This window comes from Globicephala melas, chromosome 4 (assembly GCF_963455315.2).
Source record: "Globicephala melas chromosome 4, mGloMel1.2, whole genome shotgun sequence".
In the NCBI taxonomy this organism is placed as follows: Eukaryota; Metazoa; Chordata; class Mammalia; order Artiodactyla; family Delphinidae; genus Globicephala; species Globicephala melas.
The window spans coordinates 135,145,810-135,664,704 of record NC_083317.1 but is presented as its reverse complement, the minus strand read 5'-3'; the positions used below and the strand labels follow the sequence as shown (position 1 = coordinate 135,664,704).

Genomic DNA, 518,895 nt, shown 5'->3' with positions numbered 1-518,895 from the left:
GCCAGTCCTATGGGATTAGGGTCCCACTCTTATGATCTCTTTTAGCCTTAATTACCTCCTTACAGGCCCTACCTTCAAATACAGTCACATTGGAGGTTAGGGCTTCAGTATATGATGGTGGGGGCAGGGAAACCAGGGGAGGAGTGGACTCAATTCAGTCCATAACACCTACCATCTGGATTTTGTTAATTGCATCCCATGGTGTCCTTTAACATATTCTTCTGTCCTTTGTATTTTTGGTAGCTTTGTAGTTGGATCTAGAGACTTGATCAGATGAAGATTTAATTTTTTGATAAGATAATTTCATAGTAGAACTGTATACCTCCATCTCTAATACGACTTTATATAATTAATCTCACGTTTATTGAAAGTCTTATAGTTTAATTATCCAAACACGGAATTCAATTCCTCAAAGTAGTCAAAATACAGAGTATATTTTCTTGTACAACCCTGTCAAGTTTTTCAAAGGTAAAATCATGAAACATGACACAGAGCTTGTGTTTAAGGAGCACCATGCACCAGACACTTTGTTCTTTAGAACAAGCTTGTCATGCAGGAATGTTGTTTCCTAATTTTGACAATGGAGAAAATAAGATTTTAGGAAATCTTCTTAAACTGGCTTTTTAAAACATCTTCTCAAATATTTAGTCAAATGCCAAGTGAATTCAATTCTCTTTGGGAAGAGCTTTAGATGGGAATTGGGTGGGACATTACATAATGAGAGAGTCTCCCTAGGAGAGCTAGAAAGGGTCGTCAATAAATACTCGCCAACTTAGTCATATCAAGTCCCAACACAGCAGTTTGATTCCTGGTGAGACTGAAATGCAAAATACAGGCAGATAGATACACTGCCGCTGAACCTGATTCAGTATATTCCCTTTTTATTTTTTTGAGTTCCCACTACCTGCTTACACCTCCTTTTACTTTGACACATTTTCACCAATTTTTGGTAAAAATCCTTATTTGATTGGACACTAGCCCTGCAGGTTTTTAAATTTAGCTTTTAGATGGTGATTACTATATACGGGATTCTAAAACCCACTTTGTGGATTAACTCTATTAATTCTCGCAAAAACCCACTCAGGTAGGCACTGTTATTATCCGCATTTTAAAAATTTATTTATTTTTTGTTTGCGGTACGCGGGCCTCTCACTGCTGTGGCCTCTCTCGTCGCGGAGCACAGGATCCGGACGCGCAGGCCCAGAGGCCATGGCCCACGGGCCCAGCCGCTCCGTGGCATGTGGGATCTTCCCGGACCGGGGTACAAATCCGTGTCCCCTGCATCGGCAGGCAGACTCTCAACCACTGCGCCACCAGGGAAGCCCCTATCCGCATTTTTTAGATGAGAAAAACGAGGGCAGAGAAGAGGAATAACTTGCCCAAGGTCACCCAGCCAGTGAGTGATGGTGTCTAGATCTGAATCCAAGCAATCTGGCTCCAGAGTCTGTTCTCACAATGTCCAAGGTTTCACATGCTTAGAGCGTCCTTTGACATTCAGGTGCCCAAGGTGTGGACCCCACAGACCACCGTTCCTCAGGGGGCCCTGGTGCCATGACATAACATCTGGCTTCCACTGCCTTGTTCAGCCTGTAACTTCTCATCCCCCATCAGCCAGCATGCTTCACACCCAGTTCCACACCAGAGCAACACAAATTCCAGAAACCCAGTTCACACATCCAGATGGTTGACTCTTAAACACACAGGACCCACCTGCTGGCCAGTCTTCCATATTCCTCGTAGCAGGGAAGCCTCTTTGGAAAAGAGAACTTTGGGTGAATGATGCAGAATTGGAGATTGCTGCCCGGCACGTGGAGTGGAAGTGGAGGAGGGGGGAGAGAAGAGACTGCCTAGTAATGCTGCGCTCGTTCTTCAGTGCCTGACCCTGCCCTCCTGCACGCACTCTCCACCTTTCTCTGCCCTGCTCTGTGCTCAAGGAGGCTGATCCCAGGGGACTGCGTCAGCCATGTTCCCTGGCTGGCTGGCTTCTGAGCAGCCAGCAATGAGAGGCACTGGCAGGAAACTGGAAGGTGGGAGGAGAGAGAAAACAGAACATCTCTTCCCCTCTCTATTCCTCTGCTCCTTCACAGCTACAACTCCATGCCTGCAGCTCATCAGCCTCTGCTAATACTCTCTTCCCCTGCCCCTTCCAAGCCTGAAAAGGTGGTGACAGCTTCCCGCTGCTGCTGGTCCCTTGGTACCTCAAGCCCCCGTTTGTTCCCTTGACCCGGATCACCCCTCTATAAGCAATTCCTTTATTAAAGTCTTTTCATTGCACCTTCTGGGTGAACTTGGTTTCAGGCTGGAACTCTGAATCAGGTGCCAAAGTGATGCACATGGGCTGAGCAAGGGGAAGTCAGAAGACCTAGTGAGGAGCAGACTGGGGTAGGTTGGTTTGGAGCTGGCCCTGCGCCGAAGTGTAAGTGTCAGATACCCTCCGTAGGTGGTGCTGGCTGGGTCCCACACATGATTTTAAGAGGCTTTATTTACCATCTACCCGTTTTGGTAGCCTGGCAAAACCCCTCCTCCTATATGACAGTGACATTTCCAAGCCTCCAAAGGTCTTCCCTGTGGCGGGCCAGGACGCCATTTATGCTAGGACAGGGCTAGAGAAATCCTCACAAATGCTTTTTCTTCTGCTATGGCCCCAAACATTGCAACAGGCCCTTTCTAGTGTAGAAGTTAGATGCACCAATGCCTCAGTTCTGACCCTGGCTCTTCCTCTTGCTAGCCATGTAACCTTGAATAAATAGGTAATCCTTCTAGGCCTCAGCATTCTCATCTGCAAAATGGGGATAATAATGGGGTTGGGACAAGAACTAAGTGACCTACTACATATAAAGCTTAGCACAGTGGCTGACACCAACAGATACTCAAAAAATGTTAATATCTCCACCCTTATGTAGCCACAGGGCCTTAACGTTTTACTTCACCTTTCTGTACCTCCATTTCCTTCTCTATATACTGAGAAAATAACACTGACCTCCTGGGTCAGTGATCTCCTGTGTGAAGATCAAAGGAAGAAAATGTCAATGAAAGCGTTCTAGAAACTGTAGAGCATCTTATGAATGCAAGGTCTTTTAAAACATACATAATAATAAATATCACAATTTAAAAGCTAGCAGGGGGCCCTAATAAATATTTCAATAAGCTTTCATACCAATATTTATAATGAGATAGAGGAGAAAATTTAATAATAAGGCCCATGAGAAGGTCTTAGATAAAGAACAAACCATTTTTTAAAGAAAGATCAAGAGAACTTCTGAGAGGTGGATTCCATTTCATTCTGAGGCTGACAATCTGACAGTCGCTGCTGAAAAGTAATTTCTACCATAATATCTTATCCAAATGAACTGATCATTAAACCAACTATGAGCAGTGACTAAACTACACTGGGTCAGATGCTTCGAAATGAATAAGTCACCCCAGAGAACTGTCAGAGGCCCCCTGCCATCTCCCAAGCATCCAGAGTGGGCCACTCCCCTCTTCAGGGCAGCACACCTCCATGCCCACACCTACCCATACCTGCCCACACCCAGGGGGGCAGACAGCCACGGTCCAGAGTCCATGGCCATGACTCTGTCTGGAAGAGTAGACTCTCAAACTAGACTGTTGTTTTTTTTTTTCTTGCCATTCATTCCCTACCTTTCCTTCATAATAATAATAAAGACATTGACTTTGTGGTGAGGGTTTTAACCTCTTGAAACTCAGAGGTTTTTAACCCCTTGAAACTTCCGTCTGTGGAACAGCAGTGTAGCATTACCCGGAGCTGGTTAGAAATGCACCATCTTGGGCCCACCCCAGATCCACTGAATGAGAGTCTGCATTGTAACACAATCCCAGGTGATTCATATGCTCATTAAAGTTTGAGAAGCACTGTTTTCATCTTTCTGAATCTCATATTTATCCTGCAAGGTTATTGTGAGGATTAAATGTATTCAAAGTGCCTGGCAAGTAGTAGGTGCTAAGTAAGTTATTCTCATCTTCCTTCACCCAGCACCTGGCCCTGCCACGCCTCTATGCCGTCTCCTTCTGCCTGAGCCCTGCTCCCTGGCCTGGGCTTCTGAACACTGACCTTAACTTACTTCCTCAGATACTGCCACTTGGCTGACCTCAGCTCTTTCCTTGGAGTCCCTGGCAGGCTCGCTGGGAGCTGTTGCTATACTTCTCAGCACTCCCCGCTGACCTAGACTCTCCCCAAGCCCCACCTCTCTTGGCCTGTCCCTTCTTGTGGACACCAAATAGCCTACAGCAGTATTTATTTTAGTCATGGTGCCATTGCTCAATATGGCCTTGGAACTGCTCCTTGGAATTTGCTTTCACCTCCTCACATGGTGCTGGGCCCAGTGTAAGCGCTCAACTAAATCTGCCTTAAGATAGTGCATGAAGAACAAGGGTTTGCTTCATACTAAGCCACAGTATTAAGGTTTATATCTCCATTTGGAGATTTGGTCTCTTTGCTTTTCCTTTTTCTCACTTTTCTTAGCCATCCAAAAGTGTGATGCAGAAGGCTGAGACTGAATGTCGACCCAGGAAGAAAGGGCCAGTGAGAATGCCTGACCTATTAGGATTCTAGACCTCAAGCCCCTCTGAACGGGAGCTCCTGTGGCTCCTCAGGGTCCAGCCCTACTCACTGTGATTCCACACTGATGCTTGAGGCCAAAATGCCAGATGGTAATGAAGTGTTCTGGTCCTGGCCTGGTCTTCTCCGCTTAGGTCATCGGAGGCTGATGGTGTCCTGTTCAATCTCCCTCACTAGGCAGTACTTCCCAGCTGCTGCAAGTCCTATGGCTAAAAGTGTCTGCCTGTGACCTTCTCTGCACACATCCTTCCTTGGATGAGCTGTCCCACCCAGAAAATTTTGAGATGTGTCACCCCAAGCAGCCAATGACTGATGGATACAGGGGCACAAATCCTGGTCCCCTAGTCTCAAAGTGGAACAACTCTGTAGTGCAACTTACAATCTAGAGTGACCATGGATCAGGCCAAGGCTAGAATTTACCTGAGATCACATCCTGCTTCCTTTACTCTCTTACAGGCTCCTTTCCAGGGCATCCCTCAATAAACTGTGTGTACCTAAAACCGCTTCAGATCTGCTTCCGGGGAACCTGACCTAAGACAGTGTTCTTGGGAAGCCCAGTATATAACACAAATAAAAGAACTGCTTCATTTGTAGCTGGGTAGAGAGCATGGAACCCTTACTGGCTGGTTCTCATGAATTTATGGTGACCTGAGAGGAAACTCTCCAGAGGACAGTCTGGAAATCGTAAAATAAATTGAGGAGAGAACATAAGATTGCTGGTCCAGATACACTCCTCCAGGGAAGATTTGTGTCATATTTTAGATTCCACGTATAAGTGATATCATATGCTATTTGTCTTTCTCTGTCTAACTTATTTCACTTAGTGTGATAATCTCTAGGTCCATCCATGTTCCTGCAGATGGCATTACTTCATTTTTTTTATGGCTGATTAGTATTCCACTGTGTGTATATACACACATCTTCTTTATCCATTCATCTGTCGTTGGACATTTAGGTTGCTTCCATGTCTTGGCTACTGTAAATAGTGCTGCTATTGGCACACTGGGTTGCATGTATCTTTTTGAATTATAATTTTCTCAAAATATATGCCCAGGAGTGGGATTGCTGGATCACATGGCAACTCTATTTTTAGTTTTTAAAGGAAGCTCCATATCGTTTTCCATAATGGCTGCACAAATTTACATTTCTACCAACAGTATAGGAGGGTTCCCTTTTCTCCACACCCTCTCCAGCATTTGTTATTTGTAGACTTTTTAATGATGGCTGTTCTGACTGGGGTGAGGTGATACTTCTTTGTGGTTTTGATTTGCATTTCTCTAATAATTAGCAATGAGGAGCGTCTTTTCATGTGTTTGTTGGTCATCTGTATGTCTTCTTTGGAGAAAAGTCTATTTAGATCTTCCCCCCATTTTTTGATTGGGTTATTTGGTGTTTTTTTTTTTTTTTTTTTTTTTTTTGTGGTACGCGGGCCTCTCACTGCCGTGGCCTCTCCCGTTGCGGAGCACAGGCTCCGGGCGCGCAGGCTCAGCGGCCATGGCTCACGGGCCCAGCAGCTCCGCGGCATGTGGGATCTTCCCAGACCGGGGCACGAACCCGTGTCCCCTGCATCGGCAGGCGGACTCTCAACCACTGCGCCACCAGGGAAGCCCGGGTTATTTGTTTTTTGATATTGACCTGCATGTATATTTTGGAGATTAATCCTTTGTCAGTTTCTTCATTTGCAAATATTTTCTCCCATTCTGAGGGTTATCATTTTGCTTTGTTTATGGTTTCCTTTGTTGTGCAAAAGCTTTTAAGTTTAATTAGAGCCCATTTTTTAATTTTTGTTTTTATTTTCATTACTCTAGGAGGTGGATCAAAAAAGATCTTGCTGCAATTTACGTCAAAGAGTGTTCTGCCTATATTTTCCTCTAAGAGTTTTACAGGGTCTGGCCTTACATTTAGGTCTTTAATCCGTTTTGAGTTTATTTTTGTGTATGGTGTTAGGGAGTGTTCTAATTTCATTCTTTTACACATAGTTGTCCAGTTTTCCCAGCACCACTTATTGAAGACACTGTCTTTTCTCCACTGTATTGATATATTCTTGCCTCCTTTGTCATATATTAGGTGACCATAGGTGTGTGGATTTATCTCTGGGCTTTCCATCCTGTTCCATTGATCTATATTTTTGTTTTTGTGCCAGGACCATACTGTCTTGAATACTGTAGCTTTGTAGCATAGTCTGAAGTCAGAGAGCCTGATTCCTCCAGCTCCGTTTTTATTTCTCAAGATTGATTTGGCTATTCAGGTTCTTTTGTATTTCCACACAAATTGTAAAATTTTTTGTTCTAATTCTGTGAAAAATACCATTGGTAATTTGATAGGGATTGCATTGAATCTGTAGATTGCTTTGGGTAGTATAGTCATTTTCATAATATTGATTCTTTTGATCCAAGAACATGGTATGTCTCTCCATCTGTTTGTGTTGTCTTTGATTTCTTTTATGAGTATCTTATAGTTTTCTGAGCACAGGTCTTTTGCCTCCTTAGGTAGGTTTATTCCTAGGTACTTTAGTCTTTTTGTTGCCATGGTAAATGGGATTGTTTCCTTAATTTCTCTTTCTGATCTTTCATTGCTAGTGTATAGGAATGCAACAGATTTCTGTGTATTAATTTTGTATCCTGCAACTTTACCAAATTCATTGATTAGCCCTAGTAGTTTTCTGATAGCATCTTTAAGATTTTCTATGTATAGTATCATGTCATTTGCAAACAGTGACAGTTTTAGAAACTATTCTTGATTTAGATAGTAGATTCTTCAGTTACAAGTAATAGAAACCAATTTGAGACAACTTGAGCCAAATAGGGAGAAATATCATACAACCATGCAAAGGTGTCTCCCAAAATTCAAGTGCAAGAATGCAGCTAGGCCTCAGCAACTAGGAACTGGAAAGCCATCAGGATTCTGTCCCTCATCTCTGCATGTTTCTGCCTGCTTGTCTCACTGTTTCTGTCTGCAGTTAGGCTTTCTCTGCATCTCCAATCTTCTTGAGATCATGTGGCCACTCAAAGCACCCATGTTTAGAGACTATATCTGAATCTCAGCACCAAATTCCCAAGAAAGAGAGTCTGAGTGAATGTGCTTGGGTCAGGTAACCACTGCTGGCCCAATCAGCCATCGTCTAAAAGGAAGTGACTGCTCTTAAAGTAGCTATGCAGTGCCCATTTCTGTGGACCAGGGAGCAGTTCTCAGGGAGGACAGGGGTGGCTCACAGGCTGAGCAGACAGCCTGGGACATTTTCCATTACCATTATCCATCAGTAGGCAGTGGCACAGAGATGAAACATACTTTATCCTCAGGATCTAGAACAGGGCAGCCCAATAGAACTTTGGGTGATAATGGAAATGTTCCAATCTGCACTCTCCGATATGACAGCCACTCACCTCTTGTAAGCTACTGAGCACTTGAAATGTGTCTGGAGAACTGAATTTTTAAATCTTACTTATTTTTAATTAATTTAAATTTAAGTAGTTGTATGTAGCACCATACTAGACAGTGTAAATCTAGGCCTTTCCAGTTTAAGGTATGAAAGCTGAGCTCCCAGACCACATAGCTAGTTAATAACATGACTGGAACTAAAAGCTTGGTCTCTTCCCTTTTTAATTTTCTATCCTATTCACTGGAATTGGGGAATCTGCATAAGTGACTTTCCCAGATAATTCAAATTTGCCATCTTAAATGTCCAGACCTAACCGTTCTTTGATGTAAAGCTTTCTGAAATGCATTACGCACTTCCCTGCCTTGGGGAAAAAAAAGCCATGTGGCCATAACTGTAGACTTTTCTTAATGACACAGAATTGTAATTGTGAACCGCATTTGTCATTCTGGGTAATAATAGTGGGAACCTCAGAAGAGGGCCTGGTGAGGCTTACAAGGCTGTCTTCTCCACCCTGCATGGCTCTGCAGCTGGGAGTGATTTGCTGCTTCCTCTCTCCTTGTCACATCTTGATATGGTGGCTTCTGACAGCATCCCACCTCCCTTCACTAGCTCAGCAAGGAACCAGGTATAGGAACTTAATCCATAAATGGGCTTAATTTCACCCACAATTCTAAACTATTAGGCCTGGGGGAGTTTCACAACTGAGTCAGGTACAGAGGGTTTTGTACAAAATTTTCCACAACACAGTTTTTTTTTCTTAAAGGTCTATGATGATGCAAGTCTCATAAAAGCTGATTGTGGGATAAATGGTATAATGTTTTATTTTACTTAAATTGTGCCACTCAATACGTCAATATTGCCATGGCTAGGGTCCCAAGGCAGACTAGGACTGTGCACAAAATAGTTTCAGAAATGAGACTGAAATTGGGTATGGATTATTTTAGATTACTTTCCTGAGCTGTTTCTCCATAGTGTATTCTCAAGTCATGGAACAGGAAGTTTTATGAGTCTTTTTGAAGATGTTCAAAAGACCAAAGTAAATTTTAAGAACACTAAAGGAAATAATAATGCATTCATTTTAGTACTCTCTACTTATACAGAGGCCAGACTTGCTGTGATTGTATCTATTCAAAACATATCTGAGCATATGGCAGCCAGAAAGGGCTCAAAGCAAGGGGAATAGTTGTCACGAAGCCTGTGCACTAGAGGCCCTGGCCCGTTACCAGGGGAGACAAGCCACTCTGATGGCCTTCAGCCTGGGTCCCATGCTCCACTCCTGGGGCCCGGCCGGAGGCTGTAAGAGAAGAGTGATTCAAGGGAAATCTAGGTTCTGCTTCCTGGACCCCCAAAAGCCAATAAATGACTATGCACTCTGTTCACCTCCTCTGGGGAGAAGATAACCCGTTTGAGAAAAAGTTCCCTTACGCAATTAAGAGGTGGGGTTTCTTGTCATCAGTGAGGGTGTCTTTCAGTTATCTGGATAAATTGTTTATGCAAAGGCACCACCACCAGATAGGTGTTCTGTATTTTTCCTTGGCCTCCTGGAACAGCTTGAGGATTTGCTCAAGGGAAGCACTCGTTTTGCCTGTACGCTGCTTTGGAAAATAACTTCAACAACATGTTCGTTGTTCCATTAGTTATTTATAGGCCAGTTTTGATTATCCACCAGGCAGGTTCCTGGCACAGTTTTCAGCCCTGTTTGCCTTTCTCACCTCCCACTGACACACACTTGCTGCAGCTTGTAGCGACTTAGAGTTTCACCAGACACTGCTCAGCCGCCCCCCACCCCAAAGATGTCTACAAACCAAAACAACCGAGACCCACCTTCCCCCAACCTTCCCCAAGAGTACTAGGAGGTCGCTGAAGAGACCTGGGGGAAGGCCGTGGACTGCGGCTGCCAGGCAGTGGGCAGAGAGACCCAGGTGGACATGTGCCAGTGGACAGGAGGCTGGAGAGGGTCACTAGCCTGGGCAGGACGGAGATGCAATGGCTCCATAGCGTGGCATCATTTTGTTGTTTCAGGTGCTGTATGTTCCCGAGACATGGGACACGCCCTCCCCTGCCCAGAGTCCAGAGGAGTACAAATTCCTAAGTCCTATCAGAAGTACTTCCTTTCTATCTGCACCTTGGGCCCCAATAAAGGTGGCATTGCAAAAAATTCACATTAAAGGAACTCTCAGGGATATTTGACTGAAAGCTCAAAGGATAAAATATTGGAAGCTGATCTAAACTTGGAAAGGTTTTGGACTGAGGGATGTCTCCTGGGTCCTCCAGTCCCTAAGCCAGAGCAGCCTTCATGCTCGCTTGGAGCTGTGGTTTTAAGTGGCAGGGTTCTGATCCCTAGGCCTCGGCTCTGGAGATTCTGATTTCAGCTGGTCTGAGGTTAAGGCGTGAGCACTGGAGTTTCCAAACATCCCCAAGTGATGCTAATGTGCAGCCTAGATTGAGAGCCTCACTTGGCCACAGTGTTTGCGAGTGGGTCTCTTCAAGTGCACAGCTGTGGCTCCGCTGATTTAGAATAAGTGTTTGAATAGGAAGGGGAGGAGTACACACAGAGAACAATTCAGGAGCCACTGCACATCCTAGGGTCAACACTTCATTCACTCATTCACTCAACAAACATTTATTGAGGGCTGCTACTAGGATGCGTGGATGCAAAAATGCATGATGCAGTCACTGACCTCAAGGAAAAACCAACTCCCTGGAAGAAGGATTTGGACACATTCTGCAGGCCCCTAGGGTCCCCCACAGGGGCAGTCAAGTCTTGTCCTTCCTCTTCCTTGTTTGTGCCCAGTTGGTGACTCCTAATTTGCCTGTACTTGCACACGATTTGACAGAACATATATTATCCTGCTGCCTATAGTCTCTGGTTGCTATACAGAGTGCAGTTGCTTGTATTATGACAGTTATCTCTGCTAATAAAGTTCACTTTTTTACTGCAGAGTTATAAATACATATGCAGCTTGCATACTCAAGGAGGCCTGTGGGAGGAAACGCTGAGGCCCTTCTAGAACAGAAGCCGCTCCCTGGCACCTGCACATACATAACTTTCCTGATTCCCCCCCAGAGAGGCTCGTCTTCAGGGCTTTCTTATAGAAATAATTTACTGTAAACAGCCCTGGTAAGAAAATCAGCAATTAGTATCCTTGACATTTGCATTCTTTCCTTGGGCCTCCAAATGGATTCCCAGCCATCCGCTTTCCTTTTCCCAAAGGAAAACTGGTCCCACAGTCTGAAGAACCTGGAAAGGCATTGAATGGGATGTAAAATAACAGCCAAATGGCAATCAGGAAGATGAGCGGCTGGAAGGGGGATGGCCGATCTTGTAAATCTGAGCCGTACAAGTAAGTTCATTAAATCCAGGATGTGCTCAGGATGCTGGTAAGGCATATAAAGAAGCAGCAGACAAATAAATCTGGCTGGTTATCTGGAGGAGAAGAGCTCATGGAGGAATTTTCTAAAAGGAGCTTTAACTTTTTACTGAATGCAGTGACACTATAAATTACCAATCAGCTGACTGGAATTTTACAATTTAGCATGGGATTTGAGCCTCTTGCAGGAGATTGTACCGTGTGCGTAATAACGGGTATGCGTGGTGACTGTTATAGAGCACAGTTCTTTGAAATATATAGCTAGCTACGTTGGTAACAAATATGTTTATTTGCAAAGAAAATTACGATTATGGTGTGAACAGCATGTAGCAGGAGCTGCTGCTTGTCTCACCAACAGCTTTTCCCCGGTTTCCTTGCTAGTCAAGCACTGATTTGGGAGGGGGGATGGGTGTCAATCCTCCCCCATGTGACAGTTGAGACTGACTTTACCCTACTCCCAGGATCAAAGGGAAATCCTGACGACCGGGGTGGGTGTGTGGGTGTGGTCTGTGGCCAGCTGTGTGGTTCTACCACATTCCCTTCTGAGTCTAGGAAGCAGGCTTCCCAGAGTCACTGTCTCAGCCTGTTCCAGATGACTGCTTCCAAGAGGAATTCAGGGCAAGATTTACAAAGAGGATGGTGTTATTCCTCTAGGGATGGCTGGAGCTGTATAGGTGGGCAGGTGAGAGATTGTCAGCAGCTTCCTGGCACAAACTTGAGGAATTACACACTTAGGTGTTTCAGGCTAAGATCTATCAGGGTCAACTCCTCTGATCTTCTAGGATAGTTTCTGAACTCTGCTCCCCCAGCTCTCCCCGAAGTCATGTATGCCCCTAATTCTGTATTAAGTCCTTTATATCGAGAATGCATAGAATGGCTTTAGTTGTCCGTCCTGAACCCTGACTGATACAGTGGGCATGTGGTCCAGTTCTGGCCAATAGGCTGGAGGGCTTCTCCTTACTCCTGAGGAGACTCTGGAAGAAACATCCTCTATCTGCCTCTGGATGACATGGCATTTGGATGCAATGCCTGGGACAGCTGTCCTGATTTGCTTCCAGCCTGAAATAGAGCCAATGTGCAAGCAGGAGGCAGAAATGTCCAGCAAGAGGAGCTGGAGTCCTGATGAACTTGCAGCCAGTGGCCTTTTTTTTTTTTTTTTCCGGTACACGGGCCTCTCACTGCTGTGGCCTCTCCCGCTGCGGAGCACAGGCTCCAGACGCGCAGGCTCAGCGGCCATGGCTCACGGGCCCAGCCGCTCCGCGGCACGTGGGATCTTCCCGGACCGGGACACGGACCCGTGTCCCCTGCATCGGCAGGCGGACTCTCAACCACTGCGCCACCAGGGAAGCCCCGCCAGTGGCCTTTTAATTGGTGCATACTCAGCCCTCAGGAAGCAAATGTGAAGATGGCTTGACGTTGACCGTCATGTTTTCCGGGGATGTGACGTTATACAGTAATTCACACCTGTTCTCCATCCTTAACTTTTCATATTCCCATCCTTCAGTCAAAGGAATACCCAGATCACCTGTGTCTCAGATGCATCACACACCTTTGAAATAGCTATGTGAGTTATAGGTTTGCATTGGCAGATGTGTCTATAATATTATTGCATCTTTTATCTTTTTTCTAATCCCAATGACACTTTAAAATACACTTACATTGCCAAAGCATTAGTACAATTCTATCATTTTGAATTTCTTCTTGTTTTACCAACATACAGGCGGTCCTCACGTTGCATGGTAATTCAGGAGCATAAAAATGACCATGTAAGCTGAAAGGGAGCAAAGCAATCTTAATAATCAATAGGACAAATTGTTCCATTAAAAAAACAGTTTCATTAAAAATTTTGCCGAAATATTAAAACCTTTTACTTCGATTGGTAAATGTACAGGGATAGTTTAAAAATAGCAAAACTGGAAATTAGTGAAGTTAGAACACACCTTCACACCATACACAATAATAAATTCAAAATGGCTTAAAGACTTAAATATAAGACATGACACTATAAAACTTCTAGAATAGAACATAGGCAAAATATTCTCTGACAAAAATCATACCAAGGTTTTCTTAGGTCAGTCTCCCAAGGCAATAGAAATAAAAGCAACAATAAGCAAATGGGACCTAATCAAACTTATAAGCTTTTGCACAGCAAAGGAAACCATAAACGAAATAAAGACAACCTATGGACTGGGAGAAAATATTTGCAGATGATGCAACTGACAAGGGCTTAATTTCCAAAATATACAAACAGCTCATACAACCAGTAACAAAAAAACAAACAACCCAATCGAAAAATGGGCAGAAGATGTACACAGACATTTCTCCAAAGAAGACATATAGATGGCCAACAAAAACATGAAAAGATGCTCAACATCACTAATTATTAGAGGAATGCAAATCAGGACTACAGTGAAGTAGGACCTCACACTGATCAGAATGGCCATCATTAAAAAGTCTACAAATAACAAGTGCTGGAGAGGGTGTGGAGAAAAGGGAACCCTCTCATACTGCTGGTGGGAATGTAAATTGGTGCAGCCACTATGCAAAACAGTATGGAGGTTCCTTAAAAAAATTAAAAACAGAGTTGCCACATGATCCAGCAATTCCACTCCTGGGCATATATCCAGACAAAACTACATTTCGAAAAGACACATGCACCCCTATGTTCATAGCAGCACTATTTACAATAGCCAAAACATGGAAACAACCTAAATGTCCATCGACAGATGAGTGGATAAAGAAGATGTGTGTACATGTACACAATGGAATACTACTCAGTCATAAAAGAGGATGAAATAATGCCATCTGCAGCAACATGGATGGACCTAGAGATTATCATACTAAGTGAAGTAACTCAGAAAGAGAAAGACAAATACCATATGATATCACTTATATGTAGACACAAATGAACATATCTACGAAACAGAAACAGACTCACAGATATAGAGAACAGATTTGTGGTTGCCAAGGGGGTGGGGTGGGGAAGGGATGGACTGGGAGTTTGGGATTAGCAGATGCAAACTATTATATATAGAATGGATAAACAACAAAGTCCTACTGTACAGCACAGAGAAATATATTCAATATCCTGGGATAAACCATAATGGAGAAGAATATGAAAAAGAATATATATAAAACTGAATCACTTCGCTGTACAGCAGAAATTAACACAACATTGTAAATCAACTGTACTTCAATAAAATAAATTTTTAAAAAACAGCAAAACTAATATTTAATAGATTATTATTTAAAACAGAAACATTGACAAAATGTTTTTTCTGTTTGTAAAAATTTTATCAAGAGTAGTTTAATAGTGCACCCCTTCAGAGCATCTTTTCTATGCCTTTGCAAATGTCACACCCTTTCTAAGTTTAGATCAGCTTCCAATATTTTATCCTTTGCATTTTCAGTCAAATATCCTTGAGAGTTCCTTTAATGTGACATTTTTGCTGTGTACTTCCTCTGGGACATCACCCTTTTGGCCACACCCCTCATTTATGTTGATAAATTTGCTTACTGGCTGCATAAACTTTTTTTTTTTTTTATTGGCCGCACCATGCAGCATGTGCAATCTTAGTCCTTGACCAGGGATCGAACCTGTGCCCCCTGCAGTGGAAGTGCGGAGTCTTAACCACTGGACTACCAGGGACATCCAGCATAAACTTTCCTGAATAACAGCAATGTCAACATTCTCAATATAGAAATATATATATTACTTGCAGCCAAAATAATCCTGATACAGGAACAACTGTTACTCTCACTGTTGTAAATTCCATCCAAAAACTACCTGGTGAGTTCTAAATCAGACACAGTAGTAGAATTTGAAGAGAACTGTATGGAAACCTCTGGCGCTTGCCTCTGGAAAAATAGAAAATCGTGTTGTATGAATGCACCCATTCTATTGAATATATTGAATACTGAAGACAGTTTTATGGAATATCGACTACCTAAAATGCCAGTGTTTTTCTCCCGGTTCCCCTATGCACCACAAACCTTCTAGATTGGCACTAGAACCTATCTACCCTTCTAGGAAAAAGAAAAGAGGGGCACAAGGTCAGAGTTTCGGGAAAAGCCAGCTGGACATGGAACAGTTTTGTTAGGTCACTATCATCCAGGCCAGCAAATCAATAGAGTCTCACCGGGCAGGTAGCAGTGGCTTCCTGGAGCACCGTGTTGAATAGGACTTTGAGGCTATGTCTAGGTTCGACAAAAAAGAGCACTGAGATTGATTGGCAATGTCTGTCAGAGTTAAAGGAGAAGGGAGTGAGCACACTTGCTTTGTACGGGTCATTTCTGGCCTGGAGCCTGGTTCTCAGTTGGAAGATCAGATATTCACGTTTGCCAGCACATCAAAAGATATTTGATCAGGGTGTGGGGGTGGGGCGGGGGACTGGCGCAACCAAATTCATAAGACACTGATTTATAAATCAGGAGGACAGTTTATTGACTTAAACTAGAAATATAAGTGTGCACCTGTTTTGAAGTTGGACTCTGTGTGGCATAATGAAGAAACTCGGTCTTTGGAGTCAGGCCCACCCAGCTTTGCACCATGGCTGCATTTCTCACCAGCTACATAGCTTCTCAGACCACTCTGTTGATAAGGACATCGATGCTGTGTCTGAGACCAGAGGAAAAAAATGTCCTGATTAATTAACTATTTCTGAAGCAGTCAAGGTGGGGGGAGTGGGGGTGGCTATTTTTGGTATATATTGCTGTATGTTCTAGTTTTCACTAATCCATGTATTCTCTTCCGATAGGAAAGCCTAGTTTCTAGAATTAAAAATTGATTTTTGAGGGGCTTACCTGGTGGCGCAGTGGTTGAGAGTCCGCCTGCCGATACAAGGGACACGGGTTTGTGCCCCGGTGCGGGAGGATCCCACATGCCCCGGAACGGCTGGGCCCGTGAGCCATGGCCGTTGAGCCTGCGCGTCCGGAGCCTGTGCTCCGCAACGGGAGAGGCCACAACAGTGAGAGGCCCACGTACCGCAAAAAAAAAAAAAATTGCTTTTTGAATATGGATATGAAAGATGTTTGCTGCAGGATTTTTATGGCTAGTATCATCAATCTATCTTCACCATACAAACACAAATGACACATGAATAAGAAATGACGATTTGTGCCTCTGGATACCCACTGTCCTGCTCAGAGCTGGAGGAAAAAATGGTCAAATTTTGTCTCCTGCCTACCCTCCATTTTATATACATCTTACATACCACCTGTGCTAACAGAAATATAACGCAAGCCAGAAAGGTGAGTCACATAGGCTATTTAACATTTTCTAGTAGGCACAGGGAAAAAATAAAAAGTTTTTATATGTTTTCACAAAAATTTTATCATATAGTTTTATTACCCATTATACCTTGTCCTACATACTCTCACTTAGAGGTTAATCTTTTTATTTAGCTATTGGCCTCAGGTGACTTTGGCTAAGGATTGCTATCTCAGAGAAGGAGACCAGGGCCCTGGTCCCCTCCAGGCTTAATCTCCCTAGTCTGCACTTGCCCCTGGGCGGCTGACAGGAGCTGCCCAGCCTGGCATTTGTGGCTCTCTTTGTGGAGCACTGATCTCTCCACAAGCACTGCTCTGGCAGGCTCTCAGTCAACCTAAACTGTTTTTCTACTTTGGAGTCTCCCAAAATGTCCACTATAATCGTGTATTTTTTAAAAGTTGGACAAAAAGACAGGTTTCTTTCTTCTTCATAAAGCTGCATTTATGGAAGCGAACCTATAGTTTTCAGATTCAGTACGTCTGGGCTGGGGCTGGTGCATTTGCACTGCTAAGCGTTCCCGAGGGACCGCAATTTGCTGGTCCAGGGACCACACTTTGAGAACCACTGATATATATCATTCGTTTCGTTGGAGGAAGGAGATGAGACACTTTGGTATTTGAAAGTAAAAGAATTTTGTAAAGTGGAAAGCATCAGGTTACACCTTTCCTCCAAAATAAGCCAATCCCAATTCTTTGTTATTCCTTCCCCAGAACCAGCATCTTAGCATGCTCCAACAGCCCCTCTTCTAAAATTTCTCCCCCAGCCTCCTGCTAGAGGCAGAGCACCCAGGTCCCTCCTCTGTCCTGGCACAGACCTCGACCACAGCCCTCTACTGTTCCATGGTGCGGTAAGCATCTGGGCATGCATGTTGACAGTCTTTCGGCTGGCAGCACCATCTCCCTAATGCTAGAAGCTCTCATGGCAGTCACTGGAACAAAGAGTGCTGAATGATTGAGTGAATGAATGGCATGTGTTTGGAAGAGAAGAAGGGGACTATTTACATGTTTGTTAAAACTTCTCCTAAGTGTAAGAGATAACAATGACAGAGGAAATTCTTTTTTTAACTAAATTAAATTAAAATTTTTATTGAAGTATAGTTGATCTACAATGTTGTGTTAGTTTCAGGTGTACAGGAAATGATTCAGTTATATATATCCTTTTCCAGATTCTTTTCCCTTATGGTTATTATAAAATGTTGAGTATAGCTCCCTGTGTTATACAGTAGGTCTTTGTTGCACAGGAAATTCTTAAAAAACAAAACAACGAAAACACCTGGACCTCCTGAGAACTCATTGTAACTTTAAAATCACTTACATGGTGTCAATCACCCAGAGTTCAAAATACCCATCATCGTTCACAGACACGATTTCCATTTGACATAGATGCCGTGACTTGGGAGTGATGGACCTAAGCTGTGATATTCTGAAGAGAATGGATTCAGTGCCCTTAAAACACAGGGTCTCAGGGGTCCTTATTTTTTATTTTAACTTTATTTTGGAAAATTTCAAATATATACAAAAGTAAAGAGGACAACATAATGAACCTTCATGAATCAACTGTCCAGAATCAATAATTTTCAACTCATGACCAACTTGGTTTAATCTATAACTTCATCCACCTCACCAATCCATGTAATTCTTTTGAAGCAACTCCCACTGTCATATCATTTCAACCATAAAAAATGTCAGTGTGTACCTCAAATATATGACGATTCTTTTAAGAAGATAACACTATCATTATCACACTTAAATAACAAATCCTTAATATCATTGAATATTCAACCCATGTTTACATTTTCCCATTGTCTCATAAACTTTTTCAGTTTATTTGTTCAAATCAGAATACAAACAGGTTCAAAAATTGCAATAGGTTCATATGCTCTTAAGTCCCTCTTTTTAATCACTAGGTTCCCATTCTATCCCCTTTTAAAAAAAATTTTTTTATTTGTTGAAGAAACTGGATTGGTTATTTTATAATGTTTCCCACAGTCTGGAGTTTGTGGATTATATTCCTGTGGTATCATTTACCCTATCCCCTCCCTCCCCCTACAGGAAATAAATTTCTTTTGAAAGTATTGTATTTTATCCTTTCATTAAAAAAAGTAAATTAAGGGACTTCCCTAGCGGTCCAGTGGTTAAGACTCCATGCTTCCACTGCAGGGGGTGCAGGTTCAATCCCTGGTTGGGGAACTAAGATCCCACATGCCATGCAGCGAGGCCAAAAAAATAAAAATTAAAAAAAGTTAAATAGTAACATACCATACTACATGCACTTTTCTCTGCCTTGCTTTTTTCACTCAACCTTATATCCTGGTGATCCCTCCACAGCAGTTCACAGAGGTGGTCCACAGTCCTTTTTTACAGCTGCATAGTACTCCACCACATGGATGCTACATAGCTTATTCATCCAGTCCCCTACTGATAGACATTTGGGATGTTTGAAGTTTGTTGCTATTACAAATAGTGCTGCAGTGAACAGCCAATATATCTCTTTGTATTTTTGCCAGGATATCTTTGGAATAGATTCCTAGAAGGGACACAGCTGAGACAAGGGATAATTGCATCTGTAGTTTAGCTAGAAATTGCAGGCACTCTGCTTTTAAACGTAATGTGTTTCTAGAAGTTTTGTCATAAAAGGAATTCTGGAACAGATCCTATTTTAGTTATCTATTGCTAAATAACAACTAACTCACAAAAGTAGTGGCTTAAAACAGCCCCATTTATTATTTTCTCATGACTGCAGTTTGGGTGGGGTTCCTCTGGGATGGTTTGTCTCTGCTGCATCTGGTTGGCTGGGACAGCTTGGCTGGGCTGGAGAATCCAAGATGGCTTTATTCATGTTTCACACCTCAGCTGCAGTGGCTGGGATGGCTGGACGCTGGCTGCGCTTCTCTCTCTCCATGTGGTTTCATATTGTCCAGAATTCCAAGCTTCTTAAACATGGTGTCTAGATCCCAAGGCAGTAAAACTGGAAGTTGCAAGGACTCTTAAGGCCCAGGCCCCAAAGTCATATGACGTTACTTTGACTTCTACTGAGCACATCTCAAGGCCACCAGATTCAAGGGGGAGGGGAACAAACTCCATCTCTTATTGGGAGGATGATGTACATGTAGATGATATACGTAGAGAGATGAAAGAAATTGTTGATGGCCACCTTTGCAGACAATTTACCACAGACCCCAACTGCATATATGTGTTACACAAACCACAAACGCATGCCCTGTTCTTATCTACTTCAGCGTCAGCAGACTGTGGAAAGGGTCCATAAAGGTGGTGAGAAGTGAAACACCTCTTTATACTGAAGGGTTCAGTGTGTGTAGTGGTAAAGCTCTACAGGGGGCCCAAAGTGGAGATAACATCTGCCACGCAAAAGGGAGAAAGTCCTCATTTGAGGCAGGGCACTTGATCACCTATCTAGAATGTAAACCTATCAACAGCTATTGTATTCATTCACTCTGTCTGTGTTTATTCAAGAACACTGTTCCATGCTCCAAGAGCACAGCGGTGAACACAACGGACAAGGTCCCAGCTCTTATGGTACTTACTTACATTCTAAATGGGGAAACACAGAACACGATCAGGAATAGAAAGATAAATAAGAGAATATCCTGCCCTTGAGGAAGATACAATGTAGCTGAAAGTAGGGGTAAGCAATGATGACCTAGCTAGAACCAAGTAGAGATAATGGAAAGACAAACAAACACAACTTTGTATGAGCAGAGGGAAACCCAGATTAGGGCACCTGCTCTGCATAAGTAGCTACAACACCAGCCAGAATGTCTGCAGAGGTATGGACAGTAATGAGAAAGACAGCAGTTCGGAGGAAAAGAGAGGAAGGGAGGGAGCACTGTGGCTGGGGGAGTTGGGGAATTCTGCAGATGGGAGAGATGCACGGCGGGGACCAGCCTCTGCCTGGGTACCTGACGCCATATTGGTGGGTCCCAGGGGGACCTGTGTGATTAAAGGTTCTCACCAAGAAGGCTTCCCCCCAAGGTGGGCTCCCACTACTTGTTGAGAGAGGGAGAAAGACAAAATGGGGACTTAAGACTGACAGATTGACCTGGGAGGTAGTGCTGTTCCATGTAAAATATCACAGTCAAAGGTCAAGGTCAAAGGTTCGAAGGTCAAAACTGGAGTCCCCTGACAGGTGTTCAAGGCTTGGTCTCTGGCTCTCACCTCCCCATGCTCTCCCTTGGTGATCTCACTCAGTCTGCGGCTTTCCAGAGCATGTAAATGCCAGTGACACACAAAAGATCTTCAATGCTGACATCTTGCCATACTTACATATCAACCGTTAATCGTACAGCACAGGGAACTATAGCCAATCTCCTGGGATAAGCCATAATGGAAAATAATATAAAAAAAGAATGTATATATGTGTATAACTGAGTCACTTTGCTGTATAGCAGAAATTAACACAACATTGTAAATCAACTACACTTCAAAAAACAAAAAAAACCCTACATACCACTCAGAAGCCTAATAGGCAATGTAAGCGTCACATGGCCAAATTGGAATCCTTGATTTTTCCTGCAAAAAAATCTATTCCTCCCCCAGCTTCCCTGTCAGTGAGTGGCACCTCCAGCACCAAGGTACTGGAGCCAAAACACTGGAGGCTTTCTTGACTCCTCTCTTTTTCTAACACCCCACATGCAGCCGATCAGCTTGCCCTGTTGTTCTACCTTCAGAAGAGATCTCAGATTCAACCACTTCTCAACACTTCTTCCCCTGCACCAAGCCTCCATCACCTCTCACCTTCTAACAGATCTCCTGCTTCCTCTCATGCTCCCCTTGGTCTATTCCCTACCCAACTGCCAGAGGAAACTTTTAAAACTAAAAATAAGGTCACAGAATATCCCTCATTAAAACCCTCCAATGGCTTACCACAGCAATTAAATGAAAATTCAAACTCCTAACCTCTCATTTGGCTTACAAGGCCCAGATTATTCTAGTCCCTGACCTGGGCTTCAACCTCACCTTATGTTACACTTTCCTGTCCTTGCAACGCTCCAGCCACAGTGGCCTTCTTTATGTGTCTTAAACATGCTTAACTTACTGCCTCCTTGGAACATTGCTCTTTCCCCTCCATCTCTGTGTGGCTGAAAACTCTTTTTTTAGGTCTCACTTTCTGGACAACTGTATCTAAAGGAGCCCATAGTTCAAATTCACTAAGCAGGGCAAAAGGGTACAGTGATGACAAGCTCTTGTGGTACTTACATTCTAAATCAAGGGAATCAGAACCTGGTAAGGTATATCCTGTTACCCTGCTTTACAGCCTTCATAGCATTGATTGTATTCTGAAAAATATCTTACTTACTCATTTTTTTATTATGTCCATCTCCCTGGTTCAGTATACATTGGCAAAGGGAGATAGGACAGGGCTCTCAGCTATCTTGCTCTGTACGGTACTTCTAGCCCTTACAATAGGGCCTAGCATACAGCTGGATCTCAGTGAACTATATGAGTGAATATAGTTAACTATATGAGTGAATGTGCTTGCATATATTAAAATATATAGGAGTAAATTACAGTTACAAAGGAAGAATCTGTTATAGATGAAAAGCTGTTTATATCCTCTTCACCTCAATTATATTCTTCTAAACCTTGACCTCCAATCCCACCTCAACATTATGTTGATGTCAAGGGTTATTGGACGCATTCATTACATTTGCCATCAGGGGAATAGACATCAGCCTAATTACCCTAAGGTGACATACACTTCCTAGAGGGCAACATACCTCTTTGCTTCCCGTAAAAATATATTCTTTCAGGGTGGTGTTAAATGTAGATGTTCCAGTGATGGGTTCTAATGGCATTTTCTTTGGTCTTTGACACGAGCAGTCATGACCTAGCCAGAACCAAAGAGACATAATGGAAAGACAGACACAACTTTGTGTAAGTGGAGGAAAACAAACACAGATTAGGGCACCTTCTCTGCACCCTATATGGACTAATACAAATAACAATGAACTTGATTTAACAGTCTGATGCTGAACAAACTATTTTGTCCTTCATTACAGAAAGAATTTCCTCTTTCTGTAACATCTAGATAATCATGCTTATTCTTCCTGACTTCCTTATGATAGGTGTATTATTTTGTATCGCAATATTAGGTGCTGAGGTCTCTTGGGAATCAGTTAATCCATATCCAAATGTGGCAACTGAGGCCAGGTGAGGTTAAGTGATTGACCCAGGCTCACAGATAATTATTGGCAGGGCTGGAAACAGAGCTCAGATCTCAGGAACCTCAGGCTGGTGTTCTTTCTGCCTCACCATACTGAAACGTTTGCCCTGTGGTTTAGCTTCTTACAGGTGAATGCATTACCTTCAAGTTAGCTCATACAACTCTTGATGATTATTATCATCATTATTTTATTATTATCTTGATAATTCCTCTCTCCCACAGTGCTTAGTTGGTCACATATAAATAAATACTTATTGGGACTTCCCTGGTGGTCCAGCGGGGAAGACTCCATGCTCCCAATGCAGGGGGCCTGGGTTCGATCCTTGGTCAGGGAACTAGATCCTGCATGCCGCAACTACAAGATCCTGCAAGCGGCAATGAAGATCCTGATTGCTGCAACTAAGATCCGGTGCAGCCAAATAAATAAATAAATAGATAATAAAAAAAGACTTATTAAATGAAGGAATAGTCTGCCATCAGTCCACAATACCCGCCACCCCTCCCTGTTGTAATCATCAGCAACTTTCCAGTTATCTCCCCACATTCATTTGCACCTGCCTGTCTCTCCATGTGACCAGCTTTTCTTGGTAACTTTGACAAGCTCATAAATGTCCACCTGACAACTCTGGCCACTCAATTTCCTAAACTCCTCACCTCCAATGATCTTTTCCTCCACCCCATATTAGGTACCCATTCCCATGCTCGTATAACTCGAAACCTTGATTTTAAGCACTCCATTATTTGACCGTTGCCTCCTGTCTCCTAGTTCACTTATTTTAATACCTGCACTCCAGCCACTCTCCAACCCCAGCAGGAACTCTGGTCCTTTGGCCCCATCCGTTTTTCACTGTCCTTCCTCTCCTCACTCTCTTCTTCATCCAGCTAGACTCCCTGGTCCACCACTGTCATCACTTCTTCGTGTACATCCACAACACCCTTGCCATTTTCTTTCTCTATCATGCTTGCCCAGAAAAACTCCAGTCCTGGTTAAAGCCAACTCTATACTTTGTCCTTACACCCAAGCATTGGAACAAACCTGGTTAAAACAGTCATAACTTGCTGTTTAAACTTATGATCATAAATTATAGGAGGGCCCTCGGCAGTGCCTAGTAACTCTTCATGTCCTTAGTCTACCCTCTCTCACTCTTCCAGAGGCCCAGTCCTCAGTCTTACCTGATACTCTCACCTACTGATACTCTGGGAAGAAAATAAAACAAAACAAAAGAGAGCTAATAGCATCTTGTCCAATAATCTTATCTTCTCTACTCTCCCAGCCTCCACGCCTTAAGATGGTTGAAGTGTCTGTGCTCTTAATTTAGGCTAAATTTTCTGTTGAGACAATTCTCCACGTGTCTCACATTTCTTTTGTTTCAGGCTATCTTATCAAGGATGTTTGTAGAGTGAACAGCTTTGGAGATAGAGATAGTGTCTCCCTTTGGAACCAACACCAGGGATGCTTACTGTCCAGTGTAATAAAAATAATGTCTCTCTCTGGAGCAAAGGACAGGTATGTCTACTGCCCCATATAAAAGACTGGGGTTTGCTGAGTTCAGATTTCCTTACTTGTAATGCAACCCACTGAGTGTGCAGGTGTCACCTGGCTCTCTTCACACTGCTCTGTGGGAACTGAGGTTCAGGAAACTGATGCAAGAAAATTCTGATACTCTGGTTACCACTCTCGCTGTGAGAAATGAAGTCCTTTGTCTCTGACCCAGGAGTCTCACATTTTCTGCCAGCATCCATGAAATTGTGACAGGCTAACTTGTTAGCATGCAAGTAGGGTAAAGTCTCAGACACTTCAGAGTTCTTGACATGTTCTGATGCATCCTCTGAACCGCATCTCATCCCCCCCTGCCTTCTCAAGGACTTTGCTCCTGCAGGTATCTGCTCTCTCCTTCGCCTGGTCAATTTTCCCCTTTCGACTGTGTCACTCCTCAGCCTATACACAGGTAATAACTCCCACCTTAAAAGACAAAAACAACTTCCCTTTGGCTTCTCATTCCTCTCTATTTACTGCCCCACTTCTCTGCTGCCTTTTAAAACAAGACTACTTGAAAAAAATTGTCTGTACTCTTTTCCCGCACTTCTTTACTTCTCATTCCCTTCAGATTTTCAATGACACAAGTTTCCTGAAACCCTTCCTAAGGCTGTCAGCCACCTCCAGAGAGTCTAATCCAATGGTCAATTCTCATTTCTCTTTTTATTGGACTTAGCAGCACTCACCAGGTGACTACTCTCTTACCTGAAATACATTGTCTTGATGTGTGTTTTCTTATCCCACTCAATCTCTTTTGCTGGCTCTTCCTACTGTACTGAGGTTATGTGATCTTTGTTCTTCATTCCATTAATACAGTATATTACATTAATTGATTTTCAGATGTTAAACTAACCTTGCATTCCTGAAGTAAATCCAACTTGGTCATGGTATATAATTTTTTTTTGAATGTTGAACTTGATTTGATATTTTGTTAAGGATTTTTGAATCTTTGTCCATGAAGGATTCGTCTGTAGTTTTTTTTTTTTTTTTTTCTTGTGACAGCTTTGTCTGCTATGGTATCAGGGTAACACTGGCCTCATAAAATAAGTTGGGAAGTGCTCTTTTTGGTCTTCTGAAAGAGTTTATGAAAGACTGGTATTATTTATTCTTTAATTTATTTTATTTATTTTTATTTTTGGCTGTGCTGGGTCTTTGTTGCTGTGTGCAGGCTTTCTCTAGTTGTGGTGAGGAGGGGCTACCCTTTGTTGCAGTGCGTGGGCTTCTCATTGCAGTGGCTTCTTTTGTTGCGGAGCAGGGGCTCTAGGTGCTCGGGCTTCAGTAGTTGTGGCATGCAGATTCAGTAGTTGTGGCTCTTGGGCTCTAGAGCGCAGGCTCAGTATTTGTGGCACAAGGGCTTAGTTGCTCCACGGCATGTGGGATCTTTCCGGACCAGGGCTCTAACCCGTGTCCCCTGCATTGGCAGGCGGATTCTTAACCACTGCGCCACCAGGGAAGCCCTATTTCTTCTTTAAACAGTTGATAGAATTCATCAGTAAAGCCATCTGGGCCAGGGATTTTGTTTGTGAGATTTTAAATTACTAATTCAGTATCTTTACTTGTAGGTTTAGTCAAATACTTTATATCTTCTTGAGTTGGTTTTGTTTGTGTACTTCTAGAAATTTGTCCATTTCATCCAAGTCTTTTAATTTGTTGGCATTAAGCTGTCAATAATATTCCCTTATAATCCTTTTAATTTCTATAGGGTAGGTAGCAGTATCCTATTTTCTTTCCTGATTTTGATAATTAGTGCCTTCTCTTTTTTTCTTAGTCAGTCTAGTTAAGGGTTTGTCAATTTTGTTGATCCCTTCAAAGAAGCAAATTAAAAAATTTTTCTCTATTGTTTTTCTGTTATAACCTTTATTATTTACATTTATTATTTCATTTATTATTTCATTAATAACACTTATTATTTCATTCTTTCTGCTTGCTTTGGGTTTAGTTTGCTCTTTGTTTCCTAGTTTCTTCAGATGAAGCTTAGATTTTTGATTTGAGACCTTTTTCCTTTTCTGATATAGGCATCTAAAGTTATACATTTCTAACCACTGCTTTAGATACATCCCATAACTTTTGATATGTTGTATATTTTTCATTAAGCCCAACTTATTTAATTTCCCTTGCGATTTCTTCTTTGACTTTTGGGTTATCTAGAAGTGTGTTGCTTAATTTCCAAATATGTCGTGTTTTCTCAGATTTATTTGTTATGGATCTCTAATTTAATTTCATTGTGATCAGAGGACATACTTTGTACAATTTTAATATTCTTTATTTTATTGGGACTTATTTTGGTCTTCAGCATATGGTTTATCCTAGAAACTGTTTCATGAGCACTTGAAAAGAAAGTATGTTGCAGTTATTGAGTGGAGTGTTCTATAAATAGTAGTTAAGACAAGTTGGTTGATAGTGTTGTTAAAGTCTTCTCTAGTTGTTCTATCAATTATTTAATGTAGGGTGTTAAAATCTGTATTATTGATTGTCTACTTCTCCTTTCATTTCTGCTGGATTTTGTTTCATACATTTTGGGGTTTGGTTCCTAGCTGTATGTATGTATGTATGTATATATATATGTATATATATATATACACATATATATACACACACACATATATATATACACATATATATTTATTTATTAAAAAATATTATTTATTTATTTATTTAATTTTTTATTTTTGGCTGCATCGGGTCTTAGTTGTTGCATGCGGAATATTTCTCTGTGGTGCGCGGGCTCTTCATTGCGGTGTGTGGGCTTCTCTCTAGTTGTGGCGTGCGGGTTTTTTTCTCTTCTCTAGTTGTGGTGCGCGGGCTCCAGAGCGCATGGGCTGTGTAGTTTGCGGCACGCAGGCTCTAGCTGAGGTGCATGATCTCAGTAGTTGTGGAGCGTGGGCTTAGTTGCCCCGCGGCATGTGGGATCTTAGTTCCCTGACGAGGGATTGAAACCACATCCCTTGCATTGTAAGGTGGATTTTTTACCACTGGACCACCAGGGAAGTCCCTATATATTTATAATTGTTATATCTTCTAGATGTTTTGACCTTTTATCAAAAATGTCTCCAGTAATATTTCTTGTCTTAAAGTTTATTTTGTCTGATATTAATATAGCCACTCTAGGTCTCTTGTGGTTACTTTTTTTTTCTTATTTTTTAAAAATTGAAGTATAGTTGATTTACAACATTGTGTTAACTTCTGCAGTACAGCAAAGTGATTCAGTTATACATATATATACATTCTGTTTATTTAATATTCTTTTCCATTATGGTTTATCACAGGATAATGAATATAGTTCTCTGTGGTATAAAGTAGGACCTTGCTGTTTATCCATTCCATATGTAATAGCTTACATCTGCTAACTCCAACCTCCTACTCCATCCTTCCCCCAACCCCCTCCCCCTTGGCAAACACAATTTTGTCCTCTATGTCCGTGAGTCTGTTTCTGTCTTGTAGATAGTTTCATTTGTGTCATATTTTAGATTCCATATATAAGTGATATCACATGGTATTTGTCTTCCTCTTTCCGACTTACTTCACTTAGTATAATAATCTCTAGGTCCATCCATGTTGCTGCAAATGGCATTATTTCATTCTCTTTTATGGCTGAGTAGTATTCCATTGTATATATGTACCACATCTTCTTTATCCATTCATCTGTTGATGGACATTTAGGTTGCTTCTATGTCTTGGCTATTGTGAATAGTGCTGCTATGAACATAGGGGTGCATGTATCTTTTTGAATTATAATTTTATCTGGATATATGCCCAGGAGTGGGATTGTTGGATCATATGGTAATTTTATTTTTAGTTTTCTGAGGAACCTCCATACTGTTTCCTATAGCAGCTATAACAACTTATTTTTTTTTACATCTTTATTGGAGTATAATTGCTTTACAATGGTGTGCTAGTTTCTGCTTTATAACGAAGTGAATCAGTTATACATATACATATGTTCCCATATCTCTTCCCTCTTGTGTCTCCCTCCCTCCCACCCTCCCTATCATCCTTCACTTTCAATCTACTTATATCTCTGAATCCCAGGTGTGTCTCTTGCTGACCTGTAACACAGAGTTGGAGCTTGCTGTTTTATTCAGTCTGATAAAATCTGCCTTTTGAGTAGGGTGTTTAGTCCAATCACATTTAATGTACTTATTGTTATAGTTAGAATTTCTTTTGCTATTTTGATAGTTGTTTTCTATATGTCTCATGTCTTTTTTATTCCAAGGAAGTAATGAAATCATGAAGTGCCAGTGTATTTGTAAACTACTTAATTTCTTGCTAAATAAAATATGCGAAATACAGAAAAATAGAAGGACTCATACATCTGTCACTCAGACATAACTTTATTTAATGTTGAAGGATATTTTCTTCCAGAGTTAATTTTTTTTTTCTATTCAGGTATTTGCTTGCTTGATTTTTAACAAAGCTTATATCATACCATTCATACAATTGTATATTTTTATCTCAGGCAGTCTATTATATGCATTTTCCATGTGTTTCAACTACAGAGGAGCAGTCATCAGCAGAGAGATAATTGAAGCAGTTAAGCAGAGACCCCCTTAGAAGAGCTTTTGACTCAATGAAATGGTTCTGAGGGCCCTGTTGTTGAAATAAGTCCCCTTGTCAAAGAACTGGACAGGTCCAAGGGTTGGTTTGGAAGACAAGATGTCTGAGCAGCACCTGTTGCATCATGAGTCTCAGTTATACTTGGTTCTTAGTTTCTTACTTTGTGAAATATAACAAAGGAAAGGCATTGTCTCCTGTATGTTTGGTAAAAATCACCTGTAAAATGGCTGGATTTAGTGTCTTGGAGAAGCGGTATGAACTATTTTTTTTTTACTGTTGATTATGTGTGTGTACGTGTGTGTTCATGTATAAATCTCACATGGTATCAAGCTTATTGATTTTATGGTATTCTAACGTTTTGTCTGCTTGTCTATTAGTTTCTGATGGTGCAATTGCCAACTTCTCTACTTAGTTCCATCAAATTTTGCTTTATGTGGTTAAGTACACACAAATTCATGAATGTATTGTGACTGTGTATCTTCATGGGGGATAGTTTCTTTTGTGATTCCTACAAATCACCTCTTTATCTCTATCAGTCCTTCTTGCCTTAAATTCTTATGCCTGATATTAATGTTATTAGGCAAACAATTTTGGGGTTAGTATTTTCTTGGTATATGGTTTTCTTTAATTGCCTTCCCCCAAACTTTTTGGTAATATTTTCTAACCATATATCTTGCAAACAGCACATGGTTGGATTTCTTTTTTTAAAAATCCAGTCAGAATGTATTTGTTGTGTTGTTGTTGCTTTTTAATAGGCCTAAACCATGTATATTTATTGTGATTAATAATATACTTGGACTTCTTTATACAATCTTATCTGAGTTTCCTATTTATCATAATTTTAGTTTGCTTTTCCTTTTCTTCTTTCTTGCCCGCTAATCTGGTAACTAACTCTTCTCTAGGTCATTTTTTTTTTCTCTCTCTCCATAGGTTTGGAAGCCACACATTCTATTTCTCTTATTTTGGTGAGTCTCCTATGTTTAATATATATACCACTAAGGGGCTCTGTCATATTCAAGGCTGCCATAATCTTTTAAATAGCCTTTCTATATTTGGGATAATTCCCTAGTCACAGATCCCTCTTCCCCTGTGTAAAACTGAGAACTCAAATTTCCTGCCTCCCTTGCAGCTATGATGCAGGCCTACAATACTGGCTCTGCTAACCAGAAGCACCAGTGGAAATATGAGGATGTGAGGATACAAGCTCTGCACATGGCTCCCACTGTCCTGGTGCAGGTAGAGGCCGATATCCAGTTTGTGGAGGTGGCAGTGGCCGCAAGACTAATTTTCTGACACAGAATTGGCATTGATGCTGATGGCAGGAGCAGATGAAGAGAAGTTGAGCTCCTGGCATTTGGTGTTTGATGGGAGCAGCAGCAGTTTCTTTATCACACCAGCTCTATTACATGGTTTAGGGCACTTTTTCTAGAAGCTCAGCCCACACTTGTTTTTTCAGCTCTCCCAGTGACTCTGGGAGCTGTTGAAGATCGATTTAACGAATTCTTGCTTGGATTTTGTTGTTTGCAACAAAAAACTTTAACCAATGTAATAGTTTGTCAAAGTCTAAAATTTAAGACTGCCTCACTCCTTCTGAATAAAAAAAGTTGTCTTTAACTCAGAACTCCTTTCTGCCATTATCTACCACATTTTTATGGGCTAATAACGTAATTTCACCTGGTTTTAAAATTCCAAAATACGGGTACTTAAAAAAATACTACTGATTTAGATTAACCAAGATATTCACTGATTTATCTGTTTATCCTTCCTTCTCCCACTCACTTATTCCTTTTGGTTTCAGCTTTTTGCTTGTTGGAGTATATGCTTTCGTATCTTTTTCAACGACCATCTGTGAGTCCTAAATTTTAAAAATGTGTTTATTTGGGCTTCCCTGGTGGCGCAGTGGTTGAGAGTCCGCCTGCCGAGGCAGGAGACGCGGGTTCGTGCCCCGGTCTGGGAAGATCCCACATGCCGCAGATTGGCTGGGCCCCTGAGTCATGGCCGCTGAGCCTGCGCATCTGGAGCCTGTGCTCTGCAACAGGAGAGGCCACAACAGTGAGAGGCCTGCGTACCACAAAAAAAAAAAAAAAAAAAAAAAAGTGTTTATTTTATTCTTCTTCTTGAAAGATGGTTTAGTCAGGAATAGAATTCTGGTTTCTCAGGATGGACTCTCAATACATTGAAGATATTTCCCATTGTTTTCCATAGCCTATTGTTGCTAATAAATCTACTAACAGGTTGACTGTCATTTCTTTTAAGATAACTTGACTTTCCTCAGCGGTAACTCTGAACATTTTCTTATTGTGTTTGGTATTCTCTAATTTCACTACTATGTATGGGTCTCAATTTAAAAAACTTTGCTTGAGCCTTAGCATCTTCCTTTGATCCGATAACTCATTTTTCTTCCAGTCTGACAAATTCTCACGCATCATCTCTATAGAGATTGCTTCTCCTTCATACTCTATTTCCTCCAGAAACTCTTTTATATGTATATGAGGTTTTCCAATTCTATGCTCTAGGTCTCTGAACATATCTTTGCTGCTTTGGCAGTTTATGATATGCATTTTCCATGTATTTCAGGCTCATGATAAAATCCATTTTATAATATAAGGATTATCTGGCTCAAAAGCCATCAATAGTTGTCTACTTCCTATCACATAAGCTATTCTTTTGGCTTTCCAGGTCCTCATGCATCCAGGCCCTGTCATTGATTAGCTGGGTAACAATGGGCACACCCCTTCTTTGGACCGCAGTTTCCTAACCTAAAAAGGTTACTGAAAAACTTAAATGATGTAAAGCATGTAAGGCGCTGGCAAATGCCCACTGTGGTTGTAGTACAGTAAGTAAACTTGGGTGTGGCTGCCTAGCTCACAGCAATTACCCTGGTGGTCACATCTACATGACATCTTTCCTCCCACTGTTTTAAACATGAATTCTCAATGGAAGCTGTCATCAATTCTCAGACCTTGCTTCTTTGGTTGTAGTGATTGGCTGAGGCATGGGCACATGAGTCTAGCCTGATTAGTCATTCCTTGAGACTTTTAAAATTTGAGATTTCCTTCATGACTGCACAGTACTTAAGATGTGAGTTGAGCTGCTGACTGCAGTAAGGGAGAATAAAAGTGACCTTTAGAAAAGGGTGGGGTGATAAGGGTGGGACAGAGAGATTACTAATACCATTCAAGTTCCTGACATCATCAGCTTTGATGACATGGGACTTTTCAATACTACAGATTCCTTTAATATTTAAATATTATATATATATATATGCCAGAATAACCTTATAATAAAGATTTAAAAAATAGTATCAGAATTTGGATATGAATCTTATTTCATTTTATTGCTCAATGACATAGATTTCTTATTCCTATTTTTCAGAATGATTGTCACCCTCTCTCCAGCTATGGAAATGTAGTTGCTGTAATAATAACATTAAATTTGAATGGTTCTGCAGAGTTCCCACAGCCTTTCATACCATTATCTTATTTGATTGCGTGAGATGAGTAGGCCAGATAATGTTATGCTTAGATTTTACAGATAGTGAAATTAAGATGCAAATTGGGCTTCCCTGGTGGCGCAGTGGTTGAGAGTCCGCCTGCCGATGCAGGTGACGCGGGTTCGTGCCCAGGTCCGGGAAGATCCCACATACTGCGGAGCGGCTGGGCCCGTGAGCCATGGCCACTGAGCCTGCGCGTCTGATGCAAATTAAATGGTGTTCAGGGTGGAGGAGGGTGAGAACCAAGCTGGATATTAAGCATTATCTATTGGGAGCTTGGAACCTTCTATGTGCAAGTTGTCAGGGATGGTGCCTTGTAAAATACTTTCATTAATTAATGTGAATTAGAAAATCTCAGAAGAGCCCTGAAAACTTTCATTAGCTCAATCCTAAAACCTATTAAAATGCATACTTGGTCCACAATTTACGCATACTCTCAAATGCACTTGTTTTCCCCAAAGTGAATCTTCCTCTTCTTCCTAATCAAGTTTCTGTTATGCTTTTAAATTCTAGAACTTTTAACTCAGAGGAGAGGTTTTTGGGGGTGGGCTGGGGGAAGAGGGGGATGTATTAATTCCTGGCTAGACATCCACAGTGCTTAATAGGCTTGTGCATGAATGAGGGTAAATTCTTACACTCCTGGACTAAGAACTCTGTATTGGACATAGCACATGGGTAATTGTTTACAAAGGTGACTTGTGATCAAAAAGTACTCTAGCAATATTATCACAACATCTCTGTTGCGGAAAACTCAAGTGTTTTCACAGTATTAACTCCTTCACCCTCACTGAACTGATAGGAGAGGCAGGGTGGGAAACAGTATTCCTATTTTATGTGCAGGAGTTGATGAAGTAAAGGGGAGAGAGGTACTGAGGATGCAAAGCAAGAACAGTCTGGCTTCATCATGAGTGTTCCCTCACAGTTGTGAGGATCCCTCCATTTTAATTTGAAAATATAATTTATGATGAGGAATGTCATTTTAGATAATTGTTTCTATAGAATCAAGTCTTTGGTATGCCGAAGAATATTGGAAGGATCATGCTATTAGTCAGCAGTGTTTTTCATGTTGCATTCTGATATTTTCATTTTTTATGGGGCTAAAAGAAGTTTTTTGTTATAAGTGCAGCACTATAAGACACTGACAGCCCTGGCATAGGTCCCCTTTTCTCCCGACTGCCATTAGACCCAAATCGATCCTCTAAATAAAGTCTGTCCCAAGAGACACAATTGATGTAGGGAACAGGGAACTTTTTAAAACCAAGCCTGACGTCACACATTCGTGTTCTAACCATCTGTACCTTTTATTAACCAAGGGCTGGAGTCGCCCGGGCGGACAGACACAGGCGCACAGCAGTCTTCTCCCACACAAGCCTGGAATGGCAACAGTGTGTTGTTGCCTAAGAAAGAAAAGCCGTTTCAGAGCTGTGGGGTGGCGTGGGGGCGTGTGTAGCAGGGGAGTCATTCCTCTCCTCCTCCATCCAAGGATTCTATTTATTGGCAATCCAACACATCTTTTTTTTTTTTAAATTGATTTCTCTCGAGTGGGAGGCAAAACCCTTCAGATGCAAATGAAGAAAGGGGGAAAATGCAAGCCAGGCAGGAGGATTTGGGGAGAGAACCACAGCCTTGCTTCGGTTTGGAACCGCGGGTAGAGAAAGGCTTAGGCGTCCACACCAGTTTGGCTGCGAAGGTGCTGCCTTTCTGCTCAGAATGCCAGCATCGGCCCCCTCCCCCACGGTTGCTGCCCGCGGGAGGGCGGCCCCCCCAGACGTCCCCTCTAACCTCCCCAGGTCCGGAGGGGCGCGTGCCAGAGAGAAAAGGGGCGCTCTTTCTCCTTAGACAACGTGCCAGACTCCGCCAGTTCACGCTCCCCTCCCCCTCCCTCCGGCCCTGCCCTCCTGCCCGCCCCCCAACCCCCGGGAGGACAGCCGCTTCCCGGTGACCATCTCTCACCCCACTCCCTTGGCTCTTGCATCCTGCGGAAGCCCAGGGGCGAATCCTCACTCCCCCTCCACGTGCAAGTCCTGTTCGCCACCCTCCCCTCGCCGCTCCCAGGACGGCAGCAGCCCCCAGGTGCCCACCTCTCACCCCCTTTCCGGCCCCTCACCCCTCACCCAGCCCCTGCAGTCTCCTCCGGCTTTGGGGAGCGTTCTGCACGCTCCCTCCACGTGCGAGCCCCAGGCAGTTACCCCCCACTTCCCGGGACCCGCACCTCAAGCCCGGGCTCCTCCCACCTAGCCCAGGGCGCGCGCCCTGGGCACCTGGCTGCCCCTCCCCCGGCTCCGCTCCCTCGCTCGCCCCCGCCCAGTGCGCCCGGCTCCGCGCCCACCCTCACCGCTTCCTCCCCCGCCCTTGCCCATCCGGGAGGCGGGGCCCGAGCGAGAGAGGCGGCGTGGCCAATGGGCGCTCGTCTTACTCTGGCCTCTCCCCCGCGCGGCCGCCAATCGCGGCGGGCGGTGGTGGTAATATTGTGGAGTGGAGTTTGGATGCCGCGGCTGCCGCGGGCTGGAGCGGGGCGGCCGCGGGGGCTGCCCGGCTGTCTCGAGAAGGGGGCGTGAGGCGGCAGCGGCTGCGGAGACAGCGGAGGGAAAAAGGAAGAAAGGAAGGAGGAGGGCGGGGAGTCCTCGAAGAGGAGGTGGGATCCTCCGGTTCCTCACCTCTCGGCTGCGGAGGGCGGCGGGGAGGCGGTGCCGCCCCCTGCCCGCGGACTCCTTAGCTCACTGCCGCCGACCCGCCGCCTCCGGGCGCAGGCGAAGCTTCTGGGGCGGGAGCGGTGGCCGGGCGGCGCCGACCGCCATGGCGTTCCTCAAACTCCGCGACCAGGTAGGCGAGGGGCGGCAGGCCCGGGGGTGGGAGGGAAGGCGGGAGGAAGGGGGGGCCGGCGGTGTGGGCCGCTGGGCGCTCGCTCGGCGGGGCGGTGCGAGGGAGGCGGGGACACCTCGGGGGTCGCGGCGGCCCGCCTGTCAGCGCAGCCCGGCCGGGGGAGCCCACGTGCCGCCTCCGGCCGCCGCCGGCGGAGGGGCGGGTCCGCGCTAGTGCCGGGCGCCCGCGTCCGGGTCCGCGCCTCCTCTCCAGGTGAGGCCGGGGCCTAACAGGTGGCTTCCCGCAGCCAGGCGGGGCGCTGCCGGCGGCCGTGACCGAGGGTCACGACCTTGCTGGCTTGTTGGAGTCGCCGGGTAGTTCGAGGCCGACTCTCTGGGTCAAAGGAGATTTTGCTCAGGGAGTAGTTATTCAACGTGCAAGTTCCCACACTTGTTTTCTTCTGACATCTTGTGCACCATCTTGGTTACTTTTCTTGACTCAGGAAGAGCTGATACAAGAATACCTGAAGTGCGGTAAACTGTCATGACTCTTGGATTGAGGAAATATTTCGTGTCTAGGAACGAAATCGCAACTGTATCAGAATTACTTGTACACCTGAAAACGTGGAACGATGTAACAAGGCTTTCAGGCGATGCAGAGGTTTCCAAACATCTGAATCTCTCCTTGAAGGAAAACGGAAATTAACGTGTGAAATATACCGAATCGCAGTAGACTCCTTAGTGCTGAGAATTTATCTTTGCCATTTGTTTTTCTGAACAGAAGATAGTGAACAGATTTGAAGGGAAGGTAATTGCATGTATTGGGAAACTATTCCGAAAGTGAGTTCCCCTTTTGAAAAACAGTGAGGGAAAAACTTGAGAGATATTTTTCAATGTTGTCTTAGTGAATATTGTACCTTAAATTCTGAATCTAAGTAGTGTCATTTAATAAGTGACTTTTCTGTTTAGGCTGATGGCTGAACTTGTGTATCATTTGGTATCAGAAAGTTTTTAGTTGGTGTTAACATCATCAGGACATGATACTTTGAAAAACCCTAGTGTTTAGTCAAGCTTATACTTTGTATTTCAAATTGTGGAACTGCATTGTCCAGTATGATAGCCACTAGCCACATGTGGCAACTTAAATTAACTTTAATTTTATTATTTATTTATTTATTTATTTTTGGCTGCGTTGAGTCTTTGTTGCTGTGTGCCGGCTTTCTCTAGTTGCAGCGAGCGGGGGCAGCTCTTCATTGCAGTGCACGAGCTTCTCATTGCAGTGGCTTTTTTTTGTTGTGGAGCACGGGCTCTAGGTGCGCGGGCTTCAGTAGTTGTGGCTCTCGGGCTCTAGAGCGCAGGCTCAGTAGTTGTGCACGGGCTGAGTTGCTCCTTGGCATGTGGGATCTTCCCGGACCAGGGCTCGAACCCGTGTCCCCTGCATTGGCAGGCGGATTCTTAACCACTGCACCACCAGGGAAGTCCCTAAATTAACTTTAATTTTAAATAAAATAAATTCAGTTCTTCATTCCTGCTAGCCACGTTTCAGGTGCTCCATAGCCCCACGTGGCTCTTGATTATGGTATTGGACAATACAGGTGTGGAGCATCTGTATCATCAGAAAGTTCTGTGGGGCAACACTATTAAAGAATAAGAGGTAAAGCATAAACCAATTCCTGTACAGTTAACTCACGTTGTACTCTTAATGGTGTGTAACTCAAGATCCAGGGTCTCCACTAATCTTTACCAATCTAATGGCACCTTGTGGTTCCATAACTTATAGTTGAGGTAACAATTTTTGTTTTGTTTCTCGTCTTACGCTTTTGAAGAAAGTTGTTTGGATTATGTGTGTTAGAAATTTGGTGAACTTTTGGGAGAGCATCTCATTTTATTCACCATCAGATTTAAACAGAAACAGGATTGTATTTTCAGTTGGACATAAAATCCAATTGCACCTTTGCATTTGTGTATTTAGGAATTGCAGTTGTGAAACAATTGTGATGCTACTCCAGTTTTATATAATATCTATTAATACTTGGTGGTAAAGATGATATGTAAAATGTCACCTGTAAACTTGAAGGTATTTGGGCAAGTTAATGAAGTGGCATGGCTGGGGCCGGGGGGCGGGGGGAAGAACCTTGGGGTTTACCTCTAATAAACTACTAAGTAATTGGCTCAGGAAGGGAATAGCTGCTTTTAGAAGTCATCTTATGTGTTGATATTTTATTAGCTGTTAAAAGCGATGGTACAAATGAAATGGAATGCAAATACTATTTTAACCTTTCCCATCTACAGGACAGGCGGTTCAGCTAGACGAATTATTTTATTTGGAGGAAAGGAGGAGATCTGTTTAAGTACACAGAATTTTAAAGCTGAAAGGTAGTTGACATAGCATTTAGCTCAGTCCTCATTTACACTTGAACTAGGAGGTAGTAGAATCTGCTTTTCTATGTTATTTCCATGTACACCCTGTATTTTGCTTTTTTCCATCTTTGTAAATACAGTCTATTACATAGAAGCTAAACGTGGGTAGGGGTTGTTTTTCTTTGTGCATATAAGCATCAGGGGGTTCTAGGTGGTTTAAACATAAAATCAGTGAGTAAATAAAGCAGTTCGTTTTCATATCCAATCAATGACAATGAGTAAGACAGCTTTCCCTCATTTTGTGCCAACACCAATATGGGGGTAAGAAGTTACTACTGTGCTATTTTCTATTACTAGGTGAAAATAACTTTCAATTGTAAATGAAATGAAAAGAATTTGTTTCCTGTTTTTAGGAAACATCCCTGGATTTTTTCCCCCACAAAAAAGTGTTTATAACAGCACGAATCTGTAACAGTTGCAGGGTTTTATTCAACAGGTGTCACTGTCAGGTTTTTTCTCTTTGCAGTTACTAAAAATGTAATCATACATGGTTACATTTAAAATTTATTTTCCGGCTTTATTGAGATATTATTGATATATAACATATGTAAGTTTAAGGTGTACAGCTTTGATTTTATACATGTATATATTGTGAAATGCTTACCACAGTAAGTTAGTTAACACTTCCATCCCTTCATGTAATTACCATTCGTGTGTGTGTGTATGTGTGTGGAGATAACATTTAAGATCTACTTCTCTTAGCAGCTTTCAATTATGTATATATAATAGAGCATTGTTAATTATAGTTACCATGCTGTACATTAGATCCCCAGATCTACTCATTTTATAGCTGGAAATTTGTACCCTCAGACCAATTACAGGCTTACATTTTATCAGCAGTGATTCATAGTATACCCTAAAAAGAAAGGTAGATGGTCTTTGTTTGGTTCAGGGGTAACAAACTCACAACTGGGGAGTTAAATGGCGGCTGATACATGGCTTCAGTATCTAGGACACAATAGGGAGTGATGGGGATCATGGCAAATAGCAGGTATGTTAGCTGCTGTTCGCTCCAGGCCATTGTTTCTGTGCAGGTGTGCCTAGTATTTTTAGAACTCCAGTTTTTTGTAGGAAGCCAGAAATACAGATTCTTATGAAAAATTTCTATTTATAAGTGTTGGCAAGTTGGTAGATAACATTGAGAAAAATTCAAAGCCGTGGTTTTAAAAAAGGGGACCAGTTTATAACCACTAGTTTAGATCAGCTTGAGGAAACAAACTGTTATAAAATTAGATTCCTATTAAAAAACAGTTTTCTCTGAGATAAAATAGCCAAAATGGTCATAAACTTAAAAAAAATTGAGATATAATTTGCATACCATGAAATTCACCCTTTTAAAATGTTCAGTAGTTTTTAGTATATTCACAAAATTGTACAACCATTACCACTGTCTAATTCCAGAACATTTTCATCACTCCAAAAAGCCATTAGCCGGACTTCCCTGGTGGCGCAGTGGTTAAGAATCCACCTGTCAATGCAGGGGACCTGGGTTCAAGCCCTGGTCTGGGAAGATCCCACATGCCCTAGAGGAATTAAGCCCGTGTGCCACAACTACTGAGCCTGTGCTCTAGAGCCCACGCTCCGCAACAAGAGAAGCCACCGCAATGAGAAGCCCGCGTGCAGCAATGAAGACCCGATGCAGCCAAGAATAAATTAAAAAAGAAAAAGAAAAAGTCTTTAAAAAAGCCATTAGCAGTCACTCCTTGTTCTCCCCTCCTCCTACCTCCTGGCAGTCACTAATCTACTTTCTATTTCTATGAATTTGCCTGTTATATTTCATATAAATGAAATCATACAATATGACCTTTTATGTCTGACTTGTTTCACTTGGCATAATACTTTTAGCGTGAATCAATTAGAAACTTTTATATCATGTTTAAGACTTTCTAAAAAAAGTTTCTATACTTTTGTGCTGTTTTATTGCCTCTGGTAGTGTGCATATGTAAAGTCTGGATGTTGTTTTTTTCTGTTTTCCGAGTTGGTTTTATAACTCAAGTTAAACTTTGTTTGCAGTAGTACTAAAAAGGATAATAGTTTTCACATTTGGATTATTTTTGTGTAGGAGCCATCTTTGTGTTCCCTCCTGGGTTAATGGTCATTAGGTAAGAATTCTTGCGATACGCGGGCCTCTCACTGCTGTGGCCTTTCCTGTTGCGGAGCACAGGCTCCGGATGCACAGGCTCAGCGGCCATGGCTCACGGGCCCAGCTGCTCTGCAGCATGTGGGATCTTCCCAGACCGGGGCACGAACCTGTGTCCCTTGCATCGGCAGGCGGACTCTCAACCACTGCGCCACCAGGGAAGCCCATGTTTTTTTGTTTTTTTTTTTTTTTTGAGCAAAGTTGGCATATCAATGAGTAGATATTGTATGGATGAGAATAAATCACTGTTTCAGATAGTAAGTTCTCACTTGTCAAGCATTCACTAAGGGTAGAGCATTATTTGACTTTTCAGTAGGAGAAAAAACTAGATGATCCTTGAAAAATCTTATAATTGGGGATACAGAATGTATGAAATGCCCCCAAAACACTGATGCCCATATGTTCAAGTATTCCATATCGAGTGTCTCCTTGCTTTGTGTTGGAGATTGTGGGGGACACAGGGTAGAGTAGCTACCATCTCTGCTCCTAAGAATCTTACTGGCTAGAAAATGAGCGAAGACATGCATAAATAAATGCACAGCGTCTGAGATACTTCACATGAAAAGGTTTATAGAAGTTGAGGAAAAACATGGAGCATATTCTTTGGAAATGTAACTACTATATAATTCAGAAATAAGTGTGTTCTATGTTTCTTGACTTTTTTTTTTGAATGCTTTGTATAATACAGTGAAGAACATGGAGTGCTCCGTAAGAGATGGAGATAACATGATTCTGAATTCAGAAAGGATCAGATGATCTGATTGTAGGCAGAGGGAAACCCTCATGGCAAGGGAGGTATTTTAGGTCCACAGAAAGGCTTTGTTGAGAGCAAACATTTGGGCAGGAAAGCAACAAGAGGGAACCCAGAAGGCAAGCCAGAAAAAGAGGATGGTATATTTCTGTTGGGATAGTTAGGAGATAGACCCGATTGGTGGGTGTAGTTGGAAAGGACTGGAGGTAGATTAGTTGAATTAACAGTGACTACATTATGAAGTACTTGGAATACAAGGTTAAGAAGTTTGGACGGATCGGTAGGTGATGGGAAGTCTAAGCTAGGCTATGAAGAGCTTCAGGGGGAATGTGCATAAATGTACTTTTCTCAAGAGGGTTCATAGTTTTATTAGATCTTCTGAGGGGCCCATGACACCCCAAAGTTAAATAACCGCTACATTACAGGTTTTAGAAGAGTAGATTATAAAAGACAAATAGGGACACCCAAGACTGGTTAGGTGGCTACTGCTGTAATTCAGAACATATGTAAAACCTTTTAATTTAGTATAAACTGAGTATATTAATTACTAAGCCAAAGTTTGAATGGAAATGAGTACATCTTTAAAGGATCGTTATAGCTGTAATAATGACTCACTTATGTGTACAATTATGTCTTATATTCATATAACAATTGATAATCTTTTTTGTTGCATAGTCCCACTAGGGTCAATCACACATTAAAATGCAATTGAACATTGATTATGGTAGTGAAAAAAAAGCAGATAATCCAAGTAGTTAGGTATGGGTTGTATTAGGTTTTTCGGCATTTTATTTCCTTTTCGTTTTTCTAGTCTAATGTAAAATTCATATACCTGGGCTAGACTGAGATGCCCCTGGGAAATGTTCTGTGCCTGGCGGAAATAGTTTAGGATTAAGCCTTTTTGTTCTGGATTATGTATCCTGTGGACAGTTCACATCAAGCCAATCACTGAGTAATACTTATAATTTAAAACGAAAATTAAATGAAATCTCCAGTTATTTAAACCAATAATGTTTTAAAGTGTTACAGTGTATTGTACACGATGATTAAAGTTCCCAAGTACTTTAGGTTTGATTTCTACTCCGGTCCCTAGCCCCAGTTCTTCGTTATACTATTGAGGGATTCATCTACCTTCCTTATGTGATACTGATTTTAAGAAAAGTTGCCAGGATTCTTCGTGTATACTGGTTGTCATACAAAACAAAGTCTAGATAGAATTACTACTCCCACAGCTAAAGTTCACTTATGCGCAGTAAATTTAAGTTCAGATTCTTAATTGGTGATGGTTTCATCTTTGATTTATTATAAGGTTAAAGGTTATGTCTTTTCTACTCTTGCGGATTTAAGGTCACAGGTAATATTAAACCATGCAGCACAGGACAAGATATTTAAAAAGGGAAATTAGGAAGCAGTTGCTTCTGACACAAATGCTTGTTCTGGAAGCCTAGAATGCAAGTTATTACAGTTGAACACTACATTTTTTTAAAAAATAAATTATTTATTTTTGGCTGCATTGGGTCTTTGTGGCTTATGTGCTGGCTTTCTCTAGTTGTGGTGAGCGGGGGCTACTCTTTGTTGCAGTGTGCGGACTTCTCATTGCAGTGGCTTCTCTTGTTGCGGAGCACAGGCTCTAGGTGCACGGGCTTCAGTAGTTGCGGCACGTGGGCTCCAGTAGTTGTGGCTTAAGGGCTCTAGAGCGCAGGCTCAGTAGTTAGGGCGCACGGGCTTAGCTGCTCCACGGCATGTGGGATCTTCCTGGACCAGGGCTCGAACCCGTGTCCCCTGCATTGGCAGGCGGATTCTTAACCCCTGAGCCACCAGGGAAGTCCCCTCTTTTCCTTTTGAGGGAGCTCCCGGATTAAAAATGATGAAAGTCAGAAAGGACCTACTTAGCTATCTTTAGTATTGTATTTTTATTGGTGTAAATTAATTAGGATAAAATCAGATAATTCAAACAGGACTTTGAAAGATTTTATGTATGTGTTTGGTGTGGATGTGTATGTAGATGGGTAAACAAAAGGCATCTATGTTGGATAGTTCTCTGAACGGTGAGAGGTTTCCCCCACTTTTTGAAAGCTTATATGCTAGGCGGTGTATAGTTCCAAGAGTGCCAGATTGGGTTATGCCAAGAGTGAAAATGGTGTCCCTGGGAGAACTTTATAAACAGCAAGGCAAGTGACATTCACATCCTGGAGAAATGGAGTTAGTTGGACTTCAGAGTTAACAACAGCTGGCTTTTAAGGGATGTAAAAGCAAACTGCAGCATGAAGGGTGGGCAGTGCAGTTGAAGCCAGCTGAACAGATCGGAAGAGCAGGTGTAGTATTAGTCACACAGAGCCAGTAAGTAGCCTAATCCAAGGTATAGGCAGGTAGTTAGAAACCAGCATGTCTGTTAGTTGAATGATTCACATAGAGAGTTCTGGAATCGAGAGACTTCAGTAGAGGAGGGCTGGGGGCTGTAACCTTGCAGACATTCTCATTTGATACTGTAGCGGGGACAACAGAGGGAACGTGGTGGGAGTATTTCCCAACTTAGAAACTAGTCTGGAGTTCTAAATGAAAAGACGATGCAGGTGTATTATAGAAATGTTTTGGAAGATTGTGTATATGTTAAATAATGGTTAATCCACCTTGCTATTTTAAAGAAACTGTGAATTATTTTAAATAGCCTCTTAATAAAACAACTTATTTTTAATCTTTTATCATAAAGCTGAATTTCTATATATCATTTTCACATAAATTTAGATGTACTGACTTGATTGCATAACTATTACAAATGATCAGCAATACATGGATTATTTTGTATGTTCTGACGTATTACTGGTTTAGAACCTTCAGTGTTTTGGCTATTGAATTATTGCTTTTAAAATGTTGCTAATCAACCTGTGTGTGTTTTCTTTCCTTACTAACAATGTTCTACCTACCTATGACTCCAGATTCTATTATAGTCAAAAGAACTCCTTACCTGTTCACTTTCTAGTTTCCTCAAAGTCTTGGAGCCACAGTTTTGAACTTGGAATTCCTTTTGTCTGACCATAACTTTTTTCATCATTGGTTGTCCCGTCTTTTCACCCACAATGAAGCTGAGCTTTGCTGTGTTGGAACCTACTTCACCTAGTTGGTTAAATTCAATTTGGCCACAGACTGACCTCTTGAGAAGTCTTGAGCTCCTGATTGGAGCAGTATTGGCTAGGGTAGTGTTTTCTGAAGTGTGGGACAGCTTTTCCTACTGGTGTGTTTCTTGAGATTTTACGGGGTGACCTGTCTACTTGGACTTCCAGGTGTTGACCCACATTTCCTTGCTTCTAGTCTACTCAAGACCGTAGCCTGGTGTCCTGCTTCAGTCTCACTTTCCTCTGGCCTGTTTGGGGGTTTCCCAGCTCACTTCATTGTACCCTTTCGTATTAACCATTCCTACTCATCTTGCAGCTTTCATCTGTTTTTCCACCTCAGCCTCCTTTCTTAAACCCTTTGCCACCCTCAGTTCCTAACTTAAACACACCTCAGTCTCTTCCCCTTCACCTTGGTCTGCTGCCTCTTGGAATTTTTCATTCCTTTCCATTCCCACCCCTTCTCAGGCTGTGCCGTCTTCTCAGCAAGCCTTGACTCTCAGTGGACACTTTACCCACAGTTCCCCCCATTGGCGCTGTTAATGTCAGTCTTACATTCTTATCCTCTACCTTTTCCACTCTTGTCTGTAGCCCCAGTATTACCCTCTCAGGTTATGCCTTCATTCTTTCCTGTGGCTTTGCTGGGCAAAAGAAGCAAATGACTTAAAGAAAAGGTTAAGTAAATATTAGTAGATGTCATTCATGGATATGGAAAACAATTATGATAGTCTTAATTGAATGTCTGGAATGCTGGAACATATACTTTTAATTCTGGCTCATTTATTTATTCCCTTTGTGACCTTGGGCAAGTTATTTCACTTAAGTTTGTGTTTCCTCGCCTAGAAAAGGGAGGTAGTTGTGTCTAGCTCGCTGAATTGTTGAATTAAATGAGAGTGTGTAAAACCCCTGGCACATAATTGGCACTTGATAAATGGCAGCCACTACTGTATTGAAATACTTTGGCTTGGGACTTAGCTCTTCCACTTTCTTACTGTATGACCTTGGGCAAAGAAACTAAATCTGAGCTGGAATTTGTTTTTAACATCTTTTTTGAGATATAATTCACAAAACCTGTACATTAAAATAATTCAATAATGTATAAATTAAATAATGTATAATTCAATGTTTTTTTTGTTTTGTTTTTAGTAAACTCAGGGTTGTGCAACTATCAACCACAATCTAATTTTGGAATATTTATCACCTCAAAAAGAAGCCCTGGGCCAATGAGCAGTTACTCCCATTACTCCTAACCTCCCCTCCTTTCTCTTAACCTTAGGCAACCACTAATTTATAGGTATACCTCAGAGATATTGCAGGTTTGGTTCCAGACCACCGCAATAAAGCAAATATTGCAATAAGACAAGTCATGTGAATTGTTTGGTTTCCCAGTGCATGTAAAAGTTTTGTTTACACTGTACTGTAGTGTATTAAGTGTGCAGCAGCATTATGTCTTAAAAAAAAACCAATGTACATACCTTAATTAAAAATACTCTATTGCTTAAAAACGTGAACCATTTGACAATGCAGGGTTGCCACAAATCTTCAATTTGTGTAGATGTGTGTTTTAATTTCTCTTGGGAAGATTCGTATGAGTTGCTGAATTGTATGGTAAACTTCTGTTTAATGTTTTAAGAAGAGCCAAGCTATGTAATCCCTTTTGTGTGTTGCTGGATTTGCCTTGCTGATATATATGTATATTTTTCGGTACGCAGGCCTCTCACTGTTGTGGCCTTTCCCATTGCGGAGTACAGGCTCCGGACGCGCAGGCGCAGCGGCCATGGCTCACGGGCCCAGCCGCTTCGCGGCATGTGGGATCTTCCGGGACCAGGGCACGAACCCGTGTCCCCTGCATCGGCAGGCGGACTCTCAACCACTGCGCCACCAGGGAAGCCCTGGCTTGCTAATATTTTATCTCTCTCTTCTTGTGATGTCTATTTCTTTGGTATGAGGGTAATGTTGGTCTCATAGAATGAACTGGGAAGTGTTCTCTGCTCTCTTCTAGAAGAGTTTGTGAAGGATTTGTAGTATTTCTTCTTTAAATGTTTGGTAGAATTCACCAGTGAAGCTGTGTGGGCCAGGCCTTTTCTTCGTGATAAACTTTTAAATTAGTAGTTCTGTTTCTTCACTTGTTATAGATCTCTTCAGATTTTCTGTTTCCTCTTGAGTCAGTTTTGGTAATTTGTGTCTTTCAGGGAATTTTTTCATTTTATCTAAGATATCTAATTTGTTGGCATAAACTTGTTAAAATATTCCCTCATAATCCTTTTAATTTCTCTAAGGTTGGTGGTGATGTACCCCTTTTTATTCCTGATTTTAGTAATTTGTCTTCATTATTTTTTTCCTCAGTCTAGCTAAAGGTTTGTCAGTTTTATTGGTCTTTTCAAAGAACCAACTTTTGGTTTTATTGATTTTTTCCCCCATTTTTATCTTTTCTATGGTATTGATTTTTTCCTCTAACATAATTTCTTTCCTTCTGCTTACTTTGGATTTAGTTTGCTTTTTTCTGATCGCTTAAGCTGGAAGCTTACTTGAGGTCTTGATATCTGTGTGTACAGCTATAAATTTCCTTTTCTGTAAATTTTGATATGTTTTGGTTTTGTTTTCAGTCAGTTCAAAATACATTCTAACTAAAAAGTTCCCTTGTGATTTTGTGCTTGACCCAAGTGTTCTTTAGAAGTGTCTTGTTTAATATCCAAACATTTGTGGATTTCCTAAATTTTTTGGGTTTTTTCTAATTTAATTCCATTGTGATTGGGGATTATTTAAATTCTTTGTCTTTTCAGTTCTTTTAAATTTGAGACTTTTAGTAGCTACTAAAAGTAGCTGCTTCCTTGCAGGCGTAAAATATTTACAAATTTGTGACAGAGTTACAGTTTGTGGAGTGGGAACCATGGGAGCAGTCTGTGAAGTTCGTGAAGCATCCATCTGAGAACCACTGTTACAGAATGAATAGGTTGCTGCTGTGTGTGTGTGTGTGTGGAATGGAGTGTGTATTGAAACATTAGATAAACATCTTTTGGCATCTGACCATTTTTTCTGATTCTTAAAGGCTGGGTATATGTAAGTGGTACCTTTTAGTAGTTTTGATATGACAGAAGTGTTTGATCTTTTATATGATACTCAAAACTTTATTTTTGGAGTATAGTTGATTTACAATGTGTTAGTTTCTGGTATACAGCAAAGATATATATATATATATTCTTTTCCATTATGGTTTATCACAGGATATTGAGTATAGTTCCCTGTGCTATACAGTAGGACCTTGTGGTTTATCTATTTTATATATAGTAGTGTGTATCTGTTAATCCCAAACTCTTAATTTGTCCCTCCCCCACCTCCTTTCCTCTTTGGTAACCATAAGTTTGTTTTCTTGTTTGTTTTTTTTTTATTTTATTGAAGTACAGTTGATTTACAATGTGTTAATATCAGAGAGTGATTCAGTTACACCTATATATACATTTTTTTCATATTCTTTTTCATTGTGGTTTATCACAGGATATTGAATATAGTTCCCTGTGCTATACAGTAGGTCCTTGTTGTTTATCTATTCTATATATGTAATAGTTCTCATCCATAAGTTTGTTTTCTATGTCTGAGTCTGTTTCGTAAATAAGTGCATTTGTGTCATATTTTAGATTCTACATATAAGTGATGTCATATGGCATTTGTCTTTCTCTTTCTGACTTACTTCACTTAGTATGTTAATCTCTTGGTCCATCCATGTTGATGCAAATGGCATTATTTCATTCTTTTTTATGGCTAATATTCCACACCTTCTTTACCCATTCATCTGTCAATGGAAATAGTGCTGCTATGAACATAGGGGTGCATGTAACTTTTTGAATTATAGTTTTCTCCAGATATATGCCCAGGAGTAGGATTGCTGGATCATATGGCAACACTAGTTTTAGTTTTTTGTTTTTTGTTTTTTTTTCGGTACGCGGGCCTCTCACTGTTGTGGCCTCTCCCGTTGCGGAGCACAGGCTCCGGACGCACAGGCTCAGCGGCCATGGCTCACGGGCCCAGCCGCTCCGCGGCATGTGGGATCTTCCCGGACCAGGGCACGAACCCATGTCACCTGCATCGGCAGGCGGACTCTCAACCACTGCGCCACCAGGGAAGCCCCTAGTTTTAGTTTTGTAAGGACTCTCCATACTGTTCTCCATAGTGGCTGTACCAGTTTACATTCCCACCAACAGTGTAAGTGGGTTCCCTTTTCTTCATACTCACGACTTTTTTTTAACCATAGAAAGGATATATAAGAGGTTTTTGATTGTTGTTTTTTGGGGTTTTTTTGTTCTTTTTGTTTGTTTGTTTTTGCTTCTTAGGAAAAATTGAAGAGCAGAAAACTTACTTATTCCAGGTTTTTGGTACCAGTTTTTCACAGAAGTATAAAATGAGAGGAAGAGAAGTCCCCTCCCTCACTCAGTCTTGCCAGATTTTGTTGTGAACAGTCCTTGTGACTGTCAGCTTGTCAGTGGATTTTTTTTTTCTTTGAATAACTTCTGCAGGAGGCAACCTTTTTTTTGGACTATTCTCTGTTATTGTCTGCATTTGCGTTTAGGAGTGCAGGATCTTTCCCCCCCATTTATAAAATCATTAAACTGAACCATTTTCAAAAGTTTGATGTAGTGTTTTCATTGAACTCACAGAAGTTAGAATTGAAGCTGTGAGAGAATTTACCTATTTAGTCTTGAGCTTATAATTTCCCAAAGAGTAAGGGCCACAGTTTTGCCCCGTACTAAACACGTAACAAGAAATTTAGGCCTGTAGTTTATATCATAGGCTTCCTGAATACTGAAATGCAAAAGAAACATTTTCACCTACCGCATTCTGTACTTTGATACTATCTACTGATATTGGTGAGAATGCAGGAAATTGGTTCCATTACACTGTTTTATATCCCTGTGGTTCTATCTGAAATAATTCTCTTTATATGACTATATTTATGGTCTGTCTCCCTCTACTGGAATGTGAACTCTAAGAGGGCAGGGACCATGTCTGTTGTTTACTGCTGTATCCCCATCACCTACAGTAATGCTTTGCATATAGTGGACATTCAGATAATTGCTGGATGAGTAAAGAATTCTGATTAGGTGTATCTGAGATGGGACCCTGATACCTATCTTTTTTTTTAAAAAAGCATCTCAGGTTATTTTGATATGCACTTCCAAGGCTGAGAACCACTGGGCTATTTTCCTTCTCAGACATGCAGTAATGTGCATAAGGTACAGAAGATATATCCTTACTGAAAGATCATTATTAGAGGCTTTCTCCACTCTTGAAATTGGGAAAACCTGATTGAGTTCCCTAGAAAGAAGAGTTTAATTCAGTATTGTTTTCCAAGTATTGCTTGCAGGTAAGACTCAGAATGGACAGTTGCTTTCCACCATCAGATAATTAAATTTAGGAGTGGTGAGAAGAAAGAGCTAGAATGGAATTTATTACCCCCCCACCCCCCATTTTTAACATCAACAAAAGGCAAGGTCAGGCTTCCTAGATGACTTCTCCAAAACAGTGATTTTCAGTGGTGGGGGATGGGATTTCTCTAATGACTGGGGACTTTTTTTTTTTTTTTTTTTTTTGCGGTACGCGGGCCTCTCACTGTTGCGGCCTCTCCCGTTGCAGAACACAGGCTCCGGACGCGCAGGCTCAGCGGCCATGGCTCACGGGCCCAGCCGCTCTGCGGCATGTGGGATCTTCCCGGACCGGGGCATGAACCCGTGTCCCCTGCATCGGCAGGCGGACTCTCAACCACTGCGCCACCAGGGAAGCCCATGGAGACATTTTTGATTGTCATAACTGGCGAGGAGGGAAAGGATACTACTGGCATCCATTGGATAGAGGCCAAGGGTGGTGCTAAACATTGTACAGTGAACAAGAGGACATCCACCCCCAACAAAGAACCACCTGCTCTACAGTGTCAGTATTGCAGAGGTTGAGAAACCCTGCTTTAAACAAGCCGCTTGGAGAAAGCATTAGTAGTTAATGTTGAGTTTGGCAACTATGAATACATGGAGCCTGTGTGTGTGTCTGTGTGTGCGTGCGCATGCACACATACCCGTTTTTGGCCCTGGGCAAAACTGAATGTCTGTGTAGAGAAACCTGTATGTATGTACAGGAAGACCTTGTTTTATTGTGCTTTTCTTTGCTTTACTGTGCTTCGCATATATTCCGTTTCCTGCACCTTGAAGGTTTGTGGCAACCCTGTGTCAGGCAAGTCTGTTGGCGCTATTTTTCCAACAGCATTTGTTCACTTTGTGTCTCTGAGTCACATTTTGGTAATTCTTGCAATATTTCAAGCTTTTTCATTATTTTATTTGTGATGGTTATCTGTCATCGGTGATCTTTGATGTTATTGTAACTGTTTTGGGGTGCCATGAACCGTGTCTGTATCAGACGGTGAACTTAATCCATAAATGTGTGTGTTCTGACTGCTCTCTCTCCCTCTCCTCTGGCCTCCTTATTCTCTGAGCCACAACAATACTGAAATTAGACCAATTAATAAATAGCACTACTAATGGTCTCTAAGTACTTCTTGAAATGAAGAGTCACACAACTCTCACTTTAAGTCAAAAGCTAGAAATGATTAAGCTTAGTGAGGAAGGCATGTCAACAGCCCAGATAGGCCGAAAGCTAGGCCCTTTGAAGCAATTAGCCAAGTTGTGAATGGATGCAAAGGAAAAGTTCTTGAGGGAAATTAAAAGTGCTACTCCATTGAACATGCGAATGATAAGAAAGCAAAGCAGTCTTATTGCTCATATGGAGAAAGTTTTTTTTTTTAAATTGAGGTATAGTTGATATACAGTATAAGTTTCAATCAACATAGTGATGTACAACTTTTAAAGGTTATACTCTATGTTACAGTAATTATAAAAAATTATAGTCCCTGTGTTGTACAGTATATCCTTGTAGCTTATTTATTTTATTTATAGTAGTTTGTACTTCTTGACATAGAGAAAGTTTTAGTGGTCTGGATGGAAGATCAAACCAGCCACCACATTCCCTTAAACCATAGTCTAATCCAGAGCAAGGCCCTAACTCTCTTCAGTTCTGTGAAGGCTGAGAGAGGTGAGGAAGCTGCAAAAGAAAAGTTTGAAGCTTAGCAGAGGTTGGTTCATGAGGTTTAAGGCAAGAAGCCATCTCCATAACATGAAAGTGCAAGGAGAAGCAGTGAGTGCTCACATAGAAGCTGCCACAAATTATCTAGAAGATTTAGCTAAGGTAATGAAGGAAGCTACACTAAACAATAGATTTTTGATGTAGGTGAGCAGCATTCAGTTGAAGAAGATGCCATCTAGGACTTCATAGCTGGAGATGAGACGTCAGTGCCTGGCTTCAGAGCCTCAAAGGATGGGCTGACTCTTGTTAGGGGCTAATGCAGCTGGTGACTAAGTTGAAGCCAGTGCTTGGATTCTGAAAATCCTGGGGCCCTTAAGAATTATGCTCTCTACTCTGCCTGTCCTCCATAAACGGAACAGCAAAGCCTGGATGACAGCACATCTGTTTAAAACATGGCTTACTGAATATTTTAAGCCCACTGTTGAGACCTGTTCCTCAGAAGAAAAGATTCAAGATGACTGCTCATTGACAGTGCACCTAGTCACCCAAGCACTCTGAGGGAAATGTATCAATGCAGTGAGATTCATGTTGTTTCCATACTTGCTAACACAACATCCATCTGCAGCTCAAGGAATAATTTTGACTTTCAAGTGTTATTATTTAAGAAATACATTTTGTAAGGCTATAGGTGCCATAGATAGTGATTCCTCTGATGCCTGTGAGCAAAGTCAATTGAAAACCTTCTGAAAAGGATTCACCATTCTAGATGACGTTAAGAACATTCATGATTCAGGGGAAGAGGTCAAAATATCAACATAGAGGTTTGGAAGAAGTTGGTTCTAGCCCTCATGGATGACTTTGAGGGGTTCAAGACTTCAGTAGAAGAAACAACTGCAGATGTGGTGGAAACAGTAAGAGAAAGAGAATTAGATGTGGAGCCTGAAGATGTGGCTGAATTGCTGTAACCTCATGATAAAACTTTTTTAACAGATGAGTTACTATTTATGGGTGAGCAGAGAAAGTGGTTTTTTGAGATGAAATCTCCTGGTGAAGAAGCTGTGAAGCTTGAAATATTGAAAGTATATAAACAATTTTTCACTTTTAATTTTGAATAATGCACCAACATAAATAACCCCCATAAACAAAACTCTTTGAGGTCCTCAATAATTTAAAGGTGTAAAGGGGTCCTGAGGCCAAAATATTTTTGAACAGATGGTGTCCTGAGATTGGTTCCTCAGACACTGTTGAACCTATGTTTGTGTCTCTTGTTGGTTTAGGCTTCCATAGACTAGAAGATTTAAATTCCTTGGGCTTTGATAGAAAGTTCTGGCTTTTTATTTTGACCTGAGTATGTCTTTAATGTATAAAATATATAGCAGAATTTTCAAAGGTTAAATTTTGAGTTCATAGGGCTACGAAAGCATTACTTATAGATTAGATGAGTGGAGAATTATATCTGGAAGAATGACAGAAACAATCACAGGAAATGGTAAATTATTTTGGAAAGGTTACAATAGACAAATGATTGTGGAAAAAGTGTCATTTTATGAGAGTCTTAGAGAAAAATTATGAATAGGTTTAGCAAACACCAAACACGTTAAGTATAAGAGACTGCATCCCCATAAAAAAGGGGATGTGATAGGAGCATTTTAATTATTAACACACACACTAGAGCTTTATCTAACCATAAAGAAATAATAGGCTTTCTGTTTCCTTAAACACTGAAAATAAGCTCTGTAGGTTTGAGTGAATTGTTGGTAGGTTACTATGCTTTAGGCAACATTTAGGAGAACCATACTGAAAGTGATTTAGAGGAAAAGAGACTTTCCATAGATATTTTCTTATCTATATAAAATAATTAGCATTACCCTGATTTATTAGAGGCCTGGTCTTAGTTAAGCCTTTGTAAAGGGTAAGTTTGGCTTGTGACCTAAATAGTATCTTTGGGGTCAATGAATAAGTGTTGCGTGGTGTGCAAAGGTGTGGAAGATCCAGAAGAAATCAGAGAGAAAAACTTCTCAAGAGTTGAGTTAACAACTTAAAGACAGTGATCTTTTCCCCCTAGATATTAATACTTTGGTTAACCCGATTTTTTAAATGTTATTTTTCTGTATTGCATTTTAATCCCTAAGAGGCTTGTAATCCTTTGAAGTGACCCATAGTCATTTCATGGTGGGGATTAGGAACTAGATTGTTAGGAAAGACCACAATTTGTTTTTTCTCAAATTCTAATACAAATAATACTTTAGCATTAATACTTGTATACTTAATTTTCACTAGGTAAATGTGAGGAAGTTCTATCTTTAAAAACTTGCCTTGAAAAAGAGTTTTTTCCTCATCACCAAGGTACTTTTTTTGAAACGTTTAAGTAGATATAGTTACCTTTTAAAATTCCGTGTTAAATTTTTTTTTAGATCAAATGATTTAAACTTATATTCCTATTTTATCTGAACAATAACATGATATATTTAGGGGCATAGGTCTTCATAAATTTTTTGTGTGTGTGATAGAATTCATCAGAATACTATTTTACCACTGGTGTTAAAAAAAAATTCTCATTCCAAAATTAATCAAACAAAAAAATATATTACTCTAAACTATTCATTTATATAAAAGCAAAAAATTATTTTTCTATTTATTTTTCATTATGGTAAAATCAACATACATAAAATTTGTCATTTTAATCATTTTAAGATGTGCAGTTCAGTGACACTAAATACATTCACATTGTTGTGCAACTGTCACCACCACCCATCTCCAGAACTTTTATCTTCACACATTGAAACTCTGTATGTATTAAACATTAACTCCCTATACCGTTTATCCCCCATCCTCTTACAAACACCAGATATCATTCTGCTTCCTGTAAGTGGATCATACAATACTTGTCCTTTTGTGATTGACGTTTTTTACTTAGCATAATGTCTTCAAGTTTCATCCATGTTGTAGCATGTGGCAAAAATATCTTTTTTAAGGCTGAATAACATTTCATTGTATGTGTATGCCACATTTTAAAAATTCATTAATCCATCCACAGACAGTTGGATTGCTTTCTAAGTGTCCATTAGGCTCTTGTGAGTAATGGTGCTGTGAACATGGGTATGTACGTACCTGTTTGAGACCCTGCTTTCAGTTTGTTTGGATATATCCCCAGACGTGGAATTGCTGGATCATATGGTAATTCTGTGTTTAATTTTTTGAGGAAATGCCATATTGTACTTGTGCATTGATGGCTGTACCATTTTACATTCTCACCAACAACACATAAGAGTTTCAATTTCTCTGCACCTCACCAACATTTGTTATTTTCTGCCTGTTTTTCTGTTTTCTTTATAATAGCCATTCTGATATGTGTTAAGTGTTATTTTACAGTTTTGATTTGTATTTTCTCAATGATTAATGATGTTAAGCATCTTTTCATGTGCTTATTGCCATTTGTATATCTTTGGGGAAATGTCCATTTTTTAATTGGGTTGTTTTCATTTGTTACTGGTTTGTAGTTCTTCATCTATTCTGCATATTAATCCTTCATCAGACACATGATTTCCAAATATTTTCTCCCGTTCTGTAGGTTACCTTTTCACTGCATTTATAGTGTCCTTTCATGCACAAAAGCTTTTAGTTTTTACTAAGTTCAGTTCATCTGCTTTTTCTTTTGTTGCCTGTGCTTTTGGTGTCATGTCCAAGAAATCATTGGTAAATTCAGTGTCATGAAGCTTTTCCCATTTTCTTCTAATAGTTTTATAATATTAGCTCTTGCGTTTAGATCTTTCATCCATTTTGAGCTGATATTTGTATATGGTGTAAGGTAAGGGTCCAACTTCATTTTTTTGCACGTGGATACCCAGTTTTTCCAAAACCATTTGTTGAAAAGACTGTCCTTTCTCCTGTTGAATGGTCTTGGGACCCTTGTTGAAATCTGTGGACCATATATATGTGAGGGTTTATTTCTGGGCTTTGTTCTGTTTCATTGGTCTATATGTTTGTCTTTATGGCAGCTCCACACTGTTTTGATTACTGTAGCTTTGTAGTAAGTTTTGTTTTTGTTTTTTTCTTTTTTTTTTTAAATTTAATTTATTTTATTTTTGGCTGTGTTGTGTCTTCATTGCTGCATGCGGGCTTTTCTCTGGATGCGGCGAGCAGGGGCTACTCTTCATTGTGGTGCACAGGCTTCTCATTGTGGTGGCTTCTCTTGTTGCGGAGCACAGGCTCTAGCCGCTTGGGCTTCAGTAGTTGTGGCACACAGGCTCAGTAGTTGTGGCACACGGGCTTAGTTGCTCCGCGGCATGTGGGATCTTCCCGGACCAGGGCTTGACCCTCTGGCTCCTGCATTGGCGGGTGGATTCTTAACCACTGCGCCACCAGGGAAACCCTGTTTTTTTCTTAATTTATTTGTTTTTCGCTGCATGGGGTCTTCATTGTTGCATGCGGGCTTTCTCTAGTTGTGGTGAGCGGGGGCTGCTCTTCATTTTGGTACGTGGGTTTCTCATTGTGGTGGCTTCTCTTGTTGTGGAGCACAGACTCTAGGCTGCAGGCTTCGGTAGTTGCGGCATGTGGGCTCAGTAATTGTGGCACACAGGCTCTAGAGCTCAGGCTCAGTAGTTGTGGCGCATGGGTTTAGTTGCTCCACGGCATGTGGGATCTTCCTGGACCAGGGCTTGAACCCATGTCCCCTGTGTTGGCAGGTGGATTCTTAACCATTGCACCACCAGGGAAGTCCCTGGAGTAAGTTTTAAAGTAAGGAAATGTGAAACCTCCAAGTTTGTTCTTTTTTTTTCCAAGATTGCCAAAACAGAGTTCCTTGAGATTCCATATGAATTTTAGGATGGATTTTTAATCTGTAAAAAGACATTGTTGGGATTTTGATAGGGATTATATTGAATCTGTAGATTACTGTGTGTAGTATGGACGTTTTAACAATATTAAGTCTTCCAATCCATATCTTTCCATTTCTTTGTTTCTTCTTTAATTTCTTTCAGCAGTGTTTTATAGTTTTCAGCATACAAGTCTTTTGCCTCCTTGGTTAAGTTTGTTCCCAGGTATTTCATTCTTAATGCTGTTGTAAATGGAATTGTCTTCTTAATTCCCTTTTCAGTTTGTTAGTATATTAAAAAACCCTGATTTTTTTGTGTTGATTCTGTATTCTACAACTTTGCTGAATTCATTTATTAGTTCTAATATTCTTTTTGTTTGTGGACTCTTTAGGGTTTTCTATGTATAAGATTATGTTGTCTGTGAACAAAGGTTATTTTACTTCTTCCTTTCCAGTTTGGATATGTTTTCTTTTTCTTGCCTATTAGTTTTAATAGATGGAGAGATAAAATAGGAAATGGTATTAGATGATTTAGAAATCTGTTTATCTGAGGCTTTACTATGGAAAATATATCTTGAAAGTTTTTCATGCTATTCCATGGAAACTGGGGAACTTAAGTGATAAAGATAGTCTGCATTGCAAAGAAAATTTAACTCACAGCTTCTAGATTTATAATACGTTTTTGTTTGTTTGTTTTTGTTTTTTGCTATCTCAGAAAGCCTAATTCCAGTTGCAGTTTTCTTCTAGTCCTTGACATTGTGCATGCTTTTTGTTTTTTTCTGCTTGCTTTTGAAGGTAGTTGTTAGCATTTAATTATTCTTTGGAGTTTTTGTTTTTGTTATTATAGATATTTGTATAAGAGATGCCTGTAACCGACATTATAGATACATAAAATGTAAAGTCGTTAAAAACAGGTGGTACTCTGGAAATAAACTTTAATCATTTAGGTCAGATCTTAAGATGAGAGAACTGAGGCCTGGAGAGGATGTTAACTTGTACAAGGTTATACAGTTATTATCAATCAGGACTAAACCTCTTTGGTGATTTTTTTTCTCATTCTTTCTGTCTACTTGAATCATTGATTACTGCAACAGCCTTTTAATTGTCTTTATGGACTTTAGACGCATCCTTCAGTCTGTTCTTGCTACTGGATCCGAAGCATAGTACTTCTAAAATATGAACAGTTACATCAGTGTGTTAGTTTTTTCAGTTATTAACCATTGTCTTCAGGGTAATATTAGCATTAAATATAGCTAAGTCCATTACTTGGGTTGTCTGATTTAATACTTTGAACGGTTCTTTACTGTTAATTATCCCAGTTTTATAGATGAGGAAATTGAGACCAGGACTGTCTAATTTCAAAGTTTATGTTCCTAGGCATTATATTATTACTACTTAAGTAAGACATTCAAGACTCTTTGTGTTGTTGCTCCTATCCACTTCTCTTGTGTTCAGTTGACATTTTTAACTGTAAATTCCTTGAAGGCCGATATCATGTCCCAGACCAAGCAGTTGCCTGATACATAGCAAATATTTGGTAAACGTTGAATAAATTTTAAGTAGTGAGTGAATGGCACAGGATAGTGAGCCTAGCCCAGTGTGAGAAGACATGAATATTACATCTGAAAGAAAAGATTCCTCTGACTGGCCATGGTCAGTAAAGGTCAGTCTTTGGGTTAAAGAACAGAATGAAGGAAATGAAATCCAGAGACATGATTAGAGATAGCAACTATTTGTTCTTGACTTAAATTAATTATATCTTTGGGTTGTAAGAACTTGAAAATGAATTCTCTAAGTAACTTTTTATGTTTTCAGGCCTGGTGGCGTTAAGGAGAGAGGCACCTGAAGACTTGAGACACGGAAAGTTTACTTCATTTTTTAGAAAGGGAAAGAAGGAAGATTGCAGAGCTTGATGTGGTTCTCAGGTGAAATTCTAGAGTAGATTATTTAAAGAATTACTTGTTTCCAGGAGAGATGAAGTACTAAACATTAAGAATTAGCCTGAATTCATTAAGAACAAACCAAAACAGCCTAACTTTTCTTTTTGTGCATGAAATCTCCTATCTTCAATGAATTGCACGAGATTTACAGATTACTCATCACATTTGCAGATGGCACAGATATAGGAGGGATAGTGTGTTAGCTGGGATGGGCTAGATTTTGCTGTAGTGATAACCTCTAAATCTCAGTGACTGAAAAAGTAAAAGAGATTTATTTATTGCTTCTATCACATGTCTGTTCTCAGGTCAGCACGGTTCTCTGCTTTGTGTTGTTCTCATGCAGGAACCCAATCTGGAGTTTCTGCCTCCTGGAATGTTGCTTGTACTTGTGGTACCAGAGAGGGAACATGATGAATGTCATATCAGGCTTCAAAGCCTCCGTCACACATCACTTCAGCTCACTTTTAACTGATCAAAGCGGGGTGGCCACACCCAACCTGGGTGCTTGTGGGGTAGGGAAGTATAATCCTACCATAATTTGGAAGGAAGGGACCCAGAAATATCACTGAACATCAGTGTTGACTCGCTGAGATAGTGAGCACTTTGGATGACAGGTTAAGGAACTAAGAGGATTGAGCTTGGTAGGCTGATGTGATCAGCTGAATCAGACAAAGGGAAAGTGAAGAGGGAGAATTGTAAGAGCCTGTCCTTCCTTCCCAAAACTAATCCCAGTAGAATACTGTTGATGGAAGGGGCTGAGGGTTGCAGCTTGCTAGCTTTATCAGCACATGTGGCACAAAGAAGTGTAGTGGTTGGTGCAAGGGAAATGACAAAGAGGCTTCGATTCTGACTTACTCCATATGCCCAACTTACCACATTTCTGGATATAGGTGCTTGTTCAGATGGGAGATACACTTGAAATCATGTGATGTGGGTGACTGAGGCAAATAAAAATGTGCAGCTGGGAAAATTCACCTGGGTAGGGGAGTGGGAGGCATCATGGCCGCCTCAAATATTTGGAGGCCTGCCATGGGAAAGCAGGAATGGACTTTTATCATATGTCACAACTAAGAAACTAGTGGATGAAAACTATAGGAAGTGATTTAAGCTCAGTGAAAGCAAGCTGCTAGTTTATTTTCTTTTTAATTATTTTTATTTTTTTAATGTTTAGACAGGCTTCCACTCTATTTATTTATTTATTTATGGCTGTGTTGGGTCTTCGCTTCTGTGCGAGGGCTTTCTCTAGTTGCAGCAAGCGGGAGCCACTCTTCATCGCGGTGCGTGGGCCTCTCACTATCACGGCCTCTCTTATTGCGGAGCACGGGCTCCAGACAAGCTGCTAGTTTAGAGGTGGTGTAGAATACTTCTTCCTGGAAATAATCAGGCATCAGGTTGATTCCCCTGAAATTCTATGACTTTGAATGACAGAAGAATGCCTGTTTTATGCTAAGAACTTTCATAAACACTTAATACGAGTATGTAAACATTTATGTGATTATTTCTAACTTCACTGGTGAAAAAAGTGAGATATAATGAATTAGTGATCTAATAAAACATTTTTATCTTTATGCCTATTAAGTACTAGAACTCTGCTAGGAACTTGATGAATTTTTTTTTTTCCCCTAAATCTTACGTTAGTCTCATTTTATACACGAGGAAGCTAATTCAGAGATAATAGCTTGCCCAAGGTTTATTCTGGTTAACTGGTCAAGTAAGGATTTTAACCAAGATCTCTTCAATTCCCAAACCTGCTTTTTCTACTCTCTCACTCTAATAGTTACCTTGTGTTGCTTGCCTACCATGTTTGTGTCTCCTGGGAACAGTACCCCCTTATTTTGGGGTTCTGTCTGTCCATCTCTGTCCCTTACCACATAGTTCTAATGGGACTTCCCAGAGTCCTCACTACTTGGTCACTTGCCTGCCTCCCTTCACATGGGCCAGTCAGAATTCCCTGGGTGTTTTTAAGTGAAACCAAGGAGGAGACTCATCCCTCTGTGGTGATGTGTGTAGTAAGATGTAATGTGTAAGACCTGTCTTTGTCATGTTCCTTGAAGAAAGCCAGTCTGCTTTGACAGGAGTGATACCCACTGTAAGTCCCTGGTTCCAGTGGTTCCTGATGCTCAGCTGCTTTCCTGCCCTTGCTATGATTCAGTTATTCTACCCTTCTCCTATGTGAGACATCTCCAGTATCTGACACAATTCCTATTTTGCTCAAAGGGTTGGACCTTGAACAGTACTGGTCACTTTTGAGAGATGCAGTATGGCTGTGGGACTGTGTGCTGGGCAAACTCCCTGATAGGGAAGAAAAGAACCATTGAGGAAGGTGGTCACCTCAGTGGCTCTTGAAGGTGCAATTTTTGTGTATATTTATTTGTACTGAGGAAAGGTGGGATTGTCAACACTGGTGATTTTGCAGAATTCTTTTTTTTTTTTTTTTTTTTTCAGTACGTGGGCCTCTCACTGTTGTGGCCTGTCCCGTCGCGGAGCACAGGCTCTGGACGCGCAGGCTCAGCGGCCATGGCTCATGGGCCCAGCCACTCCGCGGCATGTGGGATCTTCCTGGACCGGGGCACGAACCCGTGTCCCCTGCATCGGCAGGTGGACTCTCAACCACTGCGCCACCAGGGAAGCCCCTAGAATTCATTTTTTAAAAGCCATTGGATCCATTTTACCAAATGTGGCCTGTGGTGTGTACCAGTATCTTATGACAAAGTCAGAGCCCTTCTGGTTGAGTAGTGTTTGGAGCCCTGGCCTCTTCATCCCCTTTTCTTTCCCTTCTTGGTTACTACCTGAGGTACCCTGATGTGATCTAGAAAGATTTTTTTTAACTTCCTCTCCTGTTTTTGTCATTAAACACAAGAGACAGAGCAGCTACTCTGGGGACGGATGGAGGAAAGGAGGAGAAAGATGGGCAAGAGATTTATGTTTATTGAGTCCTTAAAGTGTACTGAATACTTTATATGAATTTGGGGTAAGTGGCATTGTTCTTATTAAAGTTAAGGAGATTCAGTCTCGGAGAAGTTAACTTTGTTCAAGGTCACAGGTCTAATCCTAGATCTGTTCGAACTCTAAAACATGACCATTTCATGTAACTACTAGAGAGTAGTAACTACTAGAGATTATCTGTGCAGTAGGTCATGTATGTAAGTCAGAGATCAGAGTTAGTTGCATCTGACTTCATCTAATAAAAGATAAAGTCAGGGCAAAAATTCAGAGAAGGAACAAAAGAGGAAAAATTATTCTATAAAGGACTAAAAAGAGAAGAAACACAAAAATGATGGTAGGTCAATATTAATAACTAATTGAACTATATTGTGATACCAGTGCCCAGAAAAAGTATATCTGTCACAACACTGAACAGAGTGCTGTGTCAGTCAAACAGCCCAAGTTATAATACTTCTATCTTTGCCTCTAAAAATGATTCTCAAAAGACTAGAGAATTTTTTGTCTACTTCTGAGTTAACAGAAACAAATTATTTTTCCTTTTTGCAAGTGTAATAAAAAGGCGTGTGGAGGGCTTCCCTGGTGGCGCAGTGGTTGGGAGTCTGCCTGCCGATGCGGGGGGAGCGGGTTCGTGCCCCGGTCCGGGAGGGTCCCACATGCCGCAGAGCGGCTGGGCCCGTGAGCCGTGGCCGCTGGGCTTGCGCGTCCGGAGCCTGTGCTCCGCATCGAGAGAGGCCACGGCAGTGAGAGGCCCGTACCGCAAAAAACAAAAACAAAAACAAAAAGACGTGTGGAGTTTCTGAAGGGTGATGTGACCTTCGCGTTACAAGCTGAAAAGCAGCTGTGTGTAAGCACAAGTAGAGCAGAAGGTGGAGCTAATACATCTCCTTTCCTGTCCTGTTCTGTCTCTCTTAGGTGGTTTATGCTGATAAGAAGACAACTGTGAAAGAAACTAGTGTTCAGTTCTAAAAGTTGCATTACCTCAATATTTAAGCAAGGAAAACTACACGTGATGGCTTCCGGGGCTTAACATATTTTTGGTAGTTGTCTGATAGCAGTACTTTTCATAAGGATCCTACTGTCTTACTGCAGTGCTTTGTGATAGGAATGGTGACCTGCTGGACCTTTGGGCCTACATTCTTCTTAAGCAGAGCTGGGTCCATTTGGACCACCGTGTCATTCTCATGCATGTGTGTGAATGCACATGCATGCACACTTATATGAGATAGAATCATCTGAAATATTAGTGTTGATGAAAGCATGCTCTTAGGTTCAAATTGTACCTGTATATCAGGACGTTGTTCAGTGGGGCTGACTCATTATCTAAGTGTTTTTACATGTCTTTCCGGAATTTGCAATGTTTTTGCCTATAATTCTGTTTGGATCTGATGTTAATGACTCTTGAGACCTATGTCTGTAGAATTATTTTCAGATGATGATTAGAGATGATGAGTTTTAGACTTTGTTTATAAGCTGCCATCTTTCATGTGATACACAAATAGTGAAAGCGACAAGTTTTGGTGCAGATTGACAAGGATGTGTCTTTGTTACGTTGTGTTAGTAATACAGACATGATGATAATACCGTGAATCAGATTTAATAATAGTAGTGCAGAGTTTCTGGACAGAGGCTCCTCAAGCTTTGATTTTTACTAAGTAGTTCTGTAGAAAGGCAGCATAAGTTCTGTATCTAGAAGCTGATGTAATTGAACTTGAATTTTGTAAGACAAATCCCAAATCAAGCTGACGTTGGAGAACCTTTCTTTTGAGTTATCATATATGCACAAATATTTCAACAATACAGGAGATCCTGAAAGAATGGCTCCCAGGCATCCAAGGATTGCATGAGTGTATAAAAAACTCTCTAGTCCTAATCCGTGTGTGTAAGGGACAGGTCTCTCTCTCCTCCCACTTCCTTGCTCTCGCTTCATGCTGCTCTGCCTCCCGCTGGGATCGACAGAGCCTCTCACCAGCCTGCCCTTCCACAGGCTTGCGCATTTCAGTTTATCTTCTATGCTGAAGCCAAGCAGAATGATCTTTCTTGAAAAATATTTTAAAATCAGATTGAGATTTTCAGACACACAGGATAAAGTAAAATTCAGTAGAAACCTACATACCTAGTACCAGGAATAAACAGATGTTAATACTTTGCCCTATTTGCGTTGTCTCTTAAAAGAGTAAAATAGTTACATATACAACTAGAGCCCCGTTTCCATCCTTCCCTAGATAACCACCTTGAAATTTGACTTACATCATTCCGTTTTTTGCACTTACACTGTATTTATATATCCATAAACAATATCGTAAAAATATCATAAACAATATGAACTGTTATTTTTGTGTTTTCTAAACTTTTAAATGGTATACTGTATGTGTCTTTTGCAACATTGTTTTAAAAATTTATTCATGGTGGTACATTTGTTGTAATTGCTATGTATCTCATACAAATAAATGCAGTTTATTCCCGTAACATACTGTAGTTTGGTAGTTTCCAGTTTTGAGCTGTTACAAAGAGTGCTGCAGTAGATATCCTGGTGTGTCTCCTTGTGTACATGCCCAAGTTTCTCTGAGGTTGACATGTGCAAGTAGGCTTTCTGGGTCGTGGCAGTTATACATGTTCACCTTTACTGTGTAATTTTAATTTTCTCCAAAGTGGTTGTACCAATTTATATTGCCTCTTTACTCTTAAACTTGTTGGTAATTGTTTTAGTTTGATTTCAGTTTTTACAGTCTGATGGGTATGATGTAGTATCTCATTTTAATTTGTATTTCTCAGATTATATTGAGATTGAATATATTTTCATATGTTTTGACCAATTGGAATTTTTTGTGTGAGTTGCCTGTTGTTCATTTTTTTCCCCTCCTTACAGTGCAGTCGTGTGTGTGTGTGTGTGTGTGTGTGTGTGTGTGTGTGCATACTATGATTTCTTTGTTGGTGGTGATTTTGTTATATACATCTCAATATGTTGCTAGTCTTTTCACTTTACTTATGGAGTCTTGTTCAGAAACTTTAAATTATAGTGTAATCATACTTACCAATCTTTTATGTTTTTTCCTTCCTTGTGAAAGAAACCATCAAGTTCCTAAAAATACAGTTTCTTCTAAAAATTTGCAGTTTCTTTACCCACTTAATTGTTTGACCCACCTGGAATTTTATTTTTGTATATGCTGAGAAGTTCACATTTTTCTTCAAAATTGACTCTTCCTTACTCTTTGATCTTTTATGCACATTGAAAAAAATTTCAAATTGCCATGGAAACTTGAGTTTAATGGTTATTCCATTGAAATTACGGATTTAATTTGGAAAATTGACATTGTACAATATTGAGTCTGGAAAAAGCAGATGATTCTCATGCAGCAGCCAGTTCAAACCTCATGCCTGTTGCCTGCCCATGTGTTTACTCACAGTTGCCATCAGACAATAATAGCGTTCCCTTCTCTTCTGTAAATCTTGCAGTAACCCTCACTGGCAGAGAAACGCTATCCTTGAGTCATTTGAGAAAAGGGATTCTGGAAAATGTAGTTGCAGACTTCAGCCCACAAGGGGTTTACTTGATTGTTGTGTACGTTTTCCTCCCAATTGATATATTTCAGAGATCTTTGTCAGCAGGACATACATTTGTAATATACAGAGACTATATTAATTTATATTTCTATCTGTAGTGTGTTGCTTTCTTTTGTTTTACACCCTGCCCTCCTTATTATAAATGCCTTTTTACCTTTGTTTGGCCAGCTTGTTTCAAGACCAAGTCATCCTAGCAGAAGTGATACCTGACACATGCACACGCACACATACTCAGTTCTTCTACTTCTTGAGATTGGATTAGTTTTGCTTTCTTTATGACTGCAAAATTTAGTACTTATAAGCATTTTCATCAATTTAGTACTTATAAGCATTAATTAATTCATTTCATTAACACTTACAGGCATTTTCTTTCTGCCCCTTTTTAGGCCTGGGCTTTCTTAATTATCAGTGTGTATCCTTCTGTCATAAGCACATTGTGTGTGTGCTTGTCTCCTCTACTAAACTATAGCTCCTTCAGAACAATGCTGTGCTCTTTGTTACCAGCCCAGAGCACATAGTAACAACTCAGTAACTCTTGGAATGAGTGAGTGATACATAATTCTAAACAGAGGGTATATGCAGTTTTATAACCTTTTCATTTAGCAAAATATATTGCACTAGATGCTTTTTATATATTAATGTGATTCCTCACAACAACCATGCAAGGCACCTCTGTTTCATAAAAAATGTTTTGTCAAGAACACATTATTAATTATGGGGCTCCTATATATAATTTGGGTTGAAACCCAGCTTCATCTCATTTTAGTGTCACGCTTCACCTAGTTGCTACGTAATCTCCCAAATTATGATTTTTAATGGTTGCATCATATAACATCACGTTGATTTATCATTTTGCCCTTTAGATATTTAAATAATTGAATTATTCTTCAAAGGAGTAGATTACATTTCCAGTATTGAGTGAACCATTGTTCTAAATAATTATTACCATTGGTATGCATTTGATTCATCTATGTAGCTTTTAAAATTTAATTTTAACAGGCAGTCGTACGGTTCACCATTTAAAAGGAATGAAAGGATATAATGTAAAAATATGTCCTTATACTTCGATCCACTCACACCCAGGTTGTTTGGTTTCCCTTACTGTAGCCAACCAGTAGTATTTTTTTTTTATGCCTAGAGATTTTATCATTATATAAACAAATATTGGTTACTACTGCCTTTTACACAATGGAGAGTATATCACACACTGTTGTGCGTCTTATTTCCTCTCTCTACCTCCAGGATCATTCCCTATCAATACTTAAAGAGTTTTTTTTTTTTTTTATTACTTACGGCTGCTTAGTATTTTCTTGTTTATATATACCCAGTTCCCTATTGATATCTAGGTTGTTTTTATGCTAATGCAAACAAGGCTGCAATGAATAACCACCTACTACAGGGCAGTTCTGTAGACATCACAGGTTAAGGGTTTGGTCCTCAGAAAGACTGCCCTCACTTCAGACACCAACTGCGGCTCCGGGGCTCCCACGCCACCCTCGCTTTCGACCTACTGGCTATAAATTTGGGGCTTCCCACTACCCCCTCAGGCTTGATAATTTGCTAGAATGACTTCCAGAACTCAGGAAAATGCTATACTTATGATTACAGTTTTATTAAGAGCAAAAGGATAGAGAGCTGAACCAGCAAAAGGGGGAGACACATAGACCTGAGAGGGTCCCACACTCAATTTCTGAGTCTTCAGGATGTGTTATCTGGGTCCTTGGACTCAAATCAGTAGAAATTGATAAGAGGCCAGATGAGAAATTCAGGCAAGGCTTTACTGGGGCTCGAGCTGTAGCAGGAGGGAGCGAGAACAAGCAAGAGGTGCCTTTGCTTGCTCCCCGAGGTGGGCGGGGGGTGTGGGTGTGGGTGTGTGTGAACTGGTCCCTTAAATGGGGTTTACAGTAGGGGCGGCTCGGTGGATACGGACGGAGGCGTGGCTTAGGTGGTCTGCCCACCCCCTTGGTGGTGTTGAGTGCAGGGATCATGCATGTTACCCTGCTTTTTTTCCTAACACCTTAGAAGTGGCAGTTGGGCTTTTGGTCTTGTTGTATTTTGTTGTTTGTAATTTGCCCCAGCTGCACATGCATGCAGTTATTTTTAGTCCCTTATAGTTTCTTTGTATTCTGTTGCTTGAAGAGACGTTTGTCCAGGTGTAAGCACTGTGACAGAGGGTCCCAGGTCACAGGTCCCAGCCTGTCTCAGACAGATCACCCTCCTAGCTTGCTGGTACTTCAGTGTAAAGATTATTTATTTGGGGGGATTCAATTCATAGGTATGATGGGTTGAAACATTGGCCACATGATTGAACTCAATCTCTAGCCTCCTCCTCTCCCAGGAGTTCAGGAGGTAAGGCTAATATCACATGGCTCACAGCCCCAGTCCTTTTATCACACGATGGTTCTTTCAGCATGGTCAACCCTAATCTGGAACAATCTAGAGGCCTGCCTTGAGTCACCTCATTAGTATAAACCAGTGTATGGTCCTTGGAGCTCACCATGAATAACAAAGACACTTCTATCACTTGGGAAATTCCAAGGGTTCAGATGCTCTCAGGTACCCAGGACAAAGACCAGACAAATTCTTCATTATATAACACCTACATATATCACTTTGCTCATGTGCAAATGTACCAACTACAGGCTAAATTCCTCTTTCTCCTCCCTCTTTCTTTTCCCCCCTTCACATAATTTAATAATCAAAACCAGATAAAGCTATACTTGAGAAGTCTTTCCCCCATTTTGTGTCTCATGAGTAAAATTTGTACAGCTCATTCCAAATGAATAAACCATGTTTGTTTCCCCTGTAGCCTTAGTGTTTCTATATGCAGATAAAAGCAAATACAAATATGTCTTTCTCTTGTTAACTTAAAAACATACAACGTAAAACCATGAGTCAAGCTTGTTCAGCCTGGGAACCAGGCTTCCAGATTGCTCTGAGAAACTGTTCTAAGGACGTAAGGGAGGAGGTCAACATTTGCGATTTTGGCGAATCTGGTACATGCAACCAAGCGCACATCTCGGTAGAAGGTTGCTGCTAGTCACAAGGAGCAGGCGTCTTAGTTAATGGTTTTAGTGCTTTTCTAAGTATGGGAAGATGCAAGAGTTTGGGGTTCATAAAATTTTCTCCTGAAAGTATCTAACTATCTGAAGGCCTGTTCTGCCAGTTTTCCCAGAACACAGAGTGTCTCCTTCCTAATCTCTACCCTGAACTCCTTTCAGGGTGTGTTAAAGGTCAGAGACTGCAGTGACTCAGTCCTTGTAGACATTCTTCAGTTGGTGCGCTCTTTCTTACACAAAAGACATCAGACTTTATAGACCCAATGTAACTTGCTCTTTTCACTTAAAAATGTATCCTGGAAATGTATTTCCATATCAGTAGAATATGCGTTCATAGTTTGCCGGATATTGACAAGTCGCTTTCCCACAGAGATTATGTTAATGACTCATTAGATTATGTTAATAACTCATTCATTCTAGGACCTAAACAGTTTTAGACTTGATTTTTGCCAGTTTGCGAGGTGATCAATGATACATCCATGTAGTTTAATTTGATTTTCTTTTACGAGGTTGAGCATCTCTTTATATGTTTGAGACATTTATGTTTCCTTTCCTGTGAATTGTTTGTTTCTATTCTTTGCCTTTTTTAATAGTGGATTCTACCCCCCCACCAATATTTGTCATTTGTTTCACTTTTTGGTTACATTTTTTAATGCAGAAATTTAATGTTTTTAGATGTTTAAATTTATGAATTTCTATTATGTCTTCTAAATTTTTGTGTCTTCCCTATTAAATTTTTTTTTAAATTGTGAGGTGGATTCTTCTAGTATTTTTATAGTTTTTTTCTATTTTTATTAAGGTATAATTTAGATATAGTAAAATTTACGCTTTTTAGTATACAGTTTTGTGAGTTTGTACAAATGCATACAGTCATGTAATGACCACTGCAATCAAGATAGAGAACAATTCCATCACCCCTAAAAATTCCTTTCTACCCCTTTGTATTCATCCCTTCCCCAGGTCCCTAGCTCCTAACAACTACGTATCTTTTTTCTGTCCTTAAGGTTTTGGCTTTTCCAGAATGTCATAAGAAATAGAATCATTCAGTATACAGCCTTTCACTTAGCATAATGCATTTGGTATTGTCAATTTTTTTAAAAAAAGGACGTTCTAGTAGGTGTGTAATAGTATCTCACTGTATTTTATTTTGTGTTTTTCTAATGATTAACGTCTATATATTTTTCATGTCTGTATATCTTCTTTGGTGAAGTGTCAAATTGTTTACATCTTTTGCCCATTTAAAAAATTGGACTATCTTATTACTGAGTTATAGGAGTTCTTCATTTATTTTGGATATAATTCCTTTGTCATATATCTAATTTGCAGGCACTTTCAGTCTGTGGCCTGTGTTTCCATTCTTTTAATGATGTCTTTCAAAGAGCAGAAGTTCTTTGTTTTGATGAATTTTAAGGAATCAGTTTTTTTTTTTTTTTTTTTTTTTTGCGGTACGCGGGCCTCTCACTGTTGTGGCCTCTCCCGTTGCGGAGCACAGGCTCCAGACGCGCAGGCTCAGCGGCCATGGCTCACGGGCCTAGCCGCTGCTCGGCATGTGGGATCTTCCTGGACCGGGCACGAACCCGTGTTCCCTGCATCAGCAGGCGGGGACCACTGTGGCACCAGGGAAGCCCTGGGTTGTACTTTTGAAATCATCTCTAAGAAATCTTTGCCTTCACTGTCGTCACAAATATTTCCTCCTATATTTTCTTTTAGAAATTTTATAGTTTCAGGTTGAACATTTAGGCTTGTGATCCATTGTAAATTAATTGTATGTAGTATCAGGTAGAGGTCTAAGGTTTTGCTGCTGTTGTTGTTTTGGCAAATGAATTATCTAATTGTTCCAGACTATTTGTTGGAAAGATTATTTTTTCTCTGTTGAACTGCCTTTTGCACCTTTGTCAAAAGTCAGTTGACGACGCGTGTGTGGATATATTTCCAGACACTTCCATTCCAGCCCATCAGCTGTCTGTCCTTTGTCCAGTGTCACACTGTCTTGATTACTGTAGCCTTCTAGTAGTGTGAATCCTGCAACTTCATTCTTCATAAAATTTGTTTTGGATCTTGTAGTTCCATTGCCTTTCCATATAAATTTTTGAATCTGCTTATTAATTTCTACAAATACCACTGGGACTTTGATTGGGATTGCATTGAGTCTATAGATTAAATGAGGAAAAATTGACATCTTAACAATAATGAGTCTTCCAAGTACATGAATGTGGTATCTTTCTTCATTTATTTAGGTCTTTGATTTCCTTTATCAATATTTTATAGTTTTAGCATACAGATTCTGCATATATTTTGTTAAATTATACCTTAGTATTTCTAATTTGAGGTGCTATTATAAATGGTACTGCTTAAAATTTTTTTTATTTTTAGTTCATTGGTAGTATGTAGAAATACAATTGTATTCTATGACTTTGCTAAACGTATTAGTTCTGGAAACTTTTTTTTTTTTAATTTATTTATTTATTTATGCTTGCATTGGGTCTTCGTTGCTGCGTGCGGGCTTTTTTCTAGGCTTCATGGCATGTGGGATCTTCCCAGACCAGGCATCGAACCCGTGACCCCTGCATTAGCAGGCGGATTCCCAACCACTGCGCCACCAGGGGAGCCCTCTGGAAACTTTTTACCCATGTTCATGAGATTTTCTACATAGACAATCATGTTATCTGCTAATACAGGTAGTTTTCTTTCTTTCCAAATTGCATGCCCTTTATTTCTTCTTATAGTGCTATCGCAGTGGCTAGGAGTTCCAATATGATAAATTGGAGTGGTGAGGGCAGGCATCCCTGACTTGCTTCCCATCTCAGAGAGAAATCAGTCAGTAGTTTCCCAGTACTTTTATATTTCTTTAAACACATACAGCTCGAAATAGTGATCACTTAATCTTTTTGAGTCCTAGTTAATTTTATTTTCTAATTTTATTTTCCAGGTGGCTTCCACTTTTCCTGGTATCATTCACTGACTTGTGTACCTTGTGATTGCTAATGCATTATATGTACGTACATCTCTCTCTCTTTCTCTCTCTCTCTCTCTCTCTCTCACACACACACACACACACACACACACACACACACACACACAAACAGAAGTTTGAACTTCTGTCAAAGCACTTATTGTACTGCTTTGCAGTTTACTTTTTACTTATCTCTTTCCCTTACTAGAAGACAAACATTTTGAGGGGGATAGGAAATGGTTCCTACCCTCAAGGAACTTATGTCGTGAATAATTGGTATTAGGTTGGCCCATGTGAAATTGCCGATGTTAATTTTTAACCTGTAGAGTCTTGTATCTATATGGGAAAAAACAGAAAAAAGAAAATGAAATTTCTCTTCTGCTAACAAGATCCAGTCATCAGTATGAGAAATAAATATCCATGCATAGCAAATTGTTCATGACTGTTGTGTGAAGAATCATAGGGGTATACTGATGTGAGTGGCATATGGCCTCGCCCTGGAGGAGCTGCTGTGCTGTGAGGACGGGGTGTGTAACTCAATGGTTCACCTGTTCTTATGTGCACCGTATAGCCTTATTGTGAATCCACTCATGATTCTAGACCCATGCCTCTCAGTGTCTTGGATTAGAAGACATTTTGGCAGTGATTTCTCCAAATAAGTTACTGCAAAGTTTGACAGACTTTGCTGTGTGATTATTTTGTGTGAAAAGATACTCTGTGTACATTTTTTTCAGTTTGATACAGCTTAATATTTCAGTCACTTAGCATCTTGTGGGTTGAGTAAACAAGAGTAGTAAACTAAGGGCACCAAACATTTTCCCTTTCGAAATAACTTGATATTTCAAAAGAAGAGGAAGCCATTAAGGGAATCGTAATACAAAAGTAAAACTCTGTTGCATTTCCTTACTCTAATTTTTTTGTGTAGTTTTTTTATTGTAAATTGTATGTAGAGCAAAACAATATTTTTGTATTTTATGTATATTCGTATACTATTTAGACTGTCAAGCTGGCCTTTTACTACACCATTTTACAAGTCTGGGAAAAGGATGTGTAAGCTTCATGAAGCCAGAAACAATTTCTCTTGTTTACTGCTGTATTCCTTGTACTTAGCACATATGAAGTTATTAACAAATGATTATTGAATAAGTATTGTGGCTTCTGAGGCTAGGTTAGCTGGATTTGGTTTAGAGTAAAAAAATGTAATTTTTATGTGAGATATATAAATATTAGTTAGCACAAATGAAAGTTATTGCAGTTACTTATTGCTTGATAAGCATCAAAAGATTTCCATAGTTTTTGAGGCTATTAAATTGTATTGGTAAATGCTATAGTAACAGAAGGCTATTAATATTAATCACAAATTCTCTTGTAACACTGTTTTGAGCTTGACTGTTAACAGGATTAAAACATAACTATTAAAACCTGTAAAACACCATCTTTCATTTGAAACTCTTGTTTAAAAATTCAAGATTCAGGAAAGACTACCTTTGAATTGGTAATAATACGATAGGTGTACTCAGGAAATTACTTCCTTTTGTGTTTGCTGCCACCAAATGGCAAGTTAATATTACTACTATGTCTGTTGCATTAATATGGTAGAAGACATAGTAAAAGTAATGCCCCTTGAATAGTTTTTTGACAAGGTTAATTTTTTTCATTAAGAGTTTTGACAAGAGGAGAAATAACAATTTTTAATATGTTTAGAACTGTAGTTAACCTTCTTCTGCCAGCTGGATAGGATGGTTTCTGTCTTCTTTTAACATACTGGAAAGGCATATTAGAACATAGCAATAATCACTGTGACAGCAGTGATAAAACTGATGATTCTTTCAGACTAATAATATCGTTGACAGAATACTTCTATACAGAGAACTTAATTCTGACATTTGATCTAAGTCAGTGCACCTGAGAATTAAGGCTCCAGAATATTTTAGGCCTAGTTTTATTTATTTGAAGACAAGCCATTTCACTAAAAATAACTGTTGTGATATGAGCCTGAAAAAATTATTATATATGAATAAAAAAAGAGGAGTAACTCCAATGTTCAATCTTAGGAAATTGGTTAAATATAATACAGATGATAGTACTTTTGAATGTTATGTTACATAGTCATTGAAGGTGTTATAGAGGAATATTCAAGAACACGAGTAAGGTCCACATTGTCAAGTGGAAGAAAATGGAGAGAAGCAAGTTACTAAACAGTATATTATCACAAATTTTTAGTACATATATAGAAAATAATTAACAGTGTTTATCTTTGGGAGATATTATTTCTTAAATTTATATATTTCTAAAATGAACATGTTTTTAATATTCAGAAATTATGTAGATTGAATATTTTATACTTTATAGACAGTTTCTTAGATTAAGATAGCCCCGTGAAATTATTTGATAAATGTTATAGTAAATATATTTGGATAGTTTTTTGTTTTTTGAATTAATGAGAATGTCTTGTTGCTAGCAGTTCTGAGAATCTAACTGCACTTTTTGAGTCTCTTCAGAGAATCCAGCAAGAAATGGTTCGTATATAAAGAAAACCTTTTAAAAACTCTGTCTCATTACACAGATTAATAACTTTCTTTCTCTTTTTAAAAATAATTTTCTTTCTTGATAGAAGGGTAAAACTAAGTTCTGAATTAGGAAGATTTTTGAATATGATCTAGTAATTCAAAGTACTAGTTTTTTTTTATATTGCAGCCCTTCATTTCTAGGGTCAGCATATTCTTGCTTTTGATATTTGTTTTCTGCTACAGGCCTGATACTGGAATTGAAACAATACCACTACTGCTTCCACCAGAGGAAATAGTGTGGGAATTCCTATTATGCCTAGGTGGTTTTCCCAAAGTCTCTCTGCAGTAATAGAGGCAGCTCTTGTAATTTGTTAGTTTGTTGCTCTTTACGCCTCCTGGTAACTTAAACTTCGCTTTTATATATAAGTATGTGAATAAATACTTAGTGTCAATGCAAATCCTGTGTTGTAGACATTCTGTTTATAAGTGTGGTGGGCCCTGTATTCCTGTGAAACTTAGTATAGCAACTTACTTAATAATTCAAATAGATTTTCAGTGGAGGGGGCGTAAGAATCTAATAAGCTCTCTCTCTGTTGGAGCTTGGAGAAGAGAATATTAAATAGCTGATGATGGCACTGCAGTTAGTTTTATTTTACGCTGAAACACTGACGTAGTACTGGACGTGTTCTTCCTTCTCTTGTCTGACTGGTGTCTCCCTGCTCCTAGCTCGTTTTCCTGTGTGTTCCATGTTTGTTATGTACACTGTAGACATGTCAGCCGTTCACTGTAGACATGTCAGCCTGTCATCCCCAGGGAGCCACACTATGAGAGTGATGCCTGTGTTGTTAGTGAAAGTAGTTTAAAAATCTGCAGGTGTCAAACTGAAGGCACTAGTGAAGACAATATAAGCTAGTTTGATATCATTGGTATGGTTTGTTAGGCTTCTTATTTGAAATTCATACATACTGAAAGATTGTGTAGAAAGGAAGAAACTATAGCCCAGTCATTGGCTTCTTTGCCATTACCAAGTGGCAGCCTGCCTCACTTTGTGATAAATAGTTTATGATGATTATCAAATGGTAATACCATTTGATATTAAGTAGACTTAATGCAACGTTGTTTCAAAACAAAAAAATCACCCTTATTAGCTTTTTGATTTTTTGTTAGTAATTTATTCCTGGTTAAACTTTTTTTTTTTTTTTTTTTTTAGAAGAGGGTGATCAGAGAGGTGTTACTGGAAGCTGAAAATTTTTATCCATCTGTATTCCGGTAGATGGGGAGCTGATTATTGGGAAAGCATTATTAGGTTGTATTCTTCAACTTGGAATAATTTTGATGATGTCAAATATTCATATTCTCTTTAGGAATTCTGAATGCATTAACGAATTGTAAATCTTTACCTGGCTTTTCAGGATTATCTACCAACTTATCATTTAAATAAAAATGAAACATAGGATGCCTCTCATTTGTTGTTACCTGGAATGGCCCTTGCCGAGTGGAATTCCATTGGAAATTCATCCCTCACACACCTTATTTCTGTTCTTTAGAAACTGTTTTCTAACCTCTAGCTCAATAAAGGCTCTGGGTGAGTCTTGAATTTAGTCAAGCATTTGGGTAATGGGTGGGCAAGTCAGAAAAGGGAAAAATGTCAAACTTAAGATAGTAAGAATAAGATTGGATTGGGAAAATGGTAACAAATAGCAGACACCATCAACATCATTTAGCCCATTTATTTTTTCTTTCCTGGTAATGTGTATTGGAGACCATGTAGAGTCACAAATTTATAAGTTGTAATTTTCATCTTTTACCACTGGATGGTGCTTTTGCATTGGTTTCTGCAAATTTTCGAAATTTACATAGGAAATCATTTTTAAATTCTTCGTAAAGAACCAGTGAAATTAAGATAGCAGTATAATTGCTCTTATAGGTAGGTAAATTAAAACTAGTGAAACATAGTTTTAATCATTTGTGATCTAACACTCAGTTTAATTTTTAAAAAAAGATAGTAAGTCCTTGTGTATGAAATGGTTAAGAGCTATACCTGACTAGATTTTTTAATATAATCTTCAGTCTGCTACCTTAGAACCGTCTTAGATGTTTTGATTTTTTAAGTGGTACTGTAATTTAAATGGCATCTAAATAAAACACAGTTTCTTAATTTGTAATGTTAGAAAAAATTCAGATAGCTCAGGCTTTAAAAATTGTCCTTGATCATTTTGTCTTTTTCTCCTATCCAGTAGCCACCCAAACTTCTTCATTGAAGCCTTTTATTTCACAAATATTATATTCAAATTCTCTTTTGTTAGTTATCAAAGGACTTTTTGATCGTTATCCTGCTTGACTAAATTGAATGCTTGGGTCTGTAGAGTTTATTTGGAATTGTAACAAGGTTGTGGAAATCTCACTTCAAGGAAATAATAGTCTCACGTTAAAAGCATTCATGTATTTTAAAAAGCAAAGTAGGTACAGACAATAGAACATCAGTGTCTCCAAACACCTTTCTCTGAGGCCTTCTTTCTTCTGTCTAGTCTGTCATTACTATTTCCTTTTCTGTTCCTTGAAAGATTTTTTTGTATAAAAATAAAGTTATAAAAATAAGCATTTAGGGCTACCCTGGTGGCGCAGTGGTTGAGAGTCCGCCTGCCGATGCCGATGCTGAGGACACGGGTTCGTGCCCCGGTCCGGGAAGATCCCACATGCCGCGGAGCGGCCCGTGAGCCATGGCTGCTGAGCCTGCGCGTCTGGAGCCTGTGCTCCGCAACGGGAGAGGCCACAACAGTGAGAGGCCCGCGTACCGCAAAAAAAAAAAAAAAAAAAGGATTTAAATTACGCCTTCTTATAGTCTCCTCTTCACTAGCGATTTGATGCCTTTGAGGTGCGGATTTAGAGGCCAGCTTCAAGCCTCAACAGCCTTGGTCTGTGCTCAGTGCCCCGCTGTTGCAGGTTCTCCGTAGCTGCGGGTGATGGCTCTGCCTTCATGGGTCTGCTTCTTAACAGCAAGCCTTCCACCCAGGCAGTGTTCAGGTTTTGGTCCCAACAATTATTAATGTGAATTTTTGTCATTTAACCCCTTTAGGACTTACTTTTCTTTACCGTTAAATAGTGGTTGAGTTTAGCAAATCTAAGTAACACTATTACTCAGAAAAAACGAAATTACTCAGAAAAAACCAAATATGTGAACATATGAAGGAAGGAACAAATTATCCATAATCCTACCACTCATCTAACTAATCTCTTGATACTGTTGTTGCTTTTTTTAAAATAAATCCTTCTGATCATCATTATTTAACATAATTTAGAATCATATTGTGTGCAGTGGTGTGTTCCACTTAACATTTATGGGTATTGTCTCATGCTTTAAAAAATTCGGTTTCTAACTATCATTCAGTTTCACTGTATGATATATTCTAAATTTTAATTATTGTTTAACACTTAGGTTGTTAATGTTTTCTTATCAATGCTTCTTCAGTAAAATCTTGATATGTAAATTTCATAGGCTTCACATTACTTCCTTATGTCTACTTTCTTGCAAGTAGAAATGATAGTTTAAAAACTTTCAGAGATTTATCAATGCTATTTGACAGCAATTGGCAAAATTTATTTCCCCAGAAATGTCCTAATTTATTCCTCTTACCATCCTTTGTAGCCTCTGGTTTAGACTATTTCAGTAGCCTACTATTGTTTTCTCTGTCTTTAGTATCACCTCATTTTTAGGTCATCCTTCATACTACGTCCACATTGAGGCCTCTAAGTTACAAATCTGATTACGTCACTTTTTGACTTACAATTTTTTTTAACATCTTTATTGGGGTATAATTGCTTTACAATGGTGTGTTAGTTTCTGCTTTATAACAAAGTGAATCAGTTATACATATACGTATGTTCCCATATCTCTTCCCTCTTGCATCTCTCTCCCTCCCACCCTCCCTATAACTTACAATTTTTTAGTGGTCTCCCCACCATTCTGCAGTTAAAATGTGTATATGTCAGTGTGGCATTTAAGGCCCTTCATGGTTTGGCCCCTGCCTAATTTTCCAGCCTTATTTTATGCAACCCTACTATATATTTTGTGGATAAGCAGGTAGAAAGGGAGCATTCTAGGCAGAGGGAACAGTGTAGACAGTGGCACAGCTGCATGAAATGATATGGTATATTACAATTGTAACAAGTATATTTGCATTTGTGAAACTTAAAGACAGGGTAGTGGTGGGTGCCTTCCGTGTTATGTTTTAGTAAAATTTAGTTGACTAAATAAAAGCAGGCAAATAACATTTTATCTGTGATTTAGAGAAGTGACTTGTGGTATAGAAAATTGTTAATCAGGACTCTTGGTTACAAATCGCAGAAATCCCAACTCAAAGTGGCTTAAATGCAAAAGAAAACTGATTAGCCAGGCAGTTCAGCTTAAATTTCCTTACAATCCCAAAAGAAAAAGAGAGTATTTTTCCCTGATATCCTCAGCAGGAAACTAAAACCTTGAGGAAAATCCTGCCTGGATTTGATTGTATGTTCATCCCTGACCTAAACATGTGACTAGGAGTAGGGGGTGCTTTGGCCAGTCCTCGGTCTCTTGTATATCTTTGGACCAGATGTAATCCCTAAAGCAAGCGATTCTTGTGAAAGAACCCATGTCTGCTACAAGGATGGATAGAACTGGAAAAAGGAGAGACAAGAGTTGAGAGACCAGCTAAGAGGTGGTTTTGATAATTCAGATGAGGACTGAAGTGGGTCTGAACTAGGCCCCTGTGCGTGAAGAGAGTTTAGGAAGATTTTAGGTAGAATGCTTCGAACTTGGCAACTAGAATTGGGAGATAAAGTAAAGGAAGTCTTCCAGATAAAAGAACCATTTGGGGGAGTGGACTAGAGATGGTATGTTGAATTTTGATATGCCGAATCTGAGATAATACAGAGCATGCAGGTAAAAGGGCCCATTGAGCATTTGGAAGTTGTGTCTGGAGGTTAGGACTGGAAATAAAGTCTTGGAAATATTACATAAGTGATGACTCATATTATAGAAATAGATGAGATTGTCCAGGAAGAGATTGTAGACCAGGAGGAAGAAAAGTGGACTGAAAGGAAAGCCAATATTTAGGTATAGGGGGTGGAAGAAAAGCCAAATGAAAGGGACTACAATAAAAAATAGATGAAAACTTTATGGAAGTAGCAAGAAGAGAGTTTAATAAAGATCACTGGTGTCCAGTATTGTAGACTAGTTGAGAAAAATGAAGATTTTGCAGTTGGTTCTCATTGGTGACCTTAGAGCAGTATCAGCTGAGTGGTGGTTGAGAATGGAGTCTGGCTGCAGTAGGGAGAAACGAGTAAAAAATGGAGTAGTATAGGGGGGCAAAGTTTTCTGTAGGCTAAGAGAAAGGAACAGGGATAGCAGTGAGGAATAAATCAAAGTGATACAAGAAAGGAGTTGAAATTGATAGAGTAAGATCTGTTAAGGAGATGGCAATTTTTTTTTTTTTTTTTTTTGCGGTACGCGGGCCTCCCACTGTTGCGGCCTCTCCCGTTGCGGAGCACAGGCTCCGGACGCGCCGGCTCAGCGGCCATGGCTCACGGGCCCAGCCGCTCCGCGGCATGTGGGATCCTCCCGGACCGGGGCACGAACCCGTGTCCCCTGCATCGGCAGGCGGCCTCTCAACCACTGCGCCACCAGGGAAGCCCCGCAATTTTTTTTTTAAATGTACTTTTTTGCCCTCTGTGCCTACAGGTTCTTCCCATCAGACTGCAGAGTCATTGAGGTTTGGTATCTGGCATGTAAGAAGTGTTTAGTAAATGAGTACTGAATGAATGAAAGATCAGAGGGAAAAAATGGAAAATAGATATTTTGGGGGTAAACCAGAAGAAAGTTGAAGGAATCTATCTTTGCTGTCCTCTTATTCTCTGAGGTAGAATGCCAACAGAATGAATGCTTCCCTAGCTTACTTACCTTACTTCACTGCTGTGAGGAACTAATGTGAGAACAATTGTGAAGTGCTGGTATAAGTGAAAGGGAGTATTACTTTTCATTTCTGGCATCTTAGTTTTGAAAGGGACTTCGAGTCAGATGACAGTTCTCACCAACTCAGAAATCCCATTTGCTTCTTTAACAACTGATTTAACTTCTTTTAGGTGTGTGATGTGTGGGAAGAGCCAGGCTTTGGAGACAGATGGGCCAGGGTAAGAATCCAGTTTTCCCCACTTCTTAGCTGTGTGATTTCCAGTTTTAACTTGTCTAGCTCAGAATTTATCTGTGAAATGGAGTGTATTTTGCAGACTTGTTGTTACAAGTTAAGTACACATTAAGCGCCTAGAATCTAGGTATTCAGGTGACCTGGGATATTCGTCCCTGCCCCATATGAGCAGCCAACCTGTTCCATCTTCAGATAAAATGCTAGGTAAAAGAGTACTATCTTATATTGAACCAGATTTTATCTTCCTGCTTGTTACTATTCATTGATCCTAGTTCTTATTTCCAGACCTATGCAGTTTGGTATCTCTTTGCAACGACAGCACTTCAGATATTTTAAAGCTGGCATATTCTCCCTGTCTCCAAACCCCTCAGCTTCACTGAGCCACGATCATTCCTGGCTGTCTTCTTTGAATGTGTTCTGGTCTCATTACTCTAGGTGCAGTTTGACCTATGTCTAGTAGTGTTAACCTTACTTTTCCTAGAAGAGAAAAGTGAGATTAACAGGAAACATTTTTGACATAAAACTTTAATTTTAATTGGTCAGAATTAAAGTGTAATTTTACAATTTTATATTCTAAAGTATATTATTCTCTTTTGTCAGTAGTATTCATAAAATGATCGCCTTTCATCTGTCTTAAGATAAATTATTGGTGACTGATTTTTTTTCCCTTTTAAAAATAAATCTCCAAAGTTCTCAGAGTGTCTCATAATGGGGGGGAAACTAAACTATTGAAATATAATGCCAAGATTTAATTTTTCTATATAGTAAATAGTATACTGTTAGTTGCCTACCCACTGGCCATTACCCACTTCCTTCCTTGCAAGCCCCCAGTTTTGTTTGGTTGCCCACCTCTATCTCACATGACTTGAAGAAGTCCCTGATAGTGTAAGCTAATCATGGTAATCCTGCTCTGCTTAGTAGTGAGCAAAGTCTGGTCACATATCAGGGAAAGTCAGTTTAGGTATTGGGTTCACCAAAAAGTTAGTTCGTGTTTTTCTATAACATCTTACAGGAAAACCCGAACGAACTTTTTGGCCAACCCAACAGCTTCTGGGGAAGTCTTCTTTGTACCTAAAAAAGGAGACACAGAAGAAAACTCCCCCTTCTGCTGGACAGCAGTGTGTGTCTGATATGATGCCTTGAAGTATGGCAGGTATTATTTTGTGACTGTGAAGGTAATTATCCTAAGGTCCATGCTGAGTCTGACAGAAAAGCTGGAAGGAGCCCAGGTGTCTTAGGTGATAGTGTTGAGTAATCAGATCAGTCACCTTGGAGCCCCTTTATTTCACTTCTTTTTGTTTATGATGATAAGACTCTATTGTTTAAACTAGTTTGGTGTAACATGCTATTTTATTTTAGTTAAGGATAGCCCTGATATTAACAAACGTGTTTGATAATCTGTTGTGCAGAAAATTAGATACTTTGTGGAAGGCCCATTAAGATGTAATGGGTCTCAATTTTATGATCACGTTAGAACTATATTGGGGTCAAAGTTTCATAGGTATTCTTGCATTACTGAGTGTTAAATTGTGAACAAAGTAGACAAAAAAAGTTCTGTAATACAGTAACTGATAGCAGGTTTAACTACCAGTTTTTCAAGAATGAGCTTATCATCAATTCTGACAGGGACCCTCTTCTTCCCACTCAGGAGGTTAAAAATTGACTACATCTAAAGGAATCGGCACTGTTTTATTCTGAAGTACTGAGGTAATATTAAGTTATAAGCATGACGTTTTACAAATTTATCAAGAGCATGAACATCTATTTATGCAAAAAGATTCCATGACTGAAATACGTTAGAAACACCCTTTCCTTCTTTCAACAATAGAAGCTGCTTTGTAAAATTTTAGATAGCACTCTTTAATAAAGGAAACTAAAGAATATGAAAAATGTTGAAAACTATCTGAGTCATCACTTGGATTTTAAAATAGTTGCTTTTAGTGTTTTAGTCTCCACCCACCCTTCTGTGGTTTAGAAAGATGTGAATCATCTTCCTTAGTATTTCCCAACGATAGCTACTTTGAAATGGAAGTGGCGTATGCAGCCCCAATTTGTGTGTGAAACAACTAGTGTGCACTTCAGCTACTGATCCTACTGCACTTGTGGGAAATCCCTGGATGGCTCACATAGTTATTGCTCATAAAGGTAAACATTGGGTAACCATAGCAATTTATTTTTAAATTGAAAATTTTCTCCCTTCAGCTTGTAAAGTACAGTAACTTAATGCTACATTTACCCCAGTGTCACCACATTGTAGAAACCAGAATGAATTGCAGCTACCCTTTCTTCAATCTTTTTTAAAGAAAGGCAGAAATTCAGCCTATTTAAAATAAAAATTTTATACTCTAAAACTTTGAAATATTGGGCCTAAGTTGTCTTCAAAACAGTTGCTGAAAGATTATTAATTATGCAAACAATGTTAATTATATTTCAGAAAATGTTTTTATCATGGGTCTGGTAAACATAAGTCATATGCCAGACATGCTGCTAGTTAACATAAATTCCAGACAAAAATTATAAGAGATCAAATAGGGTATTTTCCCAAATAACACGATTTAAAAAACTTTAATTCAGTCTGGCCTTCAATCCAGTCTGAATGATGAAACTTTTGCTTAACTTTAAACTACTTGCTGAGGTAATCAAAATTATGCAGAAAATAATCTAACTTTAAAAAATACTGCTTAAATACAGTACTACATACTTCTCCTTTCTTCCTTAGTTTTGGCATATTGGGTATGTTCTAGAAAACTACCTGTATTGTTATATTTGGCTTGTTAAAATATTTTGCTTGCATACTTTTCAAAGGAAGTAGTTATTTTTCTCAAGACTGAAGTCTGAAAATAGTCATCTAAATATTGATTTAGACCTTAAGTTCTTATGTATAACTCATGAATCTACACTCTTCCCAGAAAACCCATGGACATTCCATGTCCTGTCTTCGCTGAAACTCAGTGTTTTCATAAGTACGTCCTTCTCCAGAGGTTTTCTTTAAGTGTAACTGTTCCTTTACTCACAGCCAGTTTATCTTGGGAAAATGTTACTAGTCTACCTACCTATAAAAACCTTCCTTATTTTGAGGTGCATGCCATCTGGTAGGTAATTCTTCTATTTTTAGAACATTGCTGTTAAATCTCACTCTCCAGCACCTCTGGACTGTAGCTGTTTTCCCATCATCTAGGTGATTTCATTTCTTCGTAGATGACATTTTGAACATTCTACTTCACAGTTCAACATCAGTGATCCTCTACCCTTAGCTCTAACCATGTACTCCAGTGAACACACCCCACAACGTGTCTCGTGTACTGAAACTACTTTTATTTCTGTATTTTTGTCATTATCCAGCTTAGAACCCATGACCCATTTCAACTGCTAAACACTTACTGCTACTCCTTTTCAACATTATCTTTTCTCTGCCACTTACTAACTTACCTACATTGATCCTTTCCTCCTGTTTGAGAAGATAAAGATGCCTTCTTCATGACTCAGATAATTTTTCTACTTCCATTCTAGATCTTCCCTTCTTTTTCTGCGTCTGTACGATCTTCTTTCATTACTATTCCTTTTTTTTTATTAAGTTCTTTTTGTTTTTTTTTGTTTTGGCTGCGTTGAGTCTTTGTTGCTGCGTGCAGGCTTTCTCTAGCTTCAGTGAGTGGTGGCTACTCTTTGTTGTGGTGTGTGGGCTTCTCATTGAGGTGGCTTCTCTTGTTGCAGAGCACAGGCTCTAGGCATGTGGGCTCAGTAGTTGTGGCACGTGGGCTCAGTAGTTGTGGCACATGGGCTCAGTAGTTATGCCTCATGGGCTCTAGAGTGCAGGCTCAGTAGTTGTGGCGCACGCCTTAGTTGCTCTGTGGCATGTGGGATCTTCCCGGACCAGGAATTGAACCCCTGTCCCCTACATTGGCAGGTGGATTCTTAACCACTGTGCCACCAGGGAAGTCCCTTAATCACTATTCTTTTTCAGTTATTCCCTATCTTTTTTTTCTCTTTTTTTACAATATTGTCTTCCAAACCATGAACATAGGATATATTTTCATTTATTATGTCTTTTTTTTTTAAGATTATTTATTTATTTGGCTGCGTTGGATCTTCATTGCTGCACAGGCTTTCTCTAGTTGTGACGAGTGGGGGCTACTCTGAGTTGCGGTGTGTGGGCTTCTCACTGCAGTGGCTTCTCTTGTTGCGGAGCTCGGGCTGTAGGCATGTGAGCTCAGTAGTTGTGTTGCGTGGGCTTTGTTGCTCTGCAGCATGTGGGATCTTCCCGGACCAGGGCTTGAATCTGTGTCCCCTGGGTTGGCAGGCAGATTCTTAACCACTGCGCCACCAGGGAAGTCCCCTATTATGTCATTTTTAATTTCTTTTATCTCTGTTTTGTGATTTTCAGTTTGCAGGTCTTTTACCTCCTTAGTTTATTTCTAAGTATTTTATTGTTTATGAAGTTTCCTTTTCAGATGGTTAATTCTTCATGTACAGAAATGCCACTGACTTTTGTTCAGTTTGTATCCTGCACTTTTACTGAATTCATTAGTTAGTTCTAACAGTTTTTTTGTGGAGTCTTAAGGGTTTTCTGCATAAGATCATGCAACATAAGATCTGCAAACAGGAATAGTTTTACTTCTTCCTTTCTGATTTGGATGCTATTTATTTCTTTTTCTTGCCTAAATGATCTGGCTAGGAATTCCAGTACTGTGTTAAATAGAAGTAGTAAGAGCGAGTGTTCTTGCCATATTCCTGATCTTAGAGGAAAAGCATTGAATCTTTTCACCATTGAGTTTGTGGGCTTTTCATATATGGCCTGTATTATGTTAAGGTAATTTCCTTCTATTCCTAGTTGGTTGCAAGTTTTTATCATGAACGGGTGTTGAATTTTGTCAAATGTTTTTTCAACATGATTGTGGTTTTTTAAAAATCCTTCATTGAGTTAATGTTGTGCATCACATTAATTGAATTTGAATTTTGTGTGATGAACCATGATTGCATGCCAGAGTTAAGTCCCACTTGGTTATGGTGCATGATCCTATTAATGTGCTGTTGAATTTGGTTTGCTAATATTTTCTTGAGGGCTTTTGCATCTGTGTTCATCAGGAATATTGACACGTAATTTTCTTTTCTTGTAGTGTCTTTATCTGGCTTTGGTATCAGAGTAATTCTGGCTCATAAAGTGAGTTTGGAAATTATTCTTCCTCTGATTTTTTTGGGAAGAGTTTGAGAAGGACTGGCATTAATTCTTTAAATGTTTGGTAGAATTCATGAGTAGAGCCCTCTGGTCCTGGGTTTTTTTGTTGGGAGGTTTTGATTACTGATTCAGTCTCTTCACTAGTTATAGGTCTGCTCAGATTTCCTATTCATGATTCAGTCTTGGTTGGTAGTGTGTTTCTTTGGTTGGTAGTGTGTTTCTTAGTATTCATCCATTTATTCTAAGTTGCCCAATTTGTTGGCATATAATTGTTTATAGTAGTCTTATATTCTTTTTTTCTCCTGTGGCATCAGTTGTAATATTTCCTCTTCCATTTCTGATTTTACTTATTTGAGTTCTCTTTTTTTCTTAGTCTTGCTGAAGATATGTCAGTTTTATCTTTTCAAAAAACCGAGTCTTAGTTTTGTTGATTTTATTTCTATTGTTTTTAAAATAGAGATTTTATTTCTGCTCTAATCCTACATTACTTCCTTCCTTTTGCTACCTTTGACTTTTCTCTGTTCTTTTTCTAGTTCTTTAGATGCAAATTTAGGTCGTTTTGAGATCTTTCCTTTTTAATGTAGGTTCATTGCTAGAAACTTCCTTCTTTGTGCTTTTGCTACATCTCATGAATTCTGGTATGTTTTGTTTTCGTTTTTGTCTCAAGATATTTTCTGATTTCCCTTTCGATACCTTCTTTGACCCACTGGTTGTTCAGGAATGTGTTTAACTTCCGCATTTTCACGACTTCCCTGGTGGTGCAGTGGTTAAGAATTCACCTGCCAGTGCAGGGGACAGGGGTTTGATCCCTGGTCCGGGAAGATCCCACATGCCGCAGAGCAACTAAGCCCGTGCACTGCAACTACTGAGCCTTTGCTCTAGAGCCTGTGTGCCACAACTACTGAAGCCCGCGCCCCTAGAGCCTGTGCTCCGCAACGAGAGAAGCCACTACAATGAGAAGCCCACACACTGCAATGAAGAGTAGGCCCCATTCGCCACAACTAGAGAAAGCCCACACTCAGCAATGAAGACCCAATGCAGCCATAAATAAACAAACAAATGCAAACAAATAAAGTAAAAAAAAAAATTTTCCCCCCACATTTTCCAGCATTCCCTTCTGCTGTGGATTATTAGTTTCTTCTTAAATATGTTAAATTTCACTTTGTGGACTAAGATGTCATCTGTCCTGGAGAATGTTCTGTGTTTGTTTGAGAAGAAAGTATTTTATGCTGCTGTTGGGTGGAATGTTCTGTATATGTCTGTTAGGTCAGCGGTCCCCAACCTTTTTGGCACCAGGGACTGGTTTCGTGGAAGACAGTTTTTCCATGGATCCAGGGCGGGCAGGATGGTTCAGGTGGTAATGCGAGCCAGGGGGAGCGGCAGATGAGCTTCATTTGCTCGCCCACCACTCACCTCCTGCTGTGCTGCCTGGTTCCTAACAGGCCATAGACCAATACCGGGCCGCGGACCGATACCGGGCTGCAGCCCAGGGGTTGGGGGCCCCGGGTTAGGTTTATAACAGTCTATTTTAAGCCGATAACTTTAATCTTGTACAAAAACTGTACACTTCTTTGCACCTACGCTTTGTTATTGATGTCACAATTTATATCTTTTTATATTGTGAATCATTAACATTTTATAGTTAGTTGTTTTTAATAATTTTGTCTTCTGTACTAGAATTAAAACTTATTTACATACTGCCATTACAGTATGACAGTATTCTGTATTTGTTTATATATTTACCTTTACCAGCACATTTTATACTTTCATCTGTGTTCATGTTGCTTTTTAGCATCCATTCATTCCAACTTGAAGAAAAGCCTGTAGCATTTCTTGTGAAGCAGGTCTAGTGCTGATGAATTCCTTCAGCTTTTGTTTATCTGGGAAAGGCCTTATCTCTCCTTCATTTTTGAAGGACAGTTTTGCCACCTGTATTATTCTTGGTTGGCAGTTTTTGTCTTTCACCACTTTGAATATACCATCCCACTCGCTTCAGGCCTGCAAAGTTTCTGCTGAGCTGTCCCATGCTCTTATGGGGATTCCCTTGTATATGACAAGTCACTTTTCTCTTGCTGCTCTGTTGACAGTTTGATTTTAATGTGTCTTGGTGTGAATTTCTTTGAGCTCATTTTTTGGGGACCCTGTTGGGCTTCCTGGATCTGGATGTCTTATTTCCTTCCCTAGATTGGGGAGTTTTTGGCTATTTCTTTGAGTAAGCTTTCTGGCCCTTTTCTCTGTCTTTTCCTGGGACTCCCATAGTGCGTATTTTGGTCTGTTTGATGGTGTCCCATCAGTTCCGTAAGCTTTCTTCATACTTTTCATTCATTTTTCTTTTTGTTCCACTGGATAATTTCAAATAATCTGTTTTTGAGTTCACTGATTCTTTCTTCTATGTGACCTACTCTGATGTTGAATCCCTCTTTTGAATTTTTCAGTTCACTTATTGTATTCTTCACTTTCAAGATTTCCGTTGGATTCTTTTTAAATTTTTCTATTTGTTGAAATTTTTACTTTGTCCACATATTGTTCTCTTGATCTCAGTGAGCATTTTTATTACCATTATTTTGGATTCCTTGTCAGGTAATTCATGTACCTCCCTTTCATTTGGGTCACTTACTGGAGCTTTATCTTGTTCTTTTGTTTGGATCATGTTTCCCAATTTCTTCGACTCCTTGTGTTGGTATCTCTACTTATAGAAAAAACAGACACCTCACCCAGTCTTCATGGACTGGTTTCATACAGGGGAAGATCCCAACCACTCAGCCTGGCCAGAGATTCTGGGGCTGTCTCAAACCTTTATACTAGTCCAAAACTGCCATCTTTATTCTTAGCAACCCCCAGGCAACTACAGTGTGCAGGATCTTGTCAGCACTCTGAGACAGTTGAGACAGAAGCCAGTCCCTTTGATGGCACCTGGAAAAGTTGGGACATTGGGCACACAGTCCAGTTATTTCCCTCTCCAGGGAGAAGCTGGGATCTGGGTTTTCCCTCACTTATTCTGTGCTGAGCCGGCATGGAGGGTGGTAGGAGGTAATGGTGAGTCCTTGCATGCTAATCCAAACTACTGTCTTTGTTCTCAGTGGCCCCCAAGCAGCTGGAGTATGTCAGGTCCCCTCAATGCTCTAAGAGACAGAAGCCATGTCCTTGGTCAGCCCCCAGAAAAGTTGGAACATCAGCCACATGGTCCAGCTCTTACCCTCCCCAGGGGAAAACTGGGACCTGGGTTTTTTGCATCTGCTTACACTGGACTGAGCTGGGGGGAGGGGCTCTGGTGAATGCTTCCAAACTGCCTTCTTTGTTCTTAGCTGCCACCAGGTATCTAGAGTATGTCAGAACCCATCAGCACTCTGAGACAGGCAAGACAAGACGCCAGTTCCTCCCGCAGCAACCCCAAGATTGGATGTTAAACGTACAGTTTAGTCCTTTACTCCCCTCCCCAAGCAGAAGTTTGTTGCTGTGGGTTTATTGCCAATTGTATGGCACTGCACCAGGGGTAGGAATTACAGCGAAAGGGTGTCTCAGATTTTACTACAGGCTTCAGTGTGGTTAGTTTTGCACAGTCCTGGGTGTGGAAGTCCCTCAGCTGGTTTCTGGATTTCACAAAGGGAACAAGTCCATGTATTTTTGGTGAATTAGCCTGTCCATGGCTTCTTGTTCACCAGCTTGCTGACATCACTTTCCCTATGTCTTTCCTTTTTGAAAATCAAGTTCTTTAACCTTCACCATGTTTATCTTGATCTTTACCTTTTTCCTTTAACCCTTTTTGGGTTAAATATTGCCTAATTTATTTATTTTTTCTCTCAAACTTATTGAAAAAAATGTAATCAGTGGTTGCTACCACCACTTTTGGTACTTCTCTTTCAGCAATCAGCCTACTGTTATCAGAAAAGGGACACAAACTCGTAAAATGTTAGAACTGAAAACAACTATAAAAAATATTTGATCAGTTCCCTTTCCTTTGATAGTAAAATAAAGGTACCTAAAGAAAGAAAGTAATAATGCTGACAGCCAATGTTTGTTAACTTAAACTTATGAACTCTGTGTGGAACCCTAATGTATGTGAAGAGGCCTCTGCATAATGAAGAAAATGGCACCTATAAAGTTCATGTACTTTGTTCACAAGAAAATATGTTACTGCCTTCAAGCCAGGGTTAATACTGTGATAAAATTAGGGAGGTGTTTATATATTTTGAGAGAAGAGACAAAGAAAAAAGAAAGAACTAGTGAGCCATTCAAGTTAAGACAGAAATATTTAGAAAACATCAACTAAGGCCATTATCTCCTAATGTGGTTATTTTACTATAAAACAGTCTAACAACCTATATTCATATTAGTGACTCTGAACCACCATAAAAATCTAAACTATGTTCTTTTCCTTTAGACAGTAATGTAGATAGCATATTTAAGTCGGTCGTTACAAATTTAAGCCAGTGTTGTACAACATGATAGTCACTAGCTGAATGTGGCTGGCTACTGTAACTGAGGAACTTAATTCTTAATTTTGTCTAATTGTCTTAGTTATTGGAAAACTTTTAAGTATGTTTGGAACAACTTGAGCACATGTATTGTAAACTTTATGAAACCTGAATAGAAATCAGTTATTTCCAGTGAAAATTTAATGTTTGCATTGAGATATGCTGTAGCTATAAAATACACAACAAATTTTGAAGACTTAATTTTAAAAGTAAAATATCTGATAACTACGTTGATTCCAAGCTGATACAATATTTTGGATATATTTGATAACACAAAGTATTATTATAATTAATTTTACCGGTTTCACCATTTTAAAATGTGTTTACTAGAAAATTTAAGTTACCTATGTGGCTCACTTTATATCTCTTATTAGATGGCACTTATTTACACTTTGGGTAGCTAAACTTATTCTTGTGTTATAAATAGTTTTAGCATTTCAACATTTTTCTCACAAATATGATCAAGAATAAGTTTTGATGTTAAATGTTCTAGCTAGTAGACCATTGGTTTCTTTGAGAAAGCATCCTTCCAGTAAATTAAAGGTGGAAAAATTATCAACAATGAGGTTTATAGATAGCTTTATAAAGGACATCATTTTTTTATGGAGTGGACAATTAGATGGTATCTTTACATACCAGTTAAAATTAATAAATTCATATGCTGCACTCTTACCAGCGACTGATTAGTGGCAGGTATAGTCTATATCTCTTATTTAAGTCTTCTATATATACTGCCTTTTATTGTCTTTTGTATTCTTACCTTGTACTTGTTAGTTTTTTTTGTGTATGATGTAGTACCTCATTTAAGCCACAGAAGGCCTTTTTTCCTCCAACTTTATTTAGGTATAATTCAGGTAATTCAAGTAAAGATTGTGTATATTTAAGGTGTACAGCATGACAATTTGATATACATATACCTATGAAATGGTTACTACAATCAAACTAAACACGTTAATTAGCAAATCCATCACTTCACATAGTCATCATTTTTTCCATTTGTGATAGGAACACAAGATCTACTCTCGGCAAATTCAAAATATACATACAGTGTTGTTAACTATAGTCACCATGCTATATGTTAGATCCCCAGAATTTATTCATCTTAAAACTGAAAGTTTGTACCCTTTGACTAACATCTCCCCTTTTCCCCCACCCTCAAGCCCCTGGCAACCTCCATTCTACCCTCTGCGTCTATGAGTTCAACTTTTAAAGATTTCACATATAAATGGAATCATAAAATATTTTTCTATGTCTGGTTTATTTCACTTACAGTAATATCCTTCAGGTTCATCCATGTTGTTGGAAATGGCACAGTTTCCTTCATTTTTGTAACTGAATAATATTCCATTGTATGTATGTGTGTGTGTGTGTATATATATACACACACACACACATATATATATACATATATATATATACACACACACACCACATTTTCTTTATCCGTTCATCTGTCAATAGACACTTAGGTTGTTTCCATATCTTGGCTTTGTGAATAATGATGCAATGAACACAGGAGTACAGACATCTCTTTGAGATACTGGCTTAATTTCCTTTGGATCCATACCTAGAAGTGAGATTGTGGGATCTTGTGGTAGTTTTATATTTAATTTTTTGAGGAACCTCCATACTGGTTTTCATAGTAGCTGTATCAATCTCCATTCCCACCAGCAGTGTACAAGGTTTTCCTTTTCTCCATGTACTCACCAACACTTGTTGTCCCATCTTTTTGATGCTAGCTGTCCTAAAAGGTATGAAGTGAAATCTCATTTTGATTTTGCTTTGCATTACCCTAAAGATTAGTGATGTTGAGTACCTTTTGTTGTTGTCATGTACCTATTGGTCATTCATATGTCTTCTTTAGAAAAATACCTACTTAGGTTTTTGCCCGTTTTAAAAATCAGGTTATTTGGTTTTTGGTTTTTTTTGTGGGTGTTTTTGTTTATTTGTGTTTGTTTTTGCTGTTGAGTTGTATGAGTCCTTATATATCTTGGATATTAACCCCTTATCAGATATATGGATTGCAAATATTTTCTCCCATTCCGTAGGTTGTCTTTTCAGTTTGCTGATGGTTTGCTTTGCTGTACAGAAGCGTCTTAGTTTGATGTAGTCCCACTTGTTTTTCTTTGCTTTTGTTGCCTGTGTTTTTGGTGTCATATCCAAAAACTCACTAGGTTGCATAAGGTCTTTGAAGGTGAAGGTGGTATATGACATTTTGTGATCTCTTGGTGTGGTGTGCATAGTGGAGTGGAAATAGTAATATTAAGTATTTGTTGAATCAGTTGCTATTGTAATTTTGGTGCACGCTTTAAGAATAAGGTATTCTTGCCAAAAGGTTTTTAGATTATTTCAATGTACTGGAGAAGGATTGAACCAAATCTTTCCATTCTTTAGGAACTTTTTTATACTCACCTAGAATTAGGCAGCTTTGGGATTGTTAACACTTCATTTTCAAATCATGAGGGTATATGCTAAGATACAGACTTTGGATTAAGATTTGAAACCAACTTTGAGCTTGAAGGGACCTTAGATAAGATACAACAAATCATATTCCCCATTTTATAAATTTGGAAACTGAAGGAGGCCCAAATTGCTTGAACTCTAGTAAGCACTAGTTTCCTAACTCAGAAACCTGGTAGTTGTTGTGATTACCACCTTCTCCCTCACTCCTACATCCAGTTTGTTAGCATGTCCTATAAATCCTGTTTCTAAAATAGATCTGTCTCTCCATTTACATGCCCAGCATCCTAGCTCAGATTACTCATTCTTTTGGTTTACTGCAGTGGTCCCCTAACTAGTCCTTTGGCTTTCATTCTTCTACTTCATTCCATTCTCTACACCGAAGCCACATAATCTTTTTAAAGCAAATCATGATGACTACCTTGTTTTAAAAGTTTTAATGACTTTTCCATCACTTAGTCAAAAATACAAACTTTATAACTTGGTTGACAAAGCTCTGTGTCATCTGAGTTTGCTGTTCCTCTAGCTGCATCTGCCATTGTCCTTCATGATTGCTTGCTCCAGCCACGTGGACCTTCCTTTAGTTCTTTACCCTCCAAAATTTCTTTTCCTTCTACAGTTTCTCACAGTTTGCAGTTATGAAATATTTATTTGTGTGTAAGCTTCATTGGTGTGTAAGCTTCATTAGAACAAGGATTGACTGTTCATAATTTTGTTTCCTTGACCTAGCAGAAAGCCTGGCACATAGTAGATGATGAATAAATACAGATGAATGGATGAGTCATTGACTGACTGGATGTTACCGAGCCTCCGTTTCCCATGTATAAATTGTAGAGTAGCACCCACCAGTAGTGATTGAGGATTCAGTGAGAATATGTGTGATAAATATTTGTTTCCTTTTCCCTCTGTTGATTTTCCTTTGCTTACCCGGGGTAATAGTGGATTGTTCTTCAAGCTGTTTTCTGGTCAGTTATTGTTTCTATTAAATTTGTTGTGGCTAGCATTTATAATTCATTTCATTTATTGAAAATGTAAGTGGCTGTATTGTACTAGAGTATGAATAGTAGGAGAACAGGGCTGGAAGGGTATATGCCCACTGATTGATGATTAAAGGAAGAGCAACATTCTCACTTAGAGTTAGGTTCAGCTCCATGTGAAAAGAGACTGAAAATCACAGTAACTTAAATGAGGCAGAACTTATTTCTCTCTAACATAAAAGTCAGGAAGTAGGCAGTCCAGGACTTTTATGGCAGTTCTGTTCCACAAAGTCCTCAGGGACCCAGATCCCCTCTAGCCTAGACTCTGGTCCTTATTTGGTTTAAGATGGTGGCCAGTCATCCATGTTCCAGGATGCAGAATGGATATGCCATTTGTCCTTCTAGGAAGTTTTCTGGAAGCCACATAACACCTCTACTTAAAAAGCTGGTTAGAACTTTGTCCTGTGGCTTCTCGCTGCAAGGGAGGCTGGGAAGTATCATCTTTGTCCTGTGGGACTCTGTACTTACCTAAAAACTTGAATGTTCTAGTTGAATGGAAAATGGCAAGAATGGATGCAGAATATAGGTCTTTGCAAAGAACACATCACAATAATATGTTAATGTGTTAACACTGGTATATAGTAATATTATAATAATGAAAGGGTTAACAATTTATCGTTATGCTGGTAGGGTGAAACCAGTTGAGATCTTAAGGTAACATTGATGGTCATTTTGGAAGTATGATCGGTAAACATTAAAAAAATCTAGTTGATAAATACATTACACATAGAGAATTAAATCTGATCTCTTATAAGGATTTTGAATTCATCATTTTAAAAACATACAGTGACATTTTTGCGGTGGCTGTACTGATCACAAGGAAATCTGACCAGTAGCCTAGAGAGCAGCTGTTTCTTGATCCCCCCCTTTCCTTGCACCCCCATTTGCTTTTAAATCTGTTCATAAGACTTTTTCTAAAGTATATGGACTGCTGAGGCATGTAACTCAAGAGGATTGTTCAAGATCCTTGAACTATGAGAAATGTTTCTGAAACATGATTTGAATTCACTTATCCCATAAGCTTTTTATTTTTTAATACTCAGAGACTAGTTTGGCACAGAGTAACCACTTAGCATACCCTAAATAAGATATTTTATTCTATAGTAATCAATCTGGAGTTCACAGATTTGTAAGAGATAAGACGAGCTTTGGGTTGACTCTCTATGCAGAAAGGAAAAATCATGTGTGTCAAAAAAAGGAATTCTGTTGTAACAAAATTGGGAACCTAAAAATAATCTTTCAGGATGTTTTTTATCAGTAAAATGAAGGTTTTAAACCAGCTTTTCCATTAAGAGACTCTGTGTGAAGAGTAGGAGTAAGCTTTTGATAGGGTACATTTTAGTATAAAGAATGGAAGGATTATCAAGTTGTCAGGGTTGAAATTGTTAGCCTATTAAAAAATTAATCTAATTTGGCCTAAAAAGTAAATGCCTCAAGAAAAAACCACATCCCCTTGCCATTGTTCAGCTGAAAAAAGAAGCAACAACAAAAACTTAAGTTGTGTGAATTTAAATTTGCACAATTATTGTCAATAATTTTTCATCACGAGTACTTTTCTCCACTTTCTCCATTCCTAATTTCTTAAATACTTATTTACCTGTGTCCTTTTCCTTTAAGATGTGAGTTCCTTGAAACTAGGGGGCCTGTCTTTTTCAGGAGGAGATATAAAACAGTGTTATATGGTGCTGTTAACTTATATATGTCAGTATTGTTTGTAATTTAATATATTATGGGCCAGTCCTTTTTACCCTTTCTTTTTCCCTAGACTGTAAAATACAATGAATGTGGAGGAATGCAGAACCCTGTAGTCTTACTTCTTGCCTAAGTTTACTGCACCCTCCCCCAGTAACACTTAATAAACACACTGGAGTGTAAGGACTAGCTTCTGAAGTCTCTCTAGAGGCCTGAAAATGGTGGGGACTTAGTAACTGAATGGGCTCTCCAGACACCAGTCTGAATCACCTCACCAGTAGGGGGAGGTTGTCAGTAGCCCTTTTTTTTTTACTCTGTGTCTTCACAAAAGATATCTTTTCAACTCTCCTAAATATCTGTAATAATAATATTATCTTTATTTTAAACTTCACTATTAATAACACTATAAAGTAGATTCTGTTCAGTTCTTTAATAGATGTTGAAATGATTCACGGGAAGGTTAAATGACTTGCTCAAGGTCACACAGTTAGATTTGTTAGGGAAGCTCGATTAGATTAGTTTGGCTACAAAGCCTATCTTCTCAAACACTGTGCTGTTACAGTATGTCTCCTAGGTAAAAATCTCTGGAGATTATTATTCTTGGAAGTCTAAGAAATTTAGACTCAGGGAATTGAAGTAGTTTGCCCAAGGACACAGCTAATATATAATGGAATCAGAATTTGAACTCCAGGTAGGCTGACTCCTGAGCCCGTAGTGTTAGCTGACATTCAGCATAATTGTTTTATATGCTGTCAACTTACATTGAATACATTTAAGTTGCTCTCCCACTAGAGGGCACGGAACTCATTCTGTTGCACTTTAAAGCCTCCCATGTTTACAGGTTAAAGCATATGAATCCTCCCCCCATTGTCTTTTGTAATTTTGCTACTCTATTCCAGAGTTCTTGTAACATAATATAATTTATTTCAATGAAATCATTTACAGATGGAAAAAATTGGAAGGAAAAAATATGTGTATAACACAGCCCCTGCCTTCAAAGAGCTTGCTTTCTGGTTGGGAAAAACCTAAGTATGGAAGTTGACCTAAACAGGAAAATAGGATGTACCTGCTTAAGTCTAAGTAGGTGAACTTATACACTGGATACTTTAGAACAAGTTAAAATTGTCCGTATAAAAAGAGGTTTTGTTTGGGGGTGGGTGGGGCAGAACCCTGACAGAGACAGTAGAATATAGGATATTGTTACTATAGTGGTTTCGTTTTCAGATACTTCAGACATCAAGGTGATATTTTTTATTTAGCCCTGTGGTGACAGTTAACATCATTTTTGTATGTCAAAATATTTGCATGTCTTTAACTTGGCTTAAAACCATTTATATATTTTAAAGTAACCGAATTTTAAGCATAGTATCTTGGTACAGTTATGTTAGGCTTACAGGTTTTTTCATAAACTGATACTTAATGGCTTTTGTTGTTAAATTCTGGCACTCTTATTTATCTATATCATGCTGGTCTTTTTTTTTTTTTTTTTGGTAAGTCAGCTGGCTTAAACGTGTGAGGTAACACTAGCCCTGAAGTACCTATTTAAAAATAACTTGTTTGGGAATATTATCACAGTAAATAGTATGTTCCTTTGTTACCTAAACTTTTTGCAATCATTATACATTGTTTATCTTTTAAAATCACTTTTACAGTCTATTTTGCAATTATAGGTTGCAAAGCTCTCAGGAGAGTGTGTACGTACAATCAGTGGAAGCAGAGTAGATTAGAAAGAGCATGTGTTTGTAATTAGGTACAACTTTATTAATTTGCCTAACTTTGGATATAATATTTAATCTGTTTTTTCTTCTATACTATGGCAGTGTAGCAAGGTCACTGTGAGTATTAAATGAGAATGTATAGCACCTAGCACATCACAAATGTTCAAGAATATTATGTTTATTAATAAGAATGCTGGTTGATAGAAGAAAGAACAAAGGTTGAGGAGGTCATGGTATTTTCTTTGTAGTTTTCCTGTGGGGAAATATCCCCATCCTTGAGTAAGCAGAGAAGCAGGGAGGAAACAGAGAAAGCCAACAATAAATTTTTTTTTTTGCGGTACGCGGGCCTCTCACTGTTGTGGCCTCTCCTGCTGCAGAGCACAGGCTCCGGACGCGCAGGCTCAGCGGCCATGGCTCATGGGCCTAGCCGCTCCGCGGCATGTGGGATCTTCCTGGACCGGGGCACGAACCCATGTCCCCTGCATCGGCAGGCGGACTCTCAACCACTGTGCCACCAGAGAAGCCCAAATTGGTTGTTTTGACACTTATTTGTAGCTTGGGATAATTAATTTTTTAGGAAGGGAGAAGATTCTTTGCTTTGGTTACCCTGTGCCTTTTCACTACCAAGGACTTGAAACAATAGTTTTACATAGCTATTTAACAGATTTAAGGCTTTATTCCACATCCAGATGGGAAGATAGAATTATTTATTTTGTGAAATTCAAGTGATCAATAGAATTTTACAATTATAATTTCTAAAATATGAAATTTTTATTTTTCCCTTTCAAAATATGACTTGGTTGTTTAAATTCGACAACTTAGAAATTGTTAGTAAATCTTAAATTTCTTTTGTTTAAACTTTGTGCATTCTTGAAAATAACATCTAGTAGATTGAAGATGGTCTTGGTAAAATAAGAAAAAGAAAACGTTAGGTTCATGGTATTTATATTCTCGTAAAATGCTTCTTTATCTCTAGTTCTCTTTTATGGATTCACTGCAGACATTATCACTGCAGCTGTCACTATAGGGTTAAACATTTGCTATTTTGTAACATATGAAAGCAGTTAAGCTGTTTGGAATTGTTTACTTGCTAAAACCAGTGTTAGTCAGCAGAGGCAGTACACCAGATTTCCTTGTGGCTTTTCGTGGAAAATGTTAAAAGCGCACTCATTTTTCAGTTACAGAGTTTTTTAGTTTGATCTGGATTAGTCACAGAACTGGCATGAACCTTCTCATTGTGAAGGCTGTCCAAATGCACTATTTTTTTTCTCCTGCTAGAGGAAGTTGCATCCTGAGCAGTAGCTCAGCTCTCTGGTAAGTGTAACATGTGAGCATTACTAGGCATTTCATTCTGCGGTTCTGCAGTCTTTGCTCTTCAGACTGTTGCTCAGTTGAAATGCTACTGTGGCGCCGATCCTGAGGTTCTCTTATTTTTTAAGGACCTACTCATTTGAAGGTGTCAGTGGCATTTTGCAAGATCATCTGAGGAACAGGAAAGCATCTGAAATCGACTGAAAAGGGTAACTGTAGCGGTTTTCACAGTGGAAGGAAACTATACTGGCACAGAGGCAGATGATTGAATAAAGTAGTTGGCTCAAAGAAGATGCACAGTCTGCTGTTTCTTCCTCTGAATGAAGAGTCTTTAATGGAAGCTGTATTCATGTGGAGATCAAAGAAAACACTGGAATGATAAACTACTGGGTTTTTTTTCCCCTTCTCTTTTTTAAAAATGAAAAGCCTGAAGCAGTAATTTGAGCTCAGATGCCTTCTAATTCCTTCGCAGCCTGCCTGTTCCATTCGGATTCTCCGCTAACACCATTTCTGCCTGGTGCCTGTGTCCTTTTGCTGGAGCAGCTACAGACCACTGCCTGATGGAGGAAGAATGAACGCTCTGCCTTGCCTATGCTGTCGATGGGAATAAAGCTAACTGTTTCTTATATGGAATATCTGGATTATTCAAGCCATATTCTAGTACCAAGAGTCCTATTGTCTCTTGTGGTCTGACTCATCGCATGTAAATGTACTGCAGCTTTGCTATTAATGCAGAGTGTTGTTTGTTTTTTTTTCTTTCTCAAACACAGAAAGAATTGTCAACCTCTGAGCAACATTTTGAGAATTTGTATTGAGCTCTCGATGTATTTTTTTTCTGGATAGTATCAGCATTAAACCAGTGAAGCTGAAGAAATGAAGACAAATTAGAAGTGGAAACAGAACAATGAGATTTTATTTTTTGTTTTCAATTATAAGCAAGCCAGCTACTGGTAACTATATGACCTTGCAGGCAAGAGCGGGTACAGCTGCGATCTTCTCTGTCACAGCAGTTGTTTCTCATCTTATTCTGCAGCGTGTGTTGATGTCACCCAGACAGTGATCTTTTTATGCAAGTAAATTTCTGTGAAACAGAGGGATGTGATGACTGTTTTGGTAGGGGAAAAATATTTTTAAATGAGCTTGTCCTGGACTCAGTTTTAGTTATTGACATGTTGATGTCAAATTTCTTTTGAGTTTTACAGTAACCCAACAGAAAATAACAGAATTGTTTTCTTAGTAAGTTACAAGTATGTAGTTATAATTTTAAACTTCACTTTTTCCGATAGTATTTATTAACTTTAAAAAACCAGCTGCGCTGTTCAGAGAATGATTCTAAGTGTTGTACAGAAGAGGAGGAAAAACTACTTGTGCTCTTCCAACTGTGACTTTTAGCACATAGCTTAGAATTCAGTTTTTTAAAAGAGCGAATGAGTCGAGTGTGTATTGTTGTTTTGGAGGAGGTAGAAGATGAGTCTCCTGCATTCATTTCTAAGTTGCCACAGGAAAATAAGTCCCTACATTCTCCACCTTCGGGAAGTGTATTGGTAAGATATGAGAGTTTATGTTTACTGTATACTACTGAACTAGTAGGGTAAATTTTATTTTTTAAGAATAAATGTAATTTGCACTAGTTTCATTAAAAACCCAAATTAAAGCAGTATAGGTGTGTGAATATGATGCAATATTACTTGTAAATGAATGCACACATTTCTGATTTTCACTTATTCAGATGTTTAAATAACATTTCAGACTTTATCTCTTAATCTCTTAAAAAGACTTTTAAAAATAATTTGAGGATAGTAGTTATAGCAACCACATTTCTGTTTTCACTTAGTGGTTTTAAAAACCGATGTAACAGGAACGAGGGACTGTATGTTTTAGGAAAGGTTGACTACTGCCAGCAACACCAAGGCACAGCCTTTTCTGTAATGAATTGTATGTATTTACATGCAAGGCTGTTACATGAAAAAGAGTCAGACTTCATCTTTAATCTTATTTTTAATGCTGTTGTCAATTGACTTCTTGTTTGACTAGTATAATATGATACCTTATCAGGGAGGCTGTGTCGTTGATTAAGAACTTGTTATATTTAGATGTTCATGTGTCTGCCTCTTCATGTTATTCAGGTTTACAGTAATTTTTGGTTTTTGAATAGTAGTGATTTTCATCAACTGCCAGATTTTCTTTCTTTGGGTTTTTATCTTTATACATGTAATACTAACCCACGCAAGTTGTTTTGGTGCCCCAAACAGAACTTTTCAAGGAGGCCTTCGTGGGCCTCCACATGGGCTAGGAACTACTTGTTTGACAAGTTATATCCCACAAATAGATGTTGAGATGTGACACTTGTATTTGGAAGAGACTTTCTTTTTACCGTATGTATATTCAAAAGGCCTCCACTCATATAAAATAAAATCTGATTATGCTTATGCTACCTAATTTTGGTCATACGGTATTGATTTTTTTTTTTTAATTAGGCCTTTTTTCCAAGGAGGAATCCTGTACTTTCATATGATTTGACTTCATGAAACTTGGTTCATGTCAAAAGCCAAGTGATTATCATGATAGGGAAGAAAATTTTTAGATTTAAAAGTTATGTGGAAATAGCTTTAGAATCATCCATGTGGTGTGATTAATGTTTTTATTACTCTCTTGTATTTTAGCCATCACTGGTGCAAGCTATATTTAATGGAGATCCTGATGAAGTTCGAGCACTAATATTTAAGAAAGAAGATGTTAACTTTCAGGTAAAACAGTTTCACTGATACCAGCCTTGAAACCTATTTTTCTAGAGTTATGATTTTTGTTAAAAGGCATAACACAATTCTGTAACAGCTGTTTTAAACGAGGGTAGAAGGGTCTTGAAGCAAACAGGAAGGGACTGGACATATATTCAGGGTAATGACTAAAACACAGGAGAACTAGGAGCCAATGCGGGTTTTTTGTTCCCCCAACTTTGTACTTCGAAAATTTTCACAGAATAGTTGAAAAAAGACTTTGAATACCCATATAACCTCCACTTATATCCAGCATTGATAACATTTACCACATTAGCTTTCTCTCCCATATTTACACAGATTATATTTATACTACACATATATTTTTTTCTTTCTTTTGCTGAATCCCATTTGAAAGTAAGTTATAGACATCATGACACTTCACTGTTAAATACTTGTGTGCATTTCAGATGAGGGTTCTTTCTTTTTTTGTGAACTTGAAAGAAGAGACATGTCTATAAAATTTATAATATATCTAACTTGATTGTGAGATCAAATTTGCTTTCTGTGAATAACATTATACACAAAGACTCATCTGTTTGGGGTCTCGCAGCAAATAAAGACATACTGTTTGAAAATTCCTCAGACTTTTAAAGATACAGTGGATTTAACATTCAGGACTGACATGACGGACAGTTTTAGAAAGAGTGGGCGTATGGATAATTTCCTTCCATATATGTTTCTCCAGTGGCCAGACGTTTTTTAATTTACTAAACTGAGGCTGAAAATATATAATTAACTATAATAAGATCAAATTTATTAATGTATATGTTTTTACTGGAAGTGACTGTTTTCAGTATCTTTTTCATACATAATTCAGTTCTCTGAATGATGGAGAGTAGGGAGAGGTCATGATTCCTAAGGTCCCTATAGCAACAGCAAAACAGATTACCTGGAATTGATTGGCCAGTTCTAAGAAAGCTGTGCTCTGCCAGCTCATCTCCAACTCTCATCTTTTCCCTCATTCTTCTGGACAGTACTATTGTGACCACTTGATGTTAAGTAGATAAAAGAGGTATTTATCTTATTTTTAAAGGTTGAATTAACTGAATAGATTTGAATCTTTAACTAAAATTGTTCATCATTACATTTTTTTTTCCTTAAACATTCCTAAGTGAATTGCATTTAAGTTTACATTTATTGGAAACATGCACCTAGTTCAGGATTTATTTTAAACGGAGCGCTGGTCACTTTACGTAACTGGGGTGTTCTAGAGAGTCTGCTTTCTGTAAGACAGAAAATAACTATAGGGGTATAGACTAAGGAAAAGGAGAAAAAGGCTTTCTGTTCTGTTTAACTCTAGTATTTTTTGTTTGTTTTAAATAGAACTAACAAATCTCATCTTGGTGAGAAAGTTTGGACTATAATCCTACTTACCATGGTTAATTTCTCCATCATTACAAAGTCTCATTATAGCCAACTGCTTTTCTGCCATAGTAATCAAATTATCTTAAGTTTTTAAAATTTTATGCTCAAAAAATCATGTTTGAGCATCAGTTTATTCTCCTGTGATGTCCTTGGGAGGTATTGTGTTATCTGTAACTAGTGTGTGACCCCCTAACTTTTATGACTTTTAGCTTCTGCTTTTCTCCTTATAGATTCCTTTCCTTGCTTACTTTTAAAACATCGTTTCTTAACATCTCCTAGCTTGTTCTCTTGCTCTGAAACTTAGAACCAAGCTTAGAACTAAAAGTCTGGTTAGTGCTTCAAATCAGTATGAGAGTGACTTTGTCTTCAGTGATTCATGGGTTTTTGACAAATTTTTTTACAGTTGCTTTTCTCGTGTGACTCTTCACAGTTGAGAGTATAGTCATAATTATCAGATGTGTTAAGTCTTTGGCCATTGTTCTAATTTAGGATGGTAGTTTTTGTTTTTCTATTTTTGTCCTCTATGATAAGGAATCGCATAGAGTTCTAAGAGGCAGGTATGTATGTTTGTGTATGTGCAGGTGTGTGTAATAAAACTTAACTGTTTTGTAATATAAAACCCACTCACTCTTGATAGGTAATAAAATATTTTTAAGCTTTATGTCAGTGCGACAGTGGTGTTTTTCTAAAATAGATTTATTTAAATGAGTATTTGAGAATAACAGCTGACTTTTTGAAATTTACATTTTTTGCAGTTATTTTTGTAAAATTTTAGAGTGGGTAAAAGAGCTCACATTTGGTTCTATACTCTATACTGTTAAGTAAACATTGTTAATTATTTTAGGTTAGCTTCTTGAGTCATATCCTGAAGTTCTGAATACTGTGGACCACTAAATAGCATCTTTCTTAGTAACACACCTAATTGATTTTTAAAAAACTAATATAAAATATTACACATTCATATTATTTGGTCTGAGAAGGAAGTCTTTTATTGTAGAAGCTAGCTGAGATGATTTCACCAGAAAATACTGGAGTTTTATATTTGGAGGCTTTGGGCCACAAGTAGTTGACTGAGTAAATATAGGTTTATTGCTTATATAGTAATTTAATCCAGAACAAGGTAATTGATGGGGGATTGGTTAAGACAGTAATGTCATATCTCTGAGTGAGCTTCTCTGTGAGACTCTTGGCTTTCTCCTCCTGGTAAAGAAATGATTGCTGTATCCTGCACTCAAGACAAACAGCCAGAGAAAGTGGAAAGGAAATTCTCCCTGTACATTTCCTTTTTTTCTTTTTTAATCAAGCAAAAAGATCTTTTCCAGAATCCCCACAAAACTCCTGCTGAGTTTCCTCGGTTACAAGCCCACTGTAAACCAGTCCACCAGCAGAGGTAGAAGGGGATTAACTTTTTGCTTAGATCAGTCATTGTTCATCACCTGGTTCATCCCCTAGGGTGAGAGGCTTATCATCAGTAATTATATTGCACTCCGTATCTGGAGAAAATCAGCATTTTCATGAAGGAATAAAAGGGAAATAGTTGTTTGGGTAGGTAACCTAGTAGAAGAAGATTTTTTATTGCCTAAAAATAGTTGAAATAGCAAACTTTTAGAAGAATAAGTCACTTGGATATGGAAGAAGCACTGTAAAACAAACAGGTGAAACGGTCAAAAAAATTTAAAGGCAGATTGGTATACATAATGTAAAGAACAGTTGGAGCATAAGTTGTAAGACCTAAGTGCTTCTATCTTCTTACCTTTATGCTACATGAACAAATCCATTTCACTTATTAGGACTCACTTTTCTTTTGTAAAATGTGTGGGATTACATTAATGGCCTTCATGTTTTTTTCACACCCCAAATTTGGGATGCTCTAAAAATTCCAAGTGACCTTGAATGACCTCCTGCTTTTGCCCAGAAGGTTTCATTTGTATTTTCAGGTTTATGTGGCCAAAATAATAATAATAAATGACTTTCCCTAGGATTTACCAGAACTTAATGCCATGCCATGTTGTGGAGCCCAAATAATTAAATTTGAAATATTAATAACATATTTCAGAGGAAAGGTATGACTTTATAAGAAAATTTTCTACAAGCAGAAATTGTTTTTCTTAATCCACAGTGATAGAAATTGGTGTTAATTATAGCCTTTATTTCAGAGACAGTGATGTACCTAAACATTTTTATGGTACCTGCCTTTAACTCACACAGCAATCTTGTAAAGTTGGTAGGCTAACATTTCCATCCCACCAATAGGTGACAGAACTAAAACTTAGAAAGTATGTAGCAGAACAGACATTTGAACCTATGTAGATTTGACAGAAGCCGGGAAATAAAAAAGTAAATTGGAGAGAAATATTTTTTCTTTTGCCAAATAGTGCCATAAAGCAATAATTGTTAAAAAATGGATTTTTCCCCCTAAAAGTTATGTCCACATTCTGTGTGGACTCCTACCTTTTAAACTGTAATGCAAATGTGATCCTGATTTTCATAGTCAAGTGCTATTAAAATTTTAGCATTGCAAATGAGTGAATAAACAAGCCTCCCTTAGTGCCATGTTCTTTGGCTGGTTAAAAACGTCATTCGAAGTAGTGTCAGACTGGGGGTAATTATAATCTAGCCAACACCGTTTTTAGTGTTTAAAACAGGAAGTCTTAGATTATGACTTCTGTGACTGTGACCCTTTTTAAACTCAAAAGAATTGATTAAGAGCTAGTCAGTAGATCTTGCCTGTATCATATAAACTTGATAATTTTGAAAATGCTACCTTGTATATTTTACATATTGGTTTCTGAATTTAGATGTACTTTTTTATTCAGAATATTTTGGTATTGATTTTGCCAAAGTAGTCTTCAAAATTATTAACATCTTCTAAGCTTTCAAAAATACTTTCTGGGATCATTGAAATGATGTTGCTTTTACTTTGTCAGATAAAGTGTTTGGTAAATACATACATGTACGTGTATGTACATCACACAAGGAGATCATTTGTTTTCATTATTATTGTAATAAGATAGTTGGCAGTTTACACAAAGTAGTAAACCATAAGTTTACACAGGTTGCCTGAATTCCACCCACCCTCATTCTTCACAGTGTTCTCTAGTCTTTTCTATAAATTAGCAAGAAGTGCTCTAATCTTTAATAAATCTTTCTTGTGACCACAAGTCGCTTCTGCTGGCTGTCAGTACACCAAGCTGTTGATGTTTCTGGAGAGGTTCTTAAAAACCTCCTCACTCAGTTACTTGAGGTTATATGAACTCTCTGTCCCAAAACTGTATGTGTGTACATGGTCTTCTGTAGTTACAGTAATTAGTATTGTGGCCCGCAAACCTCCAGCCCCATCTCAAGTGTACCCACCCAGTTCCCAGCTGGCTTCCACGGAGCATGGAGTGAAACCGGGGAGGTAGTGAAGAGAGAAGAACCAGGTCGGCTTCCACCCCGGAGAGGGTTGCCCTGTAGTTTCTCCATCCCCAGAAACTGCACCTCTCCTCTGTTCTTGCCAGTGCTTCTAGATTTCAGCCTCAGATTTTTAAATTTTCTTCACCAATGTTCTTGTTCCCTCCAAGATCCATAAATGAGCGTATGTTCCATGTCATTGTGACTAAATGGCTGTTAATGCTGGTCCTGAAACAAAGGAGGTTTTGTCTAATGAAACCAGCTGTTTTTTCAGCTAGAAACTGGTGGTGATTTATCTTTGTATTCCATTCATTGTTTTTTATTTGGCATATATGTTTCTTCATTTTCCTTTTTTTCATCCTGTATATTTGGGGAATCAGTCCATACCAGTCTAGAGAGAGCTTCCTTATTCTTTATAATCACATAGTTCTACGCTTAGGTGTTTATAACAATTTATTTAACCAGTCCCCCTTTTGGAGGGCATTTGGATTATTATTAGTCTTTATTGCTAATTGGTAATAAATGAGATAAATTCACCAAGTAAACAGACATTCTGGTGGGCAAGCAAAACTTTAATTAATTTATTTTTTAAGTAAAAGGTTTATTTAGAGGGATACATACTCCATAAACAGAGTGTAGGCTGACTCAGAAGGCGAATGCATGGAAGCAAAACTTAGAATGTTGGGATTTATTATGGATTATTTAAATATGTTATCAACTTCCCAAATAGACTAAATGTCCTCTAAGTTCTTTATTTGAAGCAATTTTAGTGGACATGTTTGTATAAATTGGTGGTGGGTAAATAATGATAGTTATATAGAATAGTAAAAATGTCATAGATTGTGTCCTAAATTTCAGCCTGAGCTGAAATTACTGATTGGCCTGGTAAGTCTCATCTAGCACCTCTGCCTATTTTTATTTAAGTTTTATTGAAGTATAATTGACATGCAATAAATTGCATATATTTAAAGTGTATAATTTCATAAGTTTTGACATGGGTGGGTATGTGCCTGTGAAACCATCACCACAATCAAGATAGTTAACGTTCCCATCATTCCCAAAGGATTCCATTTGCCCCTGACCTCTGATCTGCTTTGTGTCATTATAGATTAATTTGAATTTTCCAAAGCTTTATACGATATGTCCTCCTTTTATCTAGCTCTTTTCTCTCAGAATAATTATTTTGAGATTCATCCATGTTGAGGCATGTGTTAACAGTTCATTACTTTCTGTTGCTGAATAGTATTCAGTTGTCTCAATATACACAATTTGTTTATCCACTCACCTGTTGATAGAGTTTGAGTTGTTTTTCTTTTTCATCTATTACAAATAAAGCTACTGTGAAGGCATGTCTACAGGTCTTTGTATGAACATATGCTTTCCTTTCTCTTGGGTAAATATATGTTGGTGGAACGGTCAAACCATATGGTAGGTGTATGTTTAACTTTTTAAGAAACTGCCAGCTGTTTCCGAACTGGTTATACCATTATACAGTCCCACCAACGGGATATGAGAACTACAGTTTTTTCCACATCTTGCCAATATTTGGTATGATTAGTCTTTTCTAATCTTAAACATTCTAATAGATGAGTATCTCACTGTGGCTTTAATTTGCATTTCTGAGATAACTGATGATGTTGAGCATCTTTTCATTGCTTCTTGGCAATCTTTGTATCCTTGGTGAAATGTCTTTTCAAATGTTTTTGCTTGTTTTTTCCCTTATTGGATAGTTTTCTTACTTTTGAGTTTTATATGTTCTGGACACAAGTCCTCAATCTGTGGCTTTATTTTCACTCTCTTCTGAGTGTTTTTGGAGAGCAGAAGTTTAAAAATTTGATGATGTCCAATTTATCAATTTTATTCTTTCATGGATTTTTGTTTTGGTGATGTGTCTAAAAAAGTCTCTCTTGGTGTCACATAGATTTTCTCATATCTTCTAGAAGTTTATAGTTTTAAATTTTACATTTAGATCTACAGCCTATTTCAAGTTAATAATTGCATGTGGTACAAGGTGTATGTCAAAGTTCACTTTTTTACATATGGATATATCCAGTTGTTAAAATATTTGTTGCAAAGGGGGGTTCCCTGGTGGCCTAGTGGTTAGGATTCTGGGCTTTCACTGCCATGGCCTGGATTCAGTCCCTTGTCGAGGAACTGAGAATTCCACAAGCCACAAGGCGTGGTCAGAAAACAATTTTTTTGTTGAAAAGACTATACTTTCTTTACTGAATTGCCTTTGCATTTTTATCAAAAGTCAATTGTCGATATATGTGTAGCTCTATTTATGGACTCTGTTATGTTCCATTGATGTATTTGTGTAGCTCAACATCAATACCACACCATTATGATACTATAGTTTTATAATAAGTCTTGAAACCAACTTTTTTCTTGTTCAAAATTGTTTTGCCTTGTGCTTCCCTGGTGGCGCAGTGGTTGAGAGTCCGCCTGCCAATGCAGGGGACACGGGTTCATGCCCCGGTCTGGGAGGATCCCACATGCCGCGGAGCGGCTGGGCCCGTGGGCCATGGCCACTGGGCCTGCGCGTCCGGAGCCTGTGCTCCGCGGCGGGAGAGGCCACAGCAGTGAGAGGCCCGCGTACAGCAAAAAAAAAAAAAAAAAAATTGTTTTGCCTATTCTAGGTCCTTTGCATTTCTGTGTGAATTTTTAGAATCAGTTTGTCAGTCTTTTGGGGAAAAAGGAAATTGGAATTGTGTTGATCTATAGATGAAATTGGCAAAAATCAACATTTTAACAATATTGGTTCTCCTTACCTATGAACAAGTTATATTTCTCCATTTATTTAGGTCATTTTTAATTTCCCTCAGCAAATTTTGTAATTCCACATTTACATCTTTTGCAGATTTATCCATATTTTATAAATTTCGTTCCTACTATAAATGTTATTTAATTTCAAAATAGGCTAATTATTCTCCACTCCTGAGATAATTTTTCCTGAGTACTTTATCCAGGGTTCTGGGAGTGATGAGTTTTTCTGGTTTGACTGGTAGGAACAGGACACTGTTTCCTGTGTGCGAAGCAGGCACTGTTCCGTCTAATGCGTGCGTTCTCATTGATGATGATATCACTTCCAACTTGGCAAAAATTGTGTTTTTTGTTGGGATGCATGTGTGTGTGCGTATATATGAAAAATCTTACATAGTACCATGATTTGTGGCCCTCTAAAGGGCCGAAGTGTATAAATTAGGTATACAGTGGTATTAAAATTTCATGGGGGCAATTAGGGAGAAAAAAATCTAAAAAGGCTCTTGGGTCAGGGTGATAAGGAAAAAAAGGTTGAGAAACACTGCTTTAATTATTTTGGATGCTTCTTTTCATGAGTCTCCAGTGGTATTCTTACACACGTCATGTGCTGCTCAGTACTCAGTGGAGTACACGAAGGGATATTCTGCAGGTCTCTGAGATTCTCTCCTTGTACCATCCTCTCCTCTCTGTTACTCTGTCCTGAGAATTCTAATCCTGGTTTTCTCCCCAGACTGTCAGCTCTGTCTCTTCAACTCAGGGAAATATGCCTATTAAAAATATACATAGCTCTGGAAAAGCCATTGAGAAGCATTTTATTGATTGAAACAGCTGACTGACATTCCACTGAATGTTTTCACACTTATACCTTACATATTTTGTGAAATGGCAATTCTTTATTGTAGTCCAGCAGTATTTTTTAAAAAGAAATTCTGTACATTAGTTTTCAAAACACTGGTGTTGCATTTGATAATTAAAATTGCCCAATCAGGGACTTCCCTGGCAGTCTAGTGGTTAAGAATCTGCGCTTCCACTGCAGGGGGCATGGGTTCGATCCATGGTCAGGGAACTAAGATACAACATGCTGCAAGGTGTGGCCAAAAAAATAAAAAAGAAACCAAAAACAAAATTGCCCAATCATAGATGGCATCACCTCTGCTCCCTCTTACTCTTATAAGACCTGGTATTGATATGTAATTTTGGTGTTTTATTTTTTTATGAAAAGCAAGTAAGTCTTAGCCTAGGAGTATCTGATTACTGCTAAATTTGTAGAAGAGAGTAAATTCAGTATTTAGAATAGGATGCTCTGTGGACTTGTCTTTTTAATATTACTACTGATAGAGCAATATCTAGATTACAACATGAATTAATACTAGATTCAAAACTTCTTAAATAGAATTTGCGCCAGGGCAAGAATCATGCCTTCCACTGTGTAAGACAGATAGCACTGGAAACGGATTTTGGAGGTCTAGTAGTTACATCATCTGTTATAGATGAGGCAAAAATAAGACCCCTGGAGTTTATTTGGTCACTTCCATTTAGCAGAAATAGCTTAAGAGCCTGGATTTGTTAATGTCCAGTTCAGTTTTCTGCCCATGTTGTCTCCCCTGGCTTGACACCCCTCATTTCTGCCCAGTGGGTTACTATTACAGCAAAGTTCTTAGCTTTTCTCTTGTAGCTGTAAGTATATAAGCCCTTAGTAAATACTTGATAGCCTAATTTGATATAATTTGGTATGTTGGTTCATTCCCTTGATGAATATGTGCCATTTACCATGCTGGGTATTGGGGAGACCAGTCATATATACTTTTTTCCCCTGTTGTTCATGCTCTTTTCCGACTCAGGATATCAGTTGTGCCCACATTGTCTCCAACTCCCTTTACCTTGTCTCAATTTCTGTTCATTCTGCAGATTGCAGTTTATGTCAGGCAGAACTCTACGATGGCCTACAAAGTTCTCATTCCCTGGTGTACATCTCCTGTATATCTCCTGTACTGTAAATATGATAGGATGGCACTTCTGTGATGAGTTTATGACATCTGGCACAGTTGGCTTTAGGAAAGTGAGATTAGCTGGATGGACCAGACCTAATGACATGAACTCTTTAAATCTGGATCTAGAGTCAGAAACAAAGGGAGTAAGGAATGTGATATGAGGCAGATTCTCTGCTGCTGACTTTGAAGATGGAGGGGGCCACATGCCAAAGACTGTGGGACTGTGGGAGCAGAGGGATCCTTCTGGCTGACAGTCAGGAAGGAAAATTGGAACTTCAGTCTCTCAACTACAAGGAACCAAATTTTGCCTGAATGAGCATAGAAGTGACCTTTTCCCTTAGTCAGGCCTCCTTTTGAGAACACAGCCCGTTGACACCTTGGTTTCCACTTTAAGAGCTACCCTGAGCAGAGAACCCAGCCAGTACCATACTTGGACTTCTGCCCTACAGACTGGTGAACTAATAAATGAGTGTTGCTTTAAGCTGCTGTACTTATGGTAATTTGTTATGCAGCAATAGAAAACTAATACAAGACTTAAGTATCTCTTTTTCTGGAACACCTTTCCTGGTCCCCCAGGTAGTATTATGTTAGCCTAATAGATGGCTGTAGCACTCTGAACTTCTCCTTTGTAACACTCAATTTATTTGTGTCATGTTCAGTAACTCTCTGGAGATACAGACCTTGTTTGTGTTCTGTATTTATACCCAGTATAGTCATCCCTCAGCATCCATGGAGGATTGATTCCAGGACACCCTCCCCCATCTCCACCAGACAACCAAAATCTGTGGATGCTCAACAAGACCCTTGTATAAAACGGTGTAGTATTTGCCATTTGTATAACGTACGCACATCCTCCCATCTTCATGTATACTTTAAATCATCTCTAGATGACTTACAATATCTAATACAATGTAAATAGTATGTAAATAGCTGTAAATACAATGTAAATGCTATATAAATAGTTGCTGGCCTGGGACAAATTCAAGTTTTGATTTTTGGAACTTTCTGGAATTTTTTTTTCCAAGTAGTTTTGATCCATGGATACAGAAGGCCGACTGTAAGTAGTAGCCATTTAAAAAGTGTTAGAAATGAGTAAATAAAAAGTAAGGCATAGTCTCTGACTTTAGCAAGTTTATAATCCAGAGTGTTTGGCTGTATTGTTTGTAGGTGTTTTCTTGTTTGTGTCAGGGGTGTGTGGGTTTTGGGTTTGGTGGGTGGGGGCAGTCTACTGTCAGTTGCCCAAGTGCAATTAAGCTAAACAGGCTTCTTTCCACAGTCTTTTTGCCTTGCATTCCCATCAGTACTTGTTTAGACAATTCAAATCACTTTGACATAGGAAGGGTGAATTCTTTAAAAAAGCAAAACCAAAAAAACATATGTGCTTGAAATGCAGGCAGGCAAAGGCTTTCGTGAAAAATAAATCTATCATTTGCACCATTCTGCTGATGGTCTATCAGAGCATTGACTTTAAAGAGACAGCTGGAGGTAGACCTGTTCCACCCTATTCTCTGCCGAGGGGACTAAATCCCATCTTCCCTCAATGCTCAGGAACAGAAGTTGGTTCTTAGGGAAGGTATTTAATAAAGTTTTTAGCATTTGCATTTCCCTGACAACCTCGAAAGCAGCTTTACTGTTGTACTACAAGTCTAAATCATACTCAGTAAATAGAAGTAAAGTTTGCAGGATTGCTGAGCATGACACATAAGCAACACAGGAAATAATAGAAACGTTGCAGGTGAAGAGGGGATTCAGAGATGTCATTCAGTGTTAAGAACTGCCTAATAAAGCCAAATGTATAGTTTTTTGATAACATGGGGTTCAGTTTTCATTCAGATCATGTTGCCAAAACAGTGACACATATAAACAAGTCTAAATAGCTAATACATTGGTAATTTTATGTAAACCAAAGTACCTGTAATAGCCAGAGTCAGATTTGGGAAAGGAAACTTCTTGTCCCATTCTATCCCAAATCATGTATTGACAAATAAAATATAAAATATTTTAGATGATGATTTTAGATTATCTACTGTGAAAGTGAGTGATTTGAGTCGATTAATTACTAAATATACATTTTTCATAAAACAACAATGATAAAACCTTGAGATATTTTTTTGTATCTTAGCATAATTACTTGTTGAGGAAAATGTAAATTACATAAATATTTTAAACTAATAATGTATCATTTTTTTCCCTCAGTAGTTTTTCTAGAGAATCAATGATTTGAATATGACTTACCCAAGTGATTTGAAGCATGTTTTCTTGTACAAGTGCAAAAAATAATAATTTATTCATTTTAGAATATATTTGTCTTCGTATGAGAAAACAGTTACAAAATGCTATATGTCAAGTTTTTATCATTAGTTTGGAAAATAGATATGTACAGTGAGGGTTTTGGTGTTTTGTTTACATAGAAACTAGATTATTTTGTTTGAGTGTTTTCAGATTGCATTGCACAAACGCAATTTCTGGTAATAAAATTTCTATTTTTATTCTTAATTCCCTTGTAGATCCAAATGGTAGTTGGGGGAAGGGCACGGGTGTAAGGGTGAGTAGTTTTCTTTTCCAATATTGAGGAGACTTCCATTTTCATTTTGAACATTAGTTCAGGAGAATGAATCTTGACAAACCAACAAAGGAAGCTACTTTTCTTAAGCTGAAATATTGTTTCAGAGCCTGTCTTTTCTGCCAATTTTTTTTTTAAGGATTTCCTTTTTTAAAAAAAGTGGTATGTATGTATGTATGTGTGTATGTATGCATTTATTTATTTTTGGCTGCGTTGGGTCTTCGTTGCTGTGCTCAGGCTTTCTCTAGTTGCAGCGAGTGGGGGCTACTCTTCATTGCGGTGTGGTGGGCTTCTCATTGCAGTGGCTTCTCTTGTTGCAGAGCACAGGCTCTAGGCGCGCAGGCTTCAGTAGTTGCAGCATGTGGGCTCGATAGTTGTGGCACGCAGGCTTCAGTAGTTGTGGTGCATGGGCTTAGTTGCCTCGCAGCATGTGGGATCTTCCCGGATCAGGAATTGAATCCGTGTCCCCTGCATTGGCAGGTGGATTCTTAACCACTGCGCCACCAGGGAAGTCCATCCTCCAATTTTTTGATGCACGTTTCCTCTTAGTTCAAATGTGTTTTAATAGATATTTTGAAAGAATGTTGAAGCACTCATGTCTGATCTTTTTCTCCTTTCTTGTAACCTTTTAAAAGTTATGAAATATAACTCATTTAAAATATGTAGAACAAATATAGAATGTGATGAATTATTTAAATGTAACCACTACCCAGATCAAGAAACAGAACACTCTAGCATCTCACAAGCGCCCTTTGTGCTCACTTTGTGATTAGAACTGTTTCCTCCCACCCCACAATGTAACCAGTAATCTGACTTTTTTTTTTGCGGTATGCGGGCCTCTCACTATTGTGGCCTCTCCCATTGCGGAGCACAGGCTCCAGATGTGCAGGCTCAGCAGCCATAGCTCACAGGCCTAGCCACTCCGCAGCATGTGGGATCTTCCTGGACCGGGGCACGAACCCGTGTCCCCCACATCGGCAGGTGGACTCTCAACCACTGCGCCACCAGGGAAGCCCTGACTTTTATTATAGTCTCTTTCTTAATTTTCTTTTATAATTTTGCCACCTAATTATTCCTCCCTAAAGCAGTATAATTTTGCATGTTTAATTAAATGAGTCATACAACATATATTCCTTTGGGTCTGGGTTCTTGTGCACAAACTATCTCATTTTAAAAATTTACCTGTGTTATGTATTGCTAAAGATTATTCATAGTGTTCCACTGAATGCATATACCACAGTTTATCCATATTCTGTTGATGGACAGTTGGGTTGTTTCCAGGTTTTGCCTGTTGTAAACAATGCAACTATTCATAAGCATGTCTTCTGTTGCACATTACCGTGCATTTCTATAAGACATATACCTAGGCATAGAATTTCTGGCATATAAGGCTATGTGTATATTCAACTTAGAGAATGCTATATTCTTAAACAATATACACTCCCATTAGCACTATATGAGAATTTTTGGTGGCCCACATCCTTGGACCATATTCTTGCTTTTTGTCTTATTTATTTAGCCATTCTGTGGTATGTGGTAGTATCTCATTATTTGTAAAATTTGAGGGTTTTTTTTTTTTGATGACAGTGTCACGTGCCTTTTTATATGTTTATTAGACATTCATATAACCTCTTTTATGAAGTGCCTGTTAAATCTCTTGCCCATTTTTCTTTTGATTTCTCTCTTTCCTTATTAATTTGCAGTAGTCCTTTATATATTCTGGATATGAACCCTTTGTGAGTTTTGCAGATATCTTCTCCCATTCCAATTTGCCTTTTCATTCTTTACTGTGTCATTGAACATGGGGTCTTAATTTTAATGTAGTCAGGTATTTCAGTATTTTCCTTTATTGTTAATGCTTTTGAGTTTTTGCTACCTTAAGAAGTCCTTCCTTAACCTGAGTCATAAAGGTAATGTATTTGTTTCTCAGAGCTTTATCGTTATGCTCTTTAAATTTAGCTTTATGATATACTTGCAGTTAAATTAGGCATATAATGTGAGATAGTGGGGAGCTTTTCCCCCCTTTCCAAGTGGGTACTGAATTGTCCCAGCACAATTTAATTGCCCATATTTTGTTGGACTGTTTTCTAACTGTTGAATTTTGAAAGTCCTTTGTATATTATGAATGCAAGTTCTCTGTCAGATATGTGATTTACAAATGTTTTCTCCCAGTGTATGTCTTTTCTTTTTATCTTCTTAACTGTATCTTCCTGAGAGCAAAAGTTTTTCATTTTGATGAAGTTGAATGTATCAGTTTCATGGATTTAATCTATCAGTTTCATGGATTGTGCTTTTGGTTTCACATCCAAGAGCTCTTTGCTTAACCTACTTGTTTTCTCCTATCTTTTCTTCTAGAAGTTTTAAAATTTTAGATGTGGCAGTTAGGTCTATGATTCTTTTTGAGTTAACATTTGTGTTAGGTGTTAAGTGTAGATTGATGTTAATTTTTTGACATGTGGATATCCAGGACCATTTGTTGAAAAGATTATATATCCATTCAGTTGCTTTTTTACTTTTGCCCAAAATCAGTTGATCATATTTGTGTGGGTTGATATCTGGATTCTTTATTCTGGTTATCTCTTTCCCTTTTAATACCACACTGCCGTGATTACTGCAGCTTTATAGTAATTCTTGAAATCACATAGTGTAAGACCCCCAACCATGTTCTTTTCTATCAAAATTGCTTTGACTATTTTAATATCTTTGCCTTTCCACATAAATTTTAGGTTGTTATATCTACTATGAGTCCTGCTGGGATTTTGATTAGGATTGTATTGAATCTATATAGATCAAATTGACATCTTAACAATAATGAGTCTTCCAATCCATGACCATGGTATTTTTCTCTATTTAGGTTTTCTTTATTTCTTTCATGAATGTTTTGTAGTTTTCAGCATATAAATCTTGCAGATTTTTGTCAGATTCATACCTAAGCATTTCTCTTTTTTCTTTCTTTCATTCTTTCATATTGTAAATGTACAGTTTTTAAAATTTTGATTTCCAGTTGTTAATTGCTAGTATATAGAAATACAGTTGCTTTTTGTATGTTTACCTTGCATTCTGTACTTTTTCTAAACTCATTCTAGGATTTTTTTTTAATAGATTCCTTGGGATTTTCTCTATATACAGTACCTCATCTATGAACAGAGACAGTTTCTTTTCTTCTTTCCCAATCTATATGCGTTTTATGTTACCAACTAGAACTTCAAGTATGAGAATGAATAGAAGTGATGAAAATAGGCAAACTTGCCTTTTTCCTTATCTTAGAAGGAAAGCATTCAGTCTTTTGCCATTAAATAGGATATTAGCTGTAATTTTTGTAAATTACCTTTATCAAGTTAAGGAAGTTCCTTTTTATTCCTAGTCTGCTGAGAGTTTTTTTAAAATCATGAAAAGGTGTTGTTTTTTAAATGTGATGATCATGATTTTTAAAAAAATATTACTTCTACAGTTTTCGGTTTTTTAAATTTTATTTATTCTTTGGCTGCATTAGGTCTTCGTTGTGCGCGGACTTTGTCTGGTTGCAGCGAGTGGGGGCTACTCTTCGTTGTGTTGCGCGGGCTTCTCATTGCAGTGGCTTCTCTTGTGGAGCATGGGCTCTAGGGCGCGTGGGCTCAGTAGTTGTGGCTCGCGGGCTCTAGGGCACAGGCTCACTAGTTATGGCGTACAGGCTTTGTTGCTCTGCGGCATGTGGGATTTTCCCGGACCAGCGCTCGAACCCCTGTCATCTGCTTTGGCAGGCAGATTCTTAACCACTGTGCCACCAGGGAAGTCCAGGAACATTTACTATTTAAATTGCCCTCTGAATACTGCTTTAACTTCATATCACAGATTTTGATATATTTTCATTTTCATTCAGTTCAAAATGTTTTCTAATGTCCTTTGAGATTTCCTCTTTCCTGGGTTATTTAGAATTAGTTTTCTTCTTTTATTCTACTTTACTATTAAAGTATATACTTTGATTTTCAAATACTTGGGGATTTTCCAAGTGTCTGTCTCTTATTGGTTTCTGGTTTAATTCTGTTATGGCCAGAGTACATCCTTTGTGTAATTTCAGTTTATTTTAATGTATTAAGGTATGTTTTTTGGCCCAGAACATGGTCTACCTTGATGAATGTTTCAAGTGCAGTTAAAAATAATGTTTATTCTTTTGTTCTTAGGTAGCGTGTTCTGTAAATATAAGTTAGGTTCAGATGATTACTAGTGTTTTTTAGCTCATCTGTATCTTTGCTAATTTTTCTGTTTACTTGTTTTCTTTGGTACTGGGTGAGGCATGCTGAAGTTTCTTGTAATTGTGGATTATCTGTCTCTCCCTTCCTTTTTATCAGTTTTGCTTCCATGACTTTGAAGCTGTTATTAGGTACATATACACTAGTATTGTCATACTAATGAGGTTTTGTCTGCTTCTTATTTATTTTGGGGGTTTTGTTGGGGTTTTGTTGTTATTTATTTATTTTTGATGAATTGACCCTTTAACATTATGTAATGTGCCTCTTCATCCCTGGTAACTTTCCTTGTTCTGATTTTTCATCTGATGTTACTAATAGAGATACTTTAGCTGTCTTTTCATTACTGTTTGCATGATACATCTTTTAACAACTTATAAACTTTCAGCATAAATATATCATTATATTTTAAATGGTTTTTTGTAGGTAGTATTGTTTTTATATCCAAAATGACAATCTGTGTTTTTTAATTATTGTGTTCAGATCATTACATTTAATGTGTTTATTGATGTGGCTGGATTTAAGTCTGCTGTTCTTTTTGTCCCTTTTAACTTTGGCTCCTCTATTCCCTCTTTCCTTCCTTCTTTTGGATTATTTGGATATACTGTTTTTGCGAACTTAATGACATTTTGACCATATCTTTATTATTTTCTTAGTAGTTGCTCTAGGGATTATAATATAAATACGTATCTTTTCACAGTCTACATAGAGTTAAAGTTTTACCACTTAAAGTTTAAAAAAAAACAAAAGACCTTACTTTCCCCTCTTTGTGTTAGAGTTGCCGTGTAATATATGTAATACACTGAATTCCTTCCCAGATAACATTAAAGTTTTTTGCTTTCAGTAAATTGTGCATCCTTCATATTTGAAGATCTGTTTCCCTCTGGTAGCATTTCCTTTCAGCCTGAAAAAACTTCCTTTAGCATTTCTTGTAGACCAAGTCAGCTGGGAATTAATTTCCTTTAGCTCTCTTTTATCTGAGAAATGTTTTTATTCTGGCTTCATTACTAAAGGATGCTTTCATGTCATACAGAATTCTTGTTTGACAGGTTTTTATGTTTTTATTTTTCTTTAGTTTTCTGGCCTCCCTGGTTTCTGATGAGAAATCCACAGTCATTTGAGTATTTCTTTTATGTGTAACTTGCCTTTAAAGCAGGCTGAGGAAAACAATTTTTGTCTTTCTGTTTGGGTTTTAACAGTTTGATTATGGTGTGTCTCAGTATGGTTTTCTTTGCATTTATCGTATTTGTAGTTCACTTAACTTATTCAATGTATAAATTTATGTCTTTTACCAAAAATTGGGAAATTTCCAACCATATTTCTTCAGATTTCTTTTTTTCCTGTGTCAGTTTCTTTCTCCTCTCTTTCTGGGACTCAGTGACACAAATGTTAACCTTTGATATTGTCTCAGATTGGTATTGTATTCAATACAGATATTTATACTGAAAATCTTCCTGGATACAAGGATAATTTCTTTAAAGGTATTAACAAGTCTTGGTTATATAACTAAGGGGGAAAGTCCTCCTTTTGATTCAGCTGGTAAATGAAAATATAAATTATATAAATCACTTAAAGAATAACATAAAATCACTTAAAAGTAACATACTGCCACATAGACTTGACTTTAAAACATTTCATAGTTTAAAATTTTATTTCATAATTTATAACTTAAAATGGATCATTTTGGTTCCCACCCCCAAAAGAGGTTTCTGTGTGTGGTATATTTACAGAACCATGTTGATTCTTACTCACCACAAATAGCCATGTTTATATTTATCCACTGTGTTCAAGCATAGAACTTTTGAGATAAGATCAGATCTTTCTAGTGTATCTAGTGATTTAACTGGTATATTTCAAGTTCAGGATGAAGTTTTCCCCCCCTCTGATTGTAGCTGTGTAATCTGATTCTTGATTTTTTAGCTCTACTCTAAATTAATGTTCAAGGTTATAATACCTGTAATTTGCTAGTGCTGAATATTCCAATTATCTTTATTAATTGAGAATATGTGTTTAATTGAACAGTTAAATATCATGGCCGTAGTAGTATATACGCATATATTTGGGATTAGATTTCTTTTTCTCAGGCGGCTGTTATTATATAAAATGTTATCTTGTGCTGAAGGTTAATATTTATAGTTGAGTGAGGGCATGTTTGAGTAGCCTTGTTTAAAGTATTTGTTTATAAATGGAGACTGTTCTCCTCTGTGACTCCAAGGTACTAATAGTTAGTCCCCAAAATAAGCTTCATCAAGAAGTATGACTAGTTGTTAAGTGTATCTTCCTTGTTTACTAGTCATAAACTGAAACTGTTAATAATTGGTTTAAATGTAACTTTCAGTTACATGTATTGTCTAGTAGGCAGTGTGATATTTTTTGTTTAAATTATTTATCTTATGAGTCTCCTGTTTTATTTGATTCTTTTCTAAGAAATGAAAATCTCTCTTCTTCCTAGACTTTGTACTATAAGTTTCATTTAATAATTGTAATTGTCACAAATTGAGGGCTGTAAAAAAGAACATTAAGGTTGTCATACTGTGGAAAATTTTTCTGAAGTGGGACCATACTTCTACAGTTATAGGACAGTGATGAGTCTTTTGTTACTGCTATGATTTTTTAAAATAGATTATTTTCTAAAATCCAACACATGTGCAGATATTTACAGATAAACACATGAACGTAAAGCACGACAGCTACCGCATTGTTGCTGTTAACTATTAAACTGTAAGGAGGTGAAGCGGTCCAAAGTGTAACAGTAAGAGGAACCTTGGCCTCTAAGCAGACAGACTAGACTCTAGCCTGTGTGTCCTTCCCTGGTTCAGCCTCTTTGAGCCCTACTTTTCTCACTTGTAAAACGAAGCGATTGAATTAGATGATCTCTGAGGCTATTTCTGTTCCCAGTATGTTACTTTGACAAGTCTGTAAACTATTCTGTTTGCTTTGTGAATTATATCCCTTAAGCCTAGGTCATTTCACAGCGGTTTTGGGGGGTAAGAGGGATGCTTCATCACATTTTAGCTTAGACTCCAGTTAATGATTCCTTTTTCTTTTGTTACATTTTTCTTTTCAGTCGGTAGTAACAAAATTGATTTGAATTTCTACTCTAATAGGTGTCTTGCTTGTTCTGATATTTCCCTCATACCATGTTGTCTAGAACACTCAAGTATCTGGGAAGAAAAATAATATCAAAGGCCATATAAAATCACAAAGTGACAGAAACTTTGGCTACTGATTTAATGTTCATTCATTTTCCACCTTCTAATGGGCAGAGCTCTGATTTTGTTCAGGCATCTTATCCCCCACCTCATTCACTGGAAGGCGACCACTGAGAAACACTTGTGAGGTTCACAGACCAGAGGCACAGGCTCACTAAAAGACAGACTTACTCATAGGACTGTAGAACACTGGCCTTGCCCTTACACCTCACCAACACGTTACAAAAGGCGTAGTTATCCAGTACATCATGTCTGGTCATGAAGAAAAAATTATAAGACTTACAAAAAGGCAAAAACCACAATTTGAAGAGACATGAAAATTCTAAGAAACAACCAAAAGAAATGCTAGAAATCAAAAACACTGTAACAGAAAAATGAAGAATGCCTTAGCTGAGGAAAGAATCTCTGAGCTAGAGGATGTCTCAGTAGAATCCTCAATACCTTAGAAGCAAAGAGAATGAAGACTGGAAAAACAGAAGAGAACATCCAAAGACTGTGGGGCAACTACAGAAGGTGTAACATACTTATAATGGGAATGTCAAAAGGAGAAGACAGAGAAAGGAACAGAAGAAGTATTTGAAACGATAATGACTGATTATTTCCCCAACTTAATGTCAAGATACCAAACCATAGATCTAGGAAGCTCAGAGAATGCCAGGCATGATAAATGTGAAAAACAAACAAATAAACAAACTGTACCTAGGCATATCATTTTGCAAACTGCAGAAGATCAAAGGTAAATAAGTCCTGAAAGAAGCCAGAGTGGGGGAAAACACCTTATAGAGAAGCAAAGTTAAGAATTACATCCAACTTTTCAGACACCATGCAAGAAGAAGAGAATGGAGTGGAATATTTAAAGTGTTGGGAGAAAGAAAAAAAACACCAACCTAGAATTCTGCACCTTTATCCTTAGAAGATAAAGGAGAATAAAGACTTTATCAAACAGAAAAGTTTGTTACCAGTAGACCTGCCTTGCAAGAAATGTTAAAAGAAATTCTTTATACAGAGGAGAATAAGTCAGGAACTCAGATCTACATAAAGAAAGGAAGAACATTCCTACATAAAGAAGGAATAAGTCGAAGTAAAATAAAAACATTTTTCTTATTCTTCATTGGTCTTACATATAAGTTCGTTCAAAACAATACTAAATATTCAATTATGTGTGCTTATATATATGTATATATGTCATATATTATGCTTAATTATAAGTGAAATGAATGACAGTGATGATAAGGAACAGGATGGAAGAATAAGCGTTATTTTGTTATTATAAGAACTGACAGTACCCATGAAGTGGTATTTGAAAGTAGATGGATTGGCTATAAACGTATACTGTAAACTCTAGGGCGACCATTAAAAAAAATTTTTTTTAAGTAGAACTGATAGGCTAAATAAGAATGGAGAGAAAATGGATTCATATTAAATTCATGCTCAAGTAAAGCCACAAACGGCAGGAAAAGAGTGGAAGACAAAAATAGGAATAAAGAGTGAGGGAAACAGGACTTCTCTGGTGGTGCAGTGGTTAAGAACTCGCCTGCCAATGCAGGGGACACAGGTTTGATCCCTGGTCTGGGAAGATCCCACATGCCGCGGAGCAACTAAGCCCGTGCGCCACAACTATTGAGCCCGCATGCTGCGACTACTGAAGGCTGCGTGCCTAGAGGCTGTGCTCTGCAACAAGAGAAGCCACCACAGAAGCCCGTGCACCGCAATGAAGAGTAGCCCCCGCTCTCTGCAGCTAGAAAAAGCCCATGCACGGCAACGAACACCCAACGCAGCCAAAAATAATAAATAAATAAAATAAATAAATTTTTTTAAAAAAGAGGGAAACAAATAGAAAAGTGTAATGAATATAGTAATATTAATCCAAGTATTGGGTTGGCCAAAAAGTTTGTTTGGTTTTTTCCATAAGATGGCTCTAGTAGCACTTAGTTGTCTTTAATTTCATTCAAAACAATTTCGTTAGATTGTATGTGACGGCTGTCATATCAGTGTGCATTTAAAAAAAGACATCAAAATTGGTGAATTTTTGTGTAGCAATTTTCATATTGAAGATGGAAGAAAAAAGCAACATTTTCAGGATATTGTGCTTTATTATTTCAAGCACGGTGAAAGCACAACTGAAACGCACAAAAAGATTTGTACGGTGTACGGAGAAAGTGCTGTGACTGATCGAATGTGTCAAAAGTGGTTTGCAAAGTTTCGTGCTGGAGATTTCTCGCTGGACGATGCTCCACGGTCGGGTAGACCAGTTGAAGTTGATAGTGATCAAATCGAGACATTAATTGAGAACAATCAACGTTATACCATGCGGGAGATAGCCAACATACTCAAAATAACCAAATCAAGCGTTGAAAATCATTTGTGCCAGCTTGGTTACGTGAATTGCTTTGATGTTTGGGTTCCACGTAAGTTAAGTGCAAAGAATCTTCTTGACCGTATTTCTACATGTGATTCTCTACTGAAATTTAACGAAAACATTCCGTTTTTAAAACATTGTGACAGGTGATGAAAAGTGGATACTATATAATAATGTGGAACAGAAGAGGTCATGGGGGAAGTGAAATGAACCACCACCAACCACACCAAAGGCTGGTCTTCATCCAAAGAAGGTGATGTGTATATGGAGGGATTGGAAGGGAGCCCTCTATTATGATCTCCTTCTGGAAAACCAAACGATTAATTCCAACAAGTACTGCTCCCAATTAGGCCGACTGAAAGCAACCCTTGACGAAAAGCATACAGAATTAGTCAATGGAAAACGCATAATCTCCCATCAGCATACCGCAAGACCGCATGTTTCTTTGATGACCAGGCAAAAACTGTTACAGCTTGGCTGGGAAGTTCTGATTCATCCGCCGTATTCACCAGACATTGCACCTTCCGATTTCCATTTATTTTGGTCTTTACCAAATTCTCTTAATGAAAATATTTCAATTCCCTGGAAGACCGTAAAAGGCATCTGGAACAGTTCTTTAGTCAAAGAGATAAAAAGTTTTGGGAAGATGGATTTACGAAGTTGCCTGAAAAATGGCAGAAGGTAGTGGAAGAGAAGGGTGAATCATTGTTCAATAAATTTCTTGGTGAAAATGAAAAATGTGTCTTTTATTTTTACTTAAAAACCGAAGGCACAGGACTCTCTTGGTGGTGCAGTGGTTGAGAGTCCACATGGCAATGCAGGGGACAGGGGTTCGGTCCCTGGTCCAGGAAGATTCCCACATGCTGTGGAGCAACTAAGCCCATGCGCCACAGCTATTGAGCCTGTGCTCTAGAGGCCGTGAGCCACAACTACTGAGCCCACGTGCCACAACTACTGAGGCCCACACGCCTAGAGCCTGTGCTTTGCAACAAGAGAAGCTACCACAATGAGTGGCCCCCGCTCACCGCAACTAGAGAAAGCCCACGCATAGCAACGAAGACCCAGCACAGCGAAAAATAAATAACTAAAATTAAAAAAAAAAAAGAAAAACCGAAGGCACTTTTTGGCCAGCCCAATATATCAGTAGTCAGTGCTCAAATGAACCAGTTAAAAGAAATTGTCAGAGATCCAAAAACAAGACAACTATATGTTGTTTACAGGAAACCTGCTTTAAACAGAAAGACACATATAGATACAAGTAAATGGATGAAGAAAAAAATACCATGCTAACACTAATCAAAAGAAAGCAGGAGTATATACTATTGGTGGGAATGTAAGTTGGTGCAGCCACTACGGAAAACAGTATGGAGGTTCCTCAAAAAACTAAAATTAGAATTACCATATGATCCAGCAATCCCACTCCTGGGCATATATCCAGACAAAACTATAATTAAAAAAGATACGTGCACCCCTATGTTCATAGCAGCAGTATTCACAGTAGCCAAGACACAGACACAACCTAATGTCCATTGGCAGAAGAATGGTTAAAGAAGATGTGGTACATATATACAATGGAATGTTACTCCGCCATAAAAAAGAATGAAATAATGCCATTTGCAGCAACATGGCTAGAACTGGAGATTATCATACTAAGTGATGTAAGTGAGAAAGAGACAAATACTGTATGGTATCATTTATATGTGCAATCTAAAATGTGACATAAATGAACATATCTGTGAAACAGAAACAGACGCACAGACATGGAGAACAGACTTGTGGTTGCCAAGGGGGAAGGGAGGGTGGAGGAAGGATGGAGTGGGAGTTTGGGATTAACAGATGCAAACTATTACGTGTGGAATGGATAAACAACAAGGTGCCACTTTATAGCACAGGGAACTATATTCAGTACCCTGAGATAAACCATAATGGAAAAGAAATAAAAAGGAATGGGGGTGTGTGTGTGTGTCTGTGTAAGTAACTGAATCACTTTGCTATACAGCGGAAATCAACACAACATTGTAAATCAACTATACTTCAATTAAAAAAGAAGAAGGAAGCAGGAGTAGCGATGTAAATTTCAGACAGAGCATACCTCAGAGCAAGGAAAGTTATTGGGGTAAACAGGGGCATTATATAATAATAGAAAGGTCAGTTCTTCGGGAAGACATAATGATCCGTTTATATACCTAACAACAGAGTATCAAACTATGTGAAGGAAAAACTGATAGAACTGCAGGGGAAAATAGATGAAACCACTGTTATAGTTGGAGACTCCAACACTCCTCTATCAAAAATGGACAGATCAAGTAGGTGAAAAATCTGTAAGGACATAATCAATAGCTCCATCAAACAGCTGGATATAGTTGACATCTGTAGACTACTTCATCCAACAACTCCAGAATATACATTCTTCTCAAGTTCACATGAAATATTTACCATGATAGAATACCTTCTGGGTCAGAAAACACACTTTCTTCAACAAATTTAAAAGAAGAGAAATTATGCAATGTCTGCTCTTAGACCAAAATGGAATTAAACTAGAAATCAATAACAGAGAGCTAACTGGAAAACCCCCAAGTACGTGCAGATTAAAACAACAAACTTCTAAATAATTATGGGCCACAGAGGAAATCTCAAGTGAAATTTAAAATATTTTGTACTAAGTGAAAATGAAAGCACAACTTATCAAGGATAAGGATACAATGAAAGCATTGCTTTAAGCTGGAAATTTATATCATTGAATGTATATATTAGAAAAGAAGATTAATAATCTAAGTTTCACCTTAGGAAACTATATAGAAAAAGAAGAGCAAGTTAAATCCAACATAAGCAGAAGAAAAGAAACAGAGCAGAAATCAATTAAATTGATTTTTCTCTATTGATTTCCTGTTTTCAATGAAACCAAAAGCTGGTTCTTTGAGAAGATTGATAAAATTGATAAGCCTCTACGAGCTAAGAAAAAAGGAGAGGAGGCACAAATTACTAATATGAGAAATGAAAGAGGGGATATCACTATGGGTCCTATAGACATTAAAAGTATAATAAAGGAATAGTGTGAATAACTCTATGCCCACAAATTTGACAACCTACATGAAATAGACCAGTTCCTTAAAAAATGTTTTTGGGCCAAGACTCACAAAAGAAATAGACAATCCAAATAAGCGTATATCTATTAAGAAATTGAATCATAATTAATAACCTTCTGAAATAGCACCAGGCCCAGATGGATTCACTGCTGAATTCTACCAAACACTTAAGGAAGAACTTATACCAAACACTTAAGGAAGAAATTATACCAATTCTCTAAAGTCTGTTTCAAAGGATAGAATCAGAGGGAATACTTCCTAACTCATTCTTTGAGGCCAGCATTACCCTAATAGGAAAACCAGACAAAGACATTACAAGAAAAGAAAACTACAGACCAATATCTCTCATGAACACAGATGCAAAAATTTCTAACAAAGTATTAGCATATCGAATCCAACAATGTGTAAGAAGAGTTCTATATACCACGGCCGGCTGGGATTTATGCCAGACATGCAAGGCTGCTACAGCCTTTGAAAATCAGTTCATGTAATATATCAAATCAACAAGCTAAAAATGAAACCACAAGATCATATCAATAGATGCAGGAAAAGCATTTGGCAAAATCCAACACCCTTCATGCATGATAAATTCTCTCCATAAACTAGGAATAAAGGAGGAACTACCTCAACTTGATAAAGAATATCTACAAAAAACCTACAGCTTTATATATATATTTTTTTTTTCTTTCTTTTTTTTTTTGCGGTATGCAGGCCTCTCACTGTTGTGGCCTCTCCCGTTGTGGAGCACAGGCTCCGGACGCACAGGCTCAGCGGCCATGGCTCACGGGCGCAGCTGCTCCACGGCATGTGGGATCTTCCTGGACTGGGGCATGAACCCGTGTCCCCCGCATCGGCAGGTGGACTCCTAACCAGTGCGCCACCAGAGCAGCCCTAACATTATATATATATATATATATATATTTTTTTTTCTAACGTTATATTTTAATGGTGAGAAACTCAAAGCTTTTCCACTAAGACTGGGTATAAGACAAGAGTGTTCTTTTTTACAACTCCTTTTCAGCATCATTCTGGAAGTTCTAGCTAATGCAAAAATACAGGGAAAGGAAATAAATGGTATACAGGTTGAGAAGGAAGATATAAAACTGTCTGTGTTCATAGATGTCATCATCATCTAGGTAGAAAATCTAAAAGAATTGACCAAAGAAGGATGTGGAGCAGTGGGAACTCTTAGTCATTGCTGGTTGGAATGCAGCGTGGTACAGCCACTTCAGAAAACAGTTTGGCAGTTTCATAAAAAACTAAGCATACTCTTAGCGTATGATCCAGTCATCATATTTACCCAAATGAGTTGAAAACTTATGTCCACACAAATACCTGCACGTGGATGTTTATAGCTGCCTCATTCATAAGTTCTAAAACTTGGAAGCAACCAAGAAGTCCTTCAGTAGGTGAATGGATAAATAAACTGTGGTGCATCCAGATAATCGAATATTATACAGCACTAAAAAGAAATGAGCTATCAAGCCATGAAAAGACATGGAGCGGGACTTCCCTGGTGGTCCAGTGGTTAAGACTCCGTGCTCCCAGTGCAGGGGGCCCGGTTTCGATCCCTGGTCAGGGAACTAGATCCTGTGTGCTGCAACTAAAGCTCCCGTATGCTGCAACTAAAAAAAAAAATCCCATGTGCCGCAACTAAAGATTCCACATGATGCAACTAAAGATCCCGCATGGTGCAGTGAAGATCTTGCCTACCACAACTAAGACCTGGTACAGCCAAATGAATGAATGAATGAATGAATAAATAAATAAATAAATAAATTCTGATCTTAAAAAAAAAAGACACAGAGAAACCTTAAATGCATACTACGTAGTGGAAGAAGCCAATCTGAAAAGACTACATACTGTATGATTCCAACTATATGACATTCTGGAAAAAAAAAACTTCGGAGACAGTATAAATATGAGGGGTTGGGACTTCCCTGGTGGTCCAGTGGTTTAGACTCCACGCTTCCACTGCAGGGGGCGAGGGTTCGATCCCTGGTCAGGGAATTAAGATCTCACGTGCCGCAGCTAAATGAATGCATGAATGAATGAATATGCAAATAAATAAATATGAGGGGTTGGTGTGGGATGGGAATGAATAGGCAGAGCACATAGGATGTTTAGGGCAGTGAAAATACTCTGATACCATAATGATGTATACACGTCATTAAACATTTGTCCAAACCCATAGAATTTACACCACCAAGAGTGAACCCTAAGGTTCTGGACTTTGAGTGATTATGATGCGTTGATGTAGGTTCATTAGTGTAGCAAATGTATCGCTCTGTTGGGAAGTGTTGGTAATGCTGGGGGCTGTGCATGTGTGGGGGTAGAAGGTATATGGGAAGTCTCTATACCCTCAGTTTTGCTGTGAACCTAAAGCTGCTCTTTTAAAATTTCATTAATTAACTAATTAATTAAAATAGATACAGAGGAAAAGATGTCTTCTCTCCTGTTGCCGGATTTGTTTGGGGTGAACTAGCTTGAGGTGAGCCTTTACACTGGTTATAACGTATAGTTGTAGTTGGAGGCACAGTGGAAAGGTAGAGTTTCTGAGAGACATCTGGATGATGTCATTGAGCTTCTGGATCAACCAACTTTGTCCCTACCCTTTATGAGAGTAGACCTTCTTTATTTTAAAGCCATTTTTAATTGGTGTTTTTCTGTACTTGAAAAATAACATAGGATACAATTAAAGAACTAACTGTAAACATTGTTTGTCCTAAAAGATGGTGCTGCTTTTAACATCTCATTAATACCATATTGAACTAAGAGAATAAAATTTCTCCCTCTTCTCTACCTTCCTTTCCCCCTTCCCCAACTTCCCTACAACATATTCATGACTGTGTCCTTTTACAAGGATGATTGAGAGGTCATGTAAAATCTTCTTGTCTACTGTCGTCCAGAGTGTTTGTTACTGTCAAAAGCTAAACATGTCAAGTTCCTTTAGGTTTTGATTTGTGCTACTCTTTAATTTTTATCTGTCTTACAAGTTTTGCCTATGAGTTTGATAAATTCAAACCAGCAAATATTTATTGAGCATCCATTTTATTGCTCTGAACTTTTTAAAGTTTGGATTGCATTTGTTGTACTGAAGATTAGGATTTGCAAAGCATCCATTGCCATGTGTAAGGTATATTATTTAGGATGAAGTGTTTTTGTTTTGGCTTTTTAGTTTAACCAGCACAATTAGGTCATTATATTATTTTGAATATAGCTGACTATTGTTGTATATTAATTAGTGAATTGTTGGATATACATTTTCTTAAGTGTTTTTAGAAGTTTTTGGAGTGTAGACATTCATACCTGTGCACTGTCCCTGGTACTTAAATACAGTTGACCCTTGAACAATGTGGGGATAAGGGGCACCAACACCCCACCCAACCTATGCAGCTGAAAATCCATGTATAATTTTTGACCCACCTAAAACTTAATACTGATAGCCTACTGTTGACCAGAACCCTTACCGATAACATGAAGAGTCGATTAACACAGATAATATATGTTATTTTTATTATATACTGTATTATAGTAAACTAGAAAAAAAGAATGCTATTAAGAAAATCATAGGGGGACTTCCCTGGTGGCACAGTGGTTAAGAATCTGCCTGCCAGTGCAGGGGCCATGGGTTCGATCCCTGGTCCAGGATGATCCCACATGCTGTAGAGCAACTAAGCCCGTGTGCCACAACTACTGAGCCTGTGCTCTAGAGCCCGCGAGCCACAACTACTGATCCTGCGTGCCACAACTACTGAAGTCCACGGGCCTAGAGCCCGTGCTCCACAACAAAAGACGCCAGTGCAGTGAGAAGCCCGCGCACTGCAACGAAGAGTAGCCCCCGCTCACTGCAACTAGAGAAAGCCCGTGTGCAGCAACGAAGACCCAACACAGCCAAAAATAAATAAATTTATTTAAAAAAAAAAAGAAAATCATAGGAAGAGAAAATACATTTACAGTACTTTACTGTATTTATCAGTACTGTAAGTTTACATCGTCTGTTTATAGGATGAATCATCTCTTACTACCTACATCAGTATTGTCTTATAATGATACAAAACACTAGATGTTATATGTATTACTAATACTAGACAACAAAAAAGAAAAGATAATATGAAAAAGAAATTCATACTTATTTACAGGTATAACAATTCATGCATTGATACTGAAGCAGCAACGTATGATTGCTTTATGGTAGCCTGGTGTAATCAGTTTCCCGGCAGCCTAGCTTGTACACTAATGAATGAATCATTATAAAAATGATTTATCTGTGTTGACAGGCTGATAACACATTTTCTCCAATTATAAGGGGGGTGGGAGGGGGAGAGGGAGGGGATACTGTATGGTAATTTAATTCTTTGAAAGCAAAGTTATAAAACTAAAAAACTAACATCATTTATATTAAATATCACTCACCTTATGTGCCTGAGTAAGGATAGACTAGTATGTACATATCTTTTATGCATTCATGACATACCTAACTTTTTCTTAGTTTTTTCAGTATATGTAGACTACATGGTTCATCTGCTAGTTTTTCAAATTGTCACAGATTTCCAAAATTTTTCCCAATATATTTATTGAAAAAAATCGGCATGTACATGGACCACGCAGTTCAAACCTATGTTGTTCAGGGCTCAACTGTATATACAATCCTGGATCTCTGGCTAGTGCGGCTTTTCTAAAGCAGTGGAAGGAGAGATAGCATGCTTATTACCCAATTATTTCTCAGCCGTTCCTTTTGCTTCCTGTGGAATACAGAAAGGGAATATAGAGGGACATCGTTCATAGGCTAATGATAGTTCTGTGCGTAGAAGGAATAAGCTAGATTTCAGTATCCTTAAGTGTGGGGAGGCTCAGCCTGTAGCTCAAATAACTAAGCAGTGTACTTGCTGCAGTTTTGCTTTTTTTTTCAAGATTCCCAGGAGAAGCCACAACTGGCCAAGCTTTGATAAATACTTTTATTTGGTCAGTTGTCAGTATAGCGTTTTGGTGAAGAACCTGAGTTTGAAAGCAATTTCCTCATCTATTAAGAATAATGCAGGGGCTTCCCTGGTGGTGCAGTGGTTGAGAGTCCGCCTGCCGAGGCAGGGGACATGCCCCAGTCCGGGAAGATCCCATATGCCATGGAGCGGCTGGGCCCGTGAGCCATGGCCACTGAGCCTGCGTGTCCGGAGCCTGTGCTCCGCAGCGGGAGAGGCCACAACAGTGAGAGAGAGGCCCGTGTACCGCAAAAAAAAAAAAAAAAAAAAAAAAGAATAATGCATGCTCAACGGTACAGTAATTTTGCAAAGTAAAACAGATGTGTCAAGTGCTTTATGCAGTGCCTACCGCAAAATAAAGATCTGTGGGTTGCACTCCTTTTCTGAGAAACTCCTCATTCCACATGGTTACTGTAGGAACTGCTGTGTTAATAAAACCTGACTTCTTCAGCTGTTCTCACTTGATTTGTACACATGTGAGCAACTAACCAAAGTCTGGTTGGTCAGAATACTGTTCTGAGGTTTAGAATTAAAAGACTTCCCTTTGGTCTGCTGAAGTTTTAAAAGTAAATCCCGGGATCTCTAATGCTTTGTTTCCTAATGTGAGGAAAATTGTTGTTGGTGAAGGCAAAGAAAAGCAGCTGATGCTGAAGAAACTGAGAAGTAGACAGAGTTCTGAATGTTTCACGTGCTCTTGTGGCCTTGCCACATGCCTTCCTGACCTAAGTTGTAGTTGTTGGTGCTCAATTCCATTAGGTATTCCGGTGTCCTTCTGATAAGTCCGTTTTACCTAAATTGGTTCAATTTAGATTTCTTTTGCTTACACCCAGTAATGCCATCTAAGGTATGTGTTCAATAAATAGTAACTCTTAAGGACAGTGAGAGAAACAGAGACTGTTTACTAGTCAAAATACTTTTTTAAAATGTATTTATTTATTTAATTTTTGGCTGTGTGGGGTCTTAGTTGCGGCATGTGGGATCCTTCATTGGGGACAGACTCTTTGTTGTGGCACAGGTTTCTCTCTAGTTGTGGCGTGTGGGTTTTCCCTTCTGTAGTTGTGGCGCATGGGCTCTGTAGTTTGTGGCACGCCGGCTCTCTGGTTGAGGCGCGCGAGCTCAGTAGTTGTGGAGCACGGGCTTAGTTGCCCCATGTGGGATCTTAGTTCCCCGACCAGGGATTGAACCCGCGTCCCCTGCATTGGAAGGTGGATTCTTTACCACTGGACCACCAGGGAAGTCCCCGAAATACTTTTTACTTACAGTTACATTCCTCTGCTAAATGCAGATGATTTTTCATGTTATAATCTAGAACTTCAAGGTTCCACAGAGGTTCTCAAAGTATTCCTTGGAAAAGAATCATAAACATTTAAGAACTGGTTTTTAATTCATTTATGTATAGTTGTTTGTACCCAGAGATTTGGGTAGTTGTCTGTCAGAGGCTATTCTAGAATGTCCTGTGTTCTGGGACCCCAAAATCAATATAGGAATCTTCTACAAGCTATACAGTACATTAGAATATTATTGATTCATGGCAGGTTTTCTTCATTAACATTTAAATTTGTTTAAACCTCTGTAGTGCCTGTGTGGTATGTAACTTTAAGCCAGGTGCTATGTGGGTATAAAATTGACTCTTTGCTTCCTCCAGATACTTATTACCTAATTATGAAACCATGACATAAGCCCAAAGTTGAGCAATAACAAGAATGCCATCTGTATGGTACAAATGATAATGTTGTAATAGAAGCACAGGATAGAGAGACCCCAGTATACTGACATGCTCCTGAAGACTTTGTGACAGAGATGAAATTTGAGCTGGACCATGAAGAGTAGAAGGGATTGGGGCAGGGGAAAGGCATTCTGGGTGAAGGGAAGAAAGGTGAAAGATGAAAATGTGCTATTATTCATTCTATTAGTAGAGATTAACTGGTTTCAGCTATAGGTTAGTACTTTTGAACATCAGGTTAACGAGGGAGAGTGGACTTGATTGGTGATGATGTCAGCACTAAAAGTGATGGAGCTTTTGATTTAATGAATGTGAAATTGCCTTCAAGTTTGATCTGCTAGCACGTAAACCCGTTGGATCTCTGTGATTTGAGGATGAGAGGATAAGTTTGGAGGATGGTAGTGAATTTAAAAATAAAAACTAAAAGCACAATCTAAGGATTTTTCCAGATAGCTGTAAGTGTACAGAGTGTCACTTCCATGCCAAAGTAAGCTAGGGTTCTCTTATTTGAAGCATCTCAGACATCCGCCAATACCCTACAGAACTATATCCCCAAAGCCAAGGTTCACCGTGGGGTTTCTCTGAGTGCAGGCTGTTGAGGACAACCAGCCATCATAACTTACTTTATGAAGGGATCAAGACAAGAATGGATCTGATAAACCCTAGCTAAGTTCAGCTGAGTTCTATGGACCAGAAGCTGAGCATTGAAAGATGATACCCAGATGCTCAACAGGGAAGTTTCAGTCTGATAGCAGTAGAAATAAAAGAAAAAGTAAAAATGATGGGGCAGAAAAGAGAGTGACCCTCATGGGAAAGTAAATTTGGAAAATAGAGAAAAGAAAAAAAAGCTACTTAGAAAATTATAAGAAATTGATAAGAAAAAGTGAGGTCAGACCACAGAATGTTTTGAGGGAGAATGATTAGTTTTAAGCAGACAGCGGTTAAATAGATAGTGGAGCCTTGTAGATAGAGTCTGTATAATAAGTTAACATCACACACCTGGAGCTCAGCTGCCAGTGCTTCAATCCTGATTCTGCCAATTCCACATGATCTTGAGTGAATTCCTTAAACTTTTCTGTGATTTGATTTCCTTATATGTATTCACTTCCTTAACCTTGTGAGGTAAAGTTCTTAGAGCAGTCGTAGCATAAAGCAAGCTCTGTGATATTGGTGTTACTCTTCTTCCTGGTTACAGCTGATATACACGAATGCTTCAGTACCTGGAGTAGGGCAGAATTGCGGAATTGAGTCATTGTTGTGAAGGTTGTAGTTGAATCCGTATACATAGATGAATTCTTACTCTAAGTATTTCTTCTTGTACAGATGTTCTGTCTCTCTTTCAATTTATCATTTCTAACTTTTCACTTCTCTGTTTTCCTACCTTATAGGCTTCCTCTTATTCCAACCTGATCCTAGAATCTGCTTTAAGTTAAAGCTTCCACAGAAAATGTTGAGAATGTATAAGTGCAGTTTGAGTTTGCAGGTTTGACGCAAGGCACATCCTGTTAGATCTAATAGCTCTTTTCCTGGGCTGTGCTTGGGATATACCATAGATTCCCTTCTTTCTCACAGACTCATTCCCTAGGTTGTCTAACCTTGCTTGACTCTGTTTCGCTGTTTCTGGAGTTTGCCATAGTACAACATAAAAACTAAAGGATGTTTCTGAACACTTTTTAAAAACTTTATTTTGAAGACATTATAGATACTCCAGAATTACAGAAATGGTACAGAGAGGATCTTGTGTTTCTATCAACCAGATTCCTCCTATGATGACATCTTACAGTGCATTATCAAAAACAGGAAGTTGATACTGGCATAGTACAACTAATTAGACCACGTACCTTTCTTGGGTTTCACCAGTTTTTGCATGCACTCATATGGGGGAGGAGGAGAGGAGTGATGGTAACATCTCTGTGTATAATTCTTTGACATTTTGTCACATGTGTAGATTTGTATAACCGCCAACATGTTCAAGATGCAGAGCTATTGCATCACCACAAACGAACTCCCTCATGTTCCAATCACTTGTGTGTAATGCACCAGTCTACCATTAGCCTGTGGCCCAACCTCAGAGTGGTTAGCAATCACTGGTCTCCTTTAATATGTGTCCTTTTCCCATCTTTCAGAATAATCACTTATAAGCACTAAAGCTATTTTTCAGTTTGCTTTTATTTGGGGAGGGTGAATAATTTTTTGTAGTCCTAATCATATGCACAAATATCTTTTCAGGGCACCACATGAGAACTGTAAGAAAAATATTTATTTCAGTGGATATAATCAAAAGCTGTGTGATCAAATGAGTTAAATTTTTTGTTTGAGTCTGTTGTGTGTATTTCATAATTCTAGTTGGGATTGTTCTAGAATACAACATGGAGGTATGGTTTCTTTAAAAACCGACTTAATATCTAAGAAACATTTTCTTTTTTTAATGGGCACCTGGACTTGTGAAATGTCTGGTATGGGAAATTACTGAAATGCTTTTCAGCTGATTGAAATGTTATTTTTAATTTTTTAATTTTACTTTTTGAAACATGGTAATAACTCCATATGGTACCAAAGGCCACAAATGGTGAAGAATAACTCTCACACTTCAAACTCTAGTGTCAGAGTTCTTTACCCAGAGGCAATCACTGTATCTTGCGTATACAAGATATCCTTGAGTATCCTTCCGAAGATGTTTTATGCATGTTCAATCCTAGGAGTGTGTAGAACTTTTAGCATATAATTGTTTCGAGGCTGCGTTTTTCATTTAACGCTGTGCTTTAGAGATGTTCCATTGATAAGGAACATGAGGGTCTGCTTGTTATTTTAAATTGAAAACATAGTGCGATATTGGGTTGGCCAAAAGGTTCATTTGGTTTTTTCCGTAAGATGGCTCTAGCAGCACTTAGTTGTCTTTAACTTCATTCAAAACAGTTTCGTTAGATTGTATGTGACAGCTGTCATATCAGCGTGCATTCAAAAAAAGGCTTAGCAAAATTGATGAATTTTTGTGTAGCCATTTTAATACTGAAGATGGAAGAAAGAAAGCAACATTTTACATATTACACTTTATTATTTCAAGAAATGTAAAACCGCAACTGAAATGCACAAAAAGATTTGTGCAGGGTGTGGAGAAGGTGCTATGACGGATTGAATGTGTCAAAAGTGGTTTGCAAAGTTTCGTGCTGGAGATTTCTCACTGGATGATGCTCCACGGTCGGGTAGACCAGTTGAAGTTGATAGTGATCAAATCGAAACAATAATGGAGAACAATCAACGTTATACCACGTGGGAGAGAGCCAACATACTCAGAATATCCAAACCAGGCATTGCAGTCATCATTTGCACCAGCTTGGTTGTGTGAATCGCTTTAATGCTTGGGTTCCACATAAGTTAAGTGAAAAAAACCTTCTGGACCATATTTCCCTATGCGATTCTCTACTGAAACGTAATGAAAACATTCCATTTTTAAAACAAACTGTGATGGGCGATGAAAAGCGGGTACCATACAACAATGTGGAATGGAAGAGATTGTGGGGCAAGTGAAATGAACCACCACCAACCACACCAAAGGCCGGGCTTCATCCAAAGAAGGTGATGTGTATATGGTGGGATTGGAAGGGAGTTCTCTATTATGAGCTCCTTCCGGAAAACCAAATGATTAATTCCAAAAAGTACTGCTCCCAATTAGACCAGCTGAAAGCAGCACTTGACAAAAAGCGTCCAGAATTAGTCAACAGAAAATGCATAATCTTCCATCAGGATATTGCAAGACCGCACATTTCTTTGATGACCAGGCAAAAACTGTTACAGCTTGGCTGGGAAGTTCTGATTCATCCGCCGTATTCACCAGACATTGCACGGTCCGATTTCCATTTATTTCGGTGTCTACCAAATTCGCTTAATGGAAAAAATTTCAGTTCTCTGGAAGACTGTAAAAGGCATCTGGAACAGTTCTTTGGTCAAAAAGATAAAAAGTTTTGGGAAGATGGATTTACAAAGTTGCCTGAAAAATGGCAGAAGGTAGTGGAAGAGAACGGTGAATCATTGTTCAATAAAGTTCTTGGTGAAAATGAAAAACCGTCTTTTATTTTTACTTAAAAAAACACTTAAAAAAGGCACTTTTTGGCCCACCCAATATTATGATTTATAATAGGAAATATATATTTGGTCTTTGTTTCTAGCATAGAAAAACCTTTGGCATTTCCTATGAGAGCAACAGTGCCTTTTTTTATGTTAATGAGATGACTTTTGGAAAGCCCCTAAGGGTAGGAGCCCTTGCCTTTGGAGTCAACCATGTGATTAGAGGGTTAGAACTTTTAGTCCCACCCCCGATCTCTGATCTCTGTGGGGGGTGGGGGCGCGAGGGTGGGGGCTGGAGATTGAGTTCAGTTGCCAGAGGCCAGTGATTTAATCAAACATACCTGTGTAGTAGGACCTCCTAAAAACCCAAAAGGAGGGAGTTCAGGGAGCTTCCAGGTTGGTGACCCAGAAATGCTTACACGTTCCACCGTGTCAGGTCCCACACTCTGTGAGGATGGAAGCTCCTTTGTTTGGGATCCCGCCCTGTGTTTCTCTTCATCTGACTGTTGATTCGTCTCTTCCAGTATCCTCTGTAATAAACTGGTAATCTAGTGAGTAAACTGCTTTCCTGGGTCCTGTGAGCCACTCTAGCAAATTGATCAAACCCAAGGAGGCGGTCCGGGGAACCTCGATTTGTAGCCAGTCAGTCAGAGGACCAGTAACAACCTGGACTTGCTCTTGACCTCTGAGGTGGGGTGGGGCCCCCTTCTTGTAGGACTGAACCCTTAACTTGTGGCACCTGATGCTGTCCCCTGGTAGGTGGTGTCAGAATTGTGTTGAGTTGTAGGACGACCAGCTGGTGTTGGAACTTTGCTTGGATGTGTGGGGAAAACCACCCCCCACACACACTTTGGAATTGGATTCAGAGCCCTTACATATTATTTCACAATGTGGATGTGCAGCTCAAAGACCTCTCATCTGAAAAATGTTCATAACTGGTAGTGATAAGCTGATCAAAGTCTGACAGAAGGAAGCATTTTAAATGATCTTTAAGCATTTTGCTGCAACAGTGTGTATTTTCCAGCCGTTAAAAAAAATACTGGTCCAAGGCTTTTTGGAGTCCACTGACAGTTCAATGTTACCTTCCTTGCATAGACCATACCCACAGTGCGTTATCTTTAATTCCCATTTTGGGTTTCTTTAAGTGATGTGAGAATTTAGATACCTAAGAATCAAACTGAGGGCAAAACTTCTCCATATCTTAACTGTTTGCCTTAGTGTTTCAGTTGTCTTGGCCACACCCAATTCAACAGTACTTTTTTTCATAGCTTGCCTTTATTGAGTCTTTATATAGTATTCAACCTACTGATCATAGAAACAATTTGCATTTTTCATTCCTATTTCATCAGTTTAAGTAATATTTTTAAAATTTACATAAATGATTGCAGGTGCAGTTGGCACAAGCAGTTGTGGTAACAAACACGTCTTACCCTGGTAAACATATACCCAGTGGTAGGAGCGAGCATGCAGTGTCTTGGTTGTGGTGGTCTATTAGTCAAAACACATGGTGTGGGCTTCCCTGGTGACGCAGTGGTTGAGAGTCTGCCTGCCCGTGCAGGGGACACGGGTTCGTGCCCCAGTCCGGGAGGATGCCATGTGCTGCAGAGCGGCTGGGCCCGTGAGCCATGGCTGCTGAGCCTGGGTGTCCGGAGCATGTGCTCCGCAGCAGGAGAGGCCACAGCAGTGAGAGGCCTGCGTAACACACACACACACACACACACACACACACACACACACACACACACACACACACACACACACACACACACACACACACACACACACACACACACACACACACACACACACACACACACACACAACACATGGTGTGCCAAATTCACCATTAGTTTTACTCAGGAAACAGAAAATATGATTAATCATGTGATTCAGTTAAATGAAGGTTGGTTAAGAGCTGCTTGTGTTTCATAATTTTAAATAACCACTTCCTTATTGATGGGCATTGAAATTGTTTTCGGCATTTTGCTTCCTATATGATCAGTAAATATACTTAAGTTTTGTTTGCACACACATAGCAATACCTTTATCTTAAAAAAAAAATGCCTTGAAGGGGAATTCAGTGTGTATAAGGGAATAGTTATTTTTTCATTCTAATAAATTTTGTTAAAGGGAATCTTAAATGTTTTATTGCATGATTTTCAATATTTAATTGTAGTAAAGTAAAATATGATAGGTAAAGTTTTTTCTTTTAAAATTAACCAATTTATTCCTTAGTTTTTCCTTTCTCCAAATCAAATTAAAGAAAAAAGAAAGTTCATGAGTCATAAAATAATAGATAAATAGTATTTAAGGCATTGAGTCATAGAATTCCAGACATCTCTCACACATAAATGACTCACTTTCTGTGTGTGCTGTGTATGTGGTTTATACTGTGGAATAGATGTGTTCCTCAATTTGAGTGGGTCTGTTCATATTTAAACAGTAGGGAAGTTTGATGTGTTAGTGATTAACAGTGAAAAGCCTTAAGCCAAGGATCTTTTTATTAAATTGACTAAGTTAGGACTCAGCTTTGAATAAAGCCTGATATTTAGTGGTTCTGTGTTAGCTGTTTCAATGACAGTTTGTTCAGTAATTTCTATGCAAACCATTTGTTTGATGGGGTATGTATTAGAATAAAAAACATGGTCTTGTGGAAATTAGTTGGGGTTCGAGAGACAGGAACTCTTCGCTTATTAAAAACATTAATAACGACTATACCAACTATTTTAAGAACAAAAACAGTATCACAAATATATTAAAATTATATGAAGAAATGTATGTAGAGCCAGTTATAATTGTGTTACACATATCTTTCTAATTCCTTTATATACTACAGCTAAACCTTTTTGGAATTGCCTGTGAATATTTTTAACCCTCTTTTTTTTTTTTTTTTTTTTTTTGTGGTATGCGGGCCTCTCACTGTTGTGGCCTCTCCCTTTGCGGAGCACAGGCTCCGGACGCGCAGACTCAGCGGCCATGGCTCACGGGCCCAGCCGCTCCGTGGCATGTGGGATCTTCCTGGACCAGGGCACGAACCGGTGTCCCTTGCATCGGCAGGCGGACTCTCAACCACTGCACCACCAGGGAAGCCCTAACCCCTCTTTTGACTAGCAGTTTTTTTCCTAATTTATTCTCATTGGCCTAACTATCTTTTCTTTGCATAATTGGGGTTTTGATTGCCAAACTGGAAAATTATTATGACGTGAAAATTTTCATTTTTTTAAATCTTGAAAGTTATAATGTTATCTTAATACAAGAGACCCCAAAACACAATACCTATTTAAATAAGAATTTTATTTCTCTTAATAGTCTAGAAGTTAGTGGTCCAGCTCTTTGTTGGTGGGGCAGCTGTGCTCTACAAGATGATTCAGTACGTTTTGCTTAACAGACTTGTAGGATATTGGCCTGCCTCTGCATGGTCAAAGCCGATACAGTTGCACATGTGCCTTCTAGCCTGAGGGAAGTGGGAAAGTTTTAGTCTAGCTCTGGATTGGTGTCTTTTAGGTTGAAGATGACCTGAAAGTTGTGCCTTTACTTCCACTCACGTACCATTGGTCCACACTAAGTAACAAAACTTCAAGGCATGCTAGGAGTCTATCCTCTTGCTGGTGGGTAAATAACCAGGTAAAACTTTATTCCTATGGACAAAGGGGAAAACGGATAATGGAAAACAACTAATAATCTGGCTCAAAAGCCAGTATCTAAAAAATTGGATGTAAATTTCAAACTGAATATTTCTAAATGAATAGCTTTCTCAGATACAGCCAAGTCAGCAACACTGTTGTAACTTTAGATGAAGTGTAATGTGAATTGAATCCCTGAATGTGACATTACTGTAAGATCTTGCTTCTCAAACTGGAGGACATTGTTGTTTGAGGGGGGAAGTACACACAGCCATGCACTTAGATGTAGCTTCTCTTCCTGGAGGAAGATTTAGAAGACTATGCATAGGATAGGAATATATTTTAGAGCTAAAAACGAAATTGGCAGGACCTTTAAGAAAAAGCTTAGGATTATTTTAAGGGATAATTTCAGATCCCCAGAGATATTTTCTATTTTTGCCACTATAGTCCTGTGGAAACATTTTGATAAGCAAACTTTTTTGTTTGTTAGGGTTTGTTTTAGTTAGTTAGATCAACAATTCTAAACTATGTAAAATTGTGGAAATATATTGGGGGGGGTGGGCAAGTAGTATGAAGTAAAGGAAATTTTCTTGTGTATACAAGCAGCATAGGCATCTTTATTCAAAGAAAGTCTTAAGTTATTTCTTTGTCATCTTAGATTTTTCTTTTATTCTTTGCTGCATTTTATACAATTCTTTTAAGGCCAAAATATATTTTTTAGGCTCTTCTTCTCCTTGCAGAGAAATAATGGGACTTGCAGACTACACTAGAGTTGTGGGAGTAGTAAGCTGTAGTTAATAATGGCTTTTCTTCATTTAAAGTATATTAAAATTAACTTTATATTAAAACTTATGTTCCATCTTTCCTTCTTATCACAGGACAATGAAAAGAGAACTCCACTGCATGCTGCTGCCTATCTTGGAGATGCAGAAATCATTGAATTGCTTATTTTATCTGGTATGGTAAGCTCTGTGTAAGAGCACAATCATGCACATTTTGGTCATATTTAATATTTATTAAACCTCATTGACTATTTCTTCATATTTGTTAAACAACCTGAAACTTATTTGTTCATTCTAGAAGTAATGATCTCATATCATGTCCCAGGTACTGTTTTAGTGCTTAGAGTACATTGGAAAACAAGTCACTGCCTTGCGGAGCATATACTCTAAAGAAAAACAGGCTACAAATACAAGTAAATTTTACAGTATGTTAGAAGGAGATAAGTGCTATGGAAAAATGAAAAAGTAGATCAGAATACAGTCAGCCCTCTGTTTTCATGGGTTCTGAATCCATGGATTCAAACAGCCACAGATCAAAAATATTTGGAAAAAATTCCAGAATGTTCCAGAAGGCAGAATTTGAATTTACCATGCACTGGCAACTATTTACATAGCATTTAAATTGTATTAGGTATTATAAGTAATCTAGAGATAATTTAAAGTATACAGAAGAATATGCATAGGTTATATGCAAATACTATGCCATTTTATATAAGAGCTTTGAGCATCTGTAGATTCTGATATCCACAGTGGGTCCTGGAACCAATCCCTTGCAAATGCTGAGGGACAGCTGTAATGGAGTGGGATGAGAATTATATAAGTTGGGTATTATATGGAGTAGTCATACAAGGCCTCATTGACCTCAGAGTTGCTGGGAGATGATAATAGTTCTCCAACGAGGAGGTGATAGTAGCTTGGAGATAGTACAGCATTGGAGGGGATTAGGAAAGATGTGATTGTAGATATATTTTGAAAATGATGCCAGCAAGATTTATGTCTTTAAATAGCTTGTGTCTAATTCTTTTTGAGGGCCTGTAAAATATATTTTAGGAAATTGTACTTTATTTTTAAATTTCTTCTAACCTGTTCAAGACCTTACAATATGAAATAATGGTAAAACTGTGTCCTATAGAATAGCACCTATGGTGGTCAGACTTCTTGCAGTCCTAAAACAGGCAATCAAAGGGAGTTTAGAAATATTTTTGTTGTATCCAGATGATCGTAAGTGATATTTATTGAAAAAGGATGCCTATGTTTGAATTGTGCTTATGTTGCCAGATTGCACAGATATATGCATAATGCAATTGGAGAGATAGTATCATTCCTTTGATATTTGGGAGAAGGAGCACTGAGAGAAATTTTGAGTGAAAATCCTCTTAAATAGTAGCCTGAATAGAATTTTGCCATTATAAATTAATAAAGTTTTTTAAATGTGGTTTTTATAACAAATTGCATGATCTTATAGAATTACAGTCACTTATGGACCAAGCTAATATTCTTGTATTAGTTTCTTTATGAATAACTTTATCAGTGACATACTTCCTTGAAGATGTCTGTTCCTCTATGGATGCTAGCTCACTAGTTTTCAGCTGAAATTTACTAGAGGTAAGAACTGAGGAGGTTCAAGAGAAAAATAATGCTTCCTCTTAATTGAGGCATATTCTGCTTTAATAATATATCCAGGACCAGATGGCTTCACAGGTGAATTCTACCAAACATTTAAAGAAGAGTTAATACCTATCTTTCTCAAACTGTTCCAAAATTTGAAGAGGAAGGAATGCTTCCAACCTCATTTGAGGTCAGCATTACCCTGATACCAAAATCAGAAAAAGACACTACAATAAAAGGAAGTTACACCCCAATTTCCCAGATGAACATAGATGCAAAAATCTTTAATAAAATATTAATAAACTAAATTCAACAATACGTTAAAAGGATCATACCTCATGATCAAGTGGAATTTATTACAGGGATGCAAGGATGGTTCAGCTTCCACAAATCAATCAATGTGATACACGCCTTAACAAAATGAGGCTAAAAATCATCTGATCATCTCAATAGATGTAGAAAGAGCATTTGACAAAATTCAACACCTACTCATGGTAAAAACTCTGAACAAAGTAAGTATAGAGGGACTATACCTCAACATAATAAAGTCCATATATGGCAAGCCCACAGCAAACATACTTAAAGCTGAAAAGCTGAAACCTTTTCCTCTGAAATCAGGGGCATGGTGAGAATACCCAGTCTGATCACTTTTTCAGCAGTCCTAGAAGTCCTAGCCATAGCAGTTAGGCAAGAAAAATAAATTAAAAGTGTTCAGATTGGAAAGGAAGAAGTAAACTGTCTCTTTTTGCAGGTGACTTATTACATATAGAAAACTATAAAGACTCCATCAAAAAACTATTAGAAATGATAAACAATTTTAGTAAAGTTGCAGGATCCAAAATCAATATACAAAAATCTGTGTGCTTGTATATACTAATAACTATCAGAAAGAGAAATTAATAAAATAGTTCCATTTATGATTGCATCAAAAAGAGTAAAATACCTAGGAATAAATTTAACCAAGGAAGTGAAAGAGCTGTACACTGAAAACTATAAGACATTGATGAAAGAAATTGAGGAAGGCACAAAGAAATGGAAAGATATTCCATGCTTGTGGATTGGAAGAATTAATATTGTTAAAATGTCCATACTACCCAAAGCAACCTACAGGTTCAGTGCAATCCCTGTCAAAATTCCAGTGGCATTTTTCACAGAAGTAGAATAAAACAATCCTAAAATATGTATGGAACCACAAAGACCCAAGTAGCCAAAGCATTCTTGAGAAAGAACATTAAAACTGGAGCTTCCTGATTTTTAAACTGTATTACAGAGCTGTAATAATCAAAACAGTATAGTATTGGCATAAAAACAGACACAGAGATCAGTGGAACAAAACAGAGCCCCAAAATAAACTTGTGCATGTTGTGATCGATTAAGGCAAAGGAGCTAAGAATAGACAATGGGGAAAGGACCATCTCTTCAATAAATGGTGGTGGGAAAACTGGGCAACTATCTTACACCATACACAAAAATCAACTCAAAATGGGTTAAAGACTTGAACATAAGACCCCAAATCATAAAACTCATAGAAGAAAACATACAAGGTAAGCTCCTTGGACTCAGTCTTGGCGATGATATTTTAGATTGGACACTAAAAACAAAGAAAACAAAATCAGATATAACAAGTGGGACTATATCAAACAACAAAGCTTCTTTCTGCATAGCAAAGGAAACCAACAAAATGAAAAGGCAACCTACAGAATAGAAGAAAGTAATGTGCAAATTATATCTCTAATAAGGGATTGATATCCAAAATATATAAAGAACTCATATAACTCAGTAGCAAAAAACAGACAAACCAATCTGGTTAAAAGTCAGCCAGAGGGACTGAATACACATTTTTCCAAAGAAGACAGAGATATGGCCAAAGGTACATGAAAAAGTGCTCAACATCACTAATCATCAGGGAAGTGCAAAGCAAAACCACAATGAGATACCACCTCATACTTGTTAGAATGGCTATCATTAAAAAAAAGAAACAAGCATTAACAAGTATTAGTAGGGATGTAGAGAAAAGGAAAACCCCTGTTGGTGGGAATATAAATTGGTATAGCCACCGCGGAAAACAGTATGGAGGTTCCTCAAAAAATTAAAAATAGAACTGCCATATATGATCCAGCAAACCCACTTCTGTGTGTATATCCAAAGGAAACAAAATTACCATCTCAAAGAGATACAGGCATGTTCATTGCAGCATTATTCACAATAGCCAAGACATGGAAACAACCTAAATGTATGTCAATGGATGAATAAAGATGATGTGGTAAATGCATACATTGAAATATTATTTGGCTGTAAAAAAAGAAGCAAATCCTGCCATTTGCAGCAATATGGATGGACCTTGAGGGCATTATGCTAAATGAAATAAGTCAGAGAAAGACAAATAATTCGTAATCTCACTTACATGTGGAATCTACAAAAACCAAATTGATAGAAACAGAGAATAGATTGGTTGTTGCCAGAGGTAGACAAGTGGGGGGTGGAGGAAATGAGTAAAGGTGGTCAAATGGTACAAACTTCTAGTTATAAGATAGTTCTGGGGATGCAAGCTTAAAAGTCTCATCACAAGAAAAAAATTTTAACTATGTGAGGTGATGGATGTTAACTTATTGTAGTAATCATTTCTATATTATATGTCATATCATTTTGTTCTACATCTTAAACTAATATAATGTTATATGTTAATTATATAATAAAACTGGGGGGAAAATAATGATCACCCAGAACAGTAGTCTTCAAACAGTATATGTACACTCTTGAGGTTCTGTAGTGGTGTTTCACGGGTTCTGCTTAAATTTGGTTTGAATGCCATGGTTGTTGAGGCCCAAGTTATACACTAATTTACATACCCCGATTTCAAAATAGCCTTATAATTGTATTGAATGAATTTTTAGTAAGTTATAAATTAGAATTGAAACTAAGTGTTTTACCTGATAATTCCCTAAAGAAGAGAATTAAATACATGAACGGGAAAGTAGACAACAACATTAGGCTAATTTGTTTGTAATTAGTAATGAAAATTGTTACTGAAAAGTTTAGGGTAGACTGTTCTTACCCTTCATGTTAGTTACCAATGACATGTTACAATAGTAATTAGGTTAACTTTAGTGTAATCTTAAGAAAATTAAGCAATGTGAAATAATAATCTCCATTTAGCTCTTGCATTATACAAAAGTCATGGTATGCTCCAATAAGAACACACAATAAAGTAAATTACTATAATTTCATATTATAAAAACTACTTTGGTATCCATGGCAAGGAATAAATAGTTCCTAAAATATTTCTCTAAAACGAAAAGTGAAGAATATAAAGAAATTGATCGTTCCTTAGAGCCGTGTACTTCGATGTTCATGGATGTTTATGTTTCAGGTTTTGGTGGTTTTCTGATTTACTGTGGTGAGAAGTTAGGAAGTAACGTTTTGTAATTTGTTTCACTCTTGTGTTTCCATTGTCAAGAATTACGACGTTACAGTTTAATTTGTAATCATAATTCCCGCTGTTTTATCACACACACTCTGTCCTTATTCATAGCTTCTCTATTCCCAGGTTTTAAAATTTTGATGTCTCTTGGTTAAATAGACCTCATCATCAAGTAGTTTTTGTTTTTATATTTTCTGTAAGAGCTCATGGATATTGTATTCTGTGGTATCTTATTTATTTTGGACCATTTCTTTTTTTTTATTTAGTTGAAGGGTAGATAAGCTAGTTATAAAATTCTCAATTTATGCTTTTTCCTTTCAATATTGTAGATGTTACTCCACTGTCTTCTAGCGAGTGAAAGTCTTGAATTGAGCTCCTCTCTGCTTACATTCCATCCCCCCATTACACTTTCCACCACCATAGTCCATTCTCTTCTGCCTGGATGCCTGTAGGATTCAATTCTTTATCCCTGAAATTCATGCTAACTTTCCTAGGCTAAATCTCTTGATTCTTTTTGCTAGGGCATTATGTGAATGTACACTTTTAGTTTTGAAATTCGGATTTTTATTTCATTTATATCTTTCATTGCATCTTTACATGTTTTATTTCCGTGTGTTTTTCTGTCAGTAAATTTTTGTGCAGTGTGTTTTGCTACTAAAATGGATATCCTTCATCTGTCTTTATCAGCTATTTTCTGATTGTAATTTTGTCTTTAAATTTAGTTTTAAGTTATTTCCTTTTACCTATCCTTCATTCATTCAACAAATACTTAATGAGCCTGGCTGCATAGCAGGTACCATTCTAGGTGCTGTGGTAGAGCAGTGAATAAGATAAATGAAGTCCCAGCCTTTATGGAGTTTATGTTTTAATGGGGGAGATAGTAGCAAGTTAATATATAGTTTGTCATGTGTTGATAATTGCTATGGAAAAATTAAAGGAATGGTATGTTGGGTGGGGATCAGTTGCTATTTTGTGTTGGGTTATCAGGAAAGGATTCAGTGACATTCGAGGAGATAAGCAAATATGGAAGCGAGCCTTGCATATGGTGCAGATGTTTACTGGAAATTAAGAGATTAGCAAGAACAAACACCGTGAGGTGTAGCATGTTTGGAGGCAAGTGAAAAAAGCAGTAGGAGGTAAAGCAGAGGTTGGGGGTGTTCCAGGTAAATACCTGCTTTGGCCCTTAAAGTGATGTGGAAAACCAATGGGGAGTTTTAGGTGGAGGGACAGAGGCTGACCTAGTTTTTTAAAGATTCACTCTGGCTGTGGCTTCAGATTCTTGACTGTGTTGTAAGACATGTCTGCTCTGCTTTTTGTTGTTTCTAGGCTTTTATCTTTGATTGCTTTATTTTCCTTTTCTCTTTCCTGATCTGCCAGCTCTCATCTCTTTGCATTGTTTTACCTCTTTCTTGGAGCTTTTCTTTGAGGTCTCTGTTCAGAACTTAATTTCTCTGAAGTTGTGTATAAAGAGTAGTTCACAAATTCTTCCTCTCCTTTCCTGGGATAATTTCTTTCAAATATATTTACCTATTAACTGTATTCTGCTCAGTTTACTCTGCTTTTGTATATTTTTGCTCTAGTCCTGTGCTGAATCCTTTAAGGTTTTTTTTTTTTTTTTTTTTTTTGGCCACACCATGCAGCTTGTGGGATCTTAGTTCCCTTACCAGGGATTGAACCCGGGCTGTTAGCAGTGAAAGCGTGGAGTCCTAACCACTGGACTGCCATTATATATCATTGAGGAATATGCTTTTTCCAGAACATCTGTTTGGAGTAGGGAGGGGCAAAAAACGCCTCATAGATTAACTGTGTGGTTTCCTTTACTCATAGAACTACCTGTTAGATCTGTGGGAAAGAACTACAAGACAGAGCTGCCAAGTAAACTATGAAAAACCTGACAAACTTTTCATCTTAAGTATTGGCATATCCCAATGATCTGTACTGTTCTAAGGTGCGATGGCTTAGGAGTGAATATGATTTGAACCTAATACATTTTTAGAGGGTGTCAAATTCAGAACCAGGCAGATCCATCGCCTGACCCTAAACACGGTCCTAAAGTAAATCGCTTGAGGAAATTGGATCCCAAAGATTACAGGTGGGGAATTTTGAAGTGTGTCCATATTTCATTGGAGATCAAAGAAGCCTAACTAAAAGAATTGTGGGCTGACTCACATGATAGCTTCTTTTTGAAAAGGCTGTTTTATCTTGAAGATTATGAGTTTGGAGGAACTAAGGTGATTGGCAGTGGAAAGAATCAGAATATTCGAAATTCCTTAAAAATTTATTGATTTAAATAACTTTGTGTTACACATAATTAAAAAAAAAACCTTTAAAAAATAAATAATGAAGATTCTTGCTTGATCTCTCCTGTAGCACAGCCTTACCTTGTTCTTCTGTGTTATAAAGGGAGAGTCTCCTGTGGATGACCTCTAGATCATCTAAAAGGGTGTTAGATAGGGATTCTAGGACACAAACAGTGGAGAGAAGGGGGCAAAAGGACATTCACACAAACACGCTCTTTTAATCGAATTGGTAGCCTTCCTGAAGAAACTTCACTTGATGTCCATGATGCATTTTTAAGATTCATGGATGAGGGGTATAACTTTTGACATGTTATATGTAATCAAACAAGTGAATCCTTCCGTAGAATCTATATAGTAACACTAGAGTCTAGTAGAATTACTCTTACAATTATTATTGAATGGAGCAAAGTAATTGGAAGCAGTGAGTGCTTACTATATCTCAAGTGCTGTGTTAAATTTAGCTTTTTCATTTATGACCTCATTTTATCCTCAACTCTGAAGGTATTATTATAGATAAAGGAAGCGAAAGCATTTAGAGATGTGATAACTGGCTGAAAGTTATACTGCTAATAAAAGCTAGAGCCAGCATAGTAAGTCAGACCCAGGCTATCTGACTGTGGAGTTCAGGCTATCTGACTCTTAACTCTGCTGCAGTCTGAACTGTGCTCCCCTCTACACTCTACCCACCCCCATCTACTTAGCATTTAGTAAAATTTTTATAGAAAATAACTTTTGTTGAAGAACTTCTGTTTTAAGGACTAAATTTACTGGCTGCCTAAATATAGATATTTTTAATGGGAGCTATTCGTGTAATGCTTATATTTTTCAAACATAGGTTTACCAGTACCTCAGGCTGTTTATAGCATGTGTTAGGTGGTTAACTAATGTGTTGTATTAATCATTTAATTGGCCTTTTATAGAAAATAAAGTTCTTAATAAGGAAATATGTATACTGTGTTTCTGGTAATAAGAATTAGACCTAAAGTGTGTGACGTTTGAAAGACTGCAGTGTTGGTATATAAGTTTACTAGGGCTGCCATCACAAATTACTACAAGATGAGTGGCTTAAACAACAAAATTTATTTTCTCACAGTTCTGGAAGCTGGAAGTACAAGATCAAGGTGTTGGCAGAGTCAGTTTCTTCTGAAAGCTGTGAGAGAAGGATCTGTTCTAGGACTTTCTCCTTGGCTTGTAGATGACCGCCTTCTTGTGTCTTCCATCGGTACATGTCTATGTCCAAATTTCTAATGCTTATAAGGATCCAGTCATATTGCATTAGGGCCCATGCTAAAAAAAAAAACACCTCATTTTAACTTAATTACCTCTGTGAAGACCCTGAGGTGCTGGGGTTAGGACTTCAGCATATGAATTTGGTGGTGGGGACACAGTTCAACCGACAATATCTATATATCCATAACACCCTCTTAAATGATACAGTGCACTAGCTTGGTGGTAGGGGGGGTGGTCTAGCATCACAGGTGGAAAAGTGGAAATGTACTTGCTTTTTGCTCATTCTTCTCCCAACCTGAAAACGGAATCTGAAGCTTTTGCCACTGATTTTGGTAGACAGCCAAAGGAAAGCATTATTTCCAGTTTGGGAAGAGTGCTAAAAGTACTTGGCTCCTGGCCCAGCTCACTGTATAGGGACTATCTCCTCTGTGGCTTAGGAGCAGAGAAAAAAACTATGCTCTGCAAACAGAAGTTTTAGAAAATTATTAGTGGGACTATAATTATTACAAACAAATAGGAAAATAGAAATAATTTTAATAGCATTAAATCTCAGGTACTTCGCCTAGATCAGAGGCTGATAGACTTTTTATGTGAAGGGTCATACAGACACACTGGCAACTACTCATCTCTACTCCTGTGATGCGAAAGCTACTTATTTAACACGTAAGTGAATAGGTGTAGCTATGTTGCAGTAAAACTTTATTTAAAAATAGGTAGCTGGCAGTCTGTGGGCTGTAATTTGAAGATCCCTGGCATTGATTATAAAGATATTATCTTACCTATTTAATGTTAAAGTAAGGCAAGGTATTTAATAAGCATGAAATAACTTATTCTGAGTATTTCAAAATAGGGTAGAATATTATCACTGGAAATGGATCGTAGAGATCATTTACCACAGCTCTTATTTTACTGATAACTGAGGTTCAAAAATCAAAGAATTGGCAGATCTTGGTGAGTGATCAGATTAGGGAGAAAGTAGGTGAATTAGTCTTCTTGCGGAATGAGACCTAAAGTCACATGGGACACTTGTGATTTGGTGCCTGACTTTGTAGAGCTCAGAAACAGGTGCTCCCTGTGTTCTTTTAACCTGGGGCCTAGCCTCCCTTGAGAGAGAGACAGACAGAGACGCGCATGGGCATGCACACACAAGGATTATTATTACCAAAATGAAGGCGTAGGCATATGAGGAGCAGTCCCAGGTCACACAGCCTGCTGGTTACAGAGCCATTATTAGATCACAGGTCTTACTCCTGGGCTCCATCCGCTGACCCCTGACTGCCTCCTCATATGTCCAGACCTCTCTTCAGCTACATTGCTGGCAAGAGCCCAGGCTAGACTGATAAAAGTGAACCAGATTTTTTTATTTTTTAAAATTACTTTCGTTTTATCTCTAAATGTAGTAGACATGTATCTAATTTTGGAAGAAATTTTACCTTAAATATGTTTTTTCTTTTAAAAAGCTATTGTTTCAGAATATATTTTATATGTGTGAATTAGTAAATGAAAAGATTGGGTGAAAGGAAGAAGGTTATCTGGATTTTTCTGTATAATCTAACTGTGGTATCAAATGGATACAACCAAGCTGTTTGGATGACCCTGCAGTTGATTTTTGCTTGCTTGTTTTCTTTTTGCTTTTAACGTATTGGAAATCTGATCACATCTCTGTTCTGGAAAGGTGAATCCAAATTCAGATATTTGATGAGACGTAGGTTCTGGCTGCTTGTTCTTCTTCAGGGAAAGCTCAGTTGATGTACATTTGATAGATTTGTGGGTGAAAGGGAGTCTAGTAAAGACAGTCTTTGATTTATACAGTGGGGCATAACAACCTTGGGTTTTTCTAGATACGCTGCTAGCACTCAGGAGGCTTTCTTTGGGTGTCAGTTTGCAGTGGTCATCAGTGACATCATCCGCAAATTGCTGTCTTGTCTGCAGCTTCCACAGCAGTGCTTCTCCTACCACAGGGTCTCCCGGTAGCCTGACTGCAGCAATTGAGATGGCACTGCTATTTTATGTTCTTTCCTGTTTTAATGATTAGGAAATAGTAAAGAAATTAATCTTTTCTTGAGAGAAACTTAAGTCTTGTGACTTAAGATCATCCTTTGGAATCACAAATATTATACTCTGCCAGGTAGAGAGCCTGTGATGATGCTACTGGAGCTGTTACATTTGGTTTTATTTCTCTCTAGGAAGACTATTTTGTGTTTTCAGTGGATAGGATTTCTTTCTTTCCTGCCCTCCCTCCCTCCCTCTTCGTTCTCTCCCTCCCCATCTTCCCCTTTCCCACTCTCTCCCCTTCCCCCAGGTCTGTTCCCCTCCCCCTCTTCCTCCTCTCTGTCTCCCTCCATCCCCCGCCTCTCTCTCCCTCTCCCCTCCCCATCTCCTTCTCTCTCTCCCTCCCCTCTCCTTCTCTTTTTCCTGTCTTCATCTTCTTTGTGGCTAGTTTTCAGCTGTTGGATTAGTTACTTTACTCTGGAAATGTCTTTTCCATTACTGGAATTACTTTGTAGTGTGTATATGAATATGTAGCTAATTTTGGAGCTCTGTGTGGAACAGAAGTCTGGTTACCTTCAGAGAGCTCACATGAGATGAGCTCTGGTAGCCTGGACGTCTGATGTGCACTGCCATGTTTATTGTTCTTAAGCCATTTTTCATTGTGCAGCCAACTGCTGCGCTTATAATGGACCTTGCTATGCCATGTTCGTCTGTTAATATATAAGGCACATACTAATTTACCCATGTGGGCAGGGGAGATATTTGTTGTATTGTGTCCTTAGAGATAGCTCAACCATTACTCACATACTTGACCTTTAATTTCCAAGGAATTAAAATATCTGATTAGTGTTACTAGAAGATGACTTAACACAAGTGTCTTCTGAGATGGGATATGATTAGATGTCTAAAATTCCATTGTGCTGATCTTCCTGCAGTTAAGTATCTTTAGAATCTTTAAAAAAGAGCAAGCCAAATTTTTTATCAAGTTGTCTACTAGTTGCAAGTGGCAGCATGATGTGTCCTCGTTAAGCCACTAGTGGATTATTTGTTATAGTCACTCATGTTTTTGATAAAATTAACTTTGAATTTTTTATTAAAAGAGAAAGAAAGACGATTTAATTAATTAGTTAATTATTGTAACTTAAAATGGAAGAATGAAGCAAGCAGGTTTTTTACTTTGGGCTGCCAAATGCACCATAAATATTAGATTTTCTTCCTTCAGTTGTATATCTGATAACCCATTTCCAAAAGAAAGACAGACTATCTTCACCCTCTTCCTGCTTTCCAATTTTTTCTTTGCACTTGAAGCCAAATTCTTGGAGTGATTTTTCATGACCACTCCTTTCATTTCATTTCCTCTTCAGTACATTTCACTTTTTGAACATGTAGTATTTCAGTTTCATTTCCGAATTAAAATATACACACCTTTAAAGGTATACAGCTTACAGCGCAGTTGCCTTTCTACCCTAGTTCCCCATCACATCATCCAATTCTTATTGCCCCCCACCACCAATGCAAACACATAGGCAACCGCTGTTCTTAATGTCTTAGCTTTCCTCCAGGGTTTCCTTTTGCAAATGTAAATACAGATACTTAACTCTTCCTTTTTCTATGTAAAAGTAAAGAATATTATTCATACAGCTCTCACTTATTGCTGTTTTTACATTTTTTTTTTTTTTTTGTGGCACGCGGGCCTCTCACTGTTGTGGCCTCTCCTGTTGCGGGGCACAGGCTCCCGCCGCGCAGGCTCAGTGGCCATGGCTCACAGGCCTAGCCGCTCCACGGCATGTGGGATCTTTCCTGGACCAGGGACACAAACCCGTGTCCCCTGCATCTGCAGGCGGACTCTAAACCACTGCGCCACCAAGGAAGCCCTATTTTTACTTTTTATTTCTCAGATCTTTATCAGCACGTAGAGATCATCCTCATTTTTTGTGACAGCCACATTCTATTTCCTTGTCGATTAATGCCTTGAATCGGACTTCTGACCCTTCCCATTTGTTGGAGGCCCATTTTCAGGCCTCATTCTTCTCTACTTCTGTCTTTCCGGGGTACTTGTGTCTTTTGAGTGTCTGTGTCACTACCCTTCTGGCCTTAATGCCAGGACCTGCCCTCCTACTGTGCACATAAATACAAAATCATAGAAAGAGGTACAGGAATTATAGAGAACCATTGAAGTTCCAAGTGATAAATGGGGAGAAGGAAGGAGCCTCTTCACTGTCTCTAGGGCTCCAACTTTCTGACCCGTGAACATTTCAAGTGTTTGTGCTCTTACCCAAAACAAATGCTGACTTTATTGTGGTCAGAAAAGCTTCTTTTCACCATTTCGGTCTCCACAGAACCTGGCCAGTAGTTGTTCATATGTTTATTACATTAATATACCACTGTCTCTGGCTGGGTTGTTGTTTTTTTTTAATTGGCTGTGTTGGGTCTTCATTGCTGCACGTGGGCTTTCGCTAGTTGTGACGAGTGGGGCTACTCTTTGTTGTGGTGTGCAGGCTTCCCATTGTGGTGGCTTCTCTTGTTGCGGAGCATGGGCTCTAGGCACGCGGGCTCAGTAGTTGTGGCTTGTGGGCTCCAGAGCGCAGGCTCAGTAGTTGTGGCGCATGGGCTTAGTTGCTCTGCGGCATGTGGCATCTTCCCAGACCAGGGCTCGAACCCGTGTCCCCTGCATTGGCAGGCGGATTCTTAACCACTCTGCCACCAGGGAAGTCCCTCTGGCTGGTTCTTTATTTTGCTGACTCCCTTTCTTTCTCCCACAGCTTTAAGCAATCTTGAAAGCTCTCCTGCTGGTTCATGATTCACTGGCCCTGCCCACACAGAGTTCAGCTTCAACTGCTGCACTTGTGGATGATTTCCTACACCTGCCTTTCATTCATTTTCTCTCACATTCAGACTTATAAAATCTACCTCTAATGTATCCGTGCTACATGTACTAGGTACATTGGTTTGTATGTTAATCTTTTTTGTTGGTTTTTTATTGTTTGTTTGTATTTTGACTGTGCCGTGCTGCATGTGAGATTTCAGTTCCCTGACCAGGGATTGAACCCATGCCCCCTGCGTTGGAAGCTCGGAGTGCTAACCACTGGACCACCAGGGAACTCCCCTGTTAATTTTTGTAACAAGGTATTAGGGGATCTGGTTTATAGATGAAGAAATGTAGGTTCAGAGGGATCATATAGCTAGTTAGGGACCTATAGCTAGAGGTTATTCGGGCTGTAACTTGGAGTCACTGCACTTGATTATTACGTAGAACCTCACACTCAAAACAATGTAAACATTAGGATGTCTGAGTTCTATCCTTGGTTCTGCTGTAGTTGACTCTGGCGGTGAGCTGCTTGCTTGTACCAGCATTTCATCATCTAGAAAGTATGGAGGTTGGACTAGGTTCCTACAGCCTCTTCTCACTTAGCTAGTTATTATTCTAGATGTAAATCTAGGATTGCTCATAGTACAGGACCTGTTGCAAGTTCCTCTAGTCCTGAGAGTCAAGGTGGTTTCTCTCTACGTAGAGGGATCCCACGGTGTGCTGCTTCTGTTTGGTGGGGATTGAAGCACCAAATCAGTGGATTTTACATAGGTGATAGATTTTTTCCCCCTCAAATTACATAATACACTTATTGTCTTACTAAATTGTATTTCCATTCTATTAAGGAAAATTTGTGTCCATTGACTTAATGATTTTTAAACAAAAAATACATAGTTGATTTGTTTTAATTATTACTACTTTAGAACTTTAGGTATAACATGGAAAGACATGTGGATTGGTTCATTTCCTTTCTCAGTATTTTCCCCTAAGTTTATAGCCATTGTATCCATTTATAAAATAACTTTATAGTACTAAAGCATTTTTAATCAATACTGGAGAACTATTTTGATATTACTGTATTGCATTATAACATGATACATTCATTAGTAAAGAATTATAATGAAGACTTTGTAATGGTCTACGTTTTATGTCTTAGTATTCTTATTCATGTATTTAAGTATTTGAGGTTTTTAACACAAATTCTACATTGGGGTCTGATTTTCATTTTGGATGTGCTCTGTATAAAGGTGGCTTTTCTAGACTATATATAAAATGATGTTTCTTTGATTTTTAATAAAAAGAGCTAGTACCTTACTGGATAATTATATCAATTAAAAAGGATAGTTTTGTAATTTAAGGGTGATTTATTAGCAGAAAGTATAAAAATGAAGTACTACATTTTCAGTTGTTATTTATCCAATTTGGACTATATATAACTAGTATTTCAGGATATTTACTTAAAATATTTTATGTAAAATATTTCAATTTATTTTTTTCTTCTTGTTACAGGAGCTAGAGTTAATGCCAAAGACAACAAATGGTTGACACCTTTACACAGAGCAGTTGCATCTTGTAGTGAGGTATGAAATTTCTCTTAGTAAATATTTTGTATATAAAATCATTAAGTAGGCCTGCCTATGAGTCCATATTCAAATTCTGTATTTTCAAAAAAGGAAAAAGCAACTGAAAATACCTAGACTGGTCACTTTACTTTGGAATTTGTTCAAACCAAGTTAATTGTTCCATTTTCCTTTTGTGACTGAGGCCTCTTGGAGAGTCTGAAGTGGCAGAGAATAGAAAACCCTGCTTCTGTACTTCTTACAAGAGAGCAGTTGTTTTTCTATCTTACAAATTCCTCCTCAAGGCTTTTCTCTGCTGACTGGTTCACAGTAGCCTAATAGACATGTATGTTGCAGAGGTTCTGCTGGTTGTGGTCAAGAAATAATCTCAGCAGTGTGTAATGACTAAATGAAATATTGTTTAGGTAAACACTGAAATTAGTTTCAGAAACATTACTTGATCTCACATGTTGCCAGTTCTAAATACAATCTTAAAATATGTTAGGTGTCTTATGAGGAAGAACAATTCCTTTTTATTTATAATCCTGTGTATTGTTTGACCTTCAAGATAACTGACATTTTGGGAGAAAGTTCATTTTTATATTTGTCATATCTTCTAGTGCTCATAACATCCTTGTAGGATAGATATTTTAAGGAACTGTGTAGTTAATAATTTGCCAGAACCACTCAGCTGTTGAGTAGCAGAGATGACACAAATACCTGGACCCTCTTTTTTTCTGTCATTTTACTGCCTTTCTAAAATGGATTGGGTACTTTTTACAGATGCATTGTGCCCAAAGCACCCCTTTTACCTATCTTACGATAGTTGAAAACATTTTTTAAATAAAAGGTGAGACTGTATAAATTAATGTTTTCTTCAGTTATTCAAATTGTGGGAGACGAGGGAGGGTGGCTACTGCTGCTTCTCCCCATCATGGGGCCAGATAGTTGTGGAGAGAGAAGGGGAACACATGCCTTGGGAGGATGTTTCCCCAGGAGAAACTGGGGGCGCTCCTTTCTGTTCATTCTTCTTTGTAGTCCTCATTTCGAAGTACACCTTGAACCCCAAATGAGAGTTGGGTGAGTGAAGAAGAGTGGAGGAGAAGGTGGCTGGAAGGGAGGGACTGTAAATGCTGCGGTGTGACAGAGGCGGTCTGTTGACCATAAGCCTCTGGATCGGGAGAGGACGGTGGTCCTTGGTGGCTACAGCTAGTGAACTGTGGGACTTGGATCAGGAGACACTGGCTTCAGATATCACCTGCCACTTTCTAGCTGTGTGATCTTGGGCAAATCTGGGAATTCTGAAAACTAAGACCTATTAACCAAAATACTTTGAACTCTGAAATTCATGGTAATGTTTTTAAGTTAGTGGTTAGCCCTCTTGCAGTGAAGTTTCTTTAAATAAAGGCGGTTAAGGAAGATAAACATTGCCATCATGGCAACCTATTGATAAATTAGTCATACTTACCTATTTTTTGGTATGACTCTTGGAAATATGACTATTAAATTTAGTGGAGTTTTGTCAAATTAAATCATCAGAAAGAACACTTTGTATATTTGTAGAGATTATAAAACAGGCCAAAGATTCTTTAAAAAAATAATTAATGTTAAAGGCAGATTACAGGTTCTACCCAGAGGCCTAACTGCTGATTTTTTAAAACTCTGTACGTGGCTTGAACTTAAGGGCAAGCTGTAGGTTAGAAAGCAACAGATCCTAATAAGTTTAAGTTTAAGCTTTTCAACCTAAAAAAGGTTTAGGCTTTTCATCCTAAAAACTACTAGGCTATGTAGTATTACTACTCTTCTGCAGGATTATGGGAAACAGCTATAAAATGTAACCATTCCATAAAAATATAACTTCTGTAAACCCTGAGCCCTAAGGATTATTTTTCTTTTAAAAGGAAAATGCCATGATTAGGAAAACTGCTAGGAAACCTAGTCAAGATTATCAGTTTCACTGGTGTTCTTTTAATTATTCTTGTCATATCCTAAGAGCAAAAGAAAGCTATACTTACATTACTTACTTCATTTAATAGAAAACATAACCGCAAAGGGGTATATAAAAAGGCAAAATTTTAGGTAGCTTTTGGTTTATGTTTTTGAGATACCATGAGAGAAGTAAGCTCTACAGAAGATGATTAGAGTGACTATTTTCTCGCTTCTCCCAAGGACAGAGATGACTAGCATCGCTGAAGATGCATAGTAAGGAAGTTAACTCCTCACAGACAGTGGATGTCTTAAGGCTTAATTCCCTCACTGAACTTGGGTTTAGAAAGACTGCTTCGGGTTAACTATACCAATTTCCCCAGCTCTCCTTCCGTGACATGGTTTCCATGCACCTGGTCATATTGTCTGGCTGCCGCATCTTTTCTCCACCACTGGTTTGTGACTGTCAATCTTGAAGTGTAGCATACAATCTAGCTCTCCATAAATGCTGAGTATTCTTCTGAATAAATCAGTTTCTGAATATTAGGGCTTTGTGAGTGTGTGTGTGTTATTTATTTATTTATCTATCTGTCTATCCATCCACATAACACTGGATCCTCTGAAGGATATGCATTTATTTCTTTAACCTAACTCCAGGAATTAACATTTTAGTTCTATCAAGATAACTGAGTTTAAAATATATTATCATGTGAGGTATTAGTGGTTCACCCAAACATTGTGTTTATTTGGAATGCGTTAGCGCTTCTTTTCCCTGTGCCTGACCCTAAGCTATGAATAAATAAATACTCTTTGGATATAATTAGTTAACCTTTTGTTATCACCCCACCCCCATGTTTCTTAATCTTATTTAAATCAGTGTCATAGGGTATTACTTGTTTGTTTGAAGTCAAGGCACACCTGCAGCATTTCTTACACATGCATACCCTCTAATAATGGAAAAATCGGGATCAAGGTTACTATGGTAATTCTGTCATTAGTAAAACTATATCCTTGGTTATCTCTACATTTTTTTTCTAAATGCTTGTAATGTGTTGCTAATAAAATCTAGAATTTTACTAGGGTAAGACATCAGGCTCATTGGTTTGTAATTTCCAGAAATTTACCTTTTAAAATTTTGTTTTTGTTTTTGAATCTCCTGTCTTTAGAGAGTTCTTTAGTTTTCTCTAAATTTTCAAAGATCACTGCTATTGTGATATGGCACTGACGTATATTATTCTGAGTAGTAAATGATGGATGTATTAGTCAGCTCAGCTGCCATAACAAAATACCATAGACTGGGTGGCTTAAACAACAGAAATGTTTTTTCTCACAGACTGGAGGCTAGAAGTCTCAGATGAAGGTCCAGCAGGGTCAGTTTCTGATGAGGACTCTCTTCCTGGCTTGCAGATGGCTGCCTTCTCACTGTGTCCTCACATTTGGTCAGGGAGGGGGGAATCTCTCTCTCCCTCTTCCTTGTCTTAGAATGCCATCAGTCTGATCAGGTTAGGGTCTCTCCCTTATCATCTCATTTAACTTTACCGCTTTGTGGTGGGGGGTGGTTAGGACTTTGACACGAATTGTGGGGTACACAATTAAGCGTCCCCAGCAGTGGACCCAGGGTCCAAACAGTCTTAGTCGTTGTGTTTACAGCCTTCTTTAGGTGCCATCTTACCCACCCTCAACCATAAACTGGATTTATTCTTGTTTTTCTGTGAAACGAAAGTATAGCTTTGATTTTTCTGTTCTTGCTGATGGAACATAAGTATTCCATACACTTTTCAGAAACTTAAAGGTATGCGTTGTGAATTCCAGTTGGAAATAATTAAGGCAAGCCTGGCATCTATAGTATGCTGTATTTGCCTAGTTTATCCAATTATAAATTCTTCATTTTGTTTTTAATTATTTTCTAGTACATCTATTTCCCAGGATGGTATTAGTGTTACTCCCTAAGTCACAAAATACCCTTCTTGAGGATGAAGATTGAGAATCCTGACAGTGTTTGTACTTTGTTCTCCACGATTCTGAGTATATATTCCTCTGTGTATCTTTTTCCCTATATTCCTTTTTCTTAATTGAAATATAATTTACAGTAAAATGCACAGACTTTAAGTGTGTAGTGTTGAGTTTTGGCAAATGTATACACCCATGTAACATTTTTCCCAATCTAGATTTAGAAGATTCCATCACTCCAGCACGTTCCCTCATGTCCCTTTTCAGTCAGTCCCTCCTGTCCCCAGAGGCACCTCTCAATTGCCTGTTCTAGAATTGCCTGTTCTAGAATTTTATAAAAATGGAATCATACAGTATGTACTCTTAATGTCTTGACTTCTTTTGAGATTAGTCATATTGTTGTGTACATTAGTGGTTCATTTCTTTTTATTGCCGAGTAGTGTTTCCTGTATGGATGTACAACAGTTTATCTATTTACCTATAGGTGGACATTTACATTTCTTGTTTTTGGCTCTTATGAATAAATAAAATAAAAAATAAAATAAATAAAAACATTCTTAGATGGGTCTTGTTAAAATTTCTCTTGGGTAAATAGCTGGATTGGAATTGTGGGGTCACAGGGCAGGCCTCCATATGTCTTTACTTAGCTACTCAGCAGGTTGATAGATTGATGGGCGTCTCTCCAGTCTTTTGCCAGCCTTGCGCTGGTTCCCATATTTCAGCAGTTCTGATTACTTTTTATTTCAAAGGCTATGTGCAAATCATGAATAATACTATTTTGCTTAGTCTTCCTTGCTACTTTGCATAGTTAGTTATTTTAATCTTTTGAACAATCTTATGTACGTTAGGTTTTTTTGCTTCATAGCAGACTTGAGATGAGTGATGGACAGGTGCTCTTTCCCCTCTTTACTGATAAGAAAACCAAGGGTCAGTTTTACTAGACTTGAATAGTTATACCTTGTAAATGACAGAACTGAGGTGATTTGGTTCTGGTCCTTTTCATTTCATATGTAGTTTGTTGTTCATCTGCCAAAAATAGGATGATCACTGTAAGGAGAAAAATTTTGCTACGTTTAGTTCTGATTATATTGCTTAATATTGATGGCATACTGGATTCCTTTCGATTTTGCCATGAGTCCAGTTTATGGATGTTTTGTGACATTTTTCTTGTGCTTCTGGGAGACCAATCCCTTTGAATGATAAATTCTTAATTTGCCTTGTTAACACCAACTTTCCCACCAGGTAGCATCACAACAAAGACTTCTTCCCTCCCTCCCTCCCTCCCTCCCTCCCTCCTTCCCTCCCTCCCTCCCTCCCTCCTTCCCTCCCTCCCTCCCTCCCTCCCTCCCTCCTTCCCTCCCTCCCTCCCTCCTTCCCTCCCTCCTTCCCTCCCTCCCTCCCTCCTTCCCTCCCTCCCTCCCTCCTTCCCTCCCTCCCTCCCTCCCTCCCTCCCCTCCCCTCCCTCCCTCTCTTTCACTCTCTCTCTAATGAATTAGATCCTAGTGATTTTTCATTTTGTAAAATATAGCATGTGGAATACTTTGGGAAGTAGTATGTTTAAATTTTTTTATATTTAATGGCAAAGTGATAAATCTACTTTTTAAAGCTTTGAAAGTATAAATTAATTGTATCTCACCATCTAGAAAAGCAATATTAGTAATGAATGTTTTTGAAGGATATTTGTCAGTATTTCTTGTACATTTTGGTAGAGACTGATTGTTGTGCCTTTAATTGGAGGATAGAGAAAGGGAATGTTTTATTTTGATGTATCTTGCATGGCTCTGAGTACTGCCTTTAGTTCAAGCTACTTTGTTTTCTGGCTTGTTTATAGCAGGTTCTGCCAGAACTATTTTTATTTTCTCAAGAAATTTTATTTCCTTCATGTGTGTACAATTTCTAAAGCTGTTAACTCATTTGTCTTGTATATCTTCATATGTTTTAGGAAGCAGTTCAGGTACTTTTGAAGCATTCTGCAGATGTTAACGCTCGAGACAAAAACTGGCAAACACCTTTACACATAGCGGCTGCTAATAAAGCTGTAAAGTGTGCGGAAGCTTTGGTCCCTCTGCTGAGTAATGTAAATGTGTCTGATCGAGCAGGGAGAACTGCACTGCATCATGCAGCTTTCAGTGGACACGGGGAGGTAAGTGGTATTCAGTTAGACAGTGATTCTCTCTCTCTGCGTGTGTGCCTGCCCCCCCATTATTAATGAACTTGCCTATTTTGCTCATTTTTATTTAATTTTGCCTTTTTCAAACCCTCAGACTTCTTTTCATGATAATTCATGATATATAGCTTTCTCAAATTTAGAAATTTATTTATCAGATACAGCCCCTGCACTTGAATTTCATGGTCAACCTGGGGAGATAAAGGACAACACTGCCAACTGTAACACAATGTGAAAAGTATGTTCTGTCATTGCAGGAAAAAATGTCTAGGAAGGTGGAACAGTTTCATTGTTCTCCCAGAAAGATGGTGACAAAGGAAGGTGGAGTGTAGAAAACCTTTTTTTTTTTTGCGGTACACGGGCCTCTCACTGTTGTGGCCTCTCCCGTTGCAGAGCACAGGCTCCGGACACGCAGGCTTAGCGGCCATGGCTCATGGGCCCAGCTGCTTCGTGGCATGTGGGATCTTCCCGGACCGGGGCATGAACCCATGTCCCCTGCATCTGCAGGCGGACTCTCAACAACTGCGCCACCAGGGAAGCCCAAAAACATTTTCTTATAGTTTATTTTTTTTTTTTTTTTTTTTTTTTTTTTTTTTTTTTTTTTTTTTTTTTTGCGATACGCGGGCCTCTCACTGCTGTGGCCTCTCCCGTTGCGGAGCACAGGCTCCGGACGCGCAGGCTCAGCGGCCATGGCTCCCGGGCCCAGCCGCTCCGCGGCATGTGGGATCTTCCCAGACCGGGGCATGAACCCGTGTCCCCTGCATCGGCAGGCGGACTCTCAACCACTGCGCCACCAGGGAAGCCCTTATAGTTTATTTTGAACATTTAGTCAAGAATTCTTTGATGACAGACCATCAAAAGAAAACAATTTAAGAAAATTAATATTTAGTTATCTTATGCAAGGAGTATTGGTTAATGTTAAGTGTGCCATAGCAAAGAGTGGGGTTTATGTATGTACATGGAAGACTTAGGAAAGAATGAGACTCAGAGTTAGAAGAACCTTTGAGGGCAGCTTGTCCAGTCCTCCATTTTTGTTGCAGACACAGAAACTCAAAGAAGTAAAAATGGTGGTCCTACTGTATAGCAGAGGGAACTATATTCAATATCAATTCTTTTCCTGTAGTAGAAAAGAATCTGGAAGAAACATATGTATATATAAAACTGAATCACTTTGCTATGTACCTGAAACATTGTAAATCAACTATACTTCAATTTTTTTTAAAAAAAGAGGTAAAGTGACATTCCCAAGATTCCATGGCTGAGGGTTAGTCACTGCAGTGCTGTTTTCACTGTTCTCGGCTTTTGCAACATAAAGAATTCTTGTCTCTGCTGCAGTTCAGGTCACTAGATGAGTCCCTTTTTGACATCTGGAATGCCCTTTCTAATGGGGAAACTATTGTAAATATGCTTGAACCTAATGGAAATGACTTTTTTGGTACATTATGAGGTAAGTAGACTGTGCAGTGACCTTCAGGTCTAATCATATTACGGACACTGCATCTGTGTTTGAATTAAATTTAAGAGGTTTCTGGGATCAGAATGTACTTTGAATTTTAATAACACTTTGGGCTATAAAAAGGAATAAAACCTGTTGTTAAATACTCTCCCTTTAGACTTTCCAGATTTGTGCTTAGTTGTTCATAAAATACCAGGACACAAAGTGGCATCTTTAAAAAGATGCTGATGCCTGACTTCAGTAACCACCATAGTGAAACCTTTTTTCGTATATTGTCCTGTTGTTTATTAAATTATGTTAAAGCATCTTCAGTATATAGTCTCATCTTTCCTTTCTACAGATGCAGAAATTCAGTGCCAGAGAGCTTGAGATGAGTAGTTTTCACGATGGATATTCATGAACAGTTCTGCTTCTGAATGTTGATGAAACTGTGTTTATTTTTATTCCAGATGGTGAAACTACTCTTGTCTAGAGGTGCCAATATTAATGCTTTTGACAAGAAAGATAGACGTGCTATCCACTGGGCAGCATATATGGGTATGTGTATTTTAAATTTATTTTTTGACATTAAGTATTAAGGAAAAGTTGGACATTTCGTTCTTGCATTTGGTATAACATGTCTTTTGGGGTAGTGAGAAGTTGCACCATATCTGAGTTTGCTGCCCAAGTGGAACCAGCCTGGGAGTCAGGGGAGGTTTGCCAGGACAGGAGTACATTAGGTCCAGTTCTCCTGAAAGCTGTTTAAAATTAATTATTTACTTTTAAAGGGAGAGATGTCCTAGACACAAGTTTGGGATACAGAGTTTAGATTGGTGTTTACTAAAAGCCCATTCTCATACCCATCCTGAACCCATCCTTGTTTGTATGGGAATATTAAGGTAGAAGTTGTGAAGATGTATTAAGAAGCCTGTTATCTTGTGCCAAGCACTGTGTTAAATAGGCATATCACGTTTGATTTCTACCACAGTAAGAAACTGAGGTTTAGATATCAGCTTTTCTGCTTTTAACATTCTTGAGGGAATTCCCTGGCAGTCCAGTGGTTAGGACTTCTCGCCTTCACTGCCGAGGGTGTGGGTTCCATCCCTGGTCGGGGAACTAAGATCCCACAAGCTGTTCAGTGTGACCAAACAAAGAAAAAAAAGGATTCTTGAAAAGTCTTAGGATCTGCACAGTTGCAGTTTGAAACTAACAGAGCTCATGGGAAAATGGTCCTGGGGCAGACTGCTTAAAACCTACGCAACTCCACGAGCAGAGCACTAACGAAAGCATTAATGGGTTTTTGAGGTAACTGGGACAGCCAGGGAGGAGAAAAGTCAGGCTTCCACAGGATACTTTAAAACGCACAGAAAGAACAGAGCAGAGATGCTGGCCTGCGGGCGCTAAGACCACGCAGGTTGAAGTGTATCTCAAACCTGCTGCAAACCTTGCAAGTCCCGTTGGGCTAGGCTGTGCCTCTGGAAGGAAGCCGTGGGTGGGACATCTTACAATAGAGCTGAAGAACTCCTTTCTTTGCAGCCATGGAGCTCAGGGCTTTTTCTTTTCCTCCCAACAGTCTATTCTGCTTCTGCTCTTCTTGCTCCTCTGACTTAGGAAAAATTACATGGACTGACGGACCACATAGTGCTGGTCTCATTCCCATGTGCCTCTCATACTGACTACAGAGACAGTCTAGACCCTCTTCTCACAGGCATAGCTTATCCTCACTACTCCCTGCCTTTGCTTTTGTCTTTTCCTAGCTCTCACTTAAAATTCGAAGGTTGATAGAAGATTATTAATTTTAAAAACTATATAAAATTGTAAAATACAAAAATGTAAGAAACCAAATGAACTCAAACCAGTTGACGGTAACCCCAAGGTCCAGGAAAATCCTTTGCCCATCATGGAAATAACTCTTGGACTCTTGGTGTTTCTCTCACACCAAAGGTTTGTGCCTCCAGTTATGTCATGGGCACTTTTCTTCTGTTAACTGAAGGTAAAACATCCAGAAGCAAGTCTCCTGTGGTGTCCTAAAGTGCCCTCCTCACAGCCTGTAGGTTTTCTGTATTTTAAGTCTTGGGGATTTTTCTGAATATTCTGGAATAGCTTATTCTTGACAGCTCAGGAACAGATAGTCTGTGATTTTAAACTATATACCTTATATTAAAAGGTTCACACATTAAGCAGAGGGTGTCAGGCCTTTTATCTCCAAAGAATTAAACTTGGCTAAACAGCTGTTTTCATAAAATTGAAGGCCAAGGAATTTTGTGGGTTGCCTCTAATTGAGCTCCCAGAGTAGCTGGGTGTGTATATCTCAGAGGCCCTTGGATGGCTTTGTTTTCCTTGATCTACTAAATGTCATTTTTCAGGCCAATTGTGGATTGTAAAAGATATTCTGTATTTCTTGGACCTCATAGTCCATTTAATTTTTGAGCATAAACATTCAGAGATTCATAATTTTCCTTTCCCTGTCTCTTCCTTCCTTTAAGCTTGGAAAAAGAGGAGTATTGACACACAGTTTCTAAAACCATTCAGTTGTTTTAGGTGTTCAGGATTAAAAAGGAGCTAAATATATGAAAGTAGGGAGTTACTGCCTGGTCTCTTAAGATAGGCCTTAAGTCCAGGTCATTGACACCTCTAGAGAATCTGCCAATATTAGCCTAAGAGACATTACATTATTGCATTACATGTCTTCTTGTAATTTATTTCTCACAGGCTTCTGTATTTGCCCTGGCCTTCTGTCCCCTGGTTGAGGCTACCCTTACTTTTCTGTTAGGTTCTACCTCTTATACTTCTGCTACGATTGAATCCTCTGTTTATGTTCCCCAGCCCCACCTCTGTCCCCAAATGAACTGATCATTTTTCCCTCCCTACGCTGTGTTTGCTCCTACCATGAACCTTCATTAAGAATCCATTTACTGTTACTGATGAACCTAGTTACAGGGCAGGAATAAAGAGGTAGACATAGAAAATGGACTTGAGGACATGGGGTGGGAGGGCGAAGCTGGGGCGAAGTGAGAGTAGCATCGACATATATACACTACCGAATGCAGAATAGTTGGCTGGTGGGAAGCAGCAGCATAGCACAGGGAGATCAGCTCGGTGCTTTGAGATGACCTAGAAGGGTAGGATAGGGAGGGTGGGAGGGAGGCTCAAGAGGGAGGGGATATGGGGGCATGTGTATGCATGTGGCTGATTCACTTTGGTGTACAACAGAAACTAACAGTATTGTGAAGCAATTATACTCCAATAAAGATCTGTTTAAAAAAAAATCCATTTACTCATTCATCTTTTCTGTTGCCTTCAGTGCTTTTAGCAATATCCAGTCACTTTTTGCCTCAAAGTACCTTACTGTGGTGACTTTGACATAGAGGGTACTAAATAAATATTAATTACCTTGATAAGCAACTCATTACATTAATTCTTCTTAAAGCAATGCATAATTTGAGTTGATGTGAAATGGTGTTTTTCTTCTTACTTTCCTTTCCATAAAAACTTGTGAGCATAGCTCATTTTACTTTTATTAATACATTCATGAACAAAAGAAAAATGTAGGGAATTTTCCAAATTCCTGACAGATAATGATTACATTTATCAAATTCACGTTGCATGGATATAATTTTTTTAAAGGAGTTATTGACTACAGAATTATGTATGGCATGCATGTCTGCTGGATGCTGTCTTCTAAAAATACACCCATATGAATTGAATGAAATCTAGTCTCCTTGGTAGCATCGTTCTATAAATTGATAAGGAAAACACATATGTATTCTGGCTAGGTTCCACCTTGCTAGAACAATATCATTTATTTCACTCTAGAACTTTCTTCCCTTTTTTCTTTTAAATAGGTCACCCCAAACTGGCTATGGAAAGACCCCTTCTTCATGTTTTCAGTGGTCCGTTAAAGGAATTTTTACATATTTCAGAAATGTGATTAAATAAATATTTGTCAATTTTAAGATTGTAAATTTCCCTATGCATGGCACCTTTTAAAAATAGGGCTTTATCGGTCTCAGGAAAAGTTCACACTTCCTGGAATCTACATAATTAATATGATCTAAGTCATTTACTTAGAATGATGTGTTGGTTTTGGATAGTTTTTCCATTATGTTTGTATAAATGGGCCTTCTAGTCTTAAAAATCAGGAGAATTTGTTTCTTTTTGGCATATTTAGTGAATAATATGTATTTGCCCGGTTTAAAAAAGCTATATTTATGCGTGAGCCTCCTGGGCATTATAAGTCCTGGTTTTTAATACATTACAGTAAACCCAAGTAGTTGTCTTTCTAGAGCCATAGATCAGAGAGTAATGTGTAGTGAGAGATCTTTTGTACCAGTTAGTGCTCTTATATGATAGTCACATTTAATTTGGCATCTAATGATTTGACAGATATTCTTTTGATTTTTTCCTAAAAATATAGTAGATATTTTTCATATTGAAATGGGGAAAAAATAGCTGAATGTATCCACTTTAATTGATAATTTATATATATGAACAACTATATCTACTTGATTCTTTATGCATCTTGTAGACTCCTTTTTTCAAGGGGGCAAGGCACTATGTTTGAAAGTCTCATTTTTATAGTTATTTACTTTATATACTCCTTCCCTATGAGGGGTATTAAAAATGGCATCATTAGCAACTCGTTTAATGTAACATATTTATTAGGTACCTATTTTGTTTGAAATACACCAAGAAGTAGAACATAAGAGCCTATGATATTTGCCTTTAAAGATATATATATTTGGGAACTTAATACATAAAAGTAATTAAAGAGTTTGTTAAATAATGATTCAAGTTTAAGATACATCACAAAGTATTATTATGTATGCTTATTAGATAGTATTTACAGGTACACTGTGCTTTTGGCCACGTAATTCTAGGCAACTAGAAGCCTTAAAAAGACTTCTAGGGAAGATAGGAACTGACATGACCTTCTTCGAGGATTAGTAACAACGATTAGAAAGAAACGTCCAAGCAGAACATTCTGTACAACGTAGGAATCAGTCCCATGAACAAAGGCACAGAGGTGGAAAGGCTTTTGGGAGGAGGAGAAAGTACTGTATAATCTAATGTGACAAGAAGTGAGGAGATAAGAAAGGAGAACAGCGGTTCTCCCTCCTTCCACCTGGCCTCCTTATGTGGTTGGGTAGGGCCTGAGACTAGTTCTGCCTAATGAAAGTAGCATCCCCTGTGGACCAGAGCATTTAATTGCTGGTGTGAGACTGTAGTCTGTTCCCCTTTCTGGCACAGTGACCAAGCTGCCTTCAAATCGTGTGTCAGCTCCATGAATCTGGATCCTTGCGTGACTGAGCAGAGCCCTCTGGCCAAGCTATCATAATGCTAAAGAGAAATAAAACACTAATTGTTTAAGCCACTGAGATTTGGGAGTTGGTTGTTAACCACAGCATGTATAACCTAGCCCAGGGGTCCTCATCCCCCAGAACCGGGCCACACAGCAAAAGATGAGCCGCAGGCAAGCCAGCCAAGTTTCATCTGCCGCTCAGCATCCCCCGCATAGGGCTGAACCATCCCCCCCATCACTCACATTACCGCCTGAACCATTCCCGCCCGAACCATTCCCGCCCCACCCCCGCCACGTGGAAAAATTGTCTCCCATGAACCCGGTCCCTGTTGCCAAAAAGTTTGGGGACTGCTGACCTAGCCTATCCTGATTGTTAAGGCATCTGGTGGAAATAATAAAGGAAAAGAAGTTTTTAGCTGCATGTTCTAAAGACCTGACATTTTTTAAGAAATAAGCCCAAGTCACTCCCAGATTTCCACATAGAAGAAGATTCTACAACATAAACTAATGTCTTACATTAGACATGAAAAGCTAACTTAAGAATTGGAGAATGTATTGAAACAACCTTGGAAACAACAAGATCTAGGTAAAAGGATTGCAGGGTTATCATTGGATAAAATAATTAAATGTATTATTTTCAATTATTAGTTACCTCTATCAGCATTTATCAAAATTATCCTGAATTCTTATTTTTTTCTTCTATCATCTCTCTGGTTATAATGTGATTAATTGGTGACTTGTCATGAATTATCTAGTTAATTTGTATTGTATTTTTACCTGTCTTTAAAGATATTCAGGATTGTATTTCATGTTTTCCATACACTCATCTTCTTGTTTTTTTCTTCATAAACACATTTTCAGGTCACATTGAAGTAGTGAAATTACTTGTGGCACACGGAGCTGAAGTGACATGCAAGGACAAGAAGTCTTACACACCTCTCCACGCAGCAGCCTCTAGTGGGATGATCAGCGTGGTCAAGTACCTTCTTGATCTTGGGGTTGATGTAAGCAGTACAGAAGAATGGAGCATTTTGTGTGTTTGTGATTTTGTTGTTGGCAGAAGTTATTTCAAATTTAAAAGATGATTTCTTACAATAAGATTTTTGTCTTTTAATAGTTTTATGTTTATAGTCCTTCACATAATATACAGTGCACTGATGTCTGACCAAGCCATGAAGTTAGTCAAATGTATTAAGAGGTAAAATATATTCCAAAGGTGAACGGTTGATTGACAGAAGTTTTTCTTTTCCATCACATTCTAGGCCCTGTAGCTTCATTTCAGCTATGGAAACCAGCAGATCAGACATATTTGGATTATTTTCCTAAGTGGCTGGGTTATTGTTAGTATTATTTGCCCAGTTTGTCTAATATTTCCTTTAAATGACCGTAGCTGTTCACATTACAGGATATTGGCCAGAGGCAGGCAGGAAAACTAGAGGCTTCTGGCCCATTAGCTGCAAGTGTTCCTTACTGTATGATCTCTTTGGTTCAGAGGGGTTGCTCCTTCATCTGAATATATTTGATTACGGAACTGGGATAGCTAAGAATACCTGGAACTCCCACAGTCCATCCTTTAGGCACAGTTCTGACAAACTCATCTGGTCTTTAAAACACAGATGAAAAAGCAGCCAGGTAGAAGGAGAGAGGGAGGTAGTTTAGATCAGCTGCAAAGACAGAAAGATAGGTGGTAATCTGGTTGGACAAAGAATACGTGGCAGAACTGTGGAGCTGGATAGCCTATTAATTTAATTTAAGAACTTTGTGAAGCACTTAGTTATTGAAAATGTAGGGATCAAAAATTCAAACACATTGTTAGGTAGAAGCTTGTAGAGTGCAAACAGATGAAAGTTTTATTTCAACTCAGCAGTTCCTAGCTCTGTTTCAACAGAGTGACATAATGCCTTAAGAGACCCTTGATCTAGATAAATGAGATAGCCTTGTTTCTGATCACTGTTTCAAGTCCATTCTGGTGCAATTTTTAAAGCTTATGTTATTGACAGCAAAATTATAAACTCTGGTGAGAGTGTTCTTCAGAAAAAGTGGTCAGACTTAGAGCCATTTAGTGACATGTGGCCTCCAATTGCATGACTTAGTTTCCTAGAGCTGAAGTGAGTGACTTAAAACAATAAATTTAATCTCTCAAAGTTTTGGAAGCTCCGAGGGAGAATCTTTTCTGTGTCCGCCAGCTTTTGGTGATGAAATCTAGATAACCTGACTAAAGTTAAGTGTTGCTTTTTCACTTCCTCTAATTTCTGTTACCAGAGATGTGAGAAAAGAAAATGTTAAATAAAGTTGTGATAAGTTGGGGCCAACCACAAGGTTAGAGGGCACAGTCTCCACACAGGACTGACTTCAGTTTTGATGATTCACTAGAAGGACTCCAGAAACTCACTGCAAGCTATTATACTCACAGTTATGGTTTATTATGCAGAAAAGATACAAATTAACATCAGCCAAAGGAAGAGACACACAAGGCAGAGTCTAAGAGTATTCTAAACACAAAGCTTCCATTGGCCTCTCCTTACAGAGTTAGGACTCCTTACTCTCCCAGCATCAGAACGTGACATATGCACATAGTATTGCTAACCAGAGAAGCACTCCTGAGCTTTGTTTTCAGAGTTTTATTGGGCCTCCACTACATAGGCATGATTGATTGATCAAAATTGCTCATATGGTTGATTTCAGTCTCCAAGTCCACTGATACCAGCGGACCCAAAGCCCCTCCCCTCCATCACATGGTTGGTTTATGTGGTGTGGTTGGCCCTGCCCTAAAGACCCGCTGTGCCTGCTCCTGCTCTCAGGTCCAGGGTAGCCAGCTCCCACCCTGGACAAGGACACAGCTGTCAGGTGTGCCATAGATGACCTCCCAGAAGACAGGAGCGAAAGTACAATTCTTTACCACAGAAAAGTTATGTAAACTTTAAAATATTCATCCAATATATTTTTTAAGAAATAGAAAGGAAACTTCAGTTACATGAATTATTTCTCAATGTTGACTATATTTTTTGAGCATATTCATTTTGGTAAAATGTCAGTATGTAGGCTGGAAAATATCTAAAGCCCAAGTTTGTTGCAAAAATGAATTAAATAGAAAAGGATGTCAGTCATTTTTAAAAAAATCTTTCTCTCTACTAATCACCAACTTTATTAATCTTTTGTCACTGTAAATAGCAGAAAATATGCGTGTTTTTCAATATGTGTCAGAATTTTCAGTTTGTGTTCATTTTTCATGATTCTTAGAATTAATTCTGTGGTTGTCCCTTCCCTAGAATGCTTTTAAAAATATATTATTTGTTTTCATTTTCCTAAAATATCTCTTGGAATCATTCAGTTTTGTCATGAAGTAGACATCGTATATATGAGTTATGTTCCCTGAAGCTACAAAATCGTTTGACACCAAAATGTTGTTATGTTCATTTTTTTATTGAAGTTTAAGATTATAAGCCATATCTGTGTATTTATCCCTGTTTGTTTCTCACTTTAATAATTAGATTTCAACCACAGTGTTGCTAAAATAGCTCACAGCGATAATTAGGAAGACTGCTTTAAGATTGACAATTTTTTTCTTCCAATAGATGAATGAACCAAATGCCTATGGAAATACACCTCTTCATGTAGCCTGCTACAATGGACAAGATGTTGTCGTGAATGAACTTATAGACTGTGGTGCTAATGTAAATCAAAAGAATGAAAAAGGGTTTACTCCTTTGCACTTTGCTGCTGCATCAACACATGGAGCATTGTGTTTAGAGCTTCTAGTAGGCAATGGGGCCGATGTCAATATGAAGGTATGAAGTAATATCAGAATCCCTATCTAGTATTTAGGAGTTCACTGTAGTATCAGTAGCTACTAAAAAGGAGTGAATTACTGATAACACACAGATGAATCTTAAAAATACTATGCTGAGTGAAAGCGTTACACAAGAATATATTAACTATTTCCATTTATATAAGGTTTTAGAACAGACAAAATTCCAGTTATATGGGGTTCCATACGCTATAGTTGGGGAAATAAAAAAAAGAGAGAACAATTGTTGCCTCTGGGAGGAGAGACTGATGAAAAGGGGGCGTGGGGGAACTTTCTCTGTGGTGGTAATGTCCTGTATTTTGACAACTTTGTTATATAAATAAGTGTTAGTCAAAACTCATCAGGTGGTACATTTTTTGTATGTCTCATTGCATGTAAATGTTCCCGTAGAAGGTTACAAATCAAACAAATACTGAACCCTAGTTAATGATATGCATACCAAAGTGTTTAGAGGTAATAGGTAATGATATCAGCAGCTGACTTTAAAAAGCATCACTTAGGGACTTTCCTGGCGGTCCAGTGGTTAAGACTGCACGCTTCCACTGCAGGGGGCACAGGTTTGATCCCTAGTCTTGCATGCCACGCGGTGTGGCCTACCCCCCCCCCGCGCCCAAAAAAAAGCATCACTTAATTGCACGGGTGGGTAGAGAGATGGATGTATGATAATGCTCACATAGTAAAATGTTAGTGGTAGACTCTAGGTGGTAGGTATATGGGTGTTCACTGTAATAGTCTTTCAACTTTTCTGTTTTGAAATTTTTCACAGTGTTAGAAAAATTAGAAGACTGATACGGTGTTTTACATATAAGAATAGTTGCTTTTTGGTTTTTTGGTCATTCACTTCCAAGAGTGAACATTTAAATTTAAAAATATGTGAAAATTCTGGAGCCAAAATATACGTACTTTACTGCATAATTCTTTGGAAATGCACCTGCAACCACAGTTTTGAACATAACTACTTCATAATGTGTAATCATCATTTTATATTTTCCAAGATGCTTTCACTGATTGCTTCTGTATTAATTTATTAATTCATTCTTTGAGCACTTGCCAAACCATGTCTTGTGGTGTAAAGAAAAGAAAACCACAAACAAAATTGAACCGTTTAGGATTAGTAAAAACATTTAAGCTTCAAATGTTTTCAGAGCTTTCATTGCATAAAATTTCAGCTTCTTTTGTAGGTGTGATGAGCCAGTGTCTTTCAGACTGGTAGAGAAAGGAGTCCATTTTCTTACCTGTCTAACTTTAGAAAATCCTTTAACGATGCCACTGACCCACTCTGACAGCTGTAGCAGCAGCAAGCCCATCTATAATTAGGTCGTTGCTCTAAATTGCCCCTTGCCAGCTAAAGGACAAAATTTATACATATCAACTTATGGAAGGAAAGGGCATGAGATATCATAAAGAACTCCTTTCTGGTTAAAATGTCTCTTTTACGAATATACATTTAAAGCTTTCAGTTCTCAATCAAATCACCAACTAAACTAAAGTTTTATTTTTAATAATTTAAATAACTTCTAAATATTTACTGATAAGTTCAAACTGCTTATTTTGATTTGAAGAATTCCTGCTGTTTGGATAATCAGTGCCTAGAAAAAATATCAGAATTCTTGTGGGGGTGGGAAGTTAGTTACTTGTTTCCTCAAAAGCCTAGTAATATTTTTTAATGAAGAGTTTTTCAAAATAAAAACTTTGAAATTATCTTCATATTCTTCAAACGAAAAGATCTCATCAAGTAGTTTTAGTCTCTGTGAGACCCCTTTATGATAAAGGGGCTGTAGTTAAAATTATCTTTGTTAAATATTAAGTATCATGAAATAAGAGGCTTACCTATATCATTAACTGTTATGCATTTTTTAGTTTATATGGGGCTGGGTAAAAATTAGGCTTTCTATTGTATACAGTGCCATTTAGACATGACTGTTTACTATAATTTGAAGATAATTAATCACTTGCTTCATGTCATTGCCTACATAGCTGACTCTAGTACCTATGATTATTTTTAAGTCTGTATTTTCTTTTGAAATGTTGAGATGAGAATCAGTTCTACAAGAGGGTCACTTGTAGTATAATGCTTAGCAGTGGTTTTATTTGAAGTTACCTCCCTAATGATTTAGAAAATTCAGTGGTAGATTTTACACATGACAAGGGAATGTTTTAGCAAAACAGTTAAGATGTGGTGGTTAAGTAGATTTGAAGACAACAGACCATGATGCTGGTTTAAAAATAGATTTCATAAAAGTTGCTTTAATTTTGTCTAAGGACATATGACATCCTGCTGATGTGCAGTTGCCCAGTTATCTTACTGCCGAGTTCCATTGAAACACACTGCCTAAGTTGTTGATGACTTCTGAGGTACCGTCCAACTGACATTATGTAAAAATTGTTGATAGCAGTGAGTTTTCAACGCATAAGAATTTGCATTCATTCAAGAATATATCTTCGTTCCTGACACTATGTTTCCTGTATTTGTCAAATCGATGCTTATCGAATTATTGTTTGACTAACAAGTTAAGGCTTTGACATTTGCCTTGGAGGAAAAATATTATATTTGTTGACCCTAAAGTTCTCCTTATCAAGGCACCTTTCTCCTTCATCTTTTCCTCCCATTCCATTCTCTATTTTGATTTTTCTGTCCTTGATCAGGTTGTGGATGACTAGAATTGGAATGTGAACTTAGATTTGTAATTATTCAGTTTATAAGTTTTTTAATTGGTTGTCCTACAGAATACTACATAGAAGTAAAATGAATGGGTTTTTTACATATTTATTAGAGTATAATTGCTTTACAATGGTGTTTTAGTTTCTGCTTTATAACAGAATGAATCAGTTATACATATACATATGTTCCCATATCTCTTCCTTCTTGCATCTCCCTCCCTCCCACCCTCCCTACCCCACCCCTCCAGGCGGTCACAAAGCACCGAGCTGATCTCCCTGTGCTATGCGGCTGCTTCCCACTAGCTATCTACCTTACATTTGGTAATGTATATATGTCCATGCCTTTCTGTCGCTTTGACACAGCTTACCCTTCCCCCTCCCCATATCCTCAAGTCCGTTCTCTAGTAGGTCTGTGTCTTTATTCCTGTCTTACCCCTAGGTTCTTCATGACATTTTTCTTTTCTTAAATTCCATATATATGTGTTAGCATACGGTATTTGTCTTTCTCTTTTCTGACTTACGTCACTCTGTATGACAGACTCTAGGTCCATCCACCTCATTACAAATAGCTCAATTTTGTTTCTTTTTATGACTGAGTAATATTCCATTGTGTATATGTGCCACATCTTCTTTATCCATTCATCCGCTGATGGACACTTAGGTTGTTTCCATCTCTGGGCTATTGTAAATAGAGCTGCAATGAACATTTTGGTATATGACTCTTCTTGAATTATGGTTTTCTCAGGGTATATGCCCAGTAGTGGGATTGTTGGGTCATATGGTAGTTCTATTTGTAGTTTTTTAAGGAACCTCCATACTGTTCTCCATAGTGGCTGTACCAATTCACATTCCCACCAGCAGTGCAAGAGTGTTCCCTTTTCTCCACACCCTCTCCAGCATTTATTGTTTCTAGATTTTTTGATGATGGCCATTCTGACTGGTGTGAGATGGTATCTCATTGTAGTTTTGATTTCCATTTCTGTAATGATTAATGATGTTGAGCATTCTTTTATGTGTTTGTTGGCAGTCTGTATATCTTCTTTGGAGAAACGTCTATTTAGGTCTCCTGCCTATTTTTGGATTGGATTGTTTGTTTTTTTGTTATTGAGCTGCATGAGCTGCTTAAAATTTTTGGAGATTAATCCTTTGTCAGTTGCTTCATTTGCAGAGATTTTCTCCCATTCTGAGGGTTGTCTTTTGGTCTTGTTTATGGTTTCCTTTGCTGTGCAAAAGCTTTGAAGTTTCATTAGGTCCCATTTGTTTATTTTTATTTCCATTTCTCTAGGAGGTGGGTCAAAAAGGATCTTGCTGTGATTTATGTCATAGAGTGTTCTGCCTATGTTTTCCTCTAAGAGTTTGATAGTTTCTGGCCTTACATTTCGGTCTTTAATCCATTTTGAGCTTATTTTTGTGTATGGTGTTAGGGAGTGATCTAATCTCATACTTTTACATGTACCTGTCCAGTTTTCCCAGCACCACTTACTGAAGAGGCTGTCCTTTCTCCACTGTACATTCCTGCCTCCTTTATCAAAGACAAGGTGACCATATGTGCATGGGTTTATCTCTGGGCTTTCTATCCTGTTCCATGGATCTATCTTTCTGTTTTTGTGCCAGTACCATACTGTCTTGATTACTGTAGCTTTGTAGTCTAGTCTGAAGTCAGGGAGCGTGATTCCTCAAGCTCCGTTTTTCTTTCTCAAGATTGCTTTGGCTGTTCGGGGTCTTTTGTGTTTCCATACAAATTGTGAAATTTTTTGTTCTAGTTCTGTGAAAAATGCCAGTGGTAGTTTGGTAGGGATTGCATTGAATCTGTAGATTGCTTTGGGTAGTATAGTCATTTTCACAATGTTGATTCTTCCAATCCAAGAACATGGTATATCTCTCCATCTATTTGTATCATCTTTAATTTCTTTCATCAGTGTCTTATAATTTTCTGCATACAGGTCTTTTGTCTCCTTATGTAGGTTTATTCCTAGGTATTTTATTCTTTTTGTTGCAGTGGTAAATGGGAGTGTTTTCTTGATTTCACTTTCAGATTTTTCATCATTAGTGTATAGGAATGCCAGAGATTTCTGTGCATTAATTTTGTATCCTGCTACTTTACCAAATTCATTGATTAGCTGTAGTAGTTTTCTGGTAGCATCTGTAGGATTCTCTATGTATAGTATCATGTCATCTGCAAACAGTGACAGCCTTACCTCTTCTTTTCCAATTTGGATTCCTTTTATTTCCTTCTCTTCTCTGATTGCTATGGCTAAAACTTCCAAAACTATGTTGAATAAGAGTGGTGAGAGTGGGCAACCTTGTCTTGTTCCTAATCTTAGTGGAAATGCTTTCAGTTTTTCACCATTGAGGATGATGTTGGCTGTGGGTTTGTCATATATGGCCTTTATTATGTTGAGGAAAGTTCCCTCTGTGCCAACTTTCTGCAGGGTTTTTATCATAAATGGTGTTGAATTTTGTCAAAAGCTTTCTCTGCATCTATTGAGATGATCATATGGTTTTTCTCCTTCAATTTGTTAATATGGTGTATCACATTGATTGATTTGCATATATTGAAGAATCCTTGCATTCCTGGAATAAACCCCACTTGATCATGGTGTATGATCCTTTTAATGTGCTGTTGGATTCTGTTTGCTAGTATTTTGTTGAGGATTTTTGCATCTATGTTCATCAGTGATATTGGCCCGTAGTTTTCTTTCTTTGTGACATCCTTGTCTGGTTTTGTTATCAACGTGATGGTGGCCTCGTAGAATGAGTTTGGGAGTGTTCCTCCGTCTGCTATATTTTAGAAGAGTTTGAGAAGGATAGGTGTTAGCTCTTCTCTAAATGTTTGATAGAATTCGTCTGTGAAGCCATCTGGTCCTGGGCTTTTGTTTGTTGGAAGATTTTTAATCACAGTTTCAATTTCAGTGCTTGTGATTGGTCTGTTCATATTTTCTGTTTCTTCCTGATTCAGTCTTGGCACGTTGTGCATTTCTAAGAATTTGTCCATTTCTTCCAGGTTGTCCGTTTTATTGGCATAGAGTTGCTTGTAGTAATCTCTCATGATCTTTTGTATTTGTGCAGTGTCAGTTGTTACTTCTCCTTTTTCATTTCTAATTCTGTTGATTTGAGTCTTCTCCCTTTTTTTCTTGATGAGTCTGGCTAATGGTTTATCAATTTTGTTTATCTTCTCAAAGAACCAGCTTTTAATTTTATTGATCTTTGCTGTCGTTTCCTTCATTTCTTTTTCATTTATTTCTGATCTGATTTTTATGATTTCTTTCCTTCTGCTAACTTTGTGGGTTTTTTGTTCTTTCTCTAATTGCTTTAGGTGCAAGGTTAGGTTGTTTATTTGAGATGTTTCCTGTTTCTTAAGGTAGAATTGTATTGCTATAAACTTCCCTCTTAGAACTGCTTTTGCTGCATCCCAGAGGTTTTGGATCATCATGGCTCCATTGTCATTTGTTTCTAGGTATTTTTTTTATTTCCTCTTTGATTTCTTCAGTGGTCACTTCGTTATTAGTAGTGTATTGTTTAGCCTCCATGTGTTGTATTTTTTACAGATCTTTTCCTGTAATTGATATCTAGTCTCATAGCGTTGTGGTCGGAAAAGATACTTGGTACCATTTCAGTTTTCTTAAGTTTACCAAGGCTTGATTTGTGACCCAAGATATGATCTATCCTGGAGAATGTTCCATGAGCACTTGAGAAAAATGTGTATTCTGTTGTTTTTGGATGGAATGTCCTATAAATATCAATTAAGTCCATCTTGTTTAATGTATCATTTAAAGCTTGTGTTTCCTTATTTATTTTCATTTTGGATGATCTGTCCATTGGTGAAAGTGGGGTGTTAAAGTCCCCTACTATGTGTTACTGTCGATCTCCCCTTTATGGCTGTTAGTATTTGCCTTATGTATTGAGGTGCTCCTATGTTGGGTATATAAATATTTACAATTGTTATATCTTCTTCTTGGATCGATCCCTTGATCATTATGTAGTGTCCTTCTTTGTCTCTTGTAATAGTCTTTATTTTAAAGTCTATTTCATCTGATATGAGAATTGCTACTCCAGCTTTCTTTTGGTTTCCATTTGCATAGAATATCTTTTTCCATCCCCTTACTTTCAGGCTGTATGTGTCTCTAGGTCTGAAGTGGGTCTCTTGTAGACAGCATATATATATGGGTCTCGTTTTTGTATCCGTTCAGCCAATCTGTGTCTTTTGGTGGGAGCATTTAGTCCATTTACATTTAAGATAATTATCGATATGTATTTTCCTATTCCCATTTTCTTAATTGTTTGGGGTTCGTTATTGTAGGTCTTTTCCTTCTCTTGTGTTTCTTGCCTAGAGAAGTTCCTTTAGCATTTGTTGTAAAGCTGGTTTGGTGGTGCTGAACTCTCTCAGCTTTTGCTTGTCAGTAAAGGTTTCAATTTCTCCATCAAATCTGAATGAGATCCTTGCTGGGTAGAGTAATCTTGGTTGCAGGTTTTTCTCCTTCATCCCTTTAAATATGTCCTGCCAGTTCCTTTTGGCTTGCAGAGTTTCTGCTGAACGATTGGCTGTTAACCTTATGGGGATTCCCTTGTGTGTTATTTGTTGTTTTTCCCTTGCTCCTTTTAATATGTTTTTTTTTGTATTTAATTTTTGACAGTTTGATTAATATGTGTCTTGGTGTATCTCTTTTTGGATTTATGCTGTATGGGACTCTCTGTGCTTCCTGGACTTGCTTAACTATTTCCTTTCCCATATTAGGGAAGTTTTCAACTATAATCTCTTCAGATATTTTCTCAGTCCCTTTCTTTTTCTCTTCTTCTTCTGGAACTCCTATAATTCGAATGTTGGTGTGTTTAATGTCCCAGAGGTCTCTGAGACTGTCCTCAGTTCTTTTCATTCTTTTTTCTTTATTCTGCTCTGCAGTAGTTATTTCCACTATTTTATCTTCCAGGTCACTTATCCGTTCTTCTGCCTCAGTTATTCTGCTATTGATCCCATCTAGAGTATTTTTAATTTCTTTTATTGTGTTGTTCTTCGTTGCTTGTTTCATCTTTAGTTCTTCTAGGTCCTTGTTAAATGTTTCTTGCATTTTGTCTCTTCTATTTCCAAGATTTTGGATCATCTTTGCTATCATTATTCTGAATTCTTTTTCAGGTAGACTGCCTATTTCCTCTTCATTTGTTAGGTCTGGTGGGTTTTTATCTTGCTCCTTCTTCTGCTGTGTGTTTTTCTGTTTTCTCATTTTGCTTATCTTACTGTGTTTGGGGTCTCCTTTTTGCAGGCTGCAGGTTCATAGTTCCCGTTGTTTTTGGTGTCTGTCCCCAATGGCTAAGGTTGGTTCAGTGTGTTGTGTAGGCTTCCTGGTGGAGGGGACTGGTTCCTATGTTCTTGTGGATGAGGCTGGATCTTGTCTTTCTGGTGGGCAGGTCCACCTCTGGTGGTGTGTTTCGGGGTGTCTGTGGACTTATGATTTTAGGCAGCCTCTCTGGTAATGGGTGGGGTTGTGTTCCTGTCTTGCTAGTTGTTTGGCATAGGGTGTCCAGCACTGTAGCTTGCTGGTTGTTGAGTGAAGCTGGGTGCTGGTGTTGAGATGGAGATCTCTGGGAGATTTTTGCTGTTTGATATTATGTGGAGCTGGGAAGTCTCTTGTGGACCAGTGTCCTGAAGTTGGCTCTCCCACCTCAGAGGCACAGCACTGACTCCTGGCTGCAGCACCAAGAGCCTTTCATCCACATGGCTCAGAATAAAAGGGAGAAAAATAGAAAGAATTAGAAGAAAGAAAGAAAGAAAAAAGGAAGGAAGGAAGGAAGAAAAGAAAAAGAAGGAAAGAAAGAAAAGGAAGGAAGGAGGGATGGAAGGAAAAAAAGAAAGAAAGAAGATAAAGTAAAATAAAGTACGATAAAATATAATAAAGTTATTACAATAAAAAATAATTATTAAGAAAAAATTTTAAAAAAACAGACGGATAGAACTCTAGGACAAATGGTGGAAGCAAAGCTATACAGACAAAATCTCACACAGAAGCATACACTCACAAAAAGAGGAAAAGGGGAAAAAATCATAAATCTTGCTCTGAAAGTCCACATCCTCAATTTGGGATGATTCGTTGTCTATTCATGTATTCCACAGATGCAGGTACATCAAGTTGATTGCGGAGCGTTAATCCTTTGCTTCTGAGGCTGCTGGGAGAGATTTCCCTTTCTTTTCTTTGTTTGCACAGCTTCCAGTGTTCAGCTTTCGATTTGGCCCAGCCTTTGCATGTAGTTCACCGGAGGGTGTCTGTTCTTCACTCGGACAGGACGGGGTTAAAGAAGCAGCTGCTTCGGGGACTCTGGCTCACTCAGGCCAGGGGTGCGGGAGGGGCACGGCGTGCGGGGCGGCCTGCTGCGGCAGAGGCTGGCATGAAGTTGCACCAGCCTGAGGCTGTGCGTTCTCCCAGGAAAGTTGTCCCTGGATCCTGGGACCCTGGCAGTGGCGGGCTGCACAGGCTCCCCGGAAGCAGGGTGTGGATAGTGACTTGTGCTCGCACACAGGCTTCTTGGTGGCAGCAGCAGCAGCCTTAGCGTTTCATGCTCATCTCTGGGGTGTGCGCTGTTAGACGCCCGTCTCTGGAGCTCCTTTAAGCAGCGCTCTTAATCCCCTCTCTTCGCGCACCAGGAAACAAAGAGGGAAGAAAAAGTCTCTTGCCTCTTCGGCAGGTCCAGACTTTTCCCCGGACTCCCTCCCGGCTAGCCGTGGCGCACTTAGCCCCCTTCAGGCTGTGTTCACGCAGCCAACCCCAGTGCTCTCCCTGCGCTCTGACCAAAGCCCGAGCCTCAGCTCCCAGCCCCGCCTGCCCCGGCGGTGAGCAGACAAGCCTCTCGGGCTGGTGAGTGCTGGTCGGCACCGATCCTCTGTGCAAGAATCTCGCCACTTTGTCCTCCGCACCCCTGTTGCTGCATTCTCCTCCGCGGCTCTGAAGCTTCCCCCCTCCGCCACCTGCAGTCTCCGCCCACGAAGGGGCTTCCTAGTGTGTGGAAACCTTTCCTCCTTCACAGCTCCCTCCCACTGGTGCAGGTCCCGTTCCTATCCTTTTGTCTCTGTTTATTCTTTTTTCTTTTGCCCTACCCAGATACGTGGGGAGTTTCTTGCCTTTTGGGAGGTCTGAGGTCTTCTACCAGCATTCAGTAGGTGTTCTGTAGGAGTTGTTCCACGTGTAGATGTATTTCTGGTGCATCTGTGGGGAGGAAGGTGATCTCCACGTCTTACTCTTCCGCCATCTTCCCCTCGTCCCCAAAATGAATGGTTTTTATAAAGCAGTATAGCCCTGGTTTTTCATAACCTTGCTTATCATGAACACTGCCTCATTGATTTTGTCACTTACCGATTTTTTTTCCCCACTCTTCAAGTGTTTATTCCATAATCAATTACTGTAGAGAACAGAACCCCAATTGTATATAGGTTGAAAGCAAGAAATATACAGTTTCTCACAATATATCCAGTTGTCAACCCAGATAGCTGTCACACCTTTTCCCACCCCACCGTGTACTTTAAATTTTGGTCAGATAAACAAAATATCCCAAATACTTCTTTCCTTTGTGATGGTCACATGTATGTTTTGATTAACAAAATAATTTTCAGGAAGAAAAGACTTTACCTAACTCGCAATAAAAGATATCACCTAACTCAGGCGTTGTTTTTCTTCATATGTGGAATTCCTCTAGAATTTCAGAATTTCTACATCAAACACACATACAAGGCCAGTCTGGTTTATTATTTTAAGTAATTTGAGAAAATAGCTAACATTATTTGTTACAAATAATTATAAACAAAATAATGTGTAAAGTTTTTTAAGTGAATTATAGTTTCTGAAGTTAATTCTAACATTCACTTTTCCTTGGTCAAGGAGGGATTCAGCATTTCTTAGAACAAAAAATTGTAGGAGTGTGAAATTTTTGAACTGTGGGCAGCACATCCTGGCAGTACCACTTCCAGTGATGTGACCTTGGTCGAATCATTAATATCCTTTGTGCATCAGTTCCCCTACCTGAAATAGGAGTGATGCTAAGATTACACCACACCCACCACTCCAGGCCTTTTTAAAACTATGGGCATTGAGGTTTCTGTATATTTGTGCTTTATGATATACATACTAAAAAATTAGTTCATAATTTCAAACAGCTGTTTTACTGCCACAGGCTTCAGTTAAACTTAACGCTCGAGTGTAATAGTTCTACAGAGTAAAGTTGCAAGAGGATAGTCAAAATAAAACTAACAATTGCATGGTACAGATATAACAAGAATTTTAAATCTCTTGTGTGTTTATTTCAGAGCAAAGATGGAAAAACCCCACTGCACATGACTGCCCTCCACGGTAGATTCTCCAGATCACAAACCATTATCCAGAGTGGTAAAAAGTATTTCTGTTTGTTTTTTTTCTTAAGTGTAGTAAAAGCATCCACATAATGGTATTGAGGAATTGTCATAGCAGTATACACATTTTTGACACTTGATATCAGAGCTCATGAAAATCAGATAATGAATTTTAAATGCCATGTACATGTATCTTTTGTAATTTTGTTTTTCATTTATTTTTGTATTGTTTCCCTTAGATTATAAATATAATTTCTCTAGCAGTTAGTGTTGGCTTTTTTAAAACATGCTAGATAGAAAACTCTGCCTTTCTACTGCGAACTGTATTATATATTAAGAAAACTTTGTTTCATTTCTCTCTTCCCTTCTGACTATCTTGACCTGTTTTTAGCGTTTTCATTTATTTTCTGAACTTGTCTTCTTTTGCATTTGAATTAGTACTAGGCAGGCTAAACTTTTAAATAAAAAGAACCTTTGGGTACTTTAAAGTAGTATTTTCACAAGCCATGTTCCAAGGAACTGTTTATTAGTAGTCCTGAAGACAATAGCTGTTCTGATTTTGCAGGGAAAGGGTAGGAATAAGCTCATGATCAAATAATTCATAAAATATTGCATGCTGTCTTCTTGGTGACACAGAGTGTGCACATTAAAGCTTTGGAAAGTCTCACTCTAAAGAAATGTGTTTAATTTCGTTTAAATACAGTGGTTTCCAAACTTATTGGATGCCCAGAACCCTTTTGTAATTTTTAAATCTGTTAAAATCTTATGCTTGTTCACAAAATTGCTTTAAGTGTGAAATATAACCCCAGTGCCTGGCCCAGTAAATGTGCTGTGGATGAAATCTATGGTTAAATTGCTATACCCATTAGTTTGTGCTTTTTATAATTGCATTTTATATCACTTTCCATGTAATAGATTTGACTTGATCGTTATATTAGTCCAGTGTCTGATAGTATGTCCTTTATTGCAGGAGCAGTAATCGACTGTGAGGACAAGAATGGCAACACCCCTTTGCACATAGCAGCAAGGTACGGCCATGAGCTGCTAATCAACACTCTAATTACAAGTGGTGCTGACACTGCAAAGTAAGTACTTCCCAAGGTAGTGTTGATGCCTTGTCAGGGAAACATGTGGATTTTGTCCTCAATGTAGTACTAATTGCTTGAGCTTTATCCTCTTTTTATTGGCGATGTAATAGAATAGAATGTTTAATGTGATTTCATTGGTAAACCAGCATAGGGTATTTTTATATTTTTTTACCCCAGTTCTTTCTAGATTATGAATAACATACTAAAGTTTCCTTGTAAGATTTTGTTTGAAAGATGGATTCTCTTGCATGCTCTGCAGAAAGAAACACCCTACTTTTAAATTGATGTTTATCATTCTTATGTATGTTTTTAAATTTTTATTACCTTTTTTATATGTTTATTAACATGTTTTAAATCTTCTGTTAAACTTTCTGTAAATGGTATGCTACTGTACACTTTTTAACTTTTTTTTTTTTTTTTTTACATGAAGTTGTTGGTTTAGCCATGTAGATATAAATTTGGGCTTTTTTTCCTCATCTCTATACGTAACTAGTTCATTCATTTTATAAAATTTAATTCTTGTGTAAAGATTTCACAATTTTTATTCATTCTCATTTACAAACACAAGTTGCTTCCAAGTTTTTACTATGACAAAAATTACTGCAGTGAACATTCTTAAACATTTTGCCTTGTGGTAATGATTCTCAACATCGGGGCAGGGGGAATGGGTTTTGCTCCTGAGGCAAATGTCTAGAGACATTTTTGGTTGTCATAATTTGGGGAGGAGAGTGTTACTGTCATCCAGTGTAGGTAGAACCTGGGGGCACTGATGACATCCTACAGGCACAGGATAACCCAGCCCCCCAGCCCCCAGCCCCCAGCCCCCCAGAAAATCCATAGTGATGGTAGTGCTGAGGTTGAAAAGTCCTGCTCCTGCTCTAAGAGGAAAGTTGCTGGATAAGTTAAGTATTGAATAGTTTCTTTTTAATTTATTTAAGTGATTGCATTGTGATGAGGACACTGTCCTGTTCACTTTAGGCGTGGCATACATGGAATGTTCCCCCTCCATTTGGCAGCCTTAAGTGGTTTTTCAGATTGCTGTAGGAAACTTCTTTCTTCTGGTAAGTGGAACCTTCACAGACAGATTATCCCCTTTTACCTCCCCAAACCACCCCCCGCCATCTCCCATTTTAATACAGTCTCTTTATCCTGCTTTTCCAGAATCACATATAGATATGTCCATGTGTGGATCATTTATTAACCCCTCTTAGAAGATGTTGGACCCTTTAATTTTAAGATTTGATTTTCTCTTCAGCTCTGGGAAAGGTTTTATTTTTCCAGTGATTTCCTCCTCTCTCTCTTAGTTGGGGAATGGGGTGTGGAATATTTCTAGAGCAGTCCCTTTGTGTCTAGAAGTAAAATATCTTCATTTGCATGCTTCCTTTTTAAGAGCCAGTGGCCAGTTTACAATATCTTGTAGGTTTGTGAAATTATTTATGCCATATCTAATTACTGTCTTAAAACACCACATAATCAGTTTGAAGCAAAACAGGATCAATAGCTTTCTATAACTATTACTACAAAATTATCCTTATTAAATGCATAGAATTACTAAATATATAAGATTTAATTTTTAATGATATTCTATTTCTTAGCGTGTTAGGAAAGTTGAACAGATTTTGTATATTAATACTCTTGATTGCTAAAAGAATTATGGGAAAATTTCAGTGAAAATTAACATATTGTGAGACAGACAGTGAGTTTTTCTTAATGATATCTTTTAAGTGAGGTAATTGTGTTTTGAATGTTTTAAGTGTATGTGTGTCCACAAGTCATCACATACCCATTTATCTATGAAGGAGAATTCTAAAAACCTCTTCTCAGTGTTAGTATTAACGTGCAAGTATCAAAGCACCTATGGGTTTAAAAAAAAAGTTTTATTAAGAAATAATTCATGTATCATACAATTCACCTGTTTAAAATTTACAATACAGTGTTTTTTTTAATTCATATTATTTTATTTATTTTTTATTTTTTTCATTTTAACATCTTTATTGGAGTATAATTGCTTTACAATGGTATGTTAGTTTCAGCTTCACAACAAAATGAATCAGTTATATATATACATATGTTCCCATATCTCTTCCCGCTTGCGTCTCCCTCCCTCCCTATCCCACCTCTCCAGGCGGTCACAAAGCACGGAGCTGATCTCCCTATGCTATGCGGCTGCTTCCCACTAGCTGTCTACCTTACGTTTGGTAGTGTATATATGTCCATGCCTCTCTCTCGCTTTGTCACCGTTTACCCTTCCCCCTCCCCATAGCCTCAAGTCCATTCTCTAGTAAGTCTGTGTCTTTATTCCTGTTTCACCCCTAGGTTTTTCATGACATTTTTTTTTCTTAAATTCCATATATATGTGTTAGCATACAGTATTTGTCTCTCTCTTTCTGACTTACTTCACTCTGTATGACAGACTCTAGGTCTATCCACCTCATTACAAATAGCTCAATTTCGTTTCTTTTTATGGCTGAGTAATATTCCATTGTATATATGTGCCACATCTTCTTTATCCATTCATCCGATGATGGACACTTAGGTTGTTTCCATCTCTGGGCTATTGTAAATAGAGCTGCAATGAACATTTTGGTACATGACTCTTTTTGAATTATAGTTTTCTCAGGGTGTATGCCAAGTAGTGGGATTGCTGCGTCATACGGTAGTTCTATTTGTAGTTTTTTAAGGAACCTCCATACTGTTCTCCACAGTGGCTGTATCAATTTACATTCCCACCAACAGTGTAAGAGGGTTCCCTTTTCTCCACACCCTCTCCAGCATTTATTGTTTCTAGATTTTTTGATGATGGCCTTTCTGACTGGTGTGAGATGATATCTCATTGTAGTTTTGACTTGCATTTCTCTAATGATTAGTGATGTTGAGCATTCTTTCATGTGTTTGTTGGCAGTCTGTATATCTTCTTTGGAGAAATGTCTATTTAGGTCTTCTGCCCATTTTTGGATTGGGTTGTTTGTTTTTTTGTTATTAAGCTGCATGAGCTGCTTATAAATTTTGGAGATTAATCCTTTGTCAGTTGCTTCATTGGCAAATATTTTCTCCCATTCTGAGGGTTGTCTTTTGGTCTTCTTTATGGTTTCCGTTGCTGCGCAAAAGCTTTGAAGTTTCATTAGGTCCCATTTGTTTACTTTTGTTTTTATTTCCATTTCTCTAGGAGGTGGGTCAAAAAGGACCTTGCTGTGATTTATGTCATAGAGTGTCCTGCCTATGTTTTCCTCTAAGAGTTTGATAGTTTCTGGCCTTACATTTCGGTCTTTAATCCATTTTGAGCTTATTTTTGTGTATGGTGTTAGGGAGTGATCTAATCTCATACTTTTACATGTAGCTGTCCAGTTTTCCCAGCACCACTTACTGAAGAGGCTGTCCTTTCTCCACTGTACATTCCTGCCTCCTTTATCAAAGATAAGGTGACCATATGTGCATGGGTTTATCTCTGGGCTTTCTATCCTGTTCCATGGATCTATCTTTCTGTTTTTGTGCCAGTACCATACTGTCTTGATTACTGTAGCTTTGTAGTCTAGTCTGAAGTCAGGAAGCCTGATTCCTCCAGCTCCGTTTTTTGTTCTCAAGATTGCTTTGGCTGTTCGGGGTCTTTTGTGTTTCCATACAAATTGTGAAATTTTTTGTTCTAGTTCTGTGAAAAATGCCAGTGGTAGTTTGGTAGGGATTGCATTGAATCTGTAGATTGCTTTGGGTATTAGAGTCATTTTCACAATGTTGATTCTTCCAATCCAAGAACATGGTATATCTCTCCATCTATTTGTATCATCTTTAATTTCTTTCATCAGTGTCTTATTTTTTAAGTATATTCACAGAGGTATGTAACCATGACTACAATGGGTTTTAGAACATTTTCATACCCCCCCCCAAAAAAAACCCCTCATTTTCAGTCAGTTCCCCATTTCCTCCCTCCCCCCAGCCCTAAGCAGTCATTAATCTACTTTCCACCTCTATAAATTAACCTATTCTGGACAGTTCATAGAAATGGAATCACCCAAGATGTGGTTTTGTGACTGATTTTTCTCGCTTAGAAATGTTCTGAAAGGTCATCCAGTGTTATAAACATGTATCAGTACTTTATTTCTTTTTATTGCTGAATAATATTCCATTGTATCCTATGACTTTTAAACAAGTACTCTAGCATTTGTTCTAAAACCCCCAATCCTTTAGTGGTAATTTTTTTTTAAATACTGTACATTATTAATCTATTTTCAATTAATTTTTACCTACTTGTAATTCATAGTTTTGTTTAAGATTGGGGGTGTGTGATTTTTTTTTTACATATTTTTAATGTAATACTCTAATATAAAGTAACATACCTATACTATTACATAAGATATATTCATTCTTGTAGGATTTGATATAGATACCCCAGATGATTTTGGCAGGACCTGTCTACATGCAGCTGCAGCTGGAGGGTATGTTAACAAAATTTTTACTTTTTTTAAGAAGAGGATAGTTGATCGTGGCAGTTTTTTTTTTGTTTCATAAAATATAAAACACAATGTTTTATTCACTCTGCCTCATTTGAAAACACGCTTTTATACTTATTTAAACCTACCAATTTCATTATAATTACAATTTCATTACAATTACATCTTCTCAATGTATTTTTCCTGGGTAGGAATTTGGAGTGCCTAAACCTTCTGCTGAACACTGGTGCAGACTTCAACAAAAAGGATAAATTTGGAAGGTAGGGTGTGATACAGTTCCTCTGTAAAGCCTACTTAATGTTATTTACTTAATGACTTTCTTGACCTCCTAATGTGGCTTCTGAGAGTTAACTGAATAAATCTATGACTTTTGCATTGTGATCATGATTTGTTGAGAGGCCCCAATAAGTAGATAACTTCTGAATATTCATTCTCACCCACAGCCTTCTTCCAGCTGGGCCCCTGCCATAGCCCCAGGCTACCAGCCACAGCTTTACTTTATAAGCACTTCTATACCTCTTATGATGTCATTCCTCTTCCTCCTCCCATAATCATAGCCATGAAAATATAAAACCGCATGGTACCTATGCTCCCTCAAAAAACCCACAAGAGCTGGAGCTCAGTGGTAGTTCTCCATTCCTTCAAGTCATTCTTTTGTTAGAGACTCTGCTGCCTATATTTGGTTCCAGAGCACTAGAAAGAGGGAGGAAACAGGTTACAAATCGATGTGTAATTTTTCTTTCTCCTCTTCTCTGACTCTCCGCACACACCCTGAGCGTGACCCACAGGAAAGCACCTGTGAATGCAGAGTCCCTTTGTAGTCACCCAGCCAATCTGCAGTCTCACTGTTCAGCCCCAGGCCTCATTGCTACTTGCATCTGTGATTGCAGTACTTAAAGCCACCATGATCTACTAAGTTACTTAGAATAGGAATTGACCCAGAGTCTGTTAGAACCACATAGGAAAGGACAGAAGGCAATTTGAAAAATAGAGGTGAGCATGCTGTAGTGTGTACAGAAATCTAAATATAATGTACACATGAGACTTATAATGTTATAATCTAGTGTTACCTCAATTTAAAAAAAATAGAGGTGGCAATATGAGCAAAATTGTGTATCAGGAGTTTGAGAATTTTATCAGAGTATGTGACAAGAGAGGGTGTGTGTGAATCTGTGTCAGTGCATGGGATTGGGCCAGTGCACAGTAGAATTACGTGTGGTAGGGAATCAGAAGTACATATAAGAAAAGAAAAGGAAAAATGACTATCTGACCCCATAATTATTTTGAAGAACAGACTGTTCTTATAAGCCTGCTAATTGAAGGAACTAATGACCCACAAAATCAAAAATCACTTTGTTTGACTTTGGAGTGCAATTTATAGCTAATTTATTTTTATAAGTGTACTTTAATCCAGCTTATATTAGTTAATTTGTAGCACTTGACGCATTCTGTACTACAATTAGGGCACATTCTGAGTTTAGAAGCTTGAAAGTAATTCAGGGTTAATTGCATTTTCAAAAATACTATTACTGTATTATACTATTATCCAATAAAGTAAAATAATGCTTAACTGTCATTTCACCAGGTAAATATTTTAGAAAAAATTATACCATGAAGACTCTGGACTAAATTTACCTTCACTTTTCTGTTTTCTTCTTCTTCTTCTGTTTTGTTTTTTTTTAATGAAAGGTCATGGATAATCATAGCTTATTAATCTAAAGACAGAAACTCCTAAATTTAGTAATATTCTTTTTCATTTCAGTAACTGAGAAGAAGTAAGCTACAAATATTCCATCTCTAGAAATTAACAGTACTCTAAACTCTTCAAAATGATGAACAGCCTTCAAAACTACATTTTCTGCTTGAGGAATCTGATATTACTGTGCAGCTCTACCATATAGTTGATATATCAGCATCCTTTTTAATGCTTCTGTATTTTTCTTACTCTTTATTCCTCTACTGAAACAGGAACAGAAGCTGCTACCTATGAAACATCTCTATTAGTATAGGGGAAGCTTTGTTAAATGAAAGTTTTCTCAGATTGCTGATGGCATTAGGGAGGGAAAAAAATAAGTTTTCAAGTTTTGGAGCAGAATATGAAGGATATCTGTAATTCACTCAAAAGACTGGAATTGTTACTGTCTGGGGACCATGAAATGATTTAATTGTGTTCCTGTCTTATTTTGTATTCTTAGAGGCTCTTTGCCATCTTAGTTTCTCCTCCAAGCTTTCTGTCTGGCCCTCCAAAAGACTTAGGTATATGGCAGAAATCAATCTCAGGCTTTCTATAAATATTTATAACTGGGTGGATCAACTGTGCTCTTGTTTACTGGTTTGTGTCCCTGACTTTTTTTTTTTTTTTTTTAATTAACTTGGGCAAAAAGATCTCCACTGCACTATGCTGCTGCCAACTGCAACTACCAGTGCCTGTTTGCTCTTGTGGGCTCAGGAGCAAGTGTGAATGACCTTGATGAAAGAGGATGCACACCCTTGCACTATGCAGCTACGTCAGACACAGATGGCAAGTAAGTATCATGTGGTGAGAATGAAGGATTGTTTCTATCTGGCAGTTTTTATAGCAAATTTGTATTTCCTTTTTTGTACTTTTTATTATTGATTATCTTTCCCTGATGCTCTAGTAGAGAAAATAAGTTGTTTTCATAATTATTCCTAGTCATAGTTATTACCCACCTACTTCTACTCAGCAGCCTGCGTTATGAACTAATCGGGTAGAAGAAAGATCAAGGTCCCTTTTCATCCTCCCTTCCAAAAACACATCTTAATATCTATCACCTCCATGTTTTTTCCACCTGGCTTCTTAGAGGCAACAGTCTTGAGTATATCATAGGGAAAGGGAAAGAGGCAAGAGGTACACAGACAATGCCATTGGAAGATTGAGCAGAGATTGGAATGCCAGTATTCTTCAGAGGTAGAAAGTTCATATTTCTAAGGGATCCCTGTAAATTGGTATTCAAATAGGGAATAATTGAACTGGCAGAATCTGGCACATAGTTGGTACTGAATAGTGCTTAAATAAGTAAATTATATAGATAATGGAGTAGTGAGTAAATGTTGTCCAAGAATGACTTAATAAAATCAAAAGAATGAGAGATTTATAAATTCTTTCATAATTAATATTCACCCAAAGTTGATCAGACCCATTTATAGTACCTTAATGTATATTGCCTTCTTGGAAGAAAATGAACTCATTAGAGACAGAGAAGAAATCTTCAATGTCTGTGGTATTCCTCATGAGTCTGGGTCAGTGAAGGGTAGGAAAAACAAATAATGGTTTCTGGGGAAAGATTTTATAAAATATACTTCAAGGAAGTTGCATTTAACACAGAACTATTTCCTTGGTTTTTAATGTTTACTTTTTTACCTTCAAAATAAAAAGCATAATTTGATGGTATTACTCACAAATATTAATTTATTATAAATTCTGTAACTAATTTCAAATCCATTTCTATAAGTAACACTTCGTTATGTTGGATTTGTGTCTAAAATCCTAATCTTGAAAGCATTAGTAAAATATACTATCAGCCCTTTGTATCTACTGGTTTTGCATCTGCAGATTCAGAGGGTCGACTATATTCATTGTAGGGTTGTGTTCATTTATTATAAGGGACTTGAGGGTCCAAGTCTATGGTCTTTGGTATCCTCGAGTACTCTTGGAATCAGTCCCCCTTAGATACCGAAGGATGACCGTATTTTCTGTTTGGAGGAATATATCACTTTATACAATTTCATGTATACCAGAATAGTTAGATATAGATAGGTTTTGGGAGAAGCTAAGTTATTTGAAGTATGTTTTTGGATAGTAGAGCTTTAAAGAAAATCTCTGATAGAGACTTTGTAAATCAGAAAATATTTTGGTAAACTTGGGTAAGTAGATTATCCTCTGATTTATAAATTTTGTAATTTCAGGATTTGATTTATAGATTTTCCTAAAATAGATTATACCCCAAATGACTGTCACCATCAGAAGTCCTTTACCACTGTTCCCATAAACTGTTTATTGGGTACTGCCCAGCATGATCTAAGTAAACTCCACTGAGTTCATGTACACACAGACAGAGGTTACCCAATGGTCCTCCTGCCCTTATACAATTACATTAAACCTGAATTCTTATGCAGGAACAAAAGAATAACAGTGTTCAACCTATACTGTTTGAGATTTGTGGTTTTATTTTAAGCCTGTCTACTTTTTCTTTAGAAGTATACTTAGTACTAAAGTGAATTAAATCGTTAGTTTTCTCACCTAATATAAACTGTTTTGAGCAATAGTCTAGAGCAGGGGTCCCTAAACCCTGGGCTGTGAACTGGTACTGTCCGCGGCCTGTTAGGTGAGTGGCGAGCGAGTGAAGCTCATCTGCCGCTCCCCATCGCTCGCATTACCGCCTGGACCGTCCCCGCCACCCACTCGCCCCCCGATCCGTGGAAAAATTGTCTTTCGCAAAACCGGTCCCTGGTGCCAAAAAGGTTGGGGACCGCTGGTCTAGAGATACTTATTACTTAAACACTTAATTCTCAGTATGTCCACAAGCAACCTGGTGTACCAGAAAGAACATGAGCTTTATCCAAAAGACCCAGCTGAAATCATGGGGGCTTCATATTATACCTCTCTGAGCCTGAGCAAATAATTGTTAGGCAAAATCTTCTTTATCTGTAAAATTAGAATGAAGCGTACTTAGAATTGTGGGGAAAACTGAGGGCATGTGTATAAAAGAATCTAGCACTGTTTTTTGGAGCCTCTTTCTTATCTTTGAAGTATCAAAGTCCCAGAGGTCTTGTCTGATGCCATCATTTATTGCCTCAGTGATTTGTTCCCTGGGAACCTTCTGGAAACTATTCACTACAGTAACCATTTTAGGATACCAGAGGCATCCTTTCAGTAAGTGATTGTTTCGGAGGCTTAAATAGTAGAATTAAAGAGTTGGTTTATTTTTCTAAACTCCAAGGATTTAATTCCCAGGAATAGGTTGGATAATAAGAGAATCTGGAATAATTCTTTCTGCTGCCAAAGCCAGAGTGAAATATTTTCTAAAAGAAGAAACAAATTCCCCATGACTTCAAATACTGTTATTCAGTAATGTGTGTTTGTTGGTTTGTTTCTTTAATGATTGTTTAATAATGTCCTGTCAGCATCCCCAGGGAAAGTTGTATATACTTTGGGATTTTTGACACTCTGCCACCGGTTTTCTGCTGTTCAGAAGTGACATAAGTAATTGCAGTTCTACTCTGCCTTGTGTGCCTGTCTTTACTTGCAGTAAATGGAAAAATACATGAAATCGTTCCTACTCATTCTACTCATCCTGCTAGTCACCCCCATCATCCTGATGCTGACGTTCACTCTAGGCAGTCATGACTCAGCAAACAAATTTATAGTTATTTTCACGGGAAAAACATACTAAATATATTAATTATTAACAAATAAAATCCTCTTTGCCATTTGAAGAAAAATAGGACTGGCTATGAGCATGATGGTGAGGACCTACCCCACGCCTGTGTGGTGTGTATAAGAGAAGGGGAAGGCTGGGGTTATTTATTGTGATTACATATAAGGAAGAAATCCTCCTCATGCCTTTTCTTCTGTGATAACTACCATTAACAGAAGTATTTCTATATGTTTATGTAGATCATTTCACATCCCTCACAGTGTTATCAGAGTTAATGAACCTGGTACATGTCTGTCCATAGGCTTTTCTGTGTTCATATGGTTATATATACATGTGTTTATGAATGCATAGATATATTTCACCAAGATACACTTTTATGGAGATAGATGTTCACAAAAATGGGATCATAGTTTGACTTCTAATAGCATTGTTTATTTTTGTCTGTTTTGAACTTTATATAAATGGAATCATACAGTCTTTTGTTTGGAACTTTTATAATCCTTAGGTTTATTCCTAAGTATTTGATATTTTTATTGCCAAAATAAATCTATCTTTAAATTTCCTTTGTTGTGAAATAGAGAAATATATTTGACTTTTGTATACAACTTTGCATTCAGTAGCCTTGTTAAACCTGTTTTATGTATGCATGTAAGACAGAACTGGGTTTGATTCTGGCTCTGCCACTTGCTGTGAGACCTTGGGCAGGTTACTTAACCTCTCTGCACATTTCATCTGTCAAGTGGGAATAATAGTCTGACCTTAACTCATGGCCATATGAGGTACAGAATATCTGAATTGCTTAGAACAATACCTGACACATTGTAATCTTCCTGTAAGGATTAGTTGTATTTTTTTAAGCTATGCTTAATATCTTTTTTTGTCAATCAGACACTTGTATACCATGATTGGGGAGAGTAGAGTTAGGAGGGCCTCTGGTGACAATGCCACATCCTCTGCCCTGGGCCGAGTGGTCCTCTCCCAGGGCTCTGACCAGCCGTGGGACACATGGATTTGACTTAGTCTGAACCTGCACCAGAAAAAGTGGTAGGAGCCCATGGACGGTAGGGGAAGAGTAGGAGAAGTTTAAATAGTTTGAAAATCACTCTGATTTGAATTACATGCTTAATTAGGATGAGGATATTTGTCTAACAAATGAAGAAAACAAAATATTTAACAGTAAGTTTGGTTTATTACTTAGCCATTTAGCCATAAATATTCCTCCAGATTTTGCATACATGGTTTATTTTAGGGAAATAAGAGAAATTATAGAAAATCTTCGTTTCTTAATTTTCTGAGTTTTATAAAATGAGCGTGTGTTAATTTACAATGAGAAAAAAAAATTTAAGATTGACTCTCTCCCCTCCACCTCATTTGCAAATCAAAAGTGAGGTTCAGATTTTCAAGATCAAGCAATTTTGTGGTTCAGAATTTTATAAACACACAGGTTAAAGTGTCACTAACTCATTAACCCCTGTGCTGAAGCATTTGTAGCATAGAAAGAACACTTGAAGAAAAGACCCAAGGCCTAGTCCTTGCTTTGCCATATTCTAGCCAGAAGATTAGGAGCAAGTCATTTAATTTTCCTGAATGTCAGTAATTTTTTTCATTTGTTAAAGGTAATACTTACAAAGTAGTCATGAAAATTCATATTGCTTAGCAAAATTTGAAAGGCGTGGCAATAGAAGTAATTTTATAATTATAAATCAACTCTTAGTCTTTGTTTTGTTATAGGAGACCAATCATCTAGTAATATGAAGGTAGACAAAGAAATAATGATTTGATAACTACTGCATGTATTATGGTTGAATTATTTCAAACCATTTAATGTTGTATACTTGCAACTAGTAAATATAAGTAGTGCTTTGAGACTTGCTCTCCTACTTCCGAAAGTAAACATGAACTTACCTACTTGTTTTGCTTTCCTTAAATAAGTCAGTTTTTTTTTCCCCCAGTACTCATGTATCAGCAAGTTATCTTAAAATAGTTTGTTCCACTGATAGAATCTGCCTTGTGTTCAGGTCCCAGTAGGGAGAACTATTTCTGTTTTACCATTCACATCTAGAGAACTTGATTAAAGGTAAAAAGATGTGCCCTTGGGTGAAATGTTTCTGCCTTAAAGCAGTGAGACTGTCCTTCCAGGCCAGCAGGTCTTTCCTTCATCCCAGTGAGGATTGACCTGTGAGCTGGTACCTAAGCAGACTGTACAGAGTCTACACACTGCCTGAGATACTTCCTGGAGTGCCCTCAGAGCTAGTTTAGGAATACCGAGAAACACCAGGCTTGTTCCTTAGAGTCAGATTCGGGTGATGTCGTTCTATCATAGTGATATGCATTTCATCATCATTTTCACTGCATATAAATATCAAAATCCCACTTAAAAGGATGAACGTTTGCTACCATTAAGGATATTATAATAAATGTAGATTCTGTAAGTAATTCCTAAGAGATCTAAAGTACTTTAAGTAATTAGCATTAAAGAAATAAGGGTTGGCATTGCAAAGAATGGTCCTCATACATATATGATAGAGTTACTGGGTGATCAGTTACATCGCTCCATTGTTCCTTTCCACTTGTTCTTATAACTTCATTATGCTTTTGGAAACTTAACAAGTAGTATCTGATTATAGATTTCCCCCCTAGTGGTAGAGTTAGTAGTTATTTAGACATACTGCAATATTAGACAAATTATCACTGAATAATTATGGACTTGGAATTTGAACATGAATGGTTTTAGATTATTTAGTTGAATTCCTACTCCCATCTATCAAATGAATAAACAGAAGCCATTTCACCATAAAGGTGAAACGATTTGCCCAAGATCGTTGGTATCAAACTAACTCTCACAATAAATCTTTTAATTTCTAATTCAGTACTCTTTTTTTTTTTGCTACAGTAACATTTATCAGAATTATAACAAATTGTGAACCTTATAATCCTTTTATTTTAAAAAAATTTTTTTAACATCTTTATTGGAGTATAATTGCTTTACAATGGTTAGTTTCTGCTGTATAACAAAGTGAATCAGCTATACGTATACATATATCCCCATATCTCTTCCCTCTTGCGTCTCCCTCCCACCCTCCCTATCCACCCCTCTAGGTGGTCACAAAGCACGGAGCTGATCTCCCTGTGCTGCGTGACTGCTTCCCACTAGCTATCTCTTTTACGTTTGGTGGTGTATGTATGTCCATGCCACTCTCTCACTTTGTCCCAGCTTACCCTTCCCCCTCCCCGTGTCCTCAAGTCCATTCTCTACATCTGCGTCTTTATTCCTGTCCTGCCCCTAGATTCATCAGAACCATTTTTTTTTTTGATTCCATATATATGTGTTAGCATACGGTATTCGTTTTTCTCTTTCTACAATGAGGTATCACCTCACACCAGTCAGAATGGCCATCATCAAAAAATCTTACAGTCCTTTTAACATTACTTTCCTCATATTTTAATAGCACAGGAATAAAGTATTTCCCATGGGAAGGTCTTTCGTGTTACCTACATACCACTTTTACATCGTTCCCACACTTTTCATGTCTCTAATGCAAGATCCTTGAATTCTGACCTTGGTTTTGGGAGATATTTTTACATCCTTTCTTGAGCTTCCTAATGAGATACCATACTAACTGTGTATTCCAGAAAGATTGGATGCTCCCCACCACTAAGAGTTTAATCCTGTCAAACGTTATGTGAGTCGACTAGCTGGTGCCATAAATATAGACTGTATACGAAACAGTCTTCAGGTATACTGAACTTGCTGCCAGACTGTGGATAAAGAAGATTCTCTTACGAACGTTTTGTTTGTACTTTTACGATACTTACAGTCAATATCATTTAAATGACAAATGTATGTAGTGTAGATGTGTTTATGATTTTTACATTACTCAAATGTAAGAAAAATTTCCAGTTTTGAGTTTGTCTCTGTTTTTATCATTGGTTAAAATGCAGGATTTAGAATTTTGAATATATCTTACTCTAATAGGTGCCTGGAATACTTATTAAGAAATGATGCAAATCCAGGGATCCGGGACAAGCAAGGATACAATGCAGTTCATTATTCAGCTGCATATGGTCACCGTCTGTGTCTTCAGCTGGTAAGATTCCTGATTTCTTGTGGAAGGACCAATGTAAGTGTATATTCTAATAATGTAATGACAGTGAGAATAAATGAACCAAGAAACAAATGCCTTTTAACATTTTTAGAATCCCTATCCTTCCTAAATTCATACTTGCCTCACTAAGCTTTCTCTCATTCCCTTTTCCCTTTCACAGAGAAAGGAGGAAATTAGATCTCTGGAGAGGGCTCCCTTAGAGCCCCCCATCCAAGTAGCATTCACTGCCCCTGCCCCTTTAAATGTTTTCCGGAACGTTTTAAAGAACTGTAACTGTGTCATATGTCAGAAATACGTGTTTCTGTGAGAGGAAGCTTCCCCCTGTGTATTCAGGAATTCCGAAAGACCCAGTCTTCTGTCAGTCTCTCCTGACAAGGGAGACTCATCTCACCATTCACCCCACTTTGCCAAACCAAAGGGAGAGTAAAAGACAAGTTAAATGATTCTGAAGTGTGTAGCACATGCTTCACGTTAGAGGTTTCTTCATTTAGACCTACTTATAAATTATATTAACATTGGTTCCCTTAAAGGGGAAATAAAATTCAAGGAGGATGGGTATAAAAGATAGAAAAAAGAGGTTGACATACTTAATATAGCATTTAGAACCCTGCTACAGAAGTAGTATTTCCTTAGTTTATTATGGTAGCTTTAGACTAAAATCTGAGACCCATGTGTATAGATTTGTGGTCTATTATATTGTACAATTGTTTATTTAAAAGACTTCATTTTTGGAGGCAAAGGAAGCACAAGTTCAGAATAGAATTTAACAAAGCCCTATGTAAATAGAGACATGTAGTTAACATTTATCTCTTTACTGTATATGACTGCTTCCTCAACTAAGTATTTTTATTTTAAATTTTATTTCAGATTGCAAGTGAAACTCCTTTAGATGTTGTAAGTATTAATTAGTCAGTTTTCCCCCTAATACTGAGTATTTAAATATTTGCTCTCACTAGAGCTGGAGCCTGTCTTACACATTCCTGGGAACAAAGATAGTGACAGAAATCATGTTTGCAGGGGGAGGGAAGGTTCTTACTTGGTGGTAATTAAATGGCATTTCTCTCAAACTCTAAGTTTATAGCCCTCTCTCAAAGCTCTTAGCATGTGGTCCTTACCACATTTTCAGGATAATCCATTCCATCAGGTTGCTGAATTTAGTTTTCATAATAATAATGGTCTGGGATTTTTAAATCCATATTCAAGTATCAGTTTATACTCTAAAATGAATTTGAACTTGGGGGAGGGGGACCAGGAATAACTGCTGTGGTATGTCTAAAAGTACCATTTCTGACACTTAAAATTCTTTTCTTTCTCAGTTAATGGAAACCTCGGGAACAGACATGCTGAGTGATTCAGACAATAGAGCAACAATAAGCCCTTTACACTTGGCTGTGAGTATTGCCTTCACAGCCAGCTTGATGGCTGATTTACTGAAAATGTCTCATATCTGTTTGTGTTGACTCAAACTAGTACCCAGAACTTTTGGTCCATATAATGATGATCATGGAGTTAAAACTGTAAGAACTTTCTTAACTCAGAGAATTCTTGAATGTACTTCTGTTTCGTTTGTTTGTTTGTCTTAAAAAAAAAGGTCGAGGCGGGGGTGGTTGGGGGGAGGGGGTTTGAGCTTCCCCCAAGGCCTGCCCTAAGGAGAGAATATGCCTGAGATGTGAATTTTAAAATGACCCACCCTAGTGGAATGGCTTCTGACTTCTTAAGCAGACGATATAAGAACTGTAATTTCTGTGGTATTTCTAAAACTTTTTGCTTACTTTGTGATTTTGGGGTGCTAAGTTTGTGTTCACTGGTCCTTCACTTGCTCATGCTATAGGATTTAACTACATGGTCTGTAATGTTCCTTCTAGCTTCAGATGCCACTGAATTTTTCCTCTTAATGTTCATCACTAAGAGGAGGAGATTAAAAGAGAGTGTGACAGTTCTTTTAAGTCAAATATGGAAATGAATTACCTTAGGAAATTTCAAGCAGAGCCCAATCTAGTTCTTCCTGCGCTGAAAGAAGAATTTATCTTTGAAATAAAGCATGTTGTGGGGAGCTGGGGGACTTTGAGAATCAGGAGAATTGGGTACTGTCACTATTTGTGAGACCTCTGATTTTAAGTATAGTAAAATGCTTATAAGGGTCTCTACTTACGTTAATGTGTATCACAAGTCCAGTGATCCATTTAATTGTTTATTCTCACATATACTATTATTTTTTATTTTAATATTCTCCTGGCATATTTTCTAACACTGACACATGTACACTGAATTTTCTGCTTTGTCTTTCTCCCCCTTTCTCCCCAGCAGTACTTCCTACCATGGTCTAAATAACTAAGAAGACATGCTGAAGCTTCCTTTTTCCTTGCCCTTTGGGTCTTTGGAAATACTGTCTACTCTCCCAGACTTGCATAATAAATAAGTCATCTGGAAGTGCAAAGCTAGCATGGAGAAAATAGCTATTTTACTATGGGTGGCAAGAAATGACGTCTGAGCAGATGACTAGGCAGTTCTTCCTGCATCATTATCATCATTCTTATAATAATAGCGCCTCATCTCTTGAACACTTACTAGGTGCCAGACTAAGGACTTTGCCAAGTTTTTGAATGCATTATCTCAAAAACTTCAGTTTTTTAACTAGTTATTTTACTTCATGGCTATTGAGAATAGTGCTGTTATTAACATGGGTGTGCTAAATAGTGTTTTTAAGCTGAAATGGAAACAATTTTGTGATTTCATAATTAGGCTCAATGAAATGTGGTTATACCACCACTCTTGCATTTTGTACCCATCCCTAGGAGGTTTTTCAGAAATTACTGAAGTGATTTTTCTCCTTCCAAACTCTCCCAATCCAGGACGACTTGATGCAGTAAAAACACGCTGGCTTGAGGACTCAGGAAACTGGCCTTGGTCCTGCCTTCGCACATACTAGGCTTCTAAGCCTCTTGTCCCAGTCCAGTCAGAGCCATCGTGAGGGGAAGACTCCTGTGGCAGATTACCCTGGCTCTAGCCGTCCTTATTTTCCCTCTGCTTCTTTTTATACCACCTTCTGCATATACTGTGCCTCTCACAGTTCATTTTTAATAGCATAATTTTGTTGACCTGGTATTGAGGAACAAGGTTAGATGTGATCCTCAGACAGTAGAGCTCAGAGATCTCCAGTCACTTTAACCTTTGAGGGAGTCAGAAACATCAAGAGGTCAGTAAGGCCCAGAGCAGCTTCACCTCCTGCTGGTGCTTTCTGACATTTCCCACAAGAAGTGGTTTTATAGCCCTTTGGTACATTGCGGGGCCCTCTTTTTTTTTTTTTTGCGGTACGCTGGCCTCTCACTGTTGTGGCCTCTCCCGTTGCGTAGCACAGGCTCAGTGGCCATGGCTCACGGGCCCAGCCGCTCCGCGGCATGTGAGATCTTCCCGGACCGGGACACGAACCCGTGTCCCCTGCATCGGCAGGCAGACTCTCAACCACTGCGCCACGAGGGAGGCCTTGCAGGGCCCTCTTTCTAGCTGAGTATCTCTTTTTAGAAGCAGGTGACATTTAGCACAAATATGGTAGAATTTTATATTTTTCAATTCCCTAATGAAAAGTTCACATGTGATCATTTACAGTTTGCCTGTATGTGCTAAGCTGCAGGGCTGAAAGGTATCAGAAAATGACTTGTCCCTTAGCTAAAAGGGGTGGCATGAGTGAACCAGAGGAGACATTCCTTCCCCATCAGAACTGTGTCGTTATTGCCTTATGTCCTGCTCAGCATCTAGTCCAATAAGAGTAATAGATGTTCAGTTGACATGTTGGTTTTTGAAATGAATTCTCTGGAAAGCAGACTGTGTAAAGAAGGGGATTTCAGTCAGTCGGGTTTCAAACAAATCTCTCAATCTTCTTGCTCTGCTGTACTGCTAGGACAGTGTGTAGCACATGGCAGTTTTTCAAGCAGGGCTCAGCCTAAATATTTTTGAAAAGAAATGTTTATTTTTGAGATGGCACGTTATGGGATGGAGTAGTCATGTTAATTTGAGAAATCAGAAGGCTCAAGTACTAGCTGAACTTCAGTTGCAACTATATCTATGATTTAAGTGTAGTGACACTTTATCGGGGAGTGAAGGGGGGGCACTGAACTGTGATGAAGAACACGGGCTCTGGAATCATAGACTTAGAGTGAAAGCTTTCATTGAACCCATGTCACACATCATTGAATGTCTGCCATGAACCAGACATTGTATACTCGTGAAAAGATCACCTGTCATTTGAACTTTTATTATTTGTGGAATACCCATTCCCTAACACTGTAGCCTACTAATTGATTATTAGAAAAATTTGTAGGTAACTTTCTGAATTATCAATACAGAAGTTTTAGATTATCTCAAATATAATGATGTAAGACAAGTTTGCTTACTACTCCCTTTATGTTTTCTAGGGTTTCTAAGAAGTCAGTCTAAATATGTATTTTTTAATTTATATTTTTATTTATTCCCAGGCCTATCATGGTCACCATCAAGCACTAGAAGTGTTAGTACAGTCTTTGTTAGATCTTGATGTGAGAAACAGTAGTGGAAGAACACCCTTGGACCTTGCAGCATTTAAGGGCCATGTAGAATGTGTGGATGTTCTCATTAATCAGGGAGCCTCAATCTTAGTCAAAGATTACATTTTGAAGAGAACACCTATACATGCAGCAGGTATGTCAAAGACTATGAATGATTTTATTTACCACTTTCCATCTAATGCTCTTCTTTTTCAATTTCTTGTATATTATACTCCTGGTAATTGTTTTAACAATTTTGACTTTAACAGTTCTAATGATTCTACTCTCGGGGGAAAACCAACAGCAAGATTATAATCACTTTAAAAAAATATCTACCTTAGAAATCGGATTTATATAATAGTCTAACTTCTGAAGTACTTTATCAACAAAAAAAATACAATTTTTTTTTACTGCTTTTTGATGGAAATTCTTTTGGGTTGGTATGTGCTTTCATTTAATAACTGATAAACATTTTACTTACTGTACCAGGGTACTGCATTAAACATTTAATCAGACAGGAATACAGAGTGCCTGCTATGCAAGAACTACTCCATGGAGTGTTTTGTGATGTTGTAGATGTGTGAAAATGCAAAACTACATAACAGTGCCACTGTGATGACTCAGTACCCGCTGTGTCACTAGCAGATGCAGATTCACAACTCTCTACGGGAATTACTACAAGGCAGTATTAATTTTAAATAATGAATTCAAGACTGGTATATGTGAAGAAATTCTAGCCAAGTATTTGTCTCATCCCCCGTAGGCCATCTTCGTATGGTTAGATTCATTTCACTTAGTCTGTTTTTATAGGGTGATCCTTAAAATGGATCCATTTGAATGTAGGTCTGGGACTTTGCTTCTGGTCATTTGGAAAACTTACATTTTAGAAGACTATAGGTAACACCCACTGTTGCTCCAGAGCAGCCTTTCAGAAACTATCAGATAATCAAGCAGGGCTCAAAGAAAAAAATTTTAATAATGGATTAAAAGTTCTAATAAGGATATGTATATAAACTGCTATATGGTAAAAACAAGAAGTCAAAATGCTATCATTTTCTGTTACCTTATTCTGAAAAAGAGTGACGTTGTATATTATTCTGCAACTTGAAACATTATATTGTAAGCACATTATTTGCAGAGCTAATTTAAAGCTTTCATGGAGTGTTTGCACTCTTAATAGATAAATATTGAACCAAGACACTAGTAAGTCCCTCAGAAGTGGCTGACCAATGCCATATAATTCATAAGTCCTACCCACTGAAAGAGTTACAGGTTACTGTTAGCACCCACCTCTTCAATAAATGCAAGCCTTGGTTAGAACCAGGATGCCTTTCAAATTTGGAGACCTGCTGGGGAGCATCTTACTCTTAAATCATAGAAAGGACATTGGTTCTGGATGTGAGCCAGTCCTTTCCCACAGGGATCTTATGCCTGATGCTTTGGGTGTTGAGCTTAGACGATACGAATACTCATCAGTAGCTGCTGTGTACTGAGTATCCGTGAATCCAGTTTAAAAAAAAAATGATGGGCCAAACAGAATTTCCTTGAAGTATCCCCAAGGATCACATCTAAAATCAAGAAAGAAGGAGGACTTTCACTATCAGGAATAAAAATATTTCCCAGACGTCCTCCAGACTTCTTAACATTTCAGTGGGCAGAACTTGAAACCAGTCATTGGCAAAGGAGAATGGGGTTGATGTGATTGACTTGTCTGATCATGATTTCATCCCTTGGCTGGAGGCAGGCTGCCCTTCCTGACCACATTGGCACCACCAGAGAGCTAAATAAAATGAGCATTTTCTTTCTTGCCTGTTAAGTTCAATGAATATTCCAAAATTATATCTAGCAAATGTGGTTTAAGATGGACATTTTCTATTTTATCATTTTATAGATATATAATTGCTGAAATTTTTGAATATCACTTTACAGCAACAAATGGTCATTCGGAATGCTTACGGCTACTAATAGGAAATGCAGAACCACAGAATGCAGTAGATATTCAAGATGGAAATGGACAGTAAGTTTTACTAATTTTTAAATTAGTTTTAGGATGTTTGTTAATCTTCATACCTTTGCCCCCCTATTTTAGTAAGTCTGTCATAGTGTGTAACTGAGTAACATCAAATACAGTTTTTTAAGTATACTTTAAAGTTGCATCACAGAAAGACATGTTTAGAAGGCAGGCCAACACAGTGTATTTTCATGGATGAAGTCTCGGTGGTGACGGAGCTGCTCCTGTTGTTACCTAGGACTCCTCTGATGCTCTCTGTGCTCAACGGGCACACGGACTGTGTCTACTCACTGCTGAACAAAGGAGCAAACGTAGATGCCAAAGATAAATGGGGAAGGACGGCACTGCACAGAGGGGTAAGCAGAAGTGTTCTCGCTTCCTTGCTGAAAGTTTTTATGACCTCATTTTACCTAAAACTGAACTAGGCTGTGTTTATATTTTTCTTCATTTAATTTTTACCAAATAATCTTTACTGTTTCTTTCACTATCTTAGTTTTTGAACTCTAATTTTTTTTTTTTTTTTTTTTGCGGCACGCGGGCTTCTCACTGTTGCGGCCTCTCCCATTGCGGAGCACAGGCTCCGGATGCGCAGGCTCAGCGGCCATGGCCCACGGTCCCAGCCGCTCCTCGGCATGTGGGATCTTCCCAGACCGGGGCACGAACCCGTGTCCCCTGCATCGGCAGGCGGACTCTGAACCACTGCGCCACCAGGGAAGCCCCAACTCTAATTTTTAACACCACAAAACACAACTTAATCCAGAGAAGAATAATGTTGGAACAGAATTTTTAAATCTTAGGGGCCTTCCCTGGTGGCGTAGTGGTTGGGAATCGCCTGCCAGTGCGGGGGTCACGGGTTTGACCCCTGGTCCGGGAGGATCCCACGTGCCTCAGATCAGCTAAGCCCATGCACCACAACTGCTGAGCCTGCACTCTAGAGCTCACGAGCCACAAATACTGAGCCTGTGTGCCATGGCTGCTGGGGCCTGGGTGCCTGGGGCCTGTTTTCCACAATGAGAAGCCTGCGCACCGCAGCAAGGAATGGCCCCTGCTCACCGTGGCTGGAGGGAGCCTGCGCGCAGCGACGAGGACCCAGCACAGCCAAAAATTAATTAATTAATTAATTTAAAAAAAATTTTATAACCCTAAAGCCTTGAGTAGAATTGATGTCAGTTTTACTTTTTCCCATTATCACAACTATTTTCTTATACATTTTTGTCTTAATTTTTTCACCTTTGAAATATTTTTTTGTTGAACTAGAAGTCCCATTATTCCTGGTTTTCATATTTACTTTTATTTTGACAAGGTCACTGCTTTAAATTTTTAAGCCACTTTGAGTAAAAATACTGGGTTACTCAAAATATGATAAATGCCTTGATTGGTGGGAGGACATGGGGAATATGGACTTTAAAATTCGTAATTAGCTATAATTGTCATGGAGTGCCCAACATAGTGTATTCAGCTACATGCAAATAATTTTTCTTTCAGGCAGTCACAGGCCATGAAGAGTGTGTAGATGCATTGCTTCAACATGGTGCTAAGTGCTTATTACGAGATAGCAGGGGCCGGACACCAATACACTTGTCAGCTGCCTGTGGACACATTGGTGTTCTCGGAGCTCTTCTGCAGTCAGCAGCATCTATGGATGCAAATCCAGCCATGGCGGACAATCATGGATACACGGCGCTTCACTGGGCTTGCTACAACGGTTAAGTACACAGACACAGACCCACGTTACCTGCCCGTTATGTACCACAGAGAGACAACTAACTGACACATTCTGACTTCCATGAGAATGATATATTAAGAATAACCTACCATGTAGTTATAGCTTACTCCAGTGCCTTGTCGTGCTAAAGCCAAGATGCTGGTTGTCACAGATGTTTTGAGATAAGCAGTCACTAAGTTTAAAAGGTTTTTAGACTTTTGCTTCAATAAGTATTTTGCATTTTTAAGATACTTTTATAATATTAATTACTTTTATAACATTATTAATATTAATATTATTTGTTACTAATATACTTTTATTATTTCCAATGTCTTTTATATAGTTATGCTTGTATTTTTATTATATTTTTCTTTCTAAATGTACTTGTTATTAGGGGAAAAATGACAAAGGTAAGAGAAACAGTGAAAATGTATCATATTCTAGACTGAAATCTGTGTATGTTTTCTGAGCACGTTGCAAGTTAAGATCCTTATATCAACAGTAACATGTATGTTCAACATTTTAAGGGAATAAAATCCTGGTAGAATAAATCACGGAAGTAGAAACTAGAAACTTGGACACTTTTGTGGTTAAGTGAACTTGGCTGCATGATTATAACAGACTTACTTTTAGCTTCCTGGAGACTAACCGTCACAGTTAGTCCTTTTACAGGTAGACTCATTAAAGGTCAATCAGAGAAGTATAAAGCTATTTTTAAATGATAGATGTGAAAAATGGGATTTGGCTTTTGAAATGTCACTAAAATAATGTAAGTAACAGAGCATATTGAAGATTTGATCATCTTAGAAAACATTTGGGTACGTTATATGCAGTGTTAAAACATCAGTCCTGCCTAAGTGTATGCTTAGGGCTTTATCAGGGATGTGAGGGGTTTTTTATTTGTTTTGAATATCAGTGTAGCATTCAGGTTATTGTTAGTTGTAATAGCATATCTACAAAACTAGTTGACAGTTCTAACAACTTTCCCTCAAAATGTACAGAAAATAGAAATTGCCTCTTTATATAATATCCACTTGCTTAAAAAAATAAGCATAGTGGCTCTTATAAAATTCAGCTGACTGCCTTGCCAGAGAGGAGGTTTCTATCTTTCTGTAATACACTTTTTGATGTGGTTCTTTTACTGGGAGCCATTTTGACAAATAATTGTTGAGTTGTGGTAAAAGAGGAGAAATCTGAATCTTGCAAAATTATAGTTTAAACATTTTCGTAAGCATTTTCTAGATAACAGTATTTTGATTTTCATATTAATTCTTGTATCAGAATTGAGAGCTCTATTCTTTTGCTCTGAGAAAGCTTTGATGTCTTCTTGAGGATTGACCTGTGGCTACATTTGGTCATTTTGCAACTCTGAGTACTGATGGTGCCATAGAAAACTTGAATAGTGAAATATATTGCTAATTCAGAAGCTTGGTTTAGTCAGTTTCATATGTTACTACCTCAGATCCTTAGCCAGAACAGTTTTGAAAACTATAAAACCTTTGGATTTCAACTCTTCTTCCTTTTTCAACTCACTAAAGTTGGTATTTAATGAATATAGCAAAGTTGTCCAAGATAAATCCTAAGTCAAAGAAGATACTGTATTTTGCCATTGAAATTGGTTTGTCTTTATAATGTAACTTGACATCTTACAAGTATAAGGAGAACCAAGCAGTAGGAAAACATCCACAGATAAAACTATTTTGAAACAGACTTTTATTGGTGCTTTTTTTTTTTTTTTAAGTCAGTGAGAATTAACCATTGGAAAAATCACACAGTAAGGTAGTTTTCCTCAGGTAGAGCATTTAGTTGTAAAAATACTGCTGTAACTGTCCTTTGGAGAGTTGCTATTTATTATAACATTCCTACCACGTCTTTCCGGAGAACACGGTTTTCCTAAAGTGAGTTTCTTACTCCATCACTGCTGAATTTAGACTCTCTGAGCACGTTGTGTACAAGACACAAAATTTTGCACAAACTTCGTGCCTGGTTGCCATTTAAAGATCATAGCAGATGTGTCTAATTTCCAGACTGTAGCAAAATTGGTGATGATTCTGAATTGAGCTGGAAGGAATTAAATGTGTGTTGGCTATATGTACAGACTGTACAGGCAGTGTAAAATTAATACCATATTTACAGCCAAAAGCCTATTTTATAATTTGGCATTCTGAGAGTAGAATATGTAAAATAGTTTTACTTTGACTAGTAATTATTGTACGGCTAAAAAAAAAATTGGAAGCACTCCAACAGGATAGAAAACAACCTTTCTCTCAAAATTAAAATGGAATGATGGCAAAGCTTTAGAAGAGAACTGGTTATACATACCCAACTTTAAAGTTCAGATTTCCAGTTTATGGAGTCATTCAATCACAGAACTAAGAATACTTCCATGATCTCATATGTTCCTTTTAAAAATGTATCAATTTTTACGAAGCTATAAGCATCTTCAGAATATCCCTCTAAAACATGAAGAGACCAGTTTTATCCTATATACTTTTATAAACCAGGACACAAAGTGAAGAAATTTTCAGCTTGACATGACCCCCGTAATGACTGCTGAATCCAGAGCCCCGGGACTCCCTTTTGCCATCCACAGTCTACGCAGACAGTGATTCTCACATCTTTCAGTCTCAGGACCTGTGGCTTATAGCTGTTAGTATTTACTGTATTGGAAATTAGGACTGAGAAATTTAAGGATATTTATTAATTTATTTTAAAATAATAATAAATCCATTACATGTTAATATAAATAGCATTTTTATGAAAAAAAACTATTTTTCAAAAAAATATTAATAGAGTGGCACATTGCTTTGATGGCTTGTTAAAGAAAAGAATAATTTGCAGTATCACCCAGCAGCTCCCTAGCCCACACCTTGAGAACTGCTATCTCAGGAAAATAGGAGGCTCTCAAATCAATACTGGACAACTTTCCTTGGTTACTTCTTGGCCATGAGTTAACATTTGGAGAGGGAGAATTGAAGCAGGGTTTCCCACCCTCAGCACTGTTGACCTTTGAGGCCAGATAATCCTTCGTTGTGAGTGACTCGTGTGCATGCAAGAGGTTTAACAGCAGCCCCGGCTTCTACCCACTAGATGCCATAGCCCTTCCCTACCCCATCCCCAGCTGTGATAAGCAAAAATGTCTCTAGACATGGCCAAATGTCCCCTGAGGGCTAAAATTGCCCCTGTTGAGAATCAGGATGAAAGAACTGACAGATGATGGAACATAACCATAGGTTTCCTAAAACATACTTTCTTTTCCTGCTAAAAACAATTATAGGATAAAAATTAAGATGAACTATTGTTTGAGAATGTTAGAGTAATTAAAAAAAAGAGCATCACTTTGTTAGCCAGATGTTAAGCCATGGAAGTAAAGAGGCTGTTTAAGAATCTAATTTATTCCTAATGCACATCCCAAATGACTAACGAAATAAAAGAAGCAACATTTCATTTTCTGCCATTAATACAGTAGTGGGGGTACTTTTACTAAAATTCTGGCTTTGAAAATTGGATTAAGAAAATCTGAGGTTTGAAAATCTCAGGTTTGAAAATCTGAGGTTTTCCCCTGTTTTCAAAGTTGCTATTAAAAACTGTGGGCCTGATACCTATTAGTAATCAATATACTTGACCTTTAACCCAGCAAGATCATTTCCAGAAAATTGTTCCTAGAAATAAATACTTTTTAAGTACTGGAACATTTACAACATTGTTGATAATATCACAAAGAAAAACTAGCAGTCACCTCAAAACCAATAATTAGAGATTAAATCCTTTATGATACATTCTGATACTGTGAAGTTTTTCCAAACATTCAACAATAGGATGTCTGTACATGCTAGTGTGGGAAGATACATAGTTTTTAAAGTAAAAAACAAGTTGCAGAACAGAACATCCCAATTGTGTAAAAATTTTTTAAAAAGGAAGTGTGTGTTTATGTGCATGTAGTTGTATATGCCTAAAAATTTTTTGGAACTCTAAGGTAATAATGGTCACTAGTAGTCACTAGAGAGTGGAACTGGGGAATGGGGTGGGGACAGGGACATGTACTTTTTTCCTTCTGAACGCTTCGATAGAATTTGAGATTTTACCATTAATTCCTTAGTAGAGCCAGAAAATATTCAAATTTTGAAGTTAATTATGCTGCATAAACATATATTATTTTGAAAGTTATACTATGCTATATAGATAGGACATTTTAAAAAATAATGCCCAAATAGCTCTAACTGGTCACCATAGAAAAGAATAATGAGACTAATTTTTTTCCCCCACAAAGTAAATATTTGTCATGTCCATAATAAACTGATATTGGACTTCCCTGGTGGTGCAGTGGTTAAGAATCCACCAATGCAGGGGACACGGGTTCGAGCCCTGGTCCGGGAAGACCCCACATACCATGGAGCAGCTAAGCCCATGTGCCACAACTACTGAGCCCATGCACCGTAACTACTGAAGCCTGTGAGCCTAGAGCCCGTGCTCTGCAACAAGAGAAGGCACCGCAATGAGAAGCCCATGCACCAGCCACAATGAAGAGTAGCCATCGCTCGCCACAACTAGAGAAAGCCCATGCACAGCAACAAAGACCCAACACAGCCAAAACACACACACACAAATAATAGTAAACTGATATTAAATTATCGTAAGAAGCTGCTGTACTTTAGGTCCTGAGGTTGTACATTGAATTCCAAAGTGCCTAAAAATGTGATGTTTAATGGGTTCAGGGAACTGATTACTTATAGTCCATGTAAAGCCTTATCTGTAGGGATATGTTGGTGTGTATGGGCACCTCAGTATCTTTTTTGGATTTTAATATCTGATCCTCATTTACTTATTTAGGTCACGAGACATGTGTAGAACTCCTTTTAGAACAGGACGTTTTCCAGAAAACGGAAGGAAATGCTTTCAGTCCATTGCATTGTGCTGTGTAAGTAAAGGCAGAATGAATCGGATTTGGTTTGAGTGGTTGAGAAATACACCATGGCTGTGGGAGTGATCACCTTGTTACCTTCACAGGATAAATGACAACGAAGGTGCTGCTGAGATGTTAATTGACACGTTAGGCGCCAGCAGTGTGAACGCCACAGATTCAAAAGGAAGGTAGGAAGTCAACCATGTAGGAAATTTTAACTACTAGATTAGTGTGGAAGAATTTAAAGAGACCCCATTATTAACTAAAAGTTGATTTTATATTTACAAGTATAAATTGTTACAAAATCCTAATTACATTCTCATTATAAAAGGCTTTTCTACCATGACTTTTAGCCAGTCTTCCTGGCTAAAAGATTTCCCTTTTTAAAGAAGATGTGTGTTGGGGCTTCCCTGGTGGCGCAGTGGTTGAGAGTCCACCTGCCAATGCAGGGGACACGGGTTCGTGCCCTGGTCCGGGAGGATCCCACATGCCGCGGAGCGGCTGGGACCGTGAGCCATGGCCGCTGAGCCTGCGCATCCGGAGCCTGTGCTCCACAACGGGAGAGGCCACAACAGTGAGAGGCCTGCGTACCGCAAAAAAAAAAAAAAAGATGTGTTTGTTACCCAATGACTCTTTTTAGTAAAGTTAACAGATTTCTAAATAGGAAGAGTCCAGCTTTTGTAATAGATGGCAGTATTTGGGTCAGGATTTATTTCTTTCAGAATTTCCTTTAATGTAATTTTTTTGGCAATTTCATAATTTATACTAGTTTAATTAAGGGACTTCTATATTATCAGAAACACAAATTTTTGTGGCAGGAGTTAGTAAGCTCCCCCCTTTAAGCCTGTTTGTATCCAAGCAATGCCTAGTATGTAAACCCTTGAAAATTGCTTTCATAAATTAAAGAGTATACAGTGCACGGATTTAGTCCAGTCTTCCCATTTCTCTGTGTGCAGAACTCCTCTCCACGCGGCCGCCTTCACAGACCATGTAGAGTGTTTGCAGCTGCTACTCAGCCATAATGCTCATGTCAACTCTGTGGACTTCTCTGGGAAAACACCTCTCATGATGGCTGCAGAAAACGGACAGACAAATACAGTCGGTAAAAAAACTGCTTAAGGCTTTTACTATTCTAAGTGTGGATATTGCTTATGTATAATGTAGCTCCCATCTGACTCTAGTTCACTGAATTTTGCATTAGTTATCTCACCGCTTCTGAGATTTAAAACCTTTTACTTGCTTATACCCACGTTTTCATTTAGGCCCACAGTATTTCCATTTGCCCTTACTGATTGAATAGTGACGTTAGCAGGCAGTGTTAGGATAGTGGTTAAGAACCCTGGCTCTGGAGTCAGATCGAATGTGGTTCTAGATCTGCCAACTAAGCAACCTCATGCCTCAATTTTTTCATCTATAAAGTGAAAAAAATAACAGTATCTACTTTGTTAGGGTTGTTTTGAGGGGTAAATAAGTTACTATAAATCCAGAACACTTAAAACAGTCTTTGAAATTTAGTAAGACCTCACAAAAGGAATGTTAGTTGCTGTTGTTCTTGTCTGTTACTTATACAACAGTATAAAAATATGGTATAGACCTTTATATTACAGTGTGTTTTTTGCACTTAAGATTTTGCTAGAGGGATATTTTTCCTTTCTGTCTTCATTTCTCTACAGTGAGTTATTAGTAATCTGAGGTGTATGTTCATAAGCAAAAGAGTTGATACAATTTTTCCTCCCAGAGATGCTGGTCAGCAGTGCTAGTGCAGATCTGACTTTACAAGATAACAGTAAAAACACCGCCCTCCATTTGGCTTGCAGCAAGGTAGGTACACATCTTAAGGATATATTTTCATTGTTAATATCAACAGTGGCATTTAAAGTTTTTCCACTTAACTAAAATGCACAGAGCTAGGGACCAAACCTCTCTAATAATCACTGACATCAGATTTCTTGGGAAAAAATACTGATGTGTTAAGCACCGTGGTATATGAAAGTTTCCAGTAAGCCAAGTAAGTTTTGGACCACAAGCCTAAACGTAATGATTGTCTTTCTCTAATCTCTCTGATCTTCAATATTCCTGTCCTCTTCTGTAACCCCATTACACCAACACATGTTTGGGCAAATATTTAAGGCATTAGCCAAGAAAATGCATGGCATATGTATGGTGATGTATATGTTACATGGACTAGGGTTGGGGTGTATTGAGTGTATAAATTTATCTTTAATGGTGCTGAAGTTTTTAAGAGTTATTTGCCATAATTTTAGGGTCATGAAACTAGTGCCTTGTTAATACTGGAAAAGATAACAGATAGAAACCTCATCAATGCAACCAATGCAGCTTTGCAAACGTGAGTACTTTCAGTGTCTAGTGTAAACCTTGTGACCTATAATTATAAAAATGATTAATGGGGTTCTTTTTTAACATGGGACCATTGGAATCAGTCTATCACAGAAGCAGTTAAAAAATAAGGAACAGTTCTTATAAGTGACAAAACTCATTTCTAAAATCATCATAATTAAAAGGCATATTACTAAAAAAGCTTTTGAATTGAAATGTGTTGTTTCTCAGTCCAGTTTTATGGAGGAAAGTAATACTGTTCTGTGTATTTTATGGCAACCAACTGGAATAATACATTATTTGACACTAGCAGTAAATGAGGCAAAAAGTTTTATACGTGTCTGTGAGCTAGAGAGATTTCAGAAATAATCAAGTTCTAATTGTGAACCGCCAGCCTCCAGGTGACTCATTAAATCCTGGATCAGTGTCTCCCATTGTCCTCTCTCCATTTTCATTTGCTATTCTACTTTGAGACTTAGTAAAGAGAAAAACCTTATAATACTGGTTTCCATTTATGTATCAGTCAGATCCCTTAAGGGTCCAAAAATGAGTCATGGAACCTGTAAACTGTTTTCAGAGCCTGTTGGAATTTGTGCTGTTGCAATTTACAGTTTTTATTGTATATTCTATTATATGTGTTTGCCAACCACATTTCTTAAAACAACTTAAGAAGGCAGTTTATCAGTATCCATTCAACAATATCTGCTCCACTGCCCTTACCCCCACCCAGTCCCAGAGAATTTCTAGTTTACTTTCTTCTTCTATGGATTTGCCTTTTTAGGTGCTTCATATAAGTGGAATCATACAACAGTTGTCTTTTTGTATCTGGCTATTGTATATAATGCTAAATAAACATTGGTATACAGAAAAAAAAAAAAACAAGGCAGTTTAGTTAGTAAAATCTCTTCAAACATTGAGTCTTGAAGGAAACTCACAAAAGGGTTTGGTGAAGGTGGAAACCTGTTGATGGGCCCAGTGCTGAGCTCAGGTGCATGACGAGGCCTGACAGTGCACTGCACACTGGCTCTGCCGTGGCCTGCTCCCATCTTCATTGCTGTCAGGACCACGGGCCTCCAGTTTGCATCTCTAGATCTGCACAGCCAAGCAAAAATGGTCTTCAACAACCAGGATAGAGAGAGTGAACGAGCACACACACATGGGCGTGCACACATGTACATGTACACATATTTTTTTCCCTCCAGACCTCTGCATGTTGCTGCCCGAAATGGGCTAACAATGGTGGTTCAAGAACTTTTGGGGAAAGGAGCAAGTGTGCTTGCAGTAGATGAAAATGGTAAGTAGCTTCTGTGATCTCTTTCCTTAACTTGTTAGAAGCTTTCATCTTTCGATGATCCATATTTGAAGTAAAGTAGACTTGGATATTTTTTATTGGTCAAAGAGAAGAGCTGAAGTTAATACTGACTAGAACTTATACTTTGTGGCAAAGGGAATAAGGGCAAGAGAAGCAGGAAAAGTCCATCTAACAGGTGAACTTCTGAGTTTCATGTATTTATTAAATCAGAGTTAGGGTTTACTAACTTTGGTTTAGTTATCTTAGTATTCAAAGAATTTGTTCTGTCAACAAATATTTATCAAGGCCCTTACTTAAATGCCAGGTTTTGTCTAAAGCTAATCTTCCCACTTATGCACTAGGTCCTATCCTCTTTTGCATACTTGAGACTGTCACTTTAGCAATTCTTTGCTTTCGTGTCCTGTAATAATGACTTTTTTGTAGGAATCTTTCTAGATTACTCCCATCAGCATAAAAACATTATTTCTCTCATCTTAAAAAATCTCTCATTACTCCCACTGCTCCTACCAGCTGTTGCCATATTTCTCTGTTCCCCTTTGCAACACAGTTACTCAAAAGTTGGCTCTCCCTCTGTCTCCACTTCCCCTTTTTCTTGCTCTTGTGAATCCCCCCTGGTCAGGCTGTTACTCCCACCGCACTAACAGAACGGTTCTCAGCAAGGTCACCAGTGACGACTGCAATGCTAAGAGTCACCTCTCCTTTCACTTGACACATCAGAATTTCACACAACTGATTATTCCTTCTTTAAAAATAAGAAAAGGCTTTTAATGTGGAATTGAAAACATATGTGAATAAGGGATGTGAAGGTTGCGATTTACCATAGCTAGTGTCCGCTGTTCCCCCTCAAAATCTCCATACTTTCCATTGTGCTGCACACTGTTCCTGGGATCAGTAGGTACAGATCTTTCAGGGCAGGATAAGAGGGAGAGTCGGAGAGAATACATATGATTTGATTATAATATCCTTCTTTAGGATATTCTTCTTTTTGTTGTTTATTTTATTTTATTCATTTTATTTTTGGCTATGTTGGGTCTTTGTTGCTGTGAGCAGGCTTTCTCTAGTTGCGGCGAGCGGGGGCTACTCTTTGTTGTGGTGTGTGGGCTTCTCATTTCGGTGGCGTCTCTTGCGGGGCACGGGGGCTTCAGTAGTTGTGGCTTGCGGGCTCTAGAGCGCTGGCTCCGTAGTTGTGGTGCACAGGCTTAGTTGCTCCGCAGCATGTGGGATCTTCCCAGACCACGGCTTGAACCCATGTCCCCTGCATTGGCAGGCGGATTGTTACCACTGCACCACCAGGGAGGTCCCTAGGACATTCTTCATTCACAAATGCCTGGTTCCTTGAATTGATAACCAGGTGAGGATTTGTAACTCACTACTTTGTTGGTTAGATTAAATAACCAGATTTACTGGAACTGAAAATTTTTTGTTTATTTTTTATTTTACTCATTTCTTATTGAGGTATAACTGACATACAGTATTATATTAGTTTCAGGTGTATCCCTTTTTCTGGATAAACTTTCTTTACTTGGCTTTCAGGACTCCACATTTTCTTAGTTTTCCTCCTACAGTACTAGTTATAATTTCTTGCGCTATCCCCAGCTTGTTAATATTGGAGGGCTCTCGGACTTAGTACTCAGTTCTTTTTGCTTTCCCTACCTACATTCACTCCCTGGGTGACCTCATCCAGTCCTTTGGTTCTAAACACTACCTCTGTGCTGAGAATTCCTAAATTTCTGTCTCCAGCTGCCTAATAGACAGTGGATGTCTAGTGCACATGTCCAGAACTGAACTGATGGGCCTTTCTCTCCCCCTCTGCCAAGCCTGCTGTGCCCACAGCCACCCTTGGCTCAGCTGGTGGCCGTTTCCATCCTTACAGTTGCTCCTCGACCCCTCTCACACCCAGGGCACAGTCCACCAGCATGTACTACTGACCCACCTCCAAAGTATGTTCAAAATATGCCCACTTTTTTCCCTCATCTACCACCCTGGCCACGATCCTTTCAGAATACATGGGAAGATGCTTCCCTCTGAATCTCAGTTTACTGAGAACCCTTAAATGATCTCCAAGGCCCTACTGGGTCATCCCGCTCGCCATTACCTCTCCCACCTCATTTCCTACTCTTCCTCCATCGTCGCATTCTGCTGTGGCGGCACCTCACACCAGGGATGTGCATGCATTGTCATGTTTGTTCTGGCTGCTTCCTCTGCTTGGAGCACTCTGCCCCCAACAATCTCTGACTAAACCCTTCACCTGTTTCCAGTCTTAACTCAAATATCATCTCTTCAATGAATCCCATTCTGACTACCCTTTTTATACTGCAGCCTGCTGCACACCCCCCATAGCATTTTCAGCTCTTGCTTAACCTGCTCTACTCCTTCCTCATTCTTTTTTCCATAGAGTTTATCTTCTAACATATGAGGGCAGGAGTCTTTGTCAGCTGCACTCACAGATCTACTCTAAGCAGTTAGAAGAGCGCCTGGCCATGTGGGGCTCAGTGAGTATGTGTTAGGTGATGATGTGCCGAGAACTGTGCTAAATCCTGCAGGTACAGTGTAGAGTAAGACAGCCTACTTCCTTGAATGGCAGTGCATATAAACAGGCTGTCACAAGGCCCTTGAAGTAGTTCAGTTAGAATAACCCTAGAATGCCATGAGAGCTATCGGGGAAGGCATCCCCCAAAAGTGCGTTCTGAGCCAAAATCCAAAGGACAAGTAAAAAGTGGGGAGAAAACTTCTTAAGCAGAGAGTGTGACGTATTTAGAGATACAATGCAGGGCAGCTTGAGTAGTGAGTTGCGCCAGAGTCTCTTAGGTCAAGTGGCAAAGGATCTGTGTATCAGGGAGACAGCAGCTAGTCTGAAGGGGAGCAAGCCTAGACTAGGAAACAAGTTCACAGTTAGGGGTGGAAGGAGGGGGTGGGCAGAATTAAGGCAGAGACATTGGAGATGAAAGGACGTTGATGTTTCTAGAGCCCCCTTTTTTTTTTTTTTTTTGCGGTACGCGGGCCTCTCACTGTTGTGGCCTCTCCCGTTGCGGAGCACAGGCTCCGGATGCGCAGACTCAGCGGCCATGGCTCACGGGCCCAGCCGCTCCGCGGCATGTGGGATCCTCCCGGACCGGGGCACGAACCCGTGTCCCCTGCATCGGCAGGCGGACTCTCAACCACTGCACCACCAGGGAAGCCCTCTGGAGCCCTTTTGTTGGAACCCGGGGAGGGAAGAAGTCGCCTGCAGCCTGGCATGGGGTGATGTGGCCGGGGAAGTGCCATTGTTTAAGATGAGAATGTAGGAGGAAGAGCTGGGTTCAGTTAGGGACATGAGAAAAGTTCACTGGAAACTCCAAGTGGGTAACTGGATGTAGATATATGGATCTGGAGCCCAAAGTCAGCAAGATCTAGGTTGGACATAGAGATTTGGGAATCATTAGTAAAATGTAGTCATGAAATCCATAGAAGTGAGTGGTATCACCCACTAAGATAAGTGCAGACTCTCCTAGCTATAAAAGAAACTTTCATTATCAGTAAATTACATTTCTGGAAATACAGCAACTATATAGATTAAAATCAGGAGCCTAAATCGCTAACTTGTATAAGATATTTGGTCACATTGTGAGGCTCTAAATCAATAGCCAATAGGCAATCTTTGTTGATCATTTTCAAGGTTTTATATAGCTTTTCCTTATAAAGAGATGGAAGGGATAGTATAACAGATGATAATGAAGGTCGCCTGTGACCTGATGTCTTCTGACATACTTTGCAATGTGAAATAGTAATCACGGTCCAAAGTTGGCAAGTCATAGTAAGTACCCATCTTATTTTACAGTCAGTTCTAACCTTCACATTAATGATCCAGTTATAAATTGCTCCAGTAACAACAGAGGTTGATGATTAAATTAGGCTCTATGTTCTTACCATCTTCTCTCCCTACCCAACCAAGTGTTTCCTTACTTTGTTGTATTGATACTCTGTGGTGCCTTAGGGCTAAAGTCAGTCTTCTGCTAAAGAAGGGAACATATACAAAGGAAACATTTGTTTTGACTTAGGAGCTTTAAACCTGTTTAGTTTATCTGTTTTTCTTCAGTGGACTGTGACCCTAAAAGAAAAGTTAATTGATGGCCATGTGTCTTTCATTGAACAAGCATCTTTTGAGCACCTGCTCAGAGCCTCATTCATGAATCTGTGCACATTTAGGCTTCTCAGCATGTAAGCACTTACAGAATGACAAATTAACAGTAAGACTCTCCCACCATTCTGAACAAAGATTGGTCAGTCTGTTTTTTTCCCCTTATTCTAGTCTGATATTGTCTATGAATCTGGATGGATAGAGATAAGTTGTGAGATAGTGGAGGAATCATCCATCCTGGGCCTCAGTTTCCTCTGCTATAATGTAGTCTGTTAGGTCTCCTCCCACCCTAGATTTCTATGACGTTCCTCTTTCTCTACTTATTGGAAAGTTCTGAGTCATTCCAGTAAAACCAATTTACTATATAAGCTAGGTAATTTAAAGTATGTGTAAAGTTGAAGGCCTTTAGGCTTATTTCCTTATGTTAGTGAAAAGAGTCTTAGGATGAGTAATTTTTAAATTTTATCTTTAATTCTAGGCTATACCCCAGCTTTGGCCTGTGCTCCCAACAAGGACGTGGCTGATTGCCTCGCTCTCATTTTGGCCACCATGATGCCTGTCTCATCAAGTAGCCCTTTATCATCTCTGACATTCAATGCCATTAACCGTTATACAAACACCTCAAAAACAGTGAGCTTCGAAGCCTTGCCCATCATGAGGAATGAACCCAGCTCCTACTGCAGCTTCAACAACGTCAGCGGGGAGCAAGAGTACTTATACACCGATGTGGACGAGCTCAATGACTCCGATTCGGAGACCTACTGACCGGCTGAGCCAGAGGTCCAGGGGGGAGTTCTGGCACTGACGCTTCAAACTGTGCTTTTCAGGAAAAAGGCACTTTCTCATTCACGTACAAATTCAGCCTAAGAGGAAAGATGACAGAGTGGGCGAATAGAAGAAATGTGGTAACATTAGGAAGAAGAGTTTTAAAGGCAAGTTTTGCAAAAGGAACTTCTAGAATCTTGAAATAGACTTGACCAGAGGAAAACACTTTGATGGCACATTGCTTTGTGGAATTATGTAATTTGGTTTTGCAGTGCCAGGAATTACTTGGGACACTGTGTACCCTAATCTGCTCACACAAGCAACACTATGGTGAAAGAAGAGATAAAGACACTAGATTTCAGTTTTATCAGTAAAACTACAACTAAATTTAAGGGCAATAAAAGTTTGGTACAGTAGGCATGATGTGCACAGCAAATTGCCAAAGGACCAAATAACTCAAAGGGTTGTAATAGAATGCCACTTTGCGGAAGCTGGAGCGGGTGAAATGAGACATTATCTAAACCAAACTTTAATATTTCTGAAAATGAAGCTGAGATTTGGTTTTAAATGTTGATTTTTTTTTAAGAAAACATCTGAAAGCCTTCTAATACTGTATTAAACCATGAGAGAAAGCAGATGTATTTTTACATTTTTTTTTCTTTTACATAAAAATTTTAAAATTCCAACTTTTATAATATTAGAATTGAAAACCAGCTGATTGGGTGCAGTCAGGGTGAAAATATTTGTGATGTAGACATGATGTAGATTGGGGTCAGGCTATTGTTGCCCAGTTATGAATGGTTTAGGTTTAAAATTGAACTATTTTTGTTTGAAAATGTAAAGAGTTTCCTAGAAGAAGGAAATTTCATGAAATCAGAAAGTATATGATTTTCACCCTATTGCAGCCAAGTGGTCCTGGGGAGTGGAGTTTTCAATCTCACTACTTTGGATGGTACACCTTCATCGCCTGTGTCACCCTTGTGCCTCCACAGTGGATTGGGGGATTTTTGTTGTCATTGTTTAGTGAAGAATCAAAAAGAGAAACTCCCTTGTTATTCATAAGTTAACGCCATCAGGTTTGGAAGGCATTTCTATATTGGGCAAGGTTTAAAATACTAAAGCCTTTAGGTCTTATTGACATTTAAAGTAGGGTGTTTATAACATGCTACTGTTTAGGGAAGGAAGCAATTGCCTGCCGAATTGGAAGACTGCCTTTTAAGTAACAAAAAGAGGGGGGAGAGGCTGATGTTGAGGCTTTTAAATAACAATTTATATGGGTCTGCTTTTACTGTAACTGTCACTTTCCCAGTGAAAATGATTTCGCATATGTAGGGGGTCTTCCAGGTCTGGGTAGAGTTCCATAAATTTTCACAAAATGATACCCAATTTCATTTTATTCTTTTTGTATTGTGAAACTGGAAACTTTATGACATTGTAAATTATCAGCTGGTTTTTCTGAATATAAAGTGTGAAAACACAGAACAGTATTTTGATCTATTTGATAATTTTGTGGGTTTTTGAAGAATTAATGAGCATGTAAATAGAAATAGTGACTGCTTGAATACTGTATTTACTTGCACTCTTTCAGTACATCAAGATTCCTGTATATTTTAGAGTATAATAAAACACAGATGTGAGTTGTATTTAATAATGTATTTGTATCTGTGCATATTACCTAAAAATCTATAAAGTTTCTAGGGCATTGACTACTAGATTTTAAGCATTTTTTTCTAAAGTATTTACAGAAATTATAAATGTAATCATCCATCTTTTCTTTATAATATAAAGAAGTCATAATGGACCCTTCCTAATTATTAGTGGTAGGAAGGTGAATATGCATTTTAAAGACAGCAGACTACATTTTCTATTGTACCTTTTGAAAAAAAGAAAAAAACTCAAGAGGATTCTAAAAGTATACATATGTGTGCTTTCTCTTTCCTTTTAGGAATTCTCTTCTGAATTCCCTGAGGGAATTTTCTAGAATCTCAGAATTGAAAGAGACCTGAGGTTCATCCAGTCTAACCTCTTAACAAATACAGGAGTCTCTTCTACAAGGGTGATCTTTCCACCTTGAATACTTCCAGTGACTCTACCTCACCAAGCAGTCCATTCAGTTGTTGAGCAGCTCTGTTAGAAAGGTCTTCCTTAGGTGGAGCTGAAGCCTCCTTCCCTCCTGGGAACTTCTGTCCTTGGGCCCTGGTCTGTCCTCCAAGAGAAGGCTGAGAACCTCGGCAGGATGTCTTACGCCCTCTGCCGTGTCTTCTCTTTTGCAGGCTATTTGACTTGTCTGCTGAAGTGATTTCCAGAAGGACTCATTAGACACACTGTTAGATTTACCGCCTCTAATGAAACCCAAGGTGTAGCTATAAAGTAACAAGCTGTTTTTAATTTATCCTCACACATACCGGAATTTAGATCTTGCATCATTTTATGTAAATGATGCCATGACTGGAAATACTGGTGAGGTGGGTCTTCCGAATCACTTGCCCACTAGGAAAGCTATTCCATTGCTCTGTGATCCCATTTTGTGATAGTCTATCCCCCAGCTTGATCTACCACTTCCTTTGGTCGGCACCTGATGAGGGGAAATCCCAAAGTACTGTCCCGAACAGTATTTTAATGGCACTAGTATTGTTGGGGGAAGCACGCGGACTGCTTGAATGAAGGGACACAGCGCCAGTGAGTTCCTTTATAGTTACACCTTGTATGTCAGAGGCATTCAGGCCCTGTTCTGTAGTAGTTTTTATACCTGCACAGAATAGAAAAGCCTGTTTGCTTTTTTAACTTCTGCATGAAAGATGACATCTGAAGTATCTGCTATGTATTATAATACCAGCTTCTGTTGTAGAACTACTTTTAGGGCAGTGGTGGTAATAGCAAATGATCTCCTTTAATAAGACACACAACTCAAAACAGTGCCATTTAGTTCAGGATATCTCTAAGTGTAGCTGTCGGTTTGGGGTTTAATTTGGCTTATATTGGACCTTTTAAATGAAATAAAGTTTTTTAATGCAATAAACCAAGTGTCTTTCATGTACAAACTTCTTTTCCCTTAAAATATCTGATTAGTGTTCAGTTGTAACTGGTTTTTACCTTTCCTTAGAAACTTACTGAATTTTCGATAAAGCTGTTTTACAATTTAGATGAACCTTTCTAAATGGGCTTTTCAAATACAGTTATTCAACAAATACTTACTGCTTGCCCGCTATATACTTGGGGATGGGAATGGGCAGAAAGTGAGCCTAGAAATTGGGATCTTGTCCTCTCGGAGCTCACAATTTCATCATGGAAAGGTACGTACCTAAAAGTGGAAAGTGTGAAAGTGTAATTGAGGTAGAGATGAACTGCTAACTATGGAAGGTCAGTGAACAACAAGTTCACTCTGGGAAGGGTGATCAGAACAGGCTTCTTGGAAGAGGTGGCGTTTAGGTTGGACATCGAGGAACAAATATGATTTGAGCAGGTGGAAAAGGGGCAAATGATATCTTGGATGAAAAGAACAAAATCAGCAGTTCTTAAAATGGTTGGTGGAGGGGAGGTGGATGGAATAGACATCAGCACTTAGCATTCCCGAGGTAAAAAATAGCTTATTATAAACATGTACAGAGATTAGCTAGAAGTGAGAACAAGGAGATATAAATAGGTAATTGGAGGAGCAGGTCAAGAAGATGTTAATAACTTTTCCAAATCATCTTATGTTGGTGATAACAACAGAAGGTGCATTTACGGTGTTTGTCATGTACCAGGCAAGGTTGTAAGTACTTGAAATCCATATCTTAATCCACACAACTGTCCTATGAGGTGGGTCCTATTCGTAGCACCATTTAACAGGTGAGGAATAAGGCAAAGAGGTGAAGTGACTTTTGCCCAAGCTTGTTTGGCCAGTAAATCATGAAGCCTAGATTCACCTCCAGGCAGTCATTTCCACCACTGGTGCTCAATCACCTGATGACCTCTAATATGCTTTCCGGTCCTTGTTGAAATTGGCCATTTTGAAGTTGGACCATATGCTTGACTACTAAATTATGTAAGTTCCTTTCAGTTTTATTATCCTAGGTCACTAGTTTTAAAAGAAACAGAAATGTACCGCAGCAGATGTTTATTGAACACCTGCTGTGTCCCAAGAACTGTGCTAGGCTCTGGGCATAGAGCAGTGAAGGAAGAGTTAACGGAATGTGTCCTCGTGATGGAGCCTAAGAGAATGACATCTGCTTACATTTCTGTTGCTGTTGCTGCCTCAGGTCTCGTCAAGCTAAAATACTCATCCTCGCTTATGCCTTTGCAGGTTGGCTGACGGGCTCAGCTGGGTGACGCCTCAGTCTGGAGTCTGGCTGGGCTTGACCACTCATCGTGAGTTGGGCTCGATCTGCTCCGTCTGTGTTCTCTGTGAACGAAGCACAAGAAGGCAAGCCTGACCCACACAGTTCACGCCTCTGCATGCATCACTGCTGCTAATACTCCACTGGCCAAGCCCAACCTCAGTGAGATCGGGCAGTTGGCTGTGCTCGTTGGGGAAGGATAATTTGAGTTCAGTTCACAATTCATTTAACCCTGAAATGATGAGCCAGGCCAGCGTGTCATTGTTCTCAGTTTATCCACGGGCATGCTTAGCAGTCTTTGCTCTCTGCCTGTTCCTTCCCTTCTTGTGGTTCCTTCTGGTGTAAGGGATTCAGATGTAAAACTGGGTAGCAAAAATGAATTTGGAATTGGAAAGCTCTTCCCTGGCAGTGTCGAGCCGATTGGGTAGGTGTTTGATTTCAGTGTAGCACCATTCCCCTCTCGTGTCTGACTGTGACCGTCCCTTCCAAATCGGAGCCTCATCTAACGGAAGACAGTAAAAGTACACGGGCGTAGAACACTCTCCACTGTCTAGGTCATTTCCGCACCTCACCGTCTCCAGCACTCGTGAGTCTCCGTTTCTCTGCCTTCCTCTTTCTGTGTAATTTCTCATTTTCTCGAGGGTGGTTTACTCCTCTTGCCTTCCTATGATTCTTGTCTGTCTTCTTTCTTGATTAGGACTGAAATGCAGGCTTAATTTGAAAAGCCAGTGATGTGATCTTAAAATATTTCTTCCTCTTCCCCCTTCTCTAAACTTGAAGAAAAATTGCATTTTCGCTTTTAAGCCCTTCAGCAAACAGTTTTTGAGTACACACTCTGCAGCAGGCACTGTCTTAAATCCTGGAGCTACGCCAGGGATGAAGTCCCTACCCTCAGGAGGCTTCCATTTTAGTTGGGGAGAAAGACAAAAAGGATGTCAATGGCGATTATTCTGCAGAGAAAGATTTGTGAGATTTGGTATTTGGGGGAGATCCTTGATTTAAAAAATGCCTTGCCCTTTTATGCACTAGGGGATTACACAATTTTTTTTTAATGGGATAACCTTTTTTAAAAATATATTTATTTATTTATTTTGGTTGCACTGGGTCTTAGTTGCAGCAGGTGGGCTCCTTAGTTGCGGCACATGGGCTCCTTAGTTGCGGCAGGCGGGCTTTTTGGTTGTGGCATGCAAACTCTTAATTGTGGCATGCACATGGGATCTAGTTCCCTGACCAGGGATCGAACCCCGGCCCCCTGCATTGGGAGCGCAGAGTCTTAATCACTGCACCACCAGGGAAGTCCCTACACAAACAATTTCTGATGTGAGACACCATAAGGTTTTGCTGAGAAAGTGGAAGAATGTTGAAGCAACAAACTAATAAAAGCAGGAAAAGGATAGAGAAAGATGGTGAGCTAATCCCCAAAAGCAAACCTGAGGTTAAACTAACCCAAAGCATGTCATAGGTTAACCCAGGCATCAATTGTCGTTTAAATAGAGGGGATCTGGGTTGATTGAAAGTGTTTCTCAGATGTCTCCTAGCTCTGCCATCCCTAGTCCATGACATGTAACTTGCTTAAACCTTCAGTTAGAAATGAACATGGCACAGTGCTTGGGGTTAGGTTACCACTAAGCTCTAAAACAGACTTTTCGGTCATGTTGGCCACCCCAAAAAAATGGGAAGTTGGTTCATGTCTGGTACCCAAAGTAACAGCAGGCACTGTTATATTGCCTCAGACCTAGTAGAAACAATCAAAATGCATTTTTTGTGTTGACAGTAAATTTTTCACTTAACATCTTACTTCTTGTGTAACCTGGTTTGAACTCTTATCGTGCCTGCCACAAAGATGGTAGGACCCAGTATACATGAGAGGAAAGTTTCTCATGGTTCTGATACTCACTCATGGTAAGAAATGGCAAAGTCAAAGAGAATGTGAATGAAAAGAATTCAAGGTAAAGGGGCGCTTGAGAAGAGCTTTGTCTCTCCTCACATCTAGGTGGCCATAAGTGTTTAGGGGCATGGGAAGAAAGGCCATTTGTTGCCTGCAGTTAGGTGACTAGTAGAAATAGGACCTAAGACATTGCAAATGGTCCAAAAGCTTTTTCCAAGTGATGTCAGTGAAAATGGCAGAGCAAGGACCACTGAGTCTTGATAAGATCATTGACCTTTGTGGCGTTTCAATTTGCTCAATTTGCATTCCTCATTCCAGCTCTGCAGGAGCCTTAACAACTAAGCCCACATTTTTTTTGTTTTTTGTTTTTGTTTTTGTTTTTTTGCAGTACGTGGGCCTCTCACTGTTATGGCCTCTCCCGTTGTGGAGTACAGGCTCCGGACGGGCAGGCTCAGCAGCCATGGCTCACGGGCCTAGCCGCTCCGTGGCACGTGGGATCTTCCCGGACCGGGGCACGAACCCATCACCCCTGCATCGGCAGGCAGACTCTCAACCACTGCGCCACCAGGGAAGCCCACTAAGCCCACGTTCTTGGTGCAGACAAGCACCCACCAAAAGAAGCAAAACAAAACTAGAGCTCTTTCAAAGCTTCATTCCCAAGAATTCTCATTATTTTGCCTGTCTGATGGTTCCCTGGAAGATCCCACTTACCACACTGCGTGTAGTTGAGCTAACTCAAAGTGGACCCAGTGTGAAAGTTACTCTCCCTGGAGAGGTATTTGTTGAAAACAATTACAGGAAAGAGTTTTGGGTTTTTCTTTTTAATTGAAATGTAGTTGATTTACAATGTCATGTTAGTTTCAGGTATACAGCAAGGCGATCAGTTACATACATATATATATATATATATATATATATTTCAGATTCTTTTCCCTTATAGGTTATTACAAAATACTGAGTATAGTTCCCTGTGCTATGTAGTAGGTCCTCATTGGTTATATATTTTATATATAGTAGTGCATATATGTTAATCCCAAACTCCTGATTTATCCTTCCCCTCCCCTTTCCCCTTTGGTAACCATAAGTTTGTTTTCTGTGTCTGTGGGTCTATTTCTGTTTTGTAGATAAGTTCATTTGTGTTATATTTTAGATTCCACATATAAGTGATATGATATTTGTCTTTCTCTGTCTGGCTTACTTCACTTACTGTGATAATCTGTTGCTGCAAATAGCATTATTTCATTCTTTTTTATGACTGAATAATATTCCTGTGTGTGTGTGTGTGTGTGTGTGTGTGTGTGTGTGTGTGTATACACCATATCTTCTTTATTCATTCATCTGTCGATGGACATTTACATTGCTTCCATGTCTTGGCTATTGTGAATAGTGCTGCTATGAACATTGGGGTGTATGTATCTTTTCAAATTATGGTTTTCTCCGGATATATGCCCAGGAGTGGGATTGCAGGATCATGTGGTATCTCTATTTTTAGTTTTTTAAGGAACCTCCATACTGTTCTCCATAGTGGCTGCACCAATTTACATTCCCAACAGTGCAAGAGGGTTCCCTTTTCTCCACACCCTCTCCAGCATTTATTGTTTGTAGACTTTTTAATGATGGCCACTCTGTGTGTGAGTTTTGATTTGCATTTCTCTAATAATTAGTGATGTTGAATATCTTTTCATGTGCCTGTTGGCCATCTGAATGTCTTCTTTAGAGAAATGTCTGTTTAGATCTTCTGCACATTTTTTTATTGGGTTGTTTGTTTTTTTGATATTGAGCTATATGAGCTGTTTGTATATTTTGGAGATTAATCCCTTGTTGGTCACATTGTTCGCAAATATTTTCTCCCAGTCCATAGATTGTCTTTTCATTTTGTTTGTGATTTCCTTTGCTGTGCAAAAGCTTTTAAGTTTAATTAGGTCCCATTTTATTTTTGTTTTTATTTCCATTACTCCAGGTGACGGATCCAAAAAGATACTGCTGTGATTTATGTCAAAGGGTGCTCTGCCTATGGTTTCCTCTAGGAGTTTTATAGTATCCGGTCTTACATTTAGGTATTTAATCCATTTTGAATTTATTTTTGTGTATGGTGTTAGAGAATGTTCTAATTTCATTCTTTTACATGTAGCTCTCCAGTTTTCCCAGCACCAGGCAAGAGTTTTAATGTTGCACTTGCCTTAGCAGGTGGATAAGAGCTGAGGCAAGCAACAGACAACCAAAAAGCTTAAAAAGAAAAGCTAGGGGACTAGATATCCATAAGACATGGTTCTAGGAATTCTAGAATGCCACACATACGTGGAGTTGTGTGCATGCTTGTGGAAGACCCGAGGCTACCTGAAATTCTTGCCTGTGCCTAATTTTGAGGCTCTGCACAAACAGGAAGTGAAAGCCAATTTTCAACTGCCAGGCTGTGTTCTAAAGATGTGCCCTTACGTACACAGCCCCTTGGCAAAGACCAGGGAATTCTTTTGGTCCCAGGTGTTTAAGGAAATCTCTGTCCAATCCTTAGCTGACAGCTAAGCTAAATGAGTAGAGACTTCATCGGCCACAAATGGCAAAAGATACAGACTTTACAGAACATGTTCAGAAAAGTCACTGAACCAGTATAACAAGCAGCAATAACAACAAACCCTGGGGAGGGAGATGAATCTGATTTCCAGAATTGCCATGTTATATTATTTTAAAAGTCCAGTTTTCAACAAAAGATTGAGATATGCAGAGAAACAATGTATGGCCCATACACAGGAAAAACAATCAATAGGAACTATCCTTAAAGAAGCTGAGACATTGGGTTTACTACACAAAGAATGTAAATCATTTATTGTATTTTTTAAATTTTATTTATTTTATTTTATTCACTTTATTTTTGGCCGCATTGGGTCTTCGTTGCTGCATGCGGGCTTTCTCTAGTTGTGGCGAGCAGGGGCTACTCTTCGTTGTGGTGCGAGGGCTTCTCATTGCGGTGGCTTCTCTTGTTGCAGAGCACGAGCTCTAGGCATGCAGGCTTCAGTAGTTGTGGCACACAGGCTCAGTAGTTGTGGCTCACGGGCTTTAGAGCGCAGCCTCAGTAGTTGTGGCGTACGGGCCTAGTTGCTCCACAGCATGTGGGATCTTCCCGGACCAGGGATCAAACCTGTGTCCCCTGCATTGGCAGGCGGATTGTTAACCACTGCACCACCAGGGAAGCCCATAAATCATTTATTTTAAACATGTTCAAGGGGCTAACAGAAACCATGTCTAAAGAATTAAGAGAAAGTTTTTTTTAAATGCTTCATCAAATAGAGAATATCGATAAATATACAGAGATAGTATTTTTAAAAGCAAATGGAAATTCTGTATTTGGAAATTATAGTAACTGGAATAGAGGGCCTCAGTGTTAGATTTGAGAAGGCAGAAGAATCAGTGAGCTTGAAAATAGGTCAGTTCCTAGTCTTAAGGAACAGGGGGAAAAATGAAAAGTAATCGTAGCCTCAGAGACCTGTGAGATCCCAATAAACATAGCAACATACACACCAGGCAAGTCCCAGAAGGAGAAGAGAAAGAAAAGGAGGCAGAAAGAATATTTGAAGAAATAATGGCTGAAAACTTAAACAATTTCAAAAACGTTAATCTACAAACTCAAAAAGCTCAAAGAACTCCACATAGAATATAAACTCAAAGAGATCCAGCCTACACACATTATAATCAAACTATCAAAAGACAAAACAAGACTCTTGAAAGCAGAAAGAGAGAAGCAGTTCATCATGTAAAAGAAATCTTACTAATAAGAGTAACAGCTGGTTTCTCATCAGAGTCAAGGGAGTCAGAAGGCAGGGGCATGGCACTCAAGGCGCTGAAAGAAAAATGCTGTCAGTCAAGAACTCTATATCCAGCACAACTGTCTTTCAAAAATGACAGACAAATTAAGATATCCTATTTATTTTACCTATTTGTTACTAAAATAAACAAAAACAGAAATAAAGAGCAACAGTAAATATAACAGCTAAGTAAATTTAAAGACAGTACAAATCTATTTTTTGTAAATCTTTATTTCTCTTATCTGATTTAAAAGTCAACTACGTACAGCTATAATTATAAATCTGTGTTGATGGGCACACAATGTATGAAAATGTAGTTTGTGACAATAACAACACAAAGGAACAGGGGAAATGGAGCCAACTCCTGTAGAAAAAGGTTTTGTATAGTACAGGCATACCTTGTTTTATTGGGCTTCACTTTATTGCACTTCACAGATAATGCATTTTTTACAAATTAAAGGTTTGTGGCAATGCTGAACTTTCCCAGCAACGTATGCTCACTTCATATCTGTCACGTTTTGGTAATTGTTGCAATATTTGGAATTTTATTCTTACTATATTTGTTACGGTAATGTGTGATCCGTGATCTGTGATGTTCCTATTGTGATTATTTGGGGGTGTCACGAACCACACTCATATAAGATGGCGAATTTAGTAAATGTGTGTGTTCTGACTGCTCCACCAATCAGCCATTTATTTCCTCATCTCTCTCCCTCTCCTCAGACCTCCCTCTTCCCTGCGACACAACAATATTGAAATTAGGCCTATTAATAACCCTATAATGGCCTCTAAGTACTTTAAGTGAAGAGTCTCACGTCTCTCACTTTAAATCAAAAGCTAGATATGGTTAAGCTTAGTGAGGAAAGCATGTCAAAAGCCCAGATAGGCCAACAGCTAGGCCCAGTGCACCAAACAGCCACATTGTGAATGAATGCAAAGGAAAAGTTCGTGAAGTAAATTGAAAGTGCTACTCCAGGGAACACGTGAATGATAAGAAAGCAAAACAGCCTTATTGCTGATCTGGAGAAAGTTCTAGTAGTCTGGATAGAAGATCAAACCAGCCACCACATTCCCTTAAACCAAAGCCTAATCCAGAGCAAGACCTTAACTCTCTTCAATTCTGTGAAGGCTGAGAGAGGGGAGGAAGCTGCAGAAGAAAAGTGCGAAGCTTAGCAGAGGTTGGTTCATGAGGTTTAAGGCAAGAAGCCATCTCTGTGACATCAGAGTGCGAGGCAAAGCAGTGAGTGCTGACGTAGAAGCTACAGCAAGTTATCCAGAAGATGCAGCTAAGATCATTAATGAAGGGAGCCACACTAAACAACAGATTTTCAATGTACATGGACTGCCTTCTGTGGAAAGAAGATGCCATCTAGGACTTTCATAGCTAGAGAAGAGAAGTCAATGCCTGGCTTCAAAGCTTCAAAGGACAGGCTGACTCTGTTGTTAGGGGCTAACATTGCAGTTAACAATGCAGCTGACATTGAAGCCAATACTCGGATTCTGAAAATCCTGGGACCCTTAAGAATTATGCTATCTATTCTGCCTGTCCTCCGTAACAACAAAGCCTGGATGACAGCACATCTGTTGATAACATGGCTTACTGAATATTTTAAGCCCGCTATTGGGACCTGTTGCTCAGAAAATAAGATTCCTTTCAAGACGACTGCTCATTGAGAATGCACCTGGTCACCCAAGAGCTCTGAGGGAGATGCACAATGAGATGCATGTTTCCATACTTGCCAACACAACATCCATTCTGCGGTCTATGGATGAAGGAGTAATTCTGACTTTCAAGCCTTATTATTTAAGAACTACATTTCCTAAGGGTATGGCTGCCATAGAGAGTGATCCCTCTGATGGATCTGGGCAAAGTCAACTGAAAACCTTCTGGAAAGGATTCACCATTCTAGATGCCATGACACATTCGTGATTCATGGGAAGAGGTCAAAATATCAACATAAACAGGAGTTTGGAAGAAGTTGATTCCAACCGTCACGGATGACTGTGAGGGTAGAGGAAACAACTGTAGATGTGGTGGAAACAGCAAGAGAACTAGAATTAGACGTGGAGCCTGAAGATGTGAATTGCTACAATCTCATGATAAAAGTTTAACAGATGAGGAGTTGCTGCTTATGGATGAACAAAGAAAGTGGTTTCTTGAGATGGAATCTACTCCTGGTGAACATGCTGTGAAGACGGTTGAAATGACAAAGGTTTAGAATATTACATAAACTTAATTGATAAAGCAGTGGTAGGCTTTGAGAGGATTGACTCCAATTTTGAAAGGTCTACTGGGGGTAAGATGCTGTCAAACAGCACTGCATGCTACAGAGAAATTGTTCATGAATGAAGAGTCAATTGATGGGGCAGACTGCATTGTTGTCTTATTTTAAGAAGCTGCCAGTCACCCCGGCCTTCAGCACCACCACCCTGATCAGTCAGCAGCCGTCAGCACTGAGCCGAGGCCCTCCACCAACAAAAAGATTACAACTCACTGAAAGCTCAGATGATGGTTAGCAGTTTTCAGCAATAAAGTGTTTTTTAATTAGGGCATATACAGTTTTTTAGAGATAATGCTATTGCACACCTAGTAGACTACAGTATATTGTAAACATAACTTTTATATTCAGTGGGAAACCAGAAATTAATATGAACTAAATTGTTATAAGTTAACATGTTAGTTGGAATACCCAGGACAAACACTAAGAAGATAACTATAAATTATAAAAGAAATGACAAGAGAATTAAAATGGTACACTAGAAAATATCTAACACAAAAGAAGGCAGTGATGGAGGCCTAGAGAAACAAAAAAGAACAGATACAAAACAAGTCGCAAAATGGCAGGTGTAAAATCTACATTATCGGTAATACATTGAATGTAAATAGATTAAACTAATTATAAGGCAGAGAGTAACAGAATGAATATAAAACATCCAATTATATGCTGTCTATAAAACATGTGCTTTAGATTCAAAGACACAAATAAGTTGAAAGTCAGAGGATGAAGAGAAATACCATGGCAACAGCATCCAAAAGAGAGCTGTAATGGCTGTACTACTAAATAAATGAGAAATATTTTGAGATTAATGAAAGCAAAAATATAACATTCCATTTCACTGCAGTGAAAGCAGTGCTTAGAAGGAAATTAAGCTGTAAACACAGTAACAAGGAAGAAAGGTCTCAAGTCTATAATCTTCCAGTTTAAGAAACTAGACAAAAGAAGTGCAGACTAAAATCTAAAGCAGGCAGAAGAAAACAATAGAAATTAGAGCAGAAATAAATGAAGTAGGGATTCAAAAAAAATAGAGAAAAATCAACAAAACAAAGTTCATTTACAAAAGTCAACAAAATTGACAAACTTGTAGCTAGAATGACCAAGAAAAGAAGACGATTGAAAATCAGGAATGGGGCTTCCCTCGTGGCGCAGTGGTTGAGAGTCCACCTGCCGATTCGGGGGATGTGGGTTCGTGCCCCGGTCCGGGAGGATTCCACGTGCCGCGGAGCGGCTGGGCCCGTGAGCCATGGACACTGAGCCTGCGCGTCCGGAGCCTGTGCTCCGCAACGGGAGAGGCCACAGCAGTGAGAGGCCCGCGTACCACAAAAAAAAAACAAAAAAATAAACAACAAAAAAAAAGAAAATCAGGAATGAAGAGGGGGGAATTCTAACCTCACAGAAATAAAAAATTTATTCGAGTACTATGAATAATTACATACCAACAGATCTGCTAACCCAGATGAAATGAACAAATTCCTAGAAAGATAAACTATCAAAACTGTTTCAAGAAGAAATAGAAAATATGAGTAGGCCTATAACACGTAAAGACATTGAATTTGTAATAAAAAAAACTCCCCAGAAAGCAAAGCTCAGGACCAGGTGACTTCACTGGTGGATTCTACAAAACATTTGAAGAATTAACACCAGTCTTTCACAAACTCTTAAAAAACTGAAGAGGGGGAAAACACTTCCCAACTCACTCTGTGAAGTATTAACCTCATACCAAAACCAGACAAAGTCATCTCAAGAAAAGAACACTACAGACCCAATATCCTTTATGAATGTAGATGCAAAAATTATCAACAAAATAATATTGAACCAAATCTGTCACCATCTAGAAAGTCATATACACCATGAATATCCCTTATGAATACAGATGCAAAAGTCATCAAAAAAATACTATCAACCCAAATCTATCAATGCTTAAAAAGTAGTATATATCATGACCAAGTGGGATTTATCCCAGGAATGCAAGATATTTTCAACAAATAAAAATAAGCCAATGTTAAAAAAAATAAGCCAGTGTAATACACTGTATAATAAAGGGGGTAAACACTTGATTATCACTATTAATGGAGAAAAAGAATTTGAAACCCTTTCATGATAAAATCACTAAACACTAGGAGTAGAAGGAAACTTCTTCATCTATGAAAAGCCCACAGCTAACATCATACTTAATGATGAACGACCGAAAGCTTTTCCCCTAAGATCAGAAATGAGGCAAGAATGTCCACTCTCACCACATCTACTCAACACTGTACTAGAGGTTCTAGCCAGAACAATTAGGAAGGGGGCAAAAAAAAAGGCATTCATATAAAAAGAAGTTAATCTATTTGTAGATGACATGATCTGGTATATAGAAAATCCTAAAAACTCCACCAGTACATTATTAGTGCTGATAAGTTCAGCAAGTTTACCGGACACAAGATCAATATAAAAAACCAACTCTATTTTTATACACTTGCAATTAACAATCCAAAAATGAAATTAAGAAAACAATTCCATTTATAATAGCATCCAAAAAATACCTGGGAATAAAAATAAAAGGAATATAAAAATTTGTACACTAAAAATGACAAAACTAAATGGGAAGACATCCTGTGTTCATGAACTGGAAGATTTAATATTATTAAAATGGCATTCCCCAAATTAATCTCCAGATTTAATGCAATACCTATCAAAATTCCACTGATTTTTTTGACAGAAATTGACCAAGTGACCCTAAAAAGTTCATATGGAACTGCAAAGGACCCAAAATAGCCAAAACAATTTTGATAAAGAACAAAGAGGACTCAACGCTTCCCAATTTAAAAACTTACTACAATGCTACTGTAATAAGGACAAGTGTGGTACTTGCTTTAGGACATACATACAGGTCAATGGAATAAAATTTAGTCTAGAGATAAACCTGTATATCTATGGTCAATAGATTTCAGTAAGGTCACCAAGACAATACCATGGGGAAAGAATAATGTCTTTCAACAGATGGCGCTGGGACAGCTAGATGCTCACTTGCAAAAGAATGAATTTGCACGCCTATCTCACAACACAGAAAAATTAACTTCAGTGGACCGTAGATCTAAGCGTAAGAGCTCAAACAATAAAACTCTTAGAGGAAAACATAGCTGTAAGCCTATGACCTTTAATTAGGTATGACACCTAAAGCACAAGCAACCAAAGAAAGAAGATAAATTCAACTTCATCTTAAAATTAAAAATTTCATCACAAAATTAAAAACTTTTGTGTACCAAAAAACGGTATCAAAAAGTGAAAAGACAACCAACAAATGGAGAAAATATTTGCAGATCACTTATCTGATAAGGGTCTAATATCCAAAATAGACAAAGAACTCTTACAACTAAATAATAAAAAGACAATCCAATTTTTTAAATGGGTGTAAGAGTTTAATAATTTCTTCAAAGAAGATATATGGGTGGCCAATAAGCACTTGGAAAGATGTTCAGCATTATTAGCAACTAGGGCAATGAAATCACAACCACGATGAGAAACCACAACCACTGAGATGGCTGTGATTTTAACAAACAGACAATAACAAGCATTAGCAAGGATGTGGAGAAACTTATACATTGCTAATAGGGATGCAAAATGATGCAGCCCCTTTGGAAAACAGTCTGTCTGACAGTTCCTCAAATAATTAAACATTGACTGGTATGACCCAGCAATTACACTCCTAGATATATACCCAAGGAATTGGAAAATGTATATTCACATATAAACTTGTACATGAATATTCATGGCAGCATTATTCCTAATAGCCAAAAAGTGGAAACAACGCAAAGTCCACTAACTTAATGGATAAACAAATGTGGTATATCTATACAATGAAATACTATTCAACCATAAGAAGGGAGAACTTATACATACTACACAAGGATAAACCTTGAGAACATTACACTAAGTGGAAGAAGGCAGGAACGAAAGGCCACATAGTGTATGATTCCATTTATATAAAATGTTCAGAATGGGCAAATCCGCAGAGATAGTGTATTAGTAGTTGCCATGGGATGTGGGGGAGGGAGAATGGACATGACTGCTCGTGGGTACAGGGTTTCTTTTGGGGGTGAGGGCACTGAGCCGGCCGCCTGTGGGTCAGCACTGGCCCAGGTGGGTTTCCCTCAGCAGGGCTGTGGGCAGGCCCTCCTCTCGAGAGCCCATGGTGGGCACTGGGGCGGACAGGCTGCCAGCAGGCCGTGGCTTTACCTTCTCTAAGAACAGGACTTTTTAAGCCCATCGTTGTCTCCCTCCCTCTGCGCAGAAGACCACAGAGAGGCGCAGCTGCACCCCCAGGAGAAACCACATGGACAGTCGCTTCCCCCAGGCCTCATTCCACCAAAAATACACTGGGTGTCTGCCCCTGTGTTATGGTCAAGATCGCCATCTGCTTCCTGAGTTTCAGGATCACAGCTGACAGAAGCGTATCACAACCGTGAGTCATATGTGCCTTTTTTTTCCCTGAAAATGATTTATTTTATTCATTTCCCCCCTACCCTCCACTTTGTTCTGCCATCTGGCAACTACTTTTTATCGTAAAAAATCATAATTTCTTGTCCCCCTCATTTCTACTTCATGAGCAGTTAGTTAGTTCTAAATTGTCAGTAGATAGTAACTTGGGGAAAGCTTTCAGTACTCTGCTCAGAAGAGCAAAATGTGCATCCAGCAGGTGCTTCAGAAATGTGTGCTGGGTGAAGCAGCTCCACCAAGCCTGTATTTGGGCCTGGCCTCTGCCTCTCTCTGGATGATTTGAATCATCTTGGCAGGAAGCAACAATATGCATTTCTGAGATGATTTCTGTTTCCCTGGAGCAGGGGCGGCCACATCCGGAGCTGTGTGCCCCCTCCAGCTCGCCCCTCCCGGGTCTGCGCCAGCATCTGGTGGGAGAGGTCCCCGTCCCGTTCCGGGGGGACCTCCTGGGTTTCCTCAGGAATCCTGAGCTGTTCCTGCAAATTCCCTGAAGGCCTGCCTGACTCATTCTAGGCCTTTGCAAGCGGGCAGTGAGTCAGCGGGTCTTTGCTTCTTTCCCACATGGATGATTCAATACACATCCCACAAATGAGAAAACTGGGGCACAGCCAAGGTTCAAATAAACAGTCGAGGTCTACATAGTGAAGAGCAAACAGGGAGGCCAAGAAAGTAAAGCTGGTCAGTCTGACCCTAGGATCTATGCTCTTTAGTATCCTGCCTAAAAGCCAGGAAGGGGTCTGGAAAGCCACACTGTGGGGGGAATGGGGAAAGAATTTCATTTTTTACTTCATGTAATTATGTATAGATATATGCAAATACTGTTTTTAAAAACCTGATTTATAAAGGAGATGAAACTAAATATAGCCACACATTGAAGAGGCAAATCATGGAAAGCTAACTCTCCATTTTCTTTAAAAGCTGCAGATTTTCACCTTAAAAATGATCTGAAACAGTTACTAGGCATAGAGTCAAAGTGACTTTGAAATGTTGGATACAAATAATACAGACCAGTGGCCTAAAGAATGTCTTCACACACTGAATATGATTTTGCACGTGCAGTTCATATTTTGGGAGGTCCTCGCTTTGTCCCTGGTGGGCTTTCCAAAGACACCTGTTGAGTGACTGAATAAAGACTAAGCGGGCCAAACCCCACACCGTTCCTGCAACCCGTCTGCAAAGAGAAGGCCCTGCCAGCGGACTGGGAATGAATTCCCAGCATTGTTCCACCCTGCACAGTTGGGCAGCCGGAAGGCTCTTGCCCAGAGCTAGCGTGATTTATTAAGGTGCCTGGAATCCCTGGATGAGACAAGCTGTGCACAAGAACCCTATGACTCATCTGTTCCCATCGCTGCCCTCTCTTCAGCACTTTTTTCCAGCCTCTCTCTCCGGCGCACTGCACTCTTTCTTTCCAGTTATTCTGAGTCCTGCCTGACACATTCCAATCACTGACAGAAAGGCATGTGTGAGAAAAGCTTCCCTTCTATTTTTAAAAGCTGCCTCAGGATCCACATTGCTGATGCTGCTGGCGGCTCTGGCATGATCAGTCCTGGGGGATGAATTCTGGCCAACCAGAATGGAAAAGTCCCCATGGCAGCCATTTCTAACACGGCTTTTGCTTTGAGAGTTTGTTTCTTACCCTAGAAAATGTTTGAGGCTTCTGAAATACCTGTATATCCTGGGTGTCACTTGATCAACAGCAAGAACACACACAAAACCTGCTGTTTTGTGGACATGTAAAATATAAACTGACATTTATTTTTGTGCTCTTAAAACAACTGTGTAATGGAAGATCTGCTGGAAGAAGACGTGGCTTGAATAATAGAAATGTGAGTAGAAAATACCAGAAAATGTCTCACGAATTTGTGCTTAAGAGGAAAAGACACTGGCGAAATCTGTCTCCCTACCTCTTCCCATGGCTCCCAGGATGGGCTCTGGAGCGAAGAAGTGGTCCCGGTGCTGTGAGTTTTGGCCTCTGCCAGTGCAGGAGGAGCCCACCCCACACCCCCTAGTCCTTCTCATACAACCGCCCGTAGAGAGCTGCCGTCACCAGGCCGGAGGACAGTTCGCTCTTCCTCAGGAAATAGTGATCATTCTCCCAGCCCAGCTGGTCAGGGGTTTCCAGGGTCATCCCTGAGGTCAGAAGCATTGGAAAGATATAGGAGGTACTGAAGTTCCCCCACAGGTGAAACTCAAATATCCCCGCAGCCTCTGTAACCTCCTGCCCACAGGTTTCAAAGCCAAGACCACCACACTTGACCAGGGCACAGACTTGAACGTAGTAAGTGCCGTGCACAGTGTGAAGGCCGTCAAAGACCCCCAGGGCATACAGCTCCTTGGACAGAGTGGGCCTCTGGTAAAGCAAATGACAGCAAAGGCTATTTGCACAGACTTGGAGGTAGCCTTCCTTGCCCCACACGGGAACCAGGGTGAAATTGTCATACATCATCTCAGAGTGAAACGTGGGAGGGGCATCCGTGTTCCATTTGGGGGCTCCATCACAGTGGACATCCTGAGCATCCTTCTCAGAGTACGGATCCCCTGCCAAGATTTTTAAAAACTTACTGTGGGATGGGTCCATTTTCCCTGTGGCATTCCCTGTGCCAACGAGACCCTGTGGATTTTTGGCTACCTGGGCAATTATAAGGTGATCTTCAGGGCTTTCCATGTCATGGTGCCAAAAGGACTTCAGAGGGGCGTGTATGCCACTTCCCGTCATCCCCAGAGATGGATGGTGGATGTTCGCAGCCAGAAAGTTGACGCCGAAGGCGATGGAGAAACCCCTCTGAATCTGAATGGCTGCCAAGAGGGGGAGCTGGTTCATCCAGGCGGTCGGATACACGACATGCTTCACCTCCGAGTCTCTGAGGAGCCTGACAGCAGGGTCGAAGAACAATATGTCAAAGCAAGTGAAGATGCCAAACTTGCCAGCAAAGGGGGTATCAAAGGTGATGCGATCCACTTCCAGGGGGGTATTGAACGCTGCTTCAAAGTAGAGGTTTTGTTTGCGGTAGCTGTCAACCAGGGTTCCATTACTGCTGAACACCACGTTCGTGTTATACTGGTATCTGCCATCATTTGGGCACCCTGGGTCACTGCTATGACAAGGCTGCTTTGTCCCAAGATTGGCCACCAGGAACATCTCTCCCTTGACAGCCATACAACTCAGGCGCTGGAGGACCTAGAGGGAAAAAATAAAAGTGTAAATAAAGGAAATTTTTAAACCCTGCCTTTTTCTTACAATTTTAAAATAGTACCTGTATTGTATTGATAATATATAAATAGCTATCATAAATCAATAAGAAAAAAGTAACCACTACTGAAAGCGTGCAAAGGATATGAACAGGTGGTTCACAGATGAACAAATACAAATGGCCAACAAACATTGACAAGATGCTCAGTCTCATTAGTAGTAAGGAGATACAAATTAAAATGATAATGAGATATCATTTTTCACCTCTATAAGATTGGCAAAAATTAAAAAGACTATTCTATCTTGCATTGACCAAAGGATGGGCAAACAGGCACTCATGCACTATTACTGGGGATGCAAAGTGCAATCAAAATCTTTTAAAGGGAAAACTTGGGGCTCTTTAAAAAATAATTTTTAAAAGTGCTTATCTTGGGGGGCTCCAATCAATATGGTGGAGCAGAAGAACATGGAGCTTACCTCCTCCCACAAATACATCAAAAATACATCTACATCTGGAACAATTCTCACAAAATACCTACTGAACCCTGGCAGAATATCTCCAACACCCAAAATCGCAAGAAGGATCTCCACACAACTGGGTAGAGCAGAAAAAAAAAAAAAGGTAATTGGGACAGGACTTGTGCCCCCGGGAGGTAATTGTGAAAGAGAAAAGGTTCCCACACTCTGGGAAGCCCCTTCACTGGAGAGGAGAATCAGCCAGGCCACTGCCCTGCACTCCTCAGCCTGGGACGTGCATCCACTGGTATGTGCTGGGGCTGGGTGCTGAAACTCAGGCTTCAGAGGACAGACCTGGGGAGAGCACTGCGGTTGGCTGCAGAGACAGCCTGAAGGGGCTGGAGTGTGGTACGGGCTGCAACCAGCGGTATACATGGAGGAAGCCCGGGCCCTCCATAGAAGCAAAGGGCCTTTGTTAAGGAGCGCGGAAGGGAGGGGCGAGCCTGCCACAGTAGCCTCACTTTCGGCATGCTCATGGCAGGTGTGCGCCGCCACTGAAACCCCATTGTCAACACGCATGTCAGCAAAGCGAGGGATGGGGCCCACCACAGCAGCCTCTTTCTCCATGTGCTCCTCTACGAGCTCTGGGAGCGTGCTAGTGGGTTGCCCACATGCAGAGGTAGGGCTGAAATCTGAGCCCTCTCCCTGTGGCTGTGCAGATTTACCCTACTGGGGCCTGCTTTGTAAACTCAGCGCCTGAGGGACACCCAAGTGGACAATGGGTGTTCCCGTGGCTGGGACAGGACTGGCCTTAGCATCTGTGGGCTTTGTGGGTGCATGTACATAGAGGCTGGGCCAGGGTCTGGGCTGCTTCCATAGCTCCCACAGCAGGTCCAGGTGTGTGACTACTGCAGTCTTGGTACCTGACTTCAATGGATTTGCACTGGTAGCCTTGTGAAAACAATGCCTGAGGGACATCAGGGCTGACTGCCAGCATTCCCAAGGTTGAGATGGGGCTGAAGGCAGTGCCAACAACAGTGTACTTTGTAAGCATACAATAGGTGACACCACAGAGCACCCTTACGGGTGAACAGCTCTGGCAGAGGAATATTCAGTGGGTCCTCTCCCAGTGGGAGCGCTCCAATCCTGCCTACTTCATACTCCAGCTCAGAAATGGATCCTAGGGGCTTCTACTCCAACAACTAGGGAGAAGACCCTGCTCAATACCCAGTGCAGGCTCTGGTCACCACAACACCACCACACCTCCTATCAAGGGCATAACGGCCAGCACACACTGAAGAAAAGAGGTCGCAGGCATTCATAGTGAAAACAGCCCTCATACCAAAAAATATTAAACCCACACAGGCTACACAGGGACACTCCCACATAAAAATAGCCTTCCAGGACCACAGTAGATAATTGTTTCTCCCAAACTCACAGAGTAAGAGAAACATAAGTAAAATAAAGAAGCAGAGGAGCCACTCCCAATTAAAAGATCAAGAGAATTCCCCTGAAAGAACAAACAATGAAACAGATCTCTTTAACAGACACCAAGTTCAAAAAGGAGATAATGAAAATACTAAAGGAATTAAGAAGGACTATTGATAGAAATGCAGATTACTGTAAAAAGGAACTAGAAACAATAAAGAGGAGCTAAGAAAAATTAGAAAACTCATTTGCCCAGACAAAAGCTGAGCTAAAGGCAATGAACAGCAGATTGAATAATGCAGAAGAACAAATAAATGATCCAGAAGGTGGAATAATGGAAATCACCCAATCAGAACAGCAGACAGAAAGCCAGATTAGAAAAAATGAAAGCAATATAAAAGACCTATGGGATAATGTAAAACATGCCAATCTACACATAATAGGGAGTCTAGAGGAAAAGAAAGAGGAAAGGGGATCGAAAATGTATTTGAAGAAATTACGGCTGAAAACTTCCCAAACCTAAAGAAAGAAACAGATATCCAGGCACAGGAAGCACAGAGGGTCCCAAACAAGGTGAACCAAAACAGATCTACACCAAGACATACTATAAGTAAAAAGGCAAAAGTTAAAGATAGAGGATTCTAAAGGCAGCAAGAGAAAAACAGAGTTCCTTACAAGGGAACCCCTTAAAAGGCTACCAGCTGATTTCTCTACAGAAAAGCTGCAGGCCAGAAGGGAGTAGCAAGCTGCAACCTAGGATACTCTACCTAACAAGATTATCATTTAGAATAGAAGGAGAGAGAAAGACTTTCCCAGACAAGCAAAAGCTAAAAGAATACAGCAGTAGTAAACCTATCCAAAGGGAAATATTGAAAGGTCTTCTCTAAATAGAAAAGAAAAAGGAATCTATAGGAAAGAGGAAAATCACAATTGGAAAATAAATCACTTAAATAAGCCAGTACACAGATTAAAATAAAAATGATAACCACAATGAACAGCAAACAGATGAATATGAAGGTGTAAAATCATAAAATAATTAAAATCATAAAATGTGAAAGAGGAGAGTATGAAAACGTAGATTATTTTTCTAGAACGTGTTTCAGTCTATATGACTACCAGTCTAAAGCAATTAGATATAGGAAGGGGTTAATGTGCTTGAAATACAGGGTAACCACAAATCAAAAACATACAATATATTCGAAAAAACCAAAAAGAAGAGAACATAAGCATAACACACACAAAAAAATCATCAAACTGCAAAAGGGAAAAGAAAAAGGAACAAAGAAGAAATTAAAAAATCAAGTAGAAAACAAGTTCTAAAGTGGCAATAAATACATATCTATCAATAATTACCTTAAATGTCAGTGGACTAAATGCTCCAATCAAAAGACACAGAGTGGAAGATTGGGTTAAAAAACAAGAGCCTACAATATGCTGCTTACAAGAGACTCACTTTAGGGCAAAGGACACACAGGTTGAAAGTGAGGGGGTGGAAAAATATTTCATGCAGACAGAAATGACAGGAAAACAAGGGTCACAATACTCATATCAGACAAAACAGATTTTAAAACAAGGGCCATAAAGAAAGATAAAGAAGGACTCTATATAATGACAAAAGGATCAATACAAGAAGAAGATACTACACTCATCAACATATATGCACCCAATACAGGAGCAGCCAAATACATAAAACAAATACAGGCATAAAGGGAGAAACTGACAGGAGCACAATAATAGGAGACTTTAACACCCCACTCACATCAATGGACAGATCTTCTAGACAGAAAATCAATATGGCAACAGAGATCCTAAATGATAACAATCGAAAAGTTGGACTTAATTGATATTTTCAGGACATTAAATTTTTAAAAAATGCATTCTTTTCAAGTGCACATGGAACACTCTCTAGGATTGACACCATACTAGGGCACAAAATAAGCCTCAGCAAATTTAAGAGGATAGAAATTATTTCAAGCATCTTTTCTGACCACAATGGCATGAAACTAGAAATCAATCCCAGAAAAAAAAAATGAGAAAAGACAATTACATGGAGACTAAACAACATGCTACTAAAAAGCCAATGGGTCAACAATGAAATCAAAGAAGAAATTAAAAAATACCTTGAGGCAAATGACAATGAAAACACAACCATACAAAATCTATGGGATGGGCTTCCCTGGTGGCGCAGCAGTTGAGAGTCCGCCTGCCGATGCAGGGGACACAGGTTCGTGCCCCAGTCGGGGAAGATCCCACATGCCGTGGAGCGGCTGGGCCCGTGAGCCACGGCTGCTGAGCCTGTGCATCCGGAGCCTGTGCTCCGCAACGGGAGAGGCCACAACAGTGAGAGGCCTGCGTACCGCAAAAAAAAAAAAAAAAAAAAAATCTATGGGATGCAGCAAAAGCAGTTCTTAGAGGGAAGTTCAAAGTGATACAGGCCTTCCTCAAAAAACAAGAAAAATCTCAAACAAACAACCTAACCTACCACCTAAAAGAATTAGGAAAAGAAGGGCAAACAAAACCTAAAGTCAGCAGAAGGAAGGAAATAGTAAAGATCAGAGAGGAAAATGAATAAAATGGAGATTAAAAAACAATAGAAAAAATCAATAAAACAAAGAGCTGGTTCTTTGAAAGGGTAAACAAAATCAACAAACCTCTGCTCAGGCTCACCAAGAAGAAAAGAGAGGGGACCCAAATAAACAAAATATGAAATGAAAAAGGAGAAATAACAATCAATACTGCTGAAATACAGAAAACCATAAGAGAATACTATGAACAATTATACGCCAACAAATTGGACAACTTAGAAGAAATGGACAAGTTTCTAGAATCATACAGGCCACCAAAACTGAATCAAGAAGAAATACATAATTTGAACAGACTGATCACTACAAGTGAAATAGAATCTGTAATAAAAAAAAAAAGAAAACTTCCTACAAACAAAAGTCCAGGACCAGATGGCTTCACTAGGGAATTCTGCCAAACATACAAAAAATAACCTATACTGATCCTTCTCAAACTCTTCCAAAAGATTGAAGAGGAGGGGCCACTCACAAAGACATTCTATGAAGCCACCATCACCCTGATACCAAAACCAGACGAAGCCACTACCAAGTAAGAAAATTACAGGCCATTATCCTTGAGGAATATGATGCAAAAATTCTCAACAAAATATTAGCAAACTGAATCCAACAACACATAAAAAAGATCATGCACCACCACCAAGTTGGCTTCATCCCAGGGTCACAAGGATGGTTCAGTATACACAAATCAATGTGATACATCACATCAACAAAAGACAAAAAACACATGATCATCTCAATAGATGCAGAAAAAGCATTTGATAAAATTCAACATCCATTCATGAAAAAAACTCTCACTAAGTTGGTATAGAGGGAATATATCTCAACATAATAAAAGCTTTTTATGACAAACCCACAGCCAATATAATACTCAAAGGTGAAAAGCTGAAAGCCTTCCCGCTAAAATCTGGAACAAGACAGGTTCCACTCTCACCACCTGTAGTCAACATAGTACTGGAAGTCCTAGCCACAGCAATCAGACAGGAAAAAGAAATAAAAAGTATCCAAATTGGAAGGTAAGAGGTAAAACTGTCATTATGTGCAGATGACATACTATATATATATAGTCTATAGTAACACTAAAGACTCCACACAAAAACTACTAGAACTGATAAATGAATTCAGCCAGGTAGCAGGATACAAGATTAACATACAGAAATCAGTTGCATTTCTGTATACTAAAAATAAATTATTAGAAAGGGAATGTAAAAAAAAAATCCCTTATAAAAGTGCATCAAAAAAAAAAAAAAAAAAACTTAGGAATAAACCTGACCAAGGAGGTGAAAGACTTATATGCTGAGAACTATAAAATATTAATAAAGGAAATTGAAGGTGATTTAAAGAAATGGAGGGACTTCCCAGGTGGTGCAGTAGTTAAGAATCCACCTGCCAATGCAGGGGACATGGGTTCGAGCCCTGGTCCGGGAAGATCCCACATGCTGCGGAGCAACTAAGCCCGTGAGTCATAACTACTGAGCCTGCGCTCTAGAGCCTGCAAGCCACAGCTACTGAGCCCATGAGCTGCAACTACTGAAGCCTGCACGCCTAGAGCCCTTGCTCTGCAACAAGAGAAGCCACTACAATGAGAAGCCCGTGCACAACGAAGAGTAGCCCCCGCTCGCCATAACTAGAGAAAGCCCATGTGCAGCAACGAAGACCAAACACAGCCAAAAATAAATAATTTTTAAAAAATAATTTTAAAAAATAAAGAAATGGAAAGATATCCCATGCTCTTGGATTGGAAAAATTAACATTGTTAAGATGGCCATACCACCCAAAGCAATCTACAGATTTAATGCAATCCCTATCAAATTGCCCATGACATTTTTTCACAGAACTAGAACAGATAAGCCTAAAATTTATATAGAACCATAAAAGACCCAGAATTGCCAAAGCAATCCTGAGGAAAAAGAACAAAGCTGGAGGCATAACCCTCCCAGACTTCAGACAATACTACAAAGCCACAGTAATCAAAACAGTGTGGTCTTGGCACAAAAACAAACATATGGATCAATGGGACAGAACAGGGAGCCCAGTAATAAACCCACACATCTACAGGGAGTTAATCTTCAACAAAGGAGGCAAGAATATACAATGGAGAAAAGACAGTCTCTTCAGCAAGTGGTGTTAGGAAAGCTGGACAGCCACATGTAAATCAATGAAGTTAGAACACATCCTCACACCATACACAAAAATAAACTCAAAATGGCTTAAGGACTTAAATATAAGACATGACACCATAAAACTCCTAAAAGAGAACATAGGCAAAACATTCTCTGATAGAAATTGTACCACTGTTTTCTTAGGTCAATCTCTCAAGGCAACAGAAATAAAAGCAAAAATAAACAAATGGGACCTATTCAAACTTTATAAGCTTTTCTACAGCAAAGGAAACCATAAACAAAACGAGAAGACAACCTACAGATGAGGATAAAATATTTGCAAATGATGCGACTGAAAGGGCTCAATTTCCAACATATACAAACAGTTCACACAACTCAACAACAAAAAAACAACCCAATCGAAAAATGGGCAGAAGACCTAAACAGACATTTCTCCAAAGAAGACATACAGATGGCCAACAGGCACATCAAAAGATGCTCAACATTTCTAGTTATTAGAGAAATGCAAATCAAGACTACAATGAGGTAGCACCTCACAGCGGTCAGAATGGCCATCATTAAAAAGTCTACAAATAACAAATGCGGGAGAGAGTGTGGAGGAAAAGGAACCCTCTTACACTGTTAGTGGGAATGTAAATGGGTGCATCCACTGTGGAAAACAGTGTGGAGGTTCCTCAAAAAACTAAAAACAGAACTACCACATGATCTAGCAACCCCATTCCTGGGAATATAACCAGACAAAACTATAATTCAAAAAGAAACATGCATCCCTGTGTTCACAGCAGACTATTCACAGTAGCCAAGACATGGAAGCAATCTAAATGTCCATCGACAGATGAATGGATAAAGAAAATGTGGTATGTGTGTATAGATATATACACATATACATATATACATACACACAATGGAATACTACTCAACCATAAAAAGAATGAAATAATGCCATTTGCAGCAACATGGATGGACTTAGAGATTATCATACTAAGTGACGTTAAGTCAGAAAGAGAAAGACAAATACCTTTGATATCATTTATATGGGGAATATACACAAATGAACTTATCTATGAAACAGAAAGAGACTCACAGATATAAAGAACAGACTTCTGGTTGCCAAGTGGGGCTGGGGAGGGATGAATTGAGAGTTTGGGATTAGCAGCTGCCAACTACTATATATAAAATAGATAAACAAGGTCCTACAGTACAGCACAGGGAACCAAATTCAATATCCTGTGATAAACCATAATGGAAAAGAATATAAAAAATAGTGAATATATGTAAGTATAACAATCACTTTGCTGTACAGCAGAAATTAACACAACATTGTAAATCAACTGTACTTCAGTAAAAATAATAAAATTAAAAAATAAAGATGTCAGTATCTATGAGATGCATAGAAAAGAATATAGGTGGATGCACTGACGGCAGTTTGTCTAGAAAGGGAGGTGGCTGAGGGATGGGGTGTGGAAGGTGGGCTTTCATTTTATTAACTTTGATTTGTTGTAGAAGCGTATATTCATGCATTTCTTGTGTGATCAACAAATAGAGAACGATCCGCAGATGAGTAAATGCCTCATAATAGCAGACATTTTTAAGTGAATGACTGGCACAGGGAGCTTGGGTTTGGTTCTCAGGCCCCTAAGGGCTCCTGTCACTCTCATTCAACACGTCCTGGCTCTTGGCCCTTGGCTTGGTTCATCTCCGTGAGCCTCCCACCTCCTGAGGAGGAAGGCTGGTCCCCTTACATACTTCCGTGTCATGGAATCGGTGGGGCTCCAGGCATGGGTTCCACCTGACCAAGTAGGGAGGAGGCAGAAAGTCCAAAAACGGGTAAATGGATGTTCTTGTGAAGTTGAATCCATGGATGCCATCTTCTGGAAACACTATAATCTGTACACCCTGCAAGTCAAAACATAGAAATAGTCCGTTAACAGATAACGGGAAGCACCCCTTCATTCCTCTGACAGCCGTCCTGCAGCTGCTCTGAACCAGGAACCACAGAGGTCCAGACGTGGTAGCTGGGCTCGGCAGGGATCTGAGCCTTGGGGGAGCCGTCTCACTTGGCCTAACTCTGAGGGAAGAAAGACCAAGTCTTCTAGGGACCAGCACTGTACCGAGGGCTGGCCAGGGAAGAAGGTTACAAGTGAGTTTGGATGGGTTTGGAGTTGGTGGTGGTGCCATGGGAGATGGAGCGGCGACTATAACAGGCCTGAGTATCAGGCTTAGCAGATGTGCTACCTCTAGTCCGGTGGGGGGTTTTCAACCTTCATTGTGCTTCTAAATCAGACAGGGGACTTCTGAAAACAAAAGCTTTGCTCAGCAGTGATGCTTGGGCCCATCCCTAAAAAGTCTGCTTCAATCAACTGTGGGTGCGGTCCCGGCAACAGGTCCCCACATGATTCTAATGGGCCCCAGTGGGCTGGTGGGTGAAAGTCAAGTGCATTGATTTTAGCATAGGGACCAGGACTTGCTCTAACTTGCATTTCTCCCACTGGGAGTTAGGAGACTCCCGTCAGAGCCCTGGCCGCCCTACAGGCCTTCTCCCACACCTGGAGACGCTGGGGGTCCTTGCCTGTGACAGCCCGAGGCTCCCTGTGACAGTGGCAGCGACCTGAGGAAACCCAAACAGGGCAGCCCTCAGCTCCCAGCGCCAGGGCCCCTTCGGCTGCCGCTCTGCACTTGCTCGGCTGAAAATGTTAAGCCTGGAGCAGCATCACCCCACAGTGAAAGGTGGAGGAGGATGGCGGAGCAGGCATGAATAATCTAAAGTCACAGGCAATTTGAGTCACTATTTCTGGAATGCACTGCAAACTCCTTATAATTTTTTTCCTGGTTATAAAAAATTTTTCAAAAGTTTACGTGTAGAAAATTTGGAAAACACAACATAAAGGAAGAATTCATAATCCTATATCATGAAGATACTTATTGTTAACATCTTGCCTCTTTTCATTTTTCCCCCTCTGTATAGGTGTGTGCGTGTATAATTGAGACAATAATAAACATACGGTTTTCCACCTTGACTCTCTCGCTACAGAGCATCAAGACTACAAAGATACCTTCAGAAATATCGCTTGTATTATATGCTGGATTATATTTAAGAGGACACCGCAGTTTATCCTCTGTTATTGGGCATTTGAATTGTTCCCAACTTTTTGTAATGAAAAAAACTGTGGTGACCATCTGTGTACAGGGTGCTCAAAACACTTCCTGAATGAGCGTTGTACACAAATCTTTGATTGGAGCTCTGATTATTTCTTTAGAATAAAGGCTTATAAGTGAAAATACTGAGTCAAGTGTATGAAAAATTTTAAATTCTTAATATACGTTGCCAAGTAGCTTTCCAGAAAGCTTACAGCAATGTACACTCCCTCCAGCAGAATACGAGGCTGGTCATCTTATTGCACATTAGAAAGAAAAATGATCACAAACTTGGAAATAAAGCAAGACGAAGAATTTATGTATACATTCTTTGTATACGTATATCTTTCTACAATATACCAGGGTACTGACAAGCGCACTCGAGGATTATCCATCTAGTGAATGTATCACTGTTTGACTTTGCTATTTAATAAGACACCCTAAACATGACAGTTTTATTGCCCTGTACGACATTAGCCTGTTTTGTATCTATTAGCAGATTCATCTCAACATTCATTTGACTGATGGATACACTCACGTCTGTTCCTCAAGTTATCTTTTGAACCAGCTTTACCATCTTGCTGGTTCCTGAGTTAATTAATGAGTTAAATAAGAGCTTTGACACATGTCCATTCTTCTCTATGTGTAAGAGTCATGTTTCTAACTTTCTGAAAATTATACTTGGACACATGTTTTCCTTTATTAAAAACACAACTTTGAAAGCACAGAATGGTTTCCTATGGACATTAACAGCTATGGATACATATTAGATTAATATTCAAATTAAATTGCGTTTCCTGAATATACATCTGCCCAGAATGAGGACTCAGACTTGAGCCGGGACAGAACTTTGGGTCTGATGTGATTACTCATCCATTCTAGGAAGGAATTTGCATTCCTGATAAAGGACTTGAGCAATTTTCTGACAGACCAGTGAGCTCAAGAACTCCTGGGGAATTCCGGGTGCCAACCCAGCTGACCACCCAGCCTAATATCTTTAAGCGCAACTCCTTTTCTTCCCTGTAAATGAAAGAACTCAAGCGAGAACTCATTTAATTGGCCTGCAGGAACCTCTGCCCTTATAGCAAGTTTGATATAAAACTTTGATACATGCATGGCATCAACCTGTGTTAGAGGTTACTTTAACACATATAACCACGTAGGGGAGCCGAGATGTCTGTAAGCCCTAAAAAATGACTGGATCAGCAGCTTTGTACCTGCTCCTGGACCACAAAGAGAGAAGGAATGATGCCTGCTGGCAGCATGGGTTCAAGAAAAACATATGTTTCATTTGGGGGCAGGTGATTAAAATGCAGGGGAAACCAGCAGGCACAGTCTCTAGGTTTCAGTACGGCATCTGCCAAGTGTCTTAGCGTGGTCTTGTGGACAGGATGGAGAAGAAGGGGGTGACATTTCAGCTGCCTGCAAGCCAACACCTCCGTGCAGAGAACGGACCTGTGTCAGGAGGAGGCCTGCCGGCACAGGCTGGTATGTTTTTACACCGGCTTCGGTGCAGACACAAATGAGGTATGTCCCAGAAGTGTGAATGACGTGAAGGTAACTGATATGCAGGATGTCTGTCAGTGAAGATCCCCAAATAGCCCACCAGGATGAAATTTAATGGCACAAATGTGAGGCTTTGCTCTCGGGTTAAATAAATTAACCTTACAAGTACAGGACAGCCATGGCAGCGTGTGTGTGTGTGTGAAAAGGGCTCAGGGGCTTTGGCTGACAGCAAGCGCCTGATGAATCCACAGCAAGGTGTGGCTGCCAAAAGCTTTCCTTCTGGGGACAACATGTAGAATGAGAACGGTGGCAGGTTTCCTCCGCCCTGCCCTCGACAAAACCACGTGCAGCTCAGGGCACAGACGTAACCCGGAAAGTCTTGGGGGACAGGGCTGGAACCGCAACCCTCGGGGAACTGTGGATAGGACTGGAGAGACAGCCTGGGAGAGATGCTGGGGCCGTCCTCAGATCTGGGAAAGATGGCGTGTGTGGGATGGGATTCAGTCTGTTCTGTTTGGCTAGGAGGACAGGACGATGGGTGGCAGTTACAGGGAGGCTGACTGTTGTTCATGGAAAGGAAGCCCTTTCCAGAAGTTCCCACTGTCCTCAAGTGGACAGTGAGTCCTGGGCCACTGGAGGCGTCCAGGGGAAGCTGGACGTCGGGCTGGGAAAAAAAGAGCAGTGTCACCCATCAGAACAGCTGGACAGGGCCTTTAAGCGCCCTTCCAGCATTTGTGTGTTACATATATAGGTACTACAGGCTACATTTTAAAAGGTAGCGACGGCCAGTGGTTGTCCAGGCAGTGCTGACCACCCTGAACAGAGACAGGGGCTGTTTGGGCAGGACCTGCAGGCACCACAGGTCTGCCCGCTTAACTCACAGACACGGCCGTTCTGCTCGCAGGGAGCCCGCCTGCTGCCCGGGCAGGGCGGAGCGGGGCTTCCTCAAGCAGCCGGGCAGGTCCCCCCCCACCCCTGCCGGGGCTCAAGGCCAGACTGCCCTCCCAGCAGGCCATTTTCCTACAGAGACTTCTGGCTCCCACACCTCCCCGTCTGCCCCACCCTTCCCGGCAGGAGCGGAAAAGGGGCCACGCAGGAAGCCTTCACAAAGGCGGCACCGGCGTCCTTTGTCCGCTGGGCTGGGTTCTGTCTGGACTGAGCTCTCAGGCTTCGGGGTCTGGCGCGGGGACCAGAAAGGAGCCCCACGTCATCGGGAGGCAGCAAACACAGCTCTGGGGCCGCTTACTACTTTAGTTATCCTTGAAAGCCTCCGAGAGCATGAGAGGCCGTCGTGCCTGCTGGCTTTCAGATGTTTATGCACATCTGAATCCACCGGGGAACCTCAAAAAATCCCAGTGCCCCGACGTGCTCCCCAGCTGACTCTGCAGGCGTGGGGGCCGGGCACACACATTTGTTTACAAGCACCCGAGCGATTCTTCTGGCGCTGCCACGTGCCTGGCCCTGGGCTTCCCAGGCCGGAGGGGAAGCATCACCTGGGGAATCTTGCTAAATGTACATTCTGACTCAGCAAGTCTAGGGCAGGCCCCAAATTCTGCACTCCTCCCAGCCCTGGAGGGTCTGCTGATGCAGACCACCCTCTCATAGCAGGACTCCAGCCAACGGACTCATTCAGCTCATCTTTCCCGGCCGGGCTGATTTCCCAGAGGGAAACGCAACACCAAGGGCTAATCTGCCCTGCTCTGCAAACAAGCTGACCCGGGAGCGCTTCTTGCCTTTTGGGCTGCGATCGTCACTTGCTGTTCATAGATGTCGAGGTTCTGGTTCATGAGCTCCAAGGCCTGCTTGCGGCTGGTGAGGGCCAGCGGGTTCGGGCTCAGGATGGACCGGTGCTCGTACACGGCAGCCACGTACTGGGCAGCCTGGTTACGCTCAGCCGGGCAGCGCTCCTCGGCCTGGGCCCCCAGGGCAGCCACGCAGCAGCCGCAGAGGAGAAGAGCGAGCTGACGGCCGGCTCCAGACATAATGCAGACCATCAATCTAGAACGCAATGGGGCAAGGAGAAAACAGCTGAATCCAGAATCCCACCAAGATTGGGGCTTGCGCAGCTGTGATTGATTAATCCCGGCAATCAGACTCACCGGCTGTGATGCTGCAGCTCAGAGAGTTTCACGTTCCTAATAAGAGGGTATGTGTTTCTCTCCAAACACGTAGTGAGTTATGTTTAAAATGGCTCACTGTGTTAACAGTCTGGTTTTAGAACATTTCCACAACAGACCCAATGTTTGCCACGATTTGCTTCCCCAGCAGGACTCTTCTAGTTGCACACTTCAGATTTAGGCAATAATAACTATTCTAATTATTTTAGAAAACTCTGTGACATACTCCACACCCCACCGCCTGCCCTCAGTACACACAAACATACTACAGGTCAGCCATCTATACCAGCTGGGACTGTCGTGGTCCTGATAATACAGCTCGGCTATCTTAGCCATAAAAACCTGATGGATCACAATTCTCCCTGCCTTTCTCTGGTTAGTGATGAATATGAAGCGTAAGCCTCCCTTTACCCAGCCCCACATTCTTTAACTTGGTGCAGAGAAACTGCTGACTTCTACTTAAATGCCAGTTTATGGACCGTCAAAAAGAAGTCTCCCCATCAAAGCATGACTTTTTCCCCCTCCTTGAACTTGAGAATTGCCATTGCACACCATCACCTTCTCAACCTCTGTCTCTGGGACTCCAAAACTCCTGCTCAAAAAAAGCATACTCACTGGAAATAAAATCCCTTTGCAGTAATAAAATGCAACTTTCTAGAAAAGAAACTAGAATTTTCCAGAAAGTAAACTCAGCTTTGTAGCTCCTACTGTAAGAGATTAGAAGTAAACTTTCAATGACACTTCTGTGTGCCGTTTTTTCCCAAGAATAGGCATTTTAATTTCTAAAAGTTATGTGTCACTGGGTGTTTTTACACACAGTTCTGCCTTGAAAATCGGCTTGGCCTCCCAGCCACAGTCCCTCCCCAAGCACACAGACTTGCCAGGCAGTGCCAAGGCCAGGCCCCACGCTCCGTGGAGATGCGCCCAGGCCAACCAATTGCCCAGGAATCCAACTAAATGTCAAGACAGCAGAGACAAATCGAGGAACCACACTGCTGCTCTTTAAAGACAAAATGCCACCCTGCCCAAGTCTGACTCAGAACCCCCGTGTTTGCATTTCAAAACCAGACCCCCCAGGCCGCCACAAATTTCTTTTTCTCTCAAAGTTCCAGAAACAAAAGCAACCATAAGTATTTTCAGCAGCAGACCACGGACTCGGGGTGCTCAGTCAGAATCCCCGCAAACTCAGGTACTTCTCAGGGTGGGCAGCGCTCTCCATCCCAACCCCGCCCTGTCTCAAACTGTCACTTCTCTCCTCAGGGAAGAAATGTTCCATCCAAATGCCAGGCGTGCTGCCGTCAGTCTGGGGCACTGTAAGCGGTGTTGGAAGATCAGATCAAGAGGCCTTTGAGTGAGCGGCCATGAGCTTTTGAGTAGAAACGGAAGTATAACTGATAAGCTCTCTTATCTGAATTTTGCCTCTGAAGACCAGCAATGAATAATTTTTTTGAATTGTATTTTATTTTTTTTATACAGCAGGTTCTTATTAGGTATCTATTTTATACCTATTAATGTGTATATGTCAATCCCAATCTCCCAATTCATCCCCCCAGCCCCGCTTTCCCCCCTTGGTGTCCATACGTTTGTTCTCTACATCTGTGTCTCTATTTCTGCCCTGCAAACCGGTTCATCTGTACCATTTTTCTAGCTTCCACATATATGCGTTAATATACGGTATTTGTTTCTCTCTTTCTGACTTCCTTCACTCTGTATGACAGTCTCTACGTCCCAGCAGGGAATAATTTTTAAAGTCTCAAAATCGGTTTCCCATTCCAGCTCTGGTTTCAGAATGATGATAAATGGGGAGTGGTTTGAGGGGAAAACTTTCATCTTCAAAGTCAAATTCGCAATATTTCTAAAGTATAAGGCCATGGCCTCACTAAGAGGGGGGAAACAAGGCTGGGTGGTGGGGGGAGCACATGAACCAGGACCCGGTGGGGGCAGGTCAGGAGGTCCTGGAGCTGAGAGCGGCGTTTGCGGGGTCCTCCTTCCTCAGCTAAGAGCTGCATGCCGCTGATGTGGGGACAAAGAACATTCGTTTAAATCTCAGGGACTGGGCTTCCCTGGCGGCGCAGTGGTTGAGAGTCCGCCTGCCAATGCAGGGGACACGAGTTCGAGCCCTGGTCTGGGAAGATCCCACATGCCGTGGAGCAACTAAGCCCGTGCGCCACAGCTACTGAGCCCGCGTGCCATAACTACTGAAGCCCACGCACAGCAATGAAGACCCAAGGCAGCCATAAATAAATAAATAAATAAATAAAATCTCAGGGCCTTGCAGTCCAGCAAAACAAGGAAATTGCGGAACCAGCAAGATACCCCCTTTCTTTCTATTTTGAGAAAATAAATTTAGATTATTTACAAAAAGAGCCTGGTAGGAGAGCCGTGAGTGGCAATCATTTCTGCGTGAACAGAGGTAGGTCAATAATAAGGGGTTATGCAGATTCAGCCAGGTATTCCCCCTTGAAAGAAGCAAGCCTAATGAGGTAGGAGAGAATGAGTCATTAAAATAAAAATAGGCACCACAGTGCACCCTTGCTGAAGAGTGGTGTTCTGGTTTTCCCTCTCTTCGTGGCAAGGGCTTTGAAAGGCCTGGATGGCAGCAGGGGGTGCTGGCAGGCGACAGGATGCAAGGGTACAGGTGGCCCGGTGATGGCTCAGGACGGCGCGCTCACCGAGTGGCTGAGGGGCCGGGGTCTCCCTGGGAGTCATGAGGTTCTTGGCGATCCAGCAACAGATCCACCTGCAGAGCAGGGCAGGGCCTGGACCATAAACAGAATGGTGGCTGGAGATGTGTGCTCAGTCTGAAAAGCTAGCTACGAACCTCCTTCCATCGTAGGCATTTGACGGGAGTCTAAACTCCAGGAAGAGCCCAGCGTGAAGGCACCACCGAGGTGACAGTGTGCTCCCACATCCTGCTTCCTGAGCTCCACTGAGGCGGGGGCGGGAGACGGCAGGGCCGGGAGCGCGCTCACTTCGACATCCACGTGATACCTGCGGAGGTGCAGGCATCGGGGACCCAGCAGTGAAGGCGCCTAGCCCTTCCAAGTGGACCCTCCCCATGTATGCGGAAACTGCCACAATCAACACAGATCGTCCCCCTACTCATGATGGTTCGACTTTACGATGGTGCGAAAGCCATATGCGTTCAGTGGAAACCGTGCTCAGAATTCAGAATGTGGACTTTCCCGGGGGGTCCGGCATGTAGTACGACCCTCTCTCTGATCCTGGGCAGGGCAGCTGCAGCCCCCAGTCACGGGGGTGAGCAACTGATACACTGACAACCATCCCGACCCGCACTCCATTCTGTTCTTCCCTTTCAGTGCAGTATTCCATAAACTCCGTGAAACAGTCAACACTTTATTATAAACTACGCCTTGCGTTAGAGGGTTCTGCCCACGTGCAGGCTAATGTGAGTGTTCTGAGCACGTGTGAGGTGGGCGGGGCTGAGCTGGGATGTCCGGGAGGCTGCGTGTATCAAATGAATTTTTGACCCATGATATTTTCAACTTACGATGGGTTTATTGGGACGTTAACCCCATTGTCATTGCCAACTGACTGCACCTAACGTGTCATTTGGCAATAAGTACGAAGGAGCCATAAAGACGGGGAGGGGGCAGGGAGGGCCTGGCGTGGGTGGGGGTAGGTTTTAGACCAGGACGGGCTCCAGGAGAAGCCGGCGTCCGAAGAAGGTGCGAGAGGAGGCCCGTGGGTGCCGGGGGAAGAGGGTTCCAGGCAGCAGGCTGCTCGCTCTAAAGGCCCGAGTGGGAGCTTTCGGGTGGTTCAAGAAACAGCAAGGAGAGCGGTGGGCTGGGACCAGGGACCAGGGACCAGGGACCAAGGACCAAGGACCAGGGACCATGGAAGGCGGCAGAAAATGAAGTCAGAGGGAGATAACCGGCAGCTCCCACAGTGCCCCACTCTCTTCCAGCCTCATCTCCGTGGAGATCCGGTTAAACCCTGGGTCAATCAAGACGCTCCTCTGCTCAGAATTCCCCGCTGCCTCCAGAGTGAGAGCTGAGCCAGGAAATGATTGCTGGGGTGGGGACAGCACTGCTGGAGTGACATCTTCATGCAAAAGCATCCTGGTCTTCTCACCGCCCTACAGAAGCCTCTGCTTCTCAGTTCGTAAAGAAACATGTTCCCCTGACACTAATCCTGGTCAGGAGGGTTCTTATGATCTATGAGGGAAAAAAATCAAAGTCTTAAATTACATGGAAATCTATTTTGTGGAAATTTGGTTAACATGTCAATCACTAGATATTTTTACACACAAGGAACTTTTGTTTTCCATCTTGCTAAATGAGTCACCTTGAAAGTAAGCTGTGTTTCCTTCCTAGCCATGCTATTACAATAGTGTATTTTGCAATAAAATGAAAGGATTATTATGAAGGTATTCTTAATAAGATAATTTCAGAGGCAGGTATATACACTTAAAATTTTATATATAGACATACTGATCGTTTTAATAAAAGATCTTGTCACTCTTGTGAAGGAGAATGACAGCCCCATGATTGGGAAGTTGGCAGAGGAAATGTCATATCCTGTGGAACAAAGCTGAGGGACCAGCTAAGTCGTTAGGAGCGAGCACAGTATACGCTTCTATGTGTATCTGACAGGATGCCATGAAAAATACTGTTAAGTTCCAAATAGTTCTAAACCCATTCTCATGAATTTTGTGATTTCCTTGTTTAAATCCTTTTACATAAGCAGGAGAAATGCCCATCTCCATCTAACTTACATAATCTGAATTTAAAGAAACCCCAAAGAGACCTTTATTTCCCAGAAAGCCTCTTGTTCCCTGCCTCTGTGCCTAGTGACCTGGTCCATGACCGGCCCTGGAACAATGTAAAGCCCCCCAGTGTTGTAGCTTGAACAGCTTCGTGCAAACCATCCACCACCAAGACTCTGATGCCTCAGGGGTGTGTGTCAGGTGGCAACTGAGTGAGGGTGATGCTGAGGTTCAAGGCTGAACGTACATGGAACAGTGAGTAAATTACCAGAAACTCCTGGCTGAACTGCTAAATTGTCATTTTTCTTTTACAAACATTCCAGGGGCTTCCCTGGTGGCCCAGTGGTTGAGAGTCTGCCTGCCAATGCAGGGGACACGGGTTCGAGCCCTGGTCTGGGAAGAGTCCACATGCCATGGAGCAACTGGGCCCGTGAGCCACAATTACTGAGCCTGCACATCCGGAGCCTGTGCTCCGCAACAAGAGAGGCCGCGATAGTGCTAGGCCCCGCGCACCGCGATGAAGAGTGGCCCCCGCTTGCCACAACTAGAGAAAGCCCTCGCACAAAAACGAAGACCCAACACAGCCATAAATAAATAAATAAAGCAAACTGTCAACAAGTAAAAATAAACACTATTATAAAACATTCCAGCTGTTACCTCCAAGAAGCGAGTGACATACAAAAGTGTAACCGTGGACCAGGCCTTGGACTGGGGCCCCTTTCTGGTGACGGGAGTAATTTCTCTTAGAACACCGAATGAGCAATCGTGGCATTTGAACCTAAATATGTCACCTTTCTTTTCCTCAAATGGGAAATTACCTTCATTATTTAAGACAAAACTTCCCCCTGAAATGCACAGGTGTTTAATGGAAGAAGTCTCTTTTCTTCACTTGGTTGTGCAGACAGAAAAGAGCGCCCAGGAGACTCTGCTTCAAAGAAGAGACCCCTCCAGGTCCGCTACTGCCACCCTGTGGGCCAACTGAGTACCACTTACCCACGTGGGGATTTGCGCTGAAGTGCCGCAAGAGTGGGTCATTCTTAAGAAGTAAATGGATGTTTTTTCCTCCTTTCCGTTCCTAACACCTCATCTATCTCTTTTTTCCCCACCTAACTCTTTTACAGTGAAAAAACTAGACAACATTTGATTTTCCAAGATTTGGGTCTCATGAAAGCTATTTTTTTGTTTGCCATGTTCCTAGGACCTGTTTCATCTTCTGTATTCACAGGTTCTAAATTTGCTGTGATTTCTTACAGCAGTATACCCCATAGATGTGAGTGGGTGTGCAAAGCAATGCAACCCATCCGTAGATGCACAGCACTCTTCACAGGGAAATCTAGTTGAGGTAAAGGATCCAAAGGGACAAAGTGTTACATGGCTGCCACGTTGCATTTTATGTTACATGTTAATGTTTTCAAACCACTTTAACATCCACTGCTTGATTTTATCTTCCTGTCACATAAAGCAATGAAAGCAGATGGTAAAATTCCATTTTCATGAAGAGGGAATCCTCCAGGACTAGTTAGTGGTGAGAACAGAATGGAAAGCAACTCTCCTGTCTCCTGGTCCAACCCTCCCAGTACATGTTCAAGATGGGGGTAATTTATCAGTCAGACCTTCAAAGACCACTGTGGTGTCTTCATTGCAGCTGCAGCAGAATTCAACAGAAATTCAAAGTACCCTCACAAGGGAGAGACTGGTTGGTCAGACCAGAGCAGTGGTTCTCAAATGGGGACGCTGACGCTGAGGCACCTGAAGGGCTTGAACGTGCAGTTCCCTGGACCCCTTGCCCAGAAGTTTTCACTCAGCAGACCTGGGGTAGGGCCCTAGAATATGCATTTTCTAATGAGTTCCCAGGTGATGGTGGTGCTGATACTACTGGCCTGGGGTCACCTGCAGAGCCACTGGGCTGGAGGGTAAAGGCAGGTACATTCTGACACTATCTTCCCCTCGTGTCAAAGAAAGACATGAGTCAGAACCATCACCTTTATTTCCCAGGTGATTCTCCAACAAAAGGGCTGAGAGAATGTGGGCAGATTTCAAAGTGCTCCCACCACATTAGTGGAAATGATCAGCAAAGTATTTAAATACTCAAACTGGGGGGAAAAAAGTCCCCAAAACAATCTGGTCCAGGTCGGTTAAAGGATTCAGTGCTTGTCTTTGCCTTGACAGGAACATCACTGTAGAACCAGGTTGTTACTGGTTTTCATTTGTTTAAATAAGGTTCCTGATTTTAAAAGACTAGAACAGGGGTAAGAGATAGATATTCCATTAGGTAATTACATAAGATGAATAAAGAAATATGTAGGAATTAAATGAATAAGTAAATAGTGTATAATATATTTATAAATTTAAATAAATTTTCATTTAAAAATTTTAACATAATTATTTATAAATATAATTATACATTTATAGGTAATCTGAAAAATCTTCCAATTATATTCTGCAAAAGTGTATCAGATTTCTTCTCAAAAGCTTATCTGGTGCTTCCCTGGTGGCGCAGTGGTTGGGAGTCTGCCTGCCTATGCAGGGGACGCGGGTTCGTGCCCCGGTTGGGGAGGATCCCGCGTGCCTCGGAGCAGCTGGGCCCGTGAGCCATGGCCGCTGAGCCTGCGCGTCCTGAGCCTGTGCTCCGCAATGGGAGAGGCCACAACAGTGAGAGTCCCGCGTACCGCAAAAAAAAAAAAAAAAAAAAAAAAAGCTTATCTGAAATCTTTGGGAGCCAAAAATGAATTGCTGAGGAAGTAAGTCTTAAACTGTGGTTCGTAGACCTTGGCCAAGGGAGCAAGGAAAGCACTCAGAGAAGGCTTCCTCGCTGTCCGTCAGTCTTGGGAGAGAAGAACGGTGGGAGCATTTGTAGCTACCCTGCTCTTCTCAGTCCCCTAGAACTATCATCAGGGTCTCTGAAATAAGACTCCATGGGTGTCAGCAAAGAATTGTCTTTCAAAGCCCTTGGGAAGGGCTTCCCTGGTGGCGCAGTGGTTGAGAGTCTGCCTGCCGATGCAGGGGACACGGGTTCGTGCCCCGGTCCGGGAAGATCCCACATGCCGCGGAGCGGCTGGGCCCGTGAGCCATGGCCGCTGAGCCTGCGCGTCTGGAGCTGGTGCTCCGCAACGGGAGAGGCCACAACAGTGAGAGGCCCGCGTACCACAAAAAAAAAAAAAAAAAAAAAAAAAAAGCCCTTGGGAAATTTCATCCCCATTTCTTTGTTGGACTACCTTCAATTAGAGTCATCAGAAGAAGCACCTTCTAGGGAATGAGGACCTGAAGACTGGACATGGAGAAACACAATTAGCACATGGAAAATATGATGCCCTAGAACCACAGGTCAAATTTTTCAGGGAAGATGTGCTCAGAAGTGAGGGCAATGCAAAGGTTCTTTGTGAATTAAATGTATGGTGGATACAACATCTCTAAGGGCATGGTGGGCCAAACATCATGACACCACGTCCCATCACCTCCGTGCTCTTGTCTGCCAGTGCTCGGGACTAAAACACCCAGATCACAGGACCAGCAAGATGGTGAGGATGCCCTGCATGCAGAGCGTGGAGGACAATGGAATGGGTATTAGAGCCAGGAAACCGTGGTCCCCAAGTCAAAAGAACAATCCCTAACAGGATAGTCTGGAAACACTGAGAATGAATGATAGTAGGAAGAGTGAAAGAAACAACAAAAAAATCTAAGGTAAAATACAGCACTAGAGAAAACATGCCAAAGGCCACCTTCTCCTATGGAGGGTCCAGGAAGTATCTGCTGGGGAGAGGCACAGTCAAGCTCACCAAGAGAGAAACAGCAAAAGGCAGGCAAATGGGTCCAGATGCTGTCCCTCTGAGTACCTGTGGAGGATGCTCTCGACACAAGCATGGTGGCAAGCTGTAGGTGACCCACAGTGCAGTTAGAGGGCAGCACATGATCAAGAATGAGAGTGACCTTAGCCCTACTCACAAACGTGGCCGACTCCATGCAGGGCATGGTAAACGGCAGAGAAATGGTCAGTATCTCTGCTTTCGCCTCTCTTCCTAGAGGCACTGAGCATTTTTGTTTTCTTCTGCTTTGGACAGACTGGTAATTATTTGTGTGCCTTACTGGTAGTTCTCTGTATGCCACCACACTCAGAACAGCAAGAGGAAAAGTTTGATTGAATAAGTGATATTGGGATGACTGAACAACAATTTGGAAATAAGATTAAACACCTTACACCATATACAAAAACAAACTCAAAATCAGGAGGTACATGTTGAATGTTAGGAAAACTAGAATAAATTATAATTGGCTAGCAAAGGTTTGATGAAACAACTTTCTAAAATTTGAAGCAGTTAAAATAATAGAAGAAACAGATTGATAAATTAAAATTTACATGCAAAATATAAACATCAAGACAACACTTATAAATAGGCAATAAACAAGAACAGATTTAAAGAAGAAAACAAATCATAAACAAACACTGAAAAACTTTGAACTTATATACAAAATAAACATTAACTTGCACTATTTTAAAAGATTAAATTTGGAAAAAAAATAAACTAGTAAAGTGATTATAACAGTACTTTCTTATTGGTAAAAAAGTTTAATAATTCATATTATAAATCACAAACAGTATTCTTCTGGGACTTTATCTTAGGAAGTCATTTAAATAAGAAAAAGGTCAGTTGAAATGACAGCATACTATGGAAGTAAAGAATACGGGCTTTTGAGTTTTAAAATGTCTGATTTGAAATCCTGGATCTGGGAATTCCCTGGTGGTCCAGTGGTTAGGACTCCATACTTCCACTGCAGGGGGTACAGGTTTGATCCCTGGTTGGGGAAGTAAGATTCCTCATGCTGCGTGGCACAGCCAAAAAAAAAAAAAGTAAATCCTGCCTCTGATACTTACTCATTATATAAGCTTGGATAAGTTATTTAACACAACGAAGCTTCAACTTCTTCATCTACAAGCTGGAAGTGAAAATACCTGATGTAAAGCACTTAATGTTTAATAAGTGGATGCTAGCTAAAACTGAAGAATAAGTCCCAGTAGATGAAAGCTGGAAACAAACAATATCTAACATCCAATATGAAGAAAGCTATGAAAATATATACAAACCAGGTGGGATATTAAGCAAAAATTTTAAAGATAGCTATGCTCAACAAACATAGTGAAAACTTTTCTCTGTTTACAGTGGTAATAGCGAAGTAAAACATGCATGCATGTGAACAAAGACTGGAAAAGAATGCGGATAACTGAAAACATGACAGGTCATCTTATGGAGATTTAAAATGTTTTCTTAATGTCACACTGTTTTTCTACTAAATGAAAAACATAAGGAAAAAAATAAACAGTTGAGACTTCTGGTTTCCAGTCTGGCATATAAGGAGCTTGGAAGCAGCCATTCTATGTTAACAAGTAAAAATGTGAACAAACTGAAAACCAACAGCTCTTCTTAGATACATCTGAGAACTGAGACCACAGGGCAAACTGCTGCCTCCAAAATTTAGAGAGACAGACAGGTGAATACAAAATATCACAACCTAACTGAGTAGAAACCTGTGAGCAGAAACCTCAGTGGAGCCAGTACCAGTACAGGAAAAGCTAAACTGTAACTGACCAGTTGCTGGAGGCTCAGGGTGGACAGGTCCAAGAGTGAAGAACTTCAGGGGAGCCCGGCTTTGGCAGGGTGTGCCCACAGTTCTGAGTTCTTCCTCTAGGAGCTGTATCCAGTCCTCGCAGTACAGCTGGAGAAAATCTCTGCGGCTAGAGAGAGCGGAAAAGCAGCCAGAGTGCACTGTTCCTCAGGAGGCCTGCCCTCAAAAGAAACTGTTTTAGCACAGCGAACCTACTGCGGTTTTATAGAACCTAAACGACCTAGGGAGAGGGAGACACCCAACTCCAGCCCCCTCTAGCCATCCTGTCCCACCAGAGAGGTGGGCTAGACTGGGCAGTGTGAACTTGTCAAGTTCACTAAAAGACAGACCACAGGACAAAAGACAACTTCTCACTTTCCACACCTGGCCAGCAATACTAAATGCCTATTTACTACAGCTCCTCTACCCAGTACCTCATGTCTCATATCCAGCTTTCAAAAAAGAATTACTAGGCATACTAGAAGGAAAAAAAAAAAATTTGAAGAGACACATCAAGCAACAGAACCAGAGTCAGATGTGGCAGACATGTTGGAATGATCAGACCAGCAATTAAAAATAACTATGATTTGGACTTCCCTGGTGGCACAGTGGTTAAGAGTCCATCTGCCAATGGAGGGGACGTGGGTTTGAGCCCTGGCCTGGGAAGATACCACATGCCACAGAGCAACTAAGCCCGTGCGCCACAACTACTGAGCCTGCACTCTACAGCCCATGAGCCGTAACTACTGACCCCGTGTGCCACAACAACAGAAGCCCATGCACCTAGAGCCTGTGATCCACAGCAAGAGAAGCCACCGCTATCAGAAGCCCACACACTGCAATGAAGAGCAGCCCTCGCTTGCCGCAACTAGAGGAAGCCCGCACGCAGCAATGAAGACCCAATGCAGCCAAAAATAAATAATTAAGAATATATATATATATATATATCATAAATTACCATTTTAAAAAAATAGTGAAGATTGGTTCAAGATGATGGAGTAGAAGGATGTGCGCTCACTCCCTCTTGCGAGAGCACCGGAATCACAACTAACTGCTGAACAATCATTGACAGGAAAACACTGGAACTCACCAAAAAAGATACCCCACAACCAAAGACAAAGGAGAGCCACAGTGAGACGGTAGGAGGGGCACAATCACAATGAAATCAAACCCCATAACCACAGGGTGGTTGACTCACAAACTGGAGAACACTTATACCACAGAAGTCCACCCGCTGGAGTGAAGGTTCTGAGCCCCACGTCAGGCTTCCCAACCTGGGGGTCTGGCAACAGGAGGAGGAATTCCTAGAGAATCAGACTTTGAAGGCTAGTGGGATTTGATTGCAGGACTTCGACAGGACTGGGGGAACCAGAGACTCCACCCTTGCAGGGCATACACAAAGTAGTGTGTGCATTGGGATCCACGGGAAGGAGCAGTGACCCCACAGGAGACTGAACCAGACCTACCTGCTAGTGTTGGATGGTCTCCTGCAGAGGTGGGGGGTGGCTGTGTCTCAATGTGGGGACAAGGACACTGGCAGCAGAAGTTCTGGGAAGTACTCCTTGGTGTGAGCCCTCCCGGAGTCCACCATTAGCCCCACCAAAGAGCCAGGTAGGCTCCAGTGTTGGGTCGCCTCAGGACAAACAACCAACAGGGAGGGAACCCAGCCTCACCCATCAGCAGATAAGCAGATTAAAGTTTTACTGAGCTCTGCCCACCAGAGCAACAGCCAGCTCTACCCACCACCAGTCCCTCCCATCAGGAAACTTGCACAAGCCTCTTAGATAGCCTCATCCACCAAAGGGCAGAGAGCGGAAGCAAGAAGAACTATAATCCTGGAGCCTGTGGAACAAAAACTACATTCACAGAAAGATAGACAAGATGAAAAGGCAGAGGGCTAAGTACCAGATGAAGGAAAAAGATAAAACCCCAGAAAAACAACTAAATGAAATGGAGATAGGAAACCTTCCAGAAAAAGAATTCAGAATAATGATAGTGAAGATGATCCAGGATCTCGGAAAAAGAATGGAGGCAAAGATCGAGAAGATGCAAGAAATGTTTAACAAAGACCTAGAAAAATTAAAGAAAAAACACCTAGAAGAATTAAAGAACAAACAAACAGAGATGAACAATACAATAACTGAAATCAAAAATACACTAGAAGGAATCAATAGCAGAATAACTGAGGCAGAAGAACGGATAAGTGACCTGGAAGACACAATGGTGGAATTCACTGCCATGGAACAGAATAAAGAAAAAAGAATGAAAAGAAATGAAGACAGCCTAACAGACCTCTGGGACAACATTAAATGCAACAACATTCGCATTACAGGGGTCCTAGAAGGAGAAGAGAGAGAGAAAAGACCCAAAAATATTTAAAGAGATTATAGTCAAAAACTTCCATAACATGGAAAAGGAAATAGCCACCCAAGTCCAGGAAGCACAGAGAGTCCTAGGCAGGATAAACTCAAGGAGAAACATGCCGAGACACACAGTAATCAAATTGACAAAAATTAAAGACAAAGAAAAATTTTTGAAAGCAACAAGGGAAAAACGACAAATAACATAAAAGGCAACTCCCATAAGGTTAACAGCTGATTTCTCAGCAGAAACTCTGTAAGCCAGAAGGGAGTGGCATGATATGTTTAAAGTGATGAAAGGGAGGAACCTACAACCAAGATTACTCTACCCAGCAAGGATCTCATTCAGATTCAACAGAGAAATCAAAAGCTTTACAGACAAACAAAAGCTAAGAGAATTCAGCACCCCAAAACCAGCTCTACAACAAATGCTAAAGGAACTTCTCTAAGTGGGAAACACAAGACAAGAAAAGGACCTACAAAAACAAACCCATAACAATTAAGAAAATGGTAATAGGAACATACATATCGATAATTACATTAAAAGTGAATGGATTAAACGTGCCAACCAAAAGACACAGGCTCACTGAATGGATACAAAAACAAGACCCATATATATGCTGTCTACAAGAGACCCACTTCAGACCTAGGGACACATACAGACTGAAAGTGAGGGGGTGCAAAAAGATATTCCATGCAAATGGAAATCAAAAGAAAGCTGGAGTAGCAATACTCATATCAGATAAAACAGACTTTAAAATAAAGAATGTTAAATAAAGAGACAAGGAAGGACACTACATAATGATCAAGGGATCAATCCAAGAAGAAGATATAACAATTATAAATATATATGCATCCAACATAGGAGCACCTCAATATCTAAGGCAACTGCTAACAGCTATAAAAGAGGAAATCAACAGTAACACAATAATAGTGGGGGACTTTAACACTTCACTTACACCAGTGGACAGATTATCCAAACAGAAAATTAATAAGGAAACACAAGCTTTAAATGACACAATAGACCAGAAAGATTTAATTGGTATTTATAGGACACTCCATCCAAAAACAGATTACACTTTCTTCTCAAGTGTGCAAGGAACATTCTCCAGGATAGATCACATCTTGGGTCACAAATTAAGCCTCAGTAAATTTAAGAAAATTGAAATCATATCAAGCATCTTTTCTGACCACAATGCTATGAGATTAGAAATCAATTATAGGGAAAAAAACCTAAAAAACACAGACACATGGAGGTTAAACAATACGTTACTAAATAACCAAGAGATCACTGAAGAAATCAAAGAGGAAATAAAAAAATACCTAGAGACAAATGACAATGAAAACACGATGATCCAAAACCTATGGGATGCAGCAAAAGCATTTCTAAGAGGGAAGTTTATAGCAATACAAGCCTACCTCAAGAAACAAGAAAAATGTCAAATAAACAATCTAACCTTACACCTAAAGGAACTAGAGAAAGAAGAACAAACAAAACCCAAAGTTAGTAGAAGAAGAGAAATCATAAAGATCAGAGCAGAAATAAATGAAATAGAAACAAAGAAAACAATAGTAAAGAGATCAATAAAACTAAAAGCTGGTTCTTTGAGAAGATAAACAACAAAATTGATAAACCATTAGCCAGACTCATCAAGAAAAAGAGGGAGAGGACTCAAATCAATAAAATTAGAAATGAAAAAGGAGAAGTTACAACAGACGCCACAGAAATACAAAGCATCCTAAGAGACTACTACAAGCAACTGTATGCCAATAAAATGGACAACCTGGAAGAAATGGACAAAGTCTTAGAAAGGTATAAGCTTCCAAGACTGAACCAGAAAGAAACAGAAAATATGAACAGACAAATCACAAGTGATGAAATTGAAACCGTGATTAAAAATCTTCCAACAAACAAAAGTCCAGGACCAGATGGCTTCACAGGTGAATTCTACCAAACATTTAGAGAAGAGCTAACACCCATCCTTCTCAACCTCTTCCAAAAAATTGCAGAGGAAGGAACACTCCCAAACTCATTCTATGAGGCCACCATCACCCTGATACCAAAACCAGACAAAGATACTACAAAAAAAGAAAATTACAGACCGATATCACTGATGAATATAGATGCAAAATTCCTCAACAAAATACTAGCAAACAGAATCCAACAACACATTAAAAGGATCATACACCATAATCAAGTGGGATTTATCCCAGGGATGCAAAATATTTATATTGCGTATCAATATACACAAATCAATCAGTGTGATACACCATATTAACAAATTGGGAGCAGGGAGAAGTTCACTCGCATCAGCTGATCCTAACTGACAACAGGAGAGGAGGAACCCCAGGAGGCAGTGACGGAGGAGGGGGATGGAAATGGAGATGAGGATGGATCCACTGGTGCCCTGAGGAACAGCCCACACCTCCACCGGGGCCCCGGGATCCCCTGACGCTTCCTCGCCACAGCAGAGCTGCTTCTTGGTAGGGTTCCCGGGACACTGCGGTCGGGGAGGGAAGGGCATGGCCCTGCACCGGACGAGTGATAGCCCTGGAGCTCCCTCTGCCCCCGGAAGGAAGGGGGGTGGTGGTGGGGGTGGTATAAACAATGGATGCGGCTCTGGCCTCTGCCAGCGTTGGGGGGATTTGGGGTGCCCTTCTTTGTTCTTAGACCTTGCTGCTGCCCCTCGGGTTGTGGTGGTGTTGTCCGGAAAGAAGGAAGGGTGAGGAATCCCCGGCTGGAGAGAGGCGTCGAGGTATCCTCTGAAATACTGACTTAAGCTGGATAATATTGAAAAGTTCCTGACCACTCTCTTTCATTACCAAAACCTTGTGTCTGAGGCCCCATGCATGTGCCCACCTCAGTGAACCCATCAGATCTCTTTCAGATAGCCATAACAGACCCTCTCAAGTTAATTTTAACCATATATTTGCCTGCACTTTATGGAGGATGAAACTATCAAGCCAAGTCAACATTGCTGCTGATCCAGGAGGCTTGGCAGCAGAAAATTAAACATCCGAACGTTTGTAAATGTGTGAAGAATTCTGATAGGACATCGAATGTTTTTTTAAAAACATTTTTTTAAGGGTGTTCAGAACCCTGTGGAGGCTGTGCTCAGTCTTCAGACTCAACGCCTTTGTCTTCACTTCTGGGGAAAGCCCAGGTACTGTTATATTGTAGATGCTTTCCTTCCCAGTCTGAATATTGAGTGCGCAGACTTCCCCAGCAGAGAAGGGCCTGAACCCTGGGCTGTTGTGCCAGGAGAGTTACACCTGCAGCGGGACTGATGAAGCCGTCTCCGAGTGTGATGAGTGCTGCAGCCTGCAGTGTCTCCGCTGCTAGGAGAAGCTCCAGCGGCAGGAGCGCCTGAGAAACCATGAGCGGATCAGACTCAAAGCTGGCCACGTCCCTTACTGTGACCCCTGCAAGGACCCCAGTGGGCGTTCTCCAGGTATGAAGCAGACGGCAGACGTGAGGTGCCAGACCTGTAAAATCAACTTGTGCCTGGAGTGCCAGAGAGGACTCATTCTGGGGGTAACAAAAGGAGGCACCCTGTTACTGTGTACCATGTGGCTAAGGTCCAGGCATTGCTGGAGGAAGAAGGGATGGATGAGGACACCAAGACAAAGAAGATGACTGAGAAGGTTGTGAGTTTCTTCCTAGTAGATGAGGATGAAGAAATTCAGGTAACGAATGAAGAGGACTTTATTAGGAAATTGGATGCAAATCCTATCAGCATCTGAAAGTGGTTTCCATTTTTGGAAATACTGGGGATGAGAAGGCTCATACCCTCAACCACACTTTCTTTTGTGGCCGGGAAGTCTTCAAAGCCTCCCCTGCCCAGGAGTCCTGCACTGTTGGAGTGTGGGCGGCATATGATCCAGTCCACAAAGTAGCAGTGATAGACACAGAAGGGCTCTTGTGGGCTACAGAGAATCTAAGCCAGAGAACACGGCTGCTGCTTAAGGTCCTGGCCATTTCAGACCTCGTCATCTATCGAACTCATGCAGACCGACTGCAGACCTCTTCAAGTTCCTTGGGGACGCCTCAGAAGCTTATCTGAAGCACTTCACCAAGGAGCTCAAGGCTACCACTGCCCGCTGTGGCCTGGATGTCCCCCTGTCCACCCTGGGCCCTGCTGTTATCGTTTTCCATGAGACTGTGCACACTCAGCTGCTAGACTCTAATCACCCCTCCGAGGTGCCCGAGAAGCTCATCCAGGACCGGTTCCGGAAGCTGGGCCGCTTCCCTGAAGCCTTCAGTTCTATTCGTTACAAGGGAACGAGGACATACAATCCTCCCACGGACTTTTCTGGTCTTCGGCGTGCTTTGGAGCAACAACTAGAGAATAACAACACCCGTTCTCCCCGGCACCCGGGGATCATGTTCAAAGCTCTGAAGGCCCTCAGCGACCGCTTCAGCAGTGAGCTCCCCGATGACGAGATGGCACACAGCTCCCTTTTTCCAGATGAGTACTTCACCTGCTCCGTCCTGTGCCTCAGCTGTGGGGCTGGATGTAAGAACAGCATGAATCACGGGAAAGAAGGAGTACCTCGTGAAGCCAAAAGCCGCTGCAGATACTCTCACCAGTATGACAACCGGGTTTTTACCTGCAAGGCCTGCTACGAGAGAGGCAATGAAGTCAGCGTGGTGCCCAAGACGGCTGCTTCAACCGACTCCCCCTGGATGGGTCTCGCAAAATATGGCTGGTCTGGGTACGTAATCGAATGTCCCAACTGCGGCGTGGTCTATCGTAGCCGGCAGTACTGGTTTGGGAACCAATATCCTGTGGACACAGTGGTGCAGACAGAGATTGTGCATGTGTGGCCTGGAACTGATGGATTTCTGAAGGACAACAACAATGCTGCCCAGCGCCTCTTGGATGGGATGAACTTCATGGCTCAGTCAGTGTCCGAGCTTAGCCTTGGGCCCAGCAAGGCTGTGACGTCCTGGCTGACAGACCAGATCGCCCCTGCCTACTGGAGGCCCAACTCCCAGATCCTGAGCTGCAACAAGTGTGCTACACCCTTTAAAGATAATGACACCAAGCATCACTGCCGGGCCTGGGGGGAGGGCTTCTGTGACAGCTGTTCACCCACGACCCGGCCAGTGCTGGAGCGGGGCTGGGGCCCTGTGCCCGTGTGGGTGTGTGACAACTGCTATGAAGCCAGGAATTCTCAGTTAGAAGTTACTGAGGCACAGGTGGATGATGAGGGCGGGACGCTGATTGTTCGGAAGGTGGGCAAGGCCGTGCAGAACACTTTGGGAGCTGTGGTGACGGCCAATGACATACCACTAGGTTTGGTGAAGGATGCAGCCAGGCCGGTGTACTGGGTACCAGACCATGAGATCCTGCACTACCACAACTGCCAGAAGGGGTTCAGCGTCAAGCTTTCCAAGTACCACTGCTGGGCCTGCAGACAGGGCTTCTGTGATGAGTGTTCCCATGACCACTGGGCTGTCCCCTCTTGAGGCTGGGACCATCCTGTCCGAGTCTGCTTTAACTGCAATAAAACGCCTGGTGACCTTTAATGCCCCCCGCAAAAGTGAAGAATAAAACCCATATGATCGTCTCAATAGATGCAGAAAAAGCTTCTGACAAAATTCAACACCCATTTATGATAAAAAAAACTCTCCAGAATGTGGGCATAGAGGGAACCTACCTCAACATAATAAAGGCCATATACAACAAACCCACAGCAAATATCATTCTCAGTGGTGAAAAACTGAAAGCATTTCCTCTAAGATCAGGAACAAGACAAGGATGTCCACTCTCACCACTATTATTCAACATAGTTTTGGAAGTCCTAGCCATGGCATTCAGAGAAGAAAAAGAAATAAAAGGAATACAAATTGGAAAAGAAGTAAAACTGTCACTGTTTGCAGATGACATGATACTATACATAGAGAATCCTAAAGACGCCACCAGAAAACTACTAGAGCTAATCAATGAATTTGGTAAAGTTGCAGGATACAAAATTAATGCACAGAAATCTCTTGCATTCCTACACACTAACAACAAAAGATCAGAAAGAGAAATTAAGGAAACAATTCCATTCATCATCGCAACAAAAAGAACAAAATACCTAGGAATAAATCTACCTAAGAAGGTAAAAGACCCGCACTCAGAAAATTATAAGACACTGATGAAAGAAATCAAAGATGACACGAACAGATGGAGAGATATACCATGTTCTTGGATTGGAAGAATCAATATTGTGAAAATGACTATAGTACCCAAAGCAATCTACAGAGTCAACGCAATCCCTATCAAATTACCAATGGCATTTTTTACAGAACTGGAACAAAAAATCTTAAAATTTGTATGGAGACACAAAAGACCCTGAATAGCCAATGCAATCTTGAGGGGAAAAAAATGGAGCTGGAGGAATCAGACTCCCTGACTTCAGACTATACTACAAAGCTACAGTAATCAAGACAATATGGTACTGGCACAAAAACAGAAATATAGATCAATGGAACAGGATAGAAAGCCCAGAGATAAACCCACACACATATAGTCAACTAATCTATGACAAAAATGCAAGGATATACAATGGAGAAAAGACAGTCTCTTCAATAAGTGGTGCTGGGAAAACTGGACAGCTACATGTAAAAGAATGAAATTAGAACACTCCCTAACACCATACACAAAAATAAACTCAAAATGGATTAGAGACCTAAATGTAAGACCAGACACTATAAAACTCTTAGAGGAAAACATAGGAAGAACACTCTTTGACATAAATCACAGCAAGATCTTTTTTGATCCACCTCCTAGAGTAATGGAAATAAAAACAAAATTAAATGGGACCTTATGAAACTTAAAAGCTTTTGCAAAGCAAAGGAAACTAAAAACAAGACAAAAAGACAACCCTCAGAGTGGGAGAAAGGATATGCAAATGAGTCAGCGGACAAAGGATTAATCTCCAAAATATATAAACAGCTCGTGCAGCTCAATTTTTATAAAAACAAACAACCCAATCCAAAAATGGGCAGAAGACCTAAATAGACATTTCTCCAAAGAGGACATACAGATGACCAAGAAGCACAAGAAAAGCTGCTCAACATCACTAATTATTAGAGAAATGCAAATCAAAATGACAATGAGGTATCACCTCACACCAGTTAGAATGAGCATCATCAGAAAATCCACAAACAACAAATGCTGGAGAGGGTGTGGAGAAAAGGGAAACCTCTTGCACTGTTGGTGGGAATGTAAATTAATACTGCTACTATGGAGAACAGTATGGAGGTTCCTTAAAAAACTAAAAATAGAACTACCATATGACCCAGCAGTCCCACTACTGTGCATATACCCTGAGAAAACCATAATTCAAAAAGACACATGCACCCCAATGTTCACTGCAGCACTATTTACAATAGCCAGGTCATGGAAGCAACCTAAATGCCCATGAACAGACGAATGGATAAAGAAGATGTGATACATATATACAATGGAATATTACTCAGCCACAAAAATGAAGGAAATCGAGTCATTTGTAGAGACGTGGATGGATCTAGAGACTGTCATACAGAGTGAAGTAAGTCAGAAAGAGAAAAACAAATATCGTATATTAACGCATATATGTGGAACCTAGAAAAATGGTACAGATGAACTGGTTTGCAAGGCAGAAATAGACACACAGATGTAGAGAACAAACGTATGGACAACAAGGGGGGAAAGTGGCCGGGGGGGTGGTTGTGGTGTGATGCATTGGGAGATTGGGATTGACATGTATACACTAATATGTATAAAATGGATAACTAATAAGAACCTGCTGTATAAAAAAATTAATTAAATAAATTTCAAAAATTCAAAAAAAATAGTATCACCAATTAATTGGATATAATTATAGACTACTTCATCCAATAACACCAGAATACACATTCTTCTCAAGCTTGCATGAAATATCCTGTATTCATCAAGATAGAAAACATTATGGGCCATAAAACATACCTTAACAAATTCTAAAGAACAGAAATCATGCAATGTCTGCATTCAGACCGCAATGGAATTAAACTAGAAATCAATAACAGAAAGATAACTGGGAAATCCTCAAATACTTGGAGATTGAACAACTTGCTTCTATGATAACACATGGGTCAAAGGAGAAATTTTAAAATATTTTGAACTAAATGAAAATACAACTTATGAAAACTTGTGAGATGCAGCGATAGGAGTGTAGAGAGGGATATTTGGAACAGTATTGAATACATATATTAGGAAAGAAAAGAGATCTAAGATCAATAATCTAAGCTTTGGTGTGACCAAGGTGGTAGAATAGGAAGGCTCTGAGCTCACCTCCTCCCATTTTGGGTACACCAAAATTACACCTATTTACAAAACAACTATATGAGAACAACCTGAAGGCTAGCAGAAAAGATTTTCTACAACTAAAGATATAAAGAAGGAGCCACAGGAGACTGGTAGGAGGGGCAAAGATGCAGTTTAGTCAACACCCACAAACTGGAGGGTAATTACAATTGTGGAGGTTCTCCCCAAGGAGTGAAGGGTCTGAGTCCTACACTGGGCTCCAGCCCAGAGGTCCTGCATAGAGAAGATGAGTCCACAGAAGGTCTCGCTTTGAAAGTCAGTGGGGATTGCATAGGGGAGAGCCAGAGGGCTGAAGGAAATACAGACTCTGCTCTTAAAGGGCACAAGCAAAATCTCACAGGCTCCTAGACCCAGGGCAGAGGCAGTAATTTGAAAGGACCCTGGGTCAGACCTACTTGCTGATCTTAGAGAGTCCTAGAGAGGCAAGAGGCAAATGGGGTCCCCCAGGGCACATAGATACTGATGGCGGCCATTTTGAGGTACTTGTTCTACCACGAGGACACTAGTGCTAGCAAGCACCATTCCGGAGTCCTCCCTCTAGCCTATTAGTGCTGGGGGCTTAGCTACCCATCAGCAGATGGGCACCAGCCCTATATCCCCCAGGGCCACACAGCCAGCCACCCTGGGACCCAGCCCTGTCCAACAGCAGGCCTTCCAAAACATATAAAACAGGTCCAGATAGGTTCACTGGTAAATTCTACCAAACACTTAAGGAAGAAATTATACTAATTCTTTACAATCTCTTCTAGAAGACAGAATCAGAGAGCATGCAGTCATCCCTTGGTATCCATGGTTCCAGGATCTGCTGCAGATACTAAATCCACGGATGCTCCAGTCCCAGAGCCGGCCCTCAGTACACAAGGTTCCACATCTGTGGATTCAACCAACTGCAGATTGTGTGGTACTGTAGTATTTATTGAAAAAAAAATCCACGTATAAGTGGACTCATGCAATTTAAACCCGTGTTGTTCAAGGATCAACTGTACTTCCAAACTCATTCTATGAGGCTGGTATTACCCTAATGCAAAAACGAGACAAAGACATTACAAGAAAATAAAACTGCAAAAATCCTCAACAAAATATTAGCAAATCCAATCCAATAATTTATAAAAAGGATTATACACCATGACCAAATGAGATTTATTCCAGGCATGCTAGGCTGATTCAACATTTGAAAATCAGTTCGTGTAATCCATCACAACAATGGACTAAAAAAGAAAAATTGGATGCAGAAAAAGCATTTGAATACACTAATATGTATAAAATAGATAACTAATAAGAATCTGCTGTATAAAAAATAAATAAAATTAAATTTAAAATAAAGAAAAAGCATTTGATAAAATCCAAAACACTTCATGATAAAAACTCTCAGTAAACTAGGAATAGAGGGGGGACTTTCCTCAACATGATCAAGAGCATCTACCAAAAAACCTACAGTTAGCATCATACTTAATGGTGAGAAAAACTAAGTTTTCCTACTAAGATCAGGTATAAAACAAGGATGCTCCCTCTTGCCATTCTTTTTCAACATTGTACTAGAAGTTCTAGCTAATGCAATAAGACAATTAAAGGAAATAAAAGACATACAGATTGAGAAAGAAGATATAAACCTGTCTTTCTTTGCAGATGACCTGATTATCTACGTAGAAAATCTGAAAGAACTGATAAAAATAAACCTCCTGGAACTAATAAGTGATTATAGCAAGGTTACAGGATAAAATGTTAATATACAAAAGTTTATTGCTTTCCTAGGGACTTCCCTGGTGGTCCAGTGGTTAAGAGGATGCAGGGATCCAAGGCAGGGGATGTGGGTTCGATCCCTGGTCGGGGAACTGGGATCCCACATGCCACGGGGCAACTAAGCCCACACGCCGCAACCACTGAGTCCACACGCCACAACTAGTGAGCCCACGTGCTGCAACTACAGAACCCATGTGCTCTGGAGCCCGTGTACCACAACGACAGAGCCCACGTGCTCTGCAGCCCATGTGCCACAACTAGAGAGAAGCCCATGAACCGCAACAAAAGATCCCACATGCTGCAACTAAGACCCGATGCAGCCAAAAATAAAATAAATAAATATTTTTTTTTAAAAAGTCGATTGCTTTTCTATATACCAGCAATTAACAAGTGGAATTTGAAATGAAAAACACAATACCATTTACATCAGCACCCCAAAAATGAAATACTTAGGTATAAATCTAATGAAATATGTAAGAGATCTATAAGAGAAATCACCAAACTCTGATGAATGAAATGAAAGGATTCCATGTTCATGGAGAGGAAGAATCAATATCGTCAAGATGTCAGTTCTTCCCTACTTGATCTACAGATTGAATCCAATCCCAAATAAAATCCCAGCAAGTTATTTTGTGGATATCGATAAACTGATTCAAAAGTTTATATGGAGAAACGAAAGACCCAGAATAGCCAATACACTATTGAAGGAGAAGAACAAAGTCTGAGAACTGACACTATCCAACTTCAAGACTTACTATAAAACTACAGTAATCAAGTCAGGGTGGTACTGGCAAAAGAATAAACAAATACATCAATAAAAAAATAAAACAGAGAGCACAGAAACAGATCTACATAAATACAGTCAACTGATCTCTGACAGGAGCAAAGGCAATACACTGAAGCAAAGACAGTCTTTTCAACAAATAGTGCTGGAACAAGTAGACATTACATGCAAGAAAATCAGTCTAGACACAGATCTTACCCCCTATGTGTTTTGTCCAATACCACCAAACAATTAACTCAGTTCTGACACTATCTACTTAAAGGTAGTGTCAGATCCCACAGCCTAAGGGCTCACTCCTTCCCCACTTTAGATGATAATTGCAAACCCAGGTTATCTGTGCTTCTGACTGACTACATAGAGATTCCCACAACCCTCTCCTCCTGTTTGGTAATTTGCTAGAGCAACTTACAGAACTCAGAAACATTTATTTACATTAACAGTTAATTTAAAAAGACATGATAAAAGATAAAGATAAAAAAGCCAGATGAAGAGGCATATAGGAGCAAGGTATATGGGAAGGGGTGCCCTCTCCCTGTATCTCCAAATGGTCACCAACCCAGAAGCTCTCTGAACCCCGTCTTTTTGGGTATGCTTGATTAAATCACTGGCCATTGGTGACTGAACTCAAACTCCATCCCCTCCCCTCTCCCAGGAGGTCAGGGGCTAAATTACAACCCTTCAATCACATGGTTGATTACCCTGGCAATCAGACCCCATACTTAGGGGCTTTCCAAAATTTAACACATTAACATAAACTCAGGTGTGGTTGAAAAGGGCTTGTTATGAATATCAGAAGACACATATTGCCCTTATCACTTCGGAAATTCCAAGGGTTTTAGGAGCCCTGTGATAGAAATGGGGATGAATACTAAACATATATTTGTTATTATAAATTTCATCACATACACCCTTCACAAAAATTAACTCAAAATGGATCACAGATCTAAATGTAAAGTGTAAAACTACAAAACTCCTAGAAGATAACATGGGAGAGAACCTAGATAACCTTGAGTATGGTGATGACTTCTTAGATACAACGCCAAAGGCATGATCCATGAAAGAAATAACTGATAAGCTGGACTTCATTAAAATTAAAAACTTCTGTCCTGTGCCCAGAAATAAACTCACACACCTGAAACAGGAGGGCAGGGGGCAGGATACAACCTGTAAAAGAATGACATAGCTATTGGATAAAAAATAAACCGGCTAGAACCAACTAGGTCCAAGATGGAGGAAGATTCCACTTCCAGGAGACCTTGAGCCTAATTATATGTTCACTGTATACATTAGCATAAGCTACATGACACACCCACCAGCGCCATGACAGTTCCAAGGTTAACCATATAAGGTCAAAAAGTGGGCAGTTGCTCAATTCCTGGAAATCCCCATTCCTTCTCCAAAATAGTTGGAGTAATCCTTCCACTTGCTAGCCTATGAAATTACCCATCCCATAAAAACTAACCACCCCATATTTTGGGGCCTCTCGCCTTCTGAGATGGCCCACATATTGTGTAGTGTGTTTCTCCCAGGGCCATTCTCGCCTTTTGAGATGGACCGTATTCTGTCTATGGAATGTGTATCTCTTTAAATAAATCCATTTTCTTACCTATCACTTTCACTGAAAGTCTCTCACTGAATTCTTTCTGCGATGAGACATAAAGAAACTGAGCTTAAGTCCTGGGACCAGGTGTGTGATCGCAATTAAAAGAGAGTGGGTTCAATCCTAAAGATGCTACCAGAAAACTACTAGAGCTAATCAATAAATTTGGTAAAGTAGCAGGATACAAAATTAATGCACAGAAATCTCTGGCATTCCTATACACTAATAATAAATAATAAAGTGAAATCAAGAAAACACTCCCATTTACCATTGCAACAAAAAGAATAAAATATCTAGGAATAAACCTACCTAAGCAGACAAAAGACCTGTATGCAGAAAATTATAAGCCACTGATGAAAGAAATTAAAGATGATACAAATAGATGGAGAGATATACCATGTTCTTGGATTGGAAGAATCAACATTGTGAAAATGACTCTACTACCCAAAGCAATCTACAGATTCAATGCAATCCCTATCAAACTACCACTGGCATTTTTCACAGAACTAGAACAAAAAATTTCACAATTTGTATGGAAACACAAAAGATCCCGAATAGCCAAAGCAATCTTGAGAACAAAAAACGGAGCTGGAGGAATCAGGCTCCCTGACTTCAGACTATACTACAAAGCTACAGTAATCAAGACAGTATGGTACTGGCACAAAAACAGAAAGATAGATCAATGGAACAGGATAGAAAGCCCAGAGATAAACCCACACACATATGGTCACCTTATCTTTGATAAAGGAGGCAGGAATGTACAGTGGAGAAAGGATAGCCTCTTCAATAAGTGGTGCTGGGAAAACTGGACAGGTACATGTAAAAGTATGACATTAGGTCATTCCCTAACACCATACACAAAAATAAGCTCAAAATGGATTAAAGACCTAAATGTAAGGCCAGAAACTATCAAACTCTTAGAGGAAAACATAGGCAGAACACTCTATGACATCAATCACAGCAAGATCCTTTTTGACCCACCTCCCAGAGAAATGGAAATAAAAACAAAAATAAACAAATGGGACCTAATGAAACTTCAAAGCTTTTGCACAGCAAAGGAAACCATAAACAAGACCAAAAGACAACCCTCAGAATGGGAGAAAATATTTGCAAATGAAGCAACTGACAAAGGATTAATCTCCCAAATTTATAAGCAGCTTATGCAGCTCAATAACAAAAAAAACAAACAACCCAATCCAAAAATGGGCAGAAGACCTAAATAGACATTTCTCCAAAGAAGATATACAGACTGCCAACAAACATATGAAAGAATGCTCAACATCATTAATCATTAGAGAAATGCAAATCAAAACTACAATGAGATATCATCTCACACTGGTCAGAATGGCTATCATCAAAAAACCTACAAACAACAAATGCTGGAGAGGGTGTGGAGAAAAGGGAACACTCTTGCACTGCTGGTGTGAATATGAATTGGTACAGCCACTATGGAGAACAGTATGGAGGTTCCTTAAAAAACTACAAATAGAACTACCATATGACCCAGCAATCCCACTACTGGGATTATATATATATATATATATATATATATATATATATATATATATATATACACCTGAGAAAACCATAATTCAAAAAGAGTCATGTACCAAAATGTTCATTGCAGCCCTATTTACAATAGCCCGGAGATGGAAACAACCTAAGTGTCCATCAGATGAATCCATCCATCCAACCTAAGTGTCCATCCATCAGATGAATGGATAAAGAAGATGTGGCACATATATACAATGGAATATTACTCAGCCATAAAAAGAAATGAAATTGAGCTATTTGTAATGAGGTGGATGGACCTAGAGTCTGTTATACGAGAGAAGTAAGTCAGAAAGAGAAAGACAAATACCGTATGCTAACACATATATATGGAATCTAAGGAAAAAAATGTCATGAAGAACCTAGGGGTAAGACAGGAATAAATACACAGACCTACTAGAGAATGGACTTGAGGATATGGGGAGGGGGAAGGGTAAGCTGTGACAAAGCGAGAGAGTGGCATGGACATATACACACTACCAAACGTAAAATAGATAGCTAGTGGGAAGCAGCCACATAGCACAGGGAGATCAGCTCGGTGCCCTGTGACCACCTAGAGGGGTGGGAGGGAGGGAGACGCAAGAGGGAAGAGATATGGGAACATATGTATATGTATAACTGATTCACTTTGTTATAAAGCAGAAAATAACACACCATTGTAAAGCAATTATACTCCAATAAAGATGTAAAAAAAAAAAAAAAGAGAGAGAGAGTGGGTTCAAGTCCCGATCTGGGTTTTGGCTGTGTTCGAGTCCCAATCTGAGGTGTGCAGTTTCACACCTATGGTCAATTAACCTGCGATAAAGGAGGCAAGAATTTACAATGAAGAAAAGTCAGTCTCTTCAGCAAGTGGTGTTAAGAAAGCTGGACAGCCGCATGTAAATCAATGAAGTCACAACATACCCTCACACCATACACAAAAATAAACTCAAAATTGTTTAAGACTAAAATATAAGACATGACACCACAAAACTCCTAGAAGAGAACATAGGAGTTCTCTCGCAAAACATTCTCTGATGTGGATCACACCAATGTTTCTTTCGGTCAGTCTTCCAAGGCAATAGAAATAAAAGCAAAAATAAACAGGACCTAATCAAACTCATAAGCTTTTGTACAGCAAAGGAAACCATAAACAAAATGAAAAGACAACCTACGGACGGGGAGAAAGTATTTGCAAATGATGCGACTGACAGGGGATTAATTTCCAAAATATACAAACAGCTTATACAACTCAATAACAATAAAACCCAAATAACTCAATCAAAAAGTGGGCAGAAGATCTAAATAGACATTTCTCCAAAGAAGACATATAGATGGCCAACAGGCACATGAAAAGATGCTCAACATTGCTAATTATTAGAGAAATGCAAATCAAAACTACAGTGAGGTATCACCTCACACTGGCCAGAATGCCCATCATTAAAAAGTCTAAAAATAAATGCCGGAGAGGGTGTGGAGAAAAGGGAACCCTCCTACACTGTGGGTGGGAATGTAAATAGGTGCAGCCACTGTGGAGAACAGTAGGGAGGTTCCACAAAAAACTAAAAACAGAGTTGCCATATGATCCAGCAATCCCTTCTTGGGTATAGAGCCAAAGAAAACACTAATTCAAAAAGATACATGCACTCCTATGTACATAGCAGCACTTTTTACAACAGCCAAACATGGAAGCAACCTAAATGTCCAACAACAGATGAATGGATAAAGAAGATGTCATATATATACATACATACAAACATACACACACACACACACACACACACACACACACACACACACTGGAATACTACTCAGCCATAAAAAAGAATGAAATAATGTCGTTTGCAGCAACATGGATGGACCTAGAGATTATCATACTAAGTGAAGTAAGTCAGACAGAGAAAGACGAATAGTATATGATATCACTTGTATGTGGAATCTAAAATATGACACAAAAGAACTTATTTATGAAACAGACTCAGACATAGAAAACAAACTTATGAATACCAAAGGGAAAAGGGGGTAGGGGAGGGATAAATTAGGAGTTTGGGATTAGCAGATACAAACTACTCTATATGAAATAGATAAACAACAAGGTCCTTCTGTATAGCACAGGAAACTATACTCAATATCCTGTAATAAACCATATTGAAAAAGAATTTATACATATGTATAACTGAATCACTTTGCTGTATATCAGAAATTAACACAACATTGTAAATCAACTATATCTCAAATTAAAAACAAAACAAAACAAAAGAAACAACAACAACTTCTGCTCTGTGTAAGACAATATCAAGAGAATAAGACAAGCCACAGACTAGGAGAAAATATCTGCAAAAGATAAAAGATGGTTACCCAAAATATAAAAAGATCTCTTAAATTCAACAATAAGAAAACAAACAAATCAATTTAAAATAGGCAAAAGAGGGCTTCCCTGGTGGCGCAGTGGTTGAGAGCCCGCCTGCCGATGCAGGGGACAAGAGTTCGTGCCCCGGTCCGGGAAGATCCCACATGCCGCGGAGCGGCTGGGCCCGTGAGCCATGGCCGCTGAGTCTGCGCGTCTGGAGCCTGTGCTCCGCAACGGGAGAGGCCGCAACAGTGAGAGGCCCGCGTACCACAAAAATAAATAAATAAATAAATAAAATAGGCAAAAGATCTGAACAATCACCTCACCAAAGAAGATATATAGATGACAAATAAGCATAAGAAAAGATGCTTCACATCATGTATCATTAGGAAACTGCAAGTTAAAACAATGATAGATACCACTAAACACCTAATAAATGGCCAAAACTGAGAATTGAGAACCCTGACAACACCAAATGCTGGCAAGGATGTGGAGCAACATGAACTCTCATTCACAACTCGTGGGAATACAAAGGTACAGCCACTTTGGGAAAAAAACTGGTAGTTCCTTAAAACCTAAACATACAGTTCTCTTACCATGTGATCCAGCAGCCATACACCTGTATTTCCCCAAATGAGTTGAAAACTTACGTCCATGCAAAAACCTGCACATAAGTGTTTACAGCCACTTTATTCATAAGTGCCAATACTTGGAAGCAACTGAGAGTAAGTGAATGGATAAACCGTGGTCCATCCAAACAATGGAATATTGTTCAGCATTAAGAAGAAAGGAAGTATTAAGCCATGAAAAGACATGGAGGAAACTTAGATGCATTTTACTAAGTGAAAGAAGCCAATCTGAAAAGGGTATGTATGTGTGACTTCAACTATATGACATTCTGGAAAAGGCAAAACTGTGGAGACAGTAAAAAGTTCAGAAGGGAGGGCTAAACAGGTGGAGCACAGAGGATTTTTAGGGCAGTGAAGCCATTCTGTATGATACTATAGTGGGGGATACATTTCATTATACATCTGTCAAACCCCACAAAATGTACATATAACACTAAGTGAATCCTAATGTAAATTACAAACTTTGGGTAATAATGATATTATCCAAACAATAATGCAATACCCAGTGCAATAATGCAATAATGATGTCAGACAAACATATAAACACCTGCCTGCCAGCGAAAGTAACTATCTGACATAGAAACTGGTACATCTCATCTTGGGTTTTGAAGGGGGGAAAAAGTATCCCCTGAGAAGTTATAACAAAGGTTTCCTTATGTGGGTTTAGGATTCAAATTCACAGATGTGGGATTCCCTGGTGGCGCAGTGGTTGAGAGTCTGCCTGCCGATGCAGGGGACACGGGTTCGTGCCCTGGTCCGGGAAGATCCCACATGCCGCAGAGCAGCTGAGCCCGTGAGCCATGGCCACTAAGCCTGCGTGTCTGGAGCCTGTGCTCCGCAACAGGAGAGGCCACAACAGTGAGAGGCCTGCGTACCGCAAAAAAAACAAAAACAAAAACAAAATTTTACTCCAGTTAAAAGAGAAAACTGAATCAAGCCAACAATCACAGAAGAAATAACAAAGTTATCATACAACTATTCCCTTTCCATCCTCCACCCTCAAAGCAGGCCCAGACAGTTTCCAGAGGAATTCTTCCTAATTATAAAGGAGCAGATAATCCCAATGCTACTCAGTGTACCAGAACATAGTAAAAGAAGAAAAGTTTTTCTAATGAAGTGAGGAAATTCTGGTAACAAAATATAACAAAGTTCCACGATGTTATCTAGAATCCCGGATCTTCCTCTCTGTGCTTCTCTGTCCTCAGCATGCAGCAGCTACCATCTTCAGGGTCACCTCGTGGTCACAAGAAGACTGCTACAAGTCCAATGCCATGCTGCGTGGAAGAGTAGGAGGGTATCTGTTCAATCAGCTTTCCCCAAAGCCCTGCCCACTGACTTCATTTAAATTGCTCTGGCCAGGGAATTCCCTGGCAGTCCAGTGGTAAGGACTCGGCACTTTCACTGCGGTGGCCCAGGTTCCATGCCTGGTCAGGGAAATAAGATCCTGCAAGCCACGCAGCGTGGCCCAAAAAACAAAAATTCCTCTGGCCAACAAGGGAACTCACGACCACTCCGAGCTATAAGGAAGGCTGGGGAGTAAGCTGCATTACCATCTTGAATAAAATCAAGAGTTTGCCAGATAAAATACAGGAGGCACAGTTAAGTTTGAGTTTGGATGTTGGAACATACGCTGAAAAATTATTCATTATTTACCTGAAATTCAAATTTAGCTGAGAGTCCTGGGTGTCCTGTTTTGTTCATTTTGTTTTTCTAAATCTGGTAATTCTATCCATAATTGGCCAAGTAACCATTACCCTGATTTTTATAGTTATCACTTCCTTTAAAAAATAAATAAAACTTTATCACCTAATGTATATCCTTAGGCAGTATACTTTAGTCTTCCCAATGAAAAAGAATTGATATATCCTTTAAGTCTCTTTTAATCTATAGGTTCCTTTTCCATTCCTTTTATTTCCTTAAAATCAGCCTGTTGGAGAAGCCTGGTCATTTTACCTGTAGATTTTCCAATAGAATGCATTTTGCTTGCACATACATGGTAAGATTCAAACTTTTCCCCTTTCCTTGGTACTTCTTGCAAATCGACAGTTGAATCCAGAGATTGTACTGGACTCAGGTTCCATCCCTTTAGGAAGACTATGGGTGGTAGTATGTTCTTTCAACATGAGGCTTATGTCTGACTTTCTTTTTATGATCTTAGCACAAAACATTAACCCTTAATACTATTTTCTATTTGTTGGGGATTGCAAAATGCTGGTATTCTAATTCTATCATTTCATTTTTATTCATTAATTGGAATACTTTTCAAAAAGAGGTATTTTATTTTATCTACTATTTGGTTATCTAATGGTACAGTTCATAAAGGAAAGGCAGGATAAATGCTAGATTCTCTCTCCCATTCTTTTTTTTTTTAATTTTTATTGGAGTATAGTTGATTTACAATGTTGTATTAGTTTCAGGTATACAGCAAAGTGAATCAGTTATACATACACATATATCCATTCTTTTTTTAGATTCTTTTCCCATACAGGACATCACAGAGTACTGAGTAGAGTTACCTGTCCTATACAGTAGGTTCTTATTAGTTATCTATTTTATATATAGTAGTGTGTATATGTCAATCCCAACCTCCTAATTCATCCCTGCCCCCTTATCCCCTGGTAACCATAAGTTTGTTTTCTACATCTGTGACTCTATTTCTGTTTTGTAAATAAGTTCATCTGTACCCTTTTTTTAGATTCCACATATAAGTAATATCTTATGATATTTGTGTTTCTGTATCTGACTTACTTCACTCAGTATGACAATCTCTAGGTCGATCCATGTGGCTGCAAATGGCACTATTTTGTTCTTTTTTATGGCTGAGTAACATTCCATTGCATATATGTCCTACATCTTCTTTATCCATTCCTCTGTTGATGGATATTTAGGTTACTTCCATGTCCTGGCTATTGTAAATAGTGCTGCAATGAACTTTGGGGTGCATGTATCTTTTCGAATTACGGTTTTCTCCGGGTATATGCCTAGGAGTGGGATTGCTTCTCTCCCATTCTTTTTATTTTTATTTATTTACTTATTTTAATTTTATTTTTTATTTATTTGTTTTTGGCTGTCTTGGGTCTTCGTTGCTGCGCGCGGGCTTTCTCTAGTTGCGGTGAGTGGGGGCTACTCTTTCTTGTGGTGCACAGGCTTTTCATTGTGGTGGCTTCTCTTGTTGCAGAGCACAGGCTCTAGGCATGTGGGCTTCAGTAGTTGTGGCACGTGGGCTCAGTAGTTGTGGCCCCCAGGCTCTAGAGCGCAGGCTCACTAGTTGTGGCACACGGGCTTAGTTGCTCCGCAGCATGTGGGATCTTGCCAGACCAGGGTTCAAACCTGTGTCCCCTGCATTGGCAGGTGGATTCCCAACCACTGCGCCACCAAGGAAGTCCCTCTCCTTCTTTTAAAAATCAGTTTTCAAGATAAGAAACTGGTATCTCTATTATTTTCTGAAGGTGACCAATTTTTTAAAAGTATTATGAACTCATGGATTTAAACATATTTCATGGATTTCTTTCCATTGCAATTATTATCATTATTGAAACTCATCCTACATTACCCTAATAGTTTCTGATACCTTTTTTGTAATCTAACATTAAAAGATGTCCCAACCTGGCTCAGCTCTGAAGTGGCCATTTTGCCAAGAAGCCTTGCATACAAAACGATTCTTTGAAAAGACTAATGAAATAAACAAGACTCCATCAAGACTGATCAAGGAGAAAAGTAAACAAATACACACATGAACATGAAAAAATTAAAAGGGAACATAACTGTGATTACAACAAAAATTTTAGAACTGATTATTGGATGCCCTAGAACAAATCTATGTTAAAGGGATATGTGGATGAAATACACAATTTTCTAGGAAAATAAAACTACCAAAACTAAGTCCAAAAAAGATAGAAAAATGAAGCTGACCAATTACCCAAGAAAAATTAAATTATCAGGACTGCCCTGGTGGTCCAGTGGTTAGGACTTTGCCTTCCAATGCAGGGGGTGCGGGTTCGATCCCTGGTTGGGGAGCTAAGTTCCCACATGCCTTGGGGCCAAAAAACCAAAACAGAAGCACTATTGTAACAAACTCAATAAAGACTTAAAAAAAAATGGTCCACATCAAAAAAATATATCTTAAAAAAAAAAAAGAAAAATTAAATTATCAAAGACTCTCTAAAGGCACCAATACTGGTATATTTTTCAGTGGAATTCTCCCAAACATTCAAGGGAAAGATACATACTGTATCTTTATTATACAAACATATTTATACATACATATTTTATACAAACTATTCTGAAAAATTTTAAAAGACAGTATAACCTTGAAACCCAAGCTAGATAAGGATAGTTTAAGAAAGGAAAATAGGGGGCTTCCCTGGTGGCGCAGTGGTTGAGAGTCCACCTGCTGATGCAGGGGACATGGGTTCGTGCCCCGGTCCGGGAGGATCCCACATGCCGTGGAGCGGCTGGGCCCGTGAGCCATGGCCGCTGAGCCTGCACGTCCAGAGCCTGTGCTCCGCAGCGGGAGAGGCCACAACAGTGAGAGGCCCACATACAGCAAAAAAAAAAAAAAAAAGCAAACTAACTAAGCAATGTCTAAGAAGAAAATCATCATGACCAAGTTGGGTTTATCACAAGAATGATGGATCATTTAATATGAGAAAGTGTATCAACTTAATTCACCACATTAATAAATTAAAGGAAATTAAAATGTGACTTATCAGCGCTTCTTATCTATATTGTACTGGAGGTCTTAGCCAGTGCAATAAGATAAGAAAAAGAAGTATATCCAAAGAAGAAATGCAGATGGCCAACAAACACATGAAAGGATGCTCAACATCACTAATCATCAGGAAAATGCAAATCAAAACCACAATAAGATATCACTTTACACCTGTCAGAATGGCTCTCATCAAAAAGAACACAAATAACAAATGTGGTGAGGATGTGGAGAAAGGAAATCCTTGTACACTGTTGGCGGGAATGTTAATTGGTATAGTCACTGTGGAAAACAGTAGGGAGGTTCCTCAAAAAAATAAAAATAAAACGACCATATGACCCAGCAATTCTACTCCTGGGTATATATCTTAAAAAACCCCAAAACGCTAATTTCAAAAAGATACAAGCACCCCAGTGTTCACAGCAGCACTATTTACAGTTGCTAAGATATGAAAGCAACCTAAGCGTCCAACAGATGAACAGGTAGAGAAGATGTGGTGTCTGTGTGTATATGCCTACACACATACATACACACACATAATGGAATACTACTCAGCCATATAAAAGAATGCGGTTTTGCCATTTGCAACAACATGGATGGACTTGGAGAGTATTATGTCAAGTGAAATAAGTCAGAGAAAGACAAATACTGTGTGATATAACTTATATATGGAATCTAAAAAATACAACAAACTAGTGAATATAACAAAAAAGAAGTAAAACTCAGAGACGTAGAAGACAAACTAGTGGTTACCAGTGGGGAAAGGGAAGAGGGAAGGGGCATTAAGAGGTGCAAACTATTATGTATATAGTAAGCTACAAGGATATATTGTATAACATAGGGAATATAGCCAATATTTTATAATAACTATAAATGGAGTATAACCTTTAAAAAATAAAAATAAAATAAATTTAGGAATGTTAAAAAAAGAAAAAGAAGTATAAAAGATATAAGAATAGGAAAAGAAGAAACAAAACTTTCATTAATGATATGATTATCTACAAAGAAACCCAAGAGCATCTATAAGCAAATTAAAATTAATAAGAAAATACAGTAGTTAAATTTAAGACCAGCATAAGAAAATTAATTGCATTCTAATACATTGGCCCCCCTAAAACTAGAAAATGCAAATAACTAAACAGTAAGATACTTAGAAATAAACATAAGAAAAGATTTTAATTAAAAGATTAAGGAAGAGTAAAATAAATGGAGAGATATATAATGCTCATGGCAAGAGAGACTCAATATAAAGATATTGTTCTATCCAAATTAATTTATGAACAATGTAATTCCAATGAGTATTTCATGGAATTTGAGAAACTGATTCTATAATATGTACGAAAGAGAAAAAGGCTATGAATAAACCTAGAGGCAGAATAATGGCCCCGCAAAGATGTTCACATCCTAATCCCCAGAATCTGTGAGTATGTTAGGTTACATGGTAAAGGGGAATTAAGGTTGCTAATTAGCTGACTCTGAGATAGGGAGATTATCCCGGTAAACTTAATGTAATCACCAGCATCCTTGGGAGTGAAAGAGGGAGGCAGAAGAAGGGATGGCAGCATTAGAAGGACTTGGCCTGATACTGCTCACTTTGAAGATGGAGTCAAGAACTTGAGAGGCCGCTAGAAGCTAGAAGGAGAAAGGCATGGATTCTCTCCTAGAGCCTCCAGAAAGGAACGTGCTCCTGCCAACACCTTGCTGTTATCCCAGTGAACCCCATTTCAGATTTCTGAACTACAGAACTGTTAAAATAATAAATTTATGTTGTTTTAAGCCATTAATTTTGTGGTAATTTTTTACAGCAGTGATAGGAAACTAATTACAATAGATAAGATGGTTTCAAAAGAACAAAGTAGGACTTGTCCTAAAAAAAAGACTTATTTTAAAAATATAGAAATTAAGATACTGTAGGACTGGTATTGGGATAGGAAAAGAACAGAGAGTCCAGAGACAGACCACACATATATGGCAACTTGATAGATAACATGGATCAGTGGGATAAGAATGAACTATACCATCAAAGGTGCTTGGACAACAGGTAGTTTAGTAAATTGACTACAAAAATGGCTAGCAATTATTCCTCTCTCTGTGTTCATTTTCCTTTATCATGTAACATTAATGCCATCCCACTCAGAGACTGAGCTCTACCTATAACTTACTTTGGCTAATGCGATGTTAGCAAACATTGGCACACAAAGGCTTCTGCCATGGGATTTGTCCCCTTTTGCAACCTGCTGCCAATAAAAGAAGCCCAGGGAAGCCTGCTGAATGATGAAAGATATATGGCACAGTGGGGATAAGCCTGCCACCGCTGGGGACCGGGGGTCAACTTCCAGTGGCAGAGTGACCTAGCTGACTAGCAACTGATCACAGACACATGAAGAAGGCCAGCTGAGCCCAGCCTCACAGGATTATAAATTAAATAAATGGTGGTTGTTTTAGGTCACTGAGTTTTAGAGTGGTTAATTACACATCAAAATCTAATTGATACATATATTATATGGAAAAAAACCCTGGATTGCTACTTCTCATCATATATATAAATCAATTTCAGGTAGACCAAGAGGCTTAAATATTAAAAAAAACTAAACTTTTTAATGAAAATATAGAAAAAAAACTCCATATAACCTCAGTTTAGGGAAAGTTTTTTCAAGCAAGATACAAAGAGTATAAAATAAAGGAAAAGAATTGTCAGTTGTGGGAATTCCCTGGTGGTCCAGTGGTTAGGACTCCACACTTCCACTGCACGGGACGTGGGTTCAATTCCTGGTTGGGGAACTAAGATCCCACAAGCCGCACGCCACAGCCGAAAAACAAAATTGTCAGTTGTGACCACACACCGAAAAAACACAAAATTTTGTACCTCAAAAGTAACAAAGTTAAAAGACGAAGAATAAGTATCCAGAATATATAAAGAACATGTACAGATAAATAAGAAAAAGATAAACAATCCAATAAAGGACAAAAGATATAAACAGGTAATTCACAGCAGAAATCCCAATGGGAAATCCAGATATATAACTATATAATCTATACCTAGATATCTTCATTAGTAGTCAGAGAAATGGAAATGAAAATCCATTTCGCAACCATCAAATTGGCAAAAAATTTTAAATTCCACAATTGAGGGTGCAGAGAAAGGGGAGTTCTTATGTACAGAAGCTAGGGGTATAAATTGGTACAATAACTTTTGAGACCAATTTGGTAATATCTAGTAAAATTGATGACCCACCCCTGTTAAAGCAGGCAGTTAGCTAGATACGAGCAGAGAAGGAGGGGCAGGGGCCAAATGGCAGGAAACCACACATCTTGTAAACAATGGGGGTCCTTGGGCAGACAAAGAAAAGCAGGAACCTCCAGACTGACAGGAAACTACACATTTGGGGGGTGATAAGTGTCCTGGAGACAAAGAAAGGTGGGGAAAGGTGGGAATCTCCAGTGTCTGAATGTAACATTTCACTCACTATGCCCTCATTACAATAAAATTAGCCTCACAGATAAGAAGTACTCATCATACACCAATGTCATGACACTTCTGATCAAGGCTAAATAAGGACAGAAATCCCTCCTCCCCTTGGGAAGGTGGAGCTGGGAGGAAAATCAGGGAATATGAACCCACCCCTTCCCTCCCCAGTGAATATTCCACCCCTTCATTTCTATGCCCCACAAACCAGCTTGCTGAAGAAACTCAGTGCAGCTACTCACCTGAGACTGCCTGCTCTCCCCTTGAGAGCATACTTTCTCTTAAATAAATCCTCATTTTGCTTTCTTGACCTCCCTGTCTCATCTCTGAATTCTTTCTGCTATGAGATAAGAACCTACCCTCTGATAACACTGCTAGATACATATACATAAAAACTCACACAAGTGCACAAGGAGACATGCAAGAATATTCAAAGAAAACTGTTTATAACACTAAAAAGCTTAAAACAACCTAAATGTCAATCACCTAAAGAATGCACAGGTGGGAATTACAAACACCGAATTCAAGATAGTGGTTACCTCTATGGCACAGGGCAGGAGATGTGATGGGGGAAGGAAACATAGGGGTTTCGTTCTATCTGTTAAGTGTTTCTTAAGCTAGCGCTGGACACATGGGTGTGTGTTAATCTCTGTTCTTATTCATGTGTCTGAAAGATGTCATAAATGACATCTTTAAGTATATATAAATATATAAAAAATATATTTAAAAAAATATCAGGACTTCCCTGGTGGTGCAGTGGTTAAGAAACTACCTGCCAATGGAGGGGACATGGGTTCGAGCCCTGGTCTGGGAAGATCCCACATGCCACGGAGCAACTAAGCCCGTGCGCCACAACTACTGAGTCTGTGCTCTAGAGCCCATGAGCCACAACTACTGAGCCCGCGTGCCACAACTACTGAAGCCCGTGTGCCTAGAGCCCATGCTCCGCAACAAGAGAAGCCACCGCAATGAGAAGCCCGCGCACCACAATGAAAAGTAGCCCCCACTTGCCATAACTAGAGAAAGCTCTCAGGCAGCAACAAAGACCCAACACAGCCAAAAAATAAATAAATAGATTAAAAAAAAAAAAAGCTAAAGGAAGGGGCTGTAATGAAAGCTGATGGCAAAACAGAAGAAACAAATGAAAACAGAAAACATGTAAAAACTGATACCATGTTTCATATGTGATGGTTGACCAACCCCTGGGCCACAGGCCACCTCCGAGTGTGGAGTACTTGCATATGGAGAAATACTATGTTATGACTTCTAAGCCATTTGACATAAATCATTTATGTCCTCATAGCAGTTAGTTTACCCATTAAAACATAATTCTGGGGCCTAAGAAGTTACTATAGAAGCTGCCTATTTTAAATCTTTAGCAAGTATATTTTCTCCAGGTATTATTTTGCAACTCTAAGGAAATGACCTGGTTGCCTGGATGTTCTCTTCGCCCAGATGTAAGAAAGCCACCAAATATCTCCCTCATAATCTCAGGTCCAGAGCCCACAAATACAGTAACCAGTATGCTCTCTGGAGAGCACGTAATCATTACTTTAGCCTTTTCTGTTAAAAAGAAACCTAGACTTACTCCTCCTTTGACCTCTTTCCACGAATAAACAAACAAGGCAAAACAAATAAAATTCCATGCCTACCACCAATGAAAGTAATAAAGAATGTGGTTAACGCTTACAATGTCTGCACAAAAGGCCTTGGGTAAGTTACAAAAGAATCCTGGAATCCTGTCATTGCCGTTGGATTGAAAGCAATTGCTCCAAGTGCCTGCAAATCTTGGGGTGAGACTCTCAGCACTTTTGCTGAATCATCAGACCCAAGTGAACCATGGAATGTTGGGCCCTGGACTCAAAGCTGTAAGGTGAAGCAAATTTCAACAGTCTCACTGACTCCCTCTGCTAAAGGGCAGAGTCCAGTCAGTTGAGAATTTGTCCCTTTGCACAACTGGTTATTCTGAATTCAGGGAATTTGTTCCAATTCATAGTTTAGTTTTCTCACTTTATACTGAGTGATTCTGTCAGTGATTCTTTTGGGACAGAAGAACACAGTTCTTTGAACACAAGTCCACATGAACTAACTGCCATCTACATGGTCTGTGCTACTGATGTCAAAACAGCCTTGAACCCATAAATCAAAATTAAGCAACAGTTTTTGGTAACAGGCAATCACACATTTAATTATTAACTCATGCCCCTAGCATGAGTACAGAGCTAGTGGTTCTCAAGTCAGGCTGCAAATCAAATTTAGGTAGCAGCTTTAAAAAAAATACAGGTGCCTAATTTGTCTTAAGATGCTGATTCAGAAGATGTGGGGTAGTGCCCAAGCAACTGTTTGTTTAAAAAGCTTTCCTAGTGATTCTGATGCTTGGGGATAGAAACTGTCATACAGGTACTGATATAAACAATCCCACATGGTAGAGAGGTATAGGGTCTATGCTTCTCAAACAGGGACAGGAGACACTGTACCAAGGACTATTCAAAGCCACACAAAGAGCACTGTGCATCTTTCTGGAATGTCAATTTTATTTGACAGGTAAATATTTTAAAATGTCATTTGTATTTTGGGTGGTGGTTACATAGGTATATACAATTGTCAAAACTCATTTAAGATCTGTACATTTACATGTATGTTTACCTCAATAAAAAGATCACTTTTATATTAAAATATGGATAGATTCTGGAATACAATGCAAGATCTGCATTTATTTTCTAGATGAACTCTGAAACTTCAAAGAAATCTCCCTCTTAGATGGACTACCTTAGGCTAGGTCCCCATATCCAAGGGGGCCAGGGTGGGCATTAGGGCTTGAAATTCGAGGGGAAACCTTTTTGGAAGGTCCCACTGGCTTTAGAAATCCTTTCACTTCTAATGCTTTTCATTCATTTTACTACCCATGACCCACTCCTCTCTCTTCTTGTTTTTTTACTTTCCACATATTACTGGTCTTTTTGCTTTAAAACACTCCAGATCGTCAAAAATTTAAAGTTCCACTCTTCCTTACATTGGCGATTTTGTTTGCTACTGAGCAGATGGTCTAATGACCCTGAGGCCATAGCCTCATAAATCACACATTGTAAGACCATTTTCCCACTCAAAAATGTGTTTTAAAAGGTTCTCGTCCTGTGATAAACCACAATGGAAAAGAATATGGAAAAGAAAACGAATTCATATATATGTATAACTGAATCACTTTGCTGTACAGAAGAAATTAACACATTGTAAATCAACTACTGATTTTCTTTTTTTAATCAGTAAACTTTTTTTAAAAAAAAAGGTTCTCAGCTGCAGGAGCTGGTTGTGGTGAGGGACTGACTCTTAAGAATCACAACCCACCCCCCATTTCCTGACTTTGTAAAGACAAGAGTGGAGGGTTATTGGCAAGGGTTAGAGAAAATAATGGTCAAAAGTAACTAGGCTCAAGGGGCTCCTCTTATCTCCTGTGGCCAAAGGGCTTAACAGTGAATAGAGCCCAAGACTGTTAGTCTGAAGCACGGTCTGGTCCAATGGCTCTGGGTAAGTTACTTTATCTCTTGCTTGGGAGATTCCGTGTCCTCCTCTAAGACACGACGCAGAGTACACATCCGCTTACGGATTTAACTGACGGGTATTAATCTTCACGGACTGCAAAGCCACAAAGATATGAGCGTACAAATCAAAAAGCGTGTAAGTCAAATCCTCGAACTTAATGAACGCGGAAGAATGACCACGCAACCCAAAAACCACCTCGCCGTACAACCGGCACCAATCAGCCATCCGCATCCCAGCAGCCTTTGCGAAACCAGCCCGCAGCCCCCAGAGCCCCGAGGCCAGGGGCGGGGCCGGGAACGCGCGCCACGGCCCCTTCTGCCCAAGCCCCTAGCCCCCTTCCGCCCGGACTCTGCGTAAGTACCACCCGCCTTACGCAGTCTCGAAATGGCTCCGGGTGGTGGACTAAGGCGACAAGCCTCCGCGGTTCGACCTCTCACCTGCTCGGCACAGGCCTCCGCCTCCAGCTAGTCCCGCCTCCTCCTGACACTCTGCCGGCCGCGAATGGAGGGCCCGGGGAAAGGGCCAGGTTGTGGCAGGAGAGTGAGTGTGTTTACATCTCACCTCACCCCGAGCGGGCTGGTTTCAGCCCCGCCTCCTCCTCTCCGCCGTTTAAAGCGGTGGGTCGCCCTCCTCCTCACTCAGAGAAGCGGCCCCACGGTTGGTGTCTCCGGCGTTGGTTTGGCTGGGTGACTTCGCGTCAGCCTGCTGTCCACTGCGAGAGGGCCTCGAACTTCAGGTGGAAGATGTCGGAAAGTAACTTGGCAGAAAGCAGCGACGGACGCGAGACGCTGGTGTCTGGTGCTAAAGTCGTCGCCCAGGCCCTGAAAACACAGGTGTGCTGGACCTTCCTGATTGAAAGGCTCCTACGGCAGCCGACGGGGCCGAGGCGTTGTCTTGGAAACGGGAGAGCGGCGGGGGAGGGCAGGGGGGAGCTTTGCTGGAGGTTTTCCTTTTAGCGGCCTCATTTCTCTGTTCTTGGCCCCCAGGATGTGAATTACATGTTTGGCATCGTAGGCATCCCGGTGACCGAAATCGCCCTTGCTGCCCAGGAGGTGGGCATCAGATACATCGGGATGAGGAACGAGCAGGCGGTAAGTATGGACTTGGAGAGCCGAATGCAAGATTGGGGATGAGTAATAATAATGGCAAATTTTCACTGCGGACAGTCGCCGCTTATCTCGCCTCTAATACTTTACACGTATCAATCACAACAATCCTAGGAGGCAAGAACCATTGTTAATCCTAGTTACAAATGAGAAAAGTGAGACCCAGAGGGGTTAAGAAACTTGCTCAAGGAGGCAGCTGGTATTGGCAGAGCCAGGATTTGAACTTAGGTATTCTGGGTCTGGAGTCCATGCTCTTACAGTATACAGTATTGTACTCTGCCCAGTCTAGAGTGTCAGAATTGGAAGGGACATTTACCTGGTCTGAATCCTGTCCCCTGACCTTCACTCTGTAACTAACTATTATTATGTGTCTGCGTATTATTTGTCCGGTCTGACTTCCCTAGTAGGCTCTGAGCTTCAGGGGGTCACGGATATTATTTTTTCTTGACACATCTGTATCCCCAGTGCGTAGGTAGAGCCTGCACTTGATAGGAGGTCCGGTAGTACCTGCAAGGTGAATGGGTGAAGGCCAAGTCTCATGTTGTATAGTAGGTGGCTCTGCAAAGTGACAGGTATCACAAATGGTAAAGCCGTGATTGGACTCCAGAGGTGTCCTAAGCCCCAGTCCAGTGCTCATTCCACCTCATTACCTTGCCACCCTTCTCGGAGGCTTATTTGGAAGCACAAGAAAGGAAGTTAGGACATTTTGCCAACCCAGTCTCATTTCTTCCTAAAGGGCATTTAGCATTTTTCCAGATTATCTTGTATTTAATTTAGCACCTTCCTTGTCTTCCTATAGTGAGCTGAAGTGCAGTTTAAAAATAAAAACTAACCATATGAAGGCCATGAAGGAAATTTCAACAAATCTCCAAGGATTGGAAACAAACAGTATATGTGACCTGACCATATGGAAATAAACTGGAATTCAATTACAGAAAGATAGAAAATCCCCAAACATTTGGAAATTCAGTACATTTGAATCCTTTATAAATATTTGAAAAGATTAATAAAATCAATAACCTTCACGGCAGACTGATTAAGAATAAAAGAGAAAAAATACAAATTACCAGTGTCAGGGGTGAAAAAGGGGATGTCACCATGGACCCTAAATAACCAGTGGGGTGAAGAAGAAATCACAATGGAAAATGGAAAACATTTTGAATTGAATGATGATGAGAAGATGAGATCTCAAACATGTAAGCTATAGCTAAAGCAGTTCTTAGAGGAAATAGTTTTAAATGAATCTATACTTAGTAAAGAAGATCAAAAAAAATCAATGCTCTAAGCGTACATATTAAGAAACTAGAAAAAGACAACCAAGGTAAACCCAAACTGAAAATAATAAGTACAAACAAGTAAAATAATAAGTACAAAAGCAAGAATTGGGCTTCCCTGGTGGCACAGTGGTTAAGAATCTGCCTGCCAATGCAAGGGACACGGGTTTGAGCCCTGGCCCAGGAAGATCCCACATGCCGCAGAGCAAGTAAGCCCATGTGCCACAACTACTGAGCCTGAGCTCTAGAGCCCGCAAGCCACAGCTACTGAGCCCACGTGACACAACTACTGAAGCCTGTGTGCCTACAGCCCGTGCTCCGCAACAAGAGAAGCCACGACAATGAGAAGCCCACGCACTGCAAGGAAGAGTAGCCCCCGCTCACCGCAACTAGAGAAAGCCCACGCATGGCAATGAAGACCCAACACAGCCAAAAATAAATAAATTTATTTTTTTTAAAAAAGCAGAAATCAGTGGAAGAGAAAACAAAGAAACAATAGAGAAAAATCAACAAATCCAAATATTGGTTCTTTGAAAAGATTAATAAATTTGGTAAATCCCTAGCAAGACTGATGAAGAATAAAAGAGAAAAAATACAAATTATCAATGTTAGGAATAAAAAAGAGGACATTCCTATTGATCCTGCAGACGTTTAAGCAATTATAAGATGATATTATGAATAACTAGATGATATGGACAAATTTCTTGAAAAACTAAAAATTAGATGCTTAAACCATTATTTAAAATTTACAGGTAGAACATTACTCGTTAGAATGAAAAATGTTCCAATTCCCCCTTACTTGAGAATGAATTATTATATACATACTTTATACATGTATAATACTTAATAATACTTATTACTTAATACAATTTAATACTATAAGAGTCCCAAAATGCTTAAGTCCCAGTGTTTTTTCTTTGTAGGCTTGTTATGCTGCCTCTGCGGTTGGATATCTGACCGGCAGGTAAACTCAAGTCTATGTTTTATCTCAACTTCTTTTTTTAAACTGAGTTATAATTAACATACAGTATTATATTAGTTTTAGGTGTACAGCATAGTGATTCAGTATTTTTATACATTATGAAATGGTCACCACCATAAGACCAGTTCCCATCTATCACCATATAAAGTTGTTAAAATATTATTAACTGTGTTCCTATGCTGTACATTTCATCCCGATGACTTACGTATTTTATAGCTGGCAGTCTGTACCTCTTAATCCCCTTCACCTATTTTATCCATTCCTCCACACACCTCCCATCTGGCAACCACCAGTTTTTTCTCTGTCTCTGAGTTTATTTTCTGTTCATTGTTTTGTTTTTAAGAGTCCACATATAAGTGAAATCATATGGTATTTGGTTTTCTCTATCTAATTTATTTCACTAAGCATAATATCCTCCGAGTCCATCCATGTTGACACAGATGGCAAGATTTCATTCATTTTTATGACTGAGTAATATTTCAGTGTGTGTGTGTATCAATCACATCTTCTCTATCCATTCATCCATGGATGGGCACTGAGGTTGCTTCCATATCTTGGCTGTTGTAAATAGTGCTGCATGAACATAGGGGTACATATATCTTTCGGAATTAGTGTTTTTGTTTTCTTCTGATAAATACCCAGAGTGGAATTGCTGGATTGTATGGTAGTTCTATTTTTAGTTTTTTGAGGAACCTCCATATTGTTTTTCACAGTGGCTGCACCAATTTAAAGGCTGTCTTAAATAGAGGTTCTTAAGAAATTACTGTATAAATTGAAAATGGCAAGTTGAATTATATGGAGATACCTTTTTTTCGGTGCTTTAAGCTTAGAAAGTCATCTAGGGTAAAGCTTTCAAGTTCAATTTAAAAAATTGGGGCAGAGCACTACATTTCAGAATTACTTCCTGGCAAAGACCAATTTACATTATATATTTGTTAAGAAAATTTTTAAAAACACTTTTTTTCCATATAGAAATGTACTCAGTAGTCAAAAATTTGCTTCTGTATGCAGTCAACTTGATTTAGCCCAAATATAATAGGAGCAAAGTATAAAGAGGTTAGTGAAATAACAGTGTGAGGATGGTAGGTACCTTATTTCTTACAGGAAGACTGATATAACCTTTTTTATTCTAATTAAAAAAATATTCTAATAATAGTTTTACAATTGTAGTAAAGATCTATATATCCTGCCTTTGAAGTTCAAGAAGGTGACATTTCACCCTAAAGTGATATGAATCAAGTGTTGCATTTGACCTGCTTTTAATAAAATTAATTCTGTTTTGCTTTTAGGCCGGGAGTTTGCCTTGTTGTTTCTGGCCCAGGTCTCATCCATGCTTTGGGTGGTATGGCAAATGCAAACATGAACTGTTGGTAATTACTTAAAACATTTTCTTAAAAATCTCAATGCATGATTTTACCTAGTGGAGCAACCACTGATCTGTGGTGGGAAGACCAGGGGTCAGGTGCTTAAGGAAATGGCTTAGTGAAAAATTAAGAGAGTTAGGAAGAAAATAAGAAAAAAAAATCAACAGCTCTTTTACCTAGAAAAAAAGACTATTAATATTTTGGAATAAATATGTGTATATTCCATATCTATCTATCTATATATATATGTGTGTGAATGTGTGTATAAGTCTCTTTAAGTGAAGAACTGTTTATCAAAGATCCCAGTTCAGTATGCAAGAATGTATTTAATTTTTCACCTTGTCTTGCATAACTAGCAGGACAATTGAAATCTTATATTTATTGAGTTGGCTTTATAAGCAGATTAGTTGCTCTTGCCCTTAATCCCATCTCTGGTTCTTTACTCATAAGATCATGTTAAAGGGGGATATGTTTTGATCAGTTCATAAAATGTTTAAATTTCCTGTGGGAAGGACATTGTTTTCTTTCTTGCCATGTGTTTCCTACTTTTTAGGGTTTGACTTCTTTTCTTTCGTCCTTCCTACACTTTCTCTTTCTTAGCTACTTTAGTATCTGATAATTTTTGAGTAACTTTAACTTTGCTGTATCTTTTTTTTTTTCTCCCCAAAGCATAAGAATTTTATTGCTGAGGAATTTTTTTCATTCTGCCATTTCCAAATAGACTCATTTAGGAAAGTGTGACAAAAGTTTTTTTCTTCTCTTAATTTCAAGAATAATAGGAAGGGCATAACAATTCATTTTACATCATCACACCCAGAGGTTTAGAATCAGTATCCAAAAGAGGCAGGGGAGAGAGGGGCATGGAGGAAAAATATTTACCGCAAATTACAGATTTTTCCAAAATTGAGGAAGTGTTCTCTCACACCAAGTTGTTTCCTAAATCTTTCTAAATTGGCAGTTTTTAAGGGAAAATGTAATTCTCTCTCTTTCTCTCTTTTTTAACATTCATTGAGTGTTTATTATTTATTGGGTACTTGCTGAGTACTTTACATGTTGATCTCATTTGTAATTCTCTTTTAAAAAAAATTAATATTTCAGGCCCTTGATTGTGATTGGTGGTTCCTCTGAAAGAAGTCAGGAAACAATGGGGGCCTTCCAGGAGTTTCCTCAGGTACCCAACTCTAAGATCTTCCCTCTATCATTTTAGTAACGTAAGTATACTCCATTAAGATTTATGGAGAAGAAATTAAAACTCCTGTCTGCAAAATAAACAATTAAAATAAAAGTACCTGAGATATTTTAAAGGTAATTTTCCTCAACTACAAGAAACTCTCAGTGTGGTTATTAAGAAAGCTTAGGCTCTGTTTAGGAGCAATCTTCCAAGAAATACACCTTTTTGACAGAAATTTAAACTCTGAAAATAATCTCTTCAAAGAGTCAAGAAAATGCAGGAATAAAAATGGCTTGGGACTATCAGATTTTGAGGAAGAGAAAAGTTGAGAGGAAAACTCCTACTCATACCTGTGGGACTAAGACTACCAACTGTTAAGTAGATTTTATATCAAAAAGTATTAAGAGAAACAGTTTCTATTGAATATACAATGCTTCAAAGTACATTAAACAGTGAAAAGTTAACACTACTGAATTTATGTCAAACAGCATAACAACAAAATATATAACAGGAAAACTGGCAGAAATGTAAAAATAGATTATTATTGTAATGAGATATAATAGATGAAGTTGTGTATTCCTGGCTTTAGAATTTCTGGGTCCAAGGATATACTTACTTACATTTTTAGGAGACATTGTCAGCTTCCCTTCCTATTTATATTCTCACCAGAGTTTATGAGAGTGCCTGTTTTCTTGTATTATGATAGATGCTGGGTATTATCTAACTTTTTTATTTTTGCCAATCTAAGAAATGAAAATTGTGTCTTGTTTTGATTTTCTTCCTGAATCACACCAAGGCAGAGATTTGGTTGTACTTTGAATAGGCTTTTTTTTTTTTTAAGAAGATGTTGGGGGTAGGAGTTTATTAATTTATTTATTTATTTTTGGCTGTGTTGGGTCTTCGTTTCTGTGCGAGGGCTTTCTCTAGTTGTGGTGAGCGGGGGCCACTTTTCATCGCGGTGCGTGGGCCTCTCACTATCGCGGCCTCTCTTGTTGCGGAGCACAGGCTCCAGACGCGCAGGCTCAGTAGTTGTGGCTCACAGGCCTAGTTGCTCTGCGGCATGTGGGATCCTCCCAGATTAGGATTCAAACCCGTGTCCCCTGCATTAGCAGGCAGATTCTCAACCACTGCACCACCAGGGAAGCCGCTGAATAGGCTTTTAAGAAGCAATCTAGGTAATGCATTTTTCTCCATCTTGCCTCTAAACATAATAGAAAGTAATGGCTTAACATTTTGTCATCTTTCAGAAGAGTAATATGATACATGAGCTGAATTTTAAGTGATTTTCTTTTCGCATATAGGTTGAAGCTTGTAGATTATATAGCAAGTTCTCTGCCCGGCCAAGTAGCATAGAAGCTATTCCCTCTATTATCGAAAAGGTACAGTATTTAATTACAAGCTCTCCAAGTCAGCTGGTTTTTCTCAATTGCTTATTACCTGTGTTACTTTTATTCTCCATAGAATGAGTAGCAATTTGGAATATATTCAGGCAATTAGCAATGATATTGATAAATAGCTATGTACATTTTAATATTCACTGTCATTAACTTAATTAAAGAAACCGATAAAATAAATTATTTTGGAAAAAATTTCCCCTCTACTTTAGTTTTTAAAATTTTTTTAAATTATGGAAAAATAAAAAGAAGGATATAATGAAACCCTGGGTACCCTTTCTCATACTTTTGCAAGATTATTTTTGAAAATAATACTTATATTATTAAGTATTATTACTTAAATTTTTGAAAATTAGTACTTATTACTTAAATTATTTAAGTATTATTACTTAAATTTACTTTAAGTTTTTGAAAATTAGTACTTCTATTAGTATTAATGTAAGACCATCTCTTAGTTGATTAAACAACGTATTATAAGTTAGTTTTATATGTGAAGTTATATTTAAGCTGTTTCAAAAACCATGTGTTACAGAAACCATTTGATACATGTTACAACATCACAGTTTCTGAAACCTTTGCTAAATCATTAGCATTAGGAAGCAGGTGAAAGTAATGTTATAAAGTAAAGACTTGGAAGGCAGAACCTAGTAGATAATTTCTAGGACTAAAGTGTAATAGAAAATGAATTTTAAAGCCCTAAGTGTGTATTTTTTTCTTATCTCTCCCCTTTTAAACAAAAATATCTTTTAAAATATATAGAATCAATAGAGGGCATTTCAATGTAATTAAAATTGGTTACTTCTAAGGATGTTGCATCAACTAAGGATGTTGAGAAAAATCAAAATAGTGTTCATTTCACAATTTTAAATTATCTTTGAGTGGAATGTGATAATAAGGATTGAGATTTTTAAAATATTTTCTTCCATTTGTAATGAACTTAGGCAGTGAGAAGCAGTATTTATGGTCGTCCAGGTGCTTGCTATGTTGACATACCTGCAGATTTTGTGAACCTCCAGGTGAATGCGAACTCTATAAGGTGAGTAATAGTTAACTGGAGTTCTTTCTTAATTGTGTTACCATAATGCTTACCTTTTAAAAAGAATTTACCTAGCAGTTTATAAGTTAATCTTCAATTTGTCTTAACTTTTGAAGATTTAGTAATTAAACTGAATCCTGGCCAAAGGGCTTAATTCTCTTAATTAAAATGGCATTATTTAGGAATTATTTTGGGGTTTAATTACTAAATCAAATACGTGGAGCTTCACAAACTCCTCATTTGAAATTATTCTTTCAGTAACCATAAAAAACTAATCCTCATGTAGTATGGTTACTTAGAGTCTTCATGGTATAAACCAAGAGATGAAGTGACTATTGAAAAATAGTAATTTTCAAATAGTTCTAGTAAGAACTCAGCATAAAAAATTTCAGTCTGTCTCTGTGATTTAAAAATATTTCAACACCAGATGTTACTATGATTTGCCAAGTTCCCCTATTCCATAAATAAACACTGAGTGAACAATAAGTACAACAAACTGGTATCTAAGACACTCCTGGTAAGGATGGGTACTTGGGTTACTGCATCACCCTGAGTACCATTTAGCGCATTCCTGCTGTCATGGACCTAGTGACTACAGAGAGACAGTGGGCATTTCTGTTCACTCAGGATACCAAGTAGAGGTTTCCATTTGGGAGAGTCAGACAAAAAGGACATCTATTCTTCATAATACCTGAACATGACAATCAAAATAATATTATTGGGGTTGGGGGGAGATGTGCCTTAGGTAAGTTAACTCTGTAAGCCTTCTTTAAAATTTTTGTAAAGATTTGGATGTCCTTTTTTGGTATTATATGCCCAAGTTTTGTACAGTATGATGTTTATTAATTAGGATAAATGAACTAAAACACTGAGGAGTTGGTGTCTAGAAATACTTAACTATGACAGTTTTAATATTTAATATTTCTTTCACTAATGCATATTGTGATACTAAAATATTGACTTACTCAATGAGTGGAAATATAGTGAGGTAGTTAAAAGCATGGACTTTGGAGACAGAAAAACCGATTTCAATCCAGTCTTTGCCACATGCCATCTGGGGACCCCAGGCAAGTTACCTACTTTTTGAGGTTTTTTTTTTCACAGTAGTGAAACAGAGATAATGGTAATACCTAATCTCATTATTTTGAAAATTAAATAAGGATAAATGGTACATAGTAGGTATGAAATATTAACTTTTAGTATTTTTTTTATTATTACTACAACAACAACTACTACCACAGTGTGAAGCCATTAATTCAGATTTCCTGTCAGTGAATTGCTCCTTTGGTTGTTAAATGATCTTAGGGAATAAATATTAATTTACCAGGTATGATAAGGATATTATGGTTATATGGGAGAAAGTCCTTATCTTTTAATTTTTAAGTCTTGCTGTGGTAATCTACTGTCAAATGGTTTAGAAAGAAATGTGTATGTATATTTATGTGTGTATGTGTGAGGCAAATGTGGTAAAATATTAGTAGTTGAATTTACAGGGTGGGCATATGGAGTTTATTATACTATTTTTTCTACCTTTTTCTGTATTTGATATTTTCACAATAAAAAAGTTAAAAAGTTGGCCTCCTAATTAACAGAGCTCTTTATTTCCAGGTACATGGAGTGCTGCATGCCACCTCCTGTTAGTATGGCAGAAAGCTCTGCTGTATGTATGGCAGCATCTGTTATTAGGAATGCCAAACAGCCCCTTCTTATCATCGGGAAAGGTAGCATTGAATGGAACTCTAAATCTTGCTAGGCTTTCAAAAGAATGCTGATTCTGTTTAGAAATTGTCTTCATTATTTATTAGCATTGGCTCTAATGTTTGAAATTGGAATAAAAATTCTCACTATTCATTTAGCATTATTTATTAGTTTTGAAATCAGAATTATTCTAGAATGCCTGGAATATCACCTATTACATTTCTTTCTTTTTTTGTAAATTTATTTAGTTTATTTATTTTTGGCTGCGTTGGGTCTTCGTTGCTGAATGTGGGCTTTCTCTAGTTGTGTCGAGCGGGGGCTACTCTTCGTTGTGGTGTACAGGCTTCTCATTGTGGTGGCTTCTCTAGTTGCAGATCATGGGCTCTTGGTGCATGGGCTTCAGTAGTTCTGGCACGTGGGCTCAGTAGTTGTGGCTCGTGGGCTCTAGGCACACAGGCTTAAGTGGTTGTGGCACACGGGCTTAGTTGCTCCTTGGCATGTGGGATCTTCCCAGACCAGGGATCGAACCCGTGTCCCCTGCATTGGCAGGCGGATTCTTAACCACTGCACCACCAGGGAAGTCCCTATTACATTTCTTATGAATAAAATGTGTTTCTTTCCATTATGAAGATTACACATGAATATTATTAAAAATTTGGAAAATCCAGTAGATTAGAAAGAAGAAATCCCTTCATCCAAAGAAGATCATTTTAACATGTAGTACTTTTGTATTCCTTTTTGCATGTATATTTTATACCTTGTGATCATACTGTATAGACAGTTTTTTATTTATTTTTTTTTTGTGGTATACGGGACTCTCACTGTTGTGGGCTCTCCCGTTGTGGAGCACAGGCTCCGGACGCGCAGGCTCAGCGGCCATGGCTCACAGGCCTAGCCGCTCCGCGGCATGTGGGATCTTCCTGGACCGGGACACGAACCCGTGTCCCCTGCATCGGCAGATGGACTCTCAACCACTGTGCCACCAGGGAAGCCCTAGACAGTTTTTTTTAAGTATACAATCTAATATCTTTTGGTATATTTACAAAGTTGTGCATCCATCACCACAATCAATTTTAGAATATCGTTATTACCCTCTCCCAAATCCCACATCCCTTAGCTGTCACCCCAAACCTCCTTAGCCCTCTGCCCCAGGCGACCATGAATCTATTTTCTGTCTCTATAGATTTGCCTATTTGGACACTTCTTTTAAATAGAATCATATAATGTATGGTCCTTTGTGACTGACGTTTTTGATTTAGCGTAATGTTTTCAAGGTTCATCCACGTTGTAGCATGTATCAGTACATCATTTCTTTTTATTGCTGAATAATAATGATAATATATTTACTATAATTATATATAATATAATAAATATAATTCATAGTTACTATTGTTATTATTCCATTGTATGGACATGCCACATTTAATTTAATCCATTCATAGTTGATGGACATTCGGGATGTTTCCACTTTTGAACTACTGTGAAAAATGTTGCTATGAACATTCATGTACAAATGTTTGTGTGGATGTATGTTTTCAGTTCTCTTCAGTACGTACCTAGGAGTGGGATTGCTGGGTCAAATGGCCACTCTATTAGACAGTTTCGTATTATAGTTAATTCATTTAATGTTAGAATAACATGTTCTCATGGTGTTAAATTTTCTTCCCAAATATAATTTTTAATGTCCATTCATGTATATACTAATACTTTGCTGGCAAATATTTAAATCTTTGCCAGTTTTTGTTTGTGTTTAGAATAGCTGCAACAGACTCGTTTGTACTTAAAGCTTTTTCCATATTTAGGATATAAGATAGATTCCCAGAAAGAAAATTAATTAAATTAAAATGTATTCATATTTTAAGGCCTTTGGAACATATTGTCCAATTGCTTTCTCCCAAGGTATTGTACCAGTTTATACACATGTCAGCAATTTATTATAGTATCCATTATATGTTCTAGACCTAAAGGGGCTATGAATCATCTATGACCATGCTAGTCATTTATCAACTACAGGAGGTAACTACATAGAAATTAAAAACAGTTTTAGTAAAAATGGTGGACAACAGAAAAAAATTGAAGTCAGAGCTGAGTTTTGTACAGCTATGTGATATATTAGCTCTGTGACCTTGGCAAAAACTGCTTTGAGTCTCAGTTACCTCACTTGTAAAATAGAGATTAGCTACCTCAACAGTACTGTTAAAATTAAACAACAAAATAATAGAAAGAGCTCAGTGGATGCTAGTTTTTGTACTTCCTTCAACCACCATTTAATGAGTCCTTATGATAAGGCAGGGATTATAGAAAACATTTGTGGGATATATAGAGAAATAATGGTTCCTACTTATAAGTAGACAGACCTGGTCACAAATAAGTGGGGTGTGTGTAGAGAGCTGAGGTGGATTCCCAGGGGAAGCAGCAACAATGTTCTTGTGTAGGTGGTGTGGAAAGACCGTTCAGAAGAGATGATGCTGTAGCCACCCCTTGAAATAATGGGTGACCGGTCACTGAGTGGACACAGAGAACCCACGCATTCCAGGAAGAGGGAACTGAATGGACAAATATTGAGGCAAGAAGGAGAATATAAGGAAACTTTCTGGATTAAAAAAAAGCGATTATTTTTCATCCTACATGGATGACAAAAGATTCTAAGGTAGTTTTATAGTGGGGAGCATTAAATTGAATCTGAACATACTATACTATTTACTGAGACTCAGTAGAGAATTATAACTTCTGGATATGGAGTAATATTCTACTAACCCTGAGAAAGAGGATAAAGTTAAATAGCTAAAACGATGGCCTTGATGACATTAGAAATGAAATCATTTCTTTTTTTTAAAACATATTTATTGGAGTATAATTGCTTTACAATGGTGTGTTAGTTTCTGCTTTATAACAAAGTGAATCAGTTATACATATACATATGTTCCCATATCTCTTCCCTCTTGCATCTCCCTCGAAATCATTTCTATATTCAAACAGTAAGTTGTTTTCAGTGCCATTGAGGGCATAAAGCATGTGGTTATTCTGCAGGCACACAACTGTAAAAACAAATGATGTGACCCATTCGAGTTAGTCCAGTTGTGATCACAGGATTATAGAGCCTATGAAGCGATCTACAGAGCTTTAGAAACGTAGACCCCCTTGTTAGAATTTCCATACACAGACTAGATGACGGTGCAGTCCTGGTTAGCTGGTGGTGGGGAGAAAAGTGTGAGGTTGCTCTTCCCTGTCAGGGCAGAGTCCTTCCTCTCCTACCTGCACCTACCAGTAGATGTGTGTCCAGGGAATTGTGAGTAATAATCCAGTAGGAAGGTAGCATAGAACTGACAATTAAGAGCAGCAAGAGAAGTGAAGTGCAACTTTTGTTTAGGGGTAGACATCTTTCAGAATAATTGATAATATCACTTGGGGGGGAAATTAGAACTATTGCCTTCTTAAACGTTTTAAAATACCAAAGATAAAAACCATAGTCACAGGACTTCCCTGGTGGTCCAGTGGTTAAGACTCTGTGCTTCCACTGCAGGGGCACAGGTTTGATCCCTGGTCGGGGAACTAAGATCCCACATGCCGCGTGGCATGGCCAAAAAACAAACAAAAACCATAGTCACGATTTGTTTTGAGTTTAAGCCCTGAGCAGGAGAATGTTTGAGAAGTTCTAAAAGCAATTTCACATGAACTATTTTAAGGGTCACAGTGTCTGGAGCTTAACTGACTTGTCCAATACATTTCAATTTCTTGTAGGTGCTGCTTATGCCCGTGCAGAGGAGAGTATCAGGAAGTTGGTGGAGCAATGTAAATTGCCATTTCTGCCCACTCCCATGGGAAAGGGTGTTATCCCTGACAACCATCCAAACTGTGTAGGTGCTGCCAGATCCAGGTACGTGGCGCTCGAGATTTTAAATACAATGGCTTGGCAGATTCCAGGCTAATTTAAATTGTTTTGTGACTTTAATGAATCTAGGAGAAGTTCTGAAAGAATCACGTAATTTTAAGCACATCTGTTTCTTTTCAGACTTTTCAACACTTTAAAGATGTTGTCCTCTATCTCCTGACTCTCATGGTTTCAGATGAGAAATCTGTAGTCATGAGAATCTCTGTCCACCGATGTAGTTGTCTTTCTGTGGCTCCTTCCAGAATTTTTTTTTATCTTTGTTTCTCAGCAGTTTGATTATGATGTGTCTGGACACGGTTTACTTTTAGTTTATCCTGTTTGGGGTTCTCTAATCTTCTTGAATCTGTACATTGATACCTTTCACCAAATTTGGAAAGTTTCTGGCCATTATTTCTTCAAATATTTTTTTCTACACCAATCTCTTTCTCCTTTCTGGAGTAACACAAATATTAGGCATGTTGATATTCTCCCATAGGTCCTTGAATAACTGTTTAATTCTTTTTACTCCTTTTGTCTACTTTATATGTTCTATTTCTCTGCTGAGAACGTTTATCTTCCCATTTATTTCAAGAGTATTTTTGTTTACCTTATGGAACATAGTTATAATAGCTGATTTAAAGTATGTGTTTACTGATTCTAACATCTGGGTCATCAGTACAATTGGCATCTATTCATTATATTCTCTTTTGAAATTAGAATTTTTCTGGTTCTTTGTGTTTTGAGTAGTTTTGGATTGTATCCTAGAATTTTGAATACTGTGTTGTGAGATTCTAGGTCATACCAAAATCCTCTGTAGAATGCTGATTTTGTTTGTTTGTTTTAAGCAAGCAGTTAGCTTGGTTAGATTCAGAGTGCAGGTTCTGACTCACTCACTGTGAGCATGGTTCCAGGGTCAGTTGATTTCCAAAGCCTTTGCTATGCTCCTTTGGGTCTGTCCACACATGCCCAGCCCAGGGGTGAGCCCCAGCCCCAGTTCTGGATACAAACATGCTGGTTCATATCCAGAACTAGGGATTCCTTTTCTCTCTTAAGACATAGCCCACCCATTTCCCAGAGTCCCTTTTCCTGGCCCTTGCTGCTACCTTATCGTACCACACAACAGGTGCTGCCTTTGACGCAAAGTGGCAGGAAAAAAAAGAAAGATGAAAGATAAGGGGGATGCCCCCATACTCTCCAGACCACAGGGGCCCCTTTTCCCAGTTCCTCTTGCCTGAAAAATGAAGTTTCTCTTGGGATTTTAGCTGCTTAGGACTTACCACAATGCCGCTGTGCTGCCCTCAGAGCACAGCTGTGAGAGAGAAATAGAGAAAAAGAAAATTTTGGAGCTTTCCCCCCATGCTCTCAGGCGTGTGATCTTCTGGCCAAAAAGACACGGTTTCTCTCCAAGTTTTTGCTTTCCTTTAGTTCTGCAACTAGGACTGCTCTGAATCAAAGCGAAGAGATAAAAGAGGGGAAAACCTTAAAAACTCACCACCTACATGGGTCACTTCTTTGATCTCTTCCCAGTCCACCTACTGTTGTTTACTTTTCAGAAGCCTCAGGTAGTTGCTTTTTATACTTGGTTCAGAGTTTCCACTGTATCAGTGGGAGAGCTCGGCTGGAGTGGGATTACCCAGCCTTGGCTGGCACTGGAAGTCTCTTCTTAGATTTTTTTTTTTCTAATTGACTTCACCTCATTCTTTTTACTGTTTTTTTTTTTTTTTTTTGCCCTGCCACATGCGGCATCTTAGTCCCCAGGCAGGGATCAAACCCACACCCCCTGCAGTGGGAGCTTGGAGTCTTATCCACTGGACTGCCAGGGAAGCCCCTCTTCTTTTTAAATTTTTAAAACACACTTTCTGATAAACCATGTATTTTTTTCTTTTAATTTCTTTATTATGAAATATTATAAATATACAAACGAGAGAGTAATTCAATGAGCACTATGTAACCACCACTCAACTTTCTCAAATATAATATTAAGTAGTATGTTGTTGCTTTAAGGTTTTTTTTTTAAGAAACAAAAAATTACAGATTTGTTTTTAGTCCCTGCATACCTTACCTGATCCCACTTCCTCCCTCCCTCTCCACAGTTTACCACTGTTCTACATTTGGTAATTTTCATGTTGTCATGCACACACTAAATTAATTTTGAGGGGTTTTTAAATGTCATGTTTGCTGTTCAATCTTTAATGTTGCTCATTTAATGCTATTTTAATAAGATTATATGTTTACTTTTTTCATATTAGTATATATTGTACAGTAGCTAAATTAATTATTACACTGTTTTTTTCTTTTAATATACTTTAACTTGGGTTGAGCTGAAGTTTATCTTCATTCCTATTGAATTTTAAGAAGATAATATTGATGACATTAATAATATAAAAAAGGTTGTAAGGGGCTGTAAATAATTGTATCAACAATTTCAAGGGTTTTGGAATATCTATAAGCAAATCTGTCCTTCCATTTTCAGGGTTTTTTTGTTTTTTTGGTTTTTTTTTTGTGGTACGCGGGCCTCTCACTGTTGTGGCCTCTCCCGTTGCGGAGCACAGGCTCCAGATGCACAGGCTCAGTGGCCATGGCTCACGGGCCCAGCCGCTCCGCAGCATGTAGGATCTTCCCAGACCAGGGCACGAACCCATGTCCCCTGCATTGGCAGGCGGACTCTCAACCACTGCCACCAGGGAAGCCCCCATTTTCAGTTTTTATCTGTTAGTTAAATTGGGTCCCACAGGACCAAAACAGTATATGAGGATAGCTTTTTTGACTATATAGTTGAAATAATAACTGAATTTCTCTGAAAAATAGCATAAACCACTGCAGAAGATAAAAGCAAAAAAAAAAAAAAACCAAAACAGATCCTCTTTGGGCAAAAGATAAGAAAAATGGGAAATAGCCAAGAAGTAGAAAAAAGAAAACCCACGGCAGTTATTATAATAAAAATTATCCTGGAAAAAGGCATGACATTTCAGTTGGATCAATAATAATGACAGTTGTATGCATCATTAGAGCCACATCTGAAACAAAATGATACAGTGTAAAAGCAAGCAAAGATGTATGAGGTAAACAAAAGGAAAGCAAGGGTTATTAATATCAGAGTAGATATCAAAGTAAATATCAAAAAATTGAAATTATATTGACAAAAATACTAAGATATATAAAACTGTTAGAAATATACTTGGTGTAATATTTTTTTAAAGCAGTTGGGGAAAGTGAATCAATCATCATAAAAATACCTGCTTCAAGGAATCAATATGAAGTATATATTAAGATTCAAATAAAGATGTGCAACCCAGTACTGTTAATAACAAAGAAAAATATCCAGCATTTGAGAAGAGGTGAAATAAATTTGTGTTCAACAAAATGTGTAGCCTTTAAAATTTGTATTTAAGAAGAACTTAATGATAAAGGAGAACATTTATGATAAGCAAAAGCGCATGAGACATTTAGTGTATAAGCTCAACTATATAAAAATACACATGCATAGAAAAAAAGACTAGATGAAATTATGCCAGGATATTAATAATAGTTTATAAGTTGATAGTATTATTGGGAAATTTTGGCTTTTTCTTTATACTTTTCTGCTTTTTCCAGATTATCTACAGTATACTTATATTAATTTTTCTAATGATAAAAAAGTAATAAATGCTATAGAGTATAGATAAAGTCTTATGGTAGTATTTTCTACTTATTTCATCTTTTGGATTACCATTTAAATAGAATGGCTTCATAAATTATTTCAGTTTGAAAGATCAAATTTACCGTATAAGCTGATTCTCAAGAACAGTGCAAGATCCAAATTATTTAGACTTTTCCAAATACTTTAGAATAATTCAAATAAGAATGTAGATATCCCTTTTGTTATATCAGATTTTTCTTTTTAATAGGGCTTTGCAATTTGCTGATGTAATTGTGTTACTTGGTGCCAGATTAAATTGGATTTTACATTTTGGACTGCCTCCAAGATATCAGCCAGATGTGAAGTTTATCCAGGTACTCAGAGGAGAGATTAATTGATTGATTGATTGATTTTTGGCTGCGTTGGGTCTTCATTGCTGCACTTGGGCTTTCTCTAGTTGCGGTGAGCGGGGGCTACTCTTCATTGCGGTGCGCGGGCTTCTCATTGCAGTGGCTTCTCTTGTGGAGCACAGGTTCTAGGCGCACAGGCTTCAGGAGTTGTTGTACACAGCCTCAGTAGTTGTGGCTCGCAGGCTCTAGAGCTCAGGCTCATTAGTTGTGGCACATGGGCTTAGTTGCTCCTTGGCATGTGGGATCTTCCCGGACCAGGGCTCAAACCCACGTCCCCTGTATTGGCAGGCGGATTCTTAACCACTGTGCCACCAGGGAAGTCCTAAGAGGAGAGATTTAAAATCAGAGCTATGTGTAGTTTATTGTTCTCTCAGCCATTATCAGCTCCACTTTCTTCTCGGCTTTTGTAAAGAACTGTTTCTCTTTTTACAAAAGTAGAATTTTATAAATTGTCTGGCATAATTACAGGTACCAAAGTAAGCTGCCTTTTCAGGCCTATGAAACATAATGTACCACTTTACTGCTAACCAGAAAACCTTTCAAAATCAAGTTTTCAATAGTTTGAAAAGCATAATTTGGCTCTTCTTCATAGTTCAAGTATATTTAAAGGTAGACAAAAGAGGTTCAAGTAGGAGGTAGATTAGAACAAAACATTCAGCATTGTTAGGGATCAAGTTATTCTTTTAGATTCCAAAACCGTCAAACACCCTTTGGATGGAAATATCTAACCAATGGTGCTAAAACTATGTGTTTGGAATAAGCTCTTGTATCTTTATGACCCCTCTTTATAAACCAGTTTCCTTACTGATGTGAAAGGTACTTCCCAGAAACCTGTTTGCCCTACACAGATTGTGTAAAGGTATTTTAATGGCCTCACTGCAATTGCTGTCTTCTCCCTGCTTACCTTTTACTTCCTAAGTCAACTTCTAATAGGGGCCATTGAAAACTAAAACCACAAACAAGCAAGACCTGGATTGTACTGGAAGATGCTGCCTCTTGATTACAGAATGAAGTTCATCCCCTTTGGGGTGCCTAAATTACTTTTCCTCAAGAAGCTGTTTTCACTTGCCCATGGCCATCCAGAAATGGAGCTTCTGAGTAAATAGGATGAAATCATGCCGTTCCCTGGGAGTGGGTCTCAAAATGTGGTTCCTGGACCAGCAGCATCAGCACCTCCTGGGAAACCTGTTAGAAATGTATATTTTTGGGCCCCACCCCAGACCTCTTGAGGTCAGAAACTCTGAGGTGGATTCTTGCAGTCTGTGGCTTAACAGGCCTACCGGGAGGTTCTGATATGTGCTGAAATTTGAGAACTCCTGCTCTGAATAAGAATTCCAGGGTAATTAAGTAGAACCTTATTATTCATTACATTCAAAACTGTAATTGATCAAGTCAAATGCATTCCTGTGAGTATAGTGGAACAATAGTAAAGTTCTACAGAGTAGATTTTTTTTTTAATTTTTATTTATTTATTTTTGGCTGTGTTGGGTCTTCGTTGCTGCACACGGGCTTTCTCTAGTTGCGGCAAGCGGGGGCTACTCTTTGTTGCGGTGTGCGGGCTTCTCACTGCAGTGGCTTCTCATTGCAGAGCACGGGCTCTAGGCGCGCGGGCTTCAGTAGGTGTGGCACACAGGTTCAGTAGTTGTGGCACATGGGCTCAGTAGTTGTGCCCCACGGGCTTAGTTGCTCCTTGGCATGTGGGATCTTCCCAGACCAGGGCTCGAACCCACATCCCCCTGCATTGGCAGGTGGATTCTTAACCACTGCGCCACCAGGAAAGTCCCCGGAGTAGATTTTAAAATGAAGGAAGATAGTGAGGTTTCTTTTTTTTTAATGAACAATTACACGAGGTTTAATAAAATTTTAAATGTTCAAGCCTAACTGACACAGCAATTTTACTTCTTGAAGTGATGATAGTGAGGTTTCTATACTAGCTATGATACTCATATAGTTCCACGGATTTATACTTTTATCAAGGAACTTCTTGAATATCAAATCTTAATCATATGCTTATGTGTAACATGCACAGTCCATTTACTGTCTTAATTCTTAAAGATTTTTAAGAATAAACAGTTTGTTCTTTAGCCTTGCCTCTTTTTTAGGTTGATATCTGTGCAGAAGAGTTGGGGAATAATGTAAGACCTGCTGTGACCTTGCTAGGAGACATAAATGCTGTCACTAAACAGGTGAGAGCTTTTGCCTGGGTTTTAGTTTATGTGGCTTGGTCTTTAGGGAAGTCAGTTCTTGAAAATGTTTAAATCTTGATTCACTTGGTGACAGGTCTATTAATATCTATTTTAAATAAAATTTATGATGTAAAGCTATTCTTAAATATAACTATGGAACTTGGTAAATCCAATTCCTTATGTATAGATAATTTGTATGTGGGTAAGTTAAGCATTTTTGAAAGGTGATCGAAAATTTAAAGGCATTCAGTCGGCAAACTGATTTCAGCTATCTGAAAGATTATAATACAGCTCCCAGAGGAACTGAACTTACAGCCAAGAAATGGCTTTATGTACTGGAAAAAATCTAACTTAGTATTTCTTAAGGCAATAAAGAGATTTTTTACTCTTCAAACTGTAATCAATGACTTATCCAGATTCTTATTATTTGTATATAATTTATACATTTCACTGTGACAGATAAAATATAGGCACATTTGTTACATGACTTTGGATACAAATTGGTATGATTGTCATGATTATACAAAATTAGGATGTAATCCCCAATATTAAAACACTCTGGAGCATTTGGTCTGTATCATGGGAATCCCTAGGTATTGGGGCTATGAGTCTTCTTGCAGGGGTTCTTTGGCAGGGTGATTTTCCTTCTGTTGTCAGAGGCAGAGGAAGGCTTACAAGCCCCCTTGCCTGTGAAGTATGGAGGGGGTTACAGTTCTGCTTTGTCTTGTGGGATCCCAATTTCTGGTAGAAGTCGTCACTGAACCAAGCAGAAGCTTTCCGTGGTACCTATTTATCTTCTATCAGTTGTTTACTGCCCAGAGGAAAAACAGAGTATGAGTGATGTGAAAGGTAGGATACTGTAGCTGTGTGTCTTTTTTAGAAGAGATTTTTATGCTAATATGATTTATTTTCAAAAAGGAAAGAAAAAGTTTCTGCTTTTTAGCTTTTAGAACAATTTGATAAAACACCATGGCAGTATCCTCCTGAGAGCAAGTGGTGGAAAATTCTGAGAGAAAAAATGAAGAGCAATGAAGCTTTATCCAAGGTAATATGGGACCCACTGAAACTCAAGAATACTTCAGGGCCATGGTTCAGTTAGTTCTGTCATAGCATGACATTTGCATTCCTAAAATCATAACGTGTAAGATACACACACACACATTCATATATGTATTACAATAAATATGGCACCTGAAGTTTCTTGTGGAAGTGGGCATTGGAAAGGTTATAGCTCGTGAGTTACCGTGAAGCAGTGGAAAGAGGGGATCTGACATTGGACAGAGAGTCGTAAGAGCCAATGTGGATGGGTGTGGCTCCTTGTCCTCAGTTTGACCTTGGCACCAAATCACAAGAGATCTTTTGGAACTTTAAATCCTGGGGCATGTTGGGGCATGTTTGTCCTGTAAGATATAAGTCCACCAAGGCATGCATTTATAATAGATGTTTCATCAAAACTGAAAATTTGATCTAATGGATACCACCTTTTTCATTTTTTTTTAATTTCCACTTTATTGAGGTATAATTTTTTTAATTTATTTATTTATTTATTTTTGGCCACGTTGGGTCTTTGTTGCTGTGCGTGGGGTTTCTCTAGTTGCGGTGAGTGGGGGCTACTCTTCGTTGTGGTGCACGGGCTTCTCATTGTGGTGGCTTCTCTTTGTTGCGGAGCAAGGGCTCTAGGTGCTTGGGCTTCAGTAGTTGTGGCACGTGGGCTCAGTAGTTGTGGCTCACGGACTCTAGAGCGCAGGCTCAGTAGTTGTGATGCATGGTCTTAGTTGCTCTGCGACATGTGGGATCTTCCTGGACCAGGGCTCAGAGCCGTGTTACCTGCATTGGCAGGCAGATTCTTAAGCACTGAGCCACCAGGGAAGTCCCTGTGGAGGTGTAATTGATGTATAAAATTGTAAGATATTTAAAGGTACATCATGGTGCATTGATAAACACACTGTGAAAGAGTTCTCCCCATCTAGTTAATTAACACATCCATCCCCTCACATTTATTTCATTTCATTTAATTTCATTTTATGTTAGTGAGACCATTTGTAGCTTTCTTTTTCAATTAACTTTTGTATCACTGCTGGAAATTCTTTTGCAACTTCCTTATCTGCACTCATGGCTCTGCCTGATAGCTGAAGGCTTTGAAATTTATAGTAATGTATGAAACTACCAAACCATCCACTGTTAGCACTAAAATGAGCCACTTCTGCAGGATTTGGCAATTTTTGTTTAAAGTCTTTGTATATGGATAGTGTTTTCTCTTTGATTGTGAGAAAGTTGTTCCTGATTTTTTTTTTAACATCTTTATTGGAGTATAATTGCTTTACAGTGGTGTGTTAGTTTCTTCTTTATAACAAAGTGAATCAATTATACATATACATATATCTCTGTATCTCTTCCCTCTTGTGTCTCCCTCCCTCCCACCCTCCCTATCTCACCCCTCTAGGTGGTCACAAAGCACCGAGCTGATCTCCCCGTGCTATGCGGCTGCTTCCCACTAGCAATCTATTTTACGTTTGGTAGTATATATATGTCCATGCCACTCTCTCACTTTGTCCCAGCTTAACCTTCCCCCTCCTGTATCCTCAAGTCTATTCTTTAGTAGGTTTGTGTCTTTATTCCCGTCTTGCCCCTAGGTTCTTCATGACCATTTTTTTTTTTCTTTTTTAGATTCCATGTCTATGTGTTAGCATACGGTATTTGTCTTTCTCTTTCTGACTTACTTCACTCTCTATGACAGACTCTAGGTCCAACCACCTCACTACAAATAACTCAATTTCGTTTCTTTTTATGGCTGAGTAATATTCCATTGTATATATGTGCCACATCTTCTTTATCCCTTCATCTGTTGATGGACGCTTAGGTTACTTCCATGTCATGGCTATTGTAAATAGAGCTGCAATGAACATTGTGGTACATGACTCTTTTTGAATTATGGTTTTCTCAGGGTATATGCCCAGTAGTGGATTGCTGGGTTGTATGGTAGTTCTATTTTTAGTTTTTTAAGGAACCTCCATACTGTTCTCCATAGTGGCTGCACCAATTTACATTCCCACCAACAGTGCAAGAGGGTTCCCTTTTCTCCACACCCTCTCCAGCATTTATTGTTTCTAGATTTTTGGATGGTGGCTATTCTGACCGGTGTGAGATGATATCTCACTGTAGTTTTGATTTGCATTTCTCTAATAATTCATGATGTAGAGCATTCTTTCATGTGTTTGTTGGCAATCTGTGTATCTTCTTTGGAGAAATGTCTGTTTAGGTCTTCTGCCCATTTTTGGATTGGGTTGTTTGTCTTTTTCATATTGAGCTGCATGAGCTGCTTGTAAATTTTGGAGATTAATCCTTTGTCAGTTGCTTCATATGCAAATATTTTCTCCCATTCTGAAGGTTGTCTTTTCATTCTTGTTTATGGTTTCCTTTGCTGTGCAAAAGCTTTTAAGTTTCATTAGGTCCCATTTGTTTATTTTTGCTTTTATTTCCGTTTCTTTAGGAGGTGGGTCAAAAAGGATCGTGCTGTGATTGATGTCATAGAGTGTTCTGCCTATGTTTTCCTCTAAGAGTTTGATAGTGTCTGGCATTACATTTCGGTCTTTAATCCATTTTGAGCTTATTTTTGTGTATGGTGTTAGGGAGTGTTCTAATTTCATTCTTTTACATGTAGCTGTCCAATTTTCCCAGCACCACTTATTGAAGAGGCTGTCTTTTCTCCACTGTACATTCCTGCCTCCTTTATCAAAGATAAGGTGACCATATGTGTGTGGGTTTATCTTTGGGCTTTCTATCCTGTTCCATTGATCTATATTTCTGTTATTGTGCCAGTACCATACTGTCTTGATTACTGTAGCTTTGTAGTATAGTCTGAAGTCAGGGAGCCTGATTCCTCCATCTCCGTTTTTCATTCTCAAGATTGCTTTGGCTATTCGGGGTCTTTTGTGTTTCCATACAAATTGTGAAATTTTTTGTTCTAGTTCTGTGAAAAATGCCAGTGGTAGTTTGATAGGGATTGCACTGAATCTGTAGTTTGCTTTGGGTAATATAGTCATTTTCACAATGTTGATTCTTCCAATCCAAGAACGTGGTATATCTCTCCATCTCTTTGTATCATATTTAATTTATTTAATCAGTGTCTTATGATTTTCTGCATACAGATCTTTTGTCTCCTTAGGTAGGTTTATTCCTAGATATTTTATTCTTTTTGTTGCAGTGGTAAATGGGAGTGTTTTCTTAATTTCACTTTCAGATTTTTCATCATTAGTGTATAGGAATGCCAGAGATTTCTGTGCATTAATTTTGTATCCTGCTACTTTACCAAATTCATTGATTAGCTGTAGTAGTTTTCTGGTAGCATCTGTAGGATTCTCTATGTATAGTATCATTTCATCTGCAAACAGTGACAGCTTTACTTCTTCTTTTCCAATTTGGATTCCTTTTGTTTCTTTTTCTTCTCTGATTGCTGTGGCTAAAACTTCCAAAACTATGTTGAATAATAGTGGTGAGAGTGGGCAACCTTGTCTTGTTCCTGATCTTAGTGGAAATGCTTTCAGTTTTTCACCATTGAGGATGATGTTGGCTGTGGGTTTGTCATATATGGCCTTTATTATGTTGAGGAAAGTTCCCTCTATGCCTGCTTTCTGAAGGGTTTTTATCATAAATGGGCGTTGAATTTTGTCACAAGCTTTTTCTGCATCTATTGAGATGATCATATGTTTTTTCTCCTTCAATTTGTTAATATGGTGTATCACATTGATTGATTTGCATATATTGAAGATTCCTGGGATAAACCCCACTTGATCATGGTGTATGATCCTTTTAATGTGCTGTTGGATTCTGTTTGCTAGTATTTTGTTGAGGATTTTGCATCTATGTTCATCAGTGATATTGGCCTGTAGTTTTCTTTGTTTGTGAAATCTTTGTCTGGTTTTGATATCAAGGTGATGGTGGCCTCGTAGAATGAGTTTGGGAGTGTTCCTCCCTCTGCTATATTTGGAAGAGTTTGAGAAGAATAGGTGTTAGCTCTTCTCTAAATGTTTGATAGAATTCGCCTGTGAAGCCATCTGGTCCTGGGCTTTTGTTTGTTGGAAGATTTTTAATCACAGTTTCAATTTCAGTGCTTGTGACTGGTCTGCTCATATTTTCTATTTCTTCCTGGTTCAGTCTCCACAGGTTGTGCATTTCTAAGAATTTGTCCATTTCTTGCAGTTTGTGCATTTTATTGGCATAGAGTTGCTTGTAGTAATCTCTCATGATCCTTTGTATTTCTGCAGTGTCCGTTGTTTCTTCTCCTTTTTCATTTCTAATTCTGTCGATTTGAGTCTTCTCCCTTTTTTTCTTCATGAGTCTGGCTAATGGCTTATCAATTTTGTTTATCTTCTCAAAGAACCAGCTTTTATTTTTATTGATCTTTGCTGTCATTTCCTTTATTTCTTTTTTCTTTGATTTCTGATCTGATCTTTATGATTTCTTTCCTTCTTCTAACTTTGGGGTTATTTGTTCTTCTGTCTCTAATTGCTTTAGGTGTAAGGTTAGGTTGTTTATTTGAGATGTTTCTTGTTTCTTGAGGTAAGATTGTATTGCTATAAACTTCCCTCTTAAAACTGCTTTTGCTGCATCCCGTAGGTTTTGGGTGGTTGTGTTTTCATTGTCATTTGTCCCTAGGTATTTTTTTAATTTTCTCTCTGATTTTTTCAATGACCTCTTGGGTATTTAGTAGTGTATTGTTTACCCTCCATGTGTTTGTATTTTTTACAGATTTTTTCCTGGAATTGATAACGTTGTGGTCAAAAAAGATACTTGATACGATTTCAATTTTCTTAAATTTACCAAGCTTGATTTGTGACCCAAGATATGATCTATCCTGGAGAATATTCCATGAGCACTTGAGAAGAAAGTGTATTCTGTTGTTTTTGGATGGAATGTCCTATAAATATCAATTAAGTCCATCATGTTTAATGTATCATTTAAAGCTTGTGTTTCCTTATTTATTTTCATTTTGGATGATCTGTCCATTAGTGAAAGTGGGGTGTTTATGTCCGCTACTATTATTGTGTTACTGTCGATTTCCCCTATTATGGCTGTTAACATTTGCCTTGTGTATTGAGGTGCTCCTATGTTGGTTGCATAAATATTTACAATTGTTATATCTTCTTCTTGGATAGATCCCTTCATCATTATGTAGTGTCCTTCTTTGTCTCTTGTAATAGTCTTTATTTTAAAGTCTATTTTGTCTGATATGAGAATTGCTCCTCCAGCTTTCTTTTGATTTCCATTTTCATGGAATATCTTTTTCCATCCCCTCACTTTCAGTCTGTATGTGTCCCTACGTCTGAAGTGGGTCTCTTGTAGACAGCGTATATACAGGTCTTGTTTTTGTATCCATTCAGCCAGTCTGTTTCTTTTGGTTGGATCATTTAATCCATTTACACTTAAGGTAATTATCGATATGTATGTTCCTATTACCATTTTCTTAATTGTTTTGGGTTTGTTGTTGTAGGTCATTTCCTTCTCTTGTGTTTCCTGCTGAGAGAAGTTCCTTTAGCATTTGTTGTAAGGCTGGTTTGGTGGTGCTGAATTCTCTTAGCTTTTGCTTGTCTGTAAAGGTTTTAATTTTTCCATCAAATCTGAATGAGATCCTTGCTGGGTAATCTTGGTTGCAGGTTTTTCTCCTTCATCACTTTAAATATGTCCTGCCACTCCCTTCTGGCTTGCAGAGGTTCTGCTGAAAGATGAGCTGTTAACCTTATGGGGATTCCCTTGTGTGTTATTTGTTGTTTTTCCCTTGCTGCTTTTAATATTTTTTCTTTGTATTTAGTTTTTGATAGTTTGATTAATATGTGTCCTGGCATGTTTCTCCTTGGATTTATGGGACTCTCTGTGCTTCCTGGACTTGATTAACTATTTCCTTTCCCATATTAGGGAAGTCTTCAATTATAATCTCTTCAAATATTTTCTCAGTCCTTTTCTTTTTCTCTTCTTCTTCTGGAACCCCTATAATTCGAATGTTGGTACGTTTAATGTTGTCCCAGAGGTCTCTGAGACTGTCCTCAATTCTTTTCATTCTTTTTTCTTTATTCTGCTCTGCAGTAGTTATTTCCACTATTTTATCTTCCAGGTCACTTATCCGTTCTTCTGCCTCAGTTATTCTGCTATTGATCCCTTCTAGATAATTTTTAATTTCATTTATTGTGTTCATCACTGTTGTTTGCTCTTTAGTTCTTCTAGGTCCTTGTTAAACGTTTCTTGTATCTTCTTCATTCTATTTCCAAGATTTTGGATTATCATTGCTCTGAATTCTTTTTCAGGTAGACTGCCTATTTCCTCTTCATTTGTTAGGTCGAGTGGGTTTTTATCTTGCTCCTTCATCAGCTGTGAGTTTCTCTGTCTTCTCATTTTGCTTAACTTACTGTGTTTGGGGGTCTCCTTTTCACAGGCTGTATGTTCATAGTTCCTGTTGTTTTTGGTGTCTGTCCCCAGTGGCTAAGGTTGGTTCAGTGGGTTGTGTAGGCTTCCTGGTGGAGGGGACTAGTGCCTGTGTTCTGGTGGATGAGGCTGGATCTTGTCTTTCTGGTGGGCAGGTCCACATCTGGTGGTGTGTTTTGGGGTGTCTGTGGCCTTATGATTTTAAGCAGCCTCTCTGCTAATGGATGGGGTTGTGTTCCTGTCTTGCAGTTGTTTGGCATAGAGTGTCCAGTAGTGTAGCTTGCTAGTCATTAAGTGGAACTGGGTCTTGTTGTTGAGATGGACGTCTCTGGGAGATTTTTGCCATTTGATATTACATGCAGCTGGGAGGTCTCTTGTGGACCAGTGTCCTGAACTTGGCTCTCCTACCTCAGAGGCACAGCCTTGATGCCTGGCTGGAGCACCAAGAGCCTGTCATCCACACAGCTCAGAATAAAAGGGAGGAAAAAAAAGAAAGAAGAAGATAAAATAAAGTAAAATTATTAAAATAAAAAATAATTATTAAAAAAATTTTTTTAAGTAATAAAAAAAAAGAGAGAAAGAAGAGAGCAACGAAACCAAAAAACAAATGCACCAATGATAACAAGTGCTAAAAACGATGCTAAAAAAAAAAAAAAGAAAACAGACAGACAGAACTCTAGGACAAATGGTAAAAGCAAAGGTATACAGACAAAATCACACACAGAAGCATACACATACACACTCACGAAAAGAGAAAAAGGGAAAAAAGTATGTATATCATTGCTCCCAAAGTCCACCTCCTCAATTTGGGATGATTCATTATCTCTTCAGGTATTCCACAGATGCAGGGTACATCAAGTTGCTTGTAGAGATTTGATCTGCGGCTCCTGAGGCTGCCTGTAGAGATTTCCCTTTCTCTTCTTTGTTCGCACAGCTCCTGGGGTTCAGCTTTGGATTTGGACCCACCTCTGCGTGCAGGTCGCCTGAGGGCATCTGTTCTTCACTCAGGCAGGACGGGGTTAAAGGAGCCGCTGATTCGGGGGCTCTGGCTCACTCAGGCCGGGGGGAGGGAGGGGCACGGAGTGCGGGGCGAGCCTGCGGCAGCAGAGACCGGCGTGACGTTGCACCAGCCTGAGGCGCGCCGTGCATTCTCCCAGGGAAGTTGTCCCTGGATCCCGGGACCCTTGCAGTGGCTGGCTGCACAGGCTCCCCGGAAGGAGGGTGTGGATAGTGACCTGTGCTCGCACAGTTTTCTTGGTGGTGGCAGCGGCAGCCTTAGCGTCTCATGCCCAGCTCTGGGGTCCGCGCTTTTAGCCGCGGCTCGCGCCCGTCTCTGGCGCTCTTAATTTAATTTAATTTAAGCAGCACTCTTAATCCCCTCTCCTTACGCACCAGGAAACAAAGAGGCAAGAAAAAGTCTCTTGCCTCTTTGGCAGCTCCAGACATTTTCCTGGACTCCCTCCCAGCTAGCTGTGGCGCACTAGCCCCCTTCAGGCTGTGTTCATGCAGCCAACCCCAGTCCTCTCCCTGTGATCCAACCGAAGCCCAAGCTTCAGCTCCCAGCCCCGCCCATCCCAGCGGGTGAGCAGACAAGCCTCTCAGGCTGGTGAGTGCTGGTCGGCACCGATCCTCTGTGCGGGAATTGCCCTCCGCACCCCTGTTGCTGTGCTTTCCTCCGTGGCTCCGAAGCTTCCCCCTCTGCCACTCGCAGTCTCCGCCCGCGAAGGGGCTTCCTAGTATGTGGAAACCTTTCCTCCTTCACAGCTCCCTCCCCAAGGTTCAGGTTCCATCCCCATTCTTTTGTCTGTTTTTTCTTTTTTCTTTTGTCCTGCCCAGGTATGTGGGGAGTTTCTTGCCTTTTGGGAGGTCTGAGGTCTTCTGCCAGCATTCAGTAGGTGTTCTGTAGGGGTTGATCCACATGTAGATGTATTTCTGATGTATTTGTGGGGAGGAAGGTGATCTCCACGTCTTACTCTTCTGCCATCTTGAAGTTCCTCTCCAGCTGTTCTGATTTTTTTTTTTTTTTGGCTGTTTTGTGTATTCCTCTGCATCTTGGTTCAGCTGGGTGTAGTTTTCTCTGTTCATGTAGTGTTTCTAACTGATGGAATCATGCATAAGCAAATACAAAATTCCAGCTATATTCATATTGTTCCCTAATATATCAGTCGTCTTGGAATAAATTTGCATTTGCCAAACAAGTAGAGTTGTCTCTATATGATTCTTTCTTTTTTGGAAGTTTAATCAATGACTTTCTCCTATCAGGAGCCAGTCTCAGTTTTCTTTCCTGAATGGTATAGTGATTAATTCCTTCTTTTCCATAGGAATCACCTTAGTTTAAGATGGAAGGATCTTGCCTCTCTTCTCTGGTGCATGAGTATAGGAGGGTCCCTCATCCATCTTGGGTATAATCTCTAGCAGACCAAAGTAGTACAGGTGAAGAGGCAGTGGGGCTTTGCTGCTGAAGCTCTAAAAGGCATTTGGCTAGACAAGGACAATAACCTTTCTGTTTCCCCTCCATTTAGAGACCCTCCAGAGTAGTGGGTAAAGCATATCCCCTTTCCAGTACATGTGGGGAAAGATTAGATTTTCTAAAACCCCAACTTCACTTTTAATTTTAAATATAGAGTCATATTTTAGATGAAAATACTCTAGAATAAAATTTTCACTTTTTCTAAGGCAGTGTTTCCCTGAAAGTGCTCAAATAAGACTGTTTAGTTTTGCTTAACCCAGTGTCTTCAGCTATCTTTACTATAGGACGTCTTAGTCTTTAATATGCTAGTGTGTGTCGTGGATCTCCAGGAAGAGGGATATTTCCTGCCTTATTTGATTGTGTCCCAAATTGGGACTGGGACCCGTTTTTCTTAGCCTGTCCCCTAGGACGGTTGACAGATCAATTAGCTTCTCAGAGTCGTCATCTAGTGGCCATTTGGGAATTTCATAGCCTTTGGCTATTGCAAGTAAGTTTGAAAGTAGCTTATTGATGCTGTTTATTTTCACTGTATATTAATTTAATTTGATTCTATTTCCCTCTGATACTTTAGGAATTAGCTTTCAAAAAATCCCTGCCTATGAATTATTACACAGTATTCTACCACATTCAAGAACAACTGCCCAGAGACTGTTTTGTGGTGAGCGAAGGAGCAAATACTATGGATATTGGGCGCACTGTGCTTCAAAACTACCTTCCTCGTCACAGGTAAAGGCAATTATAATGAATTGGAATGTGTTAAATTAGAAACTACAAAAAGCAGATTGAGAAAACATTTGAAAATTATACGCAGCCAGTGTAAGGACATACTTCATAAAAGTATTCGTAGGTGACGTTTTGTAGTGTTTCTATGCTTGGTATGTCCTGAGATCATGTGGTAATTTGTATACTCAGTGTTCGGAGGATATATTCACAGTCTTCCAAGAAATCATGAGTGATTTCTCCCGTTCATTTGCTTATCCTTAACAAATTAGTTCCTCACAGTCTAAAAACTTAATATTAAGGAGAATGTTTTATTGTTCTTTATTTTTCCATGAGCCATGTAAAAATGACTAGATTTTTTGCCAACTCCACCATCTGTGATATGCCCCAGAGGGTTTCATTTTAGCTCTGTTCCCCAACAGGCTTGATGCTGGTACTTTTGGAACAATGGGAGTCGGTTTGGGTTTTGCCATTGCATCTGCTCTAGTGGCTAAAGATAGAAACCCAGGGCAGCAGGTCATCTGTGTGGAAGGAGACAGTGCATTTGGATTTTCTGGCATGGAAGTGGAAACCATCTGCAGGTAAGACAGCATCTTGAGTCAGCATTTCTTTCTCCAAAATATGAAAAATTATACCCAAGACCCACTTGCCTAACAAATAGTTACCAAGCGTTCACCATGTGCCAGGTGCCCCATGCATGGCACTGTGCTGTGTCCTGAGAATACTAGTATAAATACCCTGGGGTCTGTCTCATCCAGGACAGCATGTTCATGATCTCTCTACCATATGCCCAAAACCTGCAAAACTGGGGAGTAGTTTTTAGGTCACTGAAAAAAAAGTTCTGGTCTGATAAAAGCTTGTTTTCTGCAGGGAGATAGCAGAGCTTGGTGGTTAAAAGAACGGCCTCTGGGTCAGTTGGCCTGGATTTAAATACTGGCTTGACCACATCAGACCCAGGTGACTAGGGTTAAGTCTCTTAACCAAACTTAAGTCTCCTCTAAGGTAGGAATAGGAGTCGTACTAATTCCTACCTTATAGGACAGTTGTGAGGAACAAGTGCTTCAGAGGGAATTAAGTATGGAAGGTGTCATTCTTATTGACTCCCAGATCTGTGAAAACCAAGGGTCAGAAAAGCTCAGTCATTTGCCTGAGGTCCGTAGCTGCATAGTGGTGGGACCAGGTCTGCCAACCACTAACCTTGCATTCTTTCTACTGCTCCATGATGTTTCTGTTAATAATTTGATAGTGTTTATTAGGATAGCAAATGCTTAATTTTTGGTCTTACCGTAATATTACAAAAAAGCTTATAGAAAACTATCCATTTTCAAGTTAAAATTTCAATCCAATGAAAAGAAATTGCTTCAGAATGAAAAATGATTTCCTTTATATTTTGCTCTCAATTTTAGGTACAACTTGCCAATCATACTTTTGGTGGTGAATAATAATGGAATTTACCAAGGTTTTGATACAGATACTTGGAAGGAAATGTTAAAATTTGGAGATGCTACTACAGTGTAAGTAACCCAGAACAGTGTATATTTATGTTTTATCAACTATTTTAATCTCTCTTTAAAAAGTCTGCTATACCGGAAACCTGCTTCTGTGGTGTCAGTATTGCTTGTTTTCATGGTCAGCTGCTCTAAAGGACAGGAACCCTGTCTGCATGGTTCCTTTTTGCACAACCATCCTTGACTGGCACTTCAATGAATAGTTTATGATCAGGGAGCCACTGAAGGCTCAGGTGAATGAGTTTCATGTCTAAGCCTTGTTAATGAAAAGGCTTATTGCAAATGCTACCAGTCCTACTATTCCTACTACACCATGTAGGAATATAGATGCTTACATATTGTTTATTATATAGAGGTCTTCCTTCCTTTTACCACTTAGCTAAATCTTGGTCATTTGATGACAGAGCCAAACTGAGACAGTATTGTGGCTGGCTGTGGGATGAGGAGGTTGTGAATCTGTTAGTCAGCCCCAGGGGAGCAGGCTGTGGGTATGTTTGCTATGCCTCGCTGACTGTTGTTTTGTTGTTATTTGCTGTTTTGTAGTAACCATTCCTTTTCTCCTCTTTTTTTTGGAGGGGGGATTCATAATAGTTGATGGTGTAGCCTTCACTGCCCAGTATAGTAGCCACTAGCCACATGTGGCTGTTTAAGTTAAAAATTCACTTCCTCTTTTTAACTAGTCACATTTCAAGTGCTCACTGCAACAGGTCACTAGTAACTACTATACTGGGCAGCACAGATATAAAAATTTCCATCATCACAGAAAGTTCTGTTGCACATTGCTATACATACAATAAAAAATGTATGGAAAGTTTAATATACTGGCATCTCAGTTTATGTAAAAGCATGCCTTTCATTTTAGATGAAATTTTTCCACAAATTATTTTAGAGAATTTTTTCTATTGACTTGTGACCTTCTTTTTCAGGGCCCCTCCAATGTGTCTTCTGCCACACTCACATTACGAGCATGTCATGATTGCATTTGGAGGCAAAGGGTATTTTGTACAAACACCAGAAGAACTCCAGAAATCCCTGAGGCAGAGCCTGGCAGACACAACTAAACCCTCTCTTATCAACATCATGATTGAGCCGCAAGCCATGCGGAAAGCCCAGGTAAAGATGATTGCTAAGCAGAAAGCAGAAATGCATCTCCCCTCCCACCCCCAAAAGTATCTACCAAATAGAACACCCTGTCATTTACTGAGTTCTGTCTAAACTGTTTCTGAGCTTGTCACTTTCATTTGTTTGTTCAATGAATATTTGTTGAGGTATGTGTTAGTTGTGCTGTATCAGGTGCTAAGAATAGCATAGTGAGCAAACCAGGCTCAGACCTCACTTCATGGAGTTTACTGTCCAGTAGGAGAGTGCAGTCCAGTTACCTCTCAACTGAATGTATCACAATAGAGTGAGGAAATTCCTCTGAAGAAAAGAAACCCAGTTCTGAATGAACATAAAACAAAGGAACCCAAGAGGTGTGTGGAGAAAGGGAACCCTCCTACACTGTTGATGGGAAAGTAAATTTCCGTACTGTGGAAAACAGTATGGAGGTTCCTCAAAAAACTAAAGACAGATTTGCCACATGATCTAGCAATCCTGCTGCTGGGCATATATCTGGAGAAAACCATAATTTGAAAAGATACACACACCTCAGTGTTCACTGCAGCACTATTTACAGCAGCCAAGACATGGAATCAACCTAAATGTCCAATGACAGATGAAGATGTAGTGTGTGTGTGTATGTATATATATATATATATATACACACACACACATACATACATACATACAATGGAATACTACTCAGCCATAAAAAAGGATGAAATAATGCCATTTGCAGCAACATGGATGGACCTAGATGGTATACTAAGTGAAGTAAGAAAGTAAAAGACAAATACCATATGATATCACTTGTATGTGGAATCTAAAATATGACAAATGAACTTATCTACGAAACAGAAACAGACAGATATAGAGAACAGACTTATGGTTGCCAAGGTGGAGAGGGAGTTGGGAAGGGATGGATTGGAAGTTTAAGATTAGCAGGTGCAAACTATTATATATAAAATGGGTAAACAACAAGGTCCTACTGTATAACACAGGAAACTATATTCAAAATTCTATTATAAACCATAATGGAAAAGAATATGAAAAAGAATGTGTTTGCGTATACACACACACACACATATATAATTGAATCACTTTGCTGTATAGTAGAAATTAACACAACATTGTAAATCAACTATACTTCAATAAAATAAATTTAAACAAACAAACGAAAAACCCCACAAAGGAATTCAATTTATATTGGAGTCACAAGGAAGACTTCTCAGAAGTGATGCTTAAACCGAGAGCTGAAGGATAAGTAGGGACAAATTCAGCAAAGAAGTGAGGGAAAAGATGTGCAAAGGCTCTTTGGCAGGAGGGAGCATGACAAGTCCAAGGAATTGAAAGAAAGCCAAAGTGGCTGGAAGACAGAGAGTGGAGGAGGAAGCACAATGGGATATGAGACTATAATAGGGTAACTTATGCAATTATATTCAGAGTTAGTTACTTTGGCCTCTAAAGCAAAACTACGGTGTAGACTATAGCAGTAAAATAAATGACAAAGTGTGTAGTATGTTCCTCTCCCATCCCAGATTAAGTTACTTTTCATACTTTGTACTCTGATTCTGATCCAGCTACTTTTGCTTTCTCTTATATACCTGGCCTCCATGCCTGCACCTTACATATCAGCTGTTGTTTTCAGTGCTTTACTTTTTTTCAAGTATTTTCTGTCCTGGTTCTTTATACATGTATCTGCTGTTAGATTTTTTTTTTCTTTTTTGAACAAGGCAGTGGACAAATGGGCAGAACAGATACCTGGACAATCAATGAAATATAAATTAATTTGGAAACTATGAAATATATAGAATTCTACTGAAATTCTGTTTCTATAAGACAGATATCAAGGACGTTGGTGAAAGGGTAACTACAGAACAGCCAGAAAACAGCAAAATGGCAATAAGTACATACCTATCAATAATAACGTTAAGTATTAATGGATTAGATTCTTGAATCAAAATAAATAGAGTGGCTGAATGCATAAAAATAAGGCATATCTATATACTGCCTATAAGAGACTCACTTCAGATATAAGGACACAAAGAGACTGAAAGTGAAGAGATGGAAAAAGATAATTCATACAAATAGAAACCAAAAGAAAGCTGGGGTAGCTATACTTATATCAGATAAAATAGACTTTAAAACAAAGACTGTAATAAGGGACAAAGAAGGGCATTGCACAATGATAAAGGGGTCAGTCCAACAATAGGACATAACATTTGTAAATATTTATGCACACAACATAGGAGTGCATATATATGCAAATATTAACAGATCTAAAAGGAGAAATAGACAGCAATACAATAATAGTAGGAGACTTTAATACCCACTTACATCAATGGATAGCTCATCCAGACAGAAAATCAGTTAGGAAACATTTGCCTTAAATGACACATTAGAACAGATGGCCTTAACAGATATACTCAGAACATTCCATCCCAAAGCAGCAGAATACACATTCTTCAAGTGCACATGGAATGTTCTGCAAGATAGATCATATGTTAGGCCACAAAACAAATCTTTATATATTTAAGAAGATTAAAAGCATCTTTTCCAACCACAGTGGTGTGAAACTAGAAATGTGTTACAAGAAGAAAACTAGAAAATTCACAAATATGTGGAGATAAAACAGCATGCCACTGAACAACTGAGGGGTCGAAGAAGAAATCAAAAGAAAAAATTTTAAATGTCTTTGAGACAAATGAAAATGGAAATACAACATATCAAAATTTATGGGACACAGCAGAAGCAATTCTAAGAAGGAGGTTCATAGCAGTAAAAGCCTACCTCAAAAAACAACAACAAAAATCAAACAACCTAACTTTACACCTGAGGGAACTAGGGAAAAAACAAAGCCCAAAGTTAGTAGAAGGAAGGAAATAACAAAGATCAGAGCACAAATAAATGACATAGAGCCTAAAAAGACAATAGAAAAGACCACTGGACCTAAGAGCTGATTCTTTAAAAAGATAAAATTGACAAAGCTTTAGCTAGACTCACCAAGAAAAAAAGAGAGAGGACTCAAATAAATAAAATCAGAAATGAAAGATGAGCTATTACAACTGATACCATGGAAATACAAAATTTCATACAGACTACTATGAATAATTATATACCAATAAATTTGACAGCCTAGAATAAATGGATAAATTCCCGGAAACATATAACCTACCAAGACTGAGTCATGAAGAAATAGAAAATATGAACAGACCGATTACAAGTTAGGAGATTGAATCAGTAATCAGAACCTCTCAAACAAAAGTTCAGGACCAGATGGCTTCATTGGTGAATTCTACCAAACATTAAAAGCAGAATTAATATCAATTCCTCTCAAATTCTTCCAAAAATTAAAGGAGGAAGGGACACTTCCAAACTCATTTTTACAAGGCCAGCCTTACCCTGATAACCAAGACCAGACAAAGATACCACAAGAAAAGAAAATTACAGGCCAGTATCCCTGATGAATGTAGATGTAAAAATCCTTAATAAAACATTAGCGAACCAAATTCAACAATACATTAAAAGGATTATATACTGTGATCAAGTGAGATTTATTCCAGGTATGCAAAGATGGTTCGATAACTACAAATCAATCAAAGTGGTACACTTCGTTAACAAAATGAAGGATAAAAATCATATGATCATCTCAACAGATACAGAAAAAAGCATTTGACAAAATTCAACATTTGTGATAAAAAAATCTCAACAAAGTGGTTATAGAGGGAACATACCTCAACATAATCAAGGTCATGTGTCACAAGCCCACAGCTAAGATCATATTTAACAGTGAAAAGCTAGCGCTTCCTCTAAGATCAGGACCAAGACAAGGATGCTCAGTCTTACCACTTTTATTCAACATGGTATTGGAGGTCCTATCCAGAGCAATTAGGCAAGAAAAGATATGAAAGGCATCCAAATTGGAAGCAAAGAAGTAGAAGTGTTACTATTTGCAGATGGTGTGACATTATATATAGAAAACCCTAAAAACTCCACTGAAAAACTATTATAATAAATTCAGTAAAGTTGTAGGATACAAAATTAACACACAGAGTTCTGTTGTGTTTCTATACAGTAACAACAAACTATCAGAGAAATTAAGAAAACGACTTCATTTACAACTGCATCACAAAGAATAGAGCTTCCCTGGTGGCACAGTGGTTGAGAGTCCCCTGCCGATGCAGGGGACACGGATTCGTGCCCCAGTCCGGGAAGATCCCACATGCCGCGGAGCGGCTGGGCCCGTGAGTGATGGCCGCTGAGCCTGTGCGTCCGGAGCCTGTGCTCCGCAACGGGAGAGGCCACAACAGTGAGAGGCCCACGTACCGCAAAAAAAAAAAAAAGAATAAAATACCTAGGAATAAATTTAACCAAGGAGATGAAAGATCTGTACACTGAAAACTATAAGACATTAATGAAAAAAACTGAAGAAGGCACAAAGAAATGGAAACTATTCCATGCTCTCGGATTGGAAGAATTCATATTGTTAAGCTGTCCATACTACCCAAAACAATATGCAGATTCAGTGCAATCTCTTATCAGAATTTTAATGGCATTTTTCACAGAAATAGAACAAACAATCCTAAAATTTGTGTGGAACCACAAAAGACCTCAAATAGAGCAATCTTAGAAAGAACAAAGCTGGAGGCATTAAATTACTTGATTTCAAAATATATAATACAAAATTTTATTAATCAAAACAATATGGTATTGGCATTAAAACAGATATATAGATCAATAGAACAGAATAGAGACCCCAAAAATAAAGCCATGCATATATGATCAGTTAATTTATGACAAAAGAGAAAAGAATATACAGTGGGGTAAGGACAATCTCTTCATTAAATGGTGTTGAGAAAACTAGGTAGCCACATGCAAAAGAATGAAACTGGACCACGATCTTACACTATACACAATAATTAACTTAAAATGGATGAAAGATTTGAATATAAGACCTGAAACAATAAAATTCCTAGAGGAAAACTGACAGTAAGCTCCTTGATGCTGATCTTGGAGATAATTTTTTGAATTTGACATAAAAGGTAAGGCAACAAAAGCAAAAATAAAGCGGGACTACCTCAAACTAAAAAGCTTCTGCATAGTAAAGGGAATCATCAACAAAACAAAAAGGCAACCTATTGAATGGGAGAAAATATTTGAAATCATATTGTCTGATAAGGGGTTAATATCCAAAAAATATAAAGAACTCATTTAGCTCAATAGCAAAGAACAATCCAATTAAAAACTGGGCAGAAAATATGAATTGACATTTTTCCAAAGAAGACATACAGATAGTCAACAGGTACATGAAAAGATGCTCAGCATCACTAATCATCAGGGAAATGCAAATCAAAACTACAATGAGGTATCACCTCATACATGTTAGAATGGCTGTTATCAAAAGACAAGAAATAAGTGTTGGCAAGGATGTAGAGAAAAAGGGAATCCTTGTGCCCTCTTGGTGGCAATATAAATACATGCAGCCACTATGGAAAGCAATATGGAGTTTCCTCAAAAAATTAAATGCAAAACTACCATGTTATCCAGCAATTCCACTTCTGTGTATTTATGGGAAGAAAATTAAAACACTAACTCTAAAAGATACATGCACTTCCTTGTTTATTGCAGCATTATTTACAGTAGCCAAGATATGAAACAGTCTACAGTGGATGACTGGATAAAGAAAATGTGGTGTATATATATGCAATGGATTATTATTTAGCCATAAAAAATAATGAAATCTTAGCATTACAACAACGTGGATGGGCCTTGAGGGCGTTATGCTGTATGACTTAAGTCAGACAGAGAAAGACAAATATCATATAATCTCTCTTATGGAACCTAGAACAAACAAAAAAACCAAGCTCATAGATACAGAAAACAGATTGGTGGTTGCCAGAGTTGGGGGGTGGGGAGTGGGCAAAATGGGTGATGGGGGTCAAAATGTATAAGCTTCCAGTTATAAAGTCATTGGAGATGTAATGCACAGCATAGTGACTTTAGTTAATAATACCGTGTTGCATATTTGAAAGTTACTAAGACAATAGATACTAAAAGTTCTCATTACAAGAAAAATTTCTGTGACTATATATGGTGATGGATGTTAACTAGGTTTATTGTAATGATCATTTCTCGATGTGTACAAATATCAAATCATTATGTTGTATACCTGAAACTAATATAAGGTTGTATGTCTATTATACTTCAATTAAAATTTAGAAAGAGAGAAAGAGAGAGGCTCTGGCATAGCCTCTCAGGCTCTTTTCATAGCAGAGAGAAGAGCTACTTAAGAAGAAGCATGGTGATGGGGATGGTGAGCACAGAAAGGCTAGGCCAGAAAGGTGATGGCGTAGGTGGCATTAGCAGGGATTTATGTGGAGCAAGCAGGCAGGCTGTTTTCAGGTAGGATTAACAACTTTCAGAACCTACTCAGTACCTTTGTGGGTTTACTGATTGCCTTGAAAAAAAAAAAAACTATTTGTTGAAATGATTTCTGCAAGCTAGACACCCAATAGGTAGGTTTTAAAATCGCATGTCATTTTATCTGTAGCTGAGTATATGCTTTTCAGTAGCTGGGATGTCAGTTTTGCAACCAGAATGCCCTCCTTCTGGCATCAGGGCATCAGAGCACTAAGGAAACTAAAGCCACAAGGGGCTTGGTAAGCACATTCAGAACACACAGACAAAATAGACTTGAGACCTGTGTTAGTCACGGAAGGGCCCTAATTGATTGTCCCTTCTCTGCTAATGCCTGTCTAAATGATCTGCTTCTAATGGTCTATTCTCTGAATTCTCTATGAATTTGGGGGCTATTGCTGGAGAATACAAGTTCTTATTTCCTCTTGTATAATTCCATGAGGATTATCCTTGTATTTTTTGCATCTACCACTTCAACATTATTTATCTTCATTCCAGTAGAATTCCCCATATATTATAGTTTCTAAACTGTTTATTTTTCATTGATTGATTGTGTGTCCATTACCATTTGTCATTTTTTTAAAAATGAAGTATAGTTGATTTTGCAATATCATGTTTTAGGTGTACAGCATAGTGATTCAATATTTTTATAGATTATACTTTTGTAAAATTATTCATAAAGTTATTATAAAATATTGGCTATATGCTCTGTGCTGTGCAATATATCCTTGTAGCTTATTTATTTTATACATAGTAATTTGCGTCTCTTAATCTCATACCCGTATCTTGTCCCTCTCCCCACTGGTGACCACTAATTTGTTGTCTGTATCTGTGAGTCTGAAAAGATACATGCACCCTAGTGTTCATAGCAACGTTATTTACGATAGCCAAGATATGGAAGCAACGTAAGTGTCCATCGACAGAGGAATGGATAAAGAAGATGTGGTATAGATATACAATGGAATACTACTCAGTCATAAAAAGAAGGAAATTCCATGATCTGCAACAACACGGATGGACCTAAAGGATATTATGCTTAGTGAAATAAGTCAGACAGAGAAAGAAAAACACTGTATATTATCACTTATATGTGGAATCTAAAATAAAACAAATGAATATAACAGAAGAGAAACAGACTCACAGATAATAGAGAACAAACTATAAATGGTTACCATTTGTCATCAATTCATGGTGTAGCTGGCTGCTTCCTGCTATAAATACAGGGAAGACCTAATCTCTGCAGTTGCCTGTGTCCAGGCCACGTGGGTAGGATGGTTTTAGTCCTGGGCAAGGCTTCCATGCACTGCTTTTTCTCCTCAAGCTCTTCTTAGACATGGGAGCTCGTGGTCCTCTTTGGGCCTCCTTCATTCCCTCTCTCTCTTTTTTTTTTTTTATTAATTTTTTTTGGAGTATAGTTGATTTACAATGTTGTGTTAGTTTCTACTGTACAGCAAAGTGAATCAGTTATACATTTACATATATCCACTCTTTTTTAAGATTCTATTCCCATATAGGACATTACAGAGTATTGAGTAGCGTTCCCTGTGCTATACAGTAGGTTCTTATTAGTTATCTATTTTATATATAATGGTGTGTATATATGTCAATTCCAGTCTCCCAGTTTATCCCTCTCCCCCTTTTCCCCTTTGGTAACCATAAGTTTTTTTTCTACATCTGTGACTCTAATTTCTGTTTTGTAAATTCCTCTCTTCTTTTGCATGTACTTCTGGTTCTTTCAGACTCTAGTTTTTTTGTGCCCTGATTATTGTTAATGGGGGAAGATCCAGAAAGTGATGTTAGGTTGTTTTGTAGGACAAGACAGCAAGATTCATTAATGGATTTTTAGCTCCTTTTTGGGAAAAGCTCTAGACCAAAGACAAACTTCACTTTACCACCACTGTGGCTAGTGTGGTTATAATGGGACTTTTAGATTTTAGAGCAAGCAAAACAGGATATAGTTTGACACAGTTATTTCTTTTGACTGAATGTTTGTTGTCTTTTCTTTTTCTAGGATTTTCACTGGCTGACCCGCTCTAATATGTAAATAAAGATGCCAATGAGTGACTTGGCATCTCTTTCCTGTAAGATGGAATTTTATTTTCCACAGCAAAATTACCATAATGTTAAAATTGTTCTGCAAAGAAAAATAAAAAACATTTCTAAATGACATTTTATAGTGCAGGAATTGATTAAAACCATAAAAAGATACCAGTATTCTACGACAGAAATAACCATTTACAGTTGAAAGAGGGGTTTATTAAATAGCACCATAACTGGTTTATTGAATGACACATCAGTATTCTTTTAAGGAAATCCATTCTTAAAGTCACATATCTTTTAATAACATCTTCGAAGAAAAAAGCTTCAGAACTATGCAATGTAGAGGCATGTTCAGTAAGTTGGAGTACCTAGACTATCTCTCCTTCATAGTTTATCCATTGACCACTTCATACTTTAGTCTACCCAACCTTAGTCTACCCAGTATTTAATGGGGCTTGTTCTACATCTTATGAGTTGGGTTTTTGTTCTGTTTAGTTTTTCAGGAAAGAACTTACTAAGCCAAAGGAGAAGTCACACCACACCCAAACTAATAATTTCAGGGTACATTTGGATAATCAACCTTAGTTTATGTGTACCACATTGAGACCAACAGAATCAACAGCCTTAATATGTAAAGAACTCTTATAAATAAGAAAAATATTAATGCACTAGCAGAAAAATGGGTAAAGGGCATGAATGCATAATTAACAGAAAAACACAAATGATCAATAAAAGTATGAGTATGAATACAAATGAGTAGGTAAGTTAAATAGAAAAACCTTTTTTTTTACCCCAGCCACTTAGCAAAGCACTTTTTAAATTATAATTTTCAGTGTTTGGTGAGGGTGAAGTGAGGAGAGGAGTGCTATGCTGGGGCGGAAGATGAAATTGGTACAAATTCCATAGAGGAATTCTAGCGTTGCTTGTATTTGCAATCATAAAATGTTCATACCCCATAACTTTTGACCCAGTGGGCCTATTTCAAGAATGTATTTTAAAGAAATAATAAAACATTTGGTCAAATATTTATATATAAGGACATTCAGCATAGTTTTATTTAGGAACAACCACAATGTTTAATAATAAGACATTGGTTATGTAAATTATGATCTGTCAACATCATAAAATAAAAATTGTGTTAAAGAATGAATATTTATTAATGGAAAAATAATCACAGCTACAAAAATGGATGGGTCCAGGTCAGGATATACATCTTTACTCATACACACATACATAGAGAAAAAAGGTGGGCACAAAATAAACCAAAATTTTAATATAACTTGGTGATGGGATTTAAGTAATTTTTATTTCCCTCATGTTTTTCCTACTTTTATAAGATTTTAAAGTAAAAATAATTATGTAATTGTATTACCAGAAACAGACATTGTTTTAAGAAAATACTAGAAATGGAAAAGTATCACCTGTTTTCAGGGTCATTCTTGTTTATTATCTGCAGTTTTATAGATGAGTTGGAGTATAGGACTTTATATCCAAGTTCAGCTAGTTTGACTGTACCGTACATATCAGACTTATATCCGTTGGCTAGTTAGGGGCCTGAGTGACCTCCACAATGTTGTGGACTCCAGCTTCGAGGTGGGAACCCAGGAGATACTTGCAGGGAGCTGTGGCTTTGCCTGACAGGCCCTTGAGATCAGGCCTCCTGGCAGGTCCTCTTATGTATTCTGAGATACAGACTAGAGAGCCTGGGCTGCGGAAGAGCATAGGGAATATCCAAGGAGGGCAGAGAGTGGGCGGCTTATGTAATCTCATCAGTGTCCTACTCTGCCTGTGGACACTGGCCTCTGGCAGCCAAGTGCTACATAAGATTTTGCTGAAAGGTTGAGGGCTTGGTGAACATTTGTGAGTTGAACTATATAAATCTGGATACTAGATGTAATTTGGGGAAAAGGCTCCTTCTCTAGTCATATTATCTCAAGAGAGAAAAAAAGTTGGCAGGTTAATAGACTGACCAGCAGAGGTCAGTCTGAACAAAGATCAGATTAGTCCAGGAGCACTGCCCACTGACTGCCTGCTTTATAAATGGGATCTTTCCTTAGAAGGATAAGATATTGAATAAGCCCCTCTAAAATGAATCTGTTGGTTGATAGTCAAAGTTTACTGGTAAATGTTTTGTATCCCCTAGTTTAATAAGGAACATTCTTACGGGATCCTAGTATGTTGAATACTCAAGTGCCTCATAAAAACTGAACTTTGAAAGATTATGGTTGTTTTCTTAATTTAGGAACGCTGAGAATTCAGACTTGGAAATGACTTATCAGGTTAGTTCCTCTACTGATATTCTTTCCCAAACCTTTCATACTTCATGGGGTTGTCTAGGGGTTCAAAAAGTTATCCAGAAGCCCAGTGCCTGGTATATAGAAGGCACTCCATAAATGCCATTGTGTTTTAGGAAGATGCAACTTTAGAGAAGAGGAGAATGTTGGCTGGAATTGTGTCCTGTTTAGCAGTGTGGTTTCACTTTGCAAGTAAATGGGTCTTATTTCCCAAATAGAATGAGTCATTTCCTGGAAGACAGGGGCTGTGTGTTTTTATTTCCTTAAACAGCCACCTGCTCACTGGATAATAGCTGAATGAGAATTCATGATGTTTGGAAATAGCTCAGTGGATATTTTCTATGGTTATTTCACATATGCACTTCTGAAGTAGCTCAGCTTATTATGTCACTTGAGTATGTTTTCCTTAGGGAAAAGTTCTCAGATCTGTTACAAAGAAATAATAGGATTTCGAACACCAAAGGAAAATGAAAATAATATTGCTTCCAAAAATGTATTTATTCTTTTACTACTTTTAACTGAATTATAAGAAACATACAATATTGTGTTAGTTTCAGGTGTACAACATGGTGATTTGCTATTTTTATACATTATGAAATGGTCACCACAATAAGACCGGTTACCATCTGTCACCATACAAAGTTGTTACAATATTAGTGATTATGTTCCCTATGTGTACATTACATCCTCATGACTTATTTATTTTATAGCTGGAAGTTTTTACCTCTTAAACCTTGTCCCCTATTTCATCTATCCTTCCACCCTCCTTCCTTCTGGCAACCACCAGTTTATTCTCTGTATCTATGAGTCTGTTTTATTTTGTTTGTTCATTTGTTTTGTTTTTTAGATTCCACATGTAAGTGAAATCATACAGTATTTGTTTTTCTCTGTTTGACTTACTTAGCATACCACCCTCCAGATCTATCCATGTTGCTGCAAATGGCAAAATTTCATTCTTTGTATGGCTGAGTAGTAGTATATTGTATATATTAACACCATATCTTCTTTATCTAGTCATCTATGAATGGACATTGAGGTTGTTTCCATACCTTGGCTATTGTAAATAATTCTGCAATGAACATAGGGGTGCATATATCTTTTTGAATTAATGTTTTTATTTTCTTTGGATAAATACTCAGAAGTGGAATTGCTGGATTGTATGGTAGTTCTATTTTTAGTTTTTTGAGGAACCGCCATACTGTTTCCCATAGTGGCTGCACCAACTTCCTTTACTGTTTTTAAGACACTTTTCTAGGCAGTGGGGAAGCAATGCACTGCCATGAAGAAGTGGCACATGATTATTAAAGTATTGATACATGCAAACTTAGAGTGACTAGGATGGAATTTCATATGAGTGTATTAAGAAAGTTGGAAACCAGTTAAATTCCAGATGGGAATTATGATTGAGAAACTCTGGTAAAACTGACTCTGCTGACTGCTGTGGAGAGTGAAATGTATACAGATGAAGTTTGAATCATCTGGTGTTTTCTGGTTGCATTTGCTGCTGCTCATCTGAATAATGGAGTAATGTGGATAAAGGAAATTGAAGATCCTGTGAAATCCTCCCAAAGATAAGGTGCAGATTAAAGTACACCTTGGGTTCAGATCTGACAGGCAAGGCTGCCTAAGCCTCTGGTTTTCACTGGATCATCTTGGATCGTCCCTCCCCTCCAAGGCCTTTTCTTCTAGGAGAGAGGCTAGCTGGTTAGTGAACCCATGGTGAATCCAGGTTGTGTGGTTAACCCTGCAGTTAGGGAGCAGAGAGAAAAGGCACAGCTAGAAACCCCTGGATCTCCAGTTTCAAAGTTTGAAGGGAACACTTTAAATTTTGACTCAGGCCTGGAAATATCCAGAGATGGCGTCACCCATGATCTTCTTCCCAGGGGTCACTGGAGCCAGCTCTGTGGAGTGCTTCATCTACGGCTACCTGGATCGTCCTGAGGCTCATTCCCTGGTCCCAGCGTGTTCCCAGGTACTGCCTCCTCACCCCAGTGATCAGGGAGGGCTCAGGAAATCAGACCTGCTTTCCCCCTAGCCTGAGCTCTGTGTGCTCCCCGCCGTTTGCCATGTGGTATCAGCCATGTTGTCACCTCTTCCGTGAAGCTATCCTCTCTCCCAGCCCTCCTACAGCACCCTGCGTGTACCTTCGTCACTACGCACGATATTCATGATGCATCGAATTCCCATCTCCCTTCCCGCCTTGACCTAGTGCCTGTGTACCCAGATGTCACCCACCCCTCATCTTCCAGGGCCTGCATCCTCCTGCTGTTTGGCAAGCTCCTCTGTGGGCTCCCCCTTGAAGAATCGTGATATATACATCACGGACATTTTCTTGCAGGGGTGGCGGCCCCGGGGGGGTTATATCACAAAAGCCGCAGCAAACAATTCTGAGGGTGCAGCGTGGAGAGGTGAGCCACGGAGGATCAAAGCCCAGCCCTGGTGCCTGGGTTAGACAAGCCCCACCGTCCTTAGAGCCGTGTAGGGGTGGGGTCTGGGCCTCGAGGCCCTGATGGAACTGGGCTAAGTTCCTCCTCCAAATGGAGGTCAAAAGTAAAGTTGAGTTACTGGAGATAAATACTTCTTTCACACTTTAGTGCTGTGCACTGATATTTACATCCACTATACTCCTAACTCCATTTCATAACTCACAGTGCCATTCTCGCCCCCTGCCCTTCGCCCACCGTCCAGCTGTGCCCTCTCCCCACCACTCTGCCTACGTCATTCTTCTTCAGAGCTTTCATGCTTATCTTCATTTGATTATTTTTCTGTATTAACTCTAGTAGCACAAAAAATCTAGTATTTTCATTGGAGTACATTTTAAAATTTAGTGTATTAATAGAAGGACTTCACATTCAGTAAGGCCAACAGATCAGGAGACGATTGCCAAGAAAAGGTAGTTTCTTACTCACAGTTCTGGAGAGGAGAGGGTCCCACACCGTGCAGGGCTGCATGGGGAAAGGGTGAGGGTGGTCTCCGGGCACAGAGAAAGAGGCAACTTACAGCTGAAGTCTTTACCGTGCTTTCCTTGGAAAGAAACAGGTGAGGCAGATTAAGCTGGTTTAGGATTGGCTAGTTTGAACAACATCCATGGACTCCAGGGTGCAGGGGCTGCCCCAGGCATCTGGTACCTGACCCTGTGGTGATTAGGGCAGGGAGATAAGAGGCCTGGAACGTGAGAGCCCAATACAGAGCACTATAAAGAGGGAGGTTGGGATCATGGGCTCAGGGTTGATTTGCATATAAAAAGAGTTGTTTGCCAGCAGGGAACTAGCTAACCTGGGAGGGGCAGTCCCTGGGGTCAGCAAGGCCCAGGTGTCAAAGCATCAGCATTACAGAAAATAAGATGTGGTTAATACAGAGTGACGTTAAATGGATATGTATTAAATATTGTATTAAATATGAATATTTGGATGATTGGATCTTAAACTTTTATTTCCATTCAAGAATAAGGTATCTTTGAATTTATTAAAGGTGGAGTTTTAAAATTCTCATCCTATTGGCACTACACAACTTTTGTTAAACTTGTTCGTAGACATTATTCTGTTTTGCCACTATTGTAAATAAGTTCTTATCTTCCACTATATTTATATTTGGCTATTGTTTGCATATTTTGTATACTAATTCCGTACCTTAATGAATTCTCTCTAACCTCTTCTTCCTTTTTCTCATCTGGTGGCATTGGTTAGTACTTCCAGAACAATGCTAAATGATACTGATGACCGTGGACCACTTCCTTCTAGGTGTTTTAGAATCAGGATATCGTTTACGTGCTCTCTTCCTTCACGGGGAGAAAAGATGGCAAGAAAATCTCCCCACAAGGAGTTACTGAGGGTGCAGGGCTTGAATATCTTCCCCAAGGGACATAACAAGATGGGGAAAAAATCCAAACTGTTGTTTGTGCTTGTGGTCACCTGCAACAAAAAGTGACTTCTTGGCAGTTGAATTAGGGCAAATGGGAGTGCTAGTCAATTACTTGCCACTTCGACTTCCTTCCTTCATTGGCACTGAGACCAGTGACGAAGGCAAACATATTGCCTCTGTCACCTGCACCTTCAGAATCTCAGGCCAGGGTCCCCAGGTGAATCAGCAGAAGGTGACCTCCTTTGCTCCCTCTTCCACCCACGGTGATGTGTGCATGGCTGGGGCACCAGTGGGGAGAGGCATTACTTCAGTCCAGGTCCTTTGAGAAGCAGATGCGAAGATGGGATTAAACGTGAGAATTTTATTAAGGGAAACATCTGTGTGAGAGGAAATGGGAGGGGCTGGGAAGGCTGGGAGGGCCATCAGACGCGATGAAGACGGGACCCCAGGAAAGGAGGACGGGGGGAAGGTTGGGTGGGAGCACCCTGGTTGCCACGCAGTCCAAGGAACTTTGGCAAGGCTTCTATCCGAGATCCATGTCTCCCGGGAAAGGGCCCCCCCGTTCACGCAGACATGGGAGGGGAGCCACATGGTGCCTGGGTGATGCAGGTTCAGCACAGGTGCCAGAGACAGGTTTCAGGGAGCCTCCACTGGGGCTCTCTGTCAGTTCTGCTGCCGCAGGGCACTTCTGGAGGTCTCTCTACTGCTGCCGTAAGACTGTTAGAGCTGAAAAATAAGGGGGCCAAAGTGCATTCACCAAGACTTAAAATCTAAGGATCTGACCCAGGTCCATCAACAGCTCATTTTTCAGCTTTGGGCCGGGACTCTTGGGCAGAGGATGATAAGCCTGAATTTCCACCCTGCTCTTCTTTGGTGGTTATACCACTCCGAGCCTCAGTTTCCTCATCTCTGTAATGGGGGGAGGAAATAGAACACCTAACTCAGAGTTGCCTGGAGCATGTCTGTTTACAGAAATGCTTAGCAGGAAACCTTGTACAAAAGAGTGCTTTGATCACCATTAACCCCTCTCCCTTCACACCCTCTTCTGCCTCTGGCCCCCAACCCTCATGGAGTCACAGCTAGCTTTGTCCCACTGTGATAAGAGAAGTCCCCATGTCCCTGTAGTGACTGTGTACCTTTGACAGCTTGTCTGTTCCCATTGGGAAACTGGCCACAGCCAGCTTTTAATTTGGCCACCTTCCTTCCACAGCTCAGCACAGGCCTGGGCTGTCAGTGTAAAATCAGGAAAAGGCGCATTCATTTGAGCCAAACTGAATTAGCCAGGCCAGTCTGCGGCCGGGAAGTCACGTGCTGCTTTCCCAAACCAAACAAATTATTTTTAGATTATTCACTCTTTGGCATTATCCATGCCACAGCTCTCTCCTGTTAGGGCACATCAGAGAAAATTGGCTACGGCCAAATAATGCATATTTCACAGCCATTTGTCTGCACTGGACCTCCGTGTGCAAAGTGAAAAGTGGTTGAAATTGTGAAAAGTGGTTGAAATTGACCCCTAAGTTCTCAACCCTAGTGGTGAGTGCACTGCCATCACCGGGGGAGCTTCTATTTTATTTTTTTTAAGTTTTTTTTAAATTGAAGTAATTACAATGTTGTGTTACTTTCTGGTGTACAGCAAAGTGATTCAGCTATGTACATATATATATTCTTTTTCATATTCTTTTCCATTATGGTTTATTACAGGATATTGAATATAGTTCCCTGTGCTATACAGTAGGACCTTGGTTCATCTACTTTATATATAGTAGTTTGTATCTGCTAATCCCAAACTCCTAATTTATTCCTCCCCCACCTTCCCTTTTGGTAACCACAAGTTTGTTTTCTATGTCTGTGAGTCTGTTTCTGTTTTGTAAATAAATTCATTTGTATCATATTTTAGATTCCACATATAAGTGATATCATCTGATATTTGTCTTTCTCTTTCTGACTTACTTCACTTAGTATGATAATCTCTAGGTCCATCCATGTTACTGCAGATGGCATTATTCATTCTTTTTTATAGCTGAATAGTATTCCATTGTGTATGTGTGTGTGTGTGTATACGTCTTCTTTATCTATTCATCTGTCGATGGACATTTAGGTTGCTTCCATGTCTTGGCTATTGTAAATAGTGCTGCTATGAACATAGGGGTGCATGTATCTTTTGGAATTAGAGTTTTCTCTAGATATATGCCCAGGAGTAGGATTGCTGGATCGCATGGCAACACTAGTTTTAGTTTTTTGGGGAACCTCCATACTGTTCTCCATAGTGGCTGCACCAATTTACAATTCCCACCAACAGTGTAGGAGGGTTCTCTTTTCTCCACACCCTCTCCAGCATGTATTATTTGTAGACTTTTTAATGATAGCCATTCCGACCAGTGTGAGGTGATATCTTGTTGTTTTGACTTGTATTTCTATAGTTATTAACGATGTTGAGCATCTTTTCATGTGCCTGTTGGCCATCTGACCCCCAACCCTCTGCCTCTGGTCCCCAACCCTCATGGAGTCACAGAGCTAGCTTTGTCCCACTGTGATAAGAGAAGTCCCCATGTCCCTATAGTGACTGTGTGCCTAAAAAGACATTGGAGAAATGTCTATTTAGGTCTTCTGCTTATTTTTTGATTGGGTTGTTTGGTTTTCTGATAATTAAGCTGTATGAGCTGTTTGTGTATTTTGGAAATTCAGCCCTTGTCAGTCACATCATTTGCAACTACTTTCTCCCAGTCCGTAGGTTGTCTTTTCATTTTGTTTATGGTTTCCTTTGCTGTGCGAAATCTTATAAAGTTTGATTAGGTTCCATTTGTTTATTTTTGCTTTTACTTCTATTGCCTTGGGAGACTGGCCTAAGAAAACATTTGTACAACTTCTGTCATAGAACATTTTGCCTATGTTCTCTTCTAGGAGTTTTATGGTGTCATGTCTTATATTTAAGTCTTTAAGCCATTTTGAGTTTATTTTTTGTGTATGGTGTGAGGGTGTGTTCTAACTTCATTGATTTACATGAGGCTGTCCAGCTTTCTTAACACCACTTGCTGAAGAGACTGTCTTTTTTCCATTGTATATTCCTGCCTCCTTTGTCAAAGATTAATTGACTGTAGGTGTGTGGGTCTATTTCTGGGCTCTTGATTCTGTACCATTGATCTATGTTTTTGATCTATGTTTTGATCTCTGTTTTTGTGCCAATACCACACTGTTTGGATTACTGTAGCTTTGTAGTATTGTCTGAAGTCTGGGAGGGTTATGCCTCCAGCTTTGTTCTTTTTCCTCAGGATTGCTTTGGCAATTCTGGGCCTTTTATGGTTCCATATAAATTTTAAGATTATTTGTTCTAGTTCTGTGAAACATGTTATGGGTAATTTGATAGGGATTGCATTAAATCTGTAGATTGCTTTGCGTAGTATGGCCATCTTAACAATGTTAATTTTTCCAATCCAAGAGCATATGGGATATCTTGCCATTTCTTTGAATAATCTTCAGTTTCCTTTATCAATGTTGTATAGTTCCTAGCATATAAGTCTTTCACTTCCTTTATTTATTCATATATTTTTTGATGCGATTTTAAAAGGGATCGTTTTTTACTTTACCTGGGGAGCTTTTAAAGATCCTGGTTCTCAGGCCACACCCCAGCCCAATTACATCAGAATCTCTAGGGTGGGACCCAGGCATCAGTGTCTTTTAAAGCTCCCCTGGTGATGCCAGTGTGCAGACCAGTTTGAGAACCAGTAAAAGACAATTTCAAAGCTTCCTTCCATCTCTAATTCCAGTGACAGTGATCTTGAAGAGGGTACAGCCTACTTCTAATTTAATTCATAAAATAGGAATTGTGTGAGTGAATATTCCAGCAGTTTTGTAATTTTATATTCTTCTTAAATTCCCTGCTCTCAATCATGTTCCTCTTTGGCATCTTTTTCAGTCAGTGTTTAGACTCATAATTAATACCTTTTCCCTGCATAAATATTTATTTACTTCATGCATCTGTCATAATTCCTTGTGTTCACTTGTACAGTCTGTTTGTGGCAGGTATACATTTCACAGAACTAGTTAACTTTTCTTTGTTACTCTAATAGAAATTAGCTCCTGAGCTCCAGTTCTGCTCGCTGTCTTACGTGTACAGCTCAGTGAATTGTTATGTAGGTGTGCGTCCATGTAAGCCCTGCCCAGATTGAGATATTTAACACTTCCCCCCGGCAATCCAGAGGGCTCCCTCCTGCCCTTTCCACCCAACCCTACATCCCCCAGAGGTAACTGTGCTCTAACTTCTATCACCAGAGGGTCAGAGGTAACTGTGCTCTAACTTCTTTCACCAGAGGGTAACACTCAAGTCTCCTTTGACTAAGTGCTTCCTCTAATTGAGGTTCACGCCTCTCCCCGGGCTTCTTCTTCCCTGAGGGTGATCTAGGTCTCCCATCAGAGGAGAGGTCTGCTTCAGGCATGGCTGTTCAGTAATCTATTTATGTATCACAGACCATCCCCAAATGTAGTGGGTAAACACAAGACGTTCTCTCTCACAGTTTGGTGGGTTGATGGGGCTCAGCCCATTCTTCTCATCTCACCTGAGATCTCGAGCAGCTGCGGTCTGACAGCAGCTGCACCTGGGTCCCAGAGGCCCTGCTGAGCTGGAAGGTCTGGGTTGCCTTCTCTTTCTGAGAAAGTAAAAATTATCTCTGGCTAAGAATGTAAAAATCTGCTCAGCCTTTCATTCGGCTGGAGTATGAGACATGGATTGAATGATATGCAGAATTGACAGAATATATTCCATCCAGGGACTCACTGCAAGGGGAAAGGCCTAACAACCATCTTTGTTATTCCTGAGTAACTTTGTTTTCTAAAATCATAGACTATCAGAAACTTTCATCAGTAAGAATGACACGCCCCGATTTTGCCCAGAGGAGCCAAGTCACTTGGACACAGAGAAAAAGCCTTGGTTTGTTTCTGGGCAAACCTCAGATGCACCTCCTCAGGTGCAGAGTTTCTGGACACGGCATTTTCCGTCTAACATAACCCTTTAGTGTCTGAGGAAACATGACCCTGGCGTCCATCTCGCAGTCCTGAGCAGATGTGGAATCCTTTACACGGAGCCTGCTTTGCTTTGAGCCTATCAAAACTTTGATTCAGTACCATAATCGCCGAATTGTATACTCTAAAATGGTGAATTTTATGGTATGTGAATTTTGCGTCTGTGGAATACGGCATCTCAGTTTTAAAAATGATAGACAAGCCCTTGGCATGGAAAATTGTTGGCTCTTAATGCCACTTTACACTGAGTTTCTTTGATGACCTCAGTTTAGTAAACTGGTTTTTCAATTAAAAACAAACAAAAATCTCAGCTTCATTTGTATTCCGCTAAACCCCACCCTTCCCCCAAACATTATGCTAACTCTGCTTTACTTTTGTTGGTGAGTTGCCCCATGATTCCTCTGGGGTGTGGTCTGTCTTTGCAGTGGCTCAATACACCTGGCTTTGTCAGGCCAGTTTGTACCTGACAGTCGTAAGCTGTCAGGAGGACAACCCTGGTGCCTTGGCACTCCACATGGCCTCTCTCCACCAGTGGTGTCTTCCCCTCTAGGGCCTCTCCACGGGCTGCTCTCTCCAGCAGGGGACCTGGGCTTCTCACACGGTGGCTGACTTCCACAAAAACTAGAGTAAAAGCTGCCAGGCTTTCTTAAGACTTAGGCCTGGAGCTGTTACAGCATTTCTTCTGCTGCACTCTGTCGGTTACAGGGAGTAAGAGGCCAACCCAGATTCAGCGTGGGAGGGGACGGCACAGGTGTGGTTCATTGGGGGCCATCTTCGGAGGCCAGCTGCCACCACTGTCCTCTCTTCTCATGGCGTTCCATCATTAGGCTTCATCTGCCTTGTGTTTCAGCCTCAGGCCCTGCTAATCTGCAGATAGCATCCACTCTCTACAGACAGCCAGAGCTCTTCCAGTTTGCCTTCTGCTCAGTCCCTTCGGCTTCCCTCCGGGACCATGGGGAGTTTCTGGCCGCATTCCCCACACTGTGCTGGGATGCCCGGGTCTCTGCAGGCCTCTCTCAGGCCCAGCTGCCTGGGCTTCTCCCTCAGACCTTGTAATGCTACCACCAGGTGCCATGCTGGATGTGGCTTCTCGTCGGGGTCCACACTCTGGGGGTTCAGGCCCCTTGTGCTGGGGATTCCCCAGACCTGGCAGACTTACCCATCCTCTGAGGTAGTGAATGCCACTGACTGAAGGAATGGGGGGCTTTGGGAAAACAAGAAAAAAATGCGCAAGAGAAAATAGATAAAATCTAAGTATTTAGTATAACTTTTCTAGGAAATCTGCAACAGTGAGGGCTGTTCTGTTTTAGGCAGCTATTAATAGGGTTTTTTTTTCTTTTTAATTCAATTTTTTTTTTTTTTTTTTTGGCTGCAACCTGCAGCTTGTGGGATCTTAGTTCCCCAACCAGGGATCGAACCTGGGCCCCTTGCAGTGGAAGCTCTGAGTCCTAACCACTGGACCGCCAGGGGATTCCCAGGCGGCATTAATATTGATTATCGGTATTGTTTTGATCTGAATTTGAGGTAATGATAATCAAGTTTACATAACTCTTAAGAACTTTCACACATATAATTTATTTCATCTTCACAGCAATCTTTTGAAAGGAGGGATTATTATTATTCCCATATTACAGATTATCTGTAATTCCCATATTACGGATAAGGAAACAGACTCGGGGAAATCAAGGGACTTTTCCAAGGTCACATATTGTATGGTTTTATCTTGAAGGGACAATTTTAAAAGAAAAAAGATTTGAAAGAGAACCAATGGGCCTGTGAATTTAAATGAGAATGTTTTGATTTTTCCATTTTGATTATCTTGCAAAATACTGGGCTTTTAGCGGGGGAGAACCTCAGGATTCCTAAGGAACAATAATGGCAAAGTATGGAGAACAGTTGTGATAAAGTGAGAAAGAAATAGATCACACAGTACCATTCACTTCGTAACCCTGCATGTGGAAAACCTGAGCCTCTGGATTCCTCATCTGAGAAAAGATATGAGACGCAGCTCGAGCCCTGGACCCGCTAATGGGGCCGCCAGGCTGACTTTGGGCTGAGGTTTGAGGGTTCAGGGCCCTGAGCGACAGGCACCTGAGGATAAATCCAGCTCCTCAGCGATAATCCGCGTGGCCGCGTGTTTGAGTGTGTGCAGCCGAGGCTGCTCCACAAATTCCTGTATAAAGGAACTCACCAGAACAGGACAGGGCGTTCATGAGACCTGCAGACGTGGGGGAGGAAGTGCTCCTCAAAGACCTTGGCTTTGGGGCCTTAACTTGGAAAATTGCCTCCCAGTAGGTCTTTTAATACATAGTGATCCTGCCTCTAAGTCATTATGTAATAAATGCTTTACATTCATTATTCTTTAAAAGCTGGACTCCATTTTAAATAAAAATAGACTGGAGACAAGAGAGGTCACTGACAGAAAAATCGTATATATTGGTATGGCTTTATTTTCCTTTTTCTCTAAATGTGTTTATAATTGCACACCAGGACAAACAAGTTTGAGCTCTTTGAATAGAAACCATTTAAGCTTTCTTTGACAGTGTGACTCAACTTGGGCAAATAGGGTTGAGAACGATCCACAGAAAAATAAAACAAATTGGCTACTTATGGAGCCACCTACTAATGGAAATGGAAATGCTTTTAGCACAAGTTCTTTCCAGGAATCTCCCAGACTGACTGAAATAGGGCAGGAATAAAAATGGCAAATTGGGCTTCCCTGGTGGCGCAGTGGTTGAGAGTCTGCCTGCCAATGCAGGGGACACGGGTTCGTGCCCCGGTCCGGGAAGATCCCACATGCCGCGGAGCGGCTGGGCCCGTGAGCCATGGCCGCTGAGGCTGCACGTCCAGAGCCTGTGCTCCAGCAACGGGAGAGGCCACAACAGTGAGAGGCCCGCGTACCGCAAAAAAAAAAAAAAAAAAAGGAAAATTACTTTAGAACATCATTTGAATATTGGATGCTACCACTTATCAGTTGCCTTGAGTTTGTGAAGTTCCTAATTCAAGAGCTGTTCACTTTTATAAAGACAATTGAAACTGATATATAAGGCGGGGGGTGGGGGGATGGTAAAAGAAATTTGGAGCATGTAAGAAAGGCCAAAAAGAAGTAATGATATATATTTTAAATTGACCTCAGTTCAAAATATGTTTTTGAATTTGCAAACCACAGGCCTCTTCCAGAGTGCCTCAATTCTGAGAATCTGTACGCTGATGAACTGAAATATAGTTACAAACGGAAATCTTAAAATACGGTTATGTATGCTTTTAAGGTGGATGTGATGTTTAAAGGGAGGGCAGGAACGTAGGGAGAAGATAAGAGACCAGAAGAAGACTGTCACAAAGTAGAATTTTCCAAGGAAGTTGTAAGTTTATCCAAATTTCCCTGCAGAAAACGATCATTTGAGTAAGTGTACCCTAATAATTCAGTCACTGAAGATACACTTATTTTGCTAACTTTTAGACCAGTGGTTCTCAAAGTGTGGTCCATGGACCAGCAGCAGCACCTGGAAACATAAGAACTACAAATCCCCACCCAACTTCCAAGACTTCTGAGTCTTGGAAACTCAGAAATCTGTGTTTTAACAAGTCCTCTGGGTGATCTGACGCACGCTCAAGTTAGACCTGTTTACCCCAGATTCATAAGTTTTTAGTTCCAGGCATCCAAGAGAGGAAACTTGGCCCATTTTTCTGCTATTCAGGTGTGCCTCATTTCCAAAACACAGGGTGTCAGGAGGGGAAAGACGGGTGTGAATTGGTTCTGGGCGACAATGTCACATAGTTGGAGAAAGAGTGCTAAGCTCAAGAGAAGGACCAGCTGTGTGCCCCCTGCAGATTCAGGGCGGAGAGCTGGTGAGGATGCACAAGGAACCCAGAAGCCTTCTGAGAAGGAAAGAGCAGGTTGGAAAGCACAGGCTCGACTCAAGAAGAGCAGATAGTGGGGGAATGGCCACAGTTTTTTTGGTGCTCTGCCTTCAAGAGGTGGAGCTTAACTCTCCTTCCTTTGACTGTGGCCTGGACTCAGTGACTTGCTTCCAGTGACAGTGTGTCACTTCCAGGACTAGGTCACAAAAGGCTGTGGCCTTTTCCTTTTTCTCACTCTTGTATCACTCGTTCTTGGGGAAGCCTGCTGAGGTGTCACGAAGACACTCACAAAGCCTTGTGAAAAAGTCTGTGTGGCCAGGAACTGAGGTCTCTGAAGAGCTTCCAGCCCCAGCCAGGCCTTCAGATGACTGCAGAGACTGGGCCCCCTGCACCGCCCCGCCCTGCCCCACAGTGTGACTCAGATGGCCCTGGCTTCCGCCCTTTACCCCTCCCATCACCCACACTTGCACTCGAGCCCTCAGAATAGGAGGACCTTAAATCACTGGGGTCTCTGTGTGTTTCCCCCTCTTTCGACTACAGTCCACCCCTGCAGGGGCAGAGGGAGGAGCGGTGGGAATAGATACACGCGTGAGCATGACAGGGGACCTCTCCCTGTTGCCTGGCACTACGGCACCAAAAATGCCTGTACTCAGAGCTGGAAGGGCAGTGGTGAGCAGGAACACATCTCCAGCCCCGTGTGAGGATGCATCAGGATTAACAGGTTAGGGCCATCTGAATATAGACTTGAACAGGTGGGGGCGGTGGTGTGAGAACACTTAAGATCTACTCCCCTAGCAAATTTCAAAAAGTATACAATATAGTATTGATAATATTAGTCACCATGCTGTACATTAGGTCTTCGGAACTTATTCATCCTGCATAATGCTGCAGCTTTGTTCCCTTTGACCAACATCTCCCCATTTACCCCACCCACACCCCCTGGAAACCACCATTCTACTCCTTGCTTCTATGAATTTTGACTTTTTTAGGTTCCATATATAAGTGAGGTCCTGTAGTATTTGTCTTTCTGTGCCTGGCTTCTTTTATTTCATTTAGCGTACTGTCCTCCAGGTTCATCTGTTGCTGTGATCTGAATGTTTTTGTTTTCCACAATGGCTGTACATTACATTCTCACCAACAGAGCACAGGGGTTTTTTCTCGTCAGCACTTCATCTTTTATTATTTTGATAATAGCCATTCTGACAGGTGTGGTGTGATATCTCATTGTGGTTTGATTTGCATTTCCCTGATGATTAGTGATGTTGAACACTTTTTCATATACCTGTTGACCATTTGGGTGTCTTTGGAAAAATATCTACTCAGGTTCTTGCCCTTTTTAAAATCAGGTTATTTGTATTCTTGCTTGAGTTGTTTGAGTTCCCTATATATTTTGGATATTAATCCCTTATCAGATGTATGGTTGGCAGATATTTTCCCCATCCCATAGGTTGTTCCTTCACTGTTTCTTGTTTCCTTTGCTATACAGAAGCTTTTTAGTTTAATACAACCTCATTTGACTATCTTTTTTCAATTGCCTGTGCTTTTTGCGGTCTTATCTAATAAAGGATTGCACGCACCAATGTCAAGAAGCCTTTCCCCTATGTTTTCTTCCAGTATTTTAATAGTTTCAGATCATATGTTTTAGACTTTAATCCATTTGAGTTGATTTTTGTATATGGTGTGAGATAAGGATCCAATTTTATTCTTCTGCTTGTGGCTATCAAGTTTTCCCAACACCATTTATGGAAGAGACTGTCCTTTCTCCATTGTGTGTTGTTGCACTTTTTTGAAATAAATAGACCATAAATGTGTGGATTTTATTTCTGGGCTCTCTGTTCTCTTTTATTTGTCTACATGTCTGTTTTTATGCTAGTCTCATACTATTTTGATTAATATAGCTTTGTAATATATTTTGAAATCAGGTAATGTAATACCTCCAGCTTTGTTCTTCCTGTTCAAGATGACTTTGGTTATCAGGGTCTTTTGTGGTTCCATATAAATTTTAGGATTGTTTTTTCTACTTCTCTTAAAACTGCCATTGGAATCTTGATAGGGATTGCACTGAATCTTTAGATGGCCTTGGGTAGCATGGAAATTTTAACAATATTAATTCTTCCAATCAATGAACACAGGATATATTTCCATTTATATGTGTCTTCTTCAATTTCTTTCATCAGTGTTTTATAGTTTTCAGTGTACAGATCTCTCATTTCCTTGGTTAAATTTATTCCTAAGTATTTTATTTTATGCAATTGAAAATGTAATTGTTTTCTTAATTTCTTTTTCAGATATTTCATTGTTAATTCTAAAAAGACAACTGATTTTTCTATGTTGATTTTACATCCTGCAACTTTACTGAACGTGTTTATTGGTTTCAATAGCTTGTGTAGTCTTTAAGGTGTTCTCTATGTAATATCATGTAATCTGCAAACAGAGACAATTTTATTTCTTCTTTTCCAATTTAAATGCCTTCTATTACTTTTTCTTGCCTAATTGCTCTGGCTAGGACTTCTAGTGGTATATAGAATAGAAGTGATGACAGTGGGCACTCTTTTCTTTTTCCTGATAGTAGAGGGAAAACTTTCAGCTTTTCACCATTTAGTATGACGTTAACTGTCGGCTTGTCATATATGGTCTTTATTTTAACACGCTTTTTAAAAAGTGCTTTGTAAGAGGTTTTCTGTGGAAAATTGGTAAAATCAAGTGAGATATAATGTTTTATTCAAAGGGGAAAACTCAATTAAGAGAATGCTTTAAGTTGACTCTTGTGTTGCGGGAAAAGTTGAAAGATCTGAATCTTTGATACTTTGAGGGGTATTAAGGGACATAAGACAACAAAGATACAAGAAATAACAAGTACTACTAACCAGGTTTTTAAAATTTTTTTAAATATTTATTTATTTATTTATTTGGTCGTACTAGGTCTAGGTTGCAGCAGGTGGGCTCCTTAGTTGAAGCTCATGGGCTCCTTAGTTGCGGCTCACCAGCTCCTTAGTTGTAGCACGCAGACTCCTTAGTTGTGGCATGCGAACTCTTGGTTGGGGCATGCATATGGGATCTAGTTCCCTGACCCCAGGGATCGAACCTGGGCCCCCTGCATTGGGAGTGTGGAGTCTTAGCCACTGCACCACCAGGGAAGCCCCTAACAAGTTTATTGAAAGATTTAAGTTCTTTTTTTTTTTTTTTTTAATATTTATTTATGTTTTTGGCTGTGCCAGGTCTTAGCTGCGGCATATGCGATCTTAGTTGTGGCATGCGGGATCTAGTTCCCTGACCAGGGATTGAACCCAGGCCCCCTGCTTTGGGAGTGCAGAGTCTTAACCACTGGACCACCAAGGAAGTCCCAGAAAGCTTTAGGTTCTTAAACAAGCTCTATCACATCCCCCTTTCACAGATCCCAGGCAATAGTTCAAACAGGAATCATAGCTTTTGCCGTCAGTTTCAGGTATAAACCAACTCTCATTTTCAGGCTTTAGAAAGTCCAGCTCAATCTATACCAAAACTTCAACCTCTCATCCAGTTCAAATGCCAAGGGGTGTTAGGTGCCCACACCTAAAGAGAGTTACTGATGCTCTCTTATATGCTTGACACCTGATCTGTTTCCTGTGCCCTGCACCATCACAGTGGTCGGAAAACGTCCTAATGCATCTGCTCTGTAACAGCCTTCTTTCTTCATGGGGTAGTACAGGACTAAAAGAAGCCATGAGCAGTCCTCTCCTCCCACCCCACCAGGTCCATAAGCAACATGTCTTGTATATACAAGAGTCTAAACATTCCCACATATAGGCTGAGAGGGAAACCAGCATTCCTTAAGCACCCGCTGTGTGCCAGGCACTTGCCACATGGTAATTCCTTTCATTCTCGCAAAACCCCGGAGCCCAGTTTGCAAATGAGGAAGCACAAGCTCAGAGAGGCTTAGCAACTTGCCTATGATCACACAACCAGGAAATGGACTTGAATCCAGTTCTTCTGAATTGTATCCACTCCCAAATTTGTATCCTGAAGCTATAACCCCCAATACTTCAAACTGTGACTGTATTTGGAGATAGGGCCTTATGGCTGGGCCCTAATTCAATCTGACTGCTATCCTTATAAGGAGAGGATATTTGGACACATAGACAACAGGGATGTCCATGCACAGAGGAAAGGCCATGTGAGGATGCAGCTGGAAGGTGGCCATCTACAAGCCAAGGAGAGAGGCCTCAGAGGAAACCAAACCTGCAGACACCTTGATCTTGGACTTCTAGCCTCCAGAACTGTGAGAAAATACGTTTGTTGTTTAAACCACCTAATCTGTGGTCTTTTGGTTATGGCCGCCCTAGCAGATGAATATACTGGACTAATGCATTTTCCAGACAGCATGTGCAGAATCACAGACTGTAATTGAGGATATGTCAGCATCTTCTCCTCTGAAGACTATTTTTCAGGAGTTGTTGACATGGCGTTGAGGCATGGAAGCCAGAGCTGGACAGAGCTAGTTGTTTTGTTCCCAGCTAGGTGCAGGCCTGATGTGGGAGGTGTCTGGCACATGGTGGAGAGAGCCTGGGGGAGGTGGGGGGAGAATGCATTCACCCAGCCCTCACCTTACACAGGGGGCTCTGGAACCTAACATTTATAGGCCAGACTGTGTGAAAGTGCCTTACACATGTCATTTCGTTTACAGCTAAAGCCTCTACAGCTGCAAACTTGCATTTCCCTTGGCAAGAGGCAAGTCTGTTCTGAGACTTTGCAAGGGGAATCTTGACCCAGGCTGAATTACTCTTAGGGATTTTGGATATCTTGCAATGTAGTTTACCATTTTGCATATACCATGGAAATCCATTCATTAGTTCATTTAATGTTTATTGAACGTCTACTGTGTGTCAGATTTGACACTTGGGCGGATAAAGAGAAGAACCAGTCATGGGCCTTGTGTTCAAGGAATTAATAATCTACTCAGAGAAATAAGACATGTATCAAAATAACTATATTGCAAGGTTGAAAGCACAGAGTAGAACTCCCTTTATGTTAGCACATATACATACACACGAACATAAGTATTCTTCTTTTTGAATAGTTTAAATGTCTCCTACCGCATGGCAAGGCATTGTATAAGGCATTTTAGAAGTGGTACATTGAGGGACTTCCCTGACGGCCCAGTGGTTAAGAGTCCACGCTCCCAATGCAGAGGGCAAGTGTTCAATCCCTGGTTGGGGAACTAAGATCCTGCATGTTGCATGGCGCGGCCAAAAAAAAAAAAAAAAGGGATAGAAGTGGTATATTGAATCCATAGTGTGGAAGAGGAGACCCCTCTCCCCACACTTATACCCTGGACCACTCCTTCTAAGGCCATGTGCCCATGCCCTCCAAAAAAAAGGAGTTATCGGTCTGATGGGTCAGAACCCAGGATCCTCACAGGACCGTGTTGCTCATGGGTGGGCTCACTCTGCCTTAAAGATCAGCTCTGTGGCCTCCTGAGAATTCCTGGGGGCTGCTCACCAGGTCTGGCCTTGTCCCCCCCACCCCTCATTCTTGTCTCTGGAGGGGAGGGGAGCAGAAGCCCAAAGAAGGGCTGGTCGTCTCAATTCCCTGGGGAGGAAGAAGAACCCTCTGTGGCTTCCAGGTCTGACCCACATTCCCCAGCTCAGCCTTTGCCAGAATCCATCTTGGTTGTTACCACAATTAATAAAGTGTCCCCAGTTCCCACTTGGGTGCTGAGACTTGCATGCAGCCCCCTAGTCAGGTCCTGAGTGGGGAGAGGTGAGTCCTGAGGTTGGCTGTTCCTAGTACAGGGAATCTCAGGGTTTAGCCCCGACCCTTCCTCAGAGCCCCATAAGGGATGTTATCTCTCCTGAGCTCTGAGAAGTTTCCTCAGCTGGTGAGTGGCCAAGCCGGGATTCCAACCAGCTACCGTTTGACTTGAAACCGTAGTGCTGTTGCCACCATGCACACTGCCCTCTAAGTGCAAGAATGAAAATGAGGGAACAAGCGGGGACGGTCGCAGGAGCAAATGCATCCCTCCTGGCAGAGTTTTCATGGAGGAGGGAACATTTAAACTTGGGAGATCTGGGAGGATTTGGACATGCAGGGAGGGGGCCTTTCCCAGTGGAGGGGAGAGCAGGGATTCTGGAATAGGTGGAATAGGAGAGAAACGTGAGGCCAGCATTCCCTGCTGGCAGCTCGCAGCAGGAGCTGGAATGCCCTGCACACATGGAGAATCTTCCCGCATCGCCCAGCCGTTCACACTGGGAAGCGACCGCCTGTGTTCCAGGCCACCAAGATCTGCATCCAGCATCTTAGCTTGTTCTCTTTCCTGTGAGGACTCTCTGGCCATGAGGCCCTGCCACTGGCCCCCGAAGGGCCATGGTCACACCCACCCTGTGCCCGGGCCGGTCCCCTCAGGTGCCTCCCCATTCCCTGTGGTGTCTGAACTGGGGCTGGTGGTGTATAGAATGCAGGCTTTGGGGTACTTGTGTTCTAGCTCTGTGGCCCTGGGCAGGTCACCTAAGCTGCCTTCATTGGCCTCTGTTTCTGCATCTGTAACATGCAGGGAGTGACAGCTACCTCCCAGAGTTGCTGTGAGGCAGCCTACCGATGCAGGGGACGTGGGTTCGTGCCCCGGTCCGGGAAGATCCCACATGCCACAGAGCGGCTGGGCCCGTGAGCCATGGCCGCTGGGCCTGCGCGTCCGGAGCCTGTGCTCCGCAACAGGAGAGGCCACAACAGTGGGAGACCCAGGTACGGCAAAAAAAAAAAAAAAAAAAAGAAAGAAATAACAGGCGTGCAAGTATAATAGGTGTTTGATGACCGGTGATTGGCATCAGTGTTTTTATCCCTTAAGATCAGAAAGGCCTCAGAGTCTTCCATGAATCCCTCCCTGAGAACTACAGTCAAATCTCACCTCTTACCTTCCTCATCGGCTCTGGCACGCCTCCTGCCAAATTCCTGTAATCTAGACAGCGGTGGGCCCTCCCCAGATCACCTCTGACCCCGGTTCCACAGTCCTGGTCACTCCAAGTCTCCTCAGCACTTCTGCAGATTCCGAGGAAAGGCTTTTCTATCCTGCCCAGTCTCTACTTTGTCCTACACCAGCCCAGCATCTGTGAGAAATGTGCCCTTCATCGGTTCTAGTAACTTTATAAAGACCTGGGGGGTGGGGAGGCCTTTGACTGGGGCCAGTGTGATGTGAGAAAGATAAAGCCGTCCAGAGGGCTGAGGAGAGGCTAGGGGTCCGGGCTCAGCAGAGGTGAGGCAGCATCACACTGTAACGAGGAGGTGTAGGACATGTGCAGATTGGTGCGGCTGCCTTGGGAAAACACAATCGGCCACACTCCACCCTAGAAATACACCCAATCTGGTCGTTATTCACTGTCTCCCTCATCTCCACCTTCAGGACCCTCCTAAGGGGCCTCCTGCATCCTCCCACGTCCATTTCTGAGTTCCTTTCTTGCCATTTATATGCCAGGGTGATCCCGTTAAAACAAGAGTCAGAGCTTGTTGCTCCTCTGTTCAAAACCCTCCACTGGCTTCCACCTTAAAACAAAGCCCAGACTCTACATGACCTGGCCCCTGTGGCTTCTCCCACCCTTTCTCCCTCACCCATCCCTGCTTATTCTACTCCAGCCACAGGGGCCTCCTTTCCGCACCTGAGATACACCACGTCCCCTCGGGTCTCTGCCAAGATGTCACCTCCTCAGGGAGGCCCTCCCTGATTAGTTCTCTCTCCATTCTGCATCACGCTGAATGCCTGGACTACGCCTGGACTACGCTTCTTGTCTGTCTTGACACTTTCACTAGATTGCAATTTCCTGAGGGCAAGGAATTTTATATATTCAGTTCACGTTAAATCCCTAACTCTTAGATCTTTGCATGGGACACAGCAGGAACTCAGTAATTATTTGTTGAGTGAATAAACCCTCTGACCTCTCTCTTACCTTCCTGAATCATTTTTTTTCCATTTCCATCTTCTCCAGTTTAGCCTTGTCCATCCACGTCCTAAGGACACGTGTGTTTGCAAAACATTTGGTAACTACTGTATATAAGGAAACAGGTTATCACATAATCCATGGTAACCGCATGGAACATTTTTTTTTTAATCTCTCTAGTGCTTAAAAAAAAAAAAAATCACTGCTCTCTTAACCCAGATTGTGTAGGTATATATTTTGGCCTTGCAGTTAGCCCTTTCCCTGTGGCTGAGCATTTTTAAAGCACTTTAAGACTTTAAGGAGGGGATTAAATACGGCACGTGCTGAGGCCCCGGTTTGCGCAGTTTGTTCCCACACAGCCTGCAGGATGGGGAACCTCCTGGTTGCACGAACCACAGGGCCTCACTGAATGCAAACCCCAAAGCGGCGAGGGGCTGCCATGCCTGTGGGTGTTCTGCTCTGTCTCTCAGGTTATTTTTTCCTAAAGTCTGTGGTTCTCAAACATCCCTCAGCAGCTGCTGGTATTGCTTGCATTGGCCAAGATGTCCCTTCCCACAACAGGGGTGGGCATGTGCATAATTTTACAGAGCTGAGGCCGTGCTCCTTTCCCACCCTGTGGAGTCCTGGGCAGCCCTGGCCTAGCAGTGTGTTAGGAGCGAGCCGTCCTGTTCCAGGGCCTCAGCAAACAGCACAGCCCCATGCCCTCGATCTCCACCTTCAGCTGCACAGAGACTAGATCCAAGCTTTGAGACCGATGCTTTGCCTTTACCTTGGACCAGGTCAAATTATGGCACGGCCTTCCTCCCCACCCCATCCAATCTCTTGGAATCCGAGGTGGGAGGGTACTGGTGCTGGGGAGGGGTATGAGGTCGGGGAGGTGACGGGGTCGGGAGTGATAACGTTCTCGGAATAAAGATATCATGGCCAGTACAGACAGTAAACTAGGAACATGCATTTGGTCTGGCTAGTGGACGATGAAATGAATGTCAGCTATGTTTTTGAGGGCTCACCCTCTGGGAAACCTCAGGCAGACCCACCACCCCACCTGCGAGAGTGGAGCTGAGGTCTGTTGTGTAGGTATGTATTTTGTTACATGTAAGCCTTTGGTGGCTTAACAATTCTTTTGAGCTCTTTTATTTCTGTGATTCTTGAAACATGTAACATCAGGAAACTGGCTTTGCTCAGGATTCAGGATGTTTTCCCTGCCTGTGGGCTTCAGTTCAAGCTCCATCCATCCTTGGTTGTCACAGACGATTTGGGGGTCTCCTCCGGCATCTCAAGCCTTCTCTGACTTCCTGTCTTAAAGCTGCGACCTTCCCATTTCCCTACCAAGAATGTGGTTTCCCCTCTTCATAGCTGAATGATTCTTGGACCCACAGCATTTCTGAGTCTGGTAGAGACGAGGTTGACTGATGATATTCCCTTGGGGAGCAAGTCTGGCCTGAGGCCTTGGAGCAACCGTGGCATCTGGCTCGGGTGTCAGCGTGAGGGGTTCAGGTCCAGTCTTGCCAGTGATCGCTCCGCCTGCCGGACAGTGGCCTGAATCTCTGCTGCTGCCCCTGGAGCCTCACAGAAGCCTCAATTTTCTCATCTGTAAAACAGGAATTATTAACTTTAGTCCTGCTGCCTTGCTCGTGATCGTCAAATGAAAAAAAAAAAAAAACAACTGTTAAACAAGATTTTATAAAAAGTAAAGCCCTGGGACTTCCCTGGTGGCGCAGTGGTTAAGAATCCGCCTGCCAATGCAGGGGTCATGGCTTCGAGCCCTGGTTCTGAGGATCCCATATGCCACAGAGCAACTAAGCCCATGGGCCACAACTACTGAGCCTGTGCTCTAGAGCCCGCGAGCCACAACTACTGAGCCCACGTGCCACAACTACTGAAGCCCACATGTCTAGAGCCCGTGCTCTGCAACAAGAGAAGTCCCCGCAATGAGAAGCCCATGCACCGCAACAAAGAGTAGCCCCCGCTGGCCGCAACCAGAGAAAGCCCGTGGGCAGCAACGAAGACCCAATGCAGCCAAAAATAAATAATAAATAAATTTATTACAGAAACATGTATATATTCACTTAAAAAAAGAGTAAAACCCTACATCACAATTATTTATTTAGCACACCAATGACATGTTTATTGTATAAAACAGAAGTAAAAGGGGGGATTAAATAATAGGAATTAAATAAAAATAGATTTGGGGTCAAGGTCCTTTTAGGGGAAAAAGCAAAGTAAATGGGTTTCTTTTCTGCAGAACTTCCCAGGGTCTTTGGTATGCTAGTATATAGTATACATTGCCAAGAGGGACATACAATAGGCCGCATTTCTCAATTTATTTAAACTCCTCGTCTGCTTTTTAAAAACGGAGTTAGAATTGGTGCACCTCCAGCTCAGCTTGGGGGAAGGCTGTGTTGTAAGGTTATTGTCACTGCTGTGACTGCACTGCAGATTCAGTGGCTCAAGGCCCGCCCAGTGCAAATCTCTTCCCTGAAAGTGAGGGCACCACACCTCCTGCCCTGGAGAGGACCAGCGGGCTCACGGCCTGGGGGAGTCCGGCTAGGCGCCTTAGACTTACTAGCAGCTTTCTCAGCCGAGCTTTCCATTGCGCTGCGAGACTCCATCAGTTCTGGCTCCGACTTCAGCCTTTGCTGCGGGACAGGGCTGTGAGGAAGGGCTCTCCCGGGCTTCCCAGCTGCCCTGTCTTGTCTGCCTGCTGCTGGCGCAGCTGCTGGCGGGGGTGGCCGGGGCCTTGGTGTAAGTGAATCATCCTTCATGCTGGGCCAGAAAGACCAGGCTCACAGCTCTGTTCTCTGCCAGGACCAGACAATAATGGTCTGTCTGCCCCGCTCAGCACGTCGGCAGGGACTTCTTGGACCTTGGACATGCAGGAAAGACACCTTTTCCCTTTCTTCTTTCTTCTGTACTCCTAAGATAGCCAAGACTTTTATTTCGGGAAAAAAATCCTTTTATTTTTAAATTGCAAAGTAAGTAATGCTCACTGTAAAAATTTCCACTAATACAAATATGATTTGTATAAAGTTTAAAAGGTATAGAAGGCTAAGAAGGTGTTATTTGTATAAGATTGAAAAGGAAAGTTTCCCTCTTTTTCCCCTTAGCCCACATGCTTCCATCCCCAAGTGTGTAGTGTACATTGTTCTAGGTGTTCTCTTTGCCTTTCTCTTTGCACATATACATAATTGATAAATAGATTTGCTTTTTTGGTCAGATTCACTGCAACTTTCCAGTTTCACTCAACATGGACAAGCTTCCATGTCAGTGCATAAATGGGAACTATCTTTTTCTTATGTTTTAAAGTCACGTTTATAGAGGGAAAATTTTTTTTTTTTGGCTGTGACACGTGGCTTGTGGGATCTTAGCTCCCCAACCAGGGATCGAACCCATGCCCCCTGCAGTGGAAGTGCAGAGTCTCAACCACTGGACCACCAGGGAAGTCCCAATCTGAGGGAAAATTTACATAAAGTAAAACTTACTGTTTTTAAGAGAACAGTTTGCTGTGTTTTGACATAGGAGACAACCACTCCAGTCAAGATAGAGAACACTGCTGTCACCACCAAAAGTTCCCTTTGCAGTCAACTTTCTCCTCACAACCCTAACTCCTGGCAGCCACTGATCTGTTCTCCATCCCTAGAGTTTTCTCTTTCCCAGAAGGCTGTGTACATGGAATTAAGCAGGATTAGCGTTTTGTGTTGGCTCCTTCCACTTTGCATGATGCGTCTGAGATTCAGCCATGTCCCTCGTTTCAGCAGTTCATCACATGTTACTGATTACGGTTGCCTTGTACACAGTTTGTTTATCTAGTCACCAGTTAATGGCCACTTGGGTTGTTTCTAGCTTTTGGTTATTACAAATAAAGTGGTTATGAACATGCACATACATACTAGTCTTTGGGTGGAAATATGTTTCATTTCTTTTAAACAAATACCAAAGAGTAGAATTGTTGGGTAGTGTAGTAAGTATATATTTAACTTTATAAGAAACTGCCAAACTGTTTTCCAAAATGGTTGTGCCATTTTGCATTCCCACGAGCAACTAGGAGCGTTCCAGTTGCTCCACATCCTCACCGACTCTTGGAATTGTCAGTCTTTTTAATTTTAGCCCTTCTAGTAGTATGTACTGGTATTTCACTATGGTTTTCATTTACATTTTCCTAATGACTAATGATGTTGAGCATATTTTCATGTGCTTGTTTGCCATGCATTTATCTTCTTTGGTAAAGTATCCATTCACACCTTTTGCCCATTTATTTTAATTGGGTCATTTCATTATTACTGAGTTGTAAAAGTTCTTTATGTATTTTGAATACAAGTCCCTTATCATATATGTGTTTTGCAAGTGTTCTTTTCTAGTTTTTGGCTTGTCTTTTCAATTTAACATTGTCTTTTGAAGAGCAGAAGTTTAAAAATTTTGATGAGTCAATGAAAAATTTTTTTCTTTTATTGTTTGTGCTTTTTGTGTCCTATTTAAGAAATCTTTTTTCACAGAAGCAGGGATGATCACTAGGGGTGAAGGGGGGAATGGGAAGATATTGGTCAAAGGGAACAAAGTTTTAGTTATGTAGGATGAAAAAGTTCTAGAGTTATAATGCACAGCATGGTGACTATAGTTAATAATACTGTAGTGTACACTTGAAATTTTCTAAGAGAGTACTTCTTAAGTGTTCTCACTAGAAAATAAATAACCATGTGAGGTAATGAATATGTTAATTAGCTTGACTGTAGTAATCATTTCACAATGTATATGTACATCAAAAAAATCATGTTGTTACACCTTAAATATATAGAATTTTTTTAAAAAGAGAAATATTTGCCTAATCCAAGGCCACTAAGATTTTCTCCTGTTTTCTTCTAAAAGTTTAATGATTTTAGCTTTTACATTTAGGTCTATGATCTACTTTGAGCTAATTTTTATGTAGGGGGCAATGTAAGGGTTATGGTTCATTCTTGTTTGTTTTACATATGGAAGACCAATTTTCCAGCATCATTTGTTGCAGAGACTACCTTATTCTTTGTAAAGACTGTATAATGTTTCACTGAATGGAGTGAAAGCCTGTTTCAAATCTGAGGCTGTGGTGAATATCCTTGCATCTAAACCACTGGGCAGTTGAATGAGTATTTCTGTGGAATCTCTGGGTGAAATGGCATGTGCATGTTAAGTGTTAAGTGATGGGGACCTCAGATTGTTTCTTAGTATCCCCCCCACCTACAAGGCTTGGGGTGGAAGGCTCTAACTTTGATTGGCTTTATTGGTGTAAGCCTTTCACAAATCTCAGATAATTTCTTTCTGGAAAAATCTAATAGCTTGTGTTATTAGATTCTGAAAGATTCAGAGCCCTTCCAGAAGGGTTTGAAGAGAGATAATAATTTCTGCCTCAGTCAGTTAAGGTAACCTGATGTGAAATAGGCTCATAAAACACATGGTCCATGGGACACGGAAATTTACAAAACATGATTTAATAAATATTGGGGGCTTATAAATACCTCTGTGCTGGGGCCTCCCCAGAGGGTACAGGTTCCCGTCGTAACGTTACATCAGTAGTGACTTCCCCCCGGTGGCCTGAGTGTACATTCAGCCTCCTGTATGCAGGCCACTGTCCACAGTCTCCACGCTCGCCCCAGCCCTCCCTGGACAAGGCCCTGGCCCACAGCTTAGTATGGCTGGAGCATAAGTTTATGTCACTTTTCCTACTTTCTTTTCATCTTACAATGGTGTGATTGGATCACATTAACTGACATTGTTGAGGATCTATTAGGTGACGAGGACTGTCCTGGGGCCTGCAGGAGTGCACAGAGCTCTGGAGCAGTCCCCCATATATTTTTTAAAAATATTTATTTATTTATTTGGCTGCACCGGGCCTTAGTTTCGGCATGCAGGATCTTCATTGTCGCGTGCAGGATCTTTAGTTGTGGCACATGAACTCTTAGCTGCAGCACGTGGGATGTAGTTCCCTGACCAGGGATCAAACCCGGGCCCCCTGCATTGGGAGCGCGGAGTCTTAGCTGCTGGACCACCAGGGAAGACCCAGTCTCTCATCTTTAGAGACGTTAACACAGGTTAAATAGCAACATACGGTGGTTTAGAAGCAGTTCAAAAACAATACCAGCAGGTGTCACGGGCAGGACATAGTGACATAATCTGTGCCAACTGCACGGTCAGTGGTGAAATCTGTGCGCTGAGAGAAAGAGAAATCCCTTTGCTTCTCACAGGAGGAATCAGAGCTGGACGGTAAAAGTTCAGATTCCGGCACCAAGTTACTCAAAAGTTAGCTTCCCCCTACGTAGCCTGCATCTTCTCCAAGCCACCCAAAGCCCACTGCTGGGGCCAGAGGTTTCCAGAGTTAATGAGAACAAGCCTGAGAATTCCCTGGTTGGATTTGGCCAACAATCACAATCCTTCTGTTAAAAATTTTGGGAACAGTGACATGGCGTACCCCCTCTTTAAACTGCCCTGTTAATTTTGACTGTAACTCAAGTATATTCTTCATGCTTTTCTTATAAATCCTGTATCAGTTAGCTGTTGCTGCATAACAAATCACCTTAAGACCTAGTGGCTTCCGGACACTGAAGGCAAAAACAACAGCCATCTCATTTGCTCATGAATCTGTAATTTGGGCTGCGTTCATCTGTGTAGTTCTTCAGCTGGTCTCCCCTGGTCACTTCTGTGACTGCCATCATCTGGGGACCTGAATGAGGCCAGATGATCCAAACTGACCTCACTCTCTAGTGCCTTTTCTGAGATGACCAGACAGCCAGGGGCCTGCTGCTTCCCCCTCCCTGTGGCCTATTCAATAGTCCAGACTTTTTAATGTGGCAGCTGGTTTCCAAGAAAAGGCAAAAGCAAAAGCTGCCAGATCTGTTAAGGCCTAGGCCTGGAAATGGCACAGTGTCACTTCAGCCACATTCTGTTGGTCAAAGCTAGTCACAAGGCCAACCTAGACTGGACGGGAAGGGAAACAGACCCCGCCTCTTGTTGGGAAGAGTGGAGTGTACATACAGGGTTGGGAGAGATTGTTGGTGGCCATATCTGCCGCCCATTTACCATGGCTCCACGGGTTTTATTTTGGCTGTCTCTATACACAATTTTAAATTCATGTATGAGTCATCCCGCGTTACCTAATTTAACCTTTCCAACAAGGCTTTAAAGGGGAACGCCTCCATTGTATGAGAAACCTGAGGCTTAGAGAGATCAAGCAATTTGTCCACGGTCACAGCAGAGCTGGAGTCAAGCCCCTCTGGTGCTGGTGCTGTGGGTATCACCTCATCCTATGCTTTCACCCAACCCCACCTTCCCCCAGAGTGAGGCTCAGCTACTGGACCCCAGAGTCAGGAGCTACCACACCATTTCTGAATTAGCTCCCATGAGGCCCTGGGAGTATGTTATGTAGATCAAAGCAAAATGTGGGTTATTATTTTAATTATTTATATAGAGAGACCTAAGGATCTCTATAACAGTCTTTATAAACTCATAAGAGGATTCATTGAAGGATGTGACACTTTTTATTTGAAGAATTTTGTCTAGCCAAAGGTCAAGTCAATGATGTTGTTTCCCAAATGCAGTTTGATCAATAATCATTCACTTTGCAATCCATTGACTCTTTTCATTTTTCATGCGCTGCTTTGCATGGGATAAAGGCTGCAGATTCTGGAGAGAGATAAACACTTTTTTATGGAGAAAGCTCTTTTGGAAACTATAAAATCTCCCCACCCACACCTCCGCGTTTTATTGGATGATTAAAGAAAAAAAAATCCAGGGTCAGCTTTACATTTGTCCCCCAGTGGGTAAAAATGTCACAGACTGACAGCAGAAGGAATTGTCTCCACGGAAATTCAGTTTGAATCCAGAGGTTCGAATGGATTCTGTGATGCTGCTGGACACCTCAGCTGCGAGGCGATAGGCACTGGTGAATGATCAATGAGGAAATCTGTCTGCCCTTGAGGACTGCTTCTAGTGGACATTCGAGATCTGGCTGCCTTTTTAATCACCTCTTCAATGGCCTCTTACCTCAGTCACCACAGAAGAAAATTCAGATATCTTAATTTTAATGAGGGCATTTGATCCAGTGCTCAAGATAAATATAACCCTGTGTAGTACGGAGAAGGTTTAGTGGGAAATGGTTGGCATTCTTTCTTGGTAAAGGCATGGGGAAAAGGAGAGAGAGGGAGAGAGAGTGAGGGGGAGAGAGAGAGAGGCAGAGAGTGAGGGAGAGAGAGAGGGAGAGAGAGGCAAACAGCGTGGGGAAGACAAAGCACAGATAAGCGAGGCTCCTTGCAGCCCTTCGTTGAGAACTTGACACTTTCCAGACCGCAGCCAGCATGGTTGTCCTGAATCCAGTGACCCTGGGAATTTATCTTCAGCTTTTCTTCCGTTTCATCGTGTCTCAGCCCACTTTCCTCACCAGTGTGCTTCCGATTTCAGCAGGTAAAGCAGGACCACAACTTCCCTGTCTCCCCTGTGTCGGGCAGGGGGAGGGAGAAGGGCTATTCTGCAGCCGTTCCCCTCGGGGTGGAGGGAGGCTGGGAGGGAGCCGGCCGCAGCAGCCTCCGGTCACCCGGCCAGCCCCCGTTGGGACGCCCCTTATGTCCTTGTCCCCGCCCAGCTGCTCAAAGCCAGAGACCCTTGAACAGACTGTTTCTTCCCCTCACTGGCTGCAGGGTTGCGTTTGGGTCGGGAATTGTGGGGAGCTTAACAGAGGCAGAGAGGAAGGCAAGTGAGTCGTCCAGACATTTCGATAAATACACCCCTGAACCCTATCGGGGGGGCTCGGCCCACAGGGGATGCTGTGCAGCGTGCTGACCGGGAGGGAGTCCCGTTGGTTGTGCCGGGTCCGGGGGCCCCTGCAGCCTCAGGACCAGGTCTCCGTCTCTCCGGCCCCGTGGGCTTTCCTGCTGGGCTTTCTCCCCGAGGTGGGCTTCTCTTCGGCCTCAGCGAAGAGAGGAGGTGGAAGGGCTGCAGGGGGCAGGTGGACCCGGAGCTGGGCGTAGCGCTGGGGGTGGGGAGAGGGCTCCTTCCGCCCCAGCCTGGCAACCTCTCCTGAGGGCTCCAGGCTTTGCCCTTGTCCTGCCCGACCCCGGGCAGGGGAAGTATTGAGTTACCCGCACGGCTTCTTTAAAGCTTTCTGAGGAAACTCGGATGTTTCCGGAGGGCTTGAGAGGGGCGGACAGACCCCAGGCTTGGCAGCCGGTCCCATCACAGCCCCCCTCAGTTCTCCTCGGTCACCCCTGGCTCTCCCCAGAAAAAGCCGTTTCCGTCACACCCTCCAGCACGCAGCTCCGAGGTACTTGAGTTGAGGCAGAAGTTTCACTCCCACCGCCTTTGCTGGGCGCAGGCTCTCCAGGAGGGAGGGCACAGCCCTGGATGCAGTCCCCAGCCCTCTCCATTCATAAGAATGGCTCAGTGACCCGTGGAGCTGCCAGCATCTGTGGGCCCTGAGGGAGGGACGCAGAGGAGGGCGCGGGGCTAATTATAAACGTGACGGGAGGGAGGAGTGCAGGCAGTTTGCGGAGAATGTTGGAGGTGGGGGGCAGGGAAGGTGGGCGGTCCGGCATGTCCCACCCCCGGTTCAGGCTGAGAGCGCCAAGCTTCTGGGAGTGAGTGGGTCGTTATTCGGGGGGAAGCTTCATAGTTAATTTGGTCTGCTTGGTGGTTCTTAACCTTGTTTGGGCCATAGCTTCCTTGGAGGATCTGCCAAAGGCTCAGGACTCAAAGAAACTCAGTCTTCTGGTCCCAGCCCTGCCTCTGGCGGGCTCTCTGGCTTCTGGCAGGTGGCTGGCGGTAGACTGTAAGCACCACGCGGGCAGGGACTGTGTCTGTCTTGGCCATTATCACTAGTTACGTGGGGGAATATCGGGTAGATGCCCAGTAAGTAGTTGGTGAATGGATGAGTGCGTGAAGGAATGAAAACTTTTCTCATCTGTAGATTGGAGTCTGCCATCATTTTGTACCACTTAATTTAGATACAGCCACAATGGCTAATGAGTTCTGAAAGCTGGAGAGAAGAGGACCTCTGATTTTCTTGCTCCTTGCCCTCGAGAGAGCCTCAGCATAGCTTAGACATCTCTTAGGCAAGACTTGGTACAGACTGTTCCAGTCAGGGTAACAGCAGGAAGGAGAAGTAACTCCGATGGTTCAAGAAAAGACTGGAATGAGGGGCCCGCTTTCAGGGGTGTGGGTGGGCTTAGGGGCGCCAAGAAGGAAGGTTGAGCAATGAGCAGCTGAGGGAAGCCTTTACCACCCCGGGGCTTGAGGAGACAAGAGGACCAAGTGGGGAACTGGATCCTGGGGAGATTTGGGACCTTGGAGGAGGGGCGGCTGAGAGGAGCCTTGGTCACAAGGGAACCCAAAGCAGAGAGCAAGCGCAGAAGAAATACCCCGACCGCTCTCCCCTCCAATCCGACCACCTCTTGGCAATGCCTCTCACGGCCAAACCCAACCGGAAGCCGGGGCAGGGGAGCCCCTTGATGCAGTCATGGGGGTCAGCCCCTGGCTGAGTGAAGGGAGAGGGAACTGAGAAGAGGTAGCCCACCTGTCCATAGGCACTTCTTGGTAAACTGCTACATCCAGGTCTTCTGGTGGGGAATGTGCTCTTTAAACATTTGGTAAAACAGTGGGGTAGCTCTGGGGGGAACCACTAAGGTGTCCGCTCAACAGAGCAAAAAAGACATCTGCTTCCTCCTGCTTCTCACTTTGCTTTGTCCCCTTCTTCTTGTCGCCAGGGCTTCCTGATAGCACAGTTCAGAAATAAACTTATGCCCTGAAACGGGAACTGTTCCTTAACACGGGAGAACTTTAATCCTTTCAAAGTAGTTTCCCACAATCTGATGTGAAATAGTCTGTATTCAGAAGCTCATAGATTCTTACCTCTTCTGAGGAATCCCAGCCCTGTGCACATAGTGAAAAGTGCCACCAGGAAGTCTTTTCATCCCACCCACCGTAGCTTAGTGAGCGCCTACTGTGCGCCTGGCACTGTGCGAAGTGGCTGCAGGGGACACAAGACAAGCAGGATGCGCAGCACAGGCCCCAGAGACGGGCTGGGACGGAGGAAGCGCTCTTACAGGCCTGTGGGCTGCTTCTTTCCTTCACTCTCTTCAGAAGAGACTGGATTCCAGCAACGCCAGACACAGCACAGCTCTCTGGGTCAGATGTTCATTGCCTGGCAGCCTCCACTATCGGGTCCCTGAGTGGAGGAGGGAGCAAAAAGCATCATAGAGACCAAAATTGATGATAGCAATCCCAGCACTAAAGCACCTGCCCTGGATACAGAGAAAACTAGCTCAGGCCCTCACTCCAAACCTGTGAACTCTTACGTGGGCCATCATCCTCGCAGCTCAGTGAGCAGGCCTCTTGAGGGCGGTGACGTAGCCGCAGCACAGTAGATTGGGGAGGGGACTGCTGCTTAAGACAGACACAGTGACAACAAGAACAACAAAGGCAGCTGATAAAACTGATGACAAGAAAAATGGCAAAGAACCAGGGAATAGTTCTGAGAGGGGAAAGGATAGCCGATTGGAACTATTTCTAGAGCCTCCCTTCTGTATGTATCCCCTGAAGGTGCCACTGACTTACCGCTCGTTGACTGGTTTGCACTGTGAGAGCGGAAATGACCCAGTGAAGACAGACTTGTACTCACTTCATTTTGCCTAAGAAGGCAGAGATGTGTCATATATATTAATTTCTATTGAACATGGCCCTAAGATTTAAAGTGTCAGGAGCCCTAACTTTGGCGTCTTTTAACCCCTGCCGGGCGATATACCACCCTAACACCCAGTGGCTGAGCAACAGTTGTTTATTGTTGAAGTTCATGTGTCTGTGGATCAGCTAAGGGTCAGCTGGTCTGGCCTGGGTTTGGCGGGCCTGGCTGGACTCGCTGTGGTCTGTGCACTGACTCAGCCCCAGGGTCCATCCACGGATGTAGAATGTGGTGGCACAGACCCAAGGACAGTGATATTTATAGAATGAAAGGCCTTCTGCACACTTCAGTCTCTCACAGCACCCAGGATGGGGGTGGCCTCACTCCCGATCTTCAGATGGAGAAATGAAGGCTCAGAGAGGTTAAGTGACTTGCCCAAGATGGCACAGCTCGTGTGGGGAGAGCTGGAGACTGGAACCCTGCCCGCTGACTCTAAGTCCAGGGCTCTTACCAACGTAGACCAAATCTGCTATGGCCATGGATAAACAGTGATAGTAGCTTTTAAGGTCCTGTACCCCAGCCTCCAAAAACCCAGCTTCAGGTCTTTATCCTCTGCACTCTCCTGCCTTCTCTTCAGGACATCAGTGCCTGAAGCTCTCAGCAAACGATTGAGACAAGGACTTCATACTAAAGGGTGCATGACTTGCCAGGGTACTGGTTTATCTTTCTTTGGAGGTACTTGTATTGTAACAGGAGTTAAAGATCTAAGCTAAAGGAGGCTCTAATGAGATGAGCTTCAACCTGCTCATTTTGGGGAATGAGGCTTCCTGGAGCCAGGGGAACCCCATTTCACAGACATTGTCTTCAGGGGTGTGAGCCAAACGACCCTATGCCCACAGACACACGTGGCTTCTCTTCTCCAACATGGGATTTCTCAGGCAGGCAGGAACTCTCCCGATGATGTTTGGGTCCAGGGCTCAGGACAAGATGGAGAGAAGACCCACCTCCAGTCCTGGAGAGTGACATCTTGTGGAAGCTTATGAGTTCTGTCTGGGTGCTGCAATCTTCTCCTGTGGGTGCTGGGACGTGACCAGGGCAGGCGTTTTGTGGCCTATAGTACGTGGTGTCCAGCCCTGCACTCCCCTGACTGGAAGCCAGCCAGGCCACTGCTTGGGACCAATCATGTTCTTGGCAGTAGATTATGGGCCATTTATTTGTGTCTGATGCTGGTCGGCTATTGTTTAATGTTCTGTAATGTACTTCCCAGCCATCTCCTCCGATTTAGCTCCCCATATTTCCTCTGGATAATATAATCAGAGAGGCTTCTTAAATTAAAGTGCCCTCCAGGGGTCCCAGCTTGCCCACTTCACCCCACCCCAAGCCTCGGAATGAAACAGTGGACCCCTCTCCAGCTCACAGAGGGGTGGGTGTGAGAGACAAGGACTTTCTCTCCAGAGATCCAGGCCAAGCACCGACACTGTCACTCACCACACCCAAGCCTTCCTTCCTCAGACCCACGACCATACAAAAATGACACAGATCCAGAAGGAACAGAAACCCCTCTGACTTGTGTGAGTCACAAAGTAGGCTGGGGACCCGTCTTCCTGAAACGCAGTTCACGTCGTAACTACTGCTTGCATTGCTCTTATAATTGGTACCAAGTGCCCCCAAACCCCTTATCTTGCCAAGCTTTTTCATAGCTGCTGTGTATTTGCTCTTCACAGTTGTCCCTGCTGTGGGAGCCTTGGGTCTAAATCCTGCCTCTGGGTGATTGTGGGACGCTCACACTGTAACTGTGGTGTGAGCCCCAACTCCCTCATCTGTAAAATGGGTATAGTAGTCTCACAGGATTGCTATGAGCACTTATTCATTCAACAAACACTTAGTAAGTCCCAACTCTGGTACCTGGAACTGGGATGCAGCAGTGAGCAGACAAAAACATCCTGCCCACATGGAGTTCCTGTCATCACCCTGAGAAGACTAGTCTGCTGGGCTCAAGGGGTGAATGAAAGACCCTTGCAGTAGAGCTGGAGCTCGCAAACCAGCTGCCCAAGGACCAAGTCCAGTCTTCACGTGGAGCTGTACTCAGCCATCATGTTGCAGTACTTAAAAAAAAGAGAGACAGAGAAAATTTTTTAAATTGCCTTAGTTGCTAACATTTAAAACTCAAGTGATTTAACAAAATTTTAAAATATATTTCTGATGACTCTTAAAAACCAAAAAACCTCTTGGAAACCAGGGCAACCTGGCAGTCCTGACCCACACCACAGCGACTGTTTGGCATGGAGCAGCTCCCGAGTCCCCACTGCACGTGCCCGTCTCACACCCGGGCTGCCTTCCTCGTTACCTCTGCCTATCTGGACCATCTGGGTCAGAAGCCCTGCTGGTTTGGACCCTGCCTCATCCTTCTTTAGCAGTCTAGGCATTTTTCCAGACTTCCCAAACTCTGCAAAGCTCAGTTTGAAACTTAATGTTCTGGATCGGTGGTTCTCAAACTACAGCACTGGTTCTCAGCTCTGGATAGACGAGAATCACCTGGGATGCTTTACAGGAGCCCAGCGTCCAGGCTGAACAGACCAATTTCATCAGACTCTCCAGGGCATGGGATCGGGCACTGAGAGTGTTGAGAGCTCCCCAGGTGATTCTAACGCCGTGCCTAACCATTATAGCCCCCCCAGACTGTGGCTTTCTTACTTTACTGTGACTCGGGGTTTCTTCAAGTGTTTGAGGAGGTATGAGGGGCCTCTGTGAGGGGCCTGCCAGGAAGGTTTGTTAAGAGAGACTGCTGGGCCCACCCCCAGAATTTCTGAGGCAGTGGGTCTGGAGCGGCGCCCATGAGTCTGCACTTCTAATAAGATCTCAAGCACTGCTGATGCGGCAGGTGCATGGGCCACACTTTGAGGACCACTGCTTACGGTTGCCCCTGAGTTCCTGTATTAGTTTCCTATGGCCACTCAGTGGTCACACTGTCTTCTTCTTCCGTGTCAGTCTTCCTCTGCCTCTCTCTTATAAGGACACTTGCGACTACATTTAGGGCCCACCCAGATAATCTCCCCCTCCTAAATATCTTAATTTAATCCCACCTGCAAAGTTCTTTTTGTTGTATAAGGTAACCTTTACAGGTTCCAGGAATTAGGGTCTGGACCTCTTTGGGGGCCATTAATCAGTTATTCTCCTACAGTTGCCTTTTGCACTGGGTCAGGTGTCCCCCGAGTGCTTTCTTTAAGGACCTCAGGATCAGAGGCACAGGCATGAATACTGTCGTCATTTGGATCCCTTTCCAGAGCCGACCCTGAGACAAGGATTTGGGGGCAAGTGGTGTGCTTGGGAGGTGATCCCGGTAGGGCATTGGGAAACCGAGACAGGGAAGGGAAGGCTGTCAGTCCTGGGGGAGTTCACGAGCCGATTCCTGCTGTGGGCAGCTGGGGCTCAGATCTCCTGGGACCTCAGGGAGACAGGGGACTGGGATATTGATCCACCAGCTCCTGCGGACATGCTTCCCCAGGCAACTTCCACGACTGGGGAAGCCTTCTGGCATAGGTACAGGTGCTTGTGACTGGAGCTGGCAGCCCACAGGGCCTGGCGAGTGCGGAGGCCTATGGCAGGGAAGCAGCAACATCTCCCAGCAGCTGTGGTCCTGCTGGCCCTTTTGCAGTTGCTTGCCCACCCGCCCCCTCTGGGCAGCGGCGGTTACAGCTCGGCACCCCCCTGCTGTGATACCAGAGCTGGGGTCCAGTAGCTAAGGGAGCCCCCACTAACACTAATAAAGTTACCTTGCATAGAGCACTGCTTATTTGCTAGACTCTTTACGTACCTGACTTCTAATCTTCACAACAATTTCACAAGACATTAGTACCCCAGTTTTACCAAAGAGGGAACTACCATTCAGAGAGATGCAGTCACTTGCCTGAGGTCACATAGTGCCAGGGCCAAGTTTCCAAATCAGGACTTCTGGGCCCCAAACTATTGCAGAGGCAGAACAGCCTATTGATTAGAAGGGGGACCTCTGGGTTCAAATCTTGTGTCTCCCTTAGCTTTGTGATGCTGGGCAGGCAAAGTGCCTTCTATGTGCCTCAGTTTCCCTGCCTGTAAAACGGGGCTCAGAGTAGGGTTTCACTCACAAAGCAGTTGTGAAGATTAAGTGGGCTAATTATGAACACAAAGAACTGTAAAAAAGTGCCTGGTGTGTGATGTATAAACCTTTTCTCTCATTATGTTCAGGACCCCACGCTGTCTCTACACATGCCGGGAGGTCATGATTTCCCCTAAGGTGCATTGGTGTCAAAAGGCAAAAGTCCCAAATACAATACAGACAGTAACTTTTTGCTTAAAATATCCAGTGGGTTAAGGCCAAAAGAGGGGCTCAGCTTTTATCCGTTTTGCATTTGTGAACGAGTCCCTAAAGCAGGGACCCATTGACCAGGGAAGGAGGCTCTTCTCGTGATGACCAGCTTTCCCAGATGGCTTTAAAAATGCACCTGGCCCTATTCCATCGCCCAGCCCGGAGATTTCGACTCCATTCAAGCCCGCCCTTATGTCTCCACGGCAACCAACATAAGCACAAGCGGGAGGCAGGTGCTGGGAGCTGCGACAGCTGCAGAGGAGGCCTGGTGGCTGCTGAGGGCTTGCACCGTGAACCAGCTGAGGTCTGAAAAAAGAGAGGAAAGAAAAGAAGGAACTGTGAATGGGAACTGGACAGGCTCCTCCCCTCCTGGGTCTCCCTGCTCCTTTCCTCACGCATCCTGCCACCGCTCACCTGGTCTTCTTGGTATCTTTCTGAGAAGCCTGGAGAGAGCACTGGAGCTTTCCTGCTGCAGCTGGTAGATTTCTCTTGGGACACATGCTCCAGGAAGGACCTTCTGAGACCTGGCATGGGGGTCTTGGGGACCCAGGCAGAAGGGGGATGGGTGATGGTGGCCATCCCACCTGTGGAGGCCTACCTGCCGGACTGGGGCTTTCTTACTTTACTGTGACTCGGGGTTTCTTCAAGTGTTTGAGGAGGTATGAGGGGCCTGCCAGGTGTGTCATTATTGTCGAGAGTTCAAACCAGGCTGCCCTTTTTGCCCGAACTGAACTGGCTCGGTTTCTGAGATCATCTGCATTGGGGTGGACCTCACAGGGTGGCCCCCAAAAGGCCTCCAGATCCTCTGTGGTCATCCAGAAACCAGATTCTCCGCTGCTGAGGTTAGTGTTCAGGATTTAGGGGCGTTCCAAATGAGGACAACCCTTTCCCTCCTGTCCGCCTTCCTGAGAGCTGTGTTGGGCAGGTCGTGGCGGAGAAAGTCAACGGTGGGCACGAGTGTCCTGAGCGAAGGCCTTGGGTCTGGGTGGCGCTCTTCCACGCTCCGTGGCTGCCCACGAAGTGAACACCGGGAGGCCGAAAAGCTGTCTGGACGATTCAGGCCCTGGCAGCGCTTTCCGCAAAGTGTCTGAGTAAATGATTTCTTTTTTTTTTTTCCTTCAATATCCGAGTTGACTGTCCAGCCCGCGCTTCCTCTGCTGCACAGTCAGGAAAGCGAGAGGGCGCCTGCCTGACCGGCATGGGACCTGCTGCTCAAGTCTAGGTCCAACTAGAAGGCGGCGGCGTGGGGACGGTTAGCCAGCGGGCTTGGCCACCTGCCTGTTTACTGATGTTCCCTGAGAGGAAACAGTGGTGGTGCTAAGGCACTGAGGTGGAACTCGGGAAACCTGGGATCTCTCTCTGACCTGCCACTGACTCTAGGACGTGTGTACTGTTGGACCAGCCATTTGCTGTCTGTGAGACTCATTTTTCTCATCTGTAAAATGAAGGGATGGACCAGATTCCAAAAATCCTCTTAGCCGTAGACTTTCTTTGACTCTGTGGCTCGCAAGTCACTTGCTAATTTACAGAATTAGCTCCTCCACAAAGCAGGGGTCTCAGCACATGTTTCTCTTCCGAGCCTTGGCACCTGAGAACTCACGACGTGGCAGGAAAAGGCGTGGGGTTCAGGTTCAGACAGCTGTGGACTTGAGTGACATCTTTGTGACCCACTAGCTGAGTGATCTTGGCCAAGTGGTCTTGGTTTTATTTCTTAGCACCTCGGTTTCCACCTCTGTAGAATGGGGTTAGTAAGAGTACCTGCCTCATCAGATGGCAGTGTAGTAGGTACAGAGCTTTGCACTGTGCCTGGAACATAGTTAAGCGCTCGGTCAGTGGTTGCAACCATTATGCCAAATGGCAGTGAGAGTGTTGGAATCCAGGCTGCTTGCCTTCTCCCGGGATGATTCGTTTTTACTATAATTCCACCTGCTGTTATTCAGTGGCTGGACAGGTTTGCTCCTGGTGCTGAAGAGTTGCAGAAGTCAGAGTCTCCATCGAAAGCCTGCACTGAGCGGGAACCATCACAGTGTGTGGGCTTCGGAACCGGAGGTCTGGGCTCAGAAGCCCAGCTCCATAGGACTTTAACTGTCAGAGCCTCAGTTTTCCTCATCTGGAAAAGGGGGGCACAATAGAGAGTAATTCGAGGGATTGTGCTGAGAATCAAAGGAGGAAGCATGGGAGGGCACGATCTGGAAAGCACGGGCTCATACCTGAGGATGATGCCTTAGCTACTGAGTCCTGAGCTGATGGGCAAAGTCCACCCACAGACGCCTCCCCGAGCTGTGAGGGAGAAAGCTCTCACCTCCCCAGACAAGGTGAGCACACTAGGAGCCCCCAGGGTGCTGCAGCCTGAGGGCATTCCCCCCACTGGAAGTTGTGCAACCCTGTGTGGATCCAGCTGGTAGACAAGTCACTTCCCATATCCAATTCATCCGAGTCAGGAGAATGGGGCCCTCTGTCCACGTGGCATCTGCCTTGTATGGAATAACAGTCTTGCGCCCTTCCAAATGGACAGCAATGTCAAATCACCAGGCCTGCCAGTGTGGGTCCTCCTGGGAAATCAGAGGCAGATTATTAAACATGAAAATTTCAAACAGAATGCCAGCAAATGGTGGCTGACTTGACAAAGATGCTCAGTTTTCTGGCCGCATACCCATCTGCTGCCACTTTGCATTTTGTTTGATTTTTTTTTCCTACATGAGGCAATAAAATCCATTTGAATGGATTCAGACCATCCTCATCCTCATCCTCATCATTAGCATGTTTAAATCTGTCTCTGTCTCTGAATTAATTATGACTATTACTTGATAAATGTAGCTTTTGATACACATCCCATTAATCAAATGACCAATTTTTATTGCATCTCCTACTATATACTTAACTATTATATTGAACAAGAAGATTCAGAAGACAAACTAACACAAGGAGCCCATAGTCTGTTTGTGACATTAAAATAACACAAATGGATGGGACCTCCCTGGTGGTCCAGTGGTTAAGACTTTGGCGCTCTCAATGCAGGGGGCACAGTTTCAATCCCTGGTCTGGGAACTAAGATCCCACATGCCTCATGGTGTAGCCAAACACACACACACACACACACACACACACACACACACACACACACACACACACAAATGAAATAATAAATGAGAAATGAAGTGGGTCACGGTAGCAGTATCTGGGGTGCACAGGTGGTTGGCATTTGAATGAACAGAGCAGTGAAGATAAGTTGATCTGGGTTCAAGTCCCACTCCCACCGTGCATGTTACTCATGTTACCGTGTGTTGTGATAGTTGACGTTTGCAGGTTTCATAGTTTAGAGAATGTTTGTGTTTCCTGCTTTAGGTCACAGATAAAACATCTCCTGGAAAACAAGCAAACAAACAAACTTACATCTTATACCAGAATTAAGCACAAATCAATTAAGATTTAAACATAAGATATGAAAGCATAAAATTATTAGAAGAAACCTTGAGGGATTTGGGGGGTAATTTTAGTTGGGGGGGAACCCAGAAGCCATCAAAAAAGGCTTTTACAGTCGATTCTACCAGATAAAAAGAAAAAATTTGTGTATGGGAAAAACAATTAAAAAAAACAATGTCAAAAGATCAAAACAAACTGGGGGAAATATCTGCAAGTCATCATAAAATGATGCTTTTTAAAATATATTTAAAAAAATTTATAATGGAAGACCAACAACCTAATGGAAAAATGGAATAAATACATAGGGCTCTAAAACATGTGAAAATATCCCAGCCTCATTCACCGTAAGAGAAATGCACATTAAAACCACACTGAAGTGCCATTTTTCATCCATCAGATGGGTGAAATTCAAAAGGTCTGACATCACGTGTGCTGGTGAGGGTATGTGGAAATAGATACCCTCATCCTCTGCTTGTGGGACGGAATGTGAATTGATGGAGACTTTGTGGAGATGAATTAGGCATCATGTGTAAAAACTACAAATGCACACACTATTAGACCCAGCAATTCTATTCTAGAAATTCATCCAATGGACATGCTTAACAACATATACAAAGATGCATGCAAAAGGTTATTCTATTGTATCATTGTTTTGTTGGGTTTTTTTGAAGCGTAGTTGATTTACAAGGTTGTGCCAGTCTCTGCTGTAGAGCAAAGTGACTCAGTTATATACATTCAGACATTCTTTTTTCATATTCTTTTCCATTATGGCTTATCCCAGGATACTGAATATAGTTCCCTGTGCTGTACAGTAGGACCTTGTTTTTTATCCATTCTGTATATAATAGTTTGCACCTGCTAATCCCAAACTCCCAGTCCATCCTTCCCCTCTCCCTCCCCCTTGGCAACCACAAGTCTGTTCTCTATGTCTGTGAGTCTGTTTCTGTTTCATAGATAAGTTCATTTGCGTTATATTTAATTTAATTTAATTAATTAATTTATTTAAAATAAATGTATGTATTTATTTATTTATGGCTCCGTTGGGTCTTCGTTGCTGCACGTGGGCTTTCTCTAGTTGTGGCGAGCGAGGGCTACTCTTCGTTGCGGCGCACGGGCTTCTTATTGCGGTGGCTTCTCTTGTTGCAGAGCAACGACTCTAGGTGCATGGGCTTCAGTAGTTGTGGCTCGCAGGCTCAGTAGTTGTGGCACAAGGGCTTAGTTGCTCCACGGCATGTGGGATCTTCCCAGACCAGGGCTCGAACCCATGTCCCCTGCATTGGCAGGTGGATTCTTAACCACTGCACCACCAGGGAAGTCCCCATTTGTGTTATATTTTAGATTCCATAGGTAAATGATATCATATGGTATTTTTCTTTCTCTTTTTGACTTACTTCACTTAGTATGATAATCTCTAGTTGCATCCATGTTGCTGCAAATAGCATTATTTCATTCTTTTTATGGCTGAGTAGTATCCCATTGTATATGTGTACCACGTCTTCTTTATCCCTTCATCTGTTGATGGACGTTTAGGTAGTTTCCATGTCTTGGCTATTGTGAATAGTGCTTCTATGAACAGAGGGGTGCATGTATCTTTTTGAATTATAGTTTTGTCTGGGTATATTCCCAGGAGTGGGATTGCTGGATCATATGGTAATTCTATTTTTAATTTTCTGAGGCACCTCCATACTGTTCTCCATATTAGCTGTACCAACTTACATTCCCACCAATAGTGTAGTAGGGTTCCCTTTTCTCCATACCCTCTCCAGCATTTGCTATTTGTAGACTTTTAAATGATGGCTATTCTGACTGGTGTGGGGTGGTACCTCATTGTAGTTTTGATTTTCATTTCTCTAATGATTAGTGATGTTGAGCAGCTTTTCATGTGCCTCTTGACCATTTGTATGTCTTCTTTGGAGAAATGTGTATTAAGGTCTTCTGCCCATTTTTCGATTGGGTTGTTTGTTTTTTTTTTGTTGTTGTTGTTGAGTTGTATCAGCTGTTTGTGTATTTTGGAGATTAAGCACTTGTCTGTAGCATCATTTGCAAATATTTTCTCCCATTCCATAGGTTGTCTTTTCTTTTTTTTTTTTTTTTATGGTTTCCTTTGCTGTGCAAAAGCTTGTAAGTTTAATTAAGTCCCATTTGTTTATTTTTGTTTTTATTTCTATTGCCTTGGGAGACTGACCTAAGAAAACATTGGTACAATTTATGTCAGAGAATGTTTTGCCTATGTCCTCTTCTAGGAGTTTTATGCCATCGTGTATTATGTTTAAGTCTTTAAGCCATTTTGAGTTTATTTTTGTAGGGTGTGAGGGTGTGTTCTAACTTCATTGATTTACATGCAGCTGTCCAACTTTCCCAGCACCACTTGTTGAAGAGACTGTCTTTTTCCCATTTTATATTCTTGCCTACTTTGTCGAAGATTGACTGTAGGTGTGTGGGTTTATCTCTGGGTTCTCTATTCTGTTATGTTTATCGTTATGCCTGTTTTTGTACCAACTCCACACTGTTTTGATTACTGTAGCTTTGTAGTATTGTCTGAAGTCTGGGAGAGTTATGCCTCCTGCTTTTTTTTCTTTCCTCAGGATTGCTCTAGCAATTCTGGGTCTGTTATAATTCCATATAAATTTTTGGTGTATCATTGTTTATATCAGCAAATGTTTGCAAATCAACCAAATGCACATTAGTACAGGGCAGGGTGAACAAATTACGGTTCTTCCAAATGAAGGAATATTACATAGCCATAGGAAGGAACGTGTATGCATTTTATGCAGTAATACAGAATACTCTTAGAAATACTGTGAAGTATCACAGGTATAGTGTTATATTACAGGTAGCAAGAGAGGGAAATATTATACCACTTATTTGCTTCTGTATGCAGAAAATATTCATGCAAGAATACACAGGAGACTAATTGATAATAAATAATTGGAACTGGGACAGGGTAGGAGAGTTTTCAAGTGTACGCATTTATACTTTTTGAATTTTGAATCACATGAATGTATTACCTTTTCTAAACAATTAGACAAAATCCCATATATACATACAAAACAGAGCCTCTCATCTGGAGCACAGAATGGGATTTTTCTGTCTTTAAAAGTCCGTTAGACCCAAATTAGCAAAAGGAATTGAGATCTCAGAGACTTTCCAGAATGGTAGAATCACATAGTTATAGCAGTGTTTATAAGGTTCCTTTTGCCAACTTGTTCAGTCAGTAAGCTCTATGGCTCAGTTGAGTTCAAGGGGGTCAACTCAAGGTCCCCCACTTTCTGGAATCCAGGGATTTCAGTGACTCATGAGACCAATGGGTAGAAGTGTTCACTGTGCCAGTGGGCAGCCACGGGCACCCAGGGACCCTGCTTCCCTCTTCCCCACCTGCTGTGGACCCTCGGATAACAATTACTGGAGGTGATGGGGCAGGGATGGAGGCTCTAGGGAAAGGGCTAAGTGAGCCACATGGTTTCGAATCACAAGTGTCCGTAGAGCTAAAATGTCACCATGGATAAATGAAAGTGTGGGAACATAGCTGGTGGAAATACAGGGTATTTCCACTCAGCCCCGGTTGTCAGCACATGTTTGAAACAGCCCACCCTTTGGGCTCAATGCAGCTGGAGGGTTTCATCCCTAACCTGTGGCCAGATCTCCCGAATAACTCTAGAAACTTGGCCTCCCCCCATCAAGCCAAAGCAGAAGAGTTAATAGGACTCGCTGATTTATCCTGGCCGCCATAATCAAATTCAGAGCCAAGGCACAGCCAGCCCTGAGGAGGTTTCTTGATGTTCCCTCAGCTCCTAATAACATTGCCTCCTTCTTCCTCTCCATTTACCACATGCCATTTGGTCAAATTAGAACTTGAACTCAGAAAAGCAGATGCCTTCCTTTAGATAACATCCAAAAAATTCTCTTGTGGGAGGAAGGAGAGATGGGTTTGTCTCCTTAGATCTACGCACAAAGCAGTCACTTCTGATACATGACTTACTACAAATTAATGGCCAGTGTGAGGTGATTTTCCTTCATCCTTGTGGCCTGGGCAGCCTTATCGGGGGGGTGGGGTGCAGAAGGGGATGTCCACCTCATGTCTTTCCTGAGGATTTGGTTACTTGCTCAAGGTCTCCTGATTAATGGCTACAGGCTCCTCCAGGCGACACTGGTGTCCTGGTTCTGTGTGCAGCTCCAGAGCCCCCAGATATTTGCTAGCAAGGGTGTTGGATGGCCCACCCCCAATCCTAACCCTGTGGAGGTAACTTCTGGTTCTCTGTTGCCTACTTAAATTTTTTAAAGTTTATTCTTTTTTATTAGGGAAAATCCCAAACATTCAAAAAAAAAGTGGAAAGAATTGTCCAGGGAACACCAGTATGCCTACTGTTATGGGCTGCCTTGCATCTCCCACCTCCCCCAAAATGCATATATTGGAGTCCCAACCCCCATTACCTCAGCATGTGACTGTATTTGGAGATAGGCCTTTAGAGAGGTGACTAAGGTTAAGTGAGGTCATAGCAGTGGCTCTGGTCCAATCTGACTGGTGTCCTTATAAGAAGAGGAGACCTGGACACACAAAGAGACACCGGGGATGCTTAAAAAGAACAAAGGCCATGTGAGGACACAGGGAGAAGGTAGCCATCTGCAAGCCAAGGAGAGAAGCCTTGGAAGAAACCAAACCTTATGATACCTTCGTCTTGGACGTCTAGCTTCCCAGACTGTGAAAAATGTATTTCTGTTATTTCAGCCACCCAGGTACTTTACTATGGCAGCCCTAGCAAACAAATACACCCAGCACATAGATTCTGCAGTCGTTATCATTTTGCTATATTTACTCTATCTGTTTATCCACCTTATTTTATTCGATGAATTTCAAAATGAGTTGCAGATCCCTTGCCCACCTTGAAGAGTAACCTATTCAACAGAGAAAGTAAATGCACACATGACTGAACCCTCTCTGCGGCCAGGATAGTCAGGGAGGTCGGATTGCGTTTACCAGCCAGGAAACTAGGACCTGAAGATGAGTGATCATGAGGTTTGGTTAGAAAGACATGGGACTGGGTGTTGGAAATGCCTCCAAGCCCAGCTGGCTGGGACACACCTGCGTTTGTCTGAGGTTCCCTGCTCATTCTTGCCGGCTGGTGAGGGTGTGGGGCAAGGTCACCACTTTGTGCTGGTTACCTCCAGTAGTCTCCAGGGTCAGACATCTGGATTCAGCTGATGTCTTCAATTCAAGACATCTGGCCAACTACCTACCAGCTGTGTGCGACCTCAGGCGCATCCTTAGATCTTGACCGTCGTCTGGAGACGAGGCTGATGGTACTGATATCACCGTGTGCAGTGGCTGTGGGGACCAGGGAAGGGTACCGAATGCTCACGAATGTTCCTGTGGCTGGCGCTTCACCCCCTGTTGGGGTAATGCCACCTGCTGTGACAAACAAACACCAACATGTCCATGACTTTGTCTAGTCAAAATTCATTTTCTGCTCGCCCAAGAGTCCAGTGGCCCTGGTTGGGGGTGACCGGCCTCCTCACTGGCATCCAGAAATGCAGGCCCTTTCTGTCCTGGCTCCAGCATCACCCAGGGCTGGAGTCTTCTGCATCCAGGCAGAACCATCGGTGGGAAGAGTCATGTAGCCACACGCCCCAGCTACCCTCACTGTGGGGGAGCTGGGCAGTGCCACCACTTCTCAGGGATAGCTCTGGCCTATGGGGTGGCGGGGAGCACACATTCTGGGGGAGTCCAAGCCTTCTCCTCACAGCCCCAACTCTGAGGAGGTCCTGGGATGTAAAGTCAGCAGCTGGGGGTTAAGAGTAGAGAGAGCCAGCCACCAGGGAAGGGCCAGGTCGGAGGGCAGCCGCCTGGCCCGCAAGAGCAGGGAAAGCAGCAGGAGTGGGGAGGGCAGTCTGATGGGGAGCCATCCCCCAGGGCTGGGGAAGCGGCCACCAGGAGGCCACCTTCTCCCAGGGCTGCACGAGAGTCCTGTTGAACTCTGACCCCGGTCCTAGCCGTGTGGCCTGGACCAATCTTAAATTTACAGGTTTCTCCTCTGTAAATCGAGGGTAATCATACTCTGAGGATTCAGTGCTATAATGCGTGGGATGTGCTGAGTCCAGTGTTGTCATCGTTTCATGGATTTTGCTAAACAAGGCCCAGCAAGTAAGCAGCGCAGATGCCACTCCTTCCTTTCATCTCTGGGAGGCAATACCAATAAGTCGTGACCCTCTTTCCTCAGGGTCCTTCTCAACACAGTGTTCCAGGAAATCTGCACCAATCGTTGGCGTTAGCAGATGATATGAAAACTCTTTGCCCTCCAGAGGCTAGACCGTGGGCGTTTTTGTCTCTCCATCCTGGTGGCATAGCAAGGGCTTGACACATAGTACGTGTTCAATAAGTGTTTGTGGGCTGAAGTAGGATCTGTTACAGGGCTCTGCTGTGGGCAAAACATTGGATCTGTGTCAAAGAAAAAATGATTCTGATGCTTGTTGAAAGCGTAAGGGAGACCCTGATGGAGACTATTGCCGTGGGTGGCAAGACTCTCTCGAGAGGGGAGAGAGATTGCGCTCAATTCTGAATTGAACAGGAACAAGTGGGGATTTGTAGTCAAGGAGCAGATCGAGGGGTTGGTAGATGGAAAATTACCAAGAGACCTCAAGGGTAGGGGGATCTTGCTTAAGCCACTTAACAGGATTCTCGCTGAAGGCAGGCCACGTGATAAGGTATCAGGGGTGGGGGAGATGAGGAATTTGATCAGATATCAAGGGTGAACGGATCTCAAGGGTGGCGATTCTCTCTAAACCGATTTAGCAGGCTTCTTCCTAAAACTGGACTCAGCAAGGAAGCCCAAGGTGGGGGCCTGGTTCAGAGCCTGACCAAAGTTTGGTCAAGGAGAGCGTGTCTGGCAGTGAGAAGACAGACCCCAGGTCCTCCAGCCTACTTCTGGGGAGTCTGAGTCCTTGGGAAGGGTGCCGAGTTAGCCAGGCCACACAGCCTCTCTGGGCAGCAGGGGTGGGAGACATGGCCAAGGGAAGATGCAAAGCAGACCCCACTTTGGGAGGCTCATCAGGAAACAGGCCTGCATGTGGCAGCAGTGGGGACAGGGGTGCTGGCCTGGTGCCTGGGAGGCAGTATTCCAGAAAGGTCTTCTGGCCTGGGTGATGAATCCCAGAGCTGCGATTAAGACAAAATACTGTGAAGATGACACCTGCTGACAGCTGCAGGAAGGCCCCGGAAACTTTTACTATGAATTAGATTTTGCAGGCAGCTCTGCTGGGTGAGCTAGTGCTTGGGCCAACAAGAGGCTGCGTCGAGGGCAAGGACTGCTCTCCAGGGGAGAAGAGAGGAGAGTCTCAGGAACCATCTCCCCTGGGAGAAGCAGGGGCTGGAATGGGCTTAGAGCGCATCTGGCCAAAGCTCCCATTTACATTTGGGAAAACCAACCCCCAGCACAGATGTGAGTTCTCCAAGGTCACGCTGCAAGTTACTGGCCACACAGCACTGGAGGCCAGGACTCCTGATCTCAAGCTGGCACGCTTGGCCGAGGGGCAGTTAGGCAGTGAGCACACCTCCAGGCATTTGACTTAAAGAAATTCAACTGCTAGTGCCTGGAGAGACGGAGACAGAGAATGAGACCAAGTTAGAGACAGCGAGACAGAGAGAGAATGGGATCGAGGCAGGAGAGAGAGTTGCAGAAGGAGGGAGACAGAAAGAGACATTGGTGAGCCTGAGGTTGGGAGTAGAGACACGGACACCTGCAGGGCTGGACAGGACCTCAGTGATCCTCTAGTCAGCCACCTTCGTTCTGACAATCATGAAACAAAGTATAGCTGAGTGGTTTACTTGTGTAAATCTTTCGAGGAGAAGTTTGAAGTGGAATGGTAAAAAAATAAATGCTTCAGGTGCTTAAAATGGCAAAACTTCCATCTCTAAGGGTTTTTGAAATGAGGCTTGAAAAATTGAAGAGCTGCAGGAACAGGCCCTGACACCAGAGGATCTGGGTAAATGTGACGCAGAAGACCTTTCTGCCCTGGGCTGGGTTTCAGGACTCCATGCCCTCTGTGCTGTCTTCCCTGATGTTTCTGTGAACAGAGGGAGTTGCTCCAGAGAAGGAACAGAGCCTAACCCTCTCCTCCCTCATTCCTCCCATCACGGTACCAGCAGATATATATACTTTTTAATATTTATTTATTTATTTAGGCTGCCCTGGGTCTTAGTTGTGGCATGCGGGATCTTTCAGCCACAGCATGAGGACTTCTGAGTTGAGGCATGTGAACTCTTAGTTGCAGCATTTAGTTGTGGCATGCATGTGGTATCTAGTTCCCCAAGCAGGGCTCGAACCCAGGCCCTCTGCACTGGGAGTGTGGAGTCTTACCCACTGGACCACCAGGGAAGTTCCCCAGCAGATCTTCTCAACTTTCAAAGCACAGCCCAAATGCCACCTCTTCCAGGAAGCTTTCCCTGATTTCTCACTTGTATCCCCTGCCCCAACTGGTACCCATCACTTCTTGTAAATCCCTCCAGACACCCCAGTGCCACGTTAGCCGCTTTTATTTTTCCACCTCATACAAGTTATCTATGAAAATGTTGATAAAAGAGCCCCTATTCTGTGCTAGGAACTCCAAAAGCCTTGCCCTAATCCTTACAACGAATGAGCTAGGTGAGTTTCGCCATACCCACTTGACAGGTAAGTAAGCCGAGACTCTGAGAGAGTGAGTAAGTTCCTCAAGTTCAGATAGCCAGTAAGTGGCAAAAGCAGGGCTGCAGCCCAAGTTTGCCTGACTCTAGGGCTTGTACTCTTTCCACAACACTGACTGAGACGTTCCGAGGGCAGAGACTGTGTCTAGTCATTGTGTCTTGTAGGCATTTGGCACTGACTCACTGTGTATTTCTGAATGAATGAAACAGCAGATGAGTGAATGAATACAAGAAGTATCCTTTCTTTTGAAGGTTGTAGCTCAGTGGTCAGCAAACTACAGCCTGGGAGCCAAATCCAGCTTGCCTCCTATTTTTGTAAATAAAGTTTCATTGCAACACAGCCACACGCATTCCTTCCTGTGTTGTCTATGCTGCTTTCACGCACCATGGCAGAGTTGCGTTGCAGCAGAGGCCATGAGGCCCGTAGAGCCTAAAACACTATCCGACCATTTCCAGAAAATGTTTGCCAACTCCTGCTAAAGCTCATGGTCCTTACTAAGCTGGTTAAAACAGCAGTGCTTACTGCTTTTATGATCTAGAATATTCTGTATGTTTGTGCACATGCTTGTGCCTTGGGTGCCTATAAAGTGTCAGATTTCCACGTGTATTTGGTATATGTCACTTAATCATTTTACAGGGAAGCTTCATCTAAAAAAGTTTGCCTCATGGGCCCTTTGGAAATATATATATATATATATATATATATATATATTTTAATTAAGTTTAGCTTTGTTGCCAGCACTGGCATAGATGTGGTGACCTTCCCTGGAGCGGAGGCAGGCAGACTCCCCCCCACCCCACACCCACGGCGGCTGGGGTGACAGTGAGGATGGCCCTGTGAGGCTTGCCAGAGTGCAAAGCAGCCTGTTTCACGGGTTACCTTCCGTTTCCCCTCTGCTGCAGGGGCATCAGTATCCTGGGCTCCAGCCCCACCTCCTCCCCTGGGCTCTCCCTGGGGAACTCTTCCTCTCCCAAGCCACCCCCAGTGCATCCTCCTGAGAGGCCAGAGCTCTGCCTCCCGTTCCTGCTCCCGGGAGCTCAGGACTGGCCTCCGGACCCCTGGCATCCGGGGCAGAAGCGACACCAGAGCAGGGATTGTCCGACTCCCACCCCAAATGCCCAGCAGGCCAGGCGCTGGGAGCGCTGGGGGCGTGACAAATCTCAGCCAGCCTCCAGCGGGTGTCCCCCGGCCAGTCCGCCGGGGCCTTGCCCGCGATGACGGGGCCATCCCTCAGCCTCGCTCATCTGCTCACCATTTCAGGACTGCTCTGTTACTCAGCTTGCTGCTTGGGTGAGTTGTGTGAGTGTGTGTGTGTTTGTTGTTTTGGAAAAAAGGCTCTTGGAAAGCAAACTTGTTCTGGAGGTTTCAGCAGCCTTTAAATTTTAAACTCCTCCGCTGGTGTTGGAATTGCAACGTAAAGGGGCTTGACATTGGAGTTGATGGGGATCTTGGCACGCGTGTGTGTGTGTGTGTGTGTGTGTGTGTGTGTGCCTCTCTTGTGACCTTGAGTGGCAGGCTGGCAGCTGCTGCTCCCTTGGCTTTGAAGTAGCATGGTATTCTGTGGTCCGGGGCCACCCTGGCACTGGGTGGCCAAGACACTCTCCATCTCTCTCCAGGCTGGCTGGCAGCTCCAGGCTGGGTCATGCAGCTCACTGTCATCCCAGGGGCAAATGTCTTCTCTGTAGGTTGTGTCCTCACCTGCCTCCCAGGCCTGCTCAGTCAAATCGCAAGACAGCAAACTCCTAACATGGTTTTTCAGAGACGTTCAAATACCTTCAAGCTCTAGGATCAGAATATTTTTCTCAAGGTGTATGTGGTATGAGTGGGGTTGGTGTGAAGAAAGTTGTAAGGTGCAGCCTTCTCTGGAATCTGTGAATGGGGGAAAACCAGGCAAACTGCCGCTGGTCAGGGTGAGAACTTGGTTGTAGCTGAGCCATCTGACTCACGGTCAGAACCCTTAGTGATGCCACGAGCGTGTGCCCTCACCTCTCCTCTCCTTGGGCTCTTGCGAGCACAAGTTCCAACAGGCAGGGGAGGCCCAGAGCGGAGGGGGCGGAAGTAATGAGCCCTAGCAGCTGTGGAGCAGTTAGTGCATGGCTGCACCTGTAATTTTCCCAACCTGCAAAGGCAGGATGTGTGTGTCACGTCTTTCCTTTGCGGCCTTCTAATGACACATTTGCTTGATTTGAGGGGTTGCTGCTTGATGCAAAAAAAGGGGGCAGAAACAGAAAAGGCTGTCTCTAGTGCCCTACTGATGGGCTGGTCTGGTGAGTGAGAGACCCAGCTGGACACAGTGGTGATCCTGGGGTCATATGTGTAAAAAAAGGACTTTGGAGGTGGTTTGGGCCAAATTCCTTGTGGTGCAGGTGGGGATCCTCAGGTTGAAGAAGGGAGTCGCGCCGGGTCCCATGGTCACTTGCACCTGGACTCACATTTTGATCCAAGTCCCTATGTTTCCAAGAGTAGGTCGGAGTGAATCACTTTCCAAGGATATGCACCAGACTCAAGTGCGTAGTTTGTCCAAAGGGCAAAAACAGCATCAACAACAGCAAAAAGAAAAAAACCCCAAATGTTTGCCGAAAGCCTGCATTACACTCAGCATTGTTTCTACCTGTGATGTGGCCCTGCAGTGGCCACGCACAAAATGGCTTTGGTGTCTGTAAGTCAGGGGGGGCAGTCCCGAAACTCCACGGGGGTTGGCATTTCCAAGGCAGCTGCCTGGGGCTGAGCCACTTGGGGCACCCAGGTTTCTGCAGGCGCCGTGTACACACACACACACAGGATTATTTCCATTACAACAGAGCCTCTGGGGCTTTCCAGGCTGGACCCGAGCTCAGACACGATTCCACAGAGGCAGCCTAGTCCGGAGAGACCTGGAGGCCACTCAGATGACACCAAAATAGACATGTGAAGGCCTGTTTTAGTGATTGGGAGGAAGAGGCGAGGGGAAGCTGTTCCCAAACACGTCCACCTGATGGAAATATTCTGAGCTGGAATGAGCTGGAAATAAACTAGACGGCGCTAAAAACAAACCTCTCCAGGGAGCTGGGGGGCAGGCAGAAATAGATGGTCCTCACCTGCTGAAGATGAAGTGGGGGGAGGGGGAGGGGACAGAGGGAGGGGGAGGGGTGGACAGTGCAGTAGGCTTGGCAGGAGCAGCTGGTAGTGTGTCTTCCCTAAGGGAGCTCCAGCCTCCAGGAGGGAGTGAAGGAGGGACGGCTCTAAGGGGCCAGGGTCTTTCATCAGTGGAGGCTGCAGAGGGTGCAGACTGCAGGAAGCACTGGGGCCCTATATGGTCTGGAAACAGGAGCGATGAGCAGTGCGCCTTCAGCTCGCGAACCTGCCGCCCCCCAGGTGCCCCTGGCTGGGAGAGGCCGTGCATAGAACCACAGCTCAGCCCTTGCTGAGGCCCAACCGAGGCGGAGGAGAGGCTGCAGCTGGGGCCGGGGAAGGGCTCTGGAGAGCTGCCCGCCTGCCCCAGGCCAGCCGCAGCGGCTTACACTCTAGGAGAGAAACGGGGAGAGGAGTGCCATTGCTGCTGACGTCAGGTCTTGTAACAACACAGCGACTTGGCTGCCTGCCCTCCGGCTCGGCTGCGGCTCCTCTTCTTGGACACAAACAACCTCACAGAACGACAGCCAACGGGGCCACTCTGTGACCGTGATGGATCAAGATAAAAACAAGGCTACTCTGTCACCATGCCAGACACGGACACAACAACACTATCCCGCAGCCAGCGGGCCCTCTGTCGTTGCTCACGTGGGTAACCGTGCTGCTGCTTTATGCCCACAGCTCCTGTCTCCTCTTCTTCTGGATGAAAATTAAGATGTAGCCACAGGACTTCCCTGGTGGTCCAGTGGTTAAGAATCTGCCTGCCAATGCAGGGGACACGGGTTCAAGCCCTGGTCCGGGAAGATCCCACATGCCGCAGAGCAACTAAGCCCACGAGCCACAACTACTGAGCCCGAGTGCTGCAACTACTGAAACCCGCGCACCCAGAGCCTGTGCTCTGCAACAAGAGAAGCCAGAGCAATGAGAAGCCCGCGTACTGCAACAAAGAGTAGCCCCTGCTTGCCGCAACTAGAGAAAGCCCCTGTGCAGCAACGAAGACCCAACACAGCCAAACAAACAAATAAATAAATAAATTTATTTTTTAAAAAAAAGATGAAGTCATAGACTAACCCTCATGTCCTGACAGCAGCCAGTCCAGAGCAAGGCCAGACTTGGCTTCCCCATAAGCTCCCGCCAGCATCACGAAGCAAAAGCCCAACTCCTAGAATAAATCCTTTCTCACGGCCTCTTACCGAGATGCCGATGGGTCCCCTAGTGTGCGTCCTCCCTCATGGCAATGAGGCACTTTCTATCTCAGGTGGTTGTTCCAGGAACACCCCTGGCCTTCTTCTTAGCTCCCAATCTTTATTTCCACACACATGCAGTCATAGTGTCCAGATCAACAGGAAGGACTCTGGAACCAGAGTTCAAATCCTGGCTCTGTCGCTTACTAGTTGTATGACCTTGGGCAAGTTGCTTCACCTCTTTGCCTCAGCTACCGGATCTGTAAAATGGGGATGATGATCATGGTAATAATAGTACTTAACTCTCAGGGTTTCTCTGAGGATTAGGTGAATTTATATGTGTGAGGCATTTAAATGGTGCCTGGCATGTAGTAAATTTTAAAAATTAATTCAGCAAACATTTTCGGAATATCCAGTGTATGCCAGGTGCTGTGCTAGACCCTATGGATCAAAACTGATGCCCATCCTCACAGAGAGCACAAGGAAACACCCCATGGATAAGAGCTAACATGGGGTAAACCTGGAGAAAGCATAGCAGGATCCCTCCGTCTTGGCCTGGGAATCACGGAAAGCTTCTTGGTGGAGGGTGAACCTGACAGTTCTTGCTGTAGAGTAAGAGTCTCCAGGATGGGGCTGGGTGTGGGAGGGCAGAGTGGGCCCTGAGCAGAGGGCGCGGCAGCTGCCTACAGACAGGGGCACATTTAGGCACCGCTCTGCCCCCACAAGGCCTAGTCCAGTGCCTGGCAAAGCACACGCACAGATGAACAAATGTCTCACACTAAAGCTGGAAGCTTTCCTCCAAACCAGTGCCTTCTCTGACTATTCTATCTTAAACTCGGACCACTGTTGCCCCAGGTGCCCTGCAACATCAGAATCACCCTGATCCTTCCTCCTCTTTCACCCCTGCCGTGCACTGACCCCCAGTCTCTTTCTCCCCAGGATGTTTGTGTGGCCCCTTCCTTCCGGCCCTCACTGCTTCCATACCACCGCAGGCCCTGATAGAATATCTCCACACCCGGCCTGCAGCCTGCTTGCTGCCTGCCGTTCTCTGAGCTCTCCTTGCCCACCTTGCCTCTACACCGTCTTTCCCAGCACCGTGTTGATCCTATTACTCCTTCACTCAGCACCTTCTGTGGCTCCCTACTACATTTTTTAAAAAATTTATGTTAACTCTCTTATCTATTTATTTATTTTTGGTTGCGTTAGGTCTTCGTTGCTGTGCGTGGGCTTTCTTTGGTTGCAGTGAGCAGGGGCTACTCTTCGTTGCGGTGCATGGGCTTCTCATTGTGGTGGCTTCTCTTGCTGTGGAGCACAGGCTCTAGAGCACAGGCTCAGTAGTTGTGGCTCACGGGCTTAGCTGCTCCACAGCATGTGGGATCTTCCCGGACCAGGGCTTGAACCCGTGTCCCCTGCATCGGCAGGCGGATTCTTAACCACTGTGCCACCAGGGAAGCCCCCCTACTACACTTTGAATAAAGCCCAAACCCTTTGGTGGGGGATCCAAAACTGCATGATCTAGCCCCAAACTAACTTTCCAGCTCTTCTTTCCAGAACCTCCTCTCCCATTAGACCTACACCTTAAAACTTCTTGCTTCTGTGCTCTATTTAACTTATTTACAGGGTCTGCCTTCCCTTGCTCCCTTCCAGAGAACCTTCTCCCATAGCCTCAGTGGAGCTGGCAACACACTGAGATGATGCTGAAGATTGGGCCTGGTCCTGGGTGGGTCTGCACAGCCACCCCAGGGACCTGTCACTTGACTGGAAAAAAATGTGTAGGGCCATCAGAGTCCGCGTCATGGAAACAAGAGCCACAAAGGGATGTTCCAGGCAAAACAGATGCTGGAGGTAAACGATTTGAGGTGAGACCGGGTCAGCCATCATGCAGTGATGGGGGAGTAAAGATGCAAAAAAAGACAGGGTGGGTCAGCCTGTGGCAGGTAGTGCCCATCTTGCTCTCATAAAATAAAGGCAGAGCCACCTGAGTGAGGATGACACCAGTAAGCAGAGCCGAGAGGTCGGGAGAGACGATTCCTGCTGATGTCATGGAATTCCAGGTACAGCCCTGCCAGAAGCCATCTGCCTGAGGACTTCTTAGTTGCGGCCAGCAAGATGGCAGAGTAGAAGGACGTGAGCTCACCCCTTCTTAAAAAAACACTGAAATCACAACTGAACAACCATTGACAAAAAAACCGCTGGAACCTACCAAAAAAGGTACCCTACATCCAAAGACAAAGAAGAAGCCAAAACAAGATGGTAGGAGGGGTGCAAGCACAATAAAATCAAATCCCATACCCACTGTGTGGGCGACCCACAAACTGGAAAACAATTATACCACAGTGGTTCTCCCACAGCAGTGAAAGTTCTGAGCCCCACGTCCGGCTTCCCAGCCTGGGGGTCTGGCAATGGGAGGAGGAGCCCCCAGAGAATCTGGCTCTGAAGGCCATCAGGGTTTGATTGCAGGAGTTCCACAGGACTGGGGGAAATGGAAACTCCACTCTTGGAGGGCACACAAGGTCACGTGTCCACCAGGACCCAGGGGAAAAAGCAGTGACCTCATAAGAGACTGGGACAGACCTACCTGCTAGTATTGGAGGGTCTCCTGTGGAGGCGGGGGGCAGCTGTGGCTCACTGTGGGGACAAAGACACTGGAAGGAGCAGCTCTGGCATGTACTCATTGGTGTGAACCCTCCTGGAGGCTGCCACTTCCTCCCCAAGACCTAGCCCCACCCAACAGCCTATAAGCCCCAGTGCTGGGACGCCTCAGGCCAGACAACCAACAGGGTGAGAACACAGCCCCACCCATCAGCAGACAGGCTGCTTAAAGTCTTCCTGAGCACAGCCCTGCCCACCAGAGGAACAAGACCCAGCTCCACCCACCAGTGGGCAGGAGCCAGCCCCTCGCATCAGGAAGCCTGCACAAGCCTCTTGGATAGCCTTGTCCACCAGCGGGCAGACAACAGAAGCAAGAAGAACTACAATCCGTGAGCCTGCAGAGCAGAAACCATAATCACAAAAAGTCAGACAGAATGAAACAGCAGAGGACTATGTCCCAGATGAAGGAAGAAGCTAAAGCCCCAGAAGAACAAATAAGTAAATGGAGACAGGCAATCTGCCAGAAAAAGAATTCAGAGTAACGATAGTGAAGATGATCCAAGATCTCAGAAAAAGAATGGAGGCACAGACTGAGAAGATGCAAGCAATGTTTAACAAAGACCTAGAAGAACTAAAGAACAAACAAACAGAGATGAACAATACAATAACTGAAATGAAAAAGACACTAAGAGGAATCAATAGCAGAGTAACTGAGGCAGAAGAACGGATAAGTGAGCTGCAAGACAGAATGGTGGAAATCACTGCCACAGAACAGAATAAAGGAAGAAAGAATGAAAAGAAATGAAGACAGTCTAAGAGACCTCTGGGACAACATTAAATGCACCAACATTTGCATTATAGGGGTCCCAGAAGGAGAAGAGAGAGAGAAAAGACCTGAGAAAATATTTGAAGAGTAATAGCTGAAAACTTCCCTAACATGGGACAGGAAACAGTCACCCAAGTCCAGGAAGCACAGAGAGTCCCAGGCAGGATAAACCCAAGGAGGAACATGCCAAGACACATAGTAGTCAAACTGACAAAAATTAAAGACCAAGAAAGAATATTAAAAGCAATAAGGGAAAAGCAGCAGATAACATACAAGGGAACTCCCATAAGGTTATCAGCTGATTTCTCAGTAGAAGCTCTGCAGGTCAGAAGGGAGGGGCACAATATATTTAAAGTGATGAAAGGCTAGGACCTACAACCAAGAATTCTCTATTCAGCAAGGCTCTCATTCAGATTCGACGGAGAAATCAAAAGCTTTACAGACAAGCAAAAGCTAAGAGAATTCACCACCACAAGATCAGCTTTGCACCAAATGCTAAATGAACTTCTCTAAGCGGAAAAGAAAATGCCATGACTAGAAACAAGAAAATTACAAATGGAAAAGCTCACCAGTAAAGGCAAACATAAAGTAAAAGAAGGAAATCATCTGTGCAAAAATATGCTATCAAAATCAGCAATTGTGAGAAGGGAGAGTACAAGTGCAGGATACTGGAAATGCATTTGAAATTAAAAGACCAGCAACTTAAAACAATCTTGTTTATATACAGACTGCTATATCAAAACCTCATGGTAACTGCAAACCAAAAATCTACAATAGATACGCACACAAAAAGGAATCCAAACACAACATTAAAGTTAGTTGTCAAGTCACAAGAGAAGAGAACAAAAGAGGAAGGGAAGGAAAAGGACCTGCAAAAACAAATCCAAAACAATTAAGAAAATGGCACAAGGAACATACATATCGATAATTACCTTAAATGTAAATGGATTATATGCTCCAACCAAAAGACATAGATAGACTGGCTGAATGGATACAAAAGCAAGACCTGTATATATGCTGTCTACAAGAGACCCACTTCAGATCTAGGGACACATACAGACTGAAAGTGAGGGGATGGAAAAAGGTATTCCATGCAAATGGAAATCAAAAGAAAGCTGGAATAGCAATACTCATATCAGATAAAATAGACTTTAAAATAAAGACTGTTACAAGAGACAAAGAAGGACACTGCATAATGATCAAGGGATCAATCCAAGAAGAAGATATAACAATTGTAAGTATATATGCACCCAATATAGGAGCACCCCAATATATAAGGCAAATACTAACAGACATAAAATGAGAAACCAATAGTAACACAATAATAGTGGGAGACTTTAACACCCCACTTTCATCAATGGACAGATCATCCAGACAGAAGATCAATAAGGAAACACAGGCCTTAAATGACACATTAGACCAGCTGGACCTGACTGATATTTATTGATCCCTCTACCCAAAAGCCACAGAATACACATTCCTCTCAAGTGCACATGAAACATTCTCCAGGATTGATCACATGCTGGGCCACAAAGGAAGCCTTGGTAGATTTAAGAAAATTGAAATCATATCAAGCATTTTTCTGACCACAACACTGTGAGATTAGAAATCTACTACAAGAAAAAAACTGTAAAAAACACAAACATGTGGAGGCTAAACAATATGCTGCTGAACAACCAATGGATCACTGAAGAAATCAAAGAGGAAATTAAAAAAAGACAGGGTGAACAGATGCACAGGAGGAAGCATAAGAGAGGAGAGGGGGAGAAGAGGAGGGGGAGGGGGAGAGAGGGAGAGAGAGGAGGTGGAGGGGGAGAGGAGAGAGGGGAGGGAGGGGAAGGAGAGGGGAAGAGAGAGGAGGGGGAGGAGAAGAGGAGTGCCAGGAGTTTCAGTTCCTGCTCTTCCTAACATTTGGCAGCTTTATGATGAACCTCCCTTTTCTCCCACCTGAGCCGGTGTGAATGAACTTCTGCTTCTGGCAGTCAAAGTGGCCTGAATAGAACGTTGTCTCTACCTGCTTTTCCTCCCTCCCCCTGGGGAGCCTTCCTCCTCCATCACCCCTGCCCCATCCAGTCCTTCAAGGCCTAGCTCTAGTGCCCCTGACTGCCCTAGACAGTTCCTGGGTCTAGAAGACTTCCTGTCTGAATCTTCCCCAATCTTCCAGAGCTAGCAGGAATGCCACCTCCTCCAGAAAGGCTCCCATGTCCCTCCCAGCTGGTCATCACCTCTTCCTTGCTTCTCTGAATTCCCTCAGTTCCTTGTTAACTTACCTGGCCTGGGGCAGATGCTGCTTTTGTGTGGGAACCAGATTCTGTGGACTGTTCATGACCAAGCCAGTCTCCAAACATGGGATAAGCCAACAGTTTCTAATGGGGCCATTTTGTTTGTTTGTTTGTTATTTTTTTATTTTTATTGAAGTATTTTATTGAATTACAAAGTTGTGTTAGTTTTTGGTATACAGCAAAGTGATTCATATATATATATATGAATATGAATATATATTCATATATATATGATATATACATATATATATCAGATTCTTTTCTATTATGGTTTATTACAGGATATTGAATATAGTTTCTGTGCTATACAGAAGGACCTTGTTGTTTATCCACTTTATATATAGTAGTTTGTATCTGCTAATCCCAGACTCCTAATTTATCCCTCCCCCATCTTTCCCCTTTCGTAACCATAAATTTGTTTTCTGTGTCTGTGAGTCTGTTTCTGTTTTGTAAATAAGTTCACTTGTATCATTTTTTTAGATTCCACATACAAGTGATATATTTGTCTTACTCTGACTTACGTCACTTAGTATGATAATCTCTATGTCCATCCATGTTGCTGCAGATGGCATTATTTCATTCTCTTTTATGGCCGAGTAGTATTCCATTGTATACATGTACCACATCTTCTTTATCCATCCATCAGTGGACATTTACGTTGCTTCCATGTCTTGGCAATTGTAAATAGTGCTGCGATGAACGTAGGGGTGCATGCATCTTTTTGAATTAGAGTTTTATCTAGGTATATACCGAGGAGTGGGATTGCTAGATCACATGGTAGCTCTATTTTTAGCTTTTTAAGGAAACTCCATACTGTTCTCCATAGTGGCTGTACCCATTTACATTCCCACCAACAGTGTAGGAGGGTTCCCTTTTCTCCACACCCTCTCCAGCATTTGTTATTTGTAGACTTTTTGATGATGGTCATTCTGACTGGTGTGAAATGGTGCCTCATTGTAGTTTTGATTTGCATTTCTCTAATAAGTAGTGATGTTGAGCATCTTCTCATGTGCCTATTGGCAATCTGTATATCTTCTTTGGAGAAATGTCTATTTAGGTCTTCTGCCCATTTTTTGATTGGGTTGTTTGTTTTTTTGTTGTTGAGCTGTATGAATTGTTTGTGTATTTTGGAAATTAATCCCTAGTTGGTCGCATCATTTGCAAATATTTTCTCCCATTCTGTAGGTTGTCTTTTTGTTTTGTTTATGGTTTCCTTCGCTGTGCAAAAGCTTATTAGTTTGATTAAGTCCCATTTATTTATTTTTGCTTTTATTTCTATTGCCTTGGGAGACTGACCTAAGAAAACATTGCTACAATTTATGTCAGAGAGTATTTCGTGGGGCCACGTTGGAAATTTTCATTTTCAGTTGTCACAGTGGCTGAGGTGAGAGGTTTCCCGCAAAGAGTGGGACAGAATCATACATGAAGAGTGATTCCATGTCCCACATGACTCTGAAATGTCACATGGATGATACATACCCTGTATAATTATCTCATCCTAGAAACTGATTCTCTTTGACATCAAATTTGTTGAACGGTTGTAGTATGAAACTGAGTTTTCTGAGACTACAACTGCTGAGTAATGACTGTGCTTTGTTTGGTTGGGATTTTACCCAGTGTTTTTCATCATTTGAGAAAATCACATTGCACAGCGGGCACGTCACTTGAAGCATCTGTGTTGCCTCTACTGCACCTTGTGCATTCACTGCGGTTTCTCATATAGGTGCAAGCATCTAACTACATCATCATGTTTCCTGATGTGCTAGTGCCTGACCACTTATAGTCAAAATATGCCTGTTTATATCATAAATCACTTTTCTGAGAGTTCTCTTTTATATTATATTCAGAGCACTATATTGATTTTTTAATTGTATAGGTATGTTGTATTATGTATGAATTTCATTTTAGGATAACAAAGGTGTCTTTAAAAATGTTCCTTGCCAATGGGGACATTGTGTCTGAGGGCGCTGAGGACCACTGGCCCTGCCAGTGGATGCTCCTCTGCTGGGTGTGAGGGTGTAGGTGTGCTCAGGGCAGTGATTCCCGGGGCGCTGGAGCTGACACAAGCCGCCCCACACCGGGTGCCTTCTGGGGAGCACCTACTGGTTGCCTGGTGTGTGAGGCAAGTCTTGGATCCCAGGGTGGAAAGAGAAGGCTAGCACTGTCCCCTGGGAGACAACACTGAAAACTGGGTTCAGGGCAAGAGGAGTGCAGGGGGTGGGGGGAAACCCGCCCATGTTCTGTGAGATCCGAGGTTTGGAGAAAGGGTGGAGATGGAGGTACCATCACAAGACCAAAACTGGGAGCTGGAAAATTACAGCTTTGGGCGATCATGGATCTCACTGCTATGAATGTTCTAGTACGTGTGTTGGGTGAACACATACTCACTTTTCCATCGGTAAACGCCTAGGAGTGAGTTGCCGAGCTATCGTATGTGCCTATGTTCAGCTTTAGTAGACAATGCCGAGAGTTTTCCAAAGAGGTTGAAGCAATTTCCACTCCCACCAGCCAATGCATGAGCCTGAATGGGAACCCTATTCAGCAGCATAAAAACGACAAGCAATGACCAGGAAGCCCCTCACAGACACTATGTAGAGCAAAAGAAGGACACAAGAATTCCCGTTCATATAAAGTTCAAATACAGGCACAAGGACTCCCCAGGGCTAGCAGCCAGGGTGGTGTACAGGGAGCAGTGCAGAGACTGGACAGGAGCTGAAAGGGCTTCTAGAGGCCAGGGAGTTCTGTGTCTCCACCCAAGTGCTGGCTTCTAGGGTGTGTCCCCTTTGCAGGAATCCAGTGGGCTGTACACTTAGGATCTGTGTCCTTCCTGCCAGGTACACTTCAACACTGAACATGTACTAACACTGAACACGGGCATGTGACAAGGAAGCTGTAAGTATCCAGGGTCCTCTCTTCATCTCCTCACACCTGTGTCTGGAGACATTAAACCTTAGCTCTCCAGTGAGCATGGGTGACCTCGAATGTCTGTGTAGAGTCTGGAGTCAAATCTACGTTTGAAATCCTGGCTCTGGGTCTGATCAGCGCTGCCCCCAGCCCTGCTGCCTCCCCCCTCAGAACAGTTCCTTCTGGGCACAGCATCAAGGGTATTAACAGACACTGCCTTCTCCCCAACTGTTGGGGATACCTTATGAGTAAGTTTGAACTTGGCATTCCTTGTCCCATCTACAGAGTGACCAGTCAGTGTCTGGAGAAGCAGCCCTGGACCTCGTGATGGTCACAGTGGCCACACCATCTGTTCATTTATCCAGTGAAGGCAGGGGAGGGCTAGATCAGGTATAGGCAGGAGGTGTGCTCACACCCAACAGCCTGGAAATGAGACTCGAAAATGAGATGTAGTCTTCCCGGGCGCGGTGGACACCCAGAGGCCCTAGCACTGACCCCATGCTAATGAGCATTGTTTTCTCTGAACAGCCCTTCCCGGCCTGGATCAGAAGAAGCGTGGCGGCCACAGAGCATGCTGCCTGCTGACCCCCCCGCCACCCCCTCTGTTCCCACCACCGTTCTTCAGAGGGGGCCGAAGTCCGGTGAGTAGCTTTGGGCTCATGAGAGAGCAGACATGCAGGTCCCAGGGCCACCACACAGCTCACCTTCTCCCCCACTGCTCAGTGGGAGTCTGTCCGGAGGGATCTAGCTCTCTGCCCTCACGTGGCACGCGGAGCCCAGATTGTACATTTAGCTGTTTCTGGTACGTGTCTGTTCTCCCACCACCTTAAACAAGTGATGAAGGGAAATGCTTCTCAGCAGGGAATTGGACTTGGCAAGGTGTCCCATCCTCTCAAAAACACTGAGGTGAATTTATAACTTTCTGGGCTCCTATCGGCTCAGACATGGAATTTTCCCTTCTGTCTTTCTTCTGCCCAAGTGCTTGTGAAATTCCCTTCCACAGCCCGAACTGAACTTACACCATATCCATGAGGTGACACAGGAAACAGTCCTGTGAGAGGGAACGGAAGTGGGGAGAGAGGAAAAGGTGAGGAAAGAGCAGGGTCGGAGAAGCTGACCTAGAAGATAGCTGGCCAGGGCATTTCAGGGATTTGAGATGCTCCAGACCTCTTAGACCTGTACCCTCCAGTACAGTAACCACTGGCCCTATGTGACCAGCTCCAGTTGAGATGTGCTGAGTGTAAAATACACATTGGATGCATTTTATAAGAATGTAAAATATCTCAGTAATTTTTTTACATTGAATATACATTGAAATAATAATACTTGGGATATATTGGGTAAGATAAAATACTTATTAAAATTGATTTCACTTGCTTCCTTTTACCTTTTTTATGTGGCTACCAGGAAATTTTGAACTATATAGGATGTCTCGCATTGGTGGCTCACATTATATTTCTCTTGGATGGTGCTGTCCTGGACATTGGATAAAGGCCCCTGAGTGAGCTTCCTAACTCCATCCGAGAGGTCATTATCTCTCTGTAATCCATTCAAACCAGGTTCGTCTCAGAGCAGATGAGAGAATGGAAACTGGGGATCCAGAGGTCACCTTCTTGAGATGCCCACTGGGTGTCAGGGAAACGCCAGCCTCAGGGGCTGGGCTATAGAACAGGTCTGTGTCCAAGAGGTAACCATTCTTCTGTCCCCCAAGTCTGACCTGTAACCTGTGTCGCTTTGCCTTGAAGCTTCTCTCCCCAGACATGAAGAATCTCGTCCTGGAACTGGAGACCACACGGCCCCCATGCGTGCAAGGGTCGCTCAGCTCCCCCGGGCCTCCGGGGCCCCAGGTCGGTGCATCCCCCAGGCCCTACCCTGCTGCCCTCTGTTCAGGGCAGGGATGCCCTCTGGGCAGAGCTGCCCCTTTTCAGGTGACATGGGGTTGTCTTCCTGCCCTGGAGGAACCACATGGACAGAACACTGGTTTATCTCTGGGGGATTCTGCCTCCCAGCCTTGACGACCTCCTCCACACAATGGGGATAATAACTTCCCTTGCAGTACTGGATTTGGGGGGTGACCAAGTGAGCTGCTTGGTCGCTTGGGCACCCCCCAAAGTGGTGATAATGGGTGTGGTTATTATTATAGTTATCACCAGACAAACATTTGATGACAATGTGACCCCACCAGTGGACCCAGAGGTACCTGCATTCAGGCCAGAAAAATGGAGGTAACCGGGAACTTGTTACCCTGAGCTCAGTTTGGCCCCCAGATACTGGCACCACGTAGCTGACCTCTCCCCACCAAAGCTCAAGTAAGAGTGAGAAGCAGGCAAAATGCTAGAGAAAGGATTTTCTAGGCAGACAAAGAGTACCCTCCAGAGACCCTGTCTCACGGACTCCTGGCCCCTCTGGCCGGCCTGGGAGAGGGGGTCCATCAAGGAGGAACATCCCTCAGCCTGGGGTCTGGGCCTGCCATGGGGACGGGAAAGAGGAATTATGTCACCCTTCCTGGGGAACCCCTCCTGTGGCTTTCCATCATGGGAAGAAGACCAGACAAACTCCTCACCCTGGGAGCAAAGCCCCACACGCGGGGACCCGTTATCTCCTGCATCAGCTCAAATGACCACCACTGCCCACTCAATGTAGCCACAGTGCACCTGTTGAGTGCTCAAGCACCCGAAGCTTGCTCCAGCCTTAGGGCCCTGAGGCTTGTGGCTCTGGCTGTTTGGCACGCTCTGCCTTCTGATTTTCACCATGGCCAGCTCCTTTGTCCCTCAGCACTCAGTGTGCCCGCCACCTCCTCAGACACGTCTGCTCAGCCACTCCGCCTGCAGTACCCTCCCCGTCACTCTCCACCCAATGACCTATTTTCTTTCTCGGCAGAGTTTTCTCACGTTGTTACGGTTTTCTTAGTTTTTGTTCCTTTGGTCTCCCTTTCATAAAATGTCAGCTCTATGGCTGGGATTGGCAAAGTATGGCCAGGGGTCCAATCTGGCTTTTTTTTGTAGTTAAATATTATCGTCTCTGGCTGCTTTTGCACTAGCGGGTAGAGTTGAGTAGTTGTGACAGAATTGCTATATCAGAGCCACAGCCTAAGATACCTCCTATCTGGCTTCTTACAGAACCAGTAAACTGACCCCTGGTCTTGCGAGCAGGGACATTGTCTACCTTGCTCATGCTGTGTGCCCAGCCCACACCAGTGCCCGGGGTGTAGAGCTTCCCCATCAATATTTGTTGAATGCAATGAGGAAAACAGGTGGACCAGAGCTGCCACAGAGGGGCTGGGGAGTCTGCATAAAGGCATGGTGGGCACCCGAGGGTCAGCTCTGGGGGGATTTCTATCTTCCCAGCCTTGAAGTCCATGCTGACAGCAAGTGATAGCACATGAGAAACGATGCTGAAAGCTCAGCCTCCCTGCACTGGTGCCGAATCAAATCTCAGAGACAGAGTTTTGGGTGAAGTAGAAGAGGACAGCTTTATTACTTTGCCAGGCAAAGGGGGCCACAGCGGGCTAATGCCCTCAGAACTGTGTGTCCCAACCCCAGACGACTGGATGAAGAGTTTTATAACAGTGGTTCAAGGGTGGGGTCTCTGACAAGATTAGGGTGTGAGCAGGGCCTGCCCTCCTTTAACCTCATCTCCTCACCTTGATGAGCTTCTCTGGTCCCTTTAATCTTGCCTCAGGTGGTCTCCTGGCTGCTCGTCCTTTGTTCGAATCCACCCTTTGGAACTCAGGGAAGGTCATAGAGGCTGGAGTCTTGCCTACAAGAAACAGGGGACAGTAAGGCCAGACACTATAAAGCTCTTAGAGGAAAACATAGGCAGAACACACATAAATCACAGCAAGATCCTTTTTGACCCCCTTCCTAGAGAAATGGAAATAAAACCAAAAATAAGCAAATGGGACCTAATGAAACTTCAAAGCTTTTGCACAGCAAAGGAAACCATAAACAAGATGAAAAAACAACCCTCAGAATGGGAGAAAATATTTGCATATGAAGCAACTGACAAAGGATTAGTCTCCAAAATTTACAAGCAGTTCATACAGCTCAATATCAAAGAAACACACAACCCATTCCAAAAATGGACAGAAAACCTAAACAGACATTTCTGCAAAGAAGATATACAGATTGCCAACAAACACATGAAAGGATGCGCAACAGCACTAATCATTAGAGAAACGAAAATCAAAACTACAATGAGGTATCACCTCACATCAGTCAGATTGGTCATCATCAAAAAATCTACAAACAATAAATGCTGGAGAGGGTGTGGAGAAAAGGGAACCCTCTTGCACTGTCGGTGGGAATGTATATTGATACGGCCACTATGGAGAACAGTATGGAGGTTCCTTAAAAAACTAAAAACAGAACTACCATATGACCCAGCAATCCCACTGCTGCGCATATACCCTGAGACAACCATAATTTGAGAAGAGTCATGTACCACAATGTTCACTGCAGCTCTAAATAGCCAGGACATGGAAGCAACCTAAGTGTCCATCGACAGATGAATGGATAAAGATGTGGCACATATATACAATGGAACATTACTCAGCCATAAAAAGAAACGAAATTGAGTTATTTGTGGTGAGGTGGAAGGACCTACAGTCTGTCATACAGAGTGAAGTAAGTCAGAAATAGAAAAACAAATACTGTATGCTAACACATATATATGGAATCTAAAAAAAAAAAAAAAAAAAAGGTTCTGAAGAACCTAGGGGCAGGACAGGAATAAAGACGCAGACGTAGAGAATGGACTTAAGGACACAGGGAGGGGAGAAGGGTAAGCTGTGACAAAGCGAGAGAGTGGCATGGACATATATACACTACCAAACGTAAAATAGATAGCTAGTGGGAAGCAGCCGCATAGCACGGGGAGATCGCTTGGTGCTTTGTGACCACCTAGAGGGGTGGGATAGGGAGGGTGGGAGGGAGGGAGACGCAAGAGGGAAGAGATATGGGGATATATGTATATGTATAACTGATTCACTTTGTTATAGAGCAGAAACTAACACACCATTGTAAAGCAATTATACTCCAAAGAAGATGTTAAAAAAAAAGAAACAGGGGACAAAAAAAGGTTTCCGTGCCTGGGACCACCACAGGCCCCGCTCGGTTTCAGAACCCACAGCGAACCCATGGGAAGGGGGTTCCTGCTGCCCCCAGACTTCTGTGTCCAGCCGCATATGCATGCCTCCAACCTCGTGCAATCCCACGTGTGTCACTCCGAGGCTGTGCTGCCAACTCTGGGGACACAGTGTGAGGACCAGCAACACTGGCGTCACCTGGGAACTTGCTGGAAACGCAGAATCTCACCCTCTCCTCCTCCATCCCACATCCTTCAACCAGAATCTGCATTTTAACAAGACCCTCCAGAGGAAATCAGTCCATATCAAAGTTTGGGAAGTGCTGAGCTAGGGAGAGCACAACGGCCTGATACATAGTTCTCGTCCATTTCAAGAAAATGCAAAAAAGCGAGGCTTGGAAAAGAAAAAAGAATGGAACTGAAACTCTCCCTCCTCCCGTCCCTAAAACAGGAGAGTAAACCAGAGATAGTGGTTCCCAAACTTTTCTGCACATTAGAATCCCCTGGGATTCCTGTGTCCCTCGGGAATTTTAAAAGATCCCCAGGGGTTTCTAATGTGCAGAGAGGCTTAGGAACCCCTGGCTGAGGGATTGTTGGTCATCTGGACAAGCCTCATAGAAATCCTGTTTCAGACAGGCTTTGCGTGAGGCGTGCTCACCTGCAGATCTTGGGGATGAAGTGGTGGCCTGGGGGTTTTGGTGGATTCCTCTCTGCTGTCCTGGGGAGCTTGGAAGACAGTTGGCCAACTGAGCATTTCATAGGCGCGTACGCTGAAGGCAGCTGCGTCCTGCCATAGGGGGTGTCAAGCTTTAGTGCGACGGGCCCCGGAATCCCTGAGCTGGACTCAGCCCCACTCCCGTGGCCGGGCCGTGGGACAAAAACGCACTCTTCACATCTTAAAACAGAAGACTTTTGCTGTACCTGGTACCCATAGATCCACCATGGGAATTTCTGTGTCAGCTGCTCCTGCGAGCAAAGCCTAACTTCCGTCTTGTCTGGGCCCCAGGGAAACTTGGTAAGAGCAGCCGAAAAGACGTGAGAGCTGGTGCAGCATCTCGTTGTCAGCAAATAGCATATCTTCACGTCTCTTTAGCTGCTCTCACCAAGCACTCAGGATGTTTCAGGCAACCCAAGAATTCCAGGGAGAAAATGAAAATCACAGAGAGTAGGTGTGTGACCATTCATTACAATGGTGCTGCTGGAAACAGCCTAGAGAAAGCAAGAAGAGGGGGCCTAGGGAGGAGGGGCCTAGGCTGGAGAGTGTGGAGTGTCCTTCCTGCCGTGTCTGGAGCCCTGAATCTGCAGAGAGAAGGAGGCTGCTGAGGAGCTAGGGCCCAAGGAGCGCCTCCCGGCCTTGGCTTCCTCCCACCGGCCTGCCTTGGGCTCATGCATGCTTTCTTCACTTCTTATCTTGATCGTGTAGGGCCCGCCTGGGCTTCCCGGCAAGACAGGACCAAAGGGAGAAAAGGTACGAACCACCTGTGTCTTCACCCCACCTCTCCTTGGTAGTTCCAGCCTGTTTTCTGGGGGCGCCACTGAGGGTTTGCAAGTTCAGATTTCAAAGCACGTGCTAATCCTGCCTTAGTGCGTGAGGATGGGCTCCGGGGTGACTGGGCTGCTGAAGGTGTGGGACCCCGCCGGTGCATCTGGGGGGGCCCCCTGACGTGGCGGGGGTGCTGTGAACCGCCAGGTGACCAAGCCGCATGGGCATGCCCGCTCATCAGCCCTGCTAAGCCCTTGATTCCAGAACTTTTCCTCCAAAGCAGCCTCTGCTTACCTGTCTTCTCCATCCACAGGGGGAGCTTGGCCGACCGGGAAGGAAGGTATGGTCCATGCTGTTCTGTCAGCATTACGCGGGCAGCTGTGCTCGGTGTGCATGAGTGTGCGCACTCCTAGGGGTGGGGACCAGCTGCCCACCTCCGCGGCCCTGATACCCAGATGGCTGATGACAGCACTGCCATCCGATGAGGACAGTAGTGACTGGCATTCGGACTTCTGCCAGAGGCTGCCAAGCCTGGCCAGATTTCCCCCAGCCTCACGCCACCTCATCCTGCCATCCATCAGAGAAACCCTCCAAGGCCTCAGCCAGTGGCACCAAATGACTCTCACTGTCAATTTGATTAAAGTGGAGTAAAGTGTCAGACAGAAACAAATGGCTTTGCTTTACGGCCCAGCTGAAATAAATGGCAGTTACTTCAGGTCACAGGGACTCAGTAAACCAAACACATGTTATTAAGGTTCTCATTAGTGTCAGGAAGGTGTCAACCCCCTGCCGCTTGCTGTAGTCAATGGATGCTGGCACTGAAATTGTAGGTCTTGGTGATATAGAAGAAGGTTCAAAACTTTGGCCAAGAAAGATGCCTCTGGTTCTAAATATAAATTACTATTTTCCCCGTTAAATGTTTTATTCAAATACTTTCACTATCAATAAGAGCCTCAAACAGACCTTTGTAAGGCAAAGTTCCAACCCTTTAAGGCACAGCTGACCACTCCAGTCAAGGCCCAGCGGTCGACTGAAGTGCTGGGCTGGGAGGATTCTGCCATCGTCTCCATGCTCAGGACTAACAAGGGCCGTGATTGATTAGTGATGTCTGCCATGGATGAGGAAGGCAGGAGCAGGAACTAGTACACATGCCAGTGCCTGTGATGTCTGGGTAGGGGCTGAGCCTTCCACAACTCCAGCTTGGCTAACTGAAATTAGCCAGTGGGTGCAGAGGTCAACATAGACCCCAAGTCGCTGCGCCCATGCTCTCTTGCAGGGCTTACTCTTCCATAGCTCCTTGGCTTATGTTGGATTCCCTAGACACAGAGATAGAGATGGTCCATGCCATGTGCAAGTGAATTAATGATTAAGGGAGCTCTTTCCAGAGGAGCCTGAGGGGAGGGGAGACCCAGATGGGGCAGGGAAAGAAACCCAGCGTGGGGTGGTATCAGATGACATCCAACTTCAGTCTGATCCCTAGGGGAGCTCTGGAGTGTGAATGGCACCAGAGAATTTGTCCTGCCTTACCTTGATGTAAGGGGGCTGGGCTGTTGGCTGCAGGAAGGGGAGGTACATCAATTGCTGGGCAGCTCCAATTGCCCCCGGCAAACCCACACTTGCAGGTTGTAAGAAGGAAAGTGTTGGTACAGCAAGGAAGGTAGCCCCTGGGAAATGGGCATGCTGAGCAGCGGGGAAAGACCTTGAGGGAGTACCCCCAGCATCTGCTGCTGTTCTCCAAACATAATCCTCTCCCCTCCTACACTGCCTCCTTGGGGAGAACCTATGGGAATGCAGGGGACATTTGCGTGGATGGGTAGAGATGATAACGATCGAAGAACCAAGAAGTTTAGAATCCCTTCCCTACCACGTTCCATTTCTTGAATAGAAAAGTCTTGTGTGTCGACATAATGTGACACCAAGGGCTTTAACTCATACCCGAGTGGCCCAACTTTCTAGGCCATCAGTCTTTGGAGGGTGGGGATGAGGGTCCTGGGGCCATGCTTGGAGGCCCCATACTCCCCTCTAGGCCACAGAGACAAATGTGTGTTTTTAGAGGGAGGGAAACAAACCCAGTTGTCCTGACTTTTGTTCTCTGTCTTTGAAGGGCAGACCCGGCCCCCCAGGTGTTCCTGGCATGCCTGGGCCTGTTGGCTGGCCCGGCCCTGAAGGCCCCAGGGTAAGTGTGGCAGCTCTCAGGGCTCCAGTGGCATCAGAACTGGAGGGGAGAAGATGGCGGCTCCCCAGGCCCCTGGCACATTGCCGGTGAAACTCACTTCCTCCAGATGGGAAGGAAGGAGAGAGCCTGAGGACTGACCCGAGGTCCCTAAACACTTCCTCCTTTGCTTGGACGGCAAGAACTTGGTCAGTCCCACAGCTTAGCTTCTGTGAGAGGAGAAACGAGGGGCTGCCACCTCTTTCCCAGGGGCCCTGTCCTCCTTTGTCCTGAGAGTTAGTGTGCAATTCTTTGGTTCCCTGAGATGACGCAAGAGGGGCTTGTGCCTGGGAAGCTGTTGGCCTGTCATGCAGGGGGTGGAGGGTGAGGGCATGGGAGTTGGGGGCTGGAACAACGGAAATCCTATATTCACAGAGGGATTGCCAAATGCTGGTGAAATCCCCGTCCTCAGACAGGTTAGGAAAAGCTAATACATCCACACCCATGTCTTTTTACACACTTTGGTCATAGACTATTGGGTGCAGAGGCCACGACTCCGAACTTTGACCTGCAGAAGTCAGGGGTGAGCAGGTGAATGTCACTGTCTGCTCTGACTCACTTATTGGCTGTATTTATTCTGAGAATAGAAAATTGTTCCCAGTCCTCTTAGGAAAAGTCCCAAGGATATTTCTTTAAAAATCCACTGTATAGAGCTGAGCCGTCCAATATGGCAGCCACTAGCCACATGTGGCTACTGAACCCTTGAAACATGCCTAGTGCCACTGAGGAACTGAATATTTAATTTTAATGAATTTAAGTTTGCATTTAAAAACCTGTACTCAATTCAGTTAGTTGAAAATATATAAGTATTTTGGAGTAAATTGAGTATGTGAATCTGCTTTTTTAACTATAAATTTTTTGAAATCTAAATACAGATCAAGTATTTTAGATGAAAATTTAGCACCTGAATTGAGATGTGATTTAAATGTAAAATACACAACAGATTTCAAATATTTATTATGAAGAATGGATTGTAAACCTCTCATGAGTAATTTTTACATTGATGGCATGTTTAAAATGATAATTAGATTAAATTAATTAGAGTAAATAAAATATGTTGTTAAAGTTAATTCCATCTGTTTAGTTTTACTTTTAATGTGACTTCTAAAAGAAGTTTAATATTAAGCATGTTGTTCACCTTATATTTCTACCGTTTAGCGCTGGTTAAAGTATTTTAGCACAAAGGGCACTGAAAGTTCCAACTGTAAACCATTCTGAGGGGTAACAGATCCCACCTATGAATCCTAGTCCCCTGCCTCCGTAGTATACACCCAGAGGCTGATGTTCACTCTGCTTGGCTGCAAACGTAGGGTAAGAGTATATGGAAACATCAGAAAGGCCCTCACTATGCAAAGAGTAGAGCAGATGTAGTTTTTTGGGGGTGCGGATACCTTGTCCTTTGAGGCCCCAGTGCCTGCATGCTCTCTCCCCCTCCCTTTCCCAGCCTTCTCTGGGAGAAGATCAAACATCAGTCAATTTACAACATGTTAGTGAGCATTTAGTTTGAAGATCTGCTCTACCTTGGACAATTTCATTCTATGTTTCATGTCAAATACCAGAATGAAGTGTGGAGTCTGTAGTCTTGGGCCCCTGGGAGCCAGCAAGGGAGGATTTGGGGTCCTCAGATTCACAGGCCAGCCCTAGTGTCCCCAGTTCTATCCTGATCTTGCCCACGCCTTTCCTGGTTCAGTTTCTCTAGGAAATGTTACTGTATGTCTTTTTTCCCCCTTCTTCTGATTCCCACAGGGTGAAAAAGGTGACCTGGGGATGATGGGCTTGCCAGGGTCAAGAGGACCAATGGGCTCCAAGGTCAGTGTGTTGGTCCAGATAGATTTTTCCAGGTCTTCTTACTAAGGTTCTGGAGCAGCTGATGTCTATAAAGTGGGGACTGTGTGGCTGCCGTCCTGGGCTGGGGATTGTCACAGATATTGGAGAGCCCCTTGCCAGAGTGTGCTTATCTTTACCAGCCCTTTGGGGGACATCGTGTCCTGGGACACAGGGGCAGAGGGATGCCATTCCTGCCATTATCTTGGGCAGCAAGGGTCAAGCCCCTGGACAACAAAGCAGATGGAAACCTTTGTTCAGACCTTTGGGAGACTAAGAAAAGCAGTGTTCTTTTTAGCCCTGGTTTAAACACAACCCTCAGGGACATCTTTGTATTTACTGCTGCAACTCCCCCACGCCCCCCAAAAAACGTGCAGCCCAATGTGGAGACACATCTCACCACCACATACAGGGATGGCTTCCACTCTTGCACCAAACCCAAAGGTCCTACAGGGCTGATTGTCAATTCACCTTGTGCTTTCTTTTAGGGCTACCCTGGATCCAGAGGGGAAAAGGTTGGTGCTTGTCTCTGATGGCTCCCCAGAGCCTGGTCTGGGCTGTTGGGTCTGGGGTCAGTGATGAGCAGAGGATGGGCCCAGGGGTCTCTTTAGTCAGCGACTGCAGCCACCACTCCTAGATATTACCCTGTCCTTTGTCAGGGGGCTGCGAGACAGGAGTGAGGGGCCTCCTAGCCAGGGCAAGTGGGTTAGGGAGGAGCTCCCGGAGGAGGTGGAAGCCCCTCAGGCGGGGCAGTGAGAGCTGAAAGTTGTGCCAGGTGCAGCGTGAACACAGCTGACATGGGGTGCTGCACAAAAATGGCAGATGTGTTCTTAGAACAAGCTTCTACCACACAACCTTCTTGTCTGTCAAAAACGGAGCAAAATCCAAAAAACCCAGCCAGACCCTGGGGACAAATTTCCTAGAGGATAAGAGAAAATCTGGGACCCGGAATTTTCTGTGGGTTGTCCTTTATTAGTGTAGAGGTCTTTGAGGTCAAAATAGAAGTTTATCTCACAAAGCATGCCTTCCCTGGGCCAGTCTCCTAACCTCTGAGCCTGTTTCTTTGCCTGGGAAGTGAGGGTGCTGACCTATGGAGCTTTCAGTTTGAAATGCTCCAGTTCCCCCTCCCCCCCAATGGAGTTAACTCATTGACTCTCTCCTGTGGTTTCCTCCTAGGGATCCAGAGGTGAAAGGGGTGACTTGGGTCCCAAAGGAGAAAAGGTAATGGGCATTGCATAAAAATGATAAACTTCAACAGAAGTGGCAGCCCCTGCCCACCCCCACCTTGCAGGCTGACTGGCTGAATGAATGAATGAATGAATGGCTGACTGACTGACTGACTGTCAGAATGACTAACCAACTGACTCTCTGACTGACTAGCTGGCTGGCTGACTGGCTGACTGGCTGTTTGTCTGACTGACTGACTGACTGATTGACCAACTGACTGAGTGGCTAACTGACTGACATTGACTGACTGACCGACTGGCTGACTGTCTGTCTGTCTGTCTGTCCGACTCACTGGCTAGCTGACTGGCTGACTGACCAACTGGCTGATGGCTGGCTGGCTGGCTGGCTGGCTGGCTGACTGGCTGGCTGACTGACTGGTTGTCTGTCTGACTGACTGGCTATCTGACTGACTGACTGACTGACCAACTGTCTGAATGTCTGACTGTCTGACTGACTGACTGGCTGGCTGGCTGGCTGACTGACCGACTGTCTGACTGACTGACTGGCTGACTGACCGGCTGACTGACTGGCTGACTGACTGACTGACTGACTGACTGGCTGGCTGCCTGACTGACTGGCTGGCTGACTGACTGACTGTCTGACTGTCTGACTGGCTGGCTGGCTGGCTGACTGATTGACTGGCTGACTGGCTGACTGACTGACTGGCTGACTGGCTGGCTGACTGACTGGCTGACTGGCTGGCTGGCTGGCTGACTGACTGTCTGTCTGACTGTCTGACTGGCTGGCTGGCTGGCTGACTGACTGACTGGCTGACTGACCAACTGGCCGACTGGCTGACTGACTGACTGGCTGACTGACCGACTGGCTGACTGACCGACTGGCTGACTGACTGACTGACTGACTGGCTGACTGTCTGACTGGCTGGCTGGCTGGCTGACTGACTGGCTGACTGGATGGCTGGCTGGCTGACTGACTGACTGGCTGGCTGGCTGACTGACTGACTGGCTGACTGGCTGACTGGCTGACTGACTGACTGGCTGGCTGGCTGGCTGACTGACTGGCTGACTGTCTGACTGTCTGACTGACTGACTGGCTGGCTGGCTGGCTGACTGACTGACTGGCTGACTGACCGACTGGCTGACTGGCTGACCGACTGGCTGACTGGCTGACTGACTGACTGACTGACTGACTGACTGGCTAACCGGCTGGCTGGCTGACTGACAGGACTTTATCTTGAAGAGCTGACCAAACCCTTCCTCAGCCCTTTCAAGCATTATTTCAGAGGCAGTCACTGTGTTTGTTGTTCTCTTCACAGGGTTTCCCAGGACTTCCTGGAATGTTGGGGCAGAAAGTAAGTAACTAGAAGTAGTAAAAATAGGTCTCAGTAACAAATTAGACCTTCCAAGCACAGCAAAAAGAGGTCTGCCTCTCCATTCATCAGGCATGAAAAGCGGGTTTCACTGTGGAAGTTTCTGGTTTGAAAGGGGAGCAAGTTGTTGAATGCATCAGTGGGACCTCCCTCCAGCTCAGTGGGAGGAAGGGATTCCCCATCTGAGGGCAGAGAGGCGTTCCCTGCATCTTCTGTCTGTCAGAGGGCTATGGGACTGTTCAAAATCAGAAAGCTTTGTGCCCGGGCACTCAGACTGGAGCAGCAGTGCTCAAGGGCCCTGGCGTGGGTTTGAGACCACTGCTGCCTGCACCCAGCTCAGCGCTCCTTCAAGGGGGCACATGCACTGCTGGAGGCCCACAGAGTTATTTTAGTGGGTGACAGCTAAAACATTTTTTATTTGATAGGTAAATTTATTATCTATTTAAGTATTTAGTGGGATTTGCTTGGGACAAGGCTTAATAAAAAAGGAGTTAGTTTGGTTGACTTAAAGAAAAAATATTCAGTGAATAACAATAGAATGGTGTGCAGATGTGATAAAAACTGTGAAAGTGGCAACTAGTGACAGACATTTTTTTAACTTTTACTTAAGGTTAAGGAAGAGGTATGGGGGGGCGAGGGGAGTGTCAGAGAAAGGGTGCTTGAATGATCACTTAGGACAACCACCATCACAATGGTGGTTCCTCATGCTGTAAGGCACTGACATTGGAAATTTATTTTTACCTAAGCCTCAGAGCACGATATTCTTCAAACAGGCAAATGGGATGCTTTCTTAGAACTCTAAATTGTTTTCAAGTTCGCCTTAAAATTTTATTTTCCAAACCTGAATGAACAGTTTTTATCTGACTTTCTCTTGTCAGTAGATGATATTTAAATAATTTCAATCATCTGACATGATTATAATTTATCACTGCCTAAAGCTGTCAAAACCTCTGTCTCTGCTACCTACATAGAGTGTTGGGTTAAAAATAAATAGATTCATTATATAAGCAAGTGAAAGGAAACATTAAGAGAGACAAATAATTTTATTTTAAAACACTTAGTCTAGGTTTTCATTCAGTGCAACAGTGGACATACATTCCTGTAAAATTAAGTATGACAGCTTCTCTGGTCTCTGCACCATTTACTAGACTTGCCATACAGAGTTCTCTCTCCCTCTCAGGGCAGCCTGTTTAAGACAGAGCTGATGTGATGACCATAATTAGGTCTTTGGAGAGAAATTAGATCAAGACATTACTGGCTGCTTCCAGCTGGTGAAGAGAAGGACCACACTTTCTTCAGATGATCTTTTCCAAAAAATTATGCTGTTTATGCTGCTGTTTTCTCCCAGCCGAACAAGATACCTCTCAGCCCCCTGTAAACAGCCAAGGAAAATTATGCAAACATCTCCATGGCCACAGAGAATCCACCCTATCCTAGCAGGCCGAAGGACGTGATGGACGGGAAAGAAATCGTAGGTTTAGGGACAATTCTCGGTGAGGCGAAATGTTGGTAGCTTGACAAATTCATTATACTGGCTGAGCCAACAGGTAATTTCAGGTCCTTACTGTGTATTGGTGTTCCCTGGAATTTTCCATTGTGTTGTACCTCCTCTGGCCTCCCTGGGAGAAGTCATCCGGGCGTTTATCCTCGTCTGAGTGGCCCGGTCAGCTCTTCACGGGCACCAGCTGTGGCCTAACAGAAACTCTCATGGCTGCTGTTGCTAAGCTTAGCTGGTGTGGTGCCTTCTGGGCTATGGAGGTACCTATGGAGGTAGGAAGGTACCTATGGTACCTATGGAGGTAGGAAGGATGCCCTGTGGGGTGGGTTCATGAGCCGAAGAAGCCACCAGTGGGCCTGGAATCCTGGAAGAGCACGGGGAAGGAGGGATGAACCAAAATGGAGAGACAGGTTTTACAAAAGGCTGGCCTTAAACTCTGGAACTCTGCAGTTGGTACATGTGGTTCCGATGGTTCCAAAGAGAGCTTTTCAATTAGGACTGTTGCTTACGCTGCTTTCCGTGCCTTTTACAATAACTAGATTGAGTATGTGAACATGTGTCTGGAACATCTCTCCCACTAAGAGTTTTTATCTGAATCAAATGGGAGTGAGGTGGAACTCAAACCAGCTTTTTACTGAAGAGTGGGGAATTATATAACATGAGCAGAAACATCCCAAAGATGATAGTCGTCAAAACTGTGTCCAATCATTCAAAAACCCATAGATCTGAATTTGTGCTAAAAACAAAGCAAAGCACAGCATACAATTTCAACTAAGAGAGAAGGCATTTCCCCCATCGGTGTCCCAGGCACAGGGGACTGAAATGCAGGCGCCTCCCACCCTAGCCTCTCTGGATGGGGATTTAGGGACCAAAATGTGTGCTGCCCGGCAGCTGTCTCTCTCAGATAGTGACCTCCCCACCCACGGTAACATTCTCCTTCCTGTCCTCTTCCTTGAAAAACTTCTCTCCCTTCACACGACCTCATCGCTCTCCCAACCTCCCAGAGCAGCCCGCCTGGAAAAGACTGGGAGTGAGCAAGGAGAGGCCCCGTGGCCGGAGATTGGATCGACCTGGAGCTGAGATTGCTCCTTGTTTCCTCGTTCCTCTCTTGCTTCTCTTTCTTCTTTCCAGGGTGAAATGGGACCAAAGGGCGAGCCCGGGATAGCAGGCCACCGGGGGCCCACAGGAAGACCAGGAAAACGAGGCAAGCAGGTATGGATCCCAGGGCTCACCGGACCTCCTGAGCTGGGGTGCGGGTGTAGGGAGGTGGGCAGGGCGGGGCGGACAGGTCAGGGACGTTGCGGGCACACAGTCTCCAGCATCCTCTGGGCTGGGGGGCAGTAGCAGCACCCCTTCCGGGGCGCCTGGGCTCTCCACCGAGGCGGGAGTGCGAGGCGGATGGGGTAGGACGTCCGTCCAGCTGTGTCAAGGCTAGAGGCAGGAGTGGGTCTTCGGTTCATAAGAACAGGTCTGTCTTATCCAAGGCAACTGGGAGTGGAAATCAGGTCTGCTCGTTCGCCCAGAAAAATCTGCTTTTTGCCTCAGTGCCCCAGATGCAGATGGAGTTCTGGAATCAGCCCAGATATTTCCCTGCTGTTCAAGGATCTGCTGGGTCTCAACAATAGGGTGCTTTCTCCTCACTCAAGATCCCCATTTGTAAATGACCCCTTTATTGGTACTATTCAGGGTTTAGGGAAAGTTTTCATTCTGAACTCCCCTGGTCAGCAGGCTCTTGTGTCAAACCATGTGATGTGAGCTGTCCCCAGGGCCTCAGAGAACCTCTCCCTTTTGCTCGAATGAGACGTGTGTGACCCCTACTCTTTTGTTTGCCAGTCTGTTGGCTTTTTACCTCCTTTCCCATTATACATGTAATATATGATCATCACAGAAAACAGAAAATTCAGAAAACTAGTAAGGAAATCATCTAAAGACCTAACACCCAGGTACAACTATGTTACCATGTATGTACACTTCCTTCCAGTATTATTGCTTCCGTGGACTTTCTAGTCATTTGTTCCTTTTATATCTGATATATACTTATTGTATCCTAAATTTTTAACTTAAAAATCACAACACACACGTTTTAACTTGTTACTGCATTCATTAAGCACTCTTACTCTTAAACATTTTTTTAAATCTCTGCATCGATTTTGGTAAATAAGTAACCAGAGTAGATAGCTTGGACAAGAGAAGCCTAACCAAATTATAAATAATGCTGAGAAGTGAACGTGTTTGGGCACATTTCCATTCTTTCCTTAGGCTAGATCTGTGGCTTTCAGACTCTGGCTTCCATCAGAATCATCTTGGGGGCCGATTAAATACAGATTCCCTTCCCCTGGTGCACTGGTGGTGGTCCCAAGTGTGCCTCTCCTCTTCCCCAATGTCGAGACCTTACTTCCCAAAGACTCTGATACAACTGGGGCTGCGGCATGGGTTGTTGTTTTTTTTAAAGCCCCACATGAATCTAATGTGCACCGGGATTCAGAACCACGGTAACACTACAAAGCCAATTCTGGTCTTTTCGAAATGAACTTAGGAAAGACATAGACTCCAACCTGATGAATCAGCTTCCATGATGACTTTTTTTTTTTTTTGCGTTACGCGGGCCTCTCACTGTTGTGGCCTCTCCTGTTGTGGAGCACAGGCTCCGGACGCGCAGGCCCAGCAGCCATGGCTCACGGGCCCAGCCGCTCCGTGGCATGTGGGATCCTCCTGGACCGGGGCACGAACCCGTGTCCCCTGCATCGGCAGGCGGACTCTCAACCACTGTGCCACCAGGGAAGCCCCCATGATGACTTTTGAAGTCACAATGTTCCAGTTTAATTTTTAAAGATTTACAGTTGGTGGCATGGCCATGGGTGGCTTCACAATGATGCCACAGATACTAATTTCCTAAAAACTAGGCTCAGAAAAAGAAGAAAAAAGGAAAAATCTTTTCAAAAAAATCGTTTTCTCCACTACTGCTGCATTCCATCCAGAATGTGTTATGCTTGGGGTTTGAGAAGCCGGTTGGCTTCTGTCATCTAGTTCTTTCCTTGGGCAGTGTTTGTCTTGTCCTGGTTAGGGCCGAAGCCAAGGCTCTTTCTTGACCCTGTTGAGAATGATTTCGTTGGGGCAATCTTAAAAACGACACCAGAAACAGAGAAGTTAGGGAAATGAGCCCATCTTCCTCCAGAGACATTACAGACACCCGAGTGTGCTCCAGCCTGGACTGGACTCGTCAGCCTTGGGAGCGGACCATGATACTTTCTTTTGTCATGAATTAATTGCCTAGTAGAGTTTTACATACAGGGTGTTTGTTGAGCCATGATGCTAAGAGTCTCTGGAGGTTATGGAAAGTCAACCCAAATCCTGGAATCAGAAATCTGGAAGGGGATCCAGGAGTAAGAACTGCAGATCCAGAAGGACTTTAGAGACCACCGACCCAATTCCCTGCATGTAGTCACCAGAAAACCGGGGGCCAGGGAAGTGGCCTGACCACCCAGGACCCCCAGCCAAGCCAGCTTCCAAGCAGGGTTAGAACCTGGAGATCTGAGACCAGCTTCTCCACAGCAATCTTCACATCACCCTCCTGCTTCAGGCCTGGCCTCCGGGCAGACCCAGGACAGCAGCTCTTGACTTTATCACACAAATCTTCAGTCACGGAGACACAACTTCCTTGACGGGAATCACCAGACTTGGTGGCAGTAAAGGAATAAAGAATGCTTTTCGGGCTTCCCTGGTGGCGCAGTGATTGAGAGTCCGCCTGCCGATGCAGGGGACACGGGTTCGTGCCCCGGTCCGGGAAGATCCCACATGCCGCGGAGCGGCTGGGCCCGTGAGCCAGGGCCGCTGAGCCTGCGCGTCCGGAGCCTGTGCTCCGCAATGGGAGAGGCCACAACAGTGAGAGGCTCGCGTACCGCAAAAAAAAAAAAAAAAAGAACGCTTTTCCTGGAAAGCGCTGCTCAGTGAGTCCCGCTCACAGGGACGAGGCTGTTCTGAATAGATGACTGAGCAGCAGAATATCTGATTACCGCTGAGGTCAGAACAAGGAGCGTTCCCAGCTCCTTCAAGCTGTGGCACTTCCTGTGCTCAGAGCCAGCTGATGTGGCTCTTAGAAGAGCAGGCCTTCGCTGTGGCTATATTAAGACGGTGTGACTTCCTTTGCCATCTGGGACCCATCTTGGTTGCCCCACGGAATGCTAAGGCAAGGCTTAAGACTCCCTCCATGAGGGTGGAACTGGAGACAAACTCTGACCTCACGATCCCGCATTAAGTGTTTAAGAACTCCTTGGACATTGCCGAGAGAGCCCCCAGGGCCATGTTGACAAGGCAGCAGGTCACACATCACATGGTGGTGAAAGGCGTGCCCGGCCTGCCTGTTCCCCAGGCTTGGCGAAGGTTATGTTTCATTAGGTGGGCGAGGTAGCCACAGCACAAGGGTATGAAGGGGACCAGGCCAAAGCCATCAGGCATCAGTCACTGTCCTGGTCGGGCCCCGGGCACGAGTGGACAGTTAGCAAATGGCTTAGGGGAAGGATCTACAGGTGTGCCATCCTTGGTTTCTGGGGTCATGCCTAAGGGCAGCTCTGGGGGGAGATGTGTGCTCTTAACCCTCTCAGAGCAGACAGCAAAGAGGACATGCTGTGTGGAAAGACTATACCTGCAGGTGTGCCTTTCATTAAGAATCAGGACTTTTCTAACTGTGGGAAAAAGATGAAACCGAGCCAGTTGCTATGATAATCAGCTTGGCCCACAAAGCCCTTGATTCTGTGCAAACCACTTTTTCACCTTTGAGATCTCTGTTAGCCTCACAGCAAGCCTGTGCAGGTGTATATTGCCTGGCCCCATTTCACAGATGAGAAAACTGAGGCACAGAGCAGCAACATGAGTTACCCAGGGTCTCATGGCCAAGATGAAAACCTAGATCTCTCGACCTAGAGCCAACAAACTACATCCGCTTTGTGTGTTCAGCTTCTCCTCCTTCCCCATTTGCTCTGGGGAAAGGAGGTGAACAAAACAGATTCTGGCCCTCAGGGAGCTTCTGTCTCCTGGAGAGACACAGAGGAAATGACCACACGAACAATGGTAGTTATGATCAGGGATAAAGGCCGTGAAGGAAAAGGGCCCATGATAGGGAGAACTGACTTGGTCAGGCAAGGTCAAGGAAGGCTTTGCCGCAACTGTATTTTAGCTGGGAGCTGAAGGATGGGAGGGAGTTAGCTAGGCAGAAGGGTGGGAAGAGGGGTTCGGGGCCGAGAGAAGAGTCTGGAGAAGGGAAAGAAAAGGAATGGTGCTGTTGAAGACCAAGAACGCCAAAAGCCTGGGCCACGCGTGGAAAGCCTGGCCGTGCAGGGCTGTGGAGGCTCCAGTAAGGAGCTGGGTCTTTATCCTGATAGCAGCAAGAGGCCACGGAGTGGGAACAGCTCTTGTGCTGAGACAGAAATTGTCCTGATGAGCAGGCAGAGCCTGATGCCAGGTGACTGGCCTAAATCCCTGCTCTTTCCTGAGCCTTTCTTTCCTCACCTGCCCAGTGAGGAGTGTGGTTTGGATTGGTTCCTATGTGTCTAGGACAGAGCAAGAAGTGATGTCTGTAGAAAACAAACTGACTGTTACCCGAGGGGAGAGGGGTGGGGGAGGGGCATATTAGGGGTATGGGATTAACAGATACACACTACTATACATAAAATAGATAAGCAGCGAGGATTTACCGTGTAGCACAGGGAGCTATACTCAATATTTTTTAATGACCTATAATGGAATATAATCTCCAAGAAAACCCCACCAAATCACTACGATGTACACCTGAAACTAACACAATATTGTAAATCAACTATACTTCATTTTTTTTAAAAAAAGTAATGTCTATAAACATGCATCCATCACTGTCTCAAATGTCACTTGCCCTGAGGTTTTTAGGAGCTTGCTGTTCCCTCTGGGACCTCTGGGACTGCATCCTCCCCCTGGTACTTGCTCCAAAGTGCAATTTAGAGATGAATGGGGGAGGAGGTTTGCCATGTCCTGCTCTTATAACGGGCTCTGCCTTTCTCTCTGTCAGGGGCAGAAGGGAGATAGTGGAGTTATGGGCCCACCAGGCAAACCTGGGCCTTCTGGTCAACCTGGCCGTCCGGGCGCCCCAGGACCCCCGGGTCCCCCGTCTGCAGGTAAGAGCTACACTGCTTCACCTGATCCACGCTGTTGCCCTCCTGGCCAGCCTCCCAGAGAGCACAGGGAGATGTCAGCAGAGGCCTGCCTTGTGTTCTGAGTTGGAAAATGCCTGAAGCATTTCAATATATTTCTAATTTATCCACAATTAGACTCAGTCAAATTTTACATGAGAGAGATAAACACTATTCTGGCTTTGTTTTGGGATTTGGGAGAACAAATAGAGGAGTGAAAAAGAAAAAAAAAATCACATTGGTGATGTCATTTACACTTTAAGTGAAAAATAACAGGCAAGTATTGCATCAACTAACACCCTTTTCTAGAAGAACGTTTCATGGCTCCAAGCAATGCTCTTAAACCTAGAAGTAAAGATGACATTGCAAATTTTTCTGTCTTACACAGTGTTATAAAAGAGTCCTTACAGATGTGCATCGAATATAGAAAGAAACCACTATAAAGAAATAAAAGTCTACCATTGAAGAGGGTACAGGTACACTGCTACCTTGTTTTACCTTGCTTAATTTGAGGAGCTAAGCCTTTTATTTAGTTTGTCAGCTCAGAGGAAGGCCTTCATAGCACACCATCTATATAAGCACAGCAGCTCTAGGTCCAAGAATACTGTTTACTGACTGTGCAAGATTCTTTGTCCTCAGTTATATGAAAGGAATCAAAATTTTTATTCTAATTCTTTTCTTAAGAAAATGAAGGCATTTAAAAATCCCAAAGTGCACTTTTCCCCACTGTGGGGAAGTGTTTACAACCACATCATGGGAAGGTCAAGAAATGTCATTTTGTTAATCCTTAAAACCAAATGAAAACTGGCTCTGAGACTCCAACCTGCTAGGATGCCAGGGAAATTCAGTCTCAGGCATTAATGGGGTTCTCTCCACTTCTTCAACTGCCACAGAACCGTGGGGCAAAAATCCTGGGGAGTTATGGCAGATAGACATCACGGGAGGTGACCAGCCCTTGATCTGCCCCATTCACCTCTGAAATGCCTGTTGCCCAAGGCCACACGGTCAGACACGTGACCACCTTCCTCACGCCAGGTTTGGCTATCAGATCATCTCTAAGCCTGAGAATCCTGCTCCCCAAGGCTCAACCTTCCCAGGAAGGCCCCACAGCTGTCCCTCCTGAGACCTTGGCTCTCCTCCAGGATTTGGGGGTCCCTGTGCTCCCACATCTGGGGTGATCCTTCCTTTTCTGTCCTCCAGCCCCTCCCTCCTCACACTCCTCATACAGCGCCGCCCCCTTAGGAGCTTTTCTCTTTTGAGAACAGAAGGCAGAAGTCTTCAAACAGTACCTGTTTCTCAGCAAAAGCAAGAAAGCACAAAGTCTTGCCACCTCCTTGAAGTCAGGAACGAAAAAATAATGGAAGAACAAACATCAATTACTGTGACGAGTTATCCTGCCACCCTTATTTCTAACTGTTAGGGGAGCTGAATTGAGATGCACCTCAGGCCCTGTGTCCATGCCCAGACCCTGTTTCCCTGCATTGAATCGATGATCTGGATGAAGGTTCTTCCAGCCAGTCCTTTCCCTCCTCCGTTCGGACGCATAACGTTCCACTTGAGCCCATGACCCTGAGCTGCCGACCCCAGAGGCTGGGAGCGTGGCCTGAAGCCCGGGTTTTGCCTTTGGAAGGGATGCTCTTGACCCTTGGGGGTATTTAGGAGCTCATAAAACTGAGGAATAGCCAGGAGGTATGCGGTTGGGGGGGTGTCCTCAGCAAACTAAGACCTTACTGGTCTCACTGTGTGTATCTGACTTGAATCCCGTTTCCCTCCTAGGGCCTGGGGTGGGGTGAGAAGGGCAGGGCCTGGAGACCCTCAGCAGCTCCCTCAGATGCCCGCTTTTTGTGTTGCCAGCCCCATCCCTGTAGCAGGGCCAACGTAATCCTATTTTCTCTCCTTGGTCCTCTGGCACCTTGTCTTTCAGCCTGGTATGCCCACCCTCTTCTCTCTCTACCACCCCGTCCTCTGCCGGATCCCAGCCTCAGTGCCCTCTGCCCTCCAGTGGACTCTGCTGTCTGTTGAGCTGGAGCATATTCCTACAGTCCCTCTGGGTCCACGTGGCCTGAAATAGTGTTCCCGTCATCCTCTGGTCCAGGAGTCCCCAACCCCCAGACCTGTTAGGAGCCAGGAGGTGAGTGGCGAGCTAGTGAAGCTTCATCTGCCGCTCGCCATCGCTCGCATTACCGCCTGGAGCATCCCCCTACCCCTACCCGCCAGGTCCGTGGAAAAATTGTCTTCCAGGAAACCGGTCCCTGGTGCCAAAAACGTTGGGGACCGCTGCTCTGGTCCACCCCACCAACTCCTCTCCTTCCTTCAAAGCACTCTCTTCAATAAGGCCTTCTTGGTTCCTAACGGGATGAGTCTCCTTCCCTTGGGCCCCAGTCCCACATTGCATCTGCTATGGCCCCTCCACTGTTAACTGTTTTCTGAGGATGTGTTTCCTCTTTCTTCTAGATGGCAGGTCCTTGAGGTAGGGTCTTGGCCAAGTCAGCTTTGCATCCGCATGGCGCCGGGCAGGTGGGGTGCGTGGGGCTGGCCCCTGCAGGTGCTCACACACCTGGTCTACTTTGACTCTCGGGCTGTCCCACCTGGATTATTGCACGGCAGCCAAGCAGGATGCGGGCCAGCTCTTTGACTGATGTCCCCTCCCTGTGCCTTCCTTTGGGTCATTTCCCCTCTGGGGAACCTCCCAGAGTGAGGCTGCTGAAGAAAATGGGGCAAGAATTCTGCTCTTTAGAAATGGTTTTGGGGGGATGGGTAGAGAAGGAGGGGGAGGAATTTAAAAGAGACCTTCCTGTGCCCAGGACCAGCTGGGTCATCCTCAGGAGTTGGAACAGGCCTCCATAGCGATTTCTGAGACTACCTTTGAGAGCCTGATAAAGTTCCACTCTCAGGAAAAAAATGTGTCCACCTACACCCAAGATTCTGCTCACTGCTTCCCAGAGCTCCAAACGCCCTGCCCCCGATCCATCTTGGGATATCTTCAGGCTCTGTGGACCCCGGGTTAAACTGCCTGGTCTGGTCCATCCTTTTCTTTATAGATGAGAACTTTGAGCCTCAGAGATCACAGAGATTCCCCAAGGTCACAGAGCCGACTGGTGGCCACTCCTGGTCCAGAATTGGCCTGTGACTCCTGGTCCCGAGACCCTCCCACGTAGCCATGCAGCTTCTGCAGGGGTAGAGTGGGATGGGGGTGACATGGAGACGACTCCATGGTTCCTCTGCCTTCTCCCAGGTTACCCCTCGGACCTGCTCCCACTGCAGTGGCCAGTGGAGATGGGAGGCTCCCTGAGCAAAGATGCAGAGCTGGGTCCTCCGGCTGCCGGGGATGGGGGAGAGGCTGCCCGCTGGACAAGCTCCGAGGGGCTGAGTTGGGGAAGTTTGGGTTGCTGTGCCCTTCAGTGCAGCCTGGCAGGAAGCAGGCAGGGGTAATGGATGCCCTTGGACAACTGGGAGGAAGCGGCAGGGAAATGATGGCGGGGGGGAGGGGGGCAGGAAGCAGGCTCCTTGCCACATCCTGTCTTCCTATCTGGAGGCCACCTCTGCTTCTGGTGCCTGGTGCCGGGGGGCGGGATGGTTCTGGGGAGATGAAGGGGGCAGGAGCTTCTCATTACCCAAGTTAACCAAGAAAGAGGGCCTGGGGACGGGGGAGGGAACCACAGTAAAATGCCTTTAGGATGTAATTTGCAATAACCAGATTACAAATTTGGCTGAGTCCTTCCTGACCCCAGACAGGGCATAAGTGAATCACTGTGGTACCTGGGAATTGCCAGCTTCCTGCGAGCATCAGTATTCCTGGACATGTGTCTTTTGAATGGCATAGTGTTAAGTCAAACATGAACTCAAATCTCAGCCTCACCACTAATTAGCTGGATAATGGGACAAACTCCTGAGCCTCTCTGAGGCTGTGGTTCTGGAGGAGAAGCTGGCGGTCACAGAGCCTGCTGGAAGGCGGCTCCCATGCTCTCCCATCCTTGGTTAACTCCCCAAGACATTCCTGAGCTGGTGGGGTCTCTGTCCCTCCAAGCATGAGACTGGCGTTCCTCCCAGATTGTATTTGTATTTCTTGTTAGAACGAGCGACCATAACTTGGTGTAAGATGCTGGCAAGCCTCCCTTCCCGGCGGGCTGGCAGCATCCCCATCTTGGACACATCTGTCTACCGGCTCAGGAAGGCTCAGGGTGTGGGCATTCCTGCTGGGGTCTCCTCCTCCAGTTGCAGCTGCTTCCTCGGGGTTCTGACCAGACCTCTCCCCCCGGGGTCATTTTTTTCCCCACCCTTGTGGGATCTGCAAACCATGTCCCCAATTGCTGACTGCCCTTGATACAGTAAAACAACCTGAAACCAATGACTGGCTGATCTCCAAGCTCCCCCTTATTTTCCCAGCAGGAGGGGTACTTACTTATTTCTGTTTTCAGTGCCCATCTTTTCCTCTCTTTCTTCTCTCCCTGTTGGTGGCTCTGGCTCTAGCACTTTTCTGCCAGCTGGAATGGGACCTCTAGTCTTTTCTGAAGACCTTCCCTTTCCAGTTAGTCTGCATTCATTCATTCAGTTATCAAACATGTACTGTGCCCCTACTTTGTGCCACGCCCTGATGAGTGCAAACAGGCATCCACCTGCCTTTGTGGAGCTGACATTCTCCTGGGGGAGATCCAGCTGGCCTGGATAATCTCACAGTGAATAGAATCACAGAGATAAGTGCCAGGAAGAAAAGGCCTGGCGAACTAAGAAACTGTACTCAGTGTGAACAGGACGGAGTGTGAGGATTCAGAAAGGCTTCCCTGAGGAAGTGATGTAGGAACCCAGATCAGGAGTGAGCCAGGAGGTGCCTGGGAAGGGAGGGATGGTGGATGAAGAGGAAGATAGCCTGGTGGGGGTTTTGTGCAAAGACCATTTCCCGAGACCAACGGCTCTCAACCTCGGTGCTCACTTGTGAGAGCTTTGAAAAGCACGGATGCCTGTGCTCCATTCTCAGCAGTCCTGATGGAAGGTCTGGAGTGTGGCCTGGGCATCAGGGCCTTTATAAGTCAAGGTGAGAACTACTACCCTAGTAGGCCTCCTGCCTTTCAAAGAGTGAATTTCCTGATCATATCTTTTCCGGACTTTTCTCAGAATCAGGTAAGAACAAATAGGCTGAGCGTTTTCAAACATTCCATTTCTTCCAGAAGAAATCAAAGAAACCCACATTCAGAAATCCCTTTGTTAAATTCCTATATATAAGAACAAAATAAAATGAGTAAAAAAATGATGAAAGTTATCAGCCAGCAGTGCACTCATCAGGAAGACGTCCCCATTAATAATGGTCTAAATATAAATAGGGATTGTTTCCCTCCTACGACAAAGAAATCCAGAGGTGGACAGTGGCTGGCTTTAGTTCAGCCTCTAGGTCTCGCTCTCAGGGCCCCAGGCCCCATGAGGCCCTGGTCTTCCCTGCGATCTGGCTTCTCTTCTCACACTTGTTACTTCATTGTTGCAGCACAGCTGCTGCAGCACCAGATATCTTGTCTGTCTTCCAGACAGGAAGAAGGAGGAAGCTGTGTCTCCCTCCAGCTATGCTTCTCCCTTATCAGGATAGACTTCCCCAGACACTCACCCTTCTCCCACCACGGATCTTACATTGGCTGACACTGTGGCACACAGTCACCTCCAGGAGCGAGGGTGTCTGGGAAGTAGAATGCCCATCTGTCTGGTCTCCAAGGTATAGAGAGAGGGAAGGGAGGAAGAGGGTTGGGGAAGGTGTTGCCACACCCAGTGTGGTTAAGGGACCCACACCTTGAACCAGAAATGTCTCTCTGGACCTCTCCTCCAGGCCTCCCTGAAGTCCACACTGTGGACTTCAAACTTCTGTCATGAAGGTTGCTGACACCTCCCTGGGCTGTTTGGTTTTCTCTTCCTTTGCTAGTAACAGCAGTCTGTTGCTTCCTAGGACACCTTGTAATGGGACCCAAAGGGGAAAGAGGATTTCCTGGGCCTCCAGGAAGATGTCTTTGTGGCCCTCCCATGAATGTGAATAACCCTTCCTATGGGGAGTCTGCGTATGGGCCCAGTTCCCCACGAGTTCCTGTGGTAAGGCTCTTCTGGGCGGAATCTGGGGTGGTCATCCCTCAGGACTCTCCGGGATTGATGCTCCCCGGGCTTTGTAAAAGCCTTTTAGTAAAACTTATTTCCTCTGTTATACTGGGCACAAGCTCGTTACAGGAAATTGGAAAATAAGGGAAAATCAAAAGAAGAAAACCAAGGTTGTGGGTCTATTTTGGAGTATTTTCTTTGTCTTTTTTTTGTGTGTGTGGCTGTGCCGTATGTCTTGCAGGATCTTAGTTCCCCGACCAGGGATTGAACCCAGGCCTTGGCAGTGAGAGCGCAGAGTCCTAACCACCGGACTGCCAGGGAATTCCCTTCTTTGTCTTTTCTAAGAAAAAAAAAATTATAGAAAACTGCAAATAAATACAAAAGCAGAACAAATAGCGTAAGGAACCTCTTTGTACTCTTTACCCAAGTTCAACAATTATCAACTCCCGGCTAATCTTGTTTCCTTTTTACACTTACTCAGGACAGCCTACCTACCTTAGATTATTTTAAAGTAAACCCGGACATCAATTCATAATTTGAATGGGTAGGTAATACTCTGTCCATCATGTGGCTGTGCTGTGATTTACTTAACCAGAGCCCAATTGTCAGATAGGTATCAGGTGCTCCCAAGCTTTTCCCTGATATAAATAACACTGTAATGAACACTTTGAGTATAGGATTTTTGTTAAGAATCATTTCCAGGTGTTGAATTACTTGATTAGATGACATCACCTTTTTATTTACGTCCTTGTAACATTTTTTTAAAAATATTTATTTATTTGGCCGTGTCGGGTCTTATTTGCGGCACGCGGGATCTTCGTTGCGGCGCGCAGGCTTAGTTGCCCCACGGCACGTGGGATTCTAGTTCCCCAAACAGTGATCCAACGTGCGTCCCCTGCCTTGGAAGGCGGATTCTTAACCACTGGACCACCAGGGAAGTCCCCAAGTCTTTGTAACATTTTAAATGTTATAAATTTTAAACCATGGTAGATATTTTTATTTCAAACTCAGACATTAGGAACTGGATTGGGAAGGTGTGGGAATCAAGACATTGGTCACCACTTCAGGAGGGATGCAGGCGTGTAAAAGCAAACTGCCCTTCCCACTGATCACCAGCCCAAGGTCAGGGATTGTTTCCTCCTCTGGCTCTTCCCCTGCCCTCCGTAGAAGTGTTTCCTGGAATCCTCACCAATGTTTCCTCCGGCAGATATTTGTGGTCAACAACCAGGAGGAGCTTGAGAGATTGAACACCCAACATGCCATTGCCTTCCGCAGAGACCAGAGGTCTCTGTACTTCAAGGACAGCCTTGGCTGGCTCCCCATCCAGGTACGGGGCGCTCAGCACACACCCCATCAGCAGAGGGACGCATCTCCAAAGGAAGGAGAGGCCTGGCGCACAGCTTTCCATGGAAGTCTGAGTGCCCTCCCTCAGCCCGCCTCTGAGAGCTTGCCATGCCCTGGCTCCCCACGTGGAGCTCTGCTCTGGGCCAAGGCTCCAGACAGGCTCCCAGCCCCGCACAGCCTTCCTGCCAACCACAGAGCTCTGGCTACAGGGGAGGCGTGCCCTTCCCCCACTGCCCTGCCCCCGCCCAGACCCTCCGTCCCCGGTGCCTGGCTACCTGTCCCACCGTACCGGTAACCGTGCGTGCTGTGTTTCTCTGGCCAGCTGACGCCTTTCTACCCTGTGGACTACCCCGTAGACCACCGCGGCTCCTGCGGGGACGGGGTCCTGCAGCCGGGGGAGGAGTGTGATGACGGGAACGGCGATGTGGGTGACGACTGCATCCGTGAGTGGCCCCAGCTTGAACCGCTGCCGGGTGGGGTCAGGCCAAGCCCTGGACACCAGCTGTGCTGGTTTGGGACAGTTCTAGAGCCAGAGCTGGGCTGCTGGGGGGACGACCCTCCCCACTCAGGCCAAATGTGAGCCCTCCCACCGTCCAAGCATGGCGATGGGGTTGCTGTCAAGGATCTTGGCCCCAGAGAAGCCACCGGGCCCTCCCTTTCTTTTGAATCCTACTTCTTGGCAAAACCCACGTTCTAATCCAAGTTCTTATCAAAAGATAAAGGTGACGCAGGGCCGAGAGGCAGACGGGAGAAGGCAAGAATCTGACTCAGGACTCACTTTTAGCAGACAGAGTCCTCATAGCAGAGCTCTGTTTTGGGGATTGGGCGCCTGGGCTACCTTCAGGCTTATGGATGCTACCGGGACAGGCAGGCAGCATAGGGCTGAAGCGTCGTTTTTCTTTCTTTTTTTTTAAAAAAAAATCAAGTGACAAAAGCAGGAGGTGAGGTGGAAAGCGTGAGCTTTAGATTCAGATAGAGTTTGGACGCAGGCTCTGGAAGCCACTGAGTCACCCTCAGGCTCAGGGAGGAGGCTACACGGTGAGTGGGGTGATGGAGGGCCTCACTTTCCCCAACTGAAAAATGGGTACGACCGCACCGAACACTCAAGCCTTTAGATTCTGTGAGATTCTGTGAGCTGACGTGCGCATGGATTGTCTGGGTGCCATGAAGGCTCGACATCCCTTCACTGCGTTATTTTTAAAGTCCTGCTATGAGAAGCCAGGGCTGGGGACGTGTAGGTGCAAAGGTGGGTTCCTCGCCAGCAAGGAGCTCAGAGGAGGTTGAGAGTGCGCAGGGGCAGGCGCAGGATGAAGTGTCTGGTTCTCTCCGTGTAGCTGCACTTCCCGCGACAGTTCCTGGGCGGTGATTCCTAGGATGCTGGCTCTGCCTGGAGTCCCCCTGCCCCTCGTGGAGATGACACAGCAGGAAGGAACTAATAGCTAGTCTCAAAGCCCTATAAAAATGAGGGTGGGTTCATACTCCTGGCCCCTCCCCTGGTGTGAGAACAGAGACCCCGTGGAAGATGGTCTGGCTCCCGAGGGACACAGGAAGCTCCCTGCAGACAGACAAGCACCACCAAGGCTGTGACGTGCCCGTCTCCCTACCCTCACCTCACGGGAACCCCCCGTGGTGGTCCTGCGACAGAAACAGTGTCCTCCCGTGGGATTGGGGTCTGAAGCTTTGTGGACATCCCTGCAGGAGGGTTCAGGCTCTGTGGGATGGGGGGGGGGGCTCCTTCAGGCCACATGGTCCTACCAGGCTGTCCCCCACCCCGCCCCCCTCTCAGGGCTTCACCTCCTGTGTCCCCTCAGGCTGTCGCCGGGCCTACTGTGGAGATGGTCACCGGCACAGGGGCGTGGAGGACTGTGACGGCTCTGACTTCGGCCACCTGACCTGCGAGACCTATCTCCCCGGGTAGGGACCACCTCGAGGGCTGTGACCACACCCCGGCCTCCCTCCCTCCTGCCTACTCCTCTCTCCTTCACAAATATTCCTGAATGCCTCTGTGTTCCTGGGGCTTTCTGGACTCTGAGGTATGGTGACATGGAACACATGCATGGTCCCTGCTCTGGCAGGGGGACAGTGCTAAACACAGAAACCCACATGCCACTCAGAGCAGTCGCCCGCCCCCAGCTCCGCCTGGGCCCGCAGCTCCGTCGCTCCCGTGACCACACTGGTCTCCTGGGAGTGGGCCTGCCTGGGAGTGGGGGCCGGTGGAGGGGGGAGGTGTCCGGGCATTTCAGAGAATCTAAGCATCTGTAACCTGAATTCTCTGGAACCACCGGGCAGGCCTGTGGGTACACATGAGATCCCACCAGCCTTAGTATCTAACTTTGGTGGCTCCAAAGTCCTCCCAGAAAACCCCAGGAATGGAGTCTTCCCTTCAAGCACCCCCTGCAGTTGTTTCTGAGACCCCTCAGTGGGTGTTCACGTGGCTCAGTATCCTGAGTGTCCTGGCCTTCATGAGGACATCTCCCAAGCCCGCTGAGGGCCTCTGCCCTGTGAGGCATGATCCCATGCCCAGAATGGGCTCTCCTGGGCTCTGTTCCCCCAGTGCTCACAGGACCAGAGTTGCGTAGCTTGTAGGGAAGGTAGGGAGGCCGCTCCTCTTCCAGTCCACATCCTGCTTCTCCCTTGGCCCCAGAGTGGATCCCTGGCTCCTCAGGAGTCCATCTGTCCAGCCGTTCCCTCCAGCCCCACTCCTCTGTAGGCTTGGACCCAGGACCCAAGGCCTGTCTCTCTCCTCCAAGGAGGTCGCCTCAATGCCCACCCCCAAACGCAGGGCAACAAATCAAACCGGGCTGGGGGAGCTCAGACCCCAAACTCCAAGCACTGTAGGCTGGGCCAGAACTCCACTGCATCTGTGTGTCTGTGTTCACTGCCCCTCCCTGAAGTAGGAAGGCTCCTGCCAGGCCCCTGCCAAAGAGTTGACGGAAGGACACCGCTGAGTATAGACAGTCGGACCTGGGGTACAGGGACACGTGGGGCCCAGGGCTTACCCCGCCGCTCTCTGTGGTTACTCTTTAGTCCCGAGAAGCCTCAGGGGATGCTTGCGAATGTGGGCGTGGTGTATCAATACAACACAGCCTCGGAATTAGCGCTTGGGCTTACAGACGTGTAGGCTGTGCTCTCCAATGTGGTAGCCCCCGGCCACACGTAGCTATTTAAATAAAGTTAAATATCCGATTCTTCATTCACACTAACCTTATTTCAAGAGTTCAATAGCCACATATGGCCAGTGGGTGCCACAGAAATAGTGCAGTGTGGTCTACTGGACAGCGCTGGAGAAAGGGCCGATTCTCTCTGAGAGGCTGCGTTCAGAGCCAGGCTACCTACAAACCCCTTTCCCCCAGATCCCTCAGATGGACTCAAGGCGAGAAGCCCCAGAGGCCTGGACTCAGCTGCCCAAAGCCCCTCACCTTGGAGCCCCTCGCCCTTAGGAGGGTGGCAGTAGGGCAGCTCTCAGATGAGGTTTGACCAGAGTCGCGAGAGGAGGCCTTTGAGAACACGGCTGTGTCCTTGGGGCTCCTGCCCACTGCCCCGTGTCTGTCCCCCTCAGGTCGTACGGAGACCTGCGGTGCACCCCGTACTGCTACATCGACTCTACGCCCTGTCGCTACTTCACCTGAGGGCCACCGGGAGGAGGCGGCTGCACCCACGGAACTGGCAGTAGCTTCTCCACCCTCGGCAGACTGACCTCGCCCTGTCCTGGTCCGGTTTCCACCACCTTCATGCAACAGAAACAAGGACAAACTCTTGCTGCTAAGATGTGCTTTTAACGCAGTCCGACTGGAAGAACCTAGGACCACTGCATCCTGTCTTAACCCCGAGTACCGGGCCTCCTCCACACGCCCATCGCGACCCTCCGGCCAGGCCGACGGCCTGCGGGGCCCTCCCTTCCGAATATCGTGGACTTGGCTTTGCACTGTTAGGCACACAGACTGTTGGAGATTGCTCCCGTCCGCTGGGGGCATCTGGGGCGCAGGCCTCTCGTCTCCTCTGACCTCTGGAAACGTGGGCATTCTCGCCTGGCAGCTGGCCGGGGCTCCCCGGGCCTGGGAACCACAGAGCAGGGAAGTGGGCCTGTTCTTTGGGGGCGGCCCAACTAGGGAGCCCCCCACCCCGCAGCTAACCACAGCCCAGCGCGGCCTCGTGTGGATGCGGCTTCCCCAGGCAGAGCCCCAACTGTGAATAAGTACCGAGACCGCCGCCAAACCCTGGGGTGCTGGGGTGCTCACCGTGTAGACGAAAGCAGAGCAGTGGCCTTCTTTTCGACGTTTCCCGAAGGGGCTGCTCTCGGGGCCTCCCCATCCCTGGTACCACCCTGACCTCCTGGCTCTGCGCACTTGGACCTCCGTCCTGTGAATGTCCCACGTGTCCATTTCTCCTTCAGGACATTGGCTAGCGGGCCGGCCACTGGTGTTTCCTGAGTCCTTTGGAAACTGCCGCCTGGTTTCCCGTCTGGGCCCCACGATTGAGTACATGCTCCGGGCAGAGACGGCATCTGTCCTGGGCGCCAGCTCCTGGCTGCCTGCTGACTCCCGTGAGCCCTGTGACCTCCCTCCCTGTCTTCGTGGTGCATAGTCTTGTCCTCGTGTGCGTGCGCCCGAGCCCCCGTTTCTACAGGATCGTTAGCCCTGCGTGTCGGTGAGCTGCCTTTCATCACCATAGTTCCTGAGTGAGGCTTAGCTTTGTTTGGGAAAGACGTCTTCCCCACGGCAGACCTCAGGTGGGATTTGCCCATTTGCTACCAGATGGAGGGACACTCCTGGGCCTGTGTACAAGGCCTGTGTCTTGGGCACTTGGCATTGTGCTGGTGGCCAGTCGTGGGCGAATCAGCCCCGGGGTGGGTGGACACATGGGTCAGTCTGGCTCCCTCCGCCTCTACTGCAAGTCCCGGGCTGATGTTCCATGGCCCACGTCTGTCCCATGTGAAGCCACCACCTTCATCCTGGCATCTCCGGATGGGAAATCAAGAAATAAAGGCGGTGTTCCTCCCTACTGTGGCTCTCTCTTCCCTGGGGGTTTGGGGCTGGTGTCCCAGAACTGCTGGATGGGATAAGGGCTCTGAAATCCAGTCTGCTTCCAGACTCGACAGAGGGTTCTAGAATGGGAAGCAGTCCTGCTCCCTCAGGGACGAGGGAGGAAACTGAGGTCCAAGGTCACCAAGCCGGGTCTTGCTCACCCCCAGCCTTGCTTTATGATCTTGCATAGGACAGAGTGGAAGTCCAGTACTGCCCTTGGACCTGGCCAAGAGTGGCCCAGTCCTGGGTCCCACTCCTTGGAGGGCACTACTCTGGCCTTCCTCTGGCCATGACCCTCCCCACGGGGCCACAGTGACACTTGCACACGCCATGCTGCAGGTCCCAGGAAACCCTAACTCTCCACCCGAGTGGTCCTGAGCCTGCTTCTGGGGCCACACAGCCCTCTCTCCGTGCCTGTCCTCCTGACTGTGGCTCGCATACACCTGTAGGCGTGAGGGGTGGCCAGGGACAAGGTGTTTTGCAGGGGTGGTAGATGGAGCTTGGAGACACAGGCCGCACATCCTGGCGTGAGACGGGCCAGGGGCAGGGAGGCCCGCTCTCCTGGTGCTGCCACAGAAAACTTTGAGGAATCTAAAAATTCCAGTCTTCACGAAAGTGTAAGCAGAACCTATTTAATGCGTAACAGTTTGTCAGTTTGATCCTAATGTGAATACTCAGACATTTCGTGTGGCAGCCACCATCTGTGCTCTTGTCCCTGGACCCTGCAGTATTAGAGGGGGGCCGCCTCCAGCTATGTCTAGGGAGTGTTCTGAAAGGCTCAGGAAATGAAAGGATTCAAGGTCAGATGTGTTGAGAATATATATAGTAATAGTCATTCTCCCCCTTCAGCATTCTGAAATGAAAAGATGAAAGATCGGGGAAGGTGGACCCGTGCCTCCCCTGAAACATTAACTCCGTGGCGTAGGGAGCAGCTTTGCCAGGAGCACGGACACCTGTCAGCAGGCCAGGCAGCCGCAGAAACACCTCCTGGGATCATCTGCTGGTGGGAGGCCCCTTACCCGTTCATACTTGGGTCATCACTTCCCACAGCCTCAGTTTCCTCACCTGAGAGACTTGAGACAGAGGTTGAATTTTCCAACTCTAACCGCTGGTGAGTGTGGATTCTGCCCTCCAGCTGTGACGGGGTATGTCCTTGGAGGGGTGATGGATTCCGTTGGCTACTCTCAAGCTGTCACGTGGCATGGCTGAGACTATGACAGGGCCTTCAGATATTGTCACCAAAGGAGGCAGTGTCAGTCCAGATGCTTTTGTTGGCAAGTAGCAGAAAATCCAACTTAAGTATGATATAAACCATACCATACCATAGAATTTATTGGCTCATATAACTCATAAGTTCCAGGAGTGGAGTGGCGATCCGGCAAGGTTCAACCAAGGCTTCCACTCCATTTCTCGGCTTGATTTATTTAGCCTCTCAGCTATTTGCATCTCTCCTGTTAATTCAGTCCTTAGGGTGGTCACAAGCTGACTACTACGGTTTCAGGCTAACATCTGGACCTTGTAACGTCCACAGGAAGAGAGAACATCTATTCCAGTGGCTCTCAAGAAGTTTTTTCCCCCCAGGAGTCCCCAGCAAATCTTGCCTTGAGCCTTGTTGGCATGTTTTGGGTCACATGCCCATTCGTGAACCGGTTCCTGTTGTCAGAACGCTGCCTGCTGATCAGATCACAGCTGGGTTCCTGAACCCAGGGTGGCAAAGGTTTTAAGATTGCCCTTAGCGCACCCCCTGGGGATTCGCCAGAAGCATATAGGCTGTGCGGGGAAGGGGTGGCTGCTGGACCGGATATATTGGGGAGCAGGAATGGGGCAAATGTGACAAACTTGTAAGCTAAGTAAGGTCTCTGAAGGGAACTTGGTAACTGAGATATAGGAACCAGTGCCTGGGAAGATGGTAGGACAAAGTTTCTGAGCGTCTTGGGGCAGACACATGGGTCCATCCATCACCCTAATAGGTAGGGGTGTGGAGGGCACACATGGGTCAAATTGCTTAAGATTCTCCAAACCTCATTATAATCAGTGGGCCAGCTTACACCCCAGTGACTGCTTTACTTGGGTTGTCTGCCCCAGCCCTCCTCTGTAGTGGAGTGAAGCAATTTAAATTTTCAACGAAACGCAGATCCTCCTTTTGTGTGGTAGCAATGGGCTCACACACAGCTCGAGGTCCCTGGCGATGCACCAGGGAGATTATTATACTAGAGCAGCCCAGTTACCACCATGGGCACAGAGGGTCCAGGGTGTGGGCTGGTCCCCCACCCGCATATTCATTCTTAACCATTCTGGGAGGGGTGCAAACCACACGAGAGTGATGAGTTAAGGATTCCCCAGCCCACCTCATCCAACCCGCCTGCCCAAGAAATAGAGCAAGAGGACTCACACTGCCTGTGTCAGAGGGGCATTCTCTCTTGTGGCTCATTTGAGTTCCTTTGAGCCCCAGGCGGCGGACTTTTAGACAAGTCTCCGAGAGACCTCACCAAAGGAAGGAAGCAGCTATTTCCCCTGCCCTCTCTTCCCCCTGCCCCACTCCCTCCACAGGAAGGTAAAGGGGCCCACGTCACAGTGAACTTCTGCCCCCAGTAACTTCTTCAAAGGCAACGATGAATTTTGTCTTTGATGTTCCAACCCATACACAGAACCACACTCCATGGGTGCCCCACCCCAAGTCACCTTCATCCAACACCTACCTAGATGGGAAGTTCAAGGCAGTCATCGTGGTCATGGGTCATCACTCACCAAGGGTGCTGTGTCCTGGAGCAGTGGTTCTCAAGCTTTAGGGTTCATCAGAATGACCCGAAGGGCTTGTCATTCTGACTCAGCAGGTCTGGGGTGGGGCCTGAAAATCTGGGTTTCTAACAAGGTCTCAGGGGATGCTGATGCTGCTAGACCAGGGACCTAAGAGCCTGCCCTGGGGAGATGTCTCATCTGAGAACAACTGCAGAAGACTAGGCAAAAAACACAGGGAAGACAGTTGGGGACTTCGGGTGGGTGGCTTTTTTATACTCGTCATTAAAGCCGGGGGGAGGTCTATGTCCCTTCCTCTTGAATCTAGGTGAGCTTTTGACCAATAGAACACTGCGGTGGTGATGCCTGTGCCTTCTGAGCTAGGTCATAAAAGGCCACGCAGCTTTTCAGAACACCTGTCCTAGGGGGAGGCAGCCAGCGCGTAAGATGGCCTCCCTGAGATGGCCTTGCTACAGAGGCCATGTATGGCCCCAAATGAGCCTGCTTCCAGCCACCCACCATGCGCCAGACATGTGAGTGAGGCCAGCTTGGACTCGCCACGCCTGCCCATCTGCCAACTGAGTGACTCAGTTGAAGTCACAAGAAGCAGGATTGCCCAGCCAAGCTCTGTCCTAATTCTTAACCAAAAGATTCCATCAGATCAAATGGTGGTTGTTTTAAGCCACTAAGTTTCGGGGCAGTTTGTCGTTTAGCAATAGGTAACTAGAGTGGTGCTTTGGGTTGGAAAGGGTAGGTTAGCAAACTACACGCAGTGTACAGAGTGAAGTGCCCGCCTAGAGGAGCCACTGGCTTGGGCTTGGCGCCCTCTGCAGGAACCACGAACACAAAGCTGTCTTTCTTACCTCTTCCGCACTTTTATCCCTCTGGCCAGGAGAAAAGCCAGAGCCCTGAGGGGCCTTAGTGATCGTGCAGCCCAGGGTTCTCAACCAAGGTGGAGACATGGGGTCCATGGAGGCAGCAGATTGATTGCAGTAACTGCCCCAATTCCCACACCTCCCGGGATCCAAAGAACTTTGCCACTCCTCACATCGACTGCTGGAGTGTATCTGCCCACCAGCCCCTTGATTCTGAACTTGGCCCTGTGACTCGCTTTGGCCAATGAGATGTCAGCAATTGTGACAGGGGCAGTCTCCTCTCATCTAGCTCCTCAGCTTCTGCTGTGACAACATGCCCAGGCCAGGCTGCTGAGGATGAGAGACATGGAGTCCACCTGAGCTGCCCTAGCTGTGAGGGCTGAGGTCATCCTAGACCAGCTAAACCTGTCAAATCCCAGGCACAGGAAGGAGCCCAGTCAAGACCAGAACTGTCCAGCCACGTCCAGCCTAAATTGCAGAATAAACGCTTATTCTGTTAAGCTTCAAGCTTTGGGATGGTTTGTTACACACTGTTGTGGTGGCAATAGTTACCTGAGGATCAACAGTCCCTTAGGTGATGGACATGCACCACCGCTTCCCCACTGAGAGTCCTGGCTCAACTCTCCCATTTCCACCGGAAGACAAGGGAGCCGGGTATAGGATAAGCAGCAGAGGATTCCGGGCCTAGTTCTCTGAACGCGTAATTGTCTTCAATCCAAATCTACTGAGCACCCAATAGGTAAAAGACGCCACAGAGAATTTAAAAGAACATGGTCACTTCCCACGTAGGGATTTACAGCTATCCGGGCGCCAAGACCACAAGATAGGTGTGGGCGTCGCTGTATCCAAGGTGCGGAGGGCAAGCAGGAGGCAGGACCATTTCCAGACTGTGAGTGTCGACTGGGGGTCAGAGGTGTACACGTGTCCTTCTGTGCAGCGTGGCATTCCAGATGGAAGGACTCTAGCGAGCTAAAATGACTAGGATACATGTCTAGGGATACCCCTGCATGGTTCCCAGACCCAAAGCTAAAAGCCTACCTTTCCAGACCCAGTAAAAAGGCCTCAGGTGCCATGTGCCTTGCTAAAGCCACCCTTTAGTTTTGAACTTCACACCTTTTAAAACTGAAGTGTACATCCTAACGATCATAAACACCAAATTAAAAGGGAATCAATTTAGGTAATTAGGCTTAAGCACAAAGGATTCTTAAAAGAACCCTACATTTTTCACTGATTCCTAGATTGATTTCTAGTAAGAAAATAAAACCCACCAAGACATGAAGTGTATTGCTGACCTTCATTTTTTACTTAAATATAGTGATCTTTTAAGAGAATAAACCAAAAACACTTTACAGCAAATACTTTACATAAATATAAACGTGCATGTCTACCTCATAATCAAGCAAAATAAACTTTCAGGCACATGATTTTAATAATCATTAAAGAATGAGACAATGAACCCAAGACAAAGATAACAGGAGCAACAAAAAGACATTTCACAACGCTTCAATTGGTCTTGTCATCCAGCCTACTGGTTAAGGCCTGAGTTTCATGAATCCTACCTTCCTCGCCAAATGGAAATATTCAATTTGGCTGTACCCAATGTATATCCACATAACAGACGGTTACTCTCTCAAAATAATGTAATAAATACATCACACGCACACACACACCGCACCACACCCTACTTAACCAGCCTCTCAAATAGAGAAGTAATAAGGATTTTGGAATTTTCAAGTTTTCCCACCACTGAAGCACATACATATTAATACCACACATAGAAAAATATGACTCTGCTACAGAAATGAGTGGCATCATGAGAAACCTCTAGCTTGTTAAGTTTCCCCAAATCACATCTTTACTGTGGCTTGCTTGCCATGGCTCCTCAGGTGCTTTGGACTTAAGTCTTCACACCTCGCCATTCGAACCACAGCGCGGCAGACGTTACACAGAACAAAGAAAAGGCAATTTTAACAACTCAGTTAGAGACTTCAAAACCACGAAAATCAGCATGGATAGCTTCCAGCTGTCTCCAAACACCTGGAATGTTTCCTCTACGTCTGCCCTCTGTGCTCCACTGGCTGGTGCTCTGCTCCCTTCCCACCAGGCTGTGAGCATCTACAGGTCTGTTCCTGGGCATCCTCCAGGGAACAGAGATGACCACGACGGTGCCTGCTTTGAAGGAGTTCACACCAACCAGAGCTCGAGCAAGAGGAAGGTCCGTGTGTGCACACAGTACTCCAGCTGGTGAAACCAACAGAGGAGGAGTCCATGAAGGGGGCACCCACAGAGACCCCTGAGTGGGGCTGGTGGAGGGGAGAGTGACAAGGCACGGAGGCAGGAAGAACAAGTCCAGTTTGGCTGGCAGGAGGGCACTCGTGAGAAGTAGTTTACGAGGCCAGATTCTTCATTTCCAAAAAGAAAAGATTCCTTACTCTGCTGGGTAAAGCCGGAGGGCTTGGGGAGGGAACCTCCAAAAGCTTTTGTGCAGAGAACAAAACGGGAGCTGTGCTAGCAGATGTTACCACTGTGCAGGGCCGGGCAGGATGGATGCCGGGGAGAGGGTCTGAGCTCAGCGAGCCTAACTCGCCAAGCCCACTGCCACCTGCAAGCACTTCCTATAGAAACAAACATCTTGACCCAACAGGCCCCAAACCGCAGTTTTGTCTACATATATCAAGACTCTGGGAGGGAAAAAAAAAAGAAAGAGAGAGGCTTAAATAGGTATTTATAGTTCAAGTTCCTGGAACCTGCCCCAGCGAGCAAGTTAAGAGCAGTGAAACAATTCTCACATCCAGTAGCAATTCAAGTCTCCCAACCATGACCTTTTGGCTTCCCTGAGCTTTCATTACCAAGGAATTAAAATGTAATGATCAATTCATTATAAGTAAGTTCCTACATGCCATGAAATCCACTGAAGTCTCCTAACAGGCTGAGAACCCAGCACAGGGCACTGGCGTGGACCCCTGAGTGGCACCTGGCAGAGTGGCGTGAGCGTGCTGCCAGGCTCCCTTCTCCAGCTCACTGGAGTCACTGTGCGGGTCTAAAAGGTGACTCTGCAAGGCTCAACTCTAAGCCCCCACCATGGATCATCTAATTTCTTTCTAGGTCCAGACTGCTTCCCTCCACTAGCTGGGGAGGGAGAGGCCACCTTGAGGAAGAAAAATCACTCTTAATGTTCTTTATACCACTGAACCAAAGGAGACAGAAATTTCTCAGGACACAGTCATTCTAATTAGAGAAATGGGCTACTCCATACTAATTATGGGACGACTTATCACACATTTGCTGCATACAGAACATTTACTAGTCACCAGTTTCCTGCAACAACAGATTCATCTGGAAACTGCACACTGCAGACGGCAACCTGTGACTTTCTTCTAGCTGCATATAATAAATACAAATCAGTCTGGGAGTCAGGCACAAACAGTGGTACAAAAGCATGAACAGAAAAACCTTATCAAAACATGTGCTCGTTTCACACTGCACGACTCCTACCCAGATTCTGGTCTGGAAACCGGCTGCCAGTTCATTTGCTCAAAGAGGCTTCTTCACCTCACCTCTCTACCATTCCTAGTCCCCCACTGAAACCTACTGAAAGAAACACACTCATTATGGATCCACATGGAACTAAAAGCCTCAATTTAATCGAGTCACATGCATCAGCACAGCGGCTGCTGGTTTAATCTGCTCCCCTAGCCTCATGTACTTAGGGACTGTTTGGATCTAAACTGGAGCTAGAAGTAGCCAACACTTCTTCCTTTTGGAATCCAATAAAAGCTCCAATGCACAACTGTTAAGTCCCATGTGTACTTAACTAGAATCTCTGGTTCTAGTAAGTGAGATTCAGGGCGGGAGCAGTGGGAAAAGCCCGGACTGGGGGCAAGACACTGCCCTAAACCAGCACTGCGCAGACGAGGGGCTGAGCCAGCAGAGCTCCGAGGTCCCCCCAGCTGACTCTCTCGGACTCCATCCTGAAGTCCGTTTCTACACAGGCTTCTCAGGCTGGGTCAGACAGAACTTCCTCACCACTTTGTGTCAATAATTGAAAGTGGTTTAAACATGCATCTATGCTGCAGTTTGAGGTTTCCCTCCCTGCCCACCCCTCAAAGACTGTGTTTCATTTCACTGGTGCAGACCATTTGGCCAAGCTGGTGGCTGCTGAGGTTTACAACTGCATCACTGGCTAGGTGAAGAAATGGCCTTTGAGTAACCTAAACCAGGGCACATTTGTCTGTTTTTCGTTAACAGTGTTAACCAAATAAGAGATATAATTCTGTTAGTTCTGCTATAGATCTACTTAAAACTTTGAAACGTGACATTGTTCAAAAATTACACAAGAAAATCACCCATCACCGCTATGTTAAAGACATGCACATCTGAGCGCTCCAGAGCCTCCAACTCCTCCTACAGTCACTGATCCCCACGTTTTCCTCTCGGCGTGGACTCCACGCTAAAGCAGCCCAGTCTCGCAGCAGATCTGTGCACAAAAAGTTGCTTTCAAAAGATCCGGCTCTAGTCATCACTGTCACTGCCAGACTCACTCAACTGCAAGTCATTTCCTATAAAGAGAAAACAAAATCAAACCCAAAGTACCCAATTTAAAAATGACTTCCCCACGGTTCTTTGGTTGACTGCCTGGGCTCTCACACTACAGTAAAACCAGGCCAGTTCCATTTAATTAGGGAGGAAAACCGATTTGGCTCAGTGACAGAACTGGTGCAGTCAACATTTTAAAGGAATTGCTATTTTTGGTATCTGCAAAGCACAGCAATACTGCTCTCTGGGATAAAACAGGGGAGGGATAGGCTAGACATACGTGTGTCAATAAATGACAAAAAATATTTATAAATGACTCACTGCCTAGTAGAATTGTTCATATTAAGTTGCTTTATAAAAGTGAAAATAATACCAAGTTGGGCTTCCTGTTAAGGAAGCTGAATACTATTTATACTGTGCATACCACTCATATACTAATCCAGTACCCCCAGACCCCTCTGGCCAGAATCTTCACATTAACTTATACCACAAATCTCAACTAATGAGCTCTATAAAGCCTCAAAGTTTTGTCCAGTGTGTGACATTTAGGTTTTAGGAGTGAAGAATGTAAGTTTTTCCATCTAATATGATAAGAATAACAGGACCCCAGTTGATACCACTTGGAAAAGAAGAAAAGTGAATTCCTGTATTTCTGGATTACTAATCTCTAGGCCACCTCTCCTCAAAGTTTGTTCTGAGAACCCTGGGGTCCCTGAGACCCTTTCAGAAGGATTCGACCTGAAGGCCTCTCTTTTCTAACTACATATCTATGTGAGGCCACATTTTCTTCATATACTTCAACCTAAACAACTTACGGCAACAGATTGAATGCAGAAGCAGTTGTAAGAATCCAGCTTTGTACTAAGCCAGATGTTAAAGAGATTGGCAAACTTTTAAAGCAATGTTACTCTTCATATTAAATATTTTTTTTATTTCGAAAATTTATTTTTCATAAAAATGTTATTTTTCTTAACAGGTGATGGTTTACTGTTGTTCTTTTAGACGAATTACTATTTTAAGTATTTCTCAGTTTTAATTTCTAATATGGTAAATATTGATAGATATAAGCTACACACACAAAAGCTCTCTGGGGTCCTCAAAAGTTTTACGACATAAAGAAGTCTGAGACCAAAAAAGGTGACATCTGCTGCTCTAGACGTGGGGAAGGCGATGGGATCAACACCAGCTGACAACCTCCAATCAGCAGAGCTAAGCGCCATCAGTTACAAAGGTGACATGCACATAAACAGGTCAGTGTAATGGAGCTGCAATCTCAGTTCTGAAATTTCTTATGCAATCAATTTGACCCAGGTTCAAACTGATCCATTTGTTTTTTTGTGGGGGGAGAAGATAATAATACACATTACCATTCAGAAAAACAATATTATCATTACTCTGTATGTTTTCACATTAGGGTTTACCAAATTTGCGCTATTTACTGTGATTTTAGGGCTTATAAATTGGTTCCAGTTGACGATCCTGGTTTAAATAACTCCAGTACTTTACTGTATATGAGGTATGCAAAGATTAAGGTCTTGCCATGGAAGAGCTGCGGGCCAGGAGGACTTGGAGTTATGAAGAGCTAACAGCAGTTTAAGGCGCTGGTAGGTAGGTAAGAAGCACTGAGCCATTTTTGGCTCTTTTCTTCTAAGGAATAGTTTAGCACTGACTGGGCAAAATGAAGATGCTGAGTTATAGCCACAGTAGCTGTCTGGTCGTTCTCCACTGTGAATTCCAAACTCGCAGTGTGAAACTTACTCTCCCAAGCCAACTGAGAAGAGCATCAAGTATACCCTGCTATCCAGAAGCTGGGCCTGTGTTAACAGGATAGCAGGTAACAGCCTTAACTGACGTCACAAAAGTGTTGAACTCACTCAGATAGTAGAGCAAGGCCCAGCACAGTGGTTCTCCACTGGCACTGATTCCAACGCCACAGGGGCACTTGGCAATGCCGGGAGACATTCTGGGTTGACACACTGGAGGAAAGCAGGAGGTGCTCCGGCACCTAAGTGGGTAGAGGCCAGGGATGCTCTTTACCGCCCTACAAGGCTGGGGCCGGGCCTCACCTCAGGGGTTTACATGACGTCTACAGTGTGGGGCTGAGAGTGACCTCTGCCCGGCCCACAGGAGCAAGGTTACCTAGGCTAGCTTCCCCGCCACTGCCTCCTGACCTTCCAGCCTCCTCACAGAAGTCAGACCGGAAGAAAACATCCAACTCCAGGAGTCGGGAGAGAGGAGGGCGCAGAGAACCTGCACTCTCCCCACCTCCAAGACAAAGACATTTGTTTTTGTTCTCCCCTGCTTTGCTTTACCACCAACTGCACTCAAAGCCACCAGACGCTATAATGTCCCTTCCTTCCTTCCTGCGAAGGCTAGCTGGTCGCCAAACACCTTCTAAGGGCACAGGTTCCCAACTCTGTGGGCTGTGGGATACCGCACTCTGATGGCACTGGGCTCTCAGGACTGTATAAAACCTGGAGGTGGGGGACTGGGTGGGGGCAGGCGGCACCCCTAAAGCCTGGTATATGCAAAAGTACAGAGCTCTGCGGCTCATGTTTCAACACTTTCCAGAATTCACAAAACCTAATTTGTGCCAATAAGGAAAAGAAAAGAGATGGAACAGTTTTGTGCTTTTTCTTTTTTTACTGTTTGGTAACTTACTCTTTTCTGCTTCAAATTGCCTTTGTCAGGACCCTTTCTTATGCCTTAAGTACCGTCAGGTTTACAGACTCTGGTGTAAGATGAACAGAAGTTCCAGCTCTGGCCTGACATTCCCTCTCCCCACCCCAAGCCTCCGCCTCGGCCCAGAAGCGGGAGCGTGCACTTACTGAGGGTGCACATGAGCTGGTTGCTTCCTTGCGGCCGGCCGGTTCCGTTGGCGACGGCCGGCCTGCTGTTGTAGGGCTGCTGGTGTGACGGCTGCGGAGGGGACACGGGGCCGCTGTCCTCGCCTCCACTGCTGGAGCTGTCGTCATCGCTTCCTGACGAGCTCTCGGAGTCTGAGGAGCTGCTTGCACTGCTGCTGCTCATCTGTTCGATGATGTCCACCTCGGCCCTCAGCTCTGGAATAAATGACGGGACGGGGGTCAGCGCCTCTGTAAACAGTAAGCCTCTGTAAACAGTAAGCTGGCAAAACCAAGAGCAACGAGGAATAACTGAAAATGAACTTCTGCTTCTTGAGTCCTTAAAAACAAACAAAATGACCCAAAGCAAAACCAACAAACAAAAACATCTAACACACCTCCAGAGAGACAATGGAAACATTTAATTCACCCAAAATAACCAAAAAGCAGACTGCTCCAGGATAATGATTCTTCTGAGAAATGAATTAAGTCTATTTTGCCTTTATCTACTTTTAAAAAAAAGAATTATGAATTATGGGATTAAACACCGAATAAGAGAAGAGCAACATTCTGCTCATGGGCTCAAAAATACCTGACCAGGAACTGGAAGGTCTGAGCTCTTGCTCTGGATCCACCTCTGACCAGCAGGGAGACCCAGGTGGAAGGCAATGAATTTTCCAAGATGCTCCGGAAAAAGGAAGGGCCACAGCAGACAGCCTCTGGGGGCCTTTCCAGCGTTCACGTTCCACAGGTAAACAAGGCTCGCAGGAGGAGCCGCGGTGGCTGAAGAAAGATGGCGGGACGACACCCCTCCTCTGTGCTATACACATTTGACTTACAGCATGCCTTCAGGTACCGCAATGTTAATAAATGTAAAGCAGAGTAGGAAACACATGTTCTACCTGACCATTTTAACGTGAGTGAGTACATTAACGATTCACCATAGGCTACAGCAAGGAAGATGCCAGATTTTCCTGTCCAAACCTACCATGAGGCCTTAAATGACTATGGTTCCTTTAAGCATAACTGGCAACAACAACCTGTCGTGGTCCAATTCCTATTCGACTAAAGTGAAAACTTCCATAGACAGCATTCCAATATCCATGAGGAAAAAAAAAAAAAAATCCAGAGGCTTAAGAACTGTGTACCATGCAGAGAGTGATCTCGTTTGTGAAAAGACAGTATTTCCACAGGGTGGAAAAGGCAAACTTCCCAAGGGCAACTTTTTATCTTTTCCTGTTTACTACTGTTATGGGTTTAACTTTGTTTCACAGAACTTCACAAATATGAAATATAACACTTACTTTCATAACTTTCTAAGTGTCTGGACAACTAAAACCATCCACTGTGTTGGAGAGAGAGCCAAGGTGAGTGCCTCTGTCTTGGTTTTACCTTGGAGAGCCCGACCAGATCTCTAAGTCCTTCTAGGCCAGCGTCCCCAGTGTCCCAGGCGCTATCATACTTACGCACTTTTGTCAATACAAAGCAGTGGTCGTGGAACTTAACCTAGACACTATACTAACGTTGGCACACTTGGTTTTTACCCCCAGTACCTTGTAATTCTCTTCTTTCAAAGCCTTAAAAGGTGTGCCGTATGGACCTTTAGATGGCAGGCAGGCTTGTTTAAGCCTCAGGCCTCTAAGCAGAAAGCTGCAAAGACAGCCACAGCTCAGGTCACTGTCCCGGACTCTCCCTTGTCAAACGAGCCAACTGGTAAACCTCGCCTCCACGGCCCGCCCCACCCCGCCCGCCATCACCTGTGGAACGGCGGGCCCTGCGGAAACTGTTACGATGGCGGAGAATGCCCACGCCGCCGTGTACGTGGTCTCGTGATCTCCACAAAAACATCAATACCCTCCTCCAAGTTGCTACCATGGCTCCAGAAAATGCTCTCTACCTCTTTTGATATCATCCAGCTGAGGTTCAGGTGAGGGGTTATCCTTCAAGGGAGAGGTTTTGGGTCCAACCGGAGGCTTTGTTGGAGCTCTGAATGGCACAGGTGGCGGAGGCGGTGGTGGCTGTGATGGCTGTGGGGGACGTGCAGGCTGCTGTTCCATTCGGGCTTGGATTCTACTGCTCCCCTCAGCTCTGAAATGAGATACGGACTTTAAACTGGAGGGGCAAGAACAGTGGTTCTCAGGTTTGCCTCGTTTACCAAGCACCTGGAAGTCTCTGCAGAAGCCCAGGCTCTTTACAGACAGCTTCAAAATACTGATATTTGTTAATTTTATCACACAAACTACTCATTCTACTGCATTCCAGCTCTGCATCGTGCACCAGAGACACAGAGATGAATAAAACAGACTCGCTGCCCTCACGGAGCTCACATTTTATATCAAGCAGCAGGTAAGACACAGAGGTGGGATATAGTGCAATTACGAGAACCCATTTTAATAACAGAAAATGTAACTATTCACCTTGTGTGCAGTATAAAATTACAATTACACGTGAGTTATTAAACTAGCTCTTGAAATACTGGCCTGTTAGCAATTTTTTCCATTACCTATTTACTGCTTGCTCATTTTGTCACAGGCCAGCTCTTGCTGGCAGGTAGGCAGAGCACTCCACCCCAGACCAAGGAAATGCTACCTATTAACAATTTCTTTTGTAAATGGACTAGCTCAGCATTTTTCAAACTTTGGTGTCCACACAGATCACCTGGGGATCTTGTTAAAGTGCAGATTCTGACTTAGTATGTCCTGAAATCCTGCACTTCTAACAAACACCTAAGTGATAAAATACTGCTAGTCCCAGATGACACTGAGTAGTAAGTCAAACTCCCACAATCATCAGCTCTCACAGGCCTAAGAGCAGCACCTGGCTGGTGGAGGTAATCAACACAAACACACTGTGAGTCACAATCTCACTGATCCTCAGTCTCGTCTTGCGCGCGCGTGTGTGTGTTTGAGAGAGAGTGAGTGAGTGAAAGGGTAACAACACTACCTTTTCAAAAGTTATTTGTAAAGATTAGATAATGCACGTAAAACATCTAGCACAGTGCCTGGCACGTGGTAATAAATAAATAAAGTACCCTCAATAAATGGTAGGTACTTTTACTTTTTGTGGAATGAGTAAAGAAAAATGGCTTGAGGAAGCATAAGCAAAAAAACATTAAATACTCTCTTTAAAATAATTGACAATAATTATTGTATCACGATATAAATAGAACCACTGGGTTACTTCTATTTACAGAATGAAACTTGACTTTAAAATAAAATCTAATTGGCTTCACATGACACGTGTAATGTCTGTTGAATTAAAAATTAGAGAGCTCATTGTTCAAAAAAAATAGACAAAGCTTTACTTTGGTGTAATAATGACCTCAAATGTACCTTGTAAAAATTTAATGTTTTCACTCTAATAAAGTATATTATTATTATTATTTCTTTAATTTTTATTTATTTATTTTTTTGCTGTACGCGGGCCTCTCACTGTTGTGGCCTCTCCCATTGCAGAACACAGGCTCCGGACGCGCAGGCTCAGCGGCCATGGCTCATGAGCCCAGCCGCTCCGCGGCACGTGGGATCTTCCCGGACTGGGGCACAAACCCGTGTCCCCTGCATCGGCAGGCAGACTCTCAACCACTGCGCCACCAGGGAAGCCCAAGAATATATATTATTAAATTATTCTTTCATAACTTTAAGTCTGTAAATTTAAACCTTATCCCTTTGGTGGTACTATATCAACCATCATGAAATTAATAAAACTGATTTAATCATACAGTACACTCCTTTCCGCAATGTTTTCTATGTTTCAGGTCTTAAAAGCATTATCTCTCTTTATTGCCTTTGAGGAAAAAATATTTTATTGACTTATCTGAGAAGAGAGAGGTGAAGCTGCTGAGACTGCCAACAACACGAAGCACCCAGGTTCTCACATCCTTATAAAATAACTGAATAGATAATGTAAATCTACAGAAACGGCACATTGATCTGTATCTGCTTCTTCACATACCTTGTTTTCTTGACCTGGATGCTGCTGCTGAGCTTTTCCAGCACATATTCTCCAGTGTCGTGATTGATAATAAGCACACAGTCCTTCTGGTAAGGCCGCTTGTTCCCCTTGAACACAGTCATCGGTGGTGTGGATCCCTACACGCCACAAAAGTACAATTCAGACAATCAAACCAAACACACCAGTTATGCACATCAAAACTGAATTTACAGGTGGCTTTACCTCATCACATCTTTTATCAGAGCTACTCAAAAAGGAACAGAATGAACCGATTTGTATTTTAACTCCTGCTGGCTTCCCAAGCAAAAATAAAGAGGAAATAACAATACGGCAAGAATCTGTGACTGTGCAACTGGCTCTAAGTAACCAAGAAATAAATATAAAATTTTTAAATTACTGTACATTTTTCCAGGGATTTGGGAAATGTTACAAATAATGGTAAAATGTGAACTGAGAAACATAAATTACGCATTACGTGTCTGACACTGAGAAGAGCTCTCACTGTAAGTAGTAAAGCTAGTGAGTGACCTCCGTACTTCCTTGTAATAGGAGAGTCCAGGCTTCCCCCCATGCCAAGTAACCACACAGCATTCTCCAACAGCAGCTCGTTATTCTGGCTGGTTCACAGTAAGTACATCATTCCATTCACCCGCTTAAGCCCTTGAATCACTACCCATCACTCTAAGGCCAAAGAAGAAAATCTTTAAACGAGCCACCTGGCCCTTCCACCTTGCCTGGCTCCACTCGCCGCAGGCTCTGCAGGCTCCAGAGCAGAAGGAGCTGGCCTTCTCTCAGACCCAAGCTCTTTCTTGCAGGGATTTAACAGGGCTTCTGCCTGCAACATCCCACCCTCTCCTTCCCTTTTAATTATTCAACATTCAAATCTGCTCAAAGGTCACTTCCTCAGGCAAGCCTTCCCAGATTTTCCAAAATAAGTGCTACACTTTCTTATATTTATTTAAACTCGCTAAGGGCAAGAAACGTGCTTGTTTTGTTCAAGACTGTATTCTCAGTACCTAGTAGTGAGCCAGCATCCAGTAGGTGGTCATTAATATTTGCCAAATACAGCGTTTAATCCTCTGTATGGAATCAGAAACTGCTTGGCTGCTTGACTCCTTATTCATACAGTAAAAATTAAGAGTTGGAAGAGACCTTAGGGACCATTGATGTAACCTCTTCATTTTACATTTGGGAAACTAAGGTCCACAGGGAGATGATGTAACTTGCCAAAGGCAACAAGTAATGAGATAGCAGTTTGAACTAGCAGACAATAAGTTTTCCCCAGCACAAAGCTTCCCAGGTCTCCCTGTCCAGAGCCTTTTCATTCTATCACTGGTTACCGAGAATTGATGTTCCAGGACAGGGCTGGGACATGCACTGACCCATGGTCATTAAGAGTATTCTGTCTGATCCTTTGGGCTTTGTGATCAGAGCGCCACCTCGGGCAAGGCTTCTCCATTCAGCTTTTAACCGGGTTCCTCAGCCCTAAATGGGCTGAAGGCTCTACACCTCTGGTTTCTGGCTGAAACCACCAGCCTGCACATCACCCCTTGCCAGACTCACGACCCGTGTCGACCCTGCTCCTGCCCTCTGCACTCCTAAGCTGCTGCTTTACATCCGTAGGGCACCTGGGCCTTTCTCTCTGTAGCTGCTGGGGGGAAGCTATGTGTGTCTAAGGGAGGGGCCAGGTGTCCACACAGGAACCTTGTCTACTTTGGGACAAATGGGGGAAAAGGGAGCTTGGGGAAAATGACAAAGAATTATTTTTACTCAAGTACCTGGGAAGCATGAATTCTACCCTGCCCTACCCCCAAAATTCCTTTTTCCCTTATACTGGCACTTCAGAAATCTAGATATATTTAAATAGGAGGAAAATCAAATTGCAATAACATAGAATATGAGGATTCACTGTGATTCCACATTAAAAAAAACAACAGTGGGATAAAACCTACAGGGATATGCGGCAGCGTAATTGTGACTTCATCTCCTTTGCCGACCTGAAGCTCTCCTTCACAGGAAGTGTCTATAGATGCCGGCTTAAAGTCATCTAAAGTGAAAGGAGAAAAGCATTTATCCACCAGGTTACTTTTGCTAAGGGTTTGCAGGGCATTCCCATGTAAGAACTGAAATTTTTTATAACTCAAATAAATGGAAAATACACACCATTTAGAATTTTTCAGAAAGCTATTTCATTGTGGACAGCTTCTCATATACAACAGCAGACAGAATAATACCATGAGCTGTGTGTACCATCGCTCAGCTTCAATAATTACCAGCTCTGGGACAATCTTGTCTCATCTATACCTCCACATACTTTTCTTCTCATTCCCAGTGGATTATTTTGAAGAAAAAAGGCTAGAATTTACACAACATTTTATTAAGCAAAGATATCCCCTTCTGCCAAGTGACAGATGAAAAATTAATGTTTTATTATCCACAATGAGGTGTTTTACTAGGGTTATTATAAGGATCAAAAGGAACAGAGCATATTTTTAAAATCCTGTGACTGTAAAACCCAATATGAAAGGCCATAGCACAATATAAGCTGATTTCATTTTGATAGGAACTGGCAAAGTTAGGATCTGCCACACTCCAGTTCCATAGCTTTAACAAGGATTACTCCTGTAGATGTTTGGAGCAGAAGGCTGAACTGTATTTCCAAAGGTTAATCCTGCCCATGTTTCTGAATTGCAGTTAGAGCACAGCATGAACAGCCACCTTACTCCCTTTTAACACAAACCTGCCTCAAACGGCAGGCCAAGTGCTTCTGTGAAGTGTCTTATTTACATTCCACATTGCCCTTCACTCTGCTAAAACATCAAATCAGTAAACTGCTCAGGAAATGACGCTCTTATCATATTCCCAATACCCTTCCTCTGAAAGGGCTGACCTGTTGTCAGTAGGAAGAAGAGTAATGGCCTGGCAAGTGACCACAGGAAAATAGAACTGCATTTATCTAACACACCCTCTTCCAAGGTGTTGAGTCACGTGTAGGAGGAGCTCCTCTGACAAAAACAAGTCTTAACCAGCATTGGGGCTACCAGGAAGGGAAACCAGGAGCCTGTGAATCACAGCGGTATGCTCAGTCAGCCAATTCTTCACCCCGGACACAGAGTGGAAGGGACCTCTCTCAATAGGGTCTGTAATCATGGAGAAAAAGGAGGTCCAGCATAATGACTATCTCCACATTCCTTAGGCCTGCTCGCTCCTGCTTCCAAACATAGATCAAGCGCTAACTTATTCCTGGCTCTCAAATCCTAATTTTATTCTTCACCCACAAGGGACTTGGTCCCGAGGAAAAGTTGGGGTAGTCCAGGTGACCTCAAAAGACATCAAAATCACACGAAAAGCTAGCATGGAGACATTGAAGAGGGAGACTGATGAGGCACAGAGAGGATGTGGATTCTGGGGCTGCAAAGGGGATGAAGCACTGCGTCAGAGAGGGCAGAACCAAAACGGACGAGGGAAGAAAAGTGAGGAAAACAGGGAAGAAGAGAATGGAATAGGAGAGAGTGGACGCGGATCCCGAGAAAACAACAAGCGTTTCCTTGAAGCGTGGAGACCCCCAGTGGGGTCATGGCGGAAAGGCGGCCACAGAGAAGAGCTGGAGCCTGATGTGCTGTCGCAGCCTCTCAGAAATAAGAGGGGGAGCGTCAGTGCGCAGGAGGGCTGGACGCGGCAGGAAAAGGGGCCAATGGTCTTCGGAATAAGAGTTCGGTACCACGAGGCAGAGAAATAGTGTGGGAAGGTAGTAAAGTCCTGGTTTGGGAGTGAGCTGGGAAAAACCCGAGGTTCCGGCGGATCCGGGCTGAGAGGAAGGGAGTTGACGCTGGCGGCTCCCTGGACACCGGAGGGGCTAAGGGCGGCCAGGGGCGACCGTGGGGGCGCGGACTCACAGCGGATGGTGTGGAAAGAGGTCCGCGGCCGCTTCTCGAAGCTCTCCCCGAGCCGCAGGCAGTGCTCCTCGCGGTCCAGCAGCGGGTTGGCCGTCCCGTTCATGGCCCCCCCGGACCTCGCGCCCGCACCGGTGCCCTCCTGGCGCGCCCGCGGCCCGAGCTGCCGGTACCGGTGTCCGGGGCAGCCGCGCTCCCAGGACAGCGCTCCGGGTCGCGCAGGGAACAGAGCCGGAAACCACCCGTGGCCGGAAGCAAATCCTGGCCTCCGCGTCCGGAAGGTGGGTGACTCTGAGGAAGCGGGGCCCCGGAACTTCCGGCGCCGAGGAGGGACTTCTGGGTCCGGAGCGGAAATGGTGGGGGTAGTGTCAGGGTAGAAGGACTCCGTCTGAGAAGCCCGATTCGAGGTCTTCAGGGGCGGTTTGTCCATTCGAAGGGTCATTCCGCCGTGGCTCCCAAATTTTGCTTCCGAGGCTGGTCTGGCTGAGGGCTCAGCGCGCCCGGCCCCACCCTCCAGGTGAACCTAGGAACTGATGACGGGGCCCCAGCGCGCGAGGGACTAGGTTCACGCCGTCCTCTCAGGCCCTCGCGGCCGGGCGGCCTGGGTTATCCCGAGTATCCTGGGCACCCCACGCCACGCGTCTCTGAGTATCTTCCTCCGCTTCGCGTGCCGACGGCGACGCGAGGGCCTTAGTCCCTGGGAAGTGACGCCCCCTCTGGTTCGTAAGACTCAGAGTCTCAGGCCACCCGGGCTTAGCTCTGTTTTCCCCGAAAAACACTGAGTCTCCGGTCCTTGGAAACGGTGACTCTCCTTACAGTTCTGTGCGTGAGAGCCCTGGCCGCTGAATGTCAGCCCTCTGAAGGCAGCGGCAGTGTCTTGGTCTTTGTGACGTATTCAATAGCGGAGCAGGGATTTGTGTAAGGTCAGCACCTAGTAAACGTTTGCTGAGTTGAACTGTTAGGTGAAAGAACTGTTGTAGGACCACTAACTCAGCATCTTTAAAAAACTGTTCTAGAACCCCCCAACTGGAGTCTTATTCTTTTTCCTGCGAAACACCCGATGCTGCCTGAGGCTTGGACCCAACCTGAGGGACCACATCTGAGAAAACCCTGCCTGTGTCTGCAGTATCCGCTTGAATTCCTCAGGTTGTTCAGGAATGGAGAATCTCCAGCAGTGTTAAATATATTACCATCAACTTAGGAGATGGCTGCTTTGCAAAGGAAAGGGCTTCAGGCGAGGATTCTCAGCTCTGAAGAAGAGGAGAAACTGACAAGAGACCAAGCTTTAGTGTCTGATTATAAACAGCAAAAACTGGAAAAAGAGGCTCAGAAGAACTGGGACCTTTTTTACAAAAGAAATAGCACTAATTTCTTCAAAGATAGACACTGGACCACCAGAGAGTTTGAGGAGCTCAGATCATGTAGAGAGGTAAACTAATATTACACCTTATTTGAGCTGTTCTTCATTTAGAATGTGTAGAAGAGGGTGTGCTTTATTGCATTCCCAGGGGGAGTGTGAGATAATTTATGAAACCTCTCAGAGGCTTCATAAATTTTTGTACCTTAGATATACACTGTTTGTCTCAAGTAGTTTTAGCAGTCGCTGAGTTGTATAATACAGAGGAGAAAAGACGCTGTAACTGCAGTCCTGTTGTCTAACAAAGGCCAGTCACAGAATTTTGAAATCAGTGACTGGTGGGGCTTTCAACCACTTCACACCGACATATCAGGCCATCAGCATCATGCTTCTGTATTATGGCAAGAGAAGGAAAAGTAGATAAATGTATGCTTTTTTTGTAAGTTTAAAAAAAAGGGGGGCATTTTCTGTTTTTTAAAGCTAATCTGGAAGTTGTAAATACTAAATTCATGATGAATGATTTCAATGGCAGGTTCATAATAATAATAATGATGAACACTTTATCATGCCCGTTTTCTAGAACTTTACATGTGTTCTGTAACTTAAGCCTTATAATAACATGGTGAAGTTTGGCATTAGTATTATCCCCACTTGCTGATGAAATTGAGGCACAAAGCTGTTTAAGTGATTTGTTCAGTGATAGAACCCGGGGCGAGGGGAGGAGTCCAGATTTGAGTGCTCGCGGTTTAACCTCAGAGCCTATTCTGTTAACCATTATGCTTTGTTTTCTCCACACCAAACTCCCAATGTTGGACGAGGTATCAGTGGCTTTGGGTTATCAGTTCACTTAATTGTCTACTCCATGGGGGCAGAGACCTTGTCTCGTGTTCTGGACCTTTTAGTTTTTTCTTCATTGTGTAGATGTAGTGTACTGTAACTTTGGGTTCTCTTTCCTCAGTTTGAAGATCAAAAATTGACTATGCTTGAAGCTGGTTGTGGGGTTGGGAACTGTTTATTCCCGCTTTTAGAAGATCCGAATATCTTTGCCTATGCCTGTGATTTTTCTCCAAGAGCAGTTGAATATGTCAAGGTTGGTGCACCAGCTGTGTGTTTTGTTATATTTTCCTGGACTTGTTGGACCTGCCTTCTACACCCATTTGCCCAATTTCAGTCCTCTCCCTGAAGCTAACCAGCTATGATCCCTGTGAACCTAGTTTTCCTGTTTACATGCATGTATAATACATACAGAAACATAGCAGTATTCAGAAAAGTAGAAAGAAATACCAAACAACATCCTTATCCTTGTATCCAGATTTAATGATTGCCAGCATTTTGCTATTTTTGCTTTATAGACTTGCTGAACTGTTTTAAAGTAAGTTACAAATGTTGACATGCTTCACTCGTATATATGTATGCCTACATCTTAAAAAAAAATGAGGACTTTTTCTACATGACTACAATATACTTATCATGTCTGACAAAAATAACTGTAATTCCCTAATGTCATTAATACCCAGTCTGGATTCAGATTTCCCCCAATAGTCCCAGGTGTCTTTAATAGCTATATTTAATTAAGGACTACATCTTACACTTTATTATGTACCTTAGATCTCCTTAGCCTAAAACATTCCTGCCCTTCCCCTTGACCTTTTCCCCACTGACATTGAATTTTCGGAGAGCAAGCCATTTTCTATAATGAGGTCCCACATGCCAAATTGGGTCTGATTGTTTCTTTTAATCATTGTTTAACTTGTTTCTGTATTTCCTGTAAACTAGAAGTTAGATTTAAATCAGGTAAAATACTTTGGGCAAAAATACTTTAATAGCTGATGTTGTTTCTTTCATACTGCATCCTATCAGGAGGCAGTAGTGTAATCTCGCTGTAAGTGATGCTAGTTTTGATCGCTGGGTTAAGGTAGTAACTACCTAATTCCTTTGTTGCACAGGTATTTTCTTTTTGTCACTAACAGATATGTGGGGGATACTTTGGCAACATGTAGATATGTAGTTTTCCACCAACCTTTCACAGTTTTAGCATCTATTAGACTTTTTAAATAGTGTCATCACATTGTACTATAACCTGCTTTCTTCGCTCTATGTTATATCTTGCCGAGTTTTTCATCCTAGTACATGTAGGTCCACTGCATTTCATTTACCTGTTGTAGTATTCCATAGAACGGATATGCCATACTGTAACAATTGCCTTGTTGGTAATTGTTCGAATTGTTTCTAATTTTTTGCTCTTACAAGTAGGGTTAATGTGATCAAAATTGTACACATGCCCCAAAACACATGTGTACACTTATTTCTGTGGTGAATAATAGAATAGAATTCCTTGGAGAAAGGATACATGTTGAAATTTAAGTAGATAATGCCAGGCTTCCATCCAGAAAATTATACCAACTTATAATTTCACCAATAGTATAAAGATATTTTTTCCTCTATGCCCTTAACATTTGACATCAGTCTTCTTTATATCTTCCAATCTTATGGGCAAAAAGTACTGTCTCCAATTATTTATTTATTTATGTTTGGCTGTGTCACGTCTTAGTTGTGGCATGCAGGCTCTTCGTTGCAGTGAACAGGCTTCTCTGTAGTTGTGGTGTGCAGGCTCCAGAGCACGCAGGCTCAGTAGTTGCGGTGTGCGGGCTCTCTAGTTGTGGTGCTCGGGCGCGGTAGTTGTGGTGTGTGGGCTTAGTTGCCCCACGGCGTGTGGGATCTTAGTTCCCTGACCAGGGATCAAACCCACATCCCCTGCTTGATCTGTGACCCAGGATGTGATCTATCCTGGAGAATGTTCCATGTGCACTTGAGAAGAAAGTGTAATCTGCTGTTTTTGGCTGGAATGTCCTATAAATATCAATTAAATCTATCTGGTCTGTTATGTCATTTAAAGCCTGTGTTTCCTTATTAGTTTTCTGTTTGGATGATCTGTCCATTGGTGTAAGTGAGGTGTTGAAGTCCCCCACTATTATTGTGTTACTGTCAATTTCCTCTTTTATAGCTGTTAGCAGTTGCCTTATGTATTGAGGTGCTCCTATGTTGGGTGCATATATATTTATAATTGTTATATCTTCTTCTTGGATTGATCCCTTCATCATTATGTAGTGTCCTTCCTTGTCTCTTGTAACATTCTTTATTTTAAAGTCTATTTTATCTGATATGAGTATTGCTACTCCAGCTTTCTTTTTTTTTTTTTTCCAGCTTTCTTTTGATTTCCATTTGCATGGCATATCTTTTTCCATCCCCTCACTTTAGTCTGTATGTGTCCCTAGGTCTCAAGTGGGTCTCTTGTAGACAGCGTATATATAGGTCTTGTTTTTGTATCCATTCAGCGAGCCTGTGTCTTTTGGTTGGAGCATTTAATCCATTCACGTTTAAGGTAATTATCGGTATATATGTTCCTATTACCATTTTCTTAATTGTTATTGGTTTGTTTTTGTAGGTCTTTTTCTTCTCTTGTGTTTCCCACTTAGAGAAGTTCCTTTAGCATTTGTTGTAGAGCTGGTTTGGTGGTGCTGAATTCTCTTAGCTTTTGCTTGTTTGTAAAGCTTTTGATTTCTCCGTCAAATCTGAATGAGATCCTTGCTGGGTAGAGTAATCTTGGTTGTAGGTTCTTCTCTTTGATCACTTTAAATATATCATGCCACTCCCTTCTGGCTTGTAGAGTTACTGAGAAATCAGTTGTTAACCTTGTGGGAGTTCCCTTGTATGTTATTTGTCTTTTTTCCCTTGTTGCTTTCAATAATTTTTCTTTGTCTTTAATTTTTGTCAATTTGATTACTGTGTGTCTCGGTGTGTTTCTCCTTGGGTTTATCCTGCCTGGGACTCTGCCCTTCCTGGATTTGGGTGGCTATTTCCTTTCTCATGTTAGGGAAGTTTTCGACTCTAATCTCTTCAAATATTTTCTGTCGATGATTGTTCAGCAGTTAGTTGTGATTCCGGTGCTCTCACAAGAGGGAGTGAGTGCACGTCCTTCTACTCTGCCATCTTGAACCAATCTGATAATCTTTTCCTTTTAAGGTACGAAGGTTTTATGTCTTGTTTAGAAGTTCTGTAATCACATAGATATGCTTTTTTAAATTTTGGTTATGGTTTTTAATCAATCTGGAAAAAGTTTGGCCATTATATCTTCAAGTATTTCTTCAGCTCTGTTTCCTCTTCTCTTTCTGGGATTCCAATTACTTGTATGTTATACCATTTGTATTGTCTCACAGCTCTTGGATGCTGGTTTTTTGTTTGTTTTTAACTTTTTTTCCCTTTCTTCAGTTTGTGTAATTTATTGTCCTATCATCAAGTTCATTGGTTCCTCTTTAGGCAGTAGGCATTCCTATTGATGAGTCCGTCAAAAGCATTCTTCATTTCTGTAACTAAGTTTTTTGTTTTTAGCATTTCCAGTTGATTTGTTTTGTAGTTTCTATCTCTCTGTGAAATTACCTATCTGATCTTGCATGTTGTCTACCTTTTCCTTTAGAGCCTTTAATATGTTAATCACAGTTATTTTAAATGTCCAAACCTGTAGTTCCAACGTCTGTGTCATATTTGAGTCTGGTTCTCATGATTGATTGTCTCTTCAGACCATATTTTTTCTTGCCTTTTGGTATGCCTTGTTCTTTTTTGTTGAAAGCCGGGTATGTTATATAGGGCAGTGGATACTGAGGTAATAAGGATTTGTAATAATCTAGACAGGAGTTGGGCTCTATTTGAAGTCTCTTGTTGCTATAGTTACCTGTGAGGTTTGTTGTTGCTATCGGCCTCAGAGACTTCAGACTCCTCTGGTGACTTTGTTTTTGTTGCTCCTCTTGGCTTTGGGTCTTCCCTTTGTGCTGTTCACCATGAAGAGTCTGTCTCTTGCAGCTTTCCCAGCAATCCACTGTTGTTATTACTGGAGATTTGTTGGTAGTATGTTGGGAAAGAGACTGTTCTCTAATGTTCTGATTCTCAGTTTTTGAACTGCATAATGGACCTGTGTCTTAGGGGTGTGGCCCTCACAAGTGTTTCTGCTTCTCCAGGAATAGAGCTTTTCTCTCCCATCGCTTCCCCGCCTCTGTCATCCTCTGTGGTCTTGAGGCCATTCTCTCTGCAGATTAAGACTAGGTCTGGGAAGAGTAGGGCCCTCCCCCAGTGGTAGTGGTACTCCACCAGTGCCCTAAGGATACAGGCCTCAGATAACTTTTCCCCTGCAGGTTAAACCTTTCCTCCCTTAAAGGAGGTGAGAAAGTCCAGCACCAGAAAGAGCACCATTGTCTCTGTGAGAGCCTGGTGATGTCCTTGGTGGAAACACCTGCAAAGGGTGGAAACATCCCGATGGCTTCATCTGTTTGTCACATTTCTAATTTTCTCTTTCCAGGCTGAAGGCTACTGCCTCAGGTAAGCAAACACTTGGGTCCTGCATCTCCCTGAAGGCACTTGTTCCCTCTCCAGATTTGGGGATGGCTGGTGGTTCTTTGACCTCTGTTCTTTCATGGGTTCACATAAAGTTGCTGTCTGTCCAGCTTGTTTCCCATAAGGATGGGAGCTACGTCTCTCCACCTCTCTACATCTCTGCACTGGAGCTGCAAGTCTTTTATTACTCCAGGTGGTCTGCTGTCCTCTAACACAAGTGGATAGAGCTAGCTGTTCAAACAGTGAATTGAGTGAGAAATTAGTTTTCCATTCCTGATAATTGTCACCTGTATTATCTCCTTTTTTTTTTTAAATTTACTTTTGGCCACATTGGGTCTTTGTTGCTGTGCGCAGGCTTTCTCTAGTTGTGGAGAGAGGGGGCTACTCTTTGTTGCGGTGCACAGGCTTCTCATTGCACTGGCTTCTCTTGTTGCGGAGTACGGGCTCTAGGCACACGGGCTTCAGTAGTTGTGGCACATGGGCTCAGTAGCTATGGCTTGTGGACTCTAGAGCACAGTCTCAGTAGTTTTGGTGCACGAGTTTAGTTGCTCCACAGCCTGTGGGGTCTTCCCGGACCAGGGCTCGAACCCATGTCCCCTGCATTGGCAGGTGGATTCTTAACCACTGCGCCACCAGGGAAGTCCCTATTATCTACCTTTTTTTAAATCTAATTGTCATTTTTGTCATCTCTCTTCTGTCATATACACTACTGATCCCTCTTTATACATGGGTCTGTTTGGGGACTCTGTTCTGTCTCAGTGATCTATTTGTCCCCATTCTCAAACCACACTGTTTTAGTACTTCATTTTGTAATGTGTTTTGATGTCCAGTAGTGTGCCTCCTCTTCCACTGTTCTTCATTTAAAAATCGTCTTGGCAGGCTTCCCTGTTGGCACAGTGGTTAAGAATCCACCTGCCAATGCAGGGGACACAGGTTCAAGCCCTGGTCTGGGAAGATCCCACATGCCGCAGAGCAGCTAAGCCCGTGTGCCACAACTACTGAGCCTGTGCTCTAGAGCCCGCGAGCCACAACTACTGAGCCTGCATGCTGCAACTACTGAAGCCCACGCGCCTAGAGCCCTTACTCTGCAACAAGAGAAGCCACCACAATGAGAAGCCTGCGCACCGCAACGAAGAGTAGCCCCTGCTCACTGCAACTAGAGAAAGCCCATGCACAGCAATGAAGACCCAACACAGCCAAAAAAAATAAATCAATAAAATAAATAAATTAAAAACAAACAAAAAAACAAAACCCCACAATGTGATATCACCTCACAGCCATTAGGATGGCCACTATCAAAAAAAAAAAAAATCATCTTGGCTATTCCTCAAGATTTTCACTTCCAGATGAATAAAATTTACCTTGTCAAGTTTCTAGAAATCTGTGGAGATTCAGTTGAGATTGCATTGGATTTATAAGAGGTAGAACTGACATCTTTTCAACATTGAACCTTCCCATCCAATAACTTTGTGTATCTCTCAATTTATTAAAGTCCTTATTTACATTAAAGAAAAGTTTGATATTTTTTTCCATAATGCTCTTATACATGTGTTGAAACATGAACCAAAATGTACCGGGAACACACTTGTAGTTAAAAAAAAAAAAAAAAAGTTAGGTTTTATTAGCTTGCTGCATCAAGGGAAAATATACCCAGAAGAACTGTGGGAGCATCTCAGTAAAGGAAGCTGGAAGGACTTCTCATAGGGTTAAGGGAGCAGAGGCTGGTTTTGGATTATCATCCCTCTAGAGTTACATGCTTCTAAAATGCTCAGTTTGGAATATGTGATAGACTGTGTACACAGTTAAAAATGATTGGTTAATATATACAAAACAGGTAACCAACAAGGACCTGCTGTATAGCACAGGGAACTCTGCTCAATACTCTGTAATAACCTAAATGGGAAAAGAATTTGAAAAAGAATAGGTACATGTATATGTATAACTGAATCACTCTGCTGTATACCTGAAACTAACAACATTGTTAATCAAATATACTCCAATATAAAATAAAATTTTTTAAAAGGAAAAAAATGATTTGTTAAAATGAAATCTTGTCTGTTGTAGCAGTATTGAACATTACATGCTTTAATGTGCAAATGGTTCATTACTGTTTTACACAGTTACAAAGTGATCATTGATTTCTGTGCAGCAGTGTACACGTAGAAGTAGGATCTCCTTTTGATGCTGTGTTTTTCTCCATGTATCAACGTGGATGTGGTGTAAAAATTATTTTGTGTTTTTCTCCTCTCTAGCAAAATCCTTTATATGACACAGAACGATGCAAGGTATTCCAGTGTGATCTGACTAAAGATGACCTTCTGGAACACGTGCCCCCGGAGTCTGTGGATGTTGTCATGTTGATATTTGTGCTCTCTACGGTTCACCCTGATAAAATGCACCTTGTCTTACAAAACATTTACAAGGTTAGTAATTGGGAGCCTGCACGTGAGGGTTAGATGTCCTGATCTTTTCACTTACCTTCCCTCTGAGGCTCACGTGCTGTCTCGATTGACAGAGTCTCCCCGTTCTCACGAGGTGGGCTGCGTAGTCAGTGTAGGGAAGAAAGTTCTCCTGCATAAAACATCCACCGTAAATTCTCATTTGCCTGGTGGCCATCGCTGCCCTTCAGAGCTTGGCCAGCCTTGGAGCAGGGATGATTTTGCAGCTGCCTAGGATATGTGGAGTCTTGCTGTAAAGTGAGAGGAAGCATAGTTCAGTGCACAAGAGCACACAGTCTGGAGTCAGGGTGCCTAGAATCAAATCTGGCTCCCCTAATGTAGGCAACTTCCTTTACCTTTCTGAGCCTTCATTTCATTACCTGTGGAATGTTGAGATAATAGTTCCTAGATCTTAGGATTTGGGGGAGATTATATGAGATGTGTTTTAAGTGCTTAGTGCAGTGCCTAGAAATGGTGAGTGCTCTTTAAATGTCAGCTGTGGTCGTCATTGTTGTCACTCCCATCATTGTTGTTAGACTGGGGAGAACCCAAGCTGCTGTGGCCACCAGGAGGCTGCTGCAGCACTCAGGGAGTAAAGCATCACTCCTAAGTCAGGTGACTCAAAACAGGCCACCTTTTCATTCTTCTCTGGGCCTCAGTTTTCTTGTCTGTAAAATGGGGGTGTCTTTCACTCATGGGGTTATTGTGAGATGCCGGTAAGATCAGGTTCGAGGTGCTTTGTAAACTACAATAGAGGCTCTCTTAGCTGTACAAACAGTGGGTAACCATGTTGATTAACTTAAAATCAACTAAGTCGAGAAATGATTTTTACAAATGGTACCTTCTTACTGTAAATATTTTATTATAAGTTAAAATATGTTAATACTCACTTATCATTCTTTTCATGTAGAGCCAAGGCCTTTTCTTTGAGGATGGGGCCATTTATCTTACATAAATCACACATGTAATAGAGTTTTGGTTTCTTTATAGCAAGAACTTAAAAACAATTGAAAAGTAATATGAGAGCAGATTCTTTTATATTTTTACCCAGACTTTCATTGTTGATTCTCCCACGCTTAATTAAGCAGAGTTTGTTCAGTGCTTGTTTAACAAGTCTTTCCAAAGTAGTCAACATACTTTTCATAGGAAATAAAACTGCCTTCTGTTCACGTTCGTATTGCATTGTTTATATACTTGTATATAATGATAAATCTCAGAACAACAGCACAAGCAAGCTTGGGAATGAACACCAGTGACTGATGGGAGCACCAGCTCCCCGGGAGGCCCTGGAGTGTAATGGCGCATGATCTAGAGAGCCTGGGAGCCTCACCTGCTCAGGGGGTTGTGGCTTCAGTCAGTTTACAGAGAGAATGGAAAGTGTCCAGCAAGCTGAGGAAGTGGACATTAGCTGAGAGCCTCTGTATATGTAGAGCTGTACATTAAAATTTAACCCTGGTTCATGATGTTTTAAAAGAGTAGCGAGGTAGAAATTTCAAGACGCTGGAAACCTGTTAGGGAATAACTGTTCTCACTGAAAACAATTTTTTAAAAAATTCAGATGGTTTTAGCCCTCTGCTTGTGAGGTTTTGTAAGGTTTTTTTCCTCCTTACCTCTCCTTTCCCTGCCCTGGCATATGAACAGATGAGAACCCAGCGTATATCCACAGATAGGCATGGGACTTAAACCAGGTAAAGAGGGAAGAGGGGACCGATGGGAGGATCCCTGATTTGATGACTCAGGTGAAGGTGAAGGTTTATGAAAGATGGGGAGTTAGAGAAAGAGCTGGAAAAATGGTGGAGGGGGTGGTCGGAGAGTTACTTGTGTGACATTGAGAGTATGAAGGGGTTATACTTTACAGTGTTGACAAGACCTTAGGACATTACTGTGGGAGCGAGTGATTAAGGTAGGGTGGAGGACGAGATCTTTGGAAGAGAGAAGCTCAAATCATTGAGGCCAGCATATTTGGAAGCATAATCCGCATGCATGTTGAAATTGATGGGAATTAAGAATGGAGTAGTATGAGGATAAAAGCATAAACCAGGAGACGCATTCATCATGAAATGGAGGGAAATGACCCTGGAACTAATAGATGACTAACAATAAGGGATAGTGGGTGATGTGATCTGATGACAGGAGATTCAGACATGAGGCTTGGGGAGGAGAAAGGGGAATGCACAGAAAGTAGCAGTGGGGCAAGGAGAACCCCAGACCCTTTCCCACGCCCAGTGATACAAGGACCATGGGAGAAAACACAGCCTGACTTGAGAGGTTGCAGGGAAAACTGCGTCCTCAGGGGACAGTCAGGTTTTTGTTAGCACAAGAATGAAGGGGACGTTCAGGATACCGTGATTTGATGGAGGGTTTTGGGGATTAGGAAGGAGTAGGAGGTAATAGGGGCAGAGTAAGGAGTGTCTGGAACTTTGCTGGGGACGAGAGTGCCCACTGTCAATATTCTATCCATCATTATACTGGAGGTCCTAGTCAGCTGGAAAAGACCAGAAAAAGGAATAAAGGGTTTTAGAATGAGAAAGAAACAGAACTCATTATTTGCAGATAATATGATTGTCTAATGAGAAAATATTAACAGAATTACATAAGTGTAAGATGAATGTACTCAGTGCCACAGAACTGTACACTTAAAAGAGAATAACATGCATTGTGCAATCTTACTTTTCCACTTCATGTTACGTGTTTTGTTTTACTTCTTTGTTTGATTTTGAGTTTTTTGGTAGACCTTTTTTTTTTTTTGAGGAAATTGACAGCTGATTTTAAATTTACATGAAGGAACAAAGAGTCAAAACACTCTTGAAGAAGAAGGCAATGGGGAGATTTGTACCCTACCAGATATAAAGGCTTGTTACAACTACAATTATTAAGACACAGTGGTATTGGCAGAGGGACAGACAAATTGACAAATGGAATGTGATAGCTTAAAAGCAGATCCATATATATATGGAAATTTGATAGTTGATAGAGGTGACATTGAAGATCCCTGGGAAAAGGACTGCTCAGCAAATGATTCTGGGACTGTTGGTAGGCCACGTGAGAGAAAACCAAAATTGTATTCCTACTTCACATCCTATACAAGAGTCATTCCAGGTGGATTTAAAGACAAATGGAAAAGACAAAAGTTTAAGCCTTTCAGAAGAAAATATAGGAGAAAATCTTTGACTTCAGAGTAGGGAAAAATTTTCTCAAAGATTCAGAAACATTCTATGCATAAAGATGATGGTAAAAAAAATTAAGTTTCTGTTCTTCAAAAGACAGTATAATACAAAGAAATTGAAAAGACAAGGTGGGAAAAGTAACTTAAAATCTACTCAACTGAGGGACTTCCTTGGCGGTCTAGTGGTTAAGATTCCGAGCTTCCACTGTAGGGGGCATGGCTTCGATCCCTGGTCGGCCTAGTATCCAGAATGTATAAGGAATTCCTGAGTAACAGTAAGAATGGCAATAGAAAAATGAGCAAACAGTCATGTTACAGAAGAGAACACACACATAGTTAACATATGAAAAGATAACCTCAGTAACCCAGGAAATGGAAAATAAAACCATAATGAGACACAATTAGATTAATAAAGTTAAGTCTGACAGAGCCGGGTATTAATGAGGTTATGCCTATTCTTGATTTAAATGGAAACATACAGCATGTTATCTATATTTAGTATATAATGAAGTGTTATATTAAAAGAAAAGTTAACTTGAGCTGTCCCAGTCCATACCTGGCCCCTTTCTTATAGTAACAAATTCCATTTCAGCAGTCTTCCTGTTTTTACCACCCAATAGAAATCCTTTTTCAGCTGAACTGGAATGAGTTCACGGCAGCAGTGTGATGCTGTCGTGCATAGTCAGTCACTGGTTCATTAATTTGAGACCATGTGCTTCATCAGGAAATTACTGGAAGAAGCGAGCTCTCAGCCTCTGACAATCAGGCACCCTTTGGGCAGCTCTGCAGTCTTGCTTGATCAGCTACAGTAATAAGCTGTTGTACAGTAGAGATAATTACTCTAGGATGTTGACACCTGAGAAATTTTAAAACCACATAATTTTACACTGAAAGGCAGCCTTAAAGTTGAATTCCCTCAGTTTTGGAATAGAACGGTAAAATAAAAATAGACCAAATTTGTCATCAGAAGACGAGATTTTGGTTTTCCTGTGCCACTGACTTGCCTTGAAAGCCCAGGCGAGTCACTTGTACTCTGAGCCTCACTCAACGTGGAGTGGGTCTGGTCGACCTCACCTGCTTTCTTCCTGGAGCTGTTGGGAGGGTGAGGAAAGCCGGTGGCTGTACAGCCCCGCCATCAAAGGAGGTGTTATACCATAATTACTGTCTTACGGACGAGAAAATACATTCAGAGGGATGAAATGTTGTCCATGGTCATTCAACCAGTTAACAGAAGAGCTGGGATATGGACCAGGATTTCCCAAATTCCTGAGCAAGGGTCCCATGCAGGCTTTCCTTCCCTCTGAAATTAAGAATGATTTCTTTCTCACATAGACTAAAATTTTCAGACTTTTTCCTTCTCAATTATTCACATTTTAAAATTTAGCATTTCTGACCAAGGTATGAATGTTTTTATCGAAGAGGCACTTTACTGACAATATTTTAAATGCATGCTAGCGTTGATAAGAATTCGCTAAATGATGGAATTCCTGGCAGTCCAGTGGTTAGGACTCCGTGCTTTCAGTTCCGAGGGCGCGGGTTCGCTCCCTGGATGGGGAACTAAGATCCCACAAGCCATGGGGCGTGGCCAAAAACAAAAGAATTTGCTAAATGAGAAAATCTGCAGCATACTTGGAAGTATTATGGGCAATCTTTCCTATTCTATTCAGGAAGAGGAAACATCAAATTACATCAAAAATCTATAAAAGGTGCTACATGTCATGTCTTAAAAATCATCTTGTTGATGTGATGGGGCAGAATATATTTAATAAAATCAACGCCCCCTTTGGAAGTCCACTCTTATTTGGTAAAGTTACGCAGTTTGAAAGAATCCCCGCATAAAAAGCAAGTGTCACAGCGAGTACCACTTTCTTTTCATTCTGAAAAGCATATGGCTATTTGCTGTGTAAGAGAGGGGCAGTTATACCACTCCCGGCGGATTTTACCTTCCAATTTTTGAGACATCTGCTCTGTGACAGCTATTTCTGAAAGGCTGTAGTGAGGGACTCCCACCGGAGCCTGACACTGGTCCCTTCTCTACACACTGCACTAGCGTGAGGATGCTTCGCTTCAAATCAAGAAGTGCAGCAGTGTGGGAAGAATACTCAAGTTACCCCTGCCCTCACAGCCTCTCTTGTCTTGTCAGTAGTGAGGACAGAATTGGAATGACACCCCCCCGCCCCTACTCTGCCCAGGGCTAACAAACATCCCTGATCCTGCAGTGTGATGCCTTTAACCCCAGCTTGAGTCCTGCCCCCCCTCCTTAGTAGTTTTTGTATGATCATGGGCAAATCACTTCCCTCTTCTGCTACCAGTTTCCTTATCTCACAGAGGATAATCACACTCCTTCCTTCCTTCCTCCCAGAATTGTGTGAAGACCCAATGAGAAAATGTCTGGTAAGCTATAGAGGGCCGTCCACTGTTAGCGTGGTGGGCAAGCCATACAGAATTGTAGCGTGGGAGACCAGAGCTGAGACTCAGGATGAGGAAGCCCAAAAAACCAGTAAAAAGTGAAAATGACATAGTATTTTTTTAAAGAAACAATTTGACTGCAGGGTCATGGATTAGGAGATGGCTAATAAAATGGTGGGAGAACGTGCTTTAGTGAGGGTATGATTGTTTCTTCTAATGTCTTTAACACTTTAATTGTGTGACACTGGACCTTCCACAGAGCTCTCATTAGTGCTCAGGAAGTACCCCTCCAGTGCACAGGACACTGCCAAGTATTAGCACACCTTTGCTTATCAGGCCCTTTTTCTTCATAGTATGGGTATTGCAGTCTGGCCCCTTTCATAACTGTCACAAATGCAAGTTATTTTAATCCCTAAATTAATCAGGTTTTATTTTATAGTAAGCTCTGTTTGACTGGGTCCCTGAATTACGTGCAGCCTGTTTTGTTTCGTAGGTATTAAAACCAGGCAAAAGTGTCTTGTTTCGCGACTATGGGCTGTATGATCATGCCATGCTTAGGTTTAAAGCCGGCAGCAAACTTGCAGAAAACTTTTATGTTAGACAAGATGGAACCAGATCGTATTTTTTCACTGACGGTAAGATTGCTGGAATCTGTCTTGACTGCTGTTTCCTTGATTGCATTGTCACTATGGTACCAGTTGGAGTGGGGGTGACTGTACCCCCCTTACAAGCACAAGGTCCCAGAACAAGCCCGCTCACATGCACCACTTACCAGCCCTGGCTGTGAGCTCACCGGCCGCCTCTGGTGACCGTGTCCAGTTAGTGAGCCGGATCAGTGGACAGGCTCTGATGCGCCGCCATGTGGATGACGCCAGGAGCTGCGCTGGAAAGAGGGGAGAGCAAACCAGAATCTTCACTTCGTTCACTCAGGCATAAAGCAAATAGGACAGGGTAGTGCCTTGAGATTACTTGAGTCTCACAAAGGTAAGAAATCTTTTTCTATAAAAGTGATTGAGGGACTTCCCTGGCAGTCCAGTGGTTAAGACTTTATCTTTCAATGCAGAGGGTGCAGGTTCGATCCCTGGTTGGGGAGCTAAGACCCCACATGCCTCGAGGCCAAAACATCAAAAAAAAAACAAGCAATATTGTACAAATTCAATAAAGATTTCAAAAATGGTCCACATCAAGAAAAATCTTTAAGGAAAAAAGTGATTGAAACTTTTTACACAAATTTGCTATAGAGGGGTCTTTAAAAGGTCATTTTTGATAAGAAAACCATCCAGACACCGAACATGATTTTAAAACCATCCAAACACCGAACATGATTTTAGTCTTTTAGGTAGTTTTTTTTTTTTGGTACGCGGGCCTCTCACTGTCGTGGCCTCTCCCGTTGCAGAGCACAGGCTTCGGATGCGCAGACTCAGCGACCATGGCTCATGGGCCCAGCCGCTCCGCGGCATGTGGGATCTTCCCGGACCAGGGCACGAACCCGTGTCCCCTGCATCGGCAGGCGGACTCTAAACCACTGCACCACCAGGGAAGCCCTCTTTTAGGTATTTTGAACGTTAGTTTTAAGCCTGTTAAATACAGGTATACCTCGTTTTATTGTGCTTCGTGGATATTGCATTTTTCGTAAATGGGATGTTTCTGACAACCCTGTGTCGAACAAGTCTATTGGCACCATTTTTCCCACAGCATTTGCTCACTTCATGCCTCTATGTCAGATTTTGGTAATTCTCGCAATATTTTGAACTATTATAAATTATTATATTTCCTATGGTGATCTGTGATCAGTGATCTTTGACGTTACTACTAAGACTCACTATAGGCTCACATGATGGTTAGCAATTTTTAGCAATACAGTATTTTTTAATTAAGGTATACACATTGTTTTTTTAGACACAGTGCTACTGCACACTTAATATACTACAGTATACTGTAAACATAACTTCACATGCACTGAGAAACCAGAAAATTCGTGTGGCTCGCTTTATTGCAGTATTTGCCTTTATTGTGGTGGTCTGAAACCGAACCCACAATATCTCTGAGGTATGCCTATAATCTGAACCATAAGATAATTACCTTCTTAAGCTCTAATTTTTACAACATTTGTATTTCTTGAAGTGAAATATTCTCTTAAAGCTAAAAATGAGTGATTACCATTAAAACTACAAAACCATTAAAAATGTACGGTGAAAATTAAAAATTTGTTTTAATGTTTTGGATTCATGAAATCTGATTAAACCAATTATAAATGAGAAGATGCAATAATATCTGCAAAGTGCTTCAGAGCACATTCTTTGCAGTAATGCCCTCGATAAGAGTCTTTGTTTTTGCTACGTAGCCATTCTGTTTGTTTCACTTAATGTGTAGTGATTATTACTTGGATTAACTTTTCCTTAAGGTATGTCACTATCAGATGATTTTTTTTCTCCCCACTTTGTTCACTGATTTTCCTCCTTCATGTTAGCATAGATGAGGTGCTTGATGTAGACAAATTGAGCACACATGCACTTTGCATGAGTACAGCCAGTCTGGAATTGTGTTTCTTTTTACTCAGACTCTTGTCCTTGGGGAATCACAGTAGGGCAAGGAGGATGTACTCCAGGTTGTTCTTAAACTTTTTTGCTTATTGTTTATTTGGGAGTTTTTGTTTGACAGGGAGAAGTAGGAGTTTGTTAACTTTCCAGAACAAAACCTTTACCTTTTAGTGTTGAGGTTCTCCTTCCATTAAGGATGCCCTGTCTCAGCCTCCCGCCCCCCTCACCACTGCTCAGCGGTGCAGTGGAGTCCAGACTGCGAGCGCTGTCGATCTGCTTGTCTTCTAGAATTCCTGGCACGGCTCTTTATGGACACAGGTTACGAAGAAGAGGTGAACGAGTATGTGTTTCGTGAGACGGTGAATAAAAAAGAAGGCCTGTGTGTACCGAGGGTTTTCCTTCAGAGCAAGTTCCGAAAGTCTCTGAAGAACCCAACTCCTGTGACCCCGCGCCTGGGCCACGAGTCCTGACCTTTCACAAGGTTGATGTCTGTGCCTCCCCTTGAAGAGGAAAGTTTAAAGTCACTCTTTATTTTGTGTACTTTTATATTTTAACTTTTTAAAATGAATATATATACTTTTTATATTAAAAGGTAGCAAGTGTGTGTGTGTTACAGAATTGTAAATAAAATTGCAAGACCTGAAGAGGAAAGTTTTATGGTATAAAGTGATTTAGCCATGTTGTCTTAAGATTCCACAGAGGAAAGCACGAGGGCCCTGTAGCACTTAAAGAGACCCATGTCATTCATTACTCCTGAAGTCTGTAAATGTGTCTCTAGGCAGCATGTCAGACAACCCTGTGGAAAAATGAGGCCAAATAGACTAAAATAACCCAGCCCTGTGTATTTTTAGCTTGAAGGATTGTTCTCTTCTCTTCTTTCTCCAGTGTCTCATGTTTGCCCATTTCCCTCTGCTTTGGTTCAGTTTATGCGCCTCCTTAGGACCAGTGTCCACAAATGCCACTTTTGCATTGGAGGTCTCAGGAACACCCCATGGCTCCCTGCTTCGTTCTTGAGACCGTCTGTAATTGGGCCAGTCCCTGGCCACAGTGCCCTGAGGGCGACGGGAAGGCCATCCCCTGTCCCAGCTCCCCACTGGGAAATGAGGCGGCAGCAGCTAAGAGGCAATGACTGCCATGGCTAGTTGCTGAGGTGGCATATGGGAAAATCCTCAGATTGGTCTGCTGACCTGTTTCCCAAGCATTCCTGTGTAATGACTTTCACTTTTAAAATGAAATCAGAGTTCTTTTGGCCTGCTAACAAAGCTGATCCTGTAGGCCATGATGTTTCCTGTTCATGAGAATGGTTGTCTTGAGTGTACTGCCTGGACCGCACACACAGCCAGCTAAGGCCCTTCAACGCCAAACACATTTGAAGGGGAGGGGTCCCTGTGGGGAGGGGCTGGCCAGTAGTCATAGCCGTTCTATACAATTAGAGTCAGCCCTGCCGCTCCCGGAGAGAAGAGGGACAGGCAGTGAGGCTCAGGCGGCATGCTTGCTGGGTGTCCTCACTCTGCCATCTGTCCCTGACTGCTTGGGAGGGCGCTAAGGGGCAGGGGAAGCAAGAGGCGCCCCTGTCTGTTGCTGGTCTGTTGCTTTATGTGTTTTCTCCCCTTCTTTTGAAGGCTGGAGGATGGCTATCCTGGGTAAGAGCAGAACTGATGAGGACTAGTACAGAGTTGTCCTTTGAAATCAGCTTGTAAAGAAGATGAACCTGGTGGGGGACGGGGACTCACGGGCTTCCTCATGGAGCGAGGGGCAAGCCCAGCCCCAGAGCAATTTGTTGGGGGAGAGCCTCGACCAGCCCCGGGCTCCCCACCTCCAGTCCAGAGCTCTTTCCTCCAAGTGGCTCCAGCAAGTGCATCCCACACCCAGCTTCAGCCCCAGAATGCTGCTAAATGCCCCCTCCTCGGAAATCCTTCCACCTGTTTCCTCCACTAGGTCTGACCAATGTCACTTGGGTTTTAGTGGCTGAGCTGGATAAAAACAGGATATTTAAAGTAGAAAGTGGGGAGCAGTGTGGTGTAGTGTAAGCGTGGGCTTTTGTTGTCAGAAGTCAGTTGTGGCCTCACCACTCACTGTTTGAACCTCAGATTCCTTACTTGTAAGACATGGATAATTGTCCTGAGACCTACCAGAGGTGGCTGATCTGGCCGACCACGTGCCCTGGAGACGGGAGTGACTCTAAAGCAAGCCGCACGGGCTGACGAGGACCTGGCCATAAGAAAAGGCCCCTCTACCTTTGCCAGGAGTTGCCTGAGGGGATGCCTGTAAATGAGGCCCACGGTTTCCTCCAAGCACAACTTGGAGTTGTCTCTGTCCTCAGGAGCCATGATGGCCCCAAATTCCTGCCCCATAAAGGAAAGGCTGCAGATTTTTCACCTGGAATATTTAAAGCTGGCCTAATGACACGCACACCTCTGACACCCAGCCAGGTAACCTCTCAGTAACCCCACTTTAAACTGTGGTTGTAAAACATACTTCTAGTTAAATGAATGCAGTGACATGTCTATCATGGTTTGGGCCAGTGGATTGGGGTAAGAAATAATAAAAACATGGCTTCAGTTCTCTTGCCTCGGTGCCCCCATGTTCATTCTCCCTGGGACACTTCCATTACTGCACCCCAGATTAAGACAGGGGAGCAGAATCTTCTGCTGGTTGGGTGCCCGGGAGATCCAGGAAAGCAAGGCGACAGTGTGTTTAGTAGCAAAACTCTGTGACAGCATTTGCTAAATCATAGACTGTCAAGAGTCAACCAGTATTGCCTTGTCTTCACAGGCAGAAAATAGCCCCAGAAGGGTAGTGAGTACTGGTTTACAGTGCTATAGAAAATAGCGTAAGTACTATAGTGCTCTTTAGTAAGGTATATATACCATATATAGTATAGAATATATATATTATACTATGCAGTGTATACTGTATACGATACTATATGGTACTATTAACTTCAGTCGAGTTTTTGATATATACTACATACAACAATAATGCTATTTGGAATATAAACATCTGGGTTCAAGTCCAGGACTTGGCCCATACAAGTAGTCAACTTCTCCAAGCCTCAGTCTTCCCATTTCTAAGACTGAGATCCTGTTACCTGTAGCACAGGACTGCTACCAGATTAAATGAGTGCTTCATTTACTATAGAGTTACAGTCAAGTTCTTGTTATTTCTATTAGTTTGTATTCCCCAAGAAAATGACTTAATCCATACTCCTCTTCACGAAGCGGTCATATTTAATCTGACAGGGCCCTTTGAAAGGGCCCAGGATTTGGATGAGCCACCACAAGGTGGCGCTAGGTGCCAGATATTCCCACTAGCCTCAGCTGGGCCCCAATCTTAATTGCAGTTAAAGTGTGTCCATTTTTATTGTCTTTGAAGAGGAAGGGAAATGCGTGCAAATGTGTTTTCTAGGTCAACTTTAGCTCATAAGATCAATTTTGGCCTCACAGTGGGGATAAGAAAGCAAGGGTGCTCTTCTCCAGCACTCATTCTACTTTGCCTGGTGAAGGCAACATTTTTAGGCAATGGGCTCTGAAAGTGTCTACAAGGCCTCACCCCTCCTCATCCTCAAGTGGTTCTGTGGACTTGCTTTTACGTTACCGGGGTTTCAAGCAAGAGAAGGGACTGCAGCGTGGACACTTGTTTGCCTCACACATTATTCAGTTATCTTTGACAGGCTTCGGTTCTCTATTTCACAGCTGTCAATCAAGGGAGGGAAAATTGTGAAGTAAATCGTGTCTACCAAGAGAGTGTTTTCCAGGACCAGGTTTGCTGTTGGGGAGCAAATATTTAACAGAAACTTAAATAGGCTCCATTAATGAAACCAAAAATAAAATTAGCTGTGTTTTCACTTTTCCTTTCTGCCCTTCTCAGATGTGTGGCATTTCATTAGATAGTATTCAGTAGGTACCGGCTGGGCACAGGGTCCCGTGGGGTCACTGTGGCTGGAGTACAGGATTGGGAAGGGAGGCAGTGCGGGCACATACTGAGAGGTAGCCCTGGCCGAGTCTTCACTCAGCCAAAGCAAGACAGCTAGGAAACCAAATACAAACACAACCACCAGAGGAAAGAGAAACAGGAGGAAAGGCTATGGGAAACCTGAGCGTGACAACCGTCATCATTTAGAAAGAATATTTCCACATTTTCACAGTAGAGGCATCATACGCTGTGGTCTGGGGCATGGCCGTGAAGATGAGAACGTGACACACAGCTCCTTTAGAGTATCTTACCAAGCACATCTAGAAAAACATCAAGACTAGCAAAATGAGACAATTCCCAGAGGAATTATAACTGCTAAAAATATGGTCAACTCTAGTTAGAAATAATCACAAATTAAACTGAGACTCTCCTTTTTCCTACCAAATGGATAAAGCTTAAAAAACAATACTCCACGCTGGTAAAGAAATAGATGTTCAGATTTGTTCAACTACAGCTGATACTTTTTCTTCTTTATACTCTTCTGAAGTTTCCATGATTTCTGTAATGAGCATATATTGCTTTTACATTAAGAAAAAAAGTAATCTAGCATCCTCAGAACTCCTTTGAAAACCTCGTAAGTTAAATGAACTAAAATCCTTGTGACAAATCTGCTAGAAATACCTTTTTAACCTTTAAGATTCTTACCCACCAGGAACTAGAAGACACCTCCCAGGAGTAAGAGAATGGGTATCTTAGGATATTCTTTTTGTTCCCAGTGCTCTGGACTCATGGGGAGGTGCCTTGGATGGGGGATTTTCATCTGTTGGGCTGGGCCCTCCATGGCTGCTTTGAATTTGGAAATGCATATCCTTCAGTTCCTTGGGGAATTTTACTCGAAATTTTTATTTAGTTATTCCTCACCACTACCAACACACACATACAAACACCCCACATGTATTTTCTCTCTTTCTGGAACTCTTATTAAAATGTTTCACTTCCTGAACTCATGCCATAATTTTACAATCTGTTCTCTCCTTCTCTGCCATCTCTCTTTCTTAACATTTTGCTTTCTGGGAGATTTAGCTCACAGTCCTTTCATTGAGTTTTTAAATTTCTGCTTTCACAATTTTAATTTCCAAGAACCTTTTTTATTCTTTCAGTGTCCATTTTATTTTATAAATTTATTTATGTATTTATGTATGTATGTATTTATTTATTTTGGGTACATTGGGTCTTCTTTGCTGCACGCGGGCTTTCTTTAGTTGTGTCGAGCGGGGGCTGCTCTTCATTGCGGTGTGCGGGCTTCTCATTGTGGTGGCTTCTCTTGTTGCAGAGCAACGGCTCTAGGCATGCAGGCTTCAGTAGTTGTGGCACACAATCTCACTAGTTGTGGCTCACGGGCCCTAGAGCGCAGGCTCCATAGTTGTGGTGCACGGACTTAGTTGCTCCGCGGCATGTGGGATCTTCCCAGACCAGGGCTCGAACCCGTGTCCCCTGCATTGGCAGGCAGGTTCTTAAACACTGTGCCACCAAGGAAGCCCTCAATGTCCTTTTTTTTTTAAACAATGTTTTTATAATTTATTTTATTTACTTATTTATTTATTTTTGGCTGCGTTGGGTCTTCATTGCTGCACATGGGCTTTCTCTAGTTGCGGCGAGCAGGGGTTACTCTTCGTCGCAGTGTGCGGGCTCCTTATTGCAGTGGCTTCTCTTGTTGCGGAGCCCAGGCTCTAGGTGCGCGGGCTTCAGTAGTTGCAGCTTGTGGGCTCAGTAGTTGTGGCTCATGGGCTCTAGAGCACAGGCTCAGTAGTTGTGGCGTATGGGCTTAGTTACTCCGTGGCATGTGGAATCTTCCCAGACTGGGGCATGAACCCGTCCGGGTCCCCTGCATTTGCAGGCGGATTCTTAACCACTGTGCCACCAGGAAAGCCCTGTCCATTTTTAAAATAGCAATTTAGTCATGTTTCATGGAAGCAATGAAGAAGTCTTCTCTGATCTAAGGCATATACTTTCCACAGGGGCAAAGTTGTCCCCCAAAGGGGCAAAAATCGGTTCTTTGGGGGTTGGCAAAAAATATTAGATATTACAATATTAGATATTACAATAAATTGCGGCCCTCCAAAACTCAACCATATTTGACAAAATCATATTCTTTAATATTTAATTTCTGTCATTAGGAAAAAATAAGTTTTGATTCTAATTTTTCTCCTTAGAGATGTAGTTTAGTTTTCATCTCCCTATATAGTCTCCCTATCAGTCTAGATTCTCCAGAGAAACAGAACCAATATATATAATTATATATTGTATGTATAATAATATATGTATACATTATATAATTACATAACATAAATACATAATTGTATATTTTTTCCTTAGTCAGCTTTTTATTATGATTTTGTTATTTGATTTTATCCACACAGTTAGATGTTCAAGTTCTTTATCCACTCAACCAAGTGGAGACATTTAATAGACAGACAAATGGATGGATTTGGGGGTATATTAAGGATAATGTAAACTGATAGCAAAACAATAAGTGTCTGACATTTAGAGAGGGAAAAACAAGCGGAATGAGAAATTCACAAAAAAAGCAAAGAGATGGGTAATTTAAAAATAAATAAGTAACTAAATAAGGAGAGAGAGAGAGAGAGACTGGTTTACTATAAGGAATTGGCTCACACAGGATTGGTTTACTATAAGGAATTGGCTTACACAGTTATGGAGGCTGAGAAGTCCAGGATCTACAGTTATCAAGCTGGAGGCTCAGGGGAGCAGAGAGTATAGTTCCAGTCCAAGTCTGACGGCCTAAGAAGCAAGATTGTTGATGGTTTAAGTTCAAGTCTGAGTCTGAGTCTGAAAGCAGGAGAAGACCAATGTCCCAGGTCAAAGACAGGCAGAGAGGAAAATTCATTTTTACTCAGCCTTTTATTCTATTCAGGCCTTTAACAGATTGAATGAGGCCCACCCACACTGGGGAGGGCAACCTGCATTACTCAGTCTACTGATTGAAACATTAACCTCATCCAGAAACAGCCTCACAGACACAGTCAGAAATGATGTTTAACCTATCTGGGTATTCTGAGGCCCAGTCATCACACTCCATTTCCTTTTTTTTTTCTTTCCTGTTTTGGTCTAAACCTTTATTGTTAGGGGCTGTCCTCAGGTTTGTGGTGATCCTTGGTTTTCCGTTCTTTTTTTTTTTTTTTTTTGCGGTACGCGGGCCCCTTACTGTTGTGGCCTCTCCCGTTGCGGAGCACAGGCTCCGGACGCGCAGGCTCAGCGGCCATGGCTCACGGGCCCAGCCACTCCACGGCATGTGAGATCTTCCTGGACTGGAGCAAGAACCCGTGTCCCCTGCATCGGCAGGCGGACTCTCAACCACTGCGCCACCAGGGAAGCCCTCCATTCATATTTTTAAATGGGAAGCTAAAAGCTGGTTAGAACGCTGAGCATCAGGAGTTGTCAATGTGGGCTTCTCTGTATGGCAATCTGCCTGTTGCTTTATATAACCCACATTTTGCTATCTTTAGATCTCTCCAGAAAATAATCTTCCAGTCCCTGCCTGGAAGATGCCATCCTAGCTACCCGTGATCTGGGAGCCAAGCCAGTGAGGGGGTGGGGAAAATCTCAGTGTTCAGCATGTAAGCTTTCTCCTAGTTCACTGTGAAAATCTTTAGTACTACCTTCAGAACAGTGCCCCGTCCTTAAGGTTGCCTGGTGTGCCGTTATCCAGAGACTTTTGTTTTTAGCCACTAGTCTTGTTGTGGGGTTGGGGACATACAGTTGTCTGGCTCTGTGTGCATTGGGAGGGGGTTGGGAGTATAGATGCTCTTTAATGATTTTCAACCAGTTCTCCTGTTTTTAGTCCCATCTGCACCCACACTTCTAGAAATAGCTGGTGCCGCCAAGCCCTGGGCCACAGAGCCTTTGGGAGTTCTCAATGCAAACTGAGTTGCTCTTTGTTTTTCCTCACTATGGGCTTAAGGTTCAGCTTCTCATCTACAAGTCAGCTGCTATTCATCCTCCTGTGTTCAAGCCTCCCACATTTTATCATCTCTTTATGGTTTTGTGCAGTAAAGAATCCTTTTGTTATTTTAGTGGGGTTTCCAGAAGGAGCTGAAATAAGTACATGTGCTTAGTCTGTACATGCAGACTAATTAGTCAGTTGGGTTGGGAAGGAAAAGGTAGCACACAGACTGGTGGACAATTTGAGCAGGGAGTAGATTGGCATGTTTGCCAAGGGTAAAGGGCCTGACAGATCTGGAGGGGCGGAGGCAACTCAGGGGAGCTGAACTGGTGGTATGTGCTTCGAACTTAAAAAAGGTTCGTTCCAGGTATTGCCTTGACAGAGTCCAAGGTGTTGCTGAATCAGGATTGGGTAACTATTCAGAGAGCTGCTTCAAGTCGTATCCCAATGTATGCATCAAGGACCTTAGAAATAGCCATGCTTTTTTTCCATTAACTTCATTCTTAGGATTCTTGCCTAAGAGAGAAGCTTATATATATTTATTAGTGTGTGTATATATATATATATATATATAGTAGCTTCTCTTAGGAAAGTATACATATGTGTATATATGGACTTTTCCCCAAAGATGTTCATTAGCAGTATTTTTATAATACCAAATATTAGAAACAGTCTAAACCAGGGCTTAACAAATGATGGCCCATTGGTCAAATCCAGCCCTCCTCCTACTTTTGTAGATGGAGTTGTGCTCAAGCACAGCCACCCCCAAGTACATATCGTTTATGTCTCCTTTCCTGCTATAACAGCAGAGACTATGGCCAGCAAAGCCTAAATACTTACTGTGAAAAAACCCACATAACATAAAATTTACCTTCTTAACCATTTTGAAGTGTACAGTTCAATAGTGTTAACTATGTTCACATTGTAGTTAAACAGAGCTTCATCTTGCAAAACTGAAACTCTCTACCCATTAAATAACATTTCCCTTTTCCCAGCCTGGTATTCTAATTTCTGTTTCTATGAATTTGAATACTTTAGATGCCTCAGATGAGTGGAATCATGCAAGTTTTGTCTTTTTGTTACTGGCTTATTTCACTTAGCATAGTGTCCTCCAGCTTCATCCATGTTGTAGCATGTGACAGAATTTCCTTCCTTCTTAAGGCTGAATAAAACTCCATTTTACGTATATACCACACTTTGTTCATCCATCAATAGGTATTTGGGTTGCTTCTGCCTTTTGGCTATTGTGAATAATGCTGCTAGGAACATGGGTGTACAAATATTTCTGTGAGACCCTGCTTCCAATTCTTTTGGCTATAAACCCAAGTGTAGCGTGGCTGGATCATACAGTAGTTCTATTTTTAATTTTTTGAGGAACCTTACTGCTATTTTCCATAGTAATTGTGCCATTCCCCCCACCTTTTTATTGAAGTATAGGTGACATACAATATTTTTAGTTCCAGGTGGACAGCATAGTGGTTTGACATTTATATGCAATATAAATTGATCACCACGATAAGTCTAATAACCGTCTGCCACCCTAAAAAGTCATTACAGTATTATTGACTGTATTCCCTATGCTGTACATTACATCCCTGTAACTTATTTATCTTATAAGTAGAAGTGTGTACCTCTTAATCCCCTTCACCAATTTTGCCCAACTCCCCACCTGCTCCCCTCTGGCCACCACCAGTTTGTTCTCTGTATCTATGAGCCTGTTTCTGTTTTGTTGTGCTTGTTTGTTTCCTTTGTTTTTTAGATTCCACATATAAGTGAAATCATACAGTATTTGTCTTTCTCTGTCTGACTTATTTCACTTAGAATAATACTAAATCCATCCATGTTGTCACAAATGTCAAGATTTCATTCTTTTTTATGGCTGAGTAATATACCCTTGTGTATAGAGTTGACCCTTGAACAACCCCAGGGGTTACAGGTACCACCCCTCTGTGCGGTTGAAAATCCATGTATAACTTTTGAGTTGGCCCTCTGTATCCACAGTTCAATCCACAGGTGAATCCATAGATTCAACCAACTGCATATTATGTAGTACTATAGTAGTTATTTATTGAAAAAAAATTGTGTATAAGTGGACCCATGCAGTTCAAACCCATGTTTTACAAGGTTCAACTGTATATACCACATCTTCTTTATCCATTCATCTGTGGATGGACACTTAAGTTGCTTCCATATCTTGGCTATTGTAAATAGTGCTGCAATGAATGAAGGAGTGAATATATCTTTTTGAATTAGCATTTTCATTTTTTTCAGATAAGTACCCAGAAGTGAAACTGCTGGGGTATATGGTAGTTCTATTTTTAGTTTTTTGAGGAACCTCCATACTGTCTTCCATAGTGGCTGCACCAATTTACATTCCCACCAACAGTGCATGTGGTTTCCCTTTTCTCCACATCCTTGACAAAACGTATTTGTCTTTTTGATAATAGAATAACAGATAAGAACGTTCTGACAGGTGTGAGGTGATATCTCCTTGTGGTTTTGATTTGCATTTCCTTGATGATTAGTGCTTTTGAGCATCTTTTCATGTGTCTGTTGGCCTTCTTGTGCAAAAGCTTTTTAGTTTGATGTAGTCCCATTTGTTTATCTTTGTTTTTGTTCCCCTTGCCTGAGGAGACAAATCCAAAAAAAATATTGCTAACACCAATGTCAAAGACCATACTGGCTATGTTTTCTTTCATGAGTTTTATGGTTTCAAGTCTTATATTTAAGTCTTTAATCCATTTTGAGTTTATTTTTGTATATGGTGTAAGAGAGTGGTACAGTTTTTTTCTTTTCTTTTTTGCATGTAGCTGTCTAGTTTTCCCAGCATCATTTATTAAAAAGACCATCTCTTCCCCCCTCCTCTGTTGTAAGTTAATTGACCATGTACACGTGGGTTTGTTTCTGAGCTGTCTATTGTGTTCAATTGATCTATGTCTTTTTGTGCTGGTACCATAGTTTTGATTACTATAGCTTTGTAGTATAGTTTGAAATCAGTGAGCATGATATACCCAGTTTTGTTCATCCTTAAGATTGCTTTGGCTATTTGGAGTCTTTTGTAGTTCCATGCAAATTTTAGGATTATTTGTTCTACTTCTGTGGAAAATGTCATTGGTATATTGATAGGGATTGCACTGAATCTGTAGATTGACTTGGGTAGTTTGGACATTTTAACAATATTAATTCTTCCAATCCATGAGTACAATATGTCTTTCCATTTACTTGTGTCATCTTCAATTTCTTTCATCAATGTCTTATCATTTTCCAAGTACAGGTCCTTCACCTCCTTGGTTAAATTTATTTTAGGTATTTTATTCTTTTTGATGCAGTTATAAATGGGATTGTTTTCTTAATTTCTCTGACATTTCATTATTAGTGTATAGAAATACAACAGATTTCTGTACATTGATTTTATATCCTACAGCTTTACTGAATTCATTTATTAGTTCTAATAGTATTTTTGTGGAGTCTTTAGGGTTTTCTATATATCGTATCATGCCATCTGTATAGTGACAGTTTTATTTCTTTTCTAATTTGGATGCTTTTTATCCTTTTTTTTTTTTTTTTTTTCTTATCTGATTGCTCTTGCCAGGACTTCCAATACTATGTTGCATAAAAGTGGCAAGAACGGGTATTCTTATCTTGTTCCTGATCTCAGAGAAAAAGCTTTTAGCATTTCACTGTTGAGTATGATGCTGGCCATAGATTTGTATATATGGCCTTTATTATGTTGAGGTGTGTTCCCTCTATACCCACTTTGTTGAGAGTTTTTACCATAAATGGGTGTTGAATTTTGTCACATGCTTTTTCTGCATCTATTGAGACGATCAAGTGATTTTTATCATTCATTTTGTTAATGTGGGTATCATGTTGATTGATTTGTGGATATTGAACCATCCTTGCATCTCTGGAATAAATCCTACTTGATCATGGTGTATGATTCTTTTACTTTATTGTTGAATTTGATTTGCTAATATTTTCTTGAGAATTTTTGCATATATGTTCATGAGGGATTTGGGCCTATATTTTCTTTTGGTAGTGTCTATCTGGTTTTGGTATCAGGGTAATGCTGGCCCTGTAACATGAGTTTGGAAGCATTACTTCCTCTTCAATTTTTTGGAATACAGTTGACCCTTGAATAATATGGGGGTTAATTCACATATAACTTATAGTCGGCCCTCCATATTCAGGGCTCCTCCACATACGTGGATTCACCCAAACACAGGCCATGTAGTACTGTAGTATTTACTATTGAAAAATATCTTCATATAAGTGGACCCATGCATTTCAAACCTGTGTTGTTCAAGGGTCAACTGTAGTTTGCAAAGAATAGGTATTAACTCCTTTAAAAGTTTGGTAGAATTCACCTGTAAAGCTATCTGGTCCTGGACCTTTGTTTTGGGGAATTTTTAAATTACTGATTCAGTTTCATTACTAGTGGTCAGTCTGTTCAGATTTTCTAATTCTTCTTTATTCAGCCTTGGAAGAGTGTATGTTTCTAGGAATTTATCCATTTCTTCTAGATTGTCCAATTTGTTGGGGTGTAATTTTTTGTATTAACCTCCTATGACCCTTAATATTTCTGTGGTGTCAGTTGTAACTTCTCTTTCATTGCTGATCTTATTTATTTGAGCCCTTTCTCTTTTTTTCTTGATAAGTCTAGCCAAAGGTTTATCAATTTTGTTTATTTTCTCAAAGAACCAGCTCTTAGTTTTGTTGATCTTTTATTTTCTTTTTTAGTTTCTATTTCATTTATTTCCATTCTGATCTTTATTATTTCCTTCCATCTGTTAACTTTGGGCTTCGTTTGTTCTTCTTTTTCTAGTTCCTTTAGGTGTAAGGTTAGATTGTTTATTTGAGGTTTTTCTTGTTTCCTGTTGGAGATCTGTATCACTATAAACCTCCCTCTTAGAACTGCTTTTGCTGTGTCCCATAAATTTTGGAACGTTGTGTTTCCATTTTCATTTGTCTCTAGGTTTTTTGTTTGTTTGTTTGTTTTTTTGCGGTACGCGGGCCTCTCACTGTTGTGGCCTCTCCCGTTGAGCACAGGCTCTGGATGTGCAGGCTCTGGACGTGCAGGCTCAACGACCGTGGTTCACGGGCCCAGCCACTCCACGGCATGTGGGATCTTCCTGGACTGGGGCATGAACCCGCGTCCCCTGCATTGGCAGGCAGACTCTCAACCACTGCGCCACCAGGGAAGCCCTCAAGGTATTTTTTGATTTCTCTTTGTTTTTTGTTGACCCATTGGTTGTTCAGAAGTATGTTGTTTAGCCTACATGTGTTGGGCGTGTTGCAGTTATTTCCTTGTAGTTGATTTCTAATTTCATACCATTGTGGTCAGAAAAGATCCTTGATGTGATTTCAGTTTCTTAAATTCTCTGAAACTTGTTTTGTAGCCTGTCATGTGACCTATCCTGGAGAACTTTCCAGGATAGATCTTGGAAAGAATGTGTATTCTTTGAAAATAATGTGTATTCTATTGAATAGAATGTGTATTCTATTGTGTAGAAAAGAATGTGTATTGAAAAGAATGTGTATTCTATTGTATTCTGGTGGAATGTTCTGTAGATATCTATTAAGTCCATCTGGTCTAATGCATCATTTAAGACCAATGTTTCCTTATTGATTTTCCATATGGATGATCTATTCTTTGATTTAAGTGGGGTGTTAAAGTTCCGTACTATTATTATATTGCTCTCTGTTTCTCCCTTTATGTCTATTAATATTTGCTTTTTGCATCTAGGTGCTTCTACGTTGGGTGCATAGATATTTACAAATGTTATAGCCTCTTCTTGGGTTGATTGTTTTATCACTTTGTAATGCCCTCCTTTTTCTCTTGTTAAAGTCTTTGTTTTAGAGTTTATTTTGTCTGATGTAAGTATTGCTACCCTAGCTGCCTTTTTGTTTCTATTTGCATAGAATATCTTTTTCCTTCCCTTCATTTTCAGTCTCTGTGTGAGATCTGAAGTGAGTCTTTTATAGGCAGCATGTATATGGGTTTTGTTTTTTATTCATTCAGCTACCTGATGTCTTTTGATTGGAGCATTTAGTCCATTTACATTTAAAGTTACTATTGATAAGTATGTACTCATTTGTCATTTTATTCATTGTTTTAGGGTTGTTTTTGTAGCTATTTTTTGTTCCTTTCTTCTTTTGCTCTCTTCTCTTGTGATTTAATGACTATCTTTAGTGGTATGTTTGGATTCATTTCTCTTTTCCTACATGTCTGTCATACGTTTTTGGTTTGTGGTTACCATGAGGTTCATATATAACAATCTGTGTACACAGCAGTCTTTTTTAAGTTGATGGTCGCTTCAGTTTGAGTGCATCCTAAAAGCACTACAGTTTTACTACCCTCCCCATCACATTTTATGTTTTAATGTCATACTTATATCTTTTTATTTTGTATATCACTTAACTGATTATTTTAGACATGATTTTACTACCTTTGTCCTTTAACCTTCATACTAGCTTTATAGGTAGCTGATCCACTACCTTTTCTATATGTTTGCCTTTACCAGTGAGATTTTTTTTCTTTCATAATTTTCTTGTTTCTAGTTTTGGCCTTTGTTTTCTGTTTAAATAAGTCCCTTTAACATTTGTTTTGTAAGACCAGTTTAGTGGTGATGAACTCCTTTAGGTTTTGCTCATCTGGGAAACTCTAAATCTCTCCTTCAAATCTGAATCATAACCTTGCCAGGTAGAGTACTCTTGGTTGTAGATGTTTCCTTTCACCACTTTAAATATATCATTCCAGTCCCTTCTGGCCTATAAAGTCTCTACTGAAAAGTTAGTTGATAGTCTTTTGGGTATTCCCTTGTATGTAACTAGTTTTTCTCTTACTGCTTTTAAGATTCTCTCTTTATTTTTAACCTTTGATATTTTAATTATAATATGTCTTGGTGTGGATCTTTCGGTTCATTTTGTTTGAACCAGTTCATTTTGTTTCATCCCTGGACTTGGATGTGTTTCCTTCCCCAGTTTAGAGAAATTTTCAGCCATTATTTCTTCAGATAGGTTTTCTGTCCCTTTCTGTCTCTCTCTTCTCCTTCTGGGATCCCTATACTGTGAATGTTAGTATGCTTGATGTTTTCCCAGAGATCCCTTAAACTATCCTCATTTTTAAAAAGTCTTTTTTCTGTTCCAGTTGGGTCATTTCCATTACCCTGTCTTCCAGATTGCTGACTCATTCCTCTGCATCCTCTAAACAAGGGGTCCCCAACCCCCGGGCCATCCATAGCCTGTTAGGAACTGGGCCACACAGCAGGAGGTGAGTGGCGGGCGAGCGAGCAAAGCTTCACCTGCTGCTCCCCATCGCTCGCATTACCACCTGAACCATCCCTCCCCACCCCGTCCATGGAAAAATTGTCTTCCATGAAACTGTTCCCTGCTGCCCAAAAGGTTGGGGACTGCTGCTCTAAACTGCTGTTGATTCCTTCTCATGTGTTTTTTTTTTTTTTTTTTTTTTTTATGGTACGTGGGCCTCTCACTGTTGTGGCCTCTCCTGTTGCGGAGCACAGGCTCTGGACGCGCAGGCTCAGCAGCCATGGCTCATGGGCCTAGCCACTCCGCGGCATGTGGGATCTTCCCAAACCGGGGCAGAACCCGTGTCCCCTGCATCGGCAGGCGGACTCTCAACCACTGAGCCACCAGGGAAGCCCCTCTCATGTGTTTTTCATTTCAGTTATTGTATGCTTCAGTTCTGACTAGTTCTTTTTTATATTTTCATCTCTTTGTTGAAGTTCTCACTGAGTTCGTCCATTCTTCTCCCAATTTGGTAAGCATATTTGTGACTATTATTTTGAACTCTATCTGGTAAGTTGTTTATCTCTGTTTCGTTTAGCTCTTTTTCTGAGGTTTTGTCTTGTTCTTTCTTTCAGAAGGTATTTTTCATCTCCTCATTTTGCCTAACTTTCTGTGTTTGTTTCTATGTATCAGGTATATCAGCTGTGTCTCCTGGTCTTGAAAGAATGGCTTTACATAGAAAGTGCCCTGTGGAGTTCAGTGGCACAACCCTCCTCCCTGCCATTCCGGTCACCAGAGCCAGGTGCTCCAGTGGTATTCCCTGTGTGGGCCACATGTGCCCTCCTGTTGTGGTTGGGCCACAATTGATGTGAGCGTGCTAGTGTGCAGGGCTGGCCCCCAGAACAGAAGCCACTTTGGAGGGGCCTGGTTTCAGCTGGGGCCACCCACCAGGTGTGGTGGGGTGGGAGCTGCTTTAGGTGGGACAGGTCCTCGGGATCACTGGGGTGAGGTGCATGGTTTTAGCTAGACTGATGGAGAGTGATAGATATGGCGCCTGCCAGCACTGGCCCAGCTATGTGGAAAACCAGTTTAAAAAAAGGGTGTCTGCCAGCACTTCCATCCCCAGAGAAAGTTCCACCAGATCCCTACCTCAGCAACACACATCCTAAGATCAGTCAATGAATCTTCTTCTTGTATGACCCAGGCGCTTTTCAAGCTGCTGCCTCTGCACTGTGACATAAGGCCAGTGAGTTTGTACACGAGTCTTTCAAGAGTGGAGTATCAATTTCCCAATGCCCTCTGCTGTCCCAGATGTAAGCCCTGCTGGTTTTGAAAGCCAGACATTATGGAGACTCATCTTCCCAGTGTAGGTCCCCCAGGTTGAACAGCCCAGTGTTGGGCTTGAATCCCTTGCTCCTCAGCAGGGAACTCCATGGTTGTGATATACCTCCTGCTTGTAGGTTGCTGCACCGGGGGTGTGGGTGCTGACTAGACTGCATCTCTGCTCTGCTTACCCATCTCTGCGTGGCCTTTTCTTTATATCCTTAGTCATAGGAAATCTGTTCTGCTCATCTTTGGGTCATTCTCAGAGATAGTTGTTCTATATGTAGTTGTAGTTTTGGTGTGTCTGTGGGAGGAGTTGAGCGCATAATCTTCCTACTCTTGCATATTGATCTGGAACTCAGTAGTTGAAACATTTTACAATCCCACCAGTTGGAACAAGGATTCCAATTTCTCCATATTCTTGGCAACACTTGTTATTTTGTGTATTTTTGATAGCAGCCATCCTAATGGATGTGAGGTGATATCTCATTTTGATTTTGATTTATATTTCTCTGACGATTAGTGAAGTTGAATATTTTTTCCTATGCTTATTGGCCATTTATATATCACTTTTGGGAAAATGTCTCTTCTAGTCTTTACCCAATTTTAGTTGGGTTATTTGACTTTTTTGTGTTGAATTATAGGAGTTCTTTATATATTCTAGCATCCCCTTTTGCTGGAATCCCTTCTTGGTTTTACAGTGGCCTGGGTGTTGTAGCTTCTCAGCTGGTCTCTAGAGTTCTCACAGAGGTATTCTGTTTCATATGTTGTAGGTGTCTCTGTGGGGGAAGGAGGGCCTGTAGCTTCCTAGTCTGCTATCTTGCTGATGTGACTCTCATAGGAAAATGTTTTTAGGATTTTAATAGAATGTTCATGTCATAATGTTAAGTTAAAAAAAGAAAATCCAAATATAAAATTATACAGTCTGTTCTGAACTATGTAAAAATATTCATAGAAAAAATACTGGTAAGAAATTCAGTACCATAAAATGTTACTACTTTTCTGTACTCTCAATATTTTACAACAAATATATATATATATATATATACACATATATATATATATATATATATATATATATATATATATACATATATATACACATACTTTTATAATCAGGGCGGGGAGGAAGGCAATTAAATAAAACAACCAGGAGCTCAGAGGTAGACTTGGGGGTCAGATTAGGAAAGGAGCCTTTGTATTCAGTGATCCAAAGAGCAGAGAAATAGTGCTCTGAGGGCATGCAGGGTAGAGTTAGGAGAAAAGAACATAATGGTGCAATAAGAATAAGAGGAAATGAGTAGAAGTCAAGCCAGTACCTTTGGGACAGAGGGGTGGGGAGAAAAGAAGTGACCTTCTAAGTCAGCCAAGATGTCTGAGGAGTTGACACTGGAACATCTCCACTAGAGGCATACTTTGAAGGGGAAGACTTCTGCCCACTGTGACATGGTCTATGCCCTTTAAACATAAGGGTTGGCACAAGGCAAGGGAACCACAGAGGAAGAGAAAGGGGAAATACCAGGAATTTCAGTCCTTCATGTAATGACAGTCCAAAGGTGCCCAACTTGAGGAAATTCCCCAAAGTAGGGTGACCAGCGATGCCAGTTTGCCAGGACTGTCCTGGCTTTAGCATCACAGTCCTGTATCACAGGACCCTCAGTACCAGGTAATCTGGGCAATTAGTTACCCTACAAGCCATACTCTTACACACACACACACACACACACACACACACACACACACATGGCTACCTAGCTTTGGCAGGCCTTTGAGGTAACTGAGAATGAATTCATCTTTTATTAGACACTTCTCCAGTGGACAGTTTGGTGGAACCCCATTAATGAATGAGTACTTTTATGCAAAATAGATAAAGGTATTTATCTGGGCAAATGCAGCTAGAGTGTAGCTTGGGGTAGTACCTTTGTGTAGAAGGTGCCCTCTGGCAGACAGAGCTCCTCGCTAGGGGACACAGCTTGGCAAGCAGAGCTGTGGCTGTTTTCCAGGCTCCCATCCTCTTAGCAGGTATTTTCATGTGGTACACAAACCACACAACCATTGGTGGTGGGCAGGCCTGCCACTCAGACTCCAAAGGATTTGTTTTCTGTCCCAGATGTCTCTAACATCAGCAATGCCAGAAAAAAGAAAACACTTTCATATTCACTGAACTATATATTTATTTTTTTGCCTAGGAACTTTGTCTGCCATGTGTGTAAAATCCAAAATAAACACTGGATTAAAAAAAATTTTCACACATAGAATAAGGACCTACTGGAAATAGATGAAAAAGAAATAAAAAGACATCTGGAGGGGAAATGCTGTAGCCAAGGATGAGACTAGAGGTGGAACTCAGCCCTTTGATGTGCTTCTCTGATTCCAAGGAGAAGGAATTCATCCATAGGCACAAGCATGGAGACTACCTGTTTCTTTTCAGCAGGCTCTTGGCTCAGTCAGTGCTATAAAGGTCACCTTGTCAGACCTTCACTACGTCTTTCTCCTTTCAGGCCTCTGATAAAATGTATGGTTAGGCTTTAAAATACGTTTTCTATGTGTCTTCTATATTTTCCATCTTTTTGTCTCTTGTAATGACACTCTGGATCATTTCTTCAGATCTGTCTTCCAATTCTCTAATTCCTTCTTCAGTTGTATTTATTTTGCTGTGAAGCTTCCATTGAGGTTAGTATGTATGTATGTAGGTATGTATTTTGGTTATTGCATTTTTTTTGTTAGAAGTTCTACTTAGCTCTGGGAAGACTATGTCACATGATGGAGTTTCCTATTCCCAAAGATATCAACAAACCTGCCTTGTTAACTTGCCTTGTTGAATTATTTGAGGCTTATATTGAAGGTTCCTTCCTTCAAGAAGTATTTGCATTTGCGCCTGCAAGGTATATAGGCACCAAGAGTCTCAGATCACCTTCAATCAAATTCAAGGATTGATATTCCCTGACCCAGACAATTAACAGTGTCTACCATATGAAGAAATGAACCAAGGAAATGAGAGAAACACACACGCATTTAATATGGAAGATGGGAGCATGCTGCAGCCAGAGGTTGTCCCTGGGATTGCAGGCTATAGGACGCACTTAATTTCTTCTGTGTAGCAGCAGCAATTGTGTCAACAAGGGCAGGAAGAATAGTGAACTCCCAGGAGAATACGGACATGGTGGGAGCCTGCCAGAAATCAGTCAAACCGCCCCAAACAGCAGGCAGAACACTGTCAACAGAGGAAAATTTTGGGGTCCCCAAGTGCTCACCTGATTGGTTAGAGCTCCTAGTGAGTCCTCCAGGGCTTTTTGTATAGAAATATCGCATCAATATGTGATATGAATGTCTCAGACATGCCAGTCCATGGCGTTTGCAAGCTGGGGATTGGGGGCTTAGATTTGGGACTTTTTTTTTTAGTTCTAAATGCTGTGTCATCATCATGGAAGGATCACTTCCTCTCTCTGGGCCTTGGTTTCTCCAGCTGTGAAACAACAGCATTGTGTTTGATCAGTGTTTCCCAGTTTTTAATGGTCACACAGATCCCCTAGGGATCTTGTTAAGCTGTGGGTTTTGATTCGGTGAGTCTGGGATCGGCTCTGAGATTCTGTGGCTGTTTAAGAAGCTCCCAGGTGATTCCAGTACTGAACCATGGCCCACAGTTTGAGTAGAAACTTTGAACATAAGCTCCCCTCCCAGGTGGGTCTAGGCAAATAGGGATGCTTTGGAGCCTTTGGAGGCTTGCTGGTTAAACAAGCCTCCTCCTCCTTGATGGGATGATATTTCAGGGCTGGGCAGGGTCACCGTCTCCAGGAAGCCTTTCTTGGAATCCCTGTCATCAGTGCCTCTGACCCCCCAGCACTGTGATGTCTCCCGGATGGCAAAACCCTGTCTCCAGTATCAGCACAGTGCCTGGCACAGCTGAAACTCAATTAATGTTTGAGATATAAATGAATGGAAGGACAAAATAAATTTAATGGTGGGGTAAGGCGATTGGGGGCAGGGGGTGACTCAGCATATTCCTGACCAGGCCTTAAAAGCCAGGTCTCTGTTTATTCTCAGAATTGCAAATATCCACTTGTCTCCTGTTATGAACTGAATTGTGTCTCCCACCCCACCCCACCCCCACCCCAATTCATGAACTGAAGCCCTAGCCCCTGATATGACTATATTTGGAGACAGGGCCTTGAAAGGGCTAATTAAGATTAAATGAGGTCATAAGGTGGGACCCTAATCCAATAGGACTGGTGACCTTATAAGAAGAGGAAGAGACACTGGGGATATGTTTGAAGAGAAAAGCAAGAAGGCGGCCGTCTGCAAGCCAGGGAGAGAGGCCTCGGGAGAAACCAAACTGCCGGCACCTTCATCTTGAACTTCCAGCCTCCAGACTGTGAAAAGATAAATGTCTGTTGTTCAAGCTGCCCAGTCTGTGGTGCTTCATTTTGGCAGCCTGAGCTGATGAACACGACTCTTGGAATGAATCGAGCCTCCATTTCTAGGCCAACTGCCTCTATGTTAACAGGAGAACTTGGCCCACAGAGATCTCCTTCTGGGTGTGCTCAGCAATTTTCAGCCGTCTCAGAGACCAGGAGAGGAGAACCTCCTCTGGGCTAGGTCATTTTTGTCGGAAGACCAGATAAAAGGACTGTGCCAGATGGAATTTGTGATACCTCCACTGCTGGTTGGTTCTTGGTGGGACACGTTTGAACCCTAAGACTTGACTTTCAGCTGCCACATGCTTGCCTCACCCCTTCCTCTCGGTGCCTGTACCCGGATATTGTCTGGGCCTCTTCAGCCTGGTCCACATTCTACTCTGTATCTCAGGGGCTGGCCGCCTGGAAAATGCATTTCCCGAACTTCCTTGCCAGCTGGGTTCCTTGCCAGTTAGGTTCTGCGAGTGCAGGGCACCAGTGTGAGGTTGATTGGAACGCAGGAGGAAGGAAGAAACATTTGTTCTCCCTGTTTATGACATCAGCAGCTGTGCTAATGGGTTGTGGGCTCTGCACTGGTGGGTGCTGGGGTGGGGCAGCAGTGGGGGGCTAGGTGACCACAGGCTCCCCAGCTCTGGTGGCAGTTTCAGTAGCATGAACCGGTGGCTTTGGCTTTTTACTCAACAGGAGAGGCAGTGATTTTTTTTTTCGGCTGTGCTGTGCAGCTTGCAGGATCTTAGTTCCCCAATCAGGGATCAACCCAGGCCCTTGGCAGTGGGAGCATGGAGTCCCAACCACTGGACTGCCAGGGAATTCCCGAGAGGAAGTGATTTTAATGGTCGGGGCAGCAGCAGCCACACTTTGATGTGTCATTGGCGAATGAGGGCGTGCCTGTGGGCTCTGCATACAGCTACTCTCCCCACTTTCCTCTGTGTTGCACGTATGTCAGAATTTCCTTCCTTTTTAAGGCTGGATAATATTCCATTATATGTATATGCTATGTCTTGCTTATCCATTCATCTGTTGATGGACACTTGTGTTACTTCCACGTTTTAGCTGTTGTAAATAATGCTGCTATGAACATGGGTTTGCAAATATCTCTTTGAGACTCAGCTTTCACATCTTTTGGGTATACACCCAGAAGTGGATTGCTGGATCATACGGTATATTTTCAAGTTTTTGAGGAACCATATTGTTTTTTACAATATTTACAGTGGCTGTACCATTTTACATTCCCACAGATGGTACATGAGTTCCAGTCATTGGTTTCTTAATAACAGCACTTCCTCCTTGGGCCATGGGAAAAAGGTGTGAACATCACAAAAGCGGTCTGGATATAAAAGGCCTTGGGTACCTTACACATCATTCACATTTGGTGATGTTCTTAAGTTGTTGAACTGTAGGAGTTATGCTGAGGACGTAGAGGCGATATATCTTCTACCTCTGATTGGGCTTCTATCAGAGGTGTAAGTCATATGCCTCTCTGGGCCTCAGTTTCCCCATCGGTATATAAAGTGATTGAATTATCAATACATAGTATTAAACATAATTGAGCTTGGAAACTGTTTCTGAGATTGCCTCTATGGTAGCATGCCTTAACAGAGTCAAAAGCTCAACTCAAAAACTGGAGAAATGATTGGAGTAATTGGGAGTCTTTGGCAGGGTCTCAAATTGGAAACTCAAGGATCAGTCAGCCCACAGATGTTTAGCTGATTGAATGAATATTTTTTAAACTATTGATTTTGAATTGCTGTAATTACGGATACAGGAGAGTTTAAAATCATAAAAGAGACTTAAATGTCACTCTATGGTAGCAAATTTGAAAACCTAGAAAAAAGATTTCTCACAAAATGTAAAATACCAAAAATTGACATAGGAAAAGTTGGAAAATTTAAATAAATCAGTTATTATAGAAGAGATTAGAAAAGTAATGAGATTTGATGTTGAAAAGGCATCAGGATGAAATGGCTGCACAACTGAATTTTATCTAACCTTTAAAATACAGATAATTACCATGTTATTTAAATCCTTGCTACTCAAGGTGTGGTCCATGGGCCAGCAGCATCAGCATCCCTGGGAGCTTGTTTGCCCCCATTCCCACCTACTAAACTAAATTCTGCATTTTTTTTTCTAAATAAAAAAATTTATTTATTTATTTTTGGCTGAGTTGGGTCTTCGCTGCTGCGCGCGGGCTTTCCTCTAGTTGCCATGAGCGGGGGCTACTCTTTGTTGCAGTGCGCGGGCTTCTCATTGCGGTGGCTTCTCTTGATGCGGAGCACGGGCTCTAGGTGCACGAGCTTCAGTAGTTGTGGCACGTGCGCTCAGTAGGTGTGGCTCGCGGGCTGTAGAGCACAGGCTCAGCAGTTGTGGCGCACGGGCTTAGTTGCTCCGCGGCATGTGGGATCTTTCTGGACCAGGGCTCGAACCCGTGTCCCCTGCATTGGCAGGCGGATTCTTAACCACTGCGCCACCAGGGAAGTCCTAAATTCTGCATTTTAACAGGAGTTCACTCACCTAGAGAGGTGATGGCATGTATATCAGTGATTAAGAAGCACTGGGAAAAAAAAAAAAAGAAGCACTGGGCTAGGGTAGTGGTTCTCAACCCTGGCTGAATATTGGAATTAACTGAGGAGTTTTAAAAATACTGGCATTTGGGGCTTCCCTGGTGGCGCAGTGGTTGAGAGTCCGCCCGCCGATGCAGGGGACACGGGTTCGTGCCCCGGTCCAGGAAGATCCCACATGCCGCGGAGTGGCTGGGCCCGAGCCATGGCTGCTGGGCCTGCGTGTCCGGAGCCTGTGCTCTGCAACGGGAGAGGCCACGGCAGTGGGAGGCCCGTGTACCGCAAAAAAAAAAAAAAAAAAAAAAAATACTGGCATTTGAATCCCACCCCCAGAGATTCTGATTTAATTAATCAGGTACATTGCCTGGGCATCTGCATTTAAAAATACTCCCCAGATGATTGAAAATCAGAGATTTAAACTGGGCCATAGAACAATATGGAAAGCTTTAAGAAATAAAGCTGACAAAGAATGTACCCATAAAGCAAAAAACAAAATGAAACTATAGACAAATCTCATTTATGATTAAAAATAAAATCCAGTAATGATAAAAATACAGTAAGACCAAGCAGAGTTTATTTCAGGAATACAAACAGTAGTATGCTGGTTTAATAACCAGCTCTCTGGGAAAGATAGATTAAAAAGGCCTGATTTGTAGCATTTGTCAATTCCTGTGGTGTAAATACTCCTACTAAGACTAATTTTAAGCGTAGTTAATTTTAAGCTACCACCATGACCTCAACTGGCTTGAAAATTCCTGAAAATTAAACAACTGGCTCTCACAATCTGATGAGAGCTCGCTGCCTCACACCACTAGAGGTTGATTCAAAGTGAGAAAATCCACCAATGAATCCATTCTGTCAGTACATTAGAGAAGAGTAACACGTGACATTAAAGAATGTCACATCACAAGTGCGCTCAGGATGGGATGTCTCGGGTGGGCTCCATCTCCACACAGGCCCAGGCCGCATCCCTGTGTTGTCTCTCACCTAACTGGCTTCACTCGGGTGCCCGACCCACTGGTCCCTGAAGACATGTGACTTTCTGACACCTGCTTGGCTGCCAGGATGGGCCTAGCCCAGACTTGCTGGGGCCACTATGCCCCTGTGGTCCTGGCAAGGCCCAGGCTTGATCAGGTCCTTTGGAGGTGGGTGATGAAGACGTGACCGTCACCTCTATTCTTCAACGGGCAGATCTGGCAGGGGAAAGTGCACTGCTTCCTAAATCCTCAGACATCCTGCTTCAGACAAGGTTGCCCTTTCCCAACCCTGAAACGAATGGAAGAGAGAAGGCAGGGCCCACCTAATATCCCTGGGAAACGGGATGGGTTTCCTGCCCCTGCAGCGTTCTCCGCTAGTCTTCATGTGGTTCATCTATTCTGCCCTGTGTTTCCTTGCTTCCTTGGCTTAATCATGCCAGTCCATTTCTCCTTCTGGAACTATGAGCCTCTGATATCGTTCTAGTAAATTCCCATTTTATTGAGACACCCAGAGTCCATTTTCATTGCTGCTGAACTATTCCTGGACAATACCATCACTCTTAACTGAGAGGACTGCCTAGTGCGGGAATGCTTATTGGTGTTCATGTCAGCTGTGGTGACAATTACCAAAGTCATTTTCTGGGCCTTGTAATAGGATTCCGTGGCAGTGGGATCATCAGCAGCTTCTGGGTTTGCCAGCTCTTCCAGGTCACCTTGTGGTTTCAGGGATTCCTAAAGAGCTCCTGGAATCACTGGGCTGTGCGCAGTCATTGCCTCTTACGTTCCGGGGAGAACGCTGGCCAGCCTGTGAGCTCTTCCTCCACACACTGCCCTCTCCACCTTGCAGGAACAATGGCGAGAAGCTGGCAGGGATTCTGCCACATGAGCTTGGTTATTCTCAGTGGGACAGGTTTTATTTATTAATCACCAAACAAAGAATGATTGAGCACCTATTAGGGCCACTTTGTGCTGGGGACAGAGCAGTGAATGAGTTGGATGTAAACCCCTAAGCCCTGTATTTCATCAGGGGAAGGGAAAGTGAACAAAAAACAGACTAAAAAAATTTAAAAATGAGGTGATCTTCGGTGGGCATAAGGGTATTGAGAAAGTAAGGATGTAGAGGCACAGAGAGGAGGCGGGAGAGAGCTCAGAAAGTCAGGGAAGGGCATTGTGGGGAAGGAACCGATCTGAGAGCTGAGTGAGGAGGAAGGACCAGCCCTGTGAGGACAGGCGGCAAGAGCTCTGCAGACCCAGGGAGCCGCAGAGGCCATGAGGGGCGTGGGCTTGGAGTGTCCAGGGAGCCAGTGTGCAGTGTTGTTGCGCAGGGCCTGGGTCACCAAGGGGCTGGGTGCTGAGCCCTGAGGCGGTGGGATTCGGCTTCTCATGGAAATAGGGGTGGGGGCTGGGAGGCAGGGAGGTTGATAAGGTCTGATCGGGGCTGGAGAGGTCGCTGCGGCCGCGGTGTGGAGAAGGGACTGGGATGGCGCAGCCAGAGGCAGGACACGGGCTGGGAGGCCAGGGACGCCGGCCGCGGGAAGCCATGGTGACGCCAAGCCGAGCTTAGTCATCTGAGCTCGCTCCTCAAAGACACCTCCACAGTCAGAACCGTTGCTGCAGCCCAGAAACACAGCAGTCACCTGCCAGAACAAAACAACAACAACCCGTATTTATGCTGAAACAATAGTGATTACAGGGCAGTGCCTCTTCAGCCATCCCTGCTGACTCCTGATCGCCCTGACAGCCTACTTCCTGCAGGGGCGGGATCTGCTCGGCCCACCTGCTCTGGCTTTATGGGCCGCTTGATCCCCCCAGGCCTCGGCCACCTCTGCCCGCCTCTCCCCCTGCTAGCGTGGTGGACCTCCACTGCCGACTTGTCATCATGCAGTGTCAGAGGTGCGGGGAGCAGACGGATTTTTGGAAATAAGCGTCACATATTACAAATTATTTGATTGCTTTGACGTAATTTGGTTATTCATCTCCAATCCTTTATCATTCTGGAGGAATGTATCCACTCGTTCCTTTATCCATTTATTCATTCATTCAGTCAACAGGTATTTGTTGAAGCACAACTATATGCCACCTGGCTAGGAGCTGGAGATACTGAGGCAAGGGCACCGAACCCCCCAGGGGCATGGCCACCTGCAGATTTCACTGCCACTGGCTCTTCACTCGGCACCACCACTAACCAGACTTTCAGACCACAGAACTAGACTCTCTCTCTAATAGAAGGAAGGAAATGAAAATTCTCATTTATCATTTACTCTGCGCCAGATACTGTATAAGGTGCATCTACACACCTAACCTTTAGCCCTTGTGACATCCTGTAAAATAGGTTTGATTGTTCCCATGTTTACTGATGAGTATATTGCAGCTAGAAGAGGTGATACTGTCTGCATGCTGTTATATAGCCAGTGAGTAGCAGACCCAGGACTGCAACCAGCTTTACTTGGCTGAAAAACCCATGCTCTTTCCACTTCACCATAGTTAAAACGTAAGGAAGTAGATCAAACTCAAATAAAAGTGGAAAACTTGAGCACGTGCTCAGGCCCTCCTGAGTCAAAGTAGAGTTTGAGGACAAGGAAGTCAGGGGTAATAAAGTCCCAACAGCAACCAAAGAACTGTGAAAACAATAGTAACAAACACAAAGGGACATAATGGAAGAGCCCAACCAGCTGTTTCATGTCACGGAGTGAGTCATCCCTGAAAGACTTCGGAGGAAGATGAGAAAATGGATAGGTTGGGGAATAATTACTCACTTGAACTTACTGCGAGGCAGAGTCCTGCCAGATGCGGTGTATTTAGCATTCAGCTGCCTGAGGAGGTGGGAGGAGAGCTCTCCTGGGACTTCTGGTTAAAGTCAGCCAAATGGTTCCCTCATCTCCGGGTCAGGAAGAGGAGCCCTAGGTGCCTGGGTACTTGCACCCACTGGATTATTGGCAGGCCAGGGGGTAGAAGAAGAAACAGGAGAAAGAGGACAGATTTTTTTTTTTAGGAATGTCCATTTTTCTTAAAAATTTGAGCAAAACCAATGACATTACTCTGATAACAAATGTTAATATATTATGAAAGAGACAGTCAGTTTTACAGGAAATCTGAAGATAACATATTTTCAAGGAAGTTTCATGATCTGTGTGGATCACTTCAAGCTTTGTTCCCAGACTCCTAATGATCCATCATCTTTGCTGGCAAATACTGAGATAGTCCTCACGGGTATCTCAAACCTGTGTCAAATCAACTACCCATGTCCCACCCTCAAATCAGTTTTAACCAACATTAACTGAATTCTCATCCTGGGCTAGATATTCCACTGGGTCCTGTTTAAGATGAACAAGGTATTGTTCATGTAGTAAGCCAGAATATATGCCCACAGACACTATAACATCACGTGTTACTTATGCTATGGTAGAGGCATGTGGAGAGAGTTATGTGCACTTCGAGGAGTGATTAATTTTACCTGGGAGAGAGACCATGGCGGAAGACTTTGCAAAGAAGTTTCATCTGAAGGGAAAGGATTCTGCCATGGGGCCCTTCCTCATTCCAGCAGGGAATTTACTGCCGCTGGGGTGTAAGGAACATGGGAAGCACTGGCCGGGGGTTAGTAAGGTAAATTGTTGGGTTCAGATCATGCAAACCTTGAATGTCATCCTGGGTATCCTAGACTTTATTCCGGAGCCAATGGAGGGCAGGCATTGAAGGGTTTAGAAAGGGTGAGAAATACAATCAAACCTGTGTTTTAGGAAGTTAATGAAGGTGGAGGGTGACTTGGAGGGAAGAGGTCTTGTAATTCAGGTTCTGGAGCCAACCACTGAGGTCTATCCTGAAACCAGCCTCTTGGGCAGCTCAGCCCATTCCTGTCACAGACAGATTTGACACATTTATGGAGCCCATTGCAATGTGTAATCACCCCTATAGGATGAAGTTATGTATTGCTAGGTTACAAGTTGTGGTAACATTTTGATAAATGCATTTCAATATAATTGGTTTCCTTTGTAATCTTATATATTTTCTTTTATGCACTTAAAAATATTGTTTTGGGGACTTCTCTGGTGGTCCAGTGGTTAAGATTCCACACTTCCACTGCAGGGGGCACGGGTTCGATAGCCGGTTGGGGAACTAGGATCCCGCATGCCGTGAGATGTGGTATATTGTTTTGGGAAAGACTCTGTGGACTTCACAGACTGCTAGAAGGGTTCATGGTCAAACGTTCAAAGATACCACATAGACCATCTTCTTTCCTTTCTCCACATGTAGTAACTCCCCAATCAAGCGAGCATTTATCAGACACCTCTCACTGGCTCAGGCCTGTGTCAGAGGCTTTACTCTGAGAATCTGGAGCCAGGCTGCCTGGGCTGGAATCCCGCTGCTGCCTTTTCTAGGCAGCAGAACTTAACTTTCACCTCCCAGTTTCCTCCTCTGTAAATGAGGATAACAGTAGTGCTCACTGCAGGGGGCTGTTGTGAGAATGAGATCAGCTAATGCGTGTAAAGCTCTACACAGTGTCCAGCGTCCTAGTCCCAGACCGCAGTGTGTTTACAGTAGAATTAGGGGGACATGATGACATCAGGTGACACTGCTCAAGAACACAGCCGCTATTTGGTGCGACTCTCATTGTTTTCATTTCTCTTTCCTGGGTCTTCCTAAGGATGACCTGGAAGATTCTGCTAAAAAAAGTAGCAAGTAGTCATAGAATCCCTTTAAAGTCTGTATTTATCTACAATTTGGGTAGCTGTCTTAGTTGAGCTCCCGCCAAAAGTGGACCCTGAGGTAAGGGATTTATGTCAAGTCATCTTTGGGAAGCGATCCCAGGAAAGCAGGGCGGGAAGCGGGGAAGTGAGGGAGAGAAGAGAGCAAAGCTGAAAAGGGGGAGTTAACGAGCAGGTTGCCCATGAGGGCAGTGGGGCCTCAATCCTGCTGCGGCCCCTCTGAGAGACTGTGCAGAACACGCGTCCAGCTGTCCCACTAGGGTGAGGGCCGGTGGGCTCATTCACCAGCTCCTCTCCCTCGTCTCTGAGGCTGGCCTGGGGATCTTGTGTGCCGGCCCAGCCAGCTGCTGTGGCAGAAGCAGCCCGTAGGCGGCCACGTGGGTGCCCGAGGGAAAAGCCAGTGTGTGCGGAGCTGCCTTCCAAAGCCAAGGGGACCACACGGAGGGGTCCAGCTGGTGCTGCTTCAGTGGGGATGGAGAGGGAAACACGCCCTAGTCTGCAAAAGAGACAGGAAACAGATGAGTTTTCCCTTTATTTGATTAAAAATGTTACTGAAGGAGGTTTGATCCCAGCCTGCATCTTTCAACTCCTTCCTGCCCACCCCTTCTTGTCACAGTCTGTGATTTTCACCCGAGGTTCCTAAAGCAATTTTTGTGTGATTTGGTCTTTATGGGTGTGTTTATCAGAAATCCCAGCCACCCACACTTCAAAACCCGCATATTATTGTGTGTAAACTTGTCAGGGATTTGAAGTTGGGGGAGAAGGTTGTGTCATAATATATTCATTATTTTGGTACCTGCTTATTAGCAAAGAAAACTGAGTCCCTGGAGTGATTCTTCTTTGCTGTTGTCTGTTAAACAAACACCGGGACTTACAATGTAAAATCTTAGGACCGTGGGACGTTAGAGTCATCTGGTTAGATTTCAGTATAAGTAGAGCCATAAGAGCTCGCACTTCTTTGAATAAATGAGTGACTGTCACAGTGTTAAATTCCATAAAAAGCAGTTACATCTGCTCAGTTTCCAGATGAGAGACCGTGGATGCTGGGGAGCAAATTTATCATCATTATTTTAAAAAGCAGTAAAGGAAAAGAACTGTAGAATATCACATTTTTATCTATACTGTGAGTACAGTAATGTATGAATTACATAACTTTATGGGCAAGAACAGGAAGGTAAAATGGGGAAATGAATATGGTTTTGCCAACACAGTTCATTTTCTTTTTAAAACAGAAGGAGGAGAGGCCAGCAGTAACCTATCATCAAATCCCAGTGTGACATGAAACTCTCGGTGTCCTTTTATTACCCTCGGCAACTTTCCTAGGCTCAGATCAAATTACTGAGGAACTTCCCCAAATTTCCTACCACCCATTTCTGTCTCCTCTAAAAGTAGGCCAGAAAACCGGAGCTGGCCAGAGGGACACCGCACACACGGATAAACCTGGAAACCAGTAGGCTAAGTGAAAGGAGCCGGACACAGAAGACCACATATTGTTCATCCCATTTATATGAAATTTCTGCAATGAGGAGATGCTATGGATATGGAAAGCAGATCAGCGGTTTCCTAGAGGCTGCTGGGAACAGGGATTGAATATAAAAGAGCAGGAGGAAAATTTCCAGGGTGATGGAGTTGTCCTAAAACTGTATTATGGTGATGGCTGCATAGCTGTGTACGTGTAGTACAATTCATCAGATTACGAATTTTATGATATGTAAATTATACAATAAAGCTGTTTGAGACAGAAAGAGAAGGAGAAAGGGAGGGAGGGAGGGAAGGAGGAAAGCACTGGGAATTGTGCACTGCTACACCATTTCTAAAATGCAAAAAAAGGTTAGACAACAACTTCTGGTTACTGTGGGGCAGAAAAGCTCCCTGCTGGACGAGTTATAACACCTTGACTCGCAAGTAACATCCAGCAGCCCCTGAAAATAAACCTTTACCCCCAACATGCACTCTAGGGGAAAACTGACCTGTTTTGCAAGGGAACTTCAAGACAAACCTCCTGCCCTCCCCTCCAACAGACTGCCTGCCCCTCGGCCCCTTCGGAACAGATGGGCCAGCGCAGCACCGTCCCCTGGAAACACAAGGGGAGCCACGTGTCTGTACTTCTACATTTTCTGGTAGACACATTAAAAAAGAAACAGATGGCATGAACTTTAATAATATATTTTCTTTAACCCAATGTGTTCAAAGTATGATCATTTCAGCATATCATCAATATAAAAATTATTGAGATGTTTTACATTCTTTTTTTTATACTATATCCTCAACATCTGATACGTGTCCAACAGCACATCTCAATTTCGACCAGCTGCATTTTCAAGTGCTGGAAAGCCACAGGTGGCTATTGCCTCGGACAACTCAGGCCTGGAGGCATCCTGTGGATCACGCAGAGACTTCAGATGGTTTGAGGAGAGAATGGTTTCCATGCAGACTTCCACTGCTAATTAAACAAGCAAACAAGGAAAGGTATACGTTGGATTGTATAAAACCCTACTCATCTCTGTGATCCTCATTTTTAAAAAAATTAATTTTTCATATGGTCCTGAAGAATTTTTTAATGTACTCAGGGAGTTTCATTTTCAGGTCTTGGCAGTTAAATCCCTATGGTCAGCACACATGGCAGTGTTTAAAATTAATATTGCAAAGGAGGCATGTTGAGACTAGGAATTATGAAGCAAGGATTTTAGTTAAGATTAAAGGTATGTCCTTTATCAGGAAACTACGTTCTGTCCTCTCAAGGGAACAGCTGTGATGATCTACAGTAATAAGTCTGATTATTGTAATTATTGAACTCTAAATATCAGCCATCTAGAAATGACGACATCACAGACCATCTCAACCTACAGGTTGAAAGGGTCTCAGGTGGGCTCTTTTGGTTTGGCTTGATTAGGGGTGAGATAGAGGTTGTCCAGTTTGGGATAATACAACCAGTTAAAGTACTGTCAAGATTCTTACAATGTATATTCATTGATGGGTTCTAGTCTGCTGTCTCATTACAGGAGAATCTGATTAATTCTACAATATTTGCTGTCCAACTTTGCCAATTCTACTTGGAGCTAACTACCCAGCTCTCTTGTGGAAATAAAAATTATTCTGCTGCTGGAGCACCTGAAAAAATATTTCTTTTCCCAGAAACACAAGAACTACATTTTCTCTGTCAACTCACAGATCCAAATAAGAATAAAGCAACCTCATAAAATCAGCTGGAGGAAGGCAAGTGATTGTTTGATTTCTCAGTTATTGTTGATTGTTCTTGGAAATCCCCCTTCGCTAATGGTGACCTTTTGTTCTGCTCTTCCTTTCCTTGGGTTAAAATTGTGCCCTTGGGATGCAGGTGTGTCCCTATTGGGCTGCTTTTCATCCCTGTCTCCTTCTCCTCATTTCCTGCCATACAAATAGCCCCACAGCCAGGGATGGTCTTGTCATTAGAGCCACGGGCTGATTAGGGGTGTCGTTCCATGGCAGGCCCCTCACACAAATGTGGGGATGGGATAGAGGCCTTCACCCTTGGTCCCTGCAGTTGATCTAGACCACCTCCCCTTCACAAATCTGCTCTGCCCACTTGTTCTCTGACCCTGTAACCTCAATTCAGGCCTCCCAGGCCTCCATGGTCTGCTTGGAACATTTGTCTCTCCCTCAACCCACAGCCTTTTCCATTCACGCCTTCCACACTAGGGCCGGAGATGTGAAATACATCCATGCCCAGGATCAGCCAGGCTCTACTTCCCTGGCCTATGTCAAGAGTCAACCTGGCAGCCTCACTTTGTTACCCCACTTCTTCAGCTTCTGGGACACTCCTCTTCCCAACAGTGCAGCTTCCCTCTTTGTTCTCGTTCAGCAAAGGAGCAACTTTATTTCTGAACATTCAAGATAAACACACTCCCATCATGCTCACTGATGCATGTTTTAGTTTAGGTTCTCCCCCAAACAAACCCTCAGCAGAGACTTGGGTCTTGGGTGCAGGTTGCCTTTTGGGGAGGGGTCCCGGGAGGTAGGAGAGAGGGAGTGGGGTAAGAGGAGAAAAAAGCCAGTAAAGGCTGTGTGCATCCACTGGTTATTGTTGTGGACATCAGGGGCTCCCTGTTGCTGGGGACTCTCCAAGGAATGGTGTAGAATGTCTTCCAGAATTGTACCCCTGAAGAACCAGAGACTGAGGCCACTGACTTTCCATCCACCCCAGTGGTTGAGGGTTGCCCTGGGAATATTAACACCCCCTGTTCTTCGGGCTGCTGGTGTAAGGGCAAAGTGAACTATCGAAGCTTCAAAAAGCCCTGAGGAAGGAGCTCAAGGTGGGTGCTGGTGGTGTGCACAGATAATGTCCCCTCAGCTACAGCTGAAACCCCGGAAGGCCAGAGGGGAAGTGGTTGAGAACAAAAAATCACTGGCTTTTTCACGATCCACCTCACCCCCTCAAAAAAACAAAAACCAAATATGTTTAAATGGAAATGTCCCCACAACCTGATGTAACTTCTGCAGGTGTTTCTTCATTTCAAGAGGATGGAATCCTCAAAGACAGCCAGCTTACACATGGTCAGGTCAGGGCCAAAGCAAGGGCCCTTTCTGCTGGAGGGCCTAGTCTTCTAACTCCTGTCTGTTCTTAAGTTAGATGTGTTTCAGTAACCAAAGTCAGGCCAAAACTGTGGGTCTTCCCTAGCCCTGTCGTCACTCTTCATCAGTCTATAAGAAGCTGACTCAGAGTCACACGGGACTTGGGGACAGAACTTTCCCCTCCTGTGCAAGCCAAGCTGCAAACTGGCCCAAATGGGGACTGCCCTTATTTCCACAGCAGAGCAGTCCCCACGGTGACATCTTCAAATGTAGAGATGACGAGGGGAGAAGTTCCTCGTCTTTGGGGCAACCAAAGCATGTCCAGATGGCTGCTGAGGACTTCAAGTCTGGGAAGAGGAGAGCTTGGGGAGCTTAGCAAGGAGCCCTCGGGTGCTGCCTATGGGAGACACTTAACGTCAGCAGATGACCTTCTAAAGTCTGTGACCTTTGAAGATACACTTGCTTAAAATTACGCTACTAATCACAGGATTCCCAAAGCATCAAGGTCATTCTTAAAACAGACACACAGACAAGCTGGACTGTAGGATAGGATTACCCAGGAGATCTGGGACCCTTCATAGTCATGGCATAGCTTGGCCTTCTTGGTAAGGGTTGGGTGTCCTAATAGATACTGTCCTTCCGCTGCCATTTATTTTACTCAGAATGCGTACACCGACCTTTATTTATATTAGCTTGTTTAATACATGACAGCAAAGTAGATCTATTATCACCAGTTGGCAAATGAGGCCACAGTGGCTTACAGAGGTTAAGGACCCACTCAGGGTCACACAGGCTCATAAGGAGCAGACGTGGGATTCTAAACTGGGTCATGGGCTAAGACAGAAATGTGGCTCGTGTATGATTGTACATACTCCTTTCTATGATCCGGGAAAACAGGCAAGCTAAAAGATCAGCCTGCGCCTCTATAAAATAGGATGGCAAACGGTTCAGAGCTCAGATTTTGGGGTCACATCATCTCTTTGAAGACCCTCAGGGAATAGAATTAGATACAGAATTATCTCTGTGTCTTCTTTACAGTCTGTGATTAAATAGTTTTAAAAAGAACAATAGGTTCTGTGTACATGAATGTGTGAGTGTTTTGTCCTGGATGTTTGTCATAAACTAAATGTTTCCCAGAAAAAAAAAAAAAATTGAAACAAAAATGATCCTTTGTATCCTTCTGCAAGATGCATTTGTGTCCCAATTTCAGAAATCTGCTTATCCTTTGGGCTGCACGTTTATATTTGGCCACAGATTTCAGAAGTTTGTATGAACTAGCTTCCTTGGGAAAGTGAGGAGGGAAGAACTTTGTGTCCCACCCAGCAGAAATGAAACTGCTGGCCTTATGGGTTTGCAGCCTTCTGACAATGGGGAGAAACCCATGAAAATCTACACTCGTCTCTCTGTGGCTGCAAGATTTCTTTTTCATTTTGGTTTTTCTTGAATCTCTATGCATGCATCTCTGTTTTGCTCCGTCCAACTTCCCAATGAACTATCGGGGAGAAATGCCTCATTAGCGTCACAGACAAGTGATGAGCTGGCCCAGAGTAGGCGTTTCATGGAGTCAAAGCTCCACAGCATTGAAAGGGACTTTCAAGGCCACGAGCCTGCAGTGGAAATGCATGTTTTTGACTCATTCGTTAGCAAAACTCGTCAGAAGAGGTCTCTATGTATTTGCTGTCTCCATTGGCCCATATCCCATGTTTTCCTCAATCCTGTCCAGTCAGTGTCCAGGACCCCTACTCACTGAAACAGCTCTGGTCAAGGTTTCAGACAGACCTCCTGTCACCGAATTTGGTGGTCACCTCTCTGTTCACCTGTCCCTCCACCACTCAGTGGCATTCAAGCCAGTGGACCACTCCTTCCCATCATCTCCCAGCTCCCTCCCGCCTTCCCAGACACTCCTTCTTAGTCTCTCCATTGATTTCCATGCCGAAGACTGGCCTCTGGTTCTTGCCCAGCCTAGGGCTCTCTCCACACCACTTCCCAGGAGGTATTTCTTCCTGGCTTCTGGCTTTCAATACTAGCTATTTACGGATGATTCTCAAACTTGGACTCTGAGCTCCAGACTCAAGTGTTTAACTGCTTACATGACTTTGCCTCTTGGATGCCTGACAAACATCTCAAACTTAGTATGTGCAAAACAGAACTCTTGAATGCTCTTTTCACCCAAACTGCTCCTCCCTGAGCCTTTTCTCTTTTTGTTAATGGGACCACCATTGGCCCAGTTGTTTAAGCCAAAACTTAGAAGTCATGTTTGATTGCTCTTTCCTCTCATCTCTGTAGCCAATGGCTCAGCAAGTCCTGTGGGCTTCCTCTTCTCAACCTGTGTGCCAAATTCATCTCTTGGTTTTTCACTCTGTCCTTCCTCATCTGGATGGTTGCCATAGCCTGATACGAGTTTTCCCGCGTTCACTTGTATCCTCCTATAATCCATTCCCAGAGCAGATCTTTTAAAAATGGAGGTCAGATCACGTGACTCACTGGTTTAAAACCCTCCAGTGGCTTCCTGTGACTTAGAATAAAATTCAGATCTCTCACGAAGACATATAAGGCACCCCCTGACTTAGCCCAGGGGTCGGCAAACTTTCCTGTAAAGGGTTGGGTAGTACCTATTTGGGGCTTTGTGAACCGTATGATCTGTGTTGCAACTTCTCAGCTCTGTTGGACCATGACTGCAGCCGTAGACAATACGGCAAACAAACGAGTGTGGCTGGATTCCAAGAAAATTTCATCTACAAAAAACGCAGTGGGTTGGATGTGGCCTGTGGGTCGGATTTGGCCTGTGGGTCACAATTTGCTGACCCCGATCTATTATCCCCTTTCTGCCTTTCCAACCCTGTCGCATACCACTCTGCCCTTCACTGTGGCCAGCCAGGCCAGCTGGGGTAGAAAGCCTCCCGAGACGGCTGCCACCAGTTCCTTTGGTCCCTACACACTAAAGCCACAACCCCTGAATATGCTGGCCCTACCACTACTTTGGCCGGTGGAAAGTGGTGGGAGGGATGTTCTAGGGCTTCCAAGCTGAGGATTTAAGGAAATTGGCAGCTTCCACCTCCTGTCTTGGAGTCCAGCCACCATGCTGTGAAAAAACAAAAGCCACACGGAGAGGCCACACGCAGGAGAACAGAATTCTGGGCCATCGTCCCGGAGGCCCCCCAGCCGTGTGAGCGAGCCATCTTGGAGACTCCAGCCTTTAGATGACTGAGGTCAGCTGGGATCACACGGAGCAGAGAGCTGTCGGGTGAGTCTGGTCATTTCACAGACTGTGAGAAAGAAAATGGTTAGCACCTTAAGCCATTAAGTGTTGGTGCTTTGTCTTACAGCCATGGATGATGGAAACAACCGGCCTTCTTTCTGTCTCTCCAACCCATTCCTCCATCGGCACCAGCTGGTCTCTCTGCCTGGAACACACCTCCCCCAGGTCTTCACGTGGCTGGTCCTTTTCATCCCTCAGTTTGGCCTGTAGCACCTCAGGTTTTGTTATTGTTACTGTGGTTATTGTTGTTTGTTTTGGAAAGTTGCCCTTTCTTTGCTCAGGCTGTGTGGCCAAACCCCCACTCTTTGCATCTCCCCATTGTCTGGACTCCAGAATCAACTTGCAGTAAAGGCCAAGGCAATCGGTCGTTCTCCCTCTCCGCACCCCGACCCCCTAGCCTCAGTTATTGATTCAGGGATGGACGTGTGACCCAAGTCAGTTCAATAAGAGTCAGTCCCGGGAATTGTGGGTGAGGGTTGTTAGGCAGGTTTAACTCAAGCCTGGAACTGCTGGTGCCCAACTGTCCACCACAAGGGGCAGGCCTGTCTGGGAACAGCGCAGACACAGGGGAGAGCAGGGAGGAGAGGTGGAGATGGTGAGAGAGACGCCCGGATCGAGCCATACTTGACACTCGAATTTCCTTGGATTTTAAAGTTACACAAACCAGTACATCTGCCACTCCACGGTCACCCCTCCCTTCCTTTCTTAAGTCAGTTTGAGTTGTATTTCTGCCACTTGCTCAATTATTTGACTCACCTTCCACCATCTCCACCAAGGGTTAGGTTAAGCCATATGAAATTGCTGTTCTTGTAGGTCAAAAATGACTGAACATCAGTAATTTCATCTGGCTAACTTATTTGAACACCTCCAGAGACAGGAAACTTGCTACCTATTGCGGCAGCTCAATTGAAAATTAGATAAACTTAACTGACAGAAAATTATTTTTCTAAAATGAAAATCCATATCCCTGTCCCTTCAACTTCACCTGGTGCTCTCCTCTGAACACACTTCACATTTAGCATCGCGCTTGACTGCAGACTCCAGGAAGGAGTCTCCCTTAGCTGTCTTCTCTCTAGACACAGTACCTTCAGTAATGCAGCCTACAGCATCCAAATCTTTTCAAAAAATGTTATGTCTTAAGCCATGTTTCTCCGTCTTGTTCTAGTTTATTTCAGACTAAGTTCAGGACCTTATATTTAGCCCCAGTGAATTTCACTCTGTTCTCTATGTCCCACTTACTCTAAAGGCTTCTGCCCCTGCCCATAGGTCAAAGTCTTTGTGAATTATTTTCTCTATAGTTGCCATAGTACAACAACACAATGGAAATCCAATGCCACAATCCGTATGAATCATGGTTGTACAATCTGGGTACCCCTTCCAGCCTTGTGTATCCTGCAAGTTTGAAAAGCATGCCTTCTCTACATTCAGTGAGTCATCACTACAGATGTTGAAAGGGACAGAGCTGAGAGTCAAGCCCAAAGGAGTGTGTGTGGTTGGACAGTGATCCATAAGCTATTGGGTTTGGTTGTCCAGTCAGTCACTACTTCTCTGACCTGGGCTAGCAACAGCCCATTTCTCAGTGTGTCTGTAGGAAGTCACATGACACCAGCTAAGTGTCTTGATGAAACACATAAGGGGCTCCTCATTACTGGGTATGCATGATCCCATTCCTGAAGGTAAGTAGAGCCGTGTGTTATTTGGGATAGGCGAAGCCATGGTGGTAAACAGACCCAAATGTTGAATGGCTAAACACAGTGGAATTTTGTCTGTAGCTTAGGTAACAATTCAGGCACTCAGGTTGGTCTCTTCTGGGCAGCCCCTCTGGGACCTAGGTTCTCTCCACCTCATGGGTGTGCCATTTTCCAGGGCAGCACTGTCATCTGTATCCAGCCCAAAAGAGCAAAGAGCATAAGAGAGCGTACGTGGGAAGTTTTTGTGGGGCAGGCCTGAAAGTGCCATATCATTGCCGCTCACTTACTCAGCAAAACCACGTTCAGCTAAATGGGCGGTAGGAAAATGCTGTTTAGCTAAGTGCTTAAAGAAAGGGAGAATGGATTCGGTGAACAGCTGGTGGTCTCCACTATAGGTAACTAACGTCCTCATGACACAAGATTAATCACTAAAAACTGACCTCACGCACATTCCTTCCTTTTAACACCAAGCTTCTGTCCCTGTCTGTTGGGTTGACATCTTTGTCCAGTATCCCCTCTAGAATTGTCAGGCTACAACAACATAATGCAAATACAAGGCAAATAACATCAAAATTGGTGGCAAAGTGAAACTGTCAGTCTTGCAAAATAAGCTAGATTTCAAGATTAGGAAAGCTATTTTGGGGAACTGCCCTCATCATTTGCAAAGCCATTGACTAATGAGGAAATTGTAGTGTTAGATCAGAGAAAGAGGATGAGGACCAAAAAGACACTTTGAGAATGATATTAACGTCAAAAGGATAAGAGAGACAGCTGGAAAAAAATCAACAAACGCCTCAAGTATTTTTGCCAAAGTTATGCTGTTTATGATTGTGCTGTGAAAGTCAAATCTTAATTGAAGAATTTCATATTATATGATATGAAAAGTTTATCAGAAAAATATGCCAAAAAAAAATCCTCAGGCTTCCCTGGTAGCGCAGTGGTTGAGGGTCCGCCTGCCGATGCAGGGGACACGGGTTCATGCCCCGTTCCGGGAGGATCCCACATGCCGTGGAGCGGCTGGGCCCGTGGCCACTGGATCCCACATGGCCACTGAGCCTGCGCGTTCGGAGCCTGTGCTCCACAACGGGAGGGGCCACAGCGGTGAGAGGCCTGCGTACCGCAAAAAAAAAAAAAAAAAAAAAAAAAAAAAAATCCTCAAAGACGGCAGAGGGCTAGGAGGACATGGAGTTCATCTCTCTCCACAGACGCATCAAAAATACATCTATAGATTTAACAATTCTCACAGAATACCACCTGAAAACTAGCAGAAGACCTTGGACACCAGAAAGGACTAAAACAATCCCTGCATAACTGGGTGGGACGGAAAAAAGAAGGGAGAAGGAGGAGGAGAGGAAGTGGGACCTGCACCCCAGGGCGGGGGAGCTGAAACAGAGGAGAGATTCCTGAATTCGGGGAAAACCCTCTCCACTGGGGAAACCCCCTCTCTGATGGGGAAATCGATTGGGACAGAAGGGAAGCATTTGAGGCTGTCAGAAGATGCTGAAGCGGCTGATCTGTGGCAGATGGGGACAGAGTGAGACACAGACGATCTGTACCGGGGCCCTAAGTGTCCCGACTGGGACGTGTGTTCACAGGTGTGCAAGCGAGCTGGGAGCTGGTGCATGGGGACTGGAGAACAGGCCCAGAGTGAGAACTGCTGTTGGCTGTGGGGAGACAGACTGAGGGGACGGGAGGGAGGAAAGCTGCAGCAGGGAATGCCTACAGAGGAAGACAGGACTGCCATGGAAGCAGACGCTATTGCTGAGTCACACGCGGGGGAGGAGCCACTATTGTAGCCTCTCTCTCTCCACACACCAGCGCCTGCTGAGGACAATAAAAGAAGCCCGCTCAGGGCTGGCTCTTGCACGCTGGCTGCCAAGCAATAAAAAAAAGCTCCCTCAGAGCTGGCCCTCACGTGCTGGCTGCAGGGCAATTAAAAGAATAAGCCCTCTCAGGGCTGGCCCTTGCACGCCTGCTGCTGGGTGCCAGGAAAACCCCAGCCAGGACTGGCCCTCACGGGCCTTATGCTGGGCACCAGAAAAGGCCTCACTTGGGCCACATCTCTTACGCCTGTGGCCACTGACTTCCCTGTGCATTTGGCACTGCCCGGGCTCCCACGATCCAAGCAGTCATACCACTTCTGTGCCCTGTCCGCACTGGGGCAGACCTAAGAGCTCCAAGGCAGCCTCTGGACCAGACTCCTGTGGGTGGACCACACGCAGAGGTGGGGATAATCCAAAGCTGAACCCCAGGGACGGGGTGACTGAGGGAGAGGATTGAAAATCTTTTCATCAGCTGTACAACCTGCAGGTTAAATCCCCGCGATCAGCTAGGTAGACCCTGCATCTATGGAATATCTGAGTAGATAATGAGTGTTCCCATGAAAGAAAACGGTCTAGCTCTGGCAGCTGTGGACTTTGGGGGCAGCACACGCAGGAACTGGGCCAGATCAGAGTATGAGGGGTCTCCACAGGTACCACAGCAGGTCCAGACACCAGCCCAGAGGCAGGACAGCCTCTTGGGGAGATGGAGGTGGGCTGTGGCTCACGGCGTGTGCAAGGACACTTACAGCGGAGACCCCAGGGAAACATAATTATTACTATTAATTTTATTATGTTTTGATTCATTCTGTTGTTGGGTCTGGCTTCTTTTGTTGTTGTTTTTTCTTCCTTTTTTTGTTTGTTGTTGTTTAAGTACTCTTTTTTTATTTAGTCTTCTGAGATCTTCATGTTTCATAACATATTTTTTATTGTTTTTTAAAATATATTACTATTTTTACTTTGCTTTTCTGTTGTTCTGTGTTCTTTTTCCTAATTTTTTCTTCTTTTTCTTTAATATGTTTTTAATTTTTTATATTTCCATTTCTACTTTGCTTTTCTGTTGTCCTGTGTTTTTTCCCTTTTAATTTAATTTTATTATTATTTTTAAAATCATTTTTTATCAGTTTGTTCTGTTTCCTTGCTTTATTCTTCAGTTGGCACACTGCTATGGCTTTGTTTTTAGGTTTTGTGTTTTTGTTAGTTTTGATCCTAATTGATTTCATTTTTGAGTTCTTCTATTCGTTTGGTTGTTCTCTTGCTTTTTTGTTTTATCTGGTTCTGTTTTTGTTCCTCTTGCCTGTGTGTGTGTTTGCTTGTTTCTGCTTTTGTTTGATTTTGTTTTTACCATTTCTCTGGGGTTTTGTCTTTTTTTTCTTTAATATATTTTCTATTTTACTTTTTCATATTTCTATATTTACGCTGCTTTTCTATTGTTCTATCTTCTTTCCCCTTTCTCTTTTTCTTTTTTTTTTTTTATCATTTTTGTCAGTTTGTTTTGTTTCTTTGCTTCATTCTTCAGTTGGCACTCTGCATTGGTTTTGCATTTTTGTCAGTTTCCTTTTTAATTGTTTGATTTTGTTCTTGGGTTCTTTTGTTTGTCTCGTTGTTCTCTTGCGTTTGGTTTTATTTGGCTCTGTTTTTGTTTCTTTTGTGTATGTGCATGTTTCCTCGGTTTTGTTTGTTTGACTTTACTTTTTATCATTTGGGGTTTTGTTAGCCTTTTTCTTTTTTTTTAAATCCCCTTTATTGCAGGGATGAGAGACTTGCAGGGTCTTGGTTGCTTGACCGGAAGTCGGGCCTGAGGCTCTAGGGTGTGAGCACCAAGTCCAGGATGCTGGACCACTGGAGAATTCCTAGCCCCAGGGAAAAATAATGCCTGAGAGCTCTCTTGGAGGCCTCTGTCTGAATCCAAGACACCCAACTGCCAGCAGCTCCAGCGCTGGAGGCCTCACACCAAACAACAAACAAGACAGGAACACAAACCCACCCATCAGCACACAGACTACCTAAAGTCATACTAAGCTCACAGACACCTCAAAATATACCACCTGATATGGACCTGCTCATCAGAGGGAAAAGACTCAGCTCCACCCACCAGAACGCAGGCACCAGTCCCTTCCATAAAGAAGCCTACACAAGGCACTTCCCTGGTGGCAAAGTGGTTAAGAATCTGCCTGCCAATGCAGGGTACACAGGTTCGAGCCCTGGTCCGGGAAGATCCCACATGCCGCAGAGCAACGAATCCCGTGTGCCACAACTACTGAACCTGCACTCTAGAGCCTGCAAGCCACAACTACTGAGCCCGTGTGCCACAGCTACAGAAGCCCATGTGTCTAGAGCCTGTGCTCTGCAACAAGAGAAGCCACCACAACGAGAAGCCTGCACACTGCAATGAAGAATAGCCCCCTCTCGTTGCAACTAGAGAAATGCCTGCACGCAGCAACGAAGACCCAATGCAGCCAAAAATAAATAAATGAATAAATAAATGTATTTAAAAAAAAAAAAGAAGAAGCCTACACAAACCACTGGATCAACCTCACCACCGGAGGCAGAGAACAGAAGCAAGAGGAATTATGACCCTGAAGCCTAGGAAAGGGAGGCCTCAAATACTGTTAATTAGACAAAATGAGAAGACAGAGAAAATCTTGCAGGCAAAGGAGCAAGATAAAAACCCACAAGACCAAATAAATGAAGAGGAAATAGGCAAACTACCTGAAAAAGAATTCAGAGTAATGAGAGTAAAGATGATCCAAAATCTCAGAAATAGAATAAAGAAAATACAAGAAACATTTAACAAGGACCTAGACGAACTAAAGAGCAAACAAACAGTAATGAACAACACAATAACTCGAATTAAAAATACTCTGGAAGGAATCAATAGCAGAATAACTGAGGCAGAAGAACGGATAGTGACCTGGAAGATAAAATAGTGGAAATAACTGCCACAGAGTAGAAGAAGAAAGAATGAAAAGGATGGAGGTCAGTCTCAGAGACCTCTGGGACAACATTAAGCACACCAACCTTCGAATTATAGGAGTCTCAGAAGAAGAAGAAAAAAAAGAAATGGTCTGAGAATATATTTGAAGAGATTATAGTTGAAAACTTCCCCAACATGGGAAGGGAAATAATCAAGTTCAGGAAGCGCACAGAGTCCCATAGAGGATAAACTCAAGGAGAAACATGCCAAAACATATATTAATCAAACTAACAAAAATTAAACACACAAAAAAATATTAAAAGCAGTAATGGAAAAATAACATACAAGGGAATCCCCATAAGGTTAACAGCTGATCTTTCAGCAGAAACTCTACAAGCCAGAAGGGAGTGATGAAAGGGAAAAACCCACAACCAAGATTACTCTACCCAGCAAGGATCTCATTCAGGTTTGATGGAGAAATCGAAAGCTGTACAAATAAGCAAAATTTAAGAGAATTCAGCAGCACCAAAACAGCTTTACAACATAATGCTAAAGGAATTTCTCTAGGCAGGAAAAAAAAGAGAAGGAAAAGACCTACAAAAACAAACCAAAACAATTAAGAAAATGGTAATAGGAACATACATATCAATAATTACCTTAAATGTAAATGGATTAAATGCTCCAACCAAAAGACACAGCCTGAGTGAATGGATACAAAAACAAGACCCGTATATATGCTGTTGACAGGAGACCCAATTCAAAACTAGGGACACATACAGACTGAAAGTGAGGGGATGGAAAGAGATATGCCATGCAAATGGAAATCAAAAGAAAGCTGGAGTAACAATACTCATATCAGACAAAATAGACTTTAAAATAAAGACTATTACAAGAGAAAAGGAAGGACACTACATAATGATCAAGGGATCAATCCAAGAAGCAGATATAACAATTGTAAATATTTATGCACCCAACGTGGAGCACCTCAATACATAAGTCAAATGCTAACAGCCGTAAAAGGAGAAATCGACAGTAACACAATAATAATAGGGGACTTTAACACCCCACTTACACCAATGGACAGATCATCCAAACAGAAAATAAATAAGGAAACACAAACATTAAATGACACATTAGAGCAGATGGACTTAATTGATATTTATAGGACATTCCATCCAAAAACAACAGAATACACTCTCTTCTCAAGTGCACACAGAACATTCTCCAGGATAGATCATATCTTGGGTCACAAATCAAGTCTTGGTAAATTTAAGAAAATTGAAATCATATCAAGCATCTTTTCCAACCACAACACTGTGAGACTAGATATAAATTACAGTAAAAAACTGTAAAAAATACAAACACATGGAGGCTAAACAATATGCTACTAAACAACCAAGAGGTCACTGAAGAGATCAAAGAAGAAATGAAAAAATACCTAGAGGACTTCCCTGGTGGTACAGTGGTTGAGAGTCTGCCTGCTAATGCAGGGAATGCGGGTTCGTGCCCCAGTTTGGGAGGATCCCACATGCCGCAGGATGGCTGGGCCCATGAGCCATGGCCACTGGACCTGCGCATCCAGAGCCTGTGCTCCACGGCGGGAGAGGCCGCAGCGGTGAGAGGCCCATGTACCGCAAAAAAAAACCTAGAAATAAATGACAATGAAAACTTGATGATCCAAAACCTATGGGATGCAGCAAAAGCAGTTCTAAGTGGTAAGTTTATAGCAGTACAATCCTACCTCAACAAACAAGAAACATCTCAAACAACCTAACGTTACACTTAAAGCAATTAGAGAAAGAAGAAGAACAACAACAACAACAAAACCCAAAGTTAGCAGAAAGAAAGAAATCATAGAGATCAGAGCAGAAATAAATGAAAAAGAAATGAAGGAAACAATAGCAAAGATCAATAAAACTAAAAGCTGGTTCTTTGAGAAGATAAACAAATTGATAAACCATTAGCCAGACTCATCAGGAAAAAAAGGGAGAAGACTCAAACCAACAGAATTAGAAATGAAAAAGGAGAAGTAACAACTGACACTGCAGAAATACAATGGATCATGAGACTACTACAAGCAACTATTTGCCAATAAAATGAACAACCTAGAAGAAATGGACAAATTCTTAGAAAAGTATAATCTTACAAGACCAAACCAGGAAGAAATAGAAAATATGAACAGACCAATCACAAGCACTGAAATTGAAACTGTGATTAAAAATCTTCCAAAAAAAAAATAAATCTTCCAACAAACAAAGCCCAGGACCAGATGGCTTCACAGGCGAATTCTATCAAACATTTAGAGAAGAGCTAACACCTATCCTTCTCAAACTCTTCAAAAATATAGCAGAGGGAGGAACACTCCCTAACTTATTTTACGAGGCCACCATCACCCTGATACCAAAACCAGACAAAGATGTCACAAAAAAAGAAAATAACAGGCCAATATCACTGATGAACATAGATGCAAAAATCGTCAACAAAATACTAGCAAACAGAATCCAACAGCACATTAAAAGGATCAGACCCATGATCAAGTGGAGTTCACCCCAGGAATACAAGGATTCTTCAATGTACGCAAATCAATCAACATGATACACCATATTAACAATTTGAAGGATAAAAACCATATGATCATCTCAGTAGATGCAGAAAAAGCTTTTGACAAAATTCGACACTCATTTATGATAAAACCTCTCCAGAAAGTCGGTATAGAGGGAACCTACCTCAACATAATAAAAGCCATATATGACAAACCCACAGGCAACATCATTCTCAATGGTGAAAAACTGAAAGCATTTCCTCTAAGATCAGGAAAAAGACAAAGGTGCCCACTCTCATCATTATTATTCAACATAGTTTTGGAAGTTTTAGCCACAGCAATCAGAGAAGAAAAAGATGTAAAAGGAATCCAGATTGGAAGAGAAGAAGTAAAACTGTCACTGTTTGTAGGTGACATGATATTATACATAGAAAATCCTAAAAATACCACCAGAAAACTACTAGAGCTAATCAATGAATTTGGTAAAGTAGCAGGATACAAAATTAATGCAGAAAAATCTGTTGCATTCCTATACACTAATGATGAAAAATCTGAAAGAGAAATTAAGAAAACACTCCCATTTACCACTGCAACAAAAAGAATAAAATACCTAGGAATAAACCTACCTAAGGAGACAAAAGACCTGTATGCAGAAAATTATAAGATGCTGATGAAAGAAATGAAGATGATACAAACAGGTGGAGAGATTTACCTTGTTTTTGGATTGGAAGATTCAACACTGTGAAAATGACTATACTACCCAAAGCAATCTATAGATTCAATGCAAGCCCTATCAAATTACCCATGCCATTTTTCACAGAACTAGAACAAAAATTTTACAATTTGTATGGAAACACAAAAGACCCCAAATAACAAAAGCAATCTTGAGAAAGAAAAATGGAGCTTGGAGGAATCAGGCTCCCTGACTTCAGACTATACTACCAAGCTACAGTAATCAAGACAGTATGGTACTGGCACAAAACAGAAATATCAATAATTGGAACAGGATAGAAAGCCCAGAGGTAAACCCTCACACATGTGGTCACCTTATCTTTGACCAAGGAGGCAAGAATATACAAAGGAGAAAAGACAGCCTCTTCAATAAGTGTTGCTGGGAAAACTGGACAGCTACATGTAAAAGAACGAAATCAGAACACTTCCTAACACCATACACAAAAATAAACTCAAAATGGATTAAAGACCTAAATGTAAGGCCAGACACTATAAAACTCTTAGAGGAAAACATAGGCAGAACACTCTTTGACATAAATCATAGCAGGATCCCTTTTTACCCACTTCCTAGAGTAATGGAAATAAAAACAAAAATAAACAAATGGGGGCTTCCCTGGTGGCACAGTGGTTGAGGGTCCGCCTGCCAATGCAGGGGACACAGGTTCGTGCCCCGGTCCAGGAAGATCCCACATGCTGTGGAACAGCTAGGCCCGCGAGCCATGGCCGCTGAGCCTATGCGTCCGGAGCCTGGGCTCCACAACGGGAGAGGCCACAACAGTGAGAGGCCCGCATACCGCAAAAAATAAAAAAAATAAACAAATGGGACCTAATGAAACTTAAAAACTCTTGCACAGCAAAGGAAACCATAAACAAGATGAAAAGACCCCCCTCAGTATGGGAGAAAATGTTTGCAAATGAAGCAACTGACAAAGCTTTAATCTTCAAAATATAAAGCAACTCATACAGCTCAATATAAAAAAAAAAAAAAAACCCAATCCAAAAATCGACTGAAGACCTAAATAGACATTTCTCCAAAGAAGACATACAGATGGCCAACAGGCGCATGAAGATATGTTCAACACTGCTAATTATTAGAGAAATGCAAATCAAAACCACAATGAGATATCACCTCACACTGGTCAGAATGGCCATCATCAAAAAATCTAGAAACAGGGGCTTCCCTGGTGGTGCAGTGGTTAAGAATCCGCCTGCCGATCCAGGATACACAGGTTCGAGCCCTGGTCCAGGAAGATCCCACATGTCGTGGAGCAACTAAGCCCATGCGCCACAACTACTGAGACTGCATCTAGAGCTCGCGAGCCACAACTACTGAGCCTGCATGCCACAACTACTGAAGCCCGCACGCCTAGAGCCTGTGTTCTGCAACAAGAGAAGCCACAACAATGAGAAGCTCGCGCAACAAAACGAGGAGTAGCTCCCGCGCGCCGCAACTAGAGAAAGCCTGCATGCAGCGACAAAGACCCAACACAGCCAAAAATAAATAAATAATTTTTTTAAAAATCTAGAAACAATAAATGCTGGAGAGGGTGTGGAGAAAAGGGAACACTCTTGCACTGTTGGTGGGCATGTAAACTGATACAGCCATTATTGAGAACAGTATAGAGGTTCCTTAAAAAACGAAAAATAGAACTACCATATGACCCAGGAATCCCACTACTGGGGAACCATACTGAGAAAACCATAATCAAAAAGAGCCATGTACCACAATGTTCATTGCAGCTCTATTTGCAATAGTCAGGACATGGAAGCAACCTAAATGTCCATTGACAGATGAATGGATAAAGAAGATGTGGCACATATATATAATGGAATATTGCTTAGCCATAAAAAGGAACGAAATTGAGTCATTTGTAGCGAGGTGGATGGACCTAGTATCTGTCATAGAGTGAAGTAAGTCAGAAAGAGAAAAACAAATATTGCCTGCTAACGCATATATATGGAATCTAAAAAACCAGTACCGATGTACCTAGTGGCAGGGCAGGAATAAAGACGCAGATGTAGAGAATGGACTTGAGAACACAGCGGGGGAAGGGTGAGCTGGGACGAAGCGAGAGAGTAACACTGACATATATACACTACCAAATGTAAAATCAATGGCTAGTGGGAAGCTGCTGCATAGCACAGGGAGATCAGCTCAATGCTTTGCAACGACCTAGAAGGGTGGGATAGGGAGAGTGGGAGGGAGGCTCAAGAGGGAGGGGATATGGGGAGGTATATATGCATATCACTGTTTCACTTTGTTGTACAGCAGAAGCTGGCACAGCATCATGGAGCAATTATACTCCAATAAAGATGTAAAAAAAAAATCCTTGTCAGTTGACTGATCATTTTGTGGTGGTGAGTATTGCTATTCTGATGAGCTGGTGGCAATACTCTTTCCTGACTTCTCCAAGGCCCTGCCTCTAGATGTTGGTGTGCTCCCAGCTTCATCCTGGTCCTCTCCCCTTCAGCATCCTCCCTGTCCTAAGTGATCTCATCCAGTTCCATGGTTTTAAATATCATCCATATGCAGTTGACTCTCAAATTTATATCTGTGGACTTGGCCTTCAGATGTGTATCCTCCTGTCTACTTGACGTCTCCACTTGTGCATTTAATAGCCTCTCAGAATTAGGTGTCCAAAAACACACCTCATTTTTTTAAAAGTTAATTAATTAATTAATTAATTATTTTGGGTTGCATTGGGTCGGTTGCTGTGCACAGGCTTTCTCTAGTTGCGGTAAGCAGGGGCCACTCTTCTTTGTGGTGTGTGGGCTTCTCATTGTGGTGGCTTCTCTTGTTGGGGAGCACGGGCTCTAGGCACGCAGGCTTCAGTAGTTGTGGCATGCAGGCTTCAGTAGTTGTGGCTCGTGGGCTCTAGAGCGCAGGCTCAGTAGTTGTGGCTCATGGGCTTAGTTGCTCCGTGGCGTGTGGGATCTTCCCGGACCAGGACTCGAACCTGTGTCTCCTGCATTGGCAGGTGGGTTCTTAACCACTGCGCCACCAGGGAAGCCCACACACCTCATGTTTTAAAAATTTATTTTATTGAAGTATAGTTGAATTACAATGTTTTATTAATTTCTACTGTACAGCAAAGTGATTCAGTTATATATATATATATATATTCTTTTTCATATTCTTTTCCTTTATGGGAACTGAATATATATCCTTGTGCTATACAGTAGGACCTTGTTGTTTATCATTCTGTATATAATAGTTTGCATCTGCTAGTCCTAAACTCCCACTCCATCCCTCCCCCACTCCCTCTCCCCCTTGGCAACCGTAAGTCTGTCCTCTATGTGAATCTGTTTCTGTTTCATAGATAAGTTCATTTGTGTCATTTTTTTTTAGATTCTGCATATAAGCAATATCATATGATCTTTGTCTTTCTCTGTCTGACTTACTTCACTTAGTATGAAAATTTCTAGGTCAATCCATGTTGCTGCAAATGACATTGTTTTATTCTTTTTTATGGCTGAGTAGTATCCCATTGTATATACGTACCACATCTTCTTTACCCATTCATCTGTCAATAGACATTTAAGCTGCAAAAACATACGTCTTGACTGCAAACCTTTTCCTCAAGTCTTCCCTGCCTCGCTCAGTAAATGGCAGCATCTTTCAGCCACTTCTCAATTCAAAATCTCAAGAGTCATTCTTAATGCCTCTGCCTCCGCCCGTTCCCACATGTTGGATTTGTCTTCAGAATACATCCTCAATCGACTCACTCCATTTACGCAGCCCAGCCATGTCTCTCTCTTTTTTTTTTTTTGCGGTACGCGGGCCTCTCACTGTTGTGGCCCCTCCTGTTGTGGAGCACAGGCTCCGGACGCGCAGGCTCGGCGGCCATGGCTCACGGGCCCAGCCGCTCTGCGGCATGTGAGATCTTCCCGGACCGGGGCACGACCCGCGTCCCCTGCATCGGCAGGCGGACTCCCAACC

General features: G+C 41.7%; 6 protein-coding genes, 1 long non-coding RNA gene, 1 other non-coding gene and 1 pseudogene across 18 annotated transcripts in view; 6 read left to right on the top strand and 3 right to left on the bottom strand.

The window, feature by feature from the left end:
* LOC132597212 (uncharacterized) overlaps positions 1-1,969 on the bottom strand; it is a 7,249-nt gene extending 5,280 nt beyond the window's left edge. Inside the window, exon 1 of the long non-coding RNA XR_009563627.1 lies at positions 1,711-1,969. This is a non-coding gene — a long non-coding RNA (uncharacterized lncRNA). The remainder of the gene's footprint in view (positions 1-1,710) is intronic.
* A 32,864-nt stretch (positions 1,970-34,833) lies between these two features.
* Positions 34,834-221,611, top strand: ANKRD28 (ankyrin repeat domain 28). Of its 7 annotated transcripts, none has more exons than XM_030876379.2 (28): positions 34,834-35,188; positions 99,141-99,224; positions 139,484-139,562; positions 154,257-154,327; positions 160,125-160,325; positions 162,255-162,342; positions 167,948-168,090; positions 170,662-170,874; positions 181,843-181,921; positions 182,855-182,969; positions 183,951-184,033; positions 187,339-187,402; positions 187,609-187,677; positions 189,802-189,942; positions 196,793-196,904; positions 197,790-197,816; positions 198,239-198,313; positions 201,395-201,596; positions 203,372-203,459; positions 203,692-203,809; positions 204,939-205,158; positions 209,989-210,076; positions 210,166-210,249; positions 211,018-211,163; positions 211,800-211,882; positions 212,326-212,408; positions 213,601-213,692; positions 218,306-221,611. In XM_030876379.2, the coding sequence occupies exons 1-28, from the start codon at positions 35,162-35,164 to the stop codon at positions 218,590-218,592; spliced, it is 3,162 nt and encodes a 1,053-aa protein (XP_030732239.1). In that variant the 5' UTR covers positions 34,834-35,161; the 3' UTR covers positions 218,593-221,611. The 7 variants fall into 7 exon arrangements, with proteins under 7 accessions (XP_030732239.1, XP_030732241.1, XP_060154608.1 ...); XM_030876377.2 differs by lacking the exon at positions 34,834-35,188 and adding an exon at positions 96,528-98,021; XM_030876381.2 differs by lacking the exon at positions 99,141-99,224.
* On the top strand, positions 146,150-146,284 carry LOC115863535 (small nucleolar RNA SNORA18). Its single transcript, XR_004043572.1, has one exon. It is a non-coding gene; the product is annotated as a small nucleolar RNA SNORA18 (small nucleolar RNA).
* A 10,657-nt stretch (positions 221,612-232,268) lies between the features above and the next one.
* Positions 232,269-294,281, bottom strand: BTD (biotinidase). 2 transcript variants are annotated; one of them, XM_030876390.2, is made up of 4 exons: positions 293,702-294,281; positions 251,508-251,772; positions 246,880-247,029; positions 232,269-238,535 (listed from the first exon to the last, which is right to left on the bottom strand). In XM_030876390.2, the coding sequence occupies exons 2-4, from the start codon at positions 251,766-251,768 to the stop codon at positions 237,363-237,365; spliced, it is 1,584 nt and encodes a 527-aa protein (XP_030732250.1). In that variant the 5' UTR covers positions 251,769-251,772; positions 293,702-294,281; the 3' UTR covers positions 232,269-237,362. The 2 variants fall into 2 exon arrangements, with proteins under 2 accessions (XP_030732250.1, XP_030732249.1); XM_030876389.2 differs by having other exon boundaries at positions 293,826-294,281.
* On the top strand, positions 255,015-270,051 carry LOC115863515 (zinc finger FYVE domain-containing protein 1 pseudogene; annotated as a pseudogene).
* HACL1 (2-hydroxyacyl-CoA lyase 1) lies at positions 293,525-336,155 on the top strand. The gene is made up of 17 exons (XM_030876387.3): positions 293,525-294,097; positions 294,251-294,355; positions 296,568-296,608; positions 297,916-297,996; positions 299,089-299,161; positions 300,463-300,540; positions 301,497-301,591; positions 303,200-303,312; positions 307,031-307,166; positions 311,048-311,153; positions 313,292-313,375; positions 314,319-314,420; positions 323,833-323,987; positions 324,404-324,562; positions 325,388-325,495; positions 326,416-326,602; positions 335,016-336,155. Exons 1-17 carry the CDS (start codon positions 294,008-294,010, stop codon positions 335,046-335,048), a joined length of 1,746 nt encoding a protein of 581 aa, XP_030732247.2. The 5' UTR covers positions 293,525-294,007; the 3' UTR covers positions 335,049-336,155.
* A 30,051-nt stretch (positions 336,156-366,206) lies between these two features.
* COLQ (collagen like tail subunit of asymmetric acetylcholinesterase) lies at positions 366,207-432,177 on the top strand. Of its 2 annotated transcripts, none has more exons than XM_030876392.2 (17): positions 366,207-366,407; positions 399,483-399,595; positions 400,700-400,801; positions 405,463-405,507; positions 405,836-405,862; positions 407,627-407,698; positions 409,481-409,543; positions 410,047-410,073; positions 410,735-410,779; positions 412,062-412,097; positions 414,745-414,825; positions 419,651-419,756; positions 425,698-425,837; positions 427,048-427,167; positions 427,507-427,627; positions 428,996-429,098; positions 430,744-432,177. In XM_030876392.2, exons 1-17 carry the CDS (start codon positions 366,302-366,304, stop codon positions 430,811-430,813), a joined length of 1,377 nt encoding a protein of 458 aa, XP_030732252.1. In that variant the 5' UTR covers positions 366,207-366,301; the 3' UTR covers positions 430,814-432,177. The 2 variants fall into 2 exon arrangements, with proteins under 2 accessions (XP_030732252.1, XP_060154612.1); XM_060298629.1 differs by lacking the exon at positions 366,207-366,407 and adding an exon at positions 392,113-392,209.
* Positions 432,178-437,099: 4,922 nt separating this feature from the next.
* EAF1 (ELL associated factor 1) lies at positions 437,100-451,502 on the bottom strand. The gene is made up of 6 exons (XM_030876395.2): positions 451,049-451,502; positions 449,105-449,199; positions 447,153-447,289; positions 445,096-445,286; positions 443,184-443,417; positions 437,100-440,378 (listed from the first exon to the last, which is right to left on the bottom strand). The coding sequence occupies exons 1-6, from the start codon at positions 451,485-451,487 to the stop codon at positions 440,332-440,334; spliced, it is 1,143 nt and encodes a 380-aa protein (XP_030732255.2). The 5' UTR covers positions 451,488-451,502; the 3' UTR covers positions 437,100-440,331.
* On the top strand, positions 451,376-468,942 carry METTL6 (methyltransferase 6, tRNA N3-cytidine). 3 transcript variants are annotated; one of them, XM_060298623.2, is made up of 7 exons: positions 451,376-451,562; positions 452,062-452,474; positions 453,361-453,492; positions 460,040-460,210; positions 466,294-466,435; positions 467,197-467,353; positions 468,629-468,764. In XM_060298623.2, exons 2-6 carry the CDS (start codon positions 452,250-452,252, stop codon positions 467,319-467,321), a joined length of 795 nt encoding a protein of 264 aa, XP_060154606.1. In that variant the 5' UTR covers positions 451,376-451,562; positions 452,062-452,249; the 3' UTR covers positions 467,322-467,353; positions 468,629-468,764. The 3 variants fall into 3 exon arrangements, with proteins under 3 accessions (XP_060154606.1, XP_030732256.1, XP_030732257.1); XM_030876396.2 differs by lacking the exon at positions 467,197-467,353 and having other exon boundaries at positions 468,629-468,942; XM_030876397.2 differs by lacking the exons at positions 453,361-453,492; positions 467,197-467,353 and having other exon boundaries at positions 468,629-468,942.
* The last annotated feature ends 49,953 nt before the right edge of the window (positions 468,943-518,895 follow it).

What these genes read in the sequence shown, in the direction of transcription:
- COLQ (XM_030876392.2), top strand. Translation starts at nt 366,302, where the DNA reads ATGGTTGTCCTGAATCCAGTGACCCTGGGAATTTATCTTCAGCTTTTC. An exon ending in GAGGACCAATGGGCTCCAAG is followed by an intron (nt 409,544 to 410,046) that starts GTCAGTGTGTTG and finishes GCTTTCTTTTAG; the next exon opens with GGCTACCCTGGATCCAGAGG. An exon ending in CTGGAATGTTGGGGCAGAAA is followed by an intron (nt 412,098 to 414,744) that starts GTAAGTAACTAG and finishes TCTTCTTTCCAG; the next exon opens with GGTGAAATGGGACCAAAGGG.
- BTD (XM_030876390.2), bottom strand. Translation starts at nt 251,768, where the DNA reads ATGGTCTGCATTATGTCTGGAGCCGGCCGTCAGCTCGCTCTTCTCCTC. An exon ending in TGACGATCGCAGCCCAAAAG is followed by an intron (nt 247,030 to 251,507) that starts GCAAGAAGCGCT and finishes TTTGACTTGCAG; the next exon opens with GGTGTACAGATTATAGTGTT. An exon ending in ACCGATTCCATGACACGGAA is followed by an intron (nt 238,536 to 246,879) that starts GTATGTAAGGGG and finishes TTTTCCCTCTAG; the next exon opens with GTCCTCCAGCGCCTGAGTTG.
- HACL1 (XM_030876387.3), top strand. Translation starts at nt 294,008, where the DNA reads ATGTCGGAAAGTAACTTGGCAGAAAGCAGCGACGGACGCGAGACGCTG. An exon ending in GAAGTGGAAACCATCTGCAG is followed by an intron (nt 324,563 to 325,387) that starts GTAAGACAGCAT and finishes TCTCAATTTTAG; the next exon opens with GTACAACTTGCCAATCATAC. An exon ending in AAGCCATGCGGAAAGCCCAG is followed by an intron (nt 326,603 to 335,015) that starts GTAAAGATGATT and finishes TTCTTTTTCTAG; the next exon opens with GATTTTCACTGGCTGACCCG.
- METTL6 (XM_030876396.2), top strand. Translation starts at nt 452,250, where the DNA reads ATGGCTGCTTTGCAAAGGAAAGGGCTTCAGGCGAGGATTCTCAGCTCT. An exon ending in TCTTACAAAACATTTACAAG is followed by an intron (nt 460,211 to 466,293) that starts GTTAGTAATTGG and finishes TTTGTTTCGTAG; the next exon opens with GTATTAAAACCAGGCAAAAG. An exon ending in ATCGTATTTTTTCACTGACG is followed by an intron (nt 466,436 to 468,628) that starts GTAAGATTGCTG and finishes CTTGTCTTCTAG; the next exon opens with AATTCCTGGCACGGCTCTTT.
- EAF1 (XM_030876395.2), bottom strand. Translation starts at nt 451,487, where the DNA reads ATGACCCTTCGAATGGACAAACCGCCCCTGAAGACCTCGAATCGGGCT. An exon ending in CTCTTTCCACACCATCCGCT is followed by an intron (nt 449,200 to 451,048) that starts GTGAGTCCGCGC and finishes CTTTCACTTTAG; the next exon opens with ATGACTTTAAGCCGGCATCT. An exon ending in CCAGCTCATGTGCACCCTCA is followed by an intron (nt 440,379 to 443,183) that starts GTAAGTGCACGC and finishes TTCTCTTTATAG; the next exon opens with GAAATGACTTGCAGTTGAGT.
- ANKRD28 (XM_030876377.2), top strand. Translation starts at nt 97,905, where the DNA reads ATGAGTCGAGTGTGTATTGTTGTTTTGGAGGAGGTAGAAGATGAGTCT. An exon ending in AGTGGTGCTGACACTGCAAA is followed by an intron (nt 182,970 to 183,950) that starts GTAAGTACTTCC and finishes TGTTCACTTTAG; the next exon opens with GCGTGGCATACATGGAATGT. An exon ending in TCACTGGGCTTGCTACAACG is followed by an intron (nt 205,159 to 209,988) that starts GTTAAGTACACA and finishes TTACTTATTTAG; the next exon opens with GTCACGAGACATGTGTAGAA.